This window comes from Neocloeon triangulifer, unplaced genomic scaffold, assembly GCF_031216515.1.
Source record: "Neocloeon triangulifer isolate White Clay Creek 2 clone unplaced genomic scaffold, ASM3121651v1 ptg000014l, whole genome shotgun sequence".
NCBI classification, from domain to species: domain Eukaryota; kingdom Metazoa; phylum Arthropoda; class Insecta; order Ephemeroptera; family Baetidae; genus Neocloeon; species Neocloeon triangulifer.
In genome coordinates this window covers 25,724,613-26,258,899 of record NW_026775556.1, presented here as the reverse complement: position 1 = coordinate 26,258,899, position 534,287 = coordinate 25,724,613, and the positions used below count along the sequence as shown (strand labels likewise).

Sequence of the window (534,287 nt, the reverse complement as noted above, 5' to 3'; positions counted from 1 at the left end):
AAGGTGATCTTTGTGTCGGACGTTTGATTCAATAAAATATGGTCCTAATTATTTGGAGCCGTTTCGCCGCCGGGACGTTGCACAAGGAGCAGTCCGAGCTGGAGCCGCTCGAGGCGCAACATAGAAACATCAATCGGTGCATCTTTCTTTCCTCTGCATCAGGGCGTGCACGCAGCTGCCGGTGCACAGAAGTTGGTGCATCTCTCCTGCTACTCTGAGAGGCGAAGGAATGTGGCCAGTCAGTCATTATAATAATAAAAAAAAAACACACCCACCCACCGGACCGGCAGCATCGCGCACGGCTTCCAAGCGGCAGCATCAACTCGGAGGCCCGTCCAAATCAAACGACCTATTCTTCATTTCATTTTTCTTTTTTTTTATCTTTTTAAAGGGCCGAGAGCGGCGTTGCCCGATCCCTGCACGGGATTTACATTAGGTCGCTGCAGGTAATCTACGAGAAGAATGCAGCCCCTTTAAATGGGATCCGGCCGCTCAATCTCATTCTTTCTTTATCGGAGAAAAGTGCCTACTCAGTTTGATTCTTCTTTATTGTTCATATATCGTTTGGGTTTTCCACCTGGGCTATTAGGCAAGAATATCAAAAATAAATTGTCTCTGTTTGGGAAATGACGTTCTTTAATTCCTTCAAAGACATTGTTAAATTACAAAAATCAAATTCAATTAAATATGAAAATGTTAGTTTTAAAAATAATAATATTTTTAGCTCTTTTGTATTTTTTCTAATTTACTGTTGAAAAAATTCAGATAAATTTTGATAAAAATAGCACAGCCTGAATTAAAAAGTGATACAATTTATCGAATTTATGCAAAAAAAAAAAAACAGCTTGATTGCCACTTTTGACTAATTCAAGGGAATGGTTTATTTTTTTAATCTGACAAATAAAAAACTATTTAGGAAATATATCAATCAGAGCTTTTAACACTATTTCGAAATTCGTGCTCCGAAAATGCAGAGGCGATTTCAACACCAGTGTATTTCTTGACATGGGCCAAAAAGCCCTTTCCTGTCAATTGCACACTTTGGCTCAACCAAAACACAGCAGGTAGTCTATTCTATTTCCATGTATTTTCCTTCCTCTTGAGGTTTATCCTTTGTGTTTTTCTGCTGCACCTTTGGCATGAGTCACACACTCTTGTCAAGTTCATCTTGAGCGCATTAGCATCCCTCAAAATTTCTATTTACTCCAAAGAAGAACATGCTGTGGGGGTTGCTGATGTGCATTTTGGTTTTCCCCTCCGTGGCCGCCCGCCGTGGGAGCCTTTCCAAGAAAAGCAACAAGGGCTCGCATTGTCCTCTGGTCTTGTTATTTTTCTCCTTGCCGTGGGGAAATTTTCTGCACCTCTGCGCTTTTCTTCTTCTTCTTCTTCTTTCCCCTCAAGAAGTGCAGCGAGTAGAAAATCTTTCTCTGGACAAAAACACCCTGTCTCGCGCGCGATCGGTGAAGCCTATAATTTATATTCCCTGCGGAGCAGCAGAAGGAAAACTGGTTCCTCCACCTCAGGAATTTTACACCGGCCTGCAGCCTCGAGAGATGGATTTATTTGCTCCCACAGGTCCTGCTGCCCGCATCACAAAATTTATAGGACGATGATGGATACCTTCAAATCACACTTTACGTCTTTTCAAAAGTGGTCAACTTTTTCAAAACCTTCAGGCACCGATTTAAAAAAAAAAAATGACAAAAAACAAATAGATCAACTGATGGAAATGTTTAGAAAAGATCAACCCTTTCATTTGATAAAATGTAGCGCTCCAATTTTGGGAAATGTATGCAACACACTAAACAACAATGCACAGAAGAAAATTTGTGGCATTGATAAAATTAATAGAGGCAAAAGTATTCTTTGCGAATTCGTGAAAAGATTTACAGGAACATAAAGTACAAAATCATTAATGGTGACATAAATTTACAATAGAAATGCACCAAAATAGATAATTTGGATATTTTAGCAAGAATTTATAGTACTATTTATTTAACCTAACAATAAGGCTCAAAAGATTTTAAATTTAGGATAAATTTTAGGATACAAAATCAAACTATATAATGCCTTTTATCAAAAACAAATTCTTAATAATTGCAATTTGTGCATTTTAGATAAAATATTTGTTATTGGTTTTGTTTATATAATAATTCAGTCTCTCTAATAATTTATGCTCTTCTTTAGTTGAAATGAGCTAGGAAAGATGAGGAAATTAAATAAAAATTGTGCAATTTAAAAAAAAAATAATAATAATCTATTAAAAAAATAAATAAAAAATATTCAATAATAAATTTTATTAACATTTTTTATTTAAATATGTTTGTTTTTTATGTTAAATAATACCATTTTTTCACGGAGAAATTTTATTTTTAGATCTTTTATTATCTAAATTACTAGCGTTTTAGCTATTTTATGGCATAATTATGCTGGAAATGGAAAAAATTGTTTCAAATAATAGTTTTATTGCCAAGATATAATTCGGCTCGGTTTTTAATTATAAATTCGCCTCCAAAGAGAAATCTTTAAAACATTATCAAAAATCACGAATAATTTTTTCGGCACGTTTATCATAAATAATTTATACTCAGCTTCTGCATAATTTGACGTGTTTATGTAAATTTGGCCGCGGAGCAACAGGTTGGCTCTTTCACGGCTGCATTAATTTTCCTTAAAGGGGTTTGCGCGGTGCCGCCGCTCATTGTTGAATCTCCAAGTGAGCGACGTCGTTAAATAGCTCAGGGGAAACGGGTTCACCGACGGAAAACCTGAGAGCCGGTCACGGGTCGTTGGAGAACACGACAGTCAGTGTCCTGTCTGCAACACCAGCCGCGAGTTATAAAAAAAAGACTCGCGCTTGTCAGATTTATTGCTCACAGACAAGAATTGCCTCCGCTGCATGCTAATCGACCTCTTGGAAATTTCCAATGCGCACTTCTTAAAAATTAAAAGTTTCAGGTTTTAAAAAATAAATTAATAGGGAAAAAACGCATAATTTTAACATGTTGCAAGTCTAAACTTATATTTTTTAATTTGAAAATTGACCTGCTTGTGAAAATCGCGAGAGATGTTCGCGATTTGCGGTGCGGCTTGAGTGGTGCTGCCTCGATTCGGTGCTCACCAGCACTAAACTCGGCGCGCAGGTGGTCCCGCGGCGACTAACGACCTGTTGATTCCCAGCCTCCCCTTGCGTGCTTCCAAGCAAAAACATTATTATGCACAATTCCATCCTCTTCCACAAACAACTAACACGGTATTTCTAAATAAATTTAAAAAAGATTCGAATGAGAGAGAAAAAAACGATTTTTTGTGAAAATTTTAAATAATTATTCAAATTTGGTATAAAACATTTGTGTTAGAACAGAAGAATGTTGAATTCAAGGATTTGCCACCAAAATCCTCTTGTGGCTTTTTTTTATTATCTTGGCGTCTTTTGTGAAGCCACAGCAGATAAGATAAAGTTATTAGGTTGACGTACAAAAAGACTCTTTTCACCACAGTGAGAAATTTCAAGCTCTCTTTCTCTCGAAACAATATTTTTACATCCGCAACGATCAATTTAATTTTTTGTGGCTAATTAGGGGCTCTAATCAGATGTGGCGAACAAAGGCGGTCCGGGCCAGACGGCGCGGAATGTGCGCGATGAATAAGCGAACATTACGCGCGCCTCTCGCCGCCGCCGCAGCATCTCTTGCTTCTTTTCTCTCTCCAGGTCTCCAGACTCCGCGCGCGTGCACCTTGCTTGGCTGCCTGTTGCCGTGCGACCGACCGAATCGTCAGCGCGATTCTCTCGTCGCCGCACAATCAAACCCGCTGGACCGGCCCGCAGAGCAGAGTGGCAGACGCCGCATCTCGGATTAAAAATAAAATATGAAAAAAAAGAGTTGAGGCTTTCATCGACTACGAGTAAAACCGAATTCGGTCAACCAGGACGAAAATTTTTACAGAAAATGACCCAGGAACGAAAAAATAAGTAAAAATTGGTTGTTGACAAATTTAAAAAGTTTCTGGTGGGTTTCCTGAAACTGAGCGAGAAAAAATTGGCTTATTTGGCTTTAAAACCTCTTAAAAGTTAAACCCTGAAACTGCTTTTAAGTTTACACTTAGCAACACAAAGACACTTTTCTACTTTAATTAGAACAGAAGCACATATGCATATTATCAATAATTTAAAAAATTTATTGTTTAATATGAAATATTTTACTTCACAGTTTTATGCTATTTATTTATTAAATTTATTCTTCTTAATTTATTATTGCTTTTATATTTTTAATGTATTTTTTGTATCTTTTTTTTAAATTTTACTTTAAACATAAAATTTATGGCATAATTTATACGTACTTTCAAAAATGTGTATAAATTTGTTTGCGAGATTAAGTGTAAGTTGAACAGAGATTATTATGTATAATACTTCATGAGCTCCCTCTACAAGTTTAATTATTGGTTGTTATATTATAATAAATTTTATGGGATATTATCACGGGCCCTTCAGGCTCCGCGATACTCTCCCCAGGGCGAGGACCAGAGTCGCGGTCATGGGTGGCGAGCCGCCGTGGCTCGCCCACCTACACTTATTGCTGTATTACCGGGAAAGCACGAGAGCTGCACTGGCAGGGACCAGTGTTAGCCGATGTACGCACGAGTTCGCACCTCTATCAAATAAACACCGTTCATTCACAAAGAGTCGTTTGTCTTCGCTTCCAATCCTAGCTGTGACAATATCATATTTATTACATTACGAATGATAAAAGGAGAGAATTGAATATTTGTAAAATGAATTGTTTTGGAATTTTCTAAATTAATATTTTACTCTAAATCTGCCCGATTAAAAGAAATGAAAACTTCAAATGCATGCAAAACTTGACCTGGAAAGTATTATTAGAGATTGTGGAGATCTATTTTTTCATAGAGAAGATTCCGCAAGCTTGTTAAATTTAAAAAAAAAAATCCCTAATTTTCTGCATATTTTTCCTGCAAATAAATTTTTCCAAATAACAAATTTTCAAAATTTCCAACACTTTTTTTTAAACAATCTATAATGAAAATTCCATATCTGTTGCGCAGATTTATTTCATCATATTAGAATTTTATTAGATTTAGGCTTGGAATTTCCGTTCCAACAATGAGGCGTGTAGTCGAAAGTGTGAGTTGCACTTTTTTGCTATGGTAAGTCGGTGACAGACATCTTTAAGGAAACAATGCGTGGTGAGAAAAAAACGTGATGGACCGTATTGGCCACTCTCATTCTGAAACGTGACTTTGAAGGAATATCCCCGCCCGTTCGCCCGCCCGCTGAAAGAATAAAAAAACAAATTAATTCTGCCTTGCGCCGGTCGGTCACACGTAAGTGAGCAGGCGAGCGAGATTCGGCTGCAAGTTTAAGCATCTCAGTGACTGACAAGAAGAAAAGAAAGAGAGAAAGGGTTCCAGTGTATCTATCTGCGTTCGTGGGTGGCCGAGAAGATCGAGGGCGTGGTGTGTTCTGGGGCTGCTGCCTTATCGGCCGCATTCATCTCTTAACACAGCACATCCCCCACGACTGTTCATTGAGAAAGAAGAAAATATAATAATAAACCACGGCGAGGAAAATAATAAATGTTGAAAACGTGTAAATAAAAATGACCATTGACGAGTTGTCAGCGAAACGCTTTCGCGTGAATGGCGTTCCAGACTAACAAGATTATCCTCTTTTATTTCCATTAGCATTTGCGCCGCCGGCCGAAATGTGTCATTTCTCACGCTCTAATCTACTCGGAAGTCTTCAAGATTGATTAATAATTTAAATTTTTCCAACCCATTGGATCTTTGATGAATTTTTTTTTATATATATCAGAGAAAATTACAAAGACAAAAGTGATCGTCGGTCGATGGTGGGCAATGAGGTGAACATTACGCCCAGGTATGCAAGCAAAGCAGCCTTGAAATGAAAAAGAAGCGAAATGTGTACTGGAGGAGGGGTGAGAGTCGCTCTCAGGTGATGCAGCATCTCCGTACCTTTTCATACCTCGGGCCAAACCCTGTCTGGCTCGCTTTGGGAAGCGACGGACGATCCTTTTTCATTACAATGACGGGCCAGGTTGCCAAACATCAGCACGCGCGTCCCATTAATTAACAATGAGAGAAGCGAGCCAGAAATTATTCGTGTTGGCTGGGGTTAAAAAAATTAAATTCAAATTAATTTTTTTAGCAAATTATTTTTTGTATTATTTATATTACAATTCAATTAACTGGCCGGCGAATTTTGGCATTAACCGAGCGTGCCTCTTCATCAACGTAAAAAGGCAATATATTTGATCTCACAATCAGTAAATTAATTTTAAGTACAGCTCTAAATACTATCTTTGATTTTGTACCGACTCTAAAATCTACAGCAGTCACACGCTTACGACTCATTTTCCCGCAATTGGAGGGAAAAAACACTTAATCAGTCGATCGATTTTTGGTCGAAATAAATTAGTCTGATGAATTTGAACGTTCTTGACAAGCAAAACAGTGCAAATCACAAAAATCATTCTCACTTGAGACCTGCAAGCAAACACTGACTTGACTAAAAGTTAAATTAAATTAATCTATCAAAAAATTATTAAACCTTCTTCGAAAAAAATGATTTTAGTTGGCAGTAATAAACAAATTGATTTTGGGATAAAAATTTTCAAACGGCACATTTTAAATTTAGAAAGTAAAAAATTACCCGTGATATTTCTCAATTTTCTGGTATTTAAACTGTTTTCATTTGTCTGTTTAATAACAATAAATCTTACAAATATACTATCTTAAATCAAACTAAAAATAATGGAAAAAAATATGGCTGTTTGCAATTCCTTTGAATACTGTCGTGTGAAATTGATGATGTTCAGTCGTGATCTGAGGCGAAAGGTTTCTCCTCGTCGTTGAGCTCGTCCCTGCGATCTTCCTTGATCGTGGTGGCCAGGTTGAGGAAGACGTCGCGGTAAGTCGAGCCGTCAACGTTCTCAGCCACGTAGTTGAGGAAAACCCAGTCAAAGTAGTTGAGCGTCTTGAAGACGGTGCGCCTGGCATCTTCATCAACCAGGCTGTTTATGTGGTTGAAAGGGGTGATCCTGTTGAACCAATCGCTGCGGTAGGCGAAAACTCCCACCAGACGCCACAAGAGTGCCAAAGCACCGATGATGATCAAAATCAACATCCAGGGGTAGAAGAAGAGGAAGATGTAGACGTTGACGATGTTGGTGGCCAGGATGCAGAGGGCGTCGTGCTTCTGGATGCTGCCTGAAGGACCGTATTTGTAGAAGATGCAGCTGGTTTCAGTGGGGAAGGTGCGGAATGCCGAGTCGACGGTCATGGAGACAAAGTTGCCGCCTCCACCTAGGAAGACGTCCGTCAACCAGAAGACGAACAACACCACGACGAAGGCGTACATCTCAACGGCGATGAGTTTCAAAGTCCAGTCGTTGTTCATGTCATTCCTGATTCGCGACCACAAGATCTGGGTCAGCTTGTCGATCTTTTCTTCGCGCTGGACGATGCTGGGGATGTTGCCGACCTGCTTTTCCTTCAGAACAGCAAACTTGACGCACTCGAATCCAGCCGTGATTTGGGCCAGGCGGTGCTTCTCGAACGATTTCCACAGGAAGTGAGCCGAGAAGAAGAGCAACGACAGGAAGAACAGGTAATAGGACACCCATTGGTAGTAAAGATGCCGTATTGACATCACGTCGTCCCTCTCGGGACCAATGCCCCTGTGCGGAAAGTCTGACGTGTTGTTGTTCCATGTTGTTGTCCCTGCAACAGAATTATACCATGCTTTAAAAATATAAAAAAAAATCAGATTTTATATCGCTTAAGCTCTTATAATTACTGTTTTCGGCCATTTTTTTTAATTTGAAGCAATAATTAAACTGAATTAATAATTTAAAAAAAAATATAATAATTTTCTTATTGATTTTTACAAATATTGTCTTCAAATTTGAACTTTCAAACTATCAATCCAATCTTATTTATAAATAAATTGCGAAATTAAAATAAGATCGGTTAATTTTTATGTTTAAAAATATAACTTTTACTTTATTATTTTTATGATTAAAAAATATTACTTTAACTTGATTATTTTTATTTACAATCCATTTAAAATGAATTTCGTAATTATTATATAAATTGCCTCATGAAATAGATGCATAATCTTGTTTTTCAAAACAAAAGTTTTATCTCTCTGGCTGTCTTCATCTTCATATTGTTCCAATTTTTGGATTTTGGATTATTTTATAACTTAATGTAATTTTCAAATGAAAAAAAAAATGAATAATCAATTTCAAATAAAGATAAGCTGGTCACTCACTCACTCTCCCTGCCCTTCAGTATATTTGAATAATTCATTTTCGTGAGTCAACAGCGACAGCTCAAAGCAAATAACTGATAACATTCTGTGACAGAAATTAAATTTCGTTCGGTGGAAAATAGACCGAGGTGTATTTATGCGTGCAGTACGTTTTAAATTGCTTCACCTTCAAGAATAACGCCTGCATGCGTACAGTTAGTGCGGCGTGTCAAATGAGAAACCGCTGACGCCTTTCTTCTTCCTTCGTTTGCCGAGGCTCAGCAAAACAAAGCTCGGCTTCGAAACGCCACTTGAAGCTTTTATTCCAATTTCGCACTTCCAATTGGAATATTTGAAAAATATTCAAATGTTTGGTCTAGAAATACCGCAATTATTATGTATCAAGCATGCTTTGGCAGGCGACACCATCAGGGCTGTCGCCAAGTCAATTTATGGCTTTCGATAAAATAGATTGCTTAATCAGCCATAAGAGAGAAGTCGCATTCCGATTTCATTTATCGACGAGCTAATTACACTGAACATGATCTAATAAATTGATAAAATGCAAAACCAACCTGGTTACTTGGTTCTGGAGGTCAAAGATCATTGATTATTATTTTATTCTGCAAAAGGAGAAGGAAAAAGAGCGCATGGCAGTGCTGCTTTCATGATAAATTTAAAAAGGTTGTTGACTTCATTCCACGGATTCGGCCGCAAGAATATTTTTAAAGCAAAATAATAATTTTTTTAATTTTATTTATTTAAAAGAAACTGTTTATTTTATTATTATTATATTTATTTTAAAATTAATTAATTTTATCAGCTCAACTTAATTTTAAAATTCAGGGTTGACTTTGGTGCGCAGGTGTTCTTACCAACGAAATAGCAGTAGGTGTTGAGCACGTTGTCAGGGATGGCACCCGCGCTCTGGATGCAGGCGATGCGGTCGCCGATGAACTGTTGCGCGGTGACCACGATGCTGGAGGCGAACAGCAGCGGCGCCGTGACGCGGTAGTGCAGCTTGAGCGCCCCGTTGTCCACGTTCAATTTGTCCCTGTACTTGCCGAAGTTGAACTGGGTGGTGACCGAGTTGAAAAGGGCCAACATGGTGGCCATGGTGGCGAATTGGAAGAGCGCGCAGGACACGACCTGTTGCGCGCACGCGACTGCCGCGGCCCGCAACTCGCGGTGATAACGCGCGGCGCAAACCCCCGCCGCTGCCGCCTTCGCCTGATAAGTTTACGCCGAGAAATATATATAATGGCACCGGCCAGGCGACGGCGCACTAATTGCAAACCAAGCTCATTCCGCCAGCGTGGAAATTATAATTCAAATTGAAAATTATTCCTGCAGCGCCTCTTCTTGATTCTTTTTTCAGGCGCCTATTGTCACCCTTTTTGGTGGGGGTTATATGGCTTTGTGATTGAAAAGCTTCATTTTATCGCCATTGGAATATTGAATTTTTTTATACATATATAAATAAATATAATTATTTCTGCATCTCGTGAAAAAAAATCATTAATTTGTAAAGAACTGTCTTTTTGGCTGATTTTTTTATTAAGATTCGGTTTTGAGCAATCAAAACATTTGAATTTTTTTCATGCATAAAATCATTTTTCCAACAAATTAAAAGAACTAAATTGACCATTTTTGTTTTCATGAAGCATTAAAATTGCTTTTCGTATGATTTCATGTGGTTGTATCTCCTTGCAATTGCTGTCCAACCTCGTGTTATTCTTTAAAAAAAATTAAATTTCAAATAAGATATAATCATCGTTCTACAATAACTATATTTTAGATTTATTTTTCATTCTTTTTTTTCCTCCTTTTTGAATCTCTCTAGAAATAATCTTAAAATTCTCTCTTAACTTTCAGTCACGTTGAAAATGTAAGTCTTGCGAAAATTCAATAGCAACAAATTATTGTTTTTTATTTGGCTGACTGCGCGTAAAAATCAAATTGTTTTACAATGACCAGTGCAATTTAGTTTTTATTGTTGCACTTTCTTTTCTAACAACATTGAAAGTTGAAAGTTTTTACAAGCCTTTACTTGAATATGCTGCTTAAAATCCTTATCGCAAGTGCGCAGAACGTGCGCGACAAATGATTATCTGGGCCCGAAATATACTCATTGTCAATTGCATCTTTTTTCCTTGTAATTTAATTTTTTTTTTTTTTTTTAGTTAGGGTCCCGCCAAAATTTATGAATGTGCACTTTGATCAAATTTGTTATGTTGTTAATCAAATCAATTAATTTAATGGCTAATTTAATTAATTATATATTTTTCCTCTTCGGTCCTTTTTTAATCTTTATTCTTCAAAGGGAATAATAGTCATTAAATTTTTGCAGCAAGTTCATTTCACACTACAAATAAGAAAAATAATTACTATCATTATAAAAAAAAAATCTAGACATTGTGTATCATTATTTGAAGTCTACTTGAACCAAATCTCAATTCAAAAATTTTATATATATTATCTTATCAATGCAGCCTACTTTTACAATTAAATCAATTTTTTCCTCTACATTGGGTAAAACCTCAAATATTAATCACTAACCTTAAAAATATTGAAAATTTTCCTTCTCTTGCATCAATAGCAACGCAGGAAACGTGTTTCCATCCCCATCAGTAAATCATAGCTTGATATAATAATGAATCATCAAACCAAAAGACAATGGACATGCATGAATACAATACACAAATTTTTATTTTTGTTAAAATTTCCCCCGTGTTGAGGAAAGGTCGTGCGTCCAGGCTGTCCATTATTCTTATATACAACCATAAATAATAAAACAAACGCAAGGCCTACTTATACGCGTGCGATTCAAATGAAGTTGTTTATGCGCGTCCCATGTTTTATTAATTTTGATTCTTTCACAAGTGCTCGTGTGGACAGCCCCGTTGACTAGCCGTGCATGACTTGCTTTACTAATTAAAATTACGCGATATTAAGATGCACCTGCAACGAGCACTTGCGCTACTAAATATATCGCGCACCTGCGAGAAATTTGCGCCACCTTTAATTGACTCTCTTTCTCGATTGCGATTGATTATATTGAATTGACCTTCAGAGATACTTCCGGTATCGCCAAATCTGGAGATTATCATCTCATTTATAAGCAAAATTTTTTGAAAAAAAAATATAAACTATACAAGCGCAACACGCTGGGTCAAGATCTTTGCCACAGAGCAACTGATAACCCTTACAGTGACCTCAAATCGTTATTCTTTCTAAAGCCGGAAGACTCTGATAAAAGGATTGACGATTTGCAGGCAAAAACAAAGACTTTAATGTTTATTAGAATATCTGGTGACTGTGGTTGAATTGTAGTGTTTTTTTTTTTTATTCCGAGACTTACCATACTTTTTAAATGCATGCTGGACTTTTTGAAACTCCTATATTATTAAATTTTGGCAACCGGAAAATGGACTTTCTGGCACAATAATTCATTTACGAAAAGTAGCCCCTCCGCACCTTTAAGAAGATTTAAAAAAAATAATTATGAGTCTTGAGCTGCATTTAAAATTATTGATAAAAAATTGCTCTAAAATAATAAAATTTTTAACCGTGATTTTTCTTTCAAAATTGTGGAAATTGTTTCATGAACAAAAGAGATTTAGCTGTAAATATAATAATTTTTCCTCTTAGTCACAATCTTATTGGAATTTTTTTATTCTCTCACAAATCGGCCAGAAATTGTTTGCTTCATCCTTTAATTTAAGATTCAAAAGTTGTGAAAAATAAAATAAAACGTGCAGGTTTATATAAATTTAAATATAAAAAGTGGTTATGATAATTTTTATTTGCTTATTTAATTTATATAATAAATTTAACATAATTTTTTTTCATATTATTATTATTAATTTTGTGATACGTTTTGATTTTTCTACACTGAAAATCCTTAGTCCCGTCGCAGCACTGTTAGTGCAGTCACGGAACTAACTAGTGCTGCGACGGGACTAAGGATTTTCAGTGTAGTTAATGTAACAAATATATAAATCTTCGGTGGTGCATTTATTATTATTTTTTTTTAAATATCTTAACATTTTCTCATATTTATTTGTAAAACATCCTGTCATCATTTCCTAACGAAGCAAGCTCCCTCCTTTGGCTTCATACATGGGATGGGATCTCATCAAACACGCCATAATTTGCTTCCTTTTGACATTTGCATTGGAGTTAAATTTAAACTCGACGATTTCTGTGTGAAGTGTGAATTATGAGTCAACTTGTGGGTTATGCTGATCAGAATAATATAATATTTAATTTCGCAGCCATAAATTTTTCTGAAATTTACTCTCGCCAAAATTGCAATTTATAAATTGTTCGTCAAGCTAAAAATGCATTTTCCGCCTTTGCAGATTCGCCTGCAGCTCAAATGGCCAGTGCGGCTCTGGTTGCATCTTGAATTTGATCTTTTTGTCTTCAAATCGTCTGTCTCTTCTGGTCTGTTGGCCTGGCGCACTTCATTCATTGTCCTCGTTCATTCGCTGAAAATGTGCTGAAAATCGACACCCGCGCCGGTGGACGCAGCCCGCACGCTTCCCGATCCGACACAAAAAGCGAGAGTTTTGCCCATTAATGTATTTTGTCTGGTGCCAAGTGTTGCGAAAAAATTAAGACTTCTTCTTTTCAAGCGCGCGCTAATTCGCTGACTTATTTAGCGCGTTCATCGCGACGCCGGACGAAATTTACTCCAGTTCCCGTTAATCAGCTGTGGGGTTTAAAAATACATAAGCAAGCGTTGCTTTCACTCACGCAGGGGGTAACGGGCGTTATCTAATTGCTCTCATGCTGCTTGTTTGCAACCTTATGTGGGTTAATGGACTGCTAAACGAAGAAAGACGCGGCGCTTATTGGTGCGAGACCGCACCAAAGTTCTAAGTGCCCCTCAGCCCAGTTTTGACTATCTTGAAAGTGAAAACATCTTATCGTCATTTGCTGAACTGACACTTAAAAAACACAAATTAACAAACTGGTCAGAGTGGTCAAGACTATTTTTTCCTATTCATTATAACATTGTAAAAAGAGGGTCAAAATAAAAATGCAGGAATAATTCAAATTTGGAGACCGGTGAAAAGTCCAAAAATTGTCATCTATCTGATTAAATTTTATCCTAAATTATAAAATGATCTAAAATTTAAAGTTATTGATAAAAAATTGCCCTAAAATATTACAAATTTTAACCATGGATATTGTTTCATGAACGAAAGGGATTTAGCTGTCCAATATGATAATTCTTTTTCATCTTAGTCAGAATCTTATTATTGGAATTTTTTTATTCTCTGGAAAATGGAATTTGGGACTCACTATTTTTAACGCCGGGAAAAGAATATATTTAAACTCTTTATGGCCTTTTTCTGGCCTTTTTAAGGCACTTTTGTGTCATTTTTACAGTTTTTGGCAATAGTAGTAGATTAAAAAAATATCATTAAAAATGTTTAGATCCTATATTAATATTTTTTTTTAATATTTTTGACAAAATTTAGTACAAAGATAAATCTTTTTTTTTTTTAATTATTTTTCTTTAAAATTGACAAATTTCCGTGAAAAATTATTTAAATTAACATTTCTTCACAAAATAATTTTTAACACAAAATTTGACATTTAATTCAAAATATTTAGATAAATTTTCTTATAGTAATTTTGGTCAGAATATTTAAACGTGTGTTTTGATATTTTTTTATTTTAATTTACTTTTGATGAACTTGAAAACTAACTCTCTGCAAATAATTTGTAAGACTTTTGGTTGACGACTTTGCCTGGGACTTTTTTTGACTACAGTTGATCTTGGCCTATAAAACGTCTATTGGTCTCGGTAAAAAGAAAATTCAACGAAAATGCGAATCATGTATTTAAGAAAGTTATGTTCTTTTGAATGGTTTTCAGATTAGATATTTATAAAAGGCAAACTTGAATGGGCTCGACAGGAAAGTGCGATTTTTTACAACTTCTTTCTCATTCTTATGCTGAAAACCATCTCTTCTTCTGTAACTTCCTTTTTCCTCGCAGGATTTCATACGCAAGCTCCTTCCTTTGGGTTTAGATTCTCATCTAACGTCATCATTTGCTTCCTTTTGACATTTGCATTTTCTTATTCACACTTCATTGATATGTGCTCGTAAGTTCTAAAATGCCTTTAGCTGAAATTCATTCTGTACATAAGTCGAGAAAATAAATAAATTTCTTATTAAAAATTAGTTATTTCTAATTGAAGACTTTATGACTGTTTTTAAGTTGATAAATAAAATTTTAAAAAAAGGATAAAAATGAAACATTTTTTTATGAAGAACTCTCCGGAAGTGGGCCTAGGCTGGCAATGAGAAGAATGAGATTTTTAATTGGATTGTTGCCGACCAACCTTTTCACGCTGGGAATTAAAGGGAAGGGTTGTTTCGCCCGAGGTCGAGGCGAGATCGCATGACTGGTCGAAAAAAGGCCAGCGGCGGGCAACTTGTATGGTACTTTCGGCAGCATCCACGCAGCCCCCGACATAAAAAGATAGGCATCGCTAGACATGCGATGCTCGCATTCCATCACTCGATCCGACCAAGATCAAAAGTTGCTCAGCGTCCGTTTATGGCCAGAGCGTTTTTTGCGCTCTCGCAAGGGCAGACCAAGAAACGACCCGACTATGGGTGGTAAAAAATAAATTGGCCTCACACAGAATCGTCTTACTTTTTTATTTCACTTTATACCATTGGAAAGTCAATAGTTCGAAGGAAAGTATATTATTTTTAAGAATTTAATTCATGACTGAATTTAGTATGCATAGTTTTTTTTCTAGTTTTTCATATTATGGAAAAATTAAAATAAATATTTTCTCATTTAGTAATTTTTCCAATGATAGTTGCTCTGAATATAAATTGTATTCACCGAGAAAAACGTGTCAGGTCTGGCGTTAACTGTATGTGAAGTAAATATTTTTGTGTACATTCGCACATGCACCACGCGTTGATTATTAGCATTCCTTTTTATCAGATTGCAGAATTGTTCCGCACTGCAAACTCAGCTTTATTATTTACATTAAAATTTCGCACGTGTCATTTAATTTCTTTATCATAAATTGGATTTCTCAAAATAGTCTTTTAAATAACAATTACCAACTATATACATTGAAATTTTTAAGTTTTACTGACGATGAAAGTCTAATAATATACCAACAAAATTCCATATTAATGTGTTCTTTTAAAATTTTTAGAAATAAAGTACAATTCATTCAACAGTTATTTACAGCGGAATTTTTGCATTATAACCTATACTTTTATGTAATAAAGTTTACAAAAATAGTTAATAGCTTAATTTAATAATATAAAATAAAAACATATTAGCTTAATATTTTATTTTATTTTCTAAATTTACATTACTTTTAAATTATATGTTTAATTTGATATCAAATAAATTTTTCAATTTTGTTACTTAAAAATATCAAAATTTTAATAAAATAGTTAATACAGTTATGCAAATTAAATTTTGAAATTAATCAAAAATATATTTGTAAGACTTGCTGCAGACAGCATCATTTAATACAATTGAACACAAAATTCGATGATTGTTGATTTTTGTTTGTTTGTAATTTATTAAATATTATATTACTATTTATGCAAATAATTAACAAAAGATTATGTCGGGTATTTCATTATACCAATCGTCCTTATAAATAAATTAAAATATTTATTCCCTTTTCATATGAAGCTTGTTTTGCTTCCGAAATGTATCCAACTAGGGACAGAATAATTCATCTGGCGTGTTGTGTAAATTATTGACTTTGCAATGATCATTTATTTTATATTGTAGATTTTGGCTTGTTTTATTTTTTTTGTTCATAGGCGAGTGTTTATTTGATAAAGACCTTCATTTGGTTTAAAATGTTAAAATTTTTATTACAAGTTTATTGAAAAAATTTATAAATTTAAATTCAAATATAAATTTTGGTGGGCATTAGAAATTACATTTCACAAATTTATGTTATTACTATGTGGGTTTTATTTTTATTTTTTTTTTTTTTGCTGAAATCATCATTGAGTAATTACAAGATTAATTTCTTAATTACATCAAACCTGAAGAAAAGGACGTCCCCGTCTTGAAGTACCAGCAATTAAGAGCTACAATTACGGTTTTTCCACGTGAGGATGTGGAGAGCGAGCATGACCAGATGCTGAAAATCCAGCAGTCGGAATTTACCTCACGTTTGTCGCGCGCGTAACCGCAAATTCCTGGGCCCGTGTGCGGCCGCTTTGGAAAGTGATTTTTATTTATTTTTTTGCCGACATAAAAAATAAATAAAAATTTATGCTGGCGACAGAATGGATGTGACATGTGCAGTCGCTCGCACACTTTATTGTATCCGCCCCGTGATAATTCAGCTGATTAATTAAACCGGCTCGGGCACGCACTCTGCGGTCACCTTATCTCTTAATTTCTGCGCTCGAAGATGGACCGCGCCAATTTGCCGCATTATATCTAATCGTCGCTTCACGTTGAAAAATTTATACCTGACAAATAACACGGCCACTCCAAATATATAATAACCTTGTAAAGTCTTAATCTCTCTGTATAAAAGTTTTGGTGATAATTTCGTGTCTTTCTGCTTAACAGAAAACAAATAATAAAAAAAAGAGTCGAAAGGTCGAAACTCGTCTCCTTTTTTAATAAGGAAAGAAGCGCCCTTGTTTGTCATCCCAGCCCATTCATCAATTTTCTTGCGTCAGGAGCAAACTTGAATTAAGTTGTAAATTATATGGCAAATTATCTCATTCTATTAATCCTAATAATTTTTATCTATTATCTCATTCAACAGCATTAAATGATTGCTTTATTAATTTTTATCAAATATATTAATTTGTTTGAAGAATTTTATTTTTTATTAAGGTAGCTCAATAAAAATAAAAATTCTTTATCCCTCTTTTGATGAAGAAATGTCTCTTTATAGAAGAAATAATAATTTGTCTCTGCTTCTGGATCATGTCAGACGGCGTTTTTTTTTTGTCTGGTCCTTGAGGGGAGGATTTTATTGTGTGCAAAACCAAACCGCAGGTGATTATTTTACATGCGAAACAGATACGACACTGCGTGCTTGAGAGAGGCACCAAACCAAAGGATGCTGGAAATTGTTGCATGGAAATTTTCACGTCACGCAACGGTAGTAAAATTCAGATGAGCAAATTAAATTGTGAGCTTATTGCATATCAAGGGGAGAGAAATATAAATCTTGTAAAACTTGATTTGTGGGAATAGAAATTTGACATTAAAAAATTTTGCGGCCAAAAATTATATAGAATATCAAACCGATTCTCCTCTGAATCATTAGAAATTATGAAAAAAAAATGTGATTTTCAGCTCAATTTTAATTGAATTTTAAGACAAAAAATTCAAATTAAATAAAAAAAATTAGTAAATATAATAAATTAATTTTATAAAATAAAATAAAAATAAGGAAAATTAATTATTTTATTATATAATTATTATTATCTAATGTTAGTGGCGCTGATTTTCTAATAAAAGCATTGCATTTTAATTTATGTGGTAAAATTTTCAAAAAATAAAACATTTCCTTGAAGTTTTTGAAATTTCTATAGTTTTAACTTTTATTGAGGACAATAATACGCAGTAAAAAAATTAAAATGATAATTACCATTTAGAAATAAAAAAAATTATGAAAATATAATGTGCAGAGAACCCCTTAATAAAAACTTTCAAACCCCACCAGATATTAAAAAAATTAGTGCAAATTAAAATGATCCTTTTTGTTGGTTTTTTATTTTTGTTATATGTATCAAAGGTTCTTTGCAGGACTAAATTTTTGATCAAATTTGATTATAAACAAAGAGAAAATTCGTCAAACTGATCAGCTCAAGTTTTCCCATTGATGAATGCAGATCATTGCAAATTAAAATGTAATGAATAAAAAAATCTTTCTATTTTATGGAATGGCGATGTGTTGCGTAACTGGATGGCTCGTTGGCGTCAGGTGCATTACGCCTGATGATGAATTGCTTCTGGTGCTGCCGGCTGAAGAGCAACGCTACCTGCCGATGGCGGCCAGGTCGGAATTGAAGGAGCCGTTCGCCGGCAGAGAGTTGAACGACCGCATCAGGTCAGCAAGCAGCTCCGACTGTATTTTTTTTCTTCTCCATCTCCGCGATTTGAATGCACCACGCGTGCACGCGCGGTTTATTTTTACGCCCTGCGCTATTATTGTTTTGTAAAAATACTTCTAGGCCGTCGATGACACATTTTTTTCTAAACTGTTTGGTATTCGCGTGTCGTTCGTATAGTCGTGGCTCCGATCCAATAGAAAAAACTCCCAGGCTTGGGTGGCCGCACCATCGGCGCAGTTATCAATAAATTTTTCCTTCGGAGATCTTTTTATTTGCGTCGTCTGCCTTTTCTTATCTATTTGTCCTCAATCTCGCGAGATGTTTCACAAAGTTTGAATTAAAATCAGAGAAACACGATTATACAGATAATAAAAGCCTTACTTAATTGCGCTCCGGTGTAATAATTGTGAAATTGTAATCAATTATAAACTGTATTTCAACACTTTTGTCAATTTAGGGAGTGTCTCGGTGTAAATAGGTATTTGCTCTATGTTGACGCAGTTTTGTCACCAATCGGTGACGTTTTTGATCAAATAATCTTTTTTTGTCCGAATCGGCGTCACTGCGGCTATTTGTTTAAATGTTTCGGCAACTTTTCTGATGCTCGTACTTATTGGTTTTGCATCATATGGGAGGACTTTGAAGTCGATTCGCCGATAATTGACGTTGGACGTGACGCAGTTTAAAGACCTACCTTTATTTCCGTATTAAAGTTAGACTTTGACCCATTGTCTAGATAATTTTTATAAGTAATTCTGAATCTTGAGAATTATAAGTATAATTTCCTTTTCGAATTTTAATAATTCCTTTAAAATTCACAGAAAATTCTTATGCCCTGAAATTAAAAATGCAACAATAATATTCAATCATAAAAAAACTCCCTGCTTCCTTTGAAAAACCTCATGAAAATTTATCTTGTCGAATATAAATGAAACAAAATTTAAATAATTAAAAAAATTTATAGCAAAATGATGAAATTATAACCAACCAAATTTTTTGCTTACAAATTATAAAATCTTTGAGTTATTTAATATTTTATAAATTCCAATTAATCACCTCATTCTTAATTTAAAATTGTTTTTTATGCAAACAATAAAAGTAAACTCAACCATTCATCTTTAGAAATTATTTTGTATAATCAAATATTTCAAGTATTTTGGTGCCTAAAATATAATTGTAGTGGGCGTTTGCTGGCGTTATTTGCCATATGCAAATATAAAAAGCATTCCCTGGATCAAGTCGAGTCAAAGAGCAAATAGGAGGCGCGCGCCCGGCTTTTTGCGTTTTATGGTTCCAAGGGCTGCAGACGGGATTTATTGCGGCGTCTTTTTCATCGCAGCCGCCGAATTAAAATTTTGGGTCCGACTCTCGATTGCCCCTCGATAAGGCACAGAGCCTTTTATTTTTATAACAACATACACAGAGGCGGTGGTTTTGAAAAATAAAATATATAATAATAATTTCACCGGAATGCAGATCTCGTTACGATTAAAATGAACTTAGGCTCTTCTATGGATGGCCTTCCGTTGTGCAACAGCGATTCAGATTCACCGGTCACTATTTCGTGCCGGGTCAGAGGTCGCTCCCCTTGGTGCCTCTTAATTTATTATATACGAATAGAATAGGCCAAGAGAGATCAAGTGTATGGTGCTCGAGCGTTCCTTTTCTAGCCCACAATCAGGTACACGGATTTATATTGTGTAGATTAATTGTTATGTAATTTAAAGTACTCAAATAATTTATTTTATTTCATGAAATATAATAAATTTTTTGTTAGGAATATAGTTTGGAATTTTTTTAAGTCTCCAACACCTTAAATTTCTTTTCTTTTTTTTCTTCTCAAAGAGCAACAAACTCTCAAGTGTTGAGTTTTTCCAAACGACTTGACATATATTTACTTTTTTAAGACATCAAATCCACAATGCAAAGAGCAATCACCTTCTTACAAGTTTTTTGTAACAGACTAAAACAAACAAATATGGTCGAATAGAGATTAATGAGATTAGTAATCAAAACTGCTTTTTGTCGGCTCCCTGTCTATGTCTCTAACAATAAATGACGCAACTTTAAGTGATAATAAATATGAACTTTGAATCAACACGTCACCCAGAAAAATAGCTGCATTATGTTGTCAATCATTCTCAAAATTGTACCGTTTCCAATAGTTTTGCATAGTTTCATCACTTTGGAAATTGAAGGGAATAATTGAATTTAATTCAGAATTGATGCTGAAATTAAATTAAAAATTGAAATTGTAAGTGGCCAGATAAAATCAAATTAAAAAACGTTTGCTCTGCGTTTAATTGTAAAATATTTTTAACTATCGCATAAAAAGTATTTGAATTAATTAATTTACAATTTAAGTAATATTTTTATTCAAATTCATAGTTGAAATCCAGCATAATTAAGATTATTTGCAATTAAAATTAGAATTTTTAAACTTGAAATTCAAAACTATAACGGAATATTTGCACAGGGCAGGTGTGTGACGGGGAGCGCAAATCGGCCGCATTAACTTTCGCCCGTGTGATGTTTGCCAAAGTCTTTGTCCGTCGCGTGGGATCGCTAATTGCCTTCGCGGCGGCCGCTGACAGGGAGATTCGCCGGCAAATATTAGCATGCAATTGTGTGTTTCCTTTGAAATTAGCGCTCCCCTGCTGGTCCCTTTGTGTCTCGCAGATCTCTTATCTTTATATTATGCACTCGACGGCTCGTAAATGATGCACTCGAGAGGTGCATTATTATATTTTTTGTCCACCGAGGGAGGCGAAGAGAGAAAAGTGCACTTGCAGCGCTTTTTCCACTTGAATTATTGAGCGCACGTCGTCTGCGCGTGAATTTTCGCAATTCCCTCAATAAAAAAGTTTTCGTCCATCGTTTTGTGCAACGCAAAAGTGAGAGCAGCGCATAACTCGCGACTCAAATGGAATCGCACTCGTTGGCAAATAATTCACTGACAAGTCGTATTATTTATTATTTTATGCGCTGCCCCGTGGAATTGTTCTGCACTTCATTCTGAGAGTGATCGTCAAAAGTACAACTCACTCGACGAGTACTTAACTTGACACATTTTGCAATTAATAGCTAGTTTAAAAAAAAATAATTAAAACTTATTAAATGGCTGTTATAAACAATCTGATCCATGAAAAAAAATATTTCATAATTATTTTTAATATTTTAATTATTTTTAAATTTTAATTGTTTTAAACATTTTTATTTTTTTTTTATATATTTTAAATTTTAAATCTTCTTATACAATCAGAAGACACAATTTTTTTTATATAAATAAATACCCAATGGTGTGGAATTTTAAAAATGAAAGTACAAGAAGTCATTCTGATTCGTCAAAGCTTGAGTGATGCAGAATTTTATATTAAATGAAAATTAATTAGCCACAAGAACCATCAAAACTGAATAACCAAATGAATATGAAAAATAAATAATTAGCAAATATATTAAATCAATTTTCCACCCCCTTGATTGAAAATTGTAAAATGGCTTAAGCTATTAAAATTTCAAGCTTCTGAATAAACCCCCAACTGATAAATTAAATTCTCAGATAATTGTTAGTGTGCGTGTTTTTTCTGTTCAAATTAGTGTAGAGCAGTGTTTTGTTTGTGTTGTTAAGTGTATAGCAGTTTCAGGGGTTAATTTTTTAAGAGGTTTTTTCCGTGGATTTACTGAAACTGTGCGAGAAACACTTGGCTTTAAAGAATGGAATATACAAACCAAAATTTTGACTTTTAGTTGAAAAATTAATTTTTAAAAATGTCTCAAAAAGTAATATTTTTGAGTCACAAAAAATCAAAATTTCAATTAAAACTCGGAAAATTGGGCGAAATCGCGATCCAGACCAGTTATGTTGCTCTGTTTACCCTAATTTTCCGAGTTTTAAATGAAATTTTGATTTTTTGAGACTCAAAAATATTACTTTTTGAGACATTTTTAAAAATTAATTTTTCAATTAAAAGTCAAAATTTTGGTTTGTATATTCCATTCTTTAAAGCCAAGTTTCTCGCACAGTTTCAGTAAATCCACGGAAAAAACCTCTTAAAAAATGATAAATTAAAGTTCGTAAAATTGTACAATGTTTCACGAAAGAAGTATTAATTTAATTATAAGAGTTGATGACAGTTGAAATTGAATCATAATAAGGCCAAAAATATAAAAATTGGTAATAACTGATGATGATGATCGCAGATGGAAAAAAGTACATATCATTAGAAATCAATCTAAATTTTAGATTACGAAATATTTTGATTTATTTTCTTCATATTTAAATATCTAAATAAGATTGTATTCAAAGGAAACTAATTTTGGATTCCCATGCACAAATTGACGTGCAATCATGGAAGTTGGAAACCGCACTTTCTTCTAGATAGTGCAAAGTCCTTATAGAAAACAAAACCCGTGATGCCGTAATAGACGCATCCTGCTGATAACTCCATTAAATTCGCGGCGTCACTGACGTTCTACATAGCGTATCAGTTACTAAAAAAAAAACCTTTTCGAAAACAGAGTCTCTCGAAATTTACCCATACTTACTTTTATTATTTTCACTCTCGCGACGAGACGAAATATCGAATGGCGCGCCGCCGGTTGGAAACAAAATACTTTGAAAAATGTCAGCGAATTTCCGCGGATCGGTTTCAATTTCGCTGCTGCGCGAGTTGTAAATGAGCTGGCAGAAAACTGCTTATTCGGGTCCTAGTTTGTTCTCCAATAAAATCGCATATATATAAAATTATATACGCAGACGAGAGAGAGAGAAGTGTCCGGTGGTATGTATGTGTGCACGCGCGTTTCATTACACGTGCGGCGTGTTGAGCAATAATATAAAGCCGGGGCATTCATCGCCCCTTTCAATCGCACTCTTCATATCAATCCGCACTCGCTTTCGAAATTAAGTAGTGCTGAATACAGCGTCGAGGGGAGTATTTTTGCACCTAATTTGCATCAAGGACACCGTGACTTTTGCTTTCAGAATTTCCTTATGGGCGGCAAAAAATGTAATAACACAAGATTAGCATAAAAAATTGTTTTAAAGTAACATAATAATTAAATAAATTACCAGCAAATTACAGCAGCTTTAAAATTAAATTAATACATGGTAATCTGTGGGCTTTTTTACTCCGGTTTTTTTTTTAAATAATTATAATTCCTTCACTGCTGTGGAGAGATAAGAAATAAATAACTTCATTTTCCTTCAAAAATCTTTTATTTAAAATAATTAATTTTTAGTAAAAATCAGCAAGAGCTGTTTTTAAACTGTCTGTTCTTCCACTTGAGAATTCTTTCGGCATGTGCAGCTTTTAAGGTTGTCAATAGTCAATAAAAGATAACGACAGTATTTATACCACCGCGTGCGTGTCTCTCATTCTGTGTCGTGTGGAAATGTTTGCCCAAGATTTGTGATTGATAAAATAAAGTCGACGCACTCCTTGTCAACTTTTCAGAGCTGGAATTATCGCCGCGTGTAAATAATGCCAAGTCGTTATTTCTGCCTGAATAAATTAGTCGTTTGAGACCAGCTTGAGGTGTCACTCGGCGACAGACTTGACCCGGCCCCGAGCGAGGATAAATTTATAAATGAACCTTGTCGGTTAATTTTTCTCCGGCCCACGATTCAAACTTCAAACGGCGCGCATAATTAATTTATGTCAAACGCGTTAATGATGATAAATTGCTGCGTGCAATTAACACGTAGAAAGAGAAAAGTGTCTAAAGGGGAAAAGAAAACAAATCTTGGTGCGCTTTCGGTGCGCGTGCTTTTCCTTAATCCTTTGGTGCCCAGCATGGCTTCCCCCTTGCGTTGCCGGACGCGCAAAAATCGATGCGGCTGGATTATTTTTGCAAGTCCTTTCAGCGTTTTGTTCAAACCGGCTTAAGAAATCGCTGAGTTGACCCCGTTTGCTGTCAATTTTAAGCTGCCATCTTATCTCGGCAAATCAACAATGTGTCTCTTGTCAAACAAAGTTATTTTTCCCAAAAAACACTTATGTTGTCTAAATGTTTCAAAGTTGCTGGCATAATTTATAGAGCTAAATATTCAAAATTACTGATTTAATTATTAATTACGTCTGCTTTTTCTAACACATTAAATTTTAGTTTTAAAGGCTTTAGAATAAAAAAATTATGATTTAATGAACATATTGTACAACTTTTGAGCATCTTGATTAATGGAAAAATGCGAAAACTGGCAAAAACATAAAAAAAACTTTTAAATTGTATAATTTAAATATATATTTTTATATAGGGACCGTTCATGAATGATTTAAGATGAATTGAGAAAATGGGCGCCTTCAAAACTCAAAATGCATTTTAGTGACCTTGACCTTTGACCTCCGACATTTTGGTCAACAGCAAAGTTGTTCAGAACAAAAAGTTAATCACTGGGGGGAAATTTCATGACTTTAAAATTAATACGAACAAAGATATATGCATTTTTTAGTTAAAAAAAAAACGAATATTTCAAAAAGTAATTATAAATTTTGTCTCAAAATTTTGTCAAAGTAATTAATAATCAAACCTAACATCATATCTAAAAATCAGAGTGGTGCTGGAAACAAACAGAAAAAAAACTGTCCAATTCGTCTTAAATCATTCATGAACAGTTCCTATATTTCATTGCAAACAAAACATTTAGATTTGTATAGAAGATTAATTTTTTATGGTGAATTGAACTGAAGTGAAACGCAAGATAATTGTTTTAATTCAAGATTTCTTTGTATCCCATTTGGTTAAATAATTCGCATTAAATAAAAAATTCATTAATATATTTCACTATTTAAAAGTGTTTCAGTGTTTCCCTCTTTAAAAAAAATGAATCCAAAAACAAACTTTACAAAACAAAACCATTCACAAGATTTTCATTAAAAATACTCATGAAAAATAACAATAATTGAGTATGTGAGTGAGACCAACTTATAGAAAGTTATTTAATAGAGCTTGTTAGCCACTCCTTCAACTGTTTGTGACTTTTAACGGATTTGTTGTGAAATTGAAAAAACAGCTCATCAAAATATCACCTTATTTTATGAATAAAAAATTATTGTTTAATCTAATTTGAAAAAATAATATATATTTTTTTTCCTCTTACATAATTTCGCATGACATTTGACAAATTATGTGTTGAGTCTTTCGAATTTGGCAAAGCAGTGACCACATATTGTAAGTTTATTTTAATATACTCAACCCGTCGTCCCGCGGCGCTGGAAGACCGCCGAGCTGCGAAGGAAACCCGACGCCGGCTACGTTTATTGCCGAACACGCTGTTATTGAATCGGGCGCGAATGAAATTCTCGGAAAGAGCGACCAATTGAGAGGGGAAAATAATATAATTTCATGTGTGCAAAAAATCGCAGTGCGTGCAAACAACCTGTTGCTACCAAAATATATATAATACCCAAGCCATGATAGCTCGGCTCTGATTTCACTCGGCGTACATAATAATAATAATAATGATAAAAAACTGGCCAGTCCGTCCGGTGGTAAAATAAATTCATATTGTGCGTCTGATTCACAACGGCTAAAAATGTCTTCATCCGGGTGTGTTCGCGAAATAGGCCGGATTATTATGAAAGATTGCTGCTGATGAGGGCACGGCCTCCTCCTCAACCTATTGCACTTGATTAATCAATCCAATGAGACGCAGCTGTTTTAAGCAAAGATTCAAACAGTCCATTAATGAAAGAAGAGAATAAATAACAAAAATTAGTCAAGATATCACAAATCAAACAAAAATAATTGTTATCAAATTACGTTTTTAAATAAAATTTCATATTAAAATAAAATTGAAACTAATTCTTTACAATAAGTCGTTAAATTTTAATTGTTTTATTTTTAATATTAATTACATTTTGATTGTTTTATTTTTTTTTTTTTAAATGAAACCCCACAAAAAACTGATATAAAAGTCGAAGAAATTTTTTTGTTAAAATTTATTTAATCTTCTGATAGAAAAAGAAAATAATGACTTCTTTCACAAAAGATTAATGTAGTAAAGTGACGGGTTTTTTACTTTCTATAAATGAATTGTGGCTTATTTAATATATTTGATTTTGAAAACTTTGTCTTTTCCATTCATTTTATTATTGATGATCTATAGAACAGGGATTAATCTTCTAAATTTAACTCGATGTTTAATTTTTTTCAAATTTATGACACCTAATTTATTAATTATTATTACTACATAAATCCTAATCAGTTTTGAAAAGAATTAAGATTTTTTAGTGAAAGTTTAAATCCAGACGTTTTAATACGTTTCCAAGCATTGCTTTGAATATAAATTGTTAATTTAATTTAGTGCTAAAAACAGGAAACTGGCAATTCAACTTGAACTTGACGCGCTCGAATGAGTTTAACCTCTGGGGTGTTACAATACTTTTTATTATTATCTACACTTGCACTGATCACCTCTGGGCACAAGTGGCTCCCCTCTCATGGAGGCGCATATCCTTTGCCGCGGCTAAAATCAAGCCGCGGATTCTCAAACACCTTTTAATTTTTTTTTTTTATTTTCGCGAGAGGGAAAACCTGACTTGCGAGAACAATGAGAGCGAAATTCGAGAGCGGCGCCGAATCGATGTAGAATAAATTCGAGAGAGCGATACAATCGGCGAATTGTGCTGAATGACAATTGTTTAAATTTTGATTAATGGAGCGATGGTGCGTAGATTGTGACGTCACGTGCGATGGAATTAGACAAATTGTTGTCCCATTTGCTACTCGTCTTGATTAACCTCAATCATCGCTCGGAGCAGCAGCAGCAGCGCAGCGCTCAATGAAAAAGATCTCGCCCTTCCGAACTAATTGACAGTCCCTCGCGCACCAACAGCTCGGCCGACCCTAATCCCGCCGGCTCTTGCTGCATTGCTGGACGGTGATTTTTCATGAATGAAAACTCATTTTGTTAAAAACGGAATTAAAAAAAACCATGCTTAATTTTGCTATAAATTATTTCTTTAAAATAAGTAACAACTGAAAAAAAAATTTTTTTAATAAAAACCAAATTATTTTTACTTTAAAAATATTGATATAATTTTACGTATATTTTAATCTTTTAATTTTATTGACTTCATAGCACATTTTTTATAAATTAGTTTCTTTATAAACAATGTTTTTATAAATTATTAATATTTTCTATGATCAGTAAACATCCAGTTACTTAAAAAAGTTTAAATGTTTCATGCTTTTCATCACATAAAACCGTTTTTCAAAAATTTAAATTAATCTGCTTTAAAAAAATGTTTTCACATCAACCAAGGAAAAGGATGACTTCTTGCTTCTTGTGGAGGAATTAAAGTAAAAAATCTGAGCGCTGCAGCAAGAGGGTCTCCCCCTCTACGGGAGCGTCTCTATTATTTAACAACTATAAAATTCCTCGCGCGATATCTCTTCTTCTCTTCTCATCTCTCGGCCGGCTCGTTTTTTATCACAACAAATGCGCCGGAGAAGAAGGGACGACATTTGTTAATGATTTACTCGGCGCGGCGTAACGCGGTTGGCGTTCTTCGGAGCGGCTCGAGGCCTTGACTCCTCTTACCTTTTTACCTCCGGCCCGAACGACTCCCGCTATCCTCAGCTTTCAGACTTTCGGAATTTGAATATATAAATTTGGTCCCTTTTGAAAATGAGAAACTTTTTTGGTTTGAAGAAGTCAATTTTCATGGAAATTTCCTCGGTCGGCGTCTCTCAGGGGTCACCTGCCTGCACCTGAGTGGCTCCTTTTCGAGCGAGCCGGGCGTGGGCGCAGCGTTGCCAGGCGCGACCAGCTCTCGCTGGTAGGCCTTGAAGACGCAACTAGAGATTCCTACCCTGACAGCGAGGAACAAAAGGTGCTGCCGCGCCAGGTCGCCTGACGTCATCACAGCCGCCGCCACAGCTCCGCTAGGGTGCTTCAATTCTAATTTGTAAAGATTAAAAATGCATTTCAGAGCTAAGGGCAAATTTCAATGGATTTTTTTAAAAATTAAATCACTTTTTATAATAAAATTCATTTACAGTGTTACTTTTTTAGCTAAAATTTATTCAAAATAATGAGATCTATTTACTTTTTTCAGGGATTGAGAAGTGAAGAAAAAGCCTCATGTTATATATTAAAAGTTTCGTTTTTATTTTCTTAATCTGTGTGTCTGTGTGTCTTTAAAACATTTTACAAAATATAATTTAGTAAGACATTCCTCTCATTGTTTAATATCAATTCATCAAAAACAGGAATGATCATAGGTTTGAGCCTTGCAAGTCAAGAGAAAAATTGGTCCCACGGTTTTCTGTCACTTGTGAGCTGCTTGTTCGAAATCCCACTAAGGTTATAAACCGTCTCTAAAACGTTTGTTAATATTTTCGCATGGTTGGCGTTTAATTGACAACGATACTGTACTTATTATGCAAAGGGTGCGAGTTCCGATTTTTCAGGAATGAGGAATTCGCGGGCGACCCTTTTTTTGGAGCGATTAATATAAGGCACTGAATTTAATGAATTTCAATACGTGAATAATTCGATGATGAACACTTTAGTCGGGAATGAATGAATAAAAAATGATCGGCGCGGCGAACAGGGTTTGTCTTACTAATCCAAAAGTCTACAAATTACCAAATCGGGGAAAATTTGGAGAAAAAAACCATCTCTGCAACGAGAAATAATAATGGCAATCAAAGTCAGCAATAAATACATTTGGATGCAAAACTCGTCTATACAAATTTGGACACGAGAAAGGGGCACGATTTTCTTTTTAATTTCTTTCAATTTTTTTGAAATTTTCATCGCACTCCTCTCTTAATACACTTCTTCATCTTTCTCTCACAACTAACAAAAAAAGAAACAATTTAAAAATACATTTATTAATTAATTATTAGCGATGAGATAACTATTAATTAGCTGAATTCTCTCTAATTGTAAACGATTCTCTCAATTATACGCTTTTCTTACGCCCTAGAAAATGCGAGGGATTGTCCGTACGGTCCGCCGGGCCGGGTCTGAAAATTTTGATTCAATTTGGAAGAGACGCCAGCGCCTCGGCAAACCGAACAGGGCCCTCAAATTTTCACCAGAAATGTCTTATTGTTTAGTGCAATTTGACTGTACACACCAAATAAATGGCAATGCCAAGAAGATCAAGAGCTAATGATCGATTGATTCTGCGCCTTAAAATTAACTTTGTGCATTTGGTCATTTCGATTTCGGACCATAGTTCCCAAATATTAAAAATTTCATTCGTTCGATTTCCGACGGGGAGAATTTCATGTAAATAATTGACCCACAAAGTGGTGGAAGCCTCATCGTTGACACCCTAGCTCAATCGGGCCGATTTTTGGAGTGAGGCGAACTGCAGCAGTAAACGTACAGTCTTTTGACCGATCACAGAGTTCACATAATAACATTCAGAGACCCTCGGCCGCCGCCCTTGAAGAGGGTTGGTGGGTACTGAGAGGGGTCGACGCGAGGGTCTCGCTCCTCCGAATCCGCACTCACACCATGTTGTCCTTGCCGTTGAGCTTCTTGGACAGGTCGGACATGAACTCCTTGAAGATGAGCGGGTCGATGTTCTTGCCCAGTTGGTACAGGACGAACCAGTCGCCGACCTTGCACTTCTCGGCCACGGTGCGCACGCTCTCGAGCGACGACAGACGCGACTGGGTGCGCAGGAGACTCAGGCGCAGGGTCGGCAGCAGGATGGTGGCCAAGCGGTACAGCAGCGCGAAGCCGGTCACGATCGCCACCAAGACAAACCAGAACCAGAGGAAGACGTAGATCTTCTCGTTGACGATGTTCAGGGGCAGCACGCAGAGTCCGTCGAACTTCTGGATCGACCCTGAGGGACCGAACTTGTGGAATTCGCACTTGGTCACCTTGGGGAAGACGGTGCTCATGGGGTCGTTGCGCTGTTCAGGCTCCAGTTCGGACATGGCGATCACCCGCGGCCCGTAAGTGGTGAACTCGCCGCCGAGGAACGAGTCCATCAGCCAGATCTGCAGCACCACGTTGATGAAGTTGCAGACCTCGCAGAAGAAGAAGCGGTACGCGTAGTAGTTCTGCGTGTGCAGATTGTTGGCGAAGTACTCGACCAGCAGTTTCTTCCGGTCGGATTTGCAGTCCTCGCTGATCACCGGGCAGTTCATGTCCAGCGCCAGCATCTTGACGCGGCCGCCCTCCCACGTCTTCCACATGTAGCGCGGCACGTAGAACAGGATGGCCTGGAAGAAGAGGACGAAGCACACCCACTGGTAGTACTTGTGGTGCTTCCGCGTGTCCTTCCCCACCTCCTCGTGACCCACGCCTGGATGTGCGTAGTCCTTGCCCGTCTGCAACAGAAACACGACCCGGTCCAAAATTCAGTCAAAATAATTGAAATGTTAGGATAAAATTTTATAAATATATAAAATCAGCGTTGATATTTGATTGTCTTGAAATCCAAAATCAAATATTTTATCTGACATTAAATTTGAAAATCAGGAATTTTAGGCTTTTGATACCACGATTTTTTTTGTAATTTTTAATGATATCTTAAAATATCATGAGAGATTAAATAATAATAATAAATTCCATTCGAAAATTTAAATAAAAGATTAACTATTTAAATGAACTTGTTTTCTTTAAATACAATTTTCCTCATGAATATCTTTAAACTTTGATACAATATAGCGGACAAAATTATATTAAGTGCAGTGTGCAACCGCGAGCACAAATTATTTGACCAAAGAACCAAAGAATGAGCACAAGTGCTAACAATAAGTTCGATAATGAGCGCGCGAGCAAAAACCGTCAGACGCTGCCAGTTGTAATGATAATTCAACTAAAAAAAGTTATATTTAAATAAAGTTGATTTTAAAAGTATTAATATTATTTTTTTTATTTTTGTAACCAAATTTTTAATTAAATAATATTTAGTTTTATCAAATGTTTAAACATATTTCTTTATTATTTTTTATTTATTAAATTAAATTTGAGATTTTATTCAAGAATATAAATAAAGTATTTAAATTTTGTTGAATTATTTTGATTTATTATTTAAATAAATTTTACTCTGTCTAACAATGAATTGATTAAAGAATAGCAAAATGTAAAATATACAGTTTTTATGGTGATGGCTTTTTTTTAAAATTACTAACTCTAATTTATTATGTTATACCAAAAATATATATAATAAAATATTCTAATAAAAAGAGAGCAATTAAACGGCTGAAGTTAATAAAACAGCCATTCGAAATGTTAAGGAAAATGTAAACACTTCGCACATTGCGACAGTCTGCGCCAAAAGTGTTTATTATTCCTGAGCAGCTAAAAAAGCACACGGAGCGAGTATCTGGCAGCAGCGGCGAACAAGATCCAACAAGTGGTCTGCGTTTAATGACCGCAATTAAATGAGAGGCTCTTGACTCGGCCGCTCAAAAATTAAAAAGCCACCTCAGCATAATTGTCTTTTACTCGCAATTAAAATCTCATCAAAACGAATGAATGAAAAGAGAGGGAAATTAATAAAAAGAAAATTGACACTCACCGTTCCTTCGAAACGGTTAGGGATGCTGTAGGTGGAATGGATCCAGCAGTAGGTGTCCATCACGTTGAGGGGAATCTCGTCCACGATGCAGTCAATGGGGTCACCGATGTATTGCCGAGAGGTGACCAGCAGCGAAAAGGCGATCAAAATGATGACCGTCGCTTTGTAGTGCAGTCGGAAAATATTGTTGTCGATGCAGACAGAGTCGAGCTTGAGCAGCCCCTTCACGGAGCCGAACACGTCAAACATGGCTACCTTTTTTTAGTTTGCACCTGAAACACAGGACGAGAGATTTCTTTTAGCCGAGAACGCGAAAAATATTCAAATAAAAGCCGAGGGTTGTTTTTTTGTCCGAGCGTGAGAAGCCCCGAATTGAAAGCGTGGAAAATCAGCCCCATTCACACACAACTCCTCGGCGAGGGGTGAAAGAACAAAAATGAGGAATTTTTATTGCTCGCGGGCCCAAGTAAGAAGGACAAACGCCGGAAGAGCGAATTGTTTTCAGTTCCCACGCAAAGAAGTTGCTTGAACCCGCCGGGATTCCGGATCATCAGCGCTTTGTTTAATTCGGGCGGAAACGACCGAGGGGAGGAAAAAATTTTAAGCGCAAGTGTACGACCCTCTTGCGTCAGACTTAAAAAAATTATTTAAAAAATTAAAGAAATAAATCCGGGCATCAAAATCTCCCCAGCAACCGCGAATGAGGCGCTGCGGTCGGTAGCATCCCTTGGGCTGCAGCCGGGTTACGCACCAAAGTCTTGCCTGAGGCGCTCGAGTGGACACACTCGACTGACCCTTTCCATTTCGGCCCGAGATTTATTAGCATCGAATTCAGGAAATTGAGGTTTGGGATTTACTCATCTCATTACCATTTCCATACTCATGGTCAGAAGTCATGCGCACTCATAATTAGAGGGGTAAATAGTACCCCAGTTTGAGGCGCATGTTTTTTAATTCAAGCTTATTATTTTGAATCTGAAATTACACAAGAGATAACTCTATAAAACCCAACTAAAGGAAGTAGTTTGTCACCGCGTTTCACTGGAAGCACTGATAAAAAATAAAAAGTCCAACAATATGAGATTATCTTTATTTTTTTAAATTATTCCATTGAATATTAATTTTGTATCTAAATAATTTCAACTCATAGATATGCTCCAGAATTTAATCAACAATACTTTATTTATTTTCCCTCTGAATGAACTATTTATTGTTTCTAAATGGCTGGGCTCGAATTTACTGTTTAATTTCTGGGAAAGCAATCGCGCTCAAAGTGCTCGCTCGAGGGATATAATTTTATATACTTACGAGGAGAAAAGTGTGTGCGCTGCTGACGCGTCGAATGCTGCGAGTTACGGGCGCTTGTGCCTGACACAATGGCGCGGCGCGACGCTGCTCTCTACGTTTCTCTCACGGCCAAAGGGACACTGGAGGACACGACAGACGACACTGGTCGACACCCCTAAAGCATGGTAGTCGCGCGAAAGGGTGCGCGAAACGCGAAAGGTCGGTGTGTGCGGTTGGCGTCGGCGGCCGGATGGTCTCAATGTTAGCGTCTGTGCTTCGTACGCTCGCTCGCAACTGGAGGCTTCGGCGGGGAGCCAACGCGCCCGCCGTCCCCCCACTCGCTCGCCACACCAATCGAGACCCACCCGAGGTCGTCGCGACCTCTGCACACGTCCTCTCCAAGCTGCACCGACACCGGATTTTGGAAAATAGTCGGAAAAATTTATTCCGTCACTTTTCGATTTTTGTATTTGTTGAATTTCTCGTGATTTTAAGCTTCAAAATTTCAGTTTGAAACTTACCTTGCCCAGTAATTTCCTCATCTGCACGCGATGTAATTATTTTCTTTTCGGAGCAAAACACGAAGAGCTTGATTGTAAATTGAAAAAGCAGCGCCAGGAATTTGGCCTTTGAGCTCCACGCTTCCTGTCCATTATGCCTGTAAAATAGGGAAAAAAACTTAACTTTAAGCAATATTTATTTACTTATATTTAAAAAAAAAACAATTTAAGTAATAATTGTAAAATATTAATTACTTTCATTTATTTACACTTTTTATTTAATTTTTTTGATAAATATATTTTTATTTTATTTTTGCTATATTTATAAATTAGGATTATCAAGTCTAAGTTTAATAAAATGACGTATGTAAAATTAGTCAAATTTAATATTAGAATTTTTTCTTCCTTCAATTCAATTTCTATACACCAGAAAACAGAACATGTTAATCTATCCATGAAGTTTCCTTTTCTTAATTTTAACTCCTTAAGAAGTAAGTTTATTAAAATTCAATCAATTTCATTTGGAATTTATTCGTCTATATATCTAAAGGAAGTAACGCGCACGTCAATAACAGTCTGCGTGCCCCTAGCAGTAATGTGTCGTGTCCATTATAGATCATGAATGAGTCACGCAGCTGTCAATCTGCCCCCTATGTGTGCGATTGGATTTTCGGGAACAGTCACTTCACAGTTTTGTATTGATTTGAGCAAAGGAAATCATATAAAATCTTGACTTTACACAAAAAATAAGGAAACACCAGGAAAAATAAAATGACTCCTCCTGAATAGCATCGAGATGTGCCATCTATGAATCAAGGTCTCCTGTGATTAATCAGCCTTGCGAATGTTTTGATTGTTAGTCATCAAAAACATGAATGAATGGAGATGCGTGATCATTTAAAAAAAATTCCGTCATCAATTTTATTTTTCTATGATTAAAATTAATTCATATCGATTTGAGTGACGCAGTGACGCTTATTATTTAGGTTGAATTAAAGATAGCTTGTTTCATGTTTCTTTAAATTGCCAGAACATGTTGAAATAATCAAATAGAAGATAAAGATTAAGAGTCCAACACGTGCCTTTGGGAAATAATTATCAACGAATTGCTTTAATTATGGCAATTCGCGATTTCTCCGAACGCAGATTATTCGCTTGCACGCAAAACCTGTCAGACAAACATTGATGAATTATCGAAATTATCCTACTTTCCCAGCGAAAACTAAATTGCGGGCCTTCTTAATTAAAACGGAGCGCAAAAGCCAAACGGTCTGGCGCAAACGGCAGCAATTCGGTAGCGCGCCTGCAGCAGCTACCGACCCGCCCAGCGTGAGAGACGAGCGGCCAGTCTACCTAAAGTGCCCCCACAGAACCGGAAACAAGTGCTGTGAAACAAAAATTTCAACTGAAAGGTAAAATTAGTTTAAAATTTTAGTCAATAATAATTTAAAAAAATTATTAAAAATTTAAAAATTAATAAAAAAAATTGTGAATTTAACGCTACTAAAAATGATTCTTTTCTCCAGAACATTGGCATTTATGATTCATTTGAATGTTCATATATTGAGAGGGGTTCCGTCTCTATAAAAATATTTTCAATTCAATATTCAATATCAATAGGAAACGTGCCATTTGCCAAAACTGGCCAAGTAAAAGTTTTTTTTTAAATTAATTCCATGTTTAAGTTATTAGCAATTTTAATTCACAAATAAATTATTTCATAATGAAAAATTCACCTTTTGTATAAAAAAAACTTGGCCGAAACCCTGAAATTATTGTAACAGAGACACTGGATTGCAATTTTCACTATATTTCTTTAAATTTGACTGGAACGTTCGAAAATTTAATATCCAGGCTTTTGTGTCTGATGCAGTTGCAAAAATTATATTTATTGGTTTTATAAATTTGCTTCTCAATATTGCTAAAATAAAATAGCTTTCATATTCCTTTTTACACTTGAAAACCAACTGTTAATAAAAAAAAGCTTTCTTTCCTCTGTTAATAAGGAAAAATTCAAACTTCTAAGGTTTTTTTTGTAAGAAGCTTTTAGTCACCTTTACTTTTTGGAAGGTATGTGTGGACCACTGACTCCGCATCCGGGTGAGATTCAGTAGCCAGTGCTCTCCTAATATATATAGAGTGGTCACCGGAATGAGTCACCGCGGCGTGGGCTCCTCTGAAGGGTCCCACCCACCCGTCTAGTCAGGCGACCCCGCACCGTGGGAACCACCCGAGGACCCGCACTTTCGACTTTACTGCTTCATAACTTTTATTATATCAACAGGAATTGATCTGAACAGTTTTGCCTCCGCTCTTTTTTATTCCACCGGAGTGATTTTACATATGAGCACATTTTTATGTGCGAAGCGAATTTTCGGCGGCGTCTCTCTCGCTCGCAATTGTTATGCGGCGCGAGAGCCACTCCTTACCGTGATTGCTTCGCTTCTTGCACGGGGGGCACGATCTGAGAATGGAATGTGGCTCCATTACCTGCTCCCTAGCTTACCTGCAGACCCAACTTACTGCTCCTCCAAGTGACGTCACGATCGCCAAAAGATCGCATCAACCACCGAATGAGCGTCTCCTTTCTGTGTTGAACAAATCTGCAAAAAATCGGCTTACACACGTGCCTTTCAATTAGTGTTTGCACCTTTTCTGAGCTTAAATGATTTTTAAAAAAATGATTATAAATTATTAAGAGTACCTTAAAATTAATAAATTCAAAATTATATTATTTTAATTTATTTTTATATTATTTTTAATATATTTATTTAATTATTCTAATTTAATCTACATTATTTCAATTAAAATTGATGTTCAGAAGGGGAATTTAGTAAACTGGGTATGCAATCAAAGATAATTTACAAATTATTTATTGCTTTATTTCATTTCTAATTATTCCCTAGATTTGAATTCCACTCTGAAAATAGAATTTTGGGGTCAGAGTTGTATTAAAACACAAAATATTTCCAACTTACAAGCAGAGAATTTACTTTTTCCCTAGAAAAAAAAATTATTTATAGGTAGTTGGTAAGTTTTGAAACTTTTTTGTGGACTTTTTAAATCGATACTTCTCTAATTTTTACTAAATCTCGTTTTCTTCAATGTGGGATTATTTTAGTCAAGTGGAGAGATGAAACGTAGAAAGAAATTGGCAAAATTTGAATTATATTTAGCAATCTATGCAAATTCTCAACAAGCGTGCCCAGCAGGTTGCATGCATTTTTTACTCTACTCTGAACTCTGAACACATCTGTGTGAGAAAAAAAACGACGAAAGTGGAAATAGATCTTGTAAATCTGTATCTGGAAAAATCTTAATCTTGAATTTTTTTAAATTAATATTTACCAACGTTATTTTATAATATTATTTTACACCTTTTCAAATCAATTTCACCTTCCCAGTCTCACGCGATCACGATCTCGCAGCAAAAAGTTGTGAAAAGGCAAAGGTGCGAGAGTGAATCATCAACGCGGCGTTCGCGATTAAAACTCGTTTTACATTTTTCTCGCCGCAAGAATGTTTGTTTCCGAGCCAATCGAGCAGAAATTGAGTCGTTTGGCGACAAACAAGCGTTTTATTTCCATCTAAACTCTCGCCCTCGGACGGAAAAGTTAAATTGAAATTCATCGTTTCCTTCCTTCGGCTCGGTTTTGTTTTGGTCCGAGAGGTGAGTATAGATCTCTAAAAAGGATGGAGGTGTCTGGCTCGCGGCGAAATGTGATCATTAAGGCGTGGGAAATGGGCACTCGCACTGTTCCCAATAGCGCACGGCTGCCTCAATCAAAGGAGAAAAATAAATTCGAAACAGTCACGTGCAGAGGATGTTAGACGAGAAAACGAATGCGTTTTGTTGAAACGCGCGCCCGGGATTGATTGGGATGAGCAAGGGCTCACCTGTCAGCCAGATGTATATAAATGGTCCTGTTCGTTGGACAGACACCTTTTATAAAAATTTATCAAATCGTGATCCTTTGTATAATATAGGCATTTAGAAGAGTTTGATGACTAGCTCTTTTTTAAAAGAAGAAATTTCTTGGTTATTTTGGTTAATTTAATATTTTTACTAATTTGTACATAAAAATTAATTTTCTCATGTTATGAATTGAAACAATCTAGCTTAAGAAGTTTATAAAGAAATAAATGTATATAATTGCAAGTTTTATATATTTAAAGTTTTTTTTCTTCTAAATTTATAGATAACGCAATTCGAAAATCAAGTAAAATTTAGCAGGTTTTTAAACATTGCCCAATAAATTTAAATCCCAACAGTGGAGTTTTTCTGTATCAGAAGCCGAAAACAAAAAATATTTATATCAACAGGATGTTGGTGCTGCCGGGCGGTACTGCGCGCCAGGTGTTTTCCGAGACAGGTGAACGAAAGAGTTGAATATCGGTGGCAGATGCTCCTATTCCTGCGCTTCTCGTGTGCCACAATCAGGCAGATGGTCCGCCAAAGGGTTAGTTTAATGATTCTGGAGCTTTTGGTGCATTTCACTTGGACGCCGCAATCAGTTCTTTGATGCGCTGGGTCAGCACGTGGTTGTCGCTGCGGAGATTTTCCACAATATCAAAGTGGTCCAGTCCCTTCAGCTGCTGCAGCTCAACGCTGGAGAGGCGGCCTTCTAGGACCTAAGAGTTGAAAAAAATATATAAAAGTTTAATAATTAAAAATAATAGATATCATTTTTTATATTTAATTAAAAATAAGTCATTTTAATGAGTCTGCCTTGTCAACTCTAAAAATAAGTTTAAAATGTCAGAATAAGAACAATTCTAAATGTGCCTCAATATTATTCTATTTCAATAGAATTTGAAAAAAAAATACTAACTTAAAATTACTGACGGTTGAAATGAAAATGAAAAATAAATAATAAAAGCATGACGAATTATTTTGAAGAGCAACCGTTTTTGATTATACCTTTACCAGGTCCATATCTTATGCCCGTGCAATTTTTTGATTAAATTTTGATATCAAATTAAATTTGCCTATATACGTTTGAGAGAAAAAATTTTACCGTGATTTTAACTTTAAATTTAGACAAAAAGTTGACAAAAAAGAGGCTTTTCACCGGTAAAACTTTGGCCATGGTTGTAATAAGTTCGGAATAAAGGACAGGAAAATTTTTGACAACAAATGAATAAATGCTTTGAATTTTTATTTCAGCAGGATGCAATTGAAGGCTTGACTTTGAAATTCTTAAGTAATGGAGTTTTTATTTTTATTTTTAGAGACAATGGGGCAATCAAAATGTTCTTACCTCGGCGAGACGTTTGCTCTGCTCAATAAAGGCCGGCGAGTCGTGTTCGCCGACGGCCACAAGCACGTGGAGACGTCGCGCCCACGCTGGCAGACGCACGTTCGGAAGCTGCACCAACGGACTCAACTGACTAGCCCTTTGCCTGTGTGACAAATTTGTCGAAATTCATCATAAATTCAAAAATAAAAACAACTCACTCGTCGAGCCTCAGTGGCTCGTTGACGGTGGTTTTGATCAGAGGCGTCAGGTCAAAAATTCCGCTAATGAGCACCAAACCACGGACGATCTGCAGTCCAGCACTTTGCGGCCCCAAAAGGGCCGACAGGGCCAAGTGGGCTCCGGCCGAATGTCCTCCAACCCAAACAGTCCTTTGAGCATAAATTAGTTAATCCTTAGAATTTTCCTTAGAAGTGACACAAAGTTAGAAAAAAATTCTTCACTACAAAGTTATTTGATTGAATTTTTAACATGAATTTTAAATACATAGATGCTCTCGTGCAAAAAAGGCGAATGAAGGCATTTATAATTTCTTTTATAAAACAACTTCAGAAAATGGGAACTCTTTTATCCCAGTGAAGTGATAGTAAAATTATAATTCTAAAATTACATTTTAAATATTTCAATTTGCCACGATAAATGATAAACATTTTTACTAGCATATAAATATAATAGTTATTCATACTGGCAGCCAGTAGAAGCCGCGTGATCTACAATCACCTGCAACCCGCACCTGATTTCATCTACGATTTCTTCTAGTGTCACTATTGGCGAATCATTATCATTAGTTTAATCAATAGCAATTGTTCAGAAATGCAGATTCAGAAGTCTGCTGATAAAGTGTAAAAGAAAATTAATTCTATATTTTAATAGAAGTCGAGTACTTGGAAATTTTAATTTTAATTCTAAATTTTTTACATGTAGCATGTAGCAGACAGACTGAATAATATATAAAATTATTACATAATTATAAAGACAATTACTAGATTTTACGTTTTAATTAAAAACATTGTAATAAAATAATTAAATTTATTTATAAATAAATGAATATAAGATAAATAATGATTAAATAAAATAAATATTATAAAATAAAATAAATTTTATCTTTTATATTAAAAATTTAAAACAGTTTAAAATTTATTAAAATAAAATCTTGTTAAATTTAACAATTAATTTTTTAATGCTCAACATATCAATAATTTTCTTTTTTATATCCAAACTTATTATAATACCATGCGGGGCCAAAGTGTACCCCATGATGGCGACCCTGATTCCAGCCCTGGCCAAGGGTCGGACGCAGTAAGCGGAGATGTCCCTGCTCAGGTCTTGCCAGTACCCGCCGTGTATGTAGACGAACAAAGGCGCGTCTGCAAATAAAAAAAATTGTGTAATTCTTGTTCTGTTTTCCTTGCACCCATAACTCTCTCTTATTTGCCTCTCGGTGCGACAAGCGCTTCATGTTCGTTTTGTATGAATCGGAGACAACATGGAAAGGCCATTAAAATAAAGATACACACACAGCACTCACCCTGGGACAGCGAGTCTCCGCCAAACAGGTCGTACTGCTGCGCCTCCCGCGGTCCATATCGCAGCCCAATTTCGTTTGGCACCGTCGATTTTGAGATCTCGCTCTCTGCGTTCACATAATTTATTCATTTCAAATAATTTTTAAACTGCTACATGAATTTCCATTTTCTTTTTGTAATGAAATAATAAACAAAAATTCATATTAACTCATATAAAATCCAACTCTATAATGGATTAACTCGACAATATTTACATCAGAATTAAAAAAATTCCTAAATTTCAACCTTTTTAAAGTATGAATTAAAATTAAATTCCCTCGCTTTATTTGAAGTTATTGAAATTCTTATTTTATTTAGAACCACGCGTTTAGCACCATTTAAAATTAAAATTAGTAAATTGGAAAAAAAATCAATTATAATTTGCATCTGCTTCTTTAGGCACCAGTCTTATCTTCCGTGCGTTGATAAGAGCAAAAATTTAATATAAATCAAGTAATTCCTTTCTGAAATAGATTTTTTGGCCAGTGGCAACTTGCCTTGCACTTAAATTAATAATGAACGGTTGTTTTTTCGGTCTCACGTGACTTGAATATCCTGTCAAATGAGCCGAGCCGGTTCGATCATTTTTACCTGAAGAGACAACTTTGATGTGGTGCTCGATGACCTCTTTAGGGCCGAACCTTTGGGACCATCTGCTCGGCGAGTACTGCTTTTCCAACTCCTGCGATTTTCAACTTTTTTTTTAAACCGAAAAACAGCTCTTTTTGTCACTCACCTCGTCCACCATGATGCGTTAGAATCGCATACTGGTTTGGTTCGACTATCGAAGGTGACTGACGACGGACGCCGGCACCGTAACTTGATAGTGCGCGGGTCAACTGATAGGGGCCGTCCGTCCACCAACCATGTGTCTGTTTTCTTCCTTTCGAGCGATGACAGAATTTTATTAGCTCGAGAGCTGAATTTTTTCGTTTCAAGATGCGTATATATAGGAGCTGACGACATGCGCCGCTGTGTTTTACAGAGGCCTAATTTTTTACCGGGCGGGGGGTTAACTGATCTGCCCTTGACATCGACGCTCGCTTCAATCCCAGAACTCATCATTTTTTAGCGCACCAAACTTGTATGAAGTTTGCGTTTCTTTTTTTTTTAAGATAAAATTTAAAAACATTTACACATTCAAAATAGAGAATATTTACTTTGAGCAATGCAAGCTAAAAGCAAAAATGAAAAAAAATTTTTTTTTTTTAATTATAAATCTAATTAACCTGTATAATCTGGTCTTGATTTATATGTAAAATTTATTTTACAAAATCATTGAATCTTTTTTTGTCTCTAAATTTTAATTCTTATAGAGTTAATTTTGCTAATAGAGATTTTTTTATTTTTACATATCACATATCATCTAAATATTATATTTTATCAACTATATTTTACTATTAAATGACAAATTCGTTAAAAGCGATCATAATGTTGACCCTGCCTGCGGAGGCACTAAAAACCACGTTTTTTAATATTCTTTTTTATTTTTAAATTTAACAAAGAAAAACGTCACTCCAGTTTTGACATATTTTATGTAAAATTTCATGAGGAATCGAATGGCAATCTCAAAATTTTTTTAAAACGTGCGGCCCATTTTCAAATTTGAATTTGAAAATTTGAGGTCATGAAAAATGACCTTGAACTTTGACCTACAACTTTTTACTCAACAGCAAACTTGTAAAAATCGTCAAGACAAATTCAACCATACCCGGATTTTTGTTCTATGATCAATAGAACGCGAGAAAATTAGGTTTTTTAATTTTATCAAAATGTCCCATAAAACCCGCAATTTTGGAAATTTTTTCAAAAAAATTTAGGGGTGTTGCTTTTAAGTCATGGTTGTTATGCTGTGAAAATCTCAATCGGCTAACTTCAAATTTGGGCATGGGGAGTGAGAACAGAAAGAATCGCACTAATCAGTAAAAAATATTTAGCAACATTACATCTAGAAGTCTATATTTCTATTTCTCCAGTTTTATTTTTGACTCATTGAGAGTTTTGTCCAGGAGGCTCCAAAGACAGCAGGGCCTTGGAAACTCATTGTCCACCAAATTGACCAGGAAATAGGAATTCTCGATTTCGCTCAGCACACGTCGAGACTGCGACTCGGGGTTGTAAAGTCGGCCCCACTGCTCTCTCCACAGAGCAAATGCTTCGTCCTAATCAATTAATTTTTAAATAATAATTTTTCAATTAAATTAAATGCAAACCTTCCACACGTTGAAACTGACAGGGTCCACGACGGTTGGTTGAATGATTTCCCTACCCGGGAAGACGCCCCAGGTGACCGCGATGGGCACGTTTTTAAACGTATTTGTGTAAGATTTTTCTCCCTGTAGAGTTAAATTAGTTTTATGAAAATCCCAAGCTGAATTAATGTCGCAAATACTTACGGTTTTATCAACAATGTGGTAATGCACCGAAGGGAAGTTCTTGACCTCCTCCAAAAGCGCTTTGATCACCTCTGGACGTGCAAAAAACTCCAAATAAGCCTTTTGGTAGACGTAGCCATCAGGCGAACCCCAACCAACCACAGGGTCGCTACTCGGAGTGCCATTCACGTTCGGCTAAAACTCGGAATTTGTAAAAATTTCATTAAATAAAAAAAAAATCAATACCTGGGAGTTAATGGTCAAAATTCCGCGGCTGTTCAGATCGATAAGTTGTTTTACCAACGGAATAGTTTCTTCGTTTAACTCACTGTCATTCCAAGGAAGGTGTGAGACCTAATAACAATATTTTTGTATGTATTAAAATGAAGTTGTAATTAATTAAAATTATCAATGTTTACTCTCATCTTTAAATGCTGCTAAGATATAAAAAACAACTTTGTATTATGAAGCAGTGGCAAGTATAATAATAAATTAAATTATTAGTAAAAAAATAAATATTAAAAATTTACATAAAATATAATAAATTGAATTATAACTTAAAACTATTATATATTTATTTAATAATATTATATTATATTAATAAAAACAAATAATAAATTTAAAATTATTTATAATTTGTTATAACTAATTAAATTATATTTTAAATTTATTTTATATCTTTATTATTAACATAAACAAGTTCTTCTTATTTTTATAATTTGGTTACTTAAATTATAATATCAATTAAGTAAATATTGTGTATATTAAATTATAAAAAAATTATAAAAAAAATTATTTAAAATACTGCCACATTATATCTATTATTAATTTTGATTAATATATTAAACTCACATTGACACCCTGTTTGTTAGGGGTCTGTGCGACGTAACTGTGGAAAACGTGCCATACGTCTTTTTCACTTTCCAGCCTATTAAGCCACATGGCCCTGAGCTGCTCAGGAGGAATTTCGCTCTTGAGGTAGAAAAGGTAGTAGTCGGAAAGGTCTCCGAAGGCGGGCGAGTCGTGCTTGCCCCACCGACCGTTTGGAAAATCGTCCCAGTGCTGGGTGCGGTGCACATAGGCCCTTGGTCGGGACGCCCAGAAAATCGGCCGAACCTGCTCGTGGCACCGCCGGTGATTGTCGCCCAAGCGCCATGGTAGTGGACGCGACGGTGAACTCTGCCAAACACCTACTCGCTTGCAAATCTCTGCTGGACCATTCTCCCTAAAATTAAAAATATTTTAAAGAAGTTGATTTCCTTTGAGAGAAGCAATTATTATTTTCTACCAAGATTGAATCAACGACTCATATTCCAGGATTTAATTAACAAATTTAATGCTGAACTTATCACGCACATTAATCGCATGGAAAAAATCCATTAATCAGATCCATAAATTGTTTTTTTCCAATTTTTGCTATTATTTTTACTTTCTGGAGTAGAATCTGGCCGATCTTATTTTTTTTTTTAATCTGATGCGCAAAAATATTCACATTTTAAGTTAGCTTATGGGAATTTCTGGTACTAACCAGGTAAAAACTAAAAATTTGATATTATCCTCCATAAGTTCTTATTTTGAAATTAATTCCGTAAAATGTTTTTTTTTTCTAAAAATTTTAATTTGAAAAAATGCATGCGCTTATTTTTTCATTAATGCAGATTCAGGAAATAAAAAAATTTTAATTTTAAGACAATATTTTTTATACCTATTGAGTGTAAAAAAGTGAAATCCAGGAGCAGATTTGGCGTCCAAAACCGACTTCACTATTTCAACTGCCAAGTGAATTCCTAAATTCTGGACAGCTTCGTCGTTGTCTTTGATAGGCTCGATGGCCTTTGTGATTGATTCCGGTACCTCAAGCTGCGACATTTTCACGATTTGCCTCAACGAAGAAAAGCTCTGTAATAAATAATTTTAATTGGCTTATTTAATAATTTAGTACAAAAAATTTACCTGGATGGGCAAAATTCCAGGCACGATCGGAACGGTGATGCCAATTTTTCTGCAGTCCCGCACAAAAGTAATGAACTGGTGCGCCTCGAAAAACAGTTGCGTTATAACAAAGTCAGCGCCGGCCTCAACCTTTTGTAGATTTGTTCAGCCAATTAACATCCAAGAAGAACCGCCAAAAAATTTATGAAACCTTCTCTTTGAGGTACTGCAGGTCATGCTCATAAGAGATGGCTTCAGGGTGTCCAGCAGGGTAGCCACCGACTGCGATGGTGAAATAAGAGCCAAAGTTGGAGCGAATTAGCCGAACAAGATCGACTGCGTGAATAAATCCATCAACGGGCGGTTTGTAGTCAGGAGTGATATCTAAGAAGCATATTTTTTTTTTTCAGAATTGTTCAGGTAAATCACACAGAAGCAAAATGCACAAATAAATAAAGCACAATACTTGATTAAAAACAAAAATATAGTTATAAAAATATTTTGCTACAATTGATTTTCTAATTGAAAGCTTTATGTATGATAAATATTATTGTTGTTTTATTTAAAGCTTTATATTTTAAGAAAAGATTGCATGAAAATTAACCAAAATTTATCCTACTCAGGTAAAATTTTCGTTGCGCAATATAAAACAAAGCCAAAAATCTAAATTAAAGAAACTTTTCCAAATATAACTGGCATAATATTTACTAAATTACTCCAGCTGTCAAATCAAATATTGTGCAAAATAATTTTAAAAAAATCTTATGTTATTTACTAAAATCATAACAAATTTTTGAGTCATCTGACTGTTTTTTTTTTTTTTAATTATTTTAAAAAGATATAATTATACCTCCTCTAAGTGCCAAAATTGACCTCACGCCCATGTGCTTGGCCCTCCTGAGGTGTCTCAGAGCTTCTTGCTTGGTGAGGTTGGTAGCTGATTTAAATATTAAATCAAAAATTCATTTCATAAGTTTACTATATTTTCCACCTGCAATGTGCAGCATAGTTTCTAAACCACAATAGTTAAAAGCAGAGCCCGCAATCGTCATCGATGAGGTTTCCGAATAACCTCCAGGGTCGCAGGCAGGGTGCCAGGTAATGGCGCAGAAAAGCGCCCCTCCCGCTTTCACCCTGTCAAATCTTCAGAAAAGTTTTAAATTTAAACAAAAAAATTCATGATAAAAGAAAAGGTTTACCTTGAGAGGAGGTTGGCGGCGCCGGCTTTGGTTCGCGGCGGAAAAAACTCCATCGAGAAGAAAAGGTCGCCGGACCGGACCCTGCGGAGGACGCTGTCTGCAAGGGGAGGGTGGCAGCCGAGGCAGCGGTGCACCTGCGGCCGCTCTTCGTATTGATCCACATCGGCGGCCACGTTCTGAACAATGTCCAAAGAGAGGAGCGTTTGCTTCACCATGATGGACGACTGCACCAAGAATGGCAAGAAAAAAGCAGAGCCGGAGCTTTAAGCTGGCTTCGATTGAAGGCGGATTTCTTTTATTAGAAAAAGGGAATGTATACGCGGGGATCGAACGATGGATGTTGAAGAGAGGCGTAAAAAATGTAATCTCAACGATTCTCATACATTGTCAGATCAAAGTCGGATCTTTATTTATAATTTCTGTGCTTTAAGACTTTCTAAGTTATCTTTTTGAGATAACATTACTTAAAAAGAATTTCAATTACCCAACAATTTTATTAAAAACTGTTAAAAAAAACGACACATATTTTTCTTTTATATAAAAGTGCAATGATTACTTTCAAAATCAGTGTTCGTTTATATTTGAGAACAAAACAAAAAAATTATTTTCTTATTTACATTTAAGTTTAAATCATTCTAAAAATGGAATAAATCTCTTAAATTAATAACAATAAGATTAAATCTGGTGATTTTTTTTTTAATAAAATAAGTTCACTGGGCTTTGAATAATTTTTAGACTGAATTTAGTGAAGTCAAAATGTGATTTCCACAATCAGGTATTTCGTATCTCTTGATCTTTTGCCTAGAGAGTGGCAACTTTTAATAGTTTTTGTTAAATTAAGCAAGTATTTTTCTGTAAATTATTGCTCATAAAATAATACAATAAAAGAGAAAGATTAAAAATAATGTGAGTATTTAAATTTCTTTAAATATACAAAAAAAATGTCCCAAAATTTAAGCAGACATAATTTAGCAAAAAAAATTGGAAAAATTGATAGTAATGTTAAATATATATATATTTATTTTAAATTTAAATTTTTATATTTATTTCTTGTAGCCCTTATAGGAACTGTAATCCTAAGAATTATAATACAATCAAAAACTATTACCAGTACAATAACCTAAATATCATGTCAGATAATGAACCTCAAATTCGCATCTCTCTTCTTTTGTCATGCGGGCCAAACTTTGTTACATAACAATAAAAGAGTCCGGCGCGCGTGGATTGCGCGTGGTCGAATGTTTTATTTATTTTTGTACTAATAATGCTTACTTATCGACAAAGCCTTTTGCCCTCGGTGGTCCGATGCCAATCCGGCTCCAAGCGTAAAGGTCGCGACCTCTGAAGCCTCTTTCGATCTTTTCGTGTGTAGTTCGCGCACGTGCCTTTCGCGCCGTCACGACTTGAACTGGAAGTCATCGAAAAATCATCACCGAGTCATTTTCTATTTCTCTCTCCGGCAAACGCCCTTGAAATGAACTTTGGCTGCCGCGGCGGTCAACCTTGGTCCGCGAAATCTAAAGTAAATTCGCCCAAAACTCCGCGTGTCACGCGACCCGACCGTCCGAGCCCGGTCCGCAGCCTTTAGGTGAGTGTCCCGTTCGCACCCTTAGGTGTCCGAAGAGCCTGCTTTTGTGTGGCCGCGCCGGACGAATTCGCCGACACGAGAGCGAAATTTCTTTCGGCTGCTGTTTCTATTTTGGCACTGAACTCCTTTTGCAACCAACTGGCGCACGCTTTTAACTCTCACTTCTTCCCACTTTGCATTATTTGCATACGAGCTTTTTTAGCCCCTTTTTCTTTCACCATAGTGACGTTTTTTAATTCGTAATTTGTTTTACTCTTACCCCTGTGATTTTAATTAAGAAATTATTTTTCTTTTAAATTTTAAATAATTTTTTTTTAAATTTGATTGCTGTAAATTTACTTGCAATTTTCAACGAATTTTTTTTAATTTGGAAAAAATAAGTAAAGAACAATTAATTAAAATTAAATTTTAAAATAAAAAATCCATAAAATAACGCACAAATTTTTTAAACAACGAATACAAAAAATTTTATATATTTCATAAATAGATTTCCAAGGTCAACAAGTGTGTATTTCTGGGCATGGTGACTTTTTCATGGTAATTTTATAAAGTTTAATTTTGTAATGAATTTATACATACTTAGAAATTCATGAAATAAATAAATAAATAAACATTTTTGCGTCTTCAATTTTCTGAAAAATAATTATATAAAAATTTTAATAATATAAATTTATTTTATTTATAAATTGCATTTATACGTGTTTTTTTATTTTTAAAGTTTTTCAATTTGTATCACTTGGTTTCTGTACAAGGTAATTTTATTATTTAAATTCTAAATATTTTGTCTATTAATATTTTTATTGAATATATTTTGGATCATTTAGAATTTAAAATTATCCTGCTTTTCGGTTTCAGTTTATATTCAATAAAATTGTGGTTTTGAAGGATTTTTTTAATTAATAATAAGATAAATTATGTGCAATAATGGCAATTATGCATATTGAACTTAATTTGTTTGCCGGAGTTTTGAAAATGAAGTTTAATTTTGATTATTAAAATAATTTTTTTATTATAAAAGTAGTTTATAAGTTAATTTTAATCATTTTAATTTAATTTCCTTTTTTATTTTTTTCAAAAAAATTATAATTATTGAATATTATTTCATCATTTACTTTAATTATATTGATATTCCAATTTTTAAATTGGTTTTTATAATTTTACATTAACATCATAAAATAAATTGCTATTTATTATTTATTTATTTTTTTAAATAAATTTTTCCCATTTTTGCAGGAATCAAGTGATAATAGGAATAATAAGTTGTGTATTGGAAGCACGGAATTTATTAATTAGAACAGCCTCTAATTGAGCTGTAAAGTTGCTTATTAACTCTTGACATATCTTTTTGTCAGCTTTTCTCTTTAAGCTGCTTGCAGTTGCAGGGCGCTGGTTCAGCGCACCCACCGCAAGAAGTGCACTACTTATAATAATAATTTAATAAAAGGAGATTAAACTCGACACCGTTTGAGAGAGACTGGAGAAAAATTAAGCTCCTCTATTATATTCTCCATCTCGCCGTGCACGCGTCGGAGAAGTGAGGCGAAAACCGACGTCGCCGCGCCACTCTTGCATCTGAACTTATAATTCCCTAATTTAACCCTTTTTACGTCAGATTTTTTGGAGATTTTCAAGCCGAGGTGTGTTTTGCTTTGTCCGTGTTGCAGAGTGAAAAGATTGAACTAACAAGTGAAGAGGAAAATCTTTTGTGCCACCATGTCTAGGGACAGGATGTCTCGGCGCTTCTACCGCGTCGAGTCCAGCCAGGACTTGCTCGCCTACATGGACAAGGGCGAGGCGGCCAATTTGGAGAACCGATGGTGCTTCGAGACTGCATGGGAAGCCGCCAACAAAGGTAGACAGAAAATAAAAGTTTTAAATTATAAAAATAAATTATTTTGAAGTTTAAACTTTAAAAAAGTAAAAACATGACTTTGTTGTTCAAATTTTTTAAACTTCAGCTTATATAAGAGATTTTTAATTTTATTTATTTTAAAAGTTAGTTCTCTTCATCATCAGAATTGAATTTGTGTCAAATTTTTATCCTTGATATAGAAGCTTTGCAGAGAAGGATTATTGCTTATCTCATTTCTGAAACTATGGGGTCAGTTGTTACTATGTTATCTCAAAACACAGGTCAAGGTTGTGGCTTTGGAGAGCAAATAAATTTCAGGAAAATTATGCAAGCGAAAATTCATTCATTCATTATAATATAGCGGAAGTTTGCGGTTTTATTTTATTTTATATTTTAATAATATGTTAAAACCAGTTAAAACTAAATTTAATTTACTAAAATTGTTATTCATAGTTAACAAATTACCTTAAAAAATTAGAGTACCTTGAATTTTAATATAAACAAACTTTTATTTAACCACGAATTTTTCTGCTTGTAATAGAATTAATCCTCTAGAATTTTAAAAAGGAATTTAAAAATAGTTCTAAATAAATAGATTTCAAACATTATTATTGTTATTAATTTGTTCTTATTGTTTGAATTGAATCAAATTTACTAATTATATTCAATTATAAAACTTGTTAACTACACAAATTTTATTTATATATATGAATTTAAATTTGCAATTCTAGCTGGAATAATAAAAATTCCAATTTTTTTCAGTTGGTGGAATTTACACTGTAATTCGGTCAAAGGCGTTTGTTTCCACGGAGGAAATGGGTGAGCACTATTGTCTCCTGGGACCATACAAGGAACACTGTGCCAGGACAGAGATTGAGGAGATGGAGTTCCCCAACAACAGCCCCTTGAACGTTGCCGTCCGCAAACTCAGAGACCAGGGTTACAAAGTAAGTTTTTTTGCTTTATCATTATTTGATATTCAAATTTAATTAATTTTTTACCTTATAGGTTCACACTGGCACGTGGTTGGTAGATGGAAACCCTCAGATAATTTTGTTTGACATTGGTTCTGGTGCGTGGAAACTGGACCACTTCAAGCACGAGTTGTGGGAGACTTGCCACTTAGGCATTCCACACCTGGACATTGAAGCCAATGACGCTGTCATCCTTGGCTACATGGTTGCCGAATTTATCGCAGAGGTTTGAAAATTTTGCCCACTCCTGTTTTACTTGAGATATTAATTTTTGATTTGAAACTTTCAGTTCAGGAAGGCAGCAGAAGAGTTGTCGGACATAAAACCACGTGTCGTTGCGCATTTCCACGAATGGCAGGCGGGCGTCGGGTTGATTGCGTTGAGGACGAGACATGTTGAGGTTGCGACCGTCTTCACCACCCACGCCACCCTGCTCGGCAGGTACCTCTGTGCTGGAAGCACCGACTTCTACAACAACCTTGGAACTGTAAGCATTTTCTTTAGAAAAAACTTTCCTAGGGATTTAATCCCTGAAAAATATAAATTTGTATTTAAAATTTTACTTTTCTATAGAATGAATCAGAAAAGAAAATTTAAAATTATTATAGAGGGATATTTAATAATTTAAAAATAGGTATAATCATGTCTTAAATTTTGCTTCTGTTTGATGTCCAGGTTTTTCCCATTACATAGCTATGCATCACAAAATTTACATTTCAATTTATCACAAGCACCAAAGTTGAATTTTTATCATTAAAAACCAAAAATAAAAAATTTTCTCAAATATAACCTCATCAGAAATTCTTTCAAAATTGCATTATGAATAATATTAATTTATTCAATTTAATTTTTAATTTCAGTTCAATGTGGATGAGGAGGCGGGGAAGCGTCAGATCTACCATCGATACTGCATGGAGCGAGCGGCGACGCACCTGAGCCACGTGTTCACCACTGTGTCTGAAGTGACAGGACTAGAGGCTGAACATCTTCTCAAGCGCAAGCCCGACTTCATCACGCCAAACGGGCTGAACGTGAAGAAATTCTCCGCATTGCACGAGTTCCAGAATCTGCACGCTATGGCCAAGGAAAAGATCAACGACTTCACAAGGGGCCACTTTTACGGCCACTACGACTTTGACTTGGACAAGACCCTGTACTTCTTCATTGCCGGCCGCTACGAGTTTGGCAACAAGGGCGCCGACGTCTTCATTGAGTCGTTGGCGCGGCTCAACCACTACCTGAAGGCGGCCAACTCTGATACAACAGTCGTCGCCTTCCTCATTTTCCCAGCCAAGACCAACAATTTCAACGTTGAGAGTCTACGAGGAGCGGCCGTGACCAAGAGTTTGCGCGAGACCATCAACAGCATCCAGCAGAAGATGAGCAAACGCCTGTACGAGATCTGTCTGCAGGGCAAGCTGCCCTCGACCAACGACCTTTTGCTCAAGGAGGACACGGTCAAGCTCAAGCGCTGCATCTACGCCCTGCAGAGGGACGGACTGCCACCTGTCACCACACACAATATTGTTGATGACTGGAATGACCCTGTGCTCAACGGTGTCAGGAGGTGCCAGCTTTTCAACACCGTTCATGACAGAGTCAAGGTAATCTACATTCTTTGAGTTGGTAGTAAATTTAAATTATTAATCTTATTCAATTTAAAATCGTTACTGATAAAAAAAAAGTATTAAAATCAGTCAAAAATTGCTAGGTTGTTTTTCACCCGGAGTTTCTCTCTTCGACAAACCCCCTCTTTGGACTAGATTACGAGGAATTCGTGAGGGGCTGCCACTTGGGTGTTTTCCCTTCTTACTACGAGCCTTGGGGCTACACCCCGGCAGAGTGCACAGTTATGGGCATCCCTTCTATTACGACCAACTTGTCAGGTAATTAAAAGTTTTCAAAGCAATGAAAGAAGCAATTTTTTATACGTAAATGGAAAAGAATAATTTAAGAAAATAAATTATTTAGGATTCGGCTGCTTCATGCAAGAACACGTGGCAGATCCAATGAGCTACGGCATTTACGTGGTCGACCGGCGCTACATCTCACTCGAGAGCACCATCAGGCAGCTGGCGCAGTACATGTTTGACTTCTCCAGGCTCAACCGCAGGCAGCGCATCATCCAGCGAAACCGAACTGAGCGTTTAAGTGATCTTCTCGACTGGCGAAATCTTGGAATTGTGAGAAAATCAAACTCAATGTTTTCCGTTATTTGATTTTGTGTTAATTCCAGTACTACCGACAAGCAAGAATGCGGGCACTAAAGAATGTTTACCCTGAGATTGAAGAGGAAGGCGAGGGTGAAGGTGGAAGGTTCAACTATCCGAGACCCATTTCGGAGCCTCCGAGTCCCAGTTCTTCACGAATGACCACACCTGCACCATCAGAACATGGTTCGGAAGAGGAGGATGAAGTTGATGAGGAAAAGGAGGTAATTTTTGTAAAGAACACTTTTTGCCAAATCTGAAATGTTTTATTGAAAAAATATTATACTAACTAGACTGTGAAACTGTCTTGATCCAGTTCATCAGTTATAAATTTTTATCTATTATATAATTTTTTCCAAGTTGAGTTGCGATGAATACTTTAATAGGATTGTTGTAATTTTTCAGCTTGAAGAACTTGCTCATGGAGGCAACTAAAGCTGAGGTTGAGGGACAAGAAGCCGGAAACTGATCGCACTTATCACTAAAATGTGCACCTGTTGAGAGAGTAGATATTTTTGCGTTTCAAACGTCTTCCGCATTGCGTTGTGTACAGGCTTTTTGGCCTTTTAGCTGCTCATTTTTTTCTAGTTGTGTAATTCAACAGTGCCATTATTTAGCCTTTCAGTTCATTTGTTATTAATTGTTCTTGTATTTTAAGTATTTTGCTCGCAAACCACTTTTTGCGCCCTCCACCTTAAGTATATTTTTATAAAATATATAGATCATTTTAATCTGTTATCTGAGGATTACTATTATTGTTGAGTTTGAAAAAGAGCGTACTATGAATGTATTCTATTAAACCATACACACTCTATGCATTGACGTGGCTGTGCAATATAGCCGCTCACACATTGTCATGTTGATCAACTTGAGAAATTTTAATTAATCTTAGAAAAATCAAGCTCTACTGCAAGTTACAATAAGGAGATGTATATGCCATGGGCAATCATGATATATGCTTTTGGGGGACTCGACTAGAAGAACTTTGCTTGAAATATTGCCACTGATGTGCACAAAATTAATCTCACACAGAATAGCAAATTATTTGTGAAGTTTATGTATTGGTTCTGTCTATGTAAAATATTATTATCTCTTATGGGGTTTGGTTCATAAATTTTAAATAAAATTAGAAAACTGGTAGCAGATGCACATTTTAAGAGAGGACCGGAACGGACAGTGCCCAGTGAAAGATAAAATATATTTAGCTCTTTTGAAAGTCATGAAACTAGGTGTTTTCTGTTTTTGTTTTACTTTTAAGTAAAAAAGAGAGCTTTCTGACATAATAATACCATAATTCTTGAGGCAGGAGAAGACATTCAAAAATTTAATCTAATATAAAATATTACAAATCAAAACTTGTTAAAAAAATACTTAGAACTATATTGCAGCACTAAATTTTTAGTTGAATTATTTTTATAATTCAAGAGAGAGGGTGTGTGTAGAGCGTCTGTGCCATAAATATTGATTATTGCAATAAAATTAATAATATAGCAAAAAATCGCAAAAAATGCCTTTTTGTTTTAAATTAAAATTCCTAATTTAAGCAGTATCAAATCAAATTATAAATAAAAATAAACACTAATTTATATTATAAGTTATCGTTTCAATGATATTGAAATTTGTTGAGTAATTCGCAGGCCATGAAAATTGCATGATTCGCAAAACATGTTGCATAATTATGTGTCAAGTTCAAAATTCAAATCCAATTGAAATTTTCTGCTTGCTGATTGGTCGAGAAAGACGTAAACATGTACACTGGAGGGATAGTTCAGACAGTACTCAATTAATTTAGAAATACTTTTAAAATTTTGCTAAATATTGAGTATAGTTAACATTATTTTCTTAATAACTTATAACTTTCATGTATTAATATCTTTTTAATCACGTTTTTTAATAAAAAAAAACTAATTTTCAAAAACTTCAACTGCAAATAATGTGGAACTCTTGTCTGCACTACCCATTTCCAGCTGGTGTTTTTGAAAAGACGTGAACAACAAGGAAGGACGTGAATCGAGCAAAGAAGTCGTGGGCGCTCATTCGGATAAATCTTTCCTTATTTGGCCGGCGGAGAAATCAAACGAGTCACTCAAATGTCGGAGCAACGTCAGAACAATTCGCTCGTTCCAGTGCCTGGCGAGAACGACCCAAACAGCGACAATCCGACGTCGCGGCAACCAGAGAACATGCAGCAGTTGCTGCGACTCACCTTGGACGCGACGGGCAACAACGAGCAGGCCAATTACAACCCTCTTTCAGAAGAGGTAACACAAGAATTTTAATCTGCAACCAAATCGAGCATAATTTATTGTAATTTTGCAGAGCCGAAAGTGGCTGAACGCTGCGCTTTCGGACATGTCGACCAACGTGATTGAGGAGCTCTCGAAGGGCATCAAAGTTCTGGAAGGTGTTTCAAACATCACAGACCGTGACAGCCCAGAAGAGTTCGAGAGGGCCCTTGACATAATTACCAGCTATGTTGACAATATGGATATTTCAAATGGTATGTATGCAAGAATTTTATACATGAAATCACCGCATACTTAAATAAATTTTGAATAAATACATAAATTTAGGTTTTATTTCGTGTTTATTTTTAACCATTCATATTATCATGTAAAATTTATTTCCAGATTTTCACAAAATTGGTGGTTTCACAATTTTTGACCCACTGCTCTCTTCTCCACACCCTTGCCTGCGCAGCAAAGCGGCAAACCTGATTGCTGAAGTGACCCAAAACAATGTCTATTGCCAGTCCAGGATAACTCACCTGTTTCCAAAGTTGCTTGAAATGGTCAGGGATGACCCTGAGCCAGAGGTTAAGGTCAAGGCTCTCTATGCCCTCTCTTGTAAGTTTTTAATTTTTTTTAATCAACTGGAAATTTTTCAAATATCTTCACTTGCAGGCTCACTTCGAGACTATCCTCCGTCCTTGGAGTACATTGTGAAGCATGATGGTTTTGGTGTCCTGCTCAGCGCCATGCAGAGTAACATTGAGAAGCTGCAAATCAAAGCTGCCTTCCTTCTCAGTGCCTTGTGCTCTGAGAGCAATGCAGTTAAAGGTATGCTAAAATTTGTTTTAAAAAATTAAAAAAAGTCATAGAATTAAGTGCAGCATCAAAGACTTCAAATTTATGAATTTTGAGGTTTCTTTTCAAATTAAGTTAATCTTTCAGAACATGTGATTGAGCGCAAGATGATTGACCACTTGGCTGAGCTTTTGACAAAAAAGGACCAGCCCTACGAGCACATGCTTGCAGCTCTGCTGTCAATAGTCAGGGACCACCCGCAGGCTCAGGAAGAATGTAAACGACCTGAGTTGTACTTTTACAACACACTCATCAAGCTCAGGGAACACTCAATCATTTACGAGAACCTGGTGAGAAATGTTAAAAACATTTAAAGGTATAAATCTCTAATAATTTTAATTTTTCAGGACCAGAGGCAGCATTGCCAGGAATTGCTGACACTTCTCTACAACGAGACCTTCTACAGCTAGTTTTCCATTCAGTTTTTCAAACTCTCAAACAAAGTAATAATTCCAAGTCTGCGTTAGTTGTTGTCTTGCATAACATAAAAATGATCTATTATTATTGATGAAATGATTGTCTTCAAATTTGATCCTGGGCTTTCATGAACTTAGCATTATGGTTGAAACTGAAGTCTGTCATATTGTCTTTGCTTTAATTCAATTGTCTATTAATTTGGAAAATATATTGATTGAGCAATATATTTGAAAATTTGTGTTTCCTTATTATAAAGAACTTTCTAATTCTGACTTCCATAAAATTAAATTAGCAAAAAATAGTAAAACCAAATAAAAAACATTCTTTACAGTATTGCATTCTGTTGCATTCAATCAGGTGATATTAAATTTAATGGAGATTGAATAACTATAATCGCACTTAATTTTATTTGGAATAAATCTAGTAATAATTCTATAATTCTGATACATAATCTAAAACATTCTATTTCATGGCTGCAAACTTTTGAAGTTTCTCCAGCAGGCCCACATACTGGCTGTGCTCATATCTGGTGGCAAAGTCCGACAAATCGAGGACAAATTCATTGGAGATACCTTTCTCTTCCAACAGATTCATCAGCAGATCATACAAGTTCTAAAACAAAAATTGGAATAAATTATATATTTTTTTTTTTACTTTCAAAAATGAAGGTCTTACCCCATCCAAAATTTCGCCACTGACTGCGTACGTCTTTTCCTTCCACTCTCCTTCATACATGGTCACTTCATCAATGCTGAATACATCCTCTGCAATTTAAAAATTAATTATAAATTTATACAATAATTGGTTCCATGATTGATATTAAAAATTTACTCATTTTTAAAATAATTTGAAAAATTCAACTAATTAGAAAAAAGAAAAATATTATTACGATATTCATCTTCAGGGTTTTGCTGATCTGCAGACAGGTAAGAGCAAGAGAAGCCCAAAATGGTTTCTCCCCTGATCAGCTCAACTTCAAAACTAGGCTGTGACCGCATTTCTCCCATGTCTGCGTGTTCATCCTTGTTCTCATGGGCATGTGAAGCATCACGATCGGCATCGTGGTCGGCATCAACACTGTGGTTCACATTGAAGTAAACTTTGATGCTGAAATTAAATATAAGTTAAAAAGGGCGAAATTCATGAGGGTAAAAAGAATTACGTTTCATCTCCTGATTCTTTGAAGAATGTTACTTCTGAGCACTGGGCATCAATTTTGAATCCACCCAGTTCTTTTGGAACAGCACCATGCTTCTTTTGAGTCTTTTTCTCTGTGGCAATCTCTTCCGTCAAAAAGTCCACGAGGTCTTTTTCAGCTAAACAGAAAGGAGAAAAATTAACAATGTTCATTAAAAATGTAAGGGAAAGGAAAAAACCTTTCCTGGCAAATAAAAATAAAATCATGCAATTATAATGTAAAATGCAATTAAATTATTAAAATGCTTTTTTTTAAATGCTTCATTCAAGAGACAGTTTATAAGAAGAAATCACCCTTATATGCCTTATTTTTGGATGTAAGTAAAGCTTTTGACTCAATAGATAGGGCGTTTATTTTTAAGAAGTTAATAGAAAGCAAGAAGCTAACGTTCACGGAGTTAAATTATTTAGCTCACAACTTAGACTTAAATTTCTTGAGAATAGTAGATGGAGTAACAGTATCAAAACTTATTACACAATCAAATGGGGTAAGACAGGGGGGATGCACGTCCCCATTTCTGTTCAATTACTCTTTAGCTGATATAAATAATATTCTACGAGATTTGCCAAACGTGAAAGCCATTTATTATGCAGATGATATTGTTTTAACCTCAGAAAAATTAAGTGACTTGAAAATTGCTTTAGCCAGAATGAAAGAATTTTTGTTAAAACGCAGTTTGAAACTTAACTTGGAAAAGTGCAAATTCATGAAATTTAGAAATAAGGGTCTAGGAAAATATGCATTAAGTGACCGCCTAGATTTAGGTGGAATTGAAATAGAGAGAGTTGCTGAGTTTACATATTTAGGAGTTACTTTTCAACCATCAGGAATCTCTTTTGGAAAGCACATTGAAAAAAGAACAAGAGCTGCATTGCTGGCCACTTATAATATACGAGAACTAAAACAATTATCCATTGAAACAGCACACAAGCTATTTGATCTAAAAATTTCCCCAATTGCGTCCTACGGCATTGAAGAAATATGGCCTTTCCTAACAAAGACTGATTTTGAAAATCTTGAAAAAGTCAAAACAAGATATTTAAAAAGAGTTTTAGGACTGTCCAAGTATATTAGATCTAGATTTGTGTATGAATTAGTTGACACTGATCTCTTTGTATCGGACTTACAGGTAAAATATTCTCTAACTGAAACTGAAGCATTCCAGAAATTTTGTGTGTCTAAATATTTAAACAAACTTGAGATATGTGATGAGTTCTACGAGACAGAAACTATGAAGAATAAAAATTGGCAATGTGCAATGTTCAGTGATCGCCAAGTGTTTACGAGATTTGCCTGTCACGGGTACCACTATTTATTTTGTAAGAATAAAAATTTTCATTCTCAAGCGACAATAGATTGTGAATGCAAGCACTGCGGTAAGAAATGTTCACAATATCATATTCTTGAATGTAATGAACGAAAACTAAGCCTAAGAGAGGCTGCAAAAATCAAAATTAACTAATTTTGTACTTTGTAATAATTATCGAAACAAGCTTAATTGTAAAATTAATTTTAGGAAGACAAATTAGCTTTAGACACCCGTTGTACACCTAGTTGTGTTCAATAAATACTCTATCTTTTAAATGCTTAAATTTTTACAGGAAAGTTTCGTTTTAATTTTTTAAATATTTACCCTTGGTGTGAACAGCTTTGCTGCTGCAGCCGCAGGTACAGGTGAAGCTGGGACTTTTGAACTTGGAAATTTCTGTATTGTTCGTCGAGCACATGTGCCAGAGGGAGCGTGTGATTTGCCTAGAGGTGCCGGCGGCGTTCATCAAACTCGCATTTTGACCCGAAAGAACGACCTGCCGCAAAGGGTTCAGGGCGTTTTTCATGGAGGAGAAACGCGTCGCTGCCTTGACGATGCTGTTCATTTTGAGTTTGACTCTTTCTTCGCCAAATAAATGCCTAAAATTTGAGATTAAAAAATTTCGTGCACTCCCTGAGCGAAAATTCTCGGTTTTCAACGAAATTTTTCGCGTGTAGATACGAATAGCAATGATGAAACTGGATGAAACTTTTTGCTTGACGTTCACCTCTGCCACCTGGTGAAAATTTCACTGACTTTAGGAGTTGAGGCCACAAACAAACCTGCGTTGTCTGAAAGCCGGAAGACTTTCTTGTGTTTTCTCCAAATCTTTAAAGTTCCGTGGAACGCCTTTCGATTTCGGGAATGAATAACTGAATTCGAATTAAGTAAACGGAACTTAAACACTAATCGGGTGAGTAAAATTTCTGAAAAATCTGATTTGTTTGGCGGCACAAACGCGCCATCTTGGCATCCGGCGAATCCAACGTGCTCATTTCCAGAAGTTTTGATCAGAAATTTTAATTTGCTGAAATATTACTTGAGATTTGAGAATTCTGTTCCCTTTTTAGGATGGCTGGGCTACCCCCGTACCTGCTGGGGCCCAACCCGTGGGCAATGATGGCCCAGCAGCAAGTGCAGATGGCTGCGGCGGCACAGGCGGCTCATGCTCAAGCAGCTCAGCAGGCCCAGATTCAGGCCCAAGCGGCCCATGCAGCCGCCCAGGCCCAAATGCAGGCTCAAGCCACAGGCCAAATTCAGCCCCCAAAAACGGATTTCATCTCTGAGGAAAAGCTTCAGGAAAAAGGTACAATTATGATTACAGAAGCATTTTTAAGCAATTTGATAAAATGGAAACACTGATTTCCTTATGTAATTTTATATACTTAAAAATTATAACATAATTATTAAGTCAACCACTTAAAAACTAAATTTTTTTACAAGAAAAGTCTTTTTCTAGTCTTTTGTTTGACAGATATGAGATAAAAATTCATTGTAATTAAATAATTGGCTCCTTGATTATTTCAAGTTCAAATCTTTTCCAGCTCAAAAGTGGCAGCAGCTTCAGTCGAAAAGATTTGCCGAGAAAAGGAAGTTTGGTTTTGTGGATGCTCAGAAAGAGGACATGCCTCCGGAGCACCTGCGAAAAATCATTCGCGACCATGGCGACATGAGCAGTCGCAAGTACAGACATGACAAACGAGTCTATCTGGGGTGAGTTGATTTCCAAGTGCCTTGTCAAATGAAGTGAACGGAGTTTCATGAGTGGGATGCAATTCTGATTTCAGAGCCCTCAAGTACATGCCGCACGCTGTGATGAAGCTCTTGGAGAACATGCCGATGCCGTGGGAGCAGATCAGAGACGTTAAATCGCTCTATCACATTACTGGCGCCATCACTTTCGTCAATGAAATCCCCTGGAATATCGAGCCAGTCTACATTGCACAATGGGGGTGAGAATCTAAACGTTTCATTTTTTTGTAGTTTATCATCTAAAACTACTACCTTGGATTTAAAATTTATTTTATGTATTTAACTAATTTGATAATTTGTCTTTATTCAGAACTATGTGGATCATGATGAGGAGAGAAAAAAGAGACAGGCGTCATTTCAAGCGAATGAGGTTCCCTCCATTTGACGATGAAGAACCTCCACTGGATTATGCTGACAACGTCCTTGACGTTGAACCCCTCGAGGCCATCCAGATCGAAATGGACTCTGAGGATGACGGTGCCGTGGCAGAGTGGTTCTATGACCACAAAGCTCTTGTTGGAACAAAGTACTAACAACTTTAAGTTCCATTGTTCCCAAAATTAACTAATTTCCTGATAGGTTTGTGAACGGCTCAACTTATCGCAAGTGGAATTTGTCGTTGCCTCAAATGGCATGTCTCTACCGACTCGCAAACCAGCTCTTGACAGACCTGGTGGATAACAACTACTTCTACCTGTTTGACTTGAAGTCATTCTTTACAGCCAAGGCGCTCAACATGGCCATCCCTGGAGGACCTAAATTTGAGCCTCTCATCAAGGACGCAAGTACACAGTAAGTTTTGGGTATTTTTAATTTTGTGATCCTTGTTTGCTACAAATTGTTTTGAATTTGTTTTCAGGGATGAGGACTGGAATGAGTTCAATGACATTAACAAAATCATCATCCGTCAGCCAGTTCGAACGGAGTACAGGATTGCTTTCCCTTTCTTGTACAACAACATGCCCCACTTTGTACACTTGCCTTGGTACCACACCCCTAATGTGGTCTACATCAAAACCGAGGATCCTGATTTGCCAGCCTTCTACTTTGATCCACTCATCAATCCGATCTCTCACAGAAATGCTGTTAAGGTAAAGATTTTTGCTTATATGGCTTTGAAATAAGTCCAGCAGAAAATTTTGCAATGATGAGACGCGCAGGGGTCCTGAAATCAGCCAGGCTTGTGGGCTGACAGACTGCATAAAAGCCGCTCCAGTACCTTCAGTTAGGACGGGGCCGTTTTTATGCGGACTGGATAAAGCGCATACTGAGCATCAAATAATTACCAATTTTAAAATATTAAAATCCCATCTTTTATTATTCAATTTCTAATTCAGTCCCAATTGAAATTCTCAGGTTGTGGAGCCAATTCCAGAAGACGATGAGGAGTTTGAGCTCCCAGAGTACATCCAGCCTTTCCTGCAAGACACTCCTCTCTTCACAGATAACACTGCCAATGGAATTTCCCTTCTTTGGGCACCTCGGCCATTCAACATGAGGTCAGGTCGCACTAGAAGAGCCATCGACATCCCAATTGTGAAAACCTGGTACAGAGAGCACTGCCCTCCTGGCCAACCAGTAAAGGTCCGAGTCAGCTACCAGAAATTATTGAAGTACTACGTGTTGAACGCTCTCAAGCACAGACCACCCAAGCCACAAAAGAAAAGGTGAAATCTCATTTTTAATCTTGTTGTCTCTTATCTTATGTTAAATTCTTCCAGATACTTGTTCCGCTCGTTCAAGTCCACTAAGTTCTTCCAGACAACAACTTTGGACTGGGTTGAGGCTGGTTTGCAGGTTTGCAAGCAAGGTTACAACATGCTCAACCTGCTCATCCATCGCAAAAATCTTAACTACCTTCACTTGGATTACAACTTCAACTTGAAACCTGTTAAGACTTTGACCACCAAGGAACGAAAGAAGTCTCGTTTCGGAAATGGTAAAATTCATGCTATTATTCTTTAATATTTAATTTAAAAATATATTAAAATGAACTTCAGATATACTTATGTCAATGAAATCTTAGAAAAGCTTCTGCATATTTCCAGCATTCCATTTGTGTCGAGAAATTCTGCGACTGACCAAGCTGATTGTGGACTCGCATGTCCAGTACCGTTTGAACAACGTTGACGCCTTCCAGCTGGCCGATGGCCTGCAGTACATCTTTTCTCATGTTGGCCAACTGACAGGCATGTACCGGTACAAGTACAAACTGATGAGGCAGATCCGCATGTGCAAGGACTTGAAGCATCTCATCTACTACAGATTCAACACTGTAAACGAAACCAGATTTTTAGCACTTTCAATTTTTACAAAGATTTCTTCTCCAGGGTCCTGTGGGCAAAGGCCCTGGCTGCGGCATTTGGGCACCTGGTTGGCGAGTGTGGCTCTTCTTCATGAGAGGAATCACTCCGCTACTGGAACGGTGGTTAGGCAACTTGTTGTCCAGGCAGTTCGAAGGTCGTCACTCTAAGGGTGTTGCCAAGACTGTCACCAAGCAGAGAGTGGAGAGTCACTTTGACCTGGAGTTGAGAGCATCTGTAAGATCTTTCTTTGTTATTAAAACGTTCAAGTTTCTAAATTCACAAATGTTTGCAGGTCATGCACGATATTGTCGACATGATGCCAGAAGGAATCAAGCAGAACAAGGCTCGTACCATCCTGCAGCATCTCTCTGAAGCGTGGCGTTGCTGGAAGGCTAACATTCCCTGGAAGGTTCCTGGCCTTCCCACCCCAATTGAAAACATGATCCTCCGGTATGTCAAGATGAAGGCTGACTGGTGGACAAACACAGCCCACTACAACCGCGAGAGAATCCGGCGAGGCGCCACAGTAGACAAAACCGTCTGCAAGAAGAACCTTGGCAGGTTGACGCGTCTGTACTTGAAGGCTGAGCAGGAAAGGCAGCACAACTACCTGAAGGACGGCCCGTACATCTCGCCCGAAGAGGCCGTGGCCATTTACACAACCACTGTGCACTGGCTTGAGTCTAGGCGATTTGCTCCCATTCCCTTCCCTCCTCTCTCCTATAAGCACGACACCAAGCTGCTGATCTTGGCATTGGAAAGACTCAAGGAAGCCTACAGTGTCAAGTCTAGGCTCAATCAGAGTCAGCGTGAGGAACTAGGGTTGATTGAGCAAGCCTATGACAATCCCCACGAGGCCCTGTCCAGAATCAAGCGTCACTTGCTGACGCAGCGAGCCTTCAAAGAGACTGGCATTGAGTTCATGGACCTCTACAGCCACCTTATTCCAGTCTACGATGTTGAGCCGTTGGAAAAAATCACCGACGCTTACTTGGATCAGTACCTCTGGTACGAAGCAGACAAAAGGCGTCTCTTCCCTCCGTGGATCAAACCTTCAGACACAGAACCACCGCCACTGTTGGTCTACAAATGGTGTCAGGGAGTGAACAACCTTCAGGATGTGTGGGACGTCAACGAAGGCGAGTGCAACGTCCTGCTGGAGTCTAAGTTTGAAAAGATGTACGAGAAGATTGATTTGACCCTGCTCAACCGACTGCTGCGTCTCATCGTTGATCACAACATTGCCGATTACATGACTGCCAAGAACAACGTGGTCATAAACTACAAGGACATGAACCACACCAACAGCTACGGCATCATCAGAGGCCTGCAGTTTGCCTCTTTCGTTGTCCAGTACTACGGACTGGTGTTGGATCTGCTGGTTTTGGGTCTGCAGAGGGCATCAGAGATGGCTGGACCGCCGCAAATGCCCAATGACTTCCTCACCTTCCAGGACGTGGTTTCGGAATGTGCTCATCCGATTAGGTTGTACTGCAGATATGTCGACAGAATCCACATTTTCCTCAGGTAAAATATAAAAATATGAAGAACTTGAAACTTTTATAAAGAATTTCTTAGTGGTTATGAACAGTAATATATTTTTTTTTTATTAATTGTGTTTCTTTTTCCAGGTTTTCAGCAGAGGAGGCGAGAGATTTGATTCAGAGGTACCTCACTGAGCATCCTGATCCAAACAATGAGAACATCGTTGGCTACAACAACAAGAAGTGTTGGCCTAGAGATGCAAGGATGAGGCTAATGAAGCACGACGTCAACCTGTAAGATTTTTGCAACCACTTGAATCTTGTAATTAATTTCTATTTAATTATGATTATAGGGGTCGTGCTGTATTCTGGGATATCAAAAACAGACTTCCTAGATCAACTACCACTGTGCAGTGGGAGAACAGCTTTGTCAGTGTCTACTCGAAGGACAATCCCAATCTTCTCTTCAACATGGGTGGATTTGAGTGTCGTATTCTGCCAAAAGTAAGTTGAGATTTCAATTTTATTGACCAAAGAGCTACCGGAAATAATTGTTTCACAGACTTCCTTAAATTACACTTTTGTTAAGAACAAACTGTTTTGATTTCAGTGCCGCACAACTCACGAGGAGTTCACACACAGGGATGGCGTGTGGAATTTGCAGAACGAAGTGACCAAAGAGCGAACTGCTCAATGTTTCTTGCGCGTTGACGACGAGAGTCTCCAGCGATTCCACAACAGAGTTAGGCAAATCTTGATGGCCTCTGGTTCAACCACGTTCACCAAAATTGTCAACAAGTGGAACACCGCCTTGATCGGGCTGATGACCTACTTCCGAGAAGCCGTTGTCAACACCCAGGAGCTGCTGGACCTGCTGGTCAAGTGCGAGAACAAAATCCAGACCCGTATCAAGATTGGTCTCAACTCAAAAATGCCTTCCCGTTTCCCTCCTGTGGTGTTCTACACCCCTAAGGAGTTGGGAGGTCTGGGCATGTTGTCCATGGGCCACGTGCTCATCCCGCAGTCTGACCTTCGTTGGTCCAAGCAGACCGACGTCGGCATCACTCACTTCAGGTCTGGTATGAGTCACGACGAGGACCAGCTGATCCCCAACTTGTACCGCTACATCCAACCCTGGGAGTCTGAATTCATCGATTCCCAGCGAGTGTGGGCCGAGTATGCCCTGAAGAGGCAAGAGGCCAATGCCCAGAATAGGCGGTTGACTCTGGAGGATTTGGAAGACAGCTGGGACAGGGGCATTCCCAGAATCAACACCCTTTTCCAGAAGGACAGACACACCCTTGCCTACGACAAAGGTTGGAGAATCAGGACCGAGTTCAAGCAGTACCAGGTCTTGAAGCAGAATCCCTTCTGGTGGACGCATCAGCGCCACGACGGAAAGTTGTGGAACCTGAACAACTACCGCACAGACATGATCCAGGCCCTGGGAGGTGTCGAGGGCATCCTTGAGCACACCTTATTCAAGGGTACCTACTTCCCTACCTGGGAGGGTCTTTTCTGGGAAAAGGCGTCCGGTTTTGAAGAGTCCATGAAGTACAAGAAGCTGACCAACGCCCAGCGTTCTGGTTTGAACCAGATTCCGAACCGTCGCTTCACTCTTTGGTGGTCTCCTACCATCAACAGGGCCAACGTTTACGTCGGTTTCCAGGTGCAGCTTGACTTGACGGGAATTTTCATGCACGGCAAAATCCCAACCCTCAAGATCTCTCTTATCCAGATCTTCAGAGCTCACTTGTGGCAGAAAATCCACGAGTCGGTTGTCATGGACTTGTGTCAGGTAAATTGAGATTAACTTTGATTATAATTTAGATTACTTTTATTCATGGTATTAATTTTTTATCTTTATCATTTTAAATATTACATCAAGCAATAATTTCTGCATTATTAATTCAGGTGTTCGATCAAGAGTTGGATGCTCTGGAAATCGAGACAGTCCAGAAAGAAACGATTCATCCTCGTAAGTCCTACAAGATGAACTCGTCTTGTGCCGACATTCTGCTTTTTGCTGCCTACAAGTGGAATGTGTCCAGGCCCTCATTGTTGGCTGACTCAAAGTAAGTTTTTTATTTTTTTATTTTTCAGGGCTAGTCTATATAATTTTTGTTTCAAAGTTAATATAATGAAATTTTTTCTGTTACTAGGGACACAATGGACAACACGACCACCCAGAAATACTGGATTGATGTGCAACTGCGTTGGGGCGATTACGATTCGCACGACATTGAGCGTTACGCGCGTGCCAAGTTCCTCGACTACACCACTGACAACATGTCCATCTACCCGTCGCCCACTGGCGTCCTGATTGCCATTGACTTGGCGTACAATCTGCACAGTGCGTACGGCAGTTGGTTCCCAGGATGCAAGCCGCTCATCCAGCAGGCCATGGCCAAAATCATGAAGGCCAACCCCGCCCTGTATGTGTTGCGAGAGCGCATCCGAAAGGCCCTCCAGCTCTACTCGTCCGAGCCGACTGAGCCTTATTTGTCTTCGCAAAACTACGGAGAACTCTTCTCGAACCAAATCATCTGGTTTGTGGACGACACCAATGTGTACCGCGTCACAATCCACAAGACCTTCGAGGGTAACCTGACCACCAAGCCCATCAACGGCGCCATCTTCATTTTCAACCCCCGCACTGGCCAGCTCTTCCTCAAGATCATCCACACGTCTGTGTGGGCCGGACAGAAGCGTCTTGGCCAGCTGGCCAAGTGGAAGACTGCCGAGGAAGTGGCGGCCCTGATTCGCTCACTGCCTGTTGAAGAACAGCCCAAGCAGATCATCGTCACACGCAAGGGCATGTTGGACCCTCTCGAAGTGCATTTGCTTGATTTCCCCAACATCGTCATCAAGGGCTCTGAGCTGCAACTGCCCTTCCAAGCGTGTCTGAAGGTTGAAAAGTTTGGAGACCTCATTCTGAAGGCCACGGAGCCTCAGATGGTTCTCTTCAACCTGTACGATGACTGGCTGAAGACTATTTCCTCGTACACGGTAAATAATTTAAAATTTCACTCATAAACAATGTAATTTCAAAAACTGTAAATTACGCTATTCTTATTTTTGTTTTAGGCGTTCTCGAGACTGATCCTCATCCTTCGTGCTCTTCATGTCAACACTGAGAGAACCAAAGTCGTCCTCAAGCCTGACAAGACCACCATCACTGAGCCTCACCACATTTGGCCCACTTTGACTGATGACGAATGGATCAAGGTGGAGGTTCAGTTGAAGGATCTCATTCTGGCTGACTATGGCAAGAAGAACAAGTAAGTTGATTCCTCCTTTAATATAGATTTATTTACATCCGTTCACATCCGTTGATCAATTTATTAAAATAATTATTTAAATTTAAACTATAATTTTTTTTAACAAAGCATTGCTTCTTTTTCAGTGTCAATGTGGCATCTCTGACACAGTCTGAAATCCGAGACATCATTCTTGGTATGGAGATCAGCGCTCCTTCCGCCCAGAGACAGCAGATTGCCGAAATCGAGAAGCAGACCAAGGAGCAGTCACAGTTGACTGCCACCACAACCAGAACTGTGAACAAGCACGGCGACGAGATCGTGACGACCACCACATCCAATTACGAAACGCAGACCTTCAGCTCCAAGACGGAGTGGCGAGTCAGGGCTATTTCGGCCACCAACCTGCACTTGCGAACAAACCACATCTACGTGTCCTCCGATGACATCAAGGAAACCGGTTACACTTACATTCTGCCCAAGAATGTGCTCAAGAAGTTTGTCACCATCTCCGATTTGAGAGCTCAGGTATATTAATCTTATTTTTTTATAAATGATCAAAATTATATTACAGTTTTTCTTTTTTTTTTTAGGATTTAAAATTACCTCAAATTTTCTTTCATTTGGCAAAAGTAATAATTTTTCAATTGTTGTTTTCAGATTGCTGGTTACTTGTATGGTATCAGTCCACCTGACAACCCCCAGGTAAAGGAAATCCGGTGCATTGTGATGCCTCCGCAATGGGGCACCCATCAGACCATCCACTTGCCACACCAGCTGCCTGGCCACCAATACCTGAAGGAGATGGAGCCCCTCGGCTGGATGCACACGCAGCCCAACGAGTTGCCGCAGCTGTCCCCACAGGACATCACAACGCACGCCAAGGTCATGTCTGAGAACTCGAACTGGGACGGCGAGAAGACGGTCATCATCACTTGCAGCTTCACCCCTGGCTCGTGTTCGCTCACGGCTTACAAACTGACGCCCAGTGGATACGAGTGGGGTCGGCAAAACACCGACAAGGGCAACAACCCCAAGGGCTACCTGCCCAGCCACTACGAGAAGGTGCAAATGCTGCTCTCAGACAGGTCTGGCATATTTTCATTAATTTTGAAAAATAATTTGGATTGAAATTTTTATTTCATGACTAATTTTGTGAATTTGAATCATGTTTGCAGATTCCTGGGCTTCTTCATGGTGCCGACGCAAGGTTCGTGGAATTACAACTTCATGGGTGTGCGCCACGACCCCAACATGAAGTACGAGCTGCAGTTGTCCAACCCCAAAGAGTTCTACCACGAGGTGCACAGGCCAGCGCACTTCCTCAACTTCTCCTCTCTGGAGGAGGGTGACGGCGTCGGCGCCGACCGAGAAGACGTGTACGCGTAAAAATGTGAATTTTAGCAAGTCCGTTTTGATTTTCTAATTCAATTTGTGTATATATTTTTAACTTTAAATCATGATGAGTAATTAATAAAAACATTTCCTGACAACCCCAGACCATTTTATTAAAAATATATTATCCATATCAATATACAAACATATTAGCAATATTTCATTTAGAATGATGAATGAATTAAATTTAACTCCGGGTAAATCCATTAATCATTGCGAGTCGTATAAAAATACTAAACTTGTCTTATTGCGTCTACTCGCGTTTGACGATGAAACATAAAAACGACGATCGTAAAATGCGCTGATTGTATATGTGTTCAACCGAGGCAGATTGGTTTGTTGGGCTGGTCTGTGAGTCGGGGGCGTAATTCTTTGAAGTCGCGTGCCTTCATCATAGGCGTTATTTTAAGGATTTTATTTCGCCTCCTCGCCATCTGGTTTTGAGCATATTTCGGAAAGGTGCGAGCGGCGCAATATTTCAGAATAAATTCAAAATTATGATCAAAAATTTGAAAGGTCTGAGACAATGACTCGGCAAATTAAAAGTCAAATAATTTTTTTAATTAAACTTTACTTGGAAAGTTGCTGCATTGACAGATTTTTCTATCAAAAGAGATAGAAAATTAATTTTTTCCAACATTAAAAAAAGAATAGAATGGAATTTCTGAGGAACAAAGTATTATATTTATTTAATGATAAATATTCCATTATATTTTGGTGTCAAAGCATTTAATAAATATTGTTTTTTTTTTCTTTTTAAAACGCATTTCAAAAATTCACTCTCTGTTTCTCTTTTGTCCTCAGCCCAATTCATTACGATCCATTAAGGAGCATATCGTGCGCGCTTCGCACGCACTTTGTGTCGAATGTGTGTGTATATCGGTGTGTGCGGTGCGTCCCGTGTGTTTATTGTTTCAGAACGAGACTGATACACTGCTGGGAGGAAGTCCTAACTGCGCCCGCCGCGATGTAATAATTTATCTCGGTGATGCTGAACAAGCAAACAGCGAGTGTGAAAAGGGCCCAAAAGATCGAGAGCGAAAGACGGCCCGCGCTTCGTCTTCTTAATGAACATCGCGCGTTCTCATCGCGTCCATGAGGAGAAAAAGAGCAGTTTGAAACAAGAAGAAGAGAGTTGGCGTCCAAAATACACACACTAGACACACTCACCTGCCGGCAGAAAAATAAGCAATCTTTGTCATGAACGTTTAAATCTTAAACTTGCTCCATCGTAGAGAGAAACATGAAAATCTGGAACGAAGCAATAAGTAAAAGCAAGTAAAAGTTAAATTAATTTGATCATTTTAAGTTGAAATTGATACAGGGAGTAAATATTTTGTTTAAATCAACATTTTTGGATAAATTTATCCTCTTAATAACAATTTATAGATTTTTTTTTCTCATTTTTCATCATATTGAAAAATAATCTAAATAATTATTTATTATTATAATTTAATTTTAAATTTAAAATAGTTTTTAATAATTATAGAGTTTAAATTTTTTATTCCGAAATAGATAATTCTTTTAAATAATAAGATAAGAATTCAATTGCAAAAATAATTATCAAAAAATCAACATATAGAAATATTCATTCATCAGTAGATTAAAATTATACAAAGATGCATTATCATGCATATTTTGCTTTTTATATTTCTTAAAATTATCAACCCTCAAGAAAACTTCAGCTTGGGAAAATCTTTCAGCACAGCGCTTAGCTATAAAAAATAAAAATTGTCTCCGCCACTTTTTTACTCCTTTATATATTTATTTTACAACCCTCCGAATTTGATGCCTGAGACAAACACGCATTTTTCTCCGCCGCGTACATACGTCAAGTTGCCAATTGAATTATGGGCCACTTGCTCAGTTCTTGCTTGGTTGGAGGAAAAAAGAAGTGTCGCACATGTGAGAAAAATAAAGCCACCCCTATTGGGGGCGTCAATCGTCGGCGACAATAATTTTACGGGCACTCGGGGTAAAATCGTGTTTTGCTTAAGTGCCCAGCTGCGAGTGTGAAATCCACGCTGAAATCAGACACCAGGGTGGTTGTTTTTTTTTCGGTCGGGGGCATGTCGGTGGCGCCAGGACTCACTTTTTGATCCGAAAGTGAAATTTATGGGACATATTAGCGTGGGATAATGGGTCAAGTGGAGAGCATCTGCATGCATACGTGCAGCTACCCCGACCACCCCTTTTTCGCTTCTGGGGGGTGGTGCATTAATATTAAAATTCGGGAGTCTGGCGCGACCACCCCTACGTATAAAGAGTCAAGTGCGGCGGCGGCGGCGCTTTGATTAACTCGATTAAGCGGTCCATGAGCTACAAATACTTGGTGGTGCAGGGTCTATAAAAAAATACCATAGACTGACGTTTATGTGCTTTTAGACAAATATATTCGCCTTGATATTCATAGTATAATATATGATTTATATAAAAAAAAAAATACAAATATAGAGCGAATAATAAGAAAAAATAAAACTAAAAATTTGGAAATTATACAAAATATTATTCCTTTTTTTATAAATGAGTAAAAGGAATTGCAATCTTGTAATTTTTTCCGGCAACACCATTTATAACAACTATTATGTTCGTTTCATTATTAAAGTAAAATTTAATTAGAATTATTTTTTCACGTCAAATACAAATAAAAATTTTTATTACTATTTTACTATTTAAAAGTTCAAATATAATTTTTTTGAAGAAGTTGACACTCGAGGAGATGATCATGGAAATGAAGCGATCGGGCTTTTCCAAATATAATTTTATTTAATAAAATTATGATAATTAACATTATCCAACCGGCATTTGGCCACCCAGCAATTTTTAAATTAATTAATTATTCTGTTATTAAAATATCTGGATATGTCATTTATTTATCTTATCCATTAACTTTAATAATAATGTTACAATAATTTTATTATAAAAAATATTTTATTGTCCAATATTCAAGTTATTAAAGTAAAATTTGAATAAGAATTCCATTTTCACTTAAAAAAATTTTGTAAGTTTCTTTTGAACATACTGGTCACACATTTGATAAATTTCTTGTGACAAAAAAAATGTATAGACCGTGGTGATGCTGCGGTGCCTCCATTGAATATTTTATGCAACACGACGCAGGCGGCAGAAAGCAGATTCTCTAATTGCTGGCCAAGATAAGAGATTAAGTGCTTCTCACAATAAACCGCATCTATAGCGTGTGACGCATAATGAATAAACGGCGCATCCATTTGGGCCTCGCCGTAAATCAAAACGTCGTCTGGCGGATGATTCAATCCGCTTCCTCTCTCCGCGAAGGAAAATTATTTTCGCTTCCATAGTAAAATCACGATTAAGTTTAAATTCAATTTTTATTTTTATGAAACTTTACACCAAAAATTTCAATACACGAAATTATTGTTGTACACTTTTATATTTTAGTATTTCTTTGGCATTTCTTTGTAATATTTCGTTCGTTTTCGTGCTTGTGAAAATTTAAACCTATCGACTGACGTACGCTATTCACATTTTTACACAAACGCCGCAGAGACGAGGAATTTTAAGTACAGCAGGAAGCGCGTCCATCGAGAATTGCACTCCACCGAGAACGCGGAAATCCACTGGACGCTTCTCAAAAATTACTGCTTGAGCTCGTTGTGCACCCACACGTGTTGCGGCCAGCCTGTCCTGCCCTTGTTTTTCCTGCCTACCTCCACCATTTCGATGTTTTCCAGCTGAAACAAATACAATAGAACAAATTTAATCATATTTACCTTCTATTTAAGCATTAATTTTGTTAAATCATAACTTTTTAGTGGATTTTTTTTTATAATTCCTTTATTTCCTTTCAATTCTACTTTTCTAAGGTCATTGAATTGGAAATCCGTGTAAAAAAAAATTCATGAGAATGCTTGGTGGGAAACGCTCGAATAAGAAAATTAAAATATAATGAATATAATGATGAAAGGGCGATCGATAAAACCAATTACTTATAATATTTGCAGAAGCTTTGACCCTGCCATGAACTAATCCCTAAAGTTGACTGATTTGGGCAAAATGCTGCTGCCTTCAATCGGGCATTTTCCGATTCGGGCATTTTCCACAAAAAGACATTCGAGCAACTTCTTTTCGGGCCAAATAAGGAATGAGGCGCCTCTTAATTTAGAGAATTTCAGCAAATTTCAATTATTGATATAAAATAATATCGTCAGAAATGCTTTTTTTTAAAACTGATCTTATATATTTAATCATTTTTATTTTAATTGCAGAGAAAAATATATAATTATCTAGAAAAAAATATAATCATCTCAAGTTTAGTGTGAAAATAATCTTCACGATTTGTAAACAAAAAGAATTTCCAGGACTTGATAAAAAAAAATTAACTTCCTCCTTGCTGTTTCCAAGCCAGAAACCTTGAGACGTGAGATATAAATTATAAAAAATAACCCTTGGCAAGAAAAAAAAACAAACTTTTGCAAAACTGCGCGTTGGAAAGTAAATTTAAACACACAAGAAAGTGTGCGCGCACAGAATGTAATAAAAGCTGCAGTTTATAAAAAGCAGGCGTTGGGTTGTTTTTATTGGTGCACGGGCGGCGCGATTATTCGCTGGGAGATATCAACTGTGGGCTCTGGCTTGTGTCAGTGGAGGAACGAACGACGCCGCCACCGTAGCAGAGAAAGATGCACATGGCCCTCGCCTTAATTCAATTACGAGATAATCGGGCCGAGTGCTCGCGCGCGCACGCTCAAATCGATTCGCCGCAATTAGATTATGGCCGAATAATCGTCGCCACCGCGATGAAATGAAAGAAACAATTGACGCAAATCGAATCAACACCCTCCACTGTTGGCAAAACACGGAAAAGATGTTATCAATTATATCTGCCCGTCTCTCTCCCCAGGGCGTAGTTTTACTTAAATAAGTGCCCATCATTGTTGGAGTCTCGGAAAAAGTGGAAATAAGATTATTGAAATTTAAAGTGTGAATGATAATTTGTTTGAAGAAGTTGACACTAGAGGAAATGAAGATTCGGGCTTTTCCTCGTTGCAAAAAATTGTTTTTATTCAAAAACAAACGGCTCTACCAGTTTCGGTCACGGTCTGCGACCCTATTTCATGAGCAAGAAAAATACAAAAAATCAGCGAAATTGAAAAAACCACATTTTAACATAAAAATAAAAATCTTAAAACTAACAAATTCAAGTACCAACCTATTTCATGAGCAAACGCGCTGCTCGCTGACTAATACAAGAATGAGCTAGCTAAAGAGCCGTTTGTTTTTGAATAAAAACAATTTTTTGCAACGAGGAAAAGCCCGAATCTTTATTTTCGTGAATGATAATTCTCAGGTATGCTTGCGGTGACGAGCAGGTTGCATAATTAGCTTTAAATCACAGGCGCACGCTGCAGGTGCGCGATTTGAGTAGATTTATTTGGTGGTGATTTTATTCATAATTTGGAACAAAATTCATTCTGACAATCTTTGCGAATAGAGTAGATTTGATTTAAAATTTGTATGAAAAACAAATTTTTTTAAATAAATTACAAAAGACGTATTATTTACGCATTTTATTTTAAGTTTTTTTATTGTTAATATTGTTGGTGTTTGAAAAAGCTAAAAATCCAAATTTTTTATAAATGATAATATGTAATAAAATATTGCTTGTCAACTTAAAATAAGAGTGACTGCTTCAATTTGAGATGATTATTAATTATTAAAGACTTTGAAAAATTACACTGCAAAGAACGCTTACGATTGAAATTAGCTTTATCTAGGATATTTTCAACTAGCAGCACAGGATTGGTGGTATTACAACCTAAAATTGGCCCCAATTATTCGCAAAAAAAATAGCATCTTTATCCAGTTATGAGAGCTTCTATGGAAGCTGTTTTTGTTCCATTCGCTTTTAAATATTTCTTAATTTTACTTCCTCCATTAATTTGTAAATTTTATCACGCTTCTAAAACCGCAATAACCACACAAAATCTTAATCAACAACATTTTTTTTTTTACTAATTTATAAACTCAAAAATTAGCTTGTTGTAAAAATAAGAATAAATGATCCATAAATTGGAATATATCTTCAAGCACAAAATAAATTAAGATTAAAATTTAAAATTTTCCCATCACAAAATCAAGAGAAATTTAAAAATAAAAACAGTTGTTTCTGGGCCAGATTAGGCTTTTCGATCACGATTACTACTTTTGTCCAATAGTAACAAAATTCTTTTGATAATGCTTGTTTATGAAAATTAATAATTTCTGAAACTTGTATCATTCCTATTATTTTAAATCAAAGGATTGTATTAATTATTTTTTACTCATAAAGCTTTTTCAATAAAATGTACGCGGTTTTTGCATCTCTTTGTATTGTTTAAACTCACCTGTGGACATCTGCCGGTGTTGTATTCGTCGCAGGCGGCGGACTGTTGGTGTTGGCCGAGGTGTTGCCTGGCCTGGCGGCGGCCGGCGACGTGCAGGTCGGCCCTGAAGGCGCTGCGGGCCGTGTCGATGGAGATTTTGTCGCCGTTGAGCATTTCCATCAGGTGGTTGATGTAGGCGATTGCGTGCTTCAGGGTCTTGATCTTGGAGAGCTTCGTGTCGCCCGGGATGCCCGGGATGTGCTCGCGCAGGGAGGAGAAAGCTGTGTTGATGCTCTGCGTGCGGCGCCGCTCCTTCTTGTTGGCCGTCGAGCGCCGCTTCACCGTCCGCACCGGCGCCAGCCCCGGCACCGCCGTCGACGTCGTCATCGGCGCCATCGACAGGTGGTGGTACTCGGCGGCGCCGCCGATCAGCGGCGGCTGGTACTCGTCGCACGGCGACACCGAACGACCCGAGCTCGTCGGCGAGCAATCGGCCCACGCGCCCCCGGCGCTTCCACCCCCGTAGTAATCGTGTTGCGGTGAAGGGTAGTACCTGGTAACAAATAGACAAAAATTAATTTTATTTTCATTCCAAATGTTTCCTAATTTCATTGAAATAAGAAACAGAGTAAATTCAAAGTTAAACATTTAAGAGTAAAAAAAAACGGAAATAATTCTTGACGATTTACAGATTTTTTTCATCAATTTCTCCGATTTCCCCAAATATTGTTTTAAATTACAACAAGAGCTTAATTTGCATAATTTTAATCACTTGCAACAGATGTTTGGTGTAAAAATTGTGTCAATTTGGGGTTAATTTTAAAAATGCTGTGTTGCAAATAACCGATAAAAATCTAGCGAAATGTTTTACTCTTGAATCGGAACTGTTCCTGTATATTTATTGTTTTATAAATGAGAAAAAAAAACAACCTACAACTTTTAAATCCTCAGATGAATGATTTTCATTGCAAATTTTTATTAAGATCGGAAATTTAGGACAAAATTTTAACCGGTTAGACTTTTTGTACTATATTGTATATTCGTCAAAAATTCTTAAATTTCTAAGGAATTTTCTGAAAAATTGCGGAAATTAGGCAAAAATTGATTATTACACAATCCATTGTGAAATTTAAAATTCACAAAAAGTGAATAATGGCCTTTTTTCCCTCGTTTTATCCTTCATTTCTTAATTTACTTTTAAATATTTTTCCCATCAAGGAAAACCCTCCGATTGCCCTTATCTAATTAAATGCGGAAAACGAAATTATAAAGTTTTAGTTAGAAAATGTTTAAATACATAGTGTGAAAATATAATGAACACAGAAGAACACATTTGCTCACAGTACTATAGCAAAAAAAAAGGATATACTGAATGAATTAGACTAGACGTGCATTACGAATTGTATTTCAATGAATTTTTTGGTCTCTTGTTCTGCACTCCAGATGGAGATTAGGTGATTTTAAGCAATTGAACAAAATAATTAAGATTTCATCATAACTAAAACTAACATGGAGCAAAAAATAAAATGCACAAATTAAGAAAACTTTTAAAGTTATTGGAATAAAAAAAATCTTCAAGATTGATTGATACTAATTTTACCAGAAAAGCGCTAATTTATTTATTTCAAAGATTGTGAAAAACATACCTGCTGTAGTAAAGGGTGCCGTTGTCAACTGGCGCCGAGTACGCGTTGCAGCTCATGTCCACTATGTCCAGACTCATGGTCGATTCCTCCGTGTCCGTGTGACTGAATGACTTTGTTTGAACTGCCAGAACGTCAGAAGTCAGAAAACTAACCGAGTCGATTTTCTTCTGAAGTCTGAAGTCGACGCTGAAGTCTCTCGAGCGGGCGGGGAGTTCGGAGTTCCGCCTTCTGTCGGGGCCGCCAATGGGGACGCGGTGCTCCTCTCCAAGGGTCACCGAGGGGTCACGTTAAGTGCCAGCGGAAGCAGGTAGGAGGGGTGAAAGTGATGGATTCGGGGTGTGAAATTGATTGATCAAGGGAAACGATTAATAGCGTTTCGGTTGTCCCTTATTTATTTGTGAATGAGACTCGCGTTTACAGAAATGCAGGTGTGATAGTTTTTTCTGCCGATTTTAGAAAATTTTTGGCTTAATTAGTGGTTAATTAAAATTATTATTCCCTCGCTTTCATTGTGTAATAAGTGATTATGTGGTAGTGAAATAACAATAATTCTGAATCATTCTGAATATTAAAAAAATTTCTAAAAACATCATCTCTTCATTAATTTCTTAGTTTTGCAGTTTTCATCAAGCGCATTGCGTGATTTAATTAATTAATTTGAATTTAACACAAAAAATATTACTATACTATTTTATGTTTTTATTGAAAGGTCAAAATATCCAAACTTCAAAAATTTAAACTTTAAACCTTCTAATAAAAATAAAAAATCAAGAATTAATTTTCATTTCATAAAATAAAATTTATGTTTAAAAATTAAAACACCAAAATCCGGGCAATAATAGAAATGACTTGTACATTTCTCAATCTCAATAACTTACGATTCGATTAACATATTTTTCAACATTATGACAATTCCCCTCTCCAAAAAGTTCAATATTATTTAATTTAATGAGAATTAACAAAAACTTATAAATTAGAAATATTTGCCATACACATATTAGAAAAAATAAGTCTAGTCATTGAAAATGAACCCCCAAAGAAATTAGGCAAAAAGAGAAACGAAAAAAAATACTCTTTTAAAAAAGCCGCCGGTTAAATTGAGGAACAACAAAAACCAGGAAGAAAAATACCAAGATCAAATTCAACGGGATCTCCGACAAAATCTTTGTATTCGTTGCGTCTCTTCCTGTCGGTGGAACAGCATCTGCAATCATTTGCTTAAATTTACACTTTGAAGTAAAGAGAGCTGCGGTGTTCGCTTTTGAAGAGGAGACGCCTCAGGTCGGAGGTCAACGGCGGCGGCGGCAGAGTCAGAGACAGCCGCCTGCAACCCTCAGGGAAAAGAGCAGACGGGGCAAAAAATAAAAGGGAGAGAGCAAAAGGGGGTGCAGTGCGGCGGCAGCCACGCTCATTTTCTGGGTCACGACGGATGACGCGGGTGATTAGCCAAATTGGGCTATTTTTCAAGGAGCTAATTATTAGAAATTCAAAACACCTGCCTGTTGCACTAAAGAGCAGGGAGACCGACAATTGTTATTTATTTATCTCTCCATTTTGTTTGATTAAATAATTATTATTCTATTAGTAATTTAGCAGTTTTTATCAGAAACATTTTCTTAAACAATGATAACAGTAATTTGAATCTCAAATAAAAGCAATTTTTAAATTCTTTTTCAAATATTTGAAGTTCCAAACAGGATATATAAAACTAAAAATTTTGTGCTCTGTCAATTTTTTTTACAATAATAAAGAAAGAAATTAAAAATTTTACTTCATAGTTTTAATTAGTTATTTCTAAATTGTTCTTCTCTTCTTCAACTTCCTCACCTAATTACAATCTTTATCTTGGTTTTAAAAATAAGCACATTCTTTTTAATAAAAAATAACGCAGACAACCTTCACGCTTTTATATAATAATATGATCACATTTTAATAAATAATTCAAGCAATTTCAAATTACTATATTATATTTAATTATATATGATAGCGTTGTAAACACTTGATAATTAAAGAATAAAAAAAAATGTGAGTAAAAATTATAAAATGAATGTAACTTTTTATTAAAGAAATAAAATAAAATTTTGAGCTCTTTATCCAAGTAAGCCAAGCCTTAAAGATTACAAGCGTATGAATAATAAATCAATAAACGGGAATACTAGGCCAAAGTTTTTAATTTCAAAATATGAAATTCGTTCTCTGAAAACCTTTAATTAAAACATAAGAAATGAGGTGCTTACTTCAAACTTCCGCATTTTGTATTAATGTAACCGTTTTAGTGCGCGGCTCCAAAAATCTCTGAAAGTATTGAGTGTCTCTGTCTCAATTGAATTCTCCAATTTCTGTCACACGTCGTGCACAACAAATAATGTACCCGACCGGCGCTTCGAGTCGAGATTCTGTCAAGATTTATTGCGTGCGCCCTGCGCCTCTTCTTTCTTACAAAGCGTCGCACGTCGCGGCGACGATTTTCCTTTTCTCACCGGCGCCGTTTCTATTGCAAACACATGTATGGTGTTTCTTTCCGTCTCACTTTCTCGTCGGCCGCCGCTCCCGATTTCCAGAGGGTGGATTTCTTTTTCATCTCTCGGTTTTGCGCAGAGATGGAGAGGAAACTGCCCGGTGGTCATTTGAAACCAGAGAGCCTGCGAAAAGGATTACCAGAGAGAAAGATAATTTAGTCGTTAGCCTCGCGAAATCTGACGCCGTTTTTTTTAATCCCAACCAGCTAGCAGAAGTTTATCTAAGGGATGATTGATTGAAGTGAGTTGCGCCGAGTTTTGACAGCTGTGGGAGCGAGAAATTTTTACCCAGGCATTTATTTTGTTTGCCGTTTGTCATAAAAAGTTAAAAATAGTCAGAGTAATAGCATTTTATTGGGTTTTTTTTCTTAATTTTTACATTCATATTTATCTAGCTGAGTTTTGTATGATTTTTAACTTCTGTGAGTAATTGCCTGTTGTTCAATTATCTTAAGTTAGTTTATGCACAAATGGGCACTTCATCTTATTAACAGGACATATTTTTAAAATATTACTTTGATGGTTATCTAAATTCGTCAAATTAAGGAGTTTAAATTATTAGAAATTTGAATTTTTCAACATAAAAAAACGATCTATTTCTAAAATTACAACAGAAATGGAATTAAAAGTTCAAATTTAAAAAATACATTAGGGCCTGATCACAAAAAATTTATATTAATTTAAGAATAAATAACATTCACTTTGAACCGAAAACTTTGGTGAGCCAGGTACGAGGCAGTGTAATTGATTAATTGCAGAAGTAATACTATTGTATTCAGTGAATGGAAAACCCTTGACACATTTCAAAGACTACTTAGAAAAAAGCCTTGATGCCAACTCAATTGAAAGAAATAAATTATTCACAACATGTGTTAAGTGTGTAAAAAAAGTAAGGTGAATATTTTTCAGCGCATAATGCAGTGAAATAAAATAATAATGAAAAAAATTGAGAACAGTTATGCCTTGACAGAGGAATGGTGCAGAGAATGTTGGCAATTTCAACGCGAGCGAAGAATTTGAGGCTGGTGCGGAATGTTGGCAATTTCAACGAGAGCGAAGAATTTGCGGCTCGTTCAGAATTTTGGCTATTTCAACGCCGCTAAAATGCGACGCCGGCCGACGCCAACTTGACTCCGCGCGCTTTAAAAATTCTTTATTTTTCACTGGTAGGTGAGGAGCGGGCCCGGGGGAATTTCCCCCCATCCCCCCTTGAAAATCCGCCTCTGTTTAAATTTAAGAAATAAAATATAATTTATTTATTAGTCTTGGACACTATTATGTCCCTTGGGTCTAGCTCCTCTGTGAGAAGAGGTTCTTCCGTTTGGGTGACACCTTTAAACCTAATAAATAAATAATTTAAGCCATGTATTCTGAATTTCAATCTTGATTTATTTATAAGGACAGCTACTGCTTGGAATAATAATCAATGACCAAAATAACACCAATATACAATCAACCATACTTGGGCAGAGCACGAGTGCAGGGACTTGCAAACTCCGAGCGAGAGTGCAACCGTCAGTGAGTACATGCACTCATTCCGCTCAAAAATGCGCTCAGCGAGCGATCATAACTTGCAACTTAAGCACAAAATAACAAAATTCCTCACAAAAATTTTAAGTTTAATACATATAAGCAAATTTATCACAGAAAATTTATTAAAAAGAATTTATTATTTATTGATACCGTTGTTAAATTAATTTCTGCAATTTTTTTAAAAAAATGCCCGGAAAATTCTAGAAATGCTGGGAAAACAGGTGCAGAGCGTTAGAACAGAGTGCGAGTGCAAACATCAAAATCTCGAGCTCGAATGCGAGCGCACTGTTGCCACTGACAGCGCGAGAGCAAAATTCTCGCACCCAACTATGCAATCAACAATAGATTGGATAAATGAAGAACAAAATTACATTGTGTAGCTGTTTGCAGGAAAACGAGAAGAGAATCAACGGGTGTAGTTTACAGACGTGGCTTCAGAAACAAAAAAATTTGGGGGGTAAATGTGTGCCGTCTGGCGAAAGACGCCGCGGAGACAAAAATTTGTAAAAACTTTAAAAGTAAGCACTGCCCTTTGCGGCCAAGAAAAAAACCTACTGAATCTGCACGAAATGGCCGTCGCTCCAGTTGCATTGGTTGCAACGGTTGTCTGGAAGCTCGCAGCAGCTATCACACAGAAAAGTGTCGTGACCGCAATTCGCTTGCCCAAATCCCTCTTAGTCGGGCATCTGTAGCACATTTTCTTTGAGCCAAAGACTGCAAATAAAATTAATTAAAATAAATTTAATAAAATTAGCATTTTTAAAAGTGAATTAAACTTACGAAAGCTATTGAGCTCGTCGCTTAATTCTGATAAATGCAGTAGGAGTAACTGCTGATCCTTGTAACTGTTGACCTTTTTTGTCTTGTACAGGTTCAAAATAAGCACAATAAAGCCAAAGGCGTCCAACTGTCCAGCAGCCGATCTCACTTCTTTGTTAAATAAGGCCCCATAGAGTAATTCCGTCTTTTCAAGAACCTTTGGTGAGATCGGGGTGAGGGGTAAGCTAAAAGATTAGCAATTCATTAACATAAATTGGCATGATAAAGTATATCTATGTTATTTACATTACAGTCAAAAAGAGTTTTTGCCACATGTGCCACATGGTCGAAACTCTCTCCGAGAGGGTCAACAACTCCTTTATTGCCATCTGATGGCTGAATGCTGATTTAGAGGCTGTTTCGCCCTGAAAATAAAGCATAAACCTCATTTCAACAACTTAGAACAAAAATATAAATGAACTATATATTGAAGCATAAAGTTTCAATCCTCCACTCCCAACTGCATTTCAACAATTTAAAGGGAAGCTTCCCCACACTTTACAGGTTCCCGATCTTGGCTTGTCGCAAAATTTTTCTTTAAAACAGAAACTGAAATTTATGTGAATGCAAAATATTTTTGGAGTTAAAAAATGTATAAAATAAAAATTAACAAAAAATCGATCGGCTCAAGACGCAGTTCGGCTGGCGCGGCGCGACCGGCTTGAAAATTTTAAAAAAGGGCCATAAATACCGGGCCAGTGGCAGAGTGGTTAGTGTGCTTGCATTCTGATCACTCTGAGCTCGGCTGGCGTGTGTTCGAGTCTTGCAATTTGTTTGCATTGATAGCAAATAGTTGTGTGTGAGCCAGACACTCGCCAGTCGAAATCCAGTGGAATTCGGGAGATGCAGATTGCTCTGCATCGACTCGCTGCCGGCTGGTTTTCACCTTTCCAGCCGGGCATATTGGTATGTGGCGAATGCACAGCGTTTCAATTGCGAGTCCTCGGTGGCGAGGCAAACACGCTCTGACTCTCTTGCAAATGGGTGCATCTCGATCGGGGGGCAACTCGCGATTCGCGGTGACACTCCATAAGCTCAAAACTCTAATTTATACTGATTTATACTCATTTATACTGAACAATTAAATACATCTAGCATCTTTTTTCTGCAGAGCTAAATATGCCTTGGGAATGGGTTGCGTTAATTTATATGTTTGCAATTAATGTGATTACAAATTTTAAAATCGAGTGTTTAATTCCTTTTGAACCGTTAGAAACGTGTGATTAACGATAATTCCTGTGATTGAAAGAAGAAAAGCTATTTTTAAAATCGTCACAAAATAATTTCATAAATCATAAAATTAAAATTTCACTTTGTTTATAATAAAATAAATTATTTTCAAAATACTTAAATGTATATTATAAGAAATTGTACACTTTCATATAAAAACAGTAAAAGTATTAAAAAAAACCGTACCGTCATTTCAGTGCTTCTCAAACGTCAAACATTAAATTGCAGAGTGAAATATCTCCCTAATTCTTAATATTTTGCACTTATTCTTTATTGTTGCGCTCTTTTTCCCAGTAGTGTCAGAGAGAAATCAATTTGGGTAAATGGATTTTTTTTTCAATTTACCCTTCAATATTTGCAAAGGAAAAACTTGTTGCAAACTCGGTCAACTGATTTTCGTGTAATTTTATCACTTACATGAAAGGATACGCCGTTTTTCCTGTCCATCCACACAGGGCTACCGGGCAAATTAATATTGATTTTCCAAATAGGCAGAACCTGCAATAGGGGTTGTCGTGGCAAGAAGATTTAAATGTTGCCTTCCGGTCACAACCGATCTCTGTGCACTTCTGGTCTGTGGAATTGTCATCAAAAACTAAAAAAAAAAATTAATAAACAAATTAATTGAGGCATTTAAATTTCATGGATAATATATCAAATGTTGCATTTTTTTTGCGATCAAATAAATATTTGAAAAAAAAACATATCCGAACGTTTTTTTTTTATCAATTCTGGTTTCAGAACGATGAGTCCTAAGAAAATGAACTTTGTAAATGACAAGCCTTGGCTTAGGATTTTTATTTTTATCAAATTTCTTAAAATTGACAGTTTTTCTTCCAGATTTAGCATTAAAATTGCTTACCGCAATCGCAAAAAGATCGCAAATGACCGCAAGCAATCGACCACCTTTTGCGATTGCGATTTTGTCCATCCTTGTATATTTCTGTGTGTGTTTGACAAAAAAAAATATGCATTTGCAATGATCGAGTTTACAAGTGTAAAAAAATATACCTATGCTTGTGATGGATTTCGCGACGACCGCCAGCTGAACCAACACAAGCCTTACGTTGGCTACAGACGTCTCGTTAAAAAGCTCCAAGACAATGAGAATCATGGATAGGACATTAGTAGCTATTTTTTCGGCCTTGGTATCGGCGGAGTTCAGAGCCGAAATCAGCTCGTTTGCCTTTTCCGTGGTTTCAGCAGTCAGTGTAATTGAGGAAGCTGCAAGTTAAAAAACATTTAAAATCAAATAAATATTAGTCATTATAATTATTATTCAGTGAATCGTCTTAAGGAGAGGCTTTTGCTAAAAAAACGGCCCATTTACTTTTGATGGTGATTTCTTCCGATTTCTTCATTTTTTTCTCATTAAAGCATTAGTATAAGTAAGTTCCAATAAGGAGAAAACAAATTAATAAGGAAATATAGTAGTCACAGTAAGAGAAATGAATATTTTAAATTTAACCGCCATTTTTTTGTCCGAATTTTCCAAAAGAATTTCTTTTTCACAAAATCGGACGGACTAAAATTAATTAAACTTTCATCGAATCACACGTTACGTTCATATTATTACCCCCTAAAAAAAAAAATGAATTTTGTTTTGTTTACCCGAGTGTTGATCAAAGTTTGGGCGATTTGAATTTCTTTCTTATTCGTAGCCATCGTTGGGGACAGTTCAGAACCTGAAACGATATAAGGTACTTTTTTGATACCATATTAAGGAGAAAGATTAATAAGGGAGAGAGATGAGATGATCACATAGCTAGGGATGGGCGCCCTTTTCAACTTCGAATCGGGCACACGAATCATACCCCAGAACCGCTGTTGATTGACAAAAGCAAATTCCTCACTTCTCTAAAGCGAAGAGCCCAGACAGAATACCTGCCATTGCCAGGGGAACTATTCAACCGCGAAAATTTCTTGAGCTCACTTCAAAATACACCTATGATCCACACCGTCATGTGGTTGCAGCCGCACTCACAACAAATGCTCCAACGCGCAGAAGGCAAGCGCCTCCAGCGACTTCCTCAGTTTTTGCGCTTCCTAACACTGACGTCTAAATTATAATGTAAAAAACATTTGACAATAAGTTTACAATATAAAAACTGATATATTTCATCATGAAAGTGGTTTTTAAATTTTCGGACAAAAAATATTCGGACAAAATAATTTCGGTCATTCCAGTAATTTTGTCGAACATTTAATTTTCGGACATTACATATTCGGACATTCCATTTTTGGTTTTTCGGACAATCCATATTCGGACAAAACGTGGCGACCCTATAGTTACAATTTTTAGAATTTTGTTATATAATTTTAAATGATAAATTTATTTAAAATATTTCAGTCGCCAAGTAATGCTCCTTAATGGAACGTAAAAAATTTAAGTCAGAATATAAGAAATTAAAAGTTTGTCTCAAACCTCATATCTTGGAAAATAAGACTGGAATACCATCAGATATTATTAAAGCAAATTTTTTTATTTCTGAATTTTCCAGTTCACTTCAAAATAATAAAATTTCATGTAATATTTCACTCGCGAATTAAATCAATATTTTGCATTATTTGCTATGAAACTTAAATTTTTTATTTGCATGTAAAAGAACACACGAAGGTTACCATTCAGAGTTTTTTTAAATTTTTAATATATACTGATCATTATATTAAATATAGAATTATACAATATTATTCTCCCCTTACGTGTATATTTAATTTTTCACGCAAAATAAAAATAAAGTCTCAATCCAAATTATTTTGTTCGATTTGATAATAAAACATTTATAAAGCCCCTATCCAGTAGTATGAGGGGGGACGTTTTAAGCGACTGAAATTTTAAAATTTTATGCAAGAAAAAATAATCGAGAAGTAAGTGAAACCGATATCTTTGCATTTTAAGAGCATATATTGAAGAAAATAGAAGCTTGAAACTCCGTTAGCGCAACTCAATGGAAACAAAAAAGGAAAAACAATTGAATCACTCTATTGTGTTCATTAAACGCGGGCCAAAAATCATCTCTATTTTATTTAAAAAAAAAATCAAAATCTGAAGATTGAAACGGTGTGAAGGTGAAGAGGTTATGGGGGTAATTAATTTTTATCGTTTGATTGGATGATGCTGCTATGATTGTGAGGAGAAATTTTAAAATTTATTATTTATGCAACCCACACAATCTTCAAAAGCTTATTGAAGCGATTATTTAATTTTTACCGATCGACTTTTTTTAGTAAATATTAATTCGGCAGGTAAAAAGGGAAAAGCATTCAATCAGTGCCTGTATGAACGAGCGAGGGAAGAAGATGCGACTGCATATTTTGTCTCTCCCGAGAGCACGCACTCTGGCAGGTGCTTTTATTATTTTTTTTTGTTTAATTTTCATAAAAGCGATTTGGCATTTTAGTTAGTTAAATAAAAGTGCCCTTATACATAACGCGTACTTACCTCAATAAGAACTTTGCAGAAACACACTTAAAGGCCTGGATATTTTAATAAAATTTATTTTAAATATTTTTTATTTTTGCTATTAACTATTAATTAAACATTAATTCTCTTATTGCATTTGCACTCTTTATACATATCTGTTTATTTTAATTTTTTAACGATTAATATTTTAATAAACTTAAAGGTTTTTTATATTTTGTATGATTTGAATAAATTTAATTTTAAAACTTTGTGCAAAGATATGTATAATTTTAACTTTGCAAAAATAGAGCGTTACAAAAAACGAGAGATTTTTCAACATTAAAACATATCGGCTTGCAGACTTTTTTTTAAATACTACTTTTATGATAGCTTAAACTCTATTGAAAATGAACTAATTTCCAAATTTAAAAACAAAAATAAAAGGAAGTTGTTGGTACGAAAAAAAATGAACACAAATTAGCACAAAATAACTCAAACCCTGTCCGCGCGACTCCCTCATTCATGCTTCGCTTGCCAGTAAAAATATCCTCCAAATATACAATTAAAAGCAACTAAAAATACCACATGATTTTTTTTTACAATCAATCCGGCAAAAGCTGTACTTATTGCACGAATTAATAATTCAACTAAACAATTAAATTCAGTCGCAAAGAATAACCACTCGATCGGGTTGGAGCGATAATAATTTTTCTGCCATTTTTGAATGAAAATCAACATTAATATCGACAAATTATTTACATTAGTTAAAATGAATTTTCCAATTTTCCATTTTTTTCAATTCCTTCCATCTCCTTGTGCGCGCCATGAAGGGCGCATGCATTTTCGGAGAAAGGCACTGGAATTTGACCTTCAAGCCACTTTTGTCGCGCAGGATTTTCTGCATTTTCGCGTTCAATTTTCTTACAAGATCAAGCAGCTATAAACAATGTTTTGCGAGCCCAAAGTTCTGCTTTCGGCTGACAATGACAGAAAAAGGCACTCAAAGTGATTTTTTTCTGCATTTCCTCCTGCGCTGCTTTTCAACAAATAAAGATAAATTTTAAAACATGACCATAATACTTTTTAACTCTTTCGCACAACCTTTTTATACACAATTTTCATCAACATTAATTTATTCTGCACATCCTTGAAAACTTATTTATATTCACGCATGTCGGGGTAAACCTTAATAATGACGCACACCAAACAAAAATTTGATTTTTTTTTTTTTTTATTAGAAATTTATTAAAAAATAAAGATACCTTTTAAGATGCTGTCGGGATCATCTTCCTGTTCCTCTCGTGTTGGCAGCAAAGTCCATTTTGATGTTTTCAGGTGACCAGCTCGGACGATACAGACAGGACTTCCGATCTCGGCGCTTGTCCCGGGCCGACTTCCAGTCGGTTGCTCGCTGCTGCGGCTGCTCGCTCATCCTTGCTTTGTCCTTCTCTAGTGCAATTTTACTCCACTTGTACATATTTGTGATTTTTGTGCCTCCTCACACAAAAGCAGCATTCCAATGACTCATTTGTGACATCCTTTGAATCGCTGACATTTTAAAAAGTGGCTTGTTGTTGGAATTTTTGAAATTTCTTTGCGAATTGGTATCGTCGTTAAATTTCAAATATGGCAAAGTGTCATTCGTAATTCTACAATAAGATGCTGCAAATTAAATGTTGAATAATTTTAATTTATAAAAAAGTTTAGTTCATTTTCGCAGTGTTACAAATGATACATTAAATAATTAAAAAAACGTATACAATTATTTTAAAATATTATTAAACAATAAAAAATTATTTTAACTTTATTAAATATCGTATTATCATGAGGATACAAAATTTCTAATTTTTCTTCTTCAGAATTTACAATTATAGAGTGTGTCTCTCTCTTAAATTGGTTGCATTTCAAAGGTGGACCGAGATTCTTTTGAAAGAGAAAAAGCAACAGAATAATACAGCTTTATTCTTTAAAAATATTTCGTATTATGTCTATGCAATTACTTTGGTGCTGATGAGCGCTCCAAATTGCTAACATTTCACACATACACACACAAATATTATCGGTTTAAAAATAGAAACCAAAAATTCGCAGAAATTTAATGATTAAAAGAAATGAGACCGACAACTTTTCAGTTAATAAAAAAAAATGACACGACGGCGTATTAAAATTGAGAGTTAAAATATAAATAAAATAATAAAAGTTTTAGCATAACATATAGAATACCTGATCACAAAAAATTTATATTAATTTAAGAATAAAATTAGTAATAAATAACATTCACTTTGAACCGAAAACTTTGGTGAGCCAGGAATTTAGCATTTTATGATGCAATATTGCAAGATATTTTGTTCAAATCATAATTCATTTTGATGTACTTTAGAAATTTCATAACATTAATGTTCATGTTGAAACGGTTTAATAAATAAGACGAAATGAGATAATTATTATTAGTTCCTGAATTGAATATGAAAAATTAATATTAGAGATGCGTGAGAAGAATAAATTTCAATTAAAGTCTCTGCAAAAATTATTTGAAAAAAAGTTTAGATTATCAGTTAAATTAACCAGAATAAATAAAATCAAGTTATTCAAAGCGTGCGCTTGATTGAATTTAACAATTTCAAAATTGAGTCAATCAGAAAAAAAAATGAAAAATCTATAATCTAGAAAATCTGCGATTCTTTATTTTCCTCTTGCGTTTTTTTTAATTGTTTATCTTCAGTTGGTATCATGTTTTTGCGTTAGAATATTTTTTCTCCCCCTCAATACCTATTTTTTACTTAATTTTTGTGGCTCATCTGCTTATCATAAGACTCGTTCGCGAGTTCATCGTCTCTCTGTGTTTATGTGTCACTCGAATGGAGTGTCGTCGTGTCACACACTCTCGTGTCGTTCCTTGCTTGGTGCGCGACACGAGGGTTTATTATGATTGCTCGCTGCGTGCACAGGGCGCGGATATCAAAACTCTCGGTTTAGTGGCGCTTCCTGTCCTCGGTTTGTTTTGAGAAGCGACCAGCACGTGTCACCGCCGCGTCAAATTTCCAAATCGCTGCGGACGTCAGGGCCAATCAGCCCCGCCGAGGAAGCACCTGTCCACCCTCGAGGGGGTTGTATTCTGGGGTTGAACGGCAAATGTCGCTCAAATTTTATTAAAGACCATTTGCTGTAACCTTGCTTACATAAAAAAATTATTTCAAAGTCTTCAAATTTTCCTTCCCAACTTTTTTTAAATGATTTAATTTAGGATTTTGAAGTTAAATTTTCTAAAAATAATATATTGATAATAATTTTTACATCAACATTAAGCTAAACTCTACTTTAAATGAAAAAAAAAATTGTTTAAAAAATTATTATAAATGAATTTTGAGAACATTTCTTTTATTCAGAGTTATTCTCATTCTCGTAGGTCAAAGTTTGACTTTGGAGAAATTTCTCGTAATTAAGGCGTCTTCTTCATTTCATTAACTACGCCATGCATATCCATTGCGACGACGTTCAAAGCCGGCGTGTTTGACGTCTGAAGCGGTGCAACATCATTCGAGTTGCCGAGCAGATAATCTCAAGAATGCTGCCAGGGCGAGACATAAAGAGGCGCACATGGCCCTCTGCGGTACTTTTAGTTAGTTTATACGCACGCTTTTATTATTACGGCGGCGACGCACGCTCTCGCGCGGGAGCTTCTCAATCGATAATTATTCAAGTGCGTCTCACCAATTTAAAGCAAAACTTTCTTAAAATAAAATGTTTAAAATTATTGTTTTAAACAAATTTAAATTCAACAAATTGCCTCCAGTAGCGATTAATGTTTAAAATTTAATTTCGATTTTTACATTCATTAAGAAAAGCAAAATTTTAGTTTGCCACAACTAATTTTAAAATTTAACTTTTTTTGCACTACTTCTTTTTAAATTTAATTTTATTCCAAATTATAAAAAAAAATTGATCTTCTTTTTCTGCTTTAAAGGGTTTTTTATTCAAAAATACACAGTCAATTTCACTGTACATATTAAGATATAGGATTTATTACTTAAATGATTGATGTATTCACAATAGTTCATATTAAACGACTTTCCAATAACAATATTCATCATCGTAATGCAGTAAAACACACGTCCAGTGGAATTTAAAAAAAGAAACATATTTTTGATCATTATAAACGTAAAAATATTAGAGTCGTCAATTTAGAATTGCCTGACCAAGAGAGAGATCCGGTAGACCGAATAAACAAAAAAATTACGAACGATTGAAAAAAAAAATTGAGTCAAATGATAACAATTATTTTAATTATATAATAAAGTTGCTGCTGCTTAGCTGTGTCCACTACGCAAAACTTGCAATTAGTATACATACTAGGGCACCTAAACTCTGCCGGTGTGTTTGTGTGTGAGAGAGAGAAAGACAGTAAGCCTATGATCATCATTATATATCTCATCATAATATATTCCCTAGAAATATATATATTATAGTCATAACAAAATAAAGGACAATCTTATTGTATGCATGTAAGTTTTTGCACAAACACTATTTGTAGACAATACATTAGAAGAGAGAGAATATAAAAGGTGGAGGAGGAGGAAAAGGATGAGAAGTGACAAACCCCACGGAAGATGGATAGAAGCACACTCTATGTTTTAAACTTGCAATTAGACACAAAAAGTTTCTAATGTATATATTACTCGTCAAAAAAGAGCGGTTGATTTAAATCTTTACACCAAAATTACTTCTTGTTCACGATGTGTGCCGTTCTTTTTATCACAAGGTGGCATAATTGAATTACTGCAAAAAACAACAAAGGCACTTGAGCTAGCTAGTTGCGGGAAATTGAGCCGATTGAGATGACTGAGTGAGACTGGACACAAGCTGGATTCAGTCGATGTAAGTAGCACAAACCAGTTACTTAGTAAGACTTACTAATTTATATCAAATCAATATATATTAAGAAGTTTTATTCATAATAATAGTTCTACACTGCTCCCGAAAGTGAAATCACTCCAGATCCAAAGGGCAGCCTGAACGTTTTACGCAGAAATAGGTGGGTTTGAAGGGGAGAGTTAAAAAAAATGCAGCTCTTTTAGAATTTTTCGCCGGAGAAAATGCAGAAAGCAGATTTACAACCTCTTTCGTGAATTCAGTCGCCCACGTCCGGAGCAAACAGTTCGGGAGCAAAGTCATCTACTTGTTATGGCATTGGCTTGATCAATACAATTTACAACAAAATCAATGACTGATTTGAGCAATAACACCTCAACGGAAAAAAAAACATGATTCGTGATCATCGTCAAGAAATTGCACAGGATGTCACCAGAGTTACTTTGATTCAACCAAACGCGAGAACCCTACAAATTAGGAAACACAAAACCCTATCATTATCTACATAAAAAGTAACAAACGAAAATAAAAATCGATCGATCGATGAAGTTGTAGTATGTCCGCAGAATTATGTACATCAAACACTCAAAATCCGGGTGCCCCTTCCCACCTTGTTATTCTTTCCTTTTTTTTTTTTAAATATAAATTTGTCGTTCCCGGTGCGAGCGAATTTAGCTAAATTCCTTAGAAGCTGTCTAAAAAATAAACGAATCTGCTGGTGCTTAAGAAGGGAGTCTGTATCACATTGCCTCTACTTGCCGCCAGTGGCCGAAGCTGCCGACGTCGCCGAAGGCTTTTTCTTTGCCCGCGTGTCACCCAGCGAGTTGCTTCGGCTCATGCCAGCTTCCTGCTCGGCCACATTGGCGCTCCCCGAGAGTCGCCGCACGCGGTTGAACCGGTTGGGACCCAAAACAGCCTTGCGCATGTCACTCTGGCTTTCGGAAACAGAGCGCATCCGACTGAAGCCCGGACGGCCGTACTGATTCCGCAAGTGACGCACTCGCATCTCATAGTCCTCCTCAGGCTGAAAACAAATTTTAAGATTTTTAATAATTTTTTTTAACTGAAGTGTTCAAGTATTGTTATTAAAATCAGAAAAGAGAATGAGAAGTTTTGAAAGTATTTCAAATTCATACCTGCACGACTCTGAAGTCCTCTATGCTTTTGAATTTCGACAAATACTCTTTGAGTTTGTCGTCCACTTGTAATGAGTTGCTCTTTTTGTAATATTTTAAGAAAGCCCAGAATTTCTCCAAACCATATAATTGGCCTATAACAAAATAATCATTAATCCAAAATTAAAAAAAACTTCCAAATAAAAATTCACCATTTTCATAATCACGAATCGTTTCCTCTTGGAAGTTCTTGTATAGCTCCGGCCTGAATTTGAATTCTAGACCGTAGCTGAAGAATCTGAATAGACACTCAAGACCGTATCTGCAACACAATCACAAAATTTAAATTAAAACCACAATTGAAAAAAACAAAAAAATATTTATTAATTAGTTTCTGCGTGATTGTAGTGAGGATTACTATCAAACTCCAACCATAAGGCGTGGTGTTAGCGAATTCCCCACGTTGCTCTAGCACAGGTGTAACTCTACTGCGCTCTCGAATGAGGCAGCAGATGACTTCCTATGCATGTGAATGTACAAATCCAGAATTTTCTACCAACCTGAATCCAAAAGAAGCGTCCTCAACAGCCAGAGTCTTGAACTCGTTATACATTTTTTTGTTGAAGTTCTCCCTTAGGAAGAAAGACCAAAACCGGAAGAGTGTGTTCATCTCCTGTGATTGGCCGCTGCCGAGGCGTTTTCTCTCTAAAAAATGTCAAGATTAACTTAGTTTTAAATTCTTTTGATGGACCAAACATACCTTTGAGACATCTCGAATGATATTTGTGATAGACTTGCTGAGTGAATCCATTTTCTTTGAGGAGCATGTGTGATGGGTGCTGGAAAGCGGGCAATGACTGAGGCGTACTTCCTAAGCTGGTTGAAAGGTAGCTCTCGCTTGGACTTGTACCAGTACTACTGCAATTTTGATTAAGACTTGTTAGTTAAAATTTGAGTTATGAAAATGCTGAATCAATTTTAACAACAAAGTGTAAGAACCCAGTTAAGAAAATCTGTAAAAGTACAGACCTTCGATCAAAAGTCCTATTTTTCTAGCACAGTTTCTACGCCGAATGCTGCTCACTTACAGCATTGGTTCTAGCTTGTGCAGAAATTCTAAACACGATGTATTTTGCTACTAACCTGACTGAGGTGGTCCTCGGCCTGTGTTCCCGGACGTCCATGACCCAGCCGACATGATGCTCAACTGGAGGATTACTGCTGTGTTTTGTTTTCCTCTTGCGAGGTGTGCAAGGGTCGGGCAAAGATTCCTCCTTGACAACGGGGTAGAAGTGCGGTTGGCGTCGCTGATGTTCTTTTCTTTGTCTCTGTGTCCTTGATCGGACTTGTTCTGTGCTTGCTGCCTCCTGCAAAAAAGTAAATAAACTTGGATTAAGAAAAAACAAAATTTGATTAGAAATAAAAACAAACCTGAGTAATTTCATCGACTAAACTGGAAGACGGGGGCTTAGGAGGTTTATCTGGGTTTGAAATGGTTGGCCGTGGAGGTGTGAATTTGTCAAAAGTCTCTTGGGTGATCACATTAACAGTTTTGTAGCTACCAGGCTGGATCTGCAATGAAAATGTTAGTAAATAAATTAAGAATTGATGGGCCATCTTACAGTAACAGTTTCCAGGTCGTCGTCCCACAAGTCGTCTTCGTAATAGTTGAGGCCATCGTTGATGACTTGGGCTAGTTCTTGGCTCAATTTCACTCTGGTGCAATGATCGCCTGTCCGGTCGTACCCATCATGTTTGGGAATTCTGGACGGCAGAGATGTTTGGGGGATGTTGGGAGAGGTGTTTTGGTCAATGACCTGTGTCACAATGAGCAACTTGTTGATTTCTTGGTCACTCAGTTCGTAATCGTCGGAGTCGTCTTCGGCTCTGTTTCAAGATCAATAAAACGCATGAGATTGAGTTGGGTAAGGCTGAATGCAAACTTACAAGTCCGTGAATTTATTGACCCGGCCTGCGGGAACATTCATGTCCTCGTCAAACTGAAAATCTATGTCCTCTCGGCTTTCTGATTTCCTGTTCTCTCGCTCATCAAATTTGTCCTTGGGCGGATGCTTTGCTTTCCGCTTGACCTGCAACAATAATTTGAAAATCATAAACTGCCTGGCAACACTAGAATTTTCCTGAAAAGCATCTTTGTGCTCAGAGATTGGGTTTTTTTCCACACAAGTATGTATAAATTATCTAGCGAATTCGGATGGGAAAATTATAAATTCATCATTGAGAAATTTACAAAAGAATAAATAAAGATTTTTAAATTTGTTTTTACCTCTTGCCAGGATTCTGGCACAGCTTTAGGTGTATTTTGGGCAATGATTGTAGGAGTTGAGAGCGGAGGAAGACTGGCTGGAGGTGGCGGCAAGTTGCTTTTTCGAGCTGGAACTTTTATTGCTTCAGGCACTATTTGCTCTCCATATTCCTCTAATTCGTCTTCAATAAGGTCATCAGGCTCAGGCGAGTGATGGTTTCCATTTTCCAAAATGGCGCTGCTCGGAATGAACTCGGGCACATCTGGGTTCAGATTTTCTATGCTGCTTTCCACTCCGAGAGTTGGAATTTGGTTGTTGATGATGATTGGCAATGCAGGTGCCAAACCACCCGGGTCATTTATGGGCCATTTGTCAGGGTCAATTTTAGTCCGAACCTTTAAAAATCAGTAAATTATAAAAAAATTCCTTCTATCTAATAAAAATCAAATACCTTGACATCATCACAGATGTCCAACAAAGTTGAGTCTTTTATGGCCTCAATCACTTTGGCAAAGTCATGAGTGAGAGCCTGAACACGGTGGAAGGAGGCTATAAGGGTCACCGGCAGATAACCTTCAGAGTCCATTTTGCGCCTTAAGAAAAAGTCGCGGACCAGATTTTCTTCACTGAAGTAGTACTCGCTGCAAGTAAAAATTTTTATGTGAACAATTTATAAAAAATATGAGATTATATTTTAAGTTTTATGGTAATATCAGAACTTCGTTAACATCAAGTATGACATTATGACGGGGAAAGAAGTGGAATCTCATCACGAAAAAAATTGAACTTTGGTTGTTTAATAGATAGAAGTCTTACATTTGCTTCTTAATGTATTCTTTAAGCATGGCCTCGTCTAGCTGCAGTCCATTGTTGTAGAAGAAAGGGTTCACATACGGCATCATGAAGCCCATGCCTTCAGCAGGCTGGCCATTGAACTTGTTGCCTTGGGGGAACTCGACCGTAGACCAGTCCACAGGATATTCTTCTGTGTATTCAATTTTGCCGTTTGTCCTCGGCATGCCTCTGTTCATACCACCACCACGACCTCTTCCACGGCCCCTTCCATTATTGGTCCTCCTGGGACCACCCTTGCCACGTCCTTGATCATTATGCCAATCTCCGTGATCTGTTAAGGCAAACAAATTTTTTTTAAGTTAATCCAACACGAATAAGCTCAAAATGCCAGAAAATGAAAAAAAAAGTAATAGTGGTTTAAGGAGAAAATTTTGAAATTACCATAATCTGAATTCCTATGGTTGTGATCGTGTGATTTTTCACGTTTGTTCCTCGACTTGGACTGCTCGATTTCCAAAGGAACCCACTTGGGTCTGGGACCACCTTTTTTCCTTCTTGAAGACTCGTTTTCTGATGAGCCAGAGGAGTTGGTGGCCGTCTCGTGCCTGAAGTCGTCTGATGGACTGTCTTCTCTGTCCATGTGACCGTTTTGTTCAGCCAGGCTTGGATCAGTCAGTTCGACACTGTGCGCCGGTGAACCTTGCTTTTTCTGAAAATAAGTGTAATTTTGTTGAATTATAATAAAAGCAAACTCATAAGTTCAATGCTAATTTTCTTTTAACTTTGCTGAAGATTTTTTTTTTTTAAGAAAAAATGTATTTTATTAAAAAAAAATAATAATAATAACCACATATAAAAAGATTTCATAACTGGTTTTGCGATAATATCAAATTTTGTGCTCACATCAGCCGGCGTGGCCGCACCTAGGGTGGGCCAGTTTTCCATGTCCCGGTGAAAGTCCTGGGCCTTCTTGGCGCTCAAAGCGGCCGCCACCGGTTTCACCGCCGGCGACGGCTCATGCGTTGCTGCTGCAGACACGCCATTCTCTGCGGACAACAATAGAAAAGAAGAGTGAGTGAGCACAGCGGACGGACGAGTGGTGGTTCGCGCTGCGGCGGCCACTTTGTAACAAACATAACCCGGCTAAAAATACACACGCGCCGCCCTGCTTCGGCTGCTCCACAGCACGGAGGCACCGAGACAACGCCCCCCACCGACTTGTTATTTGCATCGCCAAAATTTAATCAGCTCGAGGCCTTTGGATGATTTTGCATTATTTTGCCACCTACACGTTCCATTACCCTCGGCAAAGGCGTGGAAATTTGCGTGTTCTAAGATCTAATCAAAATGTTTGAAGCGTAAACATCATAAGACCGTGACCGAAGCAGTTTTTTTTAATAAATAAGAAAAATTTAATTTTGTGACTGGAAAAGTACGGATGATGAAGTTAATTGGTTTGAAAGCGATTTTTTTTAATTTTTTTTTTTTAATTTCAGGTTTTATGAAATTTACCAAAATTATCAAATAGAAGTAAATTTGTCGAGAAAGAGTTTTATTTTAACCTTTGCACTCTTTTGCCAAATATTCGGATTTGGCTCGGTTAGCTCGTTGACCTGACAAGGACGCTGGTCTATTATTGAATCGTTTAATTCAGAGGCAAATAAGACAGGAATGCAAACGATTTGGTCTGCAGGCGCTGCCTTCAGAAAGATAAGGAGACGAGAGAGACATTAGTGGACAATTACACAAATTCCAAACAATTTAATTTTAATAGTCAAGTGAAGACATGGCGACAGAGAGAAAGAAAATCAGGGTGAAAAGCAATTAAGATAGTGTGACGACGCTAGGAAAATAATGTAGGCGGCCGCGGCACGGTGATAGCGCGGCTCGGGAAATCAATGCCCGGTGGCAGGACGGCCAGCACGTGATAACCGACTTCCTGCAAACGCAGTCCGAACGGCGGAAAGGAAAAAAACCATGTGTACCCTTGGCCAACGGCAAAACATCGGTCACCAGGCGAAGCCGAAAGATCAAATAGTTGGCACAAAAGAGGAAAGAAGTGCAATGTCAATCGGATCGCGAGCTATTTGCTCGACGATTAACCCTTTCGAAATTCAACCGCCGGCAGGGCAATCAGTGGAAACAATTTTACGAGAAATTTGGCACCTCTTTTGCAGTAAATGTGGCCCAGTTATAAAAGTTATGAAATGTTTCCAAAATATGTATACAAGGGTTAAAAAAAATTGGCGAATTATCAAACTAAAGTAAGATGATCTTGATTGTTCAGATATGCTTGAAAACGTTAGCAAGTGCTTGTAATTTTATAAAATATTTACAATCAAAAGTCTGAGAAAGATAAAATTTTTATCGCCATAAGCATCGTACCATCAAAATTATCAGTTGGCAATAGATGAAAATTACAATTTAATAGGTAAATATAAAAGGTTATGATTCGATACTGATCAAGTTAAGGAAGATTCGAAATTCAACAGAACCTGAGAATCCATCCATTCAACTCTTGGATCGTGAGCTTTGAATAACCTGCGCATCAAAATATGCAAATCGAGACATACGTGACACTCGCCGCGGGCCATCACTCCAAATCGTGATAATTCAGAGGTCGTGCTAATTCACTATCAACGGAACAAACAACCTCAGCATCAGCTACGTGCGTTTTCGAGACTCTCGACCGCTGCTCGGCTTTTCGAGCTGGCGTTGCGTTAGACACGCGAAAACTCTGACACACACGGGCCATTCCACGTGTCGCCGAAAATAACCAGCGTGCGTTTCCACTCATTGGTTGGGTCCGGCTAGCCGCGGGCGCCTGCTGCAGTTAGCAAACAAATCGGCGGCTGCCTTCATAGACGCGCTCCTTAACTAGCAGCGATAATTACGTTCCTTTTTAATCGGCGCGGACGAAATAACCAAAACCGACCGTTTCTCAATAAAAAATTTATGGTTGAGCAAAGTGACGGTTGAGCAACGCGAACTGTTCGGAACAAAGACAAAAATTTGCAAATAAGGAAATTAAAAAATCAGTCATGAGTTAAAATTAATTAAAATGACTAAATCAGATACTATTGTGTTCTTCACAGTTTATCGGGGAACATTATCACGGTTTGCACTGATTAAATAATTTTTCTGAGGTCCTTGAAATATTAAAACATTGCAGTAAGCCAATTTTATTGTGAGTAATATTTAAGTGAACTTGATTCTATATCAAAAAATTAAGCGAGCAGCGAGTTGGTACTTGAATTTGTTAGTTTCATGAGATTTTAACTTGAGTGTTAAAATGTATTTTTAATTTATTTTATTTTTGTATTTGCTCATGAAATAGGGTCGCAGATTGTATCCGAAACTGGTAGAGCCATTTTTTTTTTTTTTTTTAATAAAACCATTTTTGCAACGAGGAAAAGTCTCATCTCTTCTCATTTTCAAAAAAATTAAAATAGATAATCTTATGACATTTCTACATAATTATTCTCCGAAGATGATGTAAGAAAAATTACCAGCAGTGAGAGCCTCTCGAGTTAATAAACTAACCATCCTTTCCATTCAAAACAATAAATTTTGAAATAAAAATGCTTGCAAGATGCGGAGAATCGCGTGGTGGTATAACGAGAGCAATAATCGCCACCAGCTAATAAGCCACTCAATCCGAGTCGATTTCGTGATGGCGACCGGTTTTGCATTGAAATAGAAAGTAGTTTGGTTCTCCGGGAGAAAGAAGCAGGCCGATGGCTGCTCGGCGGCGAAAATGCCACGTGAACCGACCGATGCGAGCAAAGGGTTATCGCGCGGGACGACCCGAGTCGCCGCCGCCGCCGCGTGTGGAAGGAAGGGTTGCTCGTGGTGATAAGTGCAAAGTGTGCCGACCTTGATTCACTGCGCCAACCTGTTGATCAATCGGCGCAGGCGACAAGGCGGCCTGATTAGTTAGTGTGGCACGAGCTGCGACGCCGAGGCGCAAAATCGAGCCTCCGCTCTTGAAGCAGCCGCGTGCGAATTTCCGAAAAAAAATCCCCCGGGCTCGGCTTATCGCCCCGCTATCAATTATTGGCACTGCTTGGAGACAACAATCGCAACCAGAGTTCGCAAACAAGTCGGCTGCGATTCGGTCGAGAGGCTTTTTTATCAGATGGACCAAAGTCAAATTTTAATTTTCAGCTGAACTGACAAAAATTTTGATTCATTAGTTTACAATCGGCTTTGAATTTAACTATTGAATAAAAAAGTTCAATTTATTAGCAAAGTATAATTATTTTGCGATTTTTTAAATTTTTGCAAATTTTTGTTTGACCTTTCACCCTTGGTAACCTGTTAAGTTTGCTCAAGATTCATGATAAATATGTTGTTGAAAAACTATTTCACGTAAAAACTTTTCGCTGCAGAAGAGTTCAACGAACTGAAAAGAGGCGGCGTTACGTAAATTTGGGAACGAAAAAGTGGTAATGCGCCGGAAAAAGAGGCGACACGCTGACCGACTGGGAAGTCGCCAGCAGCCCAGGTTCATTATGGTCACGGGTGTCAACAAAGACAAAAAACCGAGATGATCAACAAACAAGCGCCAACGACGCAAAAACAAACAAGACTAAATTTAAATATTCGGGTCAAACGAACAGGAAAGTGTTTATTGCTATTCAATTGGTTTGGAATTGATTTTCAAATATTTGAAAATAACCGTCGAGAGTTAATTTCAATACTTGGGCTTATTATAAACATTAATTTAGAAATAGAGCAGTGATTCAATTCAATTATCTCAAAATCTACCAATTAAAAAAGAAAGACTTAATTGGAATCGTGATTAATAGGGGGGCGGGAAGGATTTTAATTTGAGGCCCAAAAGTTTGCCAAGGTTTTTGCAAATGATTCCCAACGTGAAAACCCGCAAATTGACCAACTCGTTTCAACGCACAGGCCATTTTGGAAAAATCAAAAGTGAAAACCGGATGCGCATCGGGAGAAAAACTATAGAGAGAGAATCGACTCGGGAGAAAGGAAGGGAGACAAAGAGAGACGATCAGGTGTCGAGCACGCGGCGGCACAGCTTATTTTCCGCTCCACTAATCTCGCCGAATCTTTTTATCTGCGAGCGAGCCGAGGAATTTATTTTCCAAGCGAAAATTAAAAAAAGTGATAGGAAAAAAAGCACCTTTCTGGGGATGCTCACCCCAGGCGTTCTTGGGCGGCGACGGGAGGCCGACGCTGCTGGCCATCCCCTGGAAGAAGAAATTCGGCGTAAAAGGCAGGCGGTGAAGGTCGCCGCGGCTGCTGCTGCTCGGCTGGCTCGTGTGTATTTTTTAGCTCCTCTCACTGCACACTGGGCGAGTTGGTCTGATGCGCGGCGTTCGCTGCCAAAACACGGCACCGAACTCGGACGAGCCGCGCGACCGAGTCCGACCGAGCGAGCGAGCACCACAGCCGACGCGGCCCCGGCAGCTTCGGAATTAATTAAAATACCCCCAGATGAATCTCGACAAGTTCTGACAAGGAATTTCAGTCTCGGTGCAGGTTTGCATCGGAAAACAAACGAGGGGGCAAGTCGAAAATGGAAAGTCGGTCGAGAACTGGAAAACCATGGTGGCTTCTTTTTGATAGTGGAAAATAATAACGGGACCTCTGATATCAAAAAGTCCGCACGCGGCAATTACGACTTTAAAAAGCAACGCCGAGGGAAATTTATTTAAATAAAATGTATGTAATTCACACCCGGGTGCGCCTCACACGTGTTTTCGCGTGACAAGCGTAAAAAGCGATTCCGCAAATGGGATTCTGTCACTTTGATTTCGCTCGCTTCCTCTCACATGCCTGGGAAATTACAAGTCAGACGTAAAACCTAAAAAATACCACTTTGTAACGAGGAAAAACGCTTTCGTAGAAAATTTCAGAAGTTTAATTACGTGTGCGTGATTTTCACATTTTCCACTTGATAAAAATTTTAACAAGGACGTTGATAAGGCGAAAAGTAATCATTTTGAAATTAAAATCGCATTTTAAATTTTAAATAAGGTCAAGTTGCACGGTTTATCATTTTTGAGAAATTATTAAAAAGGTCGGGGCTTTCTAGAACCAATGAAACAATTCCCTTTTCTAAATGACCCATTATTACTTTCTTTACATTCAAAACGCGACAATATTCTTCAGATTTAAGTGCAAAATTCATTAACCTTTTCGCTTATGAAAAAATCCTTTTTAATCTTAAGTTATCGAGAAAGTCCGAGGAGGTGAAGAAAATCCTTTCACATAATTTACTGACCAATCTGAAAAGGGCCACGCAATTTGCTATGCAGACACGTGCTGAATAGAAACCTTGAAAGGGACTTGTCAGAATTTTAAATCATCTATTTATAGCGTCGAACCCTGTCACTAATTACCGTGCTACTCCCTTCTTGTTTCATGAACCGCTTGAGTCGTAAAACCAAAAAAATTTTGGGTCCTTCGTGTGTCTAAATTGAGACGTCCATGGCCGCGCAAGTTACTTTATTTGAGCATTAATTGAGACATGCTGTGCGCACGAGACAAACACTCTGGCATTACCGAAAGAGAGAGAGAGAGACAAATACACTTCTATGCAAAGCACACACGCGGGCAGTTCCGGCTCCTGCCAGGAGAACGGCCTTGGATTCCTCGGCAGGCAGACCGTGGCGTAAAACAAAATCACCGAAAGTCGGCGTTTAGCAGGCGAGAGAAGACGCTCGGTCGGTCGGCGCTGCTAATTGAAAGGAGGAAAGAAGCTCATTGCAAAATAATGCGTGCGCAAAACTGTACATCTCTCTCTTTCTCGGACCGTCCTCTCACTCGTGGCCTTGAATTTGGTTTCTTCCCAGCCCAGCGCGAAGTTTCGGACTCGAATTTATTTATTGCTATCGTCTGGCCGAGAATTTTGGGCGTTGGCCACCTGCGCGATCTTGTCTTCGGCCGGCAAGAGGATCTTTGGAACCAGTTACATAAAAGAAACCGAGAGTTGCGTGGACCTTCTATCATTATTATATATTAAGTTCGGATCGAGAGCAAAATCTGTCATATCAGAATCAACGGAGAATGTCAGGATATTCAGAATAGCAAAAGGGATTTAAAAAAAAATCATTATAGAGATGAAAAATAACAAAAATATTGAAAAAAATTCAAGAAAGTTCAAATATGAAAATAATTTATGCATGACTTTTTTATAAATTATTTTTCTATGCAAACTTTTTCCCATTGTTGCAAGAATTTGAGCCAGGAGCTCAAATATGCAACACAAAGTTGGTTGCCAAGCATAAAAAGTGCACAACCACACATTTTTTTGAGCCCAATTTTGATAACGCCTCTCTCGACAGCGACAAAGCTGCTCGTTAAAAACACATTTTGCCGGGGTGCGTGAAAAACGAAAACAAATTAAATGCACAAAAAGTAACAACGCTGGTGATTGCGGCAATTTTTTTATGCCGACGTAAGCGAATTTTAGAACGCAGCCACCTGAGCCGACCACAATGGCAAAAATTCGAGCGCTGGACGGAAAGGAGAGAAAAGAGTGCTGAGCATCAACCGACTCATTCATCAGCGCTTTTGTTGTGCGGCCGAAACGCGAGCCAACGAAATGGCGAGAGCAATGGATGCTGGCAATGCTCCTGCAAACACTTAGAGTGGCAGTCGGTTGTTAGTAAAAAAAGTGGCGAACTTTTTTGCACAGAAATAATAGTAATTATTATTTCTACAAATCTAATTAAATGAAAGCAATTATTGTAAACTTGAAAAGGTTTGTGAGGGCCAGACAAATAATTTGGCTGGTTAAATGTATACAGAGGTAAATTGAAGTGTCCATTAACACCTCATTAAAAAGCTATCACTAATCTTTAACGGTGAACTTTATGAGCAATTATAAGTAAAGAGCCAATTTTAAATGCATACGGGCGCCATGATAAATTTCTCTAGCGTTTTAATTGTTGTTTTTAAATTTTAGGCAAAAGCATCCCAGATTTCATTGCCTATTAAAAGAAAAAAAAGAACACCATTAAATAATGATAAATAAATAAAATAATTATTGTTATTCTTAGTTATTAAAACGATTTAATTTTAAATAAAAACCCGGGCTTTCATTTTAAGATCATGATAAAGTTGGAAAAAGACGGACACGTGCGCCTAAGAAAATTTCCCTCGCTTCCAAGAGGGCCACGTGTGCCCTTATAAAAATTACGATTGTCGCCTGTGCGAACGAATTGCGTCGCGCAGTCTAATTTCCTGCTCTAAAAAGTCACAGTCGCCGGCAATAAAAAACACCTGTCGCCAAGTGCATGCGCGCGCGAAAATTTATGCAAATGGCGATTCGCTAGGCGAGAAAGAAAATAAGCGGTTTTGTTGTTGTTGTTGCCCGCGGCCGTCAGTCTTTTGCTAGGACGCAGTTTCCGGCAGGCCCACAGCTGGCCGGGCGCGGTCAGTGACCCTGTTCGGTGACGGGCGCCACCCCGCCACAAACCAGACTCCAGACGGGAGAGAAAGAGAGCAACACGTGGTCGGTTGCGCACCGCCAAAATAATTAGCTCACCTGCCCTGTTATCGCAAAGATAACCTACAAAAATCGCGGATTTCCCGTAATAATCAATTTGATTAATTTCAAATTTAATGAGAACGAACAAGAACAAAAGGGGACTTTTGTAAAATGTTTTCAAGAAGGATGATGATTTGATTTAATTCTTTATTGAAATTAAAATATGATTAAATGTTTAGATTGATATTTTTATAACAATTTCAATGAATTTAATATTGTACATTTAATTCCAAATTTCAAGAGCAAAATACAAATGGATCAACGTGGGTTTCTCCTCTAGGAAGGATAGTCCAGGGTCACAGAGGGGTTCTTTTGTGAAGTTCTACATAAAAGACCGTGCAGATGTTTACAGGGGAGGAATAGAGAAGTGAAGCATGTGAAAGGGAATAAAAGGAAGAGGATTTTATATAGAGCAAAAAAAACTCAGTTAAGGCATAAAGGAAGCGTTTTGGAAATTTGAAAAACCCAAATAGAGCTGATTTGGAATTCGAATTTTTTTATGTTAGCGGTCGGCAACATAAGCGCGAGTTTGGTTCTCCACTCGCATTTCAACACGTGGGTGTTTAAGAAATGGTGACGCTTGAATTCGCTTTCAGCAGATAAGAATGAAACCTGCAGTGTAAAATTACTTGGGTAGTTGGGTCTCATTGTGAAGCAGGTTTTTATCATAAAAATTGTAAGCATTCTCAACTAACATGCAAGTAGTTTAAATATCCAGCGCCAATTCCGTAATTGTAGCAATTAAGTTCCAGTTCTTAAGAAAAAGATAAGAAGAAAAATTGCAAGTAAATTACATATGTTTACACACAAGAATATAGTTTAAAAAAATTAAAGAAAATAGGTTGCTTGCATGAAATTAAAATTTTAAAATTTTTGATTCAAATAAAAATATTTGCTTTACAAAAAATTTAAATAAAAATAAGCAAAATAAACTTACCAAGTGGCACGCTGAAGAGGTTTCGCTTGTCAGCAACTATGGACGCCAAAGTGGCCGGCGAAGTGACTTTGGGGGCGGTGGCGGGGGCGGCTGCTGCTGCCAAGGGGCTGGGGGCCTCTTTGGGAGGCTCCTTCTCCACAGGGGTGGCCGCGCCTTTCTTGGCCATCCACGGATTGACCTTAGGCAGGGGGGCCTCGACGTATTTGACCACCGGGGGTGGCTCGACCTCCTTGTCCTCCTCGGGGGTCGGTTCGCTGTTCTTGTGGTGGTGGTTGTTGTTGTTGTGGTGGTGGGAATGTTTGCTGAAGTGGTGGTGCCGGTGGTTGAAGCGCCGGGGGTGGAACTCCCTGTTGTTGTTGTTGTGGTGCGGCGGATGCTGCACCGCATGGCCGTTCTCCTTGACCGCCTCCTTGGCAACCTCGGGCTCCGACGGGGGCGGCGAGGCCGCCTCCACCGGCGGCGTCTTTATGTTGAGCAGCACGTTGGCGTACGAGTTGTGGGGGACGGCGCCGCCGGGGGCCGTCGAGTGCGGCCCCTCAGCCTGAGCAGCGACTTGCGCCGCCATCTTGCCGTGACCAGGTTTTTTGCTGCGGAGAAGACAAATCCGGTTAGAAAGTGCTCCAAGTTACTGAAACCAAGGTCAAAAGGGCGCCGACGGCCCTTGGCCGGCCGATCGGCGCGTCGTCGACCGCACGCGTGTCGACGACGTGCCGAAATTCGGCTGCGGCGGGCAAATGTTTACCGCGAGGAGACCGCATGGTAACAACGTGACGTGTATGACGCGCCGATTCGCCGCCAATTACGTCCGCGACACGCGCTTTTTTCGTCTCGGGAGCCGACCCGAGTCGGTTTCGACCGGAATTCGGCCACGGTGGGACGCGTTCGGTTCACTAATTTCAGAAAAACTCACCAATATGTGGCCACCTGCTTGGTAGGGTTCGCACGAGACACGCCGCCTGCTCCGCTTCACTAGGCTAAAAAGTAGTCACAATGCATGCCTCGCGGGCCCAAGATGCCGTCTGAGCGTCCGATTCGTGGCCGAGCAGCGGGACAGTGGGCCAAACACAGACTGCACGCAGCTTTACAACATCAAAACGTCAAAAAACGTCCACGTACATTCACTACACGAACCAACAAGCACATGTCTGCCGAGAGTTCGACAAGTGAGAAGCACCTGCAGGTGGCAGCACCGTCTGCTGCCAGGTTTCTCCGACTCGGCCATTTAAACGTCAATTAAAACGGAACTGCAATTCCAAACCCAATTAGTGAACCGGCCAAATCGATCTAGGGCAAAAATATAAACGAAATTTTCGTTCAGTAAACCGAAAGCATAGCTGGGAAGGGAGTTTTCTGCCTAGAAAAGTGTCATACATGAATTTAAATGCCTAACTTGAAATTTGAAAACTGGCGGGAAAACAATGCTCCGTATTGTTTCAGGGATTTGATTTTTTCCGAGTTTCAAGACTTTCTGTTTTAATTTAAATACTTCATATTTTTCTTAATTTTTTATTTTAATTTATTTGACCGTGATAATTTTGACTGAAATTAGCGAAATAATTTTAATTAAACCCGATTAAACCCTCCTGGTGAAAACTAAGAATAGTAAGATTTTTTAATCTTCCTCGTATTATTGTTTTTTTTTTATGAATTTATTTTCTAATCATGGACGGTTCAGGTGAAATAAGTGAAATTGCAATTGCACACATCATATAAAAATTTCTCTAGTTGAATATCGATTCGTCCTTCTTGCATGTTTTGATCCCGATGATAAATAAATATGCACATGGTAAAATAATAAAAAACAATTACTGCACACTCTGGCGCTTGGCGTGTCAGAATGTAACGAGCGGTGACTGACTCGTGTTTCATAACGCGCGGCAGATTACAAACTGAAAGAAAGGTGAAAGGAGGAGGATAAAAAAAATGAACTTTGAAAAAAAGTGAAAGTCACGCCGGAGAGCAACATACCAGCAGAGAGTAGCCACAACCGTTATTAAAATAAAATGCAGAGTGAATGGCGGTCGCACAAAACACTCGACGATTTGTGTGTTTTGCCGACAGGGTGTGGCATTTTATTACTAATGGATAAATTGGCGCGGTGCATTTTGCAGGGCCATGCTGGCATTAACAGATAAATATTTTATGACAGGCCGCACCTCACAAAAAAAGTGCCCTCAATTCAATTTTTTAATTGAAATAATTATTCATTTCCTGCCTTCAATACTTTAAATAGCTGTTTAATTAAATCTCGACTGGATTTATATTTAACCTATTAAAACAATGATTTTTCTATCTATTTGAATTTATAATTTTATGTGTATTAATAAATGGAGCAAAATAAAATGAAATTATTACGTATTATCTATGGAAATAATTTATATTTTCTATAATAATCCGTTCAATTGTTTATAAATCCAAATTTTTAAAACGTTTTTGTGAACGAATAATTCAGACTTGTATCAATTTGCATTTTGCAACATTCATATTTATAGATAGATAGATAGATAGATAGAGTATTTATTGAACACAACTAGGTGTACAACGGGTGTCTAAAGCTAATTTGTCTTCCTAAAATTAATTTTACAATTAAGCTTGTTTCGATAATTATTACAAAGTACAAAATTAGTTAATTTTGATTTTTGCAGCCTCTCTTAGGCTTAGTTTTCGTTCATTACATTCAAGAATATGATATTGTGAACATTTCTTACCGCAGTGCTTGCATTCACAATCTATTGTCGCTTGAGAATGAAAATTTTTATTCTTACAAAATAAATAGTGGTACCCGTGACAGGCAAATCTCGTAAACACTTGGCGATCACTGAACATTGCACATTGCCAATTTTTATTCTTCATAGTTTCTGTCTCGTAGAACTCATCACATATCTCAAGTTTGTTTAAATATTTAGACACACAAAATTTCTGGAATGCTTCTTGCACTTGTAAAAAGAATACAAAGTTATGTAAGCCACGTGTTCGGCCTCGCACAATTTGAACCTCATTGTGCTTCAACGCAGTAGTTACAAAACTATCCAAGAGATGGCGCTGAAGGCCTGACATTGCAACCCAGCAACGCTAGCAAAAAACTAGAAAGAAAACAAAAACAGCATAACAATTTGTCGTATTATGCCGGTGATCAAAATTAAACTTTTTCGTCACGCTTGAAATTATCAAAATTTAAATTAACTGCAAAATTTTCCGTCAATCATCATGAATCAAGTAAGTTTGCGCATAAAAAAATATACGATCATGTTGAAAATTTCAAAATTTCCAGTCGCAACGAGACAAAAATGACCAAGCGTGCAGAACGGCAGAGCAGTTTTCCGAGTTGTACTACGACTGCATGGACAAGAAGAGACACCTCATCAATAAACTGTACCTGGACACAGGTCTGCTGGTGTACAACGGCAACGGAATCAGCGGCAAAGACAATATTCAGAGTTTCTACGCCGAAATGCCTCCGACGAGCCACACCGTGTCCTCGTTGGACGCCCAGCCCATCAGCGAGTTTGCTGTCGGACAGCAAACCACACTGACCATTTTAATAGCTGGCAATGTCAAAATCGGTGACAGGAAACCAGCCTTTTTTGTGCAGGACTTCACAATCACAGCCCAAGAGGACAAGTGGAAAATTGTCAGTGATTGTTTCCGACTGCAAGAGCCGACAACTTAAAACTCTAAAGTGTTATTGGTTTACGAAATAACTATTCATAATTGAAATTTAAAAATACATATTCATAATTGAAGATCTTAAATTTTGAATTTTCTATCAGAAAATTTATCACTAATAATATTTAAGTAATATAAGGCAAAAGTAAGATAAAACTTATAATTTATATATTTTTGAATTGCATTATAAATGGTTTTGATTTCTCACATTTTCTTCAATTCATTTCGCAGAATTTTCCCGGCACTGCTTCTGGGAATCGCATTTACAAATTGCACTCCGCCTTTAAGTTGTTTGTAAGGAGCAACTTTGTCTTTGAGAAAGTCTTCGATTTGCTCTTGATTTACATTTGGATCATTTTTTACCACAAAAGCCTTCGGAACTTCTCCACTTTTGCCGTCAGCCACTCCAATCACTGCCACATCCGTTATTCCGGGAATTTTCCTCAGAACTTCTTCCAGTTCCGTCGGAGACACCTGGAATTTAATTTTTTAAATATGTTAATTAAAATATTATATTTTGTACTTGGAATCCTTTGACTTTGATAAGTTCCTTCATTCTGTCCACAATGAAAATGTACCCATCCTCATCAACGTACGCAACGTCTCCCGTCTTCAGCCACCCGTCCGGCGTCAAAGTTTCCTTCGTCGCTTTTTCATTGTTGAGATAGCCCTGCATGACGTTTGGTCCTTTGTACCACAACTCGCCAGTTTTACCCTGAGGAAGGCTATTTCCATTTTTGTCTGCAATTTTTATTTCAGACAATGGAATGTTCATTCCGCAGGAGCCGAATTTGTCGGGCTTCAGGGTTGTTGGGGACATTGCCGAGCAGCAAGAAACTTCAGTCATCCCATAACCTTATTTTTTATTTATAATTATTAAAAATTGTAATTTCATTTTTAACCCTAAAAATTATTTTACCATCTTTGAAGATGAAATCGGGGCTTTTGACTTTTTTCATGAGATCCTTCACAATTGACACGGCTACTGGGGCGGCTCCGTTCATTGCGACTCGCAATTCGTCCAGGTCTGCGGAGGTCAGGTCGTGCGATTTGCATAAAAATGCAACCAAAGGAGGCGCCAAGCACACTGTATTGGGCTGTGGATATTTTCATTTTATTTAAAAAAATTTTGAATTTCTAATTTTATTTCGTTTTGATTTCCTTACTTTGTACTTTTTCATCACTTGGACAAAACTGGAGGGTTCAAATCGCGGAAGGGAGATCAAGTGGTGACCTCGGAAAAGCGCCAAATTCATTATGCCGTTCAAGCCGTAAATGTGGAACATCGGAAGAATGGCGAGTTGCTTTGCTTGCGGATAACCTACGGCAATTTTATTATTAAATTGCATTAATTAATTAATTAGTGTCAAATAAATTGTAAATAATAATTTTTCCGCTATATGACAAATTCGTCAAAAAATTTAAAAAAATCCATTATACACGCGGCGCTAAAGTAGCAAGTGGGGTAACAAGTCGCACAAAGAAAAAAGAGGAGAGATCGAGAGGAATGCGACGGGAAACGGGAAGACAAGAGGCAACGCAAGCAGTTTCTGTAAAGATCGCGATCGATGTACATCAACAAGTTTGAGTCTGTCAAATTTCTCCAGTGGGGTAGAGTTGTTGTGGCTTGTGTGTTTCGTTTGATGACTGTTTTCGAGAAATTTATTATTTTTGCTGAATCCTAGATAGTGAGTTGCATGAAGTCAAAAAATGCAATGCTCAAAATGCCGATGGAATTGTGTGTTTTACTTTGCCAACAGTTGGTTTATTCCTTTAATAAGTGAATTTTCTCAAAATAAGTTTCTCACTTTTTCTTGTGGAAATTTCTATTTGCATAAATAGAACGAGGAAATCGTCGGAAATAGAAGAAGGCAATTGAATTATTGGATTACCTCGTGCAAGAGAGGACTTTTGGCTGAATCTGGATTTTGGTGAGTACCTTTTTTATTATTATTCGTTTTTTTCATTCGGAATATTTTTGAACATTTATTTTTTTTATTATAGCGACAAATCATGATTTCCAAGGACTAAAAATTAATTTTCTGAGATTTTTGTTTTACATTAAAAAATTATGAGCTGCATACACAGGATAATATTTACATGAGAATTAATTAAGAAAATATAAATCGAGAAATTAATTAATTTCCTACCTTCTCTGCCGGCGTTGACAAAAACCTCCGGATGATCACATTGGCACATATTGGTGACCAAATTCCTGTGGGTCAGCATGACCCCTTTAGGTTTGCCCGTGGTGCCACTTGAATAGGGCAGGGCCGCGAGGGAATCAGGGTCAGGTCGCTCAGGTTTCTTCGTCCCTTTAATAATCTTCTTGGTCAGGTTCTCGTAACCGAGACAACCTTCAGGTACATTTCCTTCTCCAGTTACAATCAAGTGACCTCCACCTGCAGGGGTCATCTGCAGGGCCTGTTTGACTTTGTCCAGGAGGTCGGGGGTGGTCACCACGGCGCGGACTTTGGCGTCGGTGAACTGATGGCTTAGCTCGGCTAAATTTTTGTTTTATTTTCCTGCAAAATATTTTATTGGGAACTTTTCATACTGGCTGTGTAAATTGGATTGGCCGTGCATGAAACGAGTCCGGCCGACGCTGCTCCCAGAAAGGTGATTGCGAATTCTGGCATGTTTGGCAAGACGATTCCAATCGAGTCCCCTGCTTTCAGGTCCAGGTCATTTGAAATGTTGATTCCGAAGGCGGAACTCGCACCCTGCGCTTGTCCGTAGGTGTAACTTTTTCCTTTTATGCCACAGGTCTAAATTAATATGAAGTTTAACAAAATAATTATTTAATTGAGTAAAAAGAAAATTTAAAGATAACTTAAAACATGAAAATTATTTTATATTTTTCTTATCTTTGAAGATTGTTTAAGATTTTTGAACCTACCAAGGCTGGTGAACTTTCCCATTTGTGGGCGTCTCGCCAGACAAACTCACTGACCGGACTGTCCGGTGGCTTTTGGACGGTCAAGTTTGACCTGAAGATGTGGGTGTCCGAGTCGTAGTCCACATTGCCAAGGGTCGTGCTGACATGTCGACTGACGCCTTTTGGTTTTATCCGCAAACCAAAAGACCTTCCGCTGCAGCCTAGCATTTTATTGAATCACTTCTCCGTTTGTTTACTGATGCTAATCTTTGCCTAGGGATATATTTTTAGAACAAACACTTAACAAATGACGATCAGAGGAATTTAACAGTTTGGCGCAAATAAATGCTGTATTGTCCGACTCCCATATTTATCTTTTTTGTATGGAGCACAAATAATAGAAAATTTAATTAAATTTCATTAAAAAAAAAAAAATGTGAATTTTATGGAATGGAAATTAAAATGTAAATTATTAGAAAGTGTTTTTTTTTAATTGGAAATTATATAATTTCAGTTTTAATATATTACAAAAATATTTATTAACAATAAAACTTTCTTAAAAATTTGAAAGTATATAAAACATTTAAATTGATTATTTAATAGAATGTATTTTTATTAAATTATTTTTTCTTGAGCTCATTTCGTAAAATTTTTCCAGCGCTACTCCTTGGAATTGCATTTACAAATTGCACTCCACCTTTGAGTTGTTTGTAGGGAGCAACTTTGTCTTTCAGGAAGTCCCCAATCTTCTCCTGATTTAAATCGAGATCATTTTTTACCACAAAGGCCTTCGGAACTTCTCCACTTTTGCCGTCAGCCACTCCAATCACTGCCACATCTGTTATTCCGGGAATTTTCCTCAGAACTTCTTCCAGTTCCGTCGGAGAGACCTGGAATTTTGATTTTAAATTTATAGAATGCTCATTTAAGTATTAAATTTTGTACTTGGAATCCTTTAACTTTGATGAGTTCCTTAATTCTGTCCACGATGAAAATGTACCCGTCCTCATCAACGTAGGCAACGTCTCCAGTCTTCAGCCACCCGTCCGACGTCAAAGTTTCCTTTGTTGCCTTTTCATTGTTGATATAGCCCTGCATGACGTTCGGTCCTTTGTACCACAACTCGCCAGTTTTGCCCTGAGGAAGACTTTTTCCATTTTCATCTGCAACTTTTATTTCAGTCAAAGGAATTGCTACTCCACAGGAGCCAAATTTATTCCTCCTGAGTGTCGTTGGGAAAGAGGCAGCACAGCAAGTAGCTTCAGTTAATCCGTAGCCTATTTAAAAAAATAATTTTATTACAAAAGTATTAAAATTTTTCCTCTCACCAAATTTAAATATAAAATCAGGGCTGTTGACCTTTTCAATAAAATATTTCGCGGTGGAAACTGGAATGGGTGCAGCTCCGTTAATCGCCAAACGCAATTCGTTGAGGTCTTCTGAGGTCAAATCGGGTGAGTTGCATAAAAATGCAACTAAGGGAGGCACCAAGCTTAGCGTGTTGGGCTGTATTAAAAATGAAAGCATCAAATCTAAGGTATATCTTAAAAATTTAAATATTTAAAATACTTTGTAATTTTTCATATCTTGGATAAAACTTGAGGGATCGAATCCTGGAAGAGAAATCAAGTGGTGGCCCCTGAATAATGACAAATTCATCACCGCGTGCAAACCATACATGTGGAACATCGGCAGTATGGCAAGTTGCTTTGCTTGGGGATAACCTGCACAACATTTAAATTAATAAAAAAAAAAATTTTTTTTAATAAAAATAATTATTGATATAAAAAAAAATACTATTAGGTATTTTTTGTTTAATTTTATGTTTTACATTTAAAATTTATTTTATTTATCATGGAAATTCCTGCAAATTTCTAAATATTAAATTCCAACCTGCTTTGCTAACGTTCAGAAAGACTTCTGGGTGATCCATTTGGCACAGATTGGTGACCAAATTCCTGTGGGTCAGCATGACCCCTTTAGGTTTGCCCGTGGTGCCACTTGAATAGGGCAGGGCCACGAGAGAATCAGGGTCAGGTCGCTCAGGTTTCTTCATCCCTTTAATACTCTTCTTGGTCAGGTTCTCGTAACCGAGACAACCTTCAGGAAAATTTTCTTCTCCAGTGACAATCAAGTGACCTCCGCCTGCAGGGGTCATCTGCAGGGCCTGTTTGACCTTATCCAGGAGGTCGGGGGTGGTCACCACGGCGCGGACTTTGGCGTCGGTGAACTGATGGCTTAGCTCGGCTAATTTTTTTAAATTATTGAAAAATAGAAAATTGAAAACAAACAAAAAATTACTTGCTGTGTGAATTGGATTGGCCGTGCATGAAACGAGTCCGGCCGACGCTGCTCCCAGAAATATGATTGCGAATTCTGGCATGTTGGGCAAGACGATTCCAATCGAGTCCCCTGCTTTCAAGTTCAGGTCGTTTGAAATGTTGATTCCGAAGGCGGAACTCGCACCCTGAGCTTGTCCATAGGTGTAACTTTTTCCTTTGAATCTACAAGTCTAACAATAAAAAATGAAATTTTATATATTTTTTTATGTAATAAATTAAATAGAAATCGGAATAAAAATAACATAATATTAAAATATATTTCAACTTACCAGTGCTGGCAAATTTTCCCATTTGTGGACGTCGCGCCAGACAAGCTCGCTGACGTTTTTTTCCGGAATCTGTACGGCCTGGTTCGACCTGAATGTATGGGTGTCCGAGTCGTAGTCTACATGGCCTAGGGAGGTGCTGACTAGTCGACTGATGTCTTTTGGTTTTAACCGAAATTTAAAATACTGTCTTTGGCCCAACATTGTGCCGCTGGTTTTAATCAAATGAGCGACAGAAATATACGCTCTTGCCCTACTTCCTCAACTCGATGTTTTCTTCATTCAGACGAGGGCATCAGCCTCGCCTAACATTTGGGGTCAAAAGTTAAATTTAACTTTTTTATATGTATTAATTTGATAACATAAAGTTACGCGGTGGCACTTTTATAATTTAATATACATAAAAACAAAAAACATTTTTTTACTATCTTGTTTAAGATAAAACACTCAAATACATAATGTTTTTTAGTTTTCATATATCATTTTATAAAGTATAAATATATTATTAATGTAATACTTCCTTTATATTTATATAGTTTTAAAGTGTGTATTTTTCATAAAAACAAAGATTTTAATCTTAACAAGAGTAAAGAATATCAGTTAAATCTCCTGAGTTTTTTTTTTTAAATAATAGCATATAGCACTATTTTTAATCCTGCCGACCTGCTAATAACAAGGTTATGCTGGAATGCTTTTTTTTTACATACTAATCGTGTTGTTTTACATATTATTTTCTCTCACTTTTCACAATAATTATTATTAATTTTAGGCTTACGATTGTAGTATTTCAAAATGTATATCAACTGTGAATATTTATATGGTTTGGAAAAAGGCTTTGATCATAGTTTGAATCATTTTTAATTAAACTTTGAGCAGAACAACTCTCGATAAAATATAGATTAAAAATTTTGGGTGCTTGAAGCGGGAAATTAGATAATGATCACATTATTAACATATTGCACAACATAGTTTTTGCAGAAGGGTTTCTTTTATCAAATATGATCAGCAATTATTCTGAAGAAAAAAACATTTACTTTTTTTAAATTTTTATCAAAATTATATCACAAACAATTCTGCGGTTTTCTTAAAAAATGAAATGATAGGGAATCGCAACGAGTTGCTTTGCTTAATTTATAATGACTTGAGCTCATTTCGCAAAATTTTTCCGGAGGGATTTCTGGGTATCACACTTACAAACTGGACACCACCTTTCAGTTGTTTGTAAGGCGCAACTTTGTCTTTTAAGAAATCCATCACTTCTTGTTCTGATAAACTGCTGTCGCTCTTTTTCACCAAGAAGGCCTTTGGCACTTCGCCAGATTTTTCATCGGCCACGCCAATCACAGCCGCGTCCAAAACGCCGGAGATTTTAACCAACTGTTCCTCCAATTCCGTAGGTGAAACCTTAATAATTGCGTTAAAAATTTTTAAATTTTTAATTCGTTCATTTTATGATGAGGTTAATTTTTTTTTCATAATTGTGATGTTTTTTTTACCTGAAATCCCTTGACCTTGATTAGTTCTTTCATCCTTCCAACGACAAAAATGTACCCTTCGTCGTCCACGTAGGCAATGTCTCCAGTCTTGAGCCACCCGTCCTCCGTGATGGTCTCTCTGGTGGCTTTTTCGTTGTTCAGGTACCCTTTCATCACGTTCTTTCCTCTGAACAGCAACTCGCCTGTTTTTCCCTGGGCAAGGGCGCGTCCGGTTTCGTCCGCGATTTTTACTTCGGACAGTGGAATATTCATTCCGCACGAGGCTATTTTTCCCGGTCGGAGCGTGGTTGGCGTCATTGAAGCACAACAGGACGTTTCCGTTAGTCCATAACCTAATTTTAAATTTTAATTAAATTAAATACAGTATAAAGTCCAATTTAAATTTAAAATTTATCACCATCGGAGAGCTGAAGAAATTACAAGAAAATTTAAAAACTTCGTTATTAATGGATTATGAATTTATTAAATTACCAGTTTTCAAAATGAATTCAGGATTGTTAATTTTTGTATTCAGTTGGTCGGCGATGGAAGTTGGCACAGCAGCTGATCCGTTCATTGCTATTTGCAGTCCTTTTAAATCTTCAGAGGTCAAGTCAGAAGTTTGACTTACAAAAGCGATCAGAGCCGGAGCCATGCAAACAGTGTTTGGCTTGAATTTTTTTTATACATATATATAAATCGATGGGGGAAAAATCAGTTAAATTAATTATTACATTGTACTTTTTGATGGTTTCCACGAAGGTTTGCGGCTCGAAACGTGGAAGGGTTATTAGGTGGTGTCCCCGGTACAGTGCGAGGTTCATAACTCCGTTTAGGCCGTAAATGTGGAACATGGGCAGAATTGAAAGGGCTTTTGCTTGCAGTTTGCCTGGAAAAACGATTGCCTTAAATTGTTGAAGTAGGTGAACTGCAATACCTTCAAGTCGTGCAGGTTGCATAATTTCGTTTTCGCAGAAATAAACACCATAAATTTGTATAAATTTTCACTTGAAGAAGAACGTAGAAAAAATATGTTTTTTTTTATATTTGTACTTATAAAATTGAGGTGGAAATAATATTTTAAATTGAATTTAGACAATTTTAATATAATATTACCTGGTTTGCTAACATTCACAAAAACTTCAGGGTGATTGATTTGGCAGAGATTGGTGACCAAATTCCTGTGAGTCAACATGACCCCTTTTGGTTTTCCGGTAGTTCCGCTAGAATAGGGAAGGCACGCGATCGAATCTGGGTCAGGTCGCTCAGGTATCCTTGCTCCCTTTGTGCTCTTTTTAATCAGGTTCTCGAAACTGATGCATCCGTCATGTGCATTTCCTTCGCCTGTGACAATCACGTGACCCCCACCGGCTGAGGTCATCTCCAGGGCCTGTTTGACCTTGTCCAGGAGTTCAGGGGTGGTCACCACCGCGCGAACTTTGGCGTCAGTAAACTGGTGACTCAATTCCGCTATTATATATAATTAATTAAATGCCATGAATTTATTTAATGAAAATTTAATACTCGGAGTGTAAATTGGATTGGCTGTGGTGGCGACCAGTCCAGCTGCAGCCAGGCCAAAATAAGTTGCAGGGAACTCGGGCATGTTGGGCAAAACAATCCCAACAGTTTCGCCCGTTTTCAGGTTCAAGTCATTGGCTAGGTTAATTCCGAACGCAGCGCTTGCGCCCTTCACTTGTCCATACGTATAATTTTTCCCAGTGATTCCACAAGTCTTTCAAATACAAACACAAAGAATTCAATTTAATATCAAATGAATATTATATAATATTTCTAATTTAAAAAAAATAAATAAGAATTTACGTGGAAACGATTCTATTTTCGTGTTAAATTTTTAGTCTACCTTCTTTTTGTTTTTCATTTTGCTCTGTTTCAGTTAATTAATATTAAAATTATTTAAAGTTATTACCAATGCTGGTTGATGTTCCCATTTTGCAATGTCCTGCCAGACAAACTCGCTGACGGTTTTGTCCGGAACTTCGACAGTAAGGTTGGACGTGAATATGTGCGTCTCAGAATCGTAACTCAAATTCACAAGAATGGTGCTGGCAGATCGAATTATAATCTGCCTGGCAGGGTTCAAAATTAATACGCGTTTTAGTTTGAGCATCGCGCACTTGTAGCTCTGTCAGGTTTCATGTACTTAATGTTTTGCTTTATATCTCACAAAAACTTGGAATTCGAGCTTCTTGTTATTTTATCTCACCATCAAAAACTCATACCCCGCCATACCCCTTTATCTTAATTAGCAAACATGGACTTGGAGTTCAAAGATTAAATGTTTCTGCAATTCGCCAGCTAGAATATTTTTTGTGCTTTCATAAAATCGCTTTTTTATTTTACTACGTATCTTATTCAGACAGCTAGTGATGGGTGGCTTTTTTATCAATTAAAGTATATGTCCGTCTCATTCAGATAAGATAACAACTCAAAGTTCATTTTTATTACATCTACTCATTCACATCCAACAGATTACAATAACAGTATGCATTAGTAAATAAATAATAAAAAAAAGTCTTGCTTTCAGTCATAAAAGTATCCTTGTTTCCATATTGACAGTAAGTTTTTGAAAAGTCTTAATTGTCAGCCTTATTGATAAAAATCCCTCTTTCGTCGTCACATATATGTATAGATTATTGATTGCTTCATTGGTTTGATATAAAATGCACAAAAAAATATAACATAATGATCCCCGTACACAAAATTAATAATTTATAAATCCTTCAGATTCTTCCTCAACACCTTGCCCGCCGCGTTTTTAGGAATTTCATTGACAAACTGAACTCCTCCTTTGAGGTGCTTAAAATTGGCAACGTGCGGCTCCAAGAATGTGCAGACTTCGTCCTCTGTGATGTTGCTGCCAGGCTTCTTCACCACATATGCCTTGGGCAGTTCGCCGGCAATTTCGTCCGGAACGCCGACCACAGCGACGTCTGCAATTCCATCCATTTTGATCAGGATTTCCTCAAGTTCAGTCGGTGAAACCTGAGAAATTAATTTACTGCACATTAGCAAACTCCAATATTATCTGATTTTATATTTTCAAAAATTATTTACCTAATAATTGTGGAAATTTAATTTCAATTTAAATTCATTTCATATTATTTATTTTAACCATTTTAATATTACCTGCAACCCTTTGACCTTAATGAGCTCCTTCATCCTGTCCACAATGAAAACGAAACCATCGGAGTCGATGTAAGCCAGGTCGCCGGTCATGAGCCAACCGTCCTCTGAAAGGATCCTCCTGGTCGCCTTTTCATTATTAAGGTATCCTTTCATGACGTTGGGACCGCGCATCAGCAGCTCGCCCGTTTCTCCGACAGGCAGGGAGATTCCGTTCTTGTCAATCACCTTCACCTCAACCAGGGGCGCGGGCAGTCCGCAGGAACCAATCTTTTCGGGAATGTAGGCATTCGGCATCATTGTGGCCATGCAAGAAGTCTCGGTTAAGCCGTAGGCTGAAAATTTTAAAATAATTTAAAATTTCTTTATTTTAGTTTGTTTAATTTTAAAATTGCCTTCTTTGAAAATAAACTCTGGGTTGTTGATCTTCCTCAAAAAAGCTTCGACGTGCGGTTTTCCCAGCGGCGCTGCACCGCTGGTGACCAGTCTCAAAAACTGCAAGTCTTCGGCGTTGACCGTTGGCGATTGGGTCATGAATTTTACCAAAGGAGGCACCAGAGCCATCATCGTCGGCTGCAAATAATTCAAAATTATTCAGATTTTTATTTTGTAAATTGAGCCGCACTTTATAATTTCGGACCGCGTTGGAAAACGACTGGGGTTCGAATTTGGGCAATGTGATGACATGGTAGCCTCTACTCAGGCTCATGTTGAGGGTGCCCTGGAGACCGTAGATGTGGAAAAACGGTATGACTGATAGGCCTCGTTCTTGTGGACCTTTTTATAGAAATATTTCCATATAATAATGAATTTATTCAAATTTTTGAAGCCATTTAAATTTAAGAAAAATAAAAAATTTACCATCCTGACCATACGCGATCATCTGCGGATGGTCCATTTGGTTGATGCTGGCAACCATATTCCTGTGGGTCAGCATGACCCCCTTGGGCACGCCGGTGGTGCCGCTTGAATAGGGCAGCGCGACAAGTGCGTCAGGGTCAATCCGTTCAGGTTTCAGGTCCATCCTGGTCAACTGCCGCATCATCAAGGCTTTCAGGCTGAGCAGATCTTTGTAAATGGGGACCCCTTCGACAATTATGGGACCAGCACCCCCAGGCATCAGTTCCACGGTTTCTTGAACTTTGTCAAACAAAGAGGCCACCGTGACTATGCAACGAACGTTGGCGTCTGTGAACTGCCGCGCCAGCTCCTCTGTTTTCATATTTAAAGAAGAAAAATTTAAAAGGTAATTTTAATTGCATAGGTTTTCAATAAACCTTCGAGTCGTCAAATTTTAAGTTTTTATGATCAGCCAAATAATACAGTACAGCTTTCTAATGAACAATTTGTGGTTGATAAAATATTTAAAATTAACTTACTTTTTTATTTTACCAATTAATTTCAGATGAATGAAAACAATTTTAATTAATTAAAAATTAAATTAAAGAAAAAAACATTTAATAAAATTTAATAATTAATAATATAATTATTAAAGATCAATCTTAAACAACTGAAAAATAAATTAACAAAAATATAATATGTTATAAAATTTTATTAAATTTTTTGAAAGTTATTATAATTTAACTTAAAAAAATTTAGTTGAAGTATTTGAAGATTTCCAAAGAAATAAATTAACCTGGCGTGTAAAGTGGATTGGCAGGCGTCACAACCAGCCCGGCCGACGCGGCCCCAAGGAAAACCAACGGGAACTCTGGTACATTCGGCATCAACATGCCTAAGACATCTCCTGGCCTCAGTCCCACGACATTAAGAAGTGCCACGCTCAAGTTAAAACTTGAGCCTCGCGCCTCTTTGTATTTGTAAGTGCGCCCTGTCAGTCCACAAGTCTGAAAAATTTAATATATTTAATATAAGAATTACGTAAAAAAGTAAACAAGTTCGGCTTTATTAAAAAAAAAAATTTTCTTGCCCCTCAGTTTTTTCCTGCTCAAAAAGATTTAAAAAAATATGCAGAGGACGAATTAAATTTTCCCAACCAATGGATATCTGACTCACTAAAGTTGCGCCAGTGGTTTCACCTGATAAAAGCAATTAAAAATTAAGTAGAGGATTTGTCAAAACATAGCGCTGTCACAACCATTGTGGCGGCACTTAAGTTTATTGATTCATGCAGAATTTTCTCGAATTTGAATACAAGAAGCTATAAATTTTACTTATTTGGGCAGGAAGAATTTGATGCAGTTCTCTGATCTCCGATTATTAAATGCATTCCTGTTATTTTTGTATTTTTATATGTAAAAAAAAAATACCAAAGCAGGCTGTTCCGGGTAGCTTCGTATATTCCTCCAAACAAAGTCGCTTAAGTTCAGGTCAGAGACTTCAACGTTGTACGGAGAGCGGACGACATGGTCGAAATTGTCCTCCCTGATTTTCGGAAAGGCTGATGACGCGGCGGCCGATTTAGACGAATAAGGCCGGAAAAATGCCCGCGCCACTGGACACTGCGCGCCTCTCAGCATTTTTTTAATTAATATCAAAATCGGTTTTTCAACTTCCCTTTTTCGGCCGGAAGAAGTGGCTAAATTTTAGAAAAATTTAACCAGCAAAGTCGACGAACGCACATTTCACCGATGTAAACAAACTCGGGGGCCCGACGTTTCCTTTCCTTCTCTCCTCTTCTAGACCGATGCACAATAGAACAGCCCCCTTTTTAAATTTATCATGCAGTCGCTGCTATAACGGGAAGGGATGGGGGAATTTTTTCATGCGTGCCTCTCCCGTTTTCCTGAATGGCGCATTCGGCTGCCTGGATAAAACACTTTTGACCTGCCTCAAAAGCGCTGGTGTTGCTTTTTAAATGCATCACATATTCCTTCGGTCCAGCAGGTAAATAACCTTGACTTTGACAAAAACTGGTTTCCATCTAGAGAGGACTGCATTTTTTAGATAAAAAAAAAGAACGAAGAGAATGAAAGGGCTCAAAATTAAATACTAAAAGCATTTTCAATATAATATACCAGCATTTTCACTTAACAAATTTATTTTTTATTTTTCAGAAATATAAAAAGTTGTGTAATTTTTACTATTAATAATTTAAATGTAAATCTCATATAAAATTTTGATTAAGAACAGTTCCTTGTTTAAATCTAGATGTTTATAAGTTCTGATAATAAACAAATATTCTTATCTATAATCTAATCAAATTTATATATGTGCCAGCATTTTTTTTTTTACAATTTTTTTTTTAATGAAATATAGAAAATTGTGTTTTAACTAATTATTAATTTCAATGTTTTGATTAAAAAACAGTTCATTGCTAAAATCTAGAGATTTTTAAGTTCCGCTCGTAAAATTTTACCAGCAGCATTTTTGGGAATGGCGCTCACAAAACGCACTCCACCCTTTAGCTGCTTGAATTGCGCCACCTGGGGCTTCAAAAACTTAATGACGTCTTCCTCAGTTAAGAAGGAGTCCTTGCCCTTGACCACATAAGCCCTCGGGACCTCTCCGCACGCCTCATCAGGCACCGCAGCCACTGCAACATCGGCCACACCTTCCATGGTGTTCAAAATTGACTCCAGTTCGGTCGGAGAAACCTTGGAAAATAATTCGAATTAATGAAAATTTACCAAACATTTCAATTCAAATTACTTGGAGTCCTTTGACTTTGATCATTTCCTTGACGCGGTCCACTAAGGAAATATAACCGTTTTGTCTAAAATATCCAATGTCGCCAGTTCGGAGCCAATTGTCTTCGGTAAGGCTTTCTTTTGTCGCCTGCTCATTTCTGAAGTATCCCTTCATTATTTGCGGCCCGCGAACCAAAATTTCGCCGATTTCGCCCATCGGCAAGGCATTTCCCTCTTTGTCGACCACTTTCACTTCGGTGTTGGGTATGGGCACACCGACTGTGTCGACGCGGTCCTCCATCGGCGCAGAACTCGGTGGACTTGTTGCCAAGCACGACGATTCGGTCATTCCATAGCCTATTGAAAATCATAAAACCAAAGCTTTCGTCATGAAAATAAATTGCAAAGAAATAAAAAACAAAAATTATTTTAAATAAAGTTAGTAACGACACTATAAGAATTTTATAAGATTACATTAAAAAAAAATTATTCAGAACAGTAGAACTCATTTTGATTCCCTAACAATGTGCCCTGTAATTATTCTTAATTTTTTTTTTCAAATTCTTATTTCATAAGTTTTGTCGAAAATTTAATTAAATCAAACTAATTTGGAGATTTATAATTTGAAAATAGAGAAATTACTAATAGATTTAAACTCTTTTGATATTTTATAGTTTTTAGAGCCACCGACAGCTATGAAATTTTTAGTTTAAATAAGTTATATATTGACATTAATAAGAACATTTTAGATGTAAAGACCTTCTTTGAAATTCAGTTTTTTGCTGTTGGCCTTGCGTATGAACTGTTGGACCGTGGCTGGTGGCGCTGCCGCGGCGCCGCATGTAACAAAGCGCACCATGCTCAGATCCTGCGGTGAAATTGTTGGGGACTGAGCGATGAAGGCGCACAGTGGAGGAACTATGGCGAGAACAGTCGGCTAAAATAAAAATTATTAGATAATTAAATAATGATTAAATGAAAAATATTTATAAATTTATTTTAGAATAAATTATATTACCTTAAATTTGGCGAAGGCTTCTGAAAACGACTGGGCTTCAAATTTTGGCAATGTCAGAATCGAACGACCATGCAGAAGACTCATATTCATCACTCCATTCATTCCGTAAATGTGGAAAAAAGGCAGAATAGCCAAAATTCGGTCCTGATCAAAACCTGCAAAAAAATTAAACGATAAAACAAATTAAAATTTTTTTACTTATTTTTGTACCTTCTGGTAAAGGAGGCGAAACTTCTGGATGCTCGATTTGACACAGATTTGCCACCATGTTTCGGTGGGTCAACATCACACCCTTGGGCAAACCGGTGGTCCCGCTGGAAAACGGCAGGCACGCGATGCAGTCAGGGTCAGGGTGTTCGAGAATTGAGTCGCCGACCACCCTTTTCTGAATCAGATCCTCAAAGCCTATCTGGTTCTTTTTCGGCGCAGAGGGTCCACCGATGACCACGACGGGACCTCCACTTCCGGGCACCTCCTCCAGAGCAGCCTGGACCTTTTCCAGGAGAGGAGGCACCGTCACCACGGCGCGAACCTTCGTCTCGCAAAATTGCCGAGCCAGTTCACCTGATTATTATAATTTTACTATTTTAATTTTGTAAAAAAAAAAAATTAAAAATAATCCTATACTCTGGGTGTAAAGAGGATTCGCAGGTGAAACGATTAGACCAGCAGACGCGGCGCCGAGGAAAATAATTGGAAACTCAGGCATGTTGGGCACAACCATTGCAATCACGTCTCCAGTTTTTAATCCCAAATAATGAGGAAGGACCACACTGATATGGTGACTAAGTCCTCTGGCTTGTCCATAAGTGTACCTTCTTCCAGTCATTCCACAAATCTATGTGTATTAAAATAATTCATTCTTGAAAATTAACATTATCAATTTTATATAAATAATAAACAACAAAAATTAAATGATTAAGTTATTTATTTATTACATATATTTATGATGATTATTTTTTTAAACTTTTCAAGGCAGATTTTAATGAAATAAAATTAAAATCATCAATTTTTATACAATAATTATAAAAAAATTAAATGTGATGTTACAATTTGGACAAATAAACAACAATAATAATAAAATTATTTATTTATTACATAAATTTATAATGAATTACTTGGTTAGTTTTAAAACTTTTCAAGGAAAATTTTACAGGATAAATTTAACTTTAACATTTTTAAACAAAATAAGCAACAAATTTAAATGATTTGGTTATTTATTTATTACATAAATTAATGAAAATTATTATTTGGTTAGTTTTTAAACTTTTCTAGGAGAATCTTGGAATATCCTGGAATATGAATAAATTGGTATTTTACATAAATTTTAACATTACTAAAATCTTAATAAATAATTATTTAGAAAAACAATTTCTCACCAAAGCATTTTTCTCCAACCAATAATGCGCGTCTTTCCACACAAATTCACCCAAATTCATGCTCGGAATCGCCACATCTTCGTACGGCGATCTTAAAATCCGTGTGTTTTGGTTGAAATTAACTCTGCCGTCGTACGACGAGCTCATCAACCTCACCAATTTCGGCCGTAGCCTCAAATTCGCCTTTACTCGAAGCATTTTTTTTTAAAAACTATTGAACTACCCAAGCACATTCATAACAGACCGTCGACAACGTACTGACGCTTTATTTATTGTGTTGCTTCTCGGCCGGGTCTTGGGTCGAAAATATTACTTTTGTGTTGGTTGAGAAAGTTAGCCTAGGGGCGGGTTTCTAGCTAGGGACGTGTGAAATACTTGACAACGTCGGAGCAGCATCAGGGTAAAACTATTAAACTACATTGGACTGCAGCACTCGTCAAATATTTCCAGTGGCGCACAACATAAATAAATATTTGATCCGATTGAGTCAGATTAATGCTTACAAAAGAAGTGTGGACGTGCGAGGAGAAAAAATACAAAACAATTATTCCCCAGGAATTTTTTTGTAATTGCGCTCAAAATAAATAAATTTCCCTCAAGGCCGCGCGCCTGAATTTTGGAAAGTGTCGCTGAATCATTTTAATTTGAGTCAGACAAAGAAAATAAAAGGTTGAGCAAAAATAATTTAATAAAAATCCAGTATAGTTTTGTCAATGCCACCAGATGTATCTGTCCCGTATTGTATTAATTCTTGTTCTGCAGCGACCCAAATTATTCGTGCGCGTCACCCGGCTTAATAGCAAATAAACACAAAGTCCATTGTGACGAAGAGGCGCAGAAATTAATCTATTGTTCCTGGCCAAGGTGCCAATATTCTTATTATCCCGAGTCTATAGCATGTTAGTATTGACATTTGCCTCTTTTTTCTGCGTGGCTGCTAAATGCAAGAAGTTGCTTTTGATGCGGGAGCAGAGATAAAAGGTTTTTACGCGGTGGCGTAACGACCTTCAGAATTCACGATACAAACAACAATCGACAATGTTGAGGGCATTAAGTGGCTGCCGCAGACGTATTATATTCCGCGCTGACTAATGTTGTGATTTTTTTACGTCAGGTCTTATGGAAGATGCAGGGAAAATAATGTATCTTGATGATCTTAACCATATCATTTGTACGCGGAAGTAATTTTGAAAACAAAGAGACAGGTCTTATGTCTAATCGGATTTAATAATTGGCGTTTTTTTTTTATTAACACGGGTTTGAAATTTTTAGTTAATTAAATCAATTTTAATAATTTTGAAATTTTTTAAAAATTATTTCGAAATAATTTTTGCATTTCCTTTTGTTAGAATTTAAATAATATTCTTACTGCTTTTTTATTGATAATAATAATTTTTTTAACTTGTTTTTAATAATTTTTATTCACTTTTAAGAGATTTTAAATAAAATTTATATTACTTTTTTAAATTTTATTTATATAATTTTTTATTAGATTTTAAATAATATTTTTATCATACTTTTTGTATTAACAATTGAATAAAAAATAATATGGTTTCTTTATTATTTTTTTATTGATCATACTGGGATTTTTACTATATTAAATAGAATTGGGTTCCTCGGTTGCTATTTTATTGTTTTTATTCAAAACAATGGACTTGTCTACCTGAACGAACAAGTTGTAATGAATTTTCACACGCTTGTTGCAACTTTTCATTTCCGGCACTACACTGTTGAATGAAAATGAATGAAGTTAAAAGTAAAATTTAAAATCACACACACTTGAGAAATTCCACAAAAACAGGAATTTAATGATATATTATTTATTCACATATAGGCAAGGTTAACCTTTGCTGGCAAAAAAAGTTATGTACACAAAATATATACAAAAGACAGTCGCGCTGCACCGAGGCGTGTAATTACCGCGACTTTTTGTCAACGAGAACGCGCGAGGAAAGGGCGCGTCGTCCGCACGCACGCACGCCTTGGCCGAGAAGGCGGACGATTGCGTTGCGCCAGCGGAGCAGAGCCGCGAGCAGCAAAACGGCGGCCACGACGACGTCCACGTTGTGCGTCTGCACGCTGCTGAGGGTGCGCGACGCCAACTTGAGGTGCTCGGCGCCCTTGGTGCGCGCCACGTGCTCCACAAACCAGATCGCCCTGTCCAGAGGGCTGCTCACCTGGTCGCGCATCAGCCGCTGCAACTCGGCCGCTCGCCGGGAAAAACTGCAATTATACGGAATCATGCAATTAAATTAATTATGTTGTTGTGTGTTCTTCTGACGTCATTGCAAAAGGGATTAAAAAAATGAGGAGTATACATAAAAAGCAGAAAATAACTTTACTGCTGTAAAATGAAGGAGCAATATTTATGCATTTAATAAATAAAAACTTGATAAAAGTTGCAAAATTAAAAATTAAAAAATTTATGGAATTTTTTAAAATATTTTTAGTTTAAAATACATAAATATTAAGAATTACCTAAGCTATGAAATCAAGACGAAAGTCTGATCTTTCAAAAACGGATCAGCGTTCATGAATTAATTGAATTTCGCCGCTATTTAATTAGTATTAGTAAATTGAATTTTGCAAAGATTTTTCTATATTAAAGTATTGATTTTAAGAAGAAGTAATACTAAAAAATCGTTTAAATTTTGATGAAACTATGGGGCTTTTAAAGACCTGAATTAACATTTAATTAGGAAATTATAATTCTGCTCCAGAAATTGTTTTTGCCTGTTTTTAAAATTGAAAAAATTCATCAACTTTTCCCCATAAATTCTTACTTTCTTCACCAACTATGCATTTTGAATGTGTTTTTCTTTCTTTCTTATTTTGGTGCTATTTTTTCTTTTTAATAAATTTAATATATTTACTCTACACATCTTAGTTCATTATGCAAATCATCATAACAAAATAGCCAAATATGACGCAAATATTAAACAAATCATATAATAGGGAAAAGAAACTATACAGACGGAAATCTCTTACCTCGGGTTTTCGAGAACCATTTTGAGCGCCGCCAAAATTTGCTCAGCACTCGACTCCTTGTACACCCTGACAGCCACTCCTCGCTCGACCAGCAGGTTGGACACGTCCGCCTGGTCACCGTAGACGGGCAGGGTGACCGCGGGCACCCCGTGCCAAATCGTCTCCATCGCACCGTGCAAACCGCAGTGCGTGAAAAACACTCGCGTCTTCGGGTGGCCTACGAACAAAATTTCAGTTCGCGTGTCAAACAAAAAATCTCGGTCGCGACACTGAAGAGCAGATAATTTGGCAATTTATATAAACGACGGATGTTCATGCATTTTATTCATATGAAAATTGACATAATTTTGTTTTGCATTTCAGCGAAAGTAATTTAAGTGTGCTTTTTACTTTTTACTTTTAAGTGGCTCGCATAATATTAATTACAAGAGTCAATAACGGCCCGCGCTTTTTTTTTTTGCCGATGTGTCATTATTTGCACGTGTAAATACCTAGCACGTCTTGTTGAGGAAGCCAGCGCTCTATCCTGACGTTGACGGGTATCGCGAGTTTTTTCGGCAAGGCTCCCGAAATTTTCATGATTACTCGTTGGCGCAGCCTTGAGAACGCCGTCAGCATTTTTTGCAGCAGCTCCGGCGGTGCGATGGATGCGTCGAACGTTGCGCCCATCGAGAACAGAATCACGCCGGCCTCTCCAGATTCACTCATGAATTTCTCCAAATCCTTAAATTGAAAAGAAAATAGAAACTCAAACTCCATTCGCTCGATCCATTAATTACAAAATTAAAATAATTTTTAGTAATAATATTAAATATAAATTATGAGCTACTTTCATACAAAATATTTGTAAGATTATGAGAATTTATTTTCGCCTATTAGTTTCATTAAAAAGGGCTGTATTGTTGGGTTGAACGTAATTTAGCCTTGAAATTCATCTAAGATATGCGAAATTTAATTTGCTGATCAAAGTGTTTTGTCTCATGTAAAAAAAACGAATGTCAAGATCAGGTCAGTTAATTTCCTGACAGATGAAAACTTTAAAGTTTTGTAAATATCTCATAGTTTTAACAATCTTGAAACATTTTTAATAAGTTTGTAGTGAATGAAAAGTAATTATGTTTTAATAAAAAAAAAATAATAATTTCATTTGGCGTCAAAGTAAATAAAACTTAAACTTTAAATTTCATTGAAATTTCATATTGAAATTTCATAACTTTTCTAATTATTTGTCATTTTTAATTGAATTGAATTAAAATAAAATATATTATAGCATAAAAAAAGAAACAATTTACTTACCATGGGAAGTGGCTGTATCTCTCTGCACTGCATGCATCCCACGTTGATCACGTTGGGCGGATATTCTCGGGGGTAGTCGACGCTGAAGTCCGTGTTCTCCAAAAGTCCGGACAAATTGGCAATGAGCTGCTGAGAGCTGGGCGCGCCCGGCAGGTGTTTTTGAATGGACCTGTCCGTCAAGAAAAACTGGAACTGCATCACCAAATAGTTCATGGTCGCGTAGAACAGGTTGACGCCTCGCCGGACGAAGTTCATGCGGTCGGTGAAGCTGGTCATGAAGCTGGGCACGGCGCCGGACGGGTTGGAAATGCCCGAGCTGAAAGTGGCCTCGCCGCCGTTCATGGGCAGCGCCCAGTAGGCCACCGACGGTAGGCCCAGGCTGTGGGCCAGCGCCAGGCCGCACTCGTTCGTGAAGAGGTCGACGAGGGCGACGTCAAAGTGGCTCCGACGAAGGCGCCGCCGGAGACCCTTGTCGCTCAGCAGCGTGTCGCAGTACGGCGGCATTGTCCAGAAAGCGTCCAGCGGCACGCCCCACGGACTAAGACCGTTCCTCCACATCACGTCCAACGGCAGCATGAATCTGATTATATGATTTGGGATTTATTTTTGTAAATATTGTTTCCCGAGTTTTAATTATCATGTCATGACATGGCAAAAATCGCAAAGGAAAATAAATTATTTTAATTTGTCGATTTTTCTCCTGGATTTTCGATTGAAAGAAATTAAAATTTATAAAATGTTTTGTATTTTCAAATACATCTAGATTTTTTTCTATAAAAGTAGACAGAAAACAAGTCCACTATAGGATAGGTAAATTTTTATAGAAAATAATTTTGTGTAACTAGCTTTAGAATGAATAAAAAAGCTTATAATTTTGTGGAAAATCCAAATTGATTGTTGTTTCATGATGTTTTGACTAAAAATTAAATTTAAATCTGGGTTTTCTGACAATGTCGAGTAATCTATTGTGTTATGAAAAAAAAACTTGTCAATGAAACAATAAACTACTAACGAGATTCGTTGAGGAAATGCCAATTTTCAATTGAAACAGCATTCAATATATTCAAATCAATAATTAATCAATTGGTTATTCTCGTACAAGTCATAAAGTCGATTAAATTTGCATGCAAATTATTGTACGGCCTTACTCGGAGCCCCACCCACAAACGCAAAGTCAAGTTTAAGTGGCAATTATATAAAAAATGTTTGTTTTTCTTACTTTCAGTTGGTCATTATTGTGTAGATACAAATTTATTAAATTATTTAATAAATATAATTTTTTTATTTAGCTTCCAAAAATTTAAATAAAGTACCTTTTCAATTGCAATATTAGATTGGTTTACAAGGTTTTTTTTATTTTACTTTTATTTGAACTCAAATTCATTTCTGACAATGGATCCTCGTGAATTATGATACTTATTTTACTAACTTTTATGTGTAATTGTAAAAAAAAAGGTTGTACCAATTTCATATTTCATTACAAAAGTGATTGCTGGTTTTTTTTAATTGCCATTCTTGAACTAAAACTTTTTAGTCTTCGCTGAAATTGAGCTTATTTTACTCTTACTTAATAAGGAATAAAAAATAGCTCACGTGTTCAGAAATTTCTTGCTGAAAAATGACTTTAACGAGGACATTTGAACTCAAATTTGCACGAAGTATGTTAAGTACCCTTTTTTGGCAAAAATCTCTTCTATAATTTTGTCACTCGATCCGATCCAAGAAGAATACCAAACAACCCTATACACAAATTTATATTTTGATACTCTCTCACCTTCCTTCTTTTTCCGGCGTGATGAAAGGAACATCTCCTAACGAGTTGTCGACCGCCAGGGTAATGAAAGTGATGTTGTCGTGTTGCGGCGGTGGAAGCTGCACGAAATTTTTGAACTTGAGGTACGTGATCTGGTGGCCCCTGGCGGCCAGGGCGCCGCTCAGGTAGCGCAGTTGCACCTCGTGGCTACCACTGTGCAAAGGGTGCAGGACGAGAAAATTGAACGCGTCGACCTGAGCCCAGAAAAGGGCGCCGGCCAGCAGAGCGATCAGTTTGTACATGTCGGTGCGCGAGAGGCCAGACTGGCTCAGGTGGTTACATTTTACTTGCTGCTCACCCTGAAACGCGGCTCAGGTATTTTTCGACGGGGCGGAGTTTTGAGAGGGAGTTTTATATAATTTTGATTCACCGCAGCCCGACTCAAAGACGAAAGAGGCGCGCGTTTTTCTTCACATTTCCCTCTCCTCTCCTTTGAGATTTATAAAAAAGCTACCGCCTTCGAAACCTTCAGAAAAGAGTGGAAGATAATTTTTCTGTGACGAAGGAGTAGTAAAGCCAATTAAGCCAAGAGCACGCCTGCGTTAGTTGATTTTTAAATATACTTTTGCACAATTAATGTTATTTAACCATCTGATAATATTTTATTTAATTGATTAAATAATTTATTTTATTAAAAATATTTTCATTTATATAAACTACGTATTTTTGATAAATTAAATTAATTTTATTTTAATAAAAATAAATATAATTATAATCTTCAGTGTCCTTAATATTGAGAACTCTTGATTGAAGTTTTCAAATTATTAATTGCTTTAAAATTTTTGAGACTTTAAAAAGTATTAATTTTGGGAAATTTTCGCCCTTCATTAATATTTTTTATTATCATGTGACAGTGACAACAGGAACTTTTTTTACACTGGTTTTGTCTCAGTATCTCGTGTCTCGGAACGTAATTCCACTTAAAAGGCGTTTAGTCAAAAGTTACGAATTTAAATGCTAAATTGTTTATTTTTGAGAAAAAAAAATGCATTTTAATCCAAGAAAGGAACACTTCTCTGATGTTCTTGAAAAAAAAAACTTTTTTCAATTAAAAAAATATGCTGATTTCTTTTCAATAAATTGCAAAAAGTCAAGCATCCTTTAATAGTCGGATTATTATTATTTTGCGGTCTGCTTTTTTTGCGTGGGTGTCGTGGCGCAATCCAAACACAGATTTATGTCCCCACCCCACCTCATAGTGTATCTCTGTGCCGAAGGTAATTTTTCTCTGCTACACACACTGCACATTATTCATTATCAGAAACGTGTTAAGTGGATTTTATAGCCGTCGTGCAAATTGTGCGTTGAAAAACTTGTTTGTCATTTTTATCCTCGGCATGCAGCGAAATTCAATTTTGCACATTGAAGGGCCAAGGTCGCAGTAATAGGCCAATTTTCTTATTCTTTTCTATGTAATTATATAAGTGGAATGAAAAATAAATCACGCAAATTTAAAATTTTTGTGACCTTACACAATATATGGCCCACGCTAATAATTTCTTTTGTTATTTCAAATGAGCCCACATAAGTGATTCCTCTCAAATTTCTTTAAAGTTAAAATTTAGCACACAAAAATATGAGCACTGGAAAATATAAGAGCTTGCAGAATAGTTTCTTTTAAATTATCAACATTTTCTATTTAGCAGAGATTAAAATCATGGATTTTTTTCTGAGAAATAAATATCATTTTTAAATTTAAAAATTATTTTCTCTTTATTTTAAGATGTTCTTAAAAACAATAACTTATAAATTAGATAATTAAACTCAAGATCCGGTTGTGTGCAACTTAAGGTGCTCTCCTCTTAACCGAGTAAGTTCCGCGGACTAACTGGAATAGGTTAATTTTAAATTTGGCTCCATCCAGAGTCTTCTTAACAGATATCTGTAAAATGTTATCATTCGTAAACCGTTTGAAATTATTTTTCTACAAAGCTTTTGCTTACAGATTCGGTTCCTATTGCTGTTATAATGGCAGGGTAGGTGGAAATATCTTTTCCCTCAACATACACGGGCTGTCCTCTGTGGTACCAACGCCGCTCGAACAAGAGCTTGCCGTCCTCTATCCTTGTATCAGGCAAAGGTGCGTCTCCGTAACTGGTCGCATTTCCAGTCATGGCTACAATTTTCAGAGATGAATAAGCATAAGCCCAATTAAATAAACAAACTTGAACTTACAAGGTTTTCTCGGAGGGAGGAGCCCAGTCACGGGCCTGGCGCGAACTATCTGCCGCAGATCAGATTCAATCTCTTTGTCTTCGAGGAGGTAGTTCAACGTTGCTGGTGGTGGTTTTCTTCTCTTTTCAGGTATAGGAACTGGATCGTTTGGTCTTCTCCTCAACTTTCTGGTCATCACCGGTTTAACCTGAAACTCGATAATAAAATTTTGATGATATCAAAGGCAAACAATCTTACCTCCATCGAATCTCCCGTCAGCTCCATACTCTGCCGTTCCGAGTCGACGATTTTCCTCTTGTCCTCCAATTCAGAAAGCAGCAGTTCTCGCAGCTCGATTTTCTTTTCTTCGCACTCCTTTGCTGCCATTTTCTTTTCGTGAATGTAATCCCGTTCCACACACTCGATCTCGTAGTCGCGCCAAATAACGTTTAGTCTCAACCTATAAGTTTTTAATTTGTATTTAAGTTTCGGTAGGATTTAAAAAAAAAAATCTCCGACCTTTCTTTGTGAGCTGCCTCTAGTTTTTTCAACTTGGTGACATATTCCGGGTGACTTCCTTCCTTAAGCTGAAGCACCAGCTTCTTTAGAGAAGCAAGCTTATCTTGATACATTCTGAAATAAATTTATTTATTAATGAAATGAGTGAATACAAACTTTAATTTATAGCTTACTGTTCTTTGATTTCAGTGTACTCTTCGGTCTTCCCCATGTCTGTCTCACTGGCCTCTTCAGTATCTTTAAAAAGAGGCATTTCAATATTAGTCCGTTGACCTGGATTAATATTTTCTGCACCTTCGTCGCTTTCATCTCGGTCGTCCAGGAACCGATCGTCACCATCATCACTGTACTTGTCAAATTCAAAGTCGTACTCGTCCTGCAGGTAGCTCGAGTGTGCTGGAGATCCATTCTGAGGAGAATCCTTCCGTCTTGTGCCACCACCCTTGGAGTAGCTTTTGGTTTTGTGCGCCATCCACATCGTATTCATGGCGGAACTGCAGATCAAACAGTGAAAATGTCAAGATCAATATAAATTTTACCTTTTTTCTCATGAATATAAGTTCTTCCAGTGATTAAAAAGCTTCTAAAATCAAAACAAATATAGTCTCCAAAAAGTTTGGCAAGTGAAACGCATTTACTTGATCAAATTCAGCCGAATTTATCAACTAAATTCATACAAAAAGCATTTTTTCTGTTACAGTATTTGTTAATTAATGCGGAAAACTTACCAGATGTTAAATTGGTCCTGGGAAATAAAAAAATTTAGCCCTCAAACTTCACAACACCTTATTTGCCTTCAGCAACCAGATGCTTTCCAAAACAAGCTACGCCTCCCCTCGATACCCCTCTCTCGTCGTCCCCCTCCCCGCGCCAAGTGGTTGCCATTCGCTGATTGGTTGCTAAGCAAACTTTTGCAGCTAAGCGGCGGCAACTCCACTGTGCGACTCCGCCATAAAGATTGAGTTTTGAATTTTTGAAAAATTCTCACACAGAAAAATGGAGTCTTCGCCGCAGACCAGTGCGAATTTTAAAGAAGAGCTAGAATTTAAAGACTGCTACGTCAAGTACTGCAAGGACCACAAAATCAGCACTCCAACCAAGACCTTGGCACACCAGACCGATCCTTCCAGTTTGTCGGTCAATGCTGATAGAATGAAAGTTTCCGACTGGGAGGCGATTTTTGTGGCTCTGCAGAAAGAGACTTTGATCAAAAAACTTTGCGTCTTGAGCAGCAAAAGGAAGAAGGACTGGCTTAGCTCTGGTATTTTGTTGGAAATTTTAAAATATTCTTTTTTTAATAAATTTTTTTAAATTTTGAAGTTGACGAGAACGTCAAGAGCGAGTTCGCAGCCAGCTCGGTCAAGGGCCCTCCGATCTTCACCAATTACATTTTGGAAAAGCTGCTCACGGCTGTGGTCAAGGCGTTGCTCCGGAAGGAGAGCGTCTGCGAATTTCTCAAGCTCGAGCTGCCCTTGGGCCCGAATTACTGCCTCCTGTTCAGCCAAGTTATTCTATATTGTGAAGAAACTTAGGCACAAATTAAATTTATTTGTGAATAGGGAATTCCTGGGGCTCTGAAGCTGCGTCGGCTGTCCTTGAGTGGCTGTAGCATTGGCGACGAAGGGTGTCGGTACATTTGTGACGCCCTCAAGATGATGCCACACATCAGGGAGCTCGATTTGTCCGAGTGCAACCTCGGCACTCAGTCTGTTGACAAGATCGTCGACCTGTTGAAGTGCCACGGACTGATTCTCTCCACTGTTGCCTGGGAGACTAGTTTCAGGTAATTGTAATTAAAGTATGGCTAAATTAAATTGCATACAAAAAAAATTATAAAAATTAACCTTCCTGTCGAATTAAAATTTTTGACAAAATTCCTACAAGACCATAAATATCAGTTTTAAAAGCCATTAAATTTGCTATTAAAACGTCACAATCGTAAAAATAATTGAAATACTCCATATTTATCATCTCCACGCAGATACAGGGCTCCAAAAATTAACACCTCGATGGGTCTTGCTCGACTTACTTTGAACAAAAATCAGGAGATTGGTGATGAAGGCGCGAAAAAACTTGCAGAAGCCTTGAAAGATGACATGAGCCTTAAAGGTTTTTAATTTTGCCAAAATTGAAAGTTCAGATGAAATTAATAATTTTATATTATAGCCATTGACCTGCAAGGTTGCAAAATCACTGCTGAAGGAGCCACGTCCTTGCTCGGGATGCTTCATCACAACAAAATTCTCAAGTTGATTGATGTGAGAGGAAATGGGCTGTCCATCTACATGACCGAAACCATCACCAGGGTTTTGCATTGCAAGGAGCGCGTGGCCGCAGCCAAAAAAGACGATTTCCCAGTACATGATTTTAAAATTACGCTTATTATTGATTATCTGAAATAAATTTTCCATTTCAGGTGGAGTGGCTTCCTCTGGTTTCGAACTGATCGGAAACCACCGAGAGTCAGTTTGTTTGTTTTTCAACTTCACTTTTATGAAAATAAATAGAAGTGTGTTGTTCAATACTGCAGACTCCTCTTTGTCTGGATGTCGTCCAGCATCTGTCTCAGCTCCTCATCCTCAAAACGACCGACCAGACTGGGAATCAGGGCCTTGGCTTCTTCAGGGGTTTCGGGGCACAGGTTGGCCAGGGAAGCAAGTTCAAACTTGTGCAGTTTTTTCTGGGCCAGCATGCTGCGGACGCTGGCGATCGTTTCCTTGTTTTTGAATTTGCGGAATCTGTTGGTGTAGGTGAGCGTTTTGACAAAGACGTCGGACAACTCTTGCTCCTCTTCGGCAGTTTCGTTCTGCTGGTGCCGGTGCTCGAGCAGCATGTGAACCTCCGATATAAGCAAAGTTTCTGCGTTCTCAAACTCTTTTGGGAATTGCAAGTCCGCTGCGTCTTCCTCTGGCTGCTCTGTGTTGGACATTTTTCTACCTGAAAATTAATTACAGGTTTTATGAATTAAGCCTAAAAGTTCTTCATTCAAAAATCTTTAAATAACTCATTGACGTTGAAATCTATAAACTTCATATTTTAAGCTATTTTAGGTTCAGTCTAACATTTTATATTTTACTTACTGTGTAATTTAGTTGATATAAATTTGTTAAATGACGATTATTTGCGTTAATAGTGCAGTAATTAGGCTAAAATTGAAACGGCGTCATCCACCGTCGCTTGAAGGCATCGATTTGTGTACCGCAGCACGCCCACGCCCCTCTCTGCTGTAGATGCTCGATTGTTTTTGTTTTAAACAGCTGTAAAATTAGTTAGAAAATAATGCACGTGAGACAGCAATGAAATTTCACTTGGTTTATTTTCGAAATCTGAAGCTGGAATAATTTTACGAGTGAGTTAATAGGTTTAAAAAGCATTGAAAGTATAATCCTTTATGGCAAAATTAATTTTTTTTCCTAAAATGTTAAAACAACGTATTAATTCTCTCCGCAAGTTTGTGCCTTGAATTTCTTTCAAAGTTCTGAATTATTTCTGTTTTCACGAATGTATTTTAAAATGAATTTAAAATAACGTGCATTTTTCATTTCAGTGCAAGACGAGCAAAATGACGAGCGAGAAGTTTTGCTGTCAATTTATGAGGGAGACTCGTCTTTCAAGCAACTGTCTCCCAAAGTATTTCAGTACAAAGTAAGTATTTGTATATTAAAATTTAAGTACAACTATATTTTTTAATAAATTAATTATACATCTTTCAGTATGGGGAAGACAGCGATAGTCGATCATTTCTGTTGGAGATAAGTTGGGGTGAAAATTACCCTAGTGAAATTCCCTCAATTAACATGGACACATTTTACAATAAGCACCTGTGCGTTTTAAGATTTTTAAATAATATTTTGAGACTAAAATTAATTTTTGTTAAAGGCTGCCTGATGTGCGGAACCACATAGCTGACGAAGTAAAAAAAGAGGCAGAGAATAATGTCGGAATGGGAATGACTTACACTTTGTTCGAATGGGTCAAAGAAAGAGTTGACGAACTAATTGTCGCTCAGCCTGAAAGTATCGCGGAAGCTGTCAGTTCGAAGTTAACTTTGTCGGAAACTCCAGTAAGATTTTAATTATTACTAAATCATCTTCAATTAAAAATTTTCCATTCAGGATACTGAATCAAGCTCAATAGCGGCTGCCCCAAAAGTAAGAAAAGAGGCTATGAGCAAAGCCCAAAAGAGAAAGCAATGGGATCGACTTGATAAAGGAGAAAAGCCAAGAGGACACGACTGGGTGGATGTTGTCAAACACCTATCGCAGACTGGTTATCACAAGGAATCCTCAGACCAAGCTACAACCACCGTCTCGTCCGGAAACTGAATCTGCCACTCGGGTCTTCATTTTCGACAACTGTCAAAATTAAGTTCACTAAGCAACTTTTGTATGGAAGGATAATTACAAGATATTAATTTTTCAAAATAAATCTGGTTAAAATAAAAGTGAAACTTTAATGCTTCAAAACATCAATTAATTTTCTTTGCAGACCAGTCAGCCACCCACTCATTGACCAGAAGTTGGTGTTTTTCCATAAGCCAGCCTGTTTGTAATTTGAGTGCAATTAGTGGATTTCTTAAGCCTTAAAGTTTCATGTTACCTAATTTTTGTGCCTTTTCTTTGAGTATTTGATACTCATTGTTCAGTTTCTCGTTAGCGACACTCAGACACCTGTTGATCGATTTGTCATTGAGCAAGCTTTGTTCCTTCAATTCGCAGCCAACTAGTAGGGCATTGAAGTAGGCCTTCAACACATCTGGCTGTTTTCCTTTTCTCATCATGACAAGTATTTGCATTTTTGAAGGACTGGCGAAAATAGCATAGTCTAGATTTAGGGAGGTCGAGTGATGAATTTGATTCACCGAGACATCCTTCAAAGTCGAAAAAGACTCTCCCAACTTTATGCTCCAACCATTGATGTTTGAAAAATCTAAATATTTATATTAATTAAAATTCATACTAATTTAGACAATATTATACCATTTCGTCCCAAGACGACAGGCTCTCGTGCGTTCACCTCTTTGGGGCTGAGAACAATTTGTGAACTCTTCATTTGTTGGAAGAGAATGTTAAATCTTGGCGCATTCAGAATGGGAATGTTCAAGCAACAAACTGCTCTGTAGTTTGCAAATAGGTGAACAGAAGTCAGCAGAGAAAAGAGCATCCAAGCGAGCCTTTGAGAAACAATTAATAATAAATTATTTTTTCTTTAGAAATGAAGTATCGTTAAAAAAAATTTCTTTGCGAACTAATGACCAATTGAATTATTTAAAAATCATATTTATATCTTAGAAATTCTTACTCGTTACTAGTTATTAGAGGCAGAATGATAATTCCAATGTTGCTGGCAATTAGATTAACAAAAGTTTCTTGACTCCCGTCTTTTGCAGCTACATCTGCCATGTTTCCGTTTCTGGCCTGATAAGGTTAAAAATATAAATAGTTTAAAATATTTTCTTGACGTACTAGAGTGGTTCACCTGATGCTGAGTGAGAGCTGCTCTCGTTGCTCCACCAGCAACACCAACAATGGCCTTCATACTGGTTGCCAAGCACAGCACAAGTGCAAAATAACTTTCCGGGAATAGAGGACTGCAGAGCTCCAAGCTCATAGCCATATCATTCAAAATATCCGCCGCTAACCTCCACTTCTTGCAATTTGTGTCCAGTTCTGGTCTGCAAAAGGAAAAAAATATTTATATCTATACGGCTACTTTTTAATTGTAATATTTTCAAAGAGGTATAATCATAGAATACCCTTTCCAACTGGCAAAGACTATTCTGCCAACCATGCCAGTGCCGTCCCTCATTATCCAAGTGATCGTGGCCGCCAGTGGAGTTGCTGCAGCGTCACCAACCCCAACCCCCTGCATGATGGCTCTGGTTGTGAGGGTACCGGACAAATAGCTGCAGAACGCCTGTTTTTCAGAAATATCATTGTTTTTTTTTCCAATTTTTTTTATTTAATTAACCTGAAGGGTGTCCCACAATTGGTACTGCATGTAGTCATCGCTCACACTTGAAGGGTAGCCCTGAGGCAGGAGGATAAATCTGAGCAGGTTTTGAATCCATGCAAATATGGAGCCGGCAGCCAACTTCCTGCTTTTAGTCCGGCAGAGTTGATTTCCCTCTATGTGATAAAAACGCTCTTCGCCAAGCTGTCCGAAGCGCTCTTCAATATTTGCTATAGTTTCAGACATTGCTTTGCTTGGAGCCTTCCATGGGCAGCTGTAAAATATATTATGTATATAAGTTGAAATATTTTCCAATTTAGTGTTTTGGATTAAAACAGTGCCAATATACCAAACAAGGAAATAATTTGATTGGTAGTTTTTTTAATGAGTTTCATACAGAATAATCCAAAAAGTTTTAACTTAATTGTTATCAAAGACTCAAAGTTAAATGTTTTATTTTCATATTCTAATTTAACTTTACCCGCATCAGCCTCTCTTTAGACGGCGAGTCCTGGACCTCCTGTTGTTTACGTGTGAGCAGGCAAACCACTTGGGGGGCTGGGCGCGCCTACCATGCGACTCTACATGCGACCAATGCAAATGCACAAAGCGACTGCCCTGCTTATACCCAGCATATCGCAAGCTCAAATTTTTTTAATACAATTAAGCAGGCATATTACTGAATGACTAAAATTTGCGCTTCAAAAATCTAACTTTCGTAATCTTAATTTTGGATCGTATTATTTTTTTATAAATAGAAATTCCAAATTCTTCCGTTTTCAAAAACGGTGAATTTATAACATCACCATTTTACTTTTTATTAATTTTTCTTCGATTTGTTTTCACCGTTTTCTTTGATACCTTCCCAGTTCTCTTTCGTGTCACTCCAATTTTCTTCTTCTTCACAACTAGGGTCTGTGCTTTTTCAACCTAAAAATTAAACAATCAGCCAAATCCTTTTCCCATTTTGTCTGAATTCCCACCTCGATCTGCTTTCGAACTTCCAGCAGCGCCTTCTTGTACTCCTCTTCCAGCTCCTCCATTTCCCCTTGGGGACTCTTTAACTCCTCGATGCCACTTCCTTTTGAAATTCCACGAAGCATGTGTTGGAACGAAGGAAGCTGCTGCGGGGAGAGGATCGTGATGGCCTCTCCTTTGCGTCCGGCTCTGCCTGTTCTACCCACTCTGTGGACGTGCAGTTTTGCCAATTGAGGGACATCATAAGAAACAACACAATCTACAGAAGGCACGTCAATTCCTCTCGCCAGTGCATCAGAGCTCACAATACTATGAAAAAAATAAATTATGATTTTTAATATACAAGTTTCCGAGGTTAGAATTACATACACGTCAATTTCGCCTCTTGAAAACCTTTGCAAAATGCAATTGCGTTCCATCAGCCTGAGCTCGGCAGTGATTTCTGCAACTCTTAATTTAACTTTGGACGTTTCCGACAACTTTTGCAACAACAAGGACAGTCTATGGGCTGCCAGTCTAGACGCAGTGAAGCAGAGAGTCTTGCTGCCATGTCCTTTCTTCTTGTTAAATTTTTCATCTCTCTTCGTCAGCAGGCAGTGCAGCAGCAGAGGTTTAGCACCATCGTCTTCACAAAGGACGTACCGTTCTTTAATCTCGGCTGGCATCGAAAAGTGCCCAACAAAGTCTGTGTCTGCTTCGGGAGTTTCTTCAGTATCTAAAAAAGAGTGAAACAATTGAAAAATTCAATTACTCAAAATGACCAATGAAATATTTTTACCTGTTGGCTTACGAGGCTTTACAACGCAGGTGAACATTTTTGGCTGAAAGAGGGTGAGTTTTGCCAGTTTTTCAGGATCTTGAGACAATGTTGCCGAAAAGAGCAGCTTTTGAGGGGGCGGTTGTGTAGTTTTGAAGGTATGAATTGTCAGCGGAGGAATCTGGCCGAGGACACGTTCTGACAAATTTAGAAATTATTTTTGAAGTTATTTTTAGTTTTTTTTTTCCAATTACTTGATCCATCTGTGCTTTTACTTTGAGAAATGCGTTTCTCCAAGTGGAACAACCAGTCACTTTGAGTGCTGTCCATGACTCGGTCAGCTTCGTCGACAACCAAGAATCTGAGTTTGCTCACATCAAGACCTTCAGTGTCCCGCAAATGGTGAACTAATCTGCCTGGGGTTGTCACGATAATGTGCACTAACGAGTGCATATTACCACACGCATCTATGGAGTATAAAGGATTAAAAATATTTATTTTTCTGTATTATTAAAAATTACCTTTGCGAACTAGTTGCTCCTGCTCTCTATCAATTTCTCCTTGACCCACAGCAAGAGCTACTTTTACGTTGGTGCCTTTGCAGTAAGTTTCGAACACAGAGAAGACTTGCTTGGCTAAATCCTGCACTGGCAAAACAACTAAAGCTCGAACTTCCACTATTGGCTCATCCATCAAAATCTAAAAAATGCGATTTTAAGTGGGTGGCAACATAGTTTATTTTCATAGCAGTTTACCTGAATCAAGGGTAAGGCAAATGCCAAGGTTTTTCCACTGCCAGTGGGTGCAGAGACGCAAAGATCCCTTGGCCAGTATCCGGTTAAACTGTTCCTGTATTCTTTCAAAATCCAAGGAATAACATCCCTCTGAACTGTAATTGATTTTATTGTTGATTTTTTTTAGATCAAGATTAAATTGTAATTACCAGGAAACATTTTCTCGACATTCTCTCTTTTCAAAGCCTTATTTAACACAGGCGAAAGCTCAAGAAGATCATCCACTTTGACATCTAAATTTTTCATGTCTACAGAAATCACAGTTGGATGGGCAAGCCACTTCGGAGCAACCCCTTTCACCTGCAATTTAATTTTTAGTTTAATGATAACAAATTAAGCTAGATTTTAAACCTCTTTGATTCTTTTAAACTGATCCCTTCCAATAACAGTGAAACCCTCTGGTTGAAGACCACCGTCGACATTCGAATAATCATCCTTTTTGGGTTCGTCAGAATCAGGTTGATCTTCAGATGCATTCCTGTCCTGCTCTTCGTCTGCCTTCACAGACCTTTTTTGCTTCTTCTTTTTCTTTTTTGCAACTTGCTCCTCCACTTCTTGAGCAGCTTGTGAAGCGCTTTCCTTCCGTTTCTGCGCCTTCTTCAAAAGGTCGTCCAGTCGCTTCTTTTGAATTGAGGAGTCCTTGATTCCAGACTCATTGGCACCATACCTTGAGGAATTGCAATTTGAATAAAGATTCCAATTTCATATTTCGTTCAGTTCAATACCTATTAACCACAAATAACTTCATTATCTCAAAATAACAAAATTATTTTGTCGGTTCTGTGAATTCTGTCAGCAGTCAGCATGCAAAACACGTGTTTTTAATTTTAGCAAAGTGGGTGTCGCCGAAAGACCGTGATTGGCTGAAAGAATGCCGCTACGGTTACGATTGGTCCAAATTTTAAATTTAAATCAACGCGCCAAAACAGCATGCTTTAAATTAGACTTAATTTCCTAAATTTCAGAAAAAAATAATTATTTCTGTTTAACTGCGGTAATTTTAGAATATCTCATTTTTATAATTTTTTTTAAGTTTGTTTTATCAAAGGGGTTTTAATATTATTAATTTTTTTGCCCATTTTATTACAGCAAAATAGTGGGACGAGCGTCGACGTCGATCGAATCGAATGTAAACAAAGAAAAATGGTGGACCGGCAGAGAGCACGTGTGGAGGATGCGATGAAAAAGTTCATCGACGACCTCGACAAGTCGCAATTGCGGAAAATGCAGGTTTGCAAATTGAACCTGAGTAATTTTTCTATGCATCAAAACGCTAAAAGTTTCTCTTCCGCAGGCGGACATGCACAAATGCGCCGCTCGGTGCTGCGAGGATTCGACGTCTCCACTGGAAAGGGTGCACGATTGCATCGAGGACTGCTCGATTCCCCTGTCGTACGCACAGAAATACGTTCAAACAGAAATTGGAGGGTTCCAGGTAAATACAATTTTATGCAAATAATTCCATAATAAATTTTAAAATTTAACTTTTTCCATAAAATTTTAGGAACGACTTCAAAGATGTGTTCTGCAGTGCAATGATGAAATCAAAGATAAAATGGGTCCGAATCCTACAGAGTCTGAGGTGTGTATTAATTTTACGCGCTTTCATTTATAATATAATTTTTAGCTTTTATGAAAATCAACTCATGTTTAATTTCCGTTAATGTCATTTTTAGGCCTCTCGTTACACTGGTGAATTCGAAGCCTGCGCCACCAAGTGTGTGGACAAAAACCTAGACCTCTTGTCGAAAATGTTCGACTCAGTCAAAAAGAACTTGGTCAAAGGCACTTATCCTAAATGAAGTGTGCATTTTGCTCCCATGGAGTTGAAATATTGAGAAACTGTTAGTGAATCAGAAAGAAATAATTATTTTCCTCAAGCAACGAGCCGTTTGTTCCTTGTGGCTCCGACCTCGTCAATGTATACACAATAATTGTGACAAGCCAAGTGGAGTCACCAGCCATTTTCTGGGATTGATTTTATGCTAAATTTTGTAGAATCATATTGCATAAAGTTGTTAAGTTTTAACTGACCTATATACCATGTAATTTTATTCAATGCAGTAGTTATGTAATAACCTGAAATTTGTTACCTAAATGAAAATTTCATTTCCAATTCAAAAAGTATGTTTATATTCTCAGATTATCATAATCTAATTTTTTTTGAAATTTCAAGGATTATAGTGCAAAATTATTATATATGATTGGTTTTTTAACATTAGTTTTTTTGATGATTTTTTTTATTTTTAAAATAAAATAATAAATAAAACATCAACATTTTGTGGCAAAAAAGTTTCCAAATCAATGGGTAATTACAACAGAAGCTGAGATATGAACTGCGAAAATAATTTTTAGCCTAATTTAACTTATAATAAGAAAAATTTTAAGGTATTTTATCTGGTTATAATTTTCAAAGCATTTTTAAAATATCAAAGAATAATCTGCAAAATATAATGTATTTTTATAAAAAAAAAAAAAAAAATCATTTCAAAAATATATTCAGCATTTTTTTTTAAATTAAATTTTATTCTTACTGGAAAATTGGAACCCTTCATTAATTTTTTATTAACTTTTCATGATAAAATTATTGCAAAAAAAAAAAATGAAAATTTTGCAATTTTTTTGCATGTTATATAAAACTTTGCCATTCCCGCGCTGTGGAAGCGGCGGTGGGAGAGGAGGGCGTGGTACACCGCACGGCGCATATGCAATGCATCTGGCAAATTCTTTTCTGTTCGTACGACTGATTGTTGTGTGACTCGCGATCCGTCAGTCGTCCGAGTCTTAGATCTTCGATGAACGTCCGGCCGGACGGTGCGGAGCAAGCCAAAGTGCTGGATTCAGGCGAGAATCAGCTCGACTGAAAAGAAATCTTCCCGTGTCTGACGCGTCCGAGAATCCAAGGGCGATGTCGACCGTCATTCTGGCCGTGGTGGCCGTCATCCTGTGCGTCCTCTTCAGGATCCTCAACGTCAACAGCGAGCCTTCCAAGCCGGTGGTCTTCTGCAAGGACCTCAACTTCCTCGAGTCCATCCTGAAAATGGCGCCGCTGCTACAGGAGCCGTAAGTTCAAATTATTCTTTTTAACAGAAAAATTCAAAAGTGGTTCAAAATTTATTTTTTTTTCGCATGGCAACACGAGAGATAGAGATAAAGGCTCGTCTCGGACACCTTTTGATGATAACATAAATTAGTGGGATCAATGGAGTGAAGGGCGCGTGGGTTGTCACTGTTGTCAGGAGCCAAAGAAAGAGTTAAGCTTGAAATAACACAAATGTATAAAAGTAGGCGTTGGGTGGATCTTTATTATTTTTATTTATCATAAATTATATTATATTTTATATTTTTTTTATTCACAATGATTTTTATTATCTGAACATAGATTTTCAGATTTTCTCTGCATAATACTGAATAATCGGCACTTATAACAAATTTAAAACTGATTTTATTCATTTATTTCAAAATAATATAAATTTATATTATTTTTTGGAACTAAATGAATGTAAATAAATTTAATTACAAGAAGAAATTACCATTAACAGACGAGTTGTTTTTGTTAATTTTTGCGTATAGAAAGTCACTTTAATTACCGACCCCCTTCAGTATTATTAAGGTTTCAGTTTTAATTGTACAGATATAATTATTTTGTAATGTAAAGTGAAATTCAAAACTAAACAAGAATTTTGAAAAAAAAAAAAATAAATAAATATGAGTAAATATTACTAATTTTTTTGATTATGAGTTGAAAATTTGGCATTAAAATTTGTAAAAGCTTTTTTCATCTTTCTTGCTCAGTTTAAAGAAAATTCATAGTAACAGTTTTAAATTTATTGTACTTTTTTCAACAAATTTTATTAATGATTGCTAAAAAGTAAATAATTCTGCAATAAAATATATTTATATTTTCTGGATTTTTATAAAACTGCAGCCAAATGATGCTTAAATCAGGCTAAAAAAAATGTAGAACTGTTTTCCAAAAGAGCTTAATATGTTTTCAAATTTCAAAGCGCAATAATGTGTCAATTTATCAAAGACAATCGTCATAATGACCTCAATAAAAAGTTCCATAAACAGACTACAAAGGGTCATTATTATTTATATCGTCTTTTTTTATTACCATGGCGACAAATTGATTTTTATTTTAAATTAATTAACGAAAGGGGAACGACCCAGTCGCCAGTCAGAGCAAAGTTTGCACTTGAATGCTTTATCACAATGAAACCGTTTTCTTCCCTCGCTATCAATTAAAGTTCCAATTATTTATTGTTCTCTCTCTTTTCTCGAGATGAAATGGCCCGCGGATTAGAAAAAAAAGAACATTGAACTTGTCAGCTGAACCGCTTGCGAAAGTTGCGGCCTGATATTTTTTCGGCGCGTTCTCCTTTTTGTCGTAACTTCTCTGACAGGTCGTTCACCTCCTTTCTTTTTGGCCTTAACTGGAGATCAGCGGGCGCCTCTCATCATCCTCATTTCTCCCAATTACACGGAGTAATTAAAACCAATTAAATTAATTTTCCGCCCGACTTTGAGTAAAAATCAATTTTCTTCATTACCTTTTCCTGCTAATTGATATTTTGCTCAAGGTTTCACGTGCTCGTCTTGTACTGAGAATAACAATATCGCAATAGATATTTTCAAGTGAGTCATGCACGCGTTGAAAGTGTGGACATTACGTCAGGTTCGACTCACGCTCCATTGATATCACAGAATCACTTTTGAAGAACTTGAGTGGGCGATAATGAAACAATTTTTTGTTTCGAAATAAGTATTTTTGTGCTCATCCCTTGTAGAGATAAGAGAGGAATTGATGGAATTTCTCTCTTTTTTATAAAATAATTTTGTAATTTTTTACTGTTTAATTCTCTCCAGAAAACAAAAATTATGAAAATGAATTAATTTAAATTGAGGGAAAAAAATCATTTGGTTTTATATGTTAAAGAATTTTTGTAAAATTTGATCCCATTCATGTTTGCAGGGCCTTTTTTTAAGAGAAAATATTGAATTTCTCGCAAATTACCCTTGAGAAATGAGCAGCGATAAAAGATGAAGGCAATCAAGTGCCTTAATATTTCAATCTTACAACAATATTCTCCGTCAACTTTGACACATGTTGAAATTTCCCAGTGGCTTTTCGCTGAGCCTGCCCTTTTGCAACTCGAAGATAAACTTTTGTCTGAAATTAACTTTGCGATTGAGGTCAGAGTTGGTGTCAACTCAGCAATCATAATTATATATTATCATTTCGCTCACAAAACAATTTGCCACAAATTGCTGTGCATTTCATCTACTCGAGTTCAAGTTCGATCTCGCAGGTAGAAGGAAAATCAAGCTCACTTTCCTTCACTGGCGTAATTATAATGGTTCATGGTCGTATACTCGGTGCACTTTTTCAATGCAAAGTAATGAGTGCGTTACTGCGGCGGTTTGCCTGCAGTGCGATTTGCAAACAACTTCGCGCGTTTCCCTTGACTTGGATTTCAAGTAGAGCAAAATTCCAAATGCAAAATGTTGTTGGATTTAATTTTCCAATGACAATATATTGCCAATATTTTGCTTCAGTAAACTATTGGATTGCCTCAAAATTATTATTTAAATTAATATTTTTTATAACTGCAAATTATTGAGAAACTCTTTGATTGAATAAAATTTCTCAGTTGGTGGAAATTCCTTTATTTTAATTTTAATATTGAGGCAATTTTAATTTATCTTTGCAGGAAAAAAATTGGATAGACCACAAATATATGATGTATTCTTGTAATTCTTTTTAAATTTCCTTTTATTATTTCTTTTCTTTTAGTTGAAATTAAGTCAAGGTTTTAAAGAATATCATATTAATTTATATGAAAATATTCATACAATATTTGAAAAAAAATATATATATATATATATATATATATATATATATATATATATATTTTGAATCACCAAATTCAAGCAACTTTCATTTTTTTTTTTTTTTTTTTTTTAATTGTCCATAACTTTGATTTCTTGTTGCAGATATCAGCCGACAAGGCTGTGGGGCTTCAGCGGCCACGTCCAGACCGTGGTGCACAGCATCATCGGGCGAGTTCGTTGCCCGTGGCCGATTGGAGAGCGGTGTGCAGTCAGCCTGGCCGACGGTTCCACCTTAACCTACGACGTGTACGAGCCGGTGGAAGGCAAGAGCATCCCGCCTGAAGGTAACACACGCACTATGATTAATTACAATTTGACGCGGTCTGCACCAAGGAGAAAGTCTTTCTCTGGTCAGGGCGGTGAAATTTTTGCTACGACAGCTTTCGGAGGTTTTTTGTGGAATTTTTTCTGTAGAAATTTCGAGCAGAACTTTGGGTGCGATACGAGCGCGATAAGATAGTGAGCGAGTGCAGACGGACTCCTCGAAAAGCGACGTTTTTACATAAACTTGCTATTTTTAAGGCTCTTGTCATGTTGGCTTCAATTATGACAAGCAAACACTGCACGTCGGCAAATTAAAAAAAAAAAAACACTGCAAATAGGACTAATAATGACAACACTGACGTAACCAGACGTTACGTCTGCAAAAGCTTCAAAAGCTTTTTTTCAGCGAGAAGTCCTACATAAAATCTATTACTGCTCCAGCTGTGACGAATTAACTAAACGTGTTTGGTCTGAAAATAGAAATGATGTAAATAATGTTATGAAGTTGATCATTTCTCTTTTTCATTTGAATTTGGATAAATTAATTCCAATTTAAAAAAATTTAAGACTCCTAATTTAATTTAATGAAATTCTAATAATCCTATCAAGAATAAAAACCATCTTTAATATTATTAATTTTCCCCTGCATTTTGACAGTATAAAAAAAATTTAATTTACACTTCTTCCTAAAAATAAAAATCGTTTTGATTATCTTCGTTAACTAATCAAACATAATTTATTTTTAACGAATATTATTTATATGTTTAAAATGTAGATGAAATTTTTCTGCTTCAATTATTCTATTTAGTGCTTTAGTTTATATAAATTCAAATCCTGTTAATTCTTGAGAAATAAAGAATAATAAAAATTTGAAGAAAACAAGCATATTGGATATTAAACTAATTGCTGACAATAAGACGGAAGAGGCAAAATGAATTTTCTCAACAGTAAATAGCCTACTTAGTTTTCGTTCCGCTTATCCCTGAATTTCTAATCCAAAACATTGCGCCCATTCGTCCCTTGCCCTCTTTTCTCTTTCTGCCAACTGGGCCGGAGGGAACCACTTTCGCGATGACTCATAATGGCAATATTTACGCCGAGAATTATTTTGTTTAAATCAAACAGAACCATGTTTTCAAACAAACTCATTATGCGATTTCCCTGCTCTTGAGACGCAAAATGCAAATTGCGTTGTGCCAGTTTGAAATTTTGCTGCTCTTTGAAGATCAGTTCAGAAATTAAATTAATTATTGCAATATGTCTTGTGAAAACTAAAGGGTGGTGCCTCTAACTGGTGAATCAGCAAAACTAATATTTTGCCGACGCCTCAATGTTCAAACTGCGTGCAGACTTTGTTCTTTTACTTGGGACGATTGTTCTGGAAAAGTGCTGTGTGTCCCATTTGTCGTGTGTGCGAGCGACAGAAAAATCAATTCCGAGCGCTGAAAACACGCACACAAACTGGCCTTAATCAAACAAATTAATCGCTTTGACACACAACCAGTGACAACTCCGAAAATGGAAATCTGTCTGTCTGTGCATTAAAAGCCCACACTTGTTATGACTTCGGATAAAATTCCTGGAATATTGCTCAATGGCTTAATTTTTCTGTGTTTGACGTGAGTTGGAGTGACGCTGATAAGAACGTTTTAAAACTGAATCGTCGGATTGATCGATTTCTTTGTTTTCATTAAGTTCTAATTTGTATTTAGAAAATTTCTGAAACATTGTAATGTATAAAATGCACAATTTTTGGTGTCAAAATAAAATAAAGTTAACCTTAATATAAACTTTGTATGAAAATAATCTGGATTCAAGTCTTTGGAAAAACCAGTTTAATCCAGCACCGACCTTATCTTGCTGGCCGAAGTTCGCTTTGCATTTGCAGGGAGAACAAACAGACAAAATTTATAATTTTTTTTGCATTTACCACAAACCACGCACAGAGGATGTATTTTTGTGTTCATATTAAATTGTACTTTGGATTTTTGCGCTATTATGGAACAGACTTAATAAAATATTTATTTCATTTTTATTTAAGTAAATTTTAAGATTTGGGCTTTTCCTCGTTGCAAAAATTATTATTTTTTTTTTTTTTCAAAAACAAAGCGGCTCTACCAGTTTTGGTCACAGTCTGCGACCCTATTTCACGAGCAAGAAAAATGCCATAAATCAGCAAAATTGAAAAAAAAAACACATTTTGACATAAAAATTTAGATCTTAAATTAAACAATTTCAATCTAATTTTTGTTTTAAAATGTGTGTGTTTTTTTTAATTTCGCTGATTTTTTTGCATTTTTCTTGCTCATGAAATTAGGTCGCAGACCGTGACTGAAACTGTTAGAGCCGTTTTGTTTTTGAGTAAAAACAATTTTTGCAACAAGGACAAGCCCGATCACTTTCTTCCCATGATCATATCCTTGAGTGTCAATTTCTTCAAACAAATTCATAAAAGTAATTTAAACTTTAATTAAATGTTTGAAATCAAAATTATATTTCTTGTTTTGTTTGCTGCAAATAAAACAATTTATAGCAGCCTTCACTAGACTTATTGCTAATTACTTCGTCCAGTCATCAGAGGCAGTTGCGAAATTTAAATTTTTCGAAATATGGCACCGCCGCGCACAAGTTGTTGACCCAAATACCGAATTATCCCCTTGAGTGAGTGCGCGGCGGAAAAACCCCCCGTCCAGTTTGCCACAAAGAAGCAGCCCTTGAGCGTGTACCTACTTAAATTGCAAGACTTTCTTTCAACCACCAGTGATCAATACATTAACTTTGCAAGTGAAGCAATTTCGCGCCATTGTGTCTGCGAAAAAAATCCACCCTCGCGAAAAAGCGCCGACGCCGCCGTCAAAGAAAGGACTCGAGCGGAAAATTGATTCTGGCAAATTATTCACCGCGCCGCTGGCGTGCGACGTGTGGTATTTTCCTTTTATCGTGGCTGTTTGCCAAAGCCGCGACCTTGGCCTTTACCATTTAATATGAATGACATAAACAGTCCCATCAATTGGATGAGAGTTCATGAGTAATTCAGACTAATTCGCCAGCCACCAGTGCATAACATGTGCAAACATGCGCGGTTTTATCTGGAAATTGATTGACTCATAATTAACTTAAACGTTCGTATTCAAACCTAACAATTTATATAAATTTATATCAAAGTAAATTAAAAAATGGGACTTTTGCTGAATAATTATTGCATAATTATTTATAATGAAAATTAATCAAATTTATTTTTGTAAATTAAATGGTGATTTGAATTTAAAATCGGCTTTTCCTCAATTAATTTAGTGAGTTTTATTTTTTAAGAAAAAACAATATCCGATTTTAAATTCAAATCGTGAAATTCTACTACAAAATATAAATTAAAGTAGAATAATCAATCAATTTTTGTTTTCAGAGGACTTCACGCTGGCCATTTGTCCTGGAATCGGCAACACAAGCGAGTCCGTGTACATCCGGACGTTCGTCCACCACGCGACCCACCAGGGTGGCTATCGATGCGCGGTGCTGAACCACGTCGGGGCGTTGACCAGCGTGCCTGTCACAGCCCCAAGACTGTTTACCTACGGTGGGTAGTGCGTTTGATTTGCGTCCATCTGCGTCGTTCACTTGTAAATAGTAAATGACTATTGGCATTTGCACAACAGCGCAGGGAAAATGCAAGGAAATTAGTGGCGACGTGCAAATTCTACAAATAACAACAAATATTTTGACGCAATTTGCTGAAACGCGCATATCGCATATTAGAAATTGCTTAAAATATGTATTTAAAAAAAACTAAATATCTTGAGATGTGGGGCGAATTTTTCATGAAATGAACAAAAAAAGATTTAAATCTTTTTACTTTTTTTAAACAAGCAGGGACTATAAATAAATTCTCAGTAGTTAAATGTAGATTATTTTTAGTGAAGGAAGTTTAAGCATTAAAAGTTTTTCAATTTTCACTAAAAAACTTGATAAATTTTTTCCAGGCCACACGGAAGACTTTGACGTGATGCTCAAACAAATTTTGGAGCGCTGGCCGAACACGCGAATCATCGCGGTCGGTTTCAGCCTCGGTGGTAACCTGGTTACCAAGTACGTGGGGGAGCAACGAGTTCGACCTTCACAGCTGCTGGGTGCTATCTCGGTGTGCCAGGGCTATTGCGCTTTGGAGTGAGTTCATTTAAATGACTGTACAATTTAAATTTATTCATTTTTTTTTAAATCATCTGCAGAGGCACCAAGTGGCTTCTGATGTGGCACAACTTCCGCCGCTTTTACCTTTACGCCATGACTGAAAATATGAAAAGCATTGTCCTGAGGCACCGCAAAACTCTGCTGTCCGAGGAGATGAGGAAGAAACACAAGCTGAACGAGAGGGACATTTTCTCAGCCGCTACCTTGCCTGAACTTGACGAAGCCTACACAAGGTAAATTAATTTAAAAATATCCTCATTCAATACAAAAAAAGGAAAGAAATAAACAAAAAGTAAATAAATTTATAGAAAATCGATTTTTTTTAATTAGTTTTTCATTTTATTAAATTTTTAGGAGAGTTCACAACTTCAGCTCAGTTCGAGAACTCTACCAGTGGAGCAGCAGTGTCAACTACCTGAAGGACATTCGCACCCCGATCGTATTCATCAATGCCAAAGACGATCCATTAGTGCCTGAGCCGATGCTTTCTCCCATCAGAAACTTTGCTGGTAAGAACTCTTTGTTCAATTTTCCCTCTTTGAAGCTAATTGTTCTCGTGTCCTTCAGCCCAAAAAAAGCAAGTTCTTCACCTTGAATTGGCGCATGGCGGGCATTTAGGTTTCTACGAAGGAGGTCTCTTGTACCCGAATCCTGTCACGTGGCTGGACCGAGCTCTAGTGGCCTTAACAGCGGGACTGATCCAGACTTCCCTGAAAACGACTTGACTGGGCATTCCAGATAATCTTCATGTTATCTAGACCAACTGCTTCTGTGTGAAATGTAATCACTGTAGTGTAAGTTGAAATAATTATTCTTGGGAATCATTGCATTTTAGCCAACGTGCATGTGAGAAGCGAAACAATTATTGCTGGCGTGTGATTTGTATACATATAAATGAAAAGCAGGGAATAAATCTAAAGAACAGTCTTGACAGTAATTAAAAAATGCTCTAGTGTGGAAGTATTTCAACTTGGAAATTAACAAAGTTGCCGATTTAGTTCTTGGACGAACTTTACTTTTGGGCTGCTGCTCTGGAGCGTGTGTAAAAATTTTAACATGACACTGCAGTGTCTTCATTAACTGGCGTTTGCCTTGATTAAATCATAATTTGAATCCTTACCAATGTTAATGTATCCTAATCTGATATGTCAGTTTTAAACAGTCGGTCACTTTGCTGGACAAAGTGAATAATATCCTCAATGGTTATTAAATAGTACAGTAAATAATATTTATATGTTCTGATCCCATCATTGTACCAATATCATTCCAGCTGAATATTTAGACGCTCAAATCTTTCAAAACAGACAATAACAACTGATTTCTCTAATATTCCTCTTCAACCTTTCAACTTGCTGTAGCGAAAATAGTTTTTTTTTTATATAATAGGTAAAAGTCATTTATTTTTAATGTAAATATGTGTTTTTTTTTTGCATTTCACCAACTATAGCAATTCTTTTTTGAATGTGATTTTAATTTAAATGCATATCCAGCTTTGTAATAAATCTATGGAATTTATTTACAACCAGCGCACTATGGGGTGCCAAAACGAATTAGATGTAAAAATTTTTCTTTTCACTCTGGTCATAGTGTATAAAAACTCATATTGTTTGCATTTTCAGTCTTGCGCATTTCACTCCTAAACCCTTGAATCACGAACCTAGGAATATGTAATGCTAAAATTTTTGTACTTGTTTAAAAAATAAATGGCAACAAAATAGAAACTCCAAACGTTTTATTTCATTTCAAAATTAACCATTTACGATGGAAGTTCTCCTCTTGCATCTCTAACCAATCAAGATATATCGCCTCAGCCAAATATGCTTTCCCACCTTGAGGTTAATTTTTTTTTTTAAACTGATATGACAAGGAACTAATCTGCTTACCATCCTTTGCGAGGTTTTTGCTCTGCAGTGACAACTCCACTCATGCTCTTGGCTGTCTCGATAATGGTTTTCTTCAACTCCTCGTAGTTTTCGGCAGCACTGGCCAGCCTTTCCTTGAGGTCTTTGATTTCGTCCTTCAAAAGTCCACCCTGCTCCTGCATATCCATAACAGTAGCTTGCGTGGCCTCAAAACTTTTGGCCCCGTCGTCACTCAACTTGACGGCATTTTCAAAGTCGGCGGCCAGGTCTTTGGTCATCTTGTTGCTTTTGCGCCACTCGACCTTTCTCGCTTCCAGCCTCTCTTCGCAGCTGCGATTTTCCTTGGCCAGTTCTTCCAGATGCTGCAAACGCTGGACTTTGAGTTCCTTTTTCTTTTTCTCCTCCTCAGATTTTCTCTTAAATTCCTCTGCCAGCTTTTTCAGGGTCTGCTTCAAGTTCAGCTTTTCCATTTCCTCGCCAACCCTGTCTCCATTTTTCACCTCTGCCTTTTGCATTGCTGCTCCTCTCCTCTTTTCATAATCCAGTTTCTTGACCAAATCAACCTTAAATTAAAACAAAGAAATAAGATTTGCTGAATACAAATTATTAAATTTAAAGATTCTTACATGATAAATTGTCTGCTTGGCAAGATCTTCTTCCATGCGGGAGAGCTCTTTCTTGACATATTTGAGGCTTTCCAGGACTTTTTCCAACGCCAAGGAATTGCTCTCACGTCTCTGGAGTATTTTCAGTCGACCATCATAAGAGAGAAGCTTGCTTTGGTATGTTTCATCGTTTTGCAGCAGCTCCGTCAGGTAGCCAGTTTGGGTGTCAATTCGTTGCTTGAGTTCGACTTCTTTGAGAGAAACTGATTTCAGATCGGCGTCCTTCTGCTGCATGATTAGCTTCTGCCTTTCCAAATCCTCAGAGATTCCAACAAATTCCGAATAGACTTTCTGGAAAGTTGCAAAAAATTACTTTACGTTATTTTCCAAAGTCATAATATTTAAAAATGTTACTTAAAAATATTTAATTAATATTGCTATACCTTATATTCGTTTTTGAGGCTGACGATTTTCTCCTCATTCCTTTTAATTACACCACTGGAAACGGACCCCATTTCTTTGAAGGCCGGATCGTTCAGAAGCATCTTTGCACTCTCAATTTCCTCCTTCATGGTGTCGTTTGCGTTCACCACATCTTCAGGATTGGTTTGCTCCACAATTTCATCCTGCGCAAGGGCGACCTGCTCTCTGCGTGCGGCCCACAGGGTCTCGACGGCCTTGGTGTCCTCGTCCTTGACCTTTTTCAACTCTCTGTCCAGTTCTTCCATCTGCGTCTTCTTTTCCTCACTCCTTTCCATCAGAACAGTCTGAATGACCATGATCTCGTTGTTCGGGGCCAACCGGTTTCTCTCTTTGCACCTCAGCAGCTCCTGAATCTGGTGGCTCAGGCGTTGCACGTGACGTCCCAATTTCCTGCTGTAGTCCGCCTCCGTCCGGAACAAATATTCGCCGCGCCTTTTGCCAAAAGATGTCCCGTTGTGTAGTTTCATGTCCCTGATAAGCATCTCTTTCTCCAGCAGGGTCTGCTCGGTCGCGTGCAGCCGCTCCGTCCGGTATCTCAGGTTGTCCAGGAGCTCCGTCAGGTATTTCATGCCGTGGACCCGAGGCTGAATTAATCCGAACTCATCCAGTTCCAGCTGGACGACCTTGTCTCGCAGACCATGGACATTGCGAAGGGATGCGTTGTTTACTTTGTTCTGGAACTCGGCCTTAGTGACTAGCGTGTCACCATCGATGGACATGTTGGTGCTTCAGAAAATATGTGAAAAGCTGGAAAACTTCCAAGTCTATAGGAATCAAGAACTTTAAAATTGTATCCAGGCAAGAATGTAAAATTTGCAACAACCAACAAAGCTTTTGTCTTTTTTAAATTTAGATTGTTGGATAAGATTAGCAGGTGTAAAATTTTTACCAAAATGTAGGAAAAAGTTATCTAACAATGCAAAAATTTAAATAGCGTTTTGCAACAATGACAAAATGTTTGCCAACAATAAAAAATTATTTTAGAGGGGCATTAATTTGATGTAATTTCCTTTCATCCAAATCTCTCTTGTTATGGTACTATCTTTGTTTTTTATTTTACAATTTACATTTAATATAATTAATTTTACATTATTCATAATAAAATAAATATTACAAACAGGAATGGACAAATAACAATAACAAGTAGAGAGCACAATCTCATTTAATTTATGTGATGTCTCTCTCACTGTTTGATATGAATGTCAAAGTTCATTTTTGTTACATCGTAATAACAACAAACATAAGGATACATTATGTGGTGGGCTCTCAAAGTCAACAAAAAAAGTCTGCGACAATCGGTAAAAATAATAATAATTAACGTGATTTGACTGAGATCGAATCGATTCCACATCAAATAAATAAACAAAAGGTAAAAAGGGCATCCTCCAGGGGCAGAGAAAGGAAATAAAAGTAATCAACGTCAAAATCTGGATGGGCCTGTTGTTCTCACAAATGGGTCTGGAAAAATAAATATGATACCAATTAATTGAAAATTTGAGTGAAAAAAGTTAGCAGGTTAGTTTTTGTGCAGGAAAATGTGAAGAAGATGCAAACTTAAGAAGAAGTAAGAGTGCTTCAGTTCGTATGTATATCTTCTTGAATTTTATTGTATTTTTGGTTAACAGTTCGTGAACACACTGACAAGGTAAATCAATTAATTTAACAGAGCAATTTTCTCGTATAATCACTTGAGACACTTTTTACAGTTATTCAGAGAATTAGGCGCACATTAATTTTCAGTAACTTTGTCCCTAAAGCGCTAAGCTTTCTCACAGGTTAGAAAAAACCTCAAAATATTATTTACAATTATTATTTTAACTTGAAGGATGAAACAAAAATGGGATATATATTTTTTTTAAATCAACTTTAAAACCAATTTTAAAATTAATCTCTGGACCCTAATGAGAAAGGTAACATGGGAACTGTAACATGGAGAGATGCTTAATTTTAGATATGGTACAACATCACGTTGGAGGATATAACATTGACTTTTAGCACTGCATTTTTTCTCTATGTTTTATACAGAGACGAGCTCTCATCACACTTTTCCAGAAAAGCGGCGATGGCACTTTAATTATGTAACAAACACCACGGCAGACAACGGAAAAGGTGGGTGAGAGAAAGAGCAATGCGAGAGAGTTAGTTTAATTTTCGTCGATACATATTAGTCAACCTTCCATTTTCCATTCGGGGATCGTTTTTTTTAAATTTATTATCTTGCGTACAGGAATCATTCTAAACGTCCACTAAGCGTTCCCAAGTTATTGTAGGTCCCGTCATAACGATTAACTACAGATGGTTAACAACTTTTTAGAATGCCCCGAAAATTTAAGGAATTTAATTAAGAATTAATTTTCTACGATAATCTAAAAATTAAAATTCTACTTTTTGTTGAATATTTATCAAAATAGCTGTGGCCCCATAAAACAATGTGCGAAATTTTTATCAAAGACGATGAAATAAAAAAACTTTTACAATGCTCGTGGACCCTAGCATTTAACCAACGGACAAGTACACTTAAATAGGCACAATTTTGTCTCTATATATATTAAAAAATTCGGACAAAACAATACAGACTGCGCTTGAAGCAACATTTACTCGGAGATCAATGGCGGAACAAGTGTGAATATATTTTTTGCTTTTTTTTTAAATTTCGATTAATACAATATGCAGCAGTAATAATTTTCAATATTAATTTGTGGGAGTTAATTATTATGCTGGGAAATATTTTTAATTAATTTATATACGCGTGGGAGAATCAAAAAAGATTTCCGCATTGTCAAAGTGAGCATTTCAAAATATTGTCACACACCGTAAATAATCATCAAGCATATCAAACTCTTGGAATCGGAAACAAGAAAGAGTCCGCATCACGCGAATCAAGAAAGAGATTTGAATCAACCTCCAATATTTAACATCCATTATATAAGCGGCGAATCCCATACAATGAGATCAACAGTCATTTAGTAATGTGAATATTTTTTTTTTTTTTACTTTCATTCTTTCATCCATTATAATGTGTGTCTATATTTAATCGTAATGGTACTACGCGTAGAGAGGCTGGAATTATAATATTGCAATGCAAGTTTATTGATGAGGGCAGCTACCGACTCTGGGTTCGTTCGTATAATGCGTGGGCAGCACTTGTTGTCTTTTATGTTGTTTTGTTAAGGTTTGTTGCTGGTTGTTAGTCGGTTAGGTGGAAAAAGAATGAATGCGCTCGTTATTAGTTCAAAGCAGGGAGTGGAAGCCCGTAGAAGTGGATTCGATCTTCACACGCGACCCCTGTAGTATCCCTGAGCAGACAGAGGGCAGAAGCTTGTTAGAAGAAAGCAAAACCAACACCAGAGAAAACGAAACAAATCAAATCAAATAGATCTTTTGAATTATATATTTCTTTGGCCACGAATTTGTAGTTTTTGTGAAATGGAAGTGGAAAAAACTGAAAACAATTTAATTATTTTTCCTTTCTTTAGGTTAATTTGATTTGTTTCATTTTAAAAAAAAATATAGAAAATTGTGTTAATTGCAAACAAATTAGGCACTTACAATTTCAGCAACGTCATCATCCAATTCTTCAAAATCAGCAACACTTTGTGCACCTCCTTCGCTTCCACCTCTACTCAAATTTAAACTCCTTGCTGGCGTCGTCGGACAACCTGCCAAAGGCAAAGAAAAATCAGACCACAATTCCGAAATTCAACATCTATAAAAAGACTGCATTGCCAGTGTGCCCTATGAGGAAAAACGGGGGAAAAAGTTCAGGCTTCTATTTAGTAATTCTATAATCGAACAATTTTGCTAGCAAGATGCGCAATATTTAAAATGTGCTAATGGCATTAACGAAAGGATAGAGTAGATTTGGATTTTTATAAAAAAAAGGCATTCAGTAAAAAGGTGAAAATGGCATTCCAATTAAAAGATGCATTAATTTCGAAAAGAACCAAAACGAAAGAGAAGAAAATAGAGTCGGGAGGCTGACACTTGAGCATTCTTGCTAGCTGTTCCCACAAAGCTACATTGAGGGGGTTGTCGAGTTATCTGATACAACTGGGCTGCAGACACTGATGGGAAAGACCCCAGTACCAGCGGCGCTGCTTCGACCGCTGCGCGAACCTCTCGACGATGTGGAATGAAAACTGCCTCGGAAGTGGTCTGACAACGAGAACAGGGACCACCGGTCAGAAAACATGTACAATGCACTCAAAGCAGAGAGTTCGCAATTTACCAAATAATTCAATTCATAATTCATTAGAGGGATAAATAGCATTTAATAAATTTGCAATTTTAGATGGTACAAAATTTTGCACAATTTTTAAAGCAGATTTCAATTACAGAAATTGGAGAAAGATAAACATTTGTTTATGTTTAGCATTAATTTAGATTAGTTCAATTTGAGAAAAATGTTGCTGACAATGACAGACAAAGTGGTAAATCACAGAACCCTACAGACTTATTATCACTTTCTGAGGCAAATCGGAAACTTGGCAAAATTACCTAAATCTCCACTGCTTGATGACTCGGTGAATGAGGGGGTGCCTTCAGTCCAGGTGGGGGTGCTGCCTTCGACGGAGGCGGGTGGCGTCCACGTGATGTTGGAACGGTGACCAGATCCGGCTGACTCGACGCTCAGAGAGGACGACTTGTTGGTCATTTCGCTCACACTGGAATAGGTTCGTTGCGTAAGGATTCCCATTCTTTGTATCCTAAAGCGCGGGGAGAAAGAAAATAAGAAGAATGCAAAACTAAAAATAATTAATAAGTAAAAAAAAAAAAACTTAAATTAAAGCAAGATAAAATTCTGGCACTACCATGCAATTAAATTAAATGAGATAAATACAAACTTATTTCAAATATTTAAAAAAATAAAAAGCTTAAATATTCACAAAAGCACAAGATCAAAATAATAATTAAATTTTTTTAAAAAAATGGAGACTTTTATGCAAAGAGTAAAAAATTAAGATATTTGCAGTTCAGAAATTAGTAAATGTGTAAAAATATCTTGTGGTTTTGTGTTAAAAAATGTGGGTGTCTACGACTTTCAGAGGTTTAAAAACAGTTTTTATATTTTACGTGTTATCTTTACCTAATGTTGTCCTCTCTGTGGTACGCCGACGATCTGGAGACGAGGACGTGACTGGCCGATATCGACACATGTCTAGGTGAATGACTACTATTTTCGTCTGTCCCACTCCCATAGCCTTCTGATGAAAGATGCAAACTCCCAGTATTTCCTACAAGCAGCAAAGGATTGCAAAGGCTAACTAGAATAGCTCTAGCTAAGTGTCAGTGTGGGTTATTGAGAGAGCTCTGGGGGCATGGATTAAAATTGGCAAATTTTTTTTCTTCCAGTGTGTCAAAAACCAGGCAGTTCTAAGCAGTTAGTTAGCCGAGGTTAAAATCAATCAATCCATTCCATTCGAGAGTTAGTTAAGATAGGCGGGGGTGCAGTTTTTAAAAAGTGTTTGTTTTTTTTTCTTCGAATTTGGTTAAGATCTTGTATCACAAAATACCGCTTCGAAATCACAGCAGAGATGATGAAAAAATAATAATAATAAAATGTATCAGTCAAAAAATGAATGAGTAAAATGGGTTTGCTAGCCAAAAATTGGTCCTAAACTCTAATTAAAAAGAATAAAAAGTCAAACGTAGTAGACGGTGGGGGTCAAGTCATTGTCAGGGGGCGCGCGATTGTTGCGGGGGAAAAGGTTATGCAAAGCAGCGGCGTTAAGCATGCCGTCAAAAGCAGCAGCGGCGGCAGAGGAGAGTTTGTCCGTTTTGGGGTAAATTGTGGACAGATAGTTGTGGTGGTTGTGGCATTTTGATTGGTGGTGGTTTTGCGGCTGCAGGTCGCGCTGCTGACTGCTTTGGTTAGCCGGTTTGGGCCTCTTGTTAGTGGGGGGCACGGCGAGCAGGCCGGGGGTCGAGTGGCGTCGCGTCTGGACCCAGTGGTGGTGCTGGGCGGGCGGCGACCACGCGCCTAGAGAGGGAGAGCAGGGGGATTCACCTCCGCCACGGTAGTGGTGCTGCACCATGTGGTGGCCGCCGCCGCGCTGCTTGGGCGAGCGCGGCGGCACCGGCGGCGGCACGCGGCCCTTCTGCGACGGCGGCCCGCGGTCCTTCAGCACGGCAGGGTAGTTGTGCGCCGACGACGTCGTCGAGCTGGCGGTCGGAGCCGGAGATTCCGAGTAGAGGGAGGTTGGAACGGGACTGGGTGTCACTGGACTCGCTAGAGGTTCAGCCGGGTCAAAGAGAGACAGAAGAGAGAAAGAGAGAGAGAGACAACAGAGAACAGAGAGTTTAGTCAGAGGCAACCGACCCGTAAGCGAATCATCAGGGGGGTTAATTTGCAAGCGCACTTCCAGATTTGCTTTTGACATTTTGACGTTGAAACAATTATTTGCAAAAGGGTTTGAAAAAAAGAAGAAAATTCAGTTAATAATTTATTTACTTTTTTCGCAAATAAAATTTAAAAAAAGACTATTGGAAATGGAAGTGAAGAGATCGGGCTTTTTCCTCACTGCAAAAATAGTTTTTATTCAAAAACAAAACGGCTCTACCAGTTTCGGTCACGGTCTGCGACCCTATTTCATGAGCAAGAAAAATACAAAAAAATCAGCGAAATTGAATCAAAATGTGGTTGTTTTTCAATTTAGCTAATTTTTTTTTATTTTCCTTGCTCATGAAAAAGGGTTGCAGATCGTGACCAAAACTGGTAGAGCCATTTGTTTTTGAATAAAAACAATTTTTTACAACGTGGACGAGTCCGGCTTATTCATTTCCATGATCATCTCCTCGAGTATCAATCTCTTCAGACTATTGGAAAGTTTAGAATTGTAAATGATAAAAAAATTAATGTTCAAAGTTCAAAAGGAAAAAAATAATATCAAAGTGATTCAGATGAAGTTTTAACCATTACAATACTTTTTTTTTTTAAAAATACTAACATTAATGAAAAATAAAATACAGGAAATACTTTTACTGAACAATGATTAAAAAATAATTTCCATTTTAAGTTTGACAGTTGCCTTATTACATTATAGCAGAAGCTAAGTGCCCATCAGTTTTAAACATGCAAATTTGAAGAATAGGTTTGATTAAAAAAATTAAGGTGCACCCGAATTTCCCACCTCCATTTTTTTTTTGTGTTAAGTAAATCTGGAAGTAAGCAGCATCTCAAAGAAGAGCACAGCCTAAATAATTGATGGGAAACATTGACACTTCTTCTTTTTTCTTTAATTTTATAACTTCTACGTGTAACTTGGTCTTGCATACAAGAAGCGAAAATAATTTCCAACATTTACTTGGTACCGAAAAATATTGATGTCAAAACAAAATAATTTACAACACTTATAAAGGCTTGTGCATTCAATGGTGTTTTTGGGAAGTGAAGCGATTTGTTTGATCCGTAAGCAAATAGAAACTCACCAGGTTTGCTCGTTGTCTGACTTGAAGCCCCATGATGCCCTGTAAGCAGCGTGTTGTAGCATGGAAAGGTCACCAAAATTAACCACACCAAGTAGTATCCAATTTAGCACAAAACCGACTTCAAAGAGTGAAATCAATCAAAACGACATAATAATGACTAAAAGCCATGCAGAAAGAAAATTGTTGAAATTCAAAATGAAAAAGGATGACAGACTAAAAACAATGAAATAAATCATAGCATTTCTTTTTATACATGATATTTTCTGAGATTTCTCTGTATTCGTAACTACAAATATTTAACAACATAATAATAAACTATGGTCTAATAATGTCAATTTCATGTCGGAAGGTAATTTTATATAAATATAAAATTTCAACTAATACAAAAATAAATACTCTAATGATTAGCACAGTTCTATCAAGGAAAGGCACGTGGTGTAGTAAACAGTTAGTCGAGGAAACAGCGCAGTAATTATGTACTAATTATGATACACATCGTAATTACGAGAATAATAAATTATTATTGTTTCAACCAAATTAAGGCCTTTCCATCACCGATAACAATTCAGAGAATGTGGTTTGCGAGAGTAAAAGAGGGGAATGCGAGAATTGGAATTTTCGTGTCATGAGGTCATGACATTTCGCTTTTTGTTGGACGCCCTGTGGAAATCCAGACAAGAAAAAAAAATCATGTCACAATCATCAATCACCAATGGAAAAAATCAACAGTGTGTGTTAGTAAATTTGGCAATTTTGGCGGGGGAAATGTTAATTTTGAACCCAGGTGAGTGAATTTCAAAAGTATGAAATCCTCCCAAAAAGAAACCACACCTCGGAATGTAGGAAATTTGGAATATTTGTGCGTAGTGACATCAGAAAATATGCAATTATGAGTGTGCTTGTTTGAATCAGACAGCTGGCACAAGCAAGAGGTTTATTTAAATTGAAAAAAAATTAATTTATAATAATTTTTATAGAACTGATCAGCAAAATTCAATGTTTAGTGCTGAAAATGTGATGAGCTTTGTTTGTGCCAACTTAAAAAATAATCGCATACTACAGCACTAATAATAGCAAAACAGCGTTTAACAACAGATTAAGAACTATAAAAGCTGCGATAACAAAACCATCATCAATTAGCATTGGCAGATTCAGTGCCGATATTATCTTCAAAAACTACGCAACAAATGGAACACACTAAATCCAAAAGTAGTTTTAGCAGAAGTGCGGAGATTTTGAATCTATGAAGAAAAATTAAAGAATATAATTGAGTGCGTGTGTGAGACGCGCCGAATGAATTAATTGATATATTCCTCGATAAGTACAAAGTCAGTCAGACATGCAAAACTCCTCTCCAAATGAGAGACAAACAGAGCATTCCAACTAGGGGTTAGTTTATAGAAGTCGAATGAACCAAATCCATGCCGAGAGTGAGTCAGCCGCATGCAATCAATTCAGAGCGGAGTCTCCAAGAAAGCGGGCCGCTGATGATCGGCCATCATCAGGCTGGTCGGCTCGATTTTTACCGGGGTGAGGCGTTTCAGCTCCTTGAAGCCGACCCGTCTCGGCCCCTTACCTTGTTCGGCAGGCGCGGAGCTCGAAGTTGGCGCCGCCGGCGCAGCTTCGGCGCTCGTCGACTCGCTCGGACTTTTGACTTCTTCAGACGGAGGCGTGATTTCGGCCGCGGTCGTGCCCGACGTCCCGGCGTCCTCGCCGGCCTGCGCCGCTTTGTTTGCGTTCAACACTCGCTGAACCAAACTTAAGGGCTGTTGCGCTTGGTTCAGACTCTTGCGCTTGGATGGGGAATGCTTCAAAGCTATGGGAGGAGAGGAAACTCATGTAATGGGGTTGACCAACAAACAGTGAAGCACATCAAAAAACACGAAAAAACATCAAGGGCAGAGTAAAAAACTTGGATATTTGTTTGTCCTTATCATGGGGGTAGAAAATTCAGTAGTTTAATTTGTGTGGAAATTGTGGATATTGAAAGAGAAAATTTGCATGCTCAATCAAACCAAAGAAAAGTCTTGAAAGAAGCGTGCCGTTAGTTGTGTAAATTTTTTTTGTATTAGTTCCAAAATCACGCAAATAAAGAAAATTTGTCTAATTCTAGTATCACTGAACCTCCTAATACAGAATGGAAAGTTGCAAATCTCGCACTGCTTGGTTTTGTATACCAGAGTACAAGTTTTTGGACATCAGGTACAGGTATCTGAATTTAGACAATTCCACTTTCCTTTTCTTTAAATGCTACTAATTTTTTTTTCTTTTGAAAAATTTGTTCTATATTTTGATGAATACTGTACCTAACATATCCTTTAAAGCTGTGAACGTGAATTGAGAGAAGTGAAAATTTTAAAAGTTTTCAACAAATATATTACATGGATGAATTGTAGGAGGTCGTGAGTAAAAAATGTTTTGTCGAAATTTAAAAAAATTAAAAGGTAGAATGAAAACTTCCGATTTAGTAAGAAATCTGTTCAAAATATAATGCACCAGTAATGTACACCAACACCAACATCCAAAACTAGGAACCCAGAGAGAAAGTAAAGTAGAACATCAAACATTGAAAAAGTAATGAAGAAAAAAACGGAAAATTTTGTATAATATGTAAAATTTTAAAATTTATACCAATTTACAAAAAAAGAAGGTAAAATTTTGATATAATTCAGATTTGATGAAAAAAATAACACGGGTCTTGTTTTGCGGAAATTAGTAAAGAGGGTGAAATGAAACTCAAAACTGCTTGTTGTTATGAGCATTGGCACAAACAACAACAATCGAGAGACTTGGTTGCAAAATCAAAACGGTTGGATAAAAATTGTAATGTGAAGATACTTATATTTGAATATCCCTACCTATATAGCTTGTCACGAGGGTACGGAACTTGCGATGGTTACCCTTAATTGCAGGCAAGTCCACTATAGAAAGGCCAGAGAGGTAGCAGAAATAGACAAGACAAAAAGTCAATACCTGGTAAATGAGCCCCTTACAAAGAGAAAGAGAGAGAGGGGAAAAGTATAGAGAGAAAATCTATGTGTGATTATCCCATTACATGCCTACAAGGTCTTATCAAAATTGATGAGATGGTGGGTTTGATATATAATAAATTATCGGGGATATGAAATGAGAACTGAATGAATGAACAAATGTCTATCCACGACTAGCAACATTGAAGTAGCACAATTAACTCGGTTCCCCATTGACAAACTGTAATGATCGAATCAGGGCAAACCCACAACGGGGATGAGGAGTTGACACCACATAGGGGTTGTTCTGAGCAAGCAGCATGGAGTTGGGACTTGGGAACAATAATTAACTTTATCACGGTCCAATCAATTTTCCGTTTGCCTGACTGACTGACTAAAGTGAATCAATTTCTTTTTCAAATTAAAAAAAATTTCTTTATCTCGTAACTGATGTTTGATGCCATCATCGGTACGGTCAAATAGAAGTATGCTTAATTGATTAATGTCATGAGCTCTACAGATTTCCAGGCCTAGTTCACTAGCCACCATAGCTTATTATCAAAGCTATATTATTACTGCATTTTAGAAGCTATGTGTTTATACAAGAAGAGTGGAGATAAACAAGAGTATCTTTATCCAGTCAAATAAGAATTCTATTAACAAATACTCACGAGACTGAATCTTGGTGAAGACCGTCCTTGCCATGAAATCTTGGAATCGCTGTGCATAGAAGCCTGGTCTATGGACAGATACCGTATCCTGAAAAGCAAAGAATTGTATTCCGACAACTACCAGATTGAATGAAGGAAAAAACTACTTACACCATCATGGATTATTGATTTGAAAGTGTGCTCTAGTTTCTTTTGTAGCCGGTAGCTTTGAAGAATGTCAATAACGCCTAAATACAAAAGGAGACGCTCTCCCTTTGCGTTTCTAGCTGGGATACCACCAGGCCTAGAACAGTTTATGTTTATATTAATTAAACGGAAGCGTAAAATATTTCAGTAATTGGGCAAAAATACTGACGGGACATCTTCCTCTTCGTCGATTGGCTCACTCTCGGCCTGAATGCTCTCCATAGCTGTGGAATGGGCAACCAGTCTCTGTCGATTTATGGATCTACTTCTATTCAAAGAAGTGCCACTAGGAGCAGCCACTGACACGGCAGGTTCTTCGTCGGAATCTACTTTTTCCGCTTTGGACTTTTCAGCTGCGAGCTTCTCTTCATTTTTCTGCTCCTGATTTTTTGAAAGCGATTAGGCATTTATTTCATTGAAGATTTGTAAGATTTAGTGATACTTACAATTTTTTCTCTCGAGGCTTGATCGAGATTGTGGATGCCAACTAGCAAGCTGTAGTCCATGATCTTGAAACTTTCAAGCACTCGGCAGTCCCTCTGTATTGTCTTTATCAGTGCGCTGTACGTGTCAGCCTCCAGGTATATTCCATCCGGATGGTGCTCCATGAAATCCAGATCTTTGTATGTGGGTGACTTTTTTAACCTTTCCGATTTTGATGCCTGAGGAAAAACATCAAGTAAATTAATTTTCTCTTTTTAAAGATTTAAGAACCAACCTTTCTTTTATAAGTTGAACCTTTCAAGTCATATTTCTGATGCATTTTAACCCACGATGGAAGCAAATTATTCATCACTACAAGTCGGACGTTTTTTGAATTACATTGGTAACAGTAGAGCCCAAAGAATTTTGGCAACAGCGTCCGGGGATTCTGATTCAGATTCTGCAAAAAAAATCAAGCGATTATTGTGAAATGAAAATAAAATCTAAAAAATCACAAACCATGTAATATCCAGGAAGAAGTTTTTGCAGAAATTCACCCTCTTTGTGTTGAACAGTTTTGATGATGAACTCATCATCTGTGGTGAGGTAGAAAATACTGCCACTAGCACCTGGATTAGACAACGCTCTCAACGGAGAGTTACAAAGGGATATCTAAACAAGAAATCCAAATTCAAAACTTGAAAATACAAATCGAACAGGCAAGGTTACCAAAAAGTCGTCTGGCTGGATGCCAAACAAGTCCCTAAAGTACCTAAACGCTATTGGGGCATAGGTTTTGAACTTGAATTCCGAGTAATGGTGTGCTGGCGTGTGATTCGATCCTTCGCTCGGGAAATTAGTAGTTTCCACTGTCATAAAGTCTTGCATGAGCAAATCACGCTCTGGCTTCGACGCTAGGCCGCCGATTGCATGCTGGATTCCTAGTTGGATGGAACCCATGATTTGCGTGGTTTGGATCTGGGAGAGGAATAGAATTAAGGTTACCGCAGATAAACTCCAGCAATATTTATTACTTTTTTGTAAGTTATTTCTCCACCAACTCCCACTCTTCGATGGCCGATCTTTCGTTCTCGTTCTGATTTATTTCTTTGGATTCCCAGCGCTCCACCGCCAAATTTTGTTCCTGTGCCGTCCAACGACATGAGTCTGTCTTGTCCTTCCTTTTCCTTTTCTGCAAAGTAAAACCAGAATTCAGAATAATCAACTCTTTGGTAAGAATGATACAAGCCCCAGTGGACTTAATTAATTAATCCGTCCATAAACGAATACATAATAATTCCAATAATTCAAGGGCGCATTATTTTTGCTTCCTCGTTCTTCGGCATGCGTACGTATCGATTAACACAGCATAACAGAGAAATTCATTATTTGATCCGATTTATACACACAATATTTAGATTTGCCTTGGTTGGCTGGAGAAGGCAGGAAATTTATTTTTCGATAATAATTTCAAAAGCAAATATTGGGGAATCTGACGGAAACTTGTGTGCTGTCAAAAACTCCACCACGCCCACCTGAGCCGTGGACTTTGACCGAGGAATGGGCGAGGAAAGGTTGGGAAATCGGGATTACCGTCTTCGTCGCTCTCGTCGCCCGTCGACTCTCTCGGCTTTTTCCTCGTGTTCGTCGACGTCCCTTCGCCAGAGTCCCCATTATCAACGACTGCCTCAACATTTGTCCCGGAAGCCATCTTGTACCACTGACAAGTCTCTCCGCCTGATTCGATACGAAATCTTCACAGTTTGCTCGCGCAAACTATAACATCGTCGATGCGGTGGAGCAGCAGTTCGCAAGGATCTCCTGCGGATTAATTCGGGCGTTATTCACAGCAGATACGACGAGGAAAATTCAGATTACCACAGCTCGGCTACATACGGGTTCTCTAGCTGCTTTGACAGAAAATTTCCGCCATCATTATTTTCTGACCTTTCTGTTGCCAATATAAACAAATGATGTGACCTATACCATTTTTAATTATAAAGATAATTATAGCGCATGTATAATAAAAACAAAATATTAAGTTCATTAAGAGTTTAAGGTTTTGTTATTTGGGAAGTATGAACAAAAAAATGCATTATTCATTAGTTTGAAATATTTTTGTCATGTTGGCTATGAAATAAGCAAAGCTACAAACCGCGCGAAGTTTCTCAAAGCAGCGCGAACGTAATTTTTCGATTAATTTTTAAATTTTCACGCACCTCACATTAAAATGTTTCATTTCATCATTTCCAAATAAAAGAAAAAAATTAATTTTTTCTTTGTTCTTTGTTTTGAATTATAAAAATTTTTATTTGTATTTATCAATCCTTGAATTTTCGCAAGCACGACCGTCTGTATTGGTTGGTTAAACTGCTCTGCTGCTGGTCAAGAAGGCTGCTGGTAAAAAGTAAACAAAACTTCATACAAACGATGTAATATATTATGTAATTAAAATTTTATTCTTTGTTTTGTTACTTGATGCAGGACTGCATGAGAAAACTGCTTGTTAAATTATTTTCAAGATATAAAGCAATATGAAGATTGAACTTCTCGTCATAACATTTACATAACTTGGTAAAAATTTAGAAATATCTTTTTTAAATGGCTTTCACAGTGTCTGTATTTATGTACAAAATTAATTTGTTTATTTAATTCAGATCAATTTCCGCCATGGCCAGTGTCACAAATCGAAATAGTAAGAAGTACAGGCACTTGGGTGTGGACGATGACGAGGCTCCCGATCCTGAAGAGTCGGAAGCTACCCTGCTCGTCAAAGAGCTTGCTCAAAAACAGTCGTCAAAACAAACTTCGTTGGCAGAGTAACAGAAAAAAAGTAAAATTTTCTTGCAAATCCTAATTGAATTAAATGTATTAGGCAGCTGTCATTGAAGCAAAATTTTGTCCAGAGCCGTTCGGATGTTCTGTCTGTTTCTCATCTGCCAGCAGGATCCACTTCGCTTGTGGTATTCTCAGCTACGTCGAAACGTTTGGATGATGAGAAAACTCTATTGTCAAATGGTTTCCTGCCAGATGAAATCGAGTTTCTGTGGGACTTGAAGAAAGGAAAGCAGTTTGTCAAAAGCAAACACTGCAAAGTAGACCCTGCAGCCCTTGAACGAAAGATCAATTATATTCTTGGAAAACTCGGTGGTCCAGCTGAATTCTCTTGGTTGTTACATTCACTATCATTGCTAATGATCTATTTTATTATTACTAATATTAAATATTATTCAGTCCTGGGCCAGTCGAAACTGATTTGACATCAACAAGTGACTTGCCATTAAATGATCCCCGGTATGACGAAGAGAATCAGATGTCAAGAGATATAGAATACATAAAAAACGTGGACTCTCTTAAGCCATTCTTAAAAGAAAGTGAACCAGAGCAAATTACATTTCTTAAAGACGGTAATTTGTTTGTGAATATATTACAATTTATAAATTTTAAATCTCTATTATTTGTTTAGGAGAGTCTCAGTGGGATAAAAAGCAACAAAAGCGTTACAAAAATCCTAAACTAAATAAGGAAATTGTTATTAAAACTTGTGCACCTCAATCATACTACACCATAAAAGATGGCAAAACTGTTTTTTTGGGGCGCAATGCCATAATTGAGGACTCAAAAGTGGGAGCGCAAGGAAAAATTTTGCCTGGAACTTCTTATGTGGCACCAAACCAGACAAGCTTGGTTTCTCTAGAAGTTATTAAGAATGATAGAGTCGGAGATGTTGCAGAAATCAGGAAAATACCTAAATTTCAAAATTACGAAAAAGGAACTCCTTGCAATGTAAAATAAATTTCTAAGCTACTCTATTTTAATAATGCAAGTTTTTCCTTTTCAGATTTTGTTTGTAAAAAATTTGGCAGCAGCAGTTTCTGAAAATGACCTCACAGCACTGTTTGGTCATTTTGAAATAAAAGAGGGACCTGCCATAGTGTACAGACTGATGGGTGGAAAAATGAAGGGACAAGCTTTCATCACATTTCCAGGTAAAAAGATATTTTGCAATTTGCAAAAAAAATGCTAATGTGAATTATTTTTAAAATCAAGATGCCGAAACAGCAGAAAAAGCGCTCAATACCATTAATGGATACCAGCTGAAAGGTAGACCAATTATTATCCAGTTTGGCAGGAAAGGGGGACATACTTCAAATCACTAAATTCTTTTCTTGTCATAGATTAAAAGGCTGAAAATTGCAATTATAATTTTTGAATAATATTTAAATAAAAAAAATATACAAGTTGATCAAAAAAGAATTATTTTCCATAAAATCATTTTGCTCATCGGAGAACCTAAAACAATTTATTCTTTATTGCATCTTTTTAATATTGCAGTCAAGACTTCGAGTTTGATAAATGACTGCAATTGAAACAAATAGGAATGGCAAACCACTTCCAGAGTGGTCGTTCCATTAGCAGAAATGGCTCTGTCCAGCTACGTCTATTTGGTTTGCAGGGCATTTTTGCAGTCTGGGCGAGACGGTGCGCGCACACCGTCATTTATTGTGATTTATTCCTGGTGGAGCGCTCGGCAGGGTCGTATTAGGGTTTTGATGAAAGAGAGAGAGAGAGAGCCAGCACTGGGGCGCAGCACGTGGGGAGCATAAAGGGTTGATGTGACAGAGAGCAATAGCCGGAGGCAGGGCCGTGGAGAGTTAGTTTTACTCCTTTATTTGCATTGGTCAGCAGCGACTCGGCTTGGCTCTTCCCATCTCTGTGGAGCTGATGTGAGCGCTCTGCTTACTAATATGGGGGAGATTCAATAAACTTATCTCTTATGTCTCTCGGTATAAAAAATAAATAATATCACAGGATAAAGGGTTAAAATTTATCCCGCTGTCCCGATATAAGAATTTTTTTCATCTCGCCTTCAAATTTTTGTCCCAAATTCATTTGCGATAATCTCTTCTTAACTATGACGTCAACAAAAATTTGTGCTTTATTTTTTTAATATAATTTTAGATAATTCTAATTCACTAATTTTAGTATTCTTCGAAGTTAATAAATTTTTATGCTGAATTTTGATATAAAGAGTTTCCTAAAGAGAAAATAGTAAATACTTGAAGATTTTTTTCCAATTTTCCCGTCCAACGGTAAAAACGTACCGTCACCGCGCAGGTTTGCTGGTTTGCTCTGGCAGTCAGAAAGCAAATTTTGATGCATATTTCATGTCCTGTGTGTGCCTAATGGTTGATGTGACGCTTTCTCGCTCAGTCAGGCCCGTCGGCGTGTGATGAATGGACCGACTACTTTTTCTCTCTTTCTTCGATATTATTTATCCAGAAGTTATTATTTTAGGCGCAGAGATGAAAGCTATAAGAGGAGTGCTCGTCGCGATACAAAATGTATGCATAGATATATCGAGCCCTTATATTGATACATCAGCGCCTGCGACAAAGGGGAAAGGGGCTTTGTTATATGGATGGTCCGACTGTCAGCACACATACAAAACCATTTCTCTCTCTATCTCGCTCACTTATGCAAATATATATTTTAGGTTGCAATAACACTACACGCAGACACACTCCCCTCTGCCCATTATCTCCGCGCGGCTCACCAGAACCGTGCTTTGATTTTACTGAAGAACGCACTCATCTCCAACCGATTCTCCCTTTTCAAAAGTTTTCTCTCCGTAAACTGAATATCGTTGAGATTCAAAGTTGTCCCTGAAATCGGGGGGAAAGCAATCGATCAAATTTCACAGATAATTTGGTACAACTCTTGAATCAATCACTAGCCTTTTCTGCAAGGTGCGAAAGGGCTTTTCCAATTTATTCCAGCCCTGCTTTTGAATTACGACTTTCACCCCGCAACTCGGTGGGGCGTCCTTTTCATTTTCGAGCTTTACTCCGAGAGGTGGATCATCCGACCAAATGTATTACTCTCAGCAAAGTGTGAGCTCTCGCGCCGCTTCTCATAATAAAGTATTCCACTATCCACCGCGTGTGATATTTCAACTTTATGAACGTGCAAACGTCACTCGCTCGCTTTTGCTGAATCGCTGCATTTCGCTCCCCGGCACTCGCTGTGCCAAGCAGTCTTGGCACAAACTTATTCTTTTCACTCCTTGGCAAAGAGAGAGAGAGAGAGAGAAAGCACGTCAGGAGTTGCACGACTCAAATTATATTCGCCAGCACTTCACTCCGAAATGTAAACTTCCAAGGCTTGCGTTTTGTGCCGCCACGTGCGGCAACCCTTCTTTTCTTTGTAAAAATATATTCAGATGAACGCCGTACGCCACCATTAAATTTGGTTGAATGTGAGCCACCGTATAATTGCGTGAGGATGATTTTATTCATTGCTTTGAAAAGTTTGCCATAAACATAAAACACGTGTTATTGCAAGAGGTTCATTTTATCTCTTTCAAAATTCCAACAAAGTTTAGCTCCTGAATTGATGGTTAAGAGAATTATTTTGAATCAATAAAAGAAAAATTTTTAAACTAGAATTAATAATTACCCGCAGATATTGATAATTTTAAATTCTTAAAATGGTCTTATTTATCACAATAAAATGCATTCATGTCCTCATTTGCAAATAAATTTCAATAATTAAAATGTAATTAATTTTCTTCATTAATATTTCAAAATGTTATAATGGTGAAAATAAAATTTTTTTTCTCGCATAATATTTAGAATCAGAATGACAAACTAATTCGCAAAGATAATTTGTCAGGGTGAAATTTAGAGCATCTTTTAAAAAAGTAGATGCAGATTATCCACAAAATTAACACAAACCAGATTTTCTTTTATACAATGGCTCAGAACAAAATAAAATTAATAAATTTACGCAACCAGTTGGCCTCGCCTGTTCAGCGGGTTGCCTATAAAATTTAGCAGGCGCTCAAACGAAATGAACGGAATCGCGTCATGCGTTTTCAGGCAGTCCGCAAAGCCCGAAAATGGGTGTTTCATCATATGAAAGACGTAATTTGCTAATTTGGGTAATTCAGGACACTGTCACGCTTCTTGTTAAAAACATTGAACCTCATTTGGCTCCACATCTGCGCTTGTTACACGCAGGTTTGAAGCCCCGCAGCGAGCTGCAAAATGATACTCGACATTTAATACGCCATCAGAAATGTAATAATCACGCAGTTTGGCAGCCCACCCTCGCACGTGTAACTGATGACAGGGTCTGGTTGTAATAAGAGCAATTTTGCAAAAGGCTCCTAAGGGCAGGGACGGACTGGACTTAAAACTGCAGTAAGAATAAAGTGATTAACCATTTTTAATTTTTTTCTATCGCAAAATAAAGTCGGAGTTTCGAAATTTATCAATAATTCATAATCTAGTTTGATAAATCTAATATGTTACGAATTAAATTGATATTTGAAAGAAAACTTACTGTAAAGAGAATTCTTATTGAATTTAAATTAATAATTTCAGAGCTGCGCAAAAATCTTATTATTATTTTCTAAATCTACATGCCCTACTCCATTTAAAGCATAAAACACGTTTTGAGCAATTTCCAATGGTGGGAAATCGATGGAATTTCCGGGTCGACGCTTTGGCTTCATAGATTTTCGCAGCAGAGGCAGTCCGTGCGTGGATTAACAATGATCGAGCTAAACTTTGCCTCATCATCTGACGAGCTGAAAGCTGAAATTTGTTCATCCAGTCGTGGCATCGAGCGAACGAGACGCACACGCGAGAGGAGAAAGATACAGTCTTGTTGCGTGCGCTAAAGAGATCAAAACCATGATCTTCACAGCTCGAATTACTTTTCAAGCGGCGTGACTCGAATGAATTCTCTCCGGGGCGCATTCGCGCCACCGTTTCCTTTTGCAGCTCCAGTTCTCTGTGTTATGGTCGTCAAAAATTGGAGCGTCAAATAAAAAAGACCTCGGCGGGCGCTCGGGGAGTGGAGGCGGCAAACTTTATGGCAGACAAAAAACATGAGCATCCCCCGCCCACGTATACGACAAATGGCTCGCATTTTTCTGCAAAATTTACACACGGGCCTTGAGGAGAAGAAGTGGTGTGGCCGGTGAAATGCAGCACAGTGCACGACGACTCCTTATTTCCCGCCGCTATCTCGAATCTGAACCAACCGCACCCGCGCTTGATTGCCTCGCCGACCTCAACTGCCGCCCTGCAAATTTATATTCGCACTGCGGTAGGCCCAAAACTGCGCTGGCGAAACTTTTTCCTTCGACCCGTAATAAAATTCACAGGAGAATTCAGAATTCCGTGTACATCATAATAAGATAAAACAAGTTTTAGTTTTAATAGTCCTTCATCAAGCACAAAAAATTGTAGATTTTAAAGGATGGAAATTATTGTCCTATCTAAAATTAATTCCATACAGTTTGTTCTTTCTTAGGTGAAGAATTTATTTATGCTTCAATTAGGTTCACGAGTTCAGGGTTCACGAGTTCAGGGCAAACGAGATCAGGGATCACGAGTTCAGGGTTTACGAGTTCAGGGGCTCACAAGTTCAGGGCTCACGAGTTCAAGTTACACGAGTTCAGGGCTCACGAGTTCAGGGCAAACGAGTTCAGGGCAAACGAGTTCAGGGTTCACGAGTTCAGGAGACACGAGTTCAGGGCTCACGAGTTCAGGGATCACGAGTTATGGGATCACGAGTTCAGGGCACACAATTTCAGGGTACACGAGTTCAGGGTTCACGAGTTTGGGGCTAATGAGTTTGGGGCAAACGAGTTCAGGGAAAACGAGTTCAGAGATCACGAGTTTAGGGATCACGAGTTATGGGATCACGAGTTCAGGGTACACGAGTTAAGGGCACACGAGTTCAGTGTTCACGAGTTCAGGGTTCACGAGTTCAGGGCAAACGAGTTCAGAGCGCACGAGTTCAGGGCTAATGAGTTCAGGGCATACGAGTTCAGGGCAAATGAGTTCAGGGCAAACGAGTTCAGGGATCACGAGTTCAGGGCTCACGAGTTTAGGATACACGATCTCAGGGTTCGCGATTTCGCGATCACGAGTTCAGGCCTGCATTCAATCTCAGCCTGCATGCAATCACAGCGTGCATGCAATTTGAGGGGGGTAATTCATCGTCAAAATTTGACTTTAATTAAATAATTGCCAAAACTTGACATTTCCTTAAGCCTACGACTTTTGTGTCAACAGCAAAGTTGTTCAGCGTGAAAAACTGAGTACAGAACAGTTTAATACCGTTTTTCTAAAGTAAGCCGTTCCATATTTAGAGTAAATCTAAAAAATTTAGTGTCAATTTTTCACCCCTAATATTTTAGGGTAACGCCCCATTTTTGAGGTCTGAGAGGACCCCTTTGGGCACCCCTTTTGACATATTTAAAAATCAGATAGGGTTTTTTTCGTCCAATGCCTCCCCCAATCTCACTCGGAAACGCTCATAATGTTTTTTATAAAATAATACACAGGTCGCCTAGATTGAATATGTATTTTTGTTTAAAGTAAAATAAATACCAGGATTTTGTGGCATCCAATGGAACATGACATAGTTTACAACTAAAATAATTAGTATTGGTGTTTTGTGTTTAAAGATAAACTGTTTATGTTTATTATTATTGTTTAATATTATTATTATTATACTATTTTTGATCCTTATAGTTTCATTCTAATTGAATTTTTCAGAATCAAATCAAATTTATATATCCATTTATATATACAGTTCTGTAGTTGAAAATTTAATTTCATAATTTGTCATTAAAAAAAGAAATATCGACAAAATCTCACAAAACCTTTCAAATTCAAAATATTAATTTGATACACTGCTATGTGTTTTTTTTTTTTTTTTTTTTTTTTTTTTTTTTTTTTTTTTTTAGAAAAACATGGAACGGAAAAAATCATGGAACATTTTTTCCACTCTCATAAAAATTAAAATAGCAACCCGAGTGGGCAGAATTCAGAGGGAGATTATCTGTGTCCGAGTCTAGTTAATCAAAAATTAATTAATTAGCCCGAGCGGCCGACTGCCGGTTGCTAAAAAATTATCGTGACGTCAGCGAGGGCGTGGTTTTGAGTGCTCAGTGTGGTAACCCGTGGCAACGGCATTTGGAGCCGCGACTGGAGCCACCGGCGGCACCTCAGCCACTCGGTGCTCCAGCGGAGGCTGCGACCAGTACTGCGAAGCATGCCGACTCGGCCGCACCGAAGCTTGTCCGCACCGTCGACCTTGCGCTAGCCGACCCTCGTCCTCCGCCGACACACACACGTGTGCCGACCGCTGACAGCCGGCCCTTCGGCCTGCCCGAGTCGGCGCCGCCCCAACGCGAACAGCCGAAAGGCCGCACTTCATCCTAGACTGCAGCACTCCAGCCGCAAAAACGTGGGAGGAGGTGAAAAAAGGTAAGGACAATGCAATCGAACCCTAGTGATCATTCCTTCTTTTTTAGTTGTGTTGATAATTTTCAGTTTGAAATTTTGTTAGTTCATAGCATAGGTCTGGATAAAAAAATTTAATAATGACAAATATTAATAATGTATTTTTTTTTGCAAATTTTTTTAAAACGTATTCGGTTCAATATTGCTTAAAAATTTTTTTTATAATATTTGTAGTGGAAAATTCAATTTGTAAAGATTGTGTTTGCAAATTACTAATTAATATTTGCAATTCCAACAACATTTTTAATTTATTTTTCTCAATTTTTGTATTTAAGATGCGACTCAATGAATTAATATGTGTTCATATTTATTTATTTTAAACCGGCGTGAGTGGCACATTGGTTTGAATGTAAGGCTACCAATATGAAAGACACAAAGATAGAGTTCAATGCTTTTGACATGTTAGCGCGTCAAAAAGTGCTCTACATAAATCTAAATCGTCACTCACGTTCGGGAGTTCACGGCGCCGAACGTGGCTGCTCGAGGTTTTTGCCGTTTCCACGAGTTGTTGGAATTCCTGCATCAAAAGGGGGCTTTTCATAAATTCCAGCGGCACCTGGTTAATTTGATAGGCTTTCCAGCCAATTGGCAGGATCATAGACTATCTAGATAAATAAAAAATTTTTTATTCTCTGTCATGATTGAATCGGCACAATTATGTTACACACTCAACTCATGTTTCACTTCGTTTTGGAAGGGCTTCAAAGGAATGTCTGGAATGCTATTGAAACAAGGAGAACTGATTGCGAGTTTGGAAGTTCCTTTCATCCTCCCATTTTTAGATTTTGTGCAGTCACCAGTTTAGCTTTTTCTTCTTTATTAGAGGGTATAAAGCTGAATTCAGGAAAAAATATATAATATTCTGGAGCAATGAAAATAACTGCATCTAATTATGTTTTTAAAAATGATGACCATTTAGCTTTTGAATATTTTGAACAAATTTAAAAACAAATTATACTTCCAGAAGCTTTTATTCATTTCTATTCTACTCTATAGTCGTGGCAAAATAAATTTAAATTTTAAAAAAATGGGAAGTTATGAGGAGGGTTTAATTATTGGGAAAAAATTGGAAAAAAATTAAAATTACAAATTGCTTTGTAAAATTTTCAAAGTAAAGTTGAAGTTGTGCTCGAATGATTTTTAAATAATATAATAATTTATAAAAATTAAAATGCGATTATATAGGTTTAAAGAAATTTATTTAAAAAAAAACCAAAGTACAACAACAACAACAATAAAACAAGGAATTATTAAAAAAACTGAAGTCATTCATTGAAGAAATAGAACAATATGAATTATATAATTAGGAATATTACCTTTTTAAGTAAATCAATTAAAACTATAACTATATGTAAATATTTAAGAAAAATTTACAAGTTTTAATTTAATTAAATAGCGCAATGCAAATTCAAATATCTTTTTACAATTCAAAATTACAGTCTGGTCGATTAATTTTAACAACTGACTTGGAGGCAAACTGAAAAATCTATGCAATTTCGTTTGTTTCAATTAACTTTAAACAAGATTTGCATGAATTATGTTAGAATCGAACGTAAATATATGATTATATCTTTTTTCTTTGCTCCAACGTTTAACTTGAAAAAAAACTGTATATTTCTGGAAAAAATAAATTTTAAATAAAGTGATAATTTTTTCAAGCACAAACAACAAACAAACAAACTAGAATATAGAAAGTTTCAGAGCCGGACCAGCGCTAAAAATGTTACCGGGCGATTTCAAAATAGGCGGCCATTCAACGTGTCAACCGCGGCGAAAATTCAGAATTTAACAATTAAGAGAATGCAACAGGACAGGTGGAAAGCAAACAGGCAAAATTCAAATGAGTCAACACCGCGGAGATCAAAAGCACTCGAGTCGACCGAGCTCTTGAAAAGTCAAAAAGGCAAAAGCGCGACCTCCGAAGTTGCACGCGCGGAAGAATAAATAAATAAGCGGCTTGAATTTCTCTTTGTTGTTGCTGGCGAGCGAGCAAACGAGTGGGCAAACAACAACGGCCGACGCAATAATAATAACAATTATAACTCCAACTTCGCCGACCGTGTAAATTATGGCGCAAATTAAATGTAAAAATTATTACCCGCGAGTCGGCGCCATGTGCAAACAAATTACCGGCTGCATTCCCGGCTGGCAGTTAAATTTTATGCCAACCCTTTTGCCAGTGAGAGAAACGACCCTGCACTGCTGCCGAGTTTCGCAACAGGCAGGGGCTGCGGCGGAAATTGCCTACCTGAGCGCATAAACAAGCGATTACACACGATTTTAATTGTGCATTATATTGCTCGCGCAACACATGCGCCGGACTCCGATTATCAAATAAACTGCTGGGCCGCATTATTTAATGCCGATAGACGCTCGACCGCCGATAATTAACGCGGGATTATCCTCGGGCAATTTCCACAAACGTTATGACCGACCAACTTTTCTGTTTAGAATTAAATAAAGGCAAAGCTTGTTTGTGCGATTTGTTTTGAAAATGAGTACTAAAAACTGAAGTCAAATGAAAACGTTCAAATTCATATCGCAATGAATGGCAAGATAAATAAATATTAAGTCTTAAAAATTTGAGAAGCTTTGATAAATTTTATAGTTATGTTAATTTTGGAAAAAGACTATTCCTGGGCTTGCAGAAAATATTAGTAAAATAGTCTAAAAGTAAAAATAAAGTTTTCATGGTACTTAAATAAACACATTTTATTTGTTGCGAGAGATTTAAGGAGTGTATCTGAATTTGAGTGACGTATTTTGATGAAAAGTTTTCAATTTGGTTGTGAAAAAAGCTTCATTATTCTTTGTTTGGTAAGTAGAGCTTTATTCTGTTTTCTGTTAGATCTTTTAAGTAAAATTATAATCTGATTGAATTCATCAAAATATTTTCATTTGATTATCAATAAAAATACAGCAAGGTCTTTGTGTAAATTTCAATATCCATGAGCTCCTGGGAGATCAATTTTTTTTTTCAATAATTATTAATTATGCAATTTATTTTTGGTGATATTTTAGCATCATGAAACCAAAAAAGACTTTTCACCTTTATTTAGTGTCCAAAAAGTTAATTTATTTGGAAATTGATAATCTATTCTGTCCAATTATTGGAATCAATATTATTACATCTCATCAACACGCTCATTTATCTCTGAAATTTTATCCCAAGTCTGTGGTAATTTCAACCATCATCAAGTACAATTGAGCAAACGAAATAAGAAATTCGCAATCGCGGGCGTAATTCAGAAAATCTGCTGTAAGAGTTTGGGATGAGGTTTGTGAGCTCAACAGTCCAATAAGTTTATAGCACGAAATTAGAACCGGCGAGGGAGAAAGAGCGGTGGCGGCGATAAGCCGAGACCTTTTCCTCTCCAAAGCGAACTTTCAAATTTAGCTCGTGATTAAGCACACTTCTTTGACGAATAATTACAGAGCAACGGCGAAAATCCTGGAGAGCTCTCCATGCTCCAGTCTCAAGTTTTGTTCGCAAGAGAGCAAATTGTTGCATAATGAGTGAGTGGGACGACGTCGTCATTAAGCCGCACGTTTGATTGGAGTGTTTCTTGACAAAAGAGGCCGCAGCTTTTCTCCAAACTTGGTCTTGCAACAGTGTTTCAGAACTTCACAAATTATTTATTTATCAGCAAAAAGTTAAAGAGGATTTTCAAGTTTTTTTTTCTTTATCCAATTTTTCAAGAAATAATGTTAACAATTTTTGCGGTGTCAGTAATTTTAGAATTAAATTCAAGGTCGGTCAATTAATTTAAATCAAGAGTGTGAATAAAATTTATTTTAAATTAAAATTACCCTTACCCGTGCTCAATTTTGAATGTGTTTAAAAATGGAAAATGATAACAAAATATTCATTCCCTTTGACAAATGTTTTTTCTATTTTGTTCAATTTTTTAAATCAAAATTTCAATTGTTTGATTTTTCACACCTTCAAAATTAAATGTTGCTAAAATTCGAATTTTTTGTTAATATTCAGGGAGTTTTGATTAAATCCATCAGCTTTTTACTGATCCAATTTTTCCTAACAAAGGCTTCCTTGAAAATATAAAAAATAGAAGATTCCGAACCTTCCCTTGTTAGGTTAAGTCCTTTGAGTCAGAGTTTGAGGATAACAGCACGTTTTCCTGCTTTTCTTCGCGGCTCACAGTTGAAAACCTTTGATACATTATTCAGTCTCGCAATATCGAGAGAGCAAAGGGAAAACGGAAAGATGAAGTAACAAAAGAGTCGCATTCATTCGCAACATATGCGTGTCTGTCTCTCCGTGCTTCTCTCTTGAACTTTGACATTCACAGACAGGGTATGGTGCGCAAATTTCGAACACGGTTCTGCAATTGCGCGCGGCATTGTTCGCAGAGGCTTTGATGGAAAATGAAGTGAATTATGAACGGCGGGTGGTTATTTTGAGCGTGCTGTGTTAAAAGGATGACAGGGAAAATCTATTGTACGCGGCGACGACGACGGAGGCAACGCTTCCTTCATCATCGCCCTGCAAACCGCACAACACATTTTCACAAAGCCGCCCCTTTTATATATTCTTTTTCGCACTTGGCTCGCAATCATTTTCTTTTCCTTGACAACGCACTTTCTTCTTCCCTTCCGGCCTCATCACCTCCGACGACGACAAATCTGGCCGTTCTCTCTCTTTGTTCTTGCCCTCCGTGTGTGCTGCTCTCTCTTTCATTCCCGCGCTCTTTGATTCTGCACGCAAGTTTTTTTTAGCCAGCGGATCTATTCATGATGAAGTAGACTAGTCAGCGGAGGAAATTTTTATTTCCTTGGATGGCAGCGGCGGAAATGTGCGCACTGTGAGAGGAAATTTTTTTTGCGCTTTTTGTGCCAAATTGAAGGCGACGCAGAAAAAGACGACAAGTTGCGATAAACACATTTATCATTCGGCGCTGTATTAAAGTGGATGTGCAGTTATTTAATTTGCCTTGATGCGAGTTTCTCGGAATCTTTGATCTTTTCAGTCGAGGCAAATAAAAATTTGCGGCGACTTTTTCTAGAGCTCCTTTCGTCGAGAGATGATATTATACGTGACATTGTATGCAAAACGTACACGCTCGGCAGAAAATTCTCTGCTTTCCTCTTTGCCCGACCGTGTATCCATCTCACTCTAGCACTTTTCCTCCACAATTGTATGTATACTCAAATTGAAATGTAGGAAAATATGCTTGAGCTCTGAAAGAGTTATTTCTTACATTTCCTCTCTAGCAAAAAATCCAATACAATAATTCTTGAAATTGCCATTCCTACTCAAAGCATGAAAGTTTTTCTTTTCACAGACAAATAAAATAAGACACACTGGGCAATTTTCTCTCATTTTAATTTCTGATTTAATTTATGGATAATTGGATATTGAAGATTTGGACAGATCATCTAGTCTTTATTTAATTAATAGTACATTTTTTAAACCATGATGCTTGATGAGAAATTATTCTTCATTTATAAAGAAATACTACTTTTTCTTCTACAAAATTAGAACGGCATAGGTTTTAAATCCAAAAACTCTTAAATTAAACCCTAGTTATTTTAGACTTTTTTTGTAATTTATTCAAAAATGCTGCAATGGAAGCAAATAGAACTTAAAAAATAAAAAATTTAATAATTTAATAAAAATATTCAATTATAATTTAATATATATTTTTAATATTGTTATTATTTAATAACAATAAAAGGGGTGCACTTTAAGCTAAAATTGATAAAATCCTACAGAATGTTGGGAAAACTAAAATTTTAATTCCACATTCATAATTTTTTTTCCAAAATCAATATAAATTTAAATTTAAATATTATTTCTTAAGAAATTTAATGCACATACAGTTTCTCTAAAACTTACAAAGACCTTCATACTTTAATTTAACAAAGTTTTTAAACAAATAATTGTTGTCACCAAACTGGTTTATTATTTTTGCTATCATTTATTCCAAACCGAGCGCGTCATCCTCTTTAAACCACGCGAACGTGCCATATTGGCTGCGAAGATAAATAAAGCGAAAGAGCAGCACATTAGCCGGGCATTAAAATATTTTTGACAGTAACAAACGAGCTGAAGCGCGCAGTTGGTTAGTTGTTGCCTCTTTCACTCGCATGGCCAACTCTTCCTTTGTTTCGAAAGTCGGAAAAAGCAGCGGCGGTCCCGAGTGTGCATGATACACACGGAGAGAGAAACGTTTTGCGGTGCGACGGCAAGCCGCCCTTTTGGTTAGTTGTTCCGTGGACCCGCAACGTCGGTTCATCATCTTTGATCGTCGGGGTCTGAGAGTTGGCAGCGGGAAAGAAAAAAGAGAGGCCCGTCTTCTTTTTACCAGCGGAATATCTAATTTTGAACCCCGAGTGCTTTATATGTTAAAATGAAAAAAAAACGCACCGGCAAGAAAGAGTTGATGGCGATAAAGGGGAAGGAAAATAAAAGGCCCGGAGACAATTTATGCACGAAACTTTGTTTTGCCTTGTTTATTTTGCCGCCGCGCGTCTCTGGAGATGAGGAGCTTTTGCGGTGCACAATTTTTCCTGCTCGCCTTCCTACTGAATTATCTGAGACAGCGTAAAAGGCGTATTTATCAAAAGCAACAACTAAACTACACGGCGTGCAACAACAACACGCTCACCGCCGCCGAGCATAATTCAACAAACAGCGGCTAATTAGAAAGTTTGAACAAAAGTAGGGTAGCAGAAAACGTTCTTTCTGCGCCCCACCGGCCGCTTACAAATATTTATGCTGCTAGTCACGCGTGTTGTGTGCACCGACTCAATTTACTCGAGAATTCGTTATTTATAATTGGACGCGTTCGCTCGTGGGGCATGGAAATGAGTCCGCCATTAATTGGATTGCCGAAGAAATAAATTAAATGCACATAAGCGAGGGGCACGTCCAAATATATAAACCAAATTTGGTTGAAGCTCCCAAGTGGTTCTCTTTTTCGAGAGAGTGTGGTGAAAAGTTCAGAAACACGCTGTCAAGAGTTTGCACAAGGAAGACAAACAGTGGCAACTGAAACTTGAAAAAGATCTCCAGCAAACTTGTATCAAAATGTGTAACTTTTCAACCCTCTTTTGCTGAGAAAATCATGATCAGATTAATGATCGAAAGATGTGGATAAAGTGGCAGGTAGAGATAAAAAATAGATTAATTCATTACATTGAAATTTTAAGGTGATTATAATTTAAAATTAGCTTTTCCTGGATGGGTTTTGTGAGTTGTTTATTGTTAAAGAAAAAAAACAATATCCTGCTCGACATGTTTCGTCTGCGAGCTGAGAAATTATTTTCACAAGAATTAGCACAAAATCAATCTTTTAAAAATATATTTGTTTCAAATTAACTCTTTTTCTTGAGAAATTATTCAAATTTACAATTTATTCATAAAATGATTTTTTTAAGGAAACAATTTTAAACAAAATATGACCATTGAATTCAAAATTGTTTTAACAAATTAATTTTAATGAACATTTTTTCAGAATATTGAAACGTGTATTTTGAGCGTACCTTTCTCAGTGGTGGTCAAGAGAAGACGAAATTATTTTTTGGTTGGTTTTTCAGTTTTGACGTAAAAGATATTGATGATCAAGATTGATATTTGTACTAATTCTTATCAAAATTGATGTCGGGTGTTTAAGCAGGCCTCTGCTAGTTGTGATACCCTTTCTGCTCATTTTTTCCAATTAAATTTTTCCATGTATGACTTGAGTAAAATAAACAACAACAATAATAAAATTATTTCACAGCTCAGGAATTATGGCTGCAGCCCGCAGCCGAAACATGTAGAGCAGGCTATTGTTTTTTCTGAAACAATAAACACAAAACTCATCTAGGAAAAGCCGATTTAAAAATCAAATCACCATCAATCAACCCTGGATCGTGAAATTCTACCACAATATTGGATTTTTAACTTAGTATGAATCTTACATTTGAGTAAAAAGTAACTAATTAATTTGGCTTTAAACGAACTTTTCATTATTTTACTAACAAGAAATAAGCAAATCCCCAAGTTAATCTTTCTCCTCTTTCATGTAATTCTGCTCGATTGGGAATTAATCACTTAATATCACCTGAGGCGAACTCAATTTTGGCGAGTTTGAATCAACTCCAAATTATTCCCGCTCTCATCCGTTCCTGGAAAATTAATTATTAAATTCAATCACGCCGATCAATACGTCGGAAAGGGAAACGAATTCCATCCTCTGAAACAAAAAACTTCAGCGTCACCACAGGGCCGATTTTAATGAAGCAATTTATTATTGCGGGCCCGAGTTAGTTTTCCCGACGTGGCTGCAAAAACAATTGTGCCTTGGGCCAACTCCGTCATCCAGCAGTCTCTCCGGCCGGGCAGGAAATGATTTTATTTCGCTTGGAATTTATATCCAGACACTCAAGCCAGAGGCCTTTGTCTTCTCTCTATCTGAAGCTGCGGCTTTTGTTGTACGATTTCCTCCAATGGCTCAATTATCTTGGCTCGAGGCTCGCTAAAGGCGCAGCCATTCGACCGGCCGACAGCGAAAAGAACAACCCACGAATCGGCTTAAGCTGGAGATAAGACGCGCACCTTCTTCATTGTTTTGCTGCTCATTGCAAGGCTGGTTGCTTTTCATCCTCGGCGTGTTTGGCAATCTTGTTACACACGCGTTTGCACGCTCTTCTGCTTTTCCAAGCAGACGCGTCCGAGAGGGAGAAAAGCAAATTAAAGCTGGATATAAAATAACGCTTACAATTCACTCTGGCGGAAAACGCCAGACGTGTCTGTCCAGCGAGCTTTATGACCGCTCACAAAAAAAAAAACTCCACGAAGAGTAAAATTTTCCCGCTAAATTAGCTTTGAAAAAGGAAAAAAGCGTGTTCAGATGAAATTTCCAAAAGATTTGTTATCTTGAAAGCTTAAAATTGCTAAACACATTTTTATATGATGATGAATGAACAATTTAAACTGAAATGGACCAAAAATGTATTTATCAAGTAAACATTTCATCACAATAATCTCATTCTTATTTAATGTTTAAAAGTTTTTCAAGAATTAAATGATGAGAATATTTTTTATTGTTTTTTTACGGTACGATATTTTTTGTTTATCATGATTTATGAGAAATTCTTTAACCAGAAATCTTGTTTTTCACTCATCACAAATTAAAAAGAAGAAAAATTTTTATTTCAAAGTTAAGAAAAAAAACCACATTAAATTCCCTGCTTTGTAACTTAAGTTTATGAAAGCAACTATTGAAAGAAAATGGAAAATTTACAATGGTTTCTAATTGTAGGTTTCTGTTTTGAATTTTTGAGGAAAGTATTTTTTCTTGAATCTGTGAAACATGAATTACTGTTTTTCGCATTTTTTGCAAATTAATATTTTTTCATGAATGATGGAATCTTTGAAAGACAATTTTAATTCATGACGTCTTTTTTTCCTCACCCTTTTTCAACATCGTTTTAATTAATTATATTCTCATTTAAAATTCCACAAGACAAGTGAAGCAAAACGAGCGTGCACTGAAGTGCCTCATATTTGATCTCATCTGATTTGAATTTCACTACTTCTAACTCGGCGCCCAAATAACTAGGGCTGCAAGTTTTCAGCGGCCTATTGAGAACTCGCTCGGAGGCAAACATTTGCTACAACTTGGTCGGGCCACGTCTCCTTCTGCACACCCACCCACCCACTCACTCTGTCGCTGGGTCAGACACGAGAGCTACGTCTGTGCGCTCGCAAATGCAGATTAGGCGCGAATTCGGCTTATCTGCTCGTCACACTGCTGATGAAGTTGCCACTTCACGCGCGCGCTGCCATTGTTGCGCGCGTAATTTCAGTCTCGTGGCTTGCCGAAGCCAACCAACTTTGTCTTGGCGAAATTCAATTCGTGCTGGCGCCGATACTCTTGTCTGCGGTGTACACAAAGAGGCCTCTCGTTTTGCTGGCAGGCAACGCGCGAGACACGCTTGTCGCGCGGGTGGCCTAACTTTCTCTGGCTCTGATGACAACGATACGTTTTTCTAAAGTTATACGCACAAAAAAGAGCAGCAAGAAGCGAAAGTTCCATCTCGAACTCTCTCTGCACATAACTGCATAAAAAATTGCTATAAAAAAATTGCTATAAAAAAATTGGTAGAATATTTATTTATTGTCTTTATTATACAAAAATGTGTATAACATGTATTGCTGGATTTGCTGGTGAAAATCCTGGAAATCTATAACCTAAATTGAAATTAAATGAAATTGCAGTATTAAGTTTGATCTTCGAACCGATCCACACAAAAAAACCACGAGTAAATATACCAGTATTTATGTTATGTTGTGTTTATGTGTGTATTTTTGCGAATTTCTTTGATAATAATTTAAAAGTTTAAAAACCTAAAGCATATTGTATAATCTAGTATTGGATAAGAATATTATTGAGCTGGGGGAAAAGTCATTTTGATTATTTTTAAATTTGCACAAAAACATTCTACCAATGGATCATTACAAACTTAGTCTGATTTAAGGAATATTTTGAAACAATCACAAAAACACTCATATTCCTGGTTCCGGGCTTGTTTTCTGGAGAACATAAGAAGTTTTATTGGCATAATATTTCTGCAATACTAGTTTGCCAAGGTGGAAAATCTCAACCGGTGCTTCTGGAACTTGTTGGTAATTGAAAGCACACAGGAGCAGTTCGTGCGAAGTCGAACCGTTATTGGCGGCGAACTTGCGACAAAATTTCCTATGCAAATAAATTTCCTGTTGCTGCCAGCGGCGGTGCGTGCTATCAAAACTTTATCCGGGCAGAAAAAGCTGCGGAGGTGGCGCGCAATATTGCGGCCCCGGCCGTTATTACGAGCTATTCCGTGCACACGATGGTCTGGCTGATGCGCTCTCTCTTGTACTTTGTACGTCGCCGCCGCCGCAACCAACGAAACTTTCACGCCAACAATGGGCTCTATTTATTTATAGTTTATAGTGGGGAGTGTAGTAGTTGCGCGCGGTGGTTAAGTTTTAAGCACCGCCGAGGTGAACTGCGCCACTGGTTATTATTTCAGGCGCGGAACAATGCGTTTTGTTTTGCCCCCAATGGCTGCTAAATGCAATGCAAATTATCTTCTTGCCTGCACCCCGGCTCGATTGAGTTGTTGGAATGCTTTGTTTGTTTGGCCTTCATAATTAATATTACGGTTACGGCGTTCCGTGATGTGTTTTGTGTTGATTATGTGACTAAAGTTTTGCTGCTCATTTCACACACACAAAATTAATTAATAAAAATGCATAAAATTATTTAATTACAAATACTGATCGGACTAGAAGAGGTAAAGTAATGTAAAGGGCGAGAAAATCCATTGATTAAATTTTTAAACAGAACAGTCACGGTTTTAGTCAAATGAAAAAATATGTATATTAAGTGGATATAATATCAATTTTAATCCCATCTTTTATTTTTCATCTCTCCTTAATCCTTGTGAAAATGAAAAAATAACAAAGAGTAAATCTAATATTCTACAATATTAAATTTTATTAGAAAAGACCGTATAATAAAAATTTATTTATACGTTTATTTAAAAATATAAATTATATTTTTAAATATTTGGTTTTAATATTATATTATGAGAATTTTTATGAATTAAATAACCAATTCATATAATGGATTAGAAAGGAACTTGATTTAAATTTTAATTGTTTAATGTACATTTTTATCCAGAGCTTCAGATTAGAAACTACACTAATTTAATAATTTATCCAGTACTGGAAGCAATGGCAGCCAAGCAAAGCTAATTTATTTCATAGTCAACGAATGGAATATAATTTAAATTATAAATAAAAAACCATGAGAAATAACCGGATGAAAAGAGTTCATAGCCTCTTTCATTAAATCAAACCATTTTTTATTGTTATATTTTTAGTCATTTGCCTTTCTAATTTCTAATTAAATACACAATGCGCCCCCAAAATTGAACCGCAAGTGTCTAACCATTCATTCATTCTCTTTGTAGACTTTTTGAAAGGGTTGAAAATTATTTTCCTATTGTGGTGTAGCATCCAAAAGTAATCAGCTTACAAAATGAGCCGACATGCAGCACTCCTGCTCTTGAAAAAGAATGTGAGCCGACATTTTTAAGTAAAACCCTGACGAATTTTTTGAGCCGACTAATTAAAGTGAGCGTGGAAAATAATAACAATAAAAAAGCCAAGGGTGAAACAACACAAAAGAGAGTTACACGCTCGACGCAGCCTCTGTCAGAACAATAATGGAGCGGCATTTTTCCCGGCAACCGCATTATTTTATTTGTCACCGAGCTACCGCAAGCTGGAATTCGTCTGAAATTAGTTAAAAAAAAGACATGGTTGTTCTGAGGAGGAATGTTGACGGCTCTTGACAGGGCACACAAAGGGCGATTAGTAAAAGGAGCAACAAAAAAGGCTTTGACAGGGAATTCGTTGAAAAAAGGATGTTTGCAAGTGAAGGTCCGTGCAAACTTTTTGCGCCAACAAGATTTTCAGGCGATGACAGCAGCACCGCGAGCGGCCCTTGTAATTTCCTTCGAAATTATTTCACATTGAGAGGAAATTGCGAAATCTCTCGCTCAATCTCCTGCTCTGAGCGGCACTTATTGGATACCAAATCCGGCTCAGTCCGCCTGCTTTCGCACAACCAGTGTGTGGGCGACGTTCTCGTCACCGAATTCCTTGCGATGGAATAATATTGCTGCCAGCGGCGCCACCTTTGAATTCGAATTCTGCGATCAAATTACATTTGCAATTTTCGGATGGATCCAAATCTCCAGCATAAAAGAGGAAAGAAGCGAAAGTGAAATTTTTTCTCAGAATACCGTTTTATATTATTTGTATTTTGTTAGAGACTATAAATAATTTTGAATAAAAAGAAGAAAATATTAATAATAAAGGTCTATTGCCAAATTTTATAGATTTTGCGTCAGGAAACCTTATCAGAAACCTAAAATTATACTTGAAAATTTGAGTATATTTTTGCAATAATTATAATTTATTAATGATTATTTTCATTGAATCGCTTTGGTTTTAAAAATTGATTGGTGAAAAAGGCAATTGAATTTATTTTAAATCGTGTCCCAATTCCATTCAGCATTGTGTATTTAAAATATATTTTTTCTTAATGAAAAATATTTGATATTAAAATTATTAATAAGTGGAAAAATACATTGATTCTTACCTTGACTGTGACATTGGGGCTCTTTAAAATTTGCCTATTTATTGATATTTTCGTAATTTTACAATTTTCACTGATTTACATGATAATATTTATTTAAATATTAATTTAAGAATTCACTTTATTTCTGTTATTTTTTATTATTCAATGTAAAAACTATTGATTTAAAAGTCAGATTTGAATTGCAAGCTGCTTCAATCTACATACAAAAAAATCTAAATATCTGCAAGTTTGTTCTTTTATTATAATAATTTTCAATCAATTTGAATTTTCTATTGCCCATGTAGCAAATGAATAAATATAATATCCATATAAAAAAATATTGCTCCAAGTCTACTTGTTTCGAAGTGCCTCGGTCTGCAGTACAACACTGATGGCGAACAGTGCCGAAAAAGTTGGCTCGCGTCCGCTTTCTGCTCTGCGGCACCGAAACTTGGGGTCTTCGTGTATAATTCATGCAAATTGTCCCTTCCAACGGCGCTCATCGCTTCTGTGTATATGAAAATTTCGCGCAGGGCCCTTTTGTAGTGTGCATAGTTTTTGCAAGAAGCAAAGTTTACTGGGCGTGACCGAGGCCCAGGGTAATGACGTCACACACATCACACCCTGACAAAGCACACATTGCACCATGTCTAGTTATAAAAGAGCCATTAGCTGGCAGTTAAAAGTAAATAGCTGGGCGAGGGAAGCAGTCGAGTGTGTGCCGCACCAGTTCCTTATTATTCCTTATTATATTGCGCGCCTCCACTTTTAAGCGCCCGAGGCGTGAATTTCTGACTACGATGACTTTTAAGCTCCTTTTTTCCCTTCCGTTGCTGCCTGCGTGCGTATAATTCCGCGAAAGCGCTCTTAGGTCTGCGCGAATCTTATCTCTTTCGCAATCAAATCCATTGTTTGCCTCGGCGTCCGCGCTTCTTAACAAGAGCTCGGGAGTGCGTCGAGTGGCTCAGGGGAAGGACTTGATGAAATATGGCGAGGATTTGCGGTTAATTACAGAAGCATTAAAAGTAAAAAATTGAAAGCAGAGGAAGAATTTTTAGCAAAATTTTATTTAAGAGTTCATTCCAATATTTTTTTTGGAAGTGAAACGGAAAAAAGTTAATTTTGAACAAGAAAGATGATGAAAATTCACTTTATTTTATTAATATTACAAGAAAGTTATAAACGATTTTAATATAATATTAATATTGCTGTTTATTTGTCCAAATCGTTTCAAAAAAATTTGCATGATCTACAGAAAAATCATTGCTGGAAATAGGACATTGAAATTTCGGAGAAACAAACACCACTACAATCAACGATTGTGATTAAACTACCGATTTCAAAAAGATCCCATCCTTATCGGTGAGCCAAAAATATTTGAATTAATTAAAAGTTAATTTAAAAAAATGTCAAGTTTGTACAATATTCACAGAGTGACAAAAATTCATTCTGATATTTTAATCAATTTTGTTTCAAAATGCATTCATACTTTGGATATTTGCTAATTGTTGATTGAAAACATGAAAAGAAAACGTCTTTCTCAAGAAAAAAAAGACTATTAAATATTTTAAATTTATGCACTATTTATTAAAATCAAAAGATATTTATATTTGTTTGAAGAAATTGACACTCAAGGAGATGCCCATGGAAATAAAGAGATCGGGCTTTTCCTCGTTGAAAAATATTGATTTTATTCAAAAGCCGTTTTGTTTTTCAATCGGAATCATTCTTAACAAAGAAAAGCCCGATCTCTTAATTTCCGTGATTTTTAATTAATTATAGATTTAAAAATATTCTTATTTACATACAGCTTTTTTTTTGTCTCTTTTGCTTTCCGAGGAACTTTTTTGACCAACATTTGAGCCTTTTGAAAAGAGGATCTGACTAATAATACAGCAAAGTTTTTTTCCCCATAAAATTACTCGCATTTACCAACAATGTTTCATTCAAAGGGTGCGGTTTGACAAACTAACTAGGGGTCGACACAACGCACATTTTGGTGTTAGTCGAGCGTGAAACAACCGCCGAAATTTGTTTCCTTTAGCACCTAATTAACATTTGCCCAGCAGGTGCGCTCACTCATTTGTGATTCGGTCGTTGCCGGAGACAATGGAGCCCGACTACAATATCGCCCGCCAACAATGGCCGTGGCTCAAATTTATGTGTGGCCGCAATAACGAAGCATTCATTATTAGTTGTCTCGCACAAAGCAACAGGACCGACCGGCCGCTTATGCAATCAGCATGCAACCCTTTTTCCTCTCACTTGATGATAGCGAAAGGACGACGTGAGCCTGCCTGCCGCGCACCTCGTTCGCTGTCAAGTGCAAATTGTGTGTACCCACTTTTATGTATGTATTTGTGCACCACCCTCACCTCACCTCACGCCAACAAAGGGGTAGTGTGTGGGTTGAGAAACTGTTTTGCACAAGTTTGTGCAAGATAGTCGCAAATTTTTCTTCAGATATTAAAGTATACATTAAATTCAAACAAAATCAATTCGAGTTTGCCATTTTCTTTTCAATAAGGCTTTGATTTTGTCGATTGATTTTGTTTAACATTGCTCAAGATATTAGGTAATAAATGCATGAACAAATAAATGAAGAGTTTTTATGCTGATTGATACTTTACTAATACAGATTAAATGAGTGGGATTTTAGACTTTTGCATCAAAGTAAAAATTAAAAAAAAAATACTTTGGCACGTTTAAAGAATATTTATTAATTTATTTATTTATTAAACCCATCTGGGTACAACTTTTGATACACTCATACAGATATAAGTTTCAAGTAATTAAATTGCACTATTTCTTCTTCATCGTGGCGTAAAAGTTTATTGAGTGAAGTCTCTTCTTGCAGAACTCAAGGTGGTATTGGGTGCACTTTTCGTCACATAGCTCGCACACGCAGTCCTCGCCAGCAGTAGAGTGAAAACTTTTGTCTTTACAAATTAGATAATGAAACCCAGTCATTGCATATCGAGTAAAAGCATGTCTATTTTTGAAAAGGGGTTGCTTCCAGCAGTCATTTATCATAGCTGGCGTTTCAAAGAAGTTTAAATCAAATTCCCTTTCAGCTCTAATTTCAATATTAATTAAAAACTCTTCGTTTTTAAAGAATATTTATATGACATTTTTTACTATGTCATATAAATATTCTTTAAACGTGCCAAAGTATTTTTTTTTAAATGCCTGCTGTTAATTAAAAAATACTACTTTTTTCTAGCCTGAATCAGTTAAAATTTTATATGTTTTAATTTTCAATTAAATTAAAATTCATTGACTTTCGTATAATAGACAACAATAATGTTCCGGCTTTTAATTATTAGAACTTTGAACAGTAAACTTGAACATCCAGCAAACACGTCTGAATTTTAGTTAAAATTGTATTAATTTTTAATATTGCTTTTTGCTAATGCATTTATATTTTTTGAAATTTCAAACATTGTTGTTTGATAGTCCAGTATAATTTTAATTGGTTTTAATCAAAGAATGATAAAAATATAAAATAATATATTATTACTAATACAAATTAATGCAAAAAAGGCTAAATTATAAAAATAATTTTTGTTAATCATGAATTATCTTAAAAGTGTTTTTTTTTTACGTACATATATTTAACTTATTCTCTCACAAGAAGAATGCAACTCTTTTTTTATGCATAATGGTGTTGAGGATCGCGGCACGCGCGGCATCCTTTTGTGCTGCAGCTGTGATGCAAGAAAAATTGTTTCTCTGTGTGCGAGGAGGAGTGCGTTGGCTTAGAAATACGAGAATAGTGGCTGGTGTGCAATATTTGCTAATGGCCGAGGACCCTCGAGAAGTGTGCGCGCATAATAACAGACACATTCGCTCTCGCCGGGCAAGTGCAGCGCAGAGGCCAAGTAGGAGGATGTGTGAGTGTCGAAAGAAAGATCCGCGCGCATGAATGTAGGTTGAGAGCACCCTTGTCCTCAGCCGCTGCTATCCGTGCAGGACGATTCAAATGCTCGCTCTCTCGTTTTATTACCAGCGGATAAATGTGTGCGCAGCGTCGAGAGGAGCTTTGCAGTGCGGCTCATCTCCGCAATCCTACTTTTTCCAAAAAAAAAAAGAACTCAAACAAATTGCAAAACAAATTTTAGTCAAAATTGGGTTTTAATAAAAAAAAAAAGTTAGTGCAATCTGCATTATAATTCGTTTTAAATTCTTTAAATTAAAATTAAACACGTCAAAAATTGTTAAATTTTACAATAATATGATGAAAATAATATTAATTCATAGAGATCAAGGGAAAGGAGAAATAAGCGATTAAACTCTTTTTGATTATTTGATGGAAATGAATTGAAATTTAATGATGAGGTCCAAAAAAATCTCAATTTCTTTTCAAGTAGTTTTTCATGCCTAGCTAAAAGAATAACTGGTTTTGTAATTATTATTTGAGATAAAACATAATTATGAAGTCTAATAAAAAACATATTCAGATTTGTTAGGGATGGAAAAGTGAAAGAATCGAGATGATTACGTTTTTTAATTATTCTTCTTGAATCTAAAAATTTAGGTTTCTTTAATAATAATTTAAAAGACGCAGAAATTTCTAAAATAATCCAGTTTTTAGTTGCTTTAAAAAGTATTTCAAATCACAAACCTCAACATTGGATTAAACAGCAGCACCGTTCTCACCATCTGTTTTAAATAATCGCAAATTTCAGAGCAGAAATTAACTTTGCATAATGTTGTGATGATCATTTTTATCAGGGAGAATTAAAAAAAAACTATATAAAAAACAATATAACGCCGTTGATAGGGTAGATCCTCTATAACTATGCAAACGCGCTCTCGTTATGAATAAAAAGTGCAACGAAACTTTTGCCTCGGGCAGAATGCGCGCGCGATACTGCTTTTTTTTTAAATTCGCCACACCAGAAAGTTATAAATACGAGAGAGAGAGAGCAAGGCTAGATAGCGGTGGCAGTTTCGTGCGTACATATGCGGGGCAGATGGGGTGACGTTTTATTAATGTAGCAGATAAAAGAGGTCCTGGGTGCTGCTGCTGGTAAATTTTTTATCTTCTTGACCGTGCGCGGCGCAATATGCCGGAGGCTGTTCGGATTTTCCGTGATATTAACACAACAACAACAACAGCCAGCAATGTGTAACGCACACGCAGTGCCCACATCAGGTATGAAGAAAAACGACGCGAGCTTTTCTTATTTCGTACGGAAATTGAGATTTATTACTCTAACATGATTTCTTTTTAGAATTGAGACGAAATTGAAACGGAAAATTGAAGCAATTTGTGTTAAGAAGAGAGAAACGATAGAAAGTTGGTTTAAATTTCCAGACAAAAACTTACAAATTAAATGTGTTTAAACTATTTCTCCAAAGTCAGAAGTTTTTTTTTACAATATTGAAACCGTTGATGCACAATTTCTTGGCAGATTAAAATTTTCTCTAATAGTGTCGCTGATTCAGATTGAGTACAGACTTCATAAGAAACTTTAAAGAAAGAAACAAATTCCCATTTGTCTTCTCTTTCAATATCAATTGAATTATAAATTTAGGTACAATGATATACTTAGAATTTTATTGAATTTAAAAGAATTAAAATGACTTGATAATGAATTTCAAACATATTTGCTTAAAAACAACCTTACATACGAACTAATAAAAATTTGAGGCGAAAGAGTCAAATTTTTGAATTTTTATGTGGAAAAAATGAGCCTTTTTTCACCAGCCTGGTGCTTGGAGAGGAATTTTACGCCGGCCTGTTTGCAAAAGCGGCTCTTTACTCTACAAGATAAATTCCGGCATCAATTTGCAGGAGCTTAAATTTTTAGAGAGGCGGCCGCTTTTGTGCTGTTTGACTTTCCAACTATGGCGGGTTCCATCTCTAGGTGAGTGGGTCGGCCGCTCTTGAAAAAATTCCTGCAGGCTCTCACTACACGCTCATCTCCTCAATTACAAAGTTATATAAAATCCTTTGAGATGGCCTAGATGCACACCGAGTTAATGTAAACACTAGACTTGAGTATTCCCAGAAGCAGTCGGGATCGACGAGGGTCGAAAGGCCGCCGGTCCACTTTGCATGCAGTGGCGTGACCTCTCGTCGACGCCTGCCTCAAAGTCACTTCCGTACATACATCTTATCATCCTTTATGTACATCAATTTACCTGCCGCGCTGTAAATAAATCGCGTAAATTCGGTTCCGAACGCCAAAGTAGCTCTCCAAAGCTTTGCAAAGAGGAAAGTTCGCCGGCCGGATGGAAAAAGTTTGCGCTTTTGAGCAGATACGCGCACCAGCCCGATCGATTTTTATGGTACTTGACATTTAAAGACTAATTTTTTTTGCGGATGAATTTTTTGCTGAACAGAAAGTTTGAGAGCGAAACGATATATAAAAACGTTGCAGCGCTATTTTGGAATGAACTAAATAGACTACAATATTTGACTGCAAATCTATTACTTTTCATTTGATCTCAACAATTTATTTTTCTAAATTGTTATTTTTGCAATTGAAATATTTATATTATTTTTTATTTTACAGCAACTTCACTAATAAATTTTTAACATTTTACGATTTTTTCCGGTCTTGGCTCTCAATAAACAATAAAAATTGCTTATTTAAATGAAAATAAATTATTTACTTTATATTAAAAACGCTAAAAAGCTTAAAACCTAAATTTTATACATGAAAATGTTAATTTTATTAAATTACGTTAAATTATTAGGTTTTATTCTAGATATATAAACAATAAAATAAAATTTAGCTGCAAATTGTTTTGCGTATTATTTTCTCAGCGTAAAACTGCGTAAATCGTGCATACTTTGAATTCTTAGCATTAATTAAAAACTATTCAAAAATTAATTTAATGAATCTTGTAAATTGCTCTGGGAACGAGATTCTATAGGAGAATAAAATTGAACTCTTATTTACAAATAAAATACTAAGTATTTCATTAAATTTTACCACATAAGCAAAACCAAATGCATTTAATTTTTCTCAGAGATGTGAGAACAAAATTGGCTTAATTTAAGTCAGAATAGTTGAAATTTGGCTCCAATTTTCGACAATTGAATTCAACTTAATTACCTCCATTTTTCTAAAAATACATGAACTCGTCCTACCCTAATATTCATTTTAATTAAAACGGCCTTTATGGACAATAAAACACTCTTCTCACGGCGGAATCTCGGGTGTCTTGATGAAATTTCCTGTTCTCGCGAGAGGAAATTACGATGACGGCGCCTGATAAGAATTGACAATAGCCTTGTTGGCTTGACACGTTATTTTTTGCCACCCGCGTGTGCTCTTAGCGGGCGTAAATCAAAACGCGATCGATACAAATCACTTGTCTCGACAAAGGGACGAAATTCAATTGTCGGGAGGAAATGGTTTTGGAAGTTGCTTGTTTTGAACGGCCGTTTTTATCTTTAAATCATTTATACGGTGCAAGAGAAGGATGAAGATAAATTTTCCTTTGAAATAGCAGAAGTTCTCTCTCTCGTGCTGTTTTGATGAAATTATTATTTATACAGGAGCGGTCTTTATTTCCTTTGTTCTTCCGCTTCTGCTCTCGAGCATGACTTTTGAATTCGCTTCCAGGCACTTAATTGTTAATTACACCACCGGCGGCAATAATCAAAGAGAACGTTTTCTCGTGCGTCTTTCGAAAAGCGTGCAAAAATAAACAAGCACTTTTCGCGAGCTGGAATTTAATTAAAACACCGCCAGTGGCTGCGAGATGATTTAATTAAGCATAGAATTTGAAATTATGGTCTAATTAGTCGCTAGGATGGAACAGAAAAATGGATTATTTTTCTCAAAGTGAGCGCATAAAAGTGCTTGGTGCGCGCAAAAGCATTAATAAAGGGCTCTGCCTGTGCACAAAGGTGCACTTTGTTCCATTGACGTGTCGGCCTAGAAATCAAGTGCATTATAGAAAATCAATCTGGATGCAAATTGATCAATTAAATTGCAGCTCGTCGCGAATTAGCATTTTGTAAAAGCGTGCCTGCTTTTGTGTTGTTCTTGCCAAGCGGAGGCGCCGCTCCAGCCCGCCTTTAATTAATTTACCCCAATTCCTATTCATGCGATAAATAACGACTTAATGTAATGTGTGCCTGCCTGAATGGCGAACGAACGAAGCCCAAAGTGAGTTATGAATTCAGCCGAGCGCCCTGCAGCGAGCGAGTTACGTTTCTCACAATTATAGTGTATGAGAAACGTGCACATTGCCTGAAACTAGAGGATCAAGAAGAGCTTCAATTAAAATTTATAATAAATATAAATAAAATTTTACTTATATTTTTTTTATGTTTTCTTTAATTTTGTTTGAATATTTTATAAATTGTAAATATTAATTATTTTTAAAAAATGTTATCGTTTTAAAACTTTTAAAGGCTTTAACTATATAATTTTGTAAATTATTAAAAAAATAATTACTTTAAAAATTTTATAATTATATTTTCTCCAGTTATGGCCTCCCTTCTATTGATAGTTTGTCAAACTTTACTCTACAACTGTTATTTTTTACCATTATTTAAATTGTTTGATTCATTTCGATAAATTATATTTATGCAAAGTTCAATGATTAACGAATGCACGATTAAATTTTTATGTTATAATCTTAAATGGTTACTCAAGAAAGAAAAAAAAAACTAATAAAAATATATTTGTTTCAGGTGAGTGCAAATGAAATATCCTCAGACTCGTGAACGTCTTTGCTGTAAGTACCGAGAAGCTATAATTCCATTTGATATTATGAATAAGATAAATCTCAAACATCTCTAGTGAAAAATTCTCCCACGCGCTCACAGCTTCGATTTGCGTCAAATTTTTTTTTATCACGGCGAATGAAATCGGCTGCTCTGCATAAAACACGCCGGTGAAAAATATTACGTCGACGCAGTGAAAATTGCGCCATAAATACACATTTTCCGTCAAGCGCCTCGATTCTTTAATAAACGTACAGAACCATTTTTTATTCTCATTTTGCACGTTCGTTTTGCATGCTTAATAGATAAAAGAAAAAAACACAGCGCTGGTGATGGAAATGCAAGAAAATATAAAATATTTTATCGTTGTAAGTAAATAAATTACGACGGGGATAAAGTTTTACCGAGCGGGTTAAAAAAAAAATGAAAGCACTGAAAGATTCGAAACGGCTTACTTTGGAGAAAGGGTTGAGAGATCCTTTCAGAAAAAGAAGAGACGGCGCGCCTCGGGAACCATTGCCGGAAATTTCAATTCGAGCGCGTCTCACAATAGATTGGCTCACACGCCTTTTCCTAAGGGCGGGTTTGCGAAACACCAGGGCTATGGGTCGTTTTAATCAAGCGGCGTTGCGGAAAGGGCACAGAATGTGCATACGTGGCTTTTTGCTCTGAGGAAAATTGCTGCAAATTTCCTTAAAGCCAGTCTTTACAAAAAATTTGAAGAAACAGTGGCTTTTAATGAAAATTTCTTCTTAAAAAATTCTAATTTCGCCATACTTAACGATTATATTATTTTTTTATTAATTCTTACCAAAATTTATTCTGAAAATGAATTTTAGCAAATCGTGTCAATCTGATTCAAAATATATACAAAATTACGAAACTAAAAACCGCCAAAAACAGTTTTTTTGGACATTTCTCCGATTTCTTTTACTTTAATTTCTGAACAACTTTATTTATTTTTAAGTAACGTTTTTTAATTTTACCACTTTTAATTTTTGACAATAGATGTAGCAGAAATTGCAAGCAAATAATTCAATAAAATAAAGAATTCTTCCAAAAGAAGATTTTACGTTAAATTAATTATGAATATAAAATTATAATTGCAAAACGTACTTGCTAAAAAGAGTCTTGCTTGGCTTTTTAAAATAAAAGTTGAGCTCGAAATATTGCCATTAATTCTGTAAATACACAAATTATGTAAAAAATTTGATTTTCTTCAAATTTAAATAAAAACTTCTTTACTATAACATCTAATAAGTTTGTATCACATTTAATATATTTATTTAATGGTAAAATTTACAAATCCTATAACAAGAAGTTGCAAATTTTGTTGATTTTTTCTTTCTTTTATTTAACTAGATTCATCTCATCATTTGTCTTTTGAATGCACCTGCGAGCAACGGCAGAGCTTGACAGATGGCGCAAATTTTTACTCGTGACATTCAAATTCCCTCAATTCCTACTTGTCTTGCCGCTCATCCGTGCTTGTAGTGCCCGGAAAAGAGAGAATCGCTGAGTGAGCACCGCAAAATAAAACACACATCTCGGTGCAAAAATGTTGCCGCAAGAAAGAAAACTCGAGAGGCAACAGCAAGCGGCATTCTTGCGCAGAAAAGGGTGAAATTTTCAGCTGATGGCAGGTAGAATAATAAAATAAAAGGCAGCGCCAGAGTGGTTGGTGGTGCGGCTGCTGCGAGAGAGGGTTTGATTGGCGAGCAGCGGCAATAGTGCTTGTCTGGAATACAAAAAGCTCTTCGGGCACTTTGGAATGGAAAAGCCAGCTCGGATGTATTTCTCGAGCGAAATGTAAAAGATCCCGCCGAGAAGCAAAGTGCTCAAGGGGCGTGTTTCTGCTTTTCTTGACCTTTTCACCTGAGCAGTTTTCGGCGAGGATGAAATTCAAATAAATGGTCGTCGGAAATATCGTGGCCGACGAGGTGATTCTGCCGCGCAATTTACGGCACCCCGAAGAGAGAAAGACCCTCCAACTCAGTCAGAAAAGAGCTCATTGCGCCCGTCGGGCCTTAAGTGCCGAGGCGTCTGCTGTTTTCATACCTTTCCGGCCATCAGTATAAATTCAGCTGCCCTCTTTACGCTCTCATCATGTCCATTATTAAACGCCGTTGCGGCCACTAAAGAGATATTGCGACCTAAATTTTGGCCGGGATTTACGGCCGGGGATTAATTGAATTGGTCTCTGCTGCGCAAACCCCCGCCGAGTTTACCCAGAATTTCAACCTTAGGTCATAATCGTGAGCGTAGCATTCGATGTTGAATTTAAAGACATTAATTATTATTGGAAATGAAATTGCCATAATATTATGTTAGTCACTGCAAATTGAAAAATTCATAGAAGAAAACTACCAAAAATAATTTCTCTATTGTAATTTTGTCTAATCATGACAAAGTTCAAATAAAATTGAAGGATAATTTTATTCAATTTTTTTTAAAGTTTTAATTATTAAGAGATTTATTAGAAGGGTTAATTTTTCTTTAAAGAAAAGTCATTTGCTTAAACGAATTATTTTCACAATGAAACAAAATTAATAACCTATACCATTAAATAATTACAATCTTTAAAGAAATTAATAGTAACAAATCCTCAACATATTTTCAAACAATAATATCTTTTCTCATCATTTTTGATCGAATATTTAAAAAAAAAATAAGCAACTTGCAATAAACAACAAACAAACAAAAGAAATTGCGAAGAAAATAAAATAATTAATAAAGTGAAAATATTAACAAATTTATTAATATAAATAAAAATTAAAGTAATATTAATAATGTTTGATATTGGTTAAGAATTGCATATATATTTTAAAAGTAATTCATGAATTAAGAAATTTAATTTATTATATTTTAAAATTAATTCGCTTGTTTATTTTGCGCGATCTGCTCCGACTCGCAAATCAAAGCGGAGACCGAGTCCGACGTCGCTAGGTGGAAAATGGGGTCAATCGACCGATTTTCATTCGGGGAAAAGGATCGCGGATTGCCCTTTGACTCTTTCGGAAGGAAAGGTCGTTCGCCGATACCAATGCATACATAATCGGCTATGGAAATTTTAGGTCAAACCTAAAGACGTGCCATGCGTGGCAGTTGCGGCGGCGGCGGGCGAAGAGGCTTCCACACCACACCATACTGTCGACGCAGAAGTTCAAAGAAACTCGTCTTCTCTCTTGCTCTTGCGGATTTGCGGCTAATATTTCATTTGCTTGTTCTCTTTCGAGTCTCGTGTCAGTCGCGCTCTAATGCAATTTTCTGTGCACAACAGGCAGGCAGAGTGGTGTGTTGTGTGCCGTTGAATTCACACTCGACTGCCAGCCTGGCGTTTCATTATGCGAGTAATTATTCCCGACGAGAGCAGCGAAATTGAGTGAGCTTGATTATGCTACTTGTGTGTTCTAATTACGCTTGGGCTGATGAGGTAATATTTCTGTGCAACGGGCCTCTAGGTCGAAGGACAGTTTAGAAAGTGGGAAAAATTTGTCCAATTTAGAATGAATATAAAGAAATGAGGCAGTTTTATAAATAAATTGTTTCATTTCAAATCTTTTTGTTTTTGTATGAAAATGATGAAGTTTTTGCAACTTTGAATTATATGCAATAAAATTATTGTAGGCAATGTTTCAATCTTGGTTAAACTGAAGATTTTTTTCACATACTTGTTCCGGCATTTCCGCCAGTGAATAATTATCATTTTATTTTTATGAATTTTTACAGGAGATTATAATTTAAAGTAAAAAATGCGGTTTTTTGGTTTAATTTTTGCAAATTTTGTGCAATTTTCTGCCCAGCACAAATTACGGTCGCAAATTATCAGCAATGGAAAACCTCATTTTTTAACTTCATCATCAATTTTATTGTTGAATAAGCGCGAATCACAATCAATAAAATTCAGCTGTTCGTGAATGGATTGAAATTACATATGTTTTCTAGAATTTACATTCTATTGATGTTAAATATTTAGATCAGTTTTCCCTTTTATAATTGGAAAAAATTAAAAAGCAGAATAAAGTGTGAATTGTTTAAACTTTTTAATAGTTAATCAGTCATCTAAGAGCTCAAAAAATTAAATAATCGATCAAGAAATGATATAAGATCTATTTAAGTTATTTTTTATTATTATTATTAAAAATTTATCCATCAAAATTGAAAAGAAAAAAAGCTAAATTATAAACACTAAATTAATGTCTTATTTCAACAATCTACATTTTTCAAAAAAATTTAATTTTTGAGTTGACAATATTTGAAACAAAATTTAATATTTTCTGAAGAACGACCTTAATTTTCTATTTTTAAGTAAAGAAACACAATAAAATCACATCTGTAAAGCGTTTTTTTTTTTTAGATTGGTAAATTAATAACTATAATTTACATTTATACCAACAAATATAAGCAGAGAAAAGCAATAACAATTGTGGATTGATATTTTTAGCTTCAATTCATAATTTATTTTTCGTATGACAAGGAAAATGATTTGTTTTCAAAGTCAAGTTGTAATCACTCTTTATTACGATTGACTTTATTGCTTTTATTAAATTGACCTTCTCAGAAAAAGTCCAGTCTAAACCTTTTAGCTTCTGGCCTGTTTGTGGCATTTCTTTCCACTCAAAGTGCGACATCTTATTGAGCGTTTCGAAGAATCGGCCTTATGAAGACAGATATACGGGCATTAGTTTCAATTTAGCGGAAATAACAATAAGTCTTAATGGAGAGAAATAAGGACAATATAACAGTTCGTGGGCAAACTTTGCCCCCCGTCCTCTGAGACTTTCTTTCGGGCAGGTGTAAATTTCGCTCTCGCCGAAAAGACGCTTGGATCGTGCGTAGTGACGTCATTCTCGCCACTTTGGGAACTTTTGCACCTTGTCCTCTTGTTTGTTCGCGCTGTGAATCCCGCCCTCGTCTTCTTGGAGGGCCACGTAATTTAAAATATACATACATAATATACAAGAGACGCTCGCGACCAAATTACCTCCCAGGCGTGTGACATTCGCAAAACGACTGCTGCTGTTTTCGCCGCCATCGTGTGTGAAATAAAGAGGAATCGTGTCTACTTGCAATGAGAACAGGAGATTACTCTATTTCTATATAAAGCTTTGAAGAGGAAATTAAAGTTGTTGTGTTCAAAAGGAAATTAAAATCAATATTGAGAAATTATGAATTGAAAATATTCAAAAATTGCACGAAATTCAAAATTTTAAAGGCGTTTTTCACATCAGAAATTTGTTAAAATTTAACTGTTTTTGTTTTGAATAAGAAAATTGGAAAATTTGAATGATCATCTCTAAATTTAATGCTACCAAACTAGATTAATTAAATAGAATTAAGAAGAATGAAAATCAAACAAAAATGAAAACGAATAAATGAAATTTCGCACAACAAAATATGGATTGCAATTTATGAGAGACTTCGCAATTTATGAAATATGTTTTTAAATGATCAAAAAACATCCCTGTTATTTATTAAACAGTCGCCAGCAACAAAATTGTTACTAACTCTCGACATAACAATAAAATTCCCCCTGTATTTTTCTGTTACTGTGGCTCGCTAACGACGCAATTAGACCTCCGCGTGTCTCTCTCTCTTTTTCATCCTTTTTATGCTGGCGCAGTGCAACCTGATGGCCTTGCTTGCTGCTCGCCTTGGTCGTTGGAAACAATTAGATTTAATTCATTCGCCAACGCGCATGAAAATACAATTTGCCGGCCTTTTGCCAACATTAATCTGAATGTATAAAAAAAGAGCTGCTGCGCGAGTTATGATGTATCGGCGAGGGTAGCAAAAAAGAGTAGCATGTCGCGTTCTTTTTCCTCTCTCTCGTTGCAAACAGCACCATAAGTCATGCTCTAGTTCTAGAGATAGCTTCTTGCTGGGCAGATATATTTGTAATGTACGGAACCAGCGACGTTGCGATTAACAAGCCGCGTCGAGATGGTCTCGTTCCGACGGGCGCTGCTCGTTAATTAAAAGTGCCTTGCAAACAGCAAAAGCTCATTTGGCCGAGTGATATTACGACGTGCACGCTATCGACAGCCTCGTGGTCATTTATTTTCTCTTTCAATCAATTCAAAAGAGGCAGTATTTTGGTTTCAATTTTAATTTAATTAAGCAGAATTTAGTTGATTTTCTTTATTTATTAACGGTGCCTGAAAATTGAATTGTTTGATTTAATTTTCATATATTTTACTTTTTGAAAATTTTCCGCCATTTCATTGTGTTTCATTCAATTATTCTCCTAAGCCTCATTCTTTTTAGACAATTTTAAGATTGTTGTATGCATCACAATACTGTGGCAAAGAATAAATAATCACTAAAGAGACACGAGAGGAAAACTAATTTTTGAAATTGTTATTGTAGCTCTAAGAGTTGTTACAACAATTTAAATAATATATGTGCAATATTTACTATTAAAATAAAACATTAACTTTAACTTTAGACACACAATAAATAGTAAATTAAATTTAAAAAAATATTCTTAAATAATATTTAAATGCAAAATAAATTATATGTTAAAGTAACTAAATATAAATTGTTGTATTTATAAACTATTGCCAGTAATTATTGTTAAAATATTAAAATACTTGCGTTAAAGTTTTCTTATAACGAATTTAAATTACCCTCAGCTTTTTCTTGATGAGTTATATTATGTGAATCTTTATTGATCAGAATATCAGAAAGAAAAAAAATCCTACAGCTGTAAATTCATGGGCTTATAAGTTAATCAATACAAAACGTAATTTTCATTGTGAATCTGAAGAAATTTTCAATGACGACAAAAAACGCATCGATAAAATTGTTTAATTGGTTAGATTTTGAATACAAATGCTTGGAAATTTGTCCGTCCCAAAGGTTTAAAAAAACTTGAACAAATCAGTTCCAATTTTCCAAAAGGATCCAGCAGCCCGTCCGTCAATATAATATTTCATCCGTCAAAGAGTGACGTTCAATCTACGCGGTTAAACAACGACATTTTTAAAGCGACGTTTCGTGGCAAGAAAGGCATCCAATTTTACGGCCAGTGTGCCCAGCGCACACACCATTGTGTTGGGCTTTTTGCCCGGCCTCAGCACAGCAGATTCCGCAGGCCGCAAAACTGCAAACGACGCCGTCGTCATCTTTGTATGAATAATGGCGCATTGAGTGGCCAACCCGGGCTAGTGCAGCCTTAATAAATAGCCTTTTGTCCCTCTCGCGCGTTCTTTGGCGAAACAAAGATCCCCCGGACATCATCGGAAAGCCCGGCCCTCGTCCCAACAATATTACGTAAATTAAGAGGGATTCGCCCGGGGGCAATTAATTCTCAATTAGGTTGACAAGCCGATGCACTTGAGGTGTGTGTTTTGCCCGCAAACGCGCGCGCACGCGGCGCCTCTCTTTTGTGGCTTCTCTTCTTGCCGGAGTTTGCACTTTATTGTGTGTGAGCCTCGGCCGCAAATATAATATGCGCGCACAATGGCCGTGTTGCTTCTTCTTGTGTCCCTCTGCATCTCTCTCTTGCAAGTTTAGGCCATTTATTCTGCAGGCCGGAAAGTTAAATTTACCACAAGGAAGCTGTTTATTTTGCCAACTTTTGGGAACAGAAAGTGCCGCGCATGTGTTGCACGTGTCCCCTTTTCAGAATTTTCACACAAATTTGAAACGGAAAAAGATATTGAAATAAATAATTAAGCAGGAATATTTAAAAAAAAATGCCAAAAACAATTAAAATACAAAAAGAAAATAAAGGGCTTTCTCCAGTAGTGCTTTCAATTATTGAAAACAAAAGTACTCATCATATTGCGACTGCAACCAAAATCGCTATCAAAAGTTTGCACTTCTAAAAATAAAGGTAAAGTATTTAAATATTGATGGAAGTGTCAAAATTATCAATTTCTTGAAGTAACTTGCTCTCATTTGTTCAAGTATTAACAACCAAGACGTTCATATAGTTTGAAATGCAGGAAAATAGTTAAGTGGAGAAGCGTTAAAAAAATTAGATTATTAATTGAATTTCGTTTTCTTCTATGACAATTCAAGTATTTTTTTTTTTTAAATAAGACATAAGTCACATTAAAATTTACTGTAATTTTAAAAAGCTAAAAAAAATTAGTTTTATTTATTTTAAGAATGCTGTATTTGCAAATAAGTTTAGAAATTTTTTTCAGGAAATTTATTAAATAATAAGCTGTTTTAAAATTTAATAAATTTGTTAAATATTTAGCCATTATATCCTTTCCACAACTCATGGTCAGCTTTTGGAAATTCAGCCCTTCCTCATTCAGATTGCAATTAGAGCCTATGCGAGTTCCTCGCTGTGCTGCTTTTTGGCGCGGACGCCGGTGCGCGCTCTCGGTGTGTGCATGATTGAATTTCGAGTGGCAGGTACTGCGGAGAACACACAATGGGAGCCACCGGGTTGTTGGGGCGAACCGGGGGGATATGTATGCAGCCGGCAACGCACGGCTCCATGACACATCCGTTCTCGTCCACTCGGCCAACACGGCTTTAATAAATACACGGGCGAATATGCTGCGCCTCTCGCAATAAATAAAGCAGCAGCAGCAGCAGGGCTAACAATCCGAGCGTGAAAAGCCAAATTTTGTGCGTATGAGATAAAAGCATCCCCTGGACTCGTTGTGTCGATGCGATTTTACTTTTTACGAGTTCAGCCGAATGTTTGAGATTTTTTATTTGAGCTGAAAATCACAGTTTTAAAATGGATCTTTCTGTATATTTGCACACAAACCAAACAGTATAAAAAGCAATACAAAGGCAAAATAAAGCGATAAATCACTCGCAATAAACAGTTTTTTTAAATTTAACTTTTATTTGGAATTTCCACAATAAAACTCTTTTTTGGTCAAACAAAAACCATTCTTGAATGGATTTTTTTTTTTTATCTCATATTAAACAAAAAGCATTGAGTGCAGAAAAAACATCACCGACTGAGTTGAAAATCAATACATTATTTTATAAACTTTGATATCAAGAAAAAGTCACCATTTTTATTTAAATGCCTTTAAATAAAAAGCTTTAATTGTGAATTGCCTTAGTTAGAAGTAAACTTCAACATATTATGGTCAAGATTCGCCTTGACTGCTTGGTCGTCGACCGATTTTCCGCCTGACTCTCCATCCCCTTGTTGCAATATTTACGAGTTTTCGTTTCTGCAGGAGTGTTCTCGGTTGATAAGTGCAATTGCAATTCATCGCAGCGAGCAATCCGCGTCTGGAGCCGCTTGATAAATTCGTTGCACAGTTGTTAGTTTTTGTTGCAGTTCTTCCTGGGATACGTGCGGCCCCGAGCAAGCGAACTCTGTGTTGAAATTTTTATATATTCTGCGCGTTCGAGGGTTGGTTCGCCGCTCTTGCATCTCGTCCTCACTTATTTAAGAGAACGGCGCTCGAATGATGTTAAGTGAGTAGTATGCTTGCGGTCGTGTGCTGCTTTCGAACTAACTTTGCCCCTGCACGGATGAATATTGAGGGAGAAAAGCAGTCGCGAGAGCTGCAACTTTTCAAGAGAGAACAAAGGCGGAAGAGGGATTTGCCCGTCTTTTATGCGAACGTGTATGCAGAAGAGAGCGTTTGTGTCGGGACACAAGAAGAACGATTTTGGTCGAATTGGGTCAAGAAATAAATTGCAGTTTCCATGGATGTCGTCCACATAAATTGGGATGGTAGTTTTAATGTTTTAATAGGGAAGGACATATTGACTATTATTTCAGGCTGAAATATTCAAATAATTTAGTCTTTTTACCACTCTTTTGCACGAAGTAGTCATTTTGGCCATTTAATAGTATTTTGATGAAAATTATTAAAATTGCAAAAAATATATAATTATGATATTTATTCTCATTAAAAAAATTACAGAATAGCCTAGCTTAAGATACATATAACACAAAATCATATAATAAAATATGTCTAAATTTTAATGAACATAACATTTAAACCGAGAAATAACATTAGCGTAATGAAAATTAAAAACTATATTAAATGGTTTTCGGCAATGATTGAATTTGAAAAAATATAGAGTAAAAAGTTGTATTTGACGTTACCCAAACAAATCGTAATGCTATGATCCACTTAATTTATTTTTATCTTAAACGAGACAATTAAAAAATTTGTAAAACTTATTTAAAGCAAAAGTTAACTATTATATATATTTATTATAGTGTGATGATAATTATAAGAAAAAATCTATTTATGTCATAGCCATCGAGAGGCCTATATTCAATTAAATTCAAATTAACATTCTTCGTCAAAGAGATATAAGAATAATATAATATTTTTCGCAAATTTATGATATTTTTAAGAGCCCGTTTAGTCTTAAAACACCCATTATTTCCAACAATATTAATTTCATTCCAACCTGAAAATAAGGTCATGCACATTTCCTTCTTTAGCCATCGAGAGGCCTATATTCAATTAAATTCAAATAAACATTCTTCCTCAAAGATATATAAGAATAATATATATATTTTTCCCAAATTTATGATATTTTGAAGACCGTTTAGACATAAAACGCCCAATATTACCAACAATATTAATTTTATTCCAACCTGAAAATTAGGTCATGCAACTTAGTTTCTTTAGCCATCGAGAGGCCTATATTCAATTAAATTCAAATTAACTTTCTTCGTCAAAGATATATAATAATAATATATATATATTTTTCGCAAATTTTTGATATTTTGAAGACCGTTTAGTCATAAAACGCCCAATATTACCAACAATATTAATATAATTCCAACCTGAAAATTAGGTCATGCAACTTAGCTTCTTTAGCCATCGAGTGGCCTATATTCAATTAAATTCAAATTAACTTTCTTCGTCAAAGATATATAATAATAATATATATATTTTTCGCAAATTTATGATATTTTGAAGACCGTTTAGTCATAAAACGCCCAATATTACCAACAATCTTAATTTAATTCCAACCTGAAAATTAGATCATGCAATTTAGCTTCTTTAGCAATCGAGAGGCCTATATTCAATTAAATTCAAATTAACTTTCTTCGTCAAAGATATATCAGAATAATATATATATTTTTCGCAAATTTATGATATTTTGAAGACCGTTTAGTCATAAAACGCCCAATATTACCAACAATATTAATATAATTCCAACCTGAAAATTAGGTCATGCAACTTAGCTTTTTTAGCCATCGAGTGGCCTATATTCAATTAAATTCAAATTAACTTTCTTCGTCAAAGATATATCAGAATAATATATATATTTTTCGCAAATTTATGATATTTTGAAGACCGTTTAGTCATAAAACGCCCAATATTTCCAACAATATTAATTTCATTCCAACCTGAAAATTAGGTTATGCAACTTAGCTTCTTTAGCCATCGAGTTGCCTATATTCAATTAAATTCAAATTAACATTCTTCGTCAAAGATATATCAGAATAATATATATATTTTTCGCAAATTTATGATATTTTGAAGACCGTTTAGTCATAAAACGCCCAATATTACCAACAATATTAATATAATTCCAACCTGAAAATTAGGTCATGCAACTTAGCTTTTTTAGCCATCGAGTGGCCTATATTCAATTAAATTCAAATTAACTTTCTTCGTCAAAGATATATCAGAATAATATATATATTTTTCGCAAATTTATGATATTTTGAAGACCGTTTAGTCATAAAACGCCCAATATTACCAACAATATTAATATAATTCCAACCTGAAAATTAGGTCATGCAACTTAGCTTTTTTAGCCATCGAGTGGCCTATATTCAATTAAATTCAAATTAACTTTCTTCGTCAAAGATATATCAGAATAATATATATATTTTTCGCAAATTTATGATATTTTGAAGACCGTTTAGTCATAAAACGCCCAATATTTCCAACAATATTAATTTCATTCCAACCTGAAAATTAGGTTATGCAACTTAGCTTCTTTAGCCATCGAGTTGCCTATATTCAATTAAATTCAAATTAACATTCTTCGTCAAAGATATATCAGAATAATATATATATTTTTCGCAAATTTATGATATTTTGAAGACCGTTTAGTCATAAAACGCCCAATATTACCAACAATATTAATATAATTCCAACCTGAAAATTAGGTCATGCAACTTAGCTTTTTTAGCCATCGAGTGGCCTATATTCAATTAAATTCAAATTAACTTTCTTCGTCAAAGATATATCAGAATAATATATATATTTTTCGCAAATTTATGATATTTTGAAGACCGTTTAGTCATAAAACGCCCAATATTACCAACAATATTAATATAATTCCAACCTGAAAATTAGGTCATGCAACTTAGCTTTTTTAGCCATCGAGTGGCCTATATTCAATTAAATTCAAATTAACTTTCTTCGTCAAAGATATATCAGAATAATATATATATTTTTCGCAAATTTATGATATTTTGAAGACCGTTTAGTCATAAAACGCCCAATATTACCAACAATATTAATATAATTCCAACCTGAAAATTAGGTCATGCAACTTAGCTTTTTTAGCCATCGAGTGGCCTATATTCAATTAAATTCAAATTAACTTTCTTCGTCAAAGATATATCAGAATAATATATATATTTTTCGCAAATTTATGATGTTTTGAAGACCGTTTAGTCATAAAACGCCCAATATTACCAACAATATTAATTTCATTCCAACTTGAAAATTAGGTCATGCACATTAGCATAAATTTTTTCATTTTATTAGATTTTTATATATTATGTTTCATGAGGAAAGTGTTAGCAGCTTACAATCCAATTGATATTTAAAATCAATAAATATGAAATTTATATACGGTAACACCTGAATTACTTAGGCATTGGGTATATGAGAAATTAAAATTTTTTTGTAGAATTACTAATTTTTGGATTTTCATTGCATTGTATCCCATGCAGAATTCATCAAACAAGGCTATTATAGAAGATGATCAATAAATTATATTTTCTGACTGTGAAAATTCCAAAAAAAATCTACAGAAAGTGATGACCAATTAAAAGTGATATTTCTTTGTATCAAGTTGGTTTAACGCCACAAATTATTCAGATCATAAGAATTTTTATAGAATAACATCGCGTAAGTCATATTTTATAACAACAGTCTTTATATTTTTTTTTCAAACTAAATGTAAGCAATAATTTTGCTAATGAATTGTTCTATTAATTGAACGAAATAAAGTTGATTTTTATATACAAATTTGTTGTTTTTTTCTACTAAATATATGAAAATTTTAGATCACTTAATTTGATCTATTAAAATTGCTAAATTTGCTCAAAATCAAATTGAAAAAATTTCATAGTTGCAAGAAGATATATTGAAATTTGAAATTAATAAAATAGAGATTATTTTTCTCATTCTTTTTCCGCGACTGGCAAATTGAGTGTCTCGAAAATCCCGTCGAACCGGTGCGCTGATCCTCTACCATTAGTCGCCAACTTTCGCTGGATCGCCTCTCGTGTTCTCGGTCATAAATAAGTCAAAACGCCGCAACCGCAGCGAAAATTTGGGCTCGTGTGTCATGTTCGTCCCCACGACGCATCCGATTCGCACATCGGCCGAGAGCCGCCGCAAGCACGACGCATTTGCAATTCATTGGGCGCCGAGGGTGGCCTGCACCGCCGTTGAATACAAATGGACTTTTCCGAGCAATTATTCTGCAGGGGGCTGCCGTTATGGCACATCACTCATAGCCATCCAATAAAATATCATCCGACTTAATTAGGGTGTGTTTGCGGAGGTCGTTTTAATCAGCGAGGAATTCTCCTCGGGCGCAGCCCTTCAACTTTGCTGCCACGTGCTGAAATTTATGAATTAATGAGAGAGAGCAAAGCAGGGTCACGCGCTCTGGCGAATTCAGTTCATGAATTTGTTGTTGACGGAGCAAATTTCAAGCGAAAATCTCGTGTTACTGTCTATCCAATTGGAAAAAGTAGGATACGATGAATGAAAACGCCCGTTTTTATTATTTTTATGGTTTTTCTTCATGGAATGCTGAGGCATTTTATAAAAAAATATAATTTTTGTGCATTATTTACAATTAGTTAAAAATTAAGTCTTTGGTAAAAGAAAATTAGAAAATCTTGTCCAGAACCTGGATATTTTGTAATATGAAATTTAATTCATTATTTATATTCAAGTTTATTTACTTCTTCTCCATTAATGAAGCCTCATAATCTTCCAAATTCTTATTAAATGGCTACGTTTTTCTGGAAAATATGAGAAAATTTAAAAGCAAAAAAAAATTGTAATCGAATGAACAATGAATTTAATTCCTTTTCTTATTTATACATAAAATATTTTTCCTTACTTTAGTTTTCATTTTGTCGCTTTTCAACATAATTTAACTAAAAAATTAAAAAAAAAAAATTTTTTTGAGGATAAAAATTTTAATTTTACCAAAAAAATAGGCTATTTATTCAATAATCATTTGAGTCTTTAGTTTGGGAAATTGAGTGTTTTGAAACTTATACATTATTTTAGTGAAATTTTTACATTATTTGGTTTTTGCATTTAATCAAGTGGGAGGACGTTGATTTTAGATTATACGTGTAGAGGATGCTGACAATTTAATAACCGCGGCAAACAAGCTCATCACGAAGTTTGATACTTTCGGCGGAAACGCATCGAATTTCAAAGTGCCGGCCGCAAAACTCCCCAGCCTCAATCTCTGGCGGAACCACGGAAGCGACGCACGCTTTGCCCTTTTCGATGCGGTGCCCCCGCCGCAAACACAAACGATCCAGAAACAAGAGATATCCCTTTGAGCGCAGAATGTTTGCAGGTCGTATATTAATTGGCCCGAGTGGCGTCGATGGTTGTCGTGCAAATTCCGGCTGCAAAAGTGTGTGCGGTTTGCGTGGAGCTCTCTGCTCTCGATCCGTCCGTCCACCCACGCACGCTCTCTTGATTTTCACACTCACTTGCGAGAGTTTCGAATAGTTAGGCACGGGGGTCTCGTCCCGCCCCCAAGTTAGACCTGCGAAATCTTCACACATCATGAGTTTCGGCAACTAAATTACGCGCGGTCGCTCCTCCGCAGTATCAAAAGGGTGCGGCGCTGAATTTCAGGCAAGCCACGCGAAAAGTAATTTCCTGCTGCTGAAGGAAGGAGGACGAGTCAATTGAATTTTCCTGTTTCGTACGAATCAACTGAAACGCTTTCTTTCTGTGGATCTTTCATTTCTGGGAAGAGGGAAATAAGTTTTTCAAAAAGGAAAAAGAAAACAAAAGAGATTTCAAATTTTGGTTTTTTTGTCAGAAATTTTAAGGGGGAAAAATACAAAAAAATAAAAATTTTTTTTGTCGTTTCCATAATATTATGTTATTTTTATTTTTTTCTTTCTTTATTTTGATTCAAATGATAGCAACGATAGGGGTTTTTAAATTTAATGGAGAACAAAAAAATATAGAAAATTCCATTGTCCTGAAATATTATACATTTATTATCTTCATTAAGTTTTTAGTTCTTCTCACTTCTCCCACAAAATAATCTCCAAGTATTTAACTTATCTTTTCAATCTGAAGAGTTTGAAAAAAGTTCTAATTTACTAGTTAAAAAATATTAAAAAAATGGTTCAAAACATAATTTTTATATTAAAATTTAATATTAAAATTGATTATAGTAATTATTTATATTTTATAATATTTTTAAAAACATTGAAAGAACTACTTTTTATCTACATAATAATATTCTGCTTCGAAGTTCTAATTTAATAAAAAAATATTTAAAAAATAGTTTTATAAATTGTAAAAAAATTTTATTATAAATAATACTTAAAAAATTTTATTAAGTAAATATTAGTTTAACTAAGAAAGAAGTGCTCATTAAAAGGTGTTTAGTAAATTAATGTGGAAACCTCAATAAATTTAATAAAAATTTAAAATTATGCACTTTTTTCGGAGCATCCAATTACGAATTACGATGATCATAATTCTGAGAAAAGGGTAAGAAAGGCTTAACGATGTTCCTGATTTACGTCGTTAAAATCCCAATTCTCAACTAACGAGGCCTGCTCGATTTCAAATTATTCGAGGGAGTGAAATGTTTTATACATAATTTATTATAAATCTGCGGCCGTAATTGGTGCTGCGTGTGATTTTCATCCCGACTCAATTACGCGAAACTGCGTGCGGACTCTTCTCTTCCACTTGTGCGATCGCCACTTAAGATTTTTCTCATTTCGGCTCTCTCGGGCTGCTTTTCAATAGGCGCCTCTCTTTCGCATGCGGCAGAAACGCCTTCCTTTTGCTGGGCTTACGCTTCATTATATTCCTCTCTGGAGAAGAGACCCATGGCTGGCTGAAAGCAATCTCCGGTAAAACGACGACTCATTGTGCGTGATCGATATTCGAACGCAATCATTTCCCAAGATAATATTCACACAGGCAGAGATTGACAAGCGCGGCTGGCGAATAAATGGCTCTGATAACTGGTTTTTGACCAGGCTTTTCGTACGTAAACAGCTTTTTACGATCATCCGGTGAGGTTGATGTTTGAATTCAAATTTGGTTTTTCCAGGATTAGCGGATTTGCCTCATGTAAAATAATTAACAACCCAAAAACCCAATGGGGAAAAGCCAATTTTATATTCAAACATCACCAATCATCAATCTTTTCATTAATATAAAATATTGTTTTCTTTTAACTTGAATTGGTACCGTTTCAATATTTACAATACGCTCCCGTATAAAATTAAATCTAGTGAAAACTATTAATAGATTTTTTTTTAAAAAAGTGCAAAATTTTAACCTTTGAAATTTGATAAGTATTAGGTCAAATAGGAAAATAAAATAACCTTCTATTAAACAAAACTTATGTGGGAATTGCAGACTCACAATAAAATCGGAAAAGCTTTGGAGACTTTTTCGCGTCAAATTTTCCCGAGTGTTGTGGCTGTCGGGAGGAAAAGGTTTTTTTTTCTGAAATTCGCGTCTGCACTCGTCGTTTTTGGTAACTGCCTGATGCGCCGAGTGAGAACGACGGTTGGCAACAATCTGATGACAGTTGGCCGTGTTCAAAGTTTGCGACGGCAGTTCGGTTGGGGGACGCGACACATGTTGCCGATGAAGGCCCTTTTCAATCTCATCATGTGCGCAAAGTTGTCCCCCGAAAACATACGCCAAAAGTGCACACGCATCTCTCGAGAGCTAGAGCTGCTAAATACCAAGAAGAGCAGAAAACCGCCGTCGCCACTTGGTCATGGTAATCAATACTGTAATCTTGGGCAAAATACATACATACGAGACGCCAAAGTACGCAGACGACACGAGCATGCGAGGGGACGCTTTTTCACCTCTTCTTTCGCTGCCTCCAGCTGAAGAGAACTTTTGTGGAAAAAAAAGTGGGGGAACCTTAACGAATTTCAAGAGCGCATCTCTACGAACATCCAACAAGAAAAATTTTATGGATGAAAAGTTTTTAAGGAGAGTTTGGAAAGTTAAATGAAACTATCAATATAAGGATTTGGCACATTTTTCGCACCAATAAATTTGAAATTTCCTTCATCTTGTTCTCTGAACTTTAATGTTCTTTTAAATTTTTTTAACGCAGTATTAAAAGAAAATAATATAAAGTACAATTCCGTGAAATTGCCTTAATCATGAAAAGTTCAGTTCTTTTGTGGTATTCGTAGATTTAATTTAAAAATTAATACTTAATTTGATTTTAAGGTTTGATATTTAATCAAGAGTAAATATTAACAAATTTGGCAAAGCTTAGAAAATGTATTTTAACCAGTGATCATTGTTAATTCCATAATTATTGTCAATCAGCCAGAATTTTAAATTTAAAAGTCACTAAAACACGAGTGAAAAAAATTGAGATCTAATTTAACTCGCCATGCAATTTGAATGGCGGATTTAATTAGCCTGGGCCACATTAATTGGATGTTTGGATCGTCCTTATTGTTTTTTTTATTGAAAAAAAAATTATAAAGCAATAAATTAAATCAAAGAATAAAGTGTATTCTTTATGATAAACCTTGAAAAAAAACGTTCAATTAATGCCTTTTAATTTTTCAATTATAAACGAATTAACTTTAGCGACGTGTTCGCCAGAGGTGCTGCCGTTTCTTCACATTTTTTTTTTCTCGCTTTCATGTATGACTACTTGTGAAGAATAAACAATGATAATAATAATAATAATAATAATAATAATAATAATAATAATAATAATAATAATAATAATAATAACTTTCCACTTTGAAAAGCTTGTTTTTTTCAGTTTTTTTAGTTCAATAACAACTCCTCCAGAGCACACGTCTTCTCTCATAATAAAAATATTCATCTCCGAATCATCAAAAAATAATTCAATAACTCTTGACTTGGCAGTTCTATCATGAACTGGAAAAATTCCGTTTTCTGGCCTTAATAATTCCATCTCTCCTTTTCACTTCTTGTTAGTCTAATTTGCTGAAACTTGATGAGAGAAAAAGTCAGAAAAACTTCCTCCTTCTTCGTTCCAGCTCGGTGGAATCATTAGTCAAAAGACTCTCCGTTTTTAATTCAAATTTCACGAGCAACAAATTAGACATTCATATCCGTAGCGTTTCTCGCCGCACGGCAAATAAAACAAATGACTTTTTAAAGCGAGCCAATCCCCCTTCTTGTTCTCTCCGCCGGGATTTACTCTGCCTGCTTCACTCGCTAAGCCCGAGCATTTGCTTTTAATGGCGGTTTAATTAATACGGAATTAACCTACTTGCCGATTTTTTCCGCCTTTGCCGCGCCGTGTGTGCTTTATCTTTTTGTTCTCGGCCGCCAATGCGAGGTGTTTCCTCTTGTCTTTGGTGCCGGGGGATTTCCGCTTGTTTAAATTAGACCGAGAGACCCTTCTTTGCATGCGCACCGACCCTATTTCCGTACTCATTTAATTGGAATTTCGGACTCTAAATATAATTCTGCGCTTTGCGAGACGCAAATTCTCTCATTTCCAGCGAGGTAAATTAACATTTTTAAAAACGTCTCCGGTAGAATTTTATAATTATTCCCGAGGCGTTTAATGGCGTGTAAAAAATGGAGGGAAAAATAAAAGCGTCCTTCGTGTGCGTGAGTGTATGTTGGTGATGAAGATTAATTCCAAGGGGCAAAAAAGAAGTTCGGCGTGCATACAGATGAGGCCCTGAAAACGCAGGAAATCATCCATAATGCGCCGACGTCAACTTTTTGTGTTAAGTTGCTCGTGTAATTGATGCATGCGCTCGACTTTTTTCCTCATTTCCCGCACGTCCAACTCGATCTTGAGGCACCAAGTTTGCCCTGATGCGTTTTCGCATGAGCGTCTCTTCAGTCTAATACCCCAAGACTGCCATAAATCCTTGACGACATTAATGAGAGAAGGGCAAATAAATTTTTTTTTTTTTGCAAAAAAAAACTTTCAGATTACTTTTTAATATTAATCTTCATAAAGATATTTCAGTTTGTTTTTTCGCTTTGTTTATTTCCTCGATCAGAAGTTTCATAATTTGCTGATTTTTGAAGAGGAAAAGCAGTTTATATATATTTAGCCGATTCTAAGGTCCGGTGTTCAAATCATGGATTCACAAGTTAAGTGTGCTGAATTTTCTGGGGTTATTTTTAGAAAATCGTGAAATTAAATTGCTGTTTTGCCGCTTGATTCAAATCAACTTTCAAAACTTATGATACCATATCAGACAAATTTTTATTTTCTAATCAGCCTCCAATTAGATTTAAAATTCAAAATGATAATAATATGAATACATCGAATAAAAATTATCTCAAGTCAACGTTGCAGAAAAGAAAAAATAATTTATTATTTTAAATATTAAAACAAAAAATAGTATAATATCTGAATTCTGAATAATAATTAATTTTAATATTGTTAAAAATTATGTTTTCCACTCAATTTGTCTCATCATTTACACATAAAATGCTGCTATTTTTTTTCAATCCAGTAAGAAAGACCGCAGTTATTTCACTAGAAGATAAGTTTTTATATCAGGTTCTGAAATTGGCTTACGTCAATAATGATCAAATTTCTTGATTTGAATTTAAAATCGACTTTAACTTGATGGATTTTGGGAGTTTTTTTATATTGTTTAACAAAAAATAAAACAATATCCGTGAAAGGTATGCTCAAAACACACGTTTCAATATCCTGACCAAAATTAATAAAAAAATTAATTTGCTCGAATTTTGTGTTAAAAATAGTTTTGCATAATAATATAACTTTAAATAATTTTTCACGAAAAAATTGTTAATTTGAAAGAAAAATCTTTTTTAAAGATTGATTTTTGTACTAATTCTTGTCAAAATGATTTCACAGCTCATGAATTATTGCTGCAGCCGAAACATGTAGAGCAAGATATTTTTTCCTTCAACAATAAACAACTCGCAAAACTCATGGAGGAAAAGCTTATTTAAAATTAACCCTTGATCGTGAGATTCTAGCACAAAATTAAATTACTTCTTCACTGTGATCAAAACAATAATAATGAATGTTCGAGTATGCCTCAAATTAGGTATTTTGAGTGCAAATTAGCAAATAGATTGTGTCATTACAGCGGCGTGTGGCACGTTTGGCACAATCACTTGCTTGTAATTATGCATATTGCCGAGCTCAGCAGCAAACGCGCAGGCTGCGAGTGGCGTGGAAATGTGGTAAGTTGTGCTGACAACAATGCATAATTGCCGAGTCAAATCTCAGTCGGTCTCATTGTGCGTCGCGCCGCCGAGTGCAAATGACGTACCTCTGTTTGTTCCACGGCGACGGACTTTCCGAAAATTAATTTCTTGGCCTGCCAGCAGCCGTGACATGTATATTTTTGTAGACTCTCTACCCGTAGGAGGCAAAATACAGACGACAAAAGACCCCAGTGAAACGAATTAAAAAAAAAAGGAGCGCCTCTTAATTAACCTTTTCCGCAAATGCTCAAAAAAATTATTTCCCCGGAGGCTGGTTTTTGGTTTCAAAGCTTTTTTGCCTTTCATAAGAGTTACATTTAAATGGGTCTCGTCTCTCCGGGGACCGCGTTTGTCCCGGTTGCGCATCCCAATTGTCAAGTACAGCTTGTGCGACGGTTTTGAATGTACCGACCATGTAATGTACGACTTCAAAGTACACATTGTTTGGTACGGCGGTATATTGTGAGTGAGGCATGAGAGAGAGAGAGAAAGAGCTCCGGCATCAGGGCTAGGGTGAGACTCTCTATATTGATCGAAACGCCCAACCGTCGCACTCTCTCTCATTCCGGCCTGTGTGTTATGCCAAGCAAAAGAGAAAAGAGCATTCTGGCGCGCCCAAAAACCAACTGCCGGAAGTATTTCATCAAACTCTCCCTTCCATTTCCCCTTTTTTTTCCATTTTATCGCGCTGAGCGTTTTGCTAATTGCGCCTCTTCCTGCCTGCTGCTGCTGCGATTTGGCCGGATTTGCGCAGAGACAATTCGTTTCCATTTTTTGTCGAACTCGCAATTTATGAAAAAACATTTGAGAGTTGATTCGAGTTGAAGTTTGCGAAGAGGTCGCTCTGGCGAAAAATTCCGCAGTGCTTTCTTTCCTCTTGTTGTTTTCTTTTGTGCACGGTCGGGAAAAAAAAAGTCATACATTTTATGGCAGGAAAATAAACTTGTGCAGAAATGCGTATTTCGTACACAAAAGATGTATTTACCATGAAGATTGGTTGCCTCGAGCAAAACGGTTTTGCTCCGGACTAAAAAGAACACATACAGCCTGCCATCTGTTACATAGAACAAAACTTGTTCAACGCAAAACTTTCTTTTTTTCTTTGACCTTTTCACATTTTCCAAGATTTCGCCCGTACAGAATTGAAATTGGCCCAGATTTACTGCTGAAATGCTACAAAAATAAGCCATAATGAGAAAATTATTGTTAATAATTTTTAAATAATTGATTCCTGCGCAATTTGTAATTAATAGCGGTTGTTGGATATAAATTGACTACTTTAAATTTTTCTATTTCAAGTCGTTTTTTGCTATAAAAATTGTTGCATTCAAAATTGTCTGTTAAATAAAGAGGTGAGAATCTCTCTATTTATTAAAAGAAGGTTTTTTGTAACGATTTTGGTGAAAATTACAGATCAAAGTAAATTTCCTTTCCTTCGAGTTTCTGAGGAAATTTTTCCCTTACCTATGTCAAGGAGAAACAAAAGTTAAAATTAAAATACTTCAATAAAAAAGATATAAACAAAAAATCATAAACAAATTCTCTCAAAGTATAAATAAAAAAGGAAAATTTGTTTGAAGAAGTTGACACTGGAGGAGATGATCATGAAAATGATGAAGTCTGGTTTTTTCTTCGCTCTTTCATAGGAATGAAAAAAAAATCAGCAAAATGGAAAAAACACTATTTGTTTTTGAATAAAAACAATTTTTACAACAAGGAAAAAAGCCTAACTTCTTCATTTCCAAGGAAACTTTTGTTTGGTCTTTGACATATTGTGAAACAGAATGTGAAAAGTCACATAAAAATGTACTTTTCTATTGAAATGAATTCAGTCTAATTGTGAGACTAAAATAGAAATAAGCAAGAAAACATAAAAATAACTAACGCTCATTAAAAAAATATAACGTTCTGTGCCAGTTTTTGAACCTATTTCCTTCCACTTGGTTAAATTTACAGGCCACTAAATTATGGAATAAATTTTGCAGTTGTTATTCGCACGAAACACTTGACACGACGCGGGGCTTTATATTCCCACCGCATCTGGAGCGTAAATTGTAAATTGCACCCGTTTGAACTGGAGCGTGCAACTAACTTGATACTCATACATACGTGTTTCGCGAAAAACGACAAGCGACACTGCAAATCACTCAAGCGATCTTAATGCAATAATCCCCCGAGAAGAAAGCGGTCGACGGCGGCCCAGCCTAGACCCTGCCGAGGGGATTTGCAGACAATATGCCTGGCAAATGAACAACGTTAGCTTTGAAGCAGCACCTTAAGTAATGATTTTCAATAAACAACTCGCGCGGAACAGACACACGTGCTGTTTACTTTGCATGTGTGGGCCTTTGAGAGCAGAGAGGGCTTTGCAAGCTGCTCTTTGGCGGCCTTATTATTGTCACGCCGAAGGGAAAGGCCAATATTATCCTCCTCGCCTTGCAATTGATTGATGGTGCATTCATTTCCTTTGAACTCGCTCGGTGCAAATCGGTGTGTTTAAACTTCCAGCAATTCGTCGGCGCCAAAGGGAGAGAGAGAGAGTTTGCAAAGGGAAACGACGTTTTTGTAATTAATTCCTCCTGTTTGCATCTTCGGCTGATGAAACTCTCTTTGAGCTCGATCAATATTGCTAAACAAATATTATGACACTCGGTTCATTTTGTCACTTTCTTATTATTCACAAGAGTTTCTCAAATTATCCTAAACCTATTGTTAGGTTAAAAAAACAAACATATAAAAATTCACTGCAAAATGTTTTTGCTTACGCTTTTTAAAAAGAGCATTCGTTTTTAAGCTGAGTTTGCTAACAGGAAATAGAAAATTTACACAAAAATTTAGCCAGAGTGACATTAAGGAAAAAAATAGAGAATTTCGAGGTCCGAAAGAACCACATAAGAATTTTTCCAAAATAGGAAAGTCAGTAATTTTATATCACCAAAGTCTAAATCGCGATAAAAGAAATGCTGAAATCAGGTTTCACCTTTGCACACAAAAATTATTGAATCCTCTAAGGAAGAATTAGCATAATAATAATAATTGATCTAGTTATATAGTTATTTTAACATCAAATTCATCTGTCAGGGAAAGCTTAAACTTCTATGAACCCCTTTTACAAAGTTTTGGAGTGCGATTTTCTTGAACACTTTTTCAACGTCAGAGAAAATTGTGTGAACCAGTGTGAAATTTCAAAACTATTTATTTTTTCAAATTGGGCTTAACAAATTTAAATTTGAGCTTAACTGTGGATACTTTTTTTTGCAGATTTTGATTTTTTTATTATTTAGTCAGTATGCATAAGAATTTGTTACATTCTCCTCCAAAATGCTCTTAATTCTTCTTTTTAATTGCCTTCTCCATAGTTATTTTATTGAAATTTTCAACAATAAGAAAAAATTAACTTTTATTTGCGTCAAAATATAATTGTGATGAATTGTAATAATATTAAAGCCGTAAATCTCTTATCTGGCAACTATTGCGAGTGACCTGATTAAAAACAATCGGAGATTGAAAGGTCTCTCTAGCTAGAATTGTTTGTCGTACTTCGCTAGCATCAGCGTTGGCGCAATTGCTACCGGCACAAAGAGGCAAACCTGCAGAATCCAATATCACGGCCGGCGTTTAATTCGACAGAGAGAGAGAGAAAGAGCAACCGCCATTCTCTTTGCACTACTTGCTCGCTCAGCGCTTTTGCGAAGGCGCCAAAGAGACAACACGAGACCACATTCTGTGTCGGGAACGTGCCTGGCGAAAGGCTGCGCTGCACTGCTTCCGAGCCGAGCGGAATAAAGAGCTGAAAAACAACGTGGCACCGCGTGCTGCATCACAATGGAGGCGAGTTGCACTTTTTCCCACGCCGATATGTGTTGCACGTGGTGCTGGGGGGCACCTTCTGCTCTGGATTTCTCCAACGAAAACATTTTCAAACCCGGAGCCGTCCAAGGAAAATCTCTTGTCCGGGGGATTTCTGGTCACGGCCAAGCCGGGGACTTTATTTTCCTGCACCCATTGTGATGTAGGATTATGGTATATTAAAATATCCGAGTAGCTTACAATGATATTGACGAGACGAGGGACCGCCAGAGGCTGGGTGGAAGGTAAAATTTTTTTTGATAACGGAAAAAGCTTTAGAAATAACAACTTTTTTTCTAACATGCCTTTGTTAAGATTTCCAGTCTATTTTGATTAATACTTTATTTTTCGTTTTTTCTATTATTGTAATAGAAATAAAATAAGAACAGAAACAAAAAAACTAGGGAACCTGCGGTGGATATGGTTTTTTTATTCCTGAAGTTTTACTAAAATTCCCATAATAGACAATTGAATCGTTTTTACAACAATTCCCTTTCTGTGTAAGAATTTCAGAATTTTATTTCACCTTTGATTTTTTTTGTTCTCCTGCTCATGTCATTAAAGAATAATTTTGAGAGATTTGAATTTTTTGTATAGATTGAAACAAAAATAACACATTTTTAATAATTGTTTCTTGAAAAAAACATTACCTCTCGCCTTATCAACTAAAAAGCCGCACATTTTGAAGCAAAAAGTTCTTTTTCGCCAGTGTAATCTTCTCATAAATACTAAATCCATTAATTATGTTTAATTACCCTTTAAGCTGCTTATGTGAGCACATTGCCTGCATAATCATAATTGAATTATTGAATAATTAATAACGTAATAACAATCTCACTTCAAAGTTTTCAATATAATGGCAGCAATAAATCACAGCTCGAGGCACTGCTGTTGTTATTAAAATCCTCCGTTTGGCCGGAGTTCAAGGAGCAGGTATAATTAAATCAAGTGCAGCATCAGCGAGCAAGTACATTTATTAGCCGCTCTCGCTGCCTCGCGAGCGATCCGTGGGCATGAATCATTTATCACTGATTATCTCAGTGCACGGATCAAACAAATAGGCGGTGCCAGTCTAGGAGCGGATTCAGGTCAGATGGAAATGAGCATCTCGACGTGTGAGAAAGTAAGTGCCGTCCCAGATTTGATCAAGGAGAGCGAAAGAGTAAAGATCTGAGCTTACACTTCTGTGCACTCGCCGAGTTTCTACTTCTCCGCAGGACACTTTTTGTGCTGGCGTTGAGAGAGAGAGAGACAGAAAGATGAGAGATACAAAAGTCTCGCGAGAAAAATGAGACAAGTTTTCATTCCGTCTCGATGAAAGACTGCTGAGAGATCGAGTAGAAAGAAAAGTGTTTGCTTTCAAATAATATTCGTTCTAGTTTGTAGAAAATTAAAGTTTTCAAGAAATAGAAATGTTATGCAACCTGTCGAACAGGTGTGCGTTCGGGTTGCATAACTTTAATTCAAGAATTAAAACCTTTTAACCATAAACTGCAGTATTTGTTTTAGAATACATAAAATTTAATTACGTCCTAAATTATACTCAATTCTGTTTAATATAAAAACATTTTTCTTTAATAAAATTGAAAAAGATATATCTAATTACTTTCCTTCTGTCTTCACTATAAATTCTCGTTTTATGCAGCGTTTGAGAAATTTCCTTTCGTTCTAGAGTTGGAAATTATTTTTGAATTCAATAGATGCAGGAGTTTCTCTGATTCACATCTTCTTTCTTGTTCAGCTCATCCGAGTATGTATATTTCGTATGTGAACTTTCATGTCCTGCTACCGCACAGGACGAAATCTAATTTGAAAAGTTTTTCATTTTCTCTGTGTGAGCTGCGCTGCAATATTTTTGTACCAAGCAAAACCGAGAAGAGAAAAGTTGAATCTCTTTTATTACGAGAGAAAGTATTGACTGCGGTGAGGACGGCCCTTTTTGCCCACAACCGCGTCTGCAGAGAAAAGTTTGATTGCATTTGCAACTCGGAGGAAATAAAAAGGCACCTCGCATCAACTGAAACCGTCGCCCTCGGCAGCTCGCTTTCATCTCTCCTTATTTTTATTGCTCGCCTTGGATACAAAGATTTAATCATTTAGTTATAAAAATTATTTTAATTTATATTCTTTTATTTTTAATTAAAATATAATAATAACACAATATATTATAAAAATCTTAATTTCACATTTAAAAACTTTTTTGTCAATAATTTTATTTTTAAATTACTATAATAACTTCAACTTTAAAGATGCACATTGTAATTGCATTAATTTCAGCGTTTTAAATATGAATCGTGGAACTAAATTATTTAATAATATCTCTACCATTTCAGAGTAGGAGATATATTTGCTATACGCAAATTTCGCTATTCCAAAATGAAATGTCATTCTGTCGTCCACAAATACATTTTGTGAAAATAAATAATTATGCTTGAAAAAAAATTAAAAGATTTATACGATTTATACAGAATTTAAAAAAAAAATGGCAGTATGTTATTTAGTCACGAAACAAGAAAAGGAAAAAAAATCTGATCTTTGAGGATGTAATGGAGTTTGAGTTTTGGTTTGACCCTTGGTTTTGTTTTTATTTTTTCCACATCGGTTTGCTTTTCCATAAACCGCATTATTCCATCGACCGAGTTCACTTTGTTGGGTTTCGGTAGCGTGGGAATTATGATTCTGTTGTTTATTTCTGTGAGCAGCTGCAGAGCTTTCGGTACGGTCGTTGGTTTTGTTTCGGCCGCCACTTTTTCTCTTCGCCTCGCTGAATGTGATGCACATTTGTTGAATTCTCCTCTTTTTTTATTTTTATTTCATCTCGACAGGCCGAGAGGGTGCACTGAGCTGGATTTTCTCTCTCTCCACTCGCCCAAAAGGCAGCGGCAATTCTCATGTGAACACTAACAACTGTACTCGGCCGCCAGCTCGCTGCTCCGCCACTTGATTTTTCGAGTGGGCAGCTGTTGCAGCCGCTCCATTTTTCTCGCGTGTGTGGCGAATCAGAAAAGGGTGAAATCTAATTTGGTCCAATCGGGAATATTAAAGGCTCTGGATTTTTATCGCGTTCACCTGCAAATTCACTGCCCAAGGGACGTTCGCTCTAAACTTGTTAAGGGTTCCAACAGTCCCTCTCGATGCAAGTCCTAAATTTTTATGTCTTTGCCCTAGTTTCTCAATTGAGTGCTTTCAAAGGACAACAAATATTGACTTTCCAATCACGATAAAATGCACATCTCCAGTGCTTTTGCTTTGTTTATAAAATGATTATTTGCGGAGAACGTTGCGGAACAAAATTAAATTTTATTTCCAAAAGTATTTTATCCTTCATCGTCTGTCAAAACAAATATTATAAAAACTCGATTGAAAATAAATTGGTTGGCTTTTATTTAAGCAATGTTAAAATTTTTAATTGTAATTTATAGACTGAATTGAGAATAAATAATTAAATAGACAATAAAATAAAGATTTTTTTGAATAACCCCAAATGTATGTTAAATATTTGATTATTGTGTAATTTGATTGAAATCTAATTGTAAGAACGACTTTTTGTGGACATTTTTTACATTCATAATTTTACTTTTTTATAATTTTTTTATTGAATGTCAATTAAAAATCTAAAATCTCATACTAAACTTATTGGAAGAAAAATTAATCAATTAAATTATTTAAGTTCAGTTTTCGTTATTAATTTAGTGCTCAGCCCATCATAAATTGCAATAAAAAGACCCTTCATGTTATTTTCAATTCTAACGTTTATTTAATTGATGGAAAAGAATAACAGTAATAATAAAATTTGGAAAAAAAAGTGCATTTTGACTTGACCTTTTTGCGTGAAAATTTGCGCTAAAATTTGCATTATAAAAGTTGTCTCTCAAAATGAAAACGGCAGTTATTTCAATCGTTTAATGTGATGAACAGTGTTGAATTAAATTAATTATTAATATATGCATATATTTTTTTAAATTTTAAGATAATTACAAGGTTATAAAAAGGGGTTTTGTAATCAGTGTTAAAATTTGCATTTCTTATCAACAATTTGTTGGTATTTTATTTTTTTGTTATATTGTACAGCAAATTTGCTCGCGCCAGATTTTCTCTGCGTGTGATAATAAATCAGAAGTGCAGAGCCACTGAAATAATAATGAAAGATTGCGTACGGCGGCGTGTTTCGTCCTTTCTCGAGTTTTTTGACACTAATAAATAGTTTCCCTCGAAAAACAGAAAAATATGGCAGTGGCCAAGAGTCATAAAAGTGCACTTTCTCTTGGCACAAAGGCGCACCCGAGTCACCATTTTTCTTACTTTGCGCGCACAAAAGAGCAACGTGCAAAGTATTTTTCTTGGGCAGCGAAAGCGTCCGCTGAGAATAGAAAACTCTCGCGCACGCACCTCGTGTGTGTGTTCCATGCTCTTTTTCTCTTTTCTGATTGTCGGAGAGCGGCGGAGTGTGTTTGCCTCTGCTGCAGCCGGGGCGAGCGACCGAGGAAATTGAGTTATGGCGTTGAGATGCTGGAAAATATTATATTTACTCCTCGCGCGCCACAGCTGCAACGACGCGACATTTACTCACTGGCGAAAACAAAAAATGAAACGTGAAGCACGCACACGGCTGCGATAGAAAAAAGTGGAGCAAATTTTTTTGGCGCTAATTGAGAAAGCTAGAACCATTATTTGTTTCTTCGGTGAAAGGTTTGGCCAACAAAAAGTTCCATCAATTAAAACTTCAAATGTGAAGATAAAAACTTAAATTTAAAAAATTTATGTATTTGTTTATAAAATATGGTCCTATAATTAAAGCATGGAAGTGAAAATTAAATCCATGAATTCAATATTGATTTATTCTTCATTCAATATTTCCACAGGTTGTTTAAGCTTTGAACTCATTTTTAAATGAAAATGAGAGATTTTTTTGAGATAGCCTCCTTTCCTTTTAAAACTTGGAATTAGGTGATCCAAGTTATGTAACTTCAACTTAATTTCAGGTGGTATAATTGACAAGTATCTATTTTTTTTTTTAAACGATGAACACTTTTAAAGACAAAAATTTGGGAACAACATCTGGGTTTAAAATTTATTTCAATGAATCATAATTTGTAAATTATAATTTGATATTTGATACATCTGAATTCAAATTGAAACTTAGCTCTACCCTATAACCCTACTGCTATTGTTATTTACATTTTTGTGCCTATATATATAAATTGAATGGTAACGATTCTACACATAATATTTATATTAATATTTTGATAGAATAAGAAATTTTAATAACGCACAGTATTCCATTGGGGATTTAAAATAAGTTCTTGCAATAAATAAAATTAATCAATGTTTAAAATAATATTGATAATAAGTTTAATAAAAATATTATTAAAAAGAAATAATACCATTGAGTTTATTATACTCTAAATATTTTTTATAGCAATTTAGGGTAATATATGAAATAAACTCGAATCTTTAAAAAAAATTCAGTTCACATTGTGATTGTAAACATAATTTTTTTCTAGAAAAGCATTGCATTAAGCAAATGAAGTGAAAGACAAATGGATACTTGAGTTTCTCCTGATAATTAACCAATTGCAGTTTCGAACAAAAATTTCTGTCCCTGGAAATGTTGATTACAGATAATTGTGAAGCGCTGTCGGGCTAATTGAGCGGCTCTATTAGCCGACGAGTGGTGCCGCTGGAAATAATTCGCCCCTTTTGCAGTGCGCGCGATTCAAAGGAAAGTGCACAGACCGAATGCAGCCAGTCGCCGTTGGTGACGTGTAATTAAAACTATTTCACTGCACATTCGTTCGACCTCGCCAACTATTTTGAATTCATTTCGTGCCGCTCGAGGAGCCGCTAATGGAAACCAAACTTCGCTGTCTGAATGCAAAAAAAAGGGGTGGACGAACAACTTTTTGCGGGTTTTCTGCGGCAAAATCAACACCAGCTCGGCAGCCTCGCTGTTTTCATTGAAAATATAATACATATTTCAAGCTGAACAGTGCAGATTTTTTTGTCCGGCCTTTCTCTCATTTGGAAGGGAGGCAGACAAAATCCATCATCAGGGTTGTGCGAAATGTTTAATAACAGACTTAAACAGCCGCATAAAAACTTTTGGCCGCCATGCTGATCGAAATAATGGATGAGTTTCGGTTTTTGTTCTGTGCTGGCTGCGCGCGTAATAAAAAATAATGCCGACCGTAAAAAGTGGTCGTAACGAAAGTACATACATTGAAAATGGCGATTTTATGTATTGATCATGGCATGATAAGGTTCTGGAGAAAAGTCGCGCCATTCTTGTTTCCTCCCTCGAGACATTGAACTGTTCGCCAATTTTTATTTTCCCTCTTCGTGTAGCAAAAAAGCTCTTCAGCTCAGTGGGTGGATGGCCTTCCTTTTTTTTAGTTACACTCCAGTCTCATCAAGAAAAGGAAGAGAAATAGGAGCTTATTTTCTTTAGTTCAAAAAAAAAGTAAAGAGGAAGAAAAACATAAAAACATGATACAAGTACAAGAGGTTTAAAAATAAATAAAGAAAACACAATTTATTTCATAATTTGGCTTATTGAAGGCATTTTCAATACTGATGTTTTTTGTCACAAACATTGAAATGGTCAATATATAATAATTTATATTTTTAGACAAAATCTGACATATGGGAAATTGTACAAAATAAAAGAGCAAGTATTTTCTCTTTCAGTATTTTTATTAAATTGGTCGGTTTGAAAATTATTCTTGTGATTTTTAATTTGTTAAACTTAAATTTAAAAACAAACATGAATATTTTTTCAAACGAAATTTGAACGTGCATTCAGAAACTGAGCGAGAAACCAATGCTCGGAAAACGAATTAAAATGTCCGAATTTCAATTGGAAATTTTAATTGCTTTTCAAAACAGATTAAAATTTCAGTTTCCAAAATAATTAATCTTTCCACTTTAAACTCTAAAATTAAGAAAATGTTCAGGGTGTTGCCGCTTGTCTTAATTTTTTAGTTTTAAGTTGAAAGATTAATTATTTTGGACACAGATATTTTAATCTGTGTTGAAAAGGAATTAAAATTTCCAATTAGAGTTGAAATTTGGACATTTTAATTTGGTTTTCCAAGCATTGGTTTTCTCGCTCAGTTTCTGAATCCACTTTACAATTTCTGTTGAAAATTTAAAATGGAAACTGGAATACACTTAACAATGCAAACACGGCACAACTGAACACTAAAAATTCAAAAAAAAAACACACACACACACAAAAAATTAGCAACATGAATATTTTTATTATTATTATTTTAAGTTAATTATCTTTTTTGGGCCAAAAAAAATTAGAAGCTCCTAAATACAGATGGCACTTTGACATTTTGCGACCAATCCTGACATTTCCGCGATATTTTTAAGACTACTAATTTTAGAAACAAATCATTTCCCATCATTTTCGTAGAAAGAAAAACTGACGGACAAAAAGTAAAAATAGATAGAAGGGTCGTGGAATATATTTATCAGATAAACTTTCGACCCTTTTCTTTTCTAGACAAAAGGCAGCAGTTCGTCAGGAAATTTCGCAATTGTGCACGGCTCACTTCATTAGGCATGCAAATGCACGGCGTTTCCAACTCGGGCAAATGGAGCGTGAGGCAGGCACAGCTCAATCAGAGACAATGGAGAAGTTTGCCGGCTCGAAGGCTGCACCAGCTGATGTTGCAAAAGTGTCAGATTTGCGGGCGAAATGGCACGTGTGTGTGTTTATTCGCCGGGAAAGGGAGAAAAGGGACTGCTCCATTACTAATGCACAAATAATCTGGGCGCTCGATCCTGAAATGCAGGAGCCTCGCGAATTATACATGCCCGGTGTGTGTAGTTTCAACATCTCGGCAAAGTGCGTTGCCAGAGCAATAAAGGCCGCCGCGTCCATTACACCCTGCATTAATTATGTTCGCCCTGGCCGTGCGTGCGCGCCTCATCATCGAGCAGCCTAATCCCTCGACTTTGCGCACTCTTAAACACACACCGTGTCCCACACACACACAGGAGCTTCTCGGCTCCCAACTTAAGCCGTCCGCGCACTGCATTTAATCGTTTGGGATTAGTACTCGGACGTCACAGAGTTCCTTGTCAAAACACGTAATAGCGCGTGTTTCCCAACAATTATATGATTTATATAACAATTTCAAGTTTAATAATTTAGTTTTTTAATTGTAAATGAAAATGGTTCTTCAAAATTATTGGTTTTTGCTATTTTTTATTACTTTTTTTATTTTTAAATTTGCTCAAGAACAAATTCTAGTTTGAATTAAAAAAAAAAAACTGAGAAAATAGAAGATGTTCTTAGATTATTCTGCATAAAAAGAAAATGATTTCTTGACAATTTTTATTTAATTCAAATTTTTTAGTCTTTTTTTGTGATTTTCTTTTTTATCTATTTACTTTTTTGCAGAATTCTTATCACTATTGCTTCTGTTCAAAAAAATATTTATATATTATAATAATTGACAACATTAATATCTTAAATGACTTTTTATAAAGAAAGTTAGCTTTTGAAACCAAGGCAATGCCTCGTTTTTATTGAAGATCGGTCAAGTTAAATATTAAATTGTACCTTAAAAACATTTTGCGTTCATTCACTTTTAAGTAAAGACTTGAAAAATAACAATGATTCATTACGAAAATTAATATTGTTATTATTAAGTAGGTTTTACTGCTAAGAAAATAAGTTAATCAATCTTGATCCAAATTGCACAGGCTGCAAAAAAATGCGGTGAAAATTATGGCGAAGAGCAAATGGGGGCTTCATTGACCTTTATTTGCCCGTGTAAACAATGTAACGGAGCAGATTTGACTCCAGAACACAACAATTGGCAACAATCAATTGACACACCAAAACGCTCAACTTTCTTTCATCTGAAAATTGAGACCTAATAATATTTTTTAAATAAAATATTAGAGTTTCTGCCTTTTTCAGTCAAAAAATTACACATTAAGCTAAATTTGGAACAATTCGTAAAATAACATTTTATTTTTAGTCATCTTTGCGTTCTCTGAAACATATTTCAAAAAGGAAAAAAGAAATGGTGTCACGGTCGGATGGATCTTGGAATTTCCTGCCTGCTCCTAATGATTTCCTGAGGGACAAAAAGCTGCATAAAATATTTACATAAAAATGCCGCAAGCGTAAAGTGCAGCTCGACTACTTTTGAGCGAGTGTGTGTGTTTGAAAACGCCATCAATTTTTTTTTTTGCTTGATTTTGTTGGCTCTATTAGGCGAGCGATGATTGATTACCCTTTCCGCAATTCAACAATCCTTCGCTCTGTCTTTCTCTCTTGCCACACAGTCTCTCTTTTTGCTCGTCACCGCATCCATCGCTCTCGCGAAAATGAGCAATTTTGTCAACCGGGGGCTTCCTCTCTGTCACGACCAGATAAATTTATATTAATAAAACACTGCGAGAGAAGAGAGGCGGTCGGGGCGGTTTTATTGCGGGCGCGTGGTGGAAATTCTCTGTACATGAGAAAAATTCCACTTTTTGCTCGTAAAAAAAGCGGCCGCGGAATACAAAAGAAGCCCACGGGTTTTATTAAGTCGTTCATTTTTATGTCACGTGCCGTTCATTTTTGTGGCCGCGCGCGCTTTTGCATCGGTGCGATTTTCCACTTGACAGAAATGAAATTGCGTGCGACGCGATGCGCCTTTTGTCAATAAATAAAATTGTGCCGAAAAAGTGCAGACTGGATTGACATTTTAAGTGGTGTTTACGGTCACATCAATATGAAGGTTGTGCGACTTCTGTTGTTTGAAAATACGTAGACGAAAATCGGACACAACGTAAATTGAATTTATTTTTAAATTTAATTAGTTGATTTTATTTATAAATTTCTTTTTTTGATAAATTTACAATGATAATTGCTTATTTAATATTAATACTTATTAATTTTTAACATAATTAACAAATTTAATTCATAAAATTTAGATAATTAATATATGTTAAAAATTATTGTTTGGTATTATAAAATTATCATTCGCTTCAGATTGCCAGATTTTTATGAAGGTTTTAATAAAATTAGTAAAAAAAAATTATTATTTAGTCCGACAATTTCATTTTCAACTATTATTTACTTTTGCATTTCAATATCATTATAGAATTATTATAAAGATTTGTTTGTAATGCTTAATTAAAAAATAAATTTCATATAATTAAAAGCCAATCTCAATTAGTATAAAAAATTCGTGAATTAAGCATAATATAATTAAAATTTATGTCCTTAAATATGTTTTGGCAACAAATTTTGACACTTTTTCCAATTAACTATACCAGATAAAAAAAAAAATTTTCCATTAAATCTTTTAAAATACAAACTATATTATACAAAAATTAAAAAATTTAATAAAAAAATTCCTTGCACTTTTTCTCTTCCCCTAAATCAATGTGCGCCCATGGCAAAAGCTTACACAGAGCGTTTGCTAATTACACGTCGGCTCTGTGCAAAATTGCCGGCCATTCGTTGAGTCACGAGAATTTCGCAATGCAATTTGTTTACGCGAGAGTCGTCGCCGGACAGGCGCGGCCAAAGATAAACGCACGCCACGCTTGATGGATGCGAGGCAATAAGGCCGCTCTGCATACAAATCACAAGGGCAAAAATAAATAATATCGGCGCCACTACATCTCCGTCCGGCCGTCCGCGAATGTAATTAGAATAATGGACGCGCGAATGGCGAGGCTGTTTTTCATTTTTACGGCCGACAGAAGCCGACCCGACCGACTTTCCCACGGCGCTAATTATTTCCGAGCCACGTGTGCAACTCGCAAAACTATTTGCACAGTAAAATCACAAGGGAGAAAAATATTTTTTAACAATGGAAAAAATAAAATTGTAAAAGTTATTTGAATTGAAACAATGTTATAAAAAGTTTATCCATAAAATAATTCAAATTAATATTGACGATAAAATATTGATATCAGATTTCTGTTTGCTTTTGTATAAGGTTTTTATATATTTTACTTCAATTTTTTATACGTTCTCAAGTATCTATCGATGACCTGATCTAATTTTCCGTGTAATTTTATTTTGTATTTAACTCTGAACGGAAATTTTTGAGGCAATTTTCAACCTATTTATTTTTACAACTCGGAAGCTAAGATAAATCTTGTAGTAGAATTTCATAATCAAGGGTCGATTCATGGTGATTTTAATTTGAAAGTTCCTCGATGGGTTTTGTAAGTTTTTTATTGTTTAATAAAAGCAAGGATTTTGTTTTTCTTAAACCGTAAACAAATCCTAAACCCATCGCTGGCTTGAAATTCAAATCACCTAAGATGAATCGTTTCAAAGTTTCCGAGTCCAAGATTAAAATTAGTTTAAATTTAACATGAAATTTCATGTGACCATCGGTGCTTTGTTGTTACCTTAAGTGATCCTCAACAAATAATCCAATCTTCAAAGTCTAGAAATATGAAATTAAATCGTTCTGATTGTGAGACTTTTTACAAATAACTTATTCTTGCATTTTTTTAATTTTAATTTAAATTAAATTTATTTATCTCATTTATTTAATTATTTAATAATTTGAAAACAATTGAATGTTAACACTTTTTACTTTTTACAGTGTAAATTAATAAAGCGAGACACTAATTAAATTGTTTCCTTTCTGTTTCAGGTATGTTGACGTCCTCAACTCACTCACAATCATTTGAAAAGAGCGAAAATCAATCCTGCAATTTTACCGCATCGAATCATCGATCACAGTGAGTAGTGGCGAATAATTTGCCATTTTGACAGAACGAGGCCAGAGCGAATGGTGCAAAAAATTCCGGTCAGCATTGATTGGTGGCCGGTTCGCTCTCTAATCAAGGCGGCGCCGGGAAAAAGCGAGATATTGACGTTGGCGAAAGAAGTGGATGAAACTCAATACTCTCTCTGGGGTGGCGCCGATAAAATAGAAAAAAAAATACGCCGAGAGAAAGAAAGAGGGAGACATTCATTAAAAGCAGTGATCCATTACGTGACTATCGAGATAGACTTGACCGAGCGAGCGACCCACGCGGGCCTCTAATCCCAAGGAGACAGACATTGGCCCACATCACACAGTCACTCCTGACGTTTCATCTCCGCCGCGCACAAAAGCGTTTGTTTAATGATGGCGCCGCCGCGAGTGAAAAGGAAAAATCTTTCTTTCCCTTCGTCTGCTTTCACAAAAGAGATTATAAATTGGAGGCAAAAAATAATACATTTCATCTCTGTCGGTGAAAAGGAGACAGACACACACAGACCGTTCCATGCTGGCGGACAATAAGGATGCCCAGATTTGGGAAATTCGAGCTTCACAGAAGTCTTTGTTTCAAAAGAAGGGTGCCAGTTTTTGGTTGACGAGGAGTAGTTAAAAGGAAATAACTGAAAAAAAATGGGAAATGGAGAGAAATTTATTTAAAATTTGTATCAATTTAAATAATTCATACGTTTTTTAAATGTAAATTACGATCTAATAATTGTGATTTCTTCCTAAAATCAAGATAAATCGATAAAATAACAAAAGAACAATGGAAAAGGAAAAAAGCATATATTTTCAGGATTTTTTGATAAAGTAGAAAGACATTGAAATGAGAACCAAATCTTTGCCAAACATTGATTTCACTGTCATTGGTAAATCGTTTCTCCAGCCGCAGATTGAAACACTTAAAATGCATAAATAGTGATAATTTAAATTAAAAAAAAAAAATAATTAATTAGTACTGCGACTAATCGCCTTGACGTGGAATTACGTTCCGAGACAACGAGATATTTGAGACAAAGCCGGTGTAAAAAAGTTAGAAAAATTCCTGTTGTGATAATAAACAATTTTAATCACAACAGGAATTTTTCTAACTTTTTTACACCGGCTTTGTCTCAAATATCTCGTTGTCTCGGAACGTAATTCCACGTCAAGGCGATTAGTCGCAGTACTAATTAATTATTTCCCGTTTTGAGTGGTTTCTTTGGGTTTTAAATTCTTAAAAAAAAAAAAATACTTTATGGAGACATTTATTTACGCTAGGCATGGCTAGGCAATAAGTAAAGATGAAGATGAGAGCAAAAGAAATTGTGATACATGAAATTTTGTAAAATTTCAATACAAATCAAGTTTTACTTTCAACTTAATTTAAAAATGTAGCTTAAAATAGTTAAATTTCGTTTAGAGACAAAAATAGTTTGATCAGAAAAAGCGATATGAAGAACAAAATAAACACGAAGTTACGAGAAAACAAATTGAAATTCTGAATTATTAAATTTATTGCCCGTCATAACATATAAAATTCTAAACAATTAATGTATAAATAATCGTTCAAGATAAGATCATTTTAATTTTGATACACTTTCTTTTAATTCCAAAATAATTAAAATTCAATAGCAACTTAATTTGTAAGTAAAGAGCCCACCTTGTAAGTCAAAAACTAAATTTACTGAAGTTCCCGAGCGCTATTTAGCGTTGACCCTTTGCAGCGGTTTGCCAGGCTGTATTAATTCGGTCGCTTGTGCCGATTAATTACCACGACAGCCCGATTTTGCCAAATCCCTGGTGGACACGTTGTCGAAAAGCAAGCAAGGAGGACCGCATGCGGCGCATAATTGGTCTCTCTGCAGCGTTTCTCTTTGTCAGCTTTTGCGTCACGCCGGCCGTGTACGTAGATTGTACGTAGTAATCAGGAAAAGCAAGTCAATTGCCTCCCGCCCGGCCGTAAATCACCAGCTTTTTATGCTGGCCGCAAGACTGCTCGGACGGACGGGCGCACTTTTATGTGCTCGGCCGCTTTTGTGGGCCATCCATTAATCGCGCATCACTTGACCCGCTTCGATGAAAAATTGCCCGCAAAGATTACGAGAGGATGCGGATGACAATGAGAGATGAATCGATTTCTGTCACACGGACGAAAACATGCAGGCAATGTATGGCGTTTCCCATTAGGCTTTGAAGAAATAATAGCGCTTTTTTTAAATTTTAATTTATTTCAATTCATTTTGTTACAAGGTTTTTAGTAATCTAATCTAGAGAGTTACATAAAACTGTTCAAATTAGAAAAAAAAAATGAAATAATAATGTATAAGATTTAAAATTATTTCCTATTAAATATATTAAACATATATTTTTAGTACCTTTCAATTTAAATCCTTTAAACATAAATTTATTTTTACAATTCAATTTATTTTAATATTTAAAAATAAAAATATTTTAATTCTTTTAGTCAAAAGAGTAGACTTTTTTTACAGGTAAATATGATAAATTCAAGGAAAAATTTTTAACTTCAGACATAAACAACAAAAGTTTACAAAACTATTTATAAGACAAAAGCTGCTACCAAGATAGTTTGATGTGATGTAAAACACCTATAAATATATTTCTCATGGTTAAGAGTGACGATGAAGGTTAAAATTAATTTCACCCCTGAACGTGACATTTGAATTTTATATTTAAATTGACTTTGATATCTCTTTTAAATTTGAAACTGTTGTTGGAATTGCAATCTAAATTAATTAATTACATTTTTCATCAGATATCCTCTAAATTAAAAACATTTTTTTCAACTAGAACTGTCCAAATAAAGATCTGCCCAAAGCTTAGTAAAGAGAAAAAAAACTAAAATTTTTACAACATTTTGCTGCGTTGAAATATGACAAAATACATCTTATGGATTATGTAGGAAAAGAAAGGCAGGAAATTGTTTTCCGTTATTTATCTGTGTCCGATGTTAGTGCGGTGTAATAATTTGTCCTGCCCGAGTGTGTTAATTGGCTTTTCTTGGCACGATACTTGTAATGCGCCATCAGAAGGGAATGATCTCTCGCGAGGCAAGGCAGGGGTTGATGGTGCACCAAACGCCGAGGGCGGACTTTCTTTTCACGACGGGGGTTCACTACTTTTGGCCGACATTCAAGTCGGGCAAAAACCCTTCTTGACAGGCCGGAAGACGCGGGGTGCGGGGTCGAAAGTAAAAACTTTGGCCAGTCTTGGCAGCGCGCAAAATCTCATCATAATGCTCTCGTCGTGTATATTCCACGTTCTGCTGATGTGTAAAGTCTGCGTGTTATTGTACCGACGCGGTTGATGCAGAGCAGAACTCTGGCGCCGGCCAACCTCGTCTCCCTCTCGGCGACGCTGTCGCATTATTTGCGGATTTTCCGACACAAAATTTTGACCCTCCTTGTTTTTGCAACGGAGATAGGGAAGGGATGATCCGGGCTGCAATCTGTTCTTGATCATTCTCGTCTCGCTGGATTTGCCTGATGATCTTTTAAACGTCTTCATCCTTTCAAAATAACGCTGTTTTTTTCCTGCAGAAAAACTTTTAGCTATTTGAACTGGTTGAATTCTAGTGGATTTGTGTGAATCAGTCTAAATCTCTAAAAAAAATTGAATTTAATTGTCTTCTTTTTAAGTGCTTATGTATTTCCCAGCTTGTTAAAGTAAAAAACGATCATTATTTTTTTTTTTTAAATTTGCTTCTGCTTTGAATTAAAGAATAAACTTAATTCTGAACGGGAATTTTAAAGGAAATTTGCTATAAATTGATATGAAATTCCTGGATAACTTTTAATGTTTTGCTCAAATTTGAAACGAAATTTAGATCGATTAAAGTGATTATTTAATAAAAATTTGATTTCTATTAAAATTTAGGTTGAGGAATGCAAATTAAATTGTCCATGAGAATTTGCTAAACCAGGGCATCTGCCGCTTAAGTTTTGAATTTTAATCTTTGCGCGAGAGTTGAGCTTTGTTCAGTGCTCCTTGACAAATTTGATTACGGGGAGCCACTTAAGAACGAATTTAAAACTATTATCCACGCCTCACAAAATTCGGTGCTCATTGAAATGCGCATATAAATTCCGGGGAGCGGCGCCTTGTTCACTCTCGTAAGCGGATTTCACACGCCCGAAGAAGAAGATGCAGCCCCGGGGAAAAGCTAATTTTATACTTATTCGCTGCGACTCTCTGCGGTTGGATGATGACGTGTCTTATGCCGCGCGCTGATTATGATTATATAGGCCGACGACGACGCACCCCTCGCGAAAGTGGAACGCAGATAAAAGAGAAGCAGCAAAAGATAAAAATTTCGTGCGTACAACCGGCATGAATATTTAAAAAGCTTAAAAAAAGGGAAGTGGGCGCAGTTAGCAGCTGATTCCGTTTTTCCGCATTTGGCACACGCCAGACTTTTGTAGTCCGTCTGCGAATTATTCACCATAAATTATAATATAAATCATATTCACGTGTGCGTTGTTTTTGGAAAAGTGCGATATTGGCAGGCGACCAAAAATGCCCGGATTATGCAGCACTAAGCAAAATTTGATTAGATTAACGTCAGCGCGAGAGAGCCGAGGGTCCTCGCCAGGGAGATTTCCACGCTGACCTTAATTCGAACAGTTTAATGTTGTAGAAAGATGCGTTTTGATGTTATCGTGACACGGCGTTTCGAGGCAATTGACCTCTCCAAAAATTGATCACAGTTTCTAATTCTTGACGAGGAAAAGTTGTACAGCAACAAAAATGATGGATTTTCAATAAAATCAACGGGAATTGAGGAAGATGCAGACGAGAAATTTCATGGAGATTTATCTTGCATCGATGAGAGAAAAGTGTCTAGCTCAGAATCTTTGAAATTAATTCGCCCCAAAATCCTTCCATTGACCATTACTCTATTTTGATTCAAAATAATATATATATTATACCAAACGCAACGTTTTTATTTCAAATATAATTTTTCATAAAAAAATTTTTCGTTGTATTTTAAGCCTAGAATTTTTGCTTTGCTTAAGAAATTGACTTTATCAGGGGCATTTTTTTGCTAACATTATGGTCTCTAAAATAAATTTTTAGAAACGATGTTTAGTTAAGAGCCTTGATTTATATTGTTTCCAGTATTATTAAATAAGAGTATAAAAACATTTGTTCGAAGAAGTTGACACTCGAGGAGATGATCATGGAAATGAAGAGATCAGGCTTTTTCCTTGATGCAGAAAACGTTTTTTTTAATTAAAAAACAAATGGCTCTACCAGTTTCGGTCACGGTCTGAGCACTCTGAGCAAGAAAAATATACAAAACCAGCAATATTGAAAAAAAAAAACCACTACATTTTAACATAATAATTAAAATCTTAAAACTAATATATTTGCAACGAGGAAAAAGCCCAATCTCTTCATTTCCAAGGTATACAAATTTGAATGAAAAATAAAAACTCACAAATTTTATAATAAAATTAAAATTATTTCCCCAAATTGAATTATACACGAAATAAAAATTAAAATGGTCAGAATTGTGTTTGAAACTGACAGATTTAGCAGAGTAGCAGAAATCAAAAGAAGCAGCATTTAATTAATAAAGAGAAAAGAAAGACAGAAATAATTCTTGATCCTTTGATTTGAGTAAGCAAATAATGCATTATAATTAAAACAATTCACAATCATTTAATGTTTAGTATTGCTTTATTAATTAAACCAATTAAACATTATTCAATTTACTATAAGATATTAAGAAGCTATGAAGAGGAATTAAATATCTGTAATTTAATAATGGAATTCCATAAAACTTAAAACCAGTGTCTCAGCTCGAATTTTTAAAAAAACTTGACTTCTTCATAGCAGGAGCAAAAGCAATACATAATGTATAATTTTAAAAAACCAATACACACTACATAACAAATATTTTGTAATTGATTTTGTAATAAATAACAAAAAATTAAAAATAAATAAATGAAACTAAATTAAATAATTTAATTAAATATGATTATAAAAATATTTAAAAATTTCTTTTAATTAAAAGTTATTTACTTAAAATTTATAAATAATTTTTAAACTTTTACTTTTTTTATTAAAAATGCTTACCAAAATTTTATTCTCGCCACACAACGCAGATTACGCCAGCAAGTTTATGAAAAAATTTGCAGTTTGCGCCATAAAAGTTTTTTATTGTGTTGAACCGTTTTACGTTCGCGCTGCAGTCTTCTTAACCGAGATGTACGTACACGGAAAAGCAACTTTTCTTTACAAACTACCGCACAATGTGTGTTGTCAGGGCTAAAATGTCTCGGTGCGGCATTAAGCGCAATAGACGAGTCAGTCACAATGGACGGCCGCCTTATCCTGGCGTCCGTCTGGCGCGTCTGCCCAGCTACGTGCAAATAGCGCGTCCTTTCAACCAGCGCTGATCAATGGGGCCATATTTCCTCGAGCACACCGCCTAGTTTTTATACACTTAATATACTTTACGACGCCGCTGCTCTGCACGAGTAATCGCAAAATGGAATGGTGAATTCGCAGTAAATCATGGCGAATTTTGTCGTCGTTTCGCAGCTTTAGGAGTTATAAAGTGGGTTTAATATTTCGTGCGAGATGCAGAGCAAAATGTTGCACCGGAGAGACGCTCGATTGATTCTGGCCGCCTCGACGCGGCTGTAAAATATATATTTTTACGACGCAAAATATATAAGAAAGCGTTATTTTCCCAGCGAAACTATTAAACAAACTTTGAGCAAAAGTAGGACGGGAGTTATAACTTTGCTGGAAAATTAATGGAAAAATGAAGACTTCATAAAGTGTGAAATGATCAAAAGTAATGAAGATTTGAGCAAGACAAGAAAGAAAAATAAAAATTTGCTCATAAAACTGCAATTTACGATATAAATGAAAAAAAAAATTGGAACACAATTTGCGAACAAATTATTATAGATAAAGGTAAAAAAATAAATTAATTCAGACTGGTGCATCAGATTTTTTTGCACCAACATTCATAATTTCATTAAGAATCTTTACAAGTTCTGAATTCAAATATTTAAGACTTACAATCGTTTATGTTTTTGCAAATCAAAATTCATAAATTTTGATTTAAAATATTGACTTAAATTTAAGCGTCATGAATTCCTATTTGAAAATTAATGTCATTTATATTCAAAATTTCTTAACATTTTATTTGAGAATTCAAATGATTGTACAAAAGTTGTTTAAAAGCATTATTATTATTTATTTTTTCTTAAAAAAATTTAAATTGTCAACAAATAAATTTTCTCTACAGGGGAGCGTTGAGCGTTATAAAATATAATTTTTGCAATAATGAATTATCTTAGTCATTATTAAATCTTGTAATTATCTTTTTATCATAAAAATAAGTTAAAATGCTCTAAGCTATCATAAAATTGTTACAAAATTTAAATTAGTACTTTTGACTAGACGCCTTTTACGTGGAATTAGTTCCGAGACGCGAGATACTGAGACAAAACCAGTGTAAAAAAGTTAGAAAAATCCTGTTGTGATAGTAAAAAATATTAATTAAGGGCGAAAATGTCCCAATTGACAATTTAGAAAGAAAATCTTTTTGGTTTTAACGCACTTTTTCAATCCAAGTGAAATATCATAAAATTAATAATTTTTTTTCTATTTATTTTTACTGCAGAAATAAATGCATACTCACAGAAATCGGTTAGGTACCCATCGTGTTTACAATTGCGATACTTCTAGTATACTTTTAGTATTCATCACGTCTCGCGGTCTAAAACGCTTATTTTTCGGTCCCGCACGCATACATTTGCAATACTCTAGGTTTACTTTTGACAGCTCGCCTGCTGCGCGACCCTTGCCGGCCGCGCTCTAAAATACATGCGTTTGCATCCCTCCCCCTCCTTTCTTTACAAAACACAATAGTTTGACGAGCAGGTATAAAAACCCTCCCTCATAAGGCCCGTGTTAAACAGGTATACAGTTTTTAAAAAGTAAAGCAAGTGAATAGCAAAAGTATAGCTGAAGTATCGCAAAAGTAAACACGATGCGGATCTAAATTTTTTCTGTGAGTAAATCATTGCATCACCCTCTTCAAAAGCACTCACCCCTCACGGTTACCCAACTCATCAGAACCTAAACGGGCGAAACTTGATAAATAACGGACAGCGGCCGCGCTTTGATGTGTGCTTGGTGTGCAGGTTGCAGAAATCAAGTTAGGCCCCGAAAGTGCGTGCGCGAGCGACGTATCCGTTGCTGTCTTATCATGAATCAAATTGAATGAGCGGTCTGACGTTGATTCAGTGCAAAAAGGGTCGGTGCACCTAATAAGACGCGCAATAATTTATATATCGCGCATAAACTGACCGACCTAGGACACAAAACGATCCTCCTCTGACGTCACGATTTTCTGTTTTATCAAACCAATGCGCGCACCTGACAGCGCGATATAAATGAGCTGAAACTTTCATACAGGGAGGGGGTCGAGAAAAAAAGCGGCGCTAACACGATTCTTTCCTTTTGTTCGCGCGCACCTTCTGCAAGATGAATGAGCGCCGCCGACCAAGTTCAGGTTACGCCGACGCGTGCAGCAAAAAATTAGCATTTTTTATCTATTGTCAAAACAAATGTTCGTCTGCCAGCGAAACAATCTTCCGTCGTTATTAATGGCAGCTGGGGATGGTGAATTATTACCGGCAATCAAGCCTGTCAGAGTTCCGCTTAATTCGGTCATTTAATTGATGAGACTAGCCTGGGAGTTGGCAAAAAGTGTTTGAATTTATTAAAAAGAGTTTAATTAAATATAATTTTACAAGTAAAATGTTTTTATAATTTTTTTTATTATCATGATATATTTTTTAAACACAAATTAATTTTATTTTTGATTTATTAATTTTTTTAGATTATTAACTTCATATTTGAGGTGAATTGTACAGAATTGATAAGTCATTGCTATAAATAAATTGAAAGAAAGTTAATTATAGTATCTGTGATGTAACAAATTAATGCCATTCATATATGTGCAATATTTTGGACACTAAAATGTGCTTTCATGGCAGCAGCAGGCGTGAAATTTTATGTATTAGTTGTATTTGATAAATTTGAACTTTGATTATTTATTTGGAAATAGAAAATACAAAAATCACAGTATTATATAACTTTAATATTAACTTTAACATTAAATTAGGAAAGTATTTGATCCTTTCAAAGTTTTGATTTCAAGTTTTGGTCAAAAAATCTTAATCTGTATTTATAACTGAAAAAGGGAAAGATTGCTTGAAAAATATTTTCCGAGAATCAGTTACAAAAATTCAATGATATTCATTTATTTCATAAAATTTAATAATTAAATGCTTACCTTACATTTTTTTTTTTTTTATTTAATAATCTTTGGTGTCCTTTTATAGCAAAAAAGCCGCACGTCGTTGTTCCTTTCCCGGCCGTGGCACCAAAATTTGGGTCACCAAGGCTTGCTGCCTCCCCCGCAAAGGGGTTGCACGTGTGACACTGTGCAGGGGAGGGGGGGGGGCTCAGTCAATTGTCAAAAGCGCGGTGATTGGGAAACTGAATTGATTATTTCAGGCCGAAGGAAGGCTGAATTAACATCAGAAAAGAATTGAGGGAGGACGGATGAGGGGTAATTTGTACGGATGGCTTTCTCTTTTTTGCCGGTTCATTAGTCCTCTTCAATCAGCAAAGACTCGACTGGGGTGAGCAGCAACAAGGGCCGCTCGATTCGATTTCCAGCAGGTGCAGCCCTGGAACAAAACATGTCGTGCAGATTAATCCGGGCCTTCTCACTCACTTTCTCTCCGGCGTTCCCAGCCCGCGGCTAATAAAAAGCACGTGTTTTCTTTTTACGCTCATTAGCAGGGTGATTTATATTTATGGCAGAGGCAAACTTTTCGCTCAAAGTTTGTAAATGAATCTTTCGAGAAAAGAATTAGCCGCCTGCTAAAAGTGTCGGGCAATTTGGGCGGAGACAAAAGTTTCAGAAAAATTAAATCAAAAGAAGCAGCATTTAATTACATAGAGAAAGTAAAGACGGAAAAACACTTGATCCTTTGATTTGAGTAAGCAAATGCATTATAATTAAAACGATTCACAATTATTTCATATTGCTTTTTATTAGTTTATCTATATTCAATTCCTTAAAAGATATTTGGAAGCTATGAAAATGAATTAAATAGTTGGAATAATTGTAATTTAATAACTTAATTTCTGAATCCAGAACTCATATTTCAATTTATTGAATTCCCTATACAATAAAGCAAATGCAAAAAATTTATAATTAAAATGACCAATATTTTGTATTTGATAATTTTAATAATTAACAGATTTTAGTTAAAGAAGAAAAAATAAATACAAGAAAACATAATAATTTTATTTAATTTAATTATAAAAATTGTAAAAAAATTAAAGATTAACCTTATTATAAAGTAAGTTACTAATTGTAAATGAAAATAATATTTTAAATTTTCAGTATTATTTTTATTTAATAAAAGTTACCAAAATTTCCTAATCCAAAAATTCTTCTCTATATTTCCCCCAGGCTTGCTTTGCATTCACAGATCACAGAGCGCAATTTAAAAGTTTGGTTGTTGACGTTTGTTGTGAAATGTGCCGGAATAATAAATCGTCAATCAGTGGCGACCATTATTTGGAGTGCTTTATTGCGCTAATAAAACACTTTGCGCGCGAATTTGCAGCTGAAAAGCCCACGTTAAAATTGGCGCGCTGCGAGCGGAATATAAACGACTGCTTACTCATCGATTCTAATGCACTTTTGCGGCTTGGCATGAATCTGATCACGACTCATTATTCGAATTCCGATGATTTGTATCACAAAGAGACCGAGTTAATCGCGTCTGATGAACTGCTGAATTCGCGGATGATCCGCTTCGCAATCAGTTATGTGTGTGCGAGCGAGGGCGTTTGAACTCGGGATTCCTACTCGCCAATTATTGCACACCTACACACAGAAACTGAGCTGAAATCTAAAATCAATAATGTTCCTGCTGCGCCACGTCACATTACAAATTTGGATTATTCGATGAAAATTGTAGGAAAATGAATTGAAATTTCGGCAAGCATAATTATTTGAGAGGTTCAGTGATGACCATTTTCTAAGGCATTGCCATGAGGTTAAAAATAAAAGTTTACTCACCCTGATGTCTTGAAATTTTTAGGGTATGACAAGGACTTTCAAAATTGAATTTTAGTAAATTTCAAACGGCATTCTGTGGTGGAAAAACAAAAAAACAGACATATTTAAAATCGTCTCGTTGCACTCATACAACTTTGGTAGATACAAAGGTTCAGGTCATTGGAAAACTATAGGAAAATAATCACTTTTGGTGATCTCATGACATTTAACCTCATATTTGAAGGTCAGCTCCGCATAAGAAGGGCGTGAAATATTACGACTTAGAAAAATTAGCAGTCATTTTGCCTTCTTCTCATAAATTTTGTTAGGGTATATTATTTACTTTTCTATAAATTATCATTATAGTAATTTCTTTTTGTTAATAGATTCGCTGGTAAGTTTTGTGAATACAAGCAAACTAGTTACAATATTTTATAAACTTATTATAAAGTAACTTTATTATTATATATTATTCTAAAATTTTTATTGATTCATATGATTATAATCATAATTAAATTTTTTTAGTATATATATCTATAAATTTTTTTTGTCAAGTTAATTAAATTTTAATATTTTTCGTTTTAATAATTGAAATAATTATTATTTTTAAACAAAGGTTTTATTATTTTTATAAATTAAATATGGGAACTGGTTATTATGGAATTATCTTCATTGATCAAAACGAAAGTTTGGTCTTGTGGCAGTACTACAGCTATCTTCTTTTACTCATAATGGTAAAATAATATAAAATTAACTTAAAATTAGATACTTCATTAATTCTATATTTATTTTCCATTCATCATACATTACATCGCAAAAAAGTACTTTGTACAAAAAAAGTGGAATCGTGCATTGGCATATATAAAAAGCATGGACCAGTAAATGCCGGACATTGAGGCATAATAATTTAAGTACAATCTGAAAATACATTGAAAATAATTATTAATACATAGCAATAAATGAATAGGGGAGAGAAAGGAGAAATGGCATTTCGCCAGCAAACAACTTGCTAAAGCACGGCACTTTCTCCTTTGAAGGAGAGTCCATGGACCGGCCGCTAGATTTTAAATAATTTTGTTATATACTTATTACTTGAATTTATGAGAAATCTAATAAGGGAGAATCTTAAAGAAATATAGATTTATTTTTCCCATTAATTAAATCATTTTTCGTAATATTTCTAGAATTTTATGGGAGGCATTTAATTGCAGGTGACGTCATTCGGACCTAATTTTTCGCTGGTGCGCGCCCCGAACTTGACGCAAATTAATTGCCTGCGCCGTGGTGCATATTTAATTAGCACTTCCTTATTAGCGGGTTTCAAATTTCAATTTGGTCTGCTGAGAACAAGTGGCGGAAAATTAAGGGCACACCGTGCGCGCGCGTTAATGAGTTCACAGTTGACAGCTCGGAGGAGGCGCGGGCCAGTGAGCGAAACGAAAAAGGACAAGATGAAGCGCGGCAAAAATCCTCCCGAGAGGCCGGAGGAAGTTTATTGCAGGAAAATAACAACCGTCAGACAAGTTTGTAACTCATTTCGGTCATCTGAAAAGTTGCTGCTTTTTATTCTCCAAAACTCTCCCTTCGTGATTTTTGAAAAGTAATCAAAAATTCCGACAGGCAAATTGCGGTGTTTAGATTTTTGAAAACTTTCCACCGAATTTAACAGACGTCAGGCGCAGGAAGCGAGTTGTTTTGCACACTGGATTTGGAACAACTTCCTGCGGCTTGCTCGGAGGGAATTTTCCAGTAATTGCCTCGTTAATTGGCGCCGGTCTGGACAAATTCGGTCGTATTTTCGTCCATCAAAGTTATTCCGGCCACGGGCAGACGAGGTCCTTTTGCCAGCTTTATTGCTTTTATCGAATGAGGCGGGGCATAAAGTCTGCTGATTGTCTCCTCTTGCAATCTCGACGGCGCAGATATGAAGTTTTATTGCTCTTGCGAAATAGTTTCTACTTATTTGCAGCCGCGCGCCGTATCAAAGGAATTTTTCCTCAGCGAAGAATCTCAGATTGCGAAGTTGCTGATTATGATTCGAATGTGATGAAAAACGATCCAGCAATGAACTTTCGGAATTTTTAAAATAATTCTTTTTCATGTGAAACTTTTATCTCATTGAGTTTATAATAAAAAAATTCGGGTATTTTATCAGAAACTTTCGCTCTTTATGTTCATAGCTTAAGTATTTGTGTGCAATTTTTAAAATTCATAAGTTTTAATTCTGAATTGGTAACTTCAAGTTTCATTCGCTTTTTGTGCTGCCTGATTTATGTCTGTTTTTTAAGGTTTTCAAACTGACTGATTATGAAACTAAAAAAAAAATCAATCAAATACATTTTTTTAAGTCTATTTGTGTTTTTGTTGGCTTTGAAAATGTAATATGATTTCTTTCAACAAGATTTCTTTGAAAATCCTTCAAAGTTAAGCGGCTTTGGAAATCCGGATTTCAAGATCGACGCGAAATAAATCACTTTTCGCAGCAGCAAACGAGAGCCCTTGACTGGAATTCGGATCAATTTCTTCGGTACTTCAAAAGGGTCCGCGCGCAATCCTCTTATATTCTTACGCCTTGGAGTCAAATAAGACACGCGGCGATACACACGAATAAAAATCAGACGGCGGCACAGATGCGTAAAAATATTGAAATCGGTCCGTTCATATCCAGGGGTCGAAAAAGTCTCCGAACGTCATCGGAAAAAAAAATAGATTTCTCCAGAGAAAGGAAAAGCCAATACGGCGTGCATCACCCCCCGTTGGAAATGGGCAAAAGAAAGATATTGCCAATTTCCCGGCTAAAGGCGAAATCATTTCCCGTTCAAACACCTTTGTTATTTACTCTTGCAAACTCGGAGACTGCTTTTGTCCCGGCCGTGCTCCTTGTGAAGTGCTCCGATTTATCCCGGCAGCCTTTGACCTGGCCACCCAAATCCTTTTATCCGCAGATCGATACTGCAAGCGGCGTCATTAGCACCAGACCAACTTCTTCTTCTTCCTCCTTCTACAGTTGAAACGAGAATCGGAAAATTCTATCGTATCGTGTTGCAGGCAGCCAGTTCATTTATTTTTCGTTCCACTCCGAAGGCAACATTAAGACGGACAAATCTGCAGTCTCGAGACCTCAATTTGAAAAAAAAGGAGAAACTGCTTGTGGATTGAATTCTGCGCCGCGCACAGCCGGAAAAGTGATAAAAAAAGAAGCAAGGATCCACTGATTGAATTGTTTTAATTTATATGAAGAAATTTCAAGTTTGCTTACGGTTTTATTGCTGGCGTCTTTTTTGCGAGGTTCGGCTTAATATATTGAAAGTTTTTGTAATAAAAAAAGAGCATTTGGAGGAAAACGGATTTTTTTAATGGATTTTCTGAAACTGGAATTCGATTGAGCATATTTGAATTGATTTATTTTTAGGTGCGTGAAAATGAGACTGAGAAGGATTAAACATTAATGGCCTAGTAGTTTGAAATTGGTGTTTTAACGGAAAAAATTGATTTTGCTAAATGTAACACACAAATTTAACATTTATTATTTATTTTGTGCTTTAAAATAATATTAATATTGTTTTATTGCTTTTTTATTTTATTGAATTTTTAAATTTATTAATTTAAGGATGTCTTGTTATAATATATATTGCAAACAAATCTTGAAGATCAATTTGCATACAATCAAGATAAAGTACAAAAGATTTATTTAATTTCTATTATTATTCATATTATATTACCAGAATCTATCCAAGGTATAAATATATATTTGTTTGAAGAAGTTGACACTCGAGGAGATGATCATGGAAATGAAGATTCGGGCTTTTCCTCGTTGCAAAAAAAATTCTTGTATTAGTCAGCGAGCAGCGCGTTTGCTCATGAAATAGGGTCGCAGACCGTGACCGAAACTGGTAGAGCCGTTTGTTTTTGAATAAAAAACAATTTTTTGCAACGAGGAAAAGCCCGAATCTTCATTTCTATAAATATATATTTTGGAATAGTTTGAGCTAGATGGACCTTCAGTGATAGTAGAAATTTTAATAGTAATAATTCTAACAAAATATGAATAAACTGTTGAAAATTTAGCGGGAGTAATCCCTTCCCTTAATTGACCAAACAAAATAATAGAGTGCGCAATCTTGCAAAATTAAAAGTTCATTTTGACATTTGCTTAGGCATTTACTTTTCTTTACAAAAAATGAAAATAATAAATTGCCAACCCTCTACCCAATTAAAAATATGTTAAAAAGATCCATAAAATAAGTTTCTTAGGATATTTACATTTTGTTTTATTGTATTTTTAGATATATTAATTTGGAACAAATATGGAAGATCAATTTGCATACAAACAAGAGCAATAACAAAAGGTTACTTTAATTTGGATAAGTTTAATATAAAAAGAATATTGTGCAACTATTGATTTATTGAAAAATTGTAACCGGGCGAACCTCGTTGCAAAGAAAAAATGAAAAAATAAAGGACAACTGACCCCAAAGGCGACCTGCGGTCTGCTAGTACTTTAAAACATTAATAAACTGGTAGCAGGGTCCACAGAATGGAAGTTTTTGTAGTAATATGGTGTTATATCACTATTTTAGAAATATCAAATAAAAATCGAATGGAAAAAATCCATCTTTGTAAAAATAAAACAAAAGGGAAAATCTAAAATTTTGTTCAGTAGATCTGTTAAGGGTGAAAACGTCACTTAGACAAAAAAAAAAAAAAAATTGCGCCTCGAGAACTGTAATTAATGAGGATTGAACGTTGAAATTGTTTGCGCAACTTTGCTCCTTCAACCCTTTTGATATTTCACATTATGAGAAAGGAAAGTCTTTCGAGAAAAACAACCGAGAAGTCTCGAAAGAAACAACATTTCGCCTGAACAACAACAAGGCACCGAGAAGAAAGGGGTGCTTTTTGGTGGCGTGTAATTTTCGCTCAACACGACGAGATGCGAAAGCAAACACTTTGTGCAGAATTGAAACATCGCCGGCGCTAATATTTACGGCACACAGAAGATTCTCATTTCTGTTTATTCAGCCCCGCCGGTTTAAAACTCGTACACACCCCTTTAAGGGATATTTATTCAGCGGCGGCATTTCCGCAAAGTGTTATTTCGTCGCCGCCGTTTTAAACAAACATTGTCCTTTATGAAAAAATCCCTCCTTGCCGAGTGTTAATTGACACGCTCGCTTTCTCGCGGGCTGTTGAGAGAGAAAGAGATTGAGAGATGAGAGTTGCAGTCAAGCCGTAGGTGTCAGGGGCTCGCATCAATCCGCCGCAGCCACCCGCGGCATTAAATAAACATGTGATTCTCGCTGAATCAGGGCAATCATTACTCATTTCCACTCCCATCCGCAGGGCTGTCACACAAATGCGATTTTTCTCCGGAAGGAAACCGCGTCACTCGGGAATTCAAGAGAGAATGAGAGGCCAGATAATGGGATTTGCGGTTAAATAGATAAAGATTGTACTAGAAAGAAAGAGATATCAATCAATCTTAAGTCTTTTGATTGCCATAATTCATGAGCTGTGAAGTTATTTTGACAAGTATTTTGAAAAACATAAATAATTCGTTCAAATTATAAATTTTACCAAAATATTACATAAAGCCACATTTTAAACAAAATTTTTATGAAAATTTGATTTGATAAAATTTTTGTAAATTGAAGTGACAAATCTGTTTTAAAAATTTTATTGTGTAAAATGTAGCTTTAAAAGAATATTAAAAATAGAAATTGTTAATTTGGAAGAATTTTTTTTTTTAAATATTGATTTTTGTACAAATTCTTATTAAAATATTTTCACAGCTTCTGAATTATGGCTGCAGCCCGCAGCCGAAACATGTAGAGCAGGATATTGTTTTTTCTTGATTAAATAATTAAAAAAAACTCACAAAAACCATAGAAGAAAAGCTGATTTTAAATTCAATCAAAATGAAATTTTCATTTAATTATTCAGACAATCAATTAAAAAAGAAATCCATTTAATTATGGAAAGGTTCCAATACTTCAGAAATGTACTATTAATGTACTAGTACTGTACTAGTACTGTACTAGTAATGTACTAGAACTATACTAGTAATGTACTAGTACTGTACTTGAAATATACTAGTTCTGTATTCCGCATGGTCATCCCCACTTCCTCAACCTCGCTGTGCCTCCACAACCCTCGCTCGCGGCTTTTCAAAAAATAATCTTTTAGATTGCCCACCTCAGAGTTGCCGGTTCGTGGTGTGGTCTGGTTTTTGTTGTGCGTGCAATTCTTAATTATGCCTACATGCGTCGCGCCTCCTATAGAGGATTCCGCGATATTTGGAAAAATCCGTTTCATCAAAAATTACACTGCCACCAGTAATGAAAGCGCGACGTAAATCCACTATTGTACGCGCGACGTAAAACCAGTATTGTATGCGTGACATAATTTCCAATATTTAGTAAATAAAATTTAGCCAAAATTGATTTGAAGTGGCATTTCCCCTGGTTCATAGTTAAGAGCTATGATTTTTTTCGCAATTTAAACGATTTGCATGAAAATTGCTCAAAAACAATGAATTTTAGCGATGCGAATCTTTTTACAAGCTCAGGGTTGTTTCCAAATATCCAAGTAATCATATCACAAAATTCTAAATTCTAACCTTCAACAAAGAAATGATGAATCGAATTCAAATGTTCCACGGCTAATCTTTGATTTACGATTGGATGCCTGGCCGAATAATCAGGAGTTGTTTTGCCGTGGCAGCAAAATGCACGCGGCAGAGATGGATTGCAAAACGAAATCCGTTTGGCTTGGTGGGTGGCAAAATATGGCACACAACATGCACGTTTGTACACTTTGCGGCAGCTTTGGCAGCGACGTGTGTTGCCGCTGTGTTCATCCATTCATTCATTCATTTCGGATGGAGCTGGGAAAACGCGGGATAAATATTTAAAAGCACGCGCGGCAATCCATGTTGATCACACGCTCGACTGCGCTCGAGTATGAAAATGACATCCAAATAAATTACTGCCCTCACACACTGTCGGCGGCACCACATTTAGTCTTTCACGCCGGCACTCGAAAGAAATATATGTGACGTGTGCACTCGTTGCATCTGTGTCGAGCAAACATTGCTCTCGCCTCGCGCGCGAAAAAAGCGGAAACAAAATTGTGGACTTGGGATGATGAATGAGAGGAAAATGTGGGGATAAAGAAAATGGATTGTGTGAAATTAAATTTATATTAATCACCATTAGTTCAAACAAACGAGATTTCACAATCTCAGTTCCAAATTTTAGGGATTCGATAAAGCCATTCAAATGATTTGAAAATTTTATTATTCAATGAATTGATGGAAAAACATCGTGTGAAATATTTGTAATTAGAGTTTCATAATTAGTACTAAAATCAATTCAAAACGTTTTCTGAAGTGATGTCATATGCTTAATTTTTTTTATATTTTGTATTTGGAAATATTTAAAATGAAAAATTTTTTATAGAAATTGGCACTATCGAGGAGATAATTATGGAAATGAAGAGATCGCGCTTTTTCTCGTTGCAAAAATTGTTTTTATCAAAAAAACAAACGGCTCTACCAATTTCGGTTAGGGCAAGAAAAATACAATAATCAGAAATAAAAAAATCTCCACCTTTTTAATTTTGCTGATTTTTTTTGTATTTTTCTTGCTCATGAAATAAGGTCGTAGATCGTGACCGAAACTGGTAGAGCCGTTTTGTTTATTAATAAAAAAATTTATCAACTAGGAAAATCCCGATCTCTTCATTTCCACTTTCAACTCCTCGCTTGTCAATTTCTTCAAAATAGTTTCAATTGAATTATTAAAAATGACGCATATTGCATATATTAGAAACGAGACTTACAAAATACTAAGAATAAAAAACAATTTATTTTAATTTCAGCAAGGGTTTTTCAAAAATTAAAATCAGGCAAAATCATTTGATAGTTTTTCATTTTTGTGCTTTGGAGTCAAAATTGCTCTTCAATACGGAACAAGAAAAAAATAAACGCCATTATAACTTTTTGCCCATATGTGACATTATTTCTGTTGAAGAAATCCCAATTTTATTCTTTTAAATTCAAAATGTTTTTATGTCAAATTTATGTTTACATGTTGATTTTAAATTCATATACAAATTTCTAGTGTTCATTAAAATTTCCTTTGACGATTCATAACGAAAAAGAGAAACGAACAATTGAGAAAAAAAAATTATTCCGGTCGGCGTCGTCTGCTGCCTGTGAAAGGTTAATTGGTGCTGTCCCCGCGCGACAAAAAGGTCAAAGGTGCAAAAAGAGAAATATAGAAAGAGTGAGCGTGTGCCCGTAATTAAATTTTCATCAAATACACACACACACGTGAGCCTTTTGCATTGCGAGTGCTGTTTTTGGCGTTTGCCTTGCTCATATTTTAATTAAAGGTATCCCGTGTTTTTTATCCCAGTCCGACCAGCCTTTTTCGGCATTATTTTGCAAAGCTCTTTATCAAAGCAAAGTGCGTCTGTCTGTCTACTTTGCTTGGCATTTTTGTTGCAAGAGCAAGCAGATAAATTGCCGGGCTAAACATGGCGTAGCCGAGGGCGCGTGGATGGAATTCTCGTCTGCCGTATGCTTTGGCTCGGGTAAATTTCTTCTTCGCTCCGAGCACTTCCTTTGGCGCATGTTGACTGCCTTATTAAAGTTTTAACAAGATTAATTAAGCTTTGAATTGGACGCTCACTCGATTGCCTCCGCAAAGGCAATTTTGGAATTTCAACATATAATCCTGTAATTCAGATGATGCGATGAAGTGGTGGTGAATTCATGAAGGAAAATTTGCCTTGGATTGGCTTTAATATTCTAGAGCTTTGAAGATTATTGCAGCAAGGCCCAGTAGCATTTTCCCTTTTTTTAAATTATATTGAGTTGAAATTATTTGAAATTGAAATTGGATTCCGTAAGCTCACCGTTTAGTAAATGAGAAAATTTAATTTTCTGCAACATCCATTTTCAGGGAAGCCAATTATTACGACTTCTAATTTTTATTCGGGCAAATTTGAGACTGCTGATTTCTAAAATATTCCAAATTACTGATCAAAAGGTAGAATTAAGTATGTTTTTTTTAAGATAATAATAATGAAAGGTTATAATTTCAAATTAAAAATCAGAAAAAATTCAAATGTCTTCAAAATTGATTTTAATGGCAGAATCAATTAAAAAAAAAAAAATTTGAAATAAAAATACCAGTCAATTTTTATTTCGTTGTAAGTGGGTTAAGTCGGCCAAATATAGCAACCGCACTGAAAAATATAGCAAAGTGAGAGACTCGTCTGGTTTTTTGCTATTTATTTGAACTTTTTTTAAAATCTTCAACTATTTTGGGTTTAGTCGGCCAAATATAGCAACCGCACAGAAAAATATAGCAAAGTGAGAGACTCGTCTGGTTTTTTGCTATTTATTTGAACTTTTTTTAAAATCTTCAACTATTTTGGGTTTAGTCGGCCAAATATAGCAACCGCACAGAAAAATATAGCAAAGTGAGAGACTCGTCTGGTTTTTTGCTATTTATTTGAACTTTTAGTAAAATCCTCAACTATTTTGGGTTTAGTCGGCCAAATATAGCAACAGGACAGAAAAATATAGCAAAGTGAGAGACTCGTCTGGTTTTTTGCTATTTATTTGAACTTTTTTTAAAATCTTCAACTATTTTGGGTTTAGTCGGCCAAATATAGCAACCGGACAGAAAAATATAGCAAAGTGAGAGACTCGTCTGGTTTTTTGCTATTTATTTGAACTTTTTTTAAAATCTTCAACTATTTTGGGTTTAGTCGGCCAAATATAGCAACCGCACAGAAAAATATAGCAAAGTGAGAGACTCGTCTGGTTTTTTGCTATTTATTTGAACTTTTTTTAAAATCTTCAACTATTTTGGGTTTAGTCGGCCAAATATAGCAACCGCACAGAAAAATATAGCAAAGTGAGAGACTCGTCTGGTTTTTTGCTATTTATTTGAACTTTTTGTAAAATCTTCAACTATTTTGGGTTAAGTCGGCCAAATATAGCAACCGCACTGAAAAATATAGCAAAGTGCGAGACTCGTCTGGTTTTTTGCTATTTATTTGAACTTTTTTTAAAATCTTCAACTATTTTGGGTTTAGTCGGCCAAATATAGCAACCGCACAGAAAAATATAGCAAAGTGAGAGACTCGTCTGGTTTTTTGCTATTTATTTGAACTTTTTGTAAAATCTTCAACTATTTTGGGTTTAGTCGGCCAAATATAGCAACCGCACAGAAAAATATAGCAAAGTGAGAGACTCGTCTGGTTTATTGCTATTTATTTGAACTTTTTGTAAAATCTTCAACTAATTTGGGTTTAGTCGGCCAAATATAGCAACCGCACTGAAAAATATAGCAAAGTGAGAGACTCGTCTGGTTTTTTGCTATTTGTTTGAACTTTTTGTAAAATCTTCAACTAATTTGGGTTTAGTCGGCCCAAATATAGCAACCGCACTGAAAAATATAGCAAAGTGAGAGACTCGTCTGGTTTTTTGCTATTTATTTGAACTTTTTTTAAAATCTTCAACTATTTTGGGTTTAGTCGGCCAAATATAGCAACCGCACAGAAAAATATAGCAAAGTGAGAGACTCGTCTGGTTTTTTGCTATTTATTTGAACTTTTTGTAAAATCTTCAACTATTTTGGGTTTAGTCGGCCAAATATAGCAACCGCACAGAAAAATATAGCAAAGTGAGAGACTCGTCTGGTTTTTTGCTATTTATTTGAACTTTTTTTAAAATCTTCAACTATTTTGGGTTTAGTCGGCCAAATATAGCAACCGCACAGAAAAATATAGCAAAGTGAGAGACTCGTCTGGTTTTTTGCTATTTATTTGAACTTTTTTTAAAATCTTCAACTATTTTGGGTTTAGTCGGCCAAATATACCAACCGCACTGAAAAATATAGCAAAGTGAGAGACTCGTCTGGTTTTTTGCTATTTATTTGAACTTTTTGTAAAATCTTCAACTAATTTTGGTTTAGTCGGCCAAATATAGCAACCGCACTGAAAAATATAGCAAAGTGAGAGACTCGTCTGGTTTTTTGCTATTTATTTGAACTTTTTGTAAAATCTTCAACTAATTTTGGTTTAGTCGGCCAAATATAGCAACCGCACTGAAAAATATAGCAAAGTGAGAGACTCGTCTGGTTTTTTGCTATTTATTTGAACTTTTTGTAAAATCTTCAACTATTTTGGGTTTAGTCGGCCAAATATAGCAACCGCACAGAAAAATATAGCAAAGTGAGAGACTCGTCTGGATTTTTGCTTTTTATTTGAACTTTTTGTAAAATCTTCAACTAATTTGGGAAATTTCAATATTAAATATTGAATTATGATTTTATATTAATTTTATGTGTATAACTTTTACGTTCTTTTAATATAATTTTTCATCCCCTTTCATTGATATCAATTGAGATAAAATTTTAAAGTCTAGATCTATTTTATAAATAAGTCCCGTTTTACTTGGTTTTATCAACGTATTTTAAATTCATCGACGAAACAGATTTTACTTTATACTCAAGATTTTTTTACTGTTTAGGTAATCGACCGGCGAATGGCGACCATATTTTATGATCAAGAAATAATAGCAGATATAAAATTGCGAGAGTGAAAAAGCCTGATTAAAATTTTCATATTAATCATAAATCATAAAAAAAACGTTCCTATCTACAGAGTTTCAAGTTTTATCATTTGTCCCTGTTTATTTTTATCTTTCGCATCCCACGGTATTAAAACTTGTGGCAGCTCATGCATTTGTTTTCCACACAGTTATTATTTAATAAATCCGCAGGACTAAAGCTTATTTTTTCATCACTCTCCACGTATATTTGTTCAAATTGAAGCGACATTGTTGGTTATCCATGCAGCAGGACGAATGGTGAAGTAATAATATTAACAAACGTAGGTAGAGAGATCCGCACACCGGGCGCCGGCGGCGCGAGAAAAATAAATAAACGTGTGCGAGGATGCGAGAGTTTTATGTGTGTGGGCGCGCCTGGCTCTTTCGTCGACAGCCGCGCGCGTAACAACATTCGCCGCCGGATTACTGCCAATACAAAGGATAAAGCGGGCCATTGTCATACTTCATTGTGTCATCGTGTAATATTTGTCGGTGACAGTCGTCGGCACGGTGCAAACGCAAGTTTTGGGCATCGCTGAACTGCGGGATGAACAAAACGTCGCCGCCACTCGTTAGCTATGCAAATTTCACTGTTTTATTTATGAAATTTTCTCTTGGCTAGAGCTGCAGTCGCGTGAATTTGTCACAACAGTGCTCACAATTAAATTAGGCCGGACAGAGTTTAAATAAAACTAACCGAGCTAATAAAAAAAATGATCATTCGAATGGATCACTTTTTTAATCTTTATTGTTTATTTTATCCAATTTCGGAAGATATTATCGGCTGATGCTTTAAGTTAGAAGATCTTGGTGCTCACACATGAAACTTTTGCATTTTTATTAAATTTATATGCATATAGGTTTATTTATTGCATAAAAGGCAAAATATTTAAAGCAATAGTTAAAAAATTTTAAAGTGTTCAAATGATGCATCAATAGAGTACTTGATGCAGTTTTTAATAATAAATTATAAAAAAAAATAGTATAAAGATATTACTTTTAATATATTTTTTAATTATTGACCTTATATATTTTATTTTACCTGCTTTTATTTTTTAAATATTAAAATTATTTGTTTATTCTGCAACTACCATTTTAGTTTTACCTTTTATTTGTTAAGTTTTCTTAGTAATTTGAAATTATTTGGATTTTTTTCTTAATTGTACATATATTGAGTTGCTTAACAAAGCTGTATGAAATATAAAAGAGATCTTAATTCAAGTGTTTCAGTAGCAAAAGTGTCTTTATTGATTTATCAGAAGGCAATTACTGCCCAGGTACATCATACATACATTCAAATAAAATTATCAATTTACATAATAGAGAGGAAAATGTTTAATGTTGTTAATTTTAGAAATATAAAATGTAGATTCACATTATTGGGAATTTTCTACGCAAATATAATTACTATTCATACGTTCAAAGTGGTTCAAAGTAAAACAATCAAGAAAAAACTAGAGAGGAGAAAAACTTTGTGTATATTCCCTTATCTTGTAATTATTATCATCAGTTGATTCGACAGCAGTTTTATTAATTAAAATCAACAATTAGGGACACCAGAGGCGCTACCGTTTCTTCAAATTTTGTAATTCTCTTTTCCTTTTTGCCTTGACTTGTAACGAATGCACAATAATTGTAAAAGAAAAAAAGTGTCGTAATTAATTATTTTCCTTGGAATTATAAAGAATGCATCTCAATTATGTTTATTAATCTAACTCTAAAAGGGTGAAAATTTTATTTATAAATTATGCTGCAACAGCAAAAATTTTACTATTGGGACAATAATGAAAATAAATCCATCTTCAAAATGGTCATCCCGACCGTTGGAAATTACTGAGTACTTTTTAATTAGCTTTGAGTTAATATTTTGGCACGCATGTTCATGAGTTCGCATAAAAATTATAATAATTTGCACAAAATTAATTAATAGCTGGACATCAAAGCCTTTTTGGATAAAAATTTCCCTCGAACGCTCACGCAAATAAACCGCCAACACACAAGCAGGCCTCGTGATAAATTCGAAAACCGCCTGCCGCATTCCAAGGGCGTCCGCACGCTCGACACACGGGCGCTGCAGGTTGCATAATCTCCTCCGAGCAACAGCCTCTCGGGGAGAGATAATTCCGAGCGAATGCTTCACGACAAAGAAGGGCGCCAAAAAAACGCAAGGCATTATTATTATCTGGCTGCGTTTCGCTCTCTGTCTTTTTTGCGCGCGCCGTCCGTGAATTATGGCTCCAATTTATTCATTTTTTTCTCGTCTTCATCCGCCACTGCCGCCGCGAGCTACGAGATTAAAAGTTGGGAATGCGCGTGGAAAGAGGCGTATCTCCGGCTCACCACCTGAATTATTCATACGTTAATTTTTCGGCGCGACATCGGCCGACGAATTCTTCCGCGTCGCTGCGTCTTCCCGCGGGTTAACACATGCGTGTATTTTATTTTGCAAATTGATAAAACCAACGCAGGCGCTGCCGCGCGATTATCTGCTGATGCGAACTCGTGATGAGTTTTATTTTTGCAAAACGAACGGGCGCTCTCTCGTCGTTAAGCGCGGGATGAAAATCGGTACGCGTAATTCTGCATATCAATTCAGTCACTCGTGCATTTGAATTAACAGAGGAGTACCTCTTGATGGTTCTCTCTGGCAAAAAATTCTCGATGGGATTATCAAGAGAGCGCAGGAAATGTTCATAAATAATCAGCTCGGAGAGCAAAAAATAAAAAAATTATTTAAATACTTAAACTCTTAAATGAAAATTAAATGACATTTATTATATCATGTATAAATTTCACTCTTAATTGTTACATTAAAATTTTGTATGCATATAAACTACTAATTTTGAAATTAGTTCATCTGTAACACAAAACGAATTTTTGTTTGATTTTAAAATAATTTCAAGTCATTAATGAAAATTTAAAATACCACATCTTTATATTTAATAATTATTATTTTAAGTATACATATTTATAATATAATTATGTTATTAAAACATTATCATTATTTATTTTTTTAGTCTATTATTGATTTGTTTCCACGTTTTATTCTGACAATGTATCTCCACGTAAGTGAAAATTTATTAAAAAGGTATTAAATAACAATAAATTTATATAAATTAATCAAATCATCCCACATGATGTTCAGTAAACATAGAAAACACTTTTAAAAGTAATAAATTATTAAATGCTGGTGGACTTATTAGTAATTAAAATTTAAAAATTAGAATTTTCAATTTAATTTTGCAGAATTTCAAGATTTATTTAATCTCCCAATGTCCCATTACCCTGAATTATGTAAAAAAAAAAAATACATATTTCCAGCAGCAATGCGGAAATATTACAATTAAAAGCACAAACAAAACTACCAAATGAGAGTCTCACTTTGCCAGTTTTTCTACGGCCACACACATGCGTTTTTCTCATCCACTTTAAACCTGCAGAGGATAATCAGCGGCGGCGCGCGCTCGTTTTTCCAATACGCCGAGCAAGGGCCACCGAGGTGTAAATTTGCGAGGTGATGAAGCTGATAATGGGTAGGCGGCGCAGAGAGTAATAATAATAAGTAAGATTCCGCATCGTGTTTCCTCGTTAATACAAAGCCGAGTGCGTTCTCTGCGCTCACCTAAATACACACTCACGAGGCCTCGCAAATTTTTGCCTCGCCGGCGCACTTAATGCGCACCACCGTGCAGTAATGGCCTCGCTCGCTCGGGTAATGCCGCTTCGAAATCCCTCCGAAAGCTGGGCAATGCGGCACTACTTCCACTTCGGACCAATATTTCTTTGCGATTCGCTTTCAGCAACACTCTTGCCCGCCTACCTGCTGCGAACACACCCAAAGCACTAAAGGATTAACGTGGAATGGGCGAGAAGCTCCACGCAGACAACCTGACTAAGTTATTCCATTTTTTAACAAATATAATTTTAATTTTTATATTCAATTCGTTTCAATTCGTTTATTCTCTCACAACAAGTCAAATATTATTTTGGGGGAAAAATTACATTGAAGAGAGAATTGGCAGCCAGCCCTAGTAAACAAATTACTAAAACTCATAAACTTAATTTGAAAGCAAAAGTGTTTCCAAATTAAATCTACTTGCCGAGCTGGAGCCAAAAAGGGGAAATTTTAAACAACAGTCAAATATTCTTTACATATATATAATATAAAACAAGGAATTTTGTAAAGTAATTTATTTTTGTTTACATATTTTTAAATTTCTGTTTATTGTTAGATTTTTTAAATTCTTCTGCAGTCTGTTCGTTACAAATTGTGTGAAGAGCATTGGTGTGTAATTCTGCAAAAAAGTAAATATCATTTTACTAATTCTAATGATTTGATCAAAATATCCAAATCAGAAACCTCAAGTTGCATCTGTAGCAGGTTGGAATTTTTAAGTATATTATGTGACAAAGATGAAATTTAGGAATTATGTCTGACAAAAACAACTGATTAATTATTATAGCTGGTTAAAAATGTTTCAAAAATTTACTCCCTTATTCTGCGTCTCCCTATCTTGCAGTGGATAAATATTTTCTAATAAAGTTCTAATTTTCCAGCTGGTCAATCCTTTAATTAAATGGTTGTGCTACTTTTTACAAGGCTCTGAGGAACTTCCACGTGAATTTTGAGTGGCTAATTTGTATTTATTTCAATAGCGATTCCTCACAAAATCAACGTGAATTCTAAAAATATCAAAATTAATATTCCATTTTACTAACTTTTAATACAGTGTCTACTGCTTCTAATTATTCTTTTTTTTTTATAATTTTCCAACGTAAATTTCAAAATTTTCAGAGTTCGAGAAATAGTTAAATTATTCTAGTTTTGAAATGCGTTCAAACTTTGATTCTAGTAGAAATTTTAACTAATGGTGGTGAAAATTATCTTACCATTTAAATTCAATTATTATTGTTGTTAATTCTGACCAAATTATTCCTTTACATTGTTTTCACATTGTTTACATTCAATCGATGAAAACAATTTATTTGAAAAGAAAGAAATTGTTGGACTAAATGGCACCATTACCAGCAAGAATTATGCTAAAATTTCAAAGATCAAAAAACCCCATACGCCGATCTAGTTGCAAATTAGGTTTATTGGTGTACCACAAGGCAATCTCTGCCTATAACGAGATACATCATCTAGATATTCAAAATTAAACCTCAATCTAAACCTCAAATAACTTGATGTCTTTTCCTATCACTTTATTTATTTTTTTTTTCTTATTTTTTTTATGTTTATATTTCTTTATTTATTTTTTTTTATTTAATTATTTATTTATTTACTCTCCATCCAGATACAATATGATATGAAAAACACAACATCTTAATTACATCAAGTCAATACACAAAAATAGAATATAAAACACTGAAAATACATGCAAAGAATGTTGGTTAAATTATTAAACTTATTTCAAATTTAAGATTTATATTTAAGAAATTTAATTTTTGCAAGCTCTAATGCCGGTTTGTCGAAAATATTCATTTAAATTGTCTTGAAATTAATTTTTCCACCTTGCACATTGCTAGGCTCACTCCTTTTTTCGCCTCGTTCTCTCGGCAGAGTCGGCGAAACCCACAACAAAGTGCGCGAGCAATTAGACCGCCCCGCGCAAAAAGCCCAGACGCGCACCGAGCTCGTCGAGCTGCCTCGGAAAAGCAGCGCGCGGCCTGCTTTTCCGCCTTCTTATTTCCAGAGAGAGTGGCTTAATAAAATTTTCATCATGCCCTTACGTGGGCTGCGATCTGCCGGATGATTCGCAGCAGCCACGATAATTCAAGACTCGGCTCCTCTCCTAATGAGATTTGCACCCAGATTTGACTAATTATTCTCATTCGCCGGCGCTCGACGTTGTTTAGTTTGCAGGAAGATGTTTATCTGTTGCTAAGAAGGGTGCCGCGGATAACACGTTCTCGTTACTTCTCTTGAAAGGACGAGGAAGAAAGAAAGAGAGAGAGAAGAATTACCCCTTTTTGGAGCGAAACGTAATCTGGCGCACTAAGCTGCTTATAAGTAATTGTTTTAAGCTTTTGTCCCAACAAGACCACCGGGGACGAGAAAGGATCATTTTTGGGAAAAATATGCCGCATTTGGAATGGGAAGACGGCGTCTTAATTGCAATTAGTTGGCGGAGAATGAAAGCGTCTGTAATTTTTCACGGAGAAAGTTTCGGCGCCATTTTGGTTTTATTCAAATTAGGGTGATTTACGCCTTTAATTCCTTCTCAAATGGATATTTTCTTCCATATTCGCACTAACTCATCTTTCTCCACTTCTCACCAGGGAACACCGCCATGAATCTTCAACGACCGAGAAATAATGGATTAAATCAAACGCGGAAAAAGTAATAGGAGGAGGTGACTAGATTTTTTTTTTAAATCCCACTCTTTATTTATGTAAGTTGGTGAAAATTTATGACCATGGGAAATTTTTTAGGCATATAATTAATTTTAAAGTGTTTGAATTTCACATATTTCTCTATCCAAGATAGCAAGAAATGAAATTTTTTGGTAACAATTGAACTTTTCAACCTATTTTATGTTAATTTTTATTAAATTTTATTTATTAACAGGTTCAATTTAAATTAAAATGTAAAAATATAGTTAACAGTTTATTAAAATAGAAATATTAAATTTGAATGTGACTTAATTTCTGAATAGTTTGATTAAAATTATTCAATAAGATTGGCGATGTTCCCTAGTTGGAATCGAATTTTTATACAGTTGCAAGAGAGAAGAAAGAAAAACGATTAATCACTTTTGCGCAAAGTTGGCACAGCCATCAAATTTTTATGAAGTCTGCTCAGTCGTATTTCTATCAGTCTGTCTGCGGAAGCTCTCCATTTTTTACTTTTTTCCTTCTTTCTTTCGGATTCAAAGGGACACAATTATTATAAAAGCTCACGCAGGAAGAACTTGCATTTCTTTTGGAAAAAGTTGCTTTCAGAGGCCCCATGATTAAAATAACGAGTCCCTTGTTAAGATTTTGCACTTCAAAAAGAAATTCGACGACGTCGCTTTTTCGCCCCGGATCTCTCTTTTGCTACCTTTTTTTCTCTGAAGCTCATCTCTTAGCGAAAGATATGCACGTCGGAAATTTATAATTGGCCCTCGGCTGCTCTCAAAGAAGCGGAAAAAGGCACCCATGCCGTGCAGCTCCGGCCGTGCCATATGGGAAAATTAATCCGGAGTGAGAAAATTTCCAAACACCGGCAGTCGACGACCGGGGTGATGATATTGGCACGTCGGCCCCAACTTTTTTAATTAACGAAAAACGCCTTTGGACTTTTTCAGTATAATTAATCGCAGCAATTAATTACTGATGAGCCGAATTCTTTGCACCTTCAAGAAAAAAAAGCTAAATTTTACCATATTTTACCCTTTTTTTTATTAAACTCAATTTTATCCTTTTTATAATATTTTTTGCTATTTATAACAAATTTATTATATTATTAAAAAAAATAATATGTTCTTTTAATTCTAACAATAAATAATTTTGCCGCATCGAATCAATTCTGAAAACCGCAGTGCCTCTGTTTGAACAAAATAATTTCGCCTCGTCGTCAAAATTACAATTTGCGACGACTGTGACGAGATTTTTTTTTTTTTTTGGTCTCTAAAAAAGACGATCAATTTTCGCTGCAGTGGCATATTAACGGAACGGCGGTGGGCGTTTTTGATCAACCAGCAGCTCGTAGCAATCAACTTTCCAATTATACACGATCCTCCCCCACCTGCTCGTCGGTATTAATGCAAAAAATCGCTGACACGAGCAGTTGCCTCTCTTCTGCCGCCGTTTTTTTTCTGCTGATATTTTTTATGAAACAGGCGGGTGGTGATAAAATTAATTTCCGCCCACGAAATTGAAAAGTTATTATTTTTCGTCAAAGGGAGCGAGCGTTGAAAGAAATCTCTCCGCTAACTGAAGCTTGATATGGAATTTGAGGAAAATATACACTTGATCATTCATTTTAATTAACGATCGCCCTCGCATATCATGTAACCAAATTTGGGTTGTTCCTGGAAATGAATCGGGGCGCTCGTCAAAAAGCAGACGTGTTTGAATTCCAGGTATGCAATGTGATATTCTATGCCGTCCATAATTTACTAGGGATGCGGTTTGCTTTTCATCATCGGGCCCAAACACGTTGGTGTTTGTTTCCGTTGATTTGACGTTAATTATAGCGAATATGTTTATTGAAAGGTTGCTTCAATTTGGGAATGTTGATTTATTTGCGGTTTGCAAATTTGAAATGCGATACTGAAACGCGAAACGTATTAAATTTTAAGCTGTTTATTTTGAATATTTTTGCTGTGAAGCGATGTATTGAAAAATTATTTAAAATCAACATAATAAGAAACAAAAATCACAATAAATATTTGACAGGTAAATCAAGCTGTTTGGGAAATTCCTTCGAAATACCGAAATTGCTTGAAATTAATTTCTTTGATGAATACATTGGCATAATTAAAGAGAAGAACATGCTTTTAGTGTCAGGAAGAAATTTGTGTGTTCAAATTGAATCTAGATTTATTCAAACGCGATGATTAATTATTTGTTCGTAGCTAATTAAAGACAAGGACAATTATTAATTAGATAATAATAAATATTAATGTCATTCAATAGCTCAAAATCATGCAAATTTAATTATTTATCTTTCCAAACCACACAAAAGATCATCAATATACAGAGTTTTATTAAAACTTTCAATTTTCAAAATTAAATTATTTTGAATTTTCTGAAACCTGATCGAAAAGCCCTAACCCTTTCCTCCTCTCTAGTGAAAAACAAAAAGAATTTATTCAGTTTCAAGATAATGGATTATAGATTGAAATTTGTTTCCCAGCAAAAAAGGAATTTTGTCCGTTTTTTTTTTCATCTTGACGGTGAAATATGAGCGGATAGAAAAGAGCCGTGCGCACTTTGAAGCAGCGAATCTCAAAGGGCTGCATGCGTATTTGAATGTCAAAGGCTATTCCGTCGGCGACGCTTCTTCCATTAGCAGGCGATGTTGACACACGGAGCTGCAATATTACTTCTTATTACCATGAAAATTCAGCCGACGAAAATGCAATACGACGAGCAGCACTTCTTCTGAAAGCCCTTTGTGTGCCGTCGCTGCTTTTTTTTGCCGAAAAATATATGATATGCCTCGCGAGAATCCGCGCTCTGACGCACACAATTGCCAGGGACATTATGAGTTATGAGAGCGAGTCGCACTTCTTCTTCTTCATTGGCTTCACAGGCGAATGTCGTTCTTTGTGAACCCACCGCTTAGAAATTAATTAAAAATTTTCAAATTGAATCACGATAGTTTGCACTGTAAAAAAATTGATGGAATATTTTGGTAAAATTGAATAATTTATAAGTTGAAAGAGAGAAAAAAATGGTTGCACAAATATTGATTTTAACGTCAAGATTGATATCAACGCAAGGAAATCCGTATGTGTTTCTCTATTCACCAATTAATTCGGTAAGAAGAGACCGAAAATAACAGAACAAAAGCCATGAATCCAGATGCAGTAATTTTTGCAATTATAAGTTAATCAGTGAACATTTTAAACATTAAGGTGCATCCAAGTGCTTAACTCTGGATTACGATAGATTTTGAACCCGCCAATGTGCGGATAATAGAAAATATCTTGTTTATCATCGCACTTCAGTAAATTATAAGTATTTTTTTTTTTTAATTATATTTTTTTGACAGGGTCTCAATTATTCTGCTGTGTACGCGGAATACGATTTTTGTCGGCTGAAAATTACTTTAATGCTTCAACTTGTTTGAAGCCGCCAAGTAAGTTTTTTTAATTTCAATTTCGGCAAAACTTTTGATACAAAAATTAAAGTTGCGGGTTTCAATCCCTACCACCACTATCCTAAAACAATTGTCAACGCTGTCGTCATTGACGTGACGAGTGGTTTGAGCTACGATTGTATAACCCAAAAGGTTTTCCTACCAACAAAATTTTACTACTTACGTCAAACCAGAGTTTTTGAACACTGCAGGACCATTTTACGCTGTTCCATAGAGAAAATCACTGATACCAGTTTTACATAATATGTTGTGGCCCTTTAATGGTGTTTTATTTGCGAGGAAATTGAATTTTACCATCAAGCAGTAATAAACATTTTATTTTATTTTTTACTACTGTTTTGCATCATGATAGTGTTGAATATTAAAAAATTAATAAGAAGAATAATAATTAGAACTGCAATTAAAATGGTAAAATAGTATTTATGATTATAACAGTTACAAACTTTGAAAACTTCACATTTTCATATTTAATATAAAGATTTTCTGTTTAATTTTATTTAATTATTTGGGTTGGCAAATCTCTTTTGGATGCCTCATCGCGAATTCTACATGAGGGGTTGTTTACTTCCACCCTGTGATTTAGCGCACCGGGGCCTTTTTCAAGTGTTATTAACCCCACACCCAACCCTTCTCTCTTTCACTCGCGCCTTTCGAGGGAGTGTGTTTTGGTGCGCGGTGCCAAAAATCCAAATGTGCCGGTCCGACGCCCAAATCCATAATCTGCATCTAATAGATTTCTCCTCGAAAAGGAATGAAAGACGTGCTTTCTTGGCGAGACACTCTCCTCGGTCCCCGCGCAAATAAATCGATGCAATAAAATCCTCCCAAAAATTAAACGTAAAATAGCATTAAAATTTCTCTCTATGTTATACTTTTTCATTGCATTGTATTCGATTGCAAAAAAAAGAGTTCTAAATCTTACTCACAGAATAAAAATGCTGAAAAAACCGATTTAAATTTTACATTAATATTTTATTTAAATATTAAAATAAATATAAAGTTTTGAAAGCTAAAATGGGTCAAATATTTTAATAAAAATTAAATTCGGTTCTGATTCAGTTAACAATACAAAGTCTTCAATTGAAAAATTTATTAGATTCTTGTTTTTATTGACTGGAGAAAGTAACAAAAACAAAATAAATTACAATTTCTTTTTTATAAAATAGATTAATATCTGCGATTCAATATACAATAAAGGAAATACTAGGATTTGCAAGGCTGTTTATTTATTTATTTTTTATCTAGCAAAACAGGAAATTGCTTATCTTAAAAAGAAAAACAAACTCACAGACCCACTTAGCAAAACCATTAAATTTATGTCCACACGAACGTAGATTTTACTAATACTCTGACGTTTTGCAAAAATTGCACGAAATCCTCCTCTGCTATCTTAATTAATACATATTATTGTTTTTTATTGAAGAAATCACATTATTTAAATTCAATTACGTTGTGTTTTACTAATATTGAATTTAATTAATAACTTTTTCAAAGATACCATTCATTTTTGTAATTCACTTTTGCACTCGCCTGTGCCTTAGCAAAAAGGAAAATAATTAAATAAAAAAGGAAGTAAATGAAATAAATTGCCCGAAGCACAATTGTTCAATATAATTTTTCCACTATACTGACCAATAACTTGGTTTCATGTTTACTTTTCCTACACTTTATCGAGATAAAATGAAATTTCTTATGATTGGCGAAGGAAACGTAATAAATATCAGAGAATTGAGATAAGCCGCGTGCAACTTCCTGTCAGCTGTGATTCTGTAGCTAAACTTGTGCATATGAGTAGTTTGTGTTTTCCAAACCGCATGTGAGGAGATGGAGTCGCACCACTTGTGGAATTTCGGTGTTTTCCTTTGCTGTTTGTTTATAATTTTAGGAACTTTTGGAAACGGCCTAACCTTGGCGGTGTTCGTTTACTTCCCGGAGTTTCGCAACAGCATCGGCTACTTTATCTTGAAGTTTGTTATTGCATTCAATTCTACTGGCGATTTTGTTAATTGCGAAAAATTCACCAGCCTGGCCTTTCTCAATTTCGTCACGAGTGCAGTTGTAATTCCTTTAGACACGGACCTATGGCTGAATAGGGGACACTGGACGCTTGGAATTGTCCCCTGCTACATGTCCAAGATTATTTGCTATTCAATTTTGACCGTGACAACAATCAGCATCGGTTTGATTGCAGTGAACAGGTGAATTTAATACATTTATCTATGATAATTTTACTCAAGTATTGTTTTAAGATGGGCCAAAATTTCTTGGAAAGCTGAAAATTACGACAATTTTTTCACAAGCAAGACCATAATAATAATTTTGGTCTCAAGTTTTTTGATCGGAAGTTCTCCAATTGTGCTGATAGCGTGTGGCATTGGCGGTAACCTAATTAAAATTATGTTGATTTTTTCATGACAGGAGTTTTAAATATTTTAGGAAAAATAAAATATATAGAAAATGAACTGCTCTGCGAAACAAAACCAGAGAAATCTTGGTACATATTTATATTAATCGTTGCAATTGTAGGACTTTCGTTGCTATTTTGCTACACAAAAATTTATCTACAATTAAGAAGGTACGTTTTTTCAATGCAAGAATTATATCCTTTTAAAAAAAAACCTCTCACCAGTTCAAGCAAACGAGTTAGACAAAGTGTTACGAGCTCTGCTCAAAATTCGTACAACCGACTTTTGAAAACTTTGCTGACCACGACTGTGGCTTTCATTTTCTGCTTCACGCCCCCCATGGTAATTGGCGCAATAACCGATACAGACACTGGAAAGTCTTCCTTTGGTAAGAATGAGAGAAATCGTGTAATTTCCGTTTTAACAAATCGCATTTTCAGTGGAAAATTATTTATTCTACTTCCCTTACTACCTATCTGTGGTGGTCAACCCTGTCATTTACAGCATCATGAACAGTCAATTCAGAGAAGCGTACAAAAATATTCTTTCAAGAATGTGTCCTTTTGGAAAATGTTCTTCTGACCCTATTCAAAATCAAAACATTGAAAGCTTATAAATGGGGAAAATTTGGTTTTATTTCCACATTGAAATTTCCTCGAGAAGACAAAGACTTCCTTGTTGGATATTAATTCTAACTTTAGTCATTTGATAATTTATAAAGCAAAAAATTTATATATTGTGTTATCAAAATTTAAATTGTTCCAATCGTGGTTTTGACGTCTTTGATGTTATCGGCTGTAAGTGTCGCTGTTTATTGAAACGCGAACTGCCGAGCACAAAGCACGAGGAAATAAACTTGGAATCAAAACATTTCCTGATTTTTTATTGAGTTGTATGGACATGGAGGAAAAAAGCTGCTGGAATTTATTAGGAGCTTTCATTAGCATTTTCTGCTTCGTGATCGGCATAGTTGGCAACCTTTTGACACTGGCATTATTCTATAAATTTAAGAAATTCAGAAACAACCTCGGAATGTTTATCCTAAGGTAATAATTTAAATGGCTATTTTTTGTGTTTTTTATTTTGTCAAACATTTTGTTTAGTTTAACGATCGTGGATTTGCTATCCTGCTTTTTGGTTATTCCGATCAATTCTTGCTATTTTTTCTTCCACGGAAAATGGACGTACGGAGAAGTGCCATGCTTCATAGGAAAGATATTTTCTTATGCAACAATGGTAACGACTGTAATAAACATAGGCCAAATCGCCATTAACAGGTCAGAAAATAATACATAATTATCACTCGTTTGTAAAAATATTAAATTTAAGGTGCTTCAAAATTTCCTACTCACATTCAATCTACAAGAAAGTTTTTACGAAGCTCAATCTGGCCTGCATGCTAATTTTCAGCAGATTCGTTGGTTATGTCACCGCTGGTCTTGTGAGTTCCGGTGTCGGTGGTGAGGAAGTCTTGATTATTCAATTTAATCTCTAATGAATAATTTAATATTTATAATTCAAAGGGAAAATTGTGTATGACGAGGAAAATATGGTTTGCAACATGCAGTCGAGTTTTGCTTTTTACGTTTTCATCGGCGTATTTTCGATAACAATAGTCATCCTTGCCGTTTGCTACACAAAAATATTCTTAACTTTTAAGAGGTAAATAAATCTGTTTTTAAATTTTAATTTAGCAATCAAATAAAATAATCAAAAGTTCAAAGAATTCATGTCAGCAAAACTCTGACAACGCCCGAGCGACCGAAACGCAAATTTTGAAAACCGTTCTCGCCACCAATGTTTCATTTCTCATCTGCTTTCTTCCACCGACTGTGCTTTGGTTTGTTTCCATGGATCCGGAAAACGATATTGACCAAAATGGTATTTCAAAATTTGAATAATAATTTTCCGAAATTTAATTACCGTTTCAGTTGTCAACTTTTTCTTCAACGTTCCGTATTTTGTATCCGTCATCGTGAACCCAATAATATATGGGGCAATGAACACGCAGTACAGGAAAGGATACATGGAAATCCTGACTAAAGCCAGACGAGCGCCAGAGAGAAGCATGGTAATCTCTTCGATTGGGGTTAATGGGCGAACAACTTCTCTCTTTGACACTAATTAGTACTAATTAATACATATATTTAAAAAAAAATGAAACAATTAGTCTTTATAAATTGTTGATCGTGATGGAAATCTGGTTTTCTATTAAATTATTTACGTTAAATTCATTTAAAAGAAATCCTGAAAGATTTTATTTTAATAATAGTTCTTATTGTTCAAACTTCTATTTTAACGATAGTCTTTTCAGTTAAAATATTCCAAATTCACGCCATTGTATTTTTTTTAAATTATTTTTAATTAAAAAAAAAAAACTTCAAATTTATTATAAACATGATGAAAAAACTATAAACTGCTTAAATAAAATCAATATTTTGCATTTTAATTAACACCTCTTTTGCATACAAAATTAAAAAGCGAAATAATTGCGCCTCTCTCGTTATTTTGCGGCACGTCAGCGAGACAAACACATTAGCATGCAATTCTCTCTTCATTAAGTGCGGCGTTAGCGAGCGAGCGCGTTGTAAATCATCCTGGGTGGCAGGCGAGGCGCGCAATGGCGGTGCCAAGTAGGTGCGATGATTGTCGAGAGCGAGATGCGGACCCGCAGCACTGCGGCGCGCTTAGGAATGTGCGATATTGGTCCTTAGCAATGAGAGACGGACGCGAGAGAGCGGCAGGCATTTTCATTCAGAGCGGTCCGGGGAATGATTAATCGAGCAGTCGAAATAAGAAAAGTTTTCACGCCGCGCCAAATTGTTTTCGTCTGCGCGTCAATTTCACGCTCGGCGCCTAAATCCTTTTCTCGGCAGGGCGAGCGAGAGAGCGAAAGAAAATCTGAATGACAACATTCCCTTTCTCGACAGAGAGTCGATCGAGCTGTGCGTTATTTGTGATCGTCCTTTTTCAAACAAGGTCCAGAGAGGAGATATTGGAAAATAATCCAATATTCCTATGATATATCAATTCTTCAATAATATTAATATTTTATATTGTTGCCACTGAATTAAAAATTTATTTTCGTAATAGAATAGTTTGATTTTTTTTACAAATTTTAATCACAAAGGTGTCTCCTAACAATTGACGCAAAAAATGTATTCTTAATTTTTAAATTTCGATCTGAAATCATTCTCCCTAGATAATTTATATAAAATTATTATTCTTAAATAATACATATAACTTATTTATTAGTAAATTAATTCAAATTTTATTATTTACTTAAAATAAGTAATAAAATAAATACAAATATTTCATAAATTTAAAAAATAATTAAGACAGGAAGTAATATTTAAAACAGTATTAAAGCTCATAATTATACCAATATTCAGATTGAGCCAAAATAAATTTTACCATCAATAAAACGCCCATTTTCTAGAGTTCCAAATAAATATTGCTCAAATATTTGTTACCACGAGGCTAATTTTCAAAAAAATAAGCAAAAAAACTTACTTAAAATTAAATTTACTTTTTCTTAAAAAAAAAAGAATGAAATAGTTTTCAAGGTTCCTTTTTGGGCTGCGTTGAGCAAAAAACAACACTCCAGCAATCTGATAGCGTTTAAAGAGCAAGCTCGAAGACAAACGCCGAAAGCCCATTTCTCAAGCCCTTCTTCCAAGTGCATTAAGTGAGAGACAAATAGAATGCAAAGAAGTTGGCCTGTGATTTATTGACCGACGCGAACGTAAATCCTTTCCTGAGCCCGATCCGAATCTGGTCGTTCCGGCCGAAACCTCCGTGGGATTTGTGATCTCGGGCAGGAATTATAGTTATTGCGTTGGCCAGCAATGCGAGATATTTGCCAGCCGCGTGACAGATGGAAAAGCGCGATTAAGGTGCAGCGCAAAAAAGGGTCTCTTTAAAAGCCTCTGCTTTTCAGACTCTTCTGCACATTTAGATAATTGCCTTTCTCTCCTTTTTGTGCAGCCTGAGCTACGGCCGGGTTTAAGAAAAGGAGCAAGCAATGGGAGCAAGTGACGCCGGCAGGACGCACGGACAAAGAAGAAAGCATGATAATCAAAAGTAATGGATGGAAAAGAGAGAAAGAAAAGATTAAATTGAATCTGCTGCGCGCGCCCCACGGCCATCTCGATTAAATGTAAATTAAATTGCCTTTTGGTTGCGTTTCCACGCGAACGGCTTTGTTTTTGTTTTGCGCGAGCGGGTATTTATTCCAGCCGAGGGATATTTGGTTTGCATATGGAGCAGCAAACATAAATTTAAATATGAGAGAGTAGAGGATTACTGAATGTAATTGAAGTTATTTAAATATTAGGTTTTCGGGAAACAATTGTTTCTTCTCTCACTTTTTTAGAAAGTAAAGTTTATTAACAACAAGCAACGTTTTTAGTTAAGATAAAAAAACAATTTTAAAAAATTATATAAAACTTATAATAAAGAATTTTTTTGAAGAAGTTGACACTCGAGGAGATGATCATGGAAATGAAGAAATCGGGCTTTTCCTCGCTGCAAAAAATTGTTTTTATTAAAAAACCAACGGCTCTACCAGTTTCGGTCACGGTCTGCGACCCTATTTCAATTTGGTAGAGCCGTTTGTTTTTTAATAAAAACAATATTTTGCAACGAGGAAAAGCCCAATTTCTTCATTTCCATTATAATAAAGAATCATTTTTTAACAAGTTTTTTTTTTTGGGCTAGTTTAGGTTACTTTAAAGGGAACAAAATATTCAATTCTTTTTTATTAACTCACAACAAGCCAAACCACATAAGTGAAAAATAAAATGAGGGAGGATTAAAAACCATCTCTAGAAAACAAATTTACTAATTGTAAAATATACAAACATAATTTGAATACAAAAGTAGTTTTAGGTTCAAGAAAAAATATTTATTGGGTTCGAATTTAGGGAAACTATGCCCCATACATGAACTCATCCAAATAAATGACAAAAAAAAAACAAAAAAAATTTAAAGATACCCTGCCAAGCTGGAGCTATGAACGAAAGAGTGTCAAAAAGTCACATACTTTTAAGGGCAGATGGCAGAGATTTCCACTGTTTTGCGATTTGGAATGAGACTTTTCATAATATGTTATTAATTATTTTAAACCGAGAGCTCTTTCCAATTGTATGGAATTTTATACAAAAAATTTGGAGTTTTAAATTTCATTTAGAAACCGAAAAAAATCTTTCAAATTTTATTATTATTTATTGTGGAATTTGTTGCTGTTTAAATCAAATGATGTGGTTTAGCATTAATGAATTAATTTACTTCTCTTGATGCTCAAATTGATTTTTGCGGGAACAGATGAGCATTGATAATGGAATTTCAACTTGCAAAACAAAACAAAAACGTAACTTGTTTGTCTTAATTTTTTTTAAACTAATTTTTTCCATTATTCTTGCGTCTTGTAATAAAAAATAGAGAAAAAAATTGAATAAAATTTAAGTTTGTAGTCATATCAGAACAATTTAAAATGCAAAATCGACGCTCATATTCAGAGCGTGTGCATGTTTTGGTTGAGGAATTCGCCATTCGCCAACCCGCGAGAATTGCACCCCATTTGGTACATTGAGCGCTGCATGTTGCTTCACTCGCTCGACTCTCATCTCGCGGCAGCAGCAGCTGAGCGAGTTTGCTGAAAATAATATGTCCTTGTAATATGTAAACGTGCGCGCGAGCTAATTTCGCGTGCACAAGAGAGACGTACTTGGGTTAATTCTGAGTAAACCGCTCTCCTATTCCGGCAGCTTTAATGAAAGCAAATAAAGGCCAACAAACGAACAAGGAACTTTACAAAAGTGTGTTTACAAATGCAACCGACGTCAAATTTCAAATTAGAGACTGCCTTGAGCCGCAGTTAAAATTTAATTCTAATTGCACGCGCGTTCATTATAATTCCTCTCTATAATTTCAGTTAAATTTTCCAGCAACAGCACCAAATCTGAAGTTTATAAGGAAATGTAGTGGAGTTAAACATTTGAAAGTAATCAATGTTCTCGGTTGGCCTTAATCCTGCTCTTATCTATAATTTCAAGTGGTTGCACGATAAAATTTCACAACGTATTACACGATAAATTTTTATTTTTAAATTAGAAAACGTAATCTTTGTTGTACATAGTAATAAAGGAGAATCAAACAGGCATGGACGGTCTATGGTGGAATCTGGGGCTCGTCTGTAGTTTTTTCTGTGCAGTTATCGGAACTCTTGGAAATTGCTTGACCTTCAGCATATTCATTTTCTTCAAAGAATTTCGCGATTCGATCGGTTTGCTTATCATGGGGTAAATAAGCATTATTATTATTAATTTTTTTTTAATTTTTATTAAAAAATCTTGGATTAGGCTTACGATTTCCGACCTTTTGACAAGTCTAGTCGTCGTTCCGCTCAATGCCACGTTTTTCATTGCCAAAGGAAAATGGTGGCTGGGCAAAGTCGCCTGCTACATTGACAAATTTTTGTCTTACGGTTCACCATCCTTGGCAATCATTTTAATGTCTTTCATTGCAATTAATAGGTAAGTCAGTTTATCCATTAATTGAAAAATCAACTTTGGAAATTTCATTAGGTGGGTAAAAATGACAAAGCCAAAAGAAACCTACAAAAAACTATTTTCCAAACGAAGCGCCAAAATTCTTCTAGCGATTTCACCTTTCATCGCATTTTTTCCAATTACTTTGGCCTTTTTCGATGTCACCGGTGAAAATAAATGTTTCTTTCAATGTTAAAAAAATTCAATTTTTTTTAATTACAGCCTCGTTGAAGTACAACGATGGTGGTGTTTGCTCAGTCGTCACACTCACGCACTCTTCGATTTTGACATTTTGCATTTTCGGCACCAATGCGGTGGTAATAATTTTCTGCTACGTTAGCATTTACTTCAAGGTTAGAAGGTGATTCGTTATAATTTTTTTTTTTATAAAATAAAAGTAAAATAAATACAATTTTCAGACATGATTCGACTATGGCACCCTCTTTTCACACAAGCATGCGATTTTTAAAAATGGTGATGGCCACAGCAATGTCATTTTTTATATGCTTTACACCTGTCACCATTTTTGTGATCATATCCGGTGGATACAAAGACAACGTTCAATTTCCCGCAGGTATCACAAAAAGCACATGGAAGAGTTACCACTTTTTAAATTATTTTGGTTTTCAGTGAAACACTTCTTGCATCAGTATCCATACTATTTTTCGGTTATTCTTAACCCTGTCATTTATGGAGTCATGAATAGGAGATACAGAGAAGCCTACTTGGCTGTTTTGAGAAAAACATTTCCTTGCTTCTCATCAAACTAAATAGATTGTCATAAACTATCACAAACAAAACAGAAACAAAATATATTAATTTTAGAATTGAAATAAAATTCAATTATATTTCTTTTGCAATTTTTTATTGGTGATTTTAATAATTTAGCATTTTATTTTTATTTAAACTATGTAAAAAACATTTTAAAAACGATTTTGCCAACAGCGGCGGATGGGGTCTTTTTGATCTCAAAAATTTCAGCAAAATTTTTGCTAGCGATGGTGCCGTTTTGTCCATTGTTTTCAAAAAATGTATGTAAACAATGTGATGTAACAATTTGGACAAATAAACAACAATGACAATAATTCTTTAAGCAGTTAATGTGCGTTTTTAATTACGTTAATTGCTGGCAAGGAAATACCAGCTTGGTGGTGACCCAGAACAGAAATGTGATAAATTAATGATAAGAGCTGGTAAAATTTTTATTATTTCAATTAAATTTATAATCATATTTTTTTTAATTTAACGAGGCAGAATAAACAAGAAGGATACTTTTTAATAAAAAAAAAAAAAATGAACAAAATATCAATAAATAATATTGCACAATTAATTGATTTTTCAATTTGACCTTAGCTCGAGAAAAAATTCAAGGGCGATCCAAAGGCCTAACTTGAATTATGGGTTTCAGTTATCCTGGGATCGTACTCATTAATCTGAAATAACATTCAAAACAATTTGTAATCAATGAAATCTATAGAAAGTTCAAAAAGCTCAGCAGTATTGGTCAAGGTTCATTTCAAGAAAGGGCTGCAGATTTGGGGTAGAAATCTCTTTTGCGGTCCAAACAGACGCGGCAGCCTCCGTGCTCTGTGAACTGATTTAATGGTTTTATCCGTTCAGCTCTGACTGAGAGTTCGGCAACTCAAACAATCTTATCCTCCATCCATCATTCTAAGCGTGGTGCAGATTTGAATAATCATTCCTCATTCCCAAAGAGCCTCACCCGCCATTTCACTCTCGAGGACGATTTGTACCAGACGAATTCCTCGGCCGATTATTGCGTGGGCAAAAAAAGGCCGACGAGAGATCGGACTAATTTGATCCTATTATGATTCTCAGCCGGTTAAACCAAGAGAAGAAATTTGTCTCTCTCGGTGTCGCTCCCCCGGGGCTTTGGCAATCGAGTGGCCTCCCTCGCTAGGCCGGAGCCACCCTCTCGCTTTATTGGGTTAGCGCAGCCCGAGCACAATTATTTGCAATTTGCCCGGCCATCTCACTCATTAAATTACAGCAGCCGGCTAATGTAATTCGGAGCTGACCGCGCCAAATTTACTTTGCTCGACACTTTGTGTCCTCCGGTCAAACATTTTGCTAGCTAAGAGCACCAAATTAAATTTTAACTGTGTGCGAGATAATTTATAGAGAAGCTAGTTTACAAAATTCGTGGCCTCTTTGATGAACTTCATGTAGAATTTAAAAAAACACAAACAAAATGCTTGTCAGTTTTTAATCATGAAACCGTTGTCGTTTGTTTAAATAAGATATAAAAAGCTGAATTTATTTATAAAAAGTACAAAATTATAATGATTATTACTATAATTCACTTTTGTGCCTAAATTTCCTTGATGCGTTTCAAAAAGAGTAAAATTAAATTAAATAATTATTAATAAATTAATTATTTATAAAAATAAAAATTTATTTAAATTAAAATATTACTTATATATACTTTAAAATTTACTTGTTAATTCACTTTATATTAAAATCTTTATATAAAAATTTTTAAATTGTATTTAGCAAATCTGTTATGATTAAATCCAATATGTCTGTTTTTTTTGCATTTTCCAGGGTAGCAAATTATTCACGTTTTTTTTTTAATTGCTTCGATATATTTGGATAAAATCTGATTTTCCAGTAGAATAGCATTTTTTTTTTTTTACAACAAGGCCAATAACAGTACAAAAGAGGAAGATTTATTTTCTTCACATTTTATTTCTTAATTTGATCATTAATTCGTCTCCAATTCTCAGTACTGGAAGTGGAAGCATATCATTAAAAATAATGAGATCCTGAAGGAGCCTGAATCTCGAATTCCGCTTTATTGAAACACAAGTTGGGAATCGCGTCCCTCCCATTTCTGCACACCGCGCGATTCACCAGAGGAGATTATTATTTGGGCCGTGACCTTCATCGGCAATTACCATTTCGCAAGTCGACCGGGTCGTATCTTCCTCTTTTGACCCGGCCTCGTTTCTTGTGCATAAACTTAATTTCCCCGGAGAGATTTTAATCTATGATGCAAAGACCCTTTGCGCCGGTCTCTCTTGCAAAATATCAGCACACGGCAGCACCAAACGCAATTTATGACGAGTCAATCAATATTCCATAAAGCCGACCCGGCCGCTCTTTGTCCCCGGCCTGCTGATGGAAATTTGAATTGCATTTTGTGAAATTGCCATGATGGATGCCTGCGAGACTTTGATGTAGGCCACCGGGGACGCACCGGAGACCGCGCCGGTTGCATAACCCCGACGGTGAGAAGTAGATTGGGTATTACGCTTTGAGCTCTTGAGATTAGTTTTAAAAGAAGCAAAGTTCACCTGCTTTTTATGAGTTTTTTTTTTAAATATTCATGAAAATTGATGAATCCTTAAGAGGATTTTGTTATATTTAATCAAAGAAATTTGAGCTAAACACAAAATATCCATAAATTATAAGACAAACGCGATTGTTTTACAACTGCAGAATAGTTCAATAATGGCATACAGTGGAAATAAAATGGTTTAAAGCAATCCAGGAAATTTTAAAATTATGAAATTCTTAAGAGATATGAGAATATGATGTAAAAACTTTGATATAAATTTCATCCTAACTAATTTCAACTAATTTTATTCTATAATATTAATTTATTTTAATATAATTACGTACATTAAATAAGAAATTTAAAAAAATATAGTATTGCTTAATTTGTAAAAAAATTCATGAACTGTTTCAGGGATGTTTGAATAAAAATGCATCGCTCTACTTTTCGTTCAAGGGCTAAAGAACTTTGCCCTTTTTTATTAACCCTTTTTCCACGTATTTTCATTTTATTTATTTTTTATCTGTGCCCTGTGTGTTGTGCCACGCTCTTGTTTACTGATGGATTTTCCACTCGAAACACTCCGACTGTCCTGTCTGTGCCATCGACGCGCGAGATATCCACGCGGGCCTCACTGCCTCGCGCGAATTCCATTTGCGCTGTTTACAGCCGAGCGGCCAACCAGGAAGTGCATAAAATCAGATAAAGCACAATTCCGACTGAGAGCGAAACTCACTCTCTCGCATTCCATCGCACGGAGCACCGAGTCAAAATATTGTTTCGGCCGCGATGGCTTTTATTGACAGTGAATGTAATTTATCTGCGCCAGTGCCGGGCTGGCGCGCGGCGCTGAGTGGCATTACGGCTCTTGGAAACGAGATTAATTAATATGCCATCGGAACACAGCCTCGTCCTGCTTTGCACATCTCGTTGCGATGCGAGAGCGCTTTTCATTATACATCACGCTGCATTATCGATCGGCAGCCCTTTTTGATGTCCACTTGACTCGAAAATTGAGATTAATTGCGGCTTTGTGCGCTGAAAGAAGCACCTATGTAAAATTTTGCCTCTCACCAGGTCACCTTCCGCGTGCAATGATTGGCAAAATTGGAATAAATTTTTAAGGTGTTTCTACCTGTTAAATTAATTTCTTTCCCCCAAATTAATTACTTCTTTTGTTAAAAAAAACTTTGTCGACGGGGTTTTTTTTTTGCTTAAAATTTAATATTAATTAATTGGAAATTTTGATTGTCTACTGATTGTGAGAATAAAAAAAAAAACGATTTAATTTTGTATCAAAAGGGCTATTTATAATTTTTTGTACCTTGCATTAAAAAGCAGAAAAAAATCATTTATGTCGCCAAATCATGAACAAAAAATTTCAACTCTCGAGGGTTTAATCAAAGCTTCACCTTTTCCCACCTAAAATCACTTGAACCTTGTGAGAATTTTTGATTTCTAAAAAAATTATATCATATGGTCAAAATTAATTAAAGAAAGGAACGTTTTTTTTAACAATAGAAATCATTGTCAGCTAAGGCTTTAACAAAATTATTTTAATTGTTCAAGTAAAGTACAAATTGTATATCTAATTTATTTGAAATCTAATTCAATTTTAAAATTTTATTATTATAATATAAATATTTTAACGTTTTTAAAACATTAAAAACAATTATTTAGTTTTTATTGAGTTATTTAATTTTTATAGTTGCAATTGTGTTAATTAATGTATCAATGCTCAATTTCATAATTATACATAAACATTTTATTTTATGAATTAAAATCTGGCTCAGCTTTTAATCTATATCCTGAAAATGTGGCCTGCATGGCTATTCATATTAACCAGCAACAATTGCTATTATTATGTCTATGAATATTTAATATAATATTATAAGATTCATATCATTTAAAAATCATTACAATGCTACTAAAATAACTGACAAAGCAAGTTCTTTTCTGTATTTTGAAACGTGTAAATCGTTCGCAATACTGAAACACACTGCGTATCAGGATTTAAACCCCTTGAGACTAGAAATGTAAAATAACAATTTGACTAAAAAAAAATTGTAAATTTTTTCCTTCAGTAGTGGATTTTTTTCTTGCTTTTAGTATTTTCTGGTATTTGAAAAACCTTTAAAAAAAATCTAAGTGGAAAACTTGCTGAACTAAATTTTCCTTTCCTTTTTGTTCCAGGTAAGGACGGACGGATAAGAATAGGCTGAGCACCAGCAATTCTCGACAGCCGCGTTTCCCTCCCCGAAGGCCCCGTGCGCGTCGGTGGAAATTCATGGTGTGCCCTGCAAACTTTGGGCCGACGGCAAGTAATAGAAACGACCGCAGCGTGGAGGGCGATAAAAATTCCCGCCTCTCGATCCGCACATTTGTACGAGATGCTCGCGCGAGCCGGAAAAAAGGGCCGACTGAATTATTTTCTCGCGGAAAGAAAGTTGCGAATCCCGGGGGACGACGCGTTAATGTCCCGCACAATGTGTGGCACCCGGAGGATTTTTTTATTATAACTTATTGTGCGGCTTTTCGTAGAACGTATTTCAATGCGCGGCCGCTCGAGAATCGCCGACCGCGTTTGCCAGTCAGATTTCCCCAGAAAGACGTACGCGCGAGTTGAGGGAAATTAATTTCGAACGGACGTCGTTGCAAGAAAAATAATGGGCACGTCTTTTTTGCTGAAATGAGATGGGTTTAGATGGAATTATTCCCCGAGCAGGTTTCTGCTCTTTGAAAGAAAAGTTGTAGAGGGCGTCTCTGTTTACCATTTCGTCTCAAATAATTTAATCAAGCGTTTATTTATAGTAAGTCTTCATCAACGAAAAAAAGCAAATACTGTAGTTCAGTTTATGGTAATTTAGTTCGATATTTGTTCATTTTACAGAGATAAATTTTAAAAAGTACACAAATTTGAAAATTTTCATATTTCACCGATTTATATTGATTCAATTCAACTATTGATCAAACCCTGCTCGTCCCGAAATTATGTTGGTACACAGCAGCCGTCAGAGACATGGGGCCTTATGGCTCTGGGAGGTAGACATCTTTTTTTTTGGCCAACATAACAGAGCTGATGAGCAGGGTTTGCTATTGATAAGTAAAGCACTTGCCGAAACAATTTAAAATTATAATAGTATTTTGCTACTTTTGATTATTTTTAGCTTTGCTGCCAACAATATAGTTAATTATTTGTGTTCATTTCAGCAGCTGAAAATTAAAATATGTTTTCATAGACAGTTTGGGAAATCACATAGTTTTTAAATGCAGAGATAATGGAAATTCAGAAGGGCAGCAGACAAAAATTTAAAAAAAGGAGCTGATTGACTGAGACTTTCAAAACCCCTTATTTTTATTAGATTCCGCTTATTTATTAAGTTGTATTTTTTGGAACTTCATTTTCATAGAATATTTGCTGTCCAAAATTTATTAGAACGGACTATTTTTTACAAATAATGTCTTATTTTTTATTTTTAATTAATAACTACTATTTTGTTCCAAATTTTATCATTAAATAACACAACAGTTTACTCTAAACTTTCATTGAAATCTCATAATTGAAAGAAAAAAAAAACAAGCATGTAAGTTGGAAAAATAATAATTCTAATAATTAAAACACGTTTAGTTTGTACTCAGAAATAAATATATTTATTATTAGTCAGTTGTATAAATTAGCATCTCTTTGGAGAGCTTTCAATTTTTTTTCAACTTTTTTCACATGGTTTGTGTTTCGCCTGGCCAGAGGCGAGGGGTGAGTTTTCGGCTGGACGCGCGGTATTGCCCAATAAATAAGCCCAGGAGCTTCGCACACGCGGCCGGAGGAAGGAGGAGGTCGAAGGGAATTTTTAGCCGTCGGATAAAATTTCTTACGGCACGTGATAAAACGCCGCCGTAAACAGCAGAGGCGATTCAACGCAAATGTGAAAAACGGCCGCCGATCATTTTCCCACGCGGGCCAAAGTGGACAAAGTGCCTCTTCATCAACTCTTCCTCAGGCCGCTTTTCGAGCCCTTTTTAGTGTTAGTGTTATGAACCCAGCACCGTCGGGGGTTGGTTGGTTTGTCGGGGGTGAAGTGGAGGAAACGGTTGTCGTCGGTCGGTTGGTGCAAATAATGTCCCTCATTGCTGGCGGACGAATCCTGAAAAAGACAAAAAATTTAATTTTTTTTATACATTTTAACATTGAACTAAATATAAATTATTGCCTAAAATCATGATTAACATAAAATACCTTATGTAGAATATTAAAAAAAAACCTTCTTGCTAATTGTAAGTAGTGTAGATTAAAAATTAGTTAAGCTGATTCTGGCTGAGAAGAAAGTTTTATCTAATATTTAATTTTTTTTTTATAATATTATTATTCCCTTTTCAAACTATTTTCTCATGAATTAGGGCTGAAGACTCTATTAAAGCTGTCTTTTTTTTCTCAATAAAAAAATATTTGCCTCTTCAGCATTTTGCTCAAGTTTTTCGGTGCATTCAGTGTCAGTTGGAGAGCTCAACAAATTGGCCAACCCGAGCACGCAGCCGAGAAAAATATTGCTCTTTTTACTGCGTCACATCGGCGTCGCAAATCAAATTGCCGACGTAAACACACTGGCAGGAAATAAAAGGCTCGGATGATAAACAAGGCGGGGTGATTTAATTTCGAATATTGCATCAGCGCCGAGTGGATGGGCGCAAAAGCAATCACGGCCAGGGTTCTACACGCTTTATACATGTGAAGGGCATAATAATGGGGGTGAAAAGTCTGCCCCGATTTGCATTTTGGGCTTCAAAGGCGCCCCTGATTACGCCCGCTGCGTTCCCTCATTACTTGGCAATTTGAAACTTTGCTTAAACACAGGGATATGAGATTTCAGATATAATATGATCAGGTTCGGCTGCCATAATAATGATTTACTATAGTTTTGTGGTAGAATTTCACGATCAAGGGTTGATTCATGGTGATTTGAATTTAAAGTCGGCTTTTCCTCGATGAGTTTTGTGTTTTCTTAAAAAAAAAAAAAAATCACAAACCCATCGAGGAAAGCCGACTTTAACTTCAAATCACCGTGATTTATTAGTTCTTCAAATCCCATCATTTGAAACACTTTCAAGTTTAAATTAAATTATAATCTACATTTTTTGAATAAATTCAATTCTCACCTCCTTTTTTACCCTCTCGCTCTCAATTTATAAATAAATAAAATAAATAGAGATACATTTCTGAGTATTCTATTTTACCGACTTTTGTTAATCCTTAAAAATTTCATAAAGCAGTTGTAAGCTTTTTTTAAAGACGAAATCAAAGGCAAAGAACTGGAGGAAGTAATTTAAAGTTGAACGTTTCGTCTGAAGTTGGCAGCGCGTATTACGAGCTGCGCAACTAATTTGGCCAAAGTTTAATCCAATTTTCTTATTTTCGCAACCAAGATTGCGCAACTCGAATTCCTTATTCGCTCTGGAGGAGCCGTTTTGGCATCCGCAGCACTGCCATGTATAGCGAATAAAAACAAACAAAGGGAAAAGGAACAGCTCATTTCACTGCGCGCAAAATTCCGCGGGCATATCAGACTCTTGTTTGTCCCTTGCTTATTCCGGCTGCGTACCAAGCCACTGATTTTAAAAGGCTCCAGCGCCACCAGAATAAATAATAAAATTACTCGCTCCGCAAACCAATCGATGCGCCACGGGTTTTTTTAATAATTGGATTTGTGCCCATAAAATAAGCAGCCGGCGGCGGCAGCACCCACTTTTGAATTTACATAAAACTAGTGCCGGGCGACAAAGATATGAGCGAGAGAGGCGCAAAGCAAACGGCCCGAGAGTGCCGAGAGCGAGATTTTTATCGGCCCGATCGAGTCAATAACCCACAGCCGGCGGTCGTGTTTTTTTAATACAAATAGCCCTGCGGAATCTGCAATCTGGGCAGGCAAAGAGATGGTTGAAAAATATTCAGTTTTGCACCCTCTCTAAAAGCTGCGTTATAGTTCATATATTTGGAATTTTCAAGGAAGAGTCAAAATAGTAAGATAAATAAAATTATCTTACAAAATTTTAGAATTAATTACTAAACAAGCATAGATTCATCGATTTAGTAAGTAAAAAATTCAATTAAATTGAAATAACTGAATCTTCTCCTCACTTTTCCTGAAAAGTGCGAACAAAACTAAATTTCATGGTGACTTGAATTTAAAGTCGGCTTTTCCTTGATGGGTTTTTGTGAGTTATTTATTGTTTAAGAAAAACAATATTATAACAATTAATTTGCTTTAACAAAATTTTCTTCATTCAATTTCAAATTTTGTGTTAAAAATTGTGTTGTGAAAAAGTGTAAATTTAAATAACTTTTCACTTTGAAAGAAAAATCATTTTTGACAAAAGATTGATTTTTTATTAATTCCTGTCAAAATGATTTCACAGCTCATGAATTATGGCTGCAGCCGAAACATGTAGAGCAGGATTTTGGTTTTTCTTAAAAAAAAAAAATTTAAAAAAAGCACACAAAAACCCATCGAGGAAAAGCCGAATTTTAAATTCAAATCACCATGAATCAGCCCTCGAACGTGAACTTCTACTACAAAATTTAAGTTTGTCAACAAATTTGGCCAATTGAAAAAAAGAAAAATCATAAAATAACCCAATTTGTGGCCGTTCATCCCAAAATAATTGCTTGTAATTATTGAAAAATATTATTATCTGTAAAATATTGAACGTTTCTGACTCGTAGAAAGAAAATTTTAAGGAATTTCTCATAGTTTAAAATTGAACTTAAATATTTTAATTAATTTTAATTACCTGGCGCAATTCTGACTGGTGGCAGGTGGGCGAATCCTCCGTAGTAGGCGGAGAGGTCGGCGGGCAGGGGGTACTTTTGCTGCTGCTGCTGGTAAAAGTACCTCCAAACCTGCTCGTGTGTCTTCTCAGGCTCGGCTGCCGGTCCTGCCGGCGTCGCGTCCGACGGCTGCTGCTCTCCCTGGGGGTACTTGGAGGTCGAGTTGCCGCAGTCGACCCTGTACGGATAGTCGCACACGGCCAAGTTCTGCAATCACACGCAGAAGCTAATTAGATCCAGAACTTCAAAGAATCGCACGCGCCGAGCGCTAATTGAATTACGCTGAAATAATTTCCCTCGACCCCATTACAGTGAATTCAAGCAGGTATGGCAGCCTGCGTTTGTCGCGCACGTAAAGCGAAACAATGCGGCACAAATGAAGTTCTCTTCCTCGCGCAGGAGGAAGAAGAAAACAACACGTTGTCTTTACTATTGTGCGCGACTAATTCAATGAGGGGCGCGCAACGTGAATTGCCCAAATTCCGGCTCTGGGAAGAATAAAAGTGGATTGGGCGCGAGAGCTTTTATTGTCTGCGCCTGATACGAGTTCCCGCAAAAGGTTGGAAACTGCAAAGAGGCTTTGAATCGATTTCCACCGGAATGTATTTATTTGCTAAATTTGCTACCCAACCTTTTTTTGCTTTTATACCCCCCAAATTGCTTAATTTAATTTAAATTTATTGATATTTTTCTTTTGATCTTTGGGTGATTGCAGTTTTTTTCAAATTGTTCAAAGTATGAGCCACGAAAGAGCCTCTGTGAATTATAAGGAAAAAGATATTGAAATTTTAGCACTGAAATCCATGATAAAAAAAACGCGCTTAAGCAGGTTTATTGAAGATTCACTTTTTTTTCTCATCATACAGAATTTTATTTCAACCGTGAAAGAAGGTTGATCTGAAATGCTAGTTATTTGCCAATTTGATTGAATTTAGTTATTTAGAAATCGAGATTCAAGTCCTTTAACGTTCAAAAAATGCTTTTTGTGGGAAAAGTCTTGCAGAGGAAAATTTAAAAAAAAGGATCTTTGTTTCATCCTGGTAAATTATTTTAAGTGTTATACTTTCTATATAATTTTTTTGTTATACGAATAAAATATAAAACTGTATTATTGCTAGTGAAATTCATTAATATTTTTGTGCAGAATTTACTTTCTCAAAATAAAAAAACCCACAATTCAAAATCAAAAGTACATCAATACATATTTATATAATTTTCAGAATTTAATTTCCCTTATTTTCAGGCACAGATGGAAATTCATTCAAAATTACTAATTTTTTTCAGAAACTATTGGCGAAAAACTGATTCTAAATATAAATCAAAATTCACTGGTGGTGAAATTCAGCGAGTCGTCGTATGAATATTTATGAGCGCCCAGAGAGTCCCGGTGGCATTTTATTGTGCGTCCCTTGCCAATCATATATCATCAGAGTGCATCGCCATGGTTCGTCGTTTTTCGCGCCGATCGTCATTGAATCCGGCGCTTTTTCGCGTTTAATTTGAATGCGTCGCCATTCCATATGTCACAAAGAGACAAAGCAAATCTGTCACAATAAAACAACAATATTGCTTTGTGCGCGAACCGAGAGCTCTAGAATGCTCGCGACAACTCGCAAAAATATACATAGAAAATTCGCCCGCACTCGGCAAAAAACATTCGTTCTCCGTGCGAATATATTATCGTTGAATAGGTGCTGCACGGGTAAAAAGATACTCTTGTGTCGGGGCAATTGCGGCGGCACCCTTTTTGTGAGATGGGCCAATATCGTTGGACACGTTGCAAAAAAGAGAGTGAGGTGGGAAAAAAATATATTTATATTTTCAGAGTGCTATAGATAAAAACGAAAAAAAGGTTTATATCCTGAGAGGCCTGAGAGAGGACTTTGCAGACCAAAAATATGCTAATGTTTAGTGTTAAAAAGAAGATAATTTTAAAAATTAAATGAAATACATATTAATTAATATTAAACTAAAGTAAATGGAAAAAAAATATTTTTTCAAAATTACAAAAATAATTTTAAACGTAAAAAATGGATTAAAGGATCAGTCAAAAAAAAATCTTTTGATTTTTTTAAATCTTGAAATAATACCAACAGATTCCAGATATCTTTTTACATAAATTTTTTCTTACTTTATATTTCATTTTACAGTTGTTGTAATTTACAGCTTCTACAACGTTTTAGAAATTAATTATTTGTCATCAAGAATAACCTTGATTCCTATCTAAAAAAATTAATTCTAGGCTTTCTAAATACCAAAGTATTTCCACATTTTTAGCATCTTGAATTTCATGCCGCAATTTACAGACAGTATAAAACCGGCACAGTAAATCGCTTACTTTGGCAACACCTCTGATTACGCCATTACTCATTGTCGCCCAGCTTTCTTTCAATTCAACACCAAAGCCATTAAAACGCCGTAAAACCAGTCGCAAGCCGATCCAAAACAACTGCGACTGCCTCTTTTTTTGCGGCGCGTTTGGTCATTAGGGCGGAAAGATAAGACGGAATTAATGTCCCTTAATAAAAACGAGCAGTGCGATTCCTTTGCTCTCTCCACCCGAGCAATTACACCTATGAACGGTAACCAGCTCTTGAGCTGTCGCATGACCTCCGAGCAAGCGACATTCCGCCTCAATTAGACTCGCGCTAACTGTGCGCGTCTTCGCGATTGATTACGTTTGTATGTCACCGAGAGAGAAATAACAGAAGCTGCAATTTTCCTGCCAATACACACAAGATCTCAACTTTGCATTGCATTAAATACATGAAAGACAAGTAAACAGTAAGACTTATAAAAAAATTAATTATATTTATTATATAATAATTTAAATTAAAAGTAAAGCACTTTTAACAACTTATTTAATTAATTTTTTTCATATTTACTACATAAAATTTGTTTGTTTTATTGCAATATTAATTTTATCTTATTATTTTGCATGTTATTTTGAAGAAATTTTGAATATTATTTAACACAGAAAAAATATATAAATAAATTAAAGTACTTTGAAAGATGAATCAGAATTATTGCTAATGCTGTGTAAAACACTTGTGACTCGTTGGTGGCAATGGTGGCATAATTGTTATTTTATTATTATTGCAACTTATGTCATAAATTATTTTATCAGTTTAATCATAGAATTGATGTAAATTTGGAATTTGAAATCAAATATTATATAATTTACGCCAACAAAAGTAAGATTGACGAATTTAACAGAATTTAAGAGAAATTCTAGGTGCAATTCCCACCTACATGTCGCGATCGAAGCCAAATCTCTTCATCAGCAGCAAAGCCTGGCATAAATATTAATGAGCGAATTGCAGGCCAACGACTGAACTAACCTGCCCGGCGCACGATTAAATGATTAATGCTCATCTTGCACAATTCTGCAGACGCGCGCCCCAGAGAGCGAGAGATGAACTCAAAGGGAATACTCAATTAATTACTGTGGCAAACATACAAGGCAGTCTGCAAATATCCGAGCGAACACACATTGTCTCTCATATTATACTCTCGGGCCGGAGAATATCATCATCATCGCATCGTTTGCGTGCAGACCGAAGCAAGCAAGTGTGCGTAATTCCTCGGAGCGCCATGCATGATGTTTGCTCGCCCCGTGCTCAATTTGAATTTAAATTGCTGCTCGCGACGTGAACTGACACACACTATGCAGCCGCAAACACAAAATAAATAAGACGTTATTTTCGTTATTTGCGAGCTCGGCCAGACTGGCATTTCGCAAAACGGGCCCGACGTGCTTTGTTTCGCAAACGACGAGAAGCGCCGCCGGCAAAATGTACGGACCAAGGATTTCCTCGGATGCAGGCTTGGACGCAATAAATTATATTCTGGCTAAACTGACCAACGTGATGCAGGGTCGGATGAGGTCGTGAACTTTGGTTGTTTATATGAGTTGAGAAGTTAGCGTGTCTAGTACAGACATTTGGAGTAATGTATGACTTCATGCTTTTAATACTAGTGGAAAACGTAGGTTTCGGAGATAAAATTTACACCATTATTATACAATTTACGTTACTCTATTTTAAGCTAAAAAATTAAACATTTCAATTTACAAATGAATCATACAAAGTTTTTCTCCAATTTAATTTTTTGTCATCACTTGATTTAGAATTATTTAACAATAATAATTAGAATTGAACGGTATCAGATTTTAAATTTATTTTTAAATAAAATTGTAAAGATATGCAAGTCTTAAAAATGTATTCATGAATATTCTTTTTCAGTTTTAATTTACATTTTATCTTGAACAATCAATATTTGCCCATTTAAATAGGATAAAGTAAAGCTGTCTATTAATTGCCTGAAATTAAGCAGCTCCTCAGATAGTTGAAAATAAACTTTCAATCATCACTTTCAAGTCCCAGAAAAACCAGCCCAGGAAAAACAAAAAAGCTGCCCTCATTACATTACAGCTTTTTTTTTGTCTAATAATCTGAATAATTAATTTGTCCAGGGTTAGTTTTTTTTTCAACTTTGAAACGAACAATTGACTTTTATTTTGCGTTCTCTTTTTGCAACTGATTTATGATTTTTTTAATTTCAAAATAAAATAAAATCACTAACATGCTTTTAATTAGTGCAATGCTCTCTAATATCCTCTGAATTTCCATAAATTGATTGATTTTGATCGATTATATCCTAATTTTATGGTGATATTTGAATTTAAACCTCAGTTTAGAGTGCCGGGAATAGTTTTGGAAATAAAAATAATTACATACCTCGTTATAGTTGAGAGTCTCGGGGCATTCAAATCTGTACGGAGTTCCGTGGGAGCAGACGATGAAAATATCGCAGTTCTTGGGGCTGCGGTACCTGGCGAAGGGCGACTTGCACCCTTCACCGATGTCCTCCTTCAACTGCTCCTCGGAAACCTTGTTTCCTTCCGACTCTTCCTCTCCCTCGGCAGGCCCTGATGGCGCCTCCGTAGACTCGACTGGCGCTTCGCTCTCCGAACTGGACTCGCCTGAAAAAGAGAAAAAAAAAATGAAAAAATGATTCCGACCGAATAAATTTTCATCTGTTGAAATAATTCTGCATTCAGAATTCCATTTGCACACTCGGCGTATGTGTATTTTTTACGGGTGAGCGAGAGAAAGGGAGGCATAGAACGTGCACTACAACTTTTCATGGTTCTGCGCTGGCCGGCAAGTTCGCTTTTCAATATTTCAATATGCGCGCAACACACAAAGGAGGAATATCGAGAGAGGCGAACAACAAAGCGGGTATGGGGCAGGCGCGCCAAAATCAATTCCGCGTCTCGTTTCAAATATCTTTGAGCTCTTTCCAATACACCCCGTGTCAATTGATTTACGCCCTGCACTAAACACCCCGGCGGCGCCAGCGAGCGAAAGAGAACACCCTGCAATTTATTTTTGCTCCTTCCTCTCATCCGTGGACGTCACACATCGCGTACATGCGCTACGTGCCTTGTGTATTTATTTTCCGAGACTGCTCAAATAACTTTTCCGATTTGCTCTCCGACGACAGTTTTCAATTCTCTCCAGTTTGATAAAAATAAAAAGGATAAAATTTAGCAAAGGAAGCAATAAGTTGAAAATCCTAAAAATTAATAATTGCAAATTTGAAAGTTTTCCCACAGATTCTAATAAACTTTTAAAAGTTATTTGAGTTTTTATGCACATTAATATATATGTTTTGTAATATTTCTCAATTTTGTAAGTAATTTTGAATCGAAGCTATATTATGAGACTGAATTTCCTGATAATTATCATTACCATTGCATTCATTATTATTTTTTTACAAATTAAAAAAAAATCTTTTTCTGCATAAATTTACGCTAAAGAAATGTATATAATTATGCTTTGGAACTAAATTAAATTAAAATAAAAATTATAAACGTTTTTCAGAATTATAATAATTGCAAAACAAATCATCTAACAAAAGCCATCCAGATGATTTATATCTTGGACAAATTTTAATCTCCTTAATGGTGCCAACAGTTTATAATTAAAAATCTTCCCCTCTTGCCATTATGATAATTTTATGCTGATGAGTGGAGGGAGTCTCAACTGCATCATCATCAACAAGGGGCTGCCTCGAGGGTAAACATGAGCGAAAAGTTTGCCGCGAGGTTTTATTACCTCAGATTAAATAGGACTTTCCCTTTCTATCTCTCACAGGCGCTCATCTTCATCAATGATGCAGCAATAATTTTATACCAAAACTTCCGGCGCCACTTAATTTAGTCTTTGGAAAGTGATTGCCAGGGCCAATATATACGCGGTGTATTTTATAAAGTAGGGCACGCACGAGTTGATTCTCCAAAGTTTGCCCTGAAAGAAGAGTTGGCAGCCTAAGCTTTTGTTTGGAATTGAGAGGGAGCGGGGCCCGGGTTCAAAAGAACTTTGAGAACAAAGGAGCCGACTTCCGCAATCTGTAATGGACGGATAAAGCGGAAAATCCTAATCCGACATTTCGCGAATTTTAACCACACGCCGAAAAAAGTGCTGTTAATTCTGTTCTTTTGCAAACAATTTGTAATTTGGATTATTCAAAATAATCAAATTATATTAATTATCATATATTTTTAAACACTCTCAATTAATTATTTAAAAAAATAATATTTTAAATTTAATAAGATATTTAAATTAAATTACTAATTTTGAAAGAATTAATAATAATAATAATAACTAATTAATTTTAAATTTTTACTTATTTATAAAGTTTTGAAAGGACTCATTGTAAAAAAAATGGTTTTAGATAACAATTATAAATTTTTATTTAAAAAAATTTAAGCCTCATATGGAAAGTCCCTCATAAATTGACTAAATGAATAATAGTTTATAATAATAATTTAAAATATACAATTTTTTTTTATAAAATTGAAAACCTACCTGTTTGAGCAGGAGCTTCAGTCTGCGCAGGAGGGTCGCCGCCTCTGCTGGAGCAATCGACGTTGTCCCTGTAATCGCAAAAGGCTCCCTGGTCCGAGAACACGAGTTCGCCCGGGCAAGACTGCTCGGCCACGAAGCCGTCCCAGCAGTTGTAGAACTTGTTGCACTGGTCCGGGTGCGCGAACTGTCCTCGGGGCTCCTTGCAGTTCTTCAGCATTTCCGGGTCGGACACCGGCGTGGCCTCGGTGCTGCCCTCGGCCGCCGCCGCCGCCGACTCGGTCGCCTCGGTCGTCGTGAAGGGCGCTTCGGACGGAGGCGGCGTCTCGGTTATGGGCACCTGGACCCACATGTGTCCGGGGGCGGCCGGGGGCAGCTCGGACGCGTCTTGCTTGAGGAGGAACGCGGGGGGCACGTTGACGGCCATTTGCCATTGGCGACGAACCTCCTTCGGAAGACTGGCACCTGCGACTGCAATAAAAATTCGGCGTTTTATTACTCGCTTGTTTATTGAAGGACGAAAGTGATTTTGCGTTTTACGAGTCGGAACAGGTGAGTATGCGTCTAGGAGGGGGAAATTGGCAGCTACCTGCGCTTAATTGAGTGTCTTTTTAATGCATGCTGGGATGCAATTGGAAATTTCATTTAAATTCTTTTAAATTTTGCTATATTATCACTATATGAAAATAATCTATTGGGACAATATTTTAAAGAATCTGCTAAATTCTGGGTCATTTTCATAGAGAAATAGAAAATTGGATCTTTCTTTAGTTAATTAATTACTCAAATGTTTAAAATCAAATTTAAAAAATATTATTAGGATTTCAGAAAAAGTTTTTCAATTCCTTTCCTTTCGAATCTGCAGTTAATTATAATTTTATTGAATGCATATTAATCGGTTTATTCCAGATTCAGTTTTAATTTTCAAGGAGAAATAGAAATTTAGCTTTAAATTCTGAGACTAATGTTTTGAAAATAAATCTTGAAATTTAAATGAACAAATGAACTCATTCGTTCAAACCAAACTTAAATATTCAGATAATTATTTATTCTATTTAAAATCCTTTAAATTTCCATTGAAAATATTTGTGTTGTTTGCTCAATTTAGAAGTTATTGCAATTAATTAAAACGTAATTATTGAATATCTCCGTTTAAATTCAAAACTTTTCATGCAAATATAGGATTTAAGATATTATTGGAAAAAGCTTTGTCGTGACAGTCACTGTGCAGTTCATTGGAGAAATGTGTCAAAAAAGTGAATCTCTCCACTGGAAACAATTTTTAAAAAAGTGATTCACCGGAGCGTATCCGGTTTCAAGGAGCTCGGGAAAATTTATTCCAGCGATGATTATGGTAATATCGGGAAGAGGAGCGAGAGTAATAAATCTTAGTGATCTATTATTAGACTTTTATATCATCTGGGATGCGAGAGAGAGCACTTGAGCATTCAGATATTATTCGCTCTCTTTCTCCACTCTTGGCGTTTGATATTCAGATCCCGAGCGACGCGGCCGGCCCGATTTTTCCTCCATCCGACGCTCGCTCTCTGCATACTACTTTTCTACATACTTTTTTTTCTCCTCGCCCTGATACGCCCTTGTTCAAACTAATAGGCTTCCTTGGGCGCGCTGAAAGGAAAACTTTTCCTTCTGCCCTTTGCATATTTCTCGTAATGCGGATGAAAGGAGGAAAATAACACACACATAAGAAGAAAAGCGTACGTCTTTTCTCTCTCCGCCGACGGACCGAAGAAGTAATGAAACGGACGCGTAAAAGAAAATTAGCGGTTTGCTCGAAAGCGCTGCCGGCAGTAAAATAAAATTAAGGGTAGGTGCGAGGCAATAAAAAAGAGACGCCCCAATTCCGAATTGCTCTTTGGGGAGAGAACAAAAGTCTGGCAAAGTCGGTTCATGATTGAGTTGTTGCCGCTCTTAATGGCCACATCAAGGCAAATGAGACCGCTGACGATTCCAAAGATTTTCTTTCATCTCTCTGCTCTTTTTGTATGCAAAGTGTTGGCTGCGAATCTGTTTTTGCGCGCGGAGAGTGACGTATCGATTGCACTCGGGTCTTTTTGCAACAGAATGGAGAGGGAGCAACGCAAAAGTTTCTTTTATCTCGGCGCTTGTTTAGCCCCGGCAAAGCCTCAAAACCCGCAGCCGTGTCCAGAGAAAAAGGGATCTCTGCAGCTGAAAGCTTTGCAAAGACGAAAAACGGGATGAGCGCACATTTCTATTTGGTACCTTAAAACGCAAAAACTCGGCAAGCTCGAGTCATGTAAAAATATGGAATTTCAGCACTGACAAAGATATGAAGAATACAAAATGCAAATTCTAGATATTTTTGTATCCTTTTTTTTCTTTTGCACTTATTTTCAGAGAAAGCATCGAATAAGCAGAGTAAATGCAAGATAGATAGATCATATCAATATTTTGGGAATTATATAAAACCAACGATGATTACTAAAGAGAATTGGAGAGAAGTAGCCTTTAATAATTGGACCAATTGCAATACTGTTTCTACTAAATACCATTTTAGAATTAGTTTAATTATAAATTATTTAGCATTTACCACTCAGATACAATACTCATAAAATACATCTCACAAAAAATAAATAAATATAAATTTAAAAATTAAAATAACTGTAAATAAAGTTTATGGATATTTGGAAAAAAACTAAATATAAAAAAAATGATAAGAAATAAAATTTTGTTATTTGCTTATAGTTTAAATATAATTAATACGTAAAGCGTCACGTAGGCGTCACATGTTAATTTTTTTTTTAAAGTTGAACATAATTTAACTTTTATAGAAAAAATGAGCTATAAAGTTTTATACATTTAAAGCTACTTTTGTAGCAATTTTTAAAGATTATAAATTATGATTTATGAGAGGTCAGAAATTGGGATATATTCCTGCTTTTAAGAAGAGTAAAAAGTAGGCCTTCGCCTTAATAAAAAAACATTCTAACAAATTGATCATTTACTTACTAATAAGTTTTAAACTTCAGTTTGAAATTTGGTGTCTACTGGAATCATTTAAATAAAAAATTTTATAGTAATTTTGAGCTCACGTTTTTCTTTAATCACTAATTTCTTTCCCAGCCTAATCGCGGCCTTGGATTAAAACTAGAACACCCCGCAATTTGCAAAGCACTTATAAATTTCCGTCGCAAATATTTGCATGCATAATAAAAATGCACACAATTAAAGAGAGAGAGAATTGCAAAGCTCTCTCTCATTTTCCTTTGCTCCGTTGATGTAATTAATTAAAAAGAGCCGGAGCTGAATGCTTTGCATAAATAACAAGAATTCAGTTAACGTTCTGCGAGCAAAGCGCATCTCTCACGTGCCGTGGACCGTGCATAAGTAACTCATTCACAGATGAAACAAACTCTCAACAGTGCTTCTGTGGCAAATATGGAGCGCGCGCTAAATGCAGGCAGTCCTTGTAGGGCAGGCAGCGGTGCGGAGGCACAAATAGAATGAAAATTATATATATTTCATCTCTGCACGCGCTCGCGAGTGGGTGTGAAGCCCTTTTCGCTCCCGATCAGATCACTGCGCTTGCCATTTATGAATATTTCCTCCGGACGATTTATTTTTTATAATATATGCGTGCGGAGTGTAAGAATGGGTGGAATAAGCACATCATATATATTCGCATGGGAAGAGGAACTTGTATTAAAACGTCTCTCTTTCGTGCCTTGCGGGAAAACGAGACTTTAAAGGAAATTCACCATCTCTCGCTCGGCGTCAATAAAAGATCAGGTTCATTTCCTTGATTTGGCGAAAACAGGGCGGGGAAGAAGAATAAGGAATTTGATTTTTTGCCGGAAAAAAAAATCAAAGAGAGTATATTAAACAATATTATTAAAATTAATATTGCAAGCAGTAACAAAGAGGAGCGAAAAAATTTAAATTTTGATAGAAAAATATTTAGTTTCAAAGGAATTTTTTTCAGACTCGGAATGAGAGCAACATTTATTATTGCAGAAATAGGTGTATACAAAATATTCATTTCTTTATTTTACTTTAAAGAAATTAAAAACAGTAATTAAATTAAAATAGCTGTCAATAAATGTAAAAATTAAATTTGCACACTTCATCCAGGCAAATAAATCTTAAATGTTTTAAATTTAAATTATAATTAAAAAAATTTATTATCTATCAATGGTTTTCCTCGCATAGTTAATTTAAGTGGTACTTCCAGTTAAAAGGACAAAACTGCATAAGTGATAAAAACAAAAACCAAGTCAACCGAGACTCACCGCGGCAGATGGGGTTTTTTTATCTCGGATGTTTTAGAAAACATTATTGCTAGTGGTGGTGCCGTTTTGTCCAACAATTCCTTTTTTTTCAAAAATAAATTATTTTCAACGATTGAAATTGAATTGAGTTTTAAACAGTCTGACTCACCTTTGTATATCTGAATCGCACAAAATAAAAAATATCTAATTTTACTAATTTTCCACTAACTTATATTTATTTCAAGTTACTTAATTATTTAAGAATTTTTTTGTAAAAATCTGATAAATCTTAAAAATGGAAAGAGACTTTTGTTGGCAAACGGTCAGTTTATTGTTTAAAAATAAAAAGTTTATTGTACTTCTTGGTTCTGGTGAGACTCGGTATAAAATGCAAATCAAGCGCATATCATGCAATCTGTTTAAAATTCCTCTTGTATGAGCAACACTTGATTTTGTAACATTATTCGCAATAAAAAAGCGTCAGTCCGTTGACGCCTGCTGGCACTGCCCGTTCTGAAAAAAAGTGCCCTGCTCTCAAGATGCAGCTCACGCACGTGAGAGATTGAAGGGTCAATGTCACTGCCAACGATTATACCTGTCGCCCGCTCTTCTTCTCGCAATAATCATAAATGATGGTGAGGTATAATGCATTTTAAAAGCGAGTATGAAATAATAAAGCCCACGTACGAGATAGAAAAACCAGTTCTCGTCCGATTGTCAATTTCATTTCTCGGTCAAAATTATAACCAAACCGGCTCTGAATGGTTTGAAAAAATTTGAATTTAAATCGAAAATATAATAAACAAATTCACAATGGACCGAATGCAAATTAGCCCCAAAAAAAGGTGTGCGCGGGCTCATTTGGGTAACGGCACAGGGCACTTTAATGACGCCTCTGATTGCATAACTGGAACCACAGCGCGTGAGAATCGCTCGAATGTCACCGCCCAGCCTTAAACTTGAACCTGGAATTATTGTTGTTATTACCGAGCGTCATCTGCATATTTATGACTTGGGAATCGGACACAATGATGACTCTTAAATAACAATCAGACCCGTGATTATCAGTGATTACATGCCACTTTTATGATTCTTTCGGCCTTTTACATTTGTATTTTGTGCAGACGCTTCCTTGATAATGATTAGTGCTTCCAAGACAAAATCTGCTCGGGAGTCGAAAAGTCTAAATACAGGGCTAATAATTGAATCGGTTTGAGCATAAAGAGGAAAGTGAATCGACAATGATTTTTTTTAATCTCGCAAAACTGGATCTTTTGAGATTTTTTTTAACATCATTATTGTTGATTATTGCTTTGCTTCAAAATAATTTTAGATTTCTAAGAAAAATAAGAAGAGAAAACAAAAGTTATAGTTCAGTTTGTAAATTTTGGCTTGAATTATTGAAATTATTATTTTCATTTGTTTGAAGAAATAGACACTCGAGGATATGATCATGGAAATGAAGAGATCGGGCTTTTCTTCGTTGCAGAAATTGTTTATTTATATAAAAAAATAACTCTAATGGTTTTGGTCATGGTCTGCGACTATATTTCTTGAGCAAGAAAAATAAAAATAAAAAAACCGCAAAATTAAAAAAAAAAAAAACATTCAGGCCATGATCGAAAGTAGAGGAGCCATTTGTTTTTGAATAAAAACAATTTTCGCAACGAGGAAAGGTCCGATCTCTTCATTTCTATAATTCCTATAATTATTCTTTATAAAATTCTATAAAATTAATATTGATAATTGGCACAATTGCATGTTAACGCTCAACAAAATTAAAATTTTACACAAAATTAAAATGCAAAAAAAAGAGACAATACATGACAATCTGATGTTTTCTAGAACTTTAAGACCCATTTTTCATCATTTTCATTTTCAAGGAAGCAATATCGCTCGATTAAAGTCATCTACTGTAATCTAAATTAAAATTTTCTGTAAAAAAATTAATATATTTTCTAATTTAGAGAAGCAGAAAAGTTTAATTATATTTATCTCAAAACAATTTAACTCTATAATCCTTAAAAAAATTTCAAACTATAAGTCTATATTCTTTACTTGAAATGACCAATAATAGTTAAATTTATCTCCTCTATTCATTTCGCAGATAATTAATATGTGTTTATTTTTGTGGCAATTAAAAAAACTCACCCCTCTGTTGGTTTCTGCGAACGTTCCTTCGGGCGGCCAGCACCGGGGAGGCGGCCAAAAGGGCCAGCAGCACAAGGCCGAGGACACTGACTTGTTGCGTACTCTTTGCCATCTTTTAGCACGGCCAGTGCCAAGATTGCTCTTATATATAGAGGATCCTCCACTCCCTCCTGATACACATTAAATGTACACCTACCTGCATCTTCTCTAATGTCGTCCGCGCGCGCCCTTTTCCACCTCTCTTTCTGTTATCGCGCGACAACTCGCTCGATTCATTATTGCCGTTTTGCTCGATTATTAATTCATTTTGTCGGGAAGGCAATCACAAGGTAATTTATGTCCACGCTTCAGAGGCACACACGTTGTTGTGCGTAACGAGCAAAACAAAATAAATTCTTACGACTGCAGCGAGAAAGACGTTTCTTGTACGCATATAATGCGATTCTTCCCATTGATAATTAATTATTCCATCTGGATTGACCGTGTTGAAAATAGATTGATCATAAAACACAAAGAATGAACTCATTTATTCTATAGTATTTATATTAACTGTAAATTAATATATTGTAATTAAATTGCTTCACAAATGTAAATAATTTTATTCCTTCTGATTTGCGTACTATGGTTCAAGATTTTTTTTGCAAAATATATTTAATAATTGATTTGGCTTCTGCAGATTTAAATCAATTTTTTTCCATATTACTTTGTTGTTTTTTATTCTGTTTTTGTGATGTCCGTTTCATTCAGCGTTTTTACAAGAAATAGAAAATTTATAATATATAATTTTAATATTTAATTCAAATAAAATATAATAATATATAAATTATTGAATTAAATTTAATGTTTAATTTTTTTCTATAATTTTGTGTAAAGTGTAAAGTATTTTTAAAATTAAAGTTTTTCACTAATAAATCTATGTAAATCTAGATTGTGAAATTCCTATTCGTATCATTTCATATTTGCAAATTAAGTCTTATAACGGTTTCAACACAGTCGCCATTTTTCTGGAACAATACGTGGACAAAAACGTACATTACGTCCCACGTTGGCCACTAACGAGAAATTTATCTCGCACTTGATCAAGGGCAGAAAATTAAAGTAGCATTCATTGTGCTCAGTATATAATTATAAATTTTCCAACCGCTCGTCTTTTCCATTCGCGAATATAAGATAAAAGCGGCGTTTATATCGTTTTTAGCGTGGAAGGAGCGAAAGATTTATAAAGCAGTGTGTGTACGTGTGTCCCAGAGATAAAATTTAATGCTGGCGCGCCGCTAATGTGTCTTCTTTAACAAGATTCCCTCTGTGAAAAGTTCTCCGCCCCTGCCTCGCAACTCCTGCAACTGACGTCCCTCTTTTCCCTCTATTTCTCATCTGACGAGAGAAGTGAGAGATGCACAAAAGTTCGCAAAGCAGCTTTTAGCGCCTTGCAACTATGCAAATTCTCATCACTCTCGATAAAACTTTTTTATTATTTTTGAGCCATCTTGGGGAATATTTATGAAATCCAGAGTCAATTAAAAGCTCATTTGCCTGCAAACCATAATTTAGTTTTTTAATTACATTCACACCTTGAATCTTGAATTGACCACGAGTGGTATAATTACAGAAAATAAATTAATTCGTCGAGAAGATGTGCATCTGTCGCCGATCGCATATTCAGGGTCAATAATTCTCAGTCGCAGAAATTAACTTGTCGATGCAGGCGGAAAATTGCAGCTCAGTGAAATTGCTTTTATCGCGTCTAAATTTACATAAACAAGCAGCACGGGGACGCCATAAATCTCGTAATTAAAGTGATGCGAGGATGTAATTAAACTGCGGAGGCTCTTTTGGCACGCAGCATCTCCTCCATAACTTCTCGATAAATCTGCTTTCTAGCATGACAAGTTTGTTCAAAATATCAAATCGAAAACACTGAAAGCGTTTCTTAAAGCAATACCGTAAAAAATTAAATAAAATTTATTATTCTCCTAGCGTGATGAAAATTGCAAGCAATAAAAAAATTAACACAAATTAGAAACTTATACATATAAATAAGCTATTTTTTGAACGATTTTCAGGTGAACTACTGAAACTAGCGGAAAAAGTTTATGCTAACAGAGAACTGACTTTCATTGAAAGCTCAAATTTTTTTCATTGAGTCTAATTATAACAAAAAGCGTTTTGAGTCTTTGTCAAAACTTTCCTTCATAATATTTATTATAATATATAAATAGTTTTTATTAATTTTTTCTGCAATTTATTTTAAGTTTAATGAATAATTTAATAATCAATATGTGTGATTTTATATAATATTATTTTTTACCATTATTACATATTCTAAATATTTATGCAGTTTTATTAAATTGTAAACGAGTAACAAGCTAAAAATATGTAATTGTATTGTATTTTTTGAAATATATACTTGCTTTAACGGAGAGATTAATTTAATTATCCTAATTTACCAATAAATACTTCAAGTTAGTATGCTCATCAAGCAATACATTTTTAATTCATATTTTAAAATTCATCACTTCTCATCAAACTATAAACGTGAACATTTTTATTGCAGAGCAGTGAAAACACAATTACTTCAAGCCTGCAATGCAATGTCTCTAGCGAGATAATTTATGTAATTACTAATTAATTTTTTTTATTCTAAATCAATGTAATAGGAATTTTAAAATTTTTGTTTCATTGCATCATGCATTGAGAATTAGTTCTCTGTTGAAATCAAAATAGACAACGTTATGCATTATGTGAGATAAGAGATTTTTCACATTAGGTAACAAGAACACAAAATTAGCCCATAATATGAGTATCGCATTTCGTCCTCTCCGTTCGGCAGCGGGGAGCATCCATTGAATGCGTTAATTTTGCATAGGCTTGTCACCAGGGTGCGGTCCTCAGGAATTTTCATTGCCTAGATCCGCTTTTGATCTTAAATTTATGTGTCAAATCCCTTGAGTATTTAATGAATTTAGAGAGAATCTTACTTAGTATAATTAATAATATGTAATAAAGAAAATAATTCTTTACATTATAATTTTTGTATCAATTCAAAATAATTTAAAATTTTGAGAAAAAACTAGCCAATTTTTAATTAAATTGTATTCAAATTGATATTTTATTAGCAACAACTTAATCAATTATTGCCGCCAGCTGTTGAAACCAATTAATTTTTTCGCGAAAATTGTTGCACCAAAAGAGGAGAGATGAAATATAGGTCTGCGTAGGCAGCGGCGGCTTTTTGCGTCCCCGCAGCTACCACGCGCCGGTCTTTTTTTCTCAGCAGCTAATCTGCAAGTGGTCGTATTTCATGCGATTCAATTGCTCAAGACCGTTACCCACCATCTCGGGTGACTCCAGAACTACTATAAAACGGACACTTGTGTATTACGTGCAGAGTGCCAGAAACACTATAAAATTCTTGAAATTTAAAATTGAATTTTTATGTTCTTGGAATTCGTTTTTTTTTTTATCATACACATCTTCAAAAGATTTTTAATACTACATTTCCTTAATGAACACAAGATAATTAGCAGCTTGGATGTTATAAATATTAAAAAGAATTATAAGTTCATCAGCATTTAACTAGAACAATAAAATTGTATTTTTTTTTTATATAGCAAAAATGTACCCAATTTTGTTGTGATTATGACTTTTTTTAATTAACAATTGATAAATTTTAACTAATGAGACTCTGTAAAATGAAGTGGATGATTTCCGAGGATTTAATTAAATGTTGCTTTTCTCATTATGAACTTCTTATTAATTTTAAATATATAAAATATTAAAAAATTCTGCTTTAAATTAAAAAAAAAAGTTATTTTTATATTAATAGCAGTGAGAATTTTTTTAAATACGTGCAAGGGGAAATAAATAATAATAATAATTTGCAGATGAACAACAAAAAGTAAATTTCTTAAATTTGTGTTAATGGGGAAAAAATTAATAAATAAATTTTTTGTTTTTAAATTAATTCATTGCTTAAAAAAAAGCATATTCCAAGTATAATTTAAATAATACAAGATCTTGTTAATGTTGATCTCAAGCGCAGTTACATTTACCAAGAATTTTATCACACATCTAATTTATTGTCACACAGATAAAAATCCGCATCGGTGACATTTCTCTCTTTTTTTTCCTCACGAATTGTCTCTCTCGAGTAAAATTTTCTGTTCGAGCACCTCATCTTGCAAAGTGCTCCTTCTGTCAGGGACGTGTGCGCTTCTCCCAGTCGTCTCTGCTCCTTTCTCGAGAAGGAAAATAAAATTGCAGTGCAAGAGCAGTCCTTGTATATCTTCGTTTTATTTTGTTAATGGAGCACGAGAGACGTTTTAATTTTCTCCCCGCACGCACCGACTTCAATTACTTTCGCACGTCCGCGCGCAACGAAATTAAAAAATCTCTTCCTGTCTCGGAGCACACAATGTACATTTAATTCCAATTCCGGCAAAAAAGTCGAGCGGAAATAAGTGCGACCTTGACACTGGATTTAAATTCTCATTAGCATCAGGAAATGATTGGATTCGTTTTCTGCCTCGAAACGATACTTCCCAAGAATAATTGCAACGCGCGCGTTTTTATTTCAGATCCGTAAGTTGACGTTATATTCACGGTTTTTTCCTCGATCGCTCCGTATCTCCTGCATCTATTGGCTCCGATTACATTGGAAAACCGCGCGCGCTCTTTATACATATGCGAGATGTTAACATTATTTATATTGTTCATTCACTTATAGAGAAGTGCCGTTTTTATTAACTCTGAATGTTTATTGCATATCGCGGCGGCGGCTCAGGTCAATTGCTCTCTACCTCTTATTCTTTTTTTATATTTATTCGTTCGCTCGCATGAATCTCGTTATGGCCGTGACTCATGCACGCAGCGAATTTTATAATATATTTATGCAAAATGGGTAATTTGCAACGGTGATGAGAATGGGATGCGAAAAATTTGCATGATATTTTGCAGATTAACAAATTAGGTGACGGCTCTGAATACAACCAGGCCATAAGTGGAGCACCCACTCAAGTTGAATGACTCATTTTCATCTTTCATCTATAGACGGGAACTAGAGTTAAATATAAAAAATAAAGTAAATAGATGACCATTTTTTAAGTCTTTTGTAATTGATAATTTGACTGAAGAAAATATTAATCTTACTACTTAAAAAAAAAACCCAATTTGAAGCATAAAAATACGTTTTTTCCAAAAATATTTCTTTAAATTTCATTACTCTTAAAATTTATAGTAATAATATACAAATTTACATTTATTTTTATCTTATTACTAAGCATTTTAATTGACTCAGCAAAATGACTAACTCTTAATTTCAAATCAAACTGTTATTTTTAATGCGAAGGATACAAGTTTCTTAATTTCTTGTCGCGCTTATTTGAATTATATTTCTACTTTTGTTTGAAGAAGTTGACACTCGAGGAGGATGATCATGGAAATGAAGATTCGGGCTTTTCCTCGTTGCAAAAAATTGTTTTTATTCAAAAACAAACGGCTCTACCAGTTTCGGTCACGGTCTGCGACCCTATTTCATGAGCAAACGCGCTGCAATTTTTTGCAACGAGGAAAAGCCCGAATCTTCATTTCCATATTTCTACTTGCTTTAAATTTTTCTCAAATGATTTTAAAATAAAATACAAAATCCTAACCTGCTTCATGTTTTTTACTTTTTTAGATCTTCACCAATAATTCATTATGAAATTATTCATTTTTATTTTCAGGCAGTTGATTTCCTGAACCTGTTGGAGATTTTCACCAGAAAATTCAATCCCAGATGTAAATTACTAGTTTGCAAGACCACCTATAGATCAATACCTTATTAAGGTGAGGCAATAACTAATCTGATGAAATATTGCAAAAAGCTGTCAATAATATCAGAGACGTAGCAATTGAAAGTTTACGCTTGTTGAATACTAATGGCGAGAAAATACACGGTTTTGTGAGATAATCGATCTTCATAATTACAAAGCGGTGACATTGGCAGTCAAATAAAATCGCCTAGGTCGCTCTGCCTGTCTGGTTGCGTTACGCAGAAGGTCGCTGATCTCGCGAGCGGTCACGTGACGCTCAACGAGGAAATAAAAAAGAGGCGATTCTAAAATAGGGCGCATATTCAACAAGAGGGTGGAGATTTAAAGGCCAAAAATTGCAAATTGAGGCCCCGATTTATTGCAGCGCCAATAAATCATGCGGGGATTTGCATTTAAATCAAATAAAGCCGGAGCGACCCTCGGCGGCTCGATTTATGATATCAAAAAGAGAAATAAACAAACGCAGAGACGACGAAGAGCGCGTGAAACCAATAAAAAAGCGATTCCGCCCCACTTGCTTTCGCTCTGAAAATAAAAGAGCCCCAAATCGATTTTTAATTAACGAATATATCGGGGCGTCGCGCCGATGACCGCCGGCAGCGATTTTTTCCCAGAGTGCAATAAAGAGGCGGAGAGTGCGCGTTCATGTTCAAGAGTAGTGGGTATCGAGTTGCTTGTCAGATGGACAAATCTGATTATACCCAGCCGCTTATTATTACGTACACATACACACACACCCAGAGAGAGCACTTACCTCTGCTCATTACACGTTCGATTGGCGCTGGTTCAGCTCCTAGAAAAAAAAAACAATGAGATGCTTAGATGGCAGGTTTATTGTGGCATTTTATTGTTGTTTATTTGTCCAAATTGTTACATTCAATTGTTAAAAACATTTGAAAAGAAATTTATCTTTGGACAAAACGGCACCAACTCGAGCAAAATTTTTGCATTCTCTAGACAAATAAACTAATTTAATTTTACAAAGTTCATTTTTTTTAGAACTTCAATCAAGAAAAATCCGCAAAAAAATATGGATTTTTTTTTCACAGAATCAACTATTTCAATTCTGTTGGCAAAAAAAAATTATATATTTTACTAAGATTAAATCTGGCAAAGTTTTGATTTTAGAATTATATAATTATTTAGAGTTACAGGAGGTTTCTGAAATGAATTTCAATTCACAGGAAATTTTTCTGCACAGCAAAGCGTTATGCTATTTTAATGCCTCTCACTCATTCTTTACTTTTGTGCTCAAATTGAAAAGCTGTTGGTAATTAGTGGTACTCAATTTTCCAGCTTTTTCATTATATGGAATTTTGCAATTTTCCATATTGCTTGGCTCTCAATACAGCTCGTTTTAATTCACCGAGAAGGAAGCATGGCTTTTCATGCCGGTACGTGAATTAATTCGTATTTATTGAAAGTTCAATTGCATTGAAGCAGCAGAATTTCATTTAGAAAAGAACTTGATATGCAGAAATCTAAATGACCCAATTCTGAAATAAAGAAAGGAAAATGGATACAAATATTGAATGCAATATGAGAAAAATTCTCACAAAATTATTAAAAATGCATATCAGGTGAAGTGAAATATATTCAAACTTACATTTTCTATTATAAAAATGCATCATAGCTAAAAAAAAATACTTCACTCGGTGTTTTTTTCAAGAGTTTATGATTTATGAATTAAAAACTAAAAAACTTTAGGTAATATAAGATTAATTTTTTTATGAAATTCTCTTGGAGTGATAAATTTCAACTTTTTAATTACTTTGAACTGGAAAATAACGAGGTTTGCGCTGATACGGGTGAAATGTCCTCGACCCATAAAAATTGCGGAACATTAACAATTTTAATGAGCGAAAACGCGGCGGGTAAAAAGTGCAACCACCGCTGCACTGCAAACGGCATCGTAGATTATGCCGCAGTCGTCGTCAAATGCAAATCCGCTCTCGTGCCGCCGGTTGCATAAATTCGGCCTGCATAAGTGCAGCGCAAATCCCGCGTTGACACTTTTACTGCCAATGCGCGCAGCACTGTAATTGCATCTCTGCACATTTCTCGAGGAAATTTACGCGCTGGACGGCGCGGGTGGACAGCGAACAAATTCCTTGGCCAGCAGCAAACCCCAGCATTAAAATATTGTAATGAGATAATATGCGTCAAAAGTTTGAAACAAACGATCGTCTTTTTGCGGTGGGAAATAATGTTGCATCACTTGCCTGGCGTTGCAGCATCCCTGAGAGTTCAATTCATTTTATTTTTCTCAAATCAATTCAGAACAATCATTTGTGAAAAATTCTGACTCTTATCTTAAATTTTAAATTATTTCATTTGACATAAAAAAAATTATAAAAAAATTTTGTTTTAAATTTTAAGACTTTAATAAGATTATGAAAGGTAAATCTTCATAATTTAAACTGTTGTCAAAAACAGTAAATTCCACTAACAAGAATTGTGTAAAAACATTTATCACATTTGATACCAAATGTTGCCGTTGTTATTGTTTTTTTTTTTTTTTATCTTATATTTGAATCGGAACAGATTTACGTAATTCAAATAGAGTTCCACGGGCAAAATAAATTTTAAATCAAATTATAGAAAAAGAGGAAAAACGAAATGAAGTTTTACTCTTGCGTCTACACTCACAGTAATTCGGATTCAGCATCTGTTTTTTTTTACACATTTTTTTTTCAAATTGCGTTCAACTCGTAACAAATTTGAATTACAGAGTAATCGAATTTCACTTCAATTTGAACTGGCCAACAGCCATAAAGTTCAATATCACTCGGCCAACGACATTTTAAGCCAAAAAGCCTTTGTTATACACAGAGCGTGTGTATTTCAACTGGTAGATCGGCCAGGTGATCAAATTTGATCTGCCATGGAGCTCGTGAGAGGAATGTTCGTCCAACGAGCGACTAATTGAATGCATGCAATTCGCCCAGGACGTGCAAATATCGCAGAGTTGATTGGTGGGCCCAATTATGGCGGCCGTCAATCAGCCGAGCGAGTGGAGAGGGTCACGGGGCGATTCATTACGTGCGGCCAAACCACACCATTTATATCCTGTGTGCAGAGTGTGGCCGGTCAATTGTTCCGCACCCTTATGGTCTTCCATTAGCGGCGATGATTAACAATTAGCCTCTGCATTATTATTACCATCGTCAAATAATTGCCTCGCAATTGTCGCTGTGCCCTATTTGAGCACGTGTCTGTCTATTTTTTTTTTTTTACCCCTTTTGTCTCGACACTCATCAATATTCAATTTGCATTATTGAGTGGAGTATGAAATAATACCCGCTCCGAATCGTCTGTTCCGGCCGGCAGTGGGGAATTTTAATGAATTTCGTCGGAACATATAAAGCTGCCGAGTGCCGGTTTCCGTTGTGTGCCCGCATTGCCGATAAACAGATTAAAACTGTAACCCGTTTTGGGAGTGCTGGGACGGTCATTAGATCGCAATCAGCGCACAGCATCGGTTGCTTTACTCGGATTTTGCACAACGCGTTGCGCGGACGATTAGACTTTGAGCAACTAAATTTGGGCCATTCAAAGGATATCAAAACAAATTGAGTAAATTTATTATAGTCTTAACATTGAAAATTCAACATTAGCGCTACATAGTGAAATTGAGTTTAAAATTGGATTAGAATACTTAGTCTGACATAAATTTTCTTTTTTAATTTGAAATAAAAATTTGTGATATTTAACACAATTGAATTATTGCGCGGAAAATTTGCAACTGCAATGCAAAATTCTTTTCAATTTTGTTAATTTTTTTAATTAAATAATTATTAAGTATAAATTATAATGAAAATGAAGAGATCGGACTTTTCCTCGTTGGGAAATTTGTTTTATTCATACAAAAATGCTAAAAAATACAGAAATTTGTTTTTTAATAGAAACAATTTTTAAGCGAGGAAAATCCTGATCTCTTCATTTCCACGATCATCTCCTCGAGTGTCAGTTTCTTTGAACAAATAAACCATACTGTCTGTAAATTGATTTTTATAACACTTAAAGCAATTTGCAGCAAGAGGAGGAAGCGAATAATCAGAAATTCCTCGGCTTGCAAAAACTTTCCACTTCTCCTTTGTCGGCACGGATTCTGCTTTTTATCTCTGCGGCTTAGAAGAGAGAAAAGCCAATAAAGCAAATTGCTCTGCTGCACCTGGGAAGACGTTTTCGCTCCTCCGGAGCAGACAACTGAGAAATCGGCTCATGCAAATGCGCGCAGTTGGCAAAGACAAACTCGGACAAATTGTCCACCCGGCCGTGAGCGAACGAATGCATTAATAATTCATGCTGGAACGAGCGAACCGCGCGTGTTACTGCACTGAATGTAACACATTGAGCGAAGAAGTGTAACAATGCACGGAGGACCGACGCCGAGAGAACTCTGTAAGTTGTTACAGTCTATTTGTCCGTGCGCGCTCGCTGCTTTGTGTAAATGCAAATATCCTCCACTGTTTTCCAATTTGTGAATTGGACTTGAATAATTTTACGTTCTTTTTTGCAGCAAATCTAAATTCGTCTCTTTTTGTATATTTTAATGCAAGATTATTTAAATAAATAATTATTCTAAATAAAATGTAATAATAACAATTAAATTTTTATTTTTACTCATATGAAATTTTTCATTTCATTCTTATAAAAAATAATGTATTAAAAATTGAAAAAAATTAAATTGATAGCTAATTATTTGGTTAAATTATTGTGCCATTGATAACTTGTATTGCAGACTAATGCAGGCAATTATAATTTGTGGAAGTGAAGCACTCGGGCTTATTCCTCATTGTAAAAATTGTTTTTGAATAAAAACATTTTTTATGAAGAGAAAAAAGCCCGAGTTCTTCACTTCCATGATGATCTTCTCAAGTGTCAATTTCTTCAAACAAATTATAATTTATTTTAATTTTCTTTTAAATAATTATATATTATGCTAATTGAACCAGATATACTCTGACTTAGATATATTGCTTTGACCAAGTTTTAACTACATTTTAATTTAATTTAAATCCAATTATTTTTATTTAATTGTAATATATAAAGCCACGTTTGTGTAAAACTTATATTTTCAATTTTTATTCATATATTTATTTTTCAATTTTTTTTCAGAACTTTTTCTCATCCATTCTCAAGTTAAAGTATTTTTTTAAACTCTTAATCACGAGCTTACTCACACACAAAAGCATGCACGAGAGTGATCGCCTAAGTTAAGTGAAGACAAATCTGCGCAATAACGCCACTCCTGCGAGCTCTTTTTGCGCGAGTACTTTGAGAAGAAATAGCCAATCAAAAGCAAAGTGCGAGAAGTGACACTGACAAATTGCCACGTGCGAATGAACGTTGCGGATTACTTGGGAACAAATTGACTCTCCGCCTCGCAAGATAAAGAGAGTCGTTGATAAAAAGCGGCTTCAAAAGTTGATGCGATTTATTTTTAAGACATAAATTTGGCTCACTTGCTATTTATCAAAATAAAAAATGACCCTTTTACTGGTCTATTTTTATCAAACAAAAACAGCAGCACTTTTTCAAGATTGCCTTGTAAGCGTTTCTGTAATTGGTGTTCATCACGCAATAAATCACTGGATTAACGACGACGGAGAAGTAATATGGAAATTGGAAGAGAAAATGATCAACTGAAAATTAAGAATTATTAACAAAATTGTTGCTAAATCTTTCGTATATTAAAAAAATACCTGCAGAAATGTCAAAATTACTTTTGTAGTGGCCAGAAAGAGCTAATAGGATTGCGGCAGGAGCAAAGCAAATGAAAAACGAAATTGTGGTGGCCAGCAACATTTTCATAAGCTGAATGCTTCTTTCGTCTGCTGTTGTCATTTTGTACACCCTAAAAGTAAATTGGGGCAAACTTATACGAAATTCAAATTTTACCAAACCCTTTTGCTCTGAAGTAGATTGTGAGGTAGCTCAGGATAATGATAACGGATGCTAGGCCAAATAAGACCATGGTTATCACTGATGACTGTTCTTGTATCAAAAGAAAGCAGATTCCTTCATCATCATATTGAATTTCAGCTTGACATTTAACAATTTGATGTTAAAAAAAAAATTGCAAAGTCATTAGTATTTACCAGTTATTTTAAAAAATGCCAGAACGACGGGAATGTGCCCAATGATTGTGGTTGAAATAAGAATCAGAATGGTATTTGAGATTGTGAAAATTCTGCTATACGTTTCGGCAGCACACGTTACTTTAACAAGTCTGTAATTTATTATTTAAAATTAAAAAATATTATTATAATAAATTGATTTTACCTGTTAACTGCCAAACAAGCGATAAATATAATTGATATGACTGGTGAGCAAAAGGTGGAAACTCTATTTACGTAGCACCACGTTTTCCCAAGGATCCATCCTCCGTTATCGAGGAAAAAAACAGAGTTCAGAGGAATAGAGAAAATGCTTGTTAGGAAGTCTGAAACGGTCAGTCTGAGTGCCAGCGTTTATTTTCTGAATAAAATTTCCGTCTTTGTCTTACCCGAGGATTAAAATTCCAATTGGGTCGCGAAACTGCTTGAAAAAGATGAAAATGCACAAGGTCAGTCCGTTGCCAATTATGCCTGTGGTGGAGCACACGGCACATAATGCCAACCCCGCTATCCGGCACAGGGCGTCCATTATTCTATCATTAGAATATGTAAAATGCATCGGTGCTTTCCTAACTCTTCAGATAAAATTTCCCTTTTTTACAACTAAGGAAGTGTTCTTCGATAAATCGTGACTCACAGGGAACAAAACTGTCAAGCCTTAAAAGATAAAATCCATAAAAGATAAAAATAAAAACTTGATTTCAAAATTTAGGTATAAAATGATGCAGATCTTGTTTCCATTTAACGAAAAGAATTTTATTAAATATTCATGCATTCCATTTATATTTATAAAGATTGGATATTAATTTGCTGTTAAACTTGAGTAAAAATGCACGTCACATATATTTTTTCAATTTATAAATTCATAATAAATGCAAGTTCTCAAATAAATAATTTATTAATTAAAATGTTTTTTCTTTCCACAATTCCAAACTATTTTGTTTTTCCATCCTTTTTTTATACAATAATATTACTCTATAGTGCTCTATAGCGATCAAAAGGTATAGCCTATAGGGCTTTTTTATAATTTAGGAAGTCCGTTAAAAAAGCTTTCGTTACATGAATTGTGCTTTAACAAGGGCAATTTAATCTTGTAAAAGTTATATATATATATATATATATATATATATATATATATATATATATATATATATATATATATATATATATATATATATATATATATATATATATATATCGGCGATAATTCCTGAAAGGTACAATGCGTTGGCAAGGGTCATGCGATCCTTACCATTTTCTAGGAGCTTAAAGACCATACCAAGAGGTTTTCAAAAATATATAGTTTTACCCCAATATCTCAAAATTTACGGGTTTTACGGGACGTTCAAAATTGGATTTTGGAAATTTTCAAACGGCTGTATCTCGGCTTCCCGTGGTCGTAGAACAAAAATCCGGGTATGGCTGGATTTCTCTCAGCAAGCTCTACAACTTTGCTGTTGGGTACAAAATTGAGGGTCACAGGTCAAGGTCACTTTTGGTGACCTCGTGACCTTTGACCTCAAATTTGACAATTTGCCGCCACTTTTTTTACAAATCTGAGATAGCCATTTTGTAGAGCGTAAAATTTTACATAAAATACGTTCTTAAAAAAAGTGGTATGTATCACCCGTTTTTTATTTGAAAAATAAGAAACGCAAAAAACGTGGTTTTCCGAGCTCTGGAAGATGAAAAATAACTTTGAGCCTCTGTAACTTTTTTCCTGTTATATTTAGGACAAAATAAGTAATGACAAAAAGTGATCCACTTGACTTGTTCTTTCAGACCACGTGTCGCACGTAGTGACCTGGTAACAAAAGGTCATTGACCCTGGTGACCTTTGACCTTACCACAATATATTTTGCAAGTGTGATACATCGTTGGAAAGAACACATTAAGAGGAACATTTAAGTACCCGGATTTTTGCCGCAGCTTTATTAGAAGCGGAATTATCGCAGATCTAACAATAATTTTTCTCAATTTTTATATTTTCACTTAGGAAATATTGCAATAACTCTGCTTCTAATAAAGCTACGGCAAAAATCCTGGCACCAAAGTGTTCCTCTTAATGTGTTCTTTCCAACGATGTATCACACTTGCAAAATATATTGTGGTAAGGTCAAAGGTCACCAGGGTCAATGACCTTTTGTTACCAGGTCACTACGTGCGACACGTGGTCTGAAAGAACAAGTCAAGTGGATCACTTTTTGTCATTACTTATGTTGTCCTAAATATAACAGGAAACAAGTTACAGAGGCTCAAAGTTATTTTTCATCATCCAGAGCTCGGAAAACCACGTTTTTTGCGTTTCTTATTTTTCAAATAAAAAACGGGTGATACATACCACTTTTTTTAAGAACGTATTTTATGTAAAATTTTACGCTCTACAAAATGGCTATCTCAGATTTGTAAAAAAAGTGGCGGCAAATTGTCAAATTTGAGGTCAAAGGTCACGAGGTCACCAAAAGTGACCTTGACCTGTGACCCTCAATTTTGTACCCAACAGCAAAGTTGTAGAACTTGCTGAGATGAATCCAAGCATACCCGGATTTTTGTTCTACGACCACGGGAAGCCGAGATACAGCCGTTTGAAAATTTCCAAAATCCAATTTTGAACGTCCCGTAAAACCCGTAAATTTTGAGATATTGGGGTAAAACTATATATTTTTGAAAACCTCTTGGTATGGTCTTTAAGCTCCTAGAAAATAGTAAGGATCGCATGACCCTTGCCAACGCATTGTACCTTTCAGGAATTATCGCCGATATATATTTGGAAATTTCCAATAAAGAAATCTTAAAATGAATTAAATATGTCCTAAAAATGTCCTAAAAGCTATGGTCGCACATTGTCCTAAAAACTTTGTCCTAATTGAATTTCAAGAAAATGTCCTAAATTTTGGAAAAGTGGTTGATTTATTCTAAAAAATTTAGTTTTTTCAACAGGGACTAACATCCCAAATGAATTCACTTAAAAGCAGAAAGAATGATGCTAATTGTCGAGCTTCTCTGTCATATAGTTGATCAAATAATTCAAAAAACAAAAGTGTATAAAAGTTTGAAACAATCATATTATTTTCCACAAATACAAATTATTGTTAATAATAATATTATTACTACAACTTATATTGAAAATAAATTTAAAGAATATATTTTCAATTAGAATTTTTCATATTTTTTGTCTTGAAAAAAAATCGATTGATATTTTTAAGTAAACTTTTTCGTAGGAAACAAAAATACAATTGCCTGAAGATTTGTACGAAATTCTTTGAAACTATTGTCTAGAAGAAAGATTAATAGCTATATTTCTCAACTACCCGTAGCAAAAGCGAAGAAAAAAATATTTAAAAAAAAATATTTAAGTCATTACAAAAGCCTAAAATTACTAAAATTAGTTCAAAAATCTAAATATGCATATTCCGATAAAGACTCTATAGTCGTATGAAGCGTAAAATATTTTGAATCTGGATAAATTTTGAAGCAAAATTACTTGAAAGGATGAAATTAAATTTTTTTGCTTATGACACATGACTTGTCATAATTTTCAGACGTTAGGATATTTTCTGTTAGGACATTTTCAATTCTTAATTTTAGGGCATTTTCTTTAGGATATTTTCTGTAGGACATTTTCTTTAGGATATTATCCGTTAGGACATTTTCTGTTAGGACATTGTCTTTAGGACATTGTGAGGCACCCCAATTAAATATAATTAATATATTTTATGTTTATATTATGTGAAAGTGGTTTAAATTTTAAAATTATAATTTATACCCTGTAGTAGACTGAATATTTGAGCTAATTATAGTCGGATTTTTCTGTTCCAGACAAAGACCCCTCTCTAAAATTTCTTTGTAGGCGTTTCTGTAGTTTCTATTCAACACGCCGTATATTATCGGATTTAGCACAACGGTCGAGAAGTATGGAACCGTAAAGAAAATGTAGTGAACTATGAACAGAATTTTATTTTACTTATATAAGGCCTAAGTAACATTATAATCATACCTCCAGATACTTCCAAGTCACTTCCAGTCATAAGAATCACGCTCACTCCTGTTGGCAAGAAGCACAAGTAGAATGTGGCCGCCGTGGCCATCAGCATTTTTGTTAAGCTCGTGCTCATTTGAGCAGAACTGGCCATGCAACTTGATCTTTTATGACTATGACACAATTATAAATCCATTGTTCCAAAAATAAAAGCTATTGACCAACTCTTTCACTTTTTTGTAGATTCGGCCGTAGCAGAAACCGACCACGATACCCGATGCAATGAAAATAGCGGTTGATACCACCTTTGTATGCGTATGCACATAAAGAAAACAAATTCCGCCACTCTCCTCATATCTGATATCAGCTAAAACAATTTCAATTTAAAAAAAGCATATAATATACTTTGAAAATTACTAGTGATGCCAAAAAATCCCAGGATTATTGGAGAATATCCGATCGCAACGTTGAATAAAATAATCAGCTTCGTATTTAGCATTGTGAAAATTCTGTTATATGTTTGAGCTGTGCAGTTAATTTTGGTCCATCTATAGTAGAAATTCATGAACTTGAAAGTAAAATCTTTCAAGAATTTGTACCTGTTAAGTGCAATGGAAGAGATGAACATGATGGATGTGGGTAGTGAACCGTAGCAGAGAAACTTATCCACATAGCACAAAAAACTTCCAAGAGTCCACGTTGCCTTGGTATAAAAGACCGAGGCCTTCAAAGGGATGGCTGTAGTGCTTGTAATTAATCCAGTAATGGTCAATCTAGAATATATCAACTGGTACAAAAAATTACCGAACGATTTCTAAAAACCTCTTTTTACCCCATAATGAACAACCCGATGGGATCTCTAAACTTTTTGTCGGAAATAAACAAGCAAAGTGTCATTCCGTTACCGATTATTCCCCCAATCGAACAAAAGATACAAAGCAGGCATCCCAATAGCCAAGCGTCCATTTTTCCTACAAGTACGTAAAACCCAATTGAGCTCCTAGTTAGTTATAAAACTAAAAAAAGCAAAAATTTCCTTGTGGAAGTAACTTTGATAAGAACTACGCCACCTGTTTTATCGGTTTCCTTATATTTTTGCTGTTGTGCTGAATCCACTTGTGTACGGCGTGATGAACAAAAACTACAGAGATGCCTACAAGGCGCTACTGGGGAAATGCGTTTGTCGGCCAAATCTATTAGAGCAAAATTAGACGGAAAAATTAATTATAACTAAGTTTATTTTAAACAATAAAACAAAACCTCGCCTTAAAATCAAAATTTATTGTTTAAAAAAAAATTGGAACTTGCAACCAATGTGTGTTCCAAAAATGATATCATGTTTATCTTTGTTCCTTTCGACAATTCCAAGAATGAATACACAGGCCTGCTTAAATTAGAATGAAATTAATCAGGAAACGTTGGGCATACAAGACATTGTACTTATATTTCAGTGAGAGCGCGATTACTGTTTTAAATCCAAATTGCTTTCTCATATATCACGTGCGTTTCCACCAACCCTACACCTATTCAGCGCAGCGACGGTGGCGCCACCGTCTCTCGGCTTGAACTAGCGCTTGGGAAAACATTTTGATGCATGATTTATCTTTTTTTTAAGTATAATATTTTTTAAATGTTTATTGGTATTGTTATGATTTTTTTGTTTTGTTAAATAGAACTTTTTATATTTTTTCTCTTTTGGAATAAAAATATGCCTTTTTTTAACTTAAACGAGCAATAAATAAATTTATTTAAATAACATTTATTTTATATTTAAACTTAAGTTTCTAGTGTTAGAATTTTTTTATCGATTTTATTTTTTCTTTCTTTTATTTATACTAAAAATAAAAATAAATTTTAATTTAACTTTATAAAATTAATTTATTGAATTTTTTAATTGGTTATTGTAGTATAATATTGATTATTCAAGTATTCAAATAATTGTTTTAATTGAATTTATTTTTTTCTTTTCCATTTCAAAAAATATTTTAAATAATGTAATTAATTTTCTTAATAAATTTGCAGGGGATATTTTATGAAGTCATAAAAACTATGTGTAGATTGTAATTTATTTTTAGTATTATTTCAACTTATTTTTATATTTTATCTGTAATGCAGTAGGAGTTCAGTGCTCCTTGGCATTAGGCAAATTCCTTTCTTCCGAATAAGAATTTATTTGCTCAAATGACTACTTCGATGCCATCATCTCTGAAAGTATCTGATACCGCATAAAATAAAATATTTTTAGTATAAAAAAAGAAATAAAGAAGAAATAATTAAAATCAATATAAAATTTTAAAACTAAAAATAGAGGTTAATTATAAATACAATGTTGTTTCAACTAAATTATTTTTCATTCATTGTAAGCTCAAAAAAATATAATATTTTTATTCCAAATAAGAAACAAATTTAAAATTTAAATATAACCAAAAAATTACAATAATACCACTAAATAATATTAAAATAATAATGATAATATTAAAAACTATTATAAAAATCAAATTATTTAACAAAAATAATTAGTAAATTTTTCATCTTTATTTGAATATCAATATGTCTATCCAAATACAATTGTTCAGAAAAAAAGAAAACGTTTTTGTAAAAAAAAATTATAATATTTAGGAATTTAGGATAAATCACGCATCAAAATGATCTCCCCAGCGTTAGTTCAAGCCGAGAGACGGTGGCGCCACCGTCGCTGCGCTGAATTGGTGTAGGGTCGGTGGAAACGCAAACAGGTGATGAACTAGAAAAGTAAAGTGACAAATAAATTTGGATGGGCTCAAAATAAGAATAATTACGTGCGGGTACATCCAAATCATTAGTGTAACCACCCGTCAGGAGTAAACCCAATGCAGCTGGCGTGAAGCAAGCATAGAAAACTATCGCCGTCGTCATCAGCATTTTCGACACCTCATTTGAATCGATCATGCTCGTCGAGCTACGGCTAAAAGGCAAACGTTCAATTTAATGAGCTTCGAAATGAACCAAAACTGACGCAATCACTCTTTTGTAGATTCTGAAGTAGCAGAAACCGACCAATGCTGAAGGCGCGCCAAAAATTAAAGCTGCGAGTATTTGTGAATGAGAGTGCATGAAAAGGAAGCAAATTTCTTCCGTTTCGTCATAATTTATCTCAGCTAGAGAAAATAAAATATTACTTATAAAATCTCATTGCGTCGAACTTGCTTGTAATGCCAAAAAATCCTAGAACAACTGGCAAATATCCCAAAACTGGAATGCAAATTACGATCATCAGTGAAGTGCGTTTGGTGAAAATCTTGTTGTACGTTTGAGCAGACCAGTTCATTTTGATCCATCTATTAAAAAAAATCTGTTTCAAAATTAATTAAAATTTTCCAACTTTGTTTTGACCTGTTGAAGGCAATAGAAGTAATGAACATGATGGAAATTGAAGAGGCACCGTACGCAAAAAACTTATCCAGGTAGCACATAAATTTACCGAGTTTCCAATGCGCTTCATAAAAGAAAAACGAGGCCTTCAAAGGAATGATTATAGAACTTGCTATGAAGTCAAAAATGGTCAATCTGCATAAATAAATTTATTTTATTTAAATAAATTTAAAAAATAAATGTCAATGTCAATTTTACCCCAAAACGTGCAATCCAATTGGGTTTCTGAACTTATTGATTAAAATAAATATGCAGATCGTCATTCCGTTGCCAATTATTCCAGCAATGGAGCAAAGTACACAGAGCACAAAACCGAGAAGCCAAATCACACCGTCCATTATTTTTTCCTGGCAGCTTCAACTTTGTTTCTCTACAAGTTACAACGTTATAAAACAAACTATATACGAGCTTAAAATAATGTACTTCCTCCAGAAATCAGCGCTGATAAGTGGTTAACGTTTGATTGAACTAAATTTAAATAAAAAATATAATTTAAGTTGTAATCAGGCATTTCCCCCCCCCCCCCCATTGCGCGGTCATTTCATAGAATTGTTAACCGCAGAAATAAATTACGATTTAATTAACGCAACTGCAAACGTAACCACACGTCCAGCTTTTTCGTAACAGAATCGAATTAGCTTTTGAAGCTTCATGAATTTATTTCGCGGTGCACGAAATGCTGAAATGAACCCTTCAATAGCACAAACAACAACAGGGAGCCGCATCGGTATCGCCATCAGTATATGACATCACATTTTGCACAAACACCCGCAAACGCGGCGCCGCTTTTTTGCCCTGAATTATTAATGATTTGAAATGTTTGTGTACGAGTGTGTTTCGCTTTGAACAACAAACACAGCAGCAGCGCCCGGTGCGCTCTCTTGGGTGAAATAAAATTTCAAAATATACAGCCCAGTCCGATTAATCTGCTCTGCAGCGTCATTGTAGTGCAATTTTTTTTTACCAAATCCATATTTAGATATTATATAAAAACAATAAACGCGTCAGCATACAATTTAACTTGAAATTGACCAATTTCGTTAGCGGACATGAAAATTAACAAAATCTAATTTCGTATTGAATTTTCTTTTCTAACGTAATAAATTCTTCTATTTCCTTATAGCTAATATTTTAAATGTATATTCATAAAAGTTTAGAACTCGGAATTTATATGGTAGCGATAATCAGAGAAATCAGAATGTCATAGTGTAACAAAAGTAGCAATGTAGGTTAAAAAGCACAATATGTATTTTATATAAATTTTGAAGAAATACTTTTATACTATAATTTAAAAAAAAAGGATGAATAATACAAAAAATATAGGTTAATATATTAAAATATTATAATAATTAATAATAAATTAATATTAAACAAATTAAATTATAGAATCAAAAATTTTTTGTTTATTAATTTTTAATTTTTATTAAAAAATATTTCTTAAAATTAAATCACAAATAAAAAAATAATAATTAATTACTGCTTACATTCAATATTAAGCAATTGAAGTCTAGTTGTCAAATAATTTGATTGATTTGATTTTTTTTAAACAAAAGCGCGTCGTTTTATTCGCGGTACACATCGTTATGAACTCTAAAAAAAAACTTGACAAAATGTGCAGCGGCAATGTAAAATTCTCTCCTACGCTTTTGCAAAGGGGAACGCACTGCTGAGCCGTTGCCTCATTTTTAATCATCTCATGGACCAGTTCATCATTTCCTCGTCAGCTTCCTCCTGCGAACCTCTTCCCTCGGATGTGCGCGAGCAAGAGAAATATAAAAGAATGAAAGCGGCCGGTGCTGCTGAGTGTGTGCGTCTCAGCTTGACGTGTGCACCTTGCAGAATGCAAATGAGAGTGTGCGGGGGCAGCGCGCTGGAAATTATTATTCTCGCACCTCGTGCGCTCAACGACCCCTTTTTCTGCGTGAAAATCGCCGCACGGCACGCGAGTGGACGTCCGTAATCTCCACTTTGGTCCTTCAAACACGCCTTGTGGATTAATTAAAAAGAAAAAAAAGGAGAGAGGCGCTCACGAGCAAATACTTTTATTTATTTCTCACCTATTCGTGTTTTCGTTTTCACTCAAACAACAACAACAAAAGCGCTTTTTCTTTGATGTTAGAAAAAACATTTGCGTTGCCTCGGTGAAATGCGGAATTCTTTTTGAGCTCGTTTTCTTTGACATTTTTTCCAGGGTTTACTTTGCTGGGAGCTCCATGAGAATTTCAAAACTAATTTTGGATATAAAACATTCATAAATTTTGATTGAATTAATTTCTCAACGCCATAGAAAAATAACAAAAATAACTTCTAAAATCATTGAAACTTATTTATTAGCTTTATCGTTATTTGATACATAAATTTTCTTAAAGAAAATGTTCAATTTTGTTAATAATAAAATTCGATAAAAGTTCTTGACCAATGTAAAAATTGGGATCGGAAAATTGGAACCCTTAGAAATATTATTTGAGACAAGGTTTGTTTAGGCGTTCAATTTATCCCACCAAGTGAATTTAAACAGTGATAAACCTGACTGCGAAGTCACTAATTTAGCCTTTTCTGGATCGACACTGACCTTCCAAGCTCCAAATTGATTTCGTGGGATAATTAGGAGAATCACAATCTTAGCAGTGCAGATTTGTCGATTACAATTTCATTGACAGTTGAAAAATTTGTAGAATTTTCAGACTTTTTTATAAAATCAAATCAATTATTCCTGATAAAAATTATTGAAACTGTTTTAAAATATAATAGAGAAATTTCTTAAAGTAAAAAACACATTTTTCCAGTTTAATTTTTATGCTGAAAAGTTGTAGAAATATAGAAGATGGCTAGGAAACAGTCGCTTCCCACGCAGCGCCGTAAAATCTCAGCTGCTTCTTCACTCACATTATTTTCTCTCGCTTTTGACTTGCGAAGAGCTGCTTTCGGCATTTGGCTGTCCCCGGGCAGGTTTTAATTAAAATTCATACGCACAGAGAGCAAGAAGAGCTGCTGCTGTCGGGCTAATTCAATTTTTACGACAGCCGCCAGCATGTTGCACTGTAAAAGTAGATTGTAATGCAAATGGCTCCATTATTAGCGCGAGGGTTTTACGAGGCCAAAACGCCGGCCTGAAAATGCATCAATAACTCGGCCTGGCCGTCCATGCACGTTCGTCCCGGCGAAAATGCAATAAAATACAGAGCTAATAAGGCGCACGGACCGACTATATTTTATGGCGCCTGTGAGAGGCAAACGCCGAATCGCAATTACACCGGGAAAATGAGTTCCTCTGATCTTTTCCAACGCGAGCGAGATCCACTACTTTCGTTTAAATTGGACTGCGGCTCTCCGAATGGGATTTTCGATTGCTATAGGCTCTGAGCTCGATTTGGTACATTCGTTATCCGAAATAGTCTCGCACTTTGCTTGAAAGGAAATATCAAAAATTCGGTATGATGACATTTAATTCGAGTTAAAAATTAAAATGAGTTATTCAATTATTACTTCTTTGTCATAATTTTATGTACAAAATGTTCACATTCTAATAATTTTTATAATTATAGACAAATTTAGTCCAGTTTTTAGTTTTTCAGATATATGATCATTATTTAATTGTTTTTAAGGTACAATTTTTAAATTTAGACGATTTTACATAGTAATAAAAAATAAATTTGTTTACTCATCATCACATAATTAAACACGTGTGAAAAAATATAAATAGTTTATAATTTTTTTATAACATTTTTTAGTAGTTTAAAATAAACTAACTTTATATTTACTCCAAAATAGATTTTTTATGATATTATAAATTTAAAGTTTAATTAAGAAAATATATAAAATTAAATTTACTTTTATAATATTTTTATCATAATTATGTACATTTATTTTATGTCACTCAAATAATGAGGACAAACTATGTAATCATGATTTCTTATTTTTTTTTTACTTTATAAAGCCGAAATCCACCTCAAGCGTTCACTGAAAGTTGGAAAATATCATACGAAATATCATTTTATATCAAGCTTGATCACTGAATTAAAAATCATCTTTCAATTAATAATATTTATAATTAATTAAAAATTTGGGCTTCCTCTTACCTTTTGTCAAACTACTTGAGAGGTAAATGAAAAAGAGACCCTAAAACCTGCCCGCTTAATTATACCTTTTGCCGGGGCAGCTGAGGGTGCGGTCGGTGCAGAAAAGACCTGCGCCCGCAACAAACAGGCCAAAGCTGCTTTCGCTGCACTATAAATATTTGGTCAGGGGCGAACAAAAAGAGAAAAAGTACACAAACACACCAAGTGTTGTGCGCACAGCGATTGACTGAGGGCTCGGGCAGAGAAAAGGGTTTCCGACCGAGAGGCCCGAACAAACAAATTGCCCTCCCACAGTCTGCAGGCAATAACACTCTATCAGGCCGGCGCGAATTAATTGTAAAATGCCGTTTCAGGGGTAATTGGTTTTGGAATTTATTGATCCGGCTTTGAACGCCCCTTGAAAAAAGGGGAGATTGGAGCGCATTTTCACACAAGACTGATTGCTTATATTTAAAATACTAAAAAACCATTGCACTCGCAGGACTGCTCAAAAGAAACGAAAAACGAACTTAATTAAATTATTTTGTTGCAATTATTTCAATTATTTATTTTAATTTATTGAATTAATTGATTTCTTGCTTAAAGGAAGGATAAAATTAAATAAATATTAAATAATTATTAACAATAAAATAATATTGATTTTTTGATGTCTGTATCGGTCTGTATGATTTATTTGGGCAGAAATAAACAAAAAAGACAAAATTTAGTCTATTTATAATAAAATAAATTTTGTCATGTAAAATTAAGAAAATTTTAATACGTCAGAAATTATAAACTTTACTCACAGAAATGATATATTAAAAAAAATTAAATAAATATTGCTCTCGGTCTGTTTATATGGTTTTTTTTTGTAGAGAGTTTCTAGTTATTTCGTGTATTCCAATTTCAGAATTTCAATTTTCATTTTTAAATTGAGATTATGAAAGTGAGCGAGAAATATTAATGTTTAAAAACAAATTTGTAAGCCAAAAAAAATATCGAACTTCAATCTAAAATAAAGAATTGTCTTGAAATATTACAATTATTTATGCCTTCAATGGGAATTCTTTTTTTCTAACAATAAATCTGGTGCTTTGAATTTTGCAATAATTAATACCTGAAGATGAAAACATAGATTTTATTATGTTTAGAGAGAATCGTGATTTTGATATTATTGAATCTTGGAATTTTGGAATTTAAATTCATTTCAAAGTTTGATAGATTTTCAATCAATCTCTGAAAGGTGACTTTCATTATTTAATTAGGGCAATGCCCTTTATAGTTTTAAGCTAGGACGAAGGGATTAAAACAAACAGGGGGCAAATGAGTTTGTTGTTCTCCGTAGGCAATTTATTTGTTCATTTCGGTCCAAAGCAAATCTTGCAATGTGTCATGCATTATGAATATGTTATGTGTGCAAATGGCTTAACGACGATAAATTCGCAGCTTCAGTGCTTTGTTTGTGTCGCAATGAGCAGATCAAAACGGGCTCTAATTGAAACAAATTGAAACGCACTCATCCGTCGAGGAAATACAAAGCAGACGAGAACGGGGCAGACAAACTGTGACGCAATACACGTACATGATGTGACTCGAGGGATTTGTTTGATTGCACAGGGAACCAGCATAATACACAGCACAGCAGGTAGAAATATACAAAGTGACACGACAACGTCAAACACAGGCTTTCAGAGCATTTCTTTGATTAGATCCGGTAAACTTGCTTTCTTTATTTGTCACGCGTTTGAAAACCTGTTGGTATTTCAAAGACATACCACATTATTTTTTTACCTGAAAGCAAAATAAATCAAAATAAAAATAATAAAGTAGCTTGTGGCGTGTGTTTTAAAACTTCAACCTGGAACAGAGGGTATTTTTTACCTTTTTATTTAAATTATGACTGCGCTTTCTAAAGCTATTTTTTAAACTTGATTTACAGAATAAAGGCATTATTTACTTTATTCAAACAGAATATAGAAATAATTCTTAAGATGGTGAGAAAAAAACGTTTCTTTTTGTCGAGCATAATTGACATTTTATACATAATGGGTTCAATATGACAATCAATATTGTTTAGTAAGAATTAATTTTGAGCAGTTTCGTTAGAATCATAAACAAATTCACCACTTCTAAAAGCATAATTTTTTTTTAAATTTATTTATTTCATTTATTTAATTACAAGTCCAGCCAATTTCCGAAGAAATTATCGGCTGGTGCTTATCAGACTAATTGCTTCACGTAGAAGCTCTTAGTTCTTTCACATTAGAATTATTACAGTGCATTTTATTCTACATTATCATTTTGCTTTAATATCCATATTTTCAATTTAGTTTTCACTTCATTTTTATTTTGAAAGTTTTTTAACTCTGGTGGCAATTTATTCCTCAAGCGTGGCAATATACATTCAGACGTTCTATTGAAATATTTGTTTTCTTTCATTGGTTCTATAACTGGCTCTAATTGTATTGTTCTCGTGTTGTAAGGATGGATTCGAGGTACTCCGTGATTATCATCAAAATACTTCAGACACAATAAATTAAATAATTAAAATAATATAATATAATATAAATAAAATAATAAGTAAATAAATAATCTAATAATAATTTTTACGGGCAATTATTATGATTATTATATTCTATTTTTTTTATTGCTATTGATAAAAAGTTGTTTAATTGTACAATATAATGTAATGAGCGTTTTAATTGTTCCTCTATATGCTGCAGTACATTTTTTGAAAAAGCGGCCGGCAAAATGTTGGGCTAAATCATGCTAAATTGTCGGAATATCACGGTAAATTTAAATTTTTTGAATAGGTCATTACTGTCATTAGGATGAGCCACCTTACTTTTCATACACTTGCATCTGCATATTATAATGTTGCAACCTCTCTGCTTTCAATGAATATGCAACGTTGTAGAAAGATGAATGGCGAACTCGTTAATTAAGTTTCCACTAATAACGAGTTTGAACGTGCTTCATATTGCGAAATTCCACTCACTTAATAGGATTTCTTTCACGAGTTGATTACAAATTTGTTTGAACTTCAAGTTCTTACTATGCCTGCTTAATGAGAGGATCTTGTCTATGTTTTTGCTTTGCAGGTCGCACGTCGAAGTATAATTTCATATTCACGCTTGGCAAAAGGGAATTTTTTTTCTGCTTCAAAAAGCACGAATTTCTTTTGCTCTTTTCCATTTACACGGACCCTTTCTCTTTTTTTTCATTCTAATTGAATCGCCCTGCTTTTCTGCACGCGCGCGAAAACAAATCCGAGAGACGTCGAATTTTTTCTCTATTTGCCGCTGCGAAAAATGAATTTTTAATTTCTACGAAGAGAAGGAACGCGCGTATCCCAAAAGCAGGCAGCTTTTTCACTAATGTTTTATTTAAAGCCTCCCTTGGCTCGGCGTGAAAGCGCGCGCAGTTGAGTTTACAGCCGAGCATTTCGGCGCCGGGCTGCTTTTCATCAAAATGAATAATTTTTAGCCTCAAACACACGCTCTGCCTGAAATGGAATTTGTCCAATGGTTTTGGCAAAAAGTGTGTTCAAAGGGCTTCAAAGCTAACGTTTCATGATTACTTCCCGACTAACGACGTGATGAGCCCAGAATATTTCGTAAAATGCGTTCACTGTGAAAAGGAATTAAAAAAAAGGGACTGCGCTGCTAATTTACCATCACCAATTTCTGCTTTTAATTTGTTTTGAAATGTAGCGTTTAACTACAAGAAGTTTTTAATTTTTGTTTCGAAGGAAAAAGTAAGATGGGCTAGTCAAAAATTTAAGTGAGAGCTTTAATTATGTGGCAAGTACAGTGCTGAAAACTAATTAAGAATACACAGTTTATTTTGATGATCATGGAAAATAGAAAAACTAATCAATCATCTTCCTGGAAAGTTGAAACCGTTGCAGAGTAAAAATGGAAATATAAAGGACAGAGGCTGGTACTTTAAAAGCGTGAGTTTTTGTTGTGTTCAAATTAAAACTAATTGGGAGGAATTAATAAAAATTAATTGAAATTTTTAAAATTTTATTTGATTTTTATTCTATTTTTATTTTCTCTATTCTTATTTTATTTTAATTTTAATTTAAACAGATTTTTGATGAAGATACTTAGCTAATATTTTAAATCTTACAAAATTATGAAGCTTTCATTTTATGTTTTGAATGTTTAATATTTCAATTTTTACTAAAAGCATATATTCTGCGCCTTGAAATGGTTTTATGATTTATGGGATAAAAATTAAAGCAGCTTAAATAAAATTTAATCTAATATGATAAACCGTTGAAATGAGTCTTGAAAATGTAAAGCTATCGATCACAATGCAGCCATCGGTGATTTGCATATTTCCCAACAAAGCGCAGTATTAATGCGTTTTCCGAATGCAAAACCCACCGTCGCAGTTTTTGCATCCATAATCGAATCGCAATCTGCCGACTGAAAAGCTCACTGGCATACATATTGGAACTAAATACAGAAGGGCTTCCGAACAAAACAGGCAGGGTTGGTTTTGTCGTTTGCGTTGTGCGTTATTCGAAGCGCATAAATAACTCGTCGCGCACAGGCCACGTCAGCACATTCAAATAAATTTCAATCAGCGTGATTGAGTTATTTGTTCAGGCAGCACTCGCGCGCCTCGTTTGATTAATTCCAATTCCAAAAAGCGACACACAAAATTATTTCGCGGTGCGAGTGACTGATTTCTTTCCAAATGCGTGCGAATTATTTTGTCACACAACATGTTGTTAAATGTCAAATGCAGAATGAAAAGAGAGAGCAAATTCAGTGACTTTGTGAATTTAAATATCTAATTTTTTTGCTCTGGAAATTTTCTTTTTTGAACAATCAGGGTAAAAATAAAAAATAAAAACGGATTTCAGTTTGAAATATTTTAAACAGTAAATTTCCTGCTATAAATTTTCAATAAGCCTCTGAATGCATCAAATATATTATTGGTAAAATATTTACAGCAATTACATAAGAAAGTTAAGTTTAAATTTAAATATTCTAGTTTTATTTAAGTTTTTTTTTATTTCTTGGGTTCTATCTTTTTTATACTTTATTTCCTTTCAACCTTCAGAGAAAAAAAGAGTTTGCATTTTAATAAAATCAGCTGCATAAGTTATTTGCATAACGGTAACCCTCTCTGCCGTAATAAACAACTCGTCTCTGCAATATTAAATGGAAAAAAAGTGCTGTTGGGCGCATAAATAAGAGCCGCCTTACAGCGCCGAGTCGACTCCCTGCTGTTTTATTAGAATACGCGCTTGCTTTTCGCGCCAATCCGTGGATTTTTTATTCATATTTCTACCGTGTCAGTGCACCTTGGAAGGCGCGACATCAAACCGCAGTCGGGTGTCAAGTGCGCGCAAACAAATTGCTGCTTCTCGCTAAAGGCCGAGAGATTAAAAACGCGCGACGCTTTTGAAACGCCTCGTTAAAAGGGATTAATTTCAATTTGCGCTGCAGACTGGCGGCGGCGACATCGAGGAAACGGACGGATTTTATCTGTTTGCCGTGAGAATTGCTAAACGTGGAGATATTGCGACACATTGGCTTGTATTATTTCGTCTCGATTTTCCTCGATTGGAATTTATGATCGCTCTATGTTGGATGAGATTTTTCCAATTATCTGTTTATCACGTATTCAACAATGACATTGTTATTAAAATAATTTTACTTTCTGTTTTTTTACGCTTCAAAAATTTTACATTGAGGGAAAACCATTATTTAAGGGGAAAAGTCAAGTTGTTACATATCAAGGGCATCGCCTGGCACCATCACTAGCAAGAATTCAACTTAAACCTCAAAAACGAAAAAACAGCGCGCTCAAATAAAAAGTAAACATTAAATTTATAATTTTATTATTTTAATTACTTTTTTTAATTATGTACATATTACATTTTATTCAATTGTTACTTAAGGTGCAATTAAACATTTAATTAATTTATTTTAATATTATTATTTATAGTTATTAAAACAAAGTTTATCTTATTAAATATTTTAATTTTTAACAATTTTTAAATACAAAGGAATAAATTGCAGCATTTCATAAGAGTATAGTATTATGTGATAAATTATAAATGACAATAAATGCAGGAAATGTATGGACTTGTATTCCTATATTGCACGTTAATTTTAATATTATGATGAATCATATATGAGAGAAAGAGTTGAACAAAAATTCATAACACTGAAAATTAGGTCACTGGGAAGAAATTTTTTAAATCAAAAGAATTATTTATGCTCCATAATTTTTGCTATGTGACAAGATCAAGAATTAAAGCTCAATAACCTATCAAAGAATAAATACATATTTTTTTCAGTCCATTACAACATAATTTTATTTCGTAACGTTTTTCTTTTGAAAAAATCTACAAAGAAAGTTGAAAATTAACAAAAGTGCAATATTCAAAAATTATTTTCCCTTTAATTTATTTTTCTACTGATCAATATTGACATAATTATTTAAATTTTACACAATTTTAATCAAAAATTAAATACCGATGTATTTAAGCTTATTTGGCGCGCTCTGATTGTACTTTGAAATAAACACGGTGAGGTGTGTGCCTATTTGATCGTGCATATTTGCACGACGCTGGTTTTGATTTGCACTGCCGATATCGCAATTAGATCAAAATCAAATCTGGCGATGTTTGTTCAACGGAGTCGCTTGGCCGAGAGCACAGCGTAGCGTGATGAATGTTTGCAGAGGCTCCACGTTTCATGCACCGCCGCATTGCCATTCATGATACCGAGCTTTGCGCCAGCCTTGATATCATTTTGCATGTGTCCATCTCGCTCTCCCTGTGCAGCCAGTTCTGCTCCACTGATCAAACCATAAATCTCAAATAAGGTACATCCATTTTATTGTAATACACTCAACATTACATTTATTCTGTTTCAACATGAAAAACTGAATGTAAGGAAAGAAAAATAAAATATAGTTTTACCGTTTATTTTTGGTTGTCTTTGTAAAAAAATAATGTTAGGCTATTAAAACTGAAGTTATTTATAATCTTTTATTATTATGTTTTAAGAATTTTTCCTTAATATTTTGCTTTATATAAATTACTATATTATATAATTATAATAATTTTTCTGGACAAACACTTTATTTAAAAATTATGTTGTAGTTGTTTATATTAAAATTAAATATACTTTGCAGGTTACAAAATAACAAAATTTAATTAAATTGTACCCGCCGTAATATTTTTTCTCAAATATGTTGTAAAAACAATTTTCAGGTATCATGAATCACTTTACATTCTTAAAGTTAGAGGATAGTATATAAGATGATCTGTAGTTAATTATAATTTCAATCATTGATAATCTTGATAAAAAAAAAATCATCTCCACTCTAATTATGAGCAATGTGAGCCATACAAAGAATATTTTCTGACTTCTTAAGTTAAATTTTTCGGTAAAGAATTTCAAAATAGAATTAAGATTGATTTTTTCCGATTCTCAACTCTCGCTGCTCATTCTGTCTGTATAAGAAAGAACAATTTCGATTATATATTAATATATAATTCACCAAGAGTAAACCTAATAAGAGGTTACACTCGGGAATGCAGCTGCGTTAAACGTGTACTCGGCAAATTACAGGGTGCAGGAAATATATAATACCTGGTGCTGTTCATTTCAACGTTTCGAACGTAATTACACGTGTCATGAAAGAGAGACCAAATCAGGAGCACTAAATTAAAACGCGCGCGACTGATGTATTACGCGCGGCATGCCAAGTACTTACGAGGATAATAATCTGTATAATGACGTGGCCTTCGACCAGGTAATATACAAAATCAGCAGAGTAGCTGCAATTATCAATTAAGTTGTACCCTTTCTTGGTGTAGAACATAATATATAATCTACATGCATTTGCTTAGAATTTTTCTAGCTTTCTTTGGGTACACAAGATCTATTCAAAAGTGACAATTCGAAATTTATTTATCAAAGACGATTTTTTAGTTAATTTGAAGTGATTTGAAATATTGAATTAATTGGCACTCGCGAGGTGATTATGGAAGTGTAACTAATTCAAATTTTTAAGAGGTTTTTACGTGGATTTACTGAAACTGTGCGAGAAACACTTGGCTTTAAAGAATGGAATAAACAAACCAAAATTTTGACTTTTAATCGAGAATTTAATTTTTAAATCGTCAAAAAAATTAATATTTTTGAGTCTCAAAAAATCAAAATTTCAATTAAAACTCTGAAAATTAGGGTAAACAGAGCAACATAACTGGTCTGGATCGCGATTTCGCCCAATTCCGTTTGAATTGTGTAAGTTTTGTAAGTTTTTCTCTTGGAAGGTAATTTTAACGTTAAATCTATTACACAAAATGGTTTTTTCTTTTAAATTAAGTTTCAAATCATGTTTATTATCTCTGCTCAAATACATCATTCATAAACTTTGGTCACAGTCAGTACATGATTTTTTGATTATTTTGGGTTTTTTTCAAGACCATTCTTAGAAATAATTGTAACCGTTTGTTTTTGGAATAAAAATAACAAATAACACTCACTTAAACTTTTCCTCTCTAAATCAATTATGTATTTAGAAATATATAGCACGGAAATAAATGTGAATGATAAAAAAGTTCTTTAATTTGTACCTAAATTAATCTCAAGGGAACTTTATTTAACAAGCGTAAATTGTTAATAAAATTGAAATGTATTCACAATTTATTGCTTCAATTATGAGCGGTAATTTACGATCAATAAAACAAACGACCACCTAAGCATGATCGCCACCCATTCAGCAATGACGATATATTTTTTACGACTCATTTGCATTTACGACAACAGATTCGGCAGAGGTCGTTGACCTCGTCGGCTCTCGTGTCATTAGGAATAAATATATGAATACTAAATTTAACGCTGCCTCGAATTGAGAGTAATTTTGGTGCAATTAAATGCAAATTGCACGCCCTCTCATGTGTAATTTAAAAAAAAATCTCGTCATTATTACGAGCGGATTATTTAATTAGCAAATGGAATGGTCTGGTGTAAATGCAATTCTAAAAGTGCTTAATGCAGTGAATGAAACAAGTGGAAGATGAATTTTGCATTGTTTTTTTTTTTCATAATCTCTTTCCAGCCCCATTAACTGGATGAGAAAAGTGCCGATTTCAATTCCTAGATGGGAAATTTATTTCAAGCATAATAGAAAAGTTTCCACTTTGTCGTGGCCACTCTGCGAAGTCTATTTCCTTGGAAAAAGCACTCTAAATAATGCCCTTCTTTCATTTTTCGCAGTCGCGACGAATCAAGAGTCTCCCTGAAAACAGGACAAACTTTCAGCTCTCGATCCCACAACGCAAAAGCACCAGAGTTATTGAAGAAAAAACTTTGTACTCATGGCGGACAGGTCATCTTCGGAAAACAATAAAACTCGCCTCCTCTCCAGAGCGCGTATTTATTTTTATTATTAGCAACGGAGAGACGAGTTGATCATTTTTTTTTCTCTTGCGAACGCTGCAGTGGAATTCACCGTGTGTGTTCCACATACAAATCAGAACCGGTGCGATCATTGATCAGCACAGATCAGCATTTGGCACCAGAGAGAAAGATGCTGCATTCGAGATAAACACGTATATTACATGTTGAGAGTGGAAAGCGCATTATATGCACACCCACATCCCAACTAGTTTGTCTGTATTAAAGCTTATCCAAGGTAAAAAAATCATTGATTTTATTTTAATTTTTTTTTTTAAATGATTTTGAGCAAAAGAATGTTCAACGGACACTTTAACTTTAACCTTCTTATCTGACAATTTTTTTTCCTAATTGGCGCATCAAATTTTTAAACTGAATCACCACAGAATTTTTCCTTTGTAGTCCTTTTATGGCAAATTTGTGCATTTTAAGGTGTATTCATGTTTTTTTTTTTTTTGGTAAAAAGTACGAACAACAAATATTACAAATTTACAAACTGGTACAACCTAATTTCAAAAGTTTATCAGTTTATTTTTCCACCTTGAAGTAACCAGAAATATAAGGTGATTTGATAGAGAAAAATTATATTTATCGCCAGTTTATCGCTTACAATTAAATTCAGAAAATTACGGTTTTAATTCAAGAAATAATATAAATTAAATGATGACACAGGCAACCAAAAAAAATTATGCTTTCATACGTCAAAATAATACATTCATGTTTTCTGATCAATATAACATCTTTTTTATTAAAAAAACTTAATTAATTATATAGTGTGCCCTGCAGTGGCTCAGTAGTGTAAAATTGACATTCATATTCTAAAAATGTTTTAAGTTTAATAAAATATATTTAATCTAATCAAATACAACATATTTTAAATAATAAATGATAAAATATTATAATTATGTTATTAATAAATGAAAAATCTTATTTTATTTTTACTTTTGCTTGATAATTATTTTATAATAAGATAAAATCATCATGCTTCGTTGCTCCTTTTAAAAATAAACGTATCTTGATCTGTGCAAGCGGCCGCTGACTGTTGCTGGAACACCTGCAAATGACCTCTTACGGCAATGCCAAGGTCGCGGGTATGCATATTAATAAATGCGGACGCTCTCGTCGTGCGTGGAAACATAAAAAAGAGCAGCATTTGCGCCCATATTAATCCCGGCTGATTGATGATCGAAAATATATTTTCGACGCCAACACTCAATAATTTTTCACAATCAGATCGCTGCGGAAAATGTGAAAAATGCGCTCGCTGTTATGAAAATATTTTCACATTTTTTTGCACATAAATACTTATTTTTATTTGTTCGACGACGGCGACGAATTCATGCTCCAAAGAGCGACGTTTCCCGCGTTGGTCGTAAATTTTAATCATCGCCGAGCTGTGCGGCGGCTCTTGCGCCTTTTTATATTAATGATTTCGCCAGACATGCTCGATGGTGTCGTTTTTATAACCGTTCAAATATTCGTAAAAGTTAAATTTCTCTTGATTGGTGGCAATGATCGCTTAAATTAGCGGCTTGTCACTTTGGGCGTCTTATTCAAATATTGACTGTGCGTTAATTGCCAGCCTATAAATTGAAAGGCGAAGGCTGGATTTTATATCAGAGTTTATAGAAAACTGGAAAGAAAATTGAAAACTCCGTTGAATTTCTCAAAAAATTTCTAAAAAAGTGATAAAAAATTAATAAATAATAATAATATTTTTAACTGAAATTCAATTTTTCATTTAAATTTAACTTGCTACTTTTTACAAAAATAAACAAAATGAGCAAAGTTCAAACTTTGCAAAAATTTATAAAATTTAATCAACAATTAACCCACTTACCAAACAAATTTTTCAATTAGACTTTTTTTTCTTGAAACTATAGATTTCAAAATTATTTGCAAACATAAAAATTGCAACATTTATCAACGTGAAATATTATTTAAATTAAAACATTACTGAATTGCTGGTGCTCTTGAATTTGATCCGTTTTGATTTTTTTTTTCATTTTAAATTGATGCAATTAAAATACAATTAAATTTTGTCGTTGTTTCAGTTTTCTACTTCCTGTGCCTGCGGCGGCGAAGGCGCGGGGTGGTGGTGGCGGCTGCCGGGATGCTGGCCGGCGCCTCCGCAGCGACCGCCGGGCCCTCGGGGGTGCGGACGGTCAGCGGGGGCCCTCTCGGGGCGCCTTCGGTGCCTGACCAGAGCACGCTGCAGCAGCTGGCGCGGTGCGCCGAGCTCAGGGCCAGGGAGGAGCGACTGCTGAGAGAGGTCGCCGCCGCACTCGGACACGGCGAAACACAACGACACTCCACCCCCACCCACAGGGTCAATATAGCAGGTCAGTCAAAGCAACTCAAATATGCTTTGGTTTTTGTATTTTGCAATTCTTTTAATTTTGATAAAGAAAAATTAATATTTTTGTCTAAATGGTTTTGAATTAAATTTATTATTCGAAAAAATCGTCTTCAAGGGCACAACCAAAAATATTAACCTTGTCTTGGAAATTAAAACACATTTTTCGAGCTTAAATGTAGATTAACTGGATTAAAATAATATTTATTATTACTTGCCAAATTTAATAGCCAGTTTATTTTCAAGATGATTTTAAAAGCTATAGTTTTCAGTTCTACAAAGAAATCAAACTTTCCTCAACCGTTCAAGATGAAATTTTTATGAGAAAGTTCTAACATTTAAAATTTCTACTTTATTTTACAATTAAACTATAAGAATTGCTGTTTATTTTTCACAAATTAGTCATAAATGAAATGGAAAATTAAGCACATGATTTTTTTTTTCAAAATTTGATTCAATAAATATTTAAATTTGATTAATATGTCATCTTCATAATAATCTTGAAAATCTAAAAATTTATTTCTGCATGTTTAAAAAGTGAAAGTTTAATTTTTTTTATTTGAAATTACTAAATTTCTCGTTGCATTTCAGAAGTGGAAGATTTGTACCTGCGTTGCACGAGCGACTCTATGTACATTTTAGACACGTCTCACGACATTACCCAGGTAAATTAATTAATCATCTCGACAGCACCCTCTTTAATTGTCCCTTAATTCTCTCCCGTCTCTTTTTAACGACGATTTCTCCTCTTCAACCCCCGGCGTTTTCCACCATCTCGGTTGCACTGCTCGCGGAGACCAATTATGAATTAAATTCCTGCGGTGCCTCAATTCGCGCTGCACTCGAATAAATATTCCAAGAATTTCTCGTTCTGCAGTCAAGGCTGAACGTCTCAAACTCAATTTGAGAGCAGCGCATATGGCTGTGATGACGAGCACTCGCGCCGGTGCTGCTTTATTGCAGCGGGTTTGTGTGCCTGGGAGATTTAATTAATTTGTATATTCGTCGTCGGCGTTCATGAATTCAGCAGCATCAATCGTGCGAATTCCCCGTGCTCGCGACCTCATCACAGCAACTCCATCATCAAATATTCCCGAGTAATTGATGCAGGTGCAAAGTCGAGCGTTCTGTGCCAGCCCATGAATGGCTTGAATTTCATCTTCTTGAATGCATAAAAATTTAATTCTTATATCAATTTCCAAAATTTCCAAATTCATATTATGAAAATGAAATCATTTTAATTCTTGTATTTTGTTTTCCTCTTTTTTCTTGAAAAGTTTTTGAAGGCTTAGTTTAAATTAATAAAATTAAAGCGCCTGGTATATGAATATAATAATTTTACAATAATTGTTCCCGTCCCCCCTCTTTTTTCATTAATTTTTTGATTATACAAATAAAGTTTTTCGCAAAAAAAATGGCAATCATATGAAAACAAATTGTTAACATACTGAAAAATACTCAATTACAAAATATTAGAAACTAAATTGGAAAGGACTGATAAAAAAAATCTCAACAAAGAATGTTTAGCGCTCTCAATAGATTATGAAAAGCTCCGAATATTAATATTTGAAAGAATACAATACAACGTTTCAAGAGCTTTAAAGCAAAAACCACTTAAAAAGTAGAGCAATTTTTCATTCAAAAAGTACTCTCGACGTAAATTTATTCCATCGCATACGAAAACAAAGTCGGGGCAATTTTCGGGACACACACACAGTTTTCTGGAGCAAAGGAGGGAAGTGGTTGAGAGATGAATTTTTAACGGCGTGCTGAATAGGGAACGCGGGTGTTAAAGTAGGCAAGCCACGTTGCAGAGCAGCCCCGAAATTACCAATTTTATCTTGAGAAAACAGAGGCGCGCCGGAGAGAGGCTATATTATTATTAATGTGCGCGCCGCGCCGCTTCCTAATTTATTTCCGCGCGGCGTAATAAAATTTTCCCTCTTTTTGCCTGAGAAGAAGCGAAAATTTTAATATTTGCCGAATTTCCAGCAGCAGCTGGGCCAGCAGGAGGTGGAGGCGGCGGCGGCGGACGAGCCCGAGAATTACAATCAGAAGAGGAGATCGAGCACGGAGCTGTACCGCGAGGCCGCGGCCATTTGGGGCCTCACGTGTCGCATGAGTGATAGCTGCAGATGCTTAGATTGTCAGGTAAAAAAAAAAGAAAAAAAAAATTGGTCTTCGAAATGATTTACCTAAAAATCACACCGCTCTTTCACAAATCGTATGATCGGATTAAAAAAAAAAAATTCAGTGAACTTTTTGTATAAAAAAGGGTTCATAATTTAGTTGCAAATTATATAAATTTATTAATGTATCACCGGTTATTCTCTGCCCAAAAACATTATCCATACATTCAATATTATAAATTACATTGATAACAAGAGAGAGAGAAAAATACATCAAACAATACAAAGACAGAATAATACAAAATAATAGTCCTGAAATTCATATTGTGCTATTAATTTTTTTTACGGGCAAAGGGGCAAATGACACATGAAAATTATTAAACAAGCCTGTTTTTTGTAAATAAAACAAAATTTTGAAAATTTATTAAATTTTCTAATGTCAGCTTTAAAAATAATAAATCACATCATATAATATTAATTATTTAAAATAATTAACATTATATATGTGATTTATGTTTTTTATTTATTTATTTTTATTTAAAAGTATAATTTATTACTTTATTTCTATAGGATTATACTTTTTAATTTATTTTTTCTTTTAAAAAAAATTATTTTTAGAGTTGTATTTTGAATCATATTTTAAATATGGTACTTTTCATAAAATTGAAAAAATACTTTAAAAATCTGATTGATAAAATATATTGTTGTGTGCAGACATAAGTAAAAATTATATTAATTTACACAATTTTAAAATTTCTTCATCCGAAGTGATCCGAGGCACGTGCCACATGGAAATATTTAAGTTGATGGGAACAATTAATGAGATAAATTAAATTAGCAGATATAATAGATTAAAGAAGAGTGCAAAAATAATTACAAGGAATTTAAAAGCATCAAATTATCTGACCCTGTCTCACACATAAATAATTTCAAATAGATAGTCAAACTAACCGTTTGAAATAAAATTTTGAACAAAAACTTAATATTTTGTTGTTATAATGAAAAAAAATGAGAGACAAAAAAAAGCATTGTCCCCTTTCAAAAAGTCGAAAATTAAAATTTTCTTAAAATTTAAAGAATAATTTTCTACCAGAAAAGTCTCATTTCGTTTTTGCCGCACTTTTCTTTGACCGCGAAATATCATAAAAATGAAATAGGTCTGCGCTTTAATTAAATGGACCGGCAAGTCGGTAGAGAAGTTTGAATATGCACGCAAAGTGTGTTTTTGTTTGACTCGCCAGCTCTTTGCTCTCTTTTATGAGAAAAGTTAGCGAAAGGCTTTCCGCACAGCCCCTATAAAGTATACCAATGAGAAAGAGAGAAAAAAAACACCTACACACAATCATTATGCGAAATTTGCCATTTGCCTGGCTCATTTTCTCGAGCAACTCTCTGCCTCCTCCACTCTTAAATCTAAAAGCTTTTCGTGATTCTCAAACAGAACGACTTCCTCAGAGATTAATTACAAACTTCTTCTGTGGGTAGAGTAGCTTTTCCAAAGTCACAAACTTCATTATTGCCTCAGATGAAAAGTAACTTTAAAATTTTTTAATGAGGTTTGTTTCACTGAAAGTTCACTTGAAGTTTATGTTAATTTTTTATTGAAAACTTTGATGATTTTTCTTGATATGAATTGTTTATTTCAGAGTCGGTACTTTGACTGCGACTTTGAAGACGAAGAGAGGCCGCCGGACTTGGCCGCCGGCGGGCCAATTTTGTTCGACCACGTCCTCAACCACCCTGTCACCTGCAGTCTGCTTTAGTTCCAACCTTGACGTCAGATTACTAAATGGACTAATGTGATTTTAAAAGAGATTAAAATGAGTAACCGCAGTTTTGAGAAGAAAGAGTGTTTGAAGATCAACGAATGCTGAATTTCTAACCTAAAAAAATAATTTCAAAATTATTCTCAAAAAAAGTATAAACGATCGATTTTGAATTATTAATATGACGATTATTTAGAAAGAAAATTCCTCAAATAATTGTATAATTAAATTAATTAATGAATAAGATTTCGATTGAAAAATTTAACAAATTTCTTAAATTTGTTTTGCCGCAGTTTGGGGACGCAATTCCGCACAATTTGCAACAAGCGCGGCCAGATGGGCTTATTATGTATGAGGCGTATTGATTTTTCCAAAGGTCAGAGCTGAAGATATTTGGCCGTGCGCCCCGCCGAGTGCCTCGGAAAATGCGTGATGCTGATTCAAATCTTCTGTTCGCTTTCGGCGGCAATTAAGTTCTGCCCCGGCAAGATCATTAATCACTTGTTCCGGTCTAATTGTAAACGAATAACAAACAAAGTCAACTTAAGGGAAAAATCTCTTCTGGTGTTTCAATGTTTTTCCATTCACGAAAAAAGAGAGCTTTGCGAATTTCCCAACTCAGATTTTTCAAAAGCGTCCACGTTATTAGCAATTTTTAGTTGACATGTGTTTGGAGTATTTTTTTTTGTAAATACAAATTAACACTGCTGAGATTATTGTTAATATCGACTATACACACATGGCAGGATGATGACTAATTATTAAGCAAGGGTTTTTACGACAAGTGTGTAAATGTGCAGTGTTTAATTAAAATAACAGACACAATTCTATTATAATCAGCCCATAAATGTAAGTGTACGAAAACGCAAAAAGAATTCTAAAGCAGCCTTTTGTGGGCAGAATTTATTACCTGTTAATTAATGATAATTAAAAAAAATTAATGGTTAAATTACATTAGCATAAAAAAAGGAAAAGTTTTAGTAAGCAAAATAAGAAGTACATTTTTACTGTGTCCCATTTCGTAAAGTATTAGAATTAATTAACAAAAAGCGCGACTAAATTGATTTACTTTGGTTATTTCCTGTCGCTGTGGTTGAGCACAAAACAAATAATTGCTATTAATCATAAGTAGAGAATTGCCAAAAAAATATTTACTCATCGTTGACTATAGAAACATTCAAATTTTATCAAAATGCTCAAAACTTTTTGATGGAAAGAAGTAAAAATAATTTGATAGACATAAAAAAGTACTTGTATGCATAATATAATAAGTAATTATATTTCTAGCAAAGGAAATTTGCACACTCAAAATGCAGCTATTTATTTTGTGGTTGATCACAAGGATTAAAATTACAAACAAAAGAATTATCTGCGCTTTACGGAAATAAAACCAGTTAAAAATCCCACACTGAATATTTCCTCAGAAAATACACGATAAGTATATATTCAATGAAGCTGAAATGTGATTTTCATATAAAAAAAAACGGAGAAAATACTCTTCTATGTAAATTAAAAAGGGAGAAAAAAAATGTAATGAGAAAGAAAGTGTTTGATTTAGTCTGCTGATCAATCAAATTTCTGAGTACGATCCTTCTAGGATCCCTCTGCCCTTGTCATAGAGAACACCCATCCACAAAAATACTAACATTTTTAGATAAAATACAGCAACAGCACTGCGTCTGTGCTCGCGTGTTAGGAATACGCGCGCGCATAATATATATTAATTAATTAGAAGATGAAAAAAAACTATTAAACTATGAAAACAAAAATACCCACGTGATATAGTGTTTTTAGACCCAGTGTCAGACGGTCCGAGAGCAAAATTTCGAGCTCAGCGAGAAGTGAATTAAAATTATTGTAGAACGTCTGATGCTACCGTCTTATTATAAATAGAATTTTGCAATTAGTGGTTGGTTGATCTACCTAGAGAAAAGTTACAAACGAGCTGTAAACTGTGTTTTTGGGTTTCGCCCCTGGCGGTTTTTGTAGTTGGCCCTTTTTGTTCGGCGTTATTTGATGTAGAGTGGAACTTGTAGGGAGGATCCAACCCGTTTGTGTTTTGTTGTTGCTAAATGTTCAACAGGATAAAAACAACTCAGGTTTGCTACGAAATTTGTGGTTGCAAACTCTCCTCGGTGAAAAAAAAGCGTGCACGTGAGTTTGTTGGGATTTTTTCTTCAATTTCCAAAATTTCTTGTCAAGTATATATTCAAGTAATTTTCTTTCAAACGTTTCAATAATTAATTCATTCATATAATTGTTATTAAAATAAAATAATGACGGATGAAAAACTCATTTAAATGTTCAGTGTATCAATCAATTTGAAATCAAGTTTTATAATTAATATTTGTGTATTATGTTTTGTGTCAAAAAGATGTAAATGTGTGAAATGGCTTCAATGAAAATAAAAGCTCAATAATTTTCTCAAAAAACAGTGTTCAGAAATTCAACAGTCCTGATATTATTTGTTAATGTAGTTTTTCATTATTTTATTGACTCAATTCACATTTTACATTTATTTTGCATGAGTAATAAATATTTTAATTATATTCTGAATCAAAAGACACAAGCTTGAAACGATGAAAAGTCATTGATTTGTCCAATTTACAACAGAGGAACATCAAACAACACTTTTCGGTTTAATTTTCTGAAAACGAAAATTAATTGCAATTTATTTACCCGTTTTCAAATAACTGCTTATCCTTAAATGGCTATCAGAATGTTCTCTTTCAGATTTTTTTTAAGTAAGCCATTGGAGGGGCTTTCTTTAAATTCAGATTTCCAAATTCCACCCTCCTTGTAATTAATTAATACACCAGGGTACAACAGTTAACTAACATTTCACTCGTTTAGCGTCCATTGACCAAACCACTTCCAAAAATATCCAGCCTCTAATAATTCCAGTTTTGAATATTGAAAAGTTTCCAAATTTTATTAAGATTTTAATTAGCTTCTTCCAATGGCCCACTTTACGAAATTAAAAGTTTCCAATATTCCATTATTTTTTTCAAATATTTTTTAGTTTTGCTTCCAAAGAGTGGTCATTTTGCCACCTTTTTAGTTAGGCCTTCTTTCCTCGTGTTATTTTGTAATATTTTATATCTCATATATTTTCTCTCAATTAATATTTTCGCTGCCATTTTATTTCTGTGTAGGAATCTGGTCAACTGTGTGACAGTGAGATACATGTACATCTCCATTGTGGGTAATTTTCCTCTATATAAATCTTTTCTTACATTTATAGTTACAAGTTTTTACTCTTGCAATGCATTGGCGGAGGTTCTTGAAAAGTTTTGTCTCTTAAATTATCCAGCCACAAAATAGATTTTAAGCCTTTTACAAATTCACGACTGCTTTTCCAATTGAACAAAATTTCAAGATTCAAATTTTGAACATTTTTTGGAAATTCCGTTTAGTCTCCGTAACAACACACAGACCAATCAAATGCACGTCATGCGCTTGCTTTTTTTGTACATTCGTTCCGGCGAAACCTTTCAGATTTACAATTTTTTTCCCTCAACCAGGAGCTCGGCGCAACTCCTAAACACTAAACAAGCAGACAACCTGGCGCATCGTCGTGCGTCGCAGGTTGCGTTCAGCAATATAAATTTCCTCCTGCACCGCGTTCGCAAATTTTTCGTCGAGACAGACAGATCAGGTCACACTCAGTTGGAATGAAACAGTCTAAAGCAACGTGCAGCCCACGGATCCACCCATGACGTCGGATATGAACATCGGAGTGCCAGCTCCCAATCCGCCATCCGTCTTTTCCTGCTCGTTCTGCTCATACTCGCAATCAAAATAGCGTCCCTGCAAAATAAAAATATTCCAATAGAAAAATAAAACTGGCAATAGATTTCTGTAAAAAAAAAAAAAAAATGAAATTTTCGTCAAGATTGGATATTTACTGTTTTTTTTCGTTCTTTTTTCAAATAAAAATAGAAGAATAAAAATAGTAATTTTAAATTAAGAAAGCCAAAAAAAAGTGGAGAGTAAAAAAAATGCTGTTATTGCCGCAATTATTTGTGAGAAAAGCGATTTAATTTAATCCTTACTTTGAATAATATAGGAGAAAAGAAATGTTAATAATACACAATTAATGGGATAAAGCAGATAAAGGAATTTGATCTTTCATTTAGTATTTTATTTTATAAAAAAAAAATTAATAATCACTGCGGCGGATCTTGGAAGTTTTAGCAAAATTGCTAGTGGTGGTGCCGTTTAGTCCAATAATTCCTTTATTTCAAATAAATTTGTATCAACAATTGAATGGAAACAATTTTCGTAACAATTTGGGCTAATAAACAACAATAATAATAATTTTATTTTTTTAATTTTTAATAGAATTTCCACCAAAGTATAGTTTTTAAATAATTTGAAATGGTTAAAATTTAATAAAAATTACCAGATAATTACTATCATCATTTTAATAATATGCATTTACTATCTACTTTTTTAGTGGATGGAGATAAATTCCTAATTTCATTGCGCAAATTATCAATTAATACCCAGATTTCCTACAATCATCAAGGGTTTTTACAAAAAAGATTAAATAGGCAGTATTGCACGACTGAGTATAATTATATTTATTTATTAAAACATAATATATTATATAAACAATATAATATTATTTAATGATATAAAAAATAATTCTTATTTTAATTTTTGAAAAGATATAAAAAGATAATTAAATTTTTTAAACAAAAAATTTAAAAAATTTAAAATCTATAAAATTGTAATTTATATTTATTTTAAATTAACTTACTTGACAGTCAAGACAGCGACACTTGTCGCTCATCTTGCACGTCAGTCCCCACTGTGCCGCGACGGCCCTGTACAAGGCCTTACTCGACTTGTGTTGAATCTGCAACGGCCCTGTGCGGCCCACGCTGGACACAGGGGGCTTCTCGGTGCTGCCCCTCGCCTGGTCCGACCCCCCACATGCTCCGGCCGACGCACTCGCGGCCGCGGCCGCCGCTTCCCGCGCGGCCACCAAACGATTCTGGAAATAAAAAAAATTTAAATTTTATTTTAATCAATTCAGATGAAATTATTTTCAATCAAACCTCGGCTAGAACTTCTTCGTAAGAGGGTGGAGGGGACGAGGGCACTTGGACTGTGTTTTTGGGCAGGTCGGTCACTGGGCTTAGGGGCAGTTGGGGCGGAGCGACCCCTTCGCCTCGGTGGACGCGGGGCTCGGCCGAACCGGCGGAGGCGGAGGAACTGGAGGTGGCGTTGGCGGCTGTGTCGGGCATGATGTGCCTCGGAGGTGAGTCTTTACTGACCTGGTGGCATGCCACGATGCCACTTGATCACTTGATTGATATCTTCCTGCAAACAAGTCGAAGAAAAAATTTTAGAGCTGTTTAGACTAAAATTCATGGAACTTAAATTGTTTTGATCATGAAGTTAATTTATTGACATCACAGTAATTTAACTTGCATAGGCAAATAATGATTAAATCTTTTTTTAATTTTCGTCAGCATTTCACGATTAGCAGTTCCGACATTTTTTTGAGGTGGATTTTAAATTAGTTTTTATTTTTAATTCTCATTGCAAACAAATATAAAAGGGCATTGCATACTTTCGCGGATGATCATGAACTTGTTCAATAGTTTGAATGTTTAAAAATAAAATTGCAAATTACAAATTTTATAATCAAGGCAAACTAATTCAAATCTTTTTAATTTTGTGTTACAAAGACAACAGGTAGGGATTGGTTTTCCATTGAATTTAGACGGTATTTAATTAATTAAATGTATTAAAAAGTATTTCTACAAATTGCCAAAAATTACAAAATAGAAATTGGAAAATTCTGAAATTAGCTTTATTTTAAAACTGTTGCCTTTTCTGTTAACCCAATATAAGATTTTCCAATTTCTCAGAGCTTGAAAACTTATTGTTTTGAAGCTGAGAATTTCTTGCCTGACTTACAAAATTATTTTATTACGCATCGTCATCGATTTATGGGCGAGTGAATTCATTTCGCTAATGCGTTTCCCTCCCGCTATAAGAAAGCAGCCACTTTTCAGCGAGCAGCACGTCGGCAGCAATAAGCGTGCGACTTTGACACTTGACTTTAATTATTTAGAAAACTTGTTCGAGCGCCGACAAGAGGAGCCCACGTTGGCGGGCTGAGCACGTTCGTCTTTTTACATTCGATCCATTGTTCGCGAGAAAAGTGTATACGTGGGGAATGAATGATTTGTAGCCATAGAAGAGGGCGTTTCAGCAACTTGGCTTGATTAAGAAGATATTCTATTAGTTAATGGTGGTAATGAATTGGTTTTTTTATTTCATCGATGCCCTCAATGAATGGATAAATTTTCTAGAAAACATGGAATACTGATGAAGACTGATGTTTGAATTGGGTAATAATTTCAGTTTCACAATAATAGACTGATACAATTTTTTCACTGAATGTAAAGCATTAAGCTTACAATTAATTGATCTTTCTTGGAAATTTAATTAAATAACATTTTGATAGATATTTGAAATTTTTTGGTACCAATTCTAAAGGAACGACGCGCTTTTTGATATAATATCATATGCGTATATTTATAGCTTAGATTATAATAAGTTCTTATCAGATGATGCTAAAAGTTCATTGAATGTTAATGTTTTTCTAGATTTTTATACAAAATAATATGCCCTCCATGCAAAATATTTATAAAATATTAAAAAAAAAAAAAAAACACATTTGGAGATTGTGTACAAATATTTTCATTTTTTAACCTTTAAAATAAATTATGTTAAATTATATAATTTTATTAAAAATACGAATTATATATTTTAATTTATGTTTAGAAAAAAAAATTATTATTAAATAAATTAAAATGTAAAATACATAGTTGTAAGTTAATCTCAATGAAGTTAATCAGTGATCCAAGATCTACGCAAATCAACAGCCGTGTTCGTTTTTTACCCTCCTCGTGTGCTGCGAGTTTCAATTTTCAGAGACGGAAATAAAAACGCTGGATTGGTCTGCACGTGTGTTCAACCCTCTGGTGGGCACACGAAATATTTTGCCGTGGTAATTATACCACACTGCTTTCGGGAGCGAAAATCCGGTCGGTCGCGGAATTCATTAACGGGAAATTTATATCTTTCGCCACTTTTCTGCCGGTGCGCAGGCGAGCGGAAACGAAGAAAATAACACGACCGTAAATACTATAAAAGGAGAGAAAAGAAAGAAAGAAAGAAAATTAGCCCAAGAAGGATATATTAAAAAAGCCGGGCAAATCTAGGCGGTGTTATTATTGGATTAGGAGGTGCAGCTTTTTGCTTCCGACGTTATCTGCAGCCGATTCATTAATCTTCGCGTTAACAAATTGATTAAAGATAACTTGCTGCGCGTGGGAGTTTCTCGTCGGAGAGCAAAGTTTGACGCGGTTAACTCTTTTTGCAGGTCGGCCCATAAACAAGACGCCCACAGCTCTATATTTAGTGAGTTATTTTCGATATTTACAGCCTTGACCCCGTTGATGGGTGGCAAATTAATTCTTCACGCACATACGGGATTTGATTGGAAGAACACTGCGAGATATCCGGGGACGGTCGTAAAAATAAATTGGATCAACGAGAGGAAGCGCCACTGGCAGTTAACTCGTTCGTTGCACACAAAAAGATAGAGAAAGGGACAATATTTCTGATTCTGGACGTGGAACTGCTGGGGGATTTGGCGACCAGAAATGAATGGGTGACCGCAAGAATAAAAATAAAGAAAGGGAGCTTCGGGGAAGTAGCAACTTTTCTATAGAAGAAAAGAGAATGGGGGGCATCGATTGGGAGGACATGAAAATGGCTCTTTCAGATATATAAGTGAAATAAATTAAATGATAAACGGGTGTAAGACTTTTATACAATTCTGCAATTAAATTTATTTTCGGTTTTTTTTATAGCAATTAGTGATAACGTTTGACTTAAAAGTACTACTATTTCATTTCTTTTTAATTTGTCACAATTTATCATTATGCAGGGTCTATGGAATTGAGGCGGTCATCCTTAAACAACACAAAGAAATTTGTGTAAAGAAAATTTAGCAATTAAATCTTAGAAGTTTGCCAATCTGGAGAACTCTAGATAAAAGTAACAATTTAAATATTTTGATCCAAGAAAGGAACACTTCCCTGACATTCTTAATTCACAAAGAAAATAATTCCTTAAGTACAATTTCGCACTTTCAGGGGTTGCGAAATAGTTCTTTGGGATTATTTTCTTTTTGAATTTTAATATTTTCTTTTTTTTAATTTTGAATTCAAATTATCAATTTTATATTCATATTTAAAGAATCAATATTGCATGAAACTAGCGGCACAAAAAAATAAAAAATTTATGTTTAGACAGATTTTGAAAATTTTAATTCTGATAGCAAAAATGAATTACTTATATTATTTGATTGATTTTAAAAGCAATAATACATTGATTAAAATTTATAATGGTACACACTCAAATAAAATTTGTACTGGTTTATAAATTAGACTAAAAAATAAATTTATTTAATTTTAATTAACTTAAAAATGAAATAAAGTTTAAATACCAATAAAAATGTTGAAAATTATTCAAACTTTATTAAAAATTAGGTAGGTTAAACAAATTTTACATTCCCTAATTTAGAATTTTTTGCAGATAAAAATTTCCTACAACCTGCATTTGTTAATTTGATTTTATAATAAATTTTAAGATCAATAAAGCGAGCATTTTGCTTAAAAATCTAAATTAATAAGAAAAATTAGTTTTAGTTGAGCTGTGTCCTCATTAGAAGGCAGCAAGACTCAAAAACATGCACACTTTGGTGCGTCTCATTAATTATGCTGGCGATAATTATGGCGGAGTGACGCAGCTGGCAATTAGAGGGCTGCAATAAAGCGACAACGGGCGTGATTGAATGGTTGTCTTGGCAACTGGCGCCCCGCTGTCGGCCGGCGCCGCTCAACCTGAGCCACTCGGCCCCGTTTCGCACCCTGTTTGCTGCTGGCTGGCGCGAGAGAGACGGAGGGTCAGCACTTTGTGCGGGTCAAATGTCAACATGCATAAAGAGCAGGGGATGAAGACGGCCTGTTTTTTGTCCGTACGACCCACGCTTTATTTCTCTCGCCGCCTGCGCGCAGATTTTTTATGAACTCGGTCCTCTTTCGCTCTCTCTCGCCCGACGGGATTTATTTGCGCATAAATATACATCTTGTTGTGCGGTTGGGCGCGAAAGTGAGTTTGCCGTGGTCTCTGTTTGCATCGGCCGATAGCAAACACGAATAAATAGAGCGGTGCACTTTGGATTAACATTTTACGTTCTGTTGAAAGTACAACAATCATTGCTCACTATTTGTTTTTATTGTAAAAAAAGGGGGGGTTTTCGGCGTGTTTGCTCTTTTATATTAACATACACAATATCAATCAAAAATAATAAAATGATAGTGAATAGCATTCCTAATGCAATTTGATTTTGCGGAAACTAATAAAGTTTATTATTATAAATAAAAAAAGAATCCTCTTTTTGACCAGGAACAATTTCAAAATAACAAACGTTATTTAAAAAGAGAACAGATTAATTTAAACTGAGAGGTTAAAATAAAATCATCTAATAAAAATGGCAGAACCTGACCGTCAAGAGTGCGCCCGGTTTGCACACTAAATTAAATTTGAGCGAGCGAACTGATTTGGTGGGACGTTCATGCTTCTTTAGAACAATATTTGTTACGTTTAAGAATTTAAAATTTTGTATAAACAAAATAATAATATAAAATAAAAATAAATAAATAAATTTAACTTTTATTAAAAACTTTTAAAATAATGTTTTTCATTTAATGTTTTATCTTTTAATTTTACATTTACAATTTTTATTTTTATTATAGCATTTAAAATTTTTTAATATTATTAATTCATAATTGTTGTTTATTTATATCATTATAATGCTTCCTATAAATAAATTTTAGATAAATATTATATATTTATACCTAGGGGAAGACAAATAAATCCTATTTGTAATGGGTTATAATTCATTATTTTAGACAATTATATTTGTGAAATTTGTATTAAATTGGTGTTTTTTCAATTTGCTGATTTTTTGTATTTTTTCTTGCTCATGAAATAGGGTCGCAGACCGTGATCGAAACTGGTAGAGCCATTTGTTTTTGAATAAAAACAATTTTTCTGCAACGAGGAAAAGCCCGATCGCTTCATTTCCATGATCATCTCCTCGAGTGTCAACTTCTTCAAACAAATAATTTTTTTAAGTTAAGAATTCAAAATTTGAGCCTTTTATTGTGATGCTGATTGTAGAGTGGAATAAGATAATTATAATCCAATATAATCAATAACGTGTGCGTATAGATGAGAGAAGGAAAAGAAATCACAGTTTTTCAAGGTAATTTCATTGTAAATAAAACTTTCTTATTTATTTTATATTAAGGGGTACTTTCCTTTTTATGTATAAGTAATGTGAAAATTTTTTACTCTTAATTATTTTAATATTTTAAAATGCAAGATAGTTTATTTACTTGTTTTTGTTCACAACCAAATTTCAGCCGTTTGCTTTGCGCCGACCCGCAGGCGGAGCCATTCCGGGTCCTCTTTTTCTCCAAGTCGCGGAGAGGATCAAGGAGCGGTGCCAAGATTAGAGAATGAATTTTGATCAAGCTGTGCGCTATAGCGTCAAATCATTATGCGCCACTCAATGTTTCACATGCCGCTGAATTTATGCCAAATAATAATTCTGCTGGCGGAAGGAAGCGTGTCGACGGCGGGGTCGGCGCGTGCTTTCTGGGCCGACCTTGCAAGTTATCTCGAATTTCCACCGATTCGTCCTCTCTACACGAGAAAGCCTGCCTCATCTTAGGCCGACGTCAAGGCGGCGTTCGAGGAGCGCAGCTACAAAGGCTCGATCATCATTCTTCCTCTCAAATATCAAGTCTCTCTCTTTCTCCCTTTGTTCCGAGTCACTCAGTCGTCGTTCGGTGAGAAAGGTCTGACCTTTTCCGCAAGTTAGAGTAAACACACCCACCCTGTCCTTGTAACAATAGAAGCGACCCTCTAATAACACGGGCAGTTTACTCACTAGGCCGGGGCGTCAACTGCCTTAAGAAAGGTCCCTGTTGACAGATAAATCGCCTCCTAACTGCCTCCTATGCGCTTCAATCTGTTTGCGCTTTTCCTCAAGATTTAAGCCGGGCTCGACTTTGGGATCTTTGCGACAGGAGGAGGCAGAAAACAAGCACGGCTATCGAAAGTATGCGTCACGCATGGCATCCATGTCGAGCAGGTTGCATAACTTTTAATAAATTGATTTTTATTTATAAGAATTAAGATTAAATTTGAGACTTAATTTTTGTAATATTGCTTCAAATAGAAATGCTGGAAATATAAAATCAGTTGAATTTTAATTCAAAATTTTTAATTAATCAAAAAAAATTTTGAAATGCATTGCTAACTTTTGAAGTTCTTGAGTCATACTTTGATTTCATTATTTTTATGGAATATTTATTAACGTTTTTTTTTCTCATTATAATATATTTGCGTTACTGACAAGTGACCTTACTAAGTAAGCAGCATTATTTATAAAAAAAAATATAATTGAATTACTTAATTAATGAATCAAAATTGCATCCCTATTATCCCTAAAACATGAAATATTCCAATCAAATTAATGCTTCAGGTTGTTCTGATTTTCTTATAAATTCTAAATTCTGCATATTTTTTTCCTTAATTCAAAATGCATTACCAAGCCCTCTCATCGCTAGATGGGAATTTTATGATCGCTCACTCGACATTCCCCGCTCCTTTTAAACCAATTTCCTTCTTCGACGAGCATTAAACCCTCCCATCAAAAAGCCGCAAGAACCTTTTGGGGAAACGACTTTGACATCTACAGAGTCGTTTCTTTACTTTCTTTCTCTCTTTGCTCCCAGAGTGCGCGCACGTGAGGCGACTGAATTTACGACTTATTTACTCAGGCTGATTGAAAAATACATTCGCTAGAGCACTTTTTTCGTCGTTCGTTCCTTTCTCGCAAGACGCCGGCGCCCTTTTTTGTGCGAGAGAGTAGAAAAAAAACGCGGCCATAAATATTCAATGTTGTCTGATCACCTCTCGATCGAAAATGATATCGGCGGGAGCGAAAAAGTTGGAGGGTTTGATGGCAGCGCAAGATAAATAACGCGCTTGTTTGCCGCCCACGGCCGAACTTGTTCCGCCTTTGAAGGCGTTTAGGGACCGCGCGGGTCCTTCTCATTTCTCATTCCGCAAATGCGTTTCCATTACAATAAAACGCACTCTTTCAAATCGAAATCATGTTCATCCGCTGTGGATTATTTTTTATTTTTGCCAAGTTCTGAAGAATACTTAGCGGAAATTTTTTTTTTTTTATTCAATCCAAAAACCCATGTTGATGACAGTGGGGATCTTTGAAAATTGTGTGATTTTAGTGATTCTTACGTTCATATTGAGACGTTTTTAAATAACTCTCATTGTCAGATTTGTTTAGATACCTTAGCATTTTTTGTTAAAAATTTCTTTTCAATTTTGGCATCAATAGGACGATAGTTACAAAGAATTTCATTAACGTATAGACAAGTGATTATTTTTTAAGAAAAATTACAATAATTTTACTACATATTCTTCTTTTGAAATCAATGCTGATATAAATTTTAGAACAATAATTTGTTTATAATGTGCTTAATTTATTGTACTACCATAGAATTTGATACTCCAAATAAAGCATACATTTTTATAACCTTCGTATCCTGAACTTTCTCAACTAAAATTTGGGCCTTTCAAAAAAAAAAAACTATCCAATTTTCTTATCTTTTCACCAGTATAGCTACAGGACAAAACAGCGTTCAGTCGTCGTTTTTTTTTTGCGCAGTTGCAAATCTCGTCGTCGTTCTCTGCTCGTGCTGCGGCGGCACTCGAGATGTGCTTTTGGTTTTCTCGAGGACTCTCCGCGAGGCACAGTTATGACAAAAGGCTGCACGGCGTCGGCAAAAGAATTTTTGATCCTTCTGCGACTACTCTCGTGCAATGGATCGAAAAATAAATGCACGCCGAGCGAGCAAGAAAGAGAAGAGAACCGCTTTTTGCTTCGGTATAATCCCAACATCAAATGTGTACCCGAAAGCTTACGCCCGGGCTTTGTGCCTGCAATTGTCACTTAACAATGTATGCTTCCCAGCCCTTTCATTTTGCATCGCATTCCGACTCACAGAAAATATTCCTCGTTTTTTCCCTTCTTTGTCTTTGCGCCGCCAATCTCGATTGCGATATATGGACGAGCGGAGAGAGCGGAATGCAATCCTTTCATTTAGTCTCTGCAGGCAAGTGGGTCAGTGAGTTGGAAAAAAGGGTTAAACTCGTTGCATTCATCCAGTAGCGTGCATCGTGCTTTTTATCCTCGCAGTTGCACCGTTGAATACGAGGAAAGTAATCAGATGTAATGGCTTACTTGTGCTTTCACGATTCGTGAAGTCTGCACAGTTTCAAATCTAGTGTATTATTTATGTACGACCTTTGGCATCGCTTCTGCTGCTGCTGCATTGTTGGGGAATGAGCGAAATAACATTTTAAAGGTCGTGATACAAAGAGTAGTGAAAAAGAATAGCGTAATAAAAGATTTGAAAGGTTCAGCAGCCATCACAAAATGTACAGCTTTGTGCAACGGAAAAAAGTGTTTTATGTCATCGAAATTAAAATAAAAAAGTTCTTCAGGTCAAGTACATGATATGTTACGTCGTGTAGAATAAAAAGTAAGAAAATTAGTTGGAAAAATCTCCAAATGTATGAAATGGTCATTTTTGGAGAGATTTTAAGTTATATTTTAGAAGTTAAATAAAATTTGGCCCATTAATGGATAATAATAATTTTATCATGTTTTAATATTAATGATGGCACTTGAACCAAGATAAAAAAAAAAACTGAAAAAAATCAGCTAATTAATTTACTGTTTTTAGCAACATTTGTTGAGACGATTATGCATACAACACAGTAATGAAATTGTAAAAAAAAAAAATGAGAAAAAAAATAAGGACAAACCATCTCAAAAGTCATAATTCTTAAAATCAAAAAGTTTTTATATTTCAGCTTAATATGTTATGAGCCCAAATGACACAGTTGGCAAATATTCGTTTTGAGATTTGCGAGCGCGAATTAGAAAAAAAAATCCGCCGCTCGCTCGTTATCAAACTTGCATAAGAGTTTAATTTACAAACTCGTGCGCTTCATATATCGTGCCACGGCTCAAAAGGTGAAGTTTGTTTGAGGCATAATTGCTGGCTGGATTACCAACAAAACCAAACTCAACAGTCGACGGGAGGCCTCTCTCTGTGTTTATAGCAGTTAAACAAACGTACGCCGCCTTTGAAGGTGCACAAAGAAAAGTTTGCAACTCGCGGTGGGCGGGCGGGCGGGCTCGACTGCGAAATCAGATAAAACACGGCTTTACTAACTGGAAACGTGGCGGAATTATTTATTCCGCAATTATGCACACGCGGAAAACGCATCCCCTGAACGAAAAGGGGTTGGTTAGGCGGCGACCGTTTTTAATATTGCGCGGGTTGCCTACGTTGCAGGCGAGCGGAGTGGGCGAAAGAGCTGTAAAGCAGCCGGCAATTGCTGCCAGATAAGCATTATTATTTTATGCGCACCAGCCTAGCTAGGCTTTGTGTATCCGTACACGTGTGTGTATGTATGCGTGCGTGTAATATTAATGGTCCGCATGCCGCGCGCGCGCTTGAAAATTGCGTTTCGCTTGGTGACCTTAAATTACGACTATCTAAACAACCTCCCTCCTTGCAACCCCGACCCACCCCGCGAACATATAAATCATGCAAATTGCGCGTGAGATTTTTGTGCATCGCCGTTAAACATTCCATATGATAAAAAACGCTAATAATTTAATATAAAATGTTATACCTGAAAGTAGTGTTTTCTTGTAATTTCATAACACAGTTTTTTTTTTTTACAAACAATATTTAATAATAAATATAAAACTACATAATTAAATTTTATATTTATTAAAAGAAATAGGATATTAATTTATTAAAATAAATTTTTTATTTTTTTTTTATTTAATACTATTAGTTGATTGTATCTGCATTGAAGGCAAGTTTGTGGTCAAATTTTAAACAAAAAACGAAAATTTGTCATTAAATTTTTTTATAAAACTTGCTGAGAATGCAATAAATTCATATTATGATAAATTTATATTATATGTTGAGCTGCAGTCCATTCACTTGAAATTTTTTGTTGGTGTAAAATGAGATGTGAAAGAAGACGGAAAAAATTAACAGAGAAAAACAAAATTACGAAGTATTTTACTTAAATGCAATATTTCCCTTGATTATTTACAGAGTCCTTAAAAATGCAATGAAACTGTGCTACTCGATTTGTTATTTTCATCCTGTTGCTTGACGACTGATTGAAATTAATGGTGCGCTCATTATGGAGAAGAAATTCTCTTCCAATTACAGATTACAGATAAAATGTTATACAGCAATTATCAAAGAATAGACGTAACTCATTTTTTAACCGTTCTGATTTTATCAAATTATTTCAAAATACTTCAAATAGGCCGAAAATCACCAAAATCTAATTTTATATTTAATTTCATTAGAACGTTTTTAAATGAAGTGTAAAAAATAAGGAAACACAGTAGATTCAAGACCGGTTTTCGCGATTTTTTTATTTCATTTTTGTGTTGAGATAAAATCACTGTTAAAATGTTATTTTGAACCGTTTGCTATACTTTCTGTTAATTTCAACGCGTGACTTTCTGGAAGTTCGTGTCATTATAGTCGAATTAGAGCGGCGGTGCAAGAAGCAGTCACGTGGATGACGTGCTCACACATTAGCAAATCAAAAGGATGGCACGCGCTCGCGAGAGTCGGGGAACGCCGGTGCCGCCGCAATTAGGGGGTAAAACAAACCAGGTGGATATAATTAGGCGTGTTCGAGGCGGATCAGATGCGAAAGGTGATGAATGAGCGAGCGAGGGGTCCGTCGAGAGCTCGAACGTCGCCCGCCCGCCCTGCCAGCGATATCGATCGAGCACCAGGCGCAGGGTTCAACCGAGAGGGATGAAAGAGGCGCGTGGTGCTCGACGGGAGCGGGGAGACTGCTGGGGCTGCCCGAATTATTGCACAATCACTGAATGACCGTCGCGAATACAAACAAAAACAAGAGGCGCCTCCGCCGCACACTTGCAAATTTCTCCCTTTTGTGCGCCATTCTCTCTTCCACCCTGCTTGTTTTATTTTGTGGCACCACATTAATATTTCATGTTTATTATGCCAGGGCAGGATGCATAAAATAATGATGTTTCCACTGCGAGAGAAGAAACTGGCGAGACAATAAAACCGATGCTAATGAGGTTTACAACTCGCAATTTGCGGCTCTGCTCGGGTCACGCACGCGGCGCAGAATTCTCAGGGTCGCGAGAGAGTGAAAGTGATGCGCTCTTGCTCGCAGAGGGGTGCAAATTATCCCTGGGGCTTATAATTTATAATCAAGACTTACGTTTAATATAGGAGAAAGGCGCCATATGAGCAAGATTTCACATTGAATCTTTTATGTGCCGGCCAAAGCTTGAAGAAGAGGAAATTATTCATAGTTCCTTTGGTCGATAATGACTTGTAAACAGCCCCCTGCGAACTAATTCTGTACACAACAAGGCTTATTATGTGTTTTTCGTTATTCGATTAATCTTACTTAATTTATCAATTCGCAAGCGTGGGGTTTCATTTGATCCCCATTTTTTTTTTTAATGAATTATCCGCAATTATCATTAAAAAGAGAGAGCATTAGGTTTTTTTATTAATTCTGAAAAGAGACTTATAAAAAATTTAAAAAAAGAACTAAATTTTATTTTTTAATTTAAAAAAAATTGAGCCATAATTTTTTACAGATGAATATGATTTGGTGGTTAAGCGGGTGCCTAGTTAAAAGCCATTAAAATTAATTTTTGGCTGTAATTTAAAAAATCCAAATCTCACCAAACTCCCAAACCTATACGTCAAGGCTCAACCAACAATAATTTATATCAGACAAAAAATTTTCATCTCTTCAATAATATATATAATCTTATTTGTCATTATTCATTTTTTCTTTCAGGTTAATTTTTATTACCAACAAAAGAGCCTCACCGACTGTGAGATTTGAGAGCAGGGCGCATTATTTTTTTACATCATTTGTCATGTGTGTATATTTTTGCCGAGACGACATTTTGCAGCAAACATTTATTCCTTTTATTTGAGACATCTTATTCTCCCTCACTAAACTTTAGGGTCTTCTCCTGAGAGCTGCAAAATTTATTTCTGCAGATACATTTTCAAGCGCACACCATGCTCTCGTTCATAAACAATAGCACTGTCAAGTTGAAGGAGGTAAAGTGGAGGACGACACATGAGCAAACGGGCCACCGGAGAATAGTGTCTCTTGGTATAATTTGTGGTTCCATTGGACCTAAACCGCTATTGTCTATATTATTTGAATCTGAATTATACACAAATTGAGAAACTTCCGAACTTGCATGGCCCACCTTCAAATTACATTGGATTAAAAAATTGTCTAAGTTTTGGAACGACAAAAAAGGAAAATTACTATTTACTTATAATGACATAATGAAAAATAGCATAATTAAAATTATCTTGCGCAGTTTTTGTCATGATTAATTGTATATTTGTAACATTTAAAAAATTATTATTCTCAAATTCAAAAATTTATTCAAACAAATTAAAATTTAATTATTAAATTTTAACATTTGAATTAAATTTTTGCAACTGGAAATATCTTTTCCAAATATTTAATTTTCGAAATTTGAATACTGTTGAAGTCCCCTTTTTGTTATGCAACCTGCAACGTCAGCAAAACAATCCTGTGTTTTTCGTTGCATATATAAGCCATTTTGCCGGTGAGAATTTAATTATTCCCAAAACATTATTGAATTTAATTGAATCCAATGAGTGAGCTCCAGATTTAATTTCATATTTTCGTGATATAGGTTCTGCTAGATTTAAATTTACTGTTTAAAAATTTGACTGCATATTTGTAGCCTCTCCGGTCCAACATTAAAGAAATCTCATTTCAAGTTCATAAATAACAAACCGTGAAAATCGTGGCCAATTGAAAAACCCAAAGATAGTGAGATCAGAGATCGAATAGTGGACAAAATACGAGAAATACTCACAAATTGGCTGTTGTTTGTGTCGGTTCAGTGGCTGGTTTGTGTTCAGTTCAGCAATGCAGCCCTGCCTACCCGTCTTGGCGCACCCCTGGTAGTTAGGCAGTGCTGCCAGCACCGAGCAAACTACCCCGCGACTTCCATCTGCCGCTCATGCAGGAAAGTATAACGAAAATCGATGAAATCGGTTCCCACTCTGATTGAAGGCAGCTAGTCATTTTTCATTTTTGTGATGGTGAATTGATATAAAAAGATCATTTTTTTCTGCTATACTTAATCGTTTTATTTACCCTTCATTGCTTCCTGCCTAAATATACTGTACTCATTTATCACGAAATTTATATATTATAATTTTCTCGTTACATCATATTTCATAGATTAAAATACTATTATATTCTCTTACAGCATTTTCTCTTGGAAGTTCTAAAAATTCAATTTGGCTTTCCATTAAAACATAAAATCTAATTATATCACTATGGTCATGCATTTTTTACATCAACAGATAAAATTAAAAAAGGAACTGAAACACAGCATGGTCTAGTAAAATAGAACAGTAACGAAAGCGAATGGACAGAGGTGAGGTTTATAGACACAAGACTAGCCGTGACACATAAAGATTGTGTACTGAATTTTTGTATGTTGTAAACATGTTAAATGCTAATTCGACCTACGTAGATTATAAATTTTTGCCGTTCGACTAATGTGAGTGTGACACCCGTGCGTAAGAATTTTAAATAAGTTTGTCTGTTAGTTAGTTTAAGATAGATGATTCTCAAAGTGTTGAGTGAAAAGATCACTGGAGCCTGCAGGGAATGTTACTTTGCACATAGGACAGACACGAGAGGAGCTACCATCACCAGGGGTAACGTCACCAGACCTGCGAATTGTTTGGCAATCTTTGTTAAACGTGTTCCAGCTTTTTGTGACGGCTGGATGTAAAAACGTGAAAATGAAATCATAACAGTAGCACTGGGTGCAGAAAATAACATCAAAAATGGAAAATCCGAGGCGTATTTTGGAAACTTACAAAGCGTTTTCTTTGCTCGAGCTGCTCCTCTTTCCAGCAGATTTTGAAAGCTTCTTTTCAACCTTACACTTTTCAACATAAACCTTCTTGTACTCCTCGGCTCCTTGGTCCAGACGAATCCGCAGGTCTGCAACCTGTTCCTCCAATTTGGTGATTTTCACAGTGGAATTCTAAATTTAAAAAAAAAAAATATATAATAACAATAAATTAGCAACATTTTGCTAATTATCCTCCCAAAAATTAGAAGCGTTAAATAATTTAATTTAAGTGAAGAAAATTGTATAATTTAAAAAATACTTCCAGGGTTGCAACGCTTAGAAAGCACTGAGCCCAGTGGAGTTTGGCGCTGAAGAAGAAACTCATTTTTTTTGCTGTCTCCATTTCCATGAACGGTGCAAAACCCTGACACTGTTCTTATTTTTTTTTTTTTAATTGGTACTTTCAACTTGTCACTTAAATTAAATTACAGCTCCATAATAATTTTATTTTAATTTACCGAGCAGTGATTGCACAACTGCAGGGAGTGTGGCTCAGGGTCTGTCAGTTTCTGACTTAGCTTCAACACCTGGTTGACCAGGTCAGTCTCTCGCTTCTGAAGGTCTCCATAGGCGGCCTTCAGGTCCCTGTACTTTTCGTCCGTCAGATGCAACTGCTGCTCCAGATTGCTGCGGTGCTCCCTGAGCAAATCAACGTCCTGCTGCACTCGCTCGGCGTTCAGCAGGGATGTGCGAAGTGTGGTCAACTCATTCAGCAAATGCAACTCTCTCTCTGTGGCATTTTTAGTTTGAAGTCTCAACTAAAAATTTTAACAATTAATCCCATGAGAATCATTTAACTTAAAAATTACATTTTCAGTCAGTTTTTCTTTTTCTTTCTGCAAATTCTGGCACTCCTGGGTGAAAAGAGAAATTTTCTGCTCCATTTCAGCCAATATATGGTTCTTTTCTTGAAGCTCCTGGGACATTTCATCTCCTCGACGGACATTTTCTCGCAGTAGTCCAGCCATGCGAGTTTTGTCCTTTAAATTTACATTCTTTAAAAAGCCGTATTTAAAAACTCAATTAAATCTTACAGCGCTCAAAGTTTCAACCGTGGCGGTCAGAGCATCAATATTCTGCTTGGAAATTCGCAGATCATTACAGGTGGAGTTCCGAGACTCGTCCAGAGACTTTATTTCCGACTGCAGCTTCATCACGTGCCTTTCCCTCTGTTTAGATGATTCCAAAATTTGCAGCAAACTCTGAAATTAAAAATTTTCAATAATGAAAGAAAAAATTGTAAAATAACAAACATTTTTCTCGGCTATTTCTGCTTCGGTTGTTGCCTTCATGTTTGAAATTTCCTCACGAGCCTTGTCAAGTTCTCTCTTGACTTTGGCCAACTCGTCAGCGAGTTTCACCTTCTCGAGTTGGGCGTCCGAATGGTTCTCCTGCAACTTGCGCAGTTTGTCCTCGACGACGGCAGTCCGGCTGCGCACGACGACCATGCTGTCGTCCATCAAATGCATGCAGAGCTCAGCCTCATGCGACCTGCGGAACTGGAATGGCACACTGGCGCCGCAAACAGACCCGTCCACGTTCACATAGCACAACTGGTAGAACTCCTGCTCGTCTTTGGGAAGTGCGTCTGCTCGGAAAATAACAATTCCTCCCTGCTTCGATTGGACCTAGAATCATGGAAAATTAACATTTTTATCATTTTTTAAAGGAGAATTTTTATTTGTGTTATCAAAGAAGGAAACTAAGAACAAATTTAAAACTAAATGTGTATTTAAAAATTATCGTTAATATTGTTTTATTTGAAAGTTTATAAAAAGAAGAAAATATCTTAATCATTTGTGAAGTGATTGATTTGAAACACATTTTATGGTTTCTTAATCTGAACAGTAAGACTTTATGGCACGTCTGCGTCATGTGAACTGTGCCACGGTTTATTATCTGTGCAAAAAAAGAGAACAATATGCTATCAAGTGTTTATATTTGCAATTTGCGGAATAATAACGCAAACAATCGCTACCTTAACGCAGTGCGACTGCAAAAAAATCCTCGAAGGAAAATTGCATAACAAATTATAATTAATTCTTACATCGGGCGAGAGGGCAGGGTGCTTGAGGATTGCCTCATCCGTGTTTGTCCATCCGATCTTGAAGAGCGCAATGTAGTCGCCCTCCTCCACCTCAAGGTCCGAGTTGAGCGAATACCTGCAGCAAACGTCCGCGTCCGTCGGGTAACTGTCCAGAATGTCCTGGAAGACAACCTGAAATGTTTGCAAAAATATAATAAATTATTGGTCCTTTTCGAGGAGTGAGTCATTAAATAAAAATTAAAGTTTCATATTTTTCGTACCATGGCGTACTGGGAGGTCGATAGGGCCTTGTGGTCGCTCTCGAGACACACCGACCCGTGCTCGAAGTCCATGTAACTGACGCTGCCCATGAAGTCCGTCCCTTGGCCGTGGTGCGAAGACAGGACGAAAATGTCGTCCGAGTCGTCCGGATTGGCGACCGTCGTCGTCGAGTTGCTTTCTTGGTTTTGCAGCGCCGAATTCGACGTCGGCGGACTTTCAGTTTCGACGGGATTGTCCGCCAAGTCCTCGGCAGTCAGGAGGACACTCCATTGCGGATCCATTGTCTTGCGGAAATCACAGTTTGCCTATTTTGTTTTGCACCACCAGCTGCGATTGTTTATTTGCGTAATGGATATTGGATTTGTGATTGGATTGCGGCACAGAACAGAGTGATTAAATAATGCTTATTCTACACGGCAGGAGGCAGCGCACTTCACGGGCGCCCGGCGCACTTTACGCGACTCCCAACTGGAGGTTTAGGTTTACTCTGGTTTACTCGCTTCTATACAGGTCGCGTTACGGGCGTAAAATATTTGAAACTTAGGAGGGAACACGGCATGGTAGAAATTAAAAATATTATTATAAAATTTTTTTTCAATTTTTTTTATTGAAATGGTTGAAAGTATGTATTTTATTAAAATTTTCTATTGTTTAAGAACTCCTTATTGACATAGTCAAATCAAGTCTTTACAACAATAGAAGCCATTTTGGGCAATTATTGGGAAAATAACAAACCATTGTTGTAAAGACTTGATTTGACTATGTCAATAAGGAGTCCTTAACTTAAGTTTTATAAAAATCTAATAATAAAATTATTTCAGGATCACGAGCGTTGAAAGTCAATTATATATCAAATAATCATAATAACAACATTTATTTTCAATTTATTTGAAGAATTTAACTTATTACTTGAGGAGAAGATCATGGAAATGAAAAAGTCTTCCTCATTTACAACGTGGAAAAGCCCGAGTCCTTTATTTTTCCATTTATTTTCATTATATTTGCAAATAAAATATAAATAAATTATCAATTATAATTTGTAAATTTTAATTTGCAGTGTATATTTCTTTAACAATATGTACAGAAATGATTAAAAAAAAGTCGTAAACAAATTATTGATAATTTTCAATCCATATCTTAGGTTAGAAATTTGAATTATTTTTTTCCAAAGAATGGTTTTATATTATAATAAAAAAAATCGGCATTTATTGGTTGATGCCGTTTGCTCTATATTATATAAATATTGAGTGGAAAATTTTTTAACATGTAAATGTAAGAAACAGCAAATCCTGAACTTATAATTTACCTAAATTACGTTTTTCAATAGCCCTAAAAATTTATTTACTTGTAATTATAAATTCGTTTCAAATATTTGATCTCGCTGGCCACTAGCGTGGTCCCTGGAATTTTTAAAGTACTTCCTATACTTCAATGAATTTAATCATAAAATAACAATATTTATATATGGAAATAAAACCTTCATATATAAATAATTCACAGCAAAATTAGCCGAGAAAAATCTATCTGATTGTTGGCGAAAAATGGCAAGCGGTGGAGAAGTGTCTGGCACCCTGCTACACCCAAAGATTTTTAATTTAACCCTTTTCTATTTCCCATCCAACAGTGTTGATAACCTAAGGGGAAGGGGGTTGCCGACTTCAGGAGGCAGCGTTGAGTGGGGAGCGCCCGAAGGAGAGGTTGACGCGAGCTCACTGCTAGCTCGGGCCCTGGTGCTCCGATCGGGACGGGGTTTGCACCAACAGGACCGGCCCTCGCCCAGGGTGCCGTATCTGAGGGTTCACTGGCAAGAAGAAGCGGGCCCGAAGGTCACCCTCCTCCACCTCAAGGTCCGAGTTGAGCGAATACCTGCAGCAAACGTCCGCGTCCGTCGGGTAACTGTCCAGAATGTCCTGAAAGACAACCTGAAGTGTTTGCAATATAGCTATAATAGAAATTATTGGTCCTTTTTGAGGAGTGAGTCATTAAATAAATATCAGTTTCATATATTTTTCGTACCATGGCGTACTGGGAGGTTGATAGGGCCTTGTGGTCGCTCTCGAGACAGACCGACCCGTGCTCGAAGTCCATGTAACTGACGCTGCCCAGGAAATCCGTCCCTTGGCCGTGGTGCGAAGGAAGACAGGACGAAAATGTCGTCCGAGTCGTCCGGATTTTGGCGACCGTCGTCGTCGAGTTGCTTTTCTTGGTTTTGCAGCGCCGAATTCGACGTCGGCGGACGTTCAGTTTCGACGGGATTATTGCGGAGAAAAAAGTCTCAGTAGAGTGGGGAGACCATAATGTTTAGCTGAAAGGTCGGCAGATGGCACTCCGGCACGAGTGGTACAAGGTGCAATGAAAAATGGAAATCGGCCGGCGCGAAGATAACTGTGCGTCAAGAACTTTTTCGTCCTTGAATGGTCCTCAGCAGTGTCATTCTCGCCCTACGCTGACCAGCAACCGATGGTCCGACATAAACCTACGCGCAGGCAGGTATATCGAACGTTTCTCCCGTTTCTCCTAAGGAGAGTAAAAGATAGAGGAGATGCGGAACCTAGGAGACCAGCGCGGACCAGTTTAACAATAGGAAGGTTCCTCCTCTCCGCGCCTCCTCTACCTTTCACTCTCCTTAGTTTCTCCTCGCCTTACACGCATGAGCTCAATGAGTACCTGTGCATCACCAACCCTCGCAAAAAACATGAGCTGCAGCTTCCTTCCTCACACTCCTCACCCTCTTCTGTTCTCACTGAGGTCAAGGGTAACCTGATCGAGGCCATCCAGAATGGTGAGATCTCTGTAGTTGTGCATGCAGTCGCGTCTGACATGGGTCGCAGTCACGGATTTGCTGCAAAACTGGATCGAGTCCAGCAGACCCTTCAACCTTTCCTCCGCAACAATTTCGTCACCCGGGAGCCGGGAACCATCGTGCAGCAGTGGGATAATATATAACCGCACAAAGACCCTATCCTCCATCTCAACACTAAATTTTGCTCCTCATTGTCAGACAGACTTTCAATGAACCCAAATCAATTTCTTTCTAACTTGCATGCCTTTCACTAGCTCTTTGCATGACTTCTGTGTGGCAAAAAACATCATATTCCATTTTGCAATGCCAAAAATATTTAACGTACAATAAAAAATAAAAAAATTAAACACAATAATATTTGCGACCAGTAAATTAAATTTTGTTTATTTTGTATAAAAAATTTTTTTTATTGTTGGGGTTAACAAATAAAATAATAATTTTTTGTATTTCATTTTTTTTTTTATTCATCAATGAAAAAATATTACTTTATTCACACGAACCAGAAATGAATTAGAAGTACCCCCAAATTTCTTGTTAAAATATATTTTAGAAGCCTTTTTCCTTAAAATCTGTGGATCGTTCTTGTCACAAAGTCTTGACCGTACATAAATTTTAATTCTTCTTTAGTCAGTCATATTGTGTTAAACAAAAGTAATAAATGGTCCATGATTATATTGAAATACAAAAATCTACTAAACAGTCGTCTGCAAAAGGATTCTCTGATATTGTGTACAATGCTCCTATTTACCAGCAAAAGTAATATCTCCATTCGACAAATAATCATTAAAAGCAATAAATTAAATAAATTAAAATGCGCAAAAAAATTCCTAACGGAGTGATTTTTTTAACAGAAGCACCAATGAACAAGCAGCGAACGCCCGCCTTCTTATTTCAAGTGAAATTCACAAATCAAATGCTTCAGTAATAAAAGAGAGATTGAGAATTCTCCTTAACAACTAAAAACAGAGAAATGATGTGCGCGTCTTTTCGATGTATATGACCATGTATCACCCCAGTGTTCCGAATATCTACTCAAAAATCAAGAAAACGTAAATTTCATAAGTCTGGAGAAAAAAAACATTTTGAGCTAACAATTTGAAAGATAAATGACAAATATGGGTCTGCTTGACTTTCTGATTTGAACCATGTTTAAAGAGGATCCAGATTGATATTACATACGAGAAAAAATGCACTAACCAATTTTAGACAGTTAAATTTGATCACATTTCCTTAAAAGCGTCAGTCTTTCATAGAGCTACTGATCGACATTCAAAGTGTTATTCTTGATTATGGCACGACCATAAACCCAAGACAATGCATCGTTAGGCTTATAGAGCAAGTCGCTGTCTCCATTCCTAGAAATGAAACATTGTTAATAACCCAACTATAAATTTAAATATTATTTTACTCTTTTTCTGTGCCAAGGAGCAAATTGTCTTTTCCATTGCTGCTACGCACTTTGCCGCAGATGTAGTCAATGAAGTCTTCATATTCCTTTATTTCCTTTGGTGCACTGAACGTAGATTTGACCTTCTCCTCTTCTACCATCTTTCGAACATATTCTAAAATGTTTTAAAAGTAAATTTTCTGCATAATTATATTAAACGATAAATTGCATACCAGCAACGGCTTTCTTCTTTTCCTTGTGAAGTATGGATCGGCTCAGTCTCGAATTTGGTGAAGCTTTTCCAGATTTTGTTCCACAGTACAACCCCGACAGCCCAAATATTCCAACACTATATACTTAAATAAGTGCGTCCTGGTCGGTGCGCAGCTTGACGCCATCAATAGTTTCCTTCCTCTCCTTCAGCAGTTGAACTTCCTCAAAAAAGTGGACGTACTCTTTCTTATCGTCAGGGATATTCTGAGGGGCTTCCTGGCGAAGTCTGGCTAAGACTCTTTTTGCCAAAAAGGAGCGAACCTTGCACTGTATTTTCGTAGCGGCTGCACACTGTCGTAAGGCCATATCCTTTTTCAGCTTCACCAAACGTTTTTGGGCTGCGTGGCGTCTCCAGGCACATTGTATTTTTAATGCCCTTTTGTTCTGATTCCGAGCATATACTTCCAACTGCAGAAGAATTTGCAGTGCCAAAAGGAAGCGCCAAGCGAAGTGAATGGCTTCTTTGGGAACTTGTTCTCTCCTTTCCTTCTGGACCAAGTTTGAAGCCTGTGTGTCTTCCTTGCAGACCAATTCACTTTTGTCGTCATCGTCTTCAGAAATTGTGGCAGAAATAGTAGGCACACACTCGACTGTTAGATCAGGGCCGACCTTTAAATAGAAAGAGAATATTTAATTATGCTAAATTAATAGCTTCGGGAGCACTGCTTTTTTTCAACAAAATTAATAGTTTTTAAGTTTTTTAGGACCAAATCACTTCCTTGAATGTACTCGTAATGCTTTAAGTTATAGTGTGAAGCAGCTTGGTCAAGAAATGATCTGTTAATTGATATCATTACGTAAAGTCGCACACCTAATGTGGTGTACCTTCAATAAATTCATTCATTAGTTTTCTTAAACAACAAATTTCAGTTTTTACTATTGCTCACCTTAATCTTCTTCATTTCCGACAATTCACTCCTCAACTGCCTGAGCTGGCTTTTGTATTCAGAGTGCTCTTCAAGAACTCTGGCTTGCTCGTTCTGGGCGGTCATGAGCTCCTTCTGCATGTTGGCCAACTTCCTCTCATAATCATCCTTGAATCTCTTGATGCGTTCACCTTCCTCACTATCCGAATCCAAATCAAATAATTGCATCAATAATGACAACGAGGTTCCGAAAATTAGCAAACCTTGCTGTGAGGGTCTCAATGTCTTCTTTCTCCTTCTGTGTCATTATGAGCTTGATGTTTTCCTGCTTGCAATCGGCCAGCTCTTTTTGCAGCCGCTGTACTTCTTGCTCCGGATGGCGTAGTTCCTGTGCATTGTTTACTTTGTTTTTGGAAACTCTGTTTTTAATGTGTCGAGCTCTGTCTGCGTATGTGAGAGTGCCCAAGGTTTCCTGGAAATCTTTAGCCGTTGGTGAAACGCAGGCAATCATAACCTGTAATTGAAAATAATAATAAATAAAAAATAAAAAAACCTTAAATGATCAAATTATTACCGTTTTGGAATTTCCACCGAGCGATTCTTCCAACATCCTGTTAAGCTTCGAGTTCCTGTAGGGGACATGCGTGGCCCTCTTTTTCTTGTCTCCCAGAGCAGAAATGACGTGTCCCAGGGCCAAAAGACTTAAGTTAATAGAAATAATGCCTTCTTTTGCCCTTTTTCCAGTGGCATCGGTGTGGTGCAATCGTTCAGAGCCTGCCAGGTCCACGAATTGTAACTTAGAGCTGAGAGGCTCGAAGTCGCCGGTGACTCCATCCACATTGTCTCCACAAGGTCCTTCAGAAACCGAACGTCGCTGCCGAATTAGCATACTAAAAATTACATGGGACGATCTGGAAAATGTTAAAATATAATTTAATAACTGTTTTTTTATAGCTTTTAATTTTGTTGTATTACCTCGATGACTGATGATTCATCTGCTGTGTTTCATCGCCAGTAGACCTGCTAAGAGCGCCATATTTGAGGCAGCTCAATGCTTCCTCCTCTCTGACTTTACAGACGTCCGTGTGACACCGTCAAGCGAGATTCTGTCATGTTGATCACTAAAATTCGGAACTTCTTGGGCTCCTGAAACAAAAATTTTCAATTATGTTTTCTAAATGAAAATCTTTTAAATTTTCTTACTTTTATAGAATTTTCAGGCTCCAGCAGGTCATAGAGGTTTTCGTTGTACAGTTCAATGAACTATACCTCAACACTAAACTCCGGAACTTGAGCTTCTCTCGCCTGTTCCTGCCGAAGCTTCATGCTGTTAAAGATGTGTCGTATTGCTCTCGGGAGCATGCCCATGTCTTTTAGGCTAGTTCTAGTGGACAGCTCCCAGTCTGTGCCCATGATGTAGGTCTTGCCGCTTCCAGTCTGAAAATGTAATAGGTCGGAAATAATTTCACAAATTCTTGGGGTTAATTCTTCATGGTTAAAGGCAAATTGTAAAAATTTAGTGCTTCGATCAATTTAAAAATTGAAATAAAATATTTATTACTGTTTCTTAGTTTTGAAGTATTTATATTTAAATAATTAAAATTAAGTAATATTTTGCAAAAAAAAAAAAAAAACATTATAAATTTTGTGCGATGCGATTTCAAAATCTCATTTTGTTACCTGTCCATAGGCGAGAACCGTAGCGTTGAAGCCCTCGAGGGCGCTCTCGACAAGCTGGGCAACATATTTCCTCATACAAGATGCTCTGCGCATGGTGTGTGTCAAAAGTGTGGTCATATTTAAAATTTTTCCCCTTGCCCAGCTGCACCTGCGGCTCCTCCGGAGAGATTTTCGTGCACACTTCAATGTTGTTGGTCACCTCTCGAGCGCTTAGAGGTCGGATTCTGCAAGAATCGCAAAACACGCCTTGTACAAGTCCTGGGAGCAGATATTAACCTACTGTATCGTTCGACGACGCAGTGTAAAGTAGGCAACACGCGTCACTTCGAAGGTGCGCGTGACGCATAATTGCTTTAAAAATAGTAAATGAAAATTGCAGTGACATTTTATGTATTAAACCTTGAAATTTTCTATTAATAAATTGTCCACGTTGGTTAGATCAAAATTTGTTGAAAATAATTCAGCCTGTAAAATCAGCTGCGATACTATTTGATCTCAAACATTTCTCATGCTTTTTTTTGAGCTCCCCCAACACTAAGACTTTCAATTGAGGAAACTCGTAGTAATTACTAAAGAAAAAATAATTAAATTTTAATATGAATTCCAAAACGAGTTTTTGGAGTCTGTAGCTACTCTCCTCAAAAACTTAGAAGTAACTATTCTATGCTGTGAATGATGATTATGCAAAACCATCCATCAAGTAATAATTTATCCTTGTACATTCTTTGGAACTGAAGATGTTGGTCTACACTCAAAATTGAAATTAATTGTGCTTCCTTCAGTTTAATTTGGGGTAATAAAAAACAAAGCCTTTCGCAAAACTGAAATCATCAGTGCAAAAAACCATAGTGGTGAAAATTTGTGAAAATATCCACAAAAACTCAGCCATTCAAAAAACTTTACTATAGAATTTAGAGAAAAAAATGGTTTGATAACAATACAATTGATCTATCGCAAGCAGATCTCAAGCGCACAGGAGCACACGAAATCTCACTTTATAATTCTCGTCATTGAAATATCAGTGAGACAAAAAATTTGTATGTTGTATAATTGCTTATTGGGAGACACACACTTCTCAATTTATTCTACTTTATCTGATCTTGAGTGATTCAAACATAGGTGAAATAAACAAAGAAGTCAAAGTAATGTTGAATAATAATTATTAGTATCGATTACTTTGATGCTTAATAAAATATAAATATGGTACCATTTTTAAAGCAAGTATGCATCACGCGCATATTCGAAGTGCCACGTGTTGCCTACTTTACACTGTGTCGTCGAACGTAATCGTCGTCGTCCAAGTAATTTAAGGTTCAATATAAGTAACCTTTATTTCACTTCCGGTTTATTTTGATGATTTCGATCTGCGCAAATAATGAAATTTGTCCCGACTGCCAAAAATTTGTTTGCCGGCATTCCGATTGTAAGATCGAATCCTCATGTGAACGTTTCCAAGCAGCCTAGCGAGATTGCATTTTTTGGTTTATTTGTGTTTCACGCTGTTGCTGAATGGAGAAAACGCCGAGTGAGAAGCAAAAATCCCACACAGGTCCGACAGTCCGTGTGTCTGTCGACTGGATGCTCATTCAGAGTCTATGCTAGACGTCCACGATCGGTTCGCGGGGCGAAATTTCTCTTGTCGCACGGCTCTAGTTCGCTAGAGTTGAATCGAGTTCTATACTCTGGCGAAAAATATGTTGCTTGCGTTCTCTTCATAAAAAAATTAAGAAAATGAAAGCTTATGAAGATACTTTTTATTTTAATTTTAATAAATCCGTCAGTTCTGAAATAAGTTTAATGAACTTTTTGAAGAAAAATTTAGATTTAATGTTAAGTAAATTTATTGATAAATATTATTAAAAAAAATTTAAATAATTTTTTTTTTTTTTTTTTTGTAACAAATTATTTCAATTTTATAGAACAAGACGAAATTAGTTTAAAAGACAAATTTTTTCGTTTTCAATATGCTCATAATTTTATTCTTAATTAAATTTGTGTCTCTTTTTAAAGTTAATTTAAAAGTTAAATATAAATTGTTTAATTATTTAAAAATGTAAACGAAAAAGCTTATATATTTTTTAAAATCTTAAAATAATTGTTACTCTCAAGATTTTCAGATGATCGCCTATTGTCAAGAAGAAATAAGCTCCACTATTTATTAAAATTTCTAGAAAATAAAAAGAGCGTAAAAGAGCGCTTTTTTTCTACTCTCTCTGAAAAAAGCTCGCGCTCTCCAGGTCAAAAAAATTAATTAGCGCAATTGAGAGCTCCAAACAGATAAAAATCTGTATATAAAATCATTTTAAAAATTTGGCGAATATTAATTTTCATCTTTCATAACTGGACTCATTGTGATAGATGGGGTCTTTTTTGTCGGAAGTTTTAGCAAATTTCTATGCAGGTAATTTTGAAATGCAAAAAATGCACTCGCTCGGCAAAGTATCTCGCAAGCCATCCAGCATTCCCGGCATTCCCGAAAGCTGGAAAGATAAACGAGAATAGACAAGTCTGTTCGTTGTCGAAATTAACCGTGCCGATACGAGTGACAAGGAGCAAAATGCTTAATATAAGCAATATTCTTCAAAAGCGTGGCCCCGTGACTTTGCCAGCTTCATTTTCGGTTTTCCCGATCGCAATTCGACGCTAAAATCTTAATAATCCATAATCGGAAAATATGTAATTTGAAAATAGAATTAGACTGACCTCACAGCCACTCGTACAGGTGCGTCCTCGACCTCAGCCATCTCGAGGGGTGTCTGGGCGAGCGTCGGCTCCGCCGGCTCCATCAAAAAATGTTCCAGTCGCAAAAATCAAACACGCGGCGAATGAAAAGAACGTGCGTGCGTCTGGCCTCTGGCCTGCGACATCCAATCCAACCTGCCTCACTTGCTATCTTTCGCCGTCTGCGTCTGGCCTGGCCCGCGCCTGCCCTGCACCGACTGACGATGATGATCTTGTAGGATGACGACTGAACCACGTGACTGAAGTTAGCGATACAGGCTTATTGGTCCCATAAAGGTATAATACCTTTATGATTGGTCCCAACCCAATGTGCTTCCCACCGCTAGGTGGTAAGGTGGTGAATGAATGTCGCTTTTTGTAGTGCTGCTCCAGCAGTACATATTGTAAGCAAACGCGTTTAATAAAAGAATTATTATTAGCTGGACAGACATGGTTTTACAGAATATTAGATTTAATGCTGTTTGTTTTCTGATAAAATTGGCGGAGCTCGGAGCTTTAACATTTTGTGATTTTCTTTGTAATTGAAAATTAAATTCAGTTGAATGCTTTTGTGTTTCCCATCGCTAGGTGGTATATGAATGTTCCGCAAAACTTAATAAAACATCATTTAATTATTCAATTTTACACGTTTTCAATTTTTATTTTCTTTTCATTCATTTTCCTCCATTGAAACTTTAAAAATTATACAACTTTTTTAATACAGTTACATATTATAAAGCATAGCATGGCTCCAGGTTCAAAGAGACTCAACAAATTATACAAATTCACAAAACGCTCAATAATTAGACATAATTATTATTTAGACAATGGATTGTGATATCGTTCTTTTTTTCCGACAGTGTGGGTTTACCGCGGCGGCCGTGTCTCTTTTGATTTCGGGCGTTTTAGCAGACATCTGCTAGTTGTAAACCCTTTCTTCTCTTTTTTCCAGTTTAAAATTTTTGTATTGACCGAGAAGAATAAATAATAATAATAAGGATTTTGCTTGTACAGGAGTATACAGTTCTTTATGAACTACGTGTTTTGTATTCTCACTAAATCTTCTCATTTTAAATGAGAAAAACTACAGATAAATTCAGATGCCGACTCCTAAAAAAGGGACACAGTGATTGGCAGCAGATATATTTAAGTCACAACAACCGCACCAATTAAACAAAGTAAGCTGCCAGTTGGGCCATTTTGTCCTTGGGCTTGCCCTTTCCTCGGCCCTTACCTCCACGGCCACGGCCCCTTCCCCTGGCCGCCCTGCCTCCAGGGGCCATCCGGCTGGGTCGATTGATTGCACGGTGCTTCTCAACCAAGGTTGAGAAATGAGGAGAGCAGAAGACGCAGCCTGTCAACTCAGTAGCCTCGTTTGGCAACTTGGTTTTTTCCTTTGAAGACACAAAAAAAAGTTAATTTTACATTTACTAGGAATATTTAAGCCTGACCTCTTTATAGCTGACAGACATGAGCTGGGCACCACATTCACAAGTTCCATCGTCCACAATCACCTTGTGAGCGTCGTCAAATATGTGAATAATAACGTCGCATCTGATAAATTTTGCGATAAAATTTTATATTTTACCAAAGGATGTGTAAAATATACCTATTGCAGCTCAGCTTCCACTTTGGGCCAGTGGCTGGGTCCAAAACAAGAACTCCACCATCACACTCTACGCACGAAGAGACTCCGTTGCTGTTCAAGCTGTGGGGGCAACTTGGGTGAGTGCAGGCATTGCACCCACTGCCCTTTTTCATATCCCTTAATAGGAAAATGAGCATTTTAAAGCAACTTTTTTTTCTTCAACAGTTACCTGAATGGTGGGTGGTTGTAACAGTATGGACACAGAGGGTAGCTCTTGCCTTTGTTTCCGGCAGACCACGAGAGAAGCTCAAATTCATCCAGCGGACACTTGAGCTCCTTGTAGATTCTAACTATGCCGTTTTGTGGCAGACTGTACGTCTCGTCGCAATGCGAGCAATGGAGGCGAGCTGGTTTGGCTTGCACGTACTTCATATACCTCCTGCATTTTCCGCACCTGATACAAAAATTATTGTTTATTTATTCTTATTCTGAAGTCACTGCACAAATTTACAGCAAGTCAATAATTGGACATCAATAATAATTTAAATTTATGCAAAAAATTTGTTTCATGCAAATTTTTTCCTACCTTGAAAGGGCTTTTCCAGACATAGCAAGAGGCGAGAACGAAACTTCAAACAACTGGTCCATGCCCTCAATATTCTTGACAAAGAATAGGAATTTCTGCTTGAAGATCTCAAGCGAGTGCTGCAGAACTGCATGCATGCTAGCCTTTCCATGAGCAATCAGGGTCAGTTGCTCCTCAAGGGCTGATCTCATCGTGGGCAGCACCAGCTCAGGATCAATCTACAATTTTAATTTTCAAAAATTACAAGAATAAGCATGAAAATTACTTAAACTTCATTACATTTTGATATCCGTGGACGAGAACAATGCCGAGAGGAGTCGGCACTAGACGACGACCTGAGCCCACAGTAACATAATTTCTCTGGCAGACGTTATTAATGTGAACGGGAATAGAGGCATCGGTGCCAATGCCGTGCTTTTCCATTAAGGTGATCAGTTCAGATTCAGTTAAGTAGTCTGGTGGGCATGTCTGACACTCTTGCAATTTGGCCTGAATTAAACAAAATAATAAAAATTCCAGATATATAGCTAATTGTAAATTTGAATACCTCTTGTATTTCAACTACTTCACCATCACTGAAAGGGGGCACAGTTTCATTTTTACTGAAGGATTGCCAATGCATGACTCCTGTAAAGCCTGGATCAAGAAGGGTTTTCCCTGTACATTTGAACACCTCCTTTCCTACTTCAAATTTGGCAGTAGTGCTTAAGTATGTACAATCTCGTGACACCTGAAAATTTAAATGTTTAGTGCACATGCAATTTAATTATAATGAATAGAAAAAGTACCGTAGCAATGAAATGACGAGTAATGTAGTCATAGAGCCGCCATGCATCACCATCCAGTTCGTTTCGACTTGCTGGCTGCATGGGGGTGATTGGAGGGTGATCTCCAGCATCTTTGCCTTTCTTAGGGCGATTGATTCCTGCAGCAAGAATTTCTCTCACATCATCACCCCAATCAGGGTTGCTCTGCTGCTGCCGCAATACCTCCCTAAATAATTTACATCTATCAAGTTAAAGATTTTATTACTTAATACGCACCCTAAGTCAAAGTTTTCAGGGTAGTGCGTAGTCTCCGTGCGTGGGTAGCTGATATAACCTTGTGTGTAGAGCCTTTCGGCAATTTGCATTGCATGATGAGGACCCATTCCTAGACCTGAACTGGCCACTCGCATCAATTCTACGGTGTTTAGAGCAATTGGGCGCGGTTTTGCCTTTTCTTTTACGTTCACACTTGTTACCCTGTTAAGATGGAAAGAAATAGTGATGATTTATTCTGAAAATTTGATTGCCATTAATCTAACTTGGCCTCTTTGAAGTCTTTGACGTGCATGAGAAACATGGTGGCAATTTCTTTCTCGAAACAACGGACTCGTTCCCAATCAAGCACCACCTCCTTTGAATCACTGGTCTGCACAGTCACCTGTCAAAATCATTTTATATCATAATCCATAATCTGTATAGATTTTAACTAATAAAGAGGTATATCCTTAAATTCAAAATATTTTGTTAAACATAGGTGGTAATGAAAATCAATGCAATTTTCAAAATTATTTGTAAACTTTCTGTTGATTTTGAAGCAACAGAGATTCAACAATAATCACAATAATAATTATCAAAAGGCCCTCTACTCTACATACAAATTTAAAATTTACATTTACTTACTTGCAAAACCCAGTAAGGTTCAGGTTTAAATGTTTGGATCTCATCATGTCGCTGCACACAGAATCCCAGGGTTGGTGTTTGGCATGGACCATATGAGATCAGAGATGCATCCAAATCTCCATATTTACCCTAATTATCACTTTAATATATCAGCATACAAAAAATGTAAAAATATGTACTTGGAAAAAACGGGTCTGAAATCGGGTGAAGGCGCAGCCAATTCTCAAATCCAATTCTTGTCTAGCATCGACACTTTTAGCTTCGTTCTCATTTGGCTTGCCAAGGTTGTTCATTGCAGCTTTGATGTCTTTTTCAGTAATTGCAGAAAAGTGGGCTCGGTAAACATTCTGATAAGAAATTTTTTATAGAAAACTTTTTAAATTAATTTTCTGAAAGTTAATAATATTACAAAATCGGTAATCCGCATGCTTTCCCTGACGGAATCTATGACTTCAAAGCAAATGTTTTCTCCCTCCTTGTCACAATCCAGCCAGAGGATTAAGTAATCACAACCCTTTGCCTCCTTGGACAAGAACGCCGGCATCTTCAACTTAGTCACAGCTTCCTTTTTTTCTGTTGGGCAATGAAATAACTCTGCCTGCAAATGAATGAAAATAAAAGCACAGATTAAAATATATTTCACTTAATCCATCTAAGCTAAAAATTTACCGGATCAACCCTATCCCAATTGTTGAATTTGCCGACAAAGTCCAAACTCATGACATGGCCGCAAACAGAGGTCATTAAGAAGTGAGCACTTTCGCCTTTGAATGGCATGTTCCACTCATGAATGGAGCAAGCACTGTTGATCCCTAAATATTTATAAATACAATGAATATATTCTTAAATGTGTATAAAATTTTATTTGAAAAATATGTACCTTTCCTAGTTGTGCTCCTTCCATTGCTTAAGATGTTTGCTAATGAGGCAGCCAAAGACGGCTTCTCAGCGACCATCAAAACCCGCTTCATCTTTAGTATTGCCTTAAATTTTTGTATACTCAGGTTATTCACGTATATATTAGATTTTTACAAAATCCTATTTGCAAAAATTGCACTCATTTTGCTATAATATAGCAAAATATTATTCTTTTTCAAACATATAAACAACAATAATAATCACCACCTTCACCTATTATGGATCCACCCCTTTTTAGTGTGCTAGGAGGTTGCACCCTAAATCCAAGGAGGTTTTCTCCCACTTCTCACCCTCCCATATGACCTGACTGTTTATGTATATTTTTAAATCTTTGCAAATTTGCAGCGAACTGAAACTGGACGACAGAGAAAAACACCAAAAAGGTAACTTCTTCTTGACTTATGTAATACCCTTAAGTATATACCTTTCCAGGCCTTTCGAGCCCTCTTCCCGCTTTAAATTTAATCCAGACCAGAGAATATTATTTCATGTTATGTAATGTTTCAGCTGCTCTGCAATAAGAGGCCTCTTTGCGCGCAACATGAGTTTCAGCGTAAATTTTCGACATTTCCTACGCTCAGGGGCTCTGACTGCTGCTTACTGTAGTCGTACGAAGTCTGCAATTCACGGGCCATCATGGGTGCAATGTCGACAGTTGTCTGCCATCCGCATGTCTCCGAGGAAGAAATTTTGGCTCTACGTCTTCATAGGAGTTACCGGAGGCGCGACTGCGGGAGCCGGCTACACTTTTTATCAAACCCAACAGGCCCGCATCCCGATTTTAAACAAGGGCACTGGATCTACGGGAGCAATCCTTCAAAAATTACCTGACATTCCTCCATCTAGAAGGGTATAATTTTATGTCTACGGTGTAGTAGTTATTTTTAACTTAAAAAAAAAGACAACTTATCTTCATAGATCTGGTTCTTCCAAGGTGTATTTTTTAATTTAATTAAGTGCATATTTTTTTTTTCTTTTTAGATTGTGTCTCCAACTGACAACCACAACCTTCATCTCGTCCTCTTCCAGTACCAGACATGCCCCTTTTGCTGTAAGGTGCGCGCTTTTCTCGACTACCACGGCTTTTCTTATGATGTGATCGAAGTCAATCCAGTTATGCGACAACAAATGAGATGGTCCACTTACAAGAAAGTTCCTATTCTTCTCGCCAAAGTTGATGAAGGCTACCAGGCAAGATATTAACTAGCAAACCATTTATTTATATGTGAATTTGTTGTATATACATATTTTGTAAAATAATCACACTTTCACAATTTTTCCCAATAATTCCCCCTTCAATTTCACTCAGTAACGCTTTTTTTAAATTCTAGCAAATGAATGACAGTTCTGTGATCATTTCTGTGCTCACGTCATTTTTGCACAACCCGAAGGATGGCCTCTCTGCTGCTCTAAGTTTCTATCCCAGCATCGACTATAAAGACGACGAAGGGAATGTGAAAAGTGAAGTGTTGAATAGGCATTTCCTCATGTTTGGAGAAAATCTGCCAAAGGATAAAACAAAGGAATCCATAAGGTATCACTCAAATTATTTATATATATCATAAATTTATTTTATTATCATGGCAGTGAAGAACGGAAGTGGAGAAAGTGGGCTGATGAGGTTTTGGTGCACACCCTATCTCCGAATGTCTACCGTACAAAGGAAGAAGCCCTGCAAGCATTTAACTGGTTTTCAGAGGTTCTTGTTTAATTTATGTACTTATTTAGACGTTTGAAAGTTTAATTTTAGGTAGGCGACTGGGAGAAACATTTTAGTAAATGGGAACGCCTGATAGTCATTTACGTAGGGGCCATGGCCATGTGGATGATTGGCAAGAAACTTAAGAAGAGGTAAACCTCACAATTCAAACAAAATCCAAGTGACTTAAAACATTTTTGAATGATTTCAGACACAACTTGAAAAATGAAGTGCGCCTTAGTTTGTACGACGAGTGCAACTTTTGGCTCAAGGAGCTGAACCAAAAGAAAACTCCATTCATGGGTGGCTCACAACCGAACTTGTCAGATTTGGCTGTATTTGGTATTTTAAACAGCATCGAAGGCTGTGATGCTTTCAAAGATTTGGAGACAAACACAAAAATAGGCCCTTGGTACTATGGAATGAAGACCGCTATCAAACATCGAAGTGGCGAGAGGCTTCAGTAGTAGTGGTGGTTTAAAATAATGAAATAAATTTATGGACTATTAGAAAGAGGGCAATCGAGGCGACTAAAATTTATTTAAACCATGGAATTCTTGTCCTTGTTTTGTTTTCAATGAAAAGCCCGTGTTTATCAATTTAATAAATTGTTTGTGTTCCATTTGAAAATTCAATTAATAGCAATAAAAAAGAGAAAAAAATTAAAAGCATGTAGGTGAAATGGCGGGGGTTGGGTTCTTCTGCGTACAGTGCACTAACTATGGAAAAAAGAATAGTTTTCAAGCAAATTCGACACTGCAGACGGAGTGTCTTCAGGCGGAATAGAGCGGAGGAATGAAGAAAGGTGGCTGGCTGCCTTTCCTGCAATGTGCAGCATTTTGCAGAGCAATGTGTTGTGGGAAGAGAAAGTGTGGGCTCGAAGCGCCAGAGGGTGCCTTTCAATATTTAACATTTACTTATTTTTTCCCTATTTCACCATTTTTAATAATAATAAAAAAATGCAAATATGTAGCCCTCAAATTTCACCTACCCTTTGATATTTTGCTAATTTCACATTTTTTTACAATTGCATTTTTCGATTGATGTTTAATAATTCAAACATGTTTTATCGGAATGATTTAGGAAGAAAATAATCGTCATTTTTTTACAGTTTATTTTTAATACATAAAACAAAAGGGCAAAAGCAATGAAATTACTGTTGCTCTTCCTTTTGCAGCATTAAAAATCAATACTTTACACTGAAAATTGCAATACCCAGCAATACCTAAGATGTATTTTACATTAAAAAATATTACATCCTCCATTTAATGTATTTATTCTTTTTAACACAAATTCATTTTAATGTTTGAAACTTGTTTGAAGAAGTTGACACTCGAGGAGATGATCATGGAAATGAAGATTCGGGCTTTTCCTCGTTGCAAAAAATTGTTTTTTATTCAAAAACAAACGGCTCTACCAGTTTCGGTCACGGTCTGCGACCCTATTTCATGAGCAAACGCGCTGCTCGCTGACTAATACAAGAATTGTATTAGTTGCTCATGAAATAGGGTCGCAGACCGTGACCGAAACTGGTAGAGCCGTTTGTTTTTGAATAAAAAACAATTTTTTGCAACGAGGAAAAGCCCGAATCTTCATTTCCAATGTTTGAAACATTAATCGAAAGGCAAGGTTAAACGTAAAATGCACCGAAATGCACATTCAATTTCAAATAGAGCCTTGCCGGTTGCCTAATTTTGCTACCTTGGATCCCCATGGTCTTCTGACGTGACAAAGTTCCGGCTCTTGAACTCCAAAATAATTTTTTATCTTTACTCATGCACTGACTCAAAGATAGGCAGGATTGAAAAATTGATCCAGATTTCACTTTTAGTACCATAAAATAAAAATAATAATCTATAAATATTATATTTTATAAATATTGCCATATGCCACTGGCCTTCAAATAAATTCCCAAACCAAAAAAGTACTCGAATTAGTGTGAGATAGGAAGGTTGCGATCTCAAGTGCACTTTGTTGTTGTTTAGTTCAGGATTACAACAATGCTGCTGACTGCGATCACAAAATTTAAGACCCTGCACCCTGCCTATCTTTACATGCACTTTTTTTTTTGCAGAGAAGAATAAATAAACACAGGTTTCCAATTCAGATTTCAGCTGGCAAATTGGAGGAAAAACCTTACAATTTAAATATTGGAAGGAATGCTTGACGGTATAAAACATTGAGAAAAAATATGATAATTATTCCAACACTTCAAAGTAATATTTTTCACTTTTTAGTTTAATGCATGATGGATAAAATACGCTTTTATACTTTTTGGTTGGATATCAACACAACGTACAATGTGTCTCTCTAAAAGTGTGCAAGTAAAAACACAATTATTTTATAATATCGGTGCTACATAAAAGCTCAGATTATTTTATATGTCGTCACTGTCGCGGAAAATTGTCCAATCTTCCCCTTCCACTTTCCCGTAAGAAACAATGCCATATTTGGGCAAGGCCACACTCAAGAGATCCGACAATTTTACACAGCAGTGACGATATGCTTTAAGCATTCAAGCGAAGAAGAAATGCAATAGTCGGGTGATGCCAGTGAGGCCACACTTGGAGATTAGACAATTTTTAACAACAGTGACAATAACGCTTTTGACAATCCAGCGTTAAGTTTGTGGTTCTATACCAATTAGCAACCACACGGGGGCAAAAATGCAATACACCACGCTTGTTGGGTTACAATATGATAAAAAAAAATGGCACCATCATGGAGTGACTTTCAAAATTTCAGTGAATGAGTATCAAATGGTAATAAAGAACAGACCAGAACTAGACTAGAGACATGATGGCCTCATCAGATGAGGACTTGTACGGCCATTAGATGAGTTAGCGAGTGGGTGCAGATCTAGGGTTGGGTGAGGGACGCTGGCTGCCGCTGAGAGAAGTGGTGCTGCCACTTGCCACTATTGTCGAGGTCACGTGATTACGCTCCATGGACTGACTAGACAGGTGAAGTTAAATTCTTGTTTAAAATAACAATTTTCACTAACTACTAACATACCTTGAGAATGTCTACACCAGTCATGCTCTTGACCAATTCGGGCACGCGAACGACGATGTCCAGCACTTCTCCTGTCAACTTAGCGGCGCCGATCTGGCCATTGCCGGAGGATACCATGGTCACTTTCTTTGCCTGGGACAGAGGGGCAGCGACCTCAGCAGCAATCTAGAAAATTAGATGGATTCAATTTTAAATAAACTTATTAATTTATTCAATTGCAGAAAAGGACACAACAGTTTTTTTTATCAAGCCTAAGTCAATTATAAAAAGATAACTTATGCTAATTTTACTAAAATTAAACAGGGCTTGTCCCAAATTTTAAATATTCATTTTCCATACCCTCTAACTGATTTAATAAAAAATAAGATTGTCTCAAAGTAAAATTTAAGCATTTAGCTCTGTGGAATTAAAATTTATGATACTAATTAGATAATTTTTTTTAAATATTCATTCTGAAGGAAAAAAATGTAATAACTAAATAGTTAATAGTTATCTGACCTTGGGCAGGGTGTCCAGGAGCATGTCTACCATGGCCGCCTCCTTGTATTCCTTCCAAGCATCAGCTTTCTTTGCCATCTGCTCAGCCTCGGCTCTCGCCTTAGCTTCAATTGCAAAGGCCTCGGCCTCTCCACGAACTCGCACAGCCTCTGCATCAGCCTCTGCCTCTAGGATGACGCGGTTGCGGTTGGCCTCGGCCAGCTTCTCCAGGCGATACTTCTCAGCCTCAGCTGGCCTGCGAATGGTAGCTTCCAATTCGCGCTCGCGACGCATCATCTCCTGCTCTTGGACAGCAATTTCTTGCGTACGCTCCACAACCTATTTATAAATATATATATAGTAATTTTAAAGGAAAAGTGTAGAATTAAATTCCAATACTCTCATGCTGGAAGTAAAAAGGTAAAAAATTCAATTTAATTAAATTTAGTTGAAATCAGTGTGTCAATTTCATGCATAATAAATTTTTATTACTTTGATCTGCATCTGTTCTTCCTTGATCCTCTGCTTTGTCTTTGCTGCCTGGAGTTCGTAAGCGAGTTCGGCCTCGGCTTTCTTGGTCTGCACCTCTACGTCGTAAGCTGCCTTTTTCAGCTCAAAATCCCTCTGCGCCTTTGCAATTTCTGTATCGTTGAGGAAGCGCGAGGCCATGCGCTCCTCCTCAGCAATGGCCTCCTTGATCTGTGCATCCTTGCGAGCCTCTGCTTCACCAATTCGCGCGTCTCTCTTTACCTCGGCTGTTCTTGCCATGCCCAGACTTTTCAGGTAGCCCTGAGATGAATAAGAGAATAAATTTCCTATCCAAAATTTTAGGTAATATGCAAACTATATGAAGCTATGGAGGTGAAGCGATCAGGCTTTTTCCTTGTTGTAAATGTAAAAATTGTTCTTATTAAAAAAACGGCTTTACAGATCTTGGTCAAGGGGGGCAAATCACAACTCTTGTTTGTAGAATATCGTTTGCAATGTTCCGTTAAGGTTAATATTAAAAAGTCTAATCAAATATTAATTTATATCCCACAAATTAGTTGCTATAATTTGCCCAAAGTCCTATTATTTCATGAGACGTTTTTTTTAAACTTCAGCATAAAAGAGTTAAAACGAGGAAAAAAAGCCCAATCCCTTCACTTCCATGATCTGCTCCTCAAGTGGCAATTTCTTCAAACAAATATATGCAACTATTTTGCTAATAGCGTTTTGTTCAGAAAATATTTTTTAGAAAAACCATACTGACATTCTGTGATAAAAGATTCAAAAGATTGGTGCAATTTCCAAATAATTTTTTGGCAAAAAGGTGTAATTCATTGGTAAAATTCATGCTGCTCAGAGTAAAAGACTCACCTTTGCTCCCTTGATTGCAAATGATGAAATTAGAAAATATTTTAGCAAGCTCAAAGGACTGAATGCATTCATAACAATAGTATTTAACTTGATATAAACAACAATAATTACATGGACCTCTAAAGTCTTTAAAATTGAATAGGAATGAAATATTAACTGGTGGTCTGCATACAGAAGAACATTACAGGGAAAGTGTCTAGCATGATAATTAAGTAACTGCAAAGAATACTAAAAAGAAAAAAGAATTCACCTCCTCATCTCGGATGTCTTTCAGCGTGTACGAAACGACAGTGATGCCCATGTTGACCAAATCAGACGAGGCCACCTCGAAAACCTGCTTGCTGAACTTCTTGCGGTCTTTGTAAATCTCCTCGACAGTCATTGAACCCATGATAGCTCTCTGGTGTCCCTCCAGAGTCACCAAGGCAATTTGCTGGATCTCCAACTCTGGCTTTCCCAAAAATTGCTCGCAAGCTGCCAAAAGCATTTCTTCGTTCTGGCCTTGGATCTTCACCTTTAAATTTATTTGATTATTAGTAAAAAATTAAACAATAACCACGATGGAGTAAAAATACTTTTAGATTTTTTTCATTCAAAAACTTATCGCCAGCTTCAGTCACAATTTGCAACCCTGTTTGATGAGCGATATACAAAAAAAAGTCCTCGAGTGCCATATAACTCAAAATAATCTTAAATACCTGCGCGATTCCGGTGACTGAGATTGGAACTCCTTGGCTTGTGTAGACAGTGGGACTTTCTACTTGCAGTGTCATTGTATTCAAAGATATCCTAAAACAAAAAGTAACAAAATTATAAAATATTTTGATCTTATGAAAATAAAAAATATTTTATACCTTTGTACGTCTTGAATTGCTGGCCAAACAAATGCTCGACCTCCAGGAACCAGCAATGGCTTGCTGTAGCAACATCCTGGGGAAAAGAAAAGTATTATAAAGTGTTTTTCACAAAAAGAGCCAATTATCTTTTATTATTCATATCCACATGTATGTACTGTATAGCGTTATAATACATATATAGTTTAAATTTTTTTCTGTGTACAAATTTCATTTTTTTCTTTTATGGTCGAAAACCAAGTCTGGACTGGTCCGCCCTTTATTAGTGGTGCAGGATGCAGAATGCAGAAGAGGCACTCCCCAATTTATTTTAAACACGGAACATAAATTTGATAGAATGCACCGGATAATGAAAACTCTCGCTCTCGTTTTCAAATTCAAATTAAGTCTCCGGTTTTATAGAAACCTTTTGACAAAAACGACTCAATATTAATGGTCGAATATCGGTTTCAAATTATTTCATCGGTCTTTACGATAAAATAAATACGTACTTCGTTATAATTACCATTTATTTATTCTATTTTTTTACTTGTGGGTGTGACTGAATTAAGTTTTGATCGAATTTTGCTTACCCGAGACGACGAGCGCTTCATTAGGGCCGCAAGTAACGAATCCCCACACCATTTTTGTGTTATAATTTGATCCGAAATAGACTTGCTTTCTTCAGCCTCAGACCGTAAAGTACCAAAGAAATCAAACAATAAAATACTTAATTAATTTTTTAGAATAACAGATGATGTCATGTGGGTGTTTTCCAAGATGGCCTTCGACTTATTACGACTGTGGTGACATCTGTGGACGATAGGCAGAAAGAAAATGGCGCCGCCGTCGCCGCCCACCAGAAACTTCCGGTCCTGCACGGCAACATGCGTTTGCGCTCATGATGCTTTTTGTGTGTTGATTGTGTTGCTTTGCTGCTGGTAAAACCACGTGCAGACACAACAAGCCTAAAAATCGCAGACATGGAAGAAAAAGGTAATTTTACACAATTTCGTTTACTCGCCTCCGAATCTAAGATCGTATTCAAAATACGAGACTTTCCGTTCTTAATTCTTAATATGTTCAATAAATTAAAAAGTAAATCAATCTCTTTAATCGCTGATTTTGTGCCTTCCAAAATGACGTTGCGTCGCAACCTGTATTAAGCGTTTCTTGTTGCAATTTCGCATGATCTCACCAGCAGTCTTACTTTTGCAGTGAAAAAGAAAAAGTCCAAGGAGGGCAGGTTCAAAACCCTGGGCGAGGTACATGCCCAATGTGAGTTCAAACTCGAGTCTTCCGACAGTAAGCCGCCGGCGATTGATTCCTCGCAATGGCCCTTGTTGCTAAAGGTAAATATAATTCATTCTTTGAAATTTCGGTGTTGGGTTTATTTATTTTCCAATCTGCATTTATAATAAAAAAAAATTCCAAAACGCTACAAACTTTTTTCCTGGATATCAGGATATGTATGTATTCAAATGTATGTACATATGCAGTTTTTTTTTCAAATAACAATGATCAAAATAAATGGAGAATAAATAAACCTATTATATTTTACAAAAAGCCAGTGTTTTAATCATATAGTATCAAATTTTTAGAATTTCGATCGAATGAACGTTCGGACAGCACATTTCACTCCTCTTCCGTTTGGTTCTTCGCCACTAAAAAGAAGCATTGAGGATTACGTGAAGGGTGGCTACATTAATTTAGACAAACCAAGCAACCCTAGTTCTCACGAAGTGGTTGCCTGGATCAAAAGAATCCTCAGGGTTGACAAAACTGGACATTCCGGCACCCTTGATCCTAAAGTCTCGGGTAACAAATAAATGTAAAACATGATCTTCCTGTCTCTAATTGCGATCGTTAGGTTGCCTGATCGTTTGCATTTCCCGAGCCACTCGCCTGGTCAAGTCTCAGCAGAGCGCCGGCAAGGAGTACGTGTGCATCTTCCGTTTGCACAGTGCACCAGGCTCGAAGAACAGCTTGGTTGCTCCTGGAAGCGATGGCGAAGTTGGTCTCGTTTCCCGCGGCCTTGAGAAGTTGCGGGGCGCCCTTTTCCAGAGGCCGCCGCTCATTTCGGCGGTCAAGAGACAGTTACGGGTCAGGACCATTTACGAAAGCAAACTGGTCGAGTATGACACGAAGCAGAACCTGGGCATCTTCTGGGTCAGCTGTGAGGCCGGAACTTATGTCCGAACACTGTGTGTCCACCTTGGACTGGTGCTTGGTGTTGGCGGACAGATGGATGAACTCAGGAGAGTCCGATCAGGTAAAACTATACTCAGCATTTCTAATCGTGCTGTTAATATTTTTAATATTTTTGGAAAAGTCATTTAAAAGTGTATGTCAATTAAAAAAAAAGCTTAATTAAATTATTTTTAAGAAAAATATGTCTTGAAGACATTAAAAACTATTTTCAATAAATTTTATTAAAATTATGAGAGATTATTCAATTTTCGTTTACCTTCTTTTAAGTGTTTTAAGGTTTGGGAAAATTTAATTATTTTATAAAAATTTTCGTGGAACATAATAATAATAATTTTCAATAAAAATATAATAAATCCGATCAAAATTAATAATGCTAATATTTCTTTGTTTAAATTAGGAAATCAAGGGGAAAATGAGGGTTTGAGCTCAATGCATGATGTCCTTGACGCGCAGTGGCTCTATGACAACGCCAAAGACGAGAGTTATCTACGAAGAGTGATTCACCCTTTGGAAGGACTCTTGGTCAAACACAAGCGGATCGTCTTAAAAGATAGTGCTGTGAGGTTTTATAGCAAATCAATAATCCTATCAACCTAACATTTATTTTTTAATCTAGATTAATGCCGTGTGTTATGGAGCAAAAATTATGCTGCCAGGTGTGCTTAGGTATGATGATGGAATCGAGATGAATGAAGAAATAGTGGTTATTACCACCAAGGGAGAAGCTGTTTGCTTAGGTAATTTGTTCACATTTGGCGCTATTCGAGCAAAACAATTGGAGCAAAATTTATTAATGACAAATCTTTAATATTGAAAATTTAAAATGTAATTTACGCCCCAAGTATAGATATTTTTTTACAATTGGGCTGCATTATTAACTTAATAATATAAGGGCATTTAAATATTTGTTTTCATATCAGGTATTGCCCTCATGACGTCAAGCACCATGATGTCATGTGACCATGGATCGGTAGCAAAAATTAAGAGGGTGATCATGGAGAGGGACACGTACCCCCGTAAATGGGGTCTTGGTCCCAAGGCCCTAATGAAGAAGCAGATGATCAAGCAGGGGCTGCTGGACCAGTATGGAAAGCCTAACGACAAAACTCCACCTAATTACCTTTCTCAGAGCTACCAGGACGTTAAGTATGCTGTCTTAAATGTAATTTAAAAAATTCTATAACAAACCCCTTTTTTTAGTGTGAAGTCCGAAATGAGCGACGCACCAGCAAAGCGCGCTCGGGAGAGCATAGGAAATGGAAATGACGAAGAAACTTCGTCGCCAAAGGAGAAGAAGAAGAAAAAGAAAAAATCTGTGGTAGAAGCAGAAGCCATAGAAGATGAGGTTGTTGAAGAACCTTCTTCGGAGAAAAAGAAGAAGAAAAAGAAGAAAATTAAGACGGAAGCAGAAGCAGAGTAAAGTGGAAGTACTTTTTTATTAAGATTCATGCATCCTTTTTTTCTTTGATTTTAAGATGAAACACTTTGAGAAAGAATTAAATTTTATTACAAGATAAAAAAGTCATTATTTTATTTCAATTCAACCCGTGTAAATAATAATTGTAAAGCGTTTGATCGGTTAAGACTGCACCCATCATCTACGCTGGAAGCTTTCATATTTCGCATTGCCTACCTGACTTGAATAAGCATCTCAGCGCCGCAATATTATATCAGACTCCAGGAGGGGACTAGACCTGAGACAGCCAAGAGCACTTTCACTTGCTCAGCAGTTGCACGCCGCTCTTGCACCTTAACGCATTCCACACAACCGAGATCATGAAGCCTCTGCTGCTGGCCGTGGTGGCCCTGCTGACGCTCTCTGCACTGCTCGAGGCGGCACCGCAGGGTGAGAACGACGTCAGCCCTGTAGAACCTGCATTCACCCTACCTGTGCAACTTGTCGGCTTCCCGGTCATCATCATGGCAGTGAAATTCGCCAACTTCCTGAAGAAACTGACGTACTCTCTCAATCCAAGTGAGGAAATAAGTTTTACTTTTCAATTTTGCAATCAACCAGCGCATTATATATATCCAATCGAGATTCTTTGAATCGTGGGAATAACTGCATTATTATTGCAGCTTGAATATTCAACCTTTATTCCATTATTATTATTGCTTATTACTCAATTAAAAACAAAAAATGAGAAAACTTAAAAAAATGACCAGATACTATAGTATTATTATTGATGAAATTTTGATGTTCATATCTTCTCATTTTCTACATAATATATTCTGCCAAAAAAGTGAAACGCCGCACCAATAAAGAAACGTCGCACACCTTGCGAGCTAAATATTTAAGAAAACTCTTTATGAAGAAGCATCTCGGCATCTCCATAGTTCTACACTGCGATAGTTAAAATTGCGTGATTAAATATTTTTAATACACACCATCAAAATAAATTAATTTTCAATAAAATCCACTCAATTTAAGTGAAGAAAAACGAGCTTTTTTCCTTGTGAAAAATTGTCTTTGATAAAAATAAACTGCTTTCCTATATTTCATGATCATGAGCAAGATTGGAGCACCCAAACGTTTTTAAACAAAAATTTAAATCTCGGTATTAACATTTCATTTCATCCTTGTAGTCACTTGTAGTATTTGATCGCTGACTTTGCTAAAGGTATGCGCTATATAAATTATATTTTGTCTCCTTTACTATTCTCAAGTCAATAAAAAATGACAAAATTTTTTGAAATATATTGGATAACAAATCTCTAATTAGTTTTAAACAAATGAAATGTTCCTAAAGTAGTAAATGGACCATACGTAAGATGTGTTTTCCAGTTGCATAAGCCGTAAATTGAATTGAAGTCTTGAATCGTCGGCAATGCAAGTGAAAGTGTTATTTATTACTCATAAGATCTTGTTTAAAGCTCGCAATATAAGCGGAATTACGACTATGTAGGTGTGTTCTGGTTTAAACGTGTTACTAGGAGTTAAATTCTTATGAGTTTGCCACGGCTTTATAATAAAATAATACAACTTTTTGATAATCTCAAAAACAGTAATGAAATTCAATTTAAAAAAATGCATAATTGCAAAAATCTCTGGCTGTTAATATACAAACGGAGATTTCACGATTTTTTTTTAAATAGACAGCTTTAATCTCAATTAAAAACACTTTCATGGATAATTGGATACGCACATAATTAATGTAAAAGCTGCCTCAAGTATGATTTCTATCACGCGCGTGTGTGAAAATGAAGAAGAGGAAAATTGAGGCAAAGAGAAAGAGAAGATTCTTTTCACAGTCACGCGGCGGCCGTGTCTCTTTTTCAATGTCAGAGACATTTGCTAATTGTGCTCATATTATTTTTAATGACTTTGAGCAGAATAAAAAATAATAATTTAAAATAATTCCTCTTTATATAGCATAAACAGTATTAAAAATCATATGCATTTTATGGACCGGACAGTTTTCATAGTTAAAAAAAAAGAGTTCAAGCAAATACTTTTTTTAACTCAACGTCAAATCTATACAAAGCAGTGGTTTGTCAGAAAGGAAATGAGAGAGTGCAAATAAAACTAACAAACAAAGAAAAGTTGGAGGCGGGAGAGTGGCGGACATTCATTCAATTCGACTTATACTAAAAAAAAAAATGCCGATCCATTGAGACCGTGAAGAATGTATGCGCCAAAAAAGTGTCCTCAAATACAAATCAAGCACAGTAGTAAAAAGCGCTTTTATTCTCAGCGTCTTCAAGGTTCTCTTTTTAATACATTTTTTAGCTTACAAAAAAACGTGAAACGTTATTGAAATCATATTTACGCCGACACACGGTTTCAATTTAGCTAGGCAACTTAATCAGTTAGGGCATTACAGGGTGAAGAAAATTATTCCCATTTCCAATCAAATAAAAAAAGCCTCGAGTGAAAAAAAAGGAGTTAATAATAGTTTTTTTTAGGCAGATTTGAGGGTCATCAAGTCGATGCAAAGTCTTTCCGGCCTGTGCCTTTAGAGTTGCTGCCACAATAGATTCATTTAGAGAGTTCATTTGACAATGATCATTTATTAGCTGTAATTTCAAATATGCTCTTTCATTGTTTGAAGAAGGAATTTCCAAAATAAATCAAATTAAATACCACAGACGCTTATCATGAGATTTGCAATAAAACAGTAGAAACCATTCATGAGATGTTATCAACAATTTAAATAAAATCAGCTAAAATTGTATAGAAAACGTTTTAGTAGCTTGCAAGAATCGCGGAAACCACTCTGACGAGAGCGGCGCGGAGAATTTATTCGCAAAGATGTTAACAGTGGTTTTAATGACGCTGCGCGTGCCGCGTTGTTACGTGCACACTACACGTAATTTAGTATAACTCGATCGCAGCTAGGATGAGAAAGTGCCAACGCACTTTCGGCATTGGTGCGATTAGGAAAAGGCGATCCACGAAAACTTTCTCGGCCGCGCCATTTGTGCCAAGGTGATCGGAAGAAAGTGAATTTGACGAGAGCAGCGCGCTATGCACAACTGCGCTCTCAAGCGGGGTGTTCGCGCTCTGCTGCATGACTCGAAAGTAATTCTTATTGAGCCCAAGGAAATGCAGATTTTCCTTGACAAGTAATAAGTTATTAAAAAGATGAGCTAAAGCATAAAGGCTCAATTATGTTTCTGTTAAAAATTAATTTTTCATCGTTTTTATTATTTATGAAGGCAAATTTAATCGACAGCGGCGGCTTGATCTTTATCGCGGTGGCTGGCGCAGCTCGCCGTCAATTTGTTTATACAAAAAAAAAATGCAGGATTTTGTTTTAAATTTAATTAATTTTCAAATTTTGGAAAGAAATAATTATTTATTATAGGGCATGAAAAAAAATAATCTGAAAAATAGTTGGCAGCTGGCAAAGCCGTGCGATTTCAGCGGTGGCTGAACACGTACATGGGATTATTCGGCGAACACTTTCTTGGCGCTGAAGAAGCCCATATTCTGTAGCCTCCATTAATACCATTTTTTATTAACTTATTAAATTAATAATAAAAAATAGCAGTTTTTGGGGAAAAAATTATAAATTATGAAAAAAGTATATTGAATCTTCAAAATATATAATTCAATTCCTCTAGCTTCTAATTCATAAAATCTTTATTTTCACCCACAGAAACATACGTTGGTCGAGTTCGCCGAGGTACTTTAGACGGCAGTCTTCTCAGGGAGCACCTAAGAAATAGCAAGTACCAGAGCGATGATCTTGACCTTGCCAACATTGAGCACCAGCTCGTATCCGAGATGGGCCCAGACGTTTGCCTCTTTGAGGAAATTTGCAACAAGTACTCAAAGCACAGCAAAGCTCTGGACTGGGAGGACGTGGTCAAGTAATTTTGATTATATTTGTAATATGAATTAAATTCTAAAATGGGATTTTACTGAATGATTTCAGAGAGTACGAGCACTACGCGGGCAGCCGTAAAAAGTTTTTCTTGCTTAGTGTATTCCTCGGTGAGATTGTGTCATCACCAAAACTTTGCCATCAAATTGCGAGTAGACCTGGCAGATCGTGCCAATTTTGAACTGATTTTTTTACAAATAATACACAAGTGATGAGACGGAAGGCTTTATATATATTATCCAGCTGTGTTTCTACGGTTTACCATTTCAGTGGTGCGCCAGTGTGTTGAATAATCTTAAGATTTGAATAAAATTAATTTAAGATTTTTTTGTAAAAATATGATTGATTTTTTTTTATCAAGTGAGCAAATTAAAATTCCATCGGGTCATTGTTCATCCTGGCAAGTTTGTAGACAAACTCATCGAAAAGAGCAACGCTACGGTTCATGCTGGTCTTTCTGTACTCACGAACGTTGGACTCGTCACCACGCTCTGCATTTTCATCGAATGTTCGCAACTCTTGCAGAAGGATGCTGATAATATATTTATTATTCTCATTTATGTGGCAAAGTAAAAGCGAAAAACTTACTTGATTTTTGGCACGGCCAAAGGGTCAAACTTTGCCACTTGCTTTGGGTTGAAAGGAACACAAACGTATCCAGTTTTGGGGTGGATGCAAAAGGGCGCTTTCAACAAGTGGTTCAACCCAGTGGTGACGTGCGTGTCAAGCCGAGGGTACAAATAGTGCAGCATGATTTCCTCAATCAGAAGGGTAGTTTGACTTCGGCGCCATCTACCCTTTTTGACCTGTAAAAAATTAAGAAAATATTATACAAGTTATTTATAATTAGATCATACAAGATAAGACAACTTTAGAATTTTTGCACATCGGAAGCAGCATCATGAAGCAACAAATATATAAGAAAAAGAAATATATATAATACCTTTTCATCCTCTTGATTGTGGTACTGGACAGTCTTACAAAAGGCTTTCCACTTGTCAGCCGAGTCGCACTTATCCTCCATGGCTTTTTCACACTTCTGTCGCAAATTATCATCAGGCACCAAGTCCAAGAGGTACTGAACACCTTTTGGCGTTTCAAGTACATCTTGCTCATCCAAAATAATTTCTTTGAAGTGCGTTTTGACAATGTCCACAGCTCGTCTGCAATTGAAGGTCAAAGTTAGGGACGCATAAAATAAAATCTAGTAAATATTACGAGGAAGGAGGGTCGAGTCTCTCACTATTCAAACTAATTCGCCTTGTAGATTTTGTGTCAGAGTGAAGTAAGGACAGGTACTGTGCAACACAGCCTCTCTCCCAAGCGGACAAGACCCGTGCTTCCTCGTCGCACACCCAACAATGGATTCCACGGCGGCCGGAGAAAACCCAGAGCAGGTGGTTGAAGCCAAAATCATCTATTTTATTGTTCATAATTATTAAGAACTTGGTGGAGCGTCTAATTAAAATTAATACCTCTGAGGGCCGCGTCCAAGCATTTGACAGCCACTACCATGAACTTCCAGCATTTGTTGCAAACACGGGCTTCCTTGCAGCACGTTCGGACATCATCGTAATCCGTCAAATCAATATCAACGACTAATTCTCTCTCAATTGGAGTTTTCTGTGTTATTCTTTTATCCTTCAGCCTGGAATTAAAAAAGTAAAATTGAGTGCCAAATTTCCAAATTGGTGTAACTTACGAATTACTGTAGACTGCACCAATATCAATTTTAATTGGCTTCTTTCTTTTCAGCTCCTCTTTGAATTCGACGGCATCCTTGAAGCACAAGAAGCGCAAATAAACGTCCCCATCCAATGTGAATGAAAACTCTCTTTTCTCAAGATCGTCATCTAAATAAAAAATTTTAAAACATAAACACATGAAAATAATGTAATAGAAAAAAAATGATCTACACATATAATTTAATTAAATTTAACTCATTAAAATTTGTCGATAATAAGATGTGTACCTTTGCCGTAAGCGAGCCATTTGATGAAGCTTTCGCAGGGGAAAAGTCTGTTGTAATAAAGAGGCAGAATGTCGACCAATGTTTCTTGTTTAAAGTCTTCATTTTCTTCCAAAGCCGCCATAATACCTAAATTAACTTGAGGTTTCGGGGAAAAAGTTGACTGTCAACTTGCAAAAAGAAGAAGCAAAAATAATCTTTCGTCTTCTACTCTACTGACTTTAAGACCAGGTGCAGATGAAGATTTCGATTTCTAGTGTCTAAGGTGTTTTGCTTTTTGTCAGATCACATGTTTAATGTTCATTTGCCGCGCGATTCTACACATGCGCAGTCTGTGCGCAGAGGGTGGTGCTGAGAGCGGTAAAAATAAAAGAACCACCTCCACATAAATTTTATAGTATTGGTTTGTATAAGGTCATATTTCATATTATACGGATGGAAAATTATTAATTGAATTTGTGGATGATGTATTTGGGCAGATAATTCCCAGTGGTACATTAATTTTATTACTAATTAGTTCAATATTATTTGAAATTTATAATAATTATATAATATTAATTATCTTATCATTGCGGACGTTGCATTTTTGTTCATCAAAAATGTTAAAATGCTAGAATTTATGAGATGAGTCTTGATAATTAAGTCAGATAGTGAGTATAAATTTTTTTTTCTTACTCATATAAATAATTTTTGATGTGGGGAAAGAATACAAATTGCAATATCCAATCTGAACGTTCAAGTTTGAAAATTTCGGAAAATTTATTACTTGTAATTATTTGATAAATTCCAAATTTCACTAAAATTAATGCAATTTATTGACATGAAAAAAAAAATAATAATTTAATATCTCCAATTACATCCCTTTAATGTGTAATTATTATGTATTTAATGTGTAAGAATTATTGCAAGAGACCGGACAAAAATTGCAGGTGCCAGGAGTTCAATTTAAACAAGTTTTTATTATATTTATTATTATAAATGAATTCCACCCACTATGGGCATGGTTCAAGGGTCATCTGATTTGGATAAAATTGATTATCACATAAAAATCAAATTTTATTGTTGTAAACCACCACTACGAGCCAATTTTTTCGGAACTGAGAGGTTCATCTTAATGGTTCACAATGCATCATTAATTCTTTTTCTTCTTGGCCTGCGCTGAGGGCCCTTGCATTTCTTGTTGGTACTGCGCAATCAGTGCCTGCTGGGTTTCAGGCAAAGTGGGTGCGTACCTTGAGTACTCCATGCTAAACTCTCCTTTTCCTTGAGTTGATGACCTCAATTCAGATGAGTAACCAAACATCTCATTCAATGGAATCTGCACAAATTTTCATCAATTTCTAATTTATAATTCACTCATATAAATTAACCTCGGCAAAAATAGAAAACCAATCTTCGTGTTTATCAGTGCCAGTGAGAATAGCATGCCTTTTGTTCAACTGGCCCATGACATTGCTTTGGAATTCCTCCGGGCCAGTGATTTCCACAGACATAATGGGCTCCAGAATTTGCCAAACACCATCCGAAAATACTAAAAATAATTAATAGTAAAAACCAAAGTCAAATTATCTAAAATCAAAACTTGCAGTCTCTCATGGCACCCTGAGCAGCAAGGAAGAATGAGTGTTCGCTAGAGTCGACAACGTGGTGAGCGCCGTCAAGCAATCTAAACCGGACGCCAGATATTTTGTGACCAGACAGCAAGCCTAAAGCAAAATGTATGAAGTTTCATTTTAAAATATTCATCATAGTAAATTATTTTGGGATAACTATAGGGCAGGGCATACATTGCACCGCTTTGCACGTAGCAATAGTAAAAATTTGAAGTAGTTTTTTAATGTTCAGATAATAATAAATAAAAAATGATTTTTTTTTCAAAAAAAAAAAAGACATTAAATTTTTGTGAATGGGTCTGAATTTTTTAGCTATATGAATTACAAATAATGTAAATAATTAATCAAAACAAACCTTTTTCACACATTTGCAGAAAACCTCGTTCAATGCCTGGAATAAATTGCTTCGGAACATTCGTTCCCGTCGTCTCATCAGAAAATTCAACCACAGTGTTCTGACTTGGTGGCAGTGGCTGTTAAAGGATTAAAAATTAAGTCAGATAAATCAACACTAAAGTCAATTTAAAATTAAGGTACTTCAAGTATTCCGGAGACTCTTCCAAATTGACCTGAACCACCAGACTGCTTCTTGTGAAGGTAGTCAAATTCCTTTGCAGACACCAAAGTTTCTCTAAAGGACACCTTTGGCCTACCAAGGATCACAGGACAGCCGTACTCACGCTCCATACGCTGTAAGAATGAAGTTATTGTAAGTATTCTCTTCAGCACCATATATGTTAAAGAAATTATGTGCGATTAAGTTTTTCTTTCAGAATCGATAATCAGTGGAATTCCCTGCCAGCTGCATTAAAAAAGTTGTTGGGTTACCCAGTTCAAAATTGTATGTAAAGAATTATGTGACGCTTGAAAAATAATTTTTTTTCCAATTTATGGTGAGTATGTTTAATTTTGAAACAGTACTTTTGGACCAAAACTGCGCCTTTCCTAGTGAATTTTCCATTTCTTACATGACTTGTGGAAAGAGAATAAATTAAACTGAGTGGGAGTAATTAGGATGCACCCCCTAAATTATTTTTGTAATTGAGGGAAAATTCCTAACCTGAGCATAAATTTCCAAATGGAGTTCACCCATGCCAGAAACAATGGTTTCCTTGTTGTCTGGATCATAGTGGAATCGGAAGGTTGGATCTTCTTTCGTAAACCTTGCTACAGCTTTGCTGAAGTTGTCCCTATCCTTATTATTGCCGGGCTTGATCGACATCGATACCACTGGGTCAGGCACAAAAATTGACTCCTGAAATTTGGAATTACATGCATTTCCCTCAGCACCAAGTTTGAAACTTACCATAGCAAGATTTAGATTTTTGTCCACAACAAAAGTGTCTCCGCTGGCACAGTCAACACCAAAAAGTGCAAAGATGTCACCAGCGTAGACCTCATTGACGTCCTCCATATTTTCCGAGTGCAGTCGAACAAGTCGGGCTACTTTGACCTTCCTCTGGGTGCGCACATTGAAAATATTGTCTCCTTTTTTCAGACAGCCCTGGTAGCATCTCATGTAGGTCAGCTGCCCAAACCGCCCAGCTTCAAGTTTAAAGGCCAGAGCGACAAAGGGGTTGTTGCTGTTTCTTGCAGGACTTAACACAATCTTCTCCGGCTCTTCTCTACAAGAGGATTAAAATAACAAAGTGAGGATGTGGAAATAAATGGAAACAATACCCTTGCTTTTGAATGAAAGCAAAATTGTCAACTTCACTTGGGCAAGGCAAATACTGCAGCACCCCGTCCAGCAAGGGCTGCACTCCTTTGTTTTTAAGAGCACTGCCTACCATGACTGGAGTGAAGGTCCGAGCAATACATGCCCTTCTGACAGCAGCCACAATATCAGCTTCTGTGGGAGTTTTCTCCTCTAAAATGTAATTAAATTCCAAATTAATTTATTCAATTAAAAACACAAATGTTTGTGCTTTTTGAACAATTCTAATAATCTGTCGCACCATGGCTTAATTATTTTATGCAAATTGGATTTTTTTACCTTAAATTTTTTAACTGATTACAAATACTTTAAATTTTACGTAATATTAAACCACTACTTTTTTGTAGCACCAAATTTAGTAAAAAAGAGTTAAATACCTAAATACATCATTCCCAGGGTTTCGTCAGCATTCGACAAATGCTCGATGAGCTCGTGGCGCCTTTCTTCAGCTTCTGCCCTCATGAACGGTGGAATTTCTTTTTCCTCTATTTTTTCCCTTTAAATTTAAGAGTAAGTTTTTTCTCTATTAGATAAAATATAGTGCCTCTTACCCATGATCACCTTCAAAGTACAATGCCCTTTGCTTGATTAGGTCAATAACTCCGCTGAGATCTCCTTCCAAGCCAATGGGAATTTGTAAAAATGCTGCATTGTGGTTCAACTTTGTCCTGCATTTTTTAATTATTTATTGAAAATACTAATTCTCAGTAATTAACTTTATTTGAATACCTCATTTGCTGCAAAACTCTATCTGGATTCGCATTCATCCTATCCAGTTTGTTAATGAACGCTAAGCAAGGCACACTGTACCTCTTCATCTGTCTGTTCACCGTCAGGGTTTGGCTCTGGACCCCACCAACGGCGCACAAAACCAGGACAGCCCCGTCCAGTACACGCAGGGCGCGTTCAACCTCGACGGTAAAGTCAACGTGGCCTGTAGATAAAATTAAGCTCTTTCTACTATTCAAATGATATGGTTATAACCAGGTGTGTCGATGATGTTGATGTTGTGGTTTCTCCACAGGGTGTAGGTTGCTGCCGACTGGATTGTGATTCCTCTCTGCCGCTCTAGTTCCATCGAGTCCATCACAGCACCCACATTGTCCTTGCCCCGGACCTACACACGCACAGGATTTTATGGAGAATAAGAGTGAATAAATAAGAATGCTACCTCATGCATTTCAGAAATTCTGCCTGTGTAAAATAAAATTCTCTCGGTGAGGGTGGTTTTTCCGGAGTCAATATGAGCCGAAATTCCAATATTTCTGATGTGTGCCAGGTCCTTGTGCTCGGCGAATTTCGAGTGGCTTGAGAATTTTCTTGAGCAACCTCGCTGGGATAAAAATAAATATTATAAGACTGTGATAAGAACACATAAATGTTGTTTGTAGACTTGAAATTCTGGCCCTTCATCATTTTCCATTATATAAAAAAAATTAGGTAATACATGCAGGTCTATGTAAATAAAAAATAAGACAGCATAATTATTAAAAACATAGTTTTGCAATTATTCTATTTTTGTCAAATTTCTGATGGTCTCTCATCTATGCAATTGAAGAGTTGTTTTGCATCAGAGGGTCCATAATTATATTATTTAAAAAAAAATAAAATTACAGTTAATATGCAGGGGCCAGAAAGTGCAGCAATGAATTTATGAATCGTACGTAAAATGAGAGGGGCCAGATTACATCATACATCCACCAAAAAATGTGTAATAATTCTTACCAAAAATTTTGCATGATTGTTAATGTGGTTGATGATAATTTTTTTAATGGTGATCATCTTGTCTTAATTTCTTCACTGTTATTTTCTCAATCTTTCATTACATGAGGAAGACAGAGAGTGAGACTAAGTTTCTCTTTTTACGAGACCCAATGAGACGAACCGCCGGTTGAACAGTGTGCCGGCCGCCGAGATCTGTCCCTTGCCTGACATGAAACGGGAGCAGCACTATAAAGATAGCAGAATTGGAATTATATTATTCTACTATCTTAAAGTAGCACCAGGAATTAGAAAAATATGATCCTTACCGATCTTTACCTTACAAACAAGGGACACAAGGGTGTTATTTTCCTTATTTTCATCCCTATGGTCGCATGGTCTATGGACATATAAGCGGCTGAATTGGTCGAGACAACACGCCATATTTTGGGTTCACATCAACGCTGAGCAGCCTTGGGTGCTGGAACCAAAAATGGCGTCTCAACCAATCCTCTAATTATTATTCAAATGCACTACAAACCACCTAGCGGTGGGAAACATAACCAAACCTAACTCACGTCCAAGAAGTTTACCTGCTGTGGGCATGCGTGTTGCCCGTAACGCACGGGAAAATAAGCCTTATAAGGGATAATTATATCCCGAGCACCAAGGATCTTTCATTTATAAAATTATTACAAAAGAATAATTATAATAGAAGATCCTTGCCGAGCACCTTCTATAAACAAGAATTCTAAATTTTAAAAGCCATACCTTATCCTTATAGGGGCCTGCCTGACTGCAGCGTCTTTGGTTGTGCCAACAAGGGTTGTGCATTGTTGGTTGTGCATAAAAGGTACCTTTATGAAGAAAATGCTTTTAGGACTGCAAATTTATAATTAACATTCTCATCTATGGAAATACTCAAATTTATAACAAAATATACCACAGCTCCGCAATTTAAAGAGGAATGATGAAAAAACAAATGTCAAAATAATAACCATAGATTATAGTTCCACACCACTATCCACTATAATATTAATTAATAATATTAAATAAATTATTTGACCTATTCAATCTTCCACGTTTTTGCAGAGGAAGAAATATTGTGAAATAATTACAGAGACCTTTCAAATGAAAAAAAAAAATTGAAACTTTCGAAGTAAAAAAAAAAAAATAATAAATTGAAAAATAGTCAGCGGCTGGATTGGCTAGCCAAGCCGTGACTTCAGCGGCGGCTGACCAATTGGTTCAATTTTTAAGACAGAGAATATTACTGTTATTTATTCTTCTTTGTTGATACTAAGTAAGAATTAAAAGAAAATGAAAATAGGGTTAACAAAGCAGAGATGTCTGCTAAAACGCCCGACATCACAAAAGAGACTCGGACATCGCGGTAAACTCACAGTTATGAATCAATGCAATTATACAGGTAAATTATAGAGATACAGACGGAAATAAATCAAGTTTTCATTGCAATACATTTTATTTGTCTCCAAATAGGAGGGAGCCTATATAATTATATAAACACAAATGTACTTTTGTGTCCATCCATATAGACAACAACTTTGCAATCCTATTAGGGCAGATAGGTTTCCTTCCTTTTCTCCATTATCAAATTTAATGCTGAGATTAATATAATAATGTAGAATAATAATCATGTAATAATATAGCAGTATGAATATATTCACTCATGATGTAAACAAACAAATGGCCGTAACTTACGCAAATATATAGTAATAATTATAACAAAGACCCATTATCCCCAAAAGCCTAGTAATTAAACACTGATATTATAATGAATAATAATTAACATTTAACTTATCAATACTTCATCTACAGTAGCACAATCAAAATAAACCACAATTACAAAAATAGTATTATACAAACAGGAACTTTTCAAGAAAAATTATTATTTATGAGTGTGTGTGTGTGTGTATGTGTGTATTTTGCAGAGGTTAAAAATATGTTTCCATTATCGTGGAATTTATATTTCATCTTGGTATTTAATTCAAGTTTTTTTTATATATTACAATTATTATTCCCTTTCATGAATTTCTCTTTTTTGCTCAGGGTGCAAGTCAAATCATGCTACAGACGGACAAAGATGAAGGGAGAATATAATATAATATTTGTTTCAGTTAATTCATCAAAATGGATAGACAACGAAGGAATAAAATTGAGCAAAATGCAGCAAAAATCAATATATTAAATACTGAATGAAGCAAACAATCCAAAAGCCCTAAGTTTTTTTAGCCTGTCTTTGCTTTTGCTACTGCTGTGCAGGGCTGGACTGGCCCATAGGGCGATATCATTGACGGAGCCCGACTGCCCAGTCTGCTGCTGTGTTGCAAAAAAGCAGTAGAATAAATCAATCTGGGATCTACAGATTTTCCTTTACATTCAGAGGATGATTTTGCCCCTACAGAAATTGAACAAAATAAAAATATTGTGCAAAATTTAAGAGTTCAAATATATGACGCACAGACGCAGACAAAATAAAGTAAAATTCAGCTCACTCCCTTCGGTATTAACCAACCTAGTTTTGCTTCTTTTGCTAAAAAATATCAGTTGTGAGGACTGCTAGACGGTTTGAAGGCAAAATGGAGATACCGATTACAGACATTACAGTGCTAGTTAAGTCATGATGAAATCGTTGGACAGTACAAAAATATTTCTCATACCAAGTCCCGAAAAATATTACAGCTTTGGTTTAAATAGTCCTTGTTCAGTCATCAGCACATACAAAAATCAATAGCGAGCAAAAAAAAAATTAACGTCTAGAATTTAATAACTTTCTCAATGACATTTTCCACAAATAAGAAAAGTCTCCTAACGCACATTTTTTTTTTTTAATTTGCCTTGCTGATATGAAGTTTTACCAAGATAAACAAAAAAATGCTAAATTTCCAATAGTAATGCACATGTGGAATTTTTAAAATTGGTAAAATAATTTTTGTTTTAATAGGAACAAATCATATTGATTGGTGTAAAAAAATCAATTTAGTTTGTGTGTTTATATGTGTGTTTTAGGAGACTTTCCTTACAAATTTTGCGAGAATATAACAATAAAAAAATCCATTTGTTATATCATGAAATCACAACCACTGGACACACATTATATTCAACTCGAGGAGTTCCATCTTGCTTGTTCGGAGCAGTAGTATTTTTCATTGTCAATCACTATTTTCTCATTTATTCAATTGTTCTAGAAACATTAATAAATGTGTGGTGCCAACAATAATGAATCAAAGTTCTTCTATGGTGCAGACTCACTGCTGAATTTGTTGTTGTCATTGCACAGCTTGAAGCTTTTTTTTGTCCTTGTCAGTCATTTTTTCTTCTCAATAATTTCAACAATTTTTGTGATCAGTGCAACTTAAAAGCAATCATACCCACAAACACAGTGTAGCGTACACACTTATGTAAGTGAAGTTATCTTAATAATTCCTTTTACTAAGCAAATCACTGGCCTTACAAAATATTTTCTTGGTAAATAATTTAAACATAACAATTTAAATAGCATCTTTGAATTGCACATCAATCAATCAATCAAACGTTGACGTTTTTCGCTCTCAAGTTTAATTCTTATAATTTGAATTCTCATTGTTTTTAGTTTTTTTTTTTCAAATATATGCTACAATCATCATCACTTAAGGCCATGACATTTTGAAAATCTCAGACTCTTGCAGATAAAGCTAACATCGTAGTCACCAAAATAAAATCTTCATATCTTCGAATTCTCTTCTTTTCTTATGTATATCATAATGATTAAGGCTAGTTCAATCGAGTATTTGGGTGCAACCCGAATAATGGAGTGATACATGTGCTTCAGTGTTGATCAGTCCATTCACACAATAACATCAATTTGGTTGCTAGCTCATTCTGACAGCAACTTCTGCAACAAAGACGACTGGTTCGCAGTCCCACCTCCGCGCATTCCAGCATCCTCCTTAAATCAGGAAATTTCCATTTAAATAAATTTCACAATCAGAAAACATACTAAATAATCACAAATTAATCTTTAGAATACATGACTAGAAATATCAACAATTTTTGCAAAATTTATTAATTAAAAATATTGAAACGGTTCAAGGGAGTTGTACTAGGAGAGTGAGATAAATGTGCGAGATAAAAAAAATTACACAACTTCACGCAATTACAATGAGCCACTTGAAGTGGTGGGAAAGAAAAGGTCTGTCTTTATAATATCACATTGCTTACAAAAAAAAAAAAAACATTTTCAATAATTATTAAAGAGAGAGAGAAGGCAGTAAATATATCTTACTCTTACTGAGGATGGACCAGGTCCCATATGCTGCTGTTGCTGTTGGCCAGGGTTTTGTGCTGGCGAATCCCACATCTTGTTACCATTGTCTGGAAAAAAATTCATAAATTAATAATTAAAATTAGGAAAAAATCCCAAAATTGGTCCACTCGGCTCTACTAATCTTAATTGTTAATTTTTCCCCTGAGCTTTTTCAACTTATTAAATAAATTAATAATTTCTCTTTGACGCACCGATTTCAAAATTGATTCCAAGTGCCTGTAGTTCCTCGTTGCTGATAAGGTTGTTGGCCCCAAGCTGCACCATTTGTTGTTGAGGCGGTTGTGGCCTAGGACTAGATACCATAGCCCCTGACTGCATAGGCTGTTGCTGGTGTTGCTGGTTGCCGGCACTCACTGTAGCTCTCAGCTTCTGGAGAACAAACTCGGAAGGCATGCCGTTGTTTGCTCCTGCAAGTGAGAGGCGCCACGAATTAGCCTTTCAACCGATTTTTGCATAACGATGGACCAAATTTGATTGAAAGAGAGAAGACCACAATTAAATTTACACTAGCAGTGCGCAGGAGAAAATTTGATTTGGAATAATGAGACACAAGGAAAGCGTGAGGTGGCTGTGAAACAACAACACTTGAGAAAATGAATGATTAAAAATACACAGACAAACACAGAGATAAAATAGCACAACAATAACATCTAGATATTTTTGTTTCTTTCTAAAAAATTGAAAATATACACAAAGAGGATGCAGAAAACAAGCATGTGGACGGCTTTAGTTTGCGATCAATCTATATATAATCCTCAATGAAATGATACCTGGACCTCGGAGGTAACTGAAATTTTTTTTAAACGTTTTCCGCAGGATAAAATGTAGGGGTGGACACCAGCTTAAGGATACACATGCTAACAAGGTGGGAAAGCAGAAGATTTAGGAGCTGATCTGCAGACTGATGGATGGGTTCGTCGGAGCAATTCTTCGGTGGCGTGTTTTGTGTTTGTGTGAGGAGTGGGCAATGACATTATAGTTAATTCTTAAATAACACCAACACCTTGCTTGATTTCTTTTATAAATTTAGTTTTTAAATTGTTTGCCAGGTAAAAGAAAAAAAGACCAATTAACCAAACGAAGTGACAAAAATCCATTTCCAATGTGCAGAGAAAAGCCAGAATGAGACAGACTCAAATCATCATGCCCAGCTTTTAATTTAAAAATGATATTATGTAGTTGATTACTGAGTATTTGTTAATATAAAAATAAAACAACGTGGTGAATTTTTACGTAAAGGCGTCAAACTAATGATTATTATGCAAAGTAAATAAAACAAAGAATAAACGATTTATTTTACTTATGAAGAATGGTAACCAGTTAATTAAAGCAAAATTAGCAACAAATCAAATATTATGTAAAGACTAGAGAGACAAAGAATAACGAGCAATGAGAAAGAAAACCAAGAAGAGCAATAATTGAGATGAAATTTATTATTATTTAACTAATCACTCTCCATTGCAATAGATGGATTTTATTGAATGAAATTTAAAACCAGAATTATTAAGTGAAGTTTGCATAATTAACAACATGTTTTTATTGCTTTCTTTGCTCCCTCGGTTAAGCAGGTGGAAAACTGCGGATTTCACCACCTCCCTTTAGAAACTTGTGCGTGACCCAAGACCTTGTGAAAAAATGAGAGGCAAAAAGAAAGAGTGCCAAAGAGAGAGCATAATCAGAGAAAGAGAGAATGAACATTGAGTTTGAATCTTAATCAAATGGTAAGCATTAGATTGTGGGAATGAGCGTGTGTGTTGGCGTTTTGTTGACCTCGCGGGTCTTACCTGGCGAGAGCTGGGTGGTCCGGTGAGGTAGTGGAGAGAATGGGTAAGGTGAGGAGGGGTGGTCATAGGAACTGTTCATGTGGTCTGAGGTAGCTGCTGGGGGATAGGGCAAGGGAGAGTGGGGTTGTTGGTAGTGATGCAGGTGTTGGTGATGATGCTTTAGCGGCAACGTTGTTGGTGAGTAGCCCATCATACCCGAGTGGTGCCAGCCTGCAAGATTAGACAGGGACGGCAGAGAGGAGGGGGCACCAGGGTAAGAAAAAAATTAATTGATTAAACAACACAACTCAAGAGAGATGAGAGTAAGTGTGTCTGTGTCTGCGTGGCAGAGAAAAAGAAGATAGAGATAGAGAGAGAGCTGGACAGAGAGGAGCCGGCTACTCGGTCAAGTTACTCTCTACGATTGGTTATAATAAATAATATAATAAAAAAACCAGATAGGGTTTTGCTGTTTGATTAAAGGGGCAAGGGATGTTCAACAGGGCGGTTTGGCAAATCAACACTGAATAATTATATAATAAAAATCTGAAACTACTGAGAGCCATTCCAGCAATCACTAATCTAGTGAAGTAGAATAATAATTAAAATAGTTTGAAGGTAGTAATAAATTCGTGCTTTCACTCCGGCTTTCCAGCTAAGTAAGTTGCTAATCAGAAGCCAACACGCTTACTCTAGCTGCCTGAATCGAGCTCACTTACCAGCTATGTTCTGCTGCTGCTGCATCTGCTGCTGCTGCGGAGGACCATTGCTGGCCCCGGCCGGGTGACTCATGGCACGTTGAAGCCTCATCTGGTGCTGCTGTTGCTGCATCTGCATTTGCATTTGCAGCTGCGGGTTGAAGTTATTCTGCGACCCGGTTGGGAAAATGTTGCCAGCTGCGCCTGCCTGAAACAGTCCAGGCGAGGAGGTGCCTGCTGTGCCGGGAGACGAGGGTGGCGCATTTTCCGGAGTAAAAGGAGAACTTCTCGCCCCGCCTCCAGCCGCTGCGTGCAATGCAGGCCGCTGTACTTGCTGGTTATATGCATTTGGAGCAATTCGCGGTGTGCTTTGTTGAGGATAAGCACCCTGAAGACAAATAGTACATCAAATTAAAGTGACCAAAGTATATCAAAACAGCCAAATTTTTACAAATGATTGAAATAAGAATTCACAGCCACGTATTTAAACAGTTAAAAAATTTCTACTATAAAACTTACGGTTAGCTGAGCATTTAGCATAGGATTTTGCTGTTGTTGCATAGTAAGACGATTGGCTGCCACATTCCCAACATTATCTTGACCTGCCCATTGCTGCTGCGGCATTCCCTACAAGCAAGATTAATTTCACGCATCTTTCCAACTGATATAAATCACCTGGCTGACTCTAGGAGACAACTGCTGCTGCTGTTGCTGCTGGAACGAGGGCAATGCATTACTCGAAACAGATCTAGGCAACGGCGAGAGTCGGGTTTGTTGGTTCCCAAATCTGTAAGAAATTGTTTATTTAACATTACAATATTTAATTCTGCATTAACATTTAACATCAAATTATTGTAAACAAGATGAAGATGAAAATGGAAACATACCCAGCATTAAAGGCATTAAAGTGAGGCTGTTGCTGCTGCTGCTGTGGTCGCTGCTGAGAAGGGCTTAAGGGGTCATAGCCAGGAGACAGCTGACTGTCAGGTACACTAGCAGAGCGCTGTAGAGTGACGTTCGGGGGCATGGTGTTGTTTCTAATGAGGGCATCCATATTGGAGTGGGGGTCTTGCTTTACTTGTGCTGCGTTGTTGATGAGAACCTGCGTTTGCTGTTGCTGCAACAGCAGCCTCTGCTTTTGCATTTGCTGCTGCGAGTTCAGCAGTTTCCGACGCTGCTGCAATGTAGCCTAAACCAAGGAGAATTGAAAATTTGTATAAAGGTATTCAACATGACATACCTGATTTCCCACTTGATTTGCTTGCACAAGCGTGGCTTGAGCAGCAAATTGTGCCCTGGCGGCAGCTGCAGCTGCATTCTGCATAATAGGTTGTGCTTGCACTGGTTGTGGCTGACTGAAGCCAAGTGCTGCCCTTTGTTGAGCTGGAGTGGGGTAAACTGGTGGTGGTTGCTGGAAATTGACCATATAAAATAAATAAACTCTTTCTTCTCTTTTTTTCCAATTTAAAATTTTTGTATTGACCGAGAAGAATAAATAATAATAATAATAAAAATAAGAACGAGTTTTACATGTAAGTTTATATTGAAAAAAAAATGAATATACGTAGAAGGAAATTTACCATTGGTGTTTGGTACTGTGGCGGACTCTTTACTGCCTTCTCACAGAACTGCATGAGCGACTTTTGAATAGCCGATATGGCCAACTTCTCACTCAGGTTGCCATTGGCAGAGCTCGAAGATCCAGACGATGCTCCAGCCATTCCTCCAGAACCCCCCATCATTCCACCAGAGTTACCTAACCCACCAGCCATCATCATAGATCCATCTATTGGGTCCATATAGTTGGAAAGGGCACCCGCATCTGTCAAATAAGTTAAGATTTAGATTTTTCGGAAATAAAATAATTTTCGTCATACCTGAAGACATATTTTCAGGCACAATATCTATGACCTGATCCAGTATGTCTGAGAGCATCTCATCATTAGCCGCGTTTGCAGATGAAGATTCCCAGGAGCTCAGTTCCCCTGTGCTGCTGTTGAGCATCACACCACTCGAGTCAGCAGCCTCCATGCGGCCAGAGGGTCCTGCCGTTCCCTCCAATGGCATTGTCAGGTTGGGCTGCGTCGGGCCCTGTGGGGGTTGTGGAGCCACAACTGGTGTGCTCCCCGGAGACACTTTGGGTGGCACTTGCTGGGAAGCTGGCGACTGCGGAGGTCCTCTACCAACGCCAGAACCACGGTTGGGATTGGCGACATTTGAATCAACAACTTTGGGCAGTCGCTCGTTGGGTGTGGCTTGGATCAGAGATGTGGGAATGGGAGGAATCGTTGTTGGCTGAGAGGGCTGCTTGGCCAGCAGAGATGCCAGCATCTTGTTCCTCTCCCACAGGCGTGACGAATTTCCACTTGAACTCACCTGCATTAAAATAAAAATCTCAAAATGTTCAGCACACTCAATTTTTTTTAAAATTAATTTGATAATTAATGCCATTTTAAAGCATTTTTGTTTATTTCAATGTTAAGTATTTAGAATTACGGAACTAGGAAACACATACCTGAGATGGGGCAGCGATTACAGTGCCACTGGCAATGCCCATCTGCTGGGCAGGCATTGGCGCCTGTTGCAGGCGCTTGCCACCCACTCCATCATCCGATTCCAAACTAGGTCGCTTGCGACCTCCAGAAACAACCGAACTGCATTCTCCTACCTGAGAGGAATTGGCGGTCGGCGGACTGGAATTGCTGAATCCCAGGCTTTTCAGCAGAGAGTCGTCCTACAAGAGAATACAATGAGAAAATTTGGCGGAGCAATGATTTAAACAAATAATTGATGCAAGAATATATAATGCAAAGCACTTTAAACTTGTATTAAAATATATTGATTAAGTTAATTTTGGAGTAAATTAGTTTGTCAAGAATTTAAACTGTTACATTTGCAACAAATTTAAGCGCTGAAATAAAATTATATTTTTTGACATGAAAACTGGAGTTCAACAATTGATTTTAAAATGAAAAACAAAAACCAGCTAAGAAAATTAAATCAACGAATTGCCCTTTTAAATTCAAACAAACGCAAAACAACCCTCAAAGAGAAATAAATTCTTCTACAATATAAAAATTTAGTTGAAATTGGCACCTGTGAATTAGCACCAGAATTCGACCTCTCTGATTCATCATCTTTTAATAGCTGTTGCAGTAATTCGTTCTGCTTCTTTAAGCCTGCCCTGGCCTCCACATCATCATCATCACTTTTCTCATTGAGAAGCTGTAGGAGGCAAACTCAAGCATTAGATGATACCAAGAGAATCGTATTATGTGAAAGTAGGGAGTAATAGTTTAATTCATTTTTTATTTTTTTATCAATCTGGAACAATAAATTATGAAAAATTGGCTGAGAGAAAATAATGCTAATGAAAGCCTCACTGATACTCATGGCCGAGTATTAAACAAGAAGAGGCGAAAAATATGTAACTACTCAATGCGCTGTAGCCCGAACTACAAGTGGAAAAAAATCAGCTGATTTGCAAAATAAAGAGCTATGAATGAATTATTTTTTTACAACTCTGGGGTATTAAAGACGTCGAGCAATAATAAATACAATAGGGGGCTAGCAATGGTGAGTGAGTTTACCTTGAGCAGCATATTGTTATTACTGGTGGAAGAGGCAGCTGCCGAGGAGTTATTACTAGCAATTCTAGCATTAGTGCTGTCCATGGGGGACTCGGTACTTGCATCAAGGTCATCCTCGTCATCGTCCTGGTTTAACAAGCCTTTGAGGATGCGGTGCTTGTGGCCAGGTGAGCTGTTAGGAGGCACCTGCTGTCGATTAGTCAACAGGTTGCGCAGACGGGCTGACTCCTTATTGATTGTTGACGACAACTCCGAATGTCTGGAGCCGGATGGTATTTCCATATCTTCAGCCATTGGACTGCACGGGGTTGAGGGTTGCGAGTTATTGTCCCATGGGTGGTTCCTCGGAGAAGGACTTCCGCGGTCCCAGTTAGTTGTCTGCTGTGTCTGAGTCTGCTGAGGGCTTGGCTTGGGGGGTGGTGGGCTACCCCAGTTGCTGCCGCTGCCTCCGGAGGCAGTCGATGCTGCTGTTGCCGGAGGCTGGAGATCCCAATCTGACGGTGTGTGGGTTAAAAAGTCAAAGTCCAGGTTGCCCAGATCGGAGGAAAATCCGGAAAAGGTTGTGGGCAAGGTTTGAGAGGGGACATGTCGCGAAGGTGGCGAGCTGTCTAATGAGGATGGGGCCAGCGAGGCACCTGTCGGGGTCAGAAGTGGGGAGCTGGGGGCGGCAATCGACGCAGGACTTGCCATGGGACCACCTTCCATATCCCTGAAATAAAGAAAAAATTAGCTAAAAATTTGAATCTCAACCAAGCTGCTTACATATTCATGAGGGTGTGTGTGGCCATAATGAAATCGGGTTCCATTGAACTGGAGGAGCTGGCAGGACTTGCTTTGAAGACCTTGCTTTTGGTCTGGACAGGTACAGGGGGACCGTTCATGTTGATTGCCAGTCGAATTACAGGACTTGTTGACTGGCCAACAGTGAGCGCTTCAGAAAGGTGCGCGGCAAGACGTGGGGCATCACTTGAAATCACTATTTGGTGCAGACTCCTGCCAATCAAGTCCTAAAACACAAATTTCAAACATAGAACCTGCTGCTTGATTTCTCTTCCCAGCTGATCTACTGAAACAATTCTAAATTCTATCCATCTTGATTTTCAGCAAATAACATTTAACAAAGTTCAACCCTATTTCATGAGCAACAACAACAACAAAAAAGCAAGAAATAGCACTGCATCAACCCTTTCTGCTAATTTGTTTTTCAATTTGTTGCAACATGAGATTCGTTGAATTAATTGAGAAAAATAGAAAACCATATGAATATTTCAAACCTTTCCAAGACCAGGGCACGTGTTGAGTCCAATTCCACTCGAGTCGATGCTGAGGATGATGCCATTTCTGTCCAACTTGGTGGTGAACTGGGCGCAGAAGTTGCCCATGTTCTCGTTGGCTGGCATACGTCGTGCGACGCACATCATGGAGGGCCCACCCTCACTTTCGGAAGTCTCGTTTTCTCCTCCAGACTGTCCGGAGCGGTCACCAGGGAAGGGAATAAGCATTGAGGAGATCTGCATTGTTTCGTATTTGGAGACCCGCTGCTGCTTCTCTTCCATAGTTTCGTCTTGGTCGTCCGGCGGTTTGATCAGCAGGCGACAAGTGAATGTGCGGCTGCGTGAGTGTCCGGCGGCGCCTTCGTTTGGCCAGCCTAAGGTCATGGGCAGCAAGCCTGAGCTGAACCGCGCGTGATCGCCGTGGTGCAGAAAGTTGTATATGCTTTTGCCAAGAACGTCGTCCTTGGTGAAACGAGTAAACTGGCTGACTGTGTCCGTCACAAACTCAACTTTGCCTTCTGAGCTGACCACAAAGAGGAATCCTTCCAAGGCTTCGAGCAGAAGGGGGCCAAACACTTGGTGCCCAATCAGAGCTGGCTTGCTGGACGAAACTTCACCCTGCTGCACGGCATCGCCTGATTGGGCTTCCTGTTGCTTGATGCGGCGGATCTGCAAAATCATTCAAACTTTGTTAATATTTTAATTTCCATATAATTATTATTTACATGTACAATTTCTTTTGAATCTTTTTCTTTGAACTGATTTTTAACCATCTTATTCACAGAGTTTCAAATTCATTATTAATCTCTTGGTCTTGGGACCAGGTTTTGTGAGGGTATTTTGAAATTAAATTTCTTTAAAATTACCCAATAAGGAAAATATTATTATTAATTAAATTTATATTACATTGTAGTAAAATATAATTATATAAAGTTAATGCAAGAAAGTTCATTAATATTATTATGGTTTAATTGCATTTTTGCCCATTTCTTTTTTGTTATTAAACAACAACAAAAATAGCTAATATGAACTTATTTTACCTGATTAACGGTTTCTTGGAGTATGGCGCACTTGTCAGGTTTGACAGACAATGAGCTCATGTCCGCAAAACTTGCGCTGATGAGCTCCGCCAGCTCCTCAATGTAGATGTTCTCCTGTTCCCGACGGCGTTTCTCGTTCAGGCACTTGTTTCTGCAAGATCCAAAGAACGTTTGTTTATTTCGTTGGTCACAATGGATTCTCATATGCGAAACTCATAATGGGCAAGAGCGCTTTGAGCGCAGCATAATTTAATGCTAAGGGGAAAACTCATTGTTTGATTTTTATCACCATATTATGAAATTTAATCACATTCTTAAATGTTCTAATTTGATGGGATTCTAGATTAAAGTATTTTTAAAATTCATAATATTGAAAATTGAAACCGGGCGAACCTTGTTGCAAAGAAAACCAGCAGACAACAGGTCGCATTTTTGGGCTAGTTGTCCTTAATATTTTTTTTTAATTTTTCTTTGTTTCTTTGCAACGAGGTTCGCCCAGTTTCAATTGTCGTGGAATCCACCTTGAGCGTTGGCATTAAAAATTTATATTACTATAAAAATTATCTTACTAATTTTGCAATAAATTTTTAATTTTAATTTTTTTAATTAAAAAAAAGAGCGAAACTCACAATTGTTGCTGCTGTTGTCTGCCGTCTGATTTTTTTCTCTTCTTAGTGGTGGCTGCTAGCGCACTGCTACTCATTGTGAGGGGAGGTCGTGGGGTACAGGGTGTCCCGCAGCGAGACTCCTGCTCACTGCCTGGACCCTTCCGATGACCACAACTCTCTTCTCAAAACTGGCTGGACAGCCTGAAAGCACAAATCACACCAGACATTAGTTTTTTGTTTGATCTTTTTCAATAAAAAAAATTTTCATTTTGTTGGGGGTTTCCTTATAAATCAAATATTGCGCATCTCTAAAAAAAAAATTCTAAATACAAAGTCCATTGGAGTTGATTTAGAATTTTTACTCCTTAATTTAATTATTATCAACATCATTTATTTGATTTATGGCGCGGTAATGCAAGACGATAGATACTCTGAGCAAATATTTTTTGCAGTTTTTTTAGGGGTTGATTGGGGGTTAATTTTTCTGAAACTCTCACAAATATATTGCTTGGTGTCTTTAAAGACAAATAAAAAAAGGTGTCACGTTTGAGCTCAAAACAATCTCTGACTCAAGTAACGTTCCTTAGTTTCCTGGAACGGTCATGAGGCCAACAACAACCAAGAAAATCTACATTATTTTCTTTTCTTTCTTATATAGTAAAGTAAGCACTGAGATGTGTTCATATTTTAGCATCAGGCAGTTTTTCCAGTGTTCGGTTGGGAACACTGTTGTTTGTTTTACTCTCTCAGTGAGGCAGGTAGAGTGTCGTCACCACTGATAACTCAAATAAAGCCCAAAATCGTTTCTTAGGAAACGGTTGAACGTTTTGAGCAGTTATCAAGGATGGTTTTATAAAATCCTCATCTGACTGAGCCTACGAGTGTAGTAATGTGTGCCGTAAACGATAAAATGGTCCGGTGTGCACGAGGTGGACTCGCAGCGGAGGCAAAGCGTCGCCTTGCGTGACGTCAGAGGGCAATGACCTAGGCTACTGTTCCATTCGCAGAGCAAACTGGCGCTTACGCCGACCAGCCGGCGGTCGGTCGGTGACTGGCGCGAATCGATAGCTGGCAAGGGCGGGCGCGCCCCTCCAAGACGCCGCCACCCTCTACCGAGGACGACCGGAGAAATTAATTTCCGTCAAAAAATCAACAAATGCTCAATATCAATGACGGTTTTACGCAAAACGGAGTAGCGTGTGCGCGGTCTCTGCTGCAATCTGCTCTCGGCCTCGGGAGCGAGCGTTCACCATTGACTCGCCACCGCGTGCACTCGAGCAGAAGCAGCAGAAAGAGGAAAATTGCAGCAAGAAAATCTCCCTTGGGTGGACCGCCGAATCAATAGGCACGTGTCATTAATACCAGTTAAAAAGTGTCATTTAAAAGGGGAAAAAACGCAGAATAATTACTAGGAAGTTTATATATTTGAATTGTAAATATAAACTAAGAGAAGAACTTAATTTATTAGCAAAAAACGCTTGATTCAAAATTTGTTAAATCTTCAATGGAATCTCTTGCTCTGATACGATCATTCAATCAAATGGCGTGAGACAAGGTGGGAGCCTCTTTTACCGAGCAATTCCAGACCTGGACTAAATTCTAAAATATTTGAAGAATAACAGGGTTTCCCTAATCTTTTTTAACAAGCCCGCGTTTTTCATCACTTCTTTGAATGCTTACTTGTATATCATTCAAGATTGTTGTTTGTTTTTGTTGAATTGCCACATTACATTCAATTTTTGGATTTAAACTGTGGAAAAATAAACCACAGTTTTTGCACTTCTATTAGGCCATCGTAATGCATAGCATAAAAAATGCGTAAAATTTAATCAGCACAGGAATTCAATTCATTTTATTTTTCTCTGTACAAGTCAGACAATGATTATCATACAAGTATCACAAACAATTTGTTAGTATGTTTAAAATTCATATTCTATTCTATAGCTCCCTCTCTTCAATCCAGTTTTAAATGGAAATGGATGAATCACTTCGGAGAATTTATCGCACCTTGAATAATATAACGCAATACCAATAAAAAGAAAGGTTGGCGGAGGGTGTTGCATAAAGTTAATAATTAAAAAAAAAAAGTTGGATTTACTATGAAAATTATGAAGAGAAACGAACTTTTAAAATATTTATTTTAGAAATATACCAAACATCTTAAAACTTAAAATAAAATTGGCCTTGAAATATAAAAATGCATTTTACTGACCTTGACCTTTGTGCTAGGTATTTTTGATCAACATAAAAGTTGTCGAGATTTTAAAATAAAGTCTGGCAGTAAAAACCGCATTGGTCACTTAGAAAAAAAAATAGAAAAATATCAAAATATTGCATATCGGGAAAAAAAAATGCATCTTTTTAATTTCAAATAAAAATATCTTTAAAACTGTGAACCATCGCGCGGATGAGATGTGGAATTTCATGGCTTAATTTTTTTTGCATTAACACAAACAATATCAAAAACATAATGAGGGATATTCACATGCTAAGTTAGCACCAGCAAACCCATAAGAAAGTTAGCATGTGAATATCCCCCAAATATTTAAAAAAAAAAATAGCCTTGCAAACTCAAAATGCATTTTAATGACCTTGACCTACGGTGAGGAAAATTTCATGGCTCTAAAATTAATACGAGCAAAGATATAAAGCGATATAAAGCATGTTTGCGTTTAAAAAAAAAGCTGAAAACTTCAAAAAGTACACAAAATTTGGTCAAAGTAGCTTCTCCTGAACCCTAACAACATGTAAATCAGAGTGGTGTTCATAACAAAACAAATTTGTCCGATTCATCTAAAATCATTCGTGAGAAGTCCCATTTATTCTCTGCATTAGATTAAAATATTTAAAATGCTCTTTTTGCATAAATTCCCAGTCACTTCGAGAACGTAAAGAATTTGTTAGTCCATCATTGAGGGCTGCGAGACGACCAAAATGAATTTCGGCCGGGGCGCTTTTTCTTTCAGGGTCGTCAAGCCCTGAAACGACCTGGCACCTGCCTTCAAAGGCTTCAAGCATTTTTCCCTTCCTCTGCAACACTTAAAATAATTTTCAATACTAATTTGCTTTTAATTTAAATCGGCTTCTTCCAAGATCGGGGCTTGAGATTTGCTGGGAAATAAATAAACAAACGACTCAAAACCCCATGTCGATTTTTAATTCAAATAAACCCTCCAATGTAAAATATGTCTACAGAAAAAAAATTGCTGCTTGATCATATTTTATAGCTTCAAAATAAAAAAATCATTTTGGCAAAAACGGCGAAGAGAAAATGAACAATGTATACGCGTAATACCCACATCGCAAGTGCGATTCGTCTATGGCACAATGCAAGAGCCGAGAGTGTGGTGTGCGGTGACCTACTTGGGTTTCGCCGCGACCTCAATTCTGCGTCAGGCCTACCTCGCACTCACAGAAAATGCCTCTAACGCTTTTTGGTTCAGAAAAAATAATGCCGCGTTCAAAGATAGGACTGTCCTTAAGCACCCTCTTTCTAATGCTGGAGCTGTTTCTTAAAAAAAAAACTTGTTTTTATAAAGATCGGTTCTTAACATATTCACACACCGTTCATAACAGAGACTGATTGTCTTAAAACTAAATCTACATTATACTTGAAAGTAAAATCCATTCATTTTTAACGAAATATCCTAAAAAATGACTGATTTTACAGGATATTTTGTAAAAAAAAAAAATAAAAAAATACGATATATTTCAATTATCTCCGTTCCTGTTGATCCTAGAACAAAAATCCCGGTATGGGTGAACTCATTAGCCATTCTTGTGAAATTTTACATTCATTATGTTAAAATGGCGAGATGGTTTTTACTTATTATATTTATATAAAAATATAAAGATTAAAGGCGTGATTTTTGGTGCTCGGATAAGCGATTTACAAGAAAACGTAAATAACTCGATTTCTGTGCGTCAGAGGAAAAAAATATGATATTATTCAACATGAACTTAATTTTTCCTTCAATATTACGACAGAAACTTTGGTGCAAGGAGAACACACAATTATTCAACACGCACTGCTGCTGGATATTCAAAAGTCCAGATTATTTAACTTTTTTTGCCACAAAAGAGGAAAAAGTATGGTTAATTCTTTGGCCCAGATACTTTTAGAGACTTGCGATGTTTTGCCTAATCTTCCTAATTCAGATTGGGCGTCATTTTGTTTACAATTTTGTTAGTTTGATGTTCAATTGCTTGATTAAATCTTTGCAGTGTAAATTTAATTATATTTGATACATTCATAAATAAATAAATTCATACATGAAGTGTTGATATTTCAACTGCTTTCTTTTTATTTCCTCCTCTTTGCGAGGAGAGTTATTTATTTCTTTTTTCAACGCTTTGACTGGCAAGACATAAAACATAATTTAAAAAAAAATCAAAGGGCAGATATTCTGACAATTAGTCTAATTTGCGCAGCCACAGCTCAACAGTAGAGCACCACGGGCCATAATTTAGATCAGCATAGTATAGGTTTCTTTCTGCAACTTAACAAAAGTGCAGCATCGAGCCTTCTGCTGGCTAAGTAAGTGCAATTATTTTTTGCATTTGCAGTCGCGTTCTCTACATTATAAAATCCAAAGCTGAGTGGGAAGGAAGCCGTAGTGTTTTTGCTCGACAAAGGAGGACTTTTTAGTTGCAGATGTACTGTTTGTGCACGTTTATATTATATGACTGCTTTTTCCCTCGATTGGGAGAGGCTGCGTGTGCAATAAAAGTGAAAGTTATTTCCAAGCCATGCTGGCTTGCATTCCTAGCTTGACGGCGGTGGGTCAGTGTCAGAGCCTGCCTGCCTATCTTGGCAACATTTTGTTGGTTTGACGCCGTCTTTAATTTCAATCGGCACTTGCATTTCAAAGGGGCTTTGCGAGACTCTATACCAACAATTGATTGATTTGCAAGTTCACATATTATATGCCAAATTAATGCCACAATGCGGACCAATGATGAGTGAAGCCAATAAAATCTCGGTCATACAAAGATTTTTAAATTGGTAAAAGGAGAAGAAAGAAACTAGCAAAATTAATGTCTGCTAAAACGCCCGACATCAACAGAGACTCGGCCGCCGCGGTAAATCCACGCAAAAAAAAAACGATACCACAAATACATTTAAATCTGATATTACTGGCCCAAATGCTCCTTGCAGGAGAAGGGAAAATTGCTTTGAGGGCAGGTCGCTCCAGGGCTTTGACGGTCCTGAAGGAAAAAGCGCTGCGGCCTAATTTAATGGGGGTTGCGGATGCGGGGGTAATGCTTGTCATCGCTTACGACCTTTGATGATTAATCTGTCTTGCATCTCAGGCACTTAAACACTTTTTGAAGAAAAAGAGGTTGGTGCATGTCAATGGGCAAAACTCTCTGCTCGATTGGCGGACGCAAATGAAGTGCAGAGCCCAACTCTGCGCACTCGTGCAAGTTTGTTGACGTTGAAGTTTATTATAATTTTATATAACAAATTATATTGTGCATTTCCCTTACTTTTTTTTCGCTTTTGCCGCGCACCGCCGTCGCGACCGCATTTTCGGGTTTTCCCACTTTTCTTCAGCCACGTTCGTTCCACGAATGTGCGACCGACGCGCGCTTTTACTTATCCCATGCCACCTTCCGCCCTGAAAACGCATCCAAAGGGTGAAAAACGTGATTTTTTTTTTACAAGAAAAAAATCTACGTCACGAAATTCACAACCGAGCATCAATCACGAGTTTCGTCCGCCTTGTGCCCTGCATCCACAAGGAAAAATGCCCTTTGCGCCAATTTCCCCCAGTATCCGTTTTGCAACCTGCTTTTAAAACTTGGTTGTTGATGTTGGGGAATTCATTGGCAAAAGTAAATAAAATAAAATAAAAAAATCAATCAAAAGGTTTTTTTTTGTACATATTTACGTTAAAAATTTGAGCAAGGCTCTTTGAAAATATTTACTAATTTTTAAATTGCGCTAAAATAAACACCAAATATAAGTTAATTACAAAACTTATACATCAATATCTTATTTAGAAACCATGGATTTCACAATAGATAATTGAAATAAATTATATCATGAATTAAAAATAAATGAATGTTGATTTAATTCTACCCACTTGAGTGGAGTCATATTTGGGGATATTCACATTTTCAGATGTAAAACCTATCATCACCTCTAATATTAAATTTTTTACGCAAAATTTTAGGTGAGATCCCAAAGCGAGGCAATTGAATAAAATGCAATTGATAAAATTATAACCAGGTTGCGGTAATTCAAGTTATCAGTGCAAACAAACACTCGTCAGACTTTGCAAGGTGGCGAGAGAAAGTTCTAAAGGACGGTATCAGGTAGAGGAGTTGTGTAATCCACAAGCATGTGACGTCACGTGGCGAAAACTACGGCCAAGCCAACTCACGCATGGCTATACTGCACTTGATATCCGTGGTTTGCTTGAGCGGTTGAAATCATTTGCTTCCCCTATTTCTGCAGACGGGATTTCGGGACTTTCTGGACAACTGATGTAATTAGCATTTATTTTTAAATTACTAAATTATCTTCTAAAGAAGCACGGAAATTTTGAAGTGATTTTAATATTCATGATCTTAAAAATAATTATTTTATTATTATTTTTAATTTTTTTACTCATTCTTGTTGGTGATTTTCAGTTTCAATAAAAATTGAAAGAGTGTGAAAAGGGAGGAGAAAGTTTAAATCGTGGTACTTTGTACAATATCCGCACAATTAATTAATAATTACATCGTGGACACACAAGAATGACAGCTAGTGATGCCATTTGGAGCTGATCCTGTACAAAATAAATTTTATTCAATTTAATTAACACAGACAATTTAAATTTTCATTAACTTTTCTGGCCAAGTCTAGCATACAACCCACAACTCCCTGGTGGTTTTTTTATGTAAAATTCTTGCACTAATGTGGTAAAATTAACCAGAAAGAATATAATGTTGACGGAATTAATGGTTAAGTTTTTCCTGCTCAATTCACTATTGATTTTCGTATTGAAATTTATAGATGATTTTTATAATTTCTACGATTTTTAATTTAATTCGTTTCTCTCTATTCCTCCCCCTGGATGCACACACGTATCTGACCAGTCAGCTGGGAAATAAAACTCGCCTCCAACCACTGTGCTCCCAACATAAAATTTCATAAAAATTAACAAATAAATGAAAAAACAATGAATAACAATGACAGAGGTCCCTACAGGATTAAAATTTAATACTCAACATACATTCAATGGTTACCCTGAGCAATAGGGTCGAGTTCAGTCGCAGTTTTTTGCCGCTACAGGGACTGATATTTCCAGGGCGCAAAGCCTTTTCCCGGGGATGAAACAACGCTTTAAAAGAATAATTAAAATTCTTTTATTTCTGGAATTTTGATTTTTCAATAAAAATAAATGTAACATGAAATATTTAAGAGCTAAAAGCAGTAAAAAGTTTAATTTTTTTTTATTAAACAAATACTATTTTTTTTTTTTAATTTATAATACGATAACAAGATTGAAATTCAGCCATTAAATTTCTTACAATTAAAAAAATTTATATTTCACATTAACAAATTTTTATAGCAGATAAATAAAACTACATTTCAATTTTTATTTCATTTCCAAATGAAAATTTTCTTAAACTATTCCTAAATAAAAAATAAGGTGCGCAATTTGAATCAAGCGATTTCAGTAGTCAAATGTCAGAGACAACATTGATCGGATCGTAAGAGATCAGAAAATGCATTCATTCATCTTTATTATTTCAAGAGCGTGATAGCTGTGAGCAATTATCATCTTCCTGAACATATCAAAAACATGTGGTTATCAAGTGTTTACATAGGAATCTGATCTGAATTAATATTCTACGAAAAAATGTTCCATGATGTGCACGAATATTTTTAGTGTGAAATTTGCCATTTGTTTTTGAATAAAAACCATTTTCGCAACAAGTAAAAGGCATGATCATCTCCTCCAGTGTAAATTTCTTAAAAAAATTATAATTTTTTGAGTGCGTTTTAATTGTCGTACACAGATTTTACTGCACCGCCGAGATATTAAAAACAAACAAATGAATTTTATTAAGTCTTTATCAAGTATTGCATTTTTTTATATGTTATTTGGGTCCTGATAAGGTTAATATAATTATTTAATAAGTTAAGGCCCATCGCAGAGAATACTGGCAATATTCACAAATGTGGACAAATAAAAAATATTTTTAATGCATCAAACTAGAATTCTGGATAAGGCTAAGTCATTTTTTGACGTTTCTAACAAGTGTGGAATTGTATTGTTGTCAGATTTGGAATTTTCGGAGGCACTCTTGCTATTATTATTAGAAGTGGCTTCAAAACAAGCGGGCGTGCTAGTTGCAAGTACATGTGACGTCAGCGGTCCCGTTGCAGGCAGATACATACATTTGAGTGACGAGAATGTGTTGTTGCCGACGCCGAGGGCTGCGGCGGCGAGCCGGCTGCAGCTTCTACGAGGACAAAAACACTGTCCTCCATTTCCATTATTGTTCCGCACGCACCTGCCGACGTCGCTCAATTGCTTCTTTTAAATGATTTAGCTCCTTTTCCCTTTTGCTTTGAAGATTGAAGTCACATTAGTTAGAAATGTTTTCGTTATCAAATTTTTATTTATTTATTCTTAATTACCAAAATATATTTCTACTAAAACGGGGTCTGCACGATTTGTTACGATTCCATTGATTCCTGTCTTGTAGGCCATATTTGCGTCTTTCCAGAACCACAAAGAAAACTTGTCCAAGCATTTAAATTTATGGCCGATTAAAATTTGGACGGAAATTGTAATTTCGTCAAAAAACTCAAATTCCGATTATTTCCGAAGTAATGTGGAAATGATTTTTTCCGCTTTTCATCACATGAATTTGACTGGTAAAAATTCAGCTTTCATGGAAGTTTTTCTAATTGTAAGTCAAAACGTGACTAGACTGGACTAAACAGATTTTCAATTACTTTTAGGGAACTCACAGACTTTCCTTATAAAATTAGCGATCAAAAAAAGCCACCAGTTGCTAAATCAGTCTTGACTCTGTGAGCTTCAATACCTGCAATGCTCTCTTCAGTGATCGAGACATAGACATTTAAAGTTTGCGTTTTTTTATTTAAATTGCAAGTTAAAACAGTTTAAGCGAGAGCGGACTTGGGCAGTGAATAATAATTCTTAATTAGCATTAACGATGTTTCATTACAAAACTCGTTTGCAAATTAGTAAGAAAGCAAAATTTATACAAATTAGGCAAAACTCGCTGTGCTCCAGCCCACCTTGCATTCAAAAATTCTTTAAATTTGAGCAAAATTTTAGACAAAAACATCATAGCAATATTCTCTATTATATATACCACTCTAAAAATGTTTGTGCATTAGGAAAATAATTTTAATTGAAATTTAAAAAAAATTGTAATTGCATTAAATACTTCACACTAAGCTTGACTTCGATTGTGTTTCATGTAATTTATCGAACAATTGTGACCACATTCACAGAAATCCTTGCAAAGGACAAATTAAAAAAAAAATATTATCGTCTTTGTTATACAAGAATTGACAATTCAATATTATTTTATTCTCTCACAAGTTGACATAATATTAGAGAAGACAATTTTTTTATTAAATTTTTAAATTTTAGATCGGCTAAATTTCTATCTGTTTTGGGACAGGGCTAAAAAAGTACTTGACTAAACAATGCACTGACCTAGTTTGATTCTTGCGATCACCATTGCAGATTTTCCACGAGACTCGTTTTGAGCCCGGCATAAATTTGAAAGTGAAAATGCGTTCACATAAGTTCAGCAGTCGACAAAGAAACAAATTATTGTTCAACTCGGATACAATTTATATAAGATTAATTAAGACTCGTCGCGTTATCCGAGCTGGCACAAATTTGAATTGCCTCTTTATCACTTTTGTTTTCATAATTACCGCAGTGTTGGAATTCAGTGCTATTATTTTTGTTGTTCATTCTTCACTAATCAAGTCATACCAAAAAAAAAAGAGAGATAAGCCAAACCAGACCATTGGCCTAGCGGTTCAGGTGCTTGCATTTGAATCAAATTTTTTACTATTGAAATAAGATTATTTGATCTTTTGGAAATCGCGATGTCAATTCAATTATTGCCTCGAAGAATTGAATGTTTCTGTTCAGACAATAATTTAAATTTGTTTATTCTCTCAAAACAGTTCAGACAGGTTATTTGAAAATTCACATTAAAGCTAATTAATTATGCACAGTTTTAAAATAATTTGCCAGTCGTGGGCTTTGATTTCAGAAATTTGTGGCTCCATGGAAAAAAATCATGACGAGGTGATAAACTCGTGCTCACAACTCGATTTGCAGACAAGTTTGCAACCTCCAGGTAGGAAAAAGGGCAGCGTTTGTGAAGGGTTTCCTGCCACTTTTTTGTCCTCGACCTTTCTGGACACCCCTTGACCGCGGTTTATCAAAAAATAATCTTCGACAAAAGATTTCAGGGTGAGTTGGTTCAAAATATAAATAGGCTGAAATAATTTCTATTCGTAAAAAATTGGAAGAATCTCTGATAAGGAACGATGAGCTTAAGTCTTTTATTGGTTCTTAGATAGAATTGTAAAAAAAAATAATGACGTTGTGCCATTGAGAATTTGACAAAAGCTTCCCTTGAGTTGGGCAAAGATGCAACTGATGTGCTCATGAAACGTGAAAAATTTGGTCCGGCTCAGGGTACTAATCAGGACAACATTTTGTATATTTTATTTGGAAATATTTTTACCGATTGAAAAAGGGGCAAGTTACGATTTGCAACCTGCACATTTTTTCATCTCCGCCAACCGGCCCTCATTCTTTATTATTATTATTATTATTGTAGCAAATGTGACAGCCATCGCCACTACGAAATATAAAGCTTAAAACCTTTTCCCAATTTGATTTGTCAAATCCTATAATATGTAAATTCGCCAAATAATAACAGACCAATAAAGTCGAACTAATTTTTTTTGCCGCATAATAATAACAATAATATCCTGAATAATGAAATATCATCTTCTCAGATTGCAATTGCATTATAACTTCTCATGCGAAGAAAAAAATATTTATGTAATTTTCATTATTCTTACACCAACGTAATTAACAGAAGCTAACCATAAAATTTGAAATTGCTCGTAAATGGCAGCCTAAGCGAGTTGAAATCAAAAACAATTCGGCCAAATCAAAATGCCGATTATCTAGAAAGCTTAAACTTGGAATAATTATTTAGCTGAGAGGCGACGTTTGGGCCGTTTTGGGTTGAAAATTTTGCGTTGTGGCTTCTCCAGCCGCCACTTAATAGGCGAAGAAAAGTGGGAGGCGCCGCACCGAATGTGGCCGTCATCGCGATGCAAACACGATTATGAACGGAATTGAGCTCACCTGCTTGCGAGGTTGTTGGATTCTGCATAATGCGACACCTTGGACGCTCACAAATCCATTTCGGGGCACGATCAGGTCGCACTGGTGCCAAAATCGGTGCGTCCGCGACTCGGGCACACAAAATCCCAAGACCTTGAGGGTTGCGACTGGCTGGCGATGGCTGTGATTTTTCTTCTTCTCGGCCCGACCGACTGCGGCTAGATGCTGGTCGCACTGAACAAATCGGACACGCAAAGTACGCGAAGCTGGCACTTGGACACACTCACGAGAACATACTAGTCGGTTAATTGCAGGGGTTTTCGCACCGCTTCCAGCACTGACACATCCCGGTGTGGTAAGAACACGAAAATACAGCGCAGACTGATTTGGACGGCGAGAACACAGCAATATGGCCGACTTGTTTCTGTGTGGCACAGGCAGGGAAATATGTGATTTGACCCTGAGGACTAGCGGGTCCGGATAACGCCCGCTCATTGGTCCGTACGTTGCCAACTCACGCGCTCATTGGTTGCCGCCCCGGGCTCCGCAGCTTTTGGTTGCGCCCGCCAGGGAGCGAATACAAACGTAAACATGCAATGCGCTGCTCAATCTCCGCTGCTGGGCAGGCAGGCCATGCTCGCCATCTATTGGTTGAAGAAGCAAAAATATTCAGAAAAATCTGGCTTTCTTTTATTTAGATCTAAATTTAATAATTTTTCAATTTTTTCATGTATTTTTGCCTGTAGAGTGACATAGAATTCATTTAATTTTTCTTTAATTTAGTTTTCTTGTTATCGTTAATTCTGGTTAATTCCCTTTTTCTGCGTACAGTTAACTTAAAAGTTTGTTCCGCGGTTTGTGGTAGCACTGCTATTGCGAACATAACAATAACAATACATCAGCTGCTTGCGAATCTTGAATCTTGCCTTTTTTCCCTTCAAACTTGCCTGCCAAAAAGCCGAAGCCTGAAAGAATTCCAGATTCAAGTCTGACCAAAGTCTATGTAAAAGTTAGTTATCTTCCTAGTTGGAATTTTAGTATATCATTTTCATTTTTTTGTGCTCATCTATAATGTTTTTGTTTGAAGAAATTGATTGGCTTTCAAGAAGATTATCGTGCAAGTGAAGAACTCGGGCTTTTTCCTAGTTGTGTTTTTTTTTTTTAAACAAGACGGCTGTACAAGTTTCAGGTCACGGTCCACGACCCTCTATTTCTTGAGCAAACGCGCTGCTCGGCGTCATTTTGTTTGAATAAAAACCATTTTTACAACGAGGAAGAATTGCAAGATCCAATAATAATTTTTATTTATGTAATATTTTAGAATTTGCATATAAATTTCTGAACTACATACATTTTTTTAACACCTTTATCTATCGATCCAGAATTATAAATTTTTTTCTCCCTCTGCTCCTCTCAGGAAGCTGCTGGAGAATGATCGTCCTTGGCATGGAGGGTAGTGCTAATAAAATTGGTGTGGGAATAATAAAAGACGGCGTCGTCTTGGCAAATCCAAGAAGAACTTACATCACCCCACCAGGAGAAGGTAAAATAAAATAAAATACAATTTTATTCAAATTAATTACTATGCATTTAAGAGCTTTCATCGAACAAAAATTTGATCTTGCAGGATTTCTTCCTCGGGAAACAGCTAAGCATCACAGGGAAAATGTGTTAGCGCTGATCAAACTGGCTTTTAAAGAGGCACAAGTTTGTTTGCATTTTCTTAATTTGTTAAAAATTCAAATCGTAATTATATTTTCTTTTTTTAGATCAGTCCAGATGAAATCGATGTAATTTGTTACACCAAAGGCCCTGGAATGGGTGCTCCATTGGTTGTTGTCGCTGTCGTTGCTCGAACTTTGGCACAGTTGTGGAACAAACCCATCATTGGAGTCAACCACTGTATTGGACGTATCCTTTTTCTTCCAAAATGAAAAATATTTTTAGAATAATTTACAAAAAACATATTTTATGCTGTTTCCCTTAACAAATCTCCTATAGATATAGAAATGGGCAGGCTCATCACTGGTTGCAACAATCCAACGGTTCTTTACGTCAGTGGAGGAAACACACAAGTAAATTTATTTTGTTTTCCTACGTTTTATTAGTTGTTTAAATTTCTCAGTCAGCAGATTGAGAATTTTTACTAAAACTTTAATCCGCTTGCAGGTCATTGCGTATTCAGAGAGGAGGTACAGAATTTTTGGTGAGACAATCGACATTGCTGTTGGAAACTGCCTAGACAGATTTGCTAGAGTACTGAAGCTCTCGAATGATCCCAGTCCTGGGTACAACATAGAGCAGGCAGCAAAAAAGTAAGCATATTTAGATGCAGAAATGTTTTTTTAATCAAACTGATGTTTTGGCTTTAGGGGAAAACGCTTTTATCAACTCCCGTATGTTGTGAAGGGAATGGACGTGTCATTCTCAGGCCTCTTATCTCACATTGAAAAACAGGCTCCCAAACTCATCGAGAGTGGTGAATACACGCCTGAAGATATGTGTTATTCACTGCAAGAAACTGTTTTTGCCATGCTGGTTGAAACAACAGGTGATGCTCAATTGAATTGTCTTAACTCCTTTATTCTGAAATACTAAAGCAAATAGCATCATAAAAAATGCAAAAATTTATTATGTAAAAATTTTAAATTGAAGCTACTGTTGATTTTTGTTTTCTAATTCGCAAAAACAAATTGTTTTATTTGGCAGAAAGAGCCATGGCTCACTGTGGATCTCAGGAGGCACTGATTGTTGGTGGCGTTGGGTGCAACGAGAGACTCCAAGCCATGATGGCAATAATGTGCGAAGAGAGAGGAGCAAAGATGTATGCCACAGATGAACGGTTTTGCATTGATAATGGAGCCATGATTGCCCAAGCTGGTTTCGAAATGTTCAGAGCAGGAATTACAACAAAGTGGGAAGAAACAAAAATCACACAGAGGTAGGAAACTAATATACTCACGTGATTCCCGTTTTTATCTAAATTTTATTTCAAAATAGTTAAAAAAAATTCAATGAAAGAACAAATATTATTCTGGCATAAGAAAAAAAGGCACTATAGCAAAAAAATTGGATAATAAGAAATTCATGATCATTAAACTAAAACATCTCAAACAATCTCAAAGCTTAAGGAAAAGTAGTTGATTGAGTAAAACTCGTAACCCTTCTTCTTTTCTATTTTTCTGCAACGAAAAGTAAAAATGCAACAGGCTTTTTAGATGCACCTTCTGCGCCACTATAAAATGGCATAGGCTGTCTTGGCCTGACAATTAGGCCTGACTCTAAAAAAATATTTATTATTGCTTCACACACCATCGGTCTGTCCAGCTAGCTGGACGGTTGCGACTTGGTTCCTGAACTCGCATAAATTGCAGAAGCAACGATGCGTTTATTGATCTAGATTATTAACAACAAAAATAAAGCATAAATTTTACTGTTTTGTTTTACCAGTATGCAATTTTTTTGCAGATACCGCACGGATGAAGTTGAAGTTGTATGGAGAGACCAATAATTTTAAAATTAATTTAAACAAACTGAAACAAAGTTTTGTGAGGTTTAAAACCAGGTTTAATAAACCTTTGCATTTCCTACTTCAAAGAATTTTTAATGTGTTCTAAGAAATCTACGGATTTACTTTTTTTATTTCATTATTTAAAAAAATTGTTTGCATTGCTTATATTAATTGATTAAGTATTAAATTATCGTGCCACACAGTGCAATCTACACGTTTGCAATTTAGTAAAAAAATTAACAAACAAAAGGGAAGGCACCAGTACTATCAGTCTAGAGGGCCAAAGTGGTGCATTATAGCCCGCAATGACCGCGCGCACTCATGCGTGTTTCCGTTTCCTTTCGTCAGCTCTAAACCTGGTCCCACCGTTGGTCCCACCTCATCAGTCCAACTCCGCAAGCGTCAGTAGTCCGCAGCAATCTGCATTTGCCTTGCCTAAAATCATGTCAACGCGTGGAGCTACCGTCTATGGGGTGCTACTTTTGTTTTTCAACACATTGTTTTTGGTAAGTATAAGCTTAATTCAGAGTAATTATTATAAAATAATATTGCTCTTTTTGCTCACAATTTCACCTGACACATTTATTATTTCGGCCAGCGCTTTAGTCCGCCTTATATGTAGCTCATTGTTCAATGTGCGGCAAGTCAAGCGTATAGTATGATTGAATCACACAATTCTCCTCTTGAATTGAAAAACAGAAAATATGTTTTACTGTCGCATTGTTTATTATTCAAAAATAAAGTCACAATGGAGAAATAAAAATGAAATGTGAATGAAGCAATGTCGACAAATTTGCTAAAACCTGGACCTAAAAAAGGTCCATGCTAAGAGATGGGAGGACGGAAACCTAATTGAATAAAACTAAAAAAAAAAAAAAAAAAAAAAAAAATGATGATAACGAAATTTATTTGTTATTCTTTTCAAATGAAAAAGAGGGAATTTTCATCAGAATTAAGCTCCAAAAAAACACTCTGAATCTAAATCCAAATATCAAAATTTGAATTGAATTGAAAACCACCAAGAAAAGCACAAAACACGCAGACCACCCCCTTTATGAAGTTAAATGCGCAGAATAGGAAAGAGATAGCGTGAATTGACTAAAAAATAAATCTTCAGTGATTTTTGTTTCTTCTCATTTTAGGCTAGTGGTGGTGCACTCGTGGTTTTGAGCGCGCTTCTCCTTTCTGATACGGAAAGGGTGCTCCTTTCGCGCCTTCTCCTCTTAAGCCCTGAAGCCCAGCGGTCGTACTACCCTCCTTTCTACTACGCAGCCCTTGCTATGGGATGCACTGGTTTAGCTGGCTGTACGACTGCCTTCCTTGGTTACTGGGGTGCTTGTCAGAAGAGAAAAGGTCTTCTAGGCACAGTAAGTATAATTTTTCATTTCTATATCAAAAAAAGTTTCTCTGGCGAGCGCTCCGCGCCTCCAGCCCAAAGCTCGCATACTCGTAATGAAGTATTATAATCTTCTAAAGGAGTTTTCTACAAATAATGAAGTTTTGCCGGGTAAAGTCGTCCCCATTAAAAGTAAAAATTTTGCATATATAATAGACTGGTGTTGCCAGATTTAAAAACGATTTCATTATTGATGCAATTCTCACCCTGAAACGGAGTTATGGAACGGGATTCCGAAATCGCTGTAGTTTGACCCAAATGACATAAATAAATTCAAGAAAGCAAATATTATAATTATTATATTGTGTTTGTTCTTTTCTAGTTGATTGGTTTGCTTGCGATTTTGCTGCTAGGCCAAGCAGCTTTGGTGATCGTGCTCTGCACCCTGCCAGTGGGGGCGAAGACCCTGTTTGGAATCGGTGGCATTTTGGAGTCGAAAACTCTCACCGAAGTCCTGCAAGTCAATTTTGGATCTCCTGGACACGAACTTTTCACAGCCGCATATGATTTGGCACAATATACGGTAAACATATATTTGATATATTTTGAATTTACTCAAATATTGCTCTTTGTTTTCAAACGTTTTTATATTTGACGAGAGGAATAAGGAATAAGCCAAACTTTTCATTAAATATTATGGTTATGGAGGTGTTATTATTATTATTGATTTTTAAAATACTCGAGATAAAGATAGATAGTGAAATAATGGATGCGCTCATCAATATTAAGCAGTCGCGCTCAATGGAATATTGTGCCCGCACTTAAGTTTTTGAAAAAGTTTGTCTAGTCAAACAAATTTTTCGATATAAACCATCTGCAATTGTAAAGTACAAGATTAGCTTAAGCAAAAATGGTTTCAATTTTGAAGTTTGGAATATAAAGTCGGCTTTTGGCTTTTCCTAAATTCAAATCACCATAAATCAACCTTCGATCGTGAAATTCTACCACAAAATTTTAAATTTTTTTTTACTAAAAACACTATATTCTCCAATTCTCTTTTATAAATAATTGAACAAATTTGGAAATATTTAAAAATTTGATTGAGCGCAAAATGAGTGCTTCGCTCAGCAAACAATGCCCTGCAATTGGAATTTCAAAAATTGTGCGGAAGCGCTCATGATGTCATTAATTTATTTTAAAAGCGTTTATATATTCAGATTATTTAAAATCCTTTTAATATAAATATTTAATAAAATAAAGATTTTGTACGTTGGAACATGGCGGCTAAAAATTAAAGGTAAATAAAATAAAATTAAAAAATTAATTATATATTTCACAGTTTAAGTGTTGCGGCGTTTTGGGGTCAAGCGACTATGAAGCTTCTTGGTGGCGGATGCAAGAGTTAGGGAGCAGAGAGATGAGAGTGCCATTGACCTGTTGCTACCTGGACAATTTGTCCAGTGACGCGAGGGCATTCCTTGATCCAGTGCCTCACAACAATACAGTGTGCCAAGCCCCTGATGCTAAAGTAAATAAGATCGAGAGATTCCAACAGGTAAAGTTTTGAATTTAGCAAAACATGAGAAAATAAAAAATGTTAACTTTTGTATTCTTATTATTTTATAGGGTTGTTTGCCATCTCTAGAAAATTGGTTCACAACCCAGTGGACGTATGCTGCTGGCATAGTGGCCATCCTGTTTGGTCTGCAACTGTCCGTCTTCTTCAGCGCCATCGCCCTGTGTCGGCGCCTGCCATCAAGAAGGCGCCAGGCATGCGCCAACTCGTTATGAAGACAATCCCTCGGAGTCCCTTCGACGGCAAAATATGGGGACTCTGAGGGCCACTACCCAAGCAACAAGCCTGAGTACCAGTCTACACGTGGAGGCTGCACCCTGTCGAGGCAGGGCCGATGGGAAGTCGCCCGACAACCAGTGAGGAAACACATTGATTCTCACTGGGTTGTTCGAGCGACTCCAGCCACCTTGACGGGAAACCGAAATCCTTTGGGTCGGGGCAACGCGCTAAACTATTGCAGTCGTGGTAAGCCAAGAATAAAACGACCAGCGCCAGCTGTCCCCAGAGACTTGTTGGAGTACCAAGAAATGCTGCGCCGAAGTGCAATTTGGTGACAATGATCTTTAATTGGGGGTTTTTTTTATTTTTATAATTAACGTCCTTCAAAAAGGAAACTGCTGGAAGAAAATCAAATCGAGCAGACAGCGACCACATATTTAGAACAAAGCGGTTCTGTAATGCGCTAACCGAGAGAGCTTTTATGCGCTAAAAACACCGCTCATAGCGCGATCGTACCCTCACTAAAACACAATTCCGTAAACTCATCACAGAATTACAATAAGCAATATATAAACCATTTTTAAGTACTTCTCATGTATCAACCGTTCTAAACAAATTATTTATCAAGAAAACAGTTCTTTTATTTTCTGACAATATAATCAGCATGCACTCATTTTAAATCATACAAGCTGAAAGCCAAGAAAAACTCAAATTTTATTCAATTAAGTTAAAATAGTTCAATGTCAAATTAAAATTTTCACAACCCAAAACAGTGCGCTTGAAACTTAAATACCATGACTGTTTTAGACTGATTCAGTGTTAAATAATTATCACGGTAAAAATCAGACATCAACGGTAATAATATAAATAATTTAGATCATTCATAATTTGCTTGCCCTTTCCTATTGTAAATCATTACTCGTGCTTTTAAATTGTGTATTTTTTTATTCTAGCACTTCATTTGATTAGCACTTCTTTAACCTATAAAACGATTAAGATCATTAAGATCTCATTGTTATTCTTTAACGAAGAGTGGAAAGGGCCGCAATTTAAATTAAGGCATATTTTTAGATTATTTTATGTCCAGGTTTCCTTCACCTGATGTAAAAAATGCTGTAATTTAAAGAATAATATATTATTTTGTGTCAACTTGTAATTAATTTATGTACGTGTTATCCCACACTCGTCCTGTATTTACTCTTGAACCAGAGAAAACGACACCTTGTTGGCAGGGATCGCCACAAAGCACTGGGCGTAATATGTGTTGAAATACAATGAACATGCGCGCAAAGTGTGAATATACGAGTGGGTAGCTAAGAAGTGCAACATACTTGTTTGTGAAAGTAATGGGCAAGAAGGGTGTCGAATTAAAAATGATCGCTAACGAATCATCATGGTGTAATTTTTATATCCGCATCATATAGCGAGAAAGACATTAGCACAGGCACCGCATCTCGTTGCGGGCTAGGCGAAAGAAAGGTGGCGCACACACTCGAGCAAGTCCTGCAAATAATCTTCTTACTTGCAATGACGGTTCCGCCAGTTTCGAGCAAGCATATCGGACGCCTTACAAGTTGCCTTCCAATTTAATCCAAATAATTCTTGCAAATAACTTAAGTATTCCTTAATGGCGATCAAATACAGTGGAATAAAATAAACATTGATTCCTCTGGATTTTTATATCATTTCTTGAAATGAAAATTAATATAATTTATCAAAATTTTTTTAATCAATTTTAATTAATTGGAAACCCCATAATTTTTTATAAAAATTGTGCAAAAATGCTTATTGATTCATGATCCGGCCCTCATTTTCCACTCTGGGCGTTTTAATGCCACAATAACCAGAATCAATCGCAAGCAAATTGTAAAGGGTTCCAATCATTATATTGCGAAGAGGAAATATCACACCACACTATGAGCGTTACTGCAACCTCTCCGCCGTGGCTACCAGATAGAATTGAATATTTCCTCGCGTCTGGAGACCTCGTCTGTGCCAAGCCAGAATCTAAAATTAGCATGGTGCGTGTGCATACAATGGGGAAGGGTGCGACTCTCTCTTTCTCTGGCGATGCGGCGCACGAAGCGCTCCCAAATATTCAAAACGCGTATAGCTGCAACCTTATTTTTTAATCCTCCACTTCCCAGGTCTCGGAAGTTAAATAATATTTCATGACGTCAGAGATCAGAACTTTAAAAAAACTTCTAGTTTGAATATATTTTTGAAAATGATTTATTTCTGCAAGTAAAAAAAAACATGGTTTTGCGAGCTTTTGCAATTAAAAAGCCTTGTCCTTAAAATTTTTCTTTTTCACAATCACTGTTGACCTCTACGCAAACTGTGTGTAATTTTACACCACTATAACATTAAGCAGGCTGCCTTCCATATATCAGATTATCACCTTCAGTTCAGATTCAAAAATATGTGTTCCATATAATACTCTATATAAATAATAAATACATCCCACTCTATTTGATTCATTTTTCCTCAACGCCAGTAATGCACCACCACATAATAATTGTTAATTATATTTGTGCTGCAAGCATGTTATTTTCTGATAAGAAAAATGAACTTGGCTTATCATATCATCAAAATTTATTTTCTCTTTTTAAACAACTGACCGACTAGCTGTGGCTACCGACTGAATTTCAACGAGAGGATAAGCCGGGACTTTTAACATCATTTTTTGTTTGACAGATTAGTTTGTGATAAAAAGCTGAACAAGTAATATCATTTTAGGCAAAGTATCAATATAATATTGATACTAGAAGTTTGTGCATGCAGTTGCTGGCCGTGTGGTGCATATATTCGTGTTCACCCCAATTTTAGTTCTGGGTGATGGGGATTCGAGCCTCGCCCGGTCCGAGAGCCGGCAAGGGAGCCTCAACCGTCAAAACTCCGTCCTTGCTAAGGGAGCTCTTGATGTCTTCCGGATTTGTACCCTTGGGAAGGAGGAACTCTCGGTTGTATTCACGGTACACACTCTTGCTGTCGGACTTCTCCTCGTGTTTTGCGTGCACCTGGAACAAAATTTCAGGCATTATTTTTATTGAGTAAATAATATTTTTTTTCTTTAGTGTTCCGTGAGAAATTTTTCAAATTTGGTTTGAGCAAAAAATTAGCGCTCTGCTCAGTGATCAATCAGTTCGCTCGCAATTTTCAAAAGTAGTACGCTTGTAAAAGTTATTTTTGAGCAATGCAGTTTTATAAAAACGAGATAATTTTTTCAAAACAATCTGGTAAATTATATATAATGGGTTTACAACTTTGTACGGCCGAATATTTTTTTTTATGCCAGACGTTTTAGCAGAACTGTCGTACCGTTTTCTTTTTTTATTTCCTTCTGTCTTTAAAAAGTATATAATGAGAATAATTATTAATTATGCTCTTGGACTTTTCTTATCAAATAAAACATCTCTATATACTCAATATCAATGTGCCAATTATATAAAACGGCCAAAGTCGTAAAAGCACTGCATGCCGCCTCCCCCCTCATTTAATACAATGTTTTCAAACTTTGCTCCGATTTGCATGCAACTGCATTATTAATAAAAGCACCGTTTTTATTTTATTGTACCATTATATTGCATGAAACGTGAGCGGTGAAAAAGGGAGAAACACGCAAACATGACGTGTAGCAAATTTTGCAGCCAACTTTAACCCTTTGAAGGCAAAGAAGCATTTCTTCAAAGATGGGCGAACGGTAATTTTAGACCGTGTGGCGGAATTCAAGTCCAAACCAGTGTACGTCGCCACAAAACCAGTCGAGTGCCAAGCGTTTTCTAGTAAAATAAATCTCGCGTGTGCAAATGAAGGAGAAAAAAGAGGCACAATAATATAAATGATTATATTAATCGATGATGTAATGATACATGTAGCAAAGAGAAAAAGAGAACATGCCCAACCTCTGAGATTAATTGATAAACAATATCAGGGTCAGCCGTCAGCCGCCCATCCTCTGGAGGACAACCAAAAAAATATATATTAAATCTCAAAACGTTCACCAAATTTGCTACAAGCGACCCTCTGTATTACTCTGTATATATATTATGTAAAAATAATTACAGACACTTCTATCACAATTTTAATCGGAACCCACTAAAAAATTATCCCGCAAAAAATTGTCATTTCACTTAAAAATGGAGTAACTTGCGGGAAAAAATAGATGCTTCCCTCTTCACAACCCTAAGGACTCCGAAATTTGACAATTGACTAATTTATTCTGATCCTTTTTGCCATAGCTGCAGCAATAAGAACATCTGCATAGATCAATTTGTATCATAAACCTTCTAAAAATCATCTGCCATTTTTTTTTTTACAATTCTGATTTTTTTTTGTATTTTGTTTTTGGTAATGTAATTTTATAATAAATGGTGAAAAAAGAATATAAAAATTTAATAGCCAAGACTATCCAAATGTTTTCAAAATATGAATGGAAATAATGTGATGTAACAATTTTACAAATAAACAACAATATGTGTCAGGAAAAAAATTGTTTAGAGGCTCGATTCTAATCCGCCTGTTCTCCACTCATTGACACCCACTCTGCGTCTTTAGATCTTGTTTTTAAGCAAGAGCCGTTTGTTTCATACGTGACGTGTTCAGGTCGTAGGACTCGTAGGTAGGCGTGAGGATGAGGAAGGAGGTGGGATGAGCTCCAGGCAAGGACACCTTCGTCACAGACCCTTATAAGGGCATGGGGAGAACACACTGGATTTACAAGCAAACGCTTTCGATTCTTTGATTCAGACATAAAATCCTCTGACAAAATAAGTGTTTTAAACGCAATATCTCCGAATTTGCAACTAAAGAATTAATTTCAAAACATAATTTTATTCAAGTACACACAAATAATGATAATAATTTCCTACTACTTTGGTCATTACCATGAAATATAAAAATTTTCAAAAGCTTCTTCAGAAATTTTAAATTATTATTACTAATAATAATTACCCGCTATTACATGAAACTTTTGAAATGACAAATTTATTAACTATATAATAAATTTAATTTATGAAATTTTGCTACATAAAAATCTAATTTTTATATAATTGATTATCTTACATTTTTTGTTTAAATGAACTTTGAACCCCTGCAAAATGATAATTTTTCAAAATCCTTTGGCACTTTATCTCCACGTAACTAAGATAATCAATGTGCTAAATGTTTTTGCTTATTATTGGATTTGTAGATGTCCAAAACGTTACAAAAAATTATTATTTCAACCCTAAAAGTCTGAACCCTGCAACTGATATGATATTAAAAATTACAAAAAAAAACTTAAAAAAAAAAACACATGAGATGCAATAATAAGATACTGATTTTTCTCAAATTTGATGTATTGAGATTAGATTGATTTTACTGGAGTTGGATTTCAAATAAACCAATAAAATATCACGTTTTAAACGCAAAAATTTCTAAATAATATTGCATGTCTTGCAATTCTTCTCAATGTATCATAAAAAGCTGTAAATTTTGGTCAGAAAATTTCCTCAATATTTCATGAGGACGGCAGAGGTCCTCATGAGTCCAAACTAGGCATAGAAATGATTTGTGTGTATAGATCAGAGGTGCAGACAACTTGTTTCTAGAAAAAATCTTTTAATTTTAATAAATTTCCGGTTGCGATTTGGGTTGAGCCGAGGATTTAAGGGATTATTATTAAATTTTGCGTTACTATGGTGCATAAAATTATTCTGAAGTCGAGTTTCATCTCTAAATAAAAAAAACTTGAAAAATACTGTTAATTCGTTTGATTTGTAATTTAACTCTACCTATATTTTCCTTTTGACCAATTTTAAATAAGGCGAATTTCATAAATCATCCATAAAATTTAATTTAAAAATTAAATACATGTTCGCACTTTGAATAAATTTATAGGAAAATATGTGTGGTACTCACCATCAGTTTGTTGTCGACGGTCTTGACTACAATCTCCTCTGGGGCGTACTGGCTGACGTCGAAGCGCAGCTTCAACATCTTGTTGTCGGCGCCGTCGGGCTGGATTAGCGGCGAGTCGAGTCCATCGAGCCAAGTCCTGACTTCGCCGCCACCAGTGCGTCCATCGCTGCTGGCCGTGGTGCTCGAAGATGAGCTTTAAAAGGAAAATTGATACCGGTGAGACCAGAGGGGATAAAAACAAAATGAAAATAATCATTCAAGCAATACAGAGTGAAATTAAATATAAAATAAAGCCTGTGGGAAATCATCGACTAGCTTGCGATGTATGCAAAAAGGATTTAATATATTTATAAAAGTAGTAAATTGTAAATAAAATTAAAATAAATTAATTGGAGATTCCTGGTTGATAAAATCATAGCCATGCAGTGAGAAGCTGAGCATGCACTTTGTGTGGAAACAATAAATGCGGGCGTTGTTGACCAGAAAATGCAAATATTGTTCCTAGCCAGTGGAATGGAGTAGCGGATGAAAGCCACACCTGTGGAAGGTAGAGGAAGTTGAGCTGTGCTCATCCTGCTTTTGGTGCGGAACAAATTTGCCGGGACCACTCCAATTCTTGATGCTCTCGCTGCTATGGCTTTGGTGACTTTGGCAGGTTAGTGCGTCCAGCAGGAAAGCGGGTTAAATCAATACTTTTTATTAGTAAATAATTCTGCTGCAATGAGTCATCATCGCATATATAATTCAATAAAAAAAATCCAACGGAAAATTAGTAAAATAAAGTTTTAAAAAATTGCGTGTGAGCTGTGAGCACCATCGTTATACACCAATTATAATAACAATTAGTTGTAAAAAAATCCACTTTACTTGATTTAATTGTGCTATTTCAATGTATTTGAATGGAGAATAAATAAATAAATAAAAGAATGGGCTGATTTTTTTATAATATTTATAATAATGTGGAATTTTTCAATTTTGCTTTTTTTTCATTTTTCTTGCTCATGAAAAAAGGTTGCAGACTGTGACCGAAACTGGTAGAGCCATTTGTATTTGAATAAAAAAAAAATTTCTGCAACGAGGAAAAGCCGATCTCTTCATTTCCATATATGAAAACATCTATTATAAAGTGGCGCATAAACTGGATGGGGCGCTGTTTTTGTTTGTTAGTCATTGTCATGGCCATTGAGGGTATTACCAAGTACTGCGCCTTTTATATTTCGGAAGTTTTTGCAAAATCCTGTAATTTTTTACTACAACTCCTTTTTTGAACAAATCGTTTTTAAATAGTGATTGAATATATGGAAGAGAAAAAACAAATAATATTAAAGACACTTCCAGTTTTAAAATTTATTTCTCAGTAATTATTTTCCTTGCGGATGGAATTTTTAATTTTAATATTTGTAATTTTTGGTTTACTTTTTTTTGCAATCACATCTCACGTTTGAAAACAATTTTTTCGTAAAACGGTAGGTGGATAAGCACGAATTTTGCTAAAACAACTGCAAAATATAAAAAAAGACCGCATTATACGCCCTCGTGAGCCTCGTCCGTGCATTATAATAATTAATATGATTAGTTAAATAAATTTTTAATTCAACAATGTAAGTAGCAAAATTATTAAAATTTTTGAATAAACATATTTACAGCAGTTTATAAAAAAAGAGGATTGAAATTTATGAAATTTATTAAAAAACTGTAATATTTTTAGAATTCAACCCAAAGAAACCACTCAAAACGGAAAATAATTAATAATTAATCACTTGATAGATATAATTATTATTCTTGTGAATGCGCCAGAAATGAAATAATTAAATTATTAATAGAACAAACATATATTCAGAGACACAAACTCACCTAGTAGTGGTCTTGAAGAAGTTGGACTCTCTGTTCATCAATTCAGAGCGGAATCTCGTCATCTCATCCTCCATCTTTCGCATTTCAGCATCAAACCGCTCGCGGATGTTGCTGAATTCCGAGTCGATGACGCTGAAGTCGCCTAGCTTGATGGGGATGTTCCTCTTGTTCGAATCAGCCATGGTTGCGAATTAATTTTTCACTCAGTCAATATAGGCGTTCGCGGTTTTGCCCAAATAAGGATAGTGCGCGATCGGTGCGTCTGACTCGAATCGTGGCTCTCGTCGCGAGCCAGGCGTTTAAATGAAGCTTGCGACCCCAGTGGCGTGACGCGGCACTAGACACGGAAAGCTGGGATCGATGCTGTGGGAGAGCTGGGGGAGGCTCCTCGGGCCAACTCGGGCGATGACGCGAGAGCTGTTGTGCTTATGAGTCGGCGTTGGGCAAAGAACAGCCCAAGGAGCTGCAGGCTCCCATGACACAACCTCTCTCTCGTCTTTTCCACGCGCTTGACAACGAATAACTTTTGTGGATATAAATGGAATTGTTTCATCTCCCCGATATCCCCTGCGCGCTCCATTATTATAAATTGCATAAATTGATGATGAATAAGCTGAAACTTCTGGACGCCGCCTTCGCGGAATACAATATTTATTGTGCATGCGTTACTAATTACTATATTATATGTATTTAATTTATTATTAAATGTTAAAATTGGTAATTAACATATAATAATAATAATAATTAACCGTTAGTATAAGCTTTTATTTTGTGTGTTGCAAACAATTGGGTTGTGCTGTAAGAAAGTTATCTGCAATATCATATTGAAGCAAAAAATGATATATTTAAATTTTATTTTGTTAAAATTTGTTAGTGTGATTGTGTGTTTTGAATCCAAGTTAAAATTTCTTTTGAAAAATTAAAATTTATTATTTACTTTTTCTCCATTCATGGCAACGTTACATCGCGCTCACACTTAAATTCACCCATTTACCATTTTTTCAAATGAAAATAGTAATAAGACTTATAAAAGATGTACTAAAAATATATTTGCATTAAATTACAAAACAAGTTTGTCATATAAGCTATACATAAATTCCTGTTAGCTGTTCTGGAAAACAAATGCAACTACATATTGCAGATCGACACAATGCATACTACACTATCAACTTACATTTTTTAACAATATTATTTAAAAAATTTAATTTTACACAATTTTGTAAGATGTATTTATAATATTTACTTTTATTAAAAACATTTTAAAATATAATTTACTAAAATTAATTTAAATGTGTATTATAGTAATAAAAATTCAATAATTTTATTAATTAAATGCAATATTATGTACATTAAAATCATTTTATAAAATTATATAATAAAATTGAAATAAACAAAAAAATTATAAATTTTTTAACATATAAAATTAAAAATTTAGATAAATTAAATACAAATCAGCAGCAAATTCAGTTTATCTCATTTTCAGCATCAACAAGCGGCCGCCAAACCTTTGGATATAATGCCAACAATAATAATTATTATGCTTGAATTTACCCTACAAAATAAAATAGGATAAAATTGAGTAGCACCTTCTGCGCCACTAAAAGAGTCCAGAGGGCACAGGCCGACAAGACTTTGTGTTAGCCTGTGATTCTAAATAAAAGACATTTTGAAAAAAGGTGTATAATTAAAAAAAGTTTCAATAATAATATTAAATCTACAATAGTTTTATTTTATTAAAGTTTTGTTTATTCTTCAAAAATTAGTTATACATGAAATAGAAAAAAACAGAAAAAAAATGCAAAATAATGCGAAGAACAGCGAAGAAGAGGCAGCACCTCTAGCGATTAATTCGCTAGAACTGACAGTCGGATCTGATATATAGTTTTTCAAGCTCAATTCAACGATCGTATTTTGAATTCTGTAATTGAAAAGAGACACAGGGCTTTTCGAGTCTTTAGAAATAAGGACAGGCTGCCCTGGATCTTGTTGCTGCATAATTATTGAAGCTTCTGAGGGAAAAATTGAATTTTGGGAGTCTCTCCACTTTTGATCCAGCTCTCTCCGCGACAGTACTTGGCGCCATCAAGCGGCTCGCGCCAAAAGTGGCACGTGCGTGTGACGTCATTTCCTACGTTTCCGATCACGTGACTCGACGGCAAGGCGAGGAAACTCCATCCATACTCCACTCCATCTTGGGTTTATCCACGAGGGTTGTGAATTGCATTATTTTTGTTGCCGTTTATTTTCCGGCCGTCGCAGTCTCAGAGAAGCTCAGCATGCCATCCAGTAACCCGTTACCGCCCAAAGAAAACGCACTCTTCAAGCGAATATTGGTGAGCGTCCTCGAATCCCTCCGCCGACCTGGGTTATTTTTGAACCGACCCTGCGCCCAGCTACGGAGCCTTGATCACTCTCGGTTGTCCCGAAATTTTGCATTCCTCGCAATTTGTTGACTTGACACCGTGCCGGTGTTGGCCATTTCGGCTACTAGGGTGTCGGCCCAGTGCTAATCGGCTGTTAGCGCCGCTCGGGCCTAACGATTTCTGGCGCCACGAGTGAGAAAAACCTTTGTGTTGCTTCCCGGCCGAATCCCAATCGCTGAATTTTTTCCAAAGCCTGATTCAGATCTCCTTTGACTTAATTTTTAATTGCTTCTTTAAGGCACCGGCCGTGTCGCCTTTGATGTTGGGCGTTATTGCAGACCTCTTTGCTAGTTCAGCTTATTTTTTTCGGATTTGAATTTTGGCCCATCTTGAGAATAGAATAAAAAACATTTTATTTACAAAAATTGACTTGAATTTTATTTTTTTACAGAAATGCTACGAGCAAAAGCAATACAAGAATGGGCTCAAGTTTGCCAAGCAGATCCTGACAAACCCAAAATATAGTGAGCATGGAGGTGAGTTTGTGAATTGCATTCATTCAACCCATTTTTTACTTTGGTTTTTATCTTTTGCAGAGACACTGGCCATGAAGGGCCTTACCCTCAACTGCCTGGGTAGGAAGGAAGAGGCGTATGACTATGTGAGGAGAGGGTTAAGAAATGACCTCAAGTCACACGTCTGTTGGCATGTCTACGGGCTTTTGCAGCGCTCGGACAAAAAGTACGACGAAGCTATCAAATGTTACCGCAACGCCCTCAAATGGGAAAAGGATAATATTCAGATATTGAGAGACTTGTCCCTGTTGCAAATTCAAATGCGAGACTTGGACGGTTACAAGGTTATTTAATTTTACTCGAGTAATGATTTTTTAAATTTAAATGTTGATTTTGTTCTGCAGGACACAAGATATCAACTTTTTATGCTTAGACCAACGCAGCGTGCTTCGTGGATTGGTTTTGCCATGGCTTATCATTTACTCAAGGACTTCAGCACGGCATTAAGAATTCTTGAGGACTTCAGGAAAACTCAGGCTGTAAGTAAAAGCTTAATCTCATTTTCTAACAATGGTCATGAATCAATATTATGTCCGACCAACTGTTACATCACATATTATCATGTGAAAATTTCTTTAATCATCAATAAAATTATATTTGTTTTAATTTCTCCACAAAAAAAAATATAAATGGTCACTTGTCTAGTCCATGACTTAATCCTAAATATGATCATTAAAAGAAGTTGGATTAATAAAATCTTGTTTTTCCCTTTCCCAATAACTTTGAATTGCTTTTTCAATTGCAGCAAAAGAGCACTTTTGATTATGAACACAGTGAGCTACTTTTATACCAAAACATGGTCCTTCATGAGTCTGGAGCGTTGCAGGAAGCCATTCAGCACCTTGACCGCTACGCAGACCAAATCTGTGACAAACTCTCAGTCCTAGATACCTACGGTAAGGCTTGTAATTTTGATATTTTGACACAAGTAACAAAATGTTTAATCTAGGCCATCTCTATCTGGAAACGGGCCGTTTTAAGGATGCTGAGGCTATCTATAGAAAATTGTTGCTCAGAAACCCCGAGAATACGGAGTATTACAAACTACTTCAGGACGCCCTTCAGCTGACCAACCCCGACGACAAGTTGAAACTGTTCGAAGAATACCGGGAAAAATTCCCTCGAGCACAGGCTCCGCAGAGGCTGCCTCTGGCTTTGGCCTCTGGCGAGCAGTTTAAAATTTTAGTCGACCGGTACTTGAGGAAAGGCCTGCACAAAGGTGTGCCTCCTCTGTTCGTTGATCTGCGCTCTTTGTACAAAGACCCGGAGAAGGTTGAAATTATTCACAATCTGTTGCACCAGTACATAAATAGCCTCAAGACGTGTGGCAACTTTTCCTTAAGTGGTCTGTAATATAACTCATTTTTCTTTTCAAAACTTACTCTTTGTCTCTAACAGAGTCTGAATTGCCAAATGAACCTGCCTCTGCTTTGTTGTGGGCTCTGTACTTCCTGGCCCAGCATTATGATTACCTTGGAGACACCAATAAAGCCCTTGAAGCAATCAATGCAGCAATCGATCACACACCTACACTCATTGAACTCTTTGTTGCAAAAGGGCGAATTTTTAAAGTAATTTTTACAATCCAGATTTTAGCTTTTTTCTTACAAGTTTCTGGCATTTTGCAGCATGCTGGTGATTTGATAGAAGCCTACAAGTGGATGGACGAGGCTCAGGGACTTGACACTGCTGATCGTTACATCAATTCTAAATGTGCCAAGTACCTTCTCAGAGCAAATCTTGTCAAGGAAGCCGAAGAGAAGTGTTCTAAATTCACAAGAGTAAAGCAAAAAAGTTTTATTATTTCAAAGCAAATATTAAATTTTTGTACCATCAGGAAGGTGTAACTGCCATGGAGAATTTGAACGAAATGCAGTGTATGTGGTTCCAAACTGAATGTGCCCTAGCATATCAAAGAATGGAGCAGTGGGGAGAGAGTTTGAAAAAGTGCCATGAAATAGATAGAGTGAGTATTATTGGCTTCAACTAAGCTTAAGCTATTGGCTTTTGAGCCAAAGATTGCTCTTCAGCAGCTTAACATCAATTTTGCAATAGTCTTAGTTAGTGAAGTGAACCATGCCCTTCATTGGGTCGTTTTTCCTAATTATTTGAATAGTTTCTCTTTGACTATCACCACTTTTATCACATATTTTTTTAAGAATATTTTGAGCACCATACCAAGATCGGGAACCGATGAAGTGTAGAAAAGCTTTTTATAAAATGATTGTTGGTGATATAAGTTAGATAAATTAGTTAAGGTTTTTGACAAAGTCGAAAAACAAATTAATATTAAAAAATCTTATTGTTGCCACAAGACATAATAGTTTTTGTAAATGCTAATATCTTATGAAAAGCTGCAATGCAAATTACGAAAGTCTGCCACTATATAAATCCACTCCCATTTGTATCCATCGGCCTAAATATAAAAAATGCAAAACTTGAACCTCATGGATGGAGCATTCTAAATTTTTTCTACTTTTAACAAATATTTGATCTGTTGCTCCAAAAAAAATTGAATCAAGCAGGCCCAAAACCCAATATTTTTTATTTAAAAATGCAGCCTGTGTGACAAGTAATAACTAGGGTACCCTATTGAAGGACATTAAATCTGATCTACCTGTTGATTGAAACACCCCACCGCGGAAATGGATAAAATAATCTACTCTACATGTATTGTTTCACTCACTCAACCAGAACCACGTGATGTTTATGGGATATATATTTTGATATGTTAAACTTGAAATAATGTCTTGTTTTAAGGGCAGATTGGATATTTATTACAAAAGTTTCATGCAATAAATTTTTATCTAATCCCTGCATTTTTAAGATCACTATTTAATTGATAAAATGGCAAATGAATTGAATGACAATAATAAATCTTTTATACTTCCTTTGCTATAAATTAATATTTGTCTTTTTTCTACAGCATTTTTCAGAAATAATAGAAGACCAGTTTGACTTCCACACATACTGCATGAGAAAAATGACTTTGCGTTCATACGTTGGTTTGCTGAGACTCGAAGATGTGCTTCGGTCGCACCCATTTTACTTCAAGGTAGCAAGATGTGCCATCCAAGTGTATCTGAGACTCCATGACAAGCCGTTGACAGATGACTCGGAGCAGCAGGAACACAACACCGGTAAGTACCATTCTATCACTTTAAATATCAAAACACCAATAGCGAGCGTTCCAAATTAAATTTCAATCAGCCGACTGCTTTAATTGACTAGGCCAACTATTTTTGGGCTTGGTCCACCCACCATCAAGGCCATTTTTGTTTTATATTTATATCCTATCAAAATTAGAGCAGTCCATTCATTATTTGTCTGTAGACATAATTCACCAGGGATTGGGCCGGTGCAACATAACATTCCACTTGGCTTACCAAGTTGCTCAAGATGAAAAGTATTGAAAAGCTTTGAACGCTTTAAATATTGTAAGCCCTTTCACCATTACATTAACATTGCTCATGCAGATTTATTGCTACTGCAAAAGAATGCTTAAAGAAATAAAGAGATTTTAAAATTTTAACATTTTTCGACTAGCACCCGTGGTAGGAAATGATTAAGTTTAAAATTATAAGTCATGATATTTAATTAAATTCCTTATAATTGCCACGGTATTAATCGGCGGTTGGATCGACGCAGTTGTTGCAGCGAAAAGAAATAATGATGCAGTACAGTACTGTGGCTGCTCTTAAATTTAAATTAATGTTGGAGCTTTTGCAAAATAACTTTTTTTTTATTTTTTGTTAAAAAAGTTTTCTAATAAAATAAAATGCATTTTTTTTTATTATTTGAAAAATAAAATTCATTAATTTACCTGTTTCTGCAACCCTATTTCATCATGATCAAGAAAAATTAAAATATTTTGTACATTCGTGCTGTCATAAAGTTTCTTACAATGAAAACGGCCCAATTTGTTGTTGATTTTCTTAATTGTTTTTAAATTTTCAATGTAATATTATATTGGATCAATTAGAAAAACTGAATTTTAAAATTTAACTCCCAAAAAAATATCAGAAAATATTGGCCAAAACACCATTTCAACAAAATATAATGTCATGCAACCAGCAATTGAATTAAATAGCAAACGAAAGTAATAAAAAGAAACAAAATATGCACCCGCGTGCCAAGAGATAAGCTGATGAAATTGATTTATTCCGATTTATTCCAATAACTTGTCATGATTCTGGGATTTTATATCTGCACTTTTCATCCGTTGCTGAAGTTCTCAAATTGCTGGCGGAATTACAACAGACAGTCGTAGATTGCGGTTTCTGCGTCTGTGTTTTTCCCTTCATAATTCTGACCTGGCATGATATTGATCTAAAAAGGTGAACCATAAATAACCATTAAAAATAAATATCAGTTGCAAAAATATCCACTTAATTGACAAATTCTTTCAACTTTTTGCTGAACGATTTGAAAATTCATGATTTTGAATTTGCAACTTTCCACGCAGTTCAGTCCCAATCTCTTTCACACGATAATTTCGGCAAACACTTTACCTTTCACCGAAAGATTTTAACAAAAGTCACCTTATGAATTTCAAAGTCGAGTCCTTAATTCATTTACGACTCCTGATTTGCATAAATTTGAAGAATCGTGCGTGGCTAATTTGTCCACTAGCGCGACGAAAAATGCACTTGAGTCGTGCTTAACTGTGCGGTAATGAAGAAAATTAGAGTGACGTAAGCCCGATTGCAGTGCTGGCTGGACGCGCGCGCGGCCCAGATTGCACGTTGGGTGGGGCGAAGGGACACGCCAACGTGCCAAGTCAGGAATCTGGATCAAGACGCAGACAACGAACGCAGTCATTAGAAAGCTTGCGCGTTTACACGGGTGAATTTATTGGAAGGGTCCCCTGTGAGGTGGGTTGCGTCATTATATGTGAAGAGTGTCGCGCAGAAGCTTCCGCAAGTGCAATCCGCGCGCGCATTGTTGTCCGGCACTCGCTCGGACTCGACGTGCCTTTCGCAACAATAATGTATTTAATTTTATTGGGCTCTCGTCGTGGAGAATGTCGACTGCTGCAATTAGTTTTCATGTTTTTGCAATCTAATAATTTATATTATTGTTAATACTTTTCACGTAATCTTGGCCGGGAAAAGGCTTGATCCGTGTGTCACGGTTCACCAGTATTATTTAATTATTTTATATTTGAACCACTCGACGGCGGCGCAGCAAAGTCTATGCTGTGTCATTTGACTATTACCAGAAAGTGTGAGGAGGCGTTTAGGATTTTGTCCGAGGCATTCACAAATTGCTTTCACAATCGCAATGCTTGAATGACTTTCGGGTCTGTAGTGTGCGCCAAGAAATTGAAATAATTACATTCAATTGGCACTTGTGTCGAAAAGAAAACTAAGCACACAGTTTATTTAGATTTCAATCAGTTTCACAGAAGATGTTTGTCCATCCAGTTTTCAATGGTATGCTAATGAGAAATCACGTGTCAGGCGGGCTTTTTTTGTATTTAGTTTATAAATGATGGAAATCCACAGAAATTATTGATATCATCGTCTCTAAAAATAAAATAAAAACCTTTCAATGAATAAGTACAAGCTGAATTATTGTTTTATGGCAGATCACATAATGATTTCATAAATAAATTTAGAGTAATAAAATAAATGATAATAATTTTTGCGTCCGACCGAAAGTCACCAACATGCAGCTAACAATTTTGCAGAAGGTGTTACCCGACAACCTGTGTTGATTTGCATGAAAGAATAGAAAACATCGCCGCCAAATACTCCGTACCAACGACCTGCGCTTTCATAGCATTATCATACAATCATCGAATAGATTGCGTTGAGCCAGTCGCGTGTATTATAGATCATTTTTCTTTTTCCCCGGCGCCCGCAGCAATCCAATTTAATGCCCAGTGCCCAGCGCGCACGCTGGGAGAAAGGAAACGATCGCTCCACTTTGTATCATACATGGCCACGCTCAAGAATTTTTCGCTCGCATTCTGCACTCAACGCCCAAAAAAGTCGACGTATCAATAGGAATCCATGACTTTTTTGTGAGCTTAAAAAATTTCAATAGAAAAAAAATATGAAGAACATTTGAACCGAATAAGTCAACACAAGTATTTTTAAATCACTCTGATTATTAATATTATCAATTCAAATCTAGTTATAGAAAAAAAATTAAGAAAATTGAATGAATGAGCAGAAAAGGTCTCTCAACTAGCAGCGGATAACGCTCGACATCTATAGAGACACAGCCGCCGAGATGAACCCACAATATTGCAAAAAAAGAACAATATCCTCAAAAAACCTATTTCGCTGCATTCTACTTTTTTTTAAGAATGATGAACATTGTAAAATTTTATGTGTCTAGATTGAAATACAAATTTTGAGGCCTACACGGGAACCTTATTTCATGAGTACTTTGCTCCCTGTCTAAAATAAAGTGTTTATTTTTACTTTTTTTATTGTTCGGTCGACTCGTTTCTTGATTAAAAGAAAAATTGAATCTGGAGAGTAAAATAAGTTGATAAGGAATCACAAATAGCAGAGGTCTGCGAAAAATCCTGACATCAAAAGGGATTAGGCCAAAGAAAAAAGATGAAAGGCTATCATATTTCCCAGGTTATGCTCATTTAATAGAAATTTTAATAAAAAAAATCTTGTCTCGCATCGTTTAACGGCTACATTTTATTTGAAAGTATGTGATTCAGTACCCGAATCGAACATAACACTCATTTTCTTCATTTCACGGCTACTTGGGTTTTTCGCCAGACGTAAGAATCAACGCTACTTTATTAAGCTACTTCATTTTTTCTGCTGATGAAATTAGGTGACACAACACACAATCATTATGTAAAAAATGACAGTCGCGTGGCGTAGTCGTGAAGAATCGACAACAATGTGAGCAAATATTATATAATAGTGTCGTTTTTTTTTTCATCTAAACTATGGTGAACAGACAGCTTTTATTCAGAGACAACTTAATTTGCTTTTACTACTTTTATTCGTCAAAATTCTCACAACCAGCTATAAAGCAGCAATCAACAATTGATTTGTCCTTGTTTTTATTGCCGACACAAAACATACTCTTGCAAATTAAAGCGCAGGATTTTGACTTTAGCACCCCAGTTGTATGTAAAGGCGTTTATGGGCGTTTAATATAAAAATTATTTTTACTTCAAAAGCGCATCAAATATAATTAATTATATATTGCCTTAAAAGTAATAAATATGCTTGAAATGAAAAACGGGCTGAATTTTGCAAAATTATTATTTTTAAAGATTATTTAGTTTTGTGTATGGTCTACAATCCCTATTTCATGGGCAAAAATAATAATCAAATTTGCAATCTAATTATTTTGTTTGAAAATTAATCGCTATAGTTTATGTCATGAATTTGTTTTCAATAAATGAAAATCTCAATTTCGGCAAAATTTGCTTAAGAAATAGGCTCGTAGACCGTGATCGTCATTTAAAAACCATCTTTATAACGAGAATAAAACCCGTTTTTCTTTCAATGAACTTCTCGGGTTCTCACCTTTTCTCATAAATATCTGTGTTGGTTCACATTTAAATACACTCTTTATCAATAATTTTGTCTATCAGGAAACTCACTGCTGCTTTATTTAGGCGAACTGCTCTTCTTGGAATGCTCAGACGTTCCCCTGGGTGCCCTGGGCGAAATGTAATAATAGTGGCTGGACCCTCGACGGCCCTGCCCTGGCAACTGGTATGACACGTACGACTGGTCGCGCAGATTGATAAACTCGCTGTCAGGGTTGATGGCTGGCAGAGGTTGTCTGTAGTTGACTCTGATGTCGTCGTGCAGCTGCACTTGGCCGGCTGACTGGAGTGGAATAGGAGTTGTCGACGGCACACGTTGACCAAAATCATCAAATAGGCTCTTTGTGTTGTCATCCATGTACTTAGCATCGTCTTGCGTGTACAACCCATTGAAGATTGGATTCTGCGTTGTTGACCTTACATCTTTACTTGGTTGCCTGTAGAACTGTCTGTTAGGGAAGTAGTCGCGATGGGGGTTGTATGGCGGCGCCACCGTTGGGATCACGGGCCTTCTCTGTATGTACAAATCGGACTTGAGGAGACTGATTAAGTCCAGGGTCTGCTGATTAATGCGAGGGCCGCTCACAAAGTTGGGTGGCCCATAATCATCTTTAGGCCTGTCTCTGTACTGTGTTTGTGGAGCAGGGGTGGTACTCCTTAGTTTATATGGATATTCGTATGAGGGTTGGAATGAATCTTCAACGTACACAGGACCAATGTTGTATTTGGGGGTTTGAGTTACGAGATAAGCGGGGGTGGTTGAAGGAATTGGTTTGTTGGTAGGGAAATACTCTTGAGATACAACTCTTGGCCTCTCAGTTGAAACAAACGGTTTCGGAGTTGACGTGATGTAATTTGTTTTTTGTCTCTCAGCGTTGAAGAACTCGCGGCTGACCACTTTCGGGGCGGGAGTTGTTTCGTAATATTTTGGCCGTCTGTCCTCAACTGTAGAAGCTGTGGTGTGCACTGAGATTTGAACGCCTCTGTCTGGTGGCAGGGTATAGTATAAGATAGTGGGTGACGGTGTTGAGCTGACGAATGTGTTTTGCTTGGGAAGCTTCCTGAGAGAAGGAGCTGCTGGTGGTACTTCGTAAACAAAAACTTGTTGAGGAGGAGAGACAAAAGTTATGTTTCTTAAGTAAATTGGGTCCGGTGAATATAATATAGGACTTCCATGGTGGTGAAGTATAACATTCGGTTCCTTCTGAGGATACTCTGGCGCGTAAATTTCGTTGTCTACATTAGGTTCAGAAGTAGTGGTAGTTGTGGTTGGAGGTGGTTTTGTAGTTACAGAAAGCGGATATTGTGCAAAAGATGGTCTTGAGGGTGTAGGCCTTGGTCTGAAAGGACGGTGTGGTATGGATCCAAGGTCTGGAGGTTCTGCTTGGCCTGGCACAACAAAGTTTGGTTTTGAAGTTTTGTTTAGAGGTGCAAAGAACTCTGGCGGGGGTGGAAGGATGATTCCCGGAACTAGAGGCCCAGGTGGAAGTTCAGTCGAGTTGTCTCCGTGAAAGGAGAAGTCGTAAGGCGGCGGGTAATAGATGGACGGGTCGTCCTCGTCCAATGGCTTGTTTGGATCTAGCGGTGGTGGCGGTGGGAGGAATGAAGGGGGGAACGGCTGTTGTGGGAAGATTCCGTTCCCCAGGAACAAGTTTCCCTGTTGTTGTGCAAACCTTTGCAGCGCAGGGTTGGTGCCATTTTTTGTAGCAACAAATCCTGTCGGTCCGCCATCGCGAAGTTGTACTGGGAAGGGTGGCGCCACTGACGGGTTAGCAGGAAGCTTAACTTGTCTTGGCGGTGCTTGATAATTATCTATAGGCTCCCAGGCTCCATCGTCTTTGCTATCGTGCCCTGAAAGCACAAGAACGTGACCTTCGGAGAGCCAAATTTCCTCTTGATTAAGTCCTCCGAGATTTCCGCTATTGTCTTTTGGAACTTCATTGTTATCAACGTAGCTTATGATTCCAGGCCGCGAGGGCTGAGCGGAGAATAATTCGTTTTGAATCAGGCCGTATTTCCCATCTTTGACCTGCTGGGATAAACTTTTGGTTTCTTCATCATCTGGCACAGGAGTTGTGGTGCTTGTTGTATAGACCAAAAAGGGCTGCTGACGCGGGGGCCGTTGTTGCTGTTTTGGTTGAGACGAAGCGTTTGATTTTTCTGAATGAGGTTTCCTTGTCTTTGGAACCAGGGTCTCTGATGTTGTGGTCAATATTGACAAGGTCGTGGTGCTTGGGGCAGGGGTTGTGGTCGTGGATTTTGCTTGTCTATGAAGAGCGTGCAGTCTGGCGCTCCGAAGTTTTGAAATTCGGTAACCAAATTTTGGTGACACCTGCAATCAAAAATGTTTCCCAACCACCTCTCAGATAAATTTTGTTAATTATGAAATGTAGTAATCCTTTATTATAACTTTTCTAACAATTTGTATTTTTGTTTTAAATTTGAAAAACAAATATTACTTGTCCGGTTTTTACAACGTTATAATTTCATTTTAATCTGCATTTTTTATTCTTGCGTTTTAAAGATTATTAAAATATTAAGTTATTAATTATTGAAAAAGATACTCACATCTGCGCTATTCGCACTCGGCTCGATAGGTATCCAACCTGGATCCTCAATCGGTGACACTGCCCCGAAAGCGTGGCTACCCCATACTGTCGCCAGCAGCAATATTGGCAGCAATGAACCGTTTCTGGAACACATTCAATTAACTTTATAATTTTTTTAATATTGGCAGCGATTTTCGTTCTACTTTTGATCAGGAACTGGAATAAATTTAATATCACTTGATTGCCAACTGCGACGTGTTTCTTGCAAGAGTACCAAACACAATAGAAATAACAGTGCTTTTGAAATTATATTAACACTGCTGCTTATTCCTCGCCAATCTAGTAAAAAATAATAGGGAAAAATAAAAACAATTTGTAGAAACTTCTGGAAAACAAATTGCTCAAACGCGGGCCTTCAATTGAGTAAAGTCGGCGCTGAGCTGGGCCACAAGCTGAATTATAACTTATCAAAATAAATGAGTCTCTAAACTTGGTGCTGCCACGCGAGATTTTTACAAAACAGAGGGAGGTGGGATTGCAATTATTTTAAATAGTCGCGTCAAAAGTAAAATAATTGAACACAATAAAATTACAATAATAAAAAATAAATAAATGCCCTATTTGTTGTAAGATTGGAGCTTGCCTTCCGCAAGTTCATAAAAGGGCTCAAGCCAACAAGACGTCTTGGCCTGACCTAAAATTTTTGTAGTTTATATTCAATTTAATATATTGTAGAGTAAGAGGGGTTTTGTCCTCCTTAGTATTTTAATTTAAATTTTTCAAAATTAACGGATCTCAGTTTCATTTGCGGTCTGCATGAGAAAGAAATTAAAATACTATAAATCAGACACAACAGAGGATCCACTTAAAACGCAATAAATAAAAATTAAAAGTTTCGGCTAACAGAATTCAAGGACCAAGATATTTTTTTTTAATAACTTACGGCCTGTTTTTCTTTGCTCTTCATCAGAGAGATTTCAATGATTGATTGCTCTTTTATTACGGTACACTTTTACAATCGTCAATCTGATCTTTTTGAAATGCTTAAAACCACCAACTCATTTAGCCTTTTTAGGCAAGACGTTTGTTTGAAAATATGCTAGGCGCGCGCCTGATTTTCATTATTGTTGGCAATTTCATTAATGGCAGTGATATTACGCAAGCGGACCGCGCCTTCTGGATGGGTGTCATTGTTGAGCGCTACTCTATTATTGTTTGCTTTCTACGACCGTGCACTCTGACCCGCTGCTCCAGTTACTGTACTTTTATCTCCAAATCAATCGGTCATTAGCGATCGGAGAAAAATCGCAACCGTTTTTAGAGAGCACGCGCATTGCTGGAATGCCTCATTTCGTGGAAAAGTGATTAAACAAAATCCGCTGGCTTTCTTGATTTTTTTTTATTAATTTGTCTAACAATAAGTCAGTAATTTGCTTACAATTAGCCGCTGAATCAGATTTTTGCTTCAAGTTTATTGAGAAAATAACATGAATAATTATGAAGTTTATTTCAATTGATTTTCGCGGCTTATACGAGAAATAATATTATGACATATGTGCGCGCCGTGACATCAAACCGCGACATGAGACAGGTAGAAAATCAACAACAGTAATTCCCATCACGCCATTTTCAAATTGAGCAATGAAGGGAAATACACTCTTGGTGTGGCGGAAAATGGAATTCAAGTCGATCATGTTAGCTTTGGCGGCGACCACGTGAGAACTTGAGAAAGAAGCAGTTATCGCAGCAAATTGAGCGTGATGTGCGAGACATTTAGGCGCGAATCAGTGCTCCGTAAAATTTTGTTTAATTGCATTGGTTTCTTTTTCTTTTCCTTAGTGGTAAAAATAATTTGGTAGAAATCGAATTTTTTGTTTCAATGTAGCTTTTTTAAATTTCAGATCACTTAGAAATTTAATTGCGAAAAACGACCATATTTAAATTGTGCTCTCCCTTTCCCAGGGTTTCGATGTAAGAAAATATTTCAACCTTAATGTGGCCTACATCATAATTATGAATATTTATTTAATAAGTCCAATTAAAATCGATAATTGGGGAAAATTTAAGGATGGGTCCGTCTAAATTGTCAGACATCAAACGACACTCGACCGTACAGAAAAAAGAACGAGAATATGGAACTGAGTTTTTCGTACTTCTAGAGTTTTGCTACGAGTTCCTTTAACTTGCATGACTCGGTTGTATAACCATCAGCCTGTTGCAATTTGTTTTGAGCCAACGTACGGCTTACGCTTGTGAGCTTGCTAAAATTATTTTTGTTGCGTAAATTTTATTCAGAAACCGAATTGAATAATTATTTTATTATGCGTATCCGACGTGATATTTTATGAAAATATGTTCAAACTGTATTGACGATAATTCCATATATATGTCTTCCTTCTACTAGTATGACCTAATAGTAAATATATCCGAATTAACAATATCAACGTTAATTTGTCCAAATTTTTAAAATAAATGACAAGTTTTGGGAGGGAAACATTTATTCAGAAAAAGGCACCAATATTAAAAAAGCTTTGCTTAAAGAACCCATCCTAAGCAGCGAGCCTTTGTTGAAATATAATTATGTCTTAATATAATATCACGCCATAAATACAATAAAACTGATGCAATGTTATTGAATTCAGGGACAAGGCAATTTTTTTATTGAAAGCAGAGCTAAACATTTCAATTGATTTTATTTTTACGTTGCAAATTTAATTCACAAATTCTTAACGATTTCTGAGTGGACAAAAATTGCCTATTGTGATTTTTATTCGTCTTGAGGGGCTTCTTTGTCAATTTTTTAATTTAGATCCAAAAAAAGGGTAATTCTTTAATTCTTATAAACTATTTCAAGATTAACTTTTGGTGAATACAGTAAATTCATAGGATTAAAAGAAATGCTACTCTTTGGACTTTTTTTGAAATAAAAATTATAAGTTTGACGTTGCTGTAGCTCTAGATTTTGGCTTTATTTGCTTTCAAGGTCGGTCGTGATTACCTTGCACACACGGGAGTTTCACTTTTTTCCCCAATTCAATTTGTAACTGACCAAAAGCATCGTTTTCATCTTTGAAGGTTGGGGAGAAAAATACCGGAACTTATAGGAGACCAAGAATTGAGTGAGACGACCTCGTCGACGAAACCGCGCCCGGCGCGCCCGCCCGTTCGCTGTCTATTTCTCCACACGAGACGCGCGACGCTCGCGACAAGGCCGAAGAGAGAGATTTTATTAGCCCAGTAAATATTAGCCATTATTCGTGGCGCACGATCAGTAATTAGATTAATGGCGGTAAAATAGACAAAACTTTTATTGAATCATGCGTGCAAGACAGGAAACAAGGCGAAGGCTGCTGCCGTGATCTTGCGTGCATTTCAAATTTTAATTAATCGGTTATTACAATTTCACAACGTGACGCTTATTGTTAGTCTCGCTCATTGTTGAATTGTTGCACTATATCATTTCTCACATCTTTTTGTCAAATCGAACTCTTGATTTGTTTCATTAATCCAGTAGTTCGCACTTATTATGCTGTTCATTTTAAGACCGGGAAAATAGTTGAATTCATTGTAGTTTATTGCAGGAAACGTTCAAGACTCTAATTTTTTTTTAACTGATCTATATATAAAGACGCGGCATGAACACCGAACAAAAAATGAAAGTTGCGAACGGCTCATTTACTTACTCGCAGCTCGCAAAACTGACCCGTCACTCAAACAATAAGCGGTGGCGGCGGTACAAACAAATCGATTTCCTACACATTAATTCTGACCGGCCCAACCCGCCGAACAAAATCTGAAATTCTTTGGTTGATTTCTCGGTAAAAGTTTTTTTTGAAGAACTGAACACACTGGAAATCAAAGAAATTGTAAATTGCCCGCTGAGCAAATCATTTTTTTCTCCATCGCATTTTTTTTCTTTTTACTAAAACGGCTGAGCCTCCAATTTTCGCAGAGCTTGTCACGTGACGATAAAATACGCGACTGTGGCCTGGACCTCTTCTAGTAAATTTTCTTTTCTAGTGTATTGCCTTAATTATGAATAATGATAATAATTATTTAGAAACCATTTGAAAAATAACATATTTAAAAGTTCAACACTGAACTTGCTAATTCAATTCATTATTGTTTGTGCAACCCACTCGCTTACAAATTATATTTAAATACTCATGGTCATTGATTTATCTTTTTGAGCGTCCCTCGTCTTGCCTTGTCTCTGGAATATACAAGACCTTTGCCGGCAAATTTGTTTTAATTCATATATAAATATCACACATTATTAATCATTTTGCCATTAGTACTGTTGCTCTGCTCGAGGGGAAAAACTATAATAATTTAATCGGATGAATTTACCAATAATATATTAATAATTTTTTTTCCGATATCAGACATATTTAAAAAAGTTTTTATATGTATTGCTGAATTATGAATTCTATGACGTGAATGAATATTGGAGATGTAAATTTCAATGCTTAAATTTAGCAGAGTGAGATTCAGCTGCAGGTTTGGCGGTGGTTTTCCCCTGTGGTACGTGAAGAAGGTTCGGTCAAAGTATTAATGGCGTGCAACGTGCAAGCAACGTCAATAAAAAAAAAAATAATAAAATAAAAATTAGAATAATATTTTGTACTCCAGAATTAGTGACTTTTTATAAAGGCAAATTCAAGGTGTATTATACAAATGTCTAATGCAGGAAATATTTATGAAATTTAATTCAATTCAACAGAAATTATAATCGATTTCATTATGTTCTTCATTAAGATTCTCAAAATATGAAAATAATCATGATATCAACGTTACATTTAAATATTGAACAATTATATGAGCTAAATTATAAGCAGCTTTATTTTTTTTATTTTTCCATAATTTATTCTGCAGTGTGATTTTTTTACTACAAATTTTTAATTTCCTATTCCCAGATTTTTCGACCGTAAACCCACTCTAATTTTAAAATGGTTGCTTGCATCCGCGGACAATAGTGTTTGAAAATCTCACATGCATGTATGACAAATTATTTTAATTAAGAGTTAAAAAAGCACCGTGTTGTGAAGTTAAATCCGCTTACTTTGAATTGGATTCGGGAGGCATTGTGGGTATTTACCTGAATTTATGCATGTTAAGATCGTGTGGATTGTGATCGCGCCGCGGTATCCATGATGATCAGGTGTTCATTAGGTCATTGCGGGCGCCCCCGTCCTAGCGTCACTGAATGCACCACTTTACTGACTGTTTGTGTACAATGCAATGTGTTGGGCGCACACGTACGGCTGCCTCCACCACACCTGACGCAGAGGCAGGTTCGCGTGCCGTAGGTGGGGCACCTTCAGACCTTGGTCCGTGCCAGCGAAAGTGACTTGCAATTATTAAAGCGGATGTAAACATCGATCAAAGTATTTAAAGCGGCCAATTTAGCTTGAATAAATGAAACTTGCTCGAGTTGTTCAAAACAAATTTTTGAATTTTCAGTTTTTGAACGTTATTTATTTGACCGAATTGTTACATTTTAAATTGAATGGAAAATAATTGTTTGAAGGAAAACATTGGATTTTTGAAGAAGAAAAGGCACCACCATTAGCAATGCCCTAACTTCCAAGATTGAAAATTTAAAGCAATGCCAATAGAAATAGTTTTTTCAATCCATCCTTTCAATATCTATGATAAAAGACTCATTGTGCCTTGGTTAGTGTTTTTTTTTCTTGTCACTTTTTATAGCACGGCTGTTCAAGAGTCTTAATTAACAAGTTGAATATTTGAATTTGAATTATTTCCAAGTGACTAATTTTGTTTGTCAGCGTGCAGCTGAATGCCAATGTCCAAGTGTTGATCATGTTTGTTTTTTTATCATTTGTGGCCTAAAAAAAATTTTTTTTTCACTTTGATTGCTTTTAACATAATTAAATTAATTAAGACAGTCAAAATTAAGTCAAAGGAACTCACTCCGCAATTTCTTCTCTCCTGTAATAGCGAGTTTGATGTTTTTAGCCAATTTTCTCGCTGACCATCAAGGTATTTAGCCAGATTGAATGTAGCGATTCAGTGTAAAAGGAATATTTTGTCGCAACGAGTGAATAGAAAAGATGAAATTAAGCAGAATGATACGATTAAATAATATATATAATTCTTAAATAAATTAGATAAATCACAAGCTCTCCTAACGTAAAGGTTTTAAAAATCATTCACACACTCAATAAATATGTTTTGTTTACAAAAACAAAACCATCTGATAAATATTCAATCTGTTTTTTTTTCCTGCAAATTATTATATTTTAAAAGTTAAAGTCATGAACAATAAAAAAAAAATCAAAATTTCATAAAATTTGTGAAATTTTTTGTAGATCCAGCCATATTTTTATTTATTACAAAATTATTTCTTGCCGTTTTGTTTCCAAAAATTTACAGCCTTGTCGTAATCTTCCACGCTGCGTTCACTTTTCTAAAATACATAATAGAGCGCTTTTTATAACGTGTCTCTTTCTTGTTGTTAAAATGTAAATGTAATGCTCGCGCAGCTCTCTTAAGGCGCGCACAAAGTTTTTCATTTTTGCCAACACACATCGTTGGTCTAGGTGTTTCTTTCTCACGCCTTCTCTCTCTCATTGCTAAGCAAGTAGCTACTTCCCAAGAGCACCTGATCTGAACACAATAGCTCGCAGGGAAAGAGAAAACCGCTCGAAATGCTTTCACGACCAGGCATCTGTGATATACAAATTCACAGATAAGACAAGTGCATGGAAAATAAGGCATTCATTAGTGACAATTATTGGCATATTTTTCAATATTTAACTCGTTTATTTTCATTAAATGCAAAAAAAATGAAGGTTGACAAAAAAAAAATGGTTTTAAATTTGATGTTAAAGAATGTTTGTTCATAAAATTTTGTCCGATTATTTTTTGCGCACCTTGCAAATTTTTTTTGTATGCTGAATTAATTTTCTGATAATTGTTTCCATTTCTATGATTTTTTTGCATAGACTTTGTTTTATTATTTTTTCTTCTCGGCCGATACAAAAAAAATTAAATGGTTAATAACACACTTTGCCGGGTTGAAGGAATTGTAGGATAGATTTAGTTGCAAGTAATTTAAAAAATGAAGAAGGTGAGCGGCTGGGCATTTTTGAATTGGAATCATGCCGGTATTTGCCTGGAATGTGTGATGGAAACCTAAAAAACATGGCATATCCAAATGCTTCATTTTAAGGCAAATCAATTCGAGCCTAAGTTCGTAATTAGTAATTAAGAACCTTATAAACGTGCAAGAGAAAATACTCTGGGAACGAAATACGAGAGTGCACGTAGACGAATTAAAATTTTCTTTAATTTCTCCCACACCATTCTCTGTGTCATGGGAACATCGTAGTTAAAATTGGAACGCTACAGCTCTTAACCTCACCATGTTTTTGGTGGCCTTGATCAAGGGTAACATATATTTTTTTCTTTTTTTGCAGAAAATCTGGCTCCGGGCGAACTGAAGAAGCTGCGCAACAAGCAACGCAAAGCCAAGCGCAAGGCAGAGATGGAGAAGCAGCAGGCGGCGCAGGCACAGGAGAAAAAGGAGCATCACAACAAGTCAAGACAGCAGACCGAGGCAGAGCTGGACGCTCCGCCACAGGACGAACTGGTGCCCGAGAAATTGGAAAGGGTACATTTTATTTTTCAGCTTGACCCTTAAAAAAAATAATTAAAGAAAATAATTCAAAGTGACGTTAGCCAATGTGCAAAAACTTATTTTTATTTTTACTATTATAAAGACTATTTTATTGTATGAAAAGTTGCTGAACGTGGAAAAATTGATTTCAGACTGAGGATGCCCTGGCGCAAGCAACCAAGTTTCTAACACCCATGCAGCAATTGGCTGCCTCAAACATCGAAACTCATCTTATGGCCTTTGAGATTGCTATCCGAAAAGGTGAACATTAGTTTATTTCTATAGTAAATTTTTCTAAATTTCATAATTCATTTTCAGGCAAGCCTTTGCTAATGCTGCAGTCAATAAAGCGAGCTTACCGCATCGATCCCGAAAACGCGATTTTGCACTCGTGCCTGGTGCGCTTCCTCACCTTCCTTGGCAAAGCCGGCACGCTCGACCTGGCCGTCTCACAAGTCATCCAAACTGAGACAAAGTCCATTTTTCAGGCCAGGGACGCCAGGCAAATGAATGCGCAGTATTTGGCTCGCCACGGTCGCTCCTTGCCTGCCCGTCTTGAAGGTGAACTAATAAAATCTTAATTAGAACTTAAATAAATTAATGCATTTTGGTTTAGTTGCCCGAATGATGTACCTGTTGGATCCGTCGTGTCAAGAATCAGCAATCTCACTAGCAACAGCTCTTGACTCGGGGCTTGAGGAAGTCAATTTAAAGGTAGGTGCTAAATATACATTTGCTGTGTGACAAGCGTGGGTAGTTATTTATTTTATCTACATTACCACGTTGTAGAAGCAACTACGTTAATTATTTTTATTATACTTCGAACAAACATTGCATTTAGCTTGAGTAGCTGGCTGAGCAGTCATTTAGAGAATAAATTAAATAAATGCAAATTATTTCAAAAGACTCCTCCAGTTTGCTTTTTGGAGGTTTTGAATTGCAATTTCCTGTTATATTTTGCCCGTTGACATTTTTGTCACGGCCACCTTTTACTTGCCGTTATATTATGTTGTTGAATTGGATCATTCCAGTTTACTGTGTAGAGGCTTGTAGACAGCATTATTCTCTTTATTATGTTGTAACATAATCCTTATTACGCGGTTGTACAACAAGCTGCTGGCTGTCTTCAAAGCCTTGATTTCGACAATTTTTTTCCTCTTGAAAATTTTCGATTTAAAAGGTTTTATTTCCACTAGAGAGGAAAAAACATAACTTTGTCTGCCTGGTGAAGATTTGAATTGAAAAAGATCATGGATTTTAATCTATTTTTAATACTAAGAGCAGTTTTTGTTCAATAAAAATATCTGAAACTACCCAAGCAAGCAGGTTGCATAGCAGGCAGGGTCTTATTTTCTTATTTGATAATTTTTATTAAAATTTACTCCCGGTCAGGTCTGAAATTAAATAAAAACAGGCAATTTTGATAATTCCTCAAAACCATTTAAAACTGCAGCCAACCTGCTTTATTTTATTCAATTCTGTCAAAAGTGTCGCTGTGTAAAGGATTTAAGTGTCTTTTATATTTTTTCTCTTATTGTTTTTTATTTGTCCAAATTGTTACATTACATTGTTTGCACATGCAATTGTTGAAAACAGTTTGTTTGAAAAGAAAAGGAATTGTTGGACAAAATGGCAAGAATTTTGCTCAAACTTCCGATATCAAAAAGACCCCATCCGCTGCAATGAGTCTCGGTTGATTTTTTTTGTAAATTTTATTTTTTTCTTAATTAAAAAAATTAAAAGGTAAAAATCCAGACCCCTGAAAATCAAATGTAAGGACCATTTTCTTTTTAGCTCCAGCATTCTTTGGAAATTCAAAAGACAAATATTTCATGTTGATTTCTTCGTCTTTTGCAGAACTGCTCAAGTGTCCTGCTTGCACTTGTGAATGGCGATTTTGGCTCGTGCGAGGCTCAAGCCAAAGATTACAAGACACGATGCCACCAGCGATTCCCTTATGCTTTGATTTTTGGTTTCCCAGTGCCTGAGTCATTAGTGGCGTTGGCCTCGTCGGAAAACAACTCAGACTCAATCCACAACCACGAAAACTGCATAAACTGAAGAGCGGCAGATTCAAGCTAAATTCCTCTTGTTTCCTTCATTGTTTATGTGTAAATTTTATTTGTTTATAACTGAATTATTAAATATGAAATGTATTGCTGATTCTTCTGAAAGCGGCGCAGATATGGTGAAAAACATTCAGCTATTCGAGCTTGACAAGCGCCAAAATACCAGTTTCGCTCTTTAAAAATGATAAACGAGATAAGCATTGCCCATATAAAGAATATTTTCAATCGTTAAATTTTCAAACCTTATTTTCTTCATAAAACATGTTAAAATTGCATTTAACAATTAATTTATTGAAGGAATTGTATTAGAGGGGTTATTGTATGTTTTTTTTTTCAGTGATCAACTTTTCCGAGGAAAATTTAATTCTTTTATAGAAATAAGATATTTATTTGGTCTAATTTTACAAGTCCGGAGACTTTTCGGCTGGTATTTATTACAACTGTTAATTAATATAAAGTTTTCAGTAAGAGTTAAAAGAGTGCTGAGAGGCTTGTCAAGCTTGGAGCTATTCAAATAAGAGTCGGCTTAACCTCTGATTATTACAATTAATGCCGGTGCCACTAACATTTTGGACATTGTGCATATTGTCCACGAAATAATTGAAAAACAATGCTGTTTTCTTAATTTTTTTCGTATGCTGCAATTATTGCAAATGATTTCAGCATCAATTTGCTGCCACAAGTACTTTTTGGCACCCAAAGTAATTCTCAATTGTTTACTGTCCGTGTCTTCTTTTTTGCCGACTGCTCACTTTGCGGTGAGCATGGGTTACAAGTGGGCTACATTAGCTCAAAAACTGCTAGCCTGTCCCTATAATTATTGATTGTAAATTAATTAATTGAAATCCAATCACGGATGAGTTTTTCACATTCAAATTTTCTAAAATCTTTACCACCATTTCTGCGCGTTTTAGGACTTGTTAGTTAGAGGAGAAGCCGTTTCTTCACATTTTGTAAAAAATAAAAACTGTTTGAATTGATTTGTGAAGAATAAACAATAATTACTGCAACTGCCTCTATTTGGAAGAACCACCGTCGCGCATTTACACATTTTGTCGTGAAACACTCACGTGTTGCTGCAAAGCCACGAAAGTGCCGTCCTGATCCTCTTTAAAAGGATGGTTAGTGCGTGCAGCCAGCTCAATCTGTCTCTTTCTCTTGTGCCTGGTGTACTGTAAGTCCCGAACAATGCTATGTTTTTTTTATTGTTTTTAAAATTTTTGGCTTTTTCCACTAATTGTAAATGATTGATTTTTTTATAGCTCTTAATTAATCTCGTTGATACTTTGCGTATAAAAAAAATTGAAAATTTCATATCATCGCTTTGTTTGTATCTAAATTCAGTTTCGGTAGCATTTTTATATTTATTTTTTGCAGTAAAAAAATATGTACTCGCTTGTCCTCATTGCTTTTGCAAGTCCAGCATTTTTTCTTTTATGTGCTTTTATATTTGAGAAAAAACCGCTTGAATCGTAATAGATGAAATGAGAAATATTTATAGATTGCCGCTTGCCCATGAAGTTGTTATTGTCTAGCTCAGTAATCTCAGCATATAAAAAATATAATATTTTTGGTGTAAAAATCCGTACGGTTAAAAAAACGACAGCTAAACTGTAATTATAGTATAACCACTGATTGCTTTGTATTTCGAGGATAAGTCAAGTTTTTCCTATAATTTTCTTTTGAATTTTTTTTTCTAAATTTAAATTGTCACTGTTCACTTCTAAATATAAACTTTAATAAAAAAGAAAATCACTTAAATCGCTTACAACCAAAATTTTGTAACAAAAGTAAAATTTGGACGAGTGCAGCTTCTTTTGCCTTAAAATGCTGGTTTTTTTATGCGGTTGAGCACAACTTAAATTATTCTTCAGAAACTATTCACAAATTATGTATTTATATTCCCCCTTATGCAAATTAGGTAAAATTAATAATATTTTAACGTTTATTTTTCCTACAAGATTAGTGCTTGGGTGCAAAATGCAGCTGTAGGAAAGAAAGGTATTTTTCTTGAATAATATATTTACTTCCCATCATATAATTTTCCAATTTTGAAATTCTTGTCGGAATAAACAAAAAATAATATAATTGCACCACATTTGCTGATATTTGCAAATGTTTTAAACATAAATTTTATTGTTGATTATTATTTGTTAAAACATATCTTTTGTACATGGAACCATTTAAAAAAATTTAAAATGTTATTTAAGAGGTGCTTTTTTATATAAAAATGACCATAATCAGATTAAAACAAGAGATTAAAAACGATTACTGTTTAAAAATAGCACTGTAAATAAATTGGTGTTGGCTGCGAAAAGTGCAACCTTAGAGTCATAGGGTATGTCTTACATGTGTCGTATAAGTATTGCCGCGAAGCCCCTGTGGTGTGACGTAGGTTTAATAAATAGGATTGAACCCTGTCGCACGCACTCACGTGGTCCTTGCAGGGCTTTACTTAAACCAATCAATATATATGTACGACTTTTGCAAATGTGCGTTTGCAGATCTGCTGGGAGACAAGAGAGAGCCGCGCAGATATGGCGGACGAGAAGAAAGGTCCAATCGACCTGGAGAAGGTACATTTTTCAAACGCGCTTCTCCAATTTTCATCTGATCTTCTCCGATTTGATTTCAGTCGCAGCCTCGGGCGCGCAAGACTTGTCCCATAGCAATGCCGAAGCTGCCGAAACCACTGACCCTGGAGGAGAAGCGCTACCTTCTGGCGGTGGAACGCGGCGATGCTCCCAACGTGCGCCGCATTCTGCAGAAGGCCTATCAGAAAAAGCACATCAACATCGACTGCATGGACTCGCTGGGCCGCGGCGCCATGCTCATGGCTATCGACAACGAAAACTTGGACATGGTTGAGCTCCTGATCGTGATGGGCGTCGCAACCAAGGATTCCCTGCTGCACGCCATCGAGGCCGAATTTGTCGAGGCTGTTGAACTTCTTCTCCAGCACGAGGAACTCATTCACAAGGAAGGAGAAGCGCATGTAACTTTAATTTAATTTTTAATTAAAGAAAAAATGTGAAATAAATTATCCTATTTAGAGCTGGGAAAAAGTTGACCCAGTAATCGCCACTTTTCCTCCGGACATCACGCCGCTAACCCTGGCTGCACACAAGGACAACTTCGAGATCATCAAGATCCTTCTAGACCGTGGAGCAACACTTCCTATGCCCCACGACATAAAGTAAGGAATATAATCTTTGGCACATTTTGATGGGTGATCAAAAAGCCTTAATATGAGATTTCTGGATCTGAATTTAAAAAATTCAAAATATTCAAATACATTGAAAATGACACATGTCCAAAATAAAGGCAAATAATTATTAGTGCGGCAGATTTGCCTCTATTTTTCAGATAATAAGGGGGTGTCTCGGGTTTATTACCCAAACTTATATTTGAAAAATATTGGCAATAGCTGGTTGTCTGACGTGTTGTTTTGCAATTAAAATCCCTGAAAATGCAAAATAGTTCTTTTTGAATTATTTTATCTTTGAATCAAGAATGTCATTGAAGTTTTCCTTTCTTTGATTAAAATTACATGATTTTTTTCTAAATTTTTATTTCTAAATATTATTTTTGATATGAATAAAGGTGCGGGTGTGATGAGTGCATCATCGCAACGAAGGACGACTCCCTGCGTCACTCTCTGGCCCGCGTAAACGCCTACAGAGCCTTGGCAAGTCCCTCTCTGATCGCCCTTTCGTCCAACGATCCCATCATGACCGCCTTCGAACTCTCCTGGGAGCTCCGAAACTTGGCTTTCACCGAGCAAGAATGCAAAGGAGATTATTTGGTAAGGGAATTATTATTTTATTCAAAATTTTTAATTCAAGAAAAGCATTAAAAAACAATAATTGTTTTGTAGGAATTAAGGAGGCAGTGCCAACAATTTGCAGTCAACTTGCTCTCCCACACGCGCGGCTCCCGAGAACTTGCCATCATCCTGAACCACGACCCTGAGAGTGAAGTTCCTTATGAGGACGGCGAACACATGAAGCTGGCCAGACTTGAGCAGGCCATTAATTTCAAGCAAAAAACGGTAAATATTTAATTTGAATTCAATTTCAAGTAAAATTGAATGATTTTTTGATAGTTTGTCGCTCACCCTAACATCCAACAACTGCTTGCTGCAATTTGGTACGAGGGAGTGCCTGGATTCAGGAGACTCAAGGCCACGCAAAAGCTGATGGAGATCGTCAAAGTGGCTGTTCTGTTCCCATTTTACTGCATGTTGTACATGTTGGCTCCAAACTGCAAAACTGGCAAACTCGTTCGCAAACCGTTTATGAAATTTTTGCTCCACGCCTCGTCATATCTATTCTTTCTGCGTGAGTCACTTTTTTTTCATACTCCATCACTTCACAAAATCGCAGCAAATTTTGATTGTTGCTGAGCTTTGTTACAATTTCTCTAGTTCTTGATATCAAGGAGCTCAAAAAAAAATAGTTCAGTGCTGTTTGATTTTTATGATGCGCAAACTTTGGTTCGTATAATTTCATTGAGAGCAAGAAAAAATCTAGAATCATTAAATAATAAATTCACTTTGTATCGACGTTTTCATATACACAGATTGAGAAAATAATTGGGATAATAAATTTTCAGTACTGCTGATTTTGGTGTCCCAAAGGGCGGAAGTGCTCTTTGTCCAGATTTTCGGGACGGAGAGCATGAAAGCAGACCTTCAGGAAGAACTGAAACGGCAGCGAGGCAACGGGCCCACTTATCTGGAGCTTCTCGTTTGCCTCTACGTGTTTGGCTTCATCTTTGAAGAGACCAAAGAGATTGTTCGCGAAGGCATCGGCAGCTATTTGCGCAACATGTGGAACATCATCGACTTCACGCGGAACTCGCTCTACGTGGCCGTCATGATGTTGCGCGGCGTTGCGTGGATGCAGCAGCAGGCCCAGATCACAGCCGACCCCGCGTCTGCCTACGTTCCCCGCGAGCACTGGGACGATTTTGACCCGCAGCTCATCTCGGAAGGTCTGTGCGCCGCAGCCAACGTCTTCTCGGCGCTCAAACTGGTCCACTTGTTCTCCATCAATCCGCACTTGGGACCTCTGCAGATTTCCCTCGGCAGGATGGTCATCGACATCGTCAAGTTCTTCTTCATTTACAGTCTTGTGCTTTTTGCGTTCGCCTGCGGTCTGAACCAGCTGCTGTGGTACTTTGCCGACCTCGAAAAGCAGCGTTGCTACAGCCTGCCGGGTGGATTGCCTGACTGGAACAACCACGGCGACTCCTGCGTCAAGTGGAGGCGATTTGGAAAGTAAGACTGCAATTTTGTTTCAAAGTTATTCAATTTCAATTGAAATTTAATTTTATATAGTCCTAAAAAAATATATATAAAATCAAAGTTTTTATTTTTATTTCCATTTCTGTTTTGCAATCCAAATTAATTATGTTTATTATTTTTCACTGTTATACTAATTAATTTAATTATTTATGCTATAATTCGTTTCATGTCGATCTCATTCATTTAATTTATTTTTACCAGTCTTTTTGAATCCTCCCAATCACTCTTCTGGGCCTCGTTTGGCATGGTTGGTCTTGACGACTTTGAGCTGATCGGCATAAAATCGTACACTCGCTTCTGGGGCTTGCTCATGTTTGGTTCATACTCGGTGATCAATGTAATTGTCTTGCTGAACCTCCTCATTGCCATGATGTCCAACTCATACGCAGCAATCGTGGTATGTCAAGTCATAACACATCAATTTTATTATAAATTAGTTTTCTCCGAACTATTAAGAGAAAAAAAGCAGACATTTCTCCATTCACCTTTCCTTGCAATCTCCTCATAAATGTATTTTTTCACTTAATTTCATATGTTGATGAACTTATTTATTTTGTATTGTATTTGCGATTGGAGAGAAATTAATTTCCACTTAATTATTTCAAGGAACACTCGGACACCGAGTGGAAGTTTGCCAGGACCAAATTGTGGATGAGCTACTTTGAGGAAAGCGCCACTTTGCCGCCGCCTTTCAACATCATCCCCACGCCTAAGCACATGATGAAGATGTTGGGCCTGAGGAAAAAGGACAAGATGAGACGCATGTCGACCAAGCGCAAGGAGAAGGTTGAGAAGGAGCGCGATTTCCGCTACACAGCAGTGATGCGCGCCCTCATCTGGCGCTACGTCGCCGCCATGCAACGGAAGCAGGACGACAACCCTGTCACAGAGGATGACATCAACGAGGTCAAGTCTGAGATCACTTCAATGAAGTGCGAAATCCTCGAGACCCTGGCCAAGAACGGAATGAACGTTGACAATGAGGCTACCAAGGATAAGGGTATGATTTTATTATTTATTCGGTTATATCAAATTTTGAAATATTGGTAGAAAAATTTGTAATCATTGCTTTTTTTATCACTTCATTGAGAGCCAATTTATTCTACCATTCATGAAATATTAATATTGTTTTAAGAGGAAAATAATAAAAATTTCAGTTGTTCTTGGAAAGAAGATGCGAGTGTGGGAGAGACGACTGATGAAGGATTTCCACGTCGCCCCTGTTGCCGGTGAAGAGACATTCGAGGAGCTGCAGGCGGTGCCACCACCTGAGAACGAGGACAAACTGGCTAAATTTAGGCGTCTTGCAAAACTAGCCGTGCTCCAGTCGAGCTCTCACAAATGGGGAGAGGTTATTCGCGAAGCGTGCAAATCGTGAGTTTTTTACTTTTTCAGACACTTTTGTGCTGTGACAAATTTGGGATTCTTTTAGTTCTCAAATCGGCCGGTCGTGCAGCCGCGAGTCCTTCAAGAACCAGCAGTATCTGCAGAAAGCCATGCAGGAGGCCAAGAAGTTGCAGGAAAAACCTTCGCGCCGCGGCCACTCGCCCACTCCTTCTCCTATTCCGATGGTCGATCCCACACGTGACGGAATTCTGACTCTGCTAAAGGTTTTGATCAAAAATTAAATTTAAGACTGTCAATAAACTATTTTTTTTTTAAATAGGAAATTCGTGAGGAGACTGGAAACAATAGGTCGCCTGTTGGATCCATCGACCCGAACATGCTGTCTGTGGACGGACCAGGCAAGAGCCGCAGCGTCTCTCCCATATTTCTGGCCACCAATACCCTGAAACAGCAGCAGCAGCAGCAGCAGATACACCAATCAACCACCCAACTCTTGCCCAGCGTCCCTGCTGTTGCCAAGGTATAATTTTATTATTTATATTATTTCTTGAAAGATTTCTTGTAATCATAAATTTTAAAATTGCAGATCCAGTCTGAAACTCAGCGTCAAGCTGATACCAAAGAACCGCTTCCTGCTGCCACCAGAGACGCTCCGAAGGTGATCAAGAAAAAGCAACCCTTGGACGAGCCAACCATCTCCATCCCTAGGCCACAGAAGTTCGAAGGCAAGGCGCCTGCCCCTCCCGTGCCCAGCGTCACGAAGCCTCAAGAAAATCCGAGCGTCCCCCGCGTTGAGGTCTCCAAGTCGGCTGAGGCGTCCAAGGCCAAAAAACCTGCCAAAGAACTTGAGCCACCCAAGCAGCCCGAAATGAAGAAACCTGAGCCACCAAAACCTCCGGAGGTCAAGAAACAACCCGAAGCGTTGAAGATGCCCCAAGTGCCCTCTGTCGAAATCACTGCCTCGACCCCGGTGATGCCTCACTCTGGAAGATTCAGTTCCACTGAGCAGCTCATCCCCGAAAGCGACCCACCCTCCCCTGATGTCAGCAACCTGCGAGTTGGTCAAAAGGTGGACGGCGTTTCCACGATCAAAAGGCAACCCAAGACCGGATGGCTGTAAAACCACTGTAGCTTTTTACTGTTTTTATCGTAATCAATGTGAAATTTATTATTGTTTTTGATTATTACTTTTTTAATTTAATTAAATCAGCATGTATTATAATTACCCCAGTTGCCAAAACTGACTTTTATCCGGATATTATCCTCTCCAGAGAATAATAATCCGGATAATTTTTCGATTTTGGCAGCTGGGGTAATCATCTAATTCTTATAATAAGATTGTCTACAGTTTATTCATTTTTAGTATACAAACATTATTAAAATAAATTAAATTCAAAATTAACTAAACACGGATATTTTAAGTTCTGTCGTATTTTGTGTACAAGCAAAAAAAAAATATATAATAATTTGAACAATTTATGAATCGTCACTAAATTGTCAGGAGTGCATGGCGCATGGCGCATGCTGCTTTGGGAATAGTGTAAATTAGTGCATAATATGCATTTGTTGCTGAGGCTGTTAATTATGGCAAGGAAGGATTCCTTTATTTATGTTTTGTGGCCCCGGAAAAATTTAGAACAGAGATCAGGCGGTGACGTCTGCGGCTACCTTCAGCTTCTTGAGCGGATGTAAAAAGCTAATATTATTAATAATTTACGTAATATGAGATCATAAATTTAAAAAAAAAATTATTTTTCTAATTTAATTTTGTTCCCCGGGAATCTCTCTGCTTTGGCCACTGGACTCGATCCAGGGACGTAACTTCAAAGTCGGGGGCCCTCGGACGCTCCTGTAAAGTAGGCAGCGCCTTTGTCACGCACGCATTGTGGGTTGCCTAAAACAGTGGCTTCGGTGGGCCCTTTGACCCCGTGGGCCCTCGGACATGTCCTATAGGAAGTTACGTCCCTGACTCGATCGTTTGGGAAAAATTTTACCTGGTGCACTCTCCATGACGGCGGTCAATTTATTCAATATTATAGTTTATAATAATTGAAATATATTATTATGAAAAAAAAATATAGATGATGAATTTTAAATCCAAACTCAGCACAGTTATTTTGGACATCTTGCGGCCGGTTTGCTTATTACTAAAAACTTTTTCTCAACCCTTCTTTGTCTGTGCTGCCATCTGATCAGAATCCTGTTTAGCGGGAAATATATTTTTGAAAGCTGGAGTGCTGAGTTGGAAGGAAAGGAACAAAACAAAAACGCCGAAGGAACTTGCAGCTAAAATAGTAAGATCATTTGTGAAAATTACGGAAAATTAATCATATTCGTTATCAATCGTTACATGTTTTGAGAACGTGAAAAATTTAATTCATTCAAACGAAAAATTTGTTAACGATAAACATCCTTCCATTCAAGATTTTCGGAGGTTTGAACTTTTGAACGAAACAACTAAGAAAACAACATTTTCCAGGGGACGTCGAAGAGAGATGTTTCGCATCACCCTAACCCTAACATCCTTACTGCTGGCCGTGTTAGCAACAGCAATACCCAAGCAGGACGAGAAGGACGCCAAAAGAATAATTGAAAATGTGAACACTTTGAAGAAAAATAAAATTTAATCTTGGCAGCTTATTTGACGGAGAAACTTATTTTTTCCAGGATCTCAGTCACAAAGAGCATTACCCGAATGAAGAGGCGCATAATGTGGAGTACGACCACGAAGCTTTCTTAGGCCCTGACGAGGCCAAGTCCTTTGACCAACTTTCGCCCGAGGAGAGTCGAAAGAGATTGGGGTATAAATAATAACAACAATATTTTTTATTTCTTTTTATTGATAATTAAATCTTTCAGGGTAATATATGATAAAATTGATAAGGACCAGGACGGGTTTGTTACTCCTGAGGAACTGCGTGGTTGGATCACCTACACCCAAAAGCGGTACGTCATCGACGATGTGGAGAGACAGTGGAAGGCACACAATCCCGAGAACAAGGACGCCATTACTTGGCAGGAGTACAGAAAACTTGTGTACGGTTTCATGGATGGTAAAAAAAAATTATGTTAAATTAAATTGAGTTTGTGTAGATATTTAATTATTAATTTTTTTTATTTTAATATTAATTAATTTAATTTGTATTTAAATTATTAAGTAATATTTTTATTTTCATCCATCAGATACCGATCCAAGTGCTTTGGAAAAGCAGGCTGACGTCGAGCAGGACGACAACGGCTTTTCTTACAAGGAGATGCTGAAGAGAGACAGAAGGAGGTGGAGTGTGGCCGATCAAGACCAGGACGAAGCCCTGACCAAGGATGAGTTTACGGGATTCATTCACCCTGAGGAGGCAGGGCACATGAGAGAACTTATTGTTATCGAAACAATGGAAGATATTGACAAAGATAAAGATGGCAAAATCTCCATTGATGAATATATTGGTAAGGGAAATTAATTTGAAGGTGGATTAAATTAAATTAACACGCAGTAGAATATTTTTTAATACACGGTTTAAATTATTTTTTTGATTCATTCGACGTCAAGCCATAAAGATTTTTTTTTTATTTAAATGAAATGAAATTCTGTATATTTATGGAGTTTTTTTGTAACACTAAAATCACGTCTGCTTTTCTTTCTTTTTATTATTATTGCGAAAATAATATTTTTATTGCCACAATCTTAAAAAATATTGAAAATTAGAAGAAGAAAAATGACGAGTACCACCTGCAGAATTTCTAAATCTTCCATTTCATTAATGTCTACTTATTTTAACTTTTTTATTTTGCTTTTTATAATATATCACAATTCACAATAATTATATCTTTTAAAGGGGACATGTACCGAGGGAGTCCTGGTGAAGAGGAGCCAGAATGGGTGAAGAGCGAGAAAGACCAGTTCGTGAGGTTCAGAGACAAAGATGCTGATGGTTTCATGGATAAAGAAGAGGTTAAGGGTTGGATCATCCCTCCCGAGTTTGACCACGCTGAAGCCGAAGCAAGGCACTTGGTTTATGACGCAGACTCCGATAAGGATGGGAAGTTGACGAAAAGCGAGGTTCTCGACAAGTACGACCTGTTCGTCGGGTCGCAGGCTACTGACTTCGGAGAGGCCCTCACAAGACATGATGAGTTTTAGTCACCGTGTCAAAGTCCTACACCAAAGATCTGACTATAATGAGCACCTCTCTTTGTATTTTTTACTACAGAAAAGTTGATAATAAGGACCGACATTACTTTCTCAAAACAACGCCACAGGTGCCAAACTATGTAATTAATTAATAATGTCAATTATCAAGTTAACTGCAGCTTATTTGCATTTCTTACTGAATGTAGTGGAGTTGAAGGAAACTTCAAATTTTTATTACGTTAAGATTTAACAGATTTAATATAATATATAAACACTAATTATAATTAGTCGAACTTAATAATAATAAATTAAATAAGATTATACATGACTTTATTTTTTTTTCTCTCTCAATTATGATTTTGACGAATAAACAATAATAAAATAAATAAAAGCAAAAAAAAAAGCTAGGATTATAAAAATTAAATTGTTTCTCACAGCATAGAAGAACATTATTTAAAAAAATTATTTCCCCATAACTTTTGAATTCTGAAAAGACCGCGCGGGTAATTATATACAATAAAAACAACATGATAAAATTAAATGGATTACAATCCTTTATCTTAATAGTGTAATTTGCTATATTGCAAGGAACCAATTAAAATTAAATGTTTTCAATTATTATTTGGTGTTCATATTTACTTTCTTTTGCATCGCAAACTGCAAAACTGACGTCATATTTTTTTCTGCAAAATAGCTATGCTGTTGGCAACATTGAAGTAGCGTTTCTGATTTCGGCCATTTACATCCGGTCCGGTCTTCAATCTGCTGAAGTTGTTTCCAGCAGGTGAGGCATATTTTTTTGCCGAAATTCCCACAAATTAAACGTTCTGTCCGCGGAATCTGATTATAATCATCGTCTTTAATACCTGCGTTGTTGAAAAATTTCTGAAATAACTCTTTCAACCACGTTATTACCCATTATTTTCAATCTCGTTTAATCCACGTGTTCATCTTTCAATGTGACATGTGCACGTATTAGTGCATTATTTTCAATCGACTTTCTCATCTTCCAGGTTTCAAAGATGACCAACTCCAAGGGATACAGGCGGGGTACCCGCGACATGTTCTCGCGGCCCTTCAGAAAGCATGGTGTCATCCCCCTGTCTACATACATGAAAGTGTACAGAGTCGGAGACATTGTTGACATCAAGGTGGATACAAGCCATTTTACTCCTGCCATTATTAGGGTCGCACTTGCTGCTGTTTTTCTAACTAAGCATTGAACTTTCAGGGTCATGGTGCAGTCCAAAAGGGTATGCCCTACAAGGTTTATCACGGAAAGACTGGCCGTGTTTACAACGTCACTCAACACGCTCTTGGTGTCATTGTCAACAAGAGGGTGCGCGGTAGAATCATTCCCAAGAGGTAATTTAATTTTAAAATCTTAATAAATAATGGAAATAATGTTTGACGATAATTTTTAGGATTAATATCCGTATTGAGCACGTCAAGCATTCGAAATGCAGAGAAGATTTCTTGAGGCGCGTCAAGGAGAATGAACTCAAGCGCAAGGAGGCCAAGGAAAAGGGAGTCAAGTGTGACCTCAGGAGACAGGTTATATCTTTAAACCACCATTTCATAGAAAAAGTCATTTCCATCACAATTATAAAGCTTCGTTTAATTTTTGTTACAAGCTCTCATTGTGTGTACCCATTCCGAGCATGTAACAATTTAAATTTTCCCTGGTTGATGCTTGATCCTTGTTATTGTCATGATTTAATAATTTATAATTTTAAATGCTTATGTTCTTATTTTATTTTTGTTTTCAGCCTGCCCAGCCTAGGAAAGCACACATTGTCAGCGGCAAAGTGGAACCTGTGATGCTGGCACCCATCCCTTACGAGTTCATTGCTTAATTCTAATAAAGTATCTCCTTATTGTGTATATCTTGTGTTTTTGTTCTATTTGGAAATCTATCAATTGCTGCGATTAAAAAAGTACTTTAAATTAGTACTTTTACGTTTTTCTCTAAAAAAATACTGTCGAAGCAATGAAGAAAATTGTGATATTTGGGAAAATATTGAATGGTGGGTGAAATTAAAGGGTGAGATACTCACTTAAGATAAAATCATGGTGGAATAGCCAGAAAAAAAGTATTTTTTGAAAAGACTTTTGACGCACTGCAGAGTTGAAAATTTGCTCAAAATTTATTTCACCAACTAGTGCACCATGACTCCATCAGTGAATGCATACAGCGACCCTCCCATTTCATTCACCTTCAATATTTTTTCTGATATCCTATTTTATAAGTTGACAATTTAATTTTTTAATTGCCACTTGTGTAAGGTAATAACAAGTAATACTAATTATTGTGAACTTCTAAATCAAAGGTTTTTATAATTTGAATCCTGGGCTTATAATGTATAAAAAAATAAGATTTTTCAATTCAGACTAGGCACAAATAACAATGGGTTAAGTTCATTTTATTTTTATTGCTATTGCCAACAAAAAAAGCATCCATTTTATAAGATTTATTCAGTTAATTTGCGATTTATTAAAACTGTAGTATCCAGCTACTACAATGATAACAAGGAAAGAATTATAGTTCGTTAAGTATTTACACTTTACAGGGTGAGCTATCATTATTAAAGAATAAAAATTGAAAAAAAAAAACAAAACAATTTTCAAGAGTTGCCATAACACAATCACAGATGAGAAGTATTTACCTAAAAGTCTGTACACTATGAAGAGTACTCCCTTGACTGGTAGAAAAGAATGTACCCAGTCTCTGATGACTTTTGAATATCTGATGTGAGACCGTAGAAGTCTTCGATGGTGGATGCATCGATTTTCTGAAGGAATTTCATATTGAATTTGAAATTAAAAAATCCTGCGTAAACTTACATCAACCATGTCATCATCGAAGAGCAGCCAGAAGCTGTGACTCTTGACTATGCTGATGTAGTGGCCTCTGTTAGGGCCGCTGCCACAATGGATTACCACAGCTACTAGGTCATACGGCCTCTCTGGAGGGTTTGCCATGTCATCACTCTGCGTTTTTTCCCAAATAAATTTCAATTTATCATTAGGAAAAATTAAGTAGCTCACTGTATTATCGTAGAGTCTTAATTCAAAAGGAAAAACTACTCGGTGAGAAACTTTGATGTGCCTGTTGTACTGCTCAACATACTTAAATCTTTTTAGGTGCAAAGCTAGTATCATAGGAAACTTTTTGACTCGCATCCATTTCTGCAAAATTAATTTATTTATTTCGCTTCAAAATTTCATCGATTATAATTTCTCACCTGTGCTTCTTGATAACTGCGGCAGTTATCACATTTGAATTTGTTATCACTGCACAGAATCTCAGTGTTGGAAAAACATCTAAGACTGTGATTTATATTTGTATTCTGTTCTACGTCTACTTGAAGGTCAAAGAAATGCTCATCTTTACTGCTCACCTGCAAAATAATTTGTAATCGTGGCAATGGGCTAGTATTTTTATTCCTTACAGTTTCACAGTTCAAGCAGCGAGTTTCACTAGTCATAATACCTTGGAATATTTCATGTACCCAAGTTGGCTCAGGTTGGGAATTGGGCATTTCAGCAGGAACTAGGCTTTTCCCTTTACCCTGCTGAATATTTCTCTCGGCTGAACAAAAAAAAATAATAATAAATCTTGTTGTTTTCCTTGACTACAATGAAATGCTCTTACCAAGAATGATTTCACTTATGTGATTGATGAGGAAGTTCAAAAATTCATGTGCATCTTGCTGCATGTAGTTGTCAAACTCCTCTGAAGCATAATTTGCGATAAATACATATTTTTCGTTTTAAATTTTTACAAACCTTTTTCTTTCCGCAAACGAGCGATGAACTTTTTTGGCGCTATTGACCCAACCTTTTTCTTCTGTGTGGCTATGCTGTGAAAGAGGTCAGCCAGACAGGTCAGTAGAGTCTCCTTTGGGCGTTTATTGCGTGCCTTGTACTCAAGGACCTTGTCCCGAAAAGGCTTGCAAAAATACAATGCTTGGAGCACCGAATTGCAGTAACAAGTATTGCCAAACTGAAACGCACATTGCCAATATTAAAAGTCAAAAAGCGCTTCTTGCATAAATATGACGGGAAGAAAGTTTCAACAAAATTTGCAATTTTCCACTTACGTTGACAAGGCCAAAGTAATGTTCATTGGGCGGGAACTGATCTGAACCAATGTCCCTCTCCAACTGGGAGATGTTGGTGCCCTGAAATGAAAAATTCGTGAAGAATCATTTTTGACGTGCTGATATTTTTGTTCTGTGGGGAAAATAAGGTGCGAGTGTCCGCTGTCGAGCGGCCGGTTTCGCTAAAAATTTGCTCAACTCACCATCCTAGCAGCTGCTTTAGGATTGCATCAAGTCATTCATCGCACTCAAATTGCTTTTAAGCGCAATGAACGACCTAATCAACATTATTTTGCAGAGAATTCAAGCATCAATTAAAATCTTCTCAAAAATTTGGCAGCCATCTCGCAATTTGAACTCAGCTGATACGCCAGCGCCATCTTTGCCCTCTGCCCAAAACTAAATCAAACCAAACAACAAGAACAAGAAACAGCAGCAAAACATAAAATTATGTATGTGTATATTTATTTTCTCCGTGTTTTGATATTGTAAAGAAACTGGAACAAAATCAAAAAACGACATACTTACGCTCTGCTTGCGCTGAAGGTATTCATACTCTTTAAAAAAAAATTAAATATTCTAGATAAAAACCCCAAACCCCTAAAACACACCCTCCATTAGTTCCATTCCTCATCAAAAGCAGCCTTCGTCAGACCAGAAATCTTGGTGGTTGGTCCTTCTACAAACTATAGGTGGTAGGTGTCCCATTTTAATGTTAATGACAATTATTTATAATCCCACACGTCATACGACGTCCCACGCAAATACTTTTATCATCAACGCATGTTTGCTTAAAGGATTTGAGCCAAGTGTCTAATTTTTCAGATGTCGATCACCATACAAGAAATTTTGCTCGACGCTAAGCGACTTGCCTGCCGATTAAAAGAGCATGACTCGGCCGCGGATGAACTGCTATCACAATCCCAGAGTGTCTTCAGACAAATTGATGCAATGAAACAGGTTTATAATCTTAAAAAAATCCTCCGGAAATGACTAAAATTTTCTTTCCTAGTACCAAGAGGATCTGTGCGACTTGAGTGAAGTTGCTGGGACGAGGCCCCAGAGAGCTTTGGTTGCAAGCATTCAGCAGGAGAACAGGCAGCTGAGGGAGCTGCAACAGGAGAACAGAGAGTTACGAGCCTTGCTGGAGGAGCATCAGAACGCGTTGGAGTTGATCATGTCCAAATACAGACAACACGTTTCCCAGCTGATCAGAAATTCTCACGTTGACTTTGAAAAATTGACCAACAGTCAATTAACACAAGTACTTTTAGTTTTAATTTTTTTTTTTTAACTTATTATCTTTTGATTTTATTGCAGAAAACTGTCGATCAGGCTGACAAAATAAGTGAAATGGCCGCTGTGATGCAGCATGCGTTAAAACTGGATGAGAATGATGCCAATAGAGACGAAGAATTGGTTGCTAGGCTCATTACAGAGAACAAAGTAAGACTTTAGTTGGAAATTAACTAAATTTAGTCAATTAGTGCACAGCAACCTCAGCCGAAATCAATGCAAAAGTCGTAATCGAAAAGGGAAACTTTAAAAATTGGACTCAAAATTTAAGTCAACACTCCAAAAATAAATAAATTTTTTCAACAAAGAACAGACTCCTGCTTAGCAATTCTAACTTATTGTGCTTTTTTTTTTTAATAGAGTGCTCTTGATTTTATTCTTTTATTTGTACACGTTTCTACATTCTCTGTTTTCTTTTTATCCTCAAAATATTTTGAATTTCTTTACCTAATCTGCTTTTCCCTCCCTCTGGAAGCAGAATATTTGTGGCCACAGTTCTGAAGTCTGTGATTTGTTTGTGATATTTCCTTCCTTTTCTTTACTTCGGCACTGCGGATTTCCGCCGGCAGCTTGGTGCACTATTTAAAAAGCTGTCACTTTCGTAACAATTAAGATCCTTGTCATTTTTAGGGGTTGCAAATTTTATAAGCAGAGTATTAAAAATTCTTATGATCATACAACCATATCCTAACTTTCAGAACCTGAGAGAACTGGTCCAAATATCTACACAATATGGTTCCTTACCAGAAGTAGATGAGGATGGAAAGGATTCCTGACCAACAAACTGAGGAAACATCAGGTTTTGGGGTTATGATTTTTTATTTAATTTCCTGCAAAGCTGTTAAAAAAGATTTTGTTTTAATCTAAATTGCTACCTGTTTAATTTGTTAAAGAAAAACTTGTGACATAAAACTATTAATAAGCTAATAATGATAACATTATGTTAATAAACTCTCCTAATCAAAATTCAGATTTTTTCTTGGCCTTAGCGGTGGTTTTGATACATAAATTGTGCCAGATTACCTTTATTTATTTATTATTTATACAGGAAATAAATATTTAGCAAAAACAGCTTCATTTTTTAATTAATGATATTTTATGAAATAATTATAATAAACTCTATTAAAGTTTCGCGCGCGTTTTAGAAAATTGTTTGCTAGCAGAAGGTGCTGCTGTTCACATTTGGTTATCTATTAACATGTATGACTTAAATTATGATGAATAAAAAATATTAATAAACATCGGAAATTTGACTGGTTTTTCGTCTATAAATCGATCTTTTTATTTTTGAAACTTAATAAAACAGAACGAGGAATTTCTGGACAAATTGAGAAAACAATTAATAATATGCAGTTGTTTTTTATTATTAAAAAAAAATATGTTATTTTTTATGATGTTATTTATGAGTTTTATCAATTCAACTAAATATTTTTATTTTTATTATTTTATTATCAAATTAATATGATTTAAATGAAAGAATTATGAAGAGTGGTATGCGTTGTGTGGAACACTGTCTGTAGCTGTGTAATATCATGATTTTTTATTTCATCGGATCTCTTTATATTATGGTGTGATACAAATATTACACATAAATTCTGGTTTTTATAATAATTCTTTTGTTAAAGCCTTTTTTGCGGTATGTACAACTAAAAACTACGAAACATTCCACTTTTTTACTCTATGAAAAGTATGAAATATCGAATAAGAAATCTCAGTTTTCCCGCCAGCTTATATTTAAATATCTCACAGGTTGACGTAAACTTTTTTATCATGTATAATGACCAATGAGCGAAACGCATAGGTTGGTTTTACGTCAGCCTTGGAATGCGAAACAACACCGGAAACAAGAATTCTCCATCTTTGATTTCTTAGATCGAGCGGCAAAAGATACGTCGCAGTTTCTTCACAAGCAATCAAGGTAATTTTGGGTTAATTATCATTGACTTTGGTGTTTTCTCCGACATTGTTTAACATTCTCAGCAAATTTCACTAAGAAGCTTAAAAAAACTGAAGGATTCCCAGTAGTATTCGTGAAAACGGAGTGTTATTGCTACGCGGAAAGCCATGTGGTCCGAAAAATTTTACCGATGAGGTTTTGACTCTTTTATACTTCAAGAATAATGTAGCTAATTAATCTAAGAACGCAGATGAAATTTGCAATCATAATTTTGTGTAAGCGAGCACGAGACTTCCTTTGACGCTTCGGATTTAATTTTAATTTGTTGGCTGTTGATGAGATTTTTTGCCGGCATTGCCATGGCCGTCACGAAACAATTTGTACGTCACTTGGGCCTCATGTCAAGACAGAAATAATCACAAATCTTCCGCTTGTTCATGCCTTAATGTTTCACTTGAATATTTGAATCACGACTATTTTACATTCTGAAATTACAATCTCTCCTCAGATGGCTGCTGACAAATCTAAGGATGATGTTGAATTGGACGAGATGGAAGATGAAGAAGAAGCTGGAGAAGGGGTCGCTATCACCAAACGCGGTCTTCCAGGATCATTGACGGCATATCAGAATTTCCTGGAGATGATGCAGGTAAAATAACAAAATAAATTGAGAAATGCAATGTTAAAAAAATTATTCATCTACTCAGGCATTGTCACCATCGGTCAAACGCAGACTCAAAGCTCTGAAGAGGCTGCAGTTTGAATCAACCAAAGTGGAGGCTCAGTTCTACCAAGAGTATCATGAACTTGAAATGAAATATCAGTCTCTCTATCAGCCATTCAGGGATAAGGTTTTACAAATTAAGAGGTGGTTGTTTTCAGTGTTATTAACAAACTTTTTCCAGCGTAAGGAAATTGTGTCTGGTACTCATGAGCCCACCGATCAAGAGGCAGAGTGGCCCTCAGATGACGAAAAAGAAGACGAGCTCTGCTCTGACGCCAAGAGTAAGATGAAGATTGAGGATGTTGCTGCGGAAGGCAAGACTGCTACTGAGGATAAGAATAAGAAGAATGAAAGCGAGAAGGGAGTACCAGATTTCTGGCTCACCATCTTCAAGAATGTTGGCATCTTGGCCGAGATGATTCAGGAACATGATGAGCCTATCCTCAAGCACCTCAAGGACATTGTTGTTACTTTAACTGATAAGCCAATGGTAATTTTAACGATTTTATAAATGTCAAGAAAAATATATCTAAATATAAATTCAAACAGGGCTTCAAACTTGACTTCTATTTTACTCCAAATGAGTTCTTTAACAACTCGGTGCTGACTAAGTACTATGAAATGAAATGCGAGCCTGACGAGGCCGACGCATTCAGTTTTGAAGGTCCAGAGATAGTGAAGTGTTCAGTAAGACAATCTTTTTCATTATTGTTGCAAATCTAATGAAGAATAAATTTAGGGCTGCACAATAGACTGGAAAAAGGGCAAGAATGTCACAGTGAAGGTGGTCAAAAAGAAGCAGAAGCACCGTTCCAGAGGTTCTGTTCGCACTGTCACCAGAACTGTTCAGAACGATTCGTTCTTCAACTTCTTTGAGCCTCCAACTGGTAAGTTGCTATCATATAAAAATTAATTGGTTTTTAACCATTTTCAATTTGGAATTTCTAAGGTTTCGCAAAATAAAATTTTGATTTATGAAAATGTGTGGATACGGAAATTCTCAGTTGTCTTGTGCTCTTAGTTTGCCAAAAATAAAAAAAATAGATCCACTTGTCTTCAACGTTCTTCTAATTGGTTGAACAAAAAATTAGGTGCCATGACATAAATTAGTGAATCTTTTGCTAAACTAAGACGATGAGTTTGAGAATTAACACTAAATTTAATTTTTTGTTTCAGTTGAAGATGCAGAAAATGAAATGGATGAACACATACAGTCTCTTCTAACAGCTGACTTTGAAATAGGCCACTATATTCGTGAGAGAATTGTACCCAACGCGGTGCTCTTCTTCACAGGTACGTTGGATTTCAACTATTCCTGTTTTCAATTTAGAAATTCTTTTGACGGGTTATGATTAAAAATGTGTTTCTCTTCTTGATGTAGGTGAGGCTTTGGAAGATGAGGAATATGAAGAAGAAGAGGAGATGGAAGACGAGGATGAAGAAGAAGGCGAGAACGAGGGAGGTGGTGTGATCAACAAGTCCTCAATTCGTAACGCTGCTGCTGGAGCCAATCCGAACGAGTGCAAGCAGCAGTAAATCGCCTTCTTGTGCATTGATAGGACCATAATGTACCACAATATTTTCCTTGCTACAATCTCTCCTTTTTTGACAACATAATATAATTTATTTAATTGTCGGTCAGTGAAATAGAACACAACAGTTATTACTTTCGGGAATGCTCCTTTTAAATTGATAGGGTTATGCTATTTTTGTTTCTGGCCAGCCGGAATATTTTTCAAGTATCTGAACATCCTGTACAATCTCTGATAGCGTAAGCAGCTACAACACTCACTTTGGCCTAATTTTTTGAAGTCGATTGAATTTTATTTGGATCTTTCTACGTTACCTAGAGCGCGAGCGATTAAATTGCATACTTTATAATACCTTGTACTTTTTTATTTAATCACCTATCTACCAAATTGATTGTTTAATATGTTTACTTTTTTATCCTAGTCCAATTGATAACGTTGATTAAATATTATTAATATTTTTACATAATAATAGCAATTTAATGGATCAGTTTTTGCTAAAAAGTCAGAAAGCGTATGTAAAATAGCAGGTGATGCCGGTCATACAACGGTCAATCAATTATTTTGCCAATAAAATAATAAAAGACCTCATCACAATTAACGACCTTGCACCTTTTAATCGCGGCAGGAACGTCACGTTGGTCCAAGGCGCATGCCGTGGATCGGCGCATGCTGGCTGGGCGGCTCGACTGGCCTGCAAAATAGAGCGACAAGAGCGCCTCTGCTGGTGACGAGATATTGACAAACAAAGCACGTATGGAGTAACTCACTCGCGAGGAACACAAGAAAAACACGCGAGAATGGCTGAATTAACAGTTTGGGGTCTCGTGGTCATGATCACACTGTCCGAAGTGATCATCAACACATGCAATTTCATCCACGGGAACAGCCACGGTGAGTCTGGGCGGACCCTGGGCCAGCTGCAAAATTTGGCACATTTTGCACTACGTTCTGCTCTGCACTCGCAACTCGTCGGACGGAGATAGACACACACGACAAATCTCCCCTGCAATACTATCTATTTGTCTATTTTTAATTCGGTGTTAAATCATCATCGTTGCATATTGAACGACCACTTTGCATTGCCTCCTTCTGCGGCGGCCTCGAGAGAGAAGTGTAAATTTCGTGTTATCGGCCACATACGTTTTACGCCAGTTTATTTTCCTAGCTGGCAGGCAAAATCTTCAATCTCTTGAGGCGTGAAAGTTACACTATCTGATTCAGATATTTAAGTACATATTAAGATTTATGCGTTAGCAGCTAACTTGGTTGTCGGACCAGATTTTGACTTACAAAATATTATGCTGTGTTTCCTGCTGTTTTTAATCAAAATGATAGAAAAAAAATCAATTTAGTAATAAAACAATATTAGAAAAACAATCTGAGTGTCCGTTAGATCACATCATTATTAGATTTCTCAATAAAATCTATGTCAAATTTTGTTTTTTTGTGCCGCATCAATTTTGTATAAAGTTTTTTTTATTTTTGTGCTGTCAGTTTTATCAGACAAGAAATATGGCAAATGTTGTGAAACTAAAAGCTAGGCTCGCGCAACTCAAACACAAGTATCACATATAATTCATAATCCAAAACAACTTTCCTATGAGCCAAAATGACTACAAGACAAATTGAAACTTCTTATATTTTGTGAAATTTTTCTGCTTTCTTCTTCCAGGTTACATACCACAAAGTAACGACGCAAGGTATTTGCAGATAGACCCCCTGCACAATGGTGTTAGGTAAGCCTTATTTTGTCAAAAATTCACTGCGTGATTGATACAATTTTCTTAATTCCAGGATATCAAAATACGAAGAGGATGTTTTCGCATCGAGCTCTCTTCTTTCTCTGACACCGCGCATGCTGGACTTCAAGGATAGGTAAATGAACAATTAATTTTATACGGTCCAGATTTTATTTTAATTTTAATGTCTTTTATGAAGACCACTTGGAGTGCCTCACCAGGAAAAGGTGACAGTGTTGAATACTGACAGCAACAAGACCATCCACCTCACCTCAATATCGGGCACAACGCCTCATTTTCACTGTTCGTTCTTTGAAGACAAGGTATAGTTAAAAAAAACTCCCTTAACGCTGCTATTATTAATTCTTAATTTCAGGTGGTGCCGCCCCTGGGGAACACGAGTTTCAGCGTCGTGTTTCTTGGCAGAGAAGAGGGTCTGGCCGAGAGTATGCTCTTCATCCACACTTCGGAGGGCACAGTCAAGTTCCAGGTCAAAGGCAACAGTGTCAGCTCACCGTATCGGTTACGACCGCTGGTTGGCCTCCAGATGCCCATCAACGCCAGTTTCTCACCCCTCATCCACATGCACAACCCACATCCAAATCCCATTCAAGTAAATTTTTTTTCATTTAGTTGGAATTATTTAATTAAATTAATGTATCGGCAGATAATGGAGATATACAGCAGTGGAGGAGAGGTGAACCTGGAGTTGCCAACCGGTGAACTCGAGGCTGTCAAAGAGCTCTGGGAAATCCAGCCTTTCGAGACCAAGGCTGTGATCCGAGCAAAGTTCATGGCCAATGTGCAGCGTAATCACACCTGCTACCTGAGGATCAGAGTCAACGGCACCACCGAGCACCTTGTTGTGCCGTTTGAGGTGGAAGTCGGTTCTTCTGCAGGGCTTTACCCACCAGAGCCAGCCATCGACCTCGGAGTTTTAGGCTCCGAGTATGGCCCGAAGAGGTTTCCCATCTCGCTCCTCAACTCGAGCAAGAAAAGCGCTGTCATTCAGGTGATGTTTAAATTTTAAATTTACAACTTCCAACTCGTCAACAAATCGGTCACTATTCAGATGTGAGGAATAAAATTTACTAGAGAAAAATAAGCAGAAAGAGGATTGAAACAATTTATTTATATTTTTAATACAATACAAAATCGTCAAAATCTATTCAATATTATAAGAATTATTAGTAGCTGAATAGTAGTATAATAACTTGGGAAAAAAATCAAATTTAAATACACTATTTCTGCCATTTTCATTGTTTATTTAAATCCAAATAAAAAGGTAATATTTGTAGACAGAGTTATTTGAATGTAAAAAATTGAGGATTTATTTATTTGAGTTTTTACACAATGAGGAAATGCTTAATTTTTATTTTCTCAAACATGAATTTCTAAATAAAAGTAAATTTGCATTAGTTATCAACTACGTCTTCATTTAATACTTTTGTATTCTGTTGAGATATTGTATTAATCCAATCTATTTAAGAAAGGAAATACAAAAATTAAAAATTATGATTGGTACTGTTACAGAGTGTTTACACGGAACCAGCAACTGATGCTGTCAAAATTGAATTCGAGAGCTTGAAAGTCCCACCAGACTCAAAAGTGGCAACTAAAATTGCGAGCATCACATTTTACCGTGAGTTGCGTTATTTTATCATTATTTTTTTTAAAAAGCTTTTTATTAAATTGGAGCGCTTCGAGTGTGGATGTTGGAAGTGATGCCAACAGCCTTGAAACTTAGTTTTATGAGTGAACTAAATTCACATTCCCAGGATGTGGTCGGTGGGATTGTTGAATGTTTCTGTCAGGACTCATGGTCCACTTCCCCAGCTGGAAACCATTAGAATGCAATTTCCTTATAATCTTGGTTTGATAGGTCTTTTGTGTCTCATTTTAAGTAACAATTGGCAAAAAATAAACTTCAGAATATTTTTTTTCTGTCAAGCTAGTTAAATCCAAATTATGAACTGTATCATTTTAGTTCAAAGATTTTTTTTACTTAAACAACACAGCACCTGCTTAAAATTTTCATTCCATCGTCCAAAAACTTTTTAAAAGCTCCGTATGTGTACCTTGTTTTAATGATAATTTATCCTGAAAGAGAAAATTAATAATGATTTACTTTTAATTTTTTCAACAGCTGATATTGCGTACAAAGAAAAACACTTTTCTGGCACTATCGTGGTCAAGGGCAAGAACAAAATCGTCATCCCTTACCACGTGGTTGTGCTGCCTGGAGGTCTCAACTACAACGCTTCGTTCGCAAGCTTCTGCTTGGACGAGGTCATAGCATCACGGAACCTGACTGTCTGGAACACTTTCCACTACCCTGTGGTCATCAGCAATGTCACCCTTGCTGCAGACGCTAATAAATACTTTCAGGTAGTTCCAGAAAAATTACTGTACGCTCAGATTATATTTTATACAAATTTACAGATAAGCAATTTTACCGCACAAGCCATCAAGCCCGGCATGAACGTGACCCTCTTCCAGCTGATTCCGAGGTCAAAGTCTCCCATCCCAAAAGGTTTCAGACTCGAGTCTTCTTTGGAAATTGTGACAAACGTTTCGGTCATTTCTGTGCCGGTTCTGTGTTATGACGGGAAAATTGTGAAGGTAAATTGATTTTAATAATTCTTGCAATAAAACATGTAAAAACATCAACCAGATTTGGCTGCGGCAAAATGTTGAGAGCAATGTTATGTTTTCTAATACTTCACTACGTACTTTCAAACTGGCAATTAATTGAATTTATGATATATTAGATGATAGCTGAGAGAGACAGGGGCGAAGAAGAAGAGCCGACCCTCGATTTGGGCTTGATGGCAACCCGCAGTGAGCGAAGTGTTGAGTTTATTCTGCACAACCCGAACCCGGTTCCGATAGTCATAAAGGCCATCGGCGTAGAACCCGTGCGGGGTGGTGACCTGGAGACGACCCTCCTGCTGCTTGGTACGGGCAAAACAAGTCACAAAGACGTAATGGAACAGTGGTTCACGTCCCCTATGAATTTGTCCTCTGATGTAAGTCAAAAGTTTCTTATCATTGTTATCCACATTGTTTATTTATTTATTCAAATCATTTTGTTTGCATTCAATTACTAGAAAACAACTCGTTTGAAAAAAAAAGATTTTTTTTTATATTTTCTTCTTCGAAACATCGTTTTGGGAATCAGTCTTGAAATAGAAGTGGGAAAACCGAAAACGGCTGTGATGGTTAAATATTGAAATTCTCAGCCATTTTTGTTGCTATGATGGCACAATTTTGCAATGTGCAGCCTATTATACATCCTGGACTCAAACTTGAACAGGGAGTGGCTAGAAATTTCATGATTTGGTTTTATCATCCAAACCACAACATTATTGATTAAAACACATATCGCTTGGAAAAAAATTCTGTAACAAGGTTGCTTATTTTTTGTTAGCACTAAAACAAGTTGTCTGAGTTGAGCCAAATTCACTCTTATGAGCTCAAGCGCCTGACAAGCGCAATCTTGAGTGATTGCAAGCGGAATTGAGTGCAAAATTGCGCTTTTAAAAATCAAAATGCTCAAAGTTGTTTGAGAATTTCTTCCAATTGCGGAATAACAAATTTTCCTCAATTGTTTTTATTATTTAGTGAGTTAAAAAAAATTAGAAAATTAAAAAAAGAGTTTACAATAACCAATTGTCTGCTAAAATGCCACGTTGTAAACCCACGCACGCACGCTACCGATAAAAAAACAATAATTATGTTTCTGTTTTTACTGGCTTATTGTTTCATAGAATACAATAATGCTTTTTTTCTGTGGGCTGCAGCCATAATTCTTGAGGTTGAATTAAATTATGGTTGTTGCTAACATCTGAAACCCTCAATAGTGATATTCTTCTCCCGAAATAACCATGTTGATTATCTGTTTTTTTACAGAACGTGATCCAGTCAAAGGGATTTGCAGTCTTCAAGTGCCAAATACTCACAGGCTACGAGGAAGGCTACTTTTCGGGGGAACTGGTTGTCAAGACAAAATTCGAGACCATGCTGTTGCCTTTCAGACTCAAAGTCTCTAAGGGGCAGCTGCGCCTTGACCCATCTGAGATCCTCTTCGATGACGCTTTCCCAGTAATTGAACTAAATTATTTTCAAGCAAATATAATCAATTTTACAATTTCAGCAATATGAATTTTAAAAATTTATCTCATTTCCCCCTTAATTTTATAAAATAAATTTCACTTGAAGCTTTTTAATCGGTGCTATTTTTTTGTTAAATTTTTTAGGGGAGAAAATCAGTACAGCGACTTGTGCTCCACTCAGAATTTCAGCAACACATGCGGATTGTGTCTCTGGGCGGCCGCGATGAGCGACTTACCTTCATCAAAATTGCAGACGTCGGCGTCAAACCGTTTTCATCTTCAACAATAGGAGAGCTACTTTTCGATCCCCAGGTCACATGCCCTGGAGTTTGTTACCTAGGCATTGATTATGACACTCAAGGTTGAATAATTTATCCTCCTTCAAACAACTGCATACTGAATTTGGATGATTCCACAGCTGGCCAGAGATGGTTGGAGGGGTTGTCAATGCAGCCGAGCACGTGGCGGAGCGACCTGGAAATTTTGAACACCTTCTACTCGAGGTTCAGAGCCTCGGGGGCAATGCAGTGGGTCAACACAACTCTAAGACTGGACACCACCGAGGTCAGGGGTCACTTGGTTCCTCTGTCCACAAGACTGATCTGGCCATCACTCATCACCTGCGGAAAGCACATAGATTTCCCTCTGACACAAGTAAATTAAGCTATAATAAAACAATCTTATTACTTCCTTTCTTTGCTAAAATATCATGAATGCATAAATATGTTATTGCACTTAAACTCGGTGTTTTTCTAAACCTTGTGCTTTTGCTCAGAAGTGCGTTTGCATTAAAATAAAATAAATTAAATCACCACCACCAATAAAAGGCTAACAAGAAAAAGAATGATTTAATAACATTTTCATAAAAAAATTCTTATGCATTTTTTTTTTATTAGGTGGGCAATTCCTCGAAGATAACGTTGCACCTCTACAACCCGTCGGATAGCCCTTTAATCGTACAGTTGGTCATCGGAGACTTGTATGCACCCATAGATGAGATTCATCAATATTTACCTGAAGAGTACGTCTTTTCAAAAATTTTGAAATTCCCATTCATTTCATTTTCTTTTGCAGTTTGCAACCACCAAATGCGTGTGGTGAAGACAGGGGTGAATTCAAAGTCGTCAAGGATGAAGGAGAATTTGAAAATCTGCAGCACAGTTCACTGGACTGGATAAGCAACTCCGATGACGAAAACTCGTTCATAGGGACAAAACCACACCAGGACAGTGTCACCTTTGTTCTGGAGCCGGGGGCCGAGTACCCCGCAGTGGTTCAGTACACGCCCAGGGACACCCATGCGGCCAGTTCGCTGCTCTACGTGAAGAATAACTTGACCGTCGTGGAAATCTTCAGGCTCTCGGGTCAAGGAGCGGTGGCTCAGTTTAAATTCGGGAATCGCAAATCGGGTGTCTCGCCTCCCCTGCAGTTCGACATGCCAAAGAAAATTGAAAAGGAGTGCCGCAAGGGCGTGTGGAGTCAAAACATCATTCCGATGCTGAGCGTCAAACGCTCCTTCACCGCCAGAAACACTGGGGAGCTCCCGGTCTACGTGTCCAACTTCCACATCAACAATCTTCCCTGTGAGGGGTACGGATTCAAAGTGTCCCGGTGCCAGCCCTTTCTGCTGCCTGTGAATGGCAGCAGAAAAATTGAGCTCGCCTTCACCCCCGATTTCACCTTGGCCAGAGTTCAGCGAGTTTTGAAAATCAGCACGAGTGTGGGCGGAGTCGACGGAGGCGTCATGAATTACACGTTGGTGGCGACGGTTCCTGCCGACCTTCTGGGACCCTGTTCAAAGACTCTGCCGAGACCGCCGTGGGAGAAGAATATTTACATGTTCATCACGGCCTTCATGCTCATCCTTCTGGCGCTCATAATGGCAGGGGCGCTTGTTGAGGCAGAGAGGATTCACAAACTTGGTCTCACCAGCGTTTCGGCAGCACTCTCCAAGTAAGTTTCTCTTAAAAATTAATGAAAATACGCAATGAAAATCACCCTGATTGTGTAAATTTTGTGTCTGTCCCATGGATGGACAATGAAATTTCTGCAACTGGGACAAAATGATACATTAAAATTAAATAACGAAGAGTAAATAAACTATAGTTTAAATTGCTTTGTAAATGTTTTGTTTTTCAAATTGAAAACTTTGAATTTCAGAAACAGGGTAACCAGCAATGGAGTGATTCTACCGTCCCCGCAGTCGTCGTTGTCCTCATTGGCAATGTCAACGTCCTCCATTTCATCATCGTCTTCATCGAGTAGTTCGTCCTCTCCGACCTGTCAAACAACCAAAATCACAGCCGAACCAATAAAAACGAAGAACAAAGAGTTTGATCAGGAGATGGATACTGCACAGCCAAGACACCACGACGCCAAGGAGGTGACGAAAATGTCGCCGCAGCCGGCGCACGTGAAAGTGGTGCGACGGAAACTGAGTAAGAAGCAGAGCAACTCTGATGTGCCAGACAGCAGCCCTGAGAATCCGCCGTCGCCACCGCCGGCCAAGGAGATCAGACGGAAGGGCGCGTGGACGGACATGTTCGGTCGCGGGGCCAAAAGCAAGGAGCTCGAGGCGGAGACCAAGAAAATAGTACAAAAAGTCAAGAGAGCCAGAGCATGCGAGTCAGCAACCACTTCCACCACCTCTGGCGAGGGAAGTCCAACGCCGAGCCTCGAGGAGCACTACGAGAACAAAGAGCGACTGGCCATTCACAGGAAAAACCTGAACGCCGCCTCGCAAAAACTGGACTCGTACGAGCAGGACACTGAGGAGGACAACGAAGAGGGAAAAAGCGTCAAGTGAGTTGAAATACCTTATAATTATTCCCGAAACAAATCAATCATCAAAGTAATCCTAGTGTAGAAAATGAAGTTTGCCACTTTGTGTTAACTTAAACTTTGTTTAATTTCACACTGTGCAAAATGGCTTTTCAAAATTAAAAAATATTTCTCAGGGGCAAGACTAAGCAGACAAAATCAAGTTTGGAGCAACCATTGGAACCTTTGGTGAACAAGAAGAAACTGCCGTTGTTGCTACCCGAGCAGCCCAAGAAGAAGAAGGAAAAGGCGCCGAGAGGAGGCACGCCGATGCTCTTCCAGCCACAACCGCTGACCAAAAGCAAGAAAATGACGCCGGTCAACTACAAAGGTAAGTTAAAATAATTTCTCTTAGCTGCTTTTTGTCATTTAAAATTTGCATCATTAGTATCAAAGGATTGACCAAAGAATACATTTTAATTTAATTCAAAATAAAAATTTTAAATGCGCGGAATGAACCATAAATTTTCAATTAATTTGATTTTTAGGTGTTCGTAGCTTGAAAAAAGTGTGCCAAATTGCATGTTTTTCATGAAACCAATTCAATGTAAATTACAAGTTTATGATTATTATTTTTTTTCTTCTCAAGTTTAATGTTCTAAAACATATTTTCCTCTCTTAAATATCCAATTTTTTACTTGTTTTATTTGATTTTAATGTGTTTTAATTTTAAATCTATTGCAGAAATTATTAGTACAGAAATAATCGTCATTGCCGAAGCTGATGGTAGTTAGATCTGTTGATTTATCTGTGATCCCCGTTGACTAATTTTTCATTCCCAATGCGTAGTTGCAGAGACGGCCGAGAAGATGCGACCTCAGACTCCACCGCCACCACCTCGTCCGGCCTCTTCTCCCGTCGAAACACCTGCTTGTCCGTCTCCACTGTACTCGACCGTGCTTTCGCCATTGGCCGACAGTTCACTCATCGATGCAAGCATGAAAAAGGAAATTCCGGGGCCCATTGGTTCTAAATGCTCAGCCAAATATCAACCGAACGGTCTTAACAATCACTGGAGTGGCACTGGCGAAATGAGGTAATTGCATTTTTTTTTTAAACTTTATTTAGAAAAAAATGCAATGTGTGAAATAATGTTTTTTTTTTCACATAAAACAGAAATCATTCAGAAATTAAATCTATTGTTATTCTTGCACGATTTTTTATTTTGTACATAAAAATATAATAAATTTCAAATTTTCAGCAATACTCGCTTGGTCATGCATGACATTTTCGAGCCAACATCGTTCCGCCAGCAGGACAATTTGGCATGGAGCTCGATGGAATCGCAGGACTCTTGGACTTCACTTCTGGCCGATCGGAGGCGCCGCGTCGAGCAGCACGAGAGCAGGTTCGCCTTCTCAAACGGGCCCAGCGAGGGCTCTTGGAACAACTGGAGCTTCGACCCACCATCACTCAACACGGTCACCTCACCCAACTCGTACAGCCAGCCTAGATCCGAGACCGAAAGCAAGAGCCTGTGGGCCTACAGCGGAAACGCCACCAGCGCATGGAACAACACTCCGGCTCAGCCGCCTCCGACACCGCCAGTCGAGGTAAATAAATCAAATTTATCAATTAACTTTTAAAATAATTTTTACTTAAAACTCATTTCATTTCTAGTTTAACCTGTTCGAGTCTCCAACCAACCTGTGGAGCATCCCGACCCAGCAACAGCCACAGTCACCGCCGCAGCCGCAACAACCGCAGACGCAGTCTTGGTTTGGAAGCGCCAACCACAATAATCAGGGCTAGAGGCGCCGCCAACGTTTTCTTTCTTTCCTCCCTCTTGTAATGCGTTTTCATAATCACAGGCTCAAATGATTGCTAGTCACAAGTGAGCTCTACCTTGGGGTCTTTTTTAAACAATCGACCGCAGGAAGAATTTTAGTCGTTAACTTCTAATTACCGCTCTGGCGTCCGGAGCGAGCTTTTGATCTGATTGTGTAGTCTCTCCTGACTAAAACAAAGCTTGTTGGCGTGTGTAAAAATTATCGAAAAAAAAAGCGATTGCTGGGAACCCGGGATATTTCAATATCGCTGCATCCGAGGGTGCTCGCTGGACCTGAAGTCAAACTTGCGGCTCGACATCTTAATTATTCATTATTTTCAGTCTATTTTTTTCCGTCAAAAATGTGTAATTACGAGAGAAAAATTGTAAGATTTGTACGTCGTTCCTTGAATCCATTCAGACTTTAGGTGTTAAGATGAAAATGACAAAATTGTTACTTTTTTAACAAGCGACTGATTTACTATTTTTTCATGAGTTAAGTAAATACTCTTTTTTTTCTTCTAATTATTGTCGCTGAAAGAAGCGCCCATGAGCTCGGTTGGGTTTTCGTCCAGCCCTCCCTTGTCCTCCCTAAATCATCCTTGATTGAGACTCCATGCACCATCCTATCTGGAAGTACAGAATAAAATCACTAGTGTCGTAGGCAGACCTCTCTCTTTTGCCCAATTGTTGTTTAGCACACTCTCCTCTCTCATTGGACGTTCGGCTGCACATCCATCAGTCGTATACCATCTTTTTATTCTCCATCGCGCAAAGAGAAGCGTCGATTCGATTTAAAAAAAAAAAGAAAATATAGTCATGTGTATAATAATTATTATTTGAATTTGTAAACCTGAAACAGGTCTCGCCTTTGATTTTACTGATTTTCTCTCATGCTGACCACCCCCGCTTGGTGGTGTTGTTGATTATTTTTTATTTTCAAACAAATGTCAAATGAATGTCGCCAAAGACAAATTTGTTTCCTATTTAATTTAATTTTTAGCCCGCTCAAAGTTGATTGTGTTTTGATGGATGTGTGAAAGCTGGGAGGGAAAATTGAATAAAATTTTACACCCAGAATGCAAACAGAACGCTCTCGACTTTTATTTATGCTCGCTTTTCCTCGTTATCGTCGACTAGCTAATTTTGCTCACCAGCTAATTAAAATTGCAATCCTTGGCAGCAAAACACAAAGTGGAGCACAAGCAGTCTGCTGAAAGAACCACGATGGAACGTCTACTGGGCCTGATTCTGCTTTCTTTGATAGCACTTAGCGTCCAGGACGCGGCCATCCACTGTCCAAATGTCAAACTGGCGTCACCATTTGACCTTAAACAGGTATTTTGGCTGGATGGGAAGGGAATTCATTAGACATAAATTTTTTGATACAAAATAGAAAAATTTTTAAAATCTGCTTTTCCTCGATGCGTTTTGTGAGTTGTTTATTGTTTAAGAAAAAATATCCTGCTCTACATGTTTCGGCTGCAGCCAGAATTCATGAGCTGTGAAATCATTTTGACAAGAATTAGTACATTTTTTTTTCAAAAAATAAATTTTTTTTAGATTTAACAATTTTCTGTGAAAAATGATTAAAATTAACTGGCGTTGGGTGGTCATGCTAAAAGGAAATCAAGAGTACTTCAAGTAACGTCAAATTTAAAAATATTCGTCATAGAGGTAATTTTTAAAAATGAAAGGATTGGATTTCACTTCCGGGTTTTTTTTCCCGGGGTTGAAATTTAATCCTTTCATTTTTTAAAATTTCGTCTTTAAAGATTTATTTTAAATATAGAGGTTATTTTTAAAAATGAAAGGATTGGATTTCACTTCCGGATTTTTTTCCGGGGTTGAAATTTAATCCTTTCATTTTTAAAAATTTCGTCTATGAAGTTTATTTTAAATATAACGTCACTGGCGTTGGTTGGTCTTGCTATAAGAAAATCACAAGTACTTCAAGTAACGTCAGATTTAAAAATATTATCATGGAGGTTATTTTTAAAAATGAAAGGATTGGATTTCACTTCCGGATTTTTTTTCCCGGGGTTGAAATTTAATCCTTTCAATTTTTAAAATTTCGTCTTTAAAGATTTATTTTAAATATAGAGGTTATTTTTAAAAATGAAAGGATTGGATTTCACTTCCGGATTTTTTTTCCCGGGGTTGAAATTTAATCCTTTCAATTTTTAAAATTTCGTCTTTAAAGATTTATTTTAAATATAGAGGTTATTTTTAAAAATGAAAGGATTGGATTTCACTTCCGGATTTTTTTTCCGGGGTTGAAATTTAATCCTTTCATTTTTTAAAATTTCGTCTTTAAAGATTTATTTTAAATATAGAGGTTATTTTTAAAAATGAAAGGATTGGATTTCACTTCCGAATTTTTTTACCGGGGTTGAAATTTAATCCTTTCATTTTTAAAAATTTCGTCTATGAAGTTTTTTTTTAAATATAACGTCACTGGCGTTGGTTGGTCTTGCTATAAGAAAATCAAGAGTACTTCAAGTAACGTCAGATTTAAAAATATTGTCATAGAAGTTATTTTTAAAAATGAAAGGATTGGATTTCACTTCTGGAATTTTTTTCCGTGGTTGAAATTTAATCCTTTCATTTTTAAAAATTTCGTCTATGAAGTTTTTTTTAAATATAACGTCACTGGCGTTGGGTGGTCCTGCTATAAGAAAATCAAGAGTACTTCAAGTAACGTCAGATTTAAAAATATTCGTCATAGAAGTTATTTTTAAAAATGAAAGGATTGGATTTCACTTCCGGATTTTTTTTCCCGGGGTTGAAATTTAATCCTTTCAATTTTTAAAATTTCGTCTTTAAAGATTTATTTTAAATATAGAGGTTATTTTTAAAAATGAAAGGATTGGATTTCACTTCCGGATTTTTTTCCCCGGGGTTGAAATTTAATCCTTTCATTTTTAAAAATTTCGTCTTTAAAGATTTATTTTAAATATAGAGGTTATTTTAAAAAATGAAAGGATTGGATTTCACTTCCGGATTTTTTTTCCCGGGGTTGAAATTTAATCCTTTCAATTTTTAAAATTTCGTCTTTAAAGATTTATTTTAAATATAGAGGTTATTTTAAAAAATGAAAGGATTGGATTTCACTTCCGGATTTTTTTTCCCGGGGTTGAAATTTAATCCTTTCAATTTTTAAAATTTCGTCTTTAAAGATTTATTTTAAATATAGAGGTTATTTTTAAAAATGAAAGGATTGGATTTCACTTCTGGATTTTTTTTCCGGGGTTGAAATTTAATCCTTTCATTTTTAAAAATTTTGTCTAGGTAGTTTTTTTTAAATATAACGTCACTGGCGTTGGGTGGTCCTGCTATAATAAAATCAAGAGTTCCACGAAACCATTTTTATCACAAATTTTGAAATTTATATTCAAAATGAATATATTTTTTTAAGCAAATTAATTTTACGATAATTTTTTTGGTCAGATTAATTAAACGTGTGTTTTGAGCGAGCCTTTCTCGGTGTTGGTCAAACAAATATCAATATTTCTGACCAAAAATTATTATAAAAAAAAATTAAAATTTGTTTTCAAAATATATTTTTTTTAATTCAATGCCAAAATTTGTGTTGAAAAGTGTGTAAAGATGTAAATTTAAATAATTTTTCACGGAAAATTGTTGCTTTGAATGAATAAAAAGTTTTTGAAAAAAGATTGATTTTTGCACTAGTTCTTGTCAAAATGATTTCACAGCACACGAATTATGGCTGCAACCAAAAAATATAGAGCAGGGTATTGTTTTTTCATTAAAACCACACAAAACCAACCAGGGAAAGCCGACTTTAAATTGAAATCACCAAAAAAAGATTAATAATTGAATTTACGTAGTTTTTGGGAACGTGGTACCAAATTGCTCGTCTCCACACGTTCGACCCGAACCTGGGAAGCAGCGGATTGACTCTCAGACCGAAGCTGTCGTCCTGCGTCCGACTCACATTTTCGCTGATGGACGACGGGAATCTTCGCGTAGAGCGCACAGGTCTCGACCAAAACAACAAAACAGTCACTCAGGTCGGCATTGCAGAGCAGAATCAAAATGAGCATGCGAGATTTTTCTTCAAGTACTCAGGTTAGAAAATATATTTTGTTCATCATGAATCATACAAGACCAAAAAGATTTTTATTTTTTAAAGTCAGGCTGGCCAAGACAAAAACTTGTCGACCTGTGTCTTTATTACTCGTGCAGAAGGCACCGCTCAATTTTTTTTAGTTGCAAATTGTGTTTATTGATCTATCACAAAGGCAATTGCTGCCCATAACGGCAATTTTTAATTTATATTTATATAATTTTTTTTTTTAATTTTATTAAAAATCATCAGTTTTTGCTGGAATATTTCTTATGATAACAAACAAATTTGAAAACTAACAAAGAGAGTAAAAGATTAAGGAATTATAAGGATTTGGGTTGGGAACGAAGGTCATATTTTGATATTTTCAGTGTTTAAAGGATTTTGCGTGTTTAAAACTATAAGATCATTTTTATTTTCGTGAAATAGCCGCAACCGAGGAGGAACTAGGGGTTGTTGAAATCGTTTACACCGAGCACGCTCTCCTGTACGGTTGTTACCTGACCCGGACAGGACACATCAAGCAAGACGCTTGGATTTTAGGGTGAGAAAAAAATTATCCTTCAATAACGAAAAACAAATAATAATTTCTTAAATTTCAACATGCAATCTTTTTGATTTTAAATAATTAATTTTCTGTCTCCAGTCGTGAGCCTCAATTGCCGACCGTGACCGTCGACATCCTCCAAGGAACATTGCGCAGCAGACACGTCAACGTGAATAACTTCAGATCGGTTAGCCAGGAGGAATTTTGCAAACAAACCATTCCCGACAACTCCACCTTGACTATCGACGAACATCTTTGATTTTTTATTTGCTCGACGAGATGTGAGGATTTTGTTGCAAATGAAAATTCTTAGGCGTTTTTCTTACTTTGTAACTTACAAGTATTTTAAATTTTTATTCTCTACAAAGCAAATGTTTCATGGTGTGTTTTGTTTGTCTCTTGTATAGTAAATTCACAGAACGTAGAAAATTATAGAATACATTAACTTGCACTCTTGTACACGAGACTTTTTTTATATTATTCTGATTATTCTCAAAAACCTCAATTTCTTCCGAACGGAAAAAAAATTCAGTGATCGCTACGGCAACTTTCCTATAGCTGCAAAAATTACACTCGAGATTTATTTCCTTCAAATTTTTGGTTGTACACATAATTAAAAATGTAGTAATTAATATCGCGCTCAATATACACAATAATATAATCGTATTGTTACATGAACGTTAGGCATAGTACGTATACAGTATATAAGAAGTAGTCAATCATCATGTTTTGTCATGTAAAAAATTATTTTCATACACTTATCACAGATAGTTATGCGCAAAGAAATCTGTGGAAAAGCAAAATAATCCATGCTGACGAGTATGCGGATTTTTTCCCTCGACAAGGAAACAAATTAAAAATTACAAACTCTGAGCACTGGAAAATCCGCAGCACCAAAATATGGAGGTAGCAATTTTTCACACACGTGTGTTGTTTGCGCCTTGGTTTTCCATGCAAAATCAAACATATTTCGTCGATATAATGTAATAATAATTTTTGTGTATTTGCAAAGCTGGAAAAATGATCAGTCCTACGCTTTATTCAATTTTATATTGATAATCAATGAGAGTTATTTTTACTTTTTACTGCAAACTGTACAGACCTACCAACTAGATTTGACCACGAGAACAATGAAATTGCTTTGTAGTTTTTAGCCGCTACTTTTCTTTCTTCTTGCAGAAAAAGAGACTTGTTCAAACTTTATTTTTTCTTTTTAATTACGCTTAAAATCGAAGAAATTATTTGCAAGGGCGATTCGCACCCTTCAGCCTGCCAATCAAAATATGAACAATTTTCAAATTTGGTCTGTACGCTGAGCATGGAACCATGCCTTGCAAAATAATTGAAGCGCTAATATTTTAATTATTTGCATAAAAACGCGGGTTCGAAAAATCTTAAATTTTGTCTTCAGCAGCGTATACTCTTTGATCGTATTGATTTCCTCGTTTTTCTTTTCAAGGAATCAGGCTCGGAAGTTGGCACAGTATTTTTTATTTATAAATGCTCAAATTTTAAGAAGTGGAAATCCTCAGTTCGGAGGAAGACCAGATCATTTAAGTTTTAATGTCAATTATTTACAAAAATTCTGGAGAACGGTTTTGTAATATTACGTTTGATGGCTATGATATTCAAATCAATTTCCTAAATAATTCTCACTATGAAAAAATCTAAAAAATATCACCTGAATTATTTTAAAACCAAAAACAATTAATAAAAATTTCATGCAGATCAGAATATTGATAAAATTTAAAATCAATAATAATAATAATAAGCGGCGGCAACAACTATGTTGAGGGATACCAATTTTTCTTTTTTTCAATTTGAAATCTTCTCATATCATGTTTCCTCTTCTTTACATCTAAGAATATTCAAGCGATTTGTAAGTTACAAGCAGGATTTTTCTCTCGCGCGACGTTTGGGAATATTTTCAAACAAATTTGTTCAAATCCCCAAATAAGATTCCCACTGGTAAAAATATCAATATTTTCCATCGTCTGCCTTTTAATTAATATTTGCAAGATTTGAGCTTTCACAAAAACGTATACACAAAAAGGAACTGGTTTTTCATTCCAAAATTCCAAGCGTCTCAAGGCGCAAGTTCGAACATTTTCACTCCTGACTTCTTGTATGCAAATATATATATTTTTTAATTTTCCAAGGAAAGAAAAAATTGAACTTGCCTCCTGGTTAAGACTGCATCAAAATTATTTCATGGCTTCTCTGAATATCACTAAATTCTATTCAACAGAAACAAACACTATTTCTGTTGCTTTCAAATGGTAAAAAACAAAGCCACATACGTGCTTGTTTTACAAATATCGTATACTTTGAGGACTCTGAACGTAAATTTCTATTTTTTCCATGACGAGACGTCAATTGAGTTCAATTTGTTGAAGAGATGCGTCGAATGAGATTTTTTTACTTTTTGCTGGAAGAATTAAGTCAATTTAATCTTGAGAGACTGAAAAAACAACTTATGAGGATTAACTGGACTGGAAAAAAATTACAAAATTTTCACGGACGTTAAATTCCACTTCTTTGGACAACAAAAATCAACTTAATTAATTAAAAAAACCAACTTTAAAGACACAAAACTGCTTCCAGCACATTTGAAAGGGCGCGACTCGCTTCAACATGTTGCGTTTTTCTTCTTCTCACAATTACAAATTTAAATGCTACACTCTAGTTTGTGAATAGCGTGGTGTATAATTTTTTTTTTAAGTTTGAATTTACGTATACAGGTTATTTAGGAAGAGCACAAAATGTCGAAAAAACCCTTATTCTTTCGACTGCAGGTTGTGTTGTTGGAAATAATTGCACTGACGGCGACAAAATCAGCGTCCGCATTTTCAAACCCACCCCCCTCCCCCCGAATTTTCCGGTCCGTCCGTCCGTCTAGGTTGCTATGCTTTTGTGACTTGAGCTACGGCAGTTAGGATATGGCTACAGCGCGCGCCGTTACCATGGCACACTCGATCGAGATCTAACATTGCATGCGCGACAGACACTCACTGGAAGAAGGGGTGTCATTGCTGCAGGTTGCTGCCGCCGCCCGGGGTCGTCGGCTTGGATTCGTCGTCGCTCGAACCCTCGTCGCCACTCTCCTCCTCGCTGTCCTCTTCGCTTTCGTCATCACTGCTGAGTGGTGTTGTTGAGCTGATCACCGACGACTCTAAAACAGGAATTGCATTTATTTACTTATTGTCATTTACTTTTAAGTATAAGTCATTTCTCACTCTCATCCATTACTTTCCACCTCCCATTTCAGCTCATTCTCTGATACGAAACACTCCATCTCTAATTTTTGTTAAATTCGTATAATTTCTTTTACATCAAGAAAGAACAAATTCAAAATGTCCAATCAGCTGCATTTGGACTTTTGTTTACTTTTTGTGATAAATGAATTAATTGAAAATTCACGTTGATTTATTTAGTGTGAAACAAAATTAGGATATTTTCAATAATAAATTATTTTTGCAGGAAAATGGAGTTTAATTTTTTTTTCTCAAGAGTTAAATAAAAACTCTTTAAATATTATGATTGTCTCACCTGAGACTTGCATGTTTCCGTTCAGTCCAAGCTGCGGCTGCAAACTGGCAATTGAGTCTGGCCAAAATCTCTGTGCAGCCTGCTTGGAGCCGCCGCCGGTGCTGTTCTTGGATTTTTTGGTTTTATGTCCCGAGACGACCGTGTCTGTCGGCGTTGACGCGTCCAACATTGGCTGCAGGATCCGGCGCCGCGCGTTTATGAACCAGTTGTTGACCTGCAGCAGTGTCAAGTTTGTTTGCGCCGCGATCTGCCTCTTTTCGTCCTCAGTGGGGTACGGATGCTGTAACGGATGGGTCTATTTGAAATTTTGTCTGGTCTGTTATTCCTTCTCAGTTTCAATAATCTAACTAAATAGGGATTTTGCTTTTTCAAGCAAACGAATGGCAAATCAGTTGATTTAAAACGATCATCTTAGAGAGGTTCAGAACAAATTATAAAAGTTGAAGGTTTTTGTTTTTACCACTAGGTGCTGGAAGAGCCAAGAGCGCATGATGGACGTGGCATGCTTGGGCAGGACGCCTCGCTTCGGTTTTTTGCTTTTTCCGCTTCCGACGCCAAGAAAACTGTCGTCTTCTTCATCCATCGAGCCAGGCGAGGTTGGAGCAGGTGAAAGAGAATCTGAAAAATTTAACAAAGCATAAGTTTTTTGTAAAATTAAATAATCAGAAACTTTTTTCTATTTGATGCTTCATTTAATAAAAAGATAAACCACAAAAAATAAAAGCTGATGAAATTGATAAAATCCTTTGGCCGACAAGACTCTGACAAAATAAATCTCTAATAAATTTTGTGTTTGAAAACTCAATCGATTTAGGATGAAGAGTTTGACAAACTGACTTTGAAGTAGGGAGCTGTCTGAAGGCGGCGCGCAGGCCGTGGCGCCAATTTGCGAAAGAGGTGTGCTGCCGTGTACAATGCCCGGGGACGCAGGCACTGAAGACGAACTGGACGAGCCAGACATGAGCGGTGCCCCTTGGTGCATCGGTGGGGGTGAAACTGAGGGCAGAGGGTGTGTGGCCATTTGGTAGGCAAGTTGAGCCGCCGAAGAAGAAGCCGCCGCGCTCTGGTGGTAGTGGCTCAGGTTCATGTTCTATTTTTTTTAATTAAATTTTATTTTAGAATTTAAATTTATCCAGACTGATTTACTTGATGATGCGGATGGTAATTGTGGAGCATTGGAGGTGGCGGGCTGCCTGCTGACGAGGAACTGTTGTTGTTGGTGCTGCCGGGCAGATTGTTGTTGTCAAACGCGTAGTCCGAGCGGAGCAAATTCTCGCTCTGCATCTTTCCCTTCAGGCATGTGATATACCGATTGCAGAAGTCTTTGCAAAGCTCCTGCACCTTTTCCAGCTCCAAAAGGTGGATTCTTAGCACTTGTATGGCCTTGATCATCTGCAATTAAGGGTAGCCATATTATTTCTTTTCTATTTTTTATATAGATTTTAAAATTACAGGTCATTGGATTAAAATGCAATTGAATTTTAAATTTTAAGAATTATAGCAAAAACAAAATCTAAAAAAAGGAAATGAGGATTGTGTTGCACCACATAAAAGATGAGATTATTGTGATTTTCTTTTTATTAAAAAAACCCCTTCAAATCAGCTGTCAGATTTTGTACTGTGCAAACAATGCATAATCTTTTTCCTAAATTTAAATTCTTTTATTCTTGGTTATTTAGTTCTCCAAAATTTGTTACAAAAGTTGGATAAATTAATTGTCATGTGAGAAACATGTTGGGAATGGGCAGAATTGGTATCACAACTAGCAAAAAAGTGGTATTGAAAAATATATTTCATAAGGTTAGAACCAATTTGATGTGAGATGGAAAAAAATTAAAGTTTGTAAATTAGCAAATTTTTTATCTCAACGATCAAACTAAATATTTATAGTTTTTGCAAATTCCAGAATAGGATGAGGGGGATGCTATTATTATTATTACTGACCAGTCCATCGATCTCTGGATCATTGACAAGAAATGGCTTTCTGTCCCGCTCCTGGTGCTGCACAAACGCCTGGATGTCCATGTTGAAGTTCTCCGAGTTTGGGCTCTCGGCTGACTGTGTCGCCTGCTCGCATCTTTCAAATAAAAGGGCCAGCAAGGGAAACAAGGGGTGTCTATTGGAAGAATATATGATTGCATTATTTTACTGTCGAATGGAAAAAAATTATAAACTAACTTGTACACGGCTCGTTTGTCGGCCTCAAATATGGCCTGGTCTTGATCGAATTCGGGCCCTGAGGTGGCCGGCGCCTGGATGTTGGCCCCGCCGCTCTGCATGTTGCCTTGTGAAGGAGGAGGTTGAGGGTCGTAGCCTTTTTTCAAAATGATTGAAAACCATCAATAGCGTTTATATGAAAAGAGTAAATATATATTTTAATGTTATTTTTTTAGTAGTTTTTATTGATTTTTGTAACTAATTGAGGGTATAAAAAAACTTGGAAAGTTTTGAATTCCCCTCAAAGGTTACGACAAGAATATATGAGCGTTTAATTTTTTTGCCACCAGTTGAGCTTTTGTTGCAATAAAAAACCGATTCCAATTGAATTTAGTACGTGAGATTTTGAGAATTAGAAAATATCAAGAAAGCAAACTCCACTTTGTTTAGTTTTTTACTCCTGCATAAATAATTTGAATGTTAGGCGGCTCCAACTTTATAGTTTTTACCGTGAATCTCTAGACGATTTTTGTTATTTTTTGCAATCACAAATAATTATTCTCCGCGCAACCAATAATTAGCTGCAGTACAAATACTTTATACCTTTCACAAAAATAGAGGAATCATCAGCAAACAAAATCAGAGCCGCAATAGTACAACTTTAATGGAAAAAAATAAATAATTTAGTTTTCTTGTATTTTTGCTAAACAAATTATTTTTATTGCGGTTGTACTGCTATTTTAATAGTAATTATCGCTTCATCGTTTGCATTTTTTAAATCCCTGCATGGACGTTTTTTGTGTTTTAATGAAGAAAAATCATCTCCTAAAATCTTATGCTATAGTCTTTTGGAATATCTGAGAAATGCATGTTAAAAGCCGCATCTCAAAAACTTTTTAGAAGGCGTTTTATTTTTTATCGTAAAAAAAAATTACAAAGTTTGCTGTGAGTGAAAGAATCAGAAAGTAAAATTGAGTATCAACATATTTTCATCAAACAAATCGCTGGAATTACCGACCAACCCCGCCTTCAAAAAAAGTTTGTATTATTTAATTTATCTAATTTTCCATTAAGATTTTTTTAAAGATTCTATTACAACAAAATATAGTTGTCTCAAACTGTTTCGTCTCAAATAATGTCAATATTTTGTACCTGCTGGCGTAACCATGGCAACCACCGAATCTTGCTGCATCAGTCCACAATCGTTTTGCTAATCTCGATGCAATATCACGGGTAAGTCAGTCATCACTGGCACTGCCTGCAATCAAGGGAAAGAAGGACAAATTAGCTGCTACCAAACTGCTCACAAACACTGCATCGTTCTTTTTAATTAGTTGGGCACCTCAAGGGAAGTCATTGCGCCACTTTTTGTATTGCCGGACGGGGAGAAGGCAAAATTAATCCTGACTGCGCTGGTCAGGCGCGTTCACGGAAATTTCAACACTTTGTGGGGAAAATCGTCTGTTTTTAGGAAAGCACGTCACGCTCGGCAGCGGAGCCAACGTAGCGTTTGCCGCTTCCGTTTCGCATAAATTTTTATCGCGCCTGCTGGGAAAATCAGAAAAATCCACTCGTGAGTGCCGAGCGTGAAATTAAGTAATTATACGGTCAGTACTAAATAAATTGGGTCATGATCAATCTCAATTTTTGAATAAGAATCCCAGCAAAAGACGGGAATTTTGGGATTCATTGATCATAAGTAGTTAATAATTTCTTTTTTATAACTAGCAAGAATTTTGCTAAAACTTCCAAGATCCAAAAAACCCCATCTGCCAAAACGAGGGGATTATTATTCTTATAAAGATTTGCGTTGACATTTTAAATTTTGAGGCTGTTTTTCTACTTCAACAGCTCTGCTTGCCATCATTATGCCTGTTATGTAACGCTGGGTTTGCCAGGGAAGTGGGAATAATTTAATGAATTTAATTTTATAATTATTATTTTTGTTGGAAGAAATTTACAATCGAGAAGATGATCATGGATGTGAAGAACTTGAGCTTTTTCCTCTTGTTTATAATCAAAATACATATAAGATGGCTCAACCAGTATCGGTCACGGTCTGCAATCCTATTTCATGAGCAAGGAAAAAAAAATCAGCTAAAATTAAAAACCACGTTTTGAAAAAGAAAATGGTTAAAATGTGGTGTTTCTCAATTTTGCTGATTTTTTTTATATGTCTCGTTCATGAAATTTGTGACCAAAACTGGTCAAGCCGTTTGGTTTTTTCATTAAGAGCTATTTTTTTTACAACAAGGAAAAAGCCGGAGTTCTTCACTTCCATTAACTTTATTGCAACGCTTTTATTATGGCGTCATATTAAAAAAAGTAAGTTCGGACCTAATTCGCCAATTTTAAACAATTTGTTAAAAGGAAGATAAAAATTGAGTTACAGTAAGAAGAAGATGACTTAAAAAATTTTAAACTTTTTAAAATTACCAAAAAATATATATTTTCAAATAAGTAAATGAAAAAAAAAGATATTGAAATAGCGTGGATTTTTGCAGTTTTAATTATCACCCTGGATGACCCTGGAATATGAAAGTTGCAAAGCAATATTTTGGAAAAAGGGCGAGATCAATGTTTGGAGCGACTGACGGTGGGGCTGGCGAGAGAAAGCAGCTTTCTTCTCGCTTCTTCTTCTTCTACTTGTGCCGCTCTTATACATTATAGACAACATGGAGCGCAGGCAGGCAGGCAGGCATCAGTATTCCGGGGGTATCAAGGGGGTACCATAAGTACATAGGGAGATATTTCTCGTGCGGGCCATTATTCGCAAATGCTACCCCGCGCGCTATACTGGGAAGTCAGCATGTTCGCCCGCCCGGCCCGCCCGCCCGTTCTCTCTCTCGCTCGCTCAGAGGATATTATATGAAAAAGTGCAATAATTGCTTGAATCTCGCTGCCGCTGCTTTTTTTCTAATAAAGGCAACGTGCGTTGCTGCCGCAAGCTGCACCATTCTTCCTTCCTTCTTGCTTCTGTGTGTAATAACAGGTGCCCGCACTGGACGGGACATTTCGCCGCGCTTATATGAAAAGAGATTTAATAAAGTTAACTTTTTTCTCGCCGCGGCAATATTATGTGGCGCGTGAGGCCGGCCGGCCGGCCACTCTAATACATCACCAACTTACTGTGCGCTCAAATAACAATGAAAAAGATCTCTCCAATGCGCGCCAACGCTTTTTCTCGGCATCGTCGACCGACCCATGGTTTTACTGCTTGTAAATTCGCCATAAACGAAATGGAGATTTGGCACTTTTTGCGGTTGACATGCGAAGAAGAAGCGATTTTTCCGCAGACCAAACTTTCGCAGGCAAACATCTCTTTGATTAGCATTTTATATCGTTTCTCTCTGACAATCAGTTTGGTTTTATCACGATCAGTTGAAGAAAAAAAAACACGACTTTGGAAAGCGCTTTTTTCCATATTAAAACACGCTTTCTCAGCCCAATAGGCGAGATTTGTGTCAAATCCGTTGAAACTGTATCGATATTTTTTTGTAAAACTTGCGATGCTCGGCCAAGAGTAGAGTGATAAATTTCTGCTCAGCAATAATCTTCCTTTTCGATTCTTTTTAATTATTAATTCAATCAGCAATCATAAAAATGATATTCCTTTGTTTATTTGTCAAATTGTTACAATCATAATTTTTGTAATAAATAATAATTATTATTATTTTATTTAATATTTAATCAATTATGAGGAAACAATTTATTTGAAGAAAAGAAATTGTAGGTCAAAATAAACACAATAAATTGTTCGAACAATTGAATGTAAACAATGTGATGCACGATGTAACAATTTGGACAAATAAACAACAGTGACGACTTTTAACACCAGAAAAGAAGAAAATTTGAGTGATTGAAAATAAACAAATACCAGATTAGTATGTATTGGAGCTTTCCTTCCGCAAGCTCAAAAAAGGGCCAGCAAAACACTTTGTCTTGGTCTGACCCAAAAAAGAAAATAAAATGTGTTTTTTGACGGCGCTCCTGGTGATGTGTGTTTTATTTTAAATTTCTTGCATTCGCGTATTAAGAAAAATAACGCCGCAAATATAGCATTTTAATGATAAAATCACAGGCGCCTGCTGCATTTCAACATAGGCAACCTGCTTGACGCCGTCAACATTTTTCTCCTCCTCGGCAAACTAATCGTCGGAAAAGTGGAGTGTTTTTTCAGCGAACCCGTTTCAGTTTCCTTTGCTGCCTTTTGTCGTTGGACGTATTCTCTGTCAGTACTTTTTTTCCTCCACGCAAATCTGCTCTCTCGCTCGCCGTGATCCCCCACGGGACCTAGTAACTCTGAAATGCCTGCGCTGCGTGCTCTTTTGTCTCTCCCAAGTCGGCTGGAGCAACCCTCGTTGTTTGAATGGATACAATACATACTCACTCCGCCAGATAAGATTATGTAATCAAAATGCATCTCGTCCTCTATGTGTGCGGCGCGCTGCCTGCCTCTGCGCTTGCTCTTTTTTCGCTTCCGCTACTACTTCGGGTCCGCACAAAATTGACCAGGAAAAATAAATTACTTCAAAAGCTCTTTCTCTCTCTGGTCCATTTCCTTTCAAGCTGACTTAAGCGCGTTTCTCGCCGCTGATGTTTGGTGAAACAAACGCCGCAAATTCGATTACGCACCTCTCTCGCTCTCCGTTTCAAACTGACGCCGCCCTTTTGCTCCCAGTTGACATTTTGGTTAAAATTGGACCGACCTGAACGAAAAGCAGGCAGAGAGAAGATTGGCGGAATTTTTTTCAAAGTTTGACGGGAAAAAACTGGGCTATTCCATTGATGAAAGTCCAAAATTTAGCTACTGTTTATTTTGTTAATTATTTCGAATACTTTTTATAAATTCTCAAAGTAATTTCATTTTTAATGTACAGAATGAAATGTATCCAAAAGCATTCAAGAGGTTAAATAGTAATTTGGAGAAAAAACATGGCGAATTATTAAGTATAAAAATAAATTAACTTTTATTAAATTTAAGAGTTTTTATTGTAGCAGAATTTCATGATCGAGGGTTGATTCATGGTGATTTGAATTTAAAGTTGGCTTTTCCTCAATCGGTTTTGTGAGTTGTTTATTATTAAGAAGAAAAACAATATCCTGCTCTTCATGTTTTGGTTGCGGGCAGACCAAAATTATTATAAAAATTGGTTTGTTTGAAAAAAAATTTGAAATTCAATGTAAAACATTGTGTTTAAAAATTGTTTTGTGAAAAAAAATGTAATCTTTGAATGATTTTTAACGAAAAAGTGTTACTACGAAAGAAAAATATGTTTAAATGATTGATTTTTGTACTAATTCTTGTCAAAATGATTTCACAGCTACTGAATTATGGCTGCAGCCTGCAGCCAAAACATGTAAAGCAGCAGAATATTGTTCTTCTTAAACAATAAGCAACTTTCAAAACCCATCGAGGAAAAGCCGATTTTAAATTCAAATCACCATGGAGTTTTTTTTATTTGTAAAAATCTTTCTGTTTTCATATACCCCGCCCTATATTGAAGAATATTATTATATTTACACCAATTAATCTTCTTAATTAGTTTAGAGACGGCTTCCTAACATTTTTTTCCAACATATTTTCAATATTGCGGGGTTTATGGGCGCTTTTGGAAACATAAAATTGGCTTCTTGTGGTCGTTATTGGTGACCTTTAATTTTAAGACTTGTTAAAAAACACACACAAAAATTAATACATAATTATTTGTTTAAATTGAATATATTGATTTGGAATTGAAATTAAAATTTGAAAACCAGCCAACCATTTGTAATTAATTCTTAAAAAATCAATTCACAAATTTAAATTAATTCATTTAATTTTTCTTCAAACAAATTAAAACGGTGATTAAAAAAAATGTTGCTTGAAAAATAGGCAATTTAACTCACTCTATTTGAATAATTGCCTCACCGCATTGCAAGGGAAAAAACAAACTTGGAGTTTGGACGCAGGACAAATAATTACATATTTTTTTAAATGTGAAAGTGAATTTCCATCATGAGCGGGCAGACCGACATTTTGGCGTTTCTCAAACAGTTTAGCTTGCGCGACAAGTTTTGCAATTTGGAGTGGATGGTGCGCTGCTGGTGTTGCAGGAAAGCGAAAGAAAAGTGGCGCAACAACAAAGGGCGGCGGCGGCGGCGCTGCTCGCTCACTTCTCCGTCCTTCTTAATACACCTGCCTGCCAGAGCTCATTAAAAAAGTAACAAGTTCTGAAACTTTTTCCGCTGCCATAACCATTCCGGCCAAGATGAGATGGAGGAGGCGATATATCTATGCAAAATAAATGAGAAAAGAAAGAGCCGCTGCGTGTGAGCGCCGCGTGCTCTGCACCCGCCTGCGCGAGCGAGGCAAATTTATTAATTTTTAATTTTATCAGGCCGGCCGGGTCGTAATTTTGAGCGCAATTTCTGCTCAATTAGTAAAAGAAGGAGAATTTTTGTGGAGATGGAACGAGAGACTACTTGGCGCTAAGGATGTCTTTGGACCAGATGTATGGAGGGATCACTTAATCACGTCGCGCCTCCTTGATCACGCCGCCGGGCCGGGCACCTCTTCACCAACTAACGACTGTCAGCACCCTTGTTCGCGTGCACTCAATTACGTCCCCCGCCGCCTCCCTCACTGACGATGATGATCAATTTTTACTGAGCGCCAACATTTTAATGACACCCCCGCGAACAAGGAACATGGCTTTCTGATGGGATTGACTTTATATTATTATAATTTACTAGTTTTCCAAAAAGTCGCAGTCTAAAATCGAAATTAAAATGAATAAAATTACAAACAAAGCAAGCAAAAGGTTCTATTTTTTCAAGAAATATTTTGCGCAAGCAAATATAGTCCACAGAAAATTGCCTGAAAAATTGAAACCAAGCGGCAAAGAAGATATTAAATAAAAAAGGACAACTGAACCCAAAAGGCCACCTGCTGGTACTTTAAAAAAATCTAGGATTTTGACTTTGACGTGTCAAAACTAAAACTAAAAATAAGTAGGAGGAATTAATTAAATATCAAAAATTTAATAGGGAGAATTTGTTTTTAATTGAACAAATTGTAGAAATTAATTTAACAAAGGACTCTATTAATTCCTCGCACTGATAGTTTGGACACGATAAAACCCTAGGTTTTAAAGTATCAGCAGACCACAGGTCGCCTTTTGGGGTCAGTTTTCCTTAATTTTTTCCTTTTTTCTTTGCAACGAGGTTTGCCCGGTTTCAATTTTTCATGAAATCCACCTCGAGTGTTTACCATTCAATTTGGAAAATAACCTGTTTAATATTTATCTAATTTTATGACAAAAATCTTTAAATTTTCACTCGAGGTGTACCAAAGTTGATAAAATTATTAGTAAATATATGAGAGATCAAGGAAATCTTCAATTCATGAAAAAAATTGACATTAGTGAAAAACGAGGTGATAAAATTTTACAACTAAATTAATAAAAGTGGTTTTGGTTGAGCAAAGATTTCTAAAGATTAGAAAAAAATGCCGCTTTTGAAGATTTTCCTCCTAATGGGGCTTGATGGAAAATCCTGTTTCTGTCAGAGACGAGTGTCATGCTATGCTAATAGTCCATTTAGACGCTGGGGCAAAACGGCGAAATTTGCATAAAAGCCTTCGTTGGTAGTGGAAGAGGCGGCAGCTTAAATCAAAAGCGTAAACAAGTGCAATAAAATTGTCAAATAACGCGGCCGTGGCGACTTTGCACGTTTGAGAGCAAACACGCATTCGCTGCCGGCCGCTCGTTCGGGCAAATTTAATTTCGCACGCTCGCTTGTGAAAAGGTCACCCTTGCCGCTTGCGCCCTCCATCAGCCGCCGCCGGGCGGCACATTATGAGATTCGCTCTCCCTATCTTGGAGCGGCATAGTTATGATTCTCATTTCAACATTCTATATGCTTTTTATGGCCGTGGCTTGGTGCCTTAATAATAATAATAACTGACCAGCAGCGGGGCTAAAACACGCAGCACCACACTCACACCCCCTCCTTCTCGCACGCATTTAGCGCGCTCTTTATGGGCGCCAAGTATTTCCCGGCGTGGAATATGAAATTTCCTTCTCTCGCTCTCTTTGCACTTTGTCTGCTCACTACGGCCGGTCGCTTCCACAAATGCTAGCGAATTCTAATCCCATGACTCACTCTTGTCGGCGATGCATTTCGGAAAATTTACTTACCCAAGTGGTACCATTATCGATTCAAAATGCCACAGGCAAATGAATTAAAAAAATATATATATTTACTGAAAGTGCTGAAATAATTTGCCTAATTTGACATTAAAACGAAGGAAAAAGTGGCAGAAAACTGAATGGTCTGGTCTTTTTGAAGCGACTCTGCCAAAAACTGACCCATCTGTGTAATCCATTTAAGGACGAGATCAGTGTTGCGGGAATTAAAGTGAATAAACAACAAAGTAAATGGCTTTCTCAAGATGGTATATTTTTAGAGGTTTTAAAAGATTAAAAAAATTCATCCTCCTCATAATAATGCTCTTTGAATCTTTTCTGCTGCAATATTATTGAAGTTACAACGTGAATAACGTGATTTTATTAAACGCATTTTAGTCGATTTTTAAGGGTCAAAAGGTCTACTAGTTTTATTTGATTTTACAGAAACTTAGTCGCCACTTTCGATGGTTTTTGCTAAAATAGTCGATTTTGCATTTTAATTAATTGGAATTTTTGCTATAACAATTTATTTAAATCGTTTTTTTTCTAATTTGCATTAATAAGTCTCAATTTTTGGAAGTAAAAATAAAAAAAATAATATTAAAACACAAATTTTCATCATTTTTAAATTTCCTAACTAGCATTGATGCCAAATTTTGTGATTCAATGTAAGTTATGATGAGGATACATGCAATTGTTATCCTTAGAATAATGGTGACGCCGTGACCATTATCCTTGGAATAATGGTGACGCTCTGACCATTATCCTTGGAATAATGGTGAAGCCCTGACCATTATCCTTGGAATAATGGTGACGCCGTGACCATTATCCTTGGAATAATGGTGACGCCGTGACCATTATCCTTGGAATAATGGTGACGCCGTGACCACTATCCTTGGAATAATGATGAAGCTCTGACCATTATCCTTGGAATAATGGTGAAGCCCTGACCATTATCCTTGGAATAATGGTGACGCCGTGACCATTATCCTTGGAATAATGGTGACGCCGTGTACATTATCCTTGGAATAATGGTGACGCCGTGACCATTATCCTTGGAATAATGGTGACGCCGTGACCATTATCCTTGGAATAATGGTGACGCCGTGACCATTATCCTTGGAATAATGGTGACGCCGTGACCATTATCCTTGGAATAATGGTGACGCCGTGACCATTATCCTTGGAATAATGGTGACGCCGTGACCATTATCCTTGGAATAATGGTGACGCCGTACCCATTATCCTTGGACCATTATCCTTGGAATAATGGTGACACCGTGACCATTATCCTTGGAATAATGGTGACGCCGTGACCATTATCCTTGGAATAATGGTGACGCCGTGACCATTATCCTTGGAATAATGGTGAAGCCCTGACCATTATCCTTGGAATAATGGTGACGCCGTGACCATTATCCTTGGAATAATGGTGACGCCGTGACCATTATCCTTGGAATAATGGTGACGCCGTGACCACTATCCTTGGAATAATGATGAAGCTCTGACCATTATCCTTGGAATAATGGTGAAGCCCTGACCATTATCCTTGGAATAATGGTGACGCCGTGACCATTATCCTTGGAATAATGGTGACGCCGTGTACATTATCCTTGGAATAATGGTGACGCCGTGACCATTATCCTTGGAATAATGGTGACGCCGTGACCATTATCCTTGGAATAATGGTGACGCCGTGACCACTATCCTTGGAATAATGGTGACGCCGTGACCACTATCCTTGGAATAATGGTGAAGCCCTGACCATTATCCTTGGAATAATGGTGAAGCCCTGACCATTATCCTTGGAATAATGGTGACGCCGTGACCATTATCCTTGGAATAATGGTGACGCCGTGACCATTATCCTTGGAATAATGGTGGCGCCGTGACCATTATCCTTGGAATAATGGTGACGCCGTGACCATTATCCTTGGAATAATGGTGACGCCGTGACCATTATCCTTGGAATAATGGTGACGCCGTACCCATTATCCTTGGAATAATGGTGACGCCGTGACCATTATCCTTGGAATAATGGTGACGCCGTGACCATTATCCTTGGAATAATGGTGAAGCTCTGACCATTATCCTTGGAATAATGGTGAAGCCCTGACCATTATCCTTGGAATAATGGTGACGCTCTGACCATTATCCTTGGAATAATGGTGACGCTCTGACCATTATCCTTGGAATAATGGTGACGCCGTGACCATTATCCTTGGAATAATGGTGACGCCGTGACCATTATCCTTGGAATAATGGTGACGCCGTGACCATTATCCTTGGAATAATGGTGAAGCTCTGACCATTATCCTTGGAATAATGGTGAAGCCCTGACCATTATCCTTAGAATAATGGTGACGCCGTACCCATTATCCGTGGACCATTATCCTTGGAATAATGGTGACGCCGTGACCACTATCCTTGGAATAATGGTGACGCCGTGACCATTATCCTTGGAATAATGGTGACGCCGTGACCATTATCCTTGGAATAATGGTGACGCTCTGACCATTATCCTTGGAATAATGGTGACGCCGTGACCATTATCCTTGGAATAATGGTGAAGCCGTGACCATTATCCTTGGAATAATGGTGACGCCGTGACCATTATCCTTGGAATAATGGTGACGCTTTGACCATTATCCTTGGAATAATGGTGACGCCGTGACCATTATCCTTGGAATAATGGTGACGCCGTGACCATTATCCTTGGAATAATGGTGACGCCGTGACCATTATCCTTGGAATAATGGTGAAGCTCTGACCATTATCCTTGGAATAATGGTGAAGCCCTGACCATTATCCTTGGAATAATGGTGACGCCGTGACCGTTATCCTTGGAATGATGGTGACGCTATGACCATTATCTTTGGAATAATGGTGATGATATTTTTTCATCAATCGATATTTAATTTTGTAATAAACAAAGATTAAAAATTGCTATATTTAGTGCTACTTCGTGTTGCTAAAAATATTTATTTTTTGTTTCCTTGTCCGAATCGTTTCAATACATTGCCTTCATACAATTGTTGAATACAATAATTAATTTCAGAGAAAAGAATCTTTATAAAGATGATTTTTTTTTTTAATTTTCTTACTTTTTAAAATATTTTTTACTTAATTTGATTAAAAGTTTGTTTGAAAGTCTGGAACAACCTCTTTTTATACTTAAGGTTTTCTTAAAGATATAGTCAAATCGAGTCCTTACAACAATGGGTTTTTGCGATTGATGGAAGACAATTGGAAATTTTAATCACCATTGTTTTAAAGACTTGATTTGACTATGTCAATAAGGAGTCCTTAAAAAAGCTTAAAAAGCCTGTCATATTAGTCTCTTTTAGTCGCTCTCAGGAAATTGTGAATAATCGGTGCCAATCGTAATAAAATCACTTGATTTGTGCAGAAAATGCCTTTTCGTCACGTGAAAAAAAGCCTAGCAATACGCACAACTCTCTCTCTCTTTTCCAATAATCGTCATACCCAGCAACACCAGCTATATGAATTAGCTCTATTGACAAAATCATGCTAATTCAGGAACGCTGATTCGCGATTCCGGTCGCGGGCGGAATCTTATTTAAGCCGGAGGAGGATTAGGAGGTCATAGGTGGCGGAGGAACATTTGAGCCCATTAAAGTGCAGGCGATCGTGCGAGGGCTGAAAAGTTGCGGCGGCGGCGGCGGATCCGAGTGTGCGGGTGAAATAAGTCGCGGATGCACACACAGGAGAGAAAAGGATTTGCGCGCGCGTCGTGCTCGTCGCCGTCTTAGTTGGGGATTTGTACCAAAGTCATGCCTATGTATGTGTACCTCTCTTAGTCAGCCAGCGAAAGAGAGAGAGAGCACATTTCACGAGCAGCGGCAGCAACTTAACTCCAGTGCATTATGAAAAGTTTGCTTGCTGAATACAAACAACATAATTGCCACGTATAAAAAGAGGGCGTATATATATTTTATGAAGACAAAAGCTGCTGCCGCGCGCCGTATTACAATAAAAATATGCGACGGCTGACATAAAAAGTGGCATAATAAAAACATGAACGCCGCCGCCGCTGCTGTGTGTTGGCCTCATCCTCGCGTGTAAGGCACTTGCCAAATCCCTCCTCCTCCTTTGCAATAAAGAAGCAGCAGCAGCAGCAGCCAGCGCGGCCCGAATATTTATTCGAGAGCGCACTCGCACACGTGACAAAGCCGAATGCGCGAAGCCAAGATGAAACGGACGGACGGACCAGCGCCGCGTCACGCCAAGGTCATTACGGAGGTGTGAATAATTGCCAAGATCGTCTCTGCTGCAGTGAAAGGAATGAATCGATCACTTTGTGCGGAGGCCAACGAGAAGCTAAGATTCGCTCGTCCTAATTTTAAGTGTGCAGATTAATTTATTCTCCAATCAAAATCATATATCGATCATTCAATAGAGCAAAAAAGTTTACGGAAAATAAATCTTGTCAAAACATGACACGCTGTTTAGTTGTAATGAGAGTGAGTGGAAAAATAGCTTTTCGGAAACAAACAATCAAATTTAAATATGAAATTTTGTTCCAATCACAAATAAAGCGGTTTTATAAAATTTAAATAGAAATGAATTCGATTCAATAACTTGTAGTTTTGCCAACAATATTTAAGTCTTCTCTCGACCGCTGAGAAAGGTACGCTCAAAACACACGTTTCAATATTCTGATCAAAATTATTATGAAAATTGTTTCGTTACAATTTTTTTTAATCAATTGTAAAATTTTATGGATTTTATGTTAGAAATTAAAAATTGTTTAGTTTTAAAATGTCACTTTGAATAATTTTTTACGAATAATTTTTAATCTGAAGGATTTTTTTTTTAAAAGATTGATTTTTGTACTAATTCTTGTCAAAATGATTTCACAGCTCATGAATTATGGCTGCAGCCGAAACATGTAGAGCAGGATATTGTTTTTTCTTAAACAATAAACAACTCATAAAACCCATCAAGGAAAAGCAGAGTTTAAATTCAAATCACCATGGATCAACCCTCGATCGTGAAATTCTATTTCAAAATTAAACAACACATTTTACAAATTTAATAGCCACAATGAGGTTGTAACAATTCCTGGACAAATCAATTACTTAAAATTATTATATGATTCTTCTCAAATACAAAATTCAATAAATGAAGCTTGTTCACTAATGGATTTTGTTTAAAGTTATTTTAATAATAAATTATTTAATAATCTTTAAATAATTATTGTTTATAACTAATTATTTATTATCTTCAAGGGATAAACAAAGCTCAAATCGTCAGGATACACAATTTATGGCGCCGAATAAACACGAGGATCTGGATTTCATGCCAAGAGTGCATTCCGCCCTTTCCAGAAATGATCGTGCGACAGTTTTCTTTTGCGAAAATAAGATTTACTGAATTTATGAACGTGGAAGCGCTTCCTCCGTCGCGTTGTTTCTTCACGCGAGTGTAAAAAACGCTCAATATTCGCTGGGTTATTTCAATTTTACTTGGCACACGTTCTGCCTTTGCATGAATGCGTGTCGCTTTTGTTTGTTTGACGATGTAACTCTGGCAGGCTCCAAGAACCTGCGAGTGAACTTTTGACGTAATAAAAATTTGGTGCTTTCGCGTTTTTTAATTTCAAAATTAGCGCAGAGCAAACCTCCCTTCCTGCGAACGGCGCGAAAAGGGCAATTTTCTTTCCTCTGTTTGCTGCGTCTGTGTTTGTCGTTCACGCTTTTCCCTCGCTCGACACGTCCGCAGCGACGAAACAGACACGCGGGAGCTGCCGACTCTTTTCACTCATATTTTCTAATTCTCTTTATTACACCCTGCTGTGTTTAATACTCACGGCGATAATCGTATTTCGTCCGCCTGCACAAAGTAAATTAGATTAACTTTCGCATATATATTAAGAGGACTCATTATTTTTTATGCGTTAATTATGCGCGAGTTGTTTATAAGTGAGCCGCGCGCGCGGGGCCTGCAGCGTTGATTATATTTGTAAAAACCCTTTGGCGCTCGCCATACCAACTTTCAGAGCGTTTTCATTTTGAATAAAGTCGGCTGCTTTTCGCCGGCAAGATGAAAAACAGAGAGAAAGAGGCGGAGGAGCGAATGTATGTGACCATCTGGGGCCATCATGCAGGGCATCGTAAGATTTTCGCCCTCGCTTCTCAAGTGCCGAGAAGCGCAGAAAAGAAACGCGCGAGGCGGACGAGACCGAGTCTGCCAAGAGCACGCAGGGTTTATTAGGGCATAAGTTATGCGCGGAGAGCAAAGAATATAAAAGAAGTCGGCACGGGCGCAAGGAAGGTAGAAAGCGATGCTTGACTTGCAAACGGCCTGATTGATCTCGTTTCGCACCCGATTACTTTTCACCCACATACATAGGCCGGAAAAATACGATCCGACCACGACTCTTTCCATTTGAATTTACACGCATACAGTTGTTTGCAAAAAACGAATATCTATCTATCGGGTTTTCATGTTTTTCGTTTATTTTTTTTCTTGCTTTTTATTACACACTATCATTTTCAATTCATTATTTATTTTTCTCCAAACAAGTAATTAAAAAACAAAAAATATTAAATAAAATGAAAAATCTCATAATTAGAGCTGATTTTTGGATACAATTTTCAGTCCCATACCTTCAGGAACAAATAACTTTTTATCATTCTGATTACCGAGAGTACTTTTAGTCCTAAATTTTTGTTTTTATTCATTAATTTTTTTTATTTTTTGAGTGGCAAAAAGACACAACTTGCAGGATATGCAAATCTATAATTTTCACAAACCAGCCTTAATTTATTTTCACGAAAGCGTTTCCCCTATTGGGTTTTTAGCAGGCCGACTGATATAAAATTAATAATGAAACAAATTTTGTCTAAAAAAAAAGAAAAAATGGGAGTGAAATTCTTCTCTCATATTTATTACTGCATTTGATTTTTCCTATAATCACAGGAAATTCGGTTGGACAAAATCACTAGTAAGAATTTTGCTAAAACTTCCAAGATAAAAAAAGATCCATCTGCCGCATTGAGCCTTGGATGACAAAACTGAATGATTTAAAGTTTTTGTAAAATATAAATATTTGTCCTATTGTTATTTTTAAAGACTATGTGTTAAAAAGAGGCTTCTTCTAGAAAAGTCACCTATGTTAGTTGTCCGAACAGTTTATCCAAAAGTATGTCATTGTTTCATAATATAAAGCCGATTAAAAAAAAATGATCGCTCAGTCCATTTATGTTCCAATTAATTTAAGGTTTTCAATTTCTTTTTGACCTTCTATACAATTAGTCTATAGTGTTTTATTTCCATTTTGTAGGCCGATGTTAAACCTACATAATAATAAAATTTGATTACTGATATTATAAAAATATTGTAATTTTTATTTTAATTATTTCGATTTTTATTATGCACAGTTCAAGATGAGATTCTTCAGCTATTTATTTTTTGTGCTAAACTAGAGGTTGCCAAATTTTTGTAAGATATCTAGAAAATATAAGCAAAACCAAAAGCAATTCAAGTTTTAAAAAAAGCTGATTATTTTTATTTATTTATTCAAATTTTTGACCTTTAGACCATAACTTTAAAGAAGCAATGGGACAAAAAGAAATTATTTGCAAATTTACAAAAATTAGCCTACAAAAGTTAAACTCTGATAATTAAAAAGAATAATTATAAACAAATAAATAAATCAGAATCATTATTTTGAATCAATCGCAGAAGGAATGTATGAAAGATTCTGGCCTGCCCATCTCACTTTCTGCCATTCTGCTCAGGGGGTAAGATTTGTCAGGCCTACCTCGAAGGGTTTGTTTATCATGGAGGAGCGCTCGGGCCGGCGGAGCGCAAGTAGAAGGGAAGATCGCGACTTCGCATACAAATGGCAGCATCATGCAAGTCGTTACACGAGAAACAGGAAAAGAGAGAGAAATTGCTACACACAAACTTTTGCTCTCTCCTCCCTAGCTCTCCCAGGCACTTCAATATTGCATGTGCCGTCGCCGTCGCCGCTACAGCTGATACACCTTGCCGGAATTATTATTATTTCGTCCCTCTTCGCCGCCGCCGCCGCGGCAGACGTTATAATAAATGCAAAGCTGCATTCGGGCTAATGCCGATTTATTCGCGCGCACACCCGTAAACAGAAATGACCTTTTGTGTTATTAGCCGACTCGGTAAGCAATCGGCATCCATTAATATTCATACCGCGGCATTTGCGACCTGTCTCTGGCTCGTAGAAGTGGCAAATTGGAATCCTGGTCGAGCGCAAACAACTTAACTCTTGGTTCGGTACTCACCAGGCAGCAGACGCGTGATCGCTTTTCTCCTCTCGATCTGCAACATAAAACACAAAAATGTTAGACAAAAACCACTTAAGAAAACTGATACTAATTTAAGCCTAAACAACAGTTACAGGATCAAAGAAACGTTTGCGAAAGGTAAACGCAAAAAAATAAAAAATGGTATTTTATAATTTATAAAAAAAGCACTTTTAGTTTACATGAGCAATTTTTATAAATATAATTTATAACACTCAATAAAACTGAAAAATAACCAACATATAAATTAGAACAATTCACTTTAAAAAGACAAATTGTAGTTTGAGTGTTAATTGGAGGTTCATCTTTCTAGATAAAATTAATTTGAACCTCAAAGGAAGTTAGTTCTGATTGCTAAATTTCTCAATTTGTTTACATCAGCAATATAATTAAATTTGAAAATTAATCATACAAATTTTAATGCGACGTAAAAGAAAAATAAGAGAAAATTGCACGTTCACTGTATTATACTGCATTTGTCACTTTTCTTCTATCATTGCATTTAACTAGTTTTCTTTGATTTATTAAGAACCGATCAATTAAAAAATTTTAAATTTTTTTGCAACGCTTTGTGATGTGATAAGAATAAATACAAGTCCACGGCTGATGTGGTCTTTTTGATCTAAAAAAATTTAGATAAATTCTTACTAGTGGTGGTGCCGTTGTGCCCAAAAATTAATTTTTTTACATAAAATGTTTTCGACAATTGAATGTAAACAATGTGATGTAACAAGTTGAACAAATAAACATAAATAATAGTTTGGTTCTTAAGTGATAATATAATTATGCAAGTTTTGCAAGTTATTCATGATCTGACAAGTATTGTTTTATTACAATACGCGGCCACAATGCAATAAATAATAACAGTTTTATGTTGTGTTTGTGAAAATAAATAAAAGATTTTAAATGAGCATAAAAAACATCATATTTTTTTAGTTAAAGAAATAATAATTTTTCATGGATTTAGCTAAAGTTAAATCTTTCTAAATATTATAAAATGATAATTATGAAAACAAAGGGCCATAAAATTATTTTTAATCTCTCGTAGATTAGAGGGCGCATTCTGTATATTATTACAATAGCAAAACTGCTTTCCACAGTGTTAGTGGAGACAAAGCGATTCAAAATAGTACTCAAAAATCAAAAGCAACTGGCGACAAGTAATTGTCACTTGTCGCGTAGGAATTAACATTAAACATAGAATCAATGAGCTCCTAACCGCTTATGCAACGCGCCTTTGGTGCATGCTTGCTGGGCTTGCCTATCTCGTGCCTCCTTCAAAATTCTTACTATTTATTACTATAGTTTGTGTAAAAGAGGATTACGTCCGGCAGTTCTAAAATAAAAAAAAGCGTCACTGTAACTTGTACTAATGAGGCTTAAGAAGCTGCTTAAAATTTATTTAAAATTTAAAACTCGATGTTTACAATTAGGTTTCCATCGCAATGATTTTCGAGGCTTGTTGACGCGCAAAAGAACTAACAAAAAGTGGATAAAAATTCAATTTTTGAAATTATTCAAATCATAAGTTCAGGAAGAATTTCAACTTGAAGCAACTTTGCATAAGTCATCATTATTTTAACATCCATTTTATTTGAATTTTAGTTACAAAGTGTCTTTATTGAGAAAGGCAATTACTGCCCAGGTACATCATACATACATTAAAAAAAAATGGAACAATTTACATCATAAAGAGAGGGAAATTATCTTAAAATTTTTAATTTTATTTTTCATGATAAGAAATGCAGAAGCCCAGAAAAATTATTAAAAGTATAGAAATCAATTTATAAGCAAACTGAAAAACATCAATTGATGAAAGGGTTGTGAAAATTGGAAAGAAAAATACCCCAAATCTTAACCGAGTAACTATGTCAGGGTAAATTTTGGAATAAATGGATTCAAATAAATCAACGCAAATATAAAATATCTATAAGGCAAAAAGTTGCGAATTTACCCGACTTGAACGTGGGGAACACGCGGTGCGAGCCTGAAGGGTGGATCGGAGTTGGGGGCAGCTCCTCGCAGCCCGGCGGCGCCAGCAACACTGAGCTGCCGGCGTTTTTGTGCGTTTGACTGACTGCTTTTCTGCTTTGACGTTCACGCCCCCCACGTGCGGCTCCTTATCACTTTTTACCACGCCACGGCCCAATTGCACACGTTTTGAATTCCGCCTCGTTTCTCGTCAGCGCGCGCGAATTGGGTGCGAAAAATCGCCCCTTATCTCCGGGCGAATTCACACAAAAATTGCTGGCATTTGTATACGCACAGGAAATAATTTGTGACACGTGCGCACCGCGGGTAATGACACCTGCCATGAGATAGGACACTCATTTTTTCATCAGGGGCCCATCAGAGCGGCACGACGAAATCAAGTTTTGCAGGGGAAGATCGACGCTTTGATTGCGAGTCCTGTTTGCTTCTATAATATGAGAGAGCAGATCACAAATGTGTCATGAAAAATGAATAAAATTATAAAAAAAACTCAAAGTTACTATTATTTGATATGACAATTAAATTTTTGAAAATTAATGTGACTAATTTTATAAAAAAAAATCCATCCTTTTTCGAGGGAAATAAAATTTTTATTTATATTTTATTGAAAGCAGAAAGAGAAGATGAATTTTTTTGGCAGTAAACCAGGTTAGGACATCAACTTGTTCCATGGAAAAAAACACACGCTCCAAGCATATTTTACAAATACCATCATTTAATTCAAGACTTATTGAATTTTGATTGCATGAATATTCATTAAATAGTTTAGATAAGTTTTTATTATCATTGTCAATTAAGCATCTCCACAATTCTACTCTTGAAAAAAAATGGTTAAATGTTATGCAATATTTTTTCTTCATTTGTGTAATTTTAAAAATATGATAACTGAATTGCTCGACAATTGGACGATGAAAGGATTAAACAAATAATTATTAATTATTTTTTTTATACAAAAAAATGTTCAAACATCCTTTATATACATGACCGTTTGCAATTTTGTGCAGACAAAAGCGAGCTTAGTCTGTTACCACATCACATAGGTGCCTCCATACGTGTTTTATTGGGATCATATCTTCTATGGGGTTTGGATCGGACGCGTCCCTTTGGCATCAAACAAGAGAGAGAGAGAAAAATACAGAGTGCGGAGACTGCAAAAGGAAAATCTAATTGCGCGTCGGTCGGCACTAATTTCAACCTCTGCGGCACCCCACAAGTCAAAACTGACTGGAATTCTCGGCGCAACATCTTTAATTAAGTGCATCGCAGTGTTGGAAAGAGAGAGAGGGAGGAAAGAGAGACTACGAGGAGAGATGTTGCTGCGGATCGAGTGAGCGAGAAATACTTCAGCGATGACTGCATAGTGCAGTGTATAGGGAGTGGCGCTCGAATTCAGAACAGAGCAAACTAAAATTATTCATTTTTATTCACTCCTTTTCATTTAACTTAACACACATGAAAAAGTTTGAATGTATAAAATTCAAAGAATTCTATAATTTCCTTAACCTTCAGGCCCTCCAGTTCGGCAAGTAAAAAAAAACTTTCCTCGCACAATTATAGAATATAATGAAGAGAATCAAATAATTTTAACCATTACTGAATAGGCAGATTATTAAATTTTTCAAGTTTCTTTATCACATACACAAGCTTGATAAAGGGCAAAAATAAGAATAAAACTAGGTAATCAAATCAAGTACGATATAAGATTTTTACATGAATTAGATGAGCATGATTGCCAATTCTCCTTTCCCAATGTGATATCTAGTATTATTTTACTTGTTATGAGAAAATAGATTAATTTTTTTCATTTTTTTTTTTATTATTATTTATTGATTTTAAATATTATATAATTTTTTTTTTATTTGACACCGAATTGATTTTTTTTATTGTTGAAGAATAAGAAAATAGTATAGAAATAAATAAACTACAAAAATATATTTGAATGAAGAATTTAAATAACTTAGTTTTTCCTTTAAGTGTAAATTTTTGTTTTTACTTAAAATCCTAATTAAAATTATTTATCCAGTATTTTGTTTGCATGAAAAACTTTTATGCAAATTTAATGATTTCCGCATTTTTTTCATAAGTAGTACATACTGAATTTATTGAGATGCAATGTTAACCAATAAATCGGGAGTAATTAATAGCAAAAAAATAATTTTTGTATATATTTAATTAGCAGGGAGACTATCGATCTATGATCCAAAAATTATTTTGCAGTTGAATGAGGAGGAAGGACAAGCATAATAAGTAAATTAAAAATGCAATTTATTCTCAAATGGTTCCAGGGCAATTTAGCGCGTCGAAGCGACTTTTAAGCCAAGGGAGGACTTTTTCAACTGGCCCCTTTTCCCCGAGCGCACCTTTTAAATATCGCGCGCGTGTTTTCCTTCCTTGTACGTACTGCATTATTAAAGGAGCCGAGCATAAAACAACAAGCCATTAGGCAGAAATTTTAATGCACTCGGCAGCGAGCGAGCGACAACGTGCGGAGCTAGTTTAAAAATAAAGCATCGGCCGTGGGGTGGGTTATGGAGCAAGTAATTTGCGCATAACAATGCGTTATTTATGGTAATCACCGCGTGTGCGGATCTCGACGCGCGGGCAGGGGACGCGTCTTCTTCTTCTTCTACTTCCAGCAGTGCAGCCGCTCTAATGCATGCAATATTCATGACTCTTTTTCTCGCGCCTCTCCCATGTATGCATGCACAAAACCTAATACCACACTCAGCATCCGCGCAATATATTTACACACAAAGTGTAGCAGCCCCCCCGAAAGTCAATAGCAAAAGGCCTCCTCCTAATTCGCCCTCACTCTCGCCGGCGCTCCATTTGCTTGCTCAACTATTGATTGATTCAGATCGCCGAATTATATTTCCCTAGCATTCTTCTGTGCACTAGTGATAGCAGTGATTTCGCGGTCATTCAGCAACTCGTAAAAAAAGCCTTCAACAAAATGAATTGTGGTGGTCAGTAGAGCCATTATCAAACTGAACATGCACAATTTTTAAATGTGCATCAGAACAGTAGATATCAGAAACTATTTTTCATTATTTTTACGAAACTTATTCATCAGAAATTCATTTGTCAGAAATTAGAACAAATGAATTATGTGTAGAATTGAACAAAACAATTTGCAAAAAAAGTTGAGAATAATTTGTCCTTTAAAGTTTATAGTTGAAATTATTATGATAATTAATATTTCAAATTTCAAAAGGGAGAAAACATTCCATAAGACACAAATATTTTCATATTAAACGGAATTAGCTCATTTTAAGTAGGACTCACAATCAGTTGGAAAAGCTAAGAAAAAGGTTCTTTTAGATTTTTTATAGCAGTTAATTAACAATGCTAGAAAATTGAAAATTTTGCTGTACTGCAAACATTCGAGCATACTTTGCTCAGCAAGGAGAGGAAAATTTCCAGGACTATGGAAAAATCATGATCTCTGCTTATCATTATGCTGCATTCATTTATATTTCTCAAGCCTGTAAAAGTGACAAGCAATTGTTTTTGATTTTTTTCACGGAAAATAATAATAGAAAATTATGCAAATTTAAATATAATAAATAATAATTATCACAAAATATTATTAAGAAATAGAATTTTGAATTAAAATTGGAAAAAATACCTCCCATATTTATGACTCTTAAATATAATTTTTTGTATTATTATATAATTATTATTATATTTTTTGTTCGTCTAATTAGACTGCATTGTTTTAAAAATTTACGTTTACCTGACAATGATTTTTAACAGCCAAAGCTCTCTTCTTTGAAAAGAAGATCCTTTTGTAAATGAAAAAAAGTTTGCAATTACATAAATATTTACAAATCAGGTCGGTTTGTCAGGAAAACGTAATTAATTTTTTTTACATATAACTTCTTACACGTGAAAAAAATAATTACATGTAATATGTATAATATGTAATACATGTTCCTTGAATTGTATGGATTTATTGTTCAGAGTAAAATAAATTTTAAAAAATGTCCAACAATTCCTAAAGTCCTTTCAAATAAATTGTTTTATGTAAAAAAAATGGACAAATAAACAACAATAAAAACATTTCATAATTTTTTTGGCAGACAAACGCAAGTTATTTGCGTTGGCAAGGAATCTCGTGCACTAGTTGATTAATTAATGAATAATTTGATGTGGACTGTGGCGAGAGTGGCGAGCGAGGCAGAAACAGGTTTGTTTGGACACAGAGCGAGAGCGAATTGCATTGAGATTGCGTCTTCTGGCAAAGGCCTCCTGCGCCGCCGATAAGGCATAATCGTGTGTATCGAGGAATGAAAAAGGCAGCATGGTTGGATTTCCATTCTTATTGCCGTGGAATAATTCATGATCATGCATACGCAGCGCAAGGTAACAAGGCTACGTCTCTCCTCACTCTCGAGCCCAATACATATCATGTTATGTGCAAGACGCGTTTGGCAGGCACAACGCGTTGAGGCTGCTGCGATCATCAAGAGAATTAAGCACAAAATATATCTACTTGAAGAGACACGTCTTGCGCTGAATATTAGCAAAGAGCTGCCGAGGTAATTTTTCAGTAAAAAAAAATAATAATTTGCGAATTAATTATGGCTGAAATGCTGCATGATTTTTTTTTAAATTGCAAGTAATAAATCAAAAGGTATTATTTGAAATTATATTTTGTTTTGATGATTTGGCTGCAAATTATTTTAATTGACAATTTTCAATTTATTTTCTGGCCGGGATAATTATGTAAATGAAGCGAGTGTCAACTTCTTCAAACAAAAGGGGATAATTATCATAAAATATAAAGAAATAGAATTTTTACTTGAAAAAGGAAAAATCACCTCCCCTCTTAATTACGTCTTATATTTTAATTATTTATTCATCGAATTAGAAATTAATTTAATAAAAAAAAATTATATAGGAAAGATGGGAAATACATAAATTATTTTTTTTTTATAATTTTGGTTGCAGTCAATTTTTTATATATTTTATCTTTTAACGTCCTTATGCGTTATTGCACACAACAATGCAGTCTCCCTGCTTGTTGCTCTAAAATTTAGTTTCTCGTTTCTCTGCCCAGCACCCTTCTTTGAGAGGTGAGGTGCATTCCTTTGTTTTTTTCATTGCCAAAGGAAAACAACCCGCAATTGATTCTATTCTAACAATAAGATCAAAACTTGAAAGGGAATATTGCATTAAAAATGAATAGTTTTTTTTAAGCTCATCAACATTCACAATAGATGGCAAAACGCTCTGACAGAACAATTTATTTTGAGAGATATGGAGAGTGTTAAGTTGAAATAAATATTTTATCGAATCTAAAAAAAACTTTTTCATAGATATTGGAATTCAAATTTATTTTGATTAGTATTATTATCATTTAAAAAGTTATACAAATTATTATTTAATAATAAGTAATTATTATTTTATAAATTATTAATTTTTTTGCATCGTTGAAAAAAAATCGTGTTAAAATATAGGATATCTTTTAATTTTTGATCAGTTATGACAAAAATGTTATTTTTGGCCTGCTTGACATAATTTTCCGTATTATTTTGAAATTTTGTAGACTTCATTGAACGTAAAAAATACAGCATATTTCCAGAACTAGTCGACTTACTTACTTAGACAATAATATTTAATTAATACATTAAGCAAAAGGATGTTGAGACTTCAAAGGGCGCCGGCCGAATAAAAAGTGATTGCCTAATTAAAACGGCGCGAGTGCTGCGCGACGGCTGCGTGAGCCTAATTAAAAATTAAAGCGTCCAGCGGTGCCTCTTACCTAGGAAAACACACTCAGGTGTCGGCAAGACCTTGACGAGTCTTGTCGTCTCGACTCGTTTCCTTTTTTTTACGCTCGCAGGCGAACGCGCGCGCCTTTGCATTCGCGATTCGGCGGCCTAATCGGCGGCCGCGGTCAAGTGGTTGCATAGACGCGGGCCTATTTGCTTGATTTATGGTTTTTTAAAGTGCGGCGTTCCCCACGCCTTTTCTTGACAACTCTGCGAGCCCCACCACGGTATTTTCAGATTTGATTGACGGGTCAAAACAAACCTGGCGGCTGCCGTTCGCTGCTGCTGCTGCTGCACCGCGGCCAACTTTTTTTCTCTCCCGCCCGAGCAGCGCCGATTTTCCGCGCCGCGCCTCACTTAAACCCCCGGCCCAAGGGTCCCGGCCGCCCCCTCGAGCCCTCGGACCCCGTCCCCGCGACTCACCTGCTCGTGTCAGGGGCGACGAATCGGCGATTTTCAATCCTGCCGTCGGCTGTCAGTTTGAGTGGCAGATAAGCGAGGTGTCACTCTTCGTCATTAATGGCGGCCGTCTCCTCCCTAAACCGACAGCGCGACGCCAGCGCCGCTCCCCTGCCCGCCGAATCGCGACCCTTAACACCTGCTGGCCGACACCGTTCGGCCTGTCGATCCACCGAGTCGCGTCTCCTGAGGAAAGTGCAAATCTCCGGCAACTAGAAACGTTCGAGTTGCAGAAGCTCGTCGGCCAGTTGGGCCGAATTCGGGCCGTTTCTCGCGAATCGGTCGGCGCCCGAACTACCAAGTCCGGCCTCCAGCGAAGGTCGTCCCCACTTTGACGCCGAGGTACTGCCTCGTAAAGTTGCGCACTGTGCCAATTTGCGTGACGTCACTTTGCGAATTGTCGATTTGAATCAATCAACCGGACAATATCTAGAAATCCAATCGTATATTCGTAAATATTGAATATTTTTCTGCGAGTCAAAATCGGCTGAAATAATAGTTAAAACCTTGAAGTGTTTGCGAATTCGTAGTGCAAAAAAGCGGTTGCTCCGCGAAACTCAGTTTATAGCGTCGTCCGCAGTCTTCTGTTTCTAGCCGCGCATCGAATTGTGCGCAAATCGAGGTCTGCTGTTTTGTCAGGGCCGAAATCAAATGAAAGCAGAGAAGAGTGTTTAGCAAATTGATTTGTCGTTTTGAATTTTTTATGTATATGCGGAAAATTTTGCAGAGACCTCTCGGCCCTCGACCTAGCACTAAATATTTTGCAAACCTTAGGGTTATGTAAATCTCTCCGACCAAAATCTAAATTTAAAATTGCTGGTGACATGATATATATTCAAATTAAATCATTAAATGTAAGTGTGTTTTTAAAGAATAAAGACCATTCCCATTTAATTCTTTTTAGTCTCTAAATAAATTATTAAAAAAATGAAATGTTGATCTTTAAAGCTCAAGTTGAAGTTCGTCTGAAATATCTGCGCGCGGCTCCAAGCAAGAATCTCTTTTTTTATTCTTACTTCTGGATCGCATCATCGCAATGGTATACCAGTCTCTTTTAATTTCTGATTCTTTTTTTTTACTAAAAAAGAAGGTAGAGAGACTAATTTCTAGTTCCCAGAGTTAACTATTTTTTTTTCATACTTTTTTTACATTTTTATGTTTATTTTTAAAGTTTTTCATTTATTTAAATTGCATTTCCATTTGTCAGTAATGAATTGAGAATAAATAAAATAATGAAGAAGGCAGTATTTCTTTTAAATTATTTTTTCTCATTCTTTAATCCTATCTACGGTATATTACACATTATTAATTGCATCTTGTTTGCTTGCAATTGTTTTTAAGAATAAAAAAATTCACTATAACCTGAAGGGCAAACAATTTCAGTGGCAGGTTCGCAGGTTGAAATTAGCCTCCGCCAGGGCAGGGTTATAGATCACCCTCATTTTTTATAATAATTATAAGTGTCAAAAGTTGAAATAAATAATCCAAAATAATCATTAATATTTTTCATATACCATATTTTCTTTTTTTTTTTTATAAAGATCGTCTTCATCGCGAAATCTTAAATTGCCAGCTTTTAGAATGAACAAGCAATTAAAAAATATTTAAATATAAACTATTTTTTTTTTAAATATTTTTCCTTATAATAATTATGTTATTTTAATGCTTTTGTAATAAAGTAATCTTTGCTCGGGTGGAAATATTATTCGCGCGCTGCGTGTTGATGCTGTGAGTTGCAAAGTCGGGCTGCAGGTGGCAGCAGCGTTCGGGGGCAACAACTTCTTTGACTAGTTTGACTTCTCTTTCTGTATTTTGGCAAAAATCGCGTTTCCTTTCGCCGTCGGTCCGTCGGTGGTCAAATTTTCCGAGATTGGGTGCATTTGTCGGAAACCTCGGTTCTCAATATTCGCCCTTAAATGTGTTGAGGTCAAGTCTCGTGCGACGTTCAGTACTTTGTTGAGCCGCGAACCGCAAAAACCTGCAGTGAGATATTTTATAATTATTATGAACCCCGCAACCACACCTGTCCCTCCCGAAGACGTACAGGGCGACGGCCGATGGATGAGCATAGTGAGTTGAAATTCGTGGTCAATGAACAGGATTTTAATTTTCTATTCGAATTCACTTTCGCAGCACAATCGGTTTGTGGAGGAGACCACACTGTGGGAGCCAGAAGTGCTTTTCATCGGAGACTCACTCATCCGGAACTTGACCTACTCGGACATGTGGAAAGAGGTTTTCGTGCCAATGCACCCTCTGAATTTTGGCATCGGCGGTGATCAGACCCAGCATGTTCTCTGGAGAGTGTTGAACGGCGAACTTGAACACATCAAGCCCAAGGCAAGTTTTCTCCGGAGCAAAAAAAATCCAACTTTTTTAGTACCATTTATACTTACAAATTATTATTTAATTATTTATTATGTCATGACTGTTTTTAACGTGAAACTCTATGCGCAGGTTGTTGTGCTGCTTGTTGGTACTAATAATATTGGCCACTCGCCAGAACAGATTGTGGAGGGCATCAGAGAAGTGGTCAAAGTTATTCAAAGTAAACAACCTCAGGCCTATCTAGTCTTAATCGTAAGAAAAGAATTATTTTAAATTATTTATTCTGAAATTGAAATAAATTCAATTTGAAGGCTTTACTTCCTCGTGGCCAAAAACCAAACCCTCTGCGGGAAAGGAATGACAAGGTGAACCTGCTGCTCAAGGAGCAAATGACTGGACTTGACAGATTGCAGATACTCGATCTCAATAAGGGTATTGTTCACGTAAGTTACCAGCTCTTTTATCAAAGATTAAGACACTAATCGCCTCTTGGTAAATCATCGTCTATGAGATTCAGTGAGTTGTTCACTGCAGGTTCCTCTTCTTCTCCCATCCAAAATTTTTTACAATAATGACTTGTTCGGAGATAGATCAAATGAATTGCATTCTAGCGTGATATAATATTGCTTTTAACTGCAATTTTTCCATTTAATATTGCGTTGAAAGGAAGAATTCCGTTGATTGGAAAATATTAATTTGCAAGTAATTTTATATAATTTTTTTAATACGTAATTTATATTTTCCAATGATTGTGATTTTTTATGTCATGTATTTAATTCTTCTTTAAGTCCCAATTGTGATCTTCTAAATATTTTGATTTAATGCAGAATAGATATTTTTTACCTCATTCTACCATTTTCAAGAATGTCAGATCTGTTTTTTGTTGCCACCTTGAAAATTTACCTATTGAGTTTATTAAATCAAAATATTTTAAATGATCTGAGGAATAATTAATAGTCACTTAATTCAATCCAGTTTACATAAAAAATACTTACATGCACATTTGATTTGGATTTAAGAGTGATGTTTGAATTATTTCTTGTATTTTCGAGTCGAATAATATTTGAAAATTTTGAAATATCTAAAAATTTCAGGCTGAGGGCACAATTGATGCTCATGACATGGATGACTATTTGCACTTAACGCCCCAGGGCTACCGCAAAACATTTGAGCCACTGCATGAGCTACTGACGCAGCTGTTAAGCGAAGGAGAGGTGGAGGAGCTCGAGGACGATCTTTCGTCTGGCTCGGCTTGCGCGCCTTTGAAAATCGAGTGATATGTTTGCAGAGTTTGATCTCTTATTATTGCCCAGTGCTGCTAATTCAGATGAAAAGAATCAATCGACTTCAAGTTAAATGAAAAAGCTTCACTGGAGAAAAAAAAACAGCTTCTGCGCCTTTCAAGAATCAGAAAGCTGAGTTATTTTGTACATTTTTAATTATTTCTCTGGGCAAAATTATTGTCGCAGAGTGTCGGACATTGCCTTACCATGATATTTGTGTTTAGTTCCGAAAAGATGAGTTTCTTTTGTCAAGACTGCGGTTTATTTTTAAGTCGAGCCTACGGTGTGCCGAAGAATATTTTTAGTTAATATTCTCCTTGTTAGTGTAGGATTCAAAACAAAAAAACTTAGTCGATAGTCCCATAATGTAGTTGGCGGCTTGAAAATGAGCAGGAAATCTCCATTCCCACTTATGCTGAATAATTAAATTCTTACTTAGTTTGCAATGCAGAATCAGAATTGCACGGTGTAGCAGCTGGTTTCCAGCACCAAGCACTTTCTGCTGGAGATATTAAAAAAAGCCTCGATCCTAAAGTTCTTAATGAGAATATGGAATATGAAATTCAAATTACCTTCATTTCTTAGAGGTTATTTTTGTTAACGAAGCTAAAGTGCTCAAAAATCATTCCATTTTATGTATTTTTGTTGAATAACCAAATCAAGAGTATGTATGTAAATTGAGATATTTTAAATTGTGAGCTTTGTAAAGAGTCATCGATCAACCTTGAACATAAAGTGAAGCACATTTGATGCAAAATTTCTATTTTGTTTCATTTTGAATGCCTATCCATTTTATCTAATCCGGAAAATAGTTCTTTTCCAAATATTATATAAAAAAAATTGCTAAGGATTGTCCCTTAATAAAAGCCTTTATATTACTAGATGAAGTTAAAATAAATTACTAATGAGACGAAAAATAAATTTCAAAAAGTTATTTATATTAACAGCGGAATGATGAATCGTTCAAAAATAAAAATTTTAAGGAAACGATTAAACACAAAATGTTTTTCTTTTTAGTTATTACACTACTATGGCAGGAAATAGAATCACGAAATTATAAATTGATGACGCCATAAGTATTCCCATAATAAAATTAACACACGCACTCGCTGTGCGTTATCTTATCGTTTGAGGATGATGATTTCTGATCCTTTTGCCAGAATTGTCCCAGCATAGGTCTCCCCCGCTCCCTCTAGCTCTGCGACACGGATGTTGCTCTGTATTTTTATCAGCAGCAGAGTATGCAAGAGATAAGCCACACCTCAGGTGTGACAAGCAGCTACAATTCAATCTGTCTGTTTAGCTTCGCATTTCACACCCATGCACACGACAGTGAGTTTGCTTGTATTAGCATGTGGGGCTTTTGCTTTGGCTGGCGCTCAGTCCACCAAAAAGGCGCCGCCACTGCCCTCGATATGCGTCGTCTGCAGGTGTACGACGGCGTCCAACGGACAAGTCAGCGTCCACTGCTCAAACACGGATGCGGTCATCGAGATGACGCGTGACGAGGTCTGGCCAACTCATCTAAGGTGATTCATATAATAAATATTACTAAAAAAGTTATTGAAATTTTTTCTCTAAAATAAAATAACTCATTATTCTAATCGTTAAAAATTAAATAATAAACAAAATACTCATGTTTTTTTGTACTGTTCTGATGTTCTCATGGGGTTTATATCTAGTGGATTCCTTTTATTAATATTTATGTTAGCTTGACCCGCGACCCCGAAATTGCTTACAAAATTTTTTGAAAAATCTGACGCACCCACCTGCAAAAGAAGATTTTGTCTCGAAATTTCCCATATTTTAGTTCAATAAATTGCACGTTTCTTAACTGCACTTGGCCATGCTCCTATCGCACATATTTTCTTACTTAATTGTGATCGAGAGTGTTGCGCAAATTAAAGTTATATGCTTCCATCAGAACATTAACATTAATATAATTCTAAAATTATTTTAAATTTAAGAACCAAAAAATTAAAAGTTAGTTTTATAAGAAAAGTAAAGAAATTAAAATTTTTCCATGAAGTGCGAAAAATCACGTTTTCAAGTCTTCAATTTTATTTTACATTTATTTATTAATAAAACATCCTTGGTCCCCAGGATGTAATTTTTACAATGAGAATATAGAAGAAGCTTTTCTATCTTTTATTCATATATGGTAACACAAAACAACCAGTATAAAGAAAAGGGTGCTCATCAAATTTATAGAGCGTATACGACAACATTCTCAGTTTCATATATAGTAAAATATACTAATAAGATACGTCTGACCCCATGGACCGCCAACTTTTACTTCAATTACAACTAAAAATGTAAAACAAAAAGTTTTTACTAAAAATAAATAATTTTATGAAAGAAAAAATTCAAGGAGCGAAGTGTGGATGAAAATTTCATTTTTTTTTGCCAGTCTTGTCGGCCTGTGCCCTTTTTGATGGCGCAGAGACGTACCACCATAATATATTATATTATTTAAGTTTTAAGTATTTTTTTAATAAACATTAAATTTTCAATTTTTGATGGCACAATAGTCATAGATTTTTTTTTTCATTGGAAAAAGATGATCCTAGATAATCAACGCTATGATCTGTATGATCACGAAAAAAGCTGTAAAAGGAAAGGGGAAAAGTAAGAAAGGATATTTGGACAAAGCTCAAGATATTTATATTTTTGTTCATGGGCAAGAGCGCGCAGCGCAATTTTATAAGGAGCGCGCGTGCTCTTTTATGCTAATTTTGCCTCTTTGTTTTTTTTTTTACAGGCAAAGGTACTAAAATAAAAAACAGGTACAAAAGCGGAAACGAAATTTAGTTACCAATTTATTTATCTCAAGTTGTTTTTTTTTTTTTGCATACTTTTGATACTAAATTGAATCTTTATTATTTGATTTATCACCCTTTACGCAATTGAATTAAAATTTTAAATTTTTTTAAATTCATTAAGCTTCTATAGATTAAAATGAATTTCAAAATTTATGGTGTTCATTGCTTAAATTTTTTATTTTATATAATTATAGTTATTTTTATTAAATTATTTATTCTTCTCAATCGGTTGATAGTTGATATAATATGGAGTATTAAAAAAAAGCGTGCACATTTTTCAATTGAGCGCGAGCACAGCTTTCTCAGCGAGCGCAACAAAATTATGTTTTTGGCAGTAAAAGGCGGTTGTATTATGCAAATATTTAATTTTCCATATAATAAACAAATAATTTTGTTTTTTGTTTTCATTTTAAAATTTTATTTACAATCAACAATAATGCTGCATTTCAGGTCGATTTCGCTAAACCACGCTCAGCTGCAAGAACTCCCGGAACTGCCAAAGCAAAAGCTACACACTTTGTCTCTCGCGCACAACGCTTTGGTTGACATACCTGACCGAGCCTTTGTCAATTTTGACCTTCAGGAATTGAACCTGGGCTACAACGGCCTGGCCGAACTTCGAGAACGCACTTTGCAGGGTGCCAAGGACCTGCGAGTTTTGAAAGTGCATCACAATAATTTAAAAGAATTCGACTGGAGCGCGGTCAGCCACATGACGCAACTATCAGAAATTCACCTGCAGGACAACCACCTCAGCAACCTGACCGGCGCTCCTCTTGAGCTCCACGAATTGAAGGTAGAATAATATACATAATATTTATTTCTAATTCGGCGAAAATTTTTTTTACTGTCTGATAATAAAAAGGCATTATTTGTACACGTTTTTTTTTTTTTTTTTTTTTTTAGGTGTTGAACCTGAGCGGCAACTCTCTGACTGAATTTCCAACCGACACGTGCAGCAACTTGGTCCGTTTGGAGGAGCTCGACCTAACCAACAACCAACTGGCCACCGTTCCCGAGTGTCTTCAATCTTATTTAGGCGCCCTGCAGTACCTAATTCTTGACGGAAATAAAATCGCCCGAGTGGAAGGCTCTGCGTTCACTGGTCTTGCTACCCTGACCACCCTTAGCATCAGCAACCTGCCCCAGTTGAAACAGGTTGATAGCGCGGCGCTCAAAGGTGTCACTGATTTAAAACAGTTTCGGTGCGCCGGAAACAAGCAACTAGGCAAGCTAGACAAATCGCTCTTTTTCATGGGCGAAGACAAGCTGCAGCAGGACTGGAGTATTCAAACGGTAAAATCAATTTTAAACAATGCGAGAAATTATTTTTAATTGAAAAAAAAATTGCAGATTGATCTAAGCAACAATGGTTTTAAGCACATTCCTAGCGACTTGGTGCCGTGGACAATGGTTGATTTTGTTGACCTGCAAGACAACCCTTGGGACTGCAACTGTGAAGCTCAGTGGATGCTGGATATGTTGATGCCAATATTGTACAAAAAAAATTCGTCCATGCTCGTAAATTTCAGGTAAAAAAAAAATTCCGTGCCTTACAATCAAAATAGCAATTTTTGTTTCCTGCATAAATTTAAAGAAGAAATTTTAAATAAAAAATTTTATAAACTAAATAATGAAATAATAAAAAATTCAGCTTCCCCATAAAAAGATCGTTTAAATTACTCAAAATTGCATTTTCCTGATTTTTTTTCTCTTTTAATTTCCAGGTGTGCGTCCCCTGCTCACCTTGCTTCTCGGCGCATTGTGCATTGGTTGGATCACAAAGGGAAGCCTTTTTGCGAAGACGCTCCGCACCCTGAGACGCAAGTGGCCGTTTTACAGTCCGGTTCCTCTCAGGGCATGCTAATCGCCCTGGCGGTGATTGCCTGCGCAGCCCTTGTCCTGCTAGTGGTCGGATTCATTTTGCAAAGACGCTACGATCAAAAGCGGAGAGAATTGGCCACCAGGATGGGAAGGTGCCGCAGACCGAGAAACGGCGATGTCAGACTCACAAATCCAAAGTTTGGAATTTAACGCGCGACAAACTGCGAAAATGTGCGCAAACACACCAGTCTGGTCATTTTTTTGCTTCGTAAATTGTGATGAAAAAAACTTTTTGTTCATTAAAATATGCTTAAGGCCAAGTTTAGTGCGTTTCGGATGTGTCTCTTTAAAAAAAAAACTCCTTTTCTTGGATGGGTCGCACAGCGCGCAGAAAAAGACGACCGGTATTTTAAAGCAAGGGTGGCTGCGATCAGGAACTAAAAATGGAAAGAGCAGCGCTCCCCTTTTCCTGTTATCTTTCATAACCCGCTTCTGAAGTATTGTGGAAACAAAGACGACCGAGCTTCATCATCTCCATCGACCTTTTCATTAAAAATCACTTACAACTCGAGCGGCACGATCACGGAGCGTTCTGCTGGTATCACTTGAAGCATCTTCAGCGAAACCTTTTTAAACCTTCGACACATTATACCCGCGAGAGAACATTTTGCAACTCGCACCTTATATAGCAGTCAGTCGATACGTTTCCTTAAAAAATGTTGAATACACAAAAATAATATTGATCAGGATGTTAACTGCGACTTTTTTTATTTTAAGACTCTTTGATTTTAAAATTAACTTATTTTTTAGAATTCAGCATCGCACTAAATCAAAAAAATTATATTTATTTTGGGAATAAATAATTTGCGCTATATTGTATTTTTCTTTCTTGAGCCACTGAAAAAATTAATGACGTGGATGCAAGTTTGGAACGAGCTAATTATGTATGGCTCTGGATCCAAGACACGCCGAGTCGTAAATTCTTTAACACCTTATTGAATAACCTTAGTGAGCGAAGACTTGGTGGAGGCGGCGACGTCTCTCATGATTTGATTATCTGCGGAAGTAGCTTCTTGATCCCGCGCGCGCTCTCGGCGTCGCTCGGCGTATCGAGTTAGCTCTCAACCCCACGTTTCAGCAGCAATTTGCAGCCTCTTATTGAGTTTCCATGCCGCTAAATTGACTGCTATATCTGTTCTCATTACGTCAGTTCAAGATACATTAAGCCGCTGTAATTGAATTATCCTCTGA

General features: G+C 36.2%; 61 protein-coding genes across 106 annotated transcripts; 27 read left to right on the top strand and 34 right to left on the bottom strand.

Moving 5' to 3' along the window:
- Positions 1–6,194: 6,194 nt before the first annotated feature.
- Positions 6,195–9,497, bottom strand: LOC132199719 (innexin inx7-like). The gene is made up of 2 exons (XM_059624656.1): positions 9,169–9,497; positions 6,195–7,761 (listed from the first exon to the last, which is right to left on the bottom strand). Exons 1-2 carry the CDS (start codon positions 9,407–9,409, stop codon positions 6,854–6,856), a joined length of 1,149 nt encoding a protein of 382 aa, XP_059480639.1. The 5' UTR covers positions 9,410–9,497; the 3' UTR covers positions 6,195–6,853.
- Positions 9,498–28,486: 18,989 nt separating this feature from the next.
- Positions 28,487–33,494, bottom strand: LOC132200369 (innexin inx2). Its single transcript, XM_059625792.1, has 3 exons — positions 33,204–33,494; positions 31,896–32,167; positions 28,487–30,699 (listed from the first exon to the last, which is right to left on the bottom strand). The coding sequence occupies exons 2-3, from the start codon at positions 32,142–32,144 to the stop codon at positions 29,866–29,868; spliced, it is 1,083 nt and encodes a 360-aa protein (XP_059481775.1). The 5' UTR covers positions 32,145–32,167; positions 33,204–33,494; the 3' UTR covers positions 28,487–29,865.
- Positions 33,495–36,554: 3,060 nt separating this feature from the next.
- On the bottom strand, positions 36,555–41,406 carry LOC132200034 (kynurenine formamidase). The gene is made up of 8 exons (XM_059625199.1): positions 41,242–41,406; positions 41,097–41,187; positions 40,469–40,573; positions 40,173–40,307; positions 39,626–39,704; positions 39,141–39,311; positions 38,944–39,085; positions 36,555–38,314 (listed from the first exon to the last, which is right to left on the bottom strand). The coding sequence occupies exons 1-8, from the start codon at positions 41,251–41,253 to the stop codon at positions 38,177–38,179; spliced, it is 873 nt and encodes a 290-aa protein (XP_059481182.1). The 5' UTR covers positions 41,254–41,406; the 3' UTR covers positions 36,555–38,176.
- A 550-nt stretch (positions 41,407–41,956) lies between these two features.
- On the bottom strand, positions 41,957–47,739 carry LOC132200076 (methylenetetrahydrofolate reductase (NADPH)). Its single transcript, XM_059625266.1, has 12 exons — positions 47,284–47,739; positions 46,012–46,235; positions 45,804–45,955; positions 45,663–45,749; positions 45,024–45,196; positions 44,834–44,962; positions 44,586–44,779; positions 43,733–44,105; positions 43,127–43,234; positions 42,902–43,075; positions 42,719–42,841; positions 41,957–42,667 (listed from the first exon to the last, which is right to left on the bottom strand). The coding sequence occupies exons 2-12, from the start codon at positions 46,224–46,226 to the stop codon at positions 42,470–42,472; spliced, it is 1,926 nt and encodes a 641-aa protein (XP_059481249.1). The 5' UTR covers positions 46,227–46,235; positions 47,284–47,739; the 3' UTR covers positions 41,957–42,469.
- LOC132200075 (glycogen [starch] synthase) lies at positions 47,439–54,136 on the top strand. 2 transcript variants are annotated; one of them, XM_059625264.1, is made up of 10 exons: positions 47,439–47,599; positions 49,264–49,451; positions 50,214–50,398; positions 50,460–50,651; positions 50,715–50,912; positions 51,286–52,029; positions 52,137–52,311; positions 52,397–52,608; positions 52,662–52,859; positions 53,041–54,136. In XM_059625264.1, exons 2-10 carry the CDS (start codon positions 49,313–49,315, stop codon positions 53,068–53,070), a joined length of 2,073 nt encoding a protein of 690 aa, XP_059481247.1. In that variant the 5' UTR covers positions 47,439–47,599; positions 49,264–49,312; the 3' UTR covers positions 53,071–54,136. The 2 variants fall into 2 exon arrangements, with proteins under 2 accessions (XP_059481247.1, XP_059481248.1); XM_059625265.1 differs by having other exon boundaries at positions 47,463–47,599; positions 49,321–49,451.
- Positions 54,137–54,604: 468 nt separating this feature from the next.
- LOC132199357 (hsp70-binding protein 1) lies at positions 54,605–56,374 on the top strand. Its single transcript, XM_059624005.1, has 6 exons — positions 54,605–54,896; positions 54,955–55,135; positions 55,266–55,481; positions 55,539–55,694; positions 55,809–56,011; positions 56,069–56,374. Exons 1-6 carry the CDS (start codon positions 54,726–54,728, stop codon positions 56,129–56,131), a joined length of 990 nt encoding a protein of 329 aa, XP_059479988.1. The 5' UTR covers positions 54,605–54,725; the 3' UTR covers positions 56,132–56,374.
- Positions 56,375–56,522: 148 nt separating this feature from the next.
- On the bottom strand, positions 56,523–59,319 carry LOC132199586 (complement component 1 Q subcomponent-binding protein, mitochondrial). The gene is made up of 5 exons (XM_059624415.1): positions 58,970–59,319; positions 57,301–57,454; positions 57,028–57,245; positions 56,814–56,902; positions 56,523–56,750 (listed from the first exon to the last, which is right to left on the bottom strand). Exons 1-5 carry the CDS (start codon positions 59,208–59,210, stop codon positions 56,601–56,603), a joined length of 852 nt encoding a protein of 283 aa, XP_059480398.1. The 5' UTR covers positions 59,211–59,319; the 3' UTR covers positions 56,523–56,600.
- An 83-nt stretch (positions 59,320–59,402) lies between these two features.
- On the top strand, positions 59,403–68,940 carry LOC132199356 (pre-mRNA-processing-splicing factor 8). Its single transcript, XM_059624003.1, has 21 exons — positions 59,403–59,558; positions 59,716–59,951; positions 60,190–60,358; positions 60,433–60,597; positions 60,708–60,923; positions 60,977–61,189; positions 61,257–61,488; positions 61,754–62,064; positions 62,119–62,336; positions 62,446–62,672; positions 62,728–62,937; positions 62,996–64,230; positions 64,335–64,481; positions 64,541–64,691; positions 64,798–65,985; positions 66,102–66,262; positions 66,350–67,196; positions 67,275–67,468; positions 67,594–67,975; positions 68,108–68,535; positions 68,626–68,940. The coding sequence occupies exons 2-21, from the start codon at positions 59,717–59,719 to the stop codon at positions 68,834–68,836; spliced, it is 7,140 nt and encodes a 2,379-aa protein (XP_059479986.1). The 5' UTR covers positions 59,403–59,558; position 59,716; the 3' UTR covers positions 68,837–68,940.
- Positions 68,941–72,173: 3,233 nt separating this feature from the next.
- LOC132199851 (heart- and neural crest derivatives-expressed protein 2-like) lies at positions 72,174–77,264 on the bottom strand. Its single transcript, XM_059624900.1, has 3 exons — positions 76,833–77,264; positions 75,208–75,739; positions 72,174–72,555 (listed from the first exon to the last, which is right to left on the bottom strand). Exons 1-3 carry the CDS (start codon positions 76,907–76,909, stop codon positions 72,460–72,462), a joined length of 705 nt encoding a protein of 234 aa, XP_059480883.1. The 5' UTR covers positions 76,910–77,264; the 3' UTR covers positions 72,174–72,459.
- Positions 77,265–80,728: 3,464 nt separating this feature from the next.
- LOC132199852 (uncharacterized) lies at positions 80,729–87,782 on the bottom strand. 4 transcript variants are annotated; one of them, XR_009442140.1, is made up of 7 exons: positions 87,599–87,782; positions 84,545–84,618; positions 83,945–84,157; positions 83,351–83,528; positions 81,955–82,068; positions 81,665–81,888; positions 80,729–81,598 (listed from the first exon to the last, which is right to left on the bottom strand). XR_009442140.1 is itself a non-coding variant. In XM_059624902.1 (7 exons), exons 4-7 carry the CDS (start codon positions 83,378–83,380, stop codon positions 81,291–81,293), a joined length of 681 nt encoding a protein of 226 aa, XP_059480885.1. In that variant the 5' UTR covers positions 83,381–83,528; positions 83,945–84,157; positions 84,545–84,618; positions 87,599–87,782; the 3' UTR covers positions 80,729–81,290. The 4 variants fall into 4 exon arrangements, 3 of the variants coding, with proteins under 3 accessions (XP_059480885.1, XP_059480886.1, XP_059480887.1); XM_059624902.1 differs by having other exon boundaries at positions 81,950–82,068; XM_059624903.1 differs by lacking the exons at positions 83,945–84,157; positions 84,545–84,618; positions 87,599–87,782 and adding an exon at positions 83,796–83,846 and having other exon boundaries at positions 81,950–82,068.
- A 2,546-nt stretch (positions 87,783–90,328) lies between these two features.
- On the bottom strand, positions 90,329–106,014 carry LOC132200349 (la-related protein 1B). 3 transcript variants are annotated; one of them, XM_059625750.1, is made up of 16 exons: positions 105,757–106,014; positions 104,847–105,433; positions 96,286–96,428; positions 95,824–96,091; positions 95,404–95,713; positions 95,039–95,228; positions 94,608–94,982; positions 94,268–94,410; positions 93,943–94,207; positions 93,752–93,892; positions 93,464–93,687; positions 93,081–93,238; positions 92,881–93,025; positions 92,533–92,642; positions 92,342–92,475; positions 90,329–92,229 (listed from the first exon to the last, which is right to left on the bottom strand). In XM_059625750.1, the coding sequence occupies exons 2-16, from the start codon at positions 105,409–105,411 to the stop codon at positions 91,957–91,959; spliced, it is 3,444 nt and encodes a 1,147-aa protein (XP_059481733.1). In that variant the 5' UTR covers positions 105,412–105,433; positions 105,757–106,014; the 3' UTR covers positions 90,329–91,956. The 3 variants fall into 3 exon arrangements, with proteins under 3 accessions (XP_059481733.1, XP_059481734.1, XP_059481735.1); XM_059625751.1 differs by lacking the exons at positions 104,847–105,433; positions 105,757–106,014 and adding an exon at positions 100,535–100,714; XM_059625752.1 differs by lacking the exons at positions 104,847–105,433; positions 105,757–106,014 and adding an exon at positions 100,553–100,710.
- Positions 106,015–107,900: 1,886 nt separating this feature from the next.
- Positions 107,901–108,721, top strand: LOC132200360 (NTF2-related export protein). Its single transcript, XM_059625767.1, has 2 exons — positions 107,901–108,062; positions 108,118–108,721. The coding sequence occupies exons 1-2, from the start codon at positions 108,054–108,056 to the stop codon at positions 108,514–108,516; spliced, it is 408 nt and encodes a 135-aa protein (XP_059481750.1). The 5' UTR covers positions 107,901–108,053; the 3' UTR covers positions 108,517–108,721.
- Positions 108,659–114,389, bottom strand: LOC132200350 (uncharacterized). Its single transcript, XM_059625754.1, has 14 exons — positions 114,002–114,389; positions 113,692–113,902; positions 113,284–113,637; positions 112,960–113,114; positions 112,719–112,896; positions 112,336–112,667; positions 112,088–112,280; positions 111,412–111,611; positions 111,070–111,280; positions 110,663–111,016; positions 109,679–109,833; positions 109,432–109,609; positions 109,036–109,367; positions 108,659–108,986 (listed from the first exon to the last, which is right to left on the bottom strand). Exons 1-14 carry the CDS (start codon positions 114,200–114,202, stop codon positions 108,717–108,719), a joined length of 3,324 nt encoding a protein of 1,107 aa, XP_059481737.1. The 5' UTR covers positions 114,203–114,389; the 3' UTR covers positions 108,659–108,716.
- LOC132200356 (protein Cep78 homolog) lies at positions 110,111–136,488 on the top strand. The gene is made up of 9 exons (XM_059625763.1): positions 110,111–110,123; positions 110,355–110,443; positions 133,567–133,893; positions 134,370–134,638; positions 134,698–134,882; positions 134,937–135,160; positions 135,359–135,486; positions 135,544–135,734; positions 135,794–136,488. Exons 4-9 carry the CDS (start codon positions 134,374–134,376, stop codon positions 135,821–135,823), a joined length of 1,023 nt encoding a protein of 340 aa, XP_059481746.1. The 5' UTR covers positions 110,111–110,123; positions 110,355–110,443; positions 133,567–133,893; positions 134,370–134,373; the 3' UTR covers positions 135,824–136,488.
- LOC132200352 (uncharacterized) lies at positions 114,530–117,812 on the bottom strand. The gene is made up of 7 exons (XM_059625756.1): positions 117,404–117,812; positions 116,998–117,208; positions 116,590–116,943; positions 116,208–116,362; positions 115,966–116,143; positions 115,495–115,826; positions 114,530–115,402 (listed from the first exon to the last, which is right to left on the bottom strand). Exons 1-7 carry the CDS (start codon positions 117,602–117,604, stop codon positions 115,130–115,132), a joined length of 1,704 nt encoding a protein of 567 aa, XP_059481739.1. The 5' UTR covers positions 117,605–117,812; the 3' UTR covers positions 114,530–115,129.
- LOC132200407 (uncharacterized) lies at positions 117,924–121,418 on the bottom strand. Its single transcript, XM_059625850.1, has 7 exons — positions 120,891–121,418; positions 120,257–120,467; positions 119,482–119,832; positions 119,246–119,397; positions 119,016–119,193; positions 118,624–118,955; positions 117,924–118,479 (listed from the first exon to the last, which is right to left on the bottom strand). Exons 1-7 carry the CDS (start codon positions 121,098–121,100, stop codon positions 118,207–118,209), a joined length of 1,707 nt encoding a protein of 568 aa, XP_059481833.1. The 5' UTR covers positions 121,101–121,418; the 3' UTR covers positions 117,924–118,206.
- LOC132201447 (uncharacterized) lies at positions 121,751–124,057 on the bottom strand. The gene is made up of 6 exons (XM_059627621.1): positions 123,856–124,057; positions 123,439–123,792; positions 123,229–123,383; positions 122,970–123,147; positions 122,233–122,567; positions 121,751–122,177 (listed from the first exon to the last, which is right to left on the bottom strand). Exons 1-6 carry the CDS (start codon positions 124,055–124,057, stop codon positions 121,905–121,907), a joined length of 1,497 nt encoding a protein of 498 aa, XP_059483604.1. The 3' UTR covers positions 121,751–121,904.
- On the bottom strand, positions 126,196–131,100 carry LOC132200353 (UDP-glucuronosyltransferase 2C1-like). Its single transcript, XM_059625757.1, has 5 exons — positions 130,666–131,100; positions 128,892–129,471; positions 128,087–128,318; positions 127,596–127,812; positions 126,196–126,830 (listed from the first exon to the last, which is right to left on the bottom strand). Exons 1-5 carry the CDS (start codon positions 130,944–130,946, stop codon positions 126,524–126,526), a joined length of 1,617 nt encoding a protein of 538 aa, XP_059481740.1. The 5' UTR covers positions 130,947–131,100; the 3' UTR covers positions 126,196–126,523.
- On the bottom strand, positions 132,391–134,231 carry LOC132200355 (sin3 histone deacetylase corepressor complex component SDS3). 2 transcript variants are annotated; one of them, XM_059625762.1, is made up of 9 exons: positions 134,106–134,191; positions 133,917–133,960; positions 133,672–133,871; positions 133,551–133,614; positions 133,378–133,491; positions 133,117–133,318; positions 132,880–133,066; positions 132,648–132,820; positions 132,391–132,586 (listed from the first exon to the last, which is right to left on the bottom strand). In XM_059625762.1, exons 3-9 carry the CDS (start codon positions 133,862–133,864, stop codon positions 132,491–132,493), a joined length of 1,029 nt encoding a protein of 342 aa, XP_059481745.1. In that variant the 5' UTR covers positions 133,865–133,871; positions 133,917–133,960; positions 134,106–134,191; the 3' UTR covers positions 132,391–132,490. The 2 variants fall into 2 exon arrangements, with proteins under 2 accessions (XP_059481745.1, XP_059481743.1); XM_059625760.1 differs by lacking the exon at positions 133,917–133,960 and having other exon boundaries at positions 134,106–134,231.
- Positions 135,728–136,593, bottom strand: LOC132200359 (DNA-directed RNA polymerase II subunit Rpb4). Its single transcript, XM_059625766.1, has 2 exons — positions 136,458–136,593; positions 135,728–136,314 (listed from the first exon to the last, which is right to left on the bottom strand). Exon 2 carries the CDS (start codon positions 136,304–136,306, stop codon positions 135,896–135,898), a length of 411 nt encoding a protein of 136 aa, XP_059481749.1. The 5' UTR covers positions 136,307–136,314; positions 136,458–136,593; the 3' UTR covers positions 135,728–135,895.
- Positions 136,583–137,874, top strand: LOC132200357 (RWD domain-containing protein 4). The gene is made up of 5 exons (XM_059625764.1): positions 136,583–136,726; positions 136,925–137,022; positions 137,091–137,200; positions 137,257–137,440; positions 137,493–137,874. Coding segments are annotated over exons 1-5 (603 nt in total). The 5' UTR covers positions 136,583–136,725; the 3' UTR covers positions 137,703–137,874.
- Positions 137,806–139,953, bottom strand: LOC132200354 (RUS family member 1). 2 transcript variants are annotated; one of them, XM_059625758.1, is made up of 8 exons: positions 139,811–139,953; positions 139,348–139,603; positions 139,133–139,293; positions 138,856–139,051; positions 138,679–138,794; positions 138,357–138,550; positions 137,977–138,306; positions 137,806–137,919 (listed from the first exon to the last, which is right to left on the bottom strand). In XM_059625758.1, the coding sequence occupies exons 2-8, from the start codon at positions 139,573–139,575 to the stop codon at positions 137,846–137,848; spliced, it is 1,299 nt and encodes a 432-aa protein (XP_059481741.1). In that variant the 5' UTR covers positions 139,576–139,603; positions 139,811–139,953; the 3' UTR covers positions 137,806–137,845. The 2 variants fall into 2 exon arrangements, with proteins under 2 accessions (XP_059481741.1, XP_059481742.1); XM_059625759.1 differs by lacking the exon at positions 139,811–139,953 and having other exon boundaries at positions 139,133–139,282; positions 139,348–139,520.
- Positions 139,954–140,088: 135 nt separating this feature from the next.
- On the bottom strand, positions 140,089–142,696 carry LOC132200351 (probable ATP-dependent RNA helicase Dbp73D). The gene is made up of 10 exons (XM_059625755.1): positions 142,584–142,696; positions 142,210–142,525; positions 142,008–142,158; positions 141,820–141,953; positions 141,586–141,763; positions 141,319–141,531; positions 141,086–141,262; positions 140,677–141,022; positions 140,313–140,616; positions 140,089–140,259 (listed from the first exon to the last, which is right to left on the bottom strand). The coding sequence occupies exons 1-10, from the start codon at positions 142,604–142,606 to the stop codon at positions 140,140–140,142; spliced, it is 1,962 nt and encodes a 653-aa protein (XP_059481738.1). The 5' UTR covers positions 142,607–142,696; the 3' UTR covers positions 140,089–140,139.
- A 251-nt stretch (positions 142,697–142,947) lies between these two features.
- On the top strand, positions 142,948–143,989 carry LOC132200358 (protein FAM136A-like). Its single transcript, XM_059625765.1, has 4 exons — positions 142,948–143,088; positions 143,153–143,293; positions 143,363–143,440; positions 143,535–143,989. Exons 1-4 carry the CDS (start codon positions 143,002–143,004, stop codon positions 143,658–143,660), a joined length of 432 nt encoding a protein of 143 aa, XP_059481748.1. The 5' UTR covers positions 142,948–143,001; the 3' UTR covers positions 143,661–143,989.
- A 586-nt stretch (positions 143,990–144,575) lies between these two features.
- LOC132201640 (abhydrolase domain-containing protein 2) lies at positions 144,576–153,892 on the top strand. The gene is made up of 7 exons (XM_059627963.1): positions 144,576–144,921; positions 147,856–148,037; positions 151,421–151,591; positions 151,995–152,178; positions 152,241–152,435; positions 152,557–152,711; positions 152,770–153,892. The coding sequence occupies exons 1-7, from the start codon at positions 144,767–144,769 to the stop codon at positions 152,925–152,927; spliced, it is 1,200 nt and encodes a 399-aa protein (XP_059483946.1). The 5' UTR covers positions 144,576–144,766; the 3' UTR covers positions 152,928–153,892.
- LOC132201639 (putative uncharacterized protein MYH16) lies at positions 153,538–156,161 on the bottom strand. The gene is made up of 4 exons (XM_059627962.1): positions 155,113–156,161; positions 154,691–155,020; positions 154,086–154,627; positions 153,538–154,031 (listed from the first exon to the last, which is right to left on the bottom strand). Exons 1-4 carry the CDS (start codon positions 155,869–155,871, stop codon positions 154,010–154,012), a joined length of 1,653 nt encoding a protein of 550 aa, XP_059483945.1. The 5' UTR covers positions 155,872–156,161; the 3' UTR covers positions 153,538–154,009.
- A 135-nt stretch (positions 156,162–156,296) lies between these two features.
- LOC132201638 (phosphatidylinositol 4-phosphate 5-kinase type-1 alpha) lies at positions 156,297–168,782 on the bottom strand. Of its 9 annotated transcripts, none has more exons than XM_059627954.1 (19): positions 168,708–168,782; positions 168,423–168,650; positions 167,864–168,021; positions 167,559–167,807; positions 167,349–167,501; positions 167,125–167,289; positions 166,853–167,068; positions 166,576–166,787; positions 166,371–166,503; positions 166,221–166,308; positions 165,439–165,501; positions 164,157–164,396; positions 162,581–162,619; positions 161,160–161,381; positions 160,239–160,386; positions 159,650–159,858; positions 159,239–159,307; positions 158,702–158,811; positions 156,297–156,610 (listed from the first exon to the last, which is right to left on the bottom strand). In XM_059627954.1, the coding sequence occupies exons 2-19, from the start codon at positions 168,538–168,540 to the stop codon at positions 156,599–156,601; spliced, it is 2,604 nt and encodes an 867-aa protein (XP_059483937.1). In that variant the 5' UTR covers positions 168,541–168,650; positions 168,708–168,782; the 3' UTR covers positions 156,297–156,598. The 9 variants fall into 9 exon arrangements, with proteins under 9 accessions (XP_059483937.1, XP_059483942.1, XP_059483939.1 ...); XM_059627956.1 differs by lacking the exon at positions 156,297–156,610 and adding an exon at positions 156,646–158,448 and having other exon boundaries at positions 159,650–159,816; XM_059627952.1 differs by lacking the exon at positions 156,297–156,610 and adding an exon at positions 156,648–158,448.
- A 418-nt stretch (positions 168,783–169,200) lies between these two features.
- Positions 169,201–171,065, top strand: LOC132200413 (RNA-binding protein 41-like). 2 transcript variants are annotated; one of them, XM_059625858.1, is made up of 8 exons: positions 169,201–169,236; positions 169,314–169,403; positions 169,487–169,648; positions 169,705–169,998; positions 170,064–170,236; positions 170,296–170,615; positions 170,671–170,818; positions 170,880–171,065. In XM_059625858.1, exons 3-8 carry the CDS (start codon positions 169,500–169,502, stop codon positions 170,987–170,989), a joined length of 1,194 nt encoding a protein of 397 aa, XP_059481841.1. In that variant the 5' UTR covers positions 169,201–169,236; positions 169,314–169,403; positions 169,487–169,499; the 3' UTR covers positions 170,990–171,065. The 2 variants fall into 2 exon arrangements, with proteins under 2 accessions (XP_059481841.1, XP_059481840.1); XM_059625857.1 differs by lacking the exon at positions 169,201–169,236 and having other exon boundaries at positions 169,243–169,403.
- A 5,780-nt stretch (positions 171,066–176,845) lies between these two features.
- LOC132200170 (uncharacterized) lies at positions 176,846–340,713 on the top strand. Of its 4 annotated transcripts, XM_059625423.1 has the most exons (6): positions 176,846–177,121; positions 305,847–305,949; positions 335,001–335,288; positions 335,894–335,967; positions 337,295–337,453; positions 339,078–340,713. In XM_059625423.1, the coding sequence occupies exons 3-6, from the start codon at positions 335,060–335,062 to the stop codon at positions 339,192–339,194; spliced, it is 579 nt and encodes a 192-aa protein (XP_059481406.1). In that variant the 5' UTR covers positions 176,846–177,121; positions 305,847–305,949; positions 335,001–335,059; the 3' UTR covers positions 339,195–340,713. The 4 variants fall into 4 exon arrangements, with proteins under 4 accessions (XP_059481406.1, XP_059481408.1, XP_059481405.1 ...); XM_059625425.1 differs by lacking the exon at positions 305,847–305,949 and having other exon boundaries at positions 337,298–337,453; XM_059625422.1 differs by lacking the exon at positions 305,847–305,949.
- LOC132200694 (G-protein coupled receptor moody-like) lies at positions 269,581–272,509 on the top strand. The gene is made up of 11 exons (XM_059626357.1): positions 269,581–269,743; positions 269,801–269,974; positions 270,026–270,156; positions 270,213–270,351; positions 270,406–270,569; positions 270,622–271,227; positions 271,285–271,458; positions 271,511–271,641; positions 271,705–271,843; positions 271,899–272,062; positions 272,113–272,509. The coding sequence occupies exons 6-11, from the start codon at positions 271,076–271,078 to the stop codon at positions 272,307–272,309; spliced, it is 957 nt and encodes a 318-aa protein (XP_059482340.1). The 5' UTR covers positions 269,581–269,743; positions 269,801–269,974; positions 270,026–270,156; positions 270,213–270,351; positions 270,406–270,569; positions 270,622–271,075; the 3' UTR covers positions 272,310–272,509.
- Positions 276,138–277,729, top strand: LOC132201018 (melatonin receptor type 1B-B-like). Of its 2 annotated transcripts, none has more exons than XM_059626878.1 (7): positions 276,138–276,239; positions 276,321–276,483; positions 276,544–276,717; positions 276,769–276,899; positions 276,955–277,093; positions 277,152–277,306; positions 277,363–277,729. In XM_059626878.1, the coding sequence occupies exons 2-7, from the start codon at positions 276,344–276,346 to the stop codon at positions 277,500–277,502; spliced, it is 879 nt and encodes a 292-aa protein (XP_059482861.1). In that variant the 5' UTR covers positions 276,138–276,239; positions 276,321–276,343; the 3' UTR covers positions 277,503–277,729. The 2 variants fall into 2 exon arrangements, with proteins under 2 accessions (XP_059482861.1, XP_059482860.1); XM_059626877.1 differs by having other exon boundaries at positions 276,138–276,262.
- LOC132200169 (chondroitin proteoglycan-2-like) lies at positions 283,660–300,284 on the bottom strand. The gene is made up of 5 exons (XM_059625421.1): positions 300,124–300,284; positions 293,726–294,193; positions 291,590–291,834; positions 286,814–287,057; positions 283,660–284,172 (listed from the first exon to the last, which is right to left on the bottom strand). The coding sequence occupies exons 1-5, from the start codon at positions 300,233–300,235 to the stop codon at positions 284,153–284,155; spliced, it is 1,089 nt and encodes a 362-aa protein (XP_059481404.1). The 5' UTR covers positions 300,236–300,284; the 3' UTR covers positions 283,660–284,152.
- On the bottom strand, positions 311,304–317,017 carry LOC132200161 (uncharacterized). Its single transcript, XM_059625411.1, has 12 exons — positions 316,870–317,017; positions 316,637–316,810; positions 316,455–316,585; positions 316,263–316,404; positions 316,056–316,210; positions 315,825–315,999; positions 312,448–312,591; positions 312,225–312,398; positions 312,041–312,171; positions 311,846–311,984; positions 311,645–311,796; positions 311,304–311,584 (listed from the first exon to the last, which is right to left on the bottom strand). Exons 1-12 carry the CDS (start codon positions 317,001–317,003, stop codon positions 311,436–311,438), a joined length of 1,800 nt encoding a protein of 599 aa, XP_059481394.1. The 5' UTR covers positions 317,004–317,017; the 3' UTR covers positions 311,304–311,435.
- Positions 318,652–319,807, bottom strand: LOC132201207 (proteinase-activated receptor 2-like). Of its 3 annotated transcripts, none has more exons than XR_009442246.1 (5): positions 319,647–319,807; positions 319,410–319,583; positions 319,033–319,354; positions 318,836–318,981; positions 318,652–318,780 (listed from the first exon to the last, which is right to left on the bottom strand). XR_009442246.1 is itself a non-coding variant. In XM_059627190.1 (3 exons), the coding sequence occupies exons 1-3, from the start codon at positions 319,784–319,786 to the stop codon at positions 319,192–319,194; spliced, it is 477 nt and encodes a 158-aa protein (XP_059483173.1). In that variant the 5' UTR covers positions 319,787–319,807; the 3' UTR covers positions 319,004–319,191. The 3 variants fall into 3 exon arrangements, 1 of the variants encoding a protein (XP_059483173.1); XR_009442247.1 differs by having other exon boundaries at positions 319,041–319,354; XM_059627190.1 differs by lacking the exons at positions 318,652–318,780; positions 318,836–318,981 and having other exon boundaries at positions 319,004–319,354.
- Positions 340,714–341,676: 963 nt separating the features above from the next.
- Positions 341,677–357,446, bottom strand: LOC132200171 (uncharacterized). The gene is made up of 4 exons (XM_059625426.1): positions 357,370–357,446; positions 344,264–344,528; positions 343,963–344,199; positions 341,677–343,007 (listed from the first exon to the last, which is right to left on the bottom strand). Exons 2-4 carry the CDS (start codon positions 344,450–344,452, stop codon positions 342,882–342,884), a joined length of 552 nt encoding a protein of 183 aa, XP_059481409.1. The 5' UTR covers positions 344,453–344,528; positions 357,370–357,446; the 3' UTR covers positions 341,677–342,881.
- A 185-nt stretch (positions 357,447–357,631) lies between these two features.
- LOC132200162 (tax1-binding protein 1 homolog) lies at positions 357,632–362,982 on the bottom strand. 2 transcript variants are annotated; one of them, XM_059625413.1, is made up of 8 exons: positions 362,753–362,982; positions 360,476–360,646; positions 359,682–360,056; positions 359,463–359,630; positions 359,238–359,408; positions 358,887–359,186; positions 358,391–358,560; positions 357,632–358,240 (listed from the first exon to the last, which is right to left on the bottom strand). In XM_059625413.1, the coding sequence occupies exons 1-8, from the start codon at positions 362,822–362,824 to the stop codon at positions 358,120–358,122; spliced, it is 1,548 nt and encodes a 515-aa protein (XP_059481396.1). In that variant the 5' UTR covers positions 362,825–362,982; the 3' UTR covers positions 357,632–358,119. The 2 variants fall into 2 exon arrangements, with proteins under 2 accessions (XP_059481396.1, XP_059481395.1); XM_059625412.1 differs by lacking the exon at positions 362,753–362,982 and adding an exon at positions 360,736–361,188.
- A 1,020-nt stretch (positions 362,983–364,002) lies between these two features.
- Positions 364,003–370,695, bottom strand: LOC132200166 (kinesin-like protein KIF21A). The gene is made up of 10 exons (XM_059625417.1): positions 370,449–370,695; positions 367,746–367,969; positions 367,269–367,502; positions 367,041–367,211; positions 366,640–366,976; positions 366,329–366,579; positions 366,087–366,264; positions 365,160–365,808; positions 364,948–365,101; positions 364,003–364,894 (listed from the first exon to the last, which is right to left on the bottom strand). The coding sequence occupies exons 4-8, from the start codon at positions 367,058–367,060 to the stop codon at positions 365,284–365,286; spliced, it is 1,311 nt and encodes a 436-aa protein (XP_059481400.1). The 5' UTR covers positions 367,061–367,211; positions 367,269–367,502; positions 367,746–367,969; positions 370,449–370,695; the 3' UTR covers positions 364,003–364,894; positions 364,948–365,101; positions 365,160–365,283.
- A 398-nt stretch (positions 370,696–371,093) lies between these two features.
- Positions 371,094–375,457, bottom strand: LOC132200160 (DNA topoisomerase 3-beta-1). Of its 4 annotated transcripts, none has more exons than XM_059625409.1 (16): positions 375,439–375,457; positions 375,188–375,290; positions 374,977–375,119; positions 374,717–374,905; positions 374,487–374,654; positions 374,308–374,436; positions 373,947–374,065; positions 373,684–373,884; positions 373,429–373,633; positions 373,188–373,370; positions 372,920–373,129; positions 372,641–372,858; positions 372,284–372,508; positions 372,076–372,231; positions 371,918–372,020; positions 371,094–371,860 (listed from the first exon to the last, which is right to left on the bottom strand). In XM_059625409.1, the coding sequence occupies exons 2-16, from the start codon at positions 375,276–375,278 to the stop codon at positions 371,636–371,638; spliced, it is 2,565 nt and encodes an 854-aa protein (XP_059481392.1). In that variant the 5' UTR covers positions 375,279–375,290; positions 375,439–375,457; the 3' UTR covers positions 371,094–371,635. The 4 variants fall into 4 exon arrangements, with proteins under 4 accessions (XP_059481392.1, XP_059481391.1, XP_059481393.1 ...); XM_059625408.1 differs by having other exon boundaries at positions 375,433–375,451; XM_059625410.1 differs by lacking the exon at positions 375,439–375,457 and having other exon boundaries at positions 371,094–371,576; positions 371,633–371,860; positions 375,188–375,423.
- A 12-nt stretch (positions 375,458–375,469) lies between these two features.
- LOC132200168 (prostaglandin E synthase 2) lies at positions 375,470–377,905 on the top strand. The gene is made up of 7 exons (XM_059625420.1): positions 375,470–375,608; positions 375,733–376,075; positions 376,207–376,416; positions 376,557–376,759; positions 376,813–376,924; positions 376,976–377,076; positions 377,136–377,905. The coding sequence occupies exons 2-7, from the start codon at positions 375,767–375,769 to the stop codon at positions 377,389–377,391; spliced, it is 1,191 nt and encodes a 396-aa protein (XP_059481403.1). The 5' UTR covers positions 375,470–375,608; positions 375,733–375,766; the 3' UTR covers positions 377,392–377,905.
- A 111-nt stretch (positions 377,906–378,016) lies between these two features.
- On the bottom strand, positions 378,017–383,408 carry LOC132200164 (flotillin-1). Of its 2 annotated transcripts, none has more exons than XM_059625415.1 (8): positions 383,202–383,408; positions 382,630–382,705; positions 382,474–382,564; positions 382,026–382,289; positions 380,909–381,205; positions 380,438–380,755; positions 379,940–380,104; positions 378,017–379,875 (listed from the first exon to the last, which is right to left on the bottom strand). In XM_059625415.1, the coding sequence occupies exons 1-8, from the start codon at positions 383,251–383,253 to the stop codon at positions 379,765–379,767; spliced, it is 1,374 nt and encodes a 457-aa protein (XP_059481398.1). In that variant the 5' UTR covers positions 383,254–383,408; the 3' UTR covers positions 378,017–379,764. The 2 variants fall into 2 exon arrangements, with proteins under 2 accessions (XP_059481398.1, XP_059481399.1); XM_059625416.1 differs by having other exon boundaries at positions 378,017–379,879; positions 383,202–383,407.
- Positions 383,409–383,451: 43 nt separating this feature from the next.
- On the top strand, positions 383,452–386,340 carry LOC132200163 (H/ACA ribonucleoprotein complex subunit 4). Its single transcript, XM_059625414.1, has 8 exons — positions 383,452–383,604; positions 383,827–383,960; positions 384,210–384,426; positions 384,479–384,880; positions 385,217–385,377; positions 385,436–385,556; positions 385,740–385,965; positions 386,020–386,340. Exons 1-8 carry the CDS (start codon positions 383,592–383,594, stop codon positions 386,237–386,239), a joined length of 1,494 nt encoding a protein of 497 aa, XP_059481397.1. The 5' UTR covers positions 383,452–383,591; the 3' UTR covers positions 386,240–386,340.
- A 195-nt stretch (positions 386,341–386,535) lies between these two features.
- Positions 386,536–390,486, top strand: LOC132200172 (uncharacterized). Its single transcript, XM_059625427.1, has 3 exons — positions 386,536–386,794; positions 389,922–390,135; positions 390,201–390,486. Exons 1-3 carry the CDS (start codon positions 386,596–386,598, stop codon positions 390,328–390,330), a joined length of 543 nt encoding a protein of 180 aa, XP_059481410.1. The 5' UTR covers positions 386,536–386,595; the 3' UTR covers positions 390,331–390,486.
- LOC132200167 (DNA primase small subunit) lies at positions 389,910–392,397 on the bottom strand. The gene is made up of 7 exons (XM_059625418.1): positions 392,122–392,397; positions 391,852–392,002; positions 391,625–391,797; positions 391,368–391,566; positions 391,093–391,312; positions 390,738–390,955; positions 389,910–390,681 (listed from the first exon to the last, which is right to left on the bottom strand). Exons 1-7 carry the CDS (start codon positions 392,240–392,242, stop codon positions 390,519–390,521), a joined length of 1,245 nt encoding a protein of 414 aa, XP_059481401.1. The 5' UTR covers positions 392,243–392,397; the 3' UTR covers positions 389,910–390,518.
- Positions 392,398–393,153: 756 nt separating this feature from the next.
- LOC132201278 (elongation factor G, mitochondrial) lies at positions 393,154–397,619 on the bottom strand. 2 transcript variants are annotated; one of them, XM_059627309.1, is made up of 15 exons: positions 397,479–397,619; positions 397,174–397,398; positions 396,620–396,781; positions 396,433–396,565; positions 396,178–396,382; positions 396,000–396,116; positions 395,826–395,944; positions 395,412–395,601; positions 395,038–395,356; positions 394,792–394,986; positions 394,269–394,421; positions 394,087–394,204; positions 393,705–393,824; positions 393,489–393,649; positions 393,154–393,436 (listed from the first exon to the last, which is right to left on the bottom strand). In XM_059627309.1, exons 2-15 carry the CDS (start codon positions 397,228–397,230, stop codon positions 393,251–393,253), a joined length of 2,235 nt encoding a protein of 744 aa, XP_059483292.1. In that variant the 5' UTR covers positions 397,231–397,398; positions 397,479–397,619; the 3' UTR covers positions 393,154–393,250. The 2 variants fall into 2 exon arrangements, with proteins under 2 accessions (XP_059483292.1, XP_059483293.1); XM_059627310.1 differs by having other exon boundaries at positions 397,489–397,508.
- A 989-nt stretch (positions 397,620–398,608) lies between these two features.
- LOC132201277 (nuclear receptor coactivator 2) lies at positions 398,609–422,265 on the bottom strand. 2 transcript variants are annotated; one of them, XM_059627307.1, is made up of 19 exons: positions 421,837–422,265; positions 410,471–410,650; positions 409,842–409,992; positions 408,802–409,470; positions 408,290–408,534; positions 407,528–408,236; positions 407,034–407,162; positions 406,453–406,671; positions 405,815–406,313; positions 405,518–405,759; positions 405,178–405,348; positions 404,825–405,126; positions 404,613–404,724; positions 404,457–404,564; positions 403,959–404,325; positions 403,261–403,470; positions 401,668–401,883; positions 401,435–401,523; positions 398,609–401,098 (listed from the first exon to the last, which is right to left on the bottom strand). In XM_059627307.1, exons 2-19 carry the CDS (start codon positions 410,542–410,544, stop codon positions 401,027–401,029), a joined length of 4,584 nt encoding a protein of 1,527 aa, XP_059483290.1. In that variant the 5' UTR covers positions 410,545–410,650; positions 421,837–422,265; the 3' UTR covers positions 398,609–401,026. The 2 variants fall into 2 exon arrangements, with proteins under 2 accessions (XP_059483290.1, XP_059483291.1); XM_059627308.1 differs by lacking the exon at positions 403,261–403,470.
- On the top strand, positions 421,845–425,337 carry LOC132201279 (probable tRNA N6-adenosine threonylcarbamoyltransferase). Of its 4 annotated transcripts, none has more exons than XM_059627313.1 (9): positions 421,845–422,170; positions 423,233–423,358; positions 423,443–423,522; positions 423,585–423,726; positions 423,817–423,890; positions 423,985–424,130; positions 424,188–424,366; positions 424,525–424,756; positions 425,284–425,337. In XM_059627313.1, the coding sequence occupies exons 2-9, from the start codon at positions 423,247–423,249 to the stop codon at positions 425,324–425,326; spliced, it is 1,008 nt and encodes a 335-aa protein (XP_059483296.1). In that variant the 5' UTR covers positions 421,845–422,170; positions 423,233–423,246; the 3' UTR covers positions 425,327–425,337. The 4 variants fall into 4 exon arrangements, with proteins under 4 accessions (XP_059483296.1, XP_059483295.1, XP_059483294.1 ...); XM_059627312.1 differs by having other exon boundaries at positions 421,847–422,812; XM_059627311.1 differs by having other exon boundaries at positions 421,847–422,824.
- Positions 425,289–431,729, top strand: LOC132201280 (leukocyte antigen CD37-like). Of its 2 annotated transcripts, XM_059627317.1 has the most exons (6): positions 425,289–425,380; positions 425,675–425,832; positions 426,469–426,693; positions 427,045–427,245; positions 428,002–428,217; positions 428,289–431,729. In XM_059627317.1, the coding sequence occupies exons 2-6, from the start codon at positions 425,770–425,772 to the stop codon at positions 428,451–428,453; spliced, it is 870 nt and encodes a 289-aa protein (XP_059483300.1). In that variant the 5' UTR covers positions 425,289–425,380; positions 425,675–425,769; the 3' UTR covers positions 428,454–431,729. The 2 variants fall into 2 exon arrangements, with proteins under 2 accessions (XP_059483300.1, XP_059483298.1); XM_059627315.1 differs by having other exon boundaries at positions 425,373–425,832.
- LOC132201282 (alpha-crystallin B chain) lies at positions 430,674–436,514 on the bottom strand. 2 transcript variants are annotated; one of them, XM_059627318.1, is made up of 4 exons: positions 436,213–436,514; positions 434,897–435,004; positions 434,359–434,551; positions 430,674–431,477 (listed from the first exon to the last, which is right to left on the bottom strand). In XM_059627318.1, exons 1-4 carry the CDS (start codon positions 436,392–436,394, stop codon positions 431,283–431,285), a joined length of 678 nt encoding a protein of 225 aa, XP_059483301.1. In that variant the 5' UTR covers positions 436,395–436,514; the 3' UTR covers positions 430,674–431,282. The 2 variants fall into 2 exon arrangements, with proteins under 2 accessions (XP_059483301.1, XP_059483302.1); XM_059627319.1 differs by lacking the exon at positions 434,897–435,004 and having other exon boundaries at positions 436,213–436,511.
- A 1,845-nt stretch (positions 436,515–438,359) lies between these two features.
- On the top strand, positions 438,360–459,960 carry LOC132201911 (N-alpha-acetyltransferase 15, NatA auxiliary subunit). Its single transcript, XM_059628469.1, has 15 exons — positions 438,360–438,545; positions 439,027–439,111; positions 439,172–439,434; positions 439,495–439,629; positions 439,896–440,046; positions 440,100–440,495; positions 440,549–440,721; positions 440,779–440,931; positions 440,988–441,116; positions 442,077–442,290; positions 456,682–456,875; positions 457,034–457,142; positions 457,200–457,442; positions 457,498–457,595; positions 458,739–459,960. Exons 1-15 carry the CDS (start codon positions 438,489–438,491, stop codon positions 458,940–458,942), a joined length of 2,604 nt encoding a protein of 867 aa, XP_059484452.1. The 5' UTR covers positions 438,360–438,488; the 3' UTR covers positions 458,943–459,960.
- On the bottom strand, positions 446,113–454,476 carry LOC132201031 (uncharacterized). Its single transcript, XM_059626893.1, has 3 exons — positions 454,338–454,476; positions 449,259–449,382; positions 446,113–449,022 (listed from the first exon to the last, which is right to left on the bottom strand). Exons 1-3 carry the CDS (start codon positions 454,349–454,351, stop codon positions 446,749–446,751), a joined length of 2,412 nt encoding a protein of 803 aa, XP_059482876.1. The 5' UTR covers positions 454,352–454,476; the 3' UTR covers positions 446,113–446,748.
- A 36-nt stretch (positions 459,961–459,996) lies between the features above and the next one.
- Positions 459,997–467,012, top strand: LOC132201909 (transient-receptor-potential-like protein). 3 transcript variants are annotated; one of them, XM_059628466.1, is made up of 15 exons: positions 459,997–460,124; positions 460,912–460,951; positions 461,455–461,526; positions 461,586–461,945; positions 462,004–462,146; positions 462,554–462,755; positions 462,828–463,001; positions 463,056–463,290; positions 463,565–464,231; positions 464,460–464,655; positions 464,865–465,258; positions 465,416–465,632; positions 465,691–465,868; positions 465,925–466,125; positions 466,192–467,012. In XM_059628466.1, exons 3-15 carry the CDS (start codon positions 461,488–461,490, stop codon positions 466,723–466,725), a joined length of 3,540 nt encoding a protein of 1,179 aa, XP_059484449.1. In that variant the 5' UTR covers positions 459,997–460,124; positions 460,912–460,951; positions 461,455–461,487; the 3' UTR covers positions 466,726–467,012. The 3 variants fall into 3 exon arrangements, with proteins under 3 accessions (XP_059484449.1, XP_059484450.1, XP_059484451.1); XM_059628467.1 differs by having other exon boundaries at positions 460,017–460,124; positions 460,917–460,951; XM_059628468.1 differs by lacking the exon at positions 460,912–460,951 and having other exon boundaries at positions 460,027–460,124.
- Positions 467,013–467,786: 774 nt separating this feature from the next.
- Positions 467,787–470,048, top strand: LOC132201912 (calumenin). Of its 2 annotated transcripts, XM_059628470.1 has the most exons (6): positions 467,787–467,899; positions 468,085–468,202; positions 468,273–468,406; positions 468,465–468,658; positions 468,789–469,049; positions 469,439–470,047. In XM_059628470.1, the coding sequence occupies exons 2-6, from the start codon at positions 468,101–468,103 to the stop codon at positions 469,741–469,743; spliced, it is 996 nt and encodes a 331-aa protein (XP_059484453.1). In that variant the 5' UTR covers positions 467,787–467,899; positions 468,085–468,100; the 3' UTR covers positions 469,744–470,047. The 2 variants fall into 2 exon arrangements, with proteins under 2 accessions (XP_059484453.1, XP_059484454.1); XM_059628471.1 differs by lacking the exon at positions 467,787–467,899 and having other exon boundaries at positions 468,066–468,202; positions 469,439–470,048.
- Positions 470,049–470,400: 352 nt separating this feature from the next.
- Positions 470,401–471,618, top strand: LOC132200286 (large ribosomal subunit protein eL21). Its single transcript, XM_059625642.1, has 5 exons — positions 470,401–470,518; positions 470,748–470,885; positions 470,966–471,099; positions 471,159–471,288; positions 471,504–471,618. Exons 2-5 carry the CDS (start codon positions 470,757–470,759, stop codon positions 471,588–471,590), a joined length of 480 nt encoding a protein of 159 aa, XP_059481625.1. The 5' UTR covers positions 470,401–470,518; positions 470,748–470,756; the 3' UTR covers positions 471,591–471,618.
- A 715-nt stretch (positions 471,619–472,333) lies between these two features.
- On the bottom strand, positions 472,334–474,366 carry LOC132201172 (ubiquitin carboxyl-terminal hydrolase 46). Of its 2 annotated transcripts, XM_059627120.1 has the most exons (9): positions 474,041–474,229; positions 473,838–473,918; positions 473,524–473,740; positions 473,390–473,470; positions 473,187–473,326; positions 472,980–473,135; positions 472,783–472,923; positions 472,579–472,725; positions 472,334–472,526 (listed from the first exon to the last, which is right to left on the bottom strand). In XM_059627120.1, the coding sequence occupies exons 1-9, from the start codon at positions 474,041–474,043 to the stop codon at positions 472,416–472,418; spliced, it is 1,077 nt and encodes a 358-aa protein (XP_059483103.1). In that variant the 5' UTR covers positions 474,044–474,229; the 3' UTR covers positions 472,334–472,415. The 2 variants fall into 2 exon arrangements, with proteins under 2 accessions (XP_059483103.1, XP_059483102.1); XM_059627119.1 differs by having other exon boundaries at positions 472,579–472,923; positions 474,041–474,366.
- On the top strand, positions 474,158–476,371 carry LOC132201173 (FGFR1 oncogene partner 2 homolog). 4 transcript variants are annotated; one of them, XM_059627121.1, is made up of 6 exons: positions 474,223–474,383; positions 474,459–474,532; positions 474,663–474,797; positions 474,850–475,101; positions 475,158–475,283; positions 475,832–476,370. In XM_059627121.1, exons 3-6 carry the CDS (start codon positions 474,663–474,665, stop codon positions 475,907–475,909), a joined length of 591 nt encoding a protein of 196 aa, XP_059483104.1. In that variant the 5' UTR covers positions 474,223–474,383; positions 474,459–474,532; the 3' UTR covers positions 475,910–476,370. The 4 variants fall into 4 exon arrangements, with proteins under 4 accessions (XP_059483107.1, XP_059483105.1, XP_059483104.1 ...); XM_059627123.1 differs by having other exon boundaries at positions 474,251–474,289; positions 475,832–476,371; XM_059627124.1 differs by lacking the exon at positions 474,459–474,532 and having other exon boundaries at positions 474,158–474,289; positions 475,832–476,371.
- Positions 476,372–476,909: 538 nt separating this feature from the next.
- On the top strand, positions 476,910–479,637 carry LOC132199341 (nucleosome assembly protein 1-like 1-A). The gene is made up of 8 exons (XM_059623982.1): positions 476,910–477,051; positions 477,539–477,679; positions 477,738–477,881; positions 477,936–478,244; positions 478,304–478,441; positions 478,494–478,641; positions 478,931–479,047; positions 479,136–479,637. The coding sequence occupies exons 2-8, from the start codon at positions 477,539–477,541 to the stop codon at positions 479,288–479,290; spliced, it is 1,152 nt and encodes a 383-aa protein (XP_059479965.1). The 5' UTR covers positions 476,910–477,051; the 3' UTR covers positions 479,291–479,637.
- A 357-nt stretch (positions 479,638–479,994) lies between these two features.
- LOC132199340 (transmembrane protein 131) lies at positions 479,995–490,819 on the top strand. 2 transcript variants are annotated; one of them, XM_059623980.1, is made up of 21 exons: positions 479,995–480,177; positions 480,959–481,022; positions 481,081–481,161; positions 481,225–481,348; positions 481,402–481,638; positions 481,693–482,037; positions 482,559–482,667; positions 483,172–483,413; positions 483,468–483,647; positions 483,797–484,054; positions 484,938–485,129; positions 485,285–485,501; positions 485,559–485,794; positions 486,037–486,161; positions 486,215–487,093; positions 487,301–487,942; positions 488,098–488,291; positions 488,645–488,686; positions 488,750–488,996; positions 489,162–489,513; positions 489,581–490,819. In XM_059623980.1, exons 1-21 carry the CDS (start codon positions 480,084–480,086, stop codon positions 489,710–489,712), a joined length of 4,992 nt encoding a protein of 1,663 aa, XP_059479963.1. In that variant the 5' UTR covers positions 479,995–480,083; the 3' UTR covers positions 489,713–490,819. The 2 variants fall into 2 exon arrangements, with proteins under 2 accessions (XP_059479963.1, XP_059479964.1); XM_059623981.1 differs by lacking the exon at positions 488,645–488,686.
- Positions 490,820–490,909: 90 nt separating this feature from the next.
- On the top strand, positions 490,910–494,829 carry LOC132200390 (apolipoprotein D-like). Its single transcript, XM_059625821.1, has 4 exons — positions 490,910–491,066; positions 493,580–493,820; positions 494,248–494,362; positions 494,465–494,829. The coding sequence occupies exons 1-4, from the start codon at positions 490,956–490,958 to the stop codon at positions 494,622–494,624; spliced, it is 627 nt and encodes a 208-aa protein (XP_059481804.1). The 5' UTR covers positions 490,910–490,955; the 3' UTR covers positions 494,625–494,829.
- LOC132200388 (homeobox protein PKNOX1-like) lies at positions 494,675–525,158 on the bottom strand. 3 transcript variants are annotated; one of them, XM_059625817.1, is made up of 10 exons: positions 524,744–525,158; positions 516,531–516,567; positions 501,224–501,329; positions 500,093–500,228; positions 499,859–500,030; positions 499,061–499,306; positions 498,752–499,004; positions 498,375–498,532; positions 497,915–498,209; positions 494,675–497,537 (listed from the first exon to the last, which is right to left on the bottom strand). In XM_059625817.1, the coding sequence occupies exons 3-10, from the start codon at positions 501,261–501,263 to the stop codon at positions 497,392–497,394; spliced, it is 1,446 nt and encodes a 481-aa protein (XP_059481800.1). In that variant the 5' UTR covers positions 501,264–501,329; positions 516,531–516,567; positions 524,744–525,158; the 3' UTR covers positions 494,675–497,391. The 3 variants fall into 3 exon arrangements, with proteins under 3 accessions (XP_059481800.1, XP_059481801.1, XP_059481803.1); XM_059625818.1 differs by lacking the exon at positions 524,744–525,158 and adding an exon at positions 518,506–518,639; XM_059625820.1 differs by having other exon boundaries at positions 494,676–497,537; positions 497,915–498,194; positions 524,744–525,151.
- Positions 525,159–526,566: 1,408 nt separating this feature from the next.
- On the top strand, positions 526,567–529,149 carry LOC132199909 (platelet-activating factor acetylhydrolase IB subunit alpha2). Its single transcript, XM_059625008.1, has 5 exons — positions 526,567–526,849; positions 526,913–527,119; positions 527,237–527,359; positions 527,419–527,550; positions 528,202–529,149. Exons 1-5 carry the CDS (start codon positions 526,784–526,786, stop codon positions 528,382–528,384), a joined length of 711 nt encoding a protein of 236 aa, XP_059480991.1. The 5' UTR covers positions 526,567–526,783; the 3' UTR covers positions 528,385–529,149.
- A 494-nt stretch (positions 529,150–529,643) lies between these two features.
- On the top strand, positions 529,644–533,368 carry LOC132199783 (insulin-like growth factor-binding protein complex acid labile subunit). Its single transcript, XM_059624766.1, has 5 exons — positions 529,644–529,919; positions 531,663–532,008; positions 532,119–532,508; positions 532,566–532,744; positions 532,940–533,368. Exons 1-5 carry the CDS (start codon positions 529,711–529,713, stop codon positions 533,244–533,246), a joined length of 1,431 nt encoding a protein of 476 aa, XP_059480749.1. The 5' UTR covers positions 529,644–529,710; the 3' UTR covers positions 533,247–533,368.
- Positions 533,369–534,287: the final 919 nt, after the last annotated feature.

Bases quoted from the DNA above. Each gene is read 5' to 3' on its own strand.
- LOC132199719 (XM_059624656.1), bottom strand. From the start codon at position 9,409: ATGGCCACCATGTTGGCCCTTTTCAACTCGGTCACCACCCAGTTCAAC. The intron at 7,762-9,168 runs GTAAGAACACCT...ATTCTGTTGCAG, and splicing joins CACCTACTGCTATTTCGTTG to GGACAACAACATGGAACAAC.
- LOC132200369 (XM_059625792.1), bottom strand. From the start codon at position 32,144: ATGTTTGACGTGTTCGGCTCCGTGAAGGGGCTGCTCAAGCTCGACTCT. The intron at 30,700-31,895 runs GTGAGTGTCAAT...TTTCTGTTGCAG, and splicing joins CTAACCGTTTCGAAGGAACG to ACGGGCAAGGACTACGCACA.
- LOC132200034 (XM_059625199.1), bottom strand. The intron at 40,308-40,468 runs GTGAGTGCTGTG...TTTTATTTGCAG, and splicing joins CGGAGACTCGCTGTCCCAGG to ACGCGCCTTTGTTCGTCTAC. The intron at 39,705-40,172 runs GTATTATAATAA...ATTCGCCAATAG, and splicing joins GTACACTTTGGCCCCGCATG to TGACACTAGAAGAAATCGTA.
- LOC132200076 (XM_059625266.1), bottom strand. From the start codon at position 46,226: ATGGTGAAGCAAACGCTCCTCTCTTTGGACATTGTTCAGAACGTGGCC. The intron at 44,780-44,833 runs GTAAATTTTTTG...TATTTATTACAG, and splicing joins CTGGAATTTTGCCCATCCAG to AGCTTTTCTTCGTTGAGGCA. The intron at 42,842-42,901 runs GTAAGTATTTGC...TTAACTCTACAG, and splicing joins ACCACATTGTTGATAAAACC to GGAGAAAAATCTTACACAAA.
- LOC132200075 (XM_059625264.1), top strand. From the start codon at position 49,313: ATGTCTAGGGACAGGATGTCTCGGCGCTTCTACCGCGTCGAGTCCAGC. The intron at 50,399-50,459 runs GTAAGTTTTTTT...TTTACCTTATAG, and splicing joins TCAGAGACCAGGGTTACAAA to GTTCACACTGGCACGTGGTT. The intron at 50,913-51,285 runs GTAAGCATTTTC...TTTTAATTTCAG, and splicing joins TCTACAACAACCTTGGAACT to TTCAATGTGGATGAGGAGGC.
- LOC132199357 (XM_059624005.1), top strand. From the start codon at position 54,726: ATGTCGGAGCAACGTCAGAACAATTCGCTCGTTCCAGTGCCTGGCGAG. The intron at 54,897-54,954 runs GTAACACAAGAA...GTAATTTTGCAG, and splicing joins ACAACCCTCTTTCAGAAGAG to AGCCGAAAGTGGCTGAACGC. The intron at 55,136-55,265 runs GTATGTATGCAA...ATTTATTTCCAG, and splicing joins CAATATGGATATTTCAAATG to ATTTTCACAAAATTGGTGGT.
- LOC132199586 (XM_059624415.1), bottom strand. From the start codon at position 59,210: ATGAACAGCATCGTCAAGGCAGCGACGCGTTTCTCCTCCATGAAAAAC. The intron at 57,246-57,300 runs GTAATTCTTTTT...ATTTAATTTCAG, and splicing joins AAAGAATCAGGAGATGAAAC to CATCAAAGTTTACTTCAATG. The intron at 56,751-56,813 runs GTAAGACCTTCA...TTTTTGTTTTAG, and splicing joins GTGGCGAAATTTTGGATGGG to AACTTGTATGATCTGCTGAT.
- LOC132199356 (XM_059624003.1), top strand. From the start codon at position 59,717: ATGGCTGGGCTACCCCCGTACCTGCTGGGGCCCAACCCGTGGGCAATG. The intron at 59,952-60,189 runs GTACAATTATGA...AATCTTTTCCAG, and splicing joins GGAAAAGCTTCAGGAAAAAG to CTCAAAAGTGGCAGCAGCTT. The intron at 68,536-68,625 runs GTCTGGCATATT...TCATGTTTGCAG, and splicing joins CAAATGCTGCTCTCAGACAG to ATTCCTGGGCTTCTTCATGG.
- LOC132199851 (XM_059624900.1), bottom strand. From the start codon at position 76,909: ATGAGTCTGGACATAGTGGACATGAGCTGCAACGCGTACTCGGCGCCA. The intron at 75,740-76,832 runs GTATGTTTTTCA...ATTTGTTACCAG, and splicing joins GGCACCCTTTACTACAGCAG to GTACTACCCTTCACCGCAAC. The intron at 72,556-75,207 runs GTGAGTTTAAAC...TATTTGTTTCAG, and splicing joins ACACCGGCAGATGTCCACAG to CTGGAAAACATCGAAATGGT.
- LOC132199852 (XM_059624902.1), bottom strand. From the start codon at position 83,380: ATGGACAGGAAAAACGGCGTATCCTTTCAT. The intron at 82,069-83,350 runs GTAAGTGATAAA...CTTTATTTTCAG, and splicing joins AAAACGGCGTATCCTTTCAT to GGCGAAACAGCCTCTAAATC. The intron at 81,599-81,664 runs GTAAGTTTAATT...TTTTATTTGCAG, and splicing joins CGACGAGCTCAATAGCTTTC to TCTTTGGCTCAAAGAAAATG.
- LOC132200349 (XM_059625750.1), bottom strand. From the start codon at position 105,411: ATGGCGGCGCAAGTCGCTGCTCAGGCTGAGGGGCCGCACTCGACGGCC. The intron at 93,239-93,463 runs GTTAGTAGCAAA...TCAAAATTGCAG, and splicing joins CCGAGGACCACCTCAGTCAG to TAGTACTGGTACAAGTCCAA. The intron at 93,026-93,080 runs GTATGTTTGGTC...GACATTTTTTAG, and splicing joins TCATTCGAGATGTCTCAAAG to AGAGAAAACGCCTCGGCAGC.
- LOC132200350 (XM_059625754.1), bottom strand. From the start codon at position 114,202: ATGTTGGGCCAAAGACAGTATTTTAAATTTCGGTTAAAACCAAAAGAC. The intron at 111,017-111,069 runs GTATGAAAAGTT...ACAAAAATTTAG, and splicing joins CAATCCAATTTACACAGCCA to CCGAGCTAAGCCATCAGTTC. The intron at 108,987-109,035 runs GTACAAAATATA...ATTAAATTCCAG, and splicing joins TCAAAGTCAAAGGATTCCAA to GTGTCTCCGACGGAACTGGA.
- LOC132200352 (XM_059625756.1), bottom strand. From the start codon at position 117,604: ATGCTCAAACTAAAACGCGTATTAATTTTGAACCCTGCCAGGCAGATT. The intron at 117,209-117,403 runs GTAATAACTTTA...TGTATTTGAAAG, and splicing joins GGGAACATCAACCAGCATTG to ACTTGTGGAATCACTGGGAA. The intron at 115,403-115,494 runs GTAAAAAAAACA...GCAATTATTAAG, and splicing joins TCAAGGTCAAGGGATTTCAG to GTTTCACCTACGGAATTGGA.
- LOC132200407 (XM_059625850.1), bottom strand. From the start codon at position 121,100: ATGCTGAGAGGCGCGCAGTGTCCAGTGGCGCGGGCATTTTTCCGGCCT. The intron at 120,468-120,890 runs GTATTTTTTTTT...TAAATTTTTCAG, and splicing joins ACCCGGAACAGCCTGCTTTG to ACTTGTGGACTGACAGGGCG. The intron at 119,398-119,481 runs GTAAATTTTTTA...TTCTATAAAAAG, and splicing joins GATCGCGTATGGTCAGGATG to GTCCACAAGAACGAGGCCTA.
- LOC132201447 (XM_059627621.1), bottom strand. From the start codon at position 124,057: ATGACTGGAAGAAGGTACACTTATGGACAAGCCAGAGGACTTAGTCAC. The intron at 123,384-123,438 runs GTACAAAAATAA...ATTTTTTTGCAG, and splicing joins TTCGCCTCCTTTACCAGAAG to GTTTTGATCAGGACCGAATT. The intron at 123,148-123,228 runs GTAATATAATTT...TTTTTATTTTAG, and splicing joins AAGCCTTCGCCAAATTTAAG to CCGACTGTTCTCGCCATAGT.
- LOC132200353 (XM_059625757.1), bottom strand. From the start codon at position 130,946: ATGTACAAACTGATCGCTCTGCTGGCCGGCGCCCTTTTCTGGGCTCAG. The intron at 128,319-128,891 runs GTAAGTAAATTG...TTTCAATTTAAG, and splicing joins AGATACAGCCACTTCCCATG to GATTTGGAGAAATTCATGAG. The intron at 127,813-128,086 runs GTATTTACACGT...TTTTGTTCGTAG, and splicing joins TCCTCAACAAGACGTGCTAG to GCCACCCGAAGACGCGAGTG.
- LOC132200355 (XM_059625760.1), bottom strand. From the start codon at position 133,864: ATGAATACGATGTGGATGGCGCACAAAACCAAAAGCTACTCCAAGGGT. The intron at 133,492-133,550 runs GTAAGCTATAAA...AATTTATTTCAG, and splicing joins TACACTGAAATCAAAGAACA to AATGTATCAAGATAAGCTTG. The intron at 133,319-133,377 runs GTCGGAGATTTT...AAAAACTTATAG, and splicing joins GAGGCAGCTCACAAAGAAAG to GTTGAGACTAAACGTTATTT.
- LOC132200356 (XM_059625763.1), top strand. From the start codon at position 134,374: ATGGAGTCTTCGCCGCAGACCAGTGCGAATTTTAAAGAAGAGCTAGAA. The intron at 134,639-134,697 runs GTATTTTGTTGG...TAAATTTTGAAG, and splicing joins GAAGGACTGGCTTAGCTCTG to TTGACGAGAACGTCAAGAGC. The intron at 134,883-134,936 runs GTTATTCTATAT...ATTTGTGAATAG, and splicing joins ACTGCCTCCTGTTCAGCCAA to GGAATTCCTGGGGCTCTGAA.
- LOC132200359 (XM_059625766.1), bottom strand. From the start codon at position 136,306: ATGTCCAACACAGAGCAGCCAGAGGAAGACGCAGCGGACTTGCAATTC.
- LOC132200357 (XM_059625764.1), top strand. The intron at 137,023-137,090 runs GTAAGTATTTGT...TACATCTTTCAG, and splicing joins CCAAAGTATTTCAGTACAAA to TATGGGGAAGACAGCGATAG. The intron at 137,441-137,492 runs GTAAGATTTTAA...TTTTCCATTCAG, and splicing joins TAACTTTGTCGGAAACTCCA to GATACTGAATCAAGCTCAAT.
- LOC132200354 (XM_059625758.1), bottom strand. From the start codon at position 139,575: ATGTCTGAAACTATAGCAAATATTGAAGAGCGCTTCGGACAGCTTGGC. The intron at 138,795-138,855 runs GTGAACCACTCT...TAACCTTATCAG, and splicing joins CAGCTCTCACTCAGCATCAG to GCCAGAAACGGAAACATGGC. The intron at 137,920-137,976 runs GTAACATGAAAC...AATTACAAACAG, and splicing joins AGAAAAGGCACAAAAATTAG to GCTGGCTTATGGAAAAACAC.
- LOC132200351 (XM_059625755.1), bottom strand. From the start codon at position 142,606: ATGAAGTTATTTGTGGTTAATAG. The intron at 141,764-141,819 runs GTAAACTGCTAT...CGCATTTTTTAG, and splicing joins TTGCCTTACCCTTGATTCAG to ATTTTGATGGATGAGCCAAT. The intron at 141,023-141,085 runs GTAAAAATATTT...ACTCTTTTTTAG, and splicing joins AAAGCCTCGTAAGCCAACAG to ATACTGAAGAAACTCCCGAA.
- LOC132200358 (XM_059625765.1), top strand. From the start codon at position 143,002: ATGGTGGACCGGCAGAGAGCACGTGTGGAGGATGCGATGAAAAAGTTC. The intron at 143,089-143,152 runs GTTTGCAAATTG...TCTCTTCCGCAG, and splicing joins CGCAATTGCGGAAAATGCAG to GCGGACATGCACAAATGCGC. The intron at 143,441-143,534 runs GTGTGTATTAAT...TGTCATTTTTAG, and splicing joins CGAATCCTACAGAGTCTGAG to GCCTCTCGTTACACTGGTGA.
- LOC132201640 (XM_059627963.1), top strand. From the start codon at position 144,767: ATGTCGACCGTCATTCTGGCCGTGGTGGCCGTCATCCTGTGCGTCCTC. The intron at 151,592-151,994 runs GTGGGTAGTGCG...AATTTTTTCCAG, and splicing joins CCCAAGACTGTTTACCTACG to GCCACACGGAAGACTTTGAC. The intron at 152,712-152,769 runs GTAAGAACTCTT...CGTGTCCTTCAG, and splicing joins TCCCATCAGAAACTTTGCTG to CCCAAAAAAAGCAAGTTCTT.
- LOC132201639 (XM_059627962.1), bottom strand. From the start codon at position 155,871: ATGTCCATCGATGGTGACACGCTAGTCACTAAGGCCGAGTTCCAGAAC. The intron at 155,021-155,112 runs GTATAGCAATAT...GCAACTTTCCAG, and splicing joins GCCTCAAAAACGAATATAAG to AAAGTCTATTCGGAATTTGT. The intron at 154,628-154,690 runs GTAAGAATCTTT...TTTTAATTTAAG, and splicing joins CCAAGCAGACAATTTATCAT to GTTGATTTGGTCAAGAAACT.
- LOC132201638 (XM_059627952.1), bottom strand. From the start codon at position 168,540: ATGGCTTCCGGGACAAATGTTGAGGCAGTCGTTGATAATGGGGACTCT. The intron at 167,290-167,348 runs GTTTGTGATTTT...TTTTTTTTGCAG, and splicing joins TTCTTCCTGGATATTACATG to AATCTGAATCAGAATCCCCG. The intron at 167,069-167,124 runs GTTGGTTCTTAA...GTTTTTCCTCAG, and splicing joins GTTCAACTTATAAAAGAAAG to GCATCAAAATCGGAAAGGTT.
- LOC132200413 (XM_059625858.1), top strand. From the start codon at position 169,500: ATGGCCAGTGTCACAAATCGAAATAGTAAGAAGTACAGGCACTTGGGT. The intron at 169,649-169,704 runs GTAACAGAAAAA...TAAATGTATTAG, and splicing joins AAACAAACTTCGTTGGCAGA to GCAGCTGTCATTGAAGCAAA. The intron at 170,616-170,670 runs GTAAAATAAATT...TTTCCTTTTCAG, and splicing joins AAAAAGGAACTCCTTGCAAT to ATTTTGTTTGTAAAAAATTT.
- LOC132200694 (XM_059626357.1), top strand. From the start codon at position 271,076: ATGGACATGGAGGAAAAAAGCTGCTGGAATTTATTAGGAGCTTTCATT. The intron at 271,228-271,284 runs GTAATAATTTAA...CATTTTGTTTAG, and splicing joins CTCGGAATGTTTATCCTAAG to TTTAACGATCGTGGATTTGC. The intron at 271,844-271,898 runs GTAAATAAATCT...AATAATCAAAAG, and splicing joins ATATTCTTAACTTTTAAGAG to TTCAAAGAATTCATGTCAGC.
- LOC132201018 (XM_059626877.1), top strand. From the start codon at position 276,193: ATGTTCTCGGTTGGCCTTAATCCTGCTCTTATCTATAATTTCAAGTGG. The intron at 277,094-277,151 runs GTGATTCGTTAT...TACAATTTTCAG, and splicing joins ATTTACTTCAAGGTTAGAAG to ACATGATTCGACTATGGCAC. The intron at 277,307-277,362 runs GTATCACAAAAA...TTTGGTTTTCAG, and splicing joins CAACGTTCAATTTCCCGCAG to TGAAACACTTCTTGCATCAG.
- LOC132200169 (XM_059625421.1), bottom strand. From the start codon at position 300,235: ATGGCAAAGAGTACGCAACAAGTCAGTGTCCTCGGCCTTGTGCTGCTG. The intron at 287,058-291,589 runs GTATGTAATTAT...GTGTGATTGCAG, and splicing joins AGACTCTCAACTATAACGAG to AACTTGGCCGTGTGCGACTA. The intron at 284,173-286,813 runs GTAATTAAAATT...TGTCTTTTTCAG, and splicing joins ACCAGTCAGAATTGCGCCAG to GATTCGTCCGCCAGCAATGA.
- LOC132200161 (XM_059625411.1), bottom strand. From the start codon at position 317,003: ATGGACGCTTGGCTATTGGGATGCCTGCTTTGTATCTTTTGTTCGATT. The intron at 316,000-316,055 runs GTATGATTATAA...TTCTGTTCATAG, and splicing joins TGACTTGGAAGTATCTGGAG to TTCACTACATTTTCTTTACG. The intron at 312,399-312,447 runs GTAAGACAAAGA...GCTGGCACTCAG, and splicing joins ATTGGAATTTTAATCCTCGG to ACTGACCGTTTCAGACTTCC.
- LOC132201207 (XM_059627190.1), bottom strand. From the start codon at position 319,786: ATGGACGGTGTGATTTGGCTTCTCGGTTTTGTGCTCTGTGTACTTTGC. The intron at 319,584-319,646 runs GTAAAATTGACA...TTATTTATGCAG, and splicing joins ATTGGATTGCACGTTTTGGG to ATTGACCATTTTTGACTTCA. The intron at 319,355-319,409 runs GTCAAAACAAAG...TTTTTTTAATAG, and splicing joins ACTTCTATTGCCTTCAACAG to ATGGATCAAAATGAACTGGT.
- LOC132200170 (XM_059625422.1), top strand. From the start codon at position 335,060: ATGCTGGCCGGCGCCTCCGCAGCGACCGCCGGGCCCTCGGGGGTGCGG. The intron at 335,289-335,893 runs GTCAGTCAAAGC...GTTGCATTTCAG, and splicing joins CCACAGGGTCAATATAGCAG to AAGTGGAAGATTTGTACCTG. The intron at 337,454-339,077 runs GTAAAAAAAAAA...TGTTTATTTCAG, and splicing joins GCAGATGCTTAGATTGTCAG to AGTCGGTACTTTGACTGCGA.
- LOC132200171 (XM_059625426.1), bottom strand. From the start codon at position 344,452: ATGCCCGACACAGCCGCCAACGCCACCTCCAGTTCCTCCGCCTCCGCC. The intron at 344,200-344,263 runs GTTTGATTGAAA...TTTTATTTCCAG, and splicing joins ACGAAGAAGTTCTAGCCGAG to AATCGTTTGGTGGCCGCGCG. The intron at 343,008-343,962 runs GTAAGTTAATTT...TTTATTTTGCAG, and splicing joins GTCGCTGTCTTGACTGTCAA to GGACGCTATTTTGATTGCGA.
- LOC132200162 (XM_059625412.1), bottom strand. From the start codon at position 361,017: ATGGATCCGCAATGGAGTGTCCTCCTGACTGCCGAGGACTTGGCGGAC. The intron at 360,647-360,735 runs GTACGAAAAATA...CAAACATTTCAG, and splicing joins CGACCTCCCAGTACGCCATG to GTTGTCTTCCAGGACATTCT. The intron at 359,187-359,237 runs GTAATTTTTAAG...TAAAATTTTTAG, and splicing joins AAGAAAAACTGACTGAAAAT to TTGAGACTTCAAACTAAAAA.
- LOC132200166 (XM_059625417.1), bottom strand. From the start codon at position 367,060: ATGAATCATCAGTCATCGAG. The intron at 366,580-366,639 runs GTAATAATTTGA...TTTCAATTACAG, and splicing joins TCGGTGGAAATTCCAAAACG to GTTATGATTGCCTGCGTTTC. The intron at 365,809-366,086 runs GTGAGCAATAGT...TTCTATTTAAAG, and splicing joins CGGAAATGAAGAAGATTAAG to GTCGGCCCTGATCTAACAGT.
- LOC132200160 (XM_059625409.1), bottom strand. From the start codon at position 375,278: ATGAAGCGGGTTTTGATGGTCGCTGAGAAGCCGTCTTTGGCTGCCTCA. The intron at 373,885-373,946 runs GTTAGATTAATG...CCATCTTAACAG, and splicing joins AAAGACTTCAAAGAGGCCAA to GGTAACAAGTGTGAACGTAA. The intron at 372,021-372,075 runs GTATATTTTACA...AAAATTTATCAG, and splicing joins TGGAAGCTGAGCTGCAATAG to ATGCGACGTTATTATTCACA.
- LOC132200168 (XM_059625420.1), top strand. From the start codon at position 375,767: ATGAGTTTCAGCGTAAATTTTCGACATTTCCTACGCTCAGGGGCTCTG. The intron at 376,076-376,206 runs GTATAATTTTAT...TTTTCTTTTTAG, and splicing joins ACATTCCTCCATCTAGAAGG to ATTGTGTCTCCAACTGACAA. The intron at 377,077-377,135 runs GTAAACCTCACA...GAATGATTTCAG, and splicing joins GGCAAGAAACTTAAGAAGAG to ACACAACTTGAAAAATGAAG.
- LOC132200164 (XM_059625415.1), bottom strand. From the start codon at position 383,253: ATGGTGTGGGGATTCGTTACTTGCGGCCCTAATGAAGCGCTCGTCGTC. The intron at 382,290-382,473 runs GTATTTAAGATT...ATAAATTTAAAG, and splicing joins CAGTCACCGGAATCGCGCAG to GTGAAGATCCAAGGCCAGAA. The intron at 379,876-379,939 runs GTATGTTAGTAG...CTGTCTAGTCAG, and splicing joins CTGGTGTAGACATTCTCAAG to TCCATGGAGCGTAATCACGT.
- LOC132200163 (XM_059625414.1), top strand. The intron at 384,881-385,216 runs GTAAAACTATAC...TGTTTAAATTAG, and splicing joins ACTCAGGAGAGTCCGATCAG to GAAATCAAGGGGAAAATGAG. The intron at 385,966-386,019 runs GTATGCTGTCTT...CCCTTTTTTTAG, and splicing joins CAGAGCTACCAGGACGTTAA to TGTGAAGTCCGAAATGAGCG.
- LOC132200172 (XM_059625427.1), top strand. From the start codon at position 386,596: ATGAAGCCTCTGCTGCTGGCCGTGGTGGCCCTGCTGACGCTCTCTGCA. The intron at 386,795-389,921 runs GTGAGGAAATAA...TTTCACCCACAG, and splicing joins GACGTACTCTCTCAATCCAA to AAACATACGTTGGTCGAGTT. The intron at 390,136-390,200 runs GTAATTTTGATT...GAATGATTTCAG, and splicing joins GACTGGGAGGACGTGGTCAA to AGAGTACGAGCACTACGCGG.
- LOC132200167 (XM_059625418.1), bottom strand. From the start codon at position 392,242: ATGGCGGCTTTGGAAGAAAATGAAGACTTTAAACAAGAAACATTGGTC. The intron at 391,798-391,851 runs GTAAGTTACACC...TTTTAATTCCAG, and splicing joins GGTGCAGTCTACAGTAATTC to GCTGAAGGATAAAAGAATAA. The intron at 391,313-391,367 runs GTAATATTTACT...CTTCAATTGCAG, and splicing joins AGACTCGACCCTCCTTCCTC to ACGAGCTGTGGACATTGTCA.
- LOC132201278 (XM_059627309.1), bottom strand. From the start codon at position 397,230: ATGATCACCATTAAAAAAATTATCATCAACCACATTAACAATCATGCA. The intron at 396,566-396,619 runs GTAGCATTCTTA...GTGCGTGTGTAG, and splicing joins GAATTTCTGAAATGCATGAG to GTCCGGGGCAAGGACAATGT. The intron at 395,945-395,999 runs GTAAGAGGCACT...TTAAATTTAAAG, and splicing joins TACTTTGAAGGTGATCATGG to GGAAAAAATAGAGGAAAAAG.
- LOC132201277 (XM_059627307.1), bottom strand. From the start codon at position 410,544: ATGAGTAGCAGTGCGCTAGCAGCCACCACTAAGAAGAGAAAAAAATCA. The intron at 408,535-408,801 runs GTTTGAAATATT...TTTGTGTTTTAG, and splicing joins CGTGCCCTGGTCTTGGAAAG to GACTTGATTGGCAGGAGTCT. The intron at 408,237-408,289 runs GTAAGCAGCTTG...TCTTTATTTCAG, and splicing joins ACACACACCCTCATGAATAT to GGATATGGAAGGTGGTCCCA.
- LOC132201279 (XM_059627313.1), top strand. From the start codon at position 423,247: ATGATCGTCCTTGGCATGGAGGGTAGTGCTAATAAAATTGGTGTGGGA. The intron at 424,367-424,524 runs GTGATGCTCAAT...TTTATTTGGCAG, and splicing joins CATGCTGGTTGAAACAACAG to AAAGAGCCATGGCTCACTGT. The intron at 424,757-425,283 runs GTAGGAAACTAA...ATTTTTTTGCAG, and splicing joins GAAACAAAAATCACACAGAG to ATACCGCACGGATGAAGTTG.
- LOC132201280 (XM_059627315.1), top strand. From the start codon at position 425,632: ATGACCGCGCGCACTCATGCGTGTTTCCGTTTCCTTTCGTCAGCTCTA. The intron at 426,694-427,044 runs GTAAGTATAATT...GTTCTTTTCTAG, and splicing joins GAAAAGGTCTTCTAGGCACA to TTGATTGGTTTGCTTGCGAT. The intron at 427,246-428,001 runs GTAAACATATAT...TATATTTCACAG, and splicing joins ATGATTTGGCACAATATACG to TTTAAGTGTTGCGGCGTTTT.
- LOC132201282 (XM_059627318.1), bottom strand. From the start codon at position 436,394: ATGGCTGATTCGAACAAGAGGAACATCCCCATCAAGCTAGGCGACTTC. The intron at 435,005-436,212 runs GTGAGTTTGTGT...AACCTGCCAAAG, and splicing joins TTCTTCAAGACCACTACTAG to TCACCAAAGCCATAGCAGCG. The intron at 434,552-434,896 runs GTGTGGCTTTCA...TTCCTTTTAAAG, and splicing joins ACTTCCTCTACCTTCCACAG to CTCATCTTCGAGCACCACGG.
- LOC132201911 (XM_059628469.1), top strand. From the start codon at position 438,489: ATGCCATCCAGTAACCCGTTACCGCCCAAAGAAAACGCACTCTTCAAG. The intron at 438,546-439,026 runs GTGAGCGTCCTC...ATTTTTTTACAG, and splicing joins CACTCTTCAAGCGAATATTG to AAATGCTACGAGCAAAAGCA. The intron at 439,630-439,895 runs GTAAGTAAAAGC...TTTCAATTGCAG, and splicing joins ACTTCAGGAAAACTCAGGCT to CAAAAGAGCACTTTTGATTA.
- LOC132201031 (XM_059626893.1), bottom strand. The intron at 449,023-449,258 runs GTGAGTATCTTT...TTTTGATTGCAG, and splicing joins CGAGTGCGAATAGCGCAGAT to GTGTCACCAAAATTTGGTTA.
- LOC132201909 (XM_059628466.1), top strand. From the start codon at position 461,488: ATGGCGGACGAGAAGAAAGGTCCAATCGACCTGGAGAAG. The intron at 463,291-463,564 runs GTGAGTCACTTT...ATAAATTTTCAG, and splicing joins GTCATATCTATTCTTTCTGC to TACTGCTGATTTTGGTGTCC. The intron at 465,259-465,415 runs GTATGATTTTAT...TAAAAATTTCAG, and splicing joins TGAGGCTACCAAGGATAAGG to TTGTTCTTGGAAAGAAGATG.
- LOC132201912 (XM_059628471.1), top strand. From the start codon at position 468,101: ATGTTTCGCATCACCCTAACCCTAACATCCTTACTGCTGGCCGTGTTA. The intron at 468,203-468,272 runs GTGAACACTTTG...TATTTTTTCCAG, and splicing joins CCAAAAGAATAATTGAAAAT to GATCTCAGTCACAAAGAGCA. The intron at 468,659-468,788 runs GTAAAAAAAAAT...TTCATCCATCAG, and splicing joins TGTGTACGGTTTCATGGATG to ATACCGATCCAAGTGCTTTG.
- LOC132200286 (XM_059625642.1), top strand. From the start codon at position 470,757: ATGACCAACTCCAAGGGATACAGGCGGGGTACCCGCGACATGTTCTCG. The intron at 470,886-470,965 runs GTGGATACAAGC...TTGAACTTTCAG, and splicing joins GAGACATTGTTGACATCAAG to GGTCATGGTGCAGTCCAAAA. The intron at 471,100-471,158 runs GTAATTTAATTT...GATAATTTTTAG, and splicing joins GGTAGAATCATTCCCAAGAG to GATTAATATCCGTATTGAGC.
- LOC132201172 (XM_059627119.1), bottom strand. The intron at 472,924-472,979 runs GTGAGAAATTAT...TTAATTTTGCAG, and splicing joins GCAGTTATCAAGAAGCACAG to AAATGGATGCGAGTCAAAAA. The intron at 472,527-472,578 runs GTAAGTTTACGC...AAATTCCTTCAG, and splicing joins TCGATGATGACATGGTTGAT to AAAATCGATGCATCCACCAT.
- LOC132201173 (XM_059627124.1), top strand. From the start codon at position 474,663: ATGTCGATCACCATACAAGAAATTTTGCTCGACGCTAAGCGACTTGCC. The intron at 474,798-474,849 runs GTTTATAATCTT...TTTCTTTCCTAG, and splicing joins AAATTGATGCAATGAAACAG to TACCAAGAGGATCTGTGCGA. The intron at 475,102-475,157 runs GTACTTTTAGTT...ATTTTATTGCAG, and splicing joins CCAACAGTCAATTAACACAA to AAAACTGTCGATCAGGCTGA.
- LOC132199341 (XM_059623982.1), top strand. From the start codon at position 477,539: ATGGCTGCTGACAAATCTAAGGATGATGTTGAATTGGACGAGATGGAA. The intron at 477,680-477,737 runs GTAAAATAACAA...TCATCTACTCAG, and splicing joins ATTTCCTGGAGATGATGCAG to GCATTGTCACCATCGGTCAA. The intron at 478,245-478,303 runs GTAATTTTAACG...AAATTCAAACAG, and splicing joins CTTTAACTGATAAGCCAATG to GGCTTCAAACTTGACTTCTA.
- LOC132199340 (XM_059623980.1), top strand. From the start codon at position 480,084: ATGGCTGAATTAACAGTTTGGGGTCTCGTGGTCATGATCACACTGTCC. The intron at 485,130-485,284 runs GTAATTGAACTA...TAAATTTTTTAG, and splicing joins TCTTCGATGACGCTTTCCCA to GGGAGAAAATCAGTACAGCG. The intron at 488,687-488,749 runs GTAGTTAGATCT...CCCAATGCGTAG, and splicing joins CGTCATTGCCGAAGCTGATG to TTGCAGAGACGGCCGAGAAG.
- LOC132200390 (XM_059625821.1), top strand. From the start codon at position 490,956: ATGGAACGTCTACTGGGCCTGATTCTGCTTTCTTTGATAGCACTTAGC. The intron at 491,067-493,579 runs GTATTTTGGCTG...GAATTTACGTAG, and splicing joins CACCATTTGACCTTAAACAG to TTTTTGGGAACGTGGTACCA. The intron at 493,821-494,247 runs GTTAGAAAATAT...TTCGTGAAATAG, and splicing joins ATTTTTCTTCAAGTACTCAG to CCGCAACCGAGGAGGAACTA.
- LOC132200388 (XM_059625817.1), bottom strand. From the start codon at position 501,263: ATGCAGCAAGATTCGGTGGTTGCCATGGTTACGCCAGCAG. The intron at 500,031-500,092 runs GTTAGTTTATAA...TTCTTCCAATAG, and splicing joins GACAAACGAGCCGTGTACAA to ACACCCCTTGTTTCCCTTGC. The intron at 498,533-498,751 runs GTCAGTTTGTCA...TAAATTTTTCAG, and splicing joins AGACAGCTCCCTACTTCAAA to ATTCTCTTTCACCTGCTCCA.
- LOC132199909 (XM_059625008.1), top strand. From the start codon at position 526,784: ATGAACCCCGCAACCACACCTGTCCCTCCCGAAGACGTACAGGGCGAC. The intron at 526,850-526,912 runs GTGAGTTGAAAT...TCACTTTCGCAG, and splicing joins ACGGCCGATGGATGAGCATA to CACAATCGGTTTGTGGAGGA. The intron at 527,120-527,236 runs GCAAGTTTTCTC...CTCTATGCGCAG, and splicing joins TTGAACACATCAAGCCCAAG to GTTGTTGTGCTGCTTGTTGG.
- LOC132199783 (XM_059624766.1), top strand. From the start codon at position 529,711: ATGCACACGACAGTGAGTTTGCTTGTATTAGCATGTGGGGCTTTTGCT. The intron at 532,009-532,118 runs GTAGAATAATAT...TTTTTTTTTTAG, and splicing joins TTGAGCTCCACGAATTGAAG to GTGTTGAACCTGAGCGGCAA. The intron at 532,509-532,565 runs GTAAAATCAATT...AAAAAATTGCAG, and splicing joins AGGACTGGAGTATTCAAACG to ATTGATCTAAGCAACAATGG.